We start from the raw sequence: 486842 nt of genomic DNA on the forward strand, positions 1-486842 counted from the left end.
ACACAAATAGAAATAAATCAGTTTTACAGAGATGTGGGTGAAAGGTAACAAGGATTGTAAGCTGAAATATCCAGGGTATTTACTGTTCCAAAAAAGATTGGCATAAGGGAAATGGCATGACATTGTCATCAATGATGTTATCAGAGTTGTTGTTTAATATAAGTGTATGTCTAGCGGATCGTGGTGTTGAACCGGTTTGGTGAAATAAGGAAAAGCCGAGGAAAGAAAGCACAGATGGGTCAATGAATTCCCCCAAGTAGTCCATCAAAGTATAAATCATTTAATGTGTATAAGGAGTAAATCATGCTAGACGGTATTCTGGAGTTAGGGAATATTAGCAAATATTAATCTCGCCAACAACCAATCTTCAGCCCTTAAACGTGGACTGTAGATTGAATTTAAGAAGGAGTCCCGAACAACAGTATCCCTGGAGCTGTGGACTGAATTTGATTGCAAACCAGACAATGCTGATTAACATTCATTTTGGGTGTCTGGAGCGTTGGTGTGAATATACCAATCCTCATAGAGGGATCAGAAGTGGAGAGAGTGAGCGGTTTCAAGTTCCTGGATGTCAAGACCTCTGAGGATCTAACCTGGTCCCAACATATCAATGTAGTAATAAAGAAAGCAAGACAGCAGCTATACTTTATTAGGAGTTTGAAGAGATTTGGCATGTCAACAAATACACTCAAAAACTTTTGTAGTTGTACTGTGGAGAGCATTCTGACAGGTTGCATCACTGTCTGGTATGGAGGGGCTACTGCACAGGATCAAAAGTAGCTGCAGAAGGTTGTAAACCTAGTCAGCTCCATCTTGGGCACTAGTCTGCAAAATACCCAGGACATCTTTAGGGAATAGTGACTCAGAATGGCGGCGTCCATTATTAAGGACCTCCAGCACCTAGGGCATTTCCTTTTCTCACTGTTATCATCAGGTAGGAGATACAGAAGCCTGAAGGCACACATTCTGCGATTTAAGAACAGCTTCTTCCCCTCTGCCATCTTATTCCTAAATGGACATTGAAGCTTTTGGACACTACCTCACTTCTTTTAATACACAGTATTTCTGTTTTTGCATATTTTAAAAAATCTATTCAATCTTCATCATGGATTTACTTGTTTCTTTATTACTATGTTTATTTATTTTTTTCTCTCTGGTAAATTATGTATCGCATTGAACTGCTGCTGCTAAGGTAACAAATTTCATGTCACATGCCGGTGATAATAAACCTGATTCTGATGCTGGTGTTTGATAATTATATGTGTAACACTTACCCAAAAGGCTGGTATATGTCTCGGGGAAACGGAGTTCCAGCAACTCACCAACCCACCTCCCGTACACGTAGGTGCTGTGAGAATCGAGTTTATGCCTTGCGCCCGCCAACAGTATCAAACCCACAACAAATACCATTATGACATACACTTTAAAGAGTTTACTAAAATTAAAAGAGTAGTAGGCAATACAATATATATATGTATATATAAGGAAAAAAACAAAAGGCGCCAACTTATCAAAGTTCAGTCTGTTTAGTGCACTCATTGGAGCTCAATCAACGAACCAATCGACCCATCCGGCCGTCGCACCTGGGACCACCCCGGTGGTCTTACAAGCAGTCCAGCACACGTCCACCTTCCTCGGCGTCTTCCTCGGCCTCCCTCTCACACCAAAAAACCCGTGAAAATCCCTCCCCCAAGTTCCCAGCATCACAAGACACAATAACATCCCCCATTGATTAACAAATGAATACAATTACCATATCAGCCATTCTAAAGCGAAACAATGGCGAGAGAAACACTTATCCGACAAAGAAGCATTCCTGCTCGTAACAAACCAAAGAAGCTATTTTGAGTAACATACACAGGACATTGTACATAGGTAATTCAAAGGAAGTATTGTAGATACATTGTAACTATAGAATTGTCCTGCTGTTACTTTTGATCTTCAGCATATAAGGGTGTAGAAGGGTACTCCCTTCTGCCACTGGCGTGGGGTGGCGAGTCTGTTGGGTCCCTGGGGACTTGTGGAAACGGTGGTGATTTCTTTTGAACTTACAGTCCTTTAACATCTTGGACTATTTTTACTGTTCCCATAGTCTGTTTTTTTTTAATCAATTATGCTATTGTTTGCACTGTTGTAACTATATGTTGTAATTATGTGGTTTTTGTGCCGGTCTTGTAGCTTTAGCTTTTGGTCTTGTTTTTGTCTGGTGGATTTGGAGCTCCTTTCCGGGGAACGCGCTAGACAGTAGCGCGATATTAATGCGCAGCAGCCTCTCCGGACTCTGGATTGGGGATTGCCAAATGTTACGTGTATTTTCTGGTGTAGTCTGTTTTGTCATATGCTTTTGTGATATCATTCTGGGGGAATGTTGTCTCATTTTTTAACTGCATTGCATTTGCAGTTTCTAAATGACAATAAACTGAATCTGAATCTGAATATAAAATGCCAGGCTTCTGCTTCCAAGAGTGTCTCAATATGATGTCTGCTGCTTGTTTTTGTTGTATATGTAAAGGGGTTTTTTTCTCTTTGTTACTGTTGGGAAAGGGGTTTCCTTTTGTTAACTAGCAGGAATGCTAATTTACTGATAACGAGAATGGTATTCCTTTGTAAACCAAATGGGGATTAATGTTCTTTCTTCTGAGTCTGTAAGCTTTTGTTGACGGGCTTTTGGGCAGATCGGCACGAGGGGGTCGAGAGAGAGGACGCAATGCTCTAAGCTGGGCGAGGATCGGACCCCAAAGGGGGGTCCGAGGCCGGGAGATTCTCCGAGGAGGGGGGGGGGATGAAGCTAGATGTGCTTGGTTGACCACTCGGAGGGTCCTGAGCTGTTTGGAGAGTCGAGGAGTTCGGAGGGTCCTGAGCTGCGTCGAGGAGTTCGGAGGGGATCGAATGGTGGCCAGAAGACTTCAGTAATTGAGCTCCAACGGCTGTGCACGAAGTGGTTTGGACTTTGATAAGTTTGGCGCCTTTTCTTTAATTTTCTCTTCATATATACTGTATCGTTATTAATCACTTAGTTATAGTAACCTTTATAAATTGTACTCATTTAATCGCATATGGTGTACTGTCTGTTTTTGGGCGAGGCGGGGACATCACACAGCATTCACACCAGCTGATTACCCAGTTTGGCGGGGCCGAAGGCTGCTCCCCCTAGACGAGAACGAGCTGAGCGAGCCTGAGGCGACCCAGGGGGTTACATATAGAATACTTCTGTATCCACCAACTTCAGTGTTTCTCCAGGGGCTTTGTTCATGTCACATATCGTGTGGGGTTCAAGGGTTCATTTATTATCAAAGTACACAACTCTGAAATCCTCCTTCTTCAGATAGCCATGAAATAAAGAAAGAAAAGAACAACAGCATTATCATTGACCCCTAATCCCTCTCCCCACCCAAAAAAATGAACCAAACTGAACAGCCACATCACCCCCCAAATCCCCCCTCTCCCACACACAAAAAGGAGAGGATTGGGTGAAAATGCAGAATATGAAAAACTATAAAACTGGAAAGTGAAAGTCTGTAGTCCCATGTCCATATTCAAAACACTAAAACCCTGGTTAACATTCTCTGGGCATAGTGGCAGGCCTTTCCCTCTCCGGCAGCAGAGCGAACCCACCAGCGATCAAAAGGCAGTCTCTCTTCTTCAGTAGCAGAGTGATCCCCTGACAATCAATTTTAATTTTCATCTATATATTGATTGGAGGGTACCATGGATGAGGAATTTGTGAAGTTCCTTGCAGGCTGTTTCTTTGACATTATGAAACTACCCAAGCAGAAGCTATTTTAGATTTAGTCATGTATATTAATGTAGGATTAAGGAGATGTAAGCCAAAGGAAACACTGATAGGTGAGCAGTGGCCGATATTCAAGCAGTTACTTTATTATACTCAGCAGAAATGTATGCCCTCGGAAAGAGAGTGAAAAAGATGAATCATAATTTACAAAGAAAGACAAGGAAAATATTACACCAGGCACTAAAACATAGATAATGACAAAAGCTGGTGGTAGACCAGAGGATGGAATAAGGAATAGTGGGAGAGAAGCTAAAAACTAATAAGGAAGAATGAAATTAATTATCAGAGTAAACTGGCAACTAATATCACAACAATCAGCAAAGTCTCCTATATATATAAACAGAAAGAGATTTCCCGAAGAAACTGTGAGACCTCTGGAGAGTAAAACTGGAACATTAATTACTATAAAGAACTGGCGGATGATTAAACGGCTGTATTAGTGTCAATTTTTTTTTCTTAGCTCTCTTTACATATGTTTGTCTATGAACCTTTAATAACTTGGGGTTCTTGTAACTCTATACTCATGTTGTGCTCAATCAGTACCAGGTTTCCTTATCAACCTAGTTTAGATTGGTCTGCAGTATAATGGGACAACAGGTGGCTGGGTACTTATACTTCTTTTTACTTGCCTTATTTGCTGTTACAGACTGATCCTGCCTGGCCTGTACTATGATAACCATCTGATAAAGCAGCTGTAGTTACAAGATTTGTGACTCATTCTTGACTTCCAAAGAATCTTCAGAACAATATCTTCTCCAGATCTAACAACACTGTGTCATGAACAGGATAGCTAAGAGGATTAAGAACAGGAAGAATCTAGATGAGTCAGCAAAATCTATCGTGCACATTCAGAAGGAGGTAAGACATTACTTTCCTAACCACCAGAGAATCTTCTCGTTCTTTCCTCAACACACTATTCCTCTTGACAAGTTACTTTTCCACTCTCTCATTTCCTGTCAGTGACCTTACATACAGATACCCCTGCACCTAGCATTACTTTATGTAAATCTGTCTATGTATGTAAGCCAACCTTATGCCTATATGGCCACACTCAAAACCAGTTACTTGTACATTGTGTACATTTATAGGATTGCTTTTATATCCACATTTATTGTGTTCCTTATCCTTACTGTGTTTTTATAATGCTGCATCTGGCATAATAATCCTTTCATTCTCCTTTACACCCGTGTCCTGAACCTTGAACGTATTTACAGAAACCCAAGAGTGAAGTTGAATCTCCTCTTCTCTGCTCTATTTTAAAAGAAGTTTAACAGTACTGTTTGGCCATGTATAGTCTATTAATTTGACAGTTTACCACAATCTATTCAGCTGTGTATGGTACGCTTGAATTTCAATTGTACCATCTATTGATTCGGGCTATAGGCTCCCAGGAAGCGAACAATTGTTCTGTATATACACATGTAATAGAATTGAAGCTATGGTTACAATAGAGGGGAAACCCACAGCACTAGACAGGAAGGGAGAGCTGAACCTCCAGTTGTTCTATGGGTATAATTTCTTAGCTGAACAAAGTATTTCAACTCTGAGAGTAGTGAAAAAATCAGAATGAAATATACTATTTAAATGAAATCAGAAGCCGGCCGGTGAAATAGTGGCATCAACACCGGACTTTGAGGCCAATGGTCCCAGGTTCAAATCCAGCCAGCCCCTTGCACGCTTTCCATCCGTGCTGGGTTGAGCATTGAGCTAGCAACTCAGCCTCGTAAAAAAATAGATCAATGCTAAGGATATGGCAAAAATGCCACCCAAGGCTTGAAAAGGAGAAACAACAATAAATGAAATCACTGCTGAGACTGGTGGCTGCTGGGTGATATTAAAAGGGCACAGGGTAATAGCCAGAGAATGTTCAAAGGAAAGAAACAATAGCAACAGTCTTATCACAACTAAGAAAGGGAGAAGAACATGTTCAGTTACAAAAATCAGCAAAATTAAGCGAGAAACCAAAAGCAGAAATGTGATAGAATAGGACTGAAATGTGATAGAATAGGACTGAAATGTGATAGAACAGGACTGAAATGTGATAGAACAGGACTGAAATGTGATAGACAGTACAGGGTCCTTGGAGGGTCAGCCCTGTCACTGATCCTTCCCCTACATCAGACAATATTCCAAAGCAAGGCCTCTATCTGAATATAAAGGGGTTGCAGATTGGACATAACACTGATGCTACAACGACCTTTAGTGATGAGAAAACAGGACTGGTAGCCATGCCTTGATGAGCTACAGTAAAGACCAAGCAACTGAGGTTTCACAGGAACGACGATGAAAGGACACAAATGTTTTCTCACACAAAAAAAGATTGCTGAACCAGAGAAGTTTGGTTGATGCTCCAAAGATGTTGCACCTCCCTCTAAAAGAAAAGGAGATTCAAAGAAGATTTGCATATTCAGAATATATATGACCTGCATCCATATGACGACATCCAAATTCAGGCTATGTTACCTCCTCATCAAGTCAGACAGTTAATGTGTAAAGTTAATACTGACACGGGACAGGATAAGCAAAATTGACAAGGTGATTGGAATGCTGTTAAGATAAGGTTTCATGAACAGACCCCAACACCAACAATCTGGGGAAAGGTAGTGAGCCACGTGTAGAACTCTGGAAGTCTTCTCTGAATATGAGGGACCTGTCAGAATAGTGTGGCTGAACCACTCAGGATTTCCCATGGTAAATGAAGATAACATAGAGGGATCAGGCTATTGCCCACTAAAGTCAAACTTTATGGATGGCCTGGAACCAGATGTTACGAGCATGGCTAGGTTCACAAAATCAGCTTGGATTTCACTAACTAAGTGGAACAAGACCTGGAAGTTCAAGTAAGAACATTGTAAGTGGGATCAGCTGTTGATCCATGATAGAAGCAAGACCATTGTGGTAAATGGGACACTGGGCTAGAAATTGTAGGGCCAGAAAACAATGTAGTCTGAATCAGGTTTATCATCGTTCTCTTATATGATTTGTGGTGGCAGTACAGTGAAAGACAGAAAGTTACTATACATGACAGAATAATGAGATCATGGGTTCATGGACCATTCAGAAATATGATGAAGGAGAGGAATATTTAAATCATACAGCGTGGTTCTTCAGGCTTCTGTACCACCTCCTAGTAATGAGAAGAGAGCTTATCCCAAATGGCGAGGGTGCTTCATAATGGATGCCACCTTCTGGGCACACCACCTGTTGAAGATGGCCTCGATGGTGAGGAGTGTTCTACCTGTGAGGGAGTTCACTGAGTCTCCAATGCTCTACAGCCTCTTGTGAACCTGTGCATTGGAGCTTCCAAAGCAGGCTGTGATATAACCTGTCGTATTGCTTCTCACTGTATATTTATAGAGATTTGTCAGAGTATTTACATACCACATCCCCTCAAACTCTTAATGAAGTAGAACCATTGGTGTGCCTTCTTCGTAATTGCATCAGTGTGTTGGGCCCACAGAGATATTGACACCCAAGAACTCAAAGCTGCTCGCCCTTTCCATTGTCAACCTCTCAATGAAGACTGGTGTGTGTTCCCCTTAATTCGCCTTCTTGAGATCTACAATGATTTCTTGGTCTTCCGGGTGCTGAGTGTGAGGCTGTTGTTGCAACAACACTCATCCAACTGATGTACTTTGCCTCTTCCTCACTGTCTGAGATGTTGCCAGCAACATTGGCGATTGGGCTGTGCTTAACCACATAGTCTTGAGAGTAGAGTAGTGGGCTAATGCTACATTCCTGAGGTGAGCCTGTGTTGATAGTGAAGACGAAACTGTCTCCAGCAGTTTCAGAGGGCCTTGGCTTGACAGCATGGTTTTACCAACTGACTGTTGATCAACAAAGACAACTTTTGGATATGGCCTCAAAGCAAACCAAAAGACTAACTCCTTCCTTGCAACAAGAGCAAAAAGGAAGAAACAGCCTGGTTGACTATTGCATGAGACTCACCCAAGTTGTTTAGTCTGCTTCCCAACAGGTTTCTGCCACCTGAAGCAATCTAGCAGAAGGAAACATACCTTGATTCGTGGAGGGTGTGTCCTGATCAAGAAGGGGTTCAGTGGGGAGGATCTTACTGCATTGTAGATGACTAATTTAGCAGTAAAAGTTGAAGGAAAAATGGATACCTGTCAGCCGCTGAAAGTGAGCAAAGGAATTACCAAGAGATGTAATTGGAGACAGCAAGCACCAAGTTTGATGCAGCCTCTCACTCGGTGCGTACGCTGCTGAACCACAGAGAATATATCACCAACTAGCCAGAATACCTTGAATCTCTGGAGAGGATGAAATGCATCCTGTTGTTTGTTGTTGTTGCATTTTTACTCATCTTGTCCACTCAAAGTATGCCAATTGAAATGAACTATAACGTGTTCTGAGCCCCAGACAGTCCTTCCAGGTGAGGCGACACTTCACCTGTGAGTCGGCTGGTGTGATATACTGTGTCCAGTGCTCCCAGTGCGGCCTTTCATATAGGTGAGACCCGACGCAGACCGGGAGACCATTTTGCTGAACACCTACGCTCTGTCCACCAGAGAAGGCAGGATCTCCTGGTGGCCACACATTTTAATTCCACATCCCATTCCCATTCTGATATGTCTATCCATGGCCTCCTCTACTGTCAAGATGAAGCCACACTCAGGTTGGAGGAACAACACCTTATATTCCATCTGGGTAGCCTCCAACCTGATGGCATGAACATTGATCTCTCTAATTTCCATTAATGCCCCTCCTCCCCCTCTTACCCCATCCTTTATTTATTTATTTATACCCTCCTTTTTTCCCTCTCTCTCTTATTTTTCTCTCTCTCTGCCTCTCTCACAATCACTCCTTGCCTGTTCTCCATCTCCCTCTGGTGTTCCCCATCCCATGATGCTCTCCCTTCTCCAGCTGTGTATCCCTTTTGCCAATCAACTTTCCAGCTCTTGGCTTCACCCCTCCCCCTCCTGTCTTCTCCTATCATTTTGGATTCCCCCCCCCCCTCCAACTTTCAAATCTCTTACTATCTTTTCTTTCAGTTAGTCCTGACGAAGGCTCTTGGCTGGAAACGTCGACTGTACTTCTTCCAATTGATGCTGCCTGGCCTGCTGCGTTCCATCAGCACTTTGTGTGTGTTGCCATAACATGTTCTTCTGGGAATCACGTCAGTTTGCTTCCAGCTGACGGATATGCCAATACATAACACACATGTCACAATACCTTCTGACATTTTGTAGCTCTGTAGACCCTTACAAACATATATTATTTCCCTTGAAAAAAATTCAGCAATGCAATCTAACAATAACAACTTTATATCCTTCATTCACTGTTTCCTAAGGATACATGGATACAAAAACCAAGTCCTTGACACAACATCTTAATCTAGATTGTGTGTGCTGACATAATATCGATCTATTTGGTGGGCTGATTTGGAAAGGTTAGGTATGGGCTGGAACATGGCAGTAGGGTCGAGGCCCAGAGCATATCGATCCTGACAGGGCCCGGGTCTAACAGTGAGGAACGACCCAATATTTGGATGACTTAAACGCCAAGGGAGAAGGATTGAAAAGGCAGGGTAGCAGGACCAGAAGCTGAGGGTTGGGCCAGTTCTGCTCATTGCTCCGCAATGTTTATTCTGCTCTTCACTAAACTGAGTCTGAGGCCGTGGGCCTGCTCTGGCCGTTCCAGGCTTCATGTCTGAGGACACACTTTTTTACTAAATGCTATTTACTTATTTTTATTGTTTTCTTTTACTCTCTCTCTGAATATTGGGTGTTTGCATGTCTTTTTTTTAATGAGTTCTTTTGTGTTTCTTGTTTTGTGGCTGCCTGTAAGGAGTTGAATTCCAAGGTTGTATAATATACTTCGATAATAAATATACTTTGAACTTTTGAACTTTAATCCTCTGGGCTACATTAAGTCCTACCTATGATTTCACCCATGATATCTCTCTACCAACACCTGAGGTCTATGACAAGGCTATCAAGTCCTTTCAGGTGTTGACGAAAAAGGGTGCCTTTTGCATCAGTTTTGATGGAACTCTTCCAGTTGGGTGCAGTTCCTGGTACACTGTGCTAAATGGAATAATATTTCTGAGTAACACACAAAATGTTGGAGGAACTCTAGGAAAATTAATAAAGTTGATGTTTTGGCCCAAGACCTGTAATTCGGGACTGAAAAGGAAGGTGGGAAGAAGCCAGAATAAGAAGGTGGGGTGGGGGAGGAGTACAAGTTAGAAGGTGATAGGTGAAGCCAGGGAGGTGGAGGGGGGGGGGGTTGTTGGTAGGTTGAGAAGATAAAGCGCTAGAAAAGAAGGAATCTGATAGGAGAGAAGAGTGCACCATGGGGGAAAGGGAAGGAGGAGAGGTACCGGGGGATGTGAAGGGCATTTGAGGAGAAGAGTTGGGGAGGCAGAGTGGGGTAATGAAGAAGAGGAGAGGGAGAAAAATTGAAGTTGATGCTCATGCCATTAGGTCGAAGGCTCGCTGGATGGAGTGTAAGGTGTTGCTCCTCCAACTCCTCTGGATGCTGCCTGACCTCCTGAGTTCCTCCAACATTCAGAGTGTGTTGCTCTGGATTTCCAGCACCTGCAGAATCTCTTGTGATAATGGTTCTGATACGTTTATTAACCACGTCCACCATAATCCAACAAGGTTCCTGCCAATCAACAAGAAATGGCTTGAATTCGTGGAGCAACTTGCAATTTATGTGTGGAGTTTATCTCCCTTCCACATAAATGCTTAGGATCCTGTTATTTGGGTTATGTCTTCCCTGCCATAGGACTCATAGAAACCTTGTTAACCTACCCTGAATCCATTCTAGAAGGAAATCATTTTACAGTCAAGTAATCCTCTTTCCAGTATCTGCAGTTGCAAGTTATATGAGGGAAATTTAAAATGTTGCTGCAGTTCTGGAAAGAGTAAGCAATAGTTTTGAGTGAAGTGTGCGGCCTCAAGGCCAAGAAGCCTGGAGACAGGGGTGTGAGCCCACGATTGACTTCATACTTTGCTGATACTGCTGATTAAAGCATCGAGGAAGATTGAAAGTCAATGAGAACATGAGCGGAAGGCGAGTGTGTGTTCAGCACCATCTGCCTGCAGGTAACCAGTCTCTCTCTTGCTCTCACTCGATGCTCTGGGAGGATGGTGCCAGAGTCACGGATCTTGGGCAAGGTTTAATCAATGATGTTTGCGGATTGGACTCTATGGTTCACGTTTGTGGTAACTTCTACTTTATGAAAAGACCATTGGACAATTTTATGGGCAAAAGAACATCTTTATCTGGGACGGCAAATGATATTTACAGTACAGAGGTTTCCAGGTACCTCTTGCGGCCTGGGTGGAGGAACAACATACGATGCATACTGGGAGTAGAAAGAAAGGAAGTAAAAACCCCGTCAAAAACAGCTTCCCGATTAGTATTAACTTACTTCTAATAATACTCACATTACGACACTTCTCCCCCTTTAAAATCCAACATTTCCCAAATACAGAAGAACTGGGAAATAAAAACAGTGGTATCATTAGCAACAGGTTACTAATACAAAAAGACCTAAAAAAAACGTGGCGAATTCAACATTCAATCTAGCAACAAAAGAAACTATCCAGTCAAAGATTCAGTCTGTCAGGTGGTTTGCGAGGGCGCTGCGATCTACGCACTACCCCCGGTGACCTAGCAGGCACCGCTGGTGAGGATGTTTTGGGTGGATCTAGTGTTGGGGACACGAGAGGGGTCTGTGTGTCCATGTGAGAATGTCCATCCTCTTCAGGGGACTCTGCCCCCTCTGCCAGTGTCTCTCCCTCTAGCAAAGTCACTGGTGGACATTCTTCCCCAGTAGTCTGTCTCACCGTTGGAAACTCCATGGAACTGTTTACCTCTGAGCCGGAATCATGATGCAGGTGCACGTGGTCCTGATGTCTGCGGAAAACACGCCCATCAGTCAGCTTAACAACAGTAGACTGGACCACTCTGCTTAAGAATAACCCCAGGTAGCCATTGCTGATCGTTTCTCACAGAGACATTGTCATCCGGTTCCAACTATCTGTCTCGCGAAGGTTGATCATGTCCCTCCTTCTGCTTTTCCTGCTTTCTCTCCACTTTTTTCTTCATGTCCAGGCACAGCAGGTCCAATCTTGACTTAGGCCTATACCCCATCAGCATCTCTGCTGGAGTGTGTGCAGTCGTAGTCTGTGGAGTGAGGCAGTATTTAAACAGGAAATGTGAAAGCCGGGTACTAACAGAGTCCCCTGTCATCCACTTCAGGCCTTCCATCACTGTCTGAATAGCCAGCTCAGCCAAACTATTTGAGGCTGGGTGGAAAGGGGCCGTCCGAATGTGATGAATGCCATTCTGCCGCATGAACTCACTGAACAGCTCACTGGTGAATGGCCGGCCATTATCAGTGACCAGAGTGTCAGGCAACCCGTGGACTGTAAACACTTGCCTGAGTTTGTCTATGGTTGAGGGGGCTGTGATGTTGCTCATGATATGATCTTTGATCCATCTGGAATGCACATCTACCATTACAAGAAACATCTGTCCCATCAAGGGGCAGGCAAAGTCCAAATGTAGCCTAGACCAGGGGTAGACTGGCCACTCCCATGGGTGCAAAGGAGCTGGTGGTGGCATGTTCTGATTGGTCTGACATTGCGTGCACGATTTTACCTTGTTCTCCAGATCCTGATCCATTCTTGGCCACCAGACGTAGGATCTTGCAAGGCTTTTCATTCGAGACACCCCTGGATGAATCTCATGAATTTCCTCCACAATCTGTGAACGGCAGGGGGAGGCACAATGACCCTCCCCCCCCCCCCCAGAAAATGCAGCCATCCTGCAGACTCAGTTCAGTCTTGTTTTTGGCATAAGGTCTCAGTTCCTCTCCTTCCACAACTCTGGGCCAACCTTGTAAAAGGAAAGTCTTGACTTGAGACAGGACTGAGTCCCTCAGTCCATTGCTTGATCTGGGTCGCCTTTACAGATGTCTCTGACAGCCTCTTCAATGAAAACACAGTCTCTGGAGGCACATCTGTAGTAACAGGCATCTCAGGTAAAGGGAGTCGACTCAGCGCATCAGCATTTGCATTATCCCCACCTGCTCTGTACACTACAGTATACTGGTAGGCTGACAATATGAGAGCCCAATGCTGTAACCTGGCTGAGGCTAGCAGTGGGATGCATCTGGTCTCCCTAAAAAGGCTCATCAGTGGTTTATGGTCCGTATGAATTGTGAATGCACGTCCATAGAGGTACTGATGAAAACGTTGTGACTGCAAAAACAATGGCTGGACCTTCTTTGTCCAGCTGTGAATATCCCTTCTCAGCAGCCGTCAGGGTACGTGAAGCAAAACCAGTAGGCTTCTCTGAACGGACCTCCATTACGTGTGAGAGAACTGCCCTGATTCCATAGGGCGAAGCGTCGCATGAAAGGGTGATCTCCTTGTCTGGGTCATGGTGAATGAGCAGCTTCGCTGAGTGCAGGAGTTCTTTCACTTTCTTGAAAGCTTCCTCCTGCTCTTCACCCCACCACCACTTAGTGTCATTGTGAAGCAGCTTATACAATGGGGCCAAAACCTTTGAGAGGTCTGGAAGAAACTTGCCATAATAATTCACCATGTGCTATGATGTGTTTATGGTTTCCAGTTGCTCCTTTTTTGTTGCTATTTTGTGCGGTTTTTTTCGGGGCAGACTGGCTCTACAGCCTGCAGTCAACAATCGATGTGGCACTGAATTGAACTGAACTGAGCTGAACTAAATATTTCTGGACTGTTTTGATGACTTGAGGTTTGATCTTTTATATTCTGTGTTTCTGGGCCATTTGTGTGATTTGGTTTTTGCACATCGAAGGTTTGATGTTTCTCTTTGAATTGAGTTCCATAGTTTGTTTTGTGGCTGTCTGTAGGAAGATGAATCTCAGGGTTGTTTACTACCTACATACTTTGATAATCAGTGTACTTTGAACCTTTGCTGGTGCCTTGCAGAAAGTAACAGAACAAATGGCTGCAATGTTCAAAATGTTCCTTCAAAATTGTATGGCATGTACAGTTATAGGCAAAAGGTATTGGACCTACTTATTGTTGAGTCTGCAGACATATCTGATCTGGCTAATGAAGCATAAAGAAGTAGAGAAGACACATCAATCCAATTAATAGATTGAATTGTAGGTGTTTGCAAATAAAATGAAGTGAGGCATTACATGCTTAAACTAATGTGGCAGGGGGATGGAAACAAGTGCAGAGAGACAGAGGGGTGTAAAATGAGGGTAGAAGCAAAAAGTAGTAAGGTGAAAAGTAAAAGTGGCAGGCAGGCAAATCCAGGGCAAAATGCAAAAAGGGCCATTTTTCAACATAATTGTATAAGGGCTAAGAGTGTTGTAAAAACAAGCCTGAAGGCTTTGTGTGTCAAAGCGAGGAGCGTTCGTAACAAGGTGGATGAATTGAATGTGCAGATAGTTATTAATGAATATGATATAGTTGGGATCACAGAGTCATGGCTCCAGGGTGACCAAGGATGAGAGTTCAACATCCAGGGATATTCAATATTCAGGAGGGATAGACAGGAAAGAAAAGGAGGTGGGGTAGCATTGCTGGTTAGAGAGGAGATTAATGCAATAGAAAGGAAGGACATTAGCCTGGAGGATGTGGAATCAATATGGGTAGAGCTGCATAACACTAAGGGACAGAAAATGCTGGTGGGAATTATGTACAGGCCACCTAACAGTAGTAGTGAGGTTGGGGATGGCATTAAACAGGAAATTAGAAATGTGTGCAATAAAGGAACAGTAGTTATAATGGGTGACTTCAATCTATATATAGATTGGGTGAACCAAATTGGTAAGGGTGCTGAGGAAGAGGATTTCTTGGAATGTATGCCGGATAGTTTTCCGAACCAACATGTCGAGGAACCAACTAGAGAGCAAGCCATTCTAGATTGGGTATTGAGCAATGGTTAGTTAGCAATCTTGTCATGCGAGGCCCCTTGTGTAAGAGTGACCATAATATGGTGGAATTCTTCATTAAGATGGAGAGTGAGATAGTTAATTCAGAAACAAAGGTTCTGAACTTAAAGAAGGGTAATTTTGAAGGTATGATACGTGAATTAGCTAAGATAGACTGGCAAATGATACTTAAAGGGTTGACGGTGGATATGCAATGGCAAGCATTTAAAGATCGCATGGATGAACGACAACAATTGTTCATCCCAGTTCGGCAAAAGAATAAACCAGGGAAGGTAGTGCACCTGGTGGCTGACAAGGGAAATTAGGGATAGTATCAAGTCCAAAGAAGAAACATATAAATTAGCAAAAAAAAAGCGGTACACCTGAGGACTGGGAGAAATTCAGAGTCCAGCAGAGGAGGACAAAGGGCTTAATTAGGAAAGGGAAAAAAGATTATGAGAGAAAGCTGGCAGGGAACATAAAAACTGACTGTAAGAGCTTTTATAGATATGTGAAAAGAAAAAGATTGGTCAAGACAAATGTAGGTCCTTTACAGTCAGAAACAGGTGAATTGATCATAGGGAACAAAGACATGGCAGACCAATTGAATAACTACTTTGGTTCTGTCATCACTAAGGAGGACATAAATAATCTTCCGGAAATAGTAAGGGGCCGAGGGTCTAGTGAGATGGAGGAACTGAGGGAAATACATGTTAGTAGGGAAGTAGTGTTAGGTAAATTGAAGGGATTAAAGGCAGATAAACCCCCCAGGGCCAGATGGTCTGCATCCCAGAGTGCTTAAGGAAGTAGCCCAAGAAATAGTGAATGCATTAGTGATAATTTTTCAAAACTCCTTAGATTCTGGATTAGTTCCTGAGGATTGGAGGATGGCTAATGTAACCCCACTTTTTAAAAAAGGAGGGAGAGAGGAACCGGGGAATTATAGACTGGTTAGTCTGACATCAGTGGTGGGGAAAATGCTAGAGTCGGTTATCAAAGATGTGATAACAGCACATTTGGAAAGAGGTGAAATCATCGGACAAAGTCAGCATGGATTTGTGAAAGGAAAATCATGTCTGACGAATCTTACAGAATTTTTTGAAGATGTAACTAGTAGAGTTGATAGGGGAGAGCCAGTGGATGTGGTATATTTAGATTTTCAAAAGGCTTTTGACAAGGTCCCACACAGGAGATTAGTGTGCAAACTTAAAGCACACGGTGTTGGGGGTATGGTATTGATGTGGATAGAGAATTGGTTGGCAGACAGGAAGCAAAGAGTGGGAGTAAACGGTACCTTTTCAGAATGGCAGGCAGTGACTAGTGGGGTACTGCAAGGCTCAATGCTGGGACCCCAGTTGTTTACAATATATATTAATGATTTAGACGAGGGAATTAAATGCAGCATCTCCAAGTTTGCGGATTACATGAAGCTGAGCGGCGGTGTTAGCTGTGAGGAGGTTGCTAAGAGGATGCAGGGTGACTTGGATAGGTTAGGTGAGTGGGCAAATTCATGGCAGATGCAATTTAATGTGGATAAATGTAAGGTTATCAAGAACAGGAAAACAGATTATTATCTTAACGGTGGCCGATTAGGAAAAGGGGAGATGCAACGAGACCAGGGTGTCATTGTACACCAGTCATTGAAGGTGGGCATGCAGGTACAGCAGGCGGTGAAAAAGGCAAATGGTATGTTGGCATTTATAGCAAAAGGATTTGAGTACAGGAGCAGGGAGGTTCTACTGCAGTTGTACAATGCCTTGGTGAGACCGCACCTGGAATATTGTGTGCAGTTTTGGTCCCCTAATCTGAGGAAAGACATTCTTGCCATAGAGGGAGTACAGAGAAGGTTCATCAGGTTGATTCCTGGGATGGCAGGACTTTCATATGAAGAAAGACTGGATCGACTAGGCTTATACTCACTGGAATTTCGAAGATTGAGGGGGGATCTTATTGAAACATATAAAATTCTAAAGGGATTGGACAGGCTAGATGCAGGAAGATTGTTTCCGATGTTGGGGAAGTCCAGAATGAGGAGTCACAGTTTAAGGATAAAGGGGAAGCCCTTTAGGACCGAGATGAGGAAAAACTTCTTCACACAGAGCGTGGTGAATCTGTGGAATTCTCTGCCACAGGAAACAGTTGAGGCCGGTTCATTGGCTATATTTAAGAGGAAGTTAGATATGGCCCTTGTGGCTAAAGGGATCGGTGGCATGGAGAGAAAGCGGGTACAGGGTTCTGAGTTGGATGATCAGCCATGATCATACTGAATGACGGTGCAAGCTTGAAGGGCCGAATGGCCTACTCTTGCACCTATTTTCTATGTTTCTATGCTTGTGAAAAACCGTACCATATTTATTTGAACTCCAAGACCTTAATAAAAAAAACACACCAAAAACCCTTTAAGTAATTATATCATCAAGTCAGACCAGCCTATTAAAGTGAAACCCCAACTTGATGGTTGTAAGTTATGTACATTTCCATCTATGCTACATTACCATGAAAAATCAGTCTGAGGCAGCTGGGTTTACTCAATGTTATGATTTCTAGCATTTCCTCTAGTGTGCCTTTCATAGTTTACATCTTAATTACTTGTTTAAGGACCACTATCAATGGAGCCTTTCGACCCATGAGGACTACCCACCTGATTATGTCATATTTGCATAAGAACTGTTTGACATTTTATAACTTAGGATATGATCAAGTCTTAAACCAAAGCTGGTTCTGCACGATTTCATATCTCTTTGAGTTTTCAGATGTACTGATTCAAATTGTTGTATTATGTATCAATGGGTGTGGTGGTGGGGTTGGGTAGGGGGGAACTATTGGATTAGAGACTAGTTCATTGTTTTTCTTGGGGTTCTTTTTGTTGTTGTATCAGCTTACTTTACACTTGCTTTGTATATTGACCTGTTTGTAAATTTTCACTACCTTGCACGTGGCTCTTGTGACTATGATTGTAAAACTGAAGTATGATTCATACACTACCTGTTCACAGGTTTCTTTATCTAACTGGTTTGGACTGGTTTGCAGTATAAAGGGAGAGAAATAGGTATGTTATTTTACTTTCTGTTACTTTTTTTAGAACATAGAAGAGTACTGCACAAGGAGAGGCCACTTGGCCCACAATGTTTTGCCAAACCAGCTAAAAAGCAAATCAAAATCACCCAAGTACTAATCCCCCCTACCTACACCATGTCCATATCCCTCCATCTTCCTTATATCCATTTGTCCATACAAATGTCTCTTAACAGCCTCTAATGTATTTGCCTCTACCACCATACCAAGCAGAGCATTCTAGGCATCCACCACTGAGTAAAAAATTTACCCCTCACATCCCCCTTGAACCTTATCCCTCTCACCTTCAATGCACACCCTCTGATATTAGACATTTCAACCCTGGGAAACAGATACTCCCTGTCTACTCTGTCCGTGCCTCTCATAATCTTATAAACCTCTTTCAGATCTCCCCTCAGCCTCCAGAGAAAACAACCCAAGCTTAACTAGCCTGTCTTGACAGCACATGCCATCGAAACCAGGCAGCATGCTGGTAAACCTCTTCTGTACCCTTCCCAAAGCCTCAACATCCTTTCTACAGAGGGGTGTTGAGAACTACCACAGATGTGGCCTAACCACTTGCGTTACTTGTTGTTACAAGCTGACACTGTTTGATCTGCATTATGATGAACGTCTAATATAATACCTGTATGCGTAAGAGTTATGTCACATCCTTGACTTCTAACGAACCTATTGGATAACATCATCTCCAGATCTAATAAAGCCATTACTTCACATGAGGGAACAATATAAAATTTGAAAATCTAACAGATGGTGGATTGGATTAAAATAGGAGGGAAGAGCCCCCCGATGAAGAACAAAGTAATGAAAGCTAATGGAATCAAAGGAAAACTCGTCTCTAGAACCCATCTTAAGCTTTTAAAGCAAGTAGCTGCAGAGTTACTGAGCCTTTGGCCGAAGCTTTTCAAAACTCATAAAGTTCCAAAAAGATACTAACCAACTGGAAAATGTGAATATGATACCTTTGTTCAACAAGAGGAAGAAAAATGATTGCTTAACACCTGTGTTGGGAGTAAGACCATAAAATGTAAGAGCAGTATTAGGCCAGTCGGCCCATTGAATCTGATACACCATTCAATCACAGCTGATTTCATTTCCCTCTCGACTCCTTTTTCCTGCATTATTTCTGTCATCTTTAACACCTCTACTAATCAAAAACCTATCAACCTCCACTGTAAACACTCCCAGTAACTTCGGAATTAATTCTCCACCCTCAGGTTAAATCAATTCCTCCTTATCTCTGTTCGAAAGTGACATCTTTACATTCTGAGTCTGTGCCCTCTGGTCCTAGACATTCTCACTAGTTGGAGTATAACGTAAACTATAATAACTACATACTGTCAAACTGAAATCTACTCAGTTTTATGAAAGGGAAATCCTGTTTAGCAAATTTGCTCTTCTTTGTGTATGTAACAAGGAGAGTCAATTGAAGGAGAAACAGGATATATAATACATTTGGATTTTTAGAAGGCATTCAGTAAATCCCTGAAGAACTACTGGCAATGAAAGGAATATACTGTCATTTGAGGCAATCCAAAAGACATTCACAATGCTGATCTCCAGGACGAGAGAGTAGTCTTGTAACTCTCAGATAAAGGTATTAAATCTGTTCTTTTTGAAGTTCAAAAGAACGAAGATTTTGTTGAAACCAGTAAGATCTTTTGGAGGCGTGAAATGATAAATGTTGAGATGTTTCCAGTAGAGGAAGAGTTTCAAACGAAGGGACACGGCTGCAAGATTCGGGCACAGTCGTTTAACACTGATGTGCAGATGGTGTTGCATCTCTGGATGATCTATCCAAACCCAGTGCATTTGGAGGCTAGAACACTGGGAATTTCACAACACATGCCAGTGATATTAAACCTGATACTGATTCTTAATATTGTATTTGTGTTTATTTTATTTCTTACATCTAAGTAAAAATCCTTATGTTGCATCTCCATCACAATGTACAAGCAATAAAGAGGGGAGAATATTGCCCAGACACTAAGATTGGATACATAATTATTTTGTGTACATGTATGTACATTTAGATCAATGTACAGTCATTGAAAGAAGGAATATTTATATTTTTAAAAGATCAGGAACTGAGAATCATGGGAAATTAGCAGAGATGAGGCCTGAGGCAGATCAGCCAAAATCATATCAAATGACAGGGAAAGCTTGAGGACCCGAGTTGAGTTCTGCTGTTTTCATATTTTCTGTGTAGCTGACTAATAGAAAAGAGATGAGAGACATTGGTCTTTTACTGGTTATTATCATGTAACAGTGTACATTAGGGATTGGTGCTGTGGCTTCAACTTTTTATAATTTATATAAATGACATGGATAAAGATGCTGAAGGTAAGGTAGCTGAAATTTACTCTCAGCAGAGAGATGGATCGGAAAGTTAATTGCGAAAAGAATATAAGGAGTCTACCAAATACTATAAATAAATGAGCAGACAAAGAAATTTGATGAAGGGTTTTAGACCTGAAATGTTAGCTCTGTTTCTCTTCCCACAGATATGGCCTGACCTGGTGAGTATTTCCAACATTTTCTGTTTAAAAGTTCAAAGTAGGATTTATGCAACCCAATGGCATGGAAACCACGATGATTGGAGCTGATTGATTTGTTGCAGCCTTCATCCACCTTCACAGTCGTTGAGTTTTAAGTAACTTCGTCCGCCTGTTCCACCATTGAGGTCTTGGTTGGATTGTTCTTTGTCAGGGACCTCACCACCCTACCAGGAGTATACTCCAGACTGCATCACTCTCAGGACCACACGAGCTTCTCCACCACAAGGTGATAATCCACGGAGAAGGTCATCTAGTAGTTGGTGAAGGTTTAATAATTGTGCCTGCTTACCCCTCAAAAACTTCAAGTTCTTGAGCAATTCCCTGCATGAGTGAACAATATGCTTGCTTCACGCTGTGGAATGACACCTCAGGGAATTATTCCATAACGGTGTGGTGTAATTTATAAAAGACTCTCTTTCATAAGGCTTATTCATTTTTAAATTGACGACATTGGATTGCTGAGAGTAGTGAGTTACCAATGGTCACTGCCTCCGCCTCATCCAGGACATCCTGGTGCCACGTCTCCAAAGGACACGTCACTCAAACGAGAGAATCACGCTCTTTTATCCCGCCCACGATTAGTGACAGTATCACGGACCAATCGGCTCCAGCCGGCGAAGCTGACGTTGTGCTGGGGAGGTGGCCAATGAAGGCGGGGGAAAGGGGCGGGAGTCGGCGCGGCTTCTCACTTTGGTGGCGGCGATCGGGGCGGCGTGTGTTGCAGGCAGAGCAGCGAGGATGTGCGGTGAGTGTCCGGGCCCCGCTCGGCAGGCGGCTGGAGACCGGACTCGGGCTCTGATGGCCGATGTTGGGGGCTAGCCAGATTCGGGAATGGACCGGCATGCTGGCAGCGAGGGTCCTAGCCGCCACCACTCAGAGCAGCACTACCTTTAACGGGGGGAAAGAGGGAGGGCAAAGAACTTGGGATGCAGACAGCTTATATTCTTTAATATATTGTGTATTTTAATATATTTAATTCACGTTATTTCGTGTACTCTCATTATATGTTGCATTTGGTTTCAATTTAATATGTACTTTAATTTAAGACTGCTTACAGCACTAGTTAGGCCACAGCTTGTGTATCAGGTTCAGTTCTGATTACCATATTATAGGAAAGGTATGACTGCACTGGAAAGGGAATTCATCAGGATGTTGTCAGCATAAGGAAATACTATGAAGTGTTTAGGTAGGGTGTTAAATCATTTGAATAGAATCAAAGGCTGCATTTGAAATTCAATGAAGGAAATACTGCAGTTTGGACACTCCCAGGTTCCACAAATAAATGGTGACAAAAGATTGTACTTTGTAAATAGTGGCAGCTCAGTCATAAATATTAACTAGGTAACTTTCCTGTTCCTCTATTGTGTAAATATCCTTTTAAACTCATTTGTGAGTTTAATTCAGATGGGGCCCTTGGCTTCATGCCTTTTCTAAAAGGTGGCACTCTTCACAGTAAAACTATTAGATATGCCTAACACAGAGACACTGTAATGCTGCTCCTGGTGATATGCAAGGAAATGGTCTTCCTTGCAGTAGAGGACCTTGTCCTTCTGGTAGTTCTTTTCTCCTCTGTTGATTCATTTTGCACTGCTGATCCCGCAGTAATTACTGAATTGACGGTGAACTTGACTTTGAGTGGTTTTGACTTAGTCTAGAGATTTGAGTGCAAAAATATACAGACTGATGTGCTCAAGCAATCCATAAAGAATCTTGTGCACTGAAGATGTCTTTTCAGTGAGCTGTTCAACTGAGTTCTGACAAGTGAAAATAAAAGATTTATGACACAAATCAAAAGCAAGGAATACATTCAGTAGCCACTTTACTGCTGAGTGTATGTTCATGGTTCCTTCCAATTCAAAGTTTGGCATGTGTGCTCAGAGATGCTCTTCTGCTGTAACTTGTGGTTATTTGAGTTACTGTCACCCTCCTGTCAGCTTGAAACAGTTTGGCCCTCTGACCTCCCTCATTAGCAAGGCATTTTTGCCCATAAAACAGTCACTCACTGGCAGTTTTTTTGTTTTTTGTTCCATCCCCTGGAGACTGTTGTGCGTAAAAATCCCAGGAGATCAGCAGTTTGTGAGACACTCGAGCCACCCCGAATGGCGCCAACCATCATTTCACGGTCAAAGTCACTTAGATCACTTCTTCCCCCATTCTGATGTTTGGTCTGAACAACAACTAAACCTCTCGGCCATGTCTTTATACCTTGAGTTGCTTCCACATGATTGGCTGATTACATATTTGAATTAATGAGCAGGTGTACCAAATAAAGTGGCCACTGAGTGTATATTCACCATGTCTTGATCAGTAATTTTCAAGTATAATGTAAATGTTACTAAATTGATGTTAGTGACCGCTTTTTGTCCAAACTGTCCGCTATGCTTCCTGTACTGTAATAATGAATGTACTCAAAGTTGGGTGTAAAAAATATGGGGGGTGGGGAACTGACACTGTTAAATGCTGTTTAAAACCAATTTTCTAGCCACCTTTTTCAAATTTTAATTAACTTGCATATTTCTAATTAGTGTTGTCAGTTTGCAGATTTCATGGTAGGAATTTATACAACGGGTGCTGATTATTGGGTGGCATTACAGTACTGGGTTCAGTTCCTGCCACTGCCTGTAAGGAGTTTGTACATTCTCCCTGTGACCACGTCAAGTGTTTCCTCTGGGTGCTCTGGTTTCCTCCCACAGTCCAAAAACATAACGGTTGGTAGGATAATTGGTCATTGTAAGTTGTCCTGTGAGTAGGCTGGGATTAAATTGGGAGATTGCCAGGCTACGTGACTCAAAGGGCCAGATGGGCCCATTCCAATTCCTCATGCTATCTCAAATAAATAAATTATTGTCAGGTCTTATACAGGCAAGTCGGACTGTTTTATAGTTGAAGTGTTTTGAATCATGAATCCCACGTTAGCCAATGAAGAACAATCAAGGACTGTTGAGTAAATGCAGTCCATGCTTTGGAGCCAGGAGTGTGGAAATTTCTTGTATTCCCATGTTACTAAATCATCGTTGACCTGTGAAATCAAACTTTCATTGTTCTCTCAAACTGATAATTTAGCCATTTTTTTTGCAATTAACCAGAAGCATTGTCTCTTTAGGGAATTTTAAAGTATGAAACTTGAAATCGCTGCCAATCTGACAAATTTGAATCGTGTTTCACAAATTAAAATTGCAAAATTATTCAATTTTAGCCATAGACTGAAATTTGCAAGGAATCGGCCTTCATTAACTACTGTGCTTTTGTCTCAGCTGGGACTTCTGAAATGCAGTGAATTGAGAGCAAAAAGAAGTTTAGAGTTGGTTTATTAAATTGGGTTTAATAATATCAGCTGCTTGGTGATCCACTAGTGAATGGATCTCTCTGTATGTGGTACATGTCTTCATACACATGCTTGTTCCAGATGACTAGAACATCAGAATCAGATTTAATGTCTCCGGCATATGCTACGAAATTTGTTAATTTAGCGGCAGCAGTACATTGCAACACATGATAATATAGAAAAAATACAGTAAGTATATATGTATGTTAAATAGTTAAATATTAAAAATAATATTAAAAAGATATTATGATTGGAAGTTAAGACCCAGCCTCATATTTCAACCATATGAATAGTTTCATTTACTTTACAACTTTCCCCTCTTTAATAACTACCATTTCTGGCCTGGAAGCTGATTTTTGCTCATTGGTGTGTCATCATTCGAGAACTGAAATACTTTTACATTTTGCCTTAATATTGAAGTACAGGAATTCATTTATTTGTCACAGTCAACGAATCCATTCTCAGCAAAAGATAATGCTAAGTGCAGTTCCAATCTAGGCTGTCAACTCTTCCCCAAAAATAAAATAAAGACTGCGTTAAATAATAATAAACAGGTCAGACTGCATCTGTGGAGAGGGAACCAGTTAATGCTTGAGGTTGAAGAAGTTGCCACAGGAATGGAGAGGTTCGAAAGTAACCAGTTTTTAACATTCAGAGAAAACAAGACAGAGTAAGGAACTCATTTGATTTCTAGTTTTTCCCAGTACTGAGTAAAGGCCTGGAAATATTAACTGTCACTCCTCACAGATTTTGGACTTTCTGAGTTTTTCTAGCATTTTATTTCAGGTTACTGGGATCTGCAATACTTTGCTTTTGGATTACTCCTCTGCAGAATTTCCTCTCGATTCCTGCAAGTATGAGCTATCCTTTTAGGCACCAATTTTAGTGACACATTCAAGTCAGTTCTGTATAGTTGGCCCACATCCACTAGGAAATTTGCTCAAGACTACCCAGTCTCACCAGTAAGAGGGAATCTTTGTCTCAGTTGTGTGGCGTGCATTCAACTCAACTCCCAGCGGTGAAAGCTAATCCACCATATGATGTAGTACTTTGCAGCAGTTTAATTCAGTACCCCTCAATAGTCCTTGTCTTCCAGGGTCTCTCTCTGACGTGCTAACTTTAGGCAAGTCAGCTGAGTAAGGCTTAGTTTTGTTTCCATTATAAAGTCTCTCTGAACCTCTCTATACCCACAGTTTATTTTCATATTAACTCACAACACAGAATGAGGCCATTAAGCCCACCAAGTTCTTGCCTTGCAATCCTGTTCTCCCCTTAATTTTTCCTATAAATTACATCCATCATCTCCCACCACAAAATTAATGAGCATCAGATTTATTATCAGTGACTTAGATAGAACATAGAAATCTACAGCACATTACAGGCCTTTCGGTCCTCAATGTTCTACCAACCATGTAACCTACTCTAGAAACTACCTAAAATTTTCCTACTGCTTAGCCCTCTATTTCTCTAAGCTCCGTGTACCTATCTAAGGATCTCTTAAAAGACCCTATTGTATCCGCCTCTACCACCATTGCTGACAGTGCATTCCATGCACTCACCACTCTCTGTGTGGAAAAACTTAGCTCGACATTCCACTTGTACCTACTTCGAAGCACCTTAAAGTTATGCCTCCTTGTGTTAGCCACTTCAGCCCTAGGAAAAAGTCTCTGCCTGTCCACATGATCAATGCCTCTCATCATCTTATACACCTCTATCAGGTCACCTCTCATCCTCTGTCACCATGAGGAGAAAAGGCCAAGTTCACTCAACCTATTCTCATAAGGCATGCTGTACAATTCAGGCAACATCCTTGTAAATCTTCTCCGCACCCTCTCTATAGTATCCACCTCCCTCATGTAGTGAGTTGACCAGTACTGAACACAGTACTCCAAGTAGGGTCTAACCAAGATGATGTGAAATTTGTTGTTCTGCAGAAGCAAAAAGGTGAAAGGACATGAAATTGCTATAAATTACAAAAATAATTGAAGTTCAAGTCCAAACCCAAGTTTATTGTCCTTCACCATTGTACATGTACACTGCAAAATGAAACAAGATTCCTCCGGAACAAGTTGCACGACACAATATATGTAATGCATGCACAACACATAAAAATAGTATGATCACAATTAAATGAACAAATAATGAAATATATGCATGCCAGCAGATTGACATTTAACATAAGGTGCATTTATACCACAAGTTTAAGAAACAAACGGTAGGCCACTGTTGGAGCTTCATAAGTGATGACACCTGGCATGGTCTCGGGAAGAAGCCATTTCCCACCCAGTCAGTCTTTGTTCTAATGCTAAGGTGCCTACAGCGTGATGGTAGGGTCAAGAAGATTGTGGGGCAGATAGCCCATAAAACATAGAAGCAGAATTAGGCCATTTGGCCCATCGAGTCTGCTCTGCCATTTCTTCACGGCTGATCCATTGTCCTTCTCAACCACATTCTCCTTCCTTCTCCCCGTAACGTTTCACTTCTTGACTAATCAAGAATCTATCAACCTCCACCTTAAATACACCTGTTGACCTGGTCTGTGCAGCCACCTGTGGCAATGAATTCCACAAATTCATCACCTTCCGGCTAAAGAAATTCCTCCTTATCTCTGTTCTAAATGGCCATCCCCTTATTCCAGCAGTTGGTTCCCAACCCTTTTTTATACCATGGACTAATACCATTAAGCGAGAGGTCCATGAAACCCAGGTTGGAACCCCTGCTCTATTCTGAGCCTGTGCTCTCTGGTGCTAAACTCCTCTGCCGTAGGAAACATCCTCTCCACATCCAATCTATCTAGGCCATTCAACGATATCCTTTGTCATTCTTCTAAATTCCAACGAGTACAAGTCCAGGGCCATCAAACTCTCCTAATATGATAACTCTCATTCTTGTGAGCCGCCTCTGAACCCTCTCCAATGTCAGCACATCCTTTCTTAAATTGTGGTGGCATCCGTTAGTCTCGCGAGACTATGTGTCTGTGCCTGGAAAGTCTTGTCCATGTTGTGCCGTTGCGGTGAGGTGACGCTGGAGTGTCCCCTCCAGGGCGCAGGCCTGGGCAAGGTTGTATGTAAGAGTGGCAGTTGCCCAAGCAGCAAGCCTCCCCTCTCCATGCCACCGATGTGGAGAATTGGCCCTTGGAAGGGCAAGGGCAGACACAGCTTGGCACCAGTGACGTCGCAGGAGTTGCCAGAGCGAAGTTGAAGGCAATGTTGGACTGCCTTAGGGACTCCTGTTCCGGATTTGTCCTCTGGGTTTTTCCCGAAGCCTTTCCCATAAGTGGATATGGCTGCAAGGCAGCAGAGGTTTGAAATCAGAGATTTTGTTCTCTTAGATGGACTGACAAGCTCCATCTACCCAAACTTTCTTAAATAAGGGGCCCAAACCTGCTCAGAAAACTCCCAAGTGTGGGCTGGCCAATGCCTTATAAAGCCTCAGCATTACATCCTTGCTTTTATATTCTAGTCCTCTCAAAATGAATGCTAACATTGCATTTGCCTTCCACACCAGCTCAATCTGTAGGTCAAACTGCATGAAGACTCCTAACCTCTTTGCACCTCAGATTTTTGAATTTTCTCCCCATTTGGAAAATTGTCTACACTTTCATTCTTCCTGCTGAAGTGCATGAACATACTTTTCCCGACGCTATATTCCATCTTCCACTTCTTTCTGCTTTTTCTCCTAACATGTCGAAGTCCTTCTGCGGCCTCCCTGCTTCCTCAACACAACTGGGCCCTCCACCTATCTTCATATCATACACAAACTTGGCCACAAAGTCATAATCCTGGACTTCCTGTCAGAATGCTGGCAGGTGGTAAGAGTGGGCTCCCTCACCTCTGCCCATCTGACCCTCAACACAGGTGCCCCTCAGGACTGTGTCCTAAGCCCCCTCCTTTACGTTCTGTATACCGCAAAAACAAAGGAGCTGTTTGTGGACTACAGGAGGAATGGAGGCAGGAAAACTCTTTTGACGTCAGTGGATCTGGGGTTGAGAAGGTAAACAGCTTTAAGTTCCTCAGCATACACATTACCGAGGATCTCACGAGGTTTGTTCATACCGATTGTGTGGTGAAAAAGGCACAGCAGTGTCTTTCATCTCAGACAGTGGAAGAAGTTTGGTATGGGCTCCCAAATCCTAAGAACTTTCTACAGGGGCACAATTGAGAAGATCCTGACTGGCTGCATCACTGCCTGGTATGGGGACTGTACTTCCCTTAATCGCAGAGTGGTGTGGACAGCCCAGCGCATCTGTAGATGTGAGCTTCCCACTATTCAGGACATTTACAAAGACAGGTGTTTAAAAAGGGCCCTGAGGGATCATTGGGAATTCAAGTCACCCTAACCACAAGCTGTTCCAGCTGCTATCATCCACCGCAGCATAAAAGCCAGGACCAACAGGCTCTGGGACAGCTTCTTCCACCAGATCATCAGACTGCTTAATTTATGCTGATACATTTGTACTTCTATGTTATAATAACTGTCCTGTTGCACATATTCTTTATTATAGATGACTATAAATTGCACATTGCACATTTAGACAGATGTAACATAAAGATTTTTTACTCCTCGTGTATAAGAAGTATGTAAGTGATGAAGTCATTTCAATTCAATTCAATTCCAAATCATTGACGTATAATATAAAAAAGAAGTGGTCCCAACACCAACGCCTGTGGAGCACCGCTAGTTACTGGCAGCCAACGAGAAAAGGCTCTTTATTCCCACTCTTTGCCTCCTTTATCCATGCTTGTATCATTTCTGTAATACTATGGGCTCTTGTTATCAGCCTCATGTACGGCACCTTGTCAAAAGCATCTTGAAAATCTATATACACAATATCCACTGATTCTTTGTTGTTTTATCCTGCTAATTATTTCCTCAAAAGAATTCCAACAGATTTGTAAGGCAAGATTTTTCCTTTAGGAAACCATGCTGACTTTACTGTATTTTGTCATGTGCCTCCAAGGACCCTGAGATCTTATCCTTAACATCTATTCCAACTTCTTCCCAACTACTGAAGTCAGGCTTACTGGCCTATGATTTCCTTTCTTCTGCTTCCCTCCCTTGAAGAGTGGAATAACATTTGCAATTTTCCAGTCCTCCAATCCATGCCAGAATCTTGTGATTCGTGAAAGGTCATTACTGATGCCTCAGTAATCTCTTTCAGAACCCTGGGGTGTAGTCCATCTGTTCCAGGTGACGTGCCTACCTTCAGAACTTTCAGCTTCCAAGCACCTTCTCCCTTGTAATAGCAACTCATGCCCCTGACACATTTGAACTTCAGGTGTCTACCATGGAGAAGATGAATGCAAAATACTTGCTCAGTTTGTCTGCCACTTCCTTGCCATCATAATTTTCTAGTAGTTTGATACCTACTCTCACCTCTCTTTTACACTATATATTTTTCAAAACTTTTGCTATACTTTTTGATATTATTGATTAGCTTACTTTCATATTTCATCTTTTTGCTCCTAATGGCTTTTTATTTGCCTTCTGTTGATTTTTAAAAGCTTCCCTGTCCTCTAACTTTTGCTCTATTATGTGCTCTTTCTCTTTTACTTTTATGTTGTTTTTGACTTTCTTTGTCAGCCACGGTTGCATCATCCTACCTTTAGAGTACTTCTGTTTTTCTGGAATGCATCTATTGTGCACCTTCCGAATTACTCCCAGAAACTCCAGCCATTAGTGTCCCCTTCCTGTCAACTTTGGCCAGCTCCTTTTATATCACTCTATAATTCGCTTCGCTCCATTGTAATTATGTCTAATTTTAGCTTCTCCCCTCTTAAATTGCAGGGTGAATTCTATCATGTTATGATCACTGCCTCCTAAGGGCTCCTTTACCTTAAACTTCCTAATCAAAGCTGGTTCATTACACAGTACTCAATCTAGAATAACCTTTCCCCTCGTGGGCTCAACCACATGCTGCTCTAAAAGGTCATCTTGTAGGTATTCTACAAATTCTCTCTTTGGATCTAGCACCAACATAATTTTCCTAATCTTCCTGCATATTGAAATTCCCTCCATGGCTGTCGTAACATTGCCCTTTTGACATGCGTTTTCTATCTCCAGTTGTAATTTGTAGCCCACATCATGGTTAATGTTTGGAGGCCTGTATACAACTCACGTCAGGGTCTTTTACCCTTGTAGTTTCTTAACTGTATCCACAAATAATCTACATCTTCCAATTCTATGGCAGCTCTTGCTAAGGATTTGATTTCATTTTTTTTTACACAAGCAGAGCCACTGCAACCCCTCTGCCTACCTGCCTGTCCTTTTGATACAATATGTATCCTTGGATGTTAAACTCCCAGCTAAAATATTCTTCCAATCATGACTCAGTTATGTCCACTACATCATAACTGCTAATCTTTAACTGCGCTACAAGGTTATTTACTTTATTCCATACCTGGTATGCATTCACATATAACACCTTCAGTTCTGTATTCGTCGTCCTTTTCAATTTTTGCCTCCATCTTACAATGCAATTCATTCTACTGACTGCAATTTTGCCCTGTCATTTGCCCAGCCTCTTGATAGTATCACTACATCCTGCATCAGCCAGGTCCTCCTATTCTTAGTCTCACTAGCATGTGGCAACGGCAGCAACCCAGAGTTTACCTTGGGGGTCCCGCTTTTCAGCTTTCTGCCCAACTCCCTAAATTCTCTCTTCAGGACCGCCTCACCTTTCCTACCAATGTTATTGGTTCTAATATGTACCAAGTCTTTTGACTGTTCCCCCTTAAGAATGCCGTGGACCCAATTTGTAATCCTGACCCCTGGGAGGCAACGGACCATCCGGGTGTCTCTTTCACGTCTACAGAATCTCATGTCCACTCCTCTAATGTTAGCTATCCTGCCAGGCAAGGCTACATCTCTGGAAAGAGAAAGAGTTTCTCTTATCAGATATCCCTTATCACAATTGGGGCTATGAAAACAAGTTAGCTGTAAGATGCGGGGAGGGTGGGGAAGATATAGGAAGAACATAGTAACTAGCTGTGATATGGTGTGATAAGAATTGTCTGGGTAATTCCAACATGTACGGGCCATCTGCTTTATAGATTAATAAGAGTAATTAGAGAGTGATGGGGGGGGGGCGGGGAACGTATAAAAGTAGTGTAATGTAGTCAAGAGTAGTTGCAGAACTCTAAAGTCAACAGGTGATTCAATACCCGGCAGTTCTGTCCCTTCACCCAGTCATTTGTATAAACTAGAAAGTTGATGCCTAATCACCAATTTCCTTTGCACATGGCTGGTTACATCTTAACATTATGCCAATTCTCTCTTCCCTGTTCACCCCTTCCCCCCCCCCCCCCCCCAATCCATGTCTGTTACCTCCTACTTCATGAGCTTTTAAGTTCCACATTGCTAAGCTTTACAGAATGGCCACTGGATATTTAAAGTTCATAGTTAAAAGTAAATTTATCATCAAAGTACATATATGTCACCAGATATAAGCCTGAGATTCATTTTCTTGTGGGCATACTCAACAAATCTATAGAATAGTAACTACAGGATCAATGAAAGATCAACCAGAGTGTAGAAGACAAACTGTGCAAATATAAATAAATAGTGAGAACATGAGATAAAAAGTTTTTAAAGTGAGATCATTGGTTGTGGGAACATCACAATGTTGGGGGAAGTGAGTGTAGTTATCCCCTTTTATTCAAGAGCGTGATGGTTGAGGGATAGTAACTGATCTTGAACCTGGTGGTGTGAGTCCTGAAGCTCTTCTACTTCCTTCCTGATGGCAACAGTGAGAAGAGCATGACCTGGGTGGTGGGGATCTCTTGATGATGGATGCTGCTTTCCTGTGACCGCGTTTCATGTATTTAAGTACAATCATTGAGTTATGCAGCATGGAAATAGACCATTTGGCTTAACATATCCATGCTGACCAAAGTGCTTTCCTGAGCGAGTCCTACTTACCTGCGTTTGGTCCATATTCCTCCAAACCTTACCTACCCATAGTCTATTGAACACTTCCCTTTTCTCCATAGCATGTCATAGAAGAACTACAATAGGTTACATGTGATTTCCTTATAATAATGCAATGTCGATTTTGCTTAGTTATCTTGAAATTGTATTACTGCCTTGTTATAAACATTTTTGATGATACCTTCCAGTCCTCTCCTTATCAAGATGTTAAAATAATGTGTCTGTTGTTTCCTGTATCCATCCCTTTTTTTAAATATAGGAGTTAGATTTGTTCTTTTCCAGTAGAGGAACCTTCACTGAATCTATGATTTTGGAAATTTAAAAACAATTGTGCATCAGTCATCCCATAGCCATTTCTTTCTTTCTATCTATCTATATTTATTGAGATAAGGCGTGAAATAGACCCTTCCGGCCTTTCAAGCCTTGCCACCCAGCAAATCCCCTGATTTAATCCCAGCCTGATCATGGGACAATTAACCTACCAACCGGTACTACTTTGGATTGTGGGAGGAAACTGGAGCATCTGGAGGAAACCCACATGGTCATGGGGGGAGCATATAAACTCCTTACAGGCAGTAGCGGGAATGAGAGTGGGTATTATCTGTCAGGGCTCTGGGACTGGTTGATCCAAACCTTCAGTCATTTGCTACCGTTCTACTTTGCTGCTGAATTGTACTTTTCTCATTCCTTCATCCCAAGTACTGATTTACAGCTTCTTTTGGGAAGTTACCTGTATCTTTTGTAGTGATGGTTGTTACAAAATGCCCTTTTAATTAATTCTGCATTATTTTTTGAGACTCATTTGCTTATAGGATAATTTGTTAACATTTTAAATAGAAACTCATGCTCTGATTTTATATTTGTAGCCCTCTCAGAATAGAATAGAACTTTATTGTTGTTGCTCAAGCAATGATTTGTGGTGCTACTCCAGTCTGTACAAAACAGATTTACAATGCATGTGGTATGGCTTAATTAAAGAAAAAATCCCATATTTGCATGCAACGAGTGACTTTCATAGTCCATTAGCATTACTCAGCTGCACAATAGCAGTTGTACTCATTCCTTTTGTTCATATTCTGCCTAATTTGCCATTCATCATTAGATGATTGATGGCGCGTGTGGCTGGTATTTGTACACATTTATGTGTTTTGACGTGATCTTTGTGCTTTGACACCGCTGACATTTTTAGTTGACAGTAAATGTGCCTCTGGAAGAATTTGCTTTCTTTCTCTTGGAAGTTATCTATGTACTTTGTAAGATTCCAACACTGAATTTCAATGTACTGATTCCCTAATAGTCAAGTCAAGTCAACTTTTATTGTCATTTCGACCATAACTGCTGGTACAATGCATAGTAAAAATGAGACAACGTTTTTCAGAACCATGGTGTTACATGACACAGTAAAAAAACTAGACTGAACTACGTAATAAAAAAAAAACACAGAGAAAGCTATACTAGACTACAGACCTACACTGGACTGCATAAAGTACACAAGAACAGTGCAGGCAATACAATAAATAATAAACAGGACAGTAGGGCAAGGTGTCAGTCCAGGCTTTGGGTATTGAGGAGTCTGATAGCTTGGGGGAAATAAACTGTTATATAGTCTGGTCGTAAGAGCCCGAATGCTTCAGAGCCTTTTCCCAGATGGCAGGAGGGAGAAGAGATTGTATGAGGGGTGCATGGGGTCTTTCATAATGCTGTTTCCTTTGCGGATGCATCGTGTAGTGTAAATGTCCGTGATGGCAGGAAGAGAGACCCCGATGATCTTCTCAGCTGACCTCACTATTCGCTGCAGGGTCTTGCGATCCGAAATGGTGCAATTTCCGAACCAGGCAGTGATGCATTCTGCTTTTTAAGATTAATCTTTAATAGATTCTGCTCTTTAAGGTTAGTCCCTAACTATTCTTCCATTTCACTTCAGCTGTCCTAATGATCATTGTGGGACATTTTTATTCTCCCGTTCATCATTTAGCTCATTATAATTTTTTATTCAACATTTTTATTTTATTATGTCACATTCTTAGGCAAATTTTGCTGCAAAACGCCCATTAAAATCATATTTTGTAATTCATATTATTCAGTTGTGTGATTCATAACAAGGTTGTGCATTTACCTGATTGGTAACGTTTAAGGGAGTAGTTGAGGCTATTTGTATTCCAGAGAAAGCAAGACAAAATCAGAGGAGGGATTGGAGGATCAGGCTAATGTTTAGATGAGTGGGCTTGAGTGAAACTAAAATGCTAATGTTGAGTAGTTAGAACAAAAAGCATATTTATTGATATACTACGTTAGAGAACTGCACTGTGCTCTAGCTTTTAATAAAAACACATTGTGAAGGTGGTATCCAATAGACTCAACAAATTCAGGGGACATGAGAAGACCCTGATTCCTCTCTGCAGTTTAATTTAGTTAATTTACAAAGTTAATTTCTGTTTCATGTTGAGGAATGCGAGGGGTGTGAGGTGAATTATAATATTTTTCTCAGTTTGTGAGAAGTCTGGTGACCAGTTGATGCTCTTTGAAACTTGACTTTGATCCAGGGTTCCTTGAATGGCAAAACCAGTCATGACAGAATCATTGACTGTTGACTAACCAAGGAGGGCATCAGCAATTTTAAGAGGAATCGACAACTTTGAGGAAAAATGAACTTGCCACAATGTTTTTTTAATACTTTACCATTGTATATACATTAAAGTTTTAATAGGTTATGCCCTTTTCTTGATAATGAAGGTCAGTAATGGTTAGAACAACAACATCTGTTCAACAAGTCATTCTGCACAGAAACAAGCCCTTCTGTTCAAGACACCTGTTGAAGCTAGTGCCTTTAACTGGGTTTGGCCTATGTTCTTCTAAACCTTTCCTATTCATGTACCTGCCCAGTACCTTTAAAATAGTAATGCACCTGCCTCAACTACTTCCTCTGGTTACACACACAAAATGCTGGAGGAAACAGTGGATGTTTACTCTTTTCTGTAGATGCTGCCTAGTCTGCTAAATTCCTCCAGCATTTTGTGTGTGTTGCTTGGATTTCCAGCATTTGCTGATTTTCTCATGTTTGTACTTCCTCTAGCCATCTCCTCTTTGCTGACAATCAACACAAGCATACTTCAAGGATGTGTGCTAAGTCCACTGCTGTACTTTCTCTATACCTATTACCTGTGGTTAGGCACAGTGCAAATACCATCTATGAATCCTTTGATGACATGAAGATGGTGACAAGTCATGCAGGAATGAAATTGGTTGGGTGGTAATGCAACAACCTTGTACTCTTTGCCAGTAAGACCAAGGAATTGATTGTGGACTTCAGGAAGGGGAGGTCAAGAGAACACACGCCAGTCCTCATCGAGGGATTAGAAGCGGAAACGGTGAGCAGTTTCAAGTTTCTGGGTGTCAACATCTCTGAAGATCTATGCTGGGGCCAACATATTGATGCAATTATGAAGAAGGCACACCATCAGCTATATTTCATTAGAAGCTTGAAGAGATTTTCTTTGTCACAATGACTAACAAAAGCTCCTCTCTCAGGTTCTCAGTAAATCTCTCTTATTATGCCCTCTCACTCTGAATTCACTAACTCCACTACATATATGGCTGTTGAAATTTGGATTTAGCTAATATTGACTTTTAGAAAGACTAGTCTAATTTTATTTTAACAACTTTTGTTTTTTTTTTCTAATTGCAAGTATGCTTGCCTTTTATATTGATTCTTTGCATCGTACTTTTCAGCTGTGCATTATTGTTTGGGGTGGGTGTGGTGCAAGAAAAATAACACTTACCAGTAAAATATTTGTACAGTTAAGTCAATAACCTTGCATCTTGATGTTATTAATTGGGAACCAGTTTTACTCCCTCCTCCCCACATCCTGCTAGGTTAAAATCCTTTGACATTTTCAATATTTCTATTAGTTCTGCCCTTAAACTCTGGGTGAAGGAAAATAGTCCACACTTCTATAATATTTTTGTATATATATTGATGTTTGAAGGCAGTGTTAACAATTTGAGAGTATTAACTTCTCTCCTTTATGCATTGCTTTGAGGATTGGTAATTCACCAAAAGAAGCTTGCAAATTTCTACAGATGTGCCATGGAGAGCATTCTAACTGGTTGCACCACTGTTTGGTATTGAGGGACCACCTCACAGGATTGAAAAAAGTGTCAGAAACTGAAAAAAAGCTGCAAAAAGCTGTAAGCTCAGCCAACTCCATTATGGGCACTAGATACCCCACCATCCAGAGCACCTTCAAAAGGCAATGCCTCAAAAATGTGGCATCCATCATTAAGGGCTCCTATCATCTACGTGCCTTCTTCTCATTGCTACCATCAAGGAGAAGGTACAGGTGCCTGAAGACACATGCTCAGCATTTCTTCCCCTCCAACATCAGATTTCTGAACGGAGAATGAACCCATGAACACTACCTCAGTACTTTTTCCTCTCAGTTTGCACTACTTATTTAATATAAATGTTCTTTTTTATAAATATTTATTGTACTTTACAGTTTTTATTACTATGTATTGCAATGTACTGATGCTGCAGAACTACAAATTTCATGACAGATGTCCTGCTGAAAGCTCTCAGCCCAAAACGGTAACTGTACTCTTTTCCATCGCTGTTGCCTGATCTGCTGAATTCCGGGCCAGCATTGTTTGTGTGTTTCTGTGTTTGTGTGTGTTGCTTGCACTTCCATCTACTTACATACTGTCGGCAAATTTGGACACCTTGCATAGTGATCTTTCCTCCAGGTCATTGATGTTAGAAATAATCAAACGCAGGCCAAGAATTGCTCCTTGTGATGCTCACTATTATCTCCTTCTAGTCTGAAAGGGGCCTTTTGTTCCAATTCTGTTCGATGAAACAGCCAGTTTTCAATCCTTCTCTAATACCATCGGCTTTGAATTTCTGCACCACCTCTTATGAGGAATTTTGTCAGATGTCTTTTAGAAATCCCAAAAACTACAGCTAGAGGCTGTTCTTAAACAACGCTCTCTGTCACATCCTCAAGGATCTTAAGAAAATTTGTCCAATATGACTCATCATTATCATCATATTGACTACAGTTAATTTCCTAAATAATACATATTTTACTCTGATTCACTCTAGCACCTTACCAAAAATGGCTGTTGAGCTAATGGACAATGTGAAGGCCAATAATTTCAGGATGTACATCGCATACATTTCTCTGAAGTTAAATGGAACTATTGAACTATTGGATCTATAGTAACCCACCATCTGACTTTCTCCTTATTTTTACAAGGGAGTCACATAGTCTGTTACCCAACCTCCTGGAATTTAGTGAGTTAAGAGTTTCAACCAATGTGCCCACTACCCTGCAGCCAACCTTCGCACTGTATAAATGTGTGTTCATTCAGACTTTTTCTGGAATATTCGTAGGTTGTTCCGTCCAATTTATCTAATAGCCTTGGGACAATGGTTCAGTTCTGAATAATTTTATTTTACTTTTCAAATCCATTCATAGGCCACTTCCTGAGCTGTAAACTCCACCGGTGTTACAAACTAGCAAACCCTCTGTACTCTTCCTATTCTGCTATTGCTAATCTGATTTTACACACTGCACGTGAGCTATTGTGACTTGCTGAAAAATCTCTAAACTCAATTCCCTTGCTAAATTTCTCCATCCATTTACATCTCTGTTCTGTTGCACCTGGAGAAGTATGTTCTTGACCAAGCTTATAGACATTTATATATTTTATTTGTTTATTTTGCAATACAGCACAGGCCCTTCTGGCCCTTTGAGGCTTTCCACCTCACTAACCCCTGACAATTCCGATTAACCCTAACCTCTTCATGGGATACTTACCTGGGACATTTTTGCTGATTGGAACTTGTCTATTATTGTCACATGAAAAGCTTTTCTTGCTTGCTGTTCTACAGATTAAATCATTACACAGTGCGTTTGGGCACGTAGTGCAAGGTAAAACATTCACAGAATGCAGAATGAAGTGCAGCGACTGCAGAGAAAGTGAAGTGCAGATAGACAAAAAGTGCAAGGTCATAATGAGATAGACCTTGCACTTTTGAGATAGATTGCACATAATGTGCACTTGCACATAATGAGATAGATTGTGAAGTCAAGAGTCCATCTTATCATAGCAGGGAACTATTTAATAGTCTTAGAACAGGGTAGTAGCTGTCCCGATAGTATATGCTTTAGGCTTTTATGTATTCTTCCCAATAGAAGAGCGGAGAAGAGTAAGTGGTGTCTTTAATTATGTTACCCGCTTTGCTGAGGCAGCAAGAAGTATAGTCAGAGTCTGTGGAGGGGAGGTTGCTTTCCATGATGTGCTGAACTTTGGACACAACGGTCTGCAGTTTCTTGCAGTCTTGTGCAGAGTAATTGACATACCAAGACATGCATCCAGATTGATGTTTTCTATGGTGCATCAATATTCTTATCTGTTATTGTGTGCATGGGCATTCATGAAGCTAAACTTGAAACACAGCAAATTACTGATTTAGGATCAAAGCTGCGAGTTCCTAGATTGCAGCTCAGAAGCAAATGTAAAATTCAGAATCGGGTTTATTACTGTATATTGAGAAACTTGTTTTCTGGTAGCAGTACAGTGCAATTTTTAAAAAAAACACCTACAAGTTACAATAAGAATATGTATAAAAAGGCAAAGAAAGATTAAAATAGTGAGTTAATGTTAATAGGTTCATGGACCATTGAGAAATCTGATAGCAGACGGAAGAAGCTGTCATTGAAACGTTGTGTATGTCTACAGGCTCTGTTTCTCTTCCTCGATGGTAGTAATGAGAAGAGGGTATGTCCTGGATGGTGAGAGCCGTCTATGTGGGATATTGCCTTTTTGAGGCATCGTCTTTTGACAAGGTCCTTGATGGTAGCGGAGCTGGCTAAGTGTACACACCTCCTCAGTTTTTTTTCCAGTCCTGTGCATTGGTGCCTTCATACCGGATGGTAATTCAGTCTGTCAAAATACTCTCCAATGGTACATCTGCAGAAACTCTTTCAAGTTTTAACTTTGGTTTAAGTCGAAGTTACCCTTTTAGACAGAAAATCCACCTTTCTGCTTCTGTAACAGTTGTGTATGGTGATGCTGTGACGCAGGGGTTCCTAAACTGGAGTCCACAGATGGTAGGAGTCTGGTATAAAAAAGGTTGGGAGCCCCTGCTCTAACCTGTGAAAGTTGGAGATGATTGGCCTACCTCCTTGTAACCATGTTGACCATGCTAAACATGACCAACTGATTACTTACACAGAACTTGTTTATATATTTATTTCTTTAGTGATACAGTGCAAAGTGGGCCCTCCCAGCCCCTTGAGCCATGTTGCCCCAGCAACCCCACAACTCCAATTAATTCTAACCTCATTATGGGACAATTTACAATGACCAATTAACCTATCCGTTACTTCTTTTGACTGTGGGAGGAAACCAGAGAAAACCCATGTAATTCCACAGAGAGGATGTGCAGAGACTCCTTACTGAATTCTGAACTCTGGAACACTCTGAGCTGTAAAAGCGTCGTGCGAACTGCTACCCTGCCGTGGCATTCAACTGTCCTCCACTCTCTGGATTCTGTGAGAAATGACCTTGGGAGAAGCTGTATGAACAAGTAATTTGCTTCCTCTGCAAGGGGTTGCAAGGACTACAATGAAACTTGCAGTCTGCAAAAAAAACTCCATGATGCGAAGGGTGGAGGTGCAACCCTCACACAATGCCATCCACAGCAGTGATCTAGAATAGATTACTGCATAGATGCAAAGGTATTGCTCTGTGGAAAAAGGCTTGTGTCATCAATAATGATAACTTGTTTCTACATTCCTCAATTTACTGATTTCCCCCCCCACCCCCTGCTCGTTATGCTGCATCTTACATGCAAAATATAAGTTGGAAAAAGCAGAGCAGCTTCTGGAAATATTGATTCTGCTTGGTATAAAGAAATGGTAAAATGTAGCTGAGAATCAAGTTAAGCTTTTAATGTTATTGCCCTAGCAAGCTGGACACAGACAACATATGTGGACTTTCAAAATGCTTGCTAGTAGTCTGACATAGTATTTTGGTTGGATCATTATTATGTTCATTGTGTTGTGTGCAGGCTTATGAGACAGATTTCAGACAGCAGGATGCAGGTGAATCTATATCTAATAGGCCACTGCTGGAGATGATGCACACACAGTGCCTTTCAGAACCTTTGGATGGTTACTGAACTCACCTTGCAGCGTAATTGTCTGAAAGACATGGCAGCCAACTTCTGCAGAGAAAGGTACAAAAAATGTTATAATTGGTATATATGGGTAAATGAACAGCATAGGCATGATGGGCCAAAGGACCTGTTTCTGTGCTGTTTGACTCAGAACCAACTATACTGCATCTGTGAATGCCCATTGTAGCCCAGGTTCAGACCCAGTAATGTGTACTGGGTTTGGCATTTGATTTGCATTTCTTTTACTTGCATCTATCTCACAGACCCTTCCCAGTTTACTGATTTATTACTTAATCTGGCAATCAGCCCTTTTTAAATTTCTGGCACAAGCTCTATGTTATTTAATAAATTACATTTAATGTTTTTAGTGCAGGGCATACGTTTTCAAAGACAAAACTCAGCAACATTCCTCAACCTGTAAGTCAGGATCCAATGCTTTTCAGATTGATTATGAGACTGCCACCATTCCATATTCTTCCACAGATCCATAGGAGTTGGATTGAGGGGAAGGCTGTGATGCAGCCTTGAAAAGGCACTCAGCACAGTGTCTCGAAAATCAAGAAAACTACGGCTAGGCAAAGGATAGATGAATGTGCTTCTAAGCATAACAGGACAAAGTAACTATTAACAGCTAGTCCATAGCCTAAATTTCATTTTAATGCAATACCTACAATTTCAGGATATGATAGATTAACAGTGAGTTTACATCCCATGTCATTTAAATTCGAATGATAAAATCTGGATAAAATGAAAATTAGGCTCATTCTTGACAACCGTGAAACCTTCCAGCTGTCTTAAAAATCCATCTGGTTCACTGATGTCCTTAAGGGGAAGAAATCTGCTCTCGTACTCAGCCTGACCTAATTTGTTATTCCTCATCTACACTCAGTGGCCACTTTATTAGATACATGAGGTACCTAATAATGTTGCTGCTGAGTTTATCTGGGTGGGCTTCTGCTGCTGTTGTCCATCCACTTCAAGGTTCAACATCTGTATTCGGAGATGCTCTTTTGCACACCACTGTTGTAGTGCGTGGTTAATTGAATTACTGTTGCTTCCTGTTAACTTAAACCAGTCTGGCCATTCTCCTATGACCTCTCTCATTAACAAGACGTTTTTGCTTACAGAACTGCTGCTCTCTGGATTTTGTTTTTGCACCATTCTCTGTAAATTCTATGGACTGTTGTGTGTGTGAAAGTCCTAGGAGATCAGTCTGTGACATACTCAAACCACCCCGTCTGGCACCAACAATCATTCCATTGTCAGTCATTTTGGTAACATTTCCATCCCGGTCTGATATTTGGTCTGAACAACAACTGAACCTCTTGACCATGTCTGCATTGAGCTGCAGTCACATGATCAGCATTAGATATATGCATTAATGAGCAGTGGTATGTAATAAGGTGGCTACTGAGTATATAATGTCATTGCATTCTCCATTCAGTGGCAATTCTGTACGGATAACAAATGTCAGCAACGTCAACAGCCTCCAAGTGACTAAATTTAAAAAAAACAAATGAATTCATTAATGACTAAGGATCCTCTGCTTTCCAAACATATATGATGAATAAACTCTTCTCTGGCTTCCAGCGGGTACAAGTATTGATGATAACTAATGTTTCAATGACATACTCTGCCACCTTCTGGTCTGGAGTTATTTATACCCTTGTATATTCCCTCTAAGCTGTGTGTATGTGCGCGCGCACGTTTTTCAACCAGCACACAAAGGTAATTAATGTGCGCACAAAAGGTTAGTTACCTAAAATAATGTAGTAATTAATAATTATACTTATTGAAAATAATCTTTTAGCTAAATGTTTCTGTTAACTAGTTAGTCGGTTTTTCAAACACCACAATGCACGTCACTAATTTACGTCACCTCGCCTTTCCTGTTCCGGTTTGTACAGCTGCATCACGGCGGCAGCCATCTTTGGCGGAAAGTGTTCATATTTATAAAGTTTACAAAGATCTGTTTCAAATCCTGTAGATAGCTTACTAAGTTTTTATTAAAAATAATATTGATTCACTGTGTCGAATTCAAAAGAAGCAAAGGGTGTGAAGCGCAAAGGAACTGCAAATTTGTTTAAAGTTGAAAGGCTTAACAAAATAGTAGAAACTGCTACACCGAAAGCTCATGAGGTCATGAATGTTCAGCTATATGTTCATACATTTATGTATGATTCGGAAACTGGAGTTACCTGTTTGTATTGTCGTGATGCGAAAGTTGCTTGGGAATTTGCTAGTAGAAAGAAGTGGGATGATATTTGGAAACTAATATTGAAGCGTCGTTTGGCAAGTAAGTCGCATTTAGACAGTGTACGAAAGCTCAGGCAACAGAACTCGTCATTACCCTTTACAGAAGTGCTACGCATGTTACGGTTGAGTGCAGATGAGCAAGAGTGAAAACGGTCAGACCCAGAGGAGATCAAAAAATGGGTAAATGCCAAAGACAGGAGAGAGAAAAAAATAACTGTGACTTAAATATGTATGTTATTTTGTTGTTATTCTGTGCAGTTCATGTCAAATATTTTGTAAACCTACATAAATTGTGCCATGTGCGCATTCAGTGCGCACATACTTCTGTCACAGGAAAAAAAAATTTGCACAACATAAGATTTTTGTGCACACTGATTACTAAAAATTAGAGGGAACATTGGCTTGTAGTCCGTCCCTCCTGATTGATGAGTCCTGATCCAATCAAGTTTCTACTGTCACAGCTGGAATTCGATTGTAAACAAGGTGGGAGAGTGGAAGCCTCATCGGATGAGGACCAACCAAGCAGGAGGGGTGGATTACAGGGATATAAATAACACTGGACTAGACATGCGCAGGCATCATCCCTGAAGAAGATGGTAGAGCTTGTCATCAGAACATCAGTTATAATCGTTACCTTTACCTGGCTGGATGTCTGAGAAGAGTTTATTCAACATCAGTAACTTATGTATAATGGAGTGATTTGCCTGTGGATACTAGTTAAGATCTTTTTAAAAGAGGCCACTTAAATTCCTTTGGGGAATATTAGAATTAATAAACTTTGCTCAGTTCTTCTTGTGAGTGAAGATCAAAGTCATGTTGTGATTGGTGGTAGTGTTTGGAAGGGAGTCACCAAGCAGCATAAGTTAACATACATAATTGATGATGGCAAAGCATTTTGAAGTTAATGAATACATGTCTCCAATAGTTCACCTGTGTATAGAGACACAAGAGATTCTGTAGATGCTGGAAATCTTGAGCAGCACATACAAAATGCTGGAGGAACTCAGCAGGATAGACTGGAGGGAAATAAACAGTTGATGTTTCAGGGTGAGAACCTATATCAGGACCCTTCATGAATTCTTTTCATTAGTTTTGTCACTGTGCCTTAAAAGAAGGAAAATCCCCAGAGTGGACTTCAGATTTGACTCAACTGTTCCACACAGTATAGTTAAGTAGTCTTGATACTCAGTTACCCAGGGTTTAAGCTTAATGTGTGAAGTATCAATAAGAAAGTTATTACTGTCGAAAGAGCCAACACCATTTAGAGGGGAAAATATCTTTCTTTTTTAACAAAGTATCTCTGTGCAGAGGTTGCACAAAGATGTCATTGTGTCCTATGCTGTAACATATTCTATAAATAATTTGATCAGCTGAGTTTCCTGCGGCACAATTAGGGTCATTGTCGACAAGCAATAAAACAGCTTTTTGAGAAATTTCTGAACATGGAATAAGAAGACTGATCAACATTTAATCCAAACAGTATCTTCCTTGTGCCTTGCAATGTCTCTGGAATTCTTTCATGCCACAATCATCTTTAGTTCCAATTTTCTGTATCTATGTTACCCGAAAATCTCCTTTTGAATACTAGGGGTATATTAACAGCAGTCTCATCCTATTTGATTCATTGGTGAATGACTTGGGCTGAATTCCTGTTGTATGATCCACGTTTTCCAGTTGCATTTTAAAGCTACTGTATTATTTTGAATACATTGTGTATGTTTGGATCTCTGTGTATAAGGTGTTAGGGCCACATTTGTCTTGGAAGAAAGCCGAGTACTGCTGTGATGAGACGACAATCGGGTTGGAGGAGCAAAACATTGTATTCCATCTGGGTAGCCCCCAACCTGATGGTATGAATTTCTGGTAATTGCCCTCCCCTCTCCTTCACCATTCTCCATTCCCATTTCCCCCCCCCTCACCTTACCTCCTTGCCTGCCCATCATCTCCCTGTGGTGCTCTTCCCCCTTTCTTCCATGGGCTTCTGTCCTCTCCTGTCAGATTCCCCCTTCTCCAGCCGTTATCTTTTTCACCAATCAACTTCCCACCTCTTTACCTCATCCCTCTCCCCCTTTGGGTTTCTCCTATCACCTACTGCCGTGTAATTCCTCCCCCTCCTCCCACATTCTTCCTCTAACTTCTCATATTGTTTTCCCAGTCCTGATAAAGGGTCTTGGCCTGCAACGTCAACTGTACTCTTTTCCATAGACTGCTCCCTGGCCTGCTGAATTCCTCCAGCATTTTGTGTGTGTTGTTTGAGTAATCTCTAGCTGCTTCATTCTGGCTTCACATGAGACATGACTTCAGTGTCAGGAGCTGATATTTCTGTGGTATCAATTGAAATAAAACTGTTGAATACCACAGTTCTGCTAATACACTTTACACTAAGAAATGTAAGATCAATATTGCTTAGTGTTAAATGGAATGGCAACAAGGGGAAGAGGTCAAAGGCAATAGTAGTAATTGCCAGTAAGTTGCAGCTTCAAACTACCAGAGAAATTAAGCTTTTCAAGTTGCATTTGTTTGTAGATAAAAGATTAGCACATCATTTGAATTAAAGGGTAGGCTTGAATCAACTTGGCCTGAGGAGACCCTCTGTTGCTGGCATTCTGGACATCAGTTAGAACAGTGTTGCTTAAATTGCATTTTTTTCTGCCCCAACCCTTTGTCCTGTGATTGGAAATTGGTGGGACATGATGTGACGCTGACAATACAGTCAAATTTCTGGTCAGTGCACTAAGTTCTAACTGTGTGATATGTTTTCCATGACTTTCTACTTGTAATCCTTTACAATATCTTTAGATTCACATGAATTAGAAGTGGAATTGATCTTAGTTTTGCATGCAGTTGTTAACTTTTGATTGCTGCAGGGATTTGGGAGAAAGAATTTTGAAATATTTTCTTATGCTTTGATTTAAAGGAATCTTTGCTTACTTGAACTATCATGTACCTCGTACAAGAAGAGAGATCCTGGAAACTCTTATCAAAGGACTTCAGCGTCTTGAATACAGAGGATATGACTCTGCTGGTAAGCACAGATTTTGCATTCATTCATTGATAGCAGAGGAGGTTCCACCCTAAAGGGTGGCACGGTGGTGTAGTGGTTGGTGCAACACTTCATAGCACCAGCTATCGGGTTTCAATCCTGCTCCCAATGGTCGCGTGGGTTTCCTCTGGGTGTTTCGGTTTCCTCTCATTCCAAAAGATGTACCGGTTAGGGTTAGAATGTTGTGGGTGTGCTATGTTGGCATCGGAAACATGGCGACTCTCATGGGTTGCCCCCAGCACAGCCTCTGATTATGTTAGTCATTGACGCCAGCAGCACTTTAATATCTTATTTCCCTTGGCTGTTAATTAATGGGAGCACTACATGACTTAAAAACCCATTGCTGGTTTTGGCATGGCGAATTTTCACCCTGGCAGTCCCAGCATTTTGATTAGTGGAACAGTATTATTATTATTATTATTATTGTAAATTAAGGGTAAGTTTGCAAACTATTAGATCAAGGAAAAGAATATTTGGGGTCCAGAAGATTTGTGTTTTGATTTTTTAAAAATCTGTCCTTGCCCATCTAATAGAAGGAAATAAAAGTTTTTGGTTGTTTGTTTCCACAAACATTAAAGGATTATTCCAGTGGTGTTGGTCTTGTAAATCAAGATTAACTGGAATATTGAAGCAATGGTGAGGGAGTGGAGAGGAGGAATGGTGAAACGGTGTTAAACAGAGTCATGAGAGACTTCCTGTGCTGGAATATGGAGGAATTAACAATCTATGGAAGAGCTCAGTGAGTCTGTGGGAGGAGAGGAATTGCTGACATTTGAGTCACTTGAGAGTGGTTTGCATCCAGTGAACTGGGAAAGATTCTAACTTCAAAGGGGTGGGAGCCTCCTCTGATTGTACCATTGTCATTTGGAGAAACAAGATATGTAGATGCTGAGAACTGGAGCAACAGACAGTCTGCTAGAGGAACTCTGGGCCGAGCAGCATCTGTGGTTGAAAGAGAATGAGGGTACCCTGATACAATTTTGACCCAAAATGTCGACAGTTCCTTTCCCCTCAGATGTTGCTGGACTTGCTGAGTTCTTCCAGCAAATTGTTGCTTCAGTTGTCCTTTGTCTATTGATGGCTCAAGAGTTTTTGTAACACTCTGACTGGAATTTTTATTCCTGCCAGGTGTTGGAATTGATGGCGGAAATGACAAGAACTGGGAAAATAATGCACATCAGATCCACTTGATCAAGAAGAGCGGGAAGGTCAAAGCACTGGAAGATGAAATTGAAAGTAGGTATTCTTTGTCTAATGAAGCGTGTTTGCCTGCCTCGTATCGCAGAGGTTTGAGCTGCAGGAAGTGGGCAGTACTGAAGAATTCAGCCACTGAATTAATCCAAATACTTATGATGACAAACAGATGTGAAACTTAGTTGATTAAATTGTCAGTTACTTTTCCAAAGTATTATTAACTCTGAGAAGCAGGAACCCTGCAAAAGAACAAAATTAAATTGCTCATTCAGGCAATCGTTTTCTCCTACTTACACACTAATTCCAACATCTTTGATTTGAAGCAAGAAGATTATGGAATGGTTATACATTGTACCAGACTTGCTGATTAACCTATTTGGTCTGATATGAAAGATTTGCAGAATTGTTTCCTGTATTACTATCTGTAAGTATTAATCCATTGGCTCTATATAAGCACCATGGGGTTTCCTGAAACAGTAAAATGTGGTAATGAAATACCACGTTTTGCCACTTCCTCTCTTCAGTATTTTTTTTCCTCCTTGCTTTTGTGCTCTTTCTCCCTTCTTCCCTCCTCCTACCTCTCTCTCAGATCTGCCATCCCCTCTCCTCACTGTTTATTTTTGTTCTTTTTGTTTGTAACTATGTTGGTATCTTACTTGAGAATGAGTTCCTGAGCACTCTTTCCGGATTATTAGCTACTGATCCTGTATTGGAAGGCATTATTGTCTGCATATGATACAGTCCATATAAATCTTGTGTCAATTTAACAGCTGTGTGAAAATCAAATGGAAGAAGGTCACTTGTACAAAGTATGCAAGAGCTGCCAGTGGCTGTTGTATGAGGATACCTTGGGGTGGAGTTCAGATGTTAAATATCTGATTGCTATTTCCTGGAAGACTAGGACAGGATGTACACAAGCTGATTTAGGGTGCACCGCAGCAGATTAAATTAAATTGGTAGATCAGTTTATTATCATCATTGCATGTACTGAGGTAGAGTGAAAAACCTGTGTTGTTCATTGTTCATACAGATCAATTCATTACAACAGTACATTGAGTGCAAAATAATAATTGAGTGCAACTACAGAGAAGGTGCAGAACAGGTAAGACAATAAGGTGCAAGGTCATATCAAGGTAATTGTGAGGACAAGAGTCTCATCTAATCTTTCGATGGAACCGTTGACTAGTCCTACAACAATGGAAAAGAAGCTATCCTTGAGCTTGTATGTGCTTTCAGGCCTTTGTATCTACTACCCAGTGGGGAGGGAGGAGAAGGGAGGATGTCTGGAGTGGATGGAAAGTTTGATTATGCTGGCTGGTTGACAAGAGGCAGCAAGAAGCGTAGACAGAGGAAGCACCATAACTGAGAAGGAAATAATATCTGCAAGTTTCATGTGGAAATTACATTGCATTCAACAAAGCGTTTACACTTACAACAACTAAAATATGAACTAATTCAAGTTTTAACATTATATTGTTATAGATTTACTTACCCTTCCATTTTTCAGTTGAGTCTGATTTACAACGTCAACAAGTAGGTGGGCAGAAGATTGGTTCCATGTCTTTGTTTCAAAAAAAAGTCAGAATGATTAATTATTAATCAGAAAGTGTTCCGCATCAGCTATTCAGACTTCACCTTCAGTGTGTAGGGTCTTGGTCAGTTGTATGTGAGGTAATTTATCAAATCATAGGGGGACATTTAATTCTGAACAAAAACTATAAAGCCAATATGTTGCATAAGTTGAATGAGATAAAAGTTGTGGGAAAGCTGGAACAATTTGGTCTTAAAGGAGAGATTGTTACAGCTGTACAAAAACAAAATAATAAAGATAGCTCAGAGAACAACTTCAGAAAAAAGTTCAGGCACCAGAACAAGGTGTTCTAGGTTTAAGTAGATGTGTGAAACTTTCATAGAATTGTGGATTTGTAGAGCATTTCGAGTGAGCCCAGACATTTTAAGAAAATCATTGAATTAGTCCCACTCTTAACCCTACTATATATCTCAGTAATCTTTTTCTCTTTCCAGGTAGTTGGACACTTATCACATTGGTCATCTTCATCCAGACTGTTATTTATATTGGTCATCCAGGCATTTTGGTGGAAACCAAAGCCTCAAACTTTCCAGAGATAGTTGGATTAGATGATTGCAGTTTACTAAGTTTTATTCTGGTTGGATGAGCTGACAGGCGTCACAGACATAAATGAATCATGTGAACGCAGTTTTAATGTAAGCTTTCTCCTTTTAATTCCACAATTTGATAAACAGTGTGACAAATCTATTCATCGTATTCACCAGTTGTGTAGGAGAGAAAAGAACCCATTAGATGATTGGTAAACAGATGGAGGTTGAATCACACTTTACTTCCTGGCTCAATTTGGACCTCAGTTTGAGCTCTGAGCAGATTCATCAGCCTTGACCTGGTTTGATGGAACACATTTGGGCAGAGTTCTTTCTTCTAGTTTTTAGTTGGAAAGTTGAATTTCTTGAGGCTTTGGACTTGGTGTACATTTGGATGGTCCTTGGACCGGGAAGACCGTCTGGAGGCATGTGCTGCTTATATCCCAGGCAAAGCACGCTGTGAATGCCTACCCACTGACTGTTGACCTGTTCTCCCTAGGGTAATCAATTTGATATCCTGTTCTACTAGCTGGTGGTAAATTTAGTAGATTTTTCAGTTCTGCACTTAGCTAAATGGAATGAAGAGGGCAGTTTTGCAATACCTCCTTCACCAGTACAGGAAATCAGAGTAAATCTCATGCTTCTGGATCTCCAGGCATCTTGACTCAGTTCTTGCAATACCGTAAAATTTTATCTGCTAAATAAAGATGTAATATCATAGTTAAGGTTAGATCATGCTAGCTGAGGACAGTAAATGTTACCTATTTGGAAAAACTAAGTTCCAAATGGTAACAGAATATGGCATTGCAAATTATCCTGTGCTGAGCAGTATGAAATCTTGAAGCACAAATTTACTGTCAAATTAGTATAGTTCCCTCTATGCCTTGAAGTAGCTAATGCTGAGGTATGATACAATCTAACTACTCAAGGCAGAAAACACTGAATGCTTTACTTATGAAGAGATAATCCACAGTGGTTTCATTTACCACAAATCTCAGAACAGAACATTTGGGATTGGTGCCCAGAGCTCGAATTCAGTGAAGCCTATAGTCCCATGTGCCCTCCTGATAATCAATAAAGTAGATTCATTTTAAGGTGTTAGCCAAAGTTTTTGTGAGTCAGTTTATTCTTGAGTTTTCTGTTTCGACATTAACCCTTTGCATCACTTTCAAGCTCATATCCGTCATATCTTAGAGGTGGTCATTCAGACCAAGTGTGTTCGAATGTAATAGCCTGTTCTTGCAAATAGAAGGTTTTGATTGACACAATGCTGCTCCTTTTCAGAACAAGACTCCATAGATTTGGACATTGACTTTGAAGTACATCTTGGAATTGCGCACACTCGTTGGGCAACTCATGGTGTCCCCAGCTCAATCAACAGTCATCCACAACGCTCTGACAAGAACAATGGTAAGTTTTGACCTGAATTGGTTAGTGAGCCCCTTCAAGCTATTAGAAGCTTTTAGCTTTGTCTCTACACAGCTTTCAAGATTGTTCTATCACTAGTTGTCTATCCTAATATCCGTCTGACAGAAGAGTGAACTCTTATCAAGCAGTTGCTATTATTTCACATAATTCTTAATGGAACTTAAGATTATTTATTCCTCATTTTGTTTTCTCATTATTTTTGGCTATTTTAAAATACTGCAAGCTAACGTTTAGAATAGCGGCTTCCTTCTCTCACCTTATCTCCTTACCTCCCTCTGTGCTCCTCCCCCTTCCCTTTCTTCCATGGTCTTCTACCCTCTCCTATCAAATTCCCCCTTCTCCAGCCCTTTATCTCTTTTACCAGTCAACTTCCCAACCATTTACTTTGCCCTTTTCCTGGTTTCACCTATGACCTATCGCCTTGTACTACTTCCTTTCCCTCCTTCCACCTTCTTGCTCCGACTGCTCATCTTTTTCTCCCCAGTCTCGATGAAGAGTCTCGTCCTGAAAGGTTGACTGTTTACTCTTTTCAGTAGATGCTACAGCATTTTGTGTGTGTATTACTTTAGAATAGAGATTGTAAATCACAGAAGTCCAGCTTCCTCAACCATATCAATATTAGAAAAAAAAGGGTGAATTCATTGAATTTTATTCACTTCAGGCTCAGCCAATGAAGAATCATAATTTTGGCTTTAATTTGTTCAAGAGGTGGGTGACTGGACATTTGTTGCCATTGTTCTTGCACAGAAAAGGGAGTAGTGATGGCTGTTTTCTGAAGCCTTTCTACTCTGATAAAGCATAATCAGAGACTCTGCAGTCTCTCTTCGTTCTGCCAATTATTAAAGCAATTTAACTGACTGATCGTTAGCAGAGTTGAATGAGATCCCTTTAATTGATGGCTGGTGGGCAAGATTATCGTACATTCTGGTTCATATAAAAATGTCTCTTTGTTGTCAATAGCAACTTAAGACAATAATTCTCAAATTGTATCAAGCATTTAACCTGCCATTTGGACTTAAAACAAAGAAAATCCAAGAAACTGTGCCAAGTCGTATGGGAGCCTGCTGCTGTCTTGAGCAATTAAGAACAGTGGAAGAGGGAGTAGACTATTCAGCCCCTCTATCTGGTGCTGCTGTTGTTAAGACTGTGGCTAATCTGTGTCATCACTTCATCCAGGAACCTTAGTTCCATATCTTGGTAAACAGGAAGAGATTCCATTGAGCTAGCTTTGTTTGGGAGAAAATTCTAACCCTTTTCCATGCTTTTCATTAAGCCAATGTTCTTAGAGGCATGAGGGACTGTAGATGTTGGCATCTAAGGCAAGAAAAGCAAACTACTAAAGGAATTCACTAGGTCAGGCAGCAACTGTGGCAGCAGAGCAATAGTCGATGCTTTTGATAGAGACTCTGCATTGGGACTGAATATAGAGGGGAGATATGATGGGCAAGGGGCTCTGCAATGACTGGCAAGCAGTAGGTGGAACTGTTTGAAAAGAGGAATGATGAGCAGATGAAGACGGTGGAGAGGTGCATTCAGAGGCTGAAAGGTGATAAGTGGAGGCAATAAAGGACAACAGGTTTGGAATCTAGTAAGAAAGGTGTTGTGGAACCAAAAATGGGAGGGTTGACAGTCAGATAGCTAGGAGAATTGGTACAGATGTTGGTGAAAGGTATGGCTCCCACTCCTATCCCTACTCTCTCATTACCATCCAGGGACCTAAGTGACATTTCCAGATGAGGCTTCTGGAGATTTACAGGCACCTCTCCAACCTTGTCTCATGCATTCAGTGCCCACCATATGGCCTCCTCTATATCAATGAGACAAAGGTGTATGCTAGGTGATTGCTTTCTCAAGCACCCTATGCTCTGTTGGTAACAACCACCTTAAGTTCCCAGTCTCAAACCATTTCAACTCCCGGTTTTGACAGCAACCCACCTGTCCTTTGCCTTCTCCACTGTCACCATGATGCCAAATACAAAGTGGAGGAACAGTGTCTCATGTTGTACCTGTGCCATTTCCAACTCAATAATATGAACTGTGGAATTTCTAGTTTCAGGTAACTGCACCTCCAATTCCTTTCCTTCTTTCTTAGCAACTGAAGTTCTCTCAACCATCAGACTTTCTTTCCAAATCCTCCCCCAGCCCCCATACCCAGTCTTTTCTCATCTATCTATCTGCTTATTACATACACACTTAGCCTTTTTGGTCTCCTGTCTCCTCCCCCGTGAAGTCTGTCATCCCTTCCTTTTTTGGTTGTACTTACCACTACCTTTACTTATTAGATTCCAGAATCTGTGGCCTTTTGTTGTCTCCCCTTGCAACCTCTTTCTTTACCTCCATCTTCCCTTTCTCCCACCTGGCTCCTTTTGTCTATCATTTCCTTTCTCATTTGGTCCACTTACAGCTTTTCAGCTTCTGACTTGTCCCTCCCCCTCACCTCTCTGTACTATCTATCTCCCGTCTACACCCTCAACCCTGGTGCAGGATCACAACCTGAAAATTGACTACCAATCTGCCTCCACAGACATTGTCTAACTACTTGAGTTCCTTCAGCAGCTTGTTTCTTGAATTACTAGTCACTTTACTCTGATAGTGAATTATATCCTCTTTCCTGGACTTGCCACCAATGTGCTCCTGTTCCTGTTCATCAGTTGTCTTCAAAATTCTCTCAACATCCTTCTAGAAATAAGCATATTTTCTGATGTAGTTTCTATATAGGAGATTAATCATCTGTAACTTTTGGAACATTCCAGTGGGTTTCTGCTCCTCTTCTGCAGCTCCTGTCTTGTAATTTTATGTTGCATTTCTCAGAACTATATTAAATGCTCCAAACTTGATTTGTTGAAGATTTTTTTCCTGTGACAAATCTTACTTAAATTATCTTTTTAACACAGGATTCTGAAGATATTGGCAATTCTAGCAACACACAAAATGGTAGAGGTCAGACAGCATCCATGGATGGGAATAAACTGTCAACGTTTCAAGCTGAGACCCTTCATCAGGGTTCCAGTTGTGAGGACGTAAATTGTCTCCTATACCTCTAGCTAAAAGACTAACTCTTGAGATTTTTGAAGCTGACTGCTTCATTTTAAGGAACTTCGTACATGGCTGTTGAATCACTTTGGACCTTCTCTTCTATAACATTTCCAGCCTTTATTTAGTATTATGTTCTCAATCACTAATACAAAATGGATGATCTCAGCTGCAGTTTTACTGAATCACTAATTTGTTAATGTCCCTTTAAAAGTTTGCCCTCTTAATTTGGACAAACTTGAACAATGTAATTTATTTTCTATCCTAAGTTGGTACAGATCCTTATGAGCTACTATTTAACTTGTTTCCATTTTGAATAACTGCACAATGCTCCTGTTCTAAGTTCTCTTGTCCGACAAAGCCAGAATTTGATTCTCTGAGCTTTAACTGTTGCTATCATTCTATAATGTGGAGTCTTTCAGATGTATCCTTCAGGAAGTCCAAATAAGCCATTTCCATAGCATTTACACCTTCAAAAATTTTAAGTAGCTTTACTGGATGACCTACAATCAACTGGTTCTCCCTTGGCACTCAAAATTCTCAAGTAATTGGTCATTCTTCAATTAAGATTTCCGCCCAAAAATTGTTAGATAAACAGTTCATTAATTCTCTCTCAGAGCATGGTATGTAGTGGTTAGCACAGCCCTTTACAGTACAGGCAACCAAGGATTAATTCCTGCCACTACTTATAAGGAGTTTGTACGTTTTCGTGTAGGGGTGCTGCGGTTTCCCCTCTCAATCCAAAGATGTACCAGTTAATTGGTCATTGGAAATTGTCCCATAATTCAGCTAGGATTATGTCTGGGGAATTGCTGGATGGTGTGGCTTGAAGGGCCAGAACGGCCTATTCCATGCTGTATCTCAATAAAATAAATAAAGATGAGTTTAGTTGCTTAAATAAGACAATAACCATGTTCTTTTGTTCTTTCTTCTTTTTCAGAGTTCATTGTTATTCACAATGGCATCATTACAAACTACAAAGACCTGAGGAAGTTTCTTGTATGTACATAAAGATTACATAATGTGTTTTGTATATTCATGTTATCTGTATGAGAGCAAGAGGGTCATGTACAATGAGTATAGTTCTACACCACATGTACTATCCCCACTGCCCTTACAGGTAAACAGTAACTAATTGTTGCTTGTTTACAAAGGCGTTTTGTTGGCTATATTAGGCATATTGGATACGTTTGAAATTAAGGTAGCTGTTTTTATCTTATTAAAAGTGCCAATATCCCCCCCCCCCCAAAATTATTTTTTTTTTCTCCACTGAACCCATTTGAATTCAAATATACGACTGAGGTTTCCCTGTCTAATACCTTGTTTGGAAGAAGCATTGTTACCAATATATTAGAACCATAGAACACTACAGCACAGTACAGGCCCTTCAGCCCTCCATGTTGCGAAATGGTTGTGATTAAGAGTCTAGGAGTATGTTATTATTTACAAAGACTGTGCCTGAGTGATGAACAGGTTCTGTTTTCTCAGAACTACATAAGGTGATTTTTGTCCATAACTTCGAAAATACTCGGAAATCAGTTGGTGCAGAAACTATACCTCCACAGGGTTATAATGGCTCATTTATAAACTAATGAAAGAAAAGAATTACTGTAAGTAAAGGTGGGGGGAAACTAGTTCCGCTATTCATAGGAACAAATGTATATTGGACTTATGATTTAATAATTTTATGTGAACTTGTCTGCATTAGGGATATCATAACTTGGGGCAGCCTGTAGTTTTCCTTTTGCAAATAGCCCGTACAGCATTCTCAGTGCGGGTATTTCTGTCATAATAGCAGCGACCATTAGTGCATCTGATTACTTTGTCTTCCAATTCTGCCCTCTGTGTGGCACAATTCAGGAAGTGGACTTCCATGTAACTTTTCCTCCTTCAGTATGATAGACTGATGCTACACGATATGACGCAGTCTGACGTCCTGTGTTTGTTGACTTGTGCTTTAACTTTCTGCACACCCTACCTCTGTAAAGCTGGTAGGTGTTGGTTTGTTTCCTCTGTCTTGTAGCAGGAGCTAAGTTCCTGTTTCTGAGCATTGTATCAATTTCTCTATGTCTCATTGCAGGAAAGCAAAGGTTATGAATTTGAATCTGACACTGACACGGAATCTATTGCGAAACTGGTCAAGTATATGTACGATAACCGTGAGGATGACAACATCAGTTTTGCCACCTTGGTGGAGAGGGTTATTCAGCAACTGGTAATATTTTAGAAGGATTTGTTATTCTTTATTTTTCATGTTACTTAAAAACAAATAATAACACTATAGAGGCATAGAAAATTATAGCACTGAGATGGGCCCTTTGGTCCGTGGAGTCCGTGCCAGATTGATCATAACCCTCCATACCCCTGCCACGGACCCATCCAGACTTCCCTTAAACTCTGAAGTCGAGCTAGCATGCATACTTGCGCTGGTAGCTCATTCCACACTCTCACGAGTGAAGGTCTTTCCCCAGTGTTGCATTACAGACAGTAATTCATCAGAGCAACACACATAGGTTGCTGGAGGAACTCAGCAGGCCAGGCAGTATCTGTGGGGAGAAAAAGTACAGTCGGCATTTTGGGCTGAAACCTGCCGAACTTCTGAACCAAAGGTTTTTGGTTCAAGCCTTAATTTTTGGAAAACGAGCCTATATTCTACCTTAACAGTACAACTCCCAGTGGGTTGCTAGGTTTGGCTGAGACATCAATCTATTCTACCTGCTCAGATGATGCCAAATAAAATCCCAGAACATCCATCAAGAAAACATTGTGCCTTTCTCCAGCATCCTAGCCGGACATCCTTCCATTATGAATATCAGGTTAGATTGATAGGATATCACTCTTATTGCTGTTTGTGTGGTCTTGTTTGTGCATAGTTTTACTGCTCTGCTTTTGGAATTTAGGAATCACTATAAGGTGTTGTGGGGAATCTTGACGTAAAAGCTACTTCCATAATTTCAATTGCTTTGGAAAGGGTAAGACAAGGGACACACACCAGTCCTCAGAAGTAGAAAGAGTGAGCAATTTCAGGTTCTTGGGTGTCATCTCCGAGGACCTAACCTAGACCCAACATATTAAGGCAGCTACCAATGCGGCCTGATTTCATTAGAGTTTGAGGAGGTTTGGTATGTCACCAAAAACCTTTGCAAATTTCTACAGATTTACGGTGGAGAGCATTCTAACTGACTGTATCACTGTCTGGTATTTTGGGGTGGGGGGGTACTGTACAGGAGCAAAGTAAACTACAGAGAGTTGTAAAATTAGTTGGCTCCATCATGGGCACCAGCCTCCATAATATCCAGGACATCTTCAAAGAGTGATGCCTCATAAGGGATGTGTCAATCATTAAGGGCCACCATCACCCAGAACATGCCCTCTTTTCATTGCTACCATCAGGAAGGAGATGCAGAAGCCTGAGGGCATTCCACCATTCAGGAACAGCTTCTTTCCCCTACTGTCTGATTTCTGTATGAACATTGAACCCATGAACAGTAACTCAGTACTTTTTTTTGCACTTGTTATTTAATTTAACTATTTAATATATAGATTTTTATTGTAGTTCAGTTTTTTTCCTCCAATGCTATGTATTGCATGGTACGGCTGCCACAAAGTTAACAAATTCCACGACACGTGCTGGTGATGTTAATCCTGATTTTGATTCTTGGCACTTTTTTGTTAAAAACCCCTCTGGAAAAGTGGAATCCAATCATGATACTTAATTTTGCTAAGAACTCGTGCACCAGCTGATCAGGCAACTGCATTTGAAAAGCTCTCAAAAACGTTAAAAAAGAGTCATGATATTTTCAGAAGTTATTTGATGCTTAAAAGGTTGATGCATGAGACAAGAGCAGATGATGTTGAGAGGAAATGTGTCAGCATGGAGAAGATTGGTCATCATGCAGAACTCGGCAAATCTGAATAAAAAAGACCACTTCTTTCGGGGCAGAAGCAAGGAGTGCCCCAAGGACCAGTTCCGTGCTCTCAGTTACGTACAGCTTGAGCGCCAGTGATAAGAGATCATGTTGTGATGCAGATATTAGGTCTTGGGTAGATTGTGAATAAGCAAAAAATGATAAATGAAGCAGCATGAAAAGTACGAGGTCATGTACTTCGGTAAGAGGAATCTGCAGGCAGCTTGCTATCTGAATGGAAAAAGAGTGTAGTGGAGGAATCTAGATATTCTTGTGCACTAGTGGGATGCTTCTACTAGTAGGATAATTTCAAATGAAAGGATGTAAATATAAAATAAGGAAGTGTTTATTTAAAATTGAACATCTTGTGGAGAGTGGAAACTCTGAATTTTTTTTACCCCAAGTGTAAAATTGGTTAGATCATTGTAGATTTTTAAAAGAGATAATAAACATGCACTCTTCTCATTGTTACCATCAGGAAGGAGGTACAGAAGCCTGAAGGCACATGCTCAGTGATTCAGGAACAGCTTCTTCCCCTCTGCCATCCGATTCCTAAATGGACGTTGAAACCTTGAACACTACTTCATTTTTATTATTAATGTTTTTGCACTATTTTTAATATAACTTTTTAATACAAATACATTTAATACACACATACGCTATAATTAATTTACTTATCTTTTTCATTTATTATCATGTTTTGCTGCTGCTGTGTTAACGAATTTGACGACATATGCCAGTGATTACTATTGGATGTAAATTATAAGGCCAAAGTAGCTTATTGATAATATGGCCCTTATCAAATATCTGATATTTGAACCATCACAATAAGATTTATGATTAAGTTGAAGGCTTTCTGTTATAGTATTGCTTGATGAGATTTCCCATGTACTCAATATACTTGACTGCAGTGTTTTGTATACCCGGAACACAAAGCACACTTTGTGTGTAACTTATCGAATGCAGCACCACCCAAAATCCTCTTGGCAAAACTTGATATTTCCATGATTTAGATCATGTTTTCAGTTTCACCCTTTGGGGTGTAACATTATTTAAACTTGGAATAACAGAGGGAAATGTGTGGGATTCAAGTTGCTGTTTACCTTTGATTAACTCAGATGCCACATTGTTTTTTCACTCCCTGCTTAAGCTTGTGTTTTGTTCTACAGGAAGGAGCTTTTGCTCTGGTATTAAAAAGTGTCCATTATCCAGGTGAAGCTGTCTGCACCAGGTATGTAAACTGTCTGAACAGATAATGATCCAACCCATGATCCTCACTATTTTTACTCTCTTTTTGCACTAGTTATTTAACACGTGTCTGTGCGTGTGTATATTTATTGAAATTTGCCGTATTCTTGTGTATTGTACTGGTGCTGCCGCAGAACAGCAAATTTCAAGACACATGTCAGTGATTTTTTTTATTCTATGGATTTGGTGTGCTACTTGCTCAGGCTTGACAAAGCAAAAAAAAAGACATTGCCAACATTATAAATAAGTTAGCAGTTAATTTCTTATGGGAAAGGCGCCCTTGGGACTTGCTGAAAATGTTATAATTTCTTTTCTGAGCAGTAGGAACCGAAATATGTTCATTATGTTAATGTCATTCCATAACATGTTTGAGCCCTGAGGTGATGAAGGTCTGGATTATTTGCATTTCAAATGATGTAGGGGGCAGCACTGCAGGAGAAGTGAAACAATAGACATAAAGATTTGTAAGTAGATTGACATGAATTGAAAGCACTGTGCTGAAATCTAACTAAAAAGACAAAATTTGAAGAGACAATAAATATATATATAAAAAAAATTACACTTCTGAAATGAATTGTGGGGGGAAAAGTTTCCTATGAACCTTATTATTGAACTACATTTATTTTTGATTTAGACGTTATTGATTTGGGATTTATCTTGTCAGAAAATAGTTTGGGCTTATGCATGTCTGCAGTTTTTATCTTAAATGTAATTTGTCCTTTGTGTTATATTATTTGAGTCTTATTTAAATTAAATGAGACACACGCTGCACTTTGGCCAAGAGGACTATAACATCAGTTCAATGCGCTAGCATTAGGAAAAGGGAGGAGAATTGTCAAGGGAGGAGGCTAAGAGCAACACTTAGATCACTAAGGCTACCAAAGAGTAAACTTGGCACAGTTTGACATAGAATATTAACAATGGCTATTTAATTTAAAGATTAGGTAACTTACTGACATAATCATCAGAATAATAAGTGAATAATTTAGCTGTAGAAATGCAGCAGCAGTTATGGTTTGGTTTAATTTAACATGGATTAGAACTTTTTATTAGCGAAAAAGGCACGCAAGTTTTTGTTTTGGAGATTTTTTTTGTCTCTACAAATTTATACAAGTGAATTGACTTAAATTATTATTCCAAGATTTAATGTTCGATACGTGTACTTTCAAGATTTTCTTTCACTTTCCTGCTGTTTTTTTTTATTTAGCTCTTTTTTGATATCTGATAATAAAACTTTTTCTTGCATTCATCAACTTCAAATCTTTACTTGAGGCAGTCATCTAGTCACAATTTTCTATCAAAGTCAATTTTCTAATTAAACCTTGACAAACATATCTGTACTCAATTATCAAGGAAACAATAAAAGACCCTTTGTTTGGACGAACTCTTTGCTCAGAGGCTCTCTTCAAGGTCAAAAGGTCAGCAGTGAGATTCCATTTAAACCTATCCATTAGTAGACTACTTTTATCTGCACTTAATTAAAAGTTAACAGAATACATCTAAATGTTGCTGGAATTATTTGAAGTCCCAAACCAACTGACTAGGAGGCTGGGAGATTATACTTTAGCTAATTATGTCACTTGGATTTTCTTTGTCCAGTATAAATTAAATTCACATGGTATTTTGCCTCAGAAGTACTGAAATAATATGTGGCAGGTAATCCTAAAATACTGGAAATGCAATGCCTTTGTATACCTTGTTGAGCAATGATTTGCACTGCAATTGGCATTTTGTTTACATTGTTCATGCATTTGCATATTAATGGTGAACATCCTCTCTCTACTTTGAGCTGTACAGTGGAGAAATAGACCTTTCGGCCCAAACTGTCCATGCCAACTGTGGTGCCTGTCTATGGCAATTTCGCTTCCCTACATCAGACCTGTATTCTGCAATTCCAGGGGTTCTCAACTTGGGGTCCATGGCATAAAAAGGTTGGGAACCCCTGGCCTATTAATTTGCTGTCTAAGTACCTGGCCAAATTTCTTCCAAATGTAAATGTATCTGTGTTTGCCACCTCCTGTAGTAGCATGTTCCATATAACTACCATCCTCTATGTGGGAAAAGCTTGCCTTTTAAATTTCTCCCCTCTCACCTGAAACCTCTGCCCTCTTAGAACTAGCCTGTCCTTGGATAAAGCTATATCTGTCCTGTCCATAATTTGATAAACATCTATACGGTAATTCCTCAGGTTCTCTCACTCCATTAAGAACAAACATTGCTGTCCTACCTCTTCTTGTAAGTAAAACCCTCCATTTGAAGCAATATCCTGGTGGATCTCTTAACGCTACTTCACAGTCTGCCTACCAAACCTTATAATATGGTGACCAGAAAAACCTAGAAATCTACAGCAGTTACAGGTCCTTCAGCCCACAGTGTTGTACCGACCATGCAACCTACCCTAGAAACTGCCTAGGTACCATACATGTTTCTTATTGGATTGTGAATTTAGTTCTACATGAATTGAAGATGTGTTAGTTCCTCTTTTATTCCTTATGCTAAGATTGTCTTTTGCAAAGCTGGGTAAACTTGGACTAGGCCTGCAGTTTTCTCACTGCTTGAACCACTTTAGCTACATTGTGCTGTTAATATCAGCTATGAATATTAGAACAGGCTCATTTTGTTCTCAGAAATACCAAGAAAATTGATGTTAATTTGTTTCATCTCTCAAGACGTGGGGGCCCTCTGCTTATAGGTGTGCGAAGTGAGCATCGACTTTCAACTGACCACATACCTGTACTGTATCGCTCAGGTAAGAAACTTCCATCACCTTGTTCTGTATGTGCTTTTTGCTCTGACATCCTGTAGAGCTGCAGACTGTAGGAAGTCTCTCATTTGAGATTCATGTTAATCATAGTTTTTTTTTAAACTTCCTTGGTGTCTCCCTAGCTTCATTCAGTGTGTTCTGCGTAATGAACTGAATGTAAGTCAGTATCAGTTTGTTCAAGATATCTCCTGGTAACAAATGGCTTCCATTTTTTTTTGCAGAAGTGCTTAAATCAGTTTTGTCCATAAGTTGGAAATGCATATAGGTGGTTGTGTGGTCACCATACCTGAACAGCATTGTAATGAATGGCATCAAAAACATACAATTGATAGGAAGGAACAGCAATTATTAAAAGTGGGAAGGCAGAGGAAACTAATTCGGGCATTGTACTTTCAAATTCAGTAATATTACAGCAAGTACAGGTCGTATGTTGAGCCTTCATAACACAGTGTTGGCCTGTAAGCAGTTTGTTGATTTCCTTTCCAGTCCCTGTGGGTTGTAAATCCATTGGCCACAGATTAACATTTTGTATTGGGTTGACAGATGATGTATCTAAGCTAGCCAATCACTGATGACTAAACTTCAGAGACCTTATTTTATTTAGAGGTACAGGCCCTTACTGCCCTTTAAACCATGCCATCCAGCAACCCACTAACCTAATCATCGGACAATTTACTATGACTGATTAACCTACCCAGTACACCTTTAGACTATGAGGGTGGTGGGTGGGGGACCAGAGTGCCCAAGGGAAATCCACGCATTCCACGGGGAGGGCCTACAAACGCCTTACAGAGGATGCTGGGATTGAACTTTGCACTTCGATGCCCCGAGCTGTAATAGTGTTGCACTAACCACTAACATTACTCTGATGCCCACTGGTATCTGGACATAAGCCAGAGGTCACAGCTGATTTATTTCAAAGGTGAGGAGGAATTTCTTTAGTCATAGGGTGGTGAATCTGTAGAATTCATTGTCATAAACATCTGTGGAGGCAAAGTCATTCGATACATTTAAAGTGGAAGTTGATAGTTTCTTGATTACTAAGGGCATCAAAGGTTATGGGGTGGAGGCACGAAAATGGTGATGAGAGGGATAATAAATCAGCAATGCTGGAATGAAGGAGCAGACTTGATGGGACAAATGGCCAAATTCTGCTCCTATGTCTTGTGTTCTTGCAGCTTGGAAAATCAAGTAGTGGAGATAGTGACAGATAAGAAACTGAGAGATTGGATTTTTACATGGGCCTAGAAACTGTTGCAGTTATTAAGGGTGTAAAGTAAAGGAGAAACTTAGAGATGCATGTAACAAAGGTGATAGCAATGATCAGGGGAGGACTTTCATCTGTATTTTGACTAAGCAAACCAATTTAACAGTAATTGTATGGAGGATGGATTTATGATTTAGATAAGAGATGATTTTCTGTAGCATTGCATTTCATCCAACAAAGAACAGGATATTTTGGACCTGATATTGTGCAATGATAAAAAATTAATATTATGTAGTTAGGATAGTAAAAGAGTGATTATAACATGACAGAATGTTATTTGAAGGTTGGCCACTACTGGGTTCAATAGAAACTGGGATTGTAAATCTTGACATTTAATAAAGGCATGAAGTATGAACTGGTTATAAAAAGTACATTCAAAGGTATGAAAATAAACAAACAATGGCTAACATTTAAAAATTAAAACCTAGTTTAAAGCAATAAAAATATTCCTTGAGGCTTAAAACCCCAGCAGGAAATGTGGTCCAGCCATAGCTAACGAGAGAATAAATACAGAATTAGATCAAAGGCAAAAGCTTAGTGTTGCCAAAAAGAGCAGTAAGCTGGAGGATTAAAAAAATATCTGAACACTGCTAAGGAGGGCCAGGAAATTGATAAGGAAGGGGAAAGTAGAATACAAGAATAGTCTACCAAGGAAGCATAAAAACCTATATTTAAAAAGAGATTAGTAAAAGTTAATGTGAATCTCTTATTAGGTGCAAGTGAAATTATATTGGGGAATAGGGAAATGACAAAGAAATTAGACAAGTACTTTGAGTCATCTTCATGGATAATGTGCAGAAATCCTAGAGTCTAGAGTTCAAAGTTAAATGTGAATTTATTATCAAAGTATATGTATGTCACCTTATGCAACCCTGAAATTCATTTTTTTGAGGGCATACTCAGCAAACCCATGAAGTAGTAACTGTAACAGGATCAATGAAAGATCAACCAAAGTGCGGAAGACACCAAACTATGCAATTGCAAATATAACTAAATAGCAATAAATGACGACAACATGAGTTAGAGTCCTTAAAGTGAGATCATTGGTTGTAGAAACATTTCAGCAATGGTGCCAGTGAGTATAATTATCCCCTTTAATTCAAGAGCCTGGTGGTTGAGGGGTAGTAACTGTTCTTGAACTTGGTGAATGAAGAGTTGAAAAACAAGAAAAAATGATGGAACTGAAAGACGGTGATTTCTCAGAACCTGATAACCTTCAGCCCAGGGTTGGGAGAGGTGGAGTTCAAAATGCAGAATTCACACTGTCATTTTGCAGACTTTAGAACAGTTCTCACGGGTTGGAAGGTAGCAAATACAAACCCACAATTTAAGAAAGGAGAAAGAAAACTGATACCCACAGACAATTGGTCTTGAAGAAGTGATGAGAATTCTTAGAAAGTAGAATTGGGCAGAATCACTATGAATTAATGATAGGGAAAATATGTTTGATTAAGGAAATTGTAACTAGTAGAATGGATAGAGGGGACTCGGTGGATATGTTGCATTTAGAAAGGTGTGCTTTCAATAGTGGCTGGCACAGTAGTGTGTAGTGTGTAGTGGTTAGTGTAACACTTTATAATTACGGTGATCAGTGTTCAAATCCCACTGCTGTAAGGAATTTGCATGTTCTCCCCATGATTGTGTGGGTTTCCTCTGGATGCTCCAGTTTCCTCTCATATTCCCAGGATTAGCGTTAGTGATTTTTGGGCATTCTTGGCGATGGAAGCATGGTGACACTTGGACACTGCCCTCAGCACATTCTCAGACTCTGTTGGTCGTTGACTCAAACATTGCACATCACTGTATGCTTTGATGTACATGTGACAAAGCTAATCTTTATCTTTAGTTCACAAGTTGATTGATTGTATGAAGGATCTGTCCTTTAAGGAGATATCAAACAGAATGGACCTAAACTTAAAAGTTATAATAAGAGGAAATCTCCTTGAAGCATACAAAATTTTTAGGTAGCTTGCCAAGATAGATTTTGGAATCATATTTTCCCTGGATGGGATAGTTAGAAGCAGGGCTAACAATCCTCAAATAAGGGAAAGGAGAAGAAATTTATATACTAAAGATGATGGTGACTTTTAATTCTGTGTTCAAGAGGATTATGAAGGCTCAGTGACTGTTTAAGTTCAAGGCAGAGATCAATAGGTGTTAGGATTTTAAAGTATGGACAGAGTCAGTGCAAGAAAGTAAAAAAAACACAATCAGCCATGATCTTATTGATGGACAGAGTGTACAGGTGCAGCAGCAACCTATTCCTGCTATTTCTTTTGTTCTTAAATGATAAACATCAAATAGCCTGTGGACACTTAGTGAGTAAGTTCCAATGAAAAACAACTCCCATGCAGAAATTTAGAAAATGTACCTCTTCATGAATCCAAGAAGATACAGACAACCTCAGGTAGCGGACAACAGAAATGCAAATTAGATTTTCGAATGACATGCAATGTCAAAAGGCTGGGTGTTGTTGTGGATCTGCATTTGATTCTGAAGGTTATTTGAGTCGGAACTGCCAAGTGCAAATTGATCCAGGTTCATAATCAGGGAAATATTCAGGTCGCTACATTTTAGAATTTATCAGATATTTCACATAGAAATTATACAGGATGTGAAAACAACATCAACAGGCTTTAAAACAAAATGTCAACTTAGAGTCAACATTGTTCTGTTTGTTATTTTTAAAAAGGTTGCAAATGCAAACAAGTGAAAGCCTTCATTGTGAAACCCGCCATGGTCAGATAGATCTAGACGTAACCAAGTTGCAGGAATGGATGGGTGATATGAAGCTTCTTCCTAGTTTTCAACTTCAGAAATTCTCTGCAGAAATCCAGCAATCTGGGATATTTTAGGTGAAGTAAATTAGCGTTCTTCTGTTGATCACTAGGTTTAAAAAACCAGATTGCTTAATCTGTAATGGGAAAAGACAAATGATTGTTCAAATCTTATTTTCTTTCCTCACACAAAAATCGGCATCCAGCTGCTCTGTGCTTGAGTACGGAGTTTTACTTCTGTTGCCTCTGAATGCCCTGAGCCAAACAGATACTCACCTGTGAAGAATCAAATGCACTAATTGGTGGTCTTTTGCTCTTAGTATTTTACTTTTATTTTGTTAATTTTATATTTCCAGCTAATATTAAAATGGATGACAAATCTGAAGAATGTGGAAGCAATGGTATTGAATTTTGGCTGAGTTTTTTTTTATATACCTCAGAATGGTGCTAAAACCTGGCAATGAAGTCGGAAGGGTTAATTGATAGGTTGGTGATTGGTGCTGGTGCTGCTTTCCTGTACGAGTCCTTAAAATGGGACTTTGCAGTGAATATTAAAACAGGGAAGTCTGGAAACACTCAGTCGATCAAGCTACCTGGCTCTCAAGTGCTTTCAGTAGTTTCTACATTCCTGGCAATTGGTTTTTCACTTGCTGGAGATTAAATTGCTCACCATCCAGCTGTTACTGTTGCATAACATGGTTCAGCATTGTTTATGCTGTGACTTTGAGCTTGAGAAAGTTAATCATTAGAATTTGCATATTCAGCAGTCACTCAGTAATTGACGCCGCTTTCCTGAAACCGGAGACTACATTTTATATTTATTCTTAGATTTATAGATTCACAATTTCTGCAGAGTTTTATAAGTTGACTTGTATGCAGAAATGTACATACGCTATGCAGAATATTCTTTCAGGCATTTAAAAACAATGTCTCTTACGTTTTATCTGTGGCACTTCAGTGTCGTTTATCTCAAGGAAAGCAGCACCGGTCTTTGGTAATGTGCAATTAAAGCTGAGGTATCAGCCTCGTCTTTGGTGTCCAAGATTTTGCATGTCAAACACAAGAGAAACTGTAACTGTTGGAAATCCAGAGCAGCGCACTCGAAGTGTCGAAGGAACTCTGCAAGTCAGGTGGCATCTATGGAGAAGAATAAACTGTTGATGTTTTTGGTTGAGACTCTTCATAAGGTCCTGATGAGGGGTCTTGGCCTGAAACATCATCTGTTTATTCCTCTTCATAGATGCTACTTGACTTGCTGAATTCCTCCAGCATTTTGCCTGTGTTGCTCAGGATTTTGCATCTCTTGTTTTTCTCTCTCTCTTCACACTTTTGGCATTCTTGTCAGTGGTTAAAATACCTGGAGGGAGTGGGGTTTGCTTTAAGTCTCATTCGCTGTGGGATAAGTTTAGATCACCAGTTTCTTTCTCCTACAGTTATACATACCAGGGAAAATGAATACAAGCAGTAAATAGTCTTCAGATGGGACTGGTTCTGAAAACATCTGTGCATCATCCCCTCTAACATTTAAGGCTTTAAGTATTTATAACAAAAATGCATTTTCAATACAGGCAAATGTTTTAATTGATTTAGTCAATTAAAATTGTTTTTATCCTCATTGCAAATCTTACAGACTGCAAACTCTGTAGTTATTCTTCTCTGTGTCCAGTGGGCAGCAACCTTGCAGTTCCTTCAGCATTTTCTGTTTTTTTTACAAGGTCGAATTGCTAGCTCATGCTCAACACTGCACAGATGGAAAGCATGCAAGGAACTGGCCGGATTCACCTAGGAACACTTGCCCCAAAGTCCATTGCTAATGCCACGACACCACTAGTGGGCACAAACTGTATGGCATAGCTAAAATCCAGATAGATGCTTCCAAATCATGATAGTGTTCTAAGAGAACAGAAATTAAAGAAATTTCCTTTGGGGTGTTTTCTTGATGATTAACAGCTATTAAAAGAACAAGACAATCAAAATTTAAACGAATTTCACACTTCAATAAAAACTGATGCCCAATGTCCAATAGCCAATGATTGTCAAATGAAACGATTTGATATGCATACACTTGCTACAGGTGAAATTTTCACGAATGGCAAAAGACAAAGATCGAACTAGCTATTTCTTTTGGTAGAGAGAACCATTTGGGGAAAGGTACCTGAGGAACTTGCTGTTCTTCATAAAATACCAACAGCTTTTCATGATGGTTGCTGTTGGACCTTTAGTGGCCATCTGAAGCGTCATCTAGGGACTCTGTGTAGTCCTAAAGAAGTCAGGTGATAAAGGGTTTCTTTTATATAAAAAAAGGCGATTTCATCAATTCAGTGTACTTGCTTTTAAATCAGAAAAACAATTGGTTTCATGCCTCTCTATAGAACTGTACCCAACCTGGGGTCTATACTGCAATGGAATCCTGAGATTTTACTCTAAACTGCATTTTAAAGTTAGCAAATATACTTGCCCAAAAGACTTTACATTAGATGATACAATAATCCATGAGGATTCCAGTGAAGTGCTTCTTGTTGATTCAAGAAGTGAGATTATCAGATTTGGCATTTTAGTTGACAGCTCAGAGCAGAAGTCCTTTATTTCTCCTCGTTCTTCTCAGCATTTGCTTTTGTTTCAGAATCCCAGCATCTGCTTTGTTCATCATTTTACAAGTTCCAGCATGCTTTTTTCCACCCTCCCTAATGATCACATTCATATGTTAACTAGACGTCTTCCAAGACATTGTGTTTCCTCATCAGTCTTGGTCTCTACCCAGTTGCACTCAGTTCCTCCCTTGCCCTCCAGCACAATTATTCCCTTGCTTTTCTAGCTCCAGTGAAGCATCATTGTAACTCTCTATTGGAGCTGCATGTCCTGCTGAGTATTCCCACATTTTCTGTTTCGATTGTAGATTTCCCAGCAACTGTAGTTTATTGTTTTTCAAAACTCCCAAATTTTAATTTTGGCTAAATCAGTGATTTGATCTCTTTATATAATAAATTGTGGACTTGCATTGAAGTGTTACAGGGGATTGCTGCATGGTTTTAATTTTCTGTAAGGTGGCAGTCTTAGATAAATTATTATGTACACAAGCGTTGACTTCTTGCTCTGCACTTTGCAGCCAAAGATAAGAGCAGCTGCAGTCTACCTCGTGCAGACAGCACCACCTGCCTATTTCCAATGGAGGAAAAAGCTGTTGAGTACTACTTTGCTTCAGATGCCAGGTAAGTTCAGTTGCCTTAATTATTGGATCAGCGGACATCTCGGGCTCTTATATTGTATATGGTGCAGCTGGAAGTTTGGAGCATCAGCTCTTTATGTGTAGTTTGTGATCCAGTTATGTCTGAAGAATGGAGCTGACTGAGAAAATGCTATTTGTATTTGGGCGCTTTGTCAGAACCCACAATCTAATAAAGGGTCTCGGCCCAAAATATCAACTGTCTCTTCTTCTTCTTCTTCTTCCCTGTGGATGCAACCTGGGTTGCAGAGCTCTTCCAGCATTTTGTGTGTGTTACTCTGGATTTCCAGCATCTACACAATCTCTTGTGTTTATATTTGGATCTGTTCTTTCTCTCCCTTTTGGTCAATCACAATACAATAATGCTGGAGAGGTTTTTGGAGAAAGTTACAAGGATATTTTCAGGGCTTTCATTATGAGGAAAACTTAGCAAGGCTGGAATTGTTTCCCCTAGAACAGAAGAGGTTGAGCTTAATCACTGTGTAAAATCATGGAAGATTACATTGGATGAACAGAAAATTCCAATTTCCCCATGCAGGGAGTCAATATTTAGAGGGTATGGGTTTAAGGTAATAAGCAGGATCAGAAAGATTGTACATAGAGGGCTAAAAAAAAATTGAGTGGAAGAGCTTTGAACCTTTCTGCTCCATATAAAATATAAAGATAAAATAAAAAATATACCTGGATGAGCACTTGATGTGCCATAACCTGCAAGCCTGTTGCTGGTCAACGTGGAATTGGTTGGTTTCAGTTGCTCTTTGTCAGCCTGCATGACTGAGACCAGCTGCTCCAAGTTTCTTTGATTAAAGGTGAAGTAGGAATGAAGGACTTGATGTGCCTTTCCAGGTGGAAGGAGTGACCCACCAAGATTGTAACATTCTGCTAACATTTGCAGTGTTGTTCACGCTTGTGTCCAACAGCGCTGTGATTGAACATACCAATCGAGTAATCTTCCTGGAGGATGACGACGTGGCAGCCGTCGTGGATGGACATCTCTCCATTCACAGGATCAATCGCAGAGCGGGGGACCATCCAGCTCGAGCCATCCAGACCCTACAGCTGGAGCTGCAACAAATCATGAAAGGTATGGTTGGGTAGGTTGCCAGGAGTTGCATTCTGGAGAGTGAATTTCAAGGAATAATACCTTGATGAAGAAGCAGAGGGGATTTTATTGGTAGTTGGTTTCTTATTGTCACATGTACCAGGATACAATAACAAAGTCTGTTTGCATGTCATCCTGATAGATTATTCCAAGTATGACTGTATCAAGGCAGTACACAAGGAAAATCACTAACACACTCACAGAATGCAGGATATAGTGCTACAGTTACAGAGAAAGTGGAATGTGGACAATAAGGTGCAATGGCCATGAGAAGGTAGATGGAGACATCTCACCGGCTTCTTTATCTTATCTTCTACTTAACCATATGAAGGTTGTATTTGGAGGTGATTGGAAATAGACAGGAATTAGAAATTTGGACAGGATCAGAAAAAGCTGCAGAGAGTTGTAGACTCAGCCAGCTGCATTATGGGCACTAGCTTCCCCACCATTGAAGACATCTTCAAAAGGTGATCCCGCAGGAAAATGGCATGCATCCTTAAGGACCCTCACCATCCAGGACATACCCTCTCCTCATTACTAACATCAGGGAGGAGATGCAGGAGCCTGAAGTCGTGCACTCAGTATTTTAGGAACAGCCTCTGCAGTTAGATTTCGGAATGGTCTAAGAACCCATGAACACTACCTCACTATTTTGCTCTCTCTTTTTACTTGTTTTTTCTGTATTTCTCATTGTAACTTAGTAATTTTTATGTATTGTGCTGAATTGCTGCTGCAAAACGACAGATTTCATGACGTGACAGTGTTAATAAACCTGATTCTGATTCTGATGCAAAGCATAAAAATAGAGTATTCTGCCCAGCTAGTGTTCATAGACCTTATTCTATTACATTTACATTTACTTGGGGACTTCATTTATAAGTGGAGACTGAATTGGCTGGTTGCTGACCATGGGGTGGTTTATAAAATTATGATGGATGTAAGTGAAGTATTTTTTATATATATATATATATATATATATATATATATATATATAGGTGCCCCCACTTTACACCACTTCGCTTTTACAAAAGACCTACATTAGTAACCTGTTCTGGCATTACAAAGAGGATTTTCGCTTTTACAAAAATTTTTCCCATATAAATTAATGGTTCTTCACTTTATGCCATTTCGGCGTAAGAAAGGTTTCATAGGAACGCTCTACCTTTGTAAAGGGGGGGAGACACCTGTATTATACCCCTTTGTGTTAGAATATTCTGTTCTCTCTAACATGTCTATTGACTCCACTCTGATTGTTCTACCACTGATCAGCACTAGTCGTAATGTGCAGTAACCAGTTAATCTGTCAATTAACACTTCTTTGAGAAGTGGAAGAAAGTCAGACTACCCGGAGGAAATCCATGGAGTCAGAAGATGCAAGTACAGTTATTTCCGAAGATTGTTCAGTAGTTTAGATGACTCATTTAAAAGCAAAATTCTGTAAAAATTTGATGACCTACATTCCAATGTTTATCAGGAGTAACTAACTTAAAAGAAACCAAATTTGGATAAACGAAGCATTTTGAGATTCTGTGGTAGTTTGCTCTATGTGAGGGAAAAACCAATTTGCTTTCCCTCACCAAGACTCTTACAGCAGCTTGGCTCGTTAGCTAACTCTGCTAACAGTCTGGTGACTCAGTGGTGAGAAGACTGTCTTTCATAAGCAATATACATCTGCCGTAGGAATGATTTGGGGGTTCAACCAAACAGGAACATTGGGATGTTCTGATTAAAGGAACTTCAATTTGAGCAACTGCTGGGTAAATTCTGATCATACAGAGTGATCAGTAGCCCAGAAATGGCAGTTTGTACACCAGCATAAAATTATAAAGAAAATATATTTACTAATCTTCAACTAGTTAACAGAGAAAGAAAAGGACAGATAAAAGAGTCCGTTACAGTTAAACTAGTCCAATGTGCACATAAACATTGGAGCTCGTTTCTGTGGCAGTCGGGTGTTTTGCTGTACTCACGAGCTGAACCTACAATTCTGCATGATGGACATGAGTCACAGCTCAAACTTCCCTCGAAGACCATCTCGAATGAACTGGCTGTCTCAGGAGTATTGGCCGTTCCTCCTTCGAGCCATTCATCTGTACAAAACACTTCTTACAATGGGGTCTCTCTGTTCTCTGGCATCTCCCCTTGTGCCCCGCTCAGCAGCTTTCGCCCAAAAAACCCTATCCTTCAGAAATCTGATCCCGCCCAGCTTTCCCAAATCATCTGGGCAGAAAGTTGCAATTGGCTGACACAACATTCCTAAGTTGGACAACATGGCTCCTTATCTTTAGCTAAAGCCAAAACACTCTTACCAGCAGGACACATTGCTAAAATAAACCACCTCACAGCCTAGCAGTAGAAATCTTAACCAGGGCATGGCACATACATTTAGGAACAGGTCCGGAACAATTATTATTCTTCAGACATTGGGCACCTGAACCTGTGTGGATAACCTGACTTGCAGCAGCTCTCAACTGATTCCACCGCATATGGATTCATTTTTAAGGATTCTTTAACTCATGTTCCAGTTTTTTCTTGTATTTGCAGTCTGTTGTCTTTTGCACGTTGGTTGTTTGTCAGTCTTTCACTGATTCCATTATATTTCTTGGGTTTTACTGTAAATGCCAGCAGGTAAATGATATGCTGACGTGTGTGTACTTTGATAATTTTTCTTTGAACTTTGACTGACCCAGACTGTATCATCCAACCCTTTCGGTGCATAGTGATATCATGTCATAATTTATGTTTCCCTTTCTCTCTGATTTTCCTTTTAGGCAATTTCAGCTCATTTATGCAGAAGGAAATCTTTGAGCAGCCTGAGTCTGTGCTGAATACAATGAGGGGAAGAGTCAACTTTGATGAATATACAGGTAACAAGTGAAAATCAGTTATTTCACATTGTTCACTTACCCCACTTAATGCACTGCCCATAGGGAACTAAGACCTGGAGTCTTGTGGTAGTTCTCAACTCATAACGGGTCCGCAGTTTTTGTAGCAATACAAATGCAAGAAAGAAAGCAGGCTTCTTGATGTATCTTGAATCAGAGGCCGTGCAAGAAGAGGTTATACTGGTGTAATTCATCATTGAAATTAGGTATTGCTAAATACAGGTAGGTGTGTGTGTGTGTGTCTGTCTGTCATTACAGGTAGTCCCCAAGTTACGAGCGTCCGACTTGCAACTCGTATTTACTAACTGAGGAAAGAGAACATCGTCCGCCATTTTAAGTCGTTGCCATTGATACTGTGTTGAGTGTGTAACTTTGTATTTGGCTTAAATTTTTCTTAGCAAGATTCACCGTGACCCTGCCCCCCCCCCCGTTCTGGTCGGCTGGTGGTGTAGTGAGGTCAGCGCCGGGCTGGAGAATGGAGGTTCCCGAGTTCGATCCAGTGACAGACCACTCCTGTGCCGGGTTGATGTCGATCCAGTGACCCATGTACCATCTGTGTCAGGTTGATGTTGAGCTCGCAACTGGACATTGGAAAAAAAAACACTGCCACCTCCAGTTTAAATTCCCACGCGGAATATTGTGGAGGATCAAATACCCAAACCCAGCACAGACCCCACTTGTCCCATTTAACCGGACTCAGTGCAGTGGACTTTAGGACCCGGGGAATTCAGTGCAGTGGTCCTTAGGACCCGGCAGACCTTGGGAGCTAGCGGAGCTCCGGACTTGCCGCCTGCAGTGTTTCTGTTCCGTTGACGGGAGGTGATTGCGATTGAAAATAAAGTGGAAATAATAAAGCGATCAGAAAGTCGTGAAATGCCATCGGTCATTAGAAAAGCGTTAGGTTACAGTCGGTCAACGATTGGAACAATTTTAAAGGATGAAGTGAGAGTAATGGAGCATGTGAAAGGCCCTGCCCCGATGAAAGCTACAATTATTATTAAGCAATACAGTGGTTTAATTATTGGAATATTTATGTTTCTTAAGTGTTTTATATGCATAGAAAGGTAAAATATATACTATATACTAAGACAAACGTTTGACAAACTGACACTAAATAATACCGGATGTACTTGTTCCGACTTACGTACAAATCCGACTTAGACGGACTCAGGAACGGAACTCATTCATAACCCGGGGACTGCCTGTAGTATTCTTATACAAATTTCCTTGCTATATTAATTTGTGTTCTTGTTCAATTTAAAGCTTCTTTTTATTCTTCCTGCCTTTTCTTTTTAGAAAGATGAATTGTTAAGTTTTGGAATGATAGTAGTGCATTCTTCCCTGAACAGGAAATGTTTAAGATTCTGAATGGTGAACTTTTTATCAAGGATCATTTGGCAACTATACTTTCTATTAGCCTTGCTGGGTACAGAAGGTACCTAATTTTTAAACATAGTAGCTTTTGTTCTGTAATTTATACATCTATTTGTATTGTACATTGGAATAGCACCATGTCAAGAAAGAGCCTTGTGAGTCTCCAAAGCCCAAGGAATCTCTTGACGCTTTGAAATCAGAGTGTATTTTAAAGCAACATGCGCAATTTGCTGGAGGATCAGCATTTATGGAAATGAATAAACAGTTAACGTTTCGGGACTATTTAACCCTGGGCTGAAACTGCTTTTTGAACTGTGAAATGCATGACACTAAAGGTGTAACACAAAAAGCACCTTTTTTGATATCGCAGTTTCTGGTGATCCTTACTTGAAAGTGCAGTATTTAACTTCAAAATTTTTGATGCATACCAATGTGATTCTGTGCCCTCAAAACACATTTGGGTGTAGATTTTGTATATTGAAATTAAAATTATATCAGGATGTAGCAGAGCTAGAAGTATAGTGATTGGTATTTGTCAAGACCTGTTAAGAGGTGCATTGGCTTCCTTGTGAAAATCCTTCTTATGCAACTAACAAAGGTGAATGTTTTGCATGCCTACAAGCTACTGGAAAGGTGTGCATTGGGGCTGTGAATAAGGCATAATATAATATATATAATTGTTATACTGTTATTCTTCACAAGGTACTAACAATGCAGTAATCATAGAAATAAAAGACCATCCAATGTAGTTTATGTATTCAGAAAGATTATAGTGTCTACCCATTAAAGCTTAAAGTTGTTCCTCCTGCAGTACCAGGTCTCCATCTAGAGTCTGAAAAAAATATCAGCAGACATTTGGTCCCTTGTGACTGATCCACAATTTGAATGATGGTTATTTGTGACAAAGTTCAATTTCCAAGCTGCCTTTGGCCCATGTTCCATAAAAACAGTAAGGAAAATGGCATGCTTGTATCAACCAATAATTGGTGATGGGATAAGTCTGTGACACGCAGCAAATTGGATTAATTACTCAGCTCAAGCAACCGAGTTCAATTCTGAACTCTGGTCCCATCTGTGAGGAGTTTACACATTCCCCCTGCGCTCTTGGTTTCCTTCCACATCCCAGAGGTATGCTGCTAAATTGATTGTTTACTGCACATTTTCCCAGTGCAGATGGATTACAAAGGAATGAAAGAGAATTGATGGGTAAGTGAGCAGGATTGGGTTACAGGGAGTGAAAAAAGTGGTGTAGGACTGATAGGATTACTCTGCTGGGAACTAGCATAGATCATTCTATGTACCATAGTCCTGAGGAACCACTAGATCACAGGAGTTCCCAACATGGGGTCCACAGAACTCCTCAGTTAATGGCATGTGTTCATGCATTTTTTTTTAAAAGTTTGAGATGCCCTGGCGTAGAGTGAGAGAAAGTTTAAAAGAAGCGAGTGGGGGCATTTGGCATATCTTGTGTGCCACAGTTCATGAGGAGACCTGGATTGCTTAGAGGGAGAGAGAGTTTAAAGGAAGCTAGTGGGTGTGGTCAGCACAGTTTGTGTGCCACCGAACCCGTGGAGACATTGGATTGTGCATAATTAGGCACTTAGCAAGGACCAATAATTTAAAAAAAGCTAAGTGGCTTGGCCATTTTGTGAGTGTGCCAGTGTTGGAGTGGGGAGTTGAGGTTTTCACTCATTGAGGCTTCAGTGAACAGAGGTGTAGTCTGTAGGAAAGTTTTTTCATTACTTATTTTTCTTCCTTTCTTATTGCACATTTAGAGCAGTGGGGATGCCAGACAGGCTAGTGAAATGCTCCTTTTGCGGGACATGGGAAGGCAGGGAGACCTCTACTGTCCCTGACGACTACACTCGCAAGAAGTGCATCCAGTTGCAGCTTCTAACAGACTATGTTGAGGAGTTGGAACTGGTTGAACTCTGGATCATTTGGGAGGCTGAGGGGTTGATGGACAGAACATACAGGAAGGTACTTGCACCAAAGTTGCAGAAATTCGTTGGTTTGGGGAACACAGAGGAGGTTTTAGGAACAAGAATGAGATTCCCGGATGGTTTGTTGCCTCCTGGGTGCCAGGGTCAGTGACATCTCAGATCAAGTCCACAGCTTTCCTAAGTGGGATGGTGAGAAGCCAGAGGTTGAAGTCCACATTGATTCCAGTGACATGGTAGGATGGATGATGAGTTCTACAAAGTGAATTCAGTGTGTTAGGTGCTAAGTTAAAGGGCAGGACTTCCAGAGTTATGATCTCAGAATAGCTAGTGAGTCCAGTAATAGGAAAATTGTACGGTTTAACATGTGGCTAAGGAGGTGGTGCAGGAGAGCGGGCTTTAAATTTTTTGTCCATTGGTCTCTTCTACGGAAGTTGGAATCTGTACAGAGGGATGGTTTCCTCCTGAACTGGAGGGGGACTAAAATCTTAGTAGGAAGGGGTGCTAGTATTATATTGGGCAGGGGAGGATAGGAGTCGTGTTTAAACTGGAGCTGCAGGAAGATGGGAACCAAAGTCCCAGAATAGATAGTGGTGTGGTTGTGGAGGAGGATGTATTAAGCCTACATACAAAGTCAAATCTAAAAGGTCAAGCATGGTGGGACGAATGTTCTGAGCTACATATATTTCAATGCAAGAAGAATTTAAGAAAGGCAGATAAGCTTAGGGCATGGATCAGCATGTGTAATGGCATTGTAAGCTTTAGTGAGGATCGGTTGCAGGAAGGGCAAGATTGGCAGCTCATTGTTCTGGAGTTCAATTGTTAAAGATGTGATTGAGTGGAAGGGATTAAAGGGAATCTTTACCACTTGGGGAAAATGTCACAGCAGTGCTCAGCCAGAACAGACTGGAGAGCTCATCTAGTGAGGCTTTATGGGTAGAACTGACGAACAAGAAAGATATGACCATGTAAATAGGATTATATTTATAGACCACCCAACAGTCTGCAGGATTTGGTGGAGCAAATTCATAGAGCGATTACAAATTGTTACAAGAAACATAAAGTAGTTATTGTAGGTGATTTTAACTTCCCATGTATTGACTGGCACTCCCATACTGTAAAAGGCTAGATGGGAAAGAGTCTGTCAAATGCGTTCAAGAAAATTTCCTTGATTAATAGATTTCTTAGCTAGAGAAATTGCGATGCTAGATCTCCTATTCGGGAATGTGACAGGGTAGGTGGCAGAAGTTTGTGTCGGAATACTTTGCATCTAGTGATCATAATGCCATTAGTTTCAAGGTAATTATGGAAATGGTCCTCCGGGTGAGATTTTAAATTGGAGAAAGGCCAATTTTGATGGTATCAGAAAGGATCTGGCAAGTGTGGAATGGTGACAGCATGTTTTTTGGCAAAGGAGTACTTGGTAAGTGAAAGATCTTCAAAAGTGAAATTTAAAGAATACAGGGTTTATATGTTCCTGTCAGGATAAAAATCAAGGATAACAGATTTGGGGAACCTTGTTTTTTTTGAGAGAGATACTCAGGCCCTGTTTCAAAAAAAGGTTCATAGCAATTACAGGCATGCAGGAACAAATAGGCTACTTGAGAAGTATAAGAAATGCAAGTGATCACTTTAAGAAGGAAATCAGGAGGGCTAAAAGAAAACAAGAAATAGTTCCAGCAGACAAGGTAAAGAAGAATCTTCAGGGCTTCTACAGATATATTAAAAGCAAAAGGATAGCAAAGCATAAAATTGGTCCTCTGGAAGATCAGAGTGGTAGGCAATGTATGGAGCCAAAAGAGATTTGGGAGATATTAAGTGGGATTTTTTTTACATCTGTATTAACTCAGGAGACAGGCACAGAGTCTATAGATGTGTGGTGATAGAGCAGTGAGGTCATGGCCCCTCTACAGATTACAGAGGAGAAGGTGCTTGCTGTGTAAAGTAAATTAGGATTTAGAAGTCATCAGGGCCTGACAAGGTGTTCCCTCTGATCCTGTGGGAGGCTAATACAGAACTTGTAGGGGCCCTAGCAGAGATATTTAAAGCATCCTTAGCCACAGGTGAGGTGCCGGAGGATTGAAGGATAGCTAATGTTGTTCTGTTGTTTAAGAAAGCTCTTAAGAATAAGCCAAGAATTTATAAGCTGGTGAGCCTGACATCAGTAGTGGGAAGGTTAATGAAAGGTATTCTGAGGGACTGCATATAATATTTGGATAGACAAGGACTGATCAGAGATAGTCAACATGGCTTTGTCGAAGTCATGTCTAATTGTCTAAGAGTTTTTTAAGGAAGTTACCAAGAAAGTTGATGAAGGTGAGGCAGTGGATGCTGTCTACGTGCAAGGCCTTTGACAAGATCCCGCATGGGAGGTTGGACAAGAAGTTTCAGTCGCTTGGCATTCAAAATGAGGTAGTGAATTGGGTTGGATATGGGCTTCGTGGAAGAAGCCAGAGAATGATAGTAGATGGCTGCCTGTCTGACTGGAGGCCTGTGATTAGTGGTGTGCTGCAGGGATTGATGCTGGGTCTGGTTGTTGTTTATCATCTATATCAATAGATCTGGATGATAATGTGGTTAATTGGATCAGCAAATTTACAGACAACACCAAGATTGGAGGTGCAGTGGACAGTGAAGAAGGCTATCAAAGCTGCAGTGGCATCTGAACCAATTGGAAAGATGGACTGATGGAATTTAGTACAAATGAGTGTGAGGTTTTGTACTTTGGGAGGACCAACCAGGATAGGTACACAGGGCATTGAGGAGTGTGGTGAACAAAAGGATCTGGGAATACTGATCCATAATTCCTTGAAAATGGCATCACAAGTTGATAGGGTTGTAAAGAAAGCTTTTAGCAGTTTGATTTCAATAAATCAATGCATGGAATACTGGAGTTGGGACGTTATATGTTGAAATTAAATTCGGTGAGGCCTAATTTGGAGTATTGCGTACAGTTTTGGTCATCTACCTACAGGAAAGATGTAAATAAAGTTGAAAGAGTGCAGAGAAAGCTTAAAGGATGTTACTTTGGACCTGATGACCAAGTTATAGGGTAAGTTTGAATAGGTTACGACTTTATTCCCTAGAACATAGGGAACATAGACTGGGAGGAGATTTAACAGATGTATACAAAATTATGAGGAGTATAGGTAGAGTAAATGCAAGCAAGGTTTTTCTATTGAGGTTGGATGGGGCTACAATGAGAGGTCATGAGTTAAGGATGAAAGGTAAAGTGTTTAAGAGAAAGATGAGGTTGAACTTGTTCACTCAGGGTGGTGAGAATGTGGAATGTGGACTCTCTATCCAGATGACTGTAGTGAAGTGTTTTTTCCTCCTGTGTCGTCTTGCTTGTAGGGTCTCATTCTGCTAGTTGGTTTCATTTTTTTTCCCTCCCTCTCTCTCCGTCTGATTCTGTACCATTGCATGCCTTTTCTTCTTTGCTGTTATGACATCATAGCCGACAGTCTCCTGGGCTCTTTTACGCCTTCATTTGAATAACACTGATTGAACTATATATTGTATGCTGTCTCACAGACTAATGTGCTCCTTGGCTGGAATTGTGTGCTGATTGTTTCATATTCTATTACAAATGCCTTTTGCTTCACTGAATCGTGGTCATTGTTACACAGCACGGAAAAGGAATTGCGGCCACCACCTATTCTCACTCGTCCTGTACTGATTTTGTTTTCATCCTCCCACCTCATCAATTCTCATCAACCTGTCACCTGCACCATGGATAATTTACAGTAGCCAGTGAACCGCATAGTTTTGGGATGCACCCAGAAAGTAGAGCACCCAATGGAAACCCATATTGCCTCAGAGAGAACGTTACAAGCTCCACACAGCACCAGATTTCAGGATCAAACTGGGATCACTAGAGCTGAGAGCCAGCTGCCATATTGCCACTGAAAATTTTTTTAAACAGATCATCTAGCTTTTGACCAGGTCATGGCAAAACCACAATCAACTTAATCCATTGGACAATTAGTGTTTGTAAATTGCCTTCTACCTGTCAATAGGGAAACATGCCCAACTGATCCAGGCAAAAAAATTAATAAAATTATATTTAAGAAATTTAAATCTTTGAATTCACAAGATTCATGAAGATTTCATAGGAATCATATAACAATGCTGTTCTCTCAGTAGGGATCCCTCTTTATTATGAAGAGGCACTACAAAATTTCAGATACATTGCTTTGATTCACAATCACGACTTGGAGGATAAGATGGTTTTGTCATTTGAAGGGTACAGATTGAAAAGCGTGTTTGTAGCAAAGTAGACCAAGCTTTAAAACTGAGTTCATTTAACATGCTATTTAATCTTGCAGGTTTATGATTGAAAATGTATAACCTGTGGTTCCCAGATTTTAATTGCAGAAATTCAATGGTACATCTTGTATTTGCTATGGGTATTCAGCCTGTCAGTACTTTGGCTGTTCCAACTCCACCTTTGTCCTTTATGCTGCTGAATTGTTCTTTCTTTGAATTAAGTCCTGTCTTTCATTAACACATCGTTGGTAGATTTAATATCTATGTTCTCTTTGTTTCAATCATAATTTCTTGATTTTACTGTGTATTTTAAATATACACTAATGCCTCTTCAGAGCATTCTTTATAGTTAACATTCTTTGACTGTTGATCTTACAGCATGTTAATATGGAGTTAATTCATGTAGTTATAACCAACTTTAAAACACACTTGCATGATGGTGCCATTTTCAATGCAATGTAGCAGAAACAGTTTTACGTAAGCTTATATTTTAAAGCATTAAAGTTGCATTTTAAAATTGGGTAGTTTCAGAAATAATGTCAGAGATGATGTCGGGATAATAAAATGAGCAGAAGATTAATTCGAAATGCTGATGGGTAAATGAAGAATTGATCTCTGGGAACTAATCTTTACTCCAGTATGAGCAGTTGGAATGCTTTCCCAATAACAAAATGAAATTGGATATCTAGTTGGCTGTGTTTAAACGAGCAAGGACAAATTCAGTGACCCAAACAACTTTTTTCTTATTATTTGTCAATGTTTCTGATGATTCTGTAAAAGTGAATGATGAATGTTGGTCCTTTTACAGTAATTCTTGGTGGCCTGCAAGATCATATCAAAGAGATTCTGAGATGTAGACGCTTGATCCTCATTGCCTGTGGGACAAGTTACCATGCGGGTGTCGCTGTAGGTATATCTATGTTAGCTTAAATTGTCATTTGCTGTTGTTATTGTTGGGAGCCATGATGTCATTACTTAATAAAGCAAAACAATTTTGTATTAATTATGTTGCTTCAGTTTACAGACAACTAATTTTGATTGCTGCTTACTGCAGTATGCAAAATAGTAAGTTCTTTGTGCTACTTGGTTATCTTGAGCATTGCTTAGGAGGAAAGCCACTTTAGTTTTCTATGATATGTTTAGTTCAATCAACTGAGTTTGAGCAATAAGTGCAGTTTTACTTATAGTGTGGTTTGCAAAGAAAGAAATTACATAGTGGTCGACTACAATTCAGAATCAGCTTAAAGTCAACCACAAACTGGGGTAATGTAGTTCTTTTGAGAGTTATTGTACTTCATGTTAATATACTGTTATTAAATCTGCCTTTCATCTTGTAAATGAATTCTGTCAGGTCTGTGATTATTCTCTACACTGATTCCAATCAAATGAGCTTCCCAAATCAAAGTTCTTCTACATAAAAATTAATCATCCAAACCAATCATCCCTTTTTCTATAAAACTGTGTTGATCCGCTCATCAATCAAAGCAACTTCCAAGTCCTCATTAAACTTTTTTTTACAGTTTTGCCTGAGCAGCACTGATTGTTTTCGCTGCATAGAGTTGTGGAAAATTCGTGATGACAAAGGAAGCCACTTGGGTATATTTGCACATGTCAAAAATTGTGCTGGACATAATTCCAGCTTTTAGCACCAGGTCCAAAAACGTCACAGTTCTTCACACCTATCCAAGTATTCTTTGAGAGTAATGTGCTTTGCTCCCTTGTACAGTTGCAGAACCCACCCAGCTTGGCACACTCTAATTCTTCTTAAGTTTACTTTAAAGCTGTGGCTTAATTTCAGGAAGAAATATTCTTCTTTCCTCTTTCCAAGTCCTCCATAATTTTGTACAGCTGAATCAAATCTCTCTTACAAAGAAAACAGTTCGGGCTTATCCTGTCTTTCCTTAGAGTTACATTTTTCCAGAGCTGGCGACATCTTCATAAAACTCCTCTATACTCTTTCCAATGCAATCACACTTTTCCTGTAAAGTCTTCTTACTAAGTTCATCGCCTCCGAAAGCAGCTCGTCAGAATTCTCTGTCCTGGGCCATTTTTTCAAGTTTTCCTCTCCCAGGGATGAGGTCTTCAGAGCTTCTGTTGGAATTTCTGAAGCATTAGGTTTTTATGGGATGAGGTTGTTAGCCCCATGCCTAATCTTCCTCCTCTTGTAGCTGGGCTTGGGACTGTCCAAGGAAGCATTTTTCCTGTAATTTAGTGGCCATAAATATATACTGTAGTACTTTTATTGATGGTCTACCAGATGTTGTATATAGAATTAGCAAACGTCCCTACTGTAGAATCATAGAACACTCCAGTATCTGGCATCTTCAGCCCACCTAGTCTTTGCCAAACTATTATTCTGCCCTTAAGTTCACTTGGTACTTCATTCCTCTTTCCCAATCTCTCTATCTCCATATGGAGACAAACTATCTACCGACATCTTTTATAAAGCTACCAATTCCCACAGCTATCTTGATTATACCTGTTCCCAATCTGTCTTCTGTTTTTTTTTTAAATGCTTTTTCCTTCCCTCAGTTCCTTCATCTCTGCAACATCAGTTCTCAGGATAAAGCTTTTCTTTCCAGGGTATCAGAAATGGGGTTTCCTTTCCTCCACTGTTAATGATGCCCTCACCCGCGTCTCCTCCATTTTCTCGCTCACCCCATCTTCCTGCTGCCTTAACAGCGATAGAGGTTCTCCCATGACATCTACATCATCTTCACAACCTCTGCCACCTCAGGTTCTCTTAAATCAGGGGTTCCCAATCTTGGGACCACAGACCGCTTGGTTAATTATAAGGCTCATTGTCATAAAACAGTTTGGGAACATTTGCTTTTATTATTTCACCTTTCACCCTAGCTTATGACCTCTAGTTCTAGTCTCACTCAACCTCAGTGGGAAAAAAAGCTTCCTTGCATTTACTCTATACTGTACCTTTATCAAATCTCCCTTTGTTCTCCTACAGACAGACAGACATACTTTGTTGATCCCGAGGGAAATTGGGTTCATTACGCTCCATGGAATAAAGTACTATCTTTCCCTACAAATCAGGTCCTTAAGTCCACATGCCTCTCTTTCTCAGACCATTATAACTACCTTTACTGATGCCATGAAAACCTTAAAGTTCCCTCTGTTGCTCCAATCTCTCAATATTTTGTTTTTTTCCTTTGTATTGCTACCCATCCTGAAATGCTTATCTTCACAGATCTACCTGCTGATTATTTTTAGATTTAAATCATTATCTTAGATTACTATAAGCTAGAAGATAATAACTGAATCAGGAATGTTTTTGTAACACTTTCCCAGTGTTACAATCTATTACCCTTCTTGGCAATGAGCTGATATTCCATCCAGTTTTCTTCTCTCGATATCCCATTGGCACTTACTATCTGTTACCAGTGCTTTGTCAGAGCTTTGCTAAATTCCTTTTAGGCTATGTGCTGCCTTCCTACTGAGATTGGTCATTGAAAAATCCATTTGAGTTAGTAAGGCATCAACTTCTCTTAACACATTCCCAATCAGCTCACCTCCAATCCACCTTTTAGAGGTTGCTTCTTCCTCTGTGGCATCTTTGCCAAAACCACTCCAACTCTTTCAAAGGATTTCAAAATAAGGGGAGGAGATGGATTCTCTCCAAACTGTCAGTGCTGTCCTCTGCAGTACCCTGGATAAGAAGCTTTACGTGAGTGGAAATTGTTAATAATTATAGTGGTGCTTTAACATCCTGCTAGTGTCAGCCTTTTTCTGCTTATTGCTCAGATTTCCTGCTCCCCAAGGCACTTTTTGTGCCTGGGCTTGGATTTTGCTCAGTCACCCGTCTGTGCTATGCTCAACAGTTCCGTTCCTTTTTATGGAAACATTGGAGGCAAATCCACGTACCAAAAAGGCAGTAATTATCATCCTGAAAGAGCAATGCATGTCCATTAAAAGCTAATCTGATGGGGTCTAGGCCAGCATCTACCTGCTTCAAGCTATTCTGGCTCTTTGAATGTAGACAAACTGAGAAGTGGCTGCCTGGAAGCCCACTTATGAGATGCTTCCCCAGGCAGATTGACTGAAAAACAATTTGGCTTGATTCAAATAAACAATAATAGCAGATGGTCTTAAGGAGGTTTTGTAGTTGAAAATGGTCTTACACCTGTCATTTCTAAGTAGATCCATGATAGGATCAATTTGACTTTCTGGTTGTGTTGAGTCAGTAAACAGTGGCTAATAGCTTCCAACCCAGATAATATAGACTGGCACCCCAGAGCATCATTGAAGGGTTCTTTTCCAGATGAGTCAAAAACCTGAGGTTCAACTAGTTTATTAAGAGGGTTGATAAAACAAAGTAACTTTGATAATAAAGCAAAGAGATTCTGCAGATGCTGGATATCCAGGTTTTGTTTGTTCATTATGTGTCGTGTTGTATGAAGTGGCCGATCACGGTCTTTCTGTGACCATGATTGTGCAAATATCCGGAGCAATGCATACAAAATGCTGGAGGAACTCAGCAGGTCAGGCAGTCTCTATGGAAGGGAATAAACAGTCGACATTTCAGGCCAAGACCTTTCATCAGGACTGGAAAGGAAGGGGAAAGCAGCCAGAAAAACGTGGGGGAGCAGAAGGAGTGTACAAGCTAGAAAATGATAGGTGAAGCCAGGTGGGTGGGGGAGGTGTGAAGTGAGAAACTGGGAGGCTATAGGTGAAAAGGTAAAGGGCTTTGATAATACCTAAGTTAATAATATAATCCTCTTTGTATCATTAGGAGTCTGTAATGGAACATTTGTATAAACTTCTGATGTAAAATTAGCAAATTGGTTAAAAAAAAACACAAATGTTGAATCGTGCAGGATCCAATGAGTTGTTCTACAAAAACTAGTTGATGACTTTTATTGGTCGTCAATGCTTGGTGGTGACCTAATATCCCAGCAAGAATTATAAACTGTGGAGAAATAATGGTTCCTGATTGTGCTGTGCTGTTTTTACTGCCTTCTACCAAGACACAGGATTCTGTAGTTTTATGGTTTGTGGTGTGCTGTCTAGATATGTTGTAAAGTGTTCTTCAAATATTGGACGTGCCTTGCACTTTAACCTTTGGCCTTTCCCTTAATTTTTTGTCGAGATATTGTTCACTGAATATTATGTCGGATGTTTGCCATCTCTAAGGCTTAATGCTGCACATACTTTTTCTTAAGATATTTCTAAAACAACCTTTTGACCATCTGTGCTAATGTCTTTATATACTTTAATGTCAGATTTTGTTTAATGATGCCGATATGAAGCATCTTGAAATGTTTTTTCATGTTTAAGATGCTGAAAAATAAATTTGCTTTTAAACTGTAGGATAGTTGGTTAGTGTCTACCAATCCACAAAACAAACTAATGTTGGCCAAGAGCTCTGAAACATCACTACATTTAGTGATAGATTCTCCTGGTGATCAAGCCAGCATTTACCAGACGACACCCTGATGTCACAAATCATTCAGCAAGTGGTTGTTGACAGGCTACTTAACAGAGATGTCATACAAAATAACCAAACCAGCAATGAAGCATTAATGCATTGGAGAGGATGCAGAGCAGACTTGACTAGGATGTTGCACATGGTAGAAGTTTTCAGTTATAAAGAGAGGCTGGGTTTGTTTACTTTTGAGTGGAAGAGGCTAAGAAGGGACCTGACTGAGTATATAACATTACAAGTGGCATAGATGGGGTACATAATGAAGAGCTTCTGCCTATAGTGCTATCTAAAGTCAGAGGACATGGTTTAAGGTGAGGATTAAATAGGTTAGAGTGGATCTGAGGGTGGTTACAGTCTGGAACTCACTGCATAAAAGCATGATGGGAAAAAGTTTAGAGAAAGGTAAATTGTATGTCACAGTATATTACCCTGGGATTCATTTTCCTGTGGGCATACACAGCAAACCTGTAGAATAGTAACTCTAACAGGATCAATGAAAGGTCAACTAAAATACAGAAGACAACAAATTGTGCAAATATAAATAAATGGTAATAAATAATGACAACATCAGATAACAACATAAAGAGTCCTTAAAGCAAGATCATTGGTCGTGGGAACATTTCAATAGATGGGCAGGTGAATGTAGTTATCCCCTTTGTTCAAGAGCCTGATGATTGTGGGGTAGTAACTCTTCTTGAACCTGATGGTGCAAGTCCTGAGCTCTTGTACCTCCACTTTAGCAAATGCCCTCACAATATGATAATGATGTCTGTGCTTTGATGAAGACAAAAAGTAAATAGCTTTTTAAAAAAAGGACAATTGTGGGCAGCACAAAGGCATATCTAGGAGATATGTTACCGCGTAGTTCCAGAAAGCTACGTTTATTATAACCTCGGGCATTGCTTGTTGCTGTTTGCACATCGCCCTGTGGCCACGTGGGTTTCCGACTGGTGCTCCTATTTTCACTCCCATCCCTATGATACTGAGGTTGATGACCACTATAATTTGTCCCTTGTGTGCAGACAAGCAACAGAATGGGAGGAGCTCATGGAAATATGGGGAGAGTATGAAGTGGATTAATGCTGGATTAACGTAAATGTGTAGCTGGTGATTGCCTTGGACTAGTTCGGTTGAAAAGCCTGTTTGTAAGCTAAATGACTCTGACTTTGTGACAAGTAAAAATATATCTTTACCATATCTATGTTAGTAAAGCATGTCATTATATTAAAGCTTACTGTTATGTCACTCTTAATCTTTATTTTTCTAAGGAAACAGCGTGAAATGTTGAGAATTTTTTAATGTAGATCTTGTTTTCTTTTGTGCTTATATAGACCGAGGGAATTGGGCAGAATTTTGGATTTGTTTATCTAAATTCTTAGAATCACACTTTTGCCCTATCCTGCTCCCAGAGCAACAAAGGAAGTGTTAATTTAGTACTGAAACTTGAATGTTTACTTTGTTTTTTCTGTTTTAAGACTCGACAGGTGCTGGAAGAACTTACAGAACTGCCTGTCATGGTTGAGCTTGCTAGTGACTTCCTGGACCGAAACACTCCTGTCTTCAGAGATGACGTCTGTTTCTTTCTCAGCCAATCAGGTACTTCATTAAGATGTACATTATGTAATATTCTAACCATAAATTTCTTCACTCAAGAATATTTTTGCTCAGTATTTTTGAAGCTCTATATAAATGTAAATTGTGTAAAAGTTAGAAAATCCGCACTGCCAAATTAATTTGAAGCGTGTAAAGCTGAAATTTGGATTAATGCCTGTACCTTTTCTCAGCATGCTTTATTTTCATTCTGAATTGTGATGTCCTACAATGATAAGAGATGGAAATTTCCCTTAGAATGGATAGATAAATAAGATCTACCTCGTTAGATTTGTAAGTCATTGAAGAGTTGTTTGAATAGTTAATAATTGGAGAAGGTTCTCTAATTAAGACAGAAATATGTGATTTTGAATTGTATGAGGAGTAATGTGCACCTGTAATATATTTCTTTTTAAGCCTCTACTCATATTTTTCTCAAGGCTTTAATCTTCATAGAGTAACTGAGCTGATGTCTGATTTCCAATGGCACACAGGAAAACTTAAAACCAATTATGTATCAAGTAGCAATTGACTTACAGGAGTGTCCTCTTAAGCTCACTGAGGTTGTTTTGCATTTCAAATAGAACACAGTATATCGACTTCATCCACTTAGTGCCTGAAACAGATACTAAGAGTTTCAGTAGTGGCTAGTTGCACCATATTGACTAGCATTGTCTGTACTTTTTAATGTTACCCTGATCAAAAATTGTACTTTCTGGTATTTTGTTGGAAGAAATGCACACTGTATCTCATTTATCTAAATTTTCAGGCCTTTAAATTACATTAATTAGACCTCTTTAACATCAAAATGTAAGCAAGAACAAGCCAATATGCATCAGACCAAATTATAAATTTAATTCCTATTAATGTCCTGTTGATTGGCAACCGTTAGTCTCACAAGACCATGAATTTGCACCTGGAAAGTCTTCTCCAAGGCGCAGACCTGGGCAAGGTGGTAAGGAAGACTGGCTGTTACCCATGCAGCAAGTCTCCTCTCCACGCCACCGATGTTGTCCAAGGGAAGGGCAAGGGCCGATACAGCTTGGCACCAGTTGCAGGAGTTGCCAGAGCGAGGTTGAAGGCAACGTCGGACTGTCTTACGGGCTCCAGCTTCAGATTTGTCCTTGGGGATTACTCCCAACCTGTTGATTATACTCCGTTCAAGCAAATTTATCTTGCATTAGGCTAAAAAGTCAACGTGATACTACCTGTTGAATAAGAGCTAGAATTGTTTAGTGTGTCCCTGAAATGCATAAGATTAGAATCTGTCCTCTTGAATTGCCAAGTCTATCACTTTAATTCTTTCTTTGTCATCTCTGTCATGCTCCAACTAAACTGAACACAAACTTGCGATAGAGTACCTATACCTCTTAACAAGTTTTCAGACAACTTTGACTTTGGATAGTTAACATTCTTGGCACTTATTTCTGGGTCCCAGTATTCACTGTACATCTTGTGATTTCAACTAATTATCTTAAGTTTGCATCATACTGACCTTAGTTCCCAAATTTTCTTTTGCACTTGTGATTAATTTCTCCTGCCTTCCATCCCATCATAAATTTGCTCTTACTTTCTTTGCATGCATCCTGAAACTGGTTTCCAACGTCACTACTTCCAGTTCTGATGGGAAGTCTTTAAACTGAAATATTAACTGTTTCTTTCTCCACATATGCTGTTTCTGCTCTCTGTAAGGTGTTTTTATTTTGCACTTCCAGCAAAGGTGGTATTTTTCTCTTTGTACCACTGAATGTGGCATAAGCTGTTAGCTTTCTGTGGGGAAAGATTCTTGATTTATCTGTTTGTTTTCAGGGGAAACAGCTGACACTTTGATGGCACTGAGGTACTGTAAGGAGCGGGGTGCTCTGACTGTGGGTATTACAAACACAGTTGGTAGCTCTATCTCTCGTGAGACAGATTGTGGTGTCCATATCAATGCCGGACCTGAGATTGGGGTTGCCAGCACAAAGGCAAGTGTTAAAGAATTAATATTCTCCTTTGTTTAAGCATTTATAAGTGGACAATTTTGTTCTGGGTGAGTGTATTTTCAAATTGAATTGTATGCAACTTGGTTAGTTCTTTCCCTGTGAGAAAGAAGTGAGAAAGTCTTTTTACTCCTTTGACCTTCAGCTAATATGCTTCACATCTGCATTCACTAGCTTGCATATGCTCAACATCCATCCTCTCACTCATCCACTCTGCAAAAATTGGTGTTTTCTGCAGCTCTCTGACAGGGCCCTTGATCTCCCTTGCCCAAATAAATTCTTTATCTATGAGCTTAGCGAGCCAAGCTAGATATTTTCCTAAATGTTTCATCACAGTTTATTCTCATTGCTTTCTAAAGGTGTCTCTGTAGTCCTATCAGTCCAAATTCGCCAAGTCCAGAAAGTGAATTGTAGCTTGCTAAACTGCAGCTTTAAAAAAAACCCTTCACTTCTTTTACGTTCCTGCTATCTTTGTGGCCTTGCACAACCACATATCAGGACAGAAAGCAGTTTGTGTTAACCCAGGAAGGTTGAGTGCGATGTTCACAAGGACTGACTGATATGCATGATGAATACTTCTTTTCCCTCTGACCACTGATCAACACAGCAGTTTTAATGGGTCTCATTTTCAAGTGATGTCATTAACTTCAACACTGAATAATCGTGAATTAATAAATTTTCATAAAATTGTACAGTTGCGGGTGTGTTCTGGATATTCTGGCATGATTTCTATACTAACACCCTTCTATGGGCAATAGAAGGACCATTTATATCATCTTTCACTAAAATCGATAATGCACTTCTGCTAAAAGTCTGCTTCTGTTTAGAAGGCAGTGGATTTTGTCAGTTAGCCACATTTTTCTCTCCAAATCCACTCGTCACTGTTCTTCACCTCCAAGGATGATTCTGGAAAACAGCTGGAGTCTGTCGGGAGAGGGGTGGGGTTTATTTCCAAGTTTTTTTTCCACTGTATTTCTATATTAACTTCAGTCTGCCAACAATCATTTGCCCTGATACTTTTGTCTGGAATGTAAATCTGGTACGTGTCACTCGCTGCTTTCAAATTGGCCTAGAGAGCAGGAATTAAAGATGCGTGTTCAGAGAATGGAGCAATTCCATTCGCCTCCATGGCTGAAGTTAAGCCTTGGTAGTGGCACTAGTTTTACTTGTGTATTACTTTTAAATTGAAACTCTGATTAAGATAGCCAATGCCAAGGCTTTCTATTCTAACTAGAGCAGGGCAGTGAAGTATGGTACAGTATCTTACAAAGATTGTCTTTAATTTTGACTTTTTTTCTAAAACAAAGAACAAGGCTGTTCAAATCTCTTTTATTAATCTCTTTTGATTTCTGTGATGTCCATAAGCAGTTCCTTTGCTTCTGTTAAAAATTAGTATAGCAATTTACACAAAAATTGCAGTGAATCTCCTTTGTGCCCTTGGGCTATTAATCCTCCATTTTGATTATTGGTTCCCTGTGCTTTGATGACTGTCTGTGATTTTTAATGTAAAGTTTTCTTCAGCAGCGAATACAACTTTAGCAGTAAGTTTACAAAATGATCCAGTTGCCGTGGCATCCAAAAACTGGCTTCCTTTCATATTACCAATTAATAATCAAGTTTCAGATTATACCTTAGAAGGAGTTTGTGCTCTTAGTGTTATTAACATGAAGTGGAGCTTAGCAGTTTGGTCTCCTCAAATTACCAACATTATTGATGGGCCAAATGGCCTAATTCTCCTATATCTTTTGGTCTTCTATTCTTGTATATTTGAATCTAACCAGCAATAATTTAAACTGTGTACTGTTATCACCCAGGCTTATACCAGCCAATTTATCTCACTGGTGATGTTTGCACTTCTGATGTGTGAAGACAGAATTTCAATGCAGGAGAGGAGAAAGGAAATTATTCGAGGTCTGAAGGCACTGCCAGGTAAATAAGGGGAACATTCACCAATTAAAGTTAAGTAGAGGCTTGTTTTGAAGTTGTGTAATTGTGTTTGAAAAAAATTTGGCAAATACCAACAAGCAAGTAACTCACCTTAACAGCAAGGTTTTATTTTTACTTTCATCTCTTTTTGCCATTATTTGACTTTCCACGTCAATGCTGGGGTCACTTCTGGGGTTTGTGTGCATTTAATTTGTATCCCAAATACTTTTCATTTTTATTTACTGGGATATATTGTGGAATAGGCCCTTCCAACCCTTTGAGCCACGCTGCCCACCAAATCCCTTGATTTAATCGTAGCCTAGTCACAAGACAATTTACAATGACTAATTAACTTACCAACTGGTACGTCTTTGGACTATATCAAAAACAGGAAACCCACGTGGTCACGGGCTGCAACATGAGTTAAACCTGGGTCGCCTGTACTGTAAAGTGTTGTGCTAATCTCTGTGCTACCAGTAGAATTTGTAAAAGGTTTCAACATATAGTATAACCCTGATGCAGAAGACCCATGCATCAGAAGTGACGATGCCAAAAATAAACAAACTTCTGTCAGTCTCCCTGCATCTGCATGGCAGTTACATGGTAGATTGTAGTTGTCAATTGCAGTAGACCCTGCAGTTGTCAACATAGCACAAGCTTGTTGTGCATGATCTGGGAACTTTGGTATGTCCTGTGTGAAAAAATATAAATATTGAAAATCGGAGAAATAGCCTATCCTCGAGTGTGTTGCACCTTTCATGGTACGCTTATCCATCAACTCCACTTCGCCAACTTTACTCCCATATCCATTGATTCCTTTGAGTCTAGAGTCTGCTGTCCTCAATATTGATTGTACTGGAAGCTTCACCATCCTCTTTAAATTACATTTCTCTTCCTCTCAGTCCTAAATGGCCGTCCCTTTAGTCTGAAATTGTGAACTCTGCATCCTGATTCTCCAGGCAGCTCAGGATCCCTCTGTTTTAAATATTTAAATGAGATAAAATAATTAGACAGATTTCCTGTGGTGAATTGATTTTTCCCAACTACAGTAAGAGTGCAGATTACCACAGTCTCTTGGTTAAGTTGAGAAATTTAGATGGGTATCTTAAGTTCTAAATGCACACAAATATCCTGTGACTGCATCTTGCTCCTTTACATTCTTTGTTTTGAATATCTGAAATCAGTCACTGCAAATGCTGCTGTGCGAATCACAAGCGCTTGGTGTGTTTTTTTAAAAAGCAAATTCCACAGATTCACCACTCTGGCTGAGGAAATTCTTCCTCATCTCTGTTCTAAAAGGACACCCCTCTATTCTGAGATGTGTCCTCTGGTCATAAACTCTCCCACCACAGAAAACATCCTCTCCTCATCCACTCTATCACGACTTTTCACCATTCGATAGGTCTCAATCAGGTCTCTTATTTTTAATATCCTTTTGAACATTCTCCCTTTCCACCTTTTAGATCTTATTAAGGAGGTTCTGACTCTGGACGAGGAGATACAGGAACTGGCAAGAGAACTGTACCAACAGAAATCTGTTCTCATCATGGGCCGTGGTTATCACTATGCCACTTGCCTTGAAGGAGCTTTGGTGAGTTGGTCTCTAAGCAGACTAATTAGCTTCGTAACCCTAAAGTTCTAGAGCAGACATCTCAATGTACCATCTCTAAAGCATCTCTTAATTTTGTTTTGCTCTTGTTATAATTTTAGCAGATGTTCATGTTTTATGGTGCTCTCATTCTCAAGTTTTTAATGGTGGACAAATGCATAGAGAAGGCAGACAACCCGACTGGCTAAGAACCAGTCTGCTCACAATCATGCACATTTGGAGATGTGTATTCTGACCAATCTAGAAGGATTGAGTTCAAATAATTTCATAGTATGTCTAGAAATTATCTTTTAGAAATAACAAATATCCTTTTGTAAATGAGCAGAATTCTTTTTAGCTTGATGTCTTTTTGGCTTCAGTAAATAGCCAATAAACCTCAAAACTTTCGCTGTTCCAGTATATAACTAGTGTGCGCAAAAGTACCAAGTTTTACATTCAACTTTATTGTCTTACTGTACTGTAACATAAAAATGTCACTGTCCGGTCCTGTATTGTTATAACCACAAGAGATACTGCAGGAGTTGGCTTGGCACAGAACGTTGACTATTTATTCCTCTCTGTCGATGCAGCCAGACTTGTTGAAACATTTTGTGTGTATTATTATAAGCAGTTTGGTGACAGAAGAAAGCTAAAATGAAAAATAGTCCGGATAATATGATAGACATTAAAGCAGGGGTGCAAACATGGGATATCGAGACCCTTTGCTTAATGGCATAAAAAGATTGGGAACCCCTGCATAAAAGAATGTGCAGATTATGTGGCCCATGCACCTGAACCAATGCAGATATGTATTTGGTATAAGTATTCTCCTACTCTATTATATTTATCTTACCCTTCCTCTTTTATATTTGCTATTTCAAAAAACTATGCATTTCCTATATGGAGGAATTTAAGGTGGGGGGTTATATGGAAGTCAGGGTTTAAGGGTCGGCACAACAGTGTGGGCTGAAGGGCCTGTAATGTGCTGTATTGTTCTATGTTCCTTTGTAAATGATAATCAATTTTAAATGGCAGATGAGATTGTCCTCAGTATGTTAACTGATGAGGTGATATTCCGGGGAGTTGGGACGTGTTAACTTTTTATCAAAACTTTTGATGGTACACAGCATCTGAGAATTGCTTCCAGGCCAACTTTAAGCAGAGCTCACATTGGGAAAGAAAGATGTTTCTCTGACTGGTGGAAGTTTATTCACAAATTAATGTACATTTATTCATTGTAAGGGAAAAGTCCTTGCAGCTAGTGACTTTTCCTTCAATGTAGATGGTTTGCAGTGCAAGTTATGTGCTTTCTGAAGCTTCCCTACCCCTCCTCCCTCAGTTGGTTCTATTCCAGTCTGGGTTAGGGGAGCAGATCTCTGGCAGGGTGCTGGTTGTGGAAGTTGTAATCAAATACACAAGCACTTACAATGACTGCATTGTTTGAGAACTGTGTGTCCATGTTGAGGCAGAAACAGATCTCACAACAAGGAAGGCAGTGTCAGCACTTGAAGTAAAAACTGACTCTCCAGGTTTACAGGAGAACTTATATGGACAATAATTACTGAGCAAATAACATACAGCGCTCAATGGTGGAAACAGGCAGCCCATGAACACTCACTGGAGCATGCGGCCCTCTGTGCTGCACCATGAAGATTTAAGTAGTCAGGCGAAAAGCAAGAAAAAATACACTACCTCATGATGTTTGGGTTTTAATAGATTGCAGGAAGAAACTAGTATGTATAACTACCGATTGTCCAAAATAATAAGCTTTTCTTCAACTAAGTCCCACACCATCCATTTCTGGTTATCAGGCCGGTGACATTGTGCTGTGTAACAGCATAGTGTGGAGGGCCCAATAGTGGAACAGTTACTGTAATGCTTTACAGTGCTGGTAACCCAGGTTCAACTCCCACTGCTGTCTGTAAGAAGTTTGCATGTCCTCACTGTGACCACGTAGGTTTTTCTGGGTTCTTCCCTCTCCCCACATTGTAAGATGTCCAGTTCAGGATTGTGAGTTGTGGGCATACTATATTGGCATCAGAAGTGTGGTACCATTTGTGCACTGCCCAGAACAAGCCTTGCTGATTGGATTTGACACAAACTATGCATTTCACTCTGTTTCGTTGTACATATGACAAATCTCTCTCTCTCTTTCTGTCTCTCTCTCTCTTTCTGTCTCTGTCTCTCTCTCTCTCTCTGTCTCTCTCTCTCTGTCACTCTCTCTCTGTCACTCTCTCTCTGTCACTCTCTCTCTCTGTCACTCTCCCTCTCTGTCACTCTCCCTCTCTGTCACTCTCCCTCTCTGTCACTCTCCCTCTCTGTCACTCTCCCTCTCTGTCACTCTCCCTCTCTGTCACTCTCCCTCTCTGTCACTCTCCCTCTCTGTCACTCTCCCTCTCTGTCACTCTCCCTCTCTGTCACTCTCCCTCTCCCCGTCTCACTCTCCCTCTCCCCGTCTCACTCTCCCTCTCCCCGTCTCACTCTCCCTCTCCCCGTCTCACTCTCCCTCTCCCCGTCTCACTCTCCCTCTCCCCCCCAGTCACACTCTCCCTCTCTCCCCCCCAGTCACACTCTCCCTCTCTCCCCCCCAGTCACACTCTCCCTCTCTCCCCCCCAGTCACACTCTCCCTCTCTCCCCCCCAGTCTCACTCTCCCTCTCCCCCCCAGTCACACTCTCCCTCTCTCCCCCCCAGTCACACTCTCCCTCTCTCCCCCCCAGTCACACTCTCCCTCTCTCCCCCCCAGTCACACTCTCCCTCTCTCCCCCCCAGTCACACTCTCCCTCTCTCCCCCCCAGTCACACTCTCCCTCTCTCCCCCCCAGTCACACTCTCCCTCTCTCCCCCCCAGTCACACTCTCCCTCTCTCCCCCCCAGTCACACTCTCCCTCTCTCCCCCCCAGTCACACTCTCCCTCTCTCCCCCCCAGTCACACTCTCCCTCTCTCCCCCCCAGTCACACTCTCCCTCTCTCCCCCCCAGTCACACTCTCCCTCTCTCCCCCCCAGTCACACTCTCCCTCTCTCCCCCCCAGTCACACTCTCCCTCTCTCCCCCCCCAGTCACACTCTCCCTCTCCCCCCTGTCACACTCTCCCTCTCTCCCCCCCAGTCACACTCTCCCTCTCTCCCCCCCAGTCACACTCTCCCTCTCTCCCCCCCCAGTCACACTCTCCCTCTCTCCCCCCCAGTCACACTCTCCCTCTCTCCCCCCCAGTCACACTCTCCCTCTCTCCCCCCCAGTCACACTCTCCCTCTCTCCCCCCTCCCGTCACACTCCCTCTCCCTCTCTCCCCCCCCCCCCCCGTCACACTCTCCATTGGCTGTCGTGTTCTCTCCGTGGGTGGTACACTTGCTCGCTTCTCTATTACAATTCCAGTGACCTGGATTCAGTCCTGACATCTGAAACTGTCTGTGTGTTCATATGCTGTCCTTGTGACTCTTAGGCTTTTTCCTGAATGCTCCAATTTCCAATCACATCACAAAGATGTAGGTTAATTAGCTGCTGTAAATTACCCCGGATGTAGGTGGAGCAGCATGGTATTGATGGCCATTTGAAAGAAAGTAAATTATAAAGAGGTTAATGGGGGAATGAGGTTAGTCAGAAAGCTAGCATAAACGCGAGGGACCATATGGCCTTTTACAAAGTATGGTATAAAAAAAAGCACTAGGTAAACAACTCCAATATAGATGAAACAATATAGTGATGGATTGTAACACTATTACCAAGCCAACAACTTGAGTTCAATTCTGTTGTTTCTGTGAGGAATTTGTACCTAGGAGCAGAATTAGGCCATTTGGCCCATCAAGTTTGCTCCACCATCCCATCATGGCTGATTTATTATTCCTCGACCCCATTTTCCTGCCGTCTCCTCGTAACCTTACTAATCAAGAACCTATCATCCTAATAACATGCCCCACAGCTGCCTGTGACAATGAATTCTACAGATTCATCAACCTCTGGCAAAATGACTTCCTCCTTATCTCTGTTCGAGGAGACATTCTTCTGAGGATGTCCTAAGCAACCCCACTATTGGAAACATCCTCTCCACCTCCACTCTATCTGTGCCTTTCAGTATTTCATAGGTTTCAGTAAGCCCTATTCTCCCAAATTTGGACCTCATTCTTCCAAACTCCAATAACTACAGGTCTGAAGCTCCTCATACATCGACCCTTTTCATTCCTGGGTTCATACTCATGAACCGTCTCTGGGACCGCTCCAATACCAGCACATACTTTCTCAGATAAAGGGCTCAAAACAGCTCACAATACTCTAAGAGCTGTCTAACCAATGCTTTATAAAGCCTTGGCACTACATCCTTGCTTTTATATTCTATTCCTCTAACATTGCATTTGCCTTCCTTACTACTGACTCAACCTGTAAGTTAACCTTTAGGATATCATGCACTAGGACTCCCAAGTCCTTTTGCATCCCCAATTTATAAATGTACTCATTTATAAAATGTGCCTTTATTTTTACCACCAAAGTGCATAACCATACACTTCGCTACACTGTATTCCATCTGCCGCTCTGGTCAAATCCTGTAGACTCCTTACTTTGTCAACACTGTCTGCCCCTTCACCTATCTTTGTTTTGTCCTCAAACTCGGCCAGTAATTCGTCAATTTATCATCCAGGTGATTAACATATAGCGTGAAAAGTAGCACACCCATCGCCAACCCCTCGGGTCACCACTAGTCACCAGTGGCAAAAAAAGAAAAGGGCCCCTTTATTCTCACTCTGTGCCAGTCAGTTAGTCTTTGTCCTGGGTCTGCACTGGTTTTCCTCCAAGTGCTCCAATTTCCTACATTCCAAAGGCTTTCAGCATAGTAGGTTAATTGGTCACGCGTGTAATTGGGTAGTGTGGGCCTGTTGGGTTAGGAAGGCTTGCTACTGAGCTGTATCTCTAAATGTAAATAAATAGATGCATTCTCCAGGATTTAGATTGGATATCACATACCTAACCATTTGTCCTGTGCTTGTCAATAATCAGAACAAGGATTGCAGGTGAGATATGGGTGGTGGTTGTGTCAACAATAAATGCAACTTTAGGGACAAAATGCTCCATATAAAGATGCAGTCAAACTTTGTATACTGTATGTTTTGGCTAGCTTTAGACAAGAGAGAATATATTATGTTTTTTTGCATGGAAAGACTTTGCTGTTCTGTTAAGCTTGTAAACAGAGATATTTATTTCTGGAATTACATTGATAATTTTGGGGACTGAAAATCCTCCAGCATATGTCCACATCTTTCAAAGTGGTATAAGGTAGAAGGGAGGATCCTTTACTGTTTGGGGGCATTGTGTGAGCAGAGGTATATGGCAAATGTTGTTAGTTGCCAGGAAGTAGCTCATCTGGATTGTTGGTTCCTATTTTGTTAGATCTGGCTCACTCTCCACTAATTCCGGCAGCTGCTCTTTGCTGCCCAGGACGTCCAGTTATGATCCAGACAGCACATCATTGGCTGAGTCACAGAGTGTGCTGTCTGCAGGCCACAAACCCTAGGCACTTCCAGATTAACCCTGGCTTCAGCCCCACAAACCCTAAGCACACCCCGATTAACCCTTGCTAAACCCCCACAAACTGGATATCCTATGTCAAGAGGGGCAAGATTCAACAAAGGCAAGTGTTGGACCTGGTTAATGAAGGCGTGGGCCAGATCAAAGTGGCAGGGTTGCATGAAACTGAATCTCAAGTGACGAGATCAAAAAGCACAAGAGGGCTGATTCGCCCACTGTCCGCATAATCTCAATTATGGCCCATGGCCCTGACTTGTGACCTTTTAAATGTTCATCAAGGACTTTTTTTTAACAAATTTTAATTGTTGCTGCTGATCAAGATTCAGATTTATTTATCACATTTTCTGAAACACAGTGAAATGCTTTGTTTGCGTTTACGACCAATGCACCCGAAGGTGTGCTGGATGCAAACCTTAAATGTTGCCGCTTATTCCGGCACTAGCATAACATGACCAGAATGCTCGGCAGAATGACACAGAACACGCAATAAAAGAACCCCCGTTCCTTCCTCCTACCCGTGCACGTGCACAGTCCCCTGAACCCCAGTACAAGATGTCTTCAGCCTCTAGCGGACTTTGACTTGGACTCTAGGCATTCGTTCTTTGACTTCTCCAGTGAGTTCGCAGAGATTCGCAGACTCGTTTGCAAATTCTTTGCAGACTGTTCACAAATCCTCAGACTGGAAGTGCTCAAAGTCTATTTAAACAAATGATAAACACATACAAGTGTTCTGCATTTATTAAAAACATAAAGGATAAAAAATATTAGGAACACAAACTAGCCACTCAATTGATCTTATTCAGGCACACTGAATGGCTCCATTCACGGGGGTACCATAGCAGTTAGCGCATCGCGTTACAGCGCCAGTGACCTGGGTTCGATTTCCACCGCTAGCTGTAAGGAGTTTGTATTTTCTCCCCGTGACTGCGTGGGATTCCTCTGGGTGCGCTGGTTTCCTCCCATATTCCAAAAACATACAGGTTAGTGGGTTAATTCGTCACTTGGTTATTATCGGGTGGTATGTTGGGTCTAAGAGACTGTAACTGTGTTGTATCTTGAAATAAAATAAAGTAAAAGAAAAGAATAGGGCCATGTTACAGACAACAGGCATGTAGGGCGTCAGACTCTGCTCAAGCATATTGGCAGGGTGCTGTGCCCTGCAGCTGGGTAAGGGGCTATACGTGCAGCAGCTGTCATTCAGCTCATTTCTGGCTTCCACACTGACATGGAAATCAGGGGCATAAAGAGCATCTCGCTGGTGGTTCTCTACAGGACCACTGGAATAACGTAAGTTACGGGCTTTGTGTGCAGATCTGGGCATTACTCTTTTAGAAAGGAAGGCAACACCCTTTGAAAACTGCAGAAGAGATCTATTTGAAGGATAGAAATGAGAAAGTATTTACATGGAGGGGCTCAAGAAGTGCAGAAGGATGAGGAAGAATTTAATAGTTCCATTTTTTTGTTGAAATAAGTAGGGAAATGTCCGTCAGGAGAGTGTAACTTGGGTACGGGTTTAACTTAATTGACAAAAGATAAAGAAGAAGAAATGAAAATTTTTATGCAGTGAGTTACAAGTTTGTTGCTGGTGCTACTGAGAAAAGCAGTTGAAGCTAATATGAAATGGAATGAGATAAATATTGGAAACTGGAGGGACTCCAGAGCTGTAGACAGTCTCTGAGTAAAGATAATCTATATCACTGAGGAGCTGATTCAGAGATTATGGTTCAAAAGGCCTGTTCCTATGATTTTGTGTGTATCAAAGATGTCCAATTTCATGGGTAGGAATGAAGCAATCTAACAACACATTCATTTTAAAACGAGCAATTCAGCTTGCTTTAATTTTCTGGTGTTTACAGGAAAGATGCATTGAGAAGATGTTTTGGCCTGAAAAAGCTACGACTGAAGTGGATTTTGTAAGAATTAGGTCACATCTTTCACTGACATTCACAGATGTGTAAATGAAGATGATTCATTGAAAGTCATCTTGATTGATGTTCTCTGGCTTCACATAAGCGGAATAAAAGCCAGCGCAATTTGGGGAGAAAGAAAATAATGCTGAACAACAAGTAATTGTAATGGAAAATCTCAGTCCACGTGGCAAGTGCAAATAAATAACAAGGGTCTGAAATTGTTTTTTTTTAGTGATGCCATGAGTTTACCATTTTTTTTCAGTAAAGTTAAGCCCAGCATATTTTTGAAAAAATCTTATTATACATTTCTTGCTGCTAAGTATCATGTTTTTAAATTTTGTTGCAGTCCGTTTTGGGGGTTTGAACAAGAGGTACTGCACACTTGGACCTGACATGGAAATTTAGATTCAGTAGAAATAACAATATTGTGTCTTCAATATTGTTTGTTAACAGGTGAATTATCGATCAACCTCTGAGCATTTCCAAAGGGCAAGCACAGGCATAATTGTCCACCCGCGCTGTATTGTTCTGCTGTAGCTCTTAGAGTTAAAAGTGTTGGAAGAGGCATCTGTTTTAAGCTGCATCTATTTAAAATATTATTCATTCACTTAAATGTGGACATTACCAGCTTTGTCCTTTGAAAGAAGGATGCAGTGAGGGGTGCATTATTATATCTGCAGTCATATATAGGCTGGATTTTCTTGTATTGAGGAGACTGATGAACCAGATGTCTTTATGACAGTTCTTTTACTGCTACTGAAACCAGTTTCATAAGTACAGATTTTTTTTAGTTGCCGTGCTACGATTCAGAAACACCTCTCTGGATCAGTCAAGGAATGTGGCTTCCAGTCCAGTAGCTTAACCATTATACCTCTGTACCTTTGCTGTATCATTGTGATGGCCCGTTGAAATGGTTGGATTTTGTTTTTTGGTCTCCAAGTTTTCATTAATCATTTGTGCTCCAGTCTCATTTCACAAACTCAAATTTTAGTACTATTTGGTTTTGTACAATGTATATGGTTCAAAAGTTTAAATTACATTTAATATCAATGTACGTATAAATTATACAGCCTTGAGATGCCTCTCCTCACAGGCAGCCACAGACCAAGAGACCTGAAAGAATCCATTTTTAAAAAAAAGAGGACCAACAAACACCAATGAGAAGCTTTATGTCATGCACACAGTTCATTTGCTTAACTCTTGGAAAGAAAATATTAAACAATATTAGTTGTGAAGTTGTAAGATCCAAAATGCGACTGAACTGTAGGCTGAACTGAAACAATTGACCTATCTGCACAAAGTCTCATGCAAAGTAGCAGAGTTTATACAAAAAATGCATAAAATATTGCAAAATATTTGACTAAGAATTAAAGCCATAGCAGAGTTTGACACTTTTGGATAGATGCCAAAGCATTTGCTTCTCAGCATCATTATCATCAAATGCCTGTTATTTAGGGCAGCAGCGAAGACCTTCCATCTCTATCTGTCCTTAGCCATCTTCTCTATTGTGCCCCAGGTTTGGTTCAGGGTAATTATTTCTGCCTCTATGGCAGGGTGCCAAGTTGTCTTTGGTCTCCTTTGTTTCTTCCATCCTTCAGGGGTCCAATGAGGTGCTGTCTTGACAGTGGAGTTGGCCTTTCTTCTCATCACATGCCTAATCCCTCTCCAATGTTTCCTTATGATGATTGTGACCGTGTCCTCTTGGTAACACTGAAGTAGGGTGTGGTTGGAGATCTTTCTTGGGCAGAAAATCTTCCAGAGGCTATTTGTGTGTCTGCACCCCTTGGCTAATTCCATTCCTTTCACGATAGCTTGAACTTTATTTAGGAAAGAAAGCTTGCAATCATGGCGCCCATAATGGCAGTTTTGTCCACAGGAATTTAATAAGAAATTAATGGCCTGAATCTGGTTCTTTTCGATTTCTGTAATTTTGTGAATATCAGTGTCAGTGAATTATTCCACCCTGCCAAGTTTAAGGTCCTCACCATAGAGGAATATGGGACCTAATCAACCTTGCATTTTATTGTTTTTTTATTATTTTATTTGTCAGTTCAACTTGTGTTTGTTAAAATACACATTAATGTGCCTAATTACTGTGTGCTGAATCAGTCAGTATGCTGGTACTTCAGCTCCCAGTTGATACTTCCCTTTGGGTGGTGGATGTGAAGCCCAGTTGTTTATCTTGAGTATCCCACTGACCACTCTGCATATGGCACAGGAGGTCTAGATGTGAATTGCATCCAAGAAAACCATTCTGTTCAGCGAGGAGATAAAGCTATAAGCAAAAAATAAAATTACTACTTGGAAATAAATGGTAATATTTTAGACAGCTTCATCAAAAGCTGTTACTCTGAATCTGCAATTAAATGAATTTAATGTCAGATAAATACATCTTAAAACTGCTCTGGCAGCAAAGGTTTTCTTTCAGAGCCAGACAGCTGAAGGCATTTTAATTCCCTTGGGTGATGAAAATGACTATTTACAAAACTGCAATTCTGCCTCATAGGCTGTTCTTCAGAAACTAAGTGGGTAAAATTAAAAACAAAATTTTACTTCCGCAGTGAGTTTCAGAGATGATAATTAACCTATTTGCTCCTTCTCTTCTATGTGATTCCACTTCAGCAGCCTCTGCTGCCATTAATTAGACAAAGCACCATCTGAAAGGAATCATTATCGTGGCACCAGAGGTCATGAATTCTGACTGAGCGTGCAGAGGAAATCAATTGGAGCCATGTGTGAAGGAAGTGAAGAATTTGAACCCTGAGTATTGTGTTCAGAATGCAAAATTTTAAAGTCATATCTCTACATGGCCAAATATTTAATCTGCAAATCCTCTAAAAAGGATAAGGTCAATTTGACTAGAAATAGGATCCTACCTCTAAAATTTCCCCTAAATATGAGCTTTCTTTCTGAGATACTGCCTCCTTGCAAGAGTGGGAATTGCATGAAACTTGGCTTATGAGGAGTTTGGTTGATACACATCAGCTCTCAATGTTTGCTGCTCACTCTGTACTAAATAATGCAATTGTGCATCATTTCTAATTTTCCAAAGTCTGGGTCACATTGTGAAGGGGCGTGAGCCTTAAGAAAAGGATCTATCAAGAAAATACATCCTTTCAAATTTAAAAACTCAGTTGTATCCTTCAAAATTTATTGCCTGGACCCTAAAGGAGGAAAAATTTTGTGTTGAGGAAGCTGTAATGCGATTATTTTCTTTGAGGCAGTGTCAGATAAAGTGATGTTCCTGCCATCAGATCTTCAGATGTCTTACTGAAAGAAAATCTGTCTATCCTGAGGTTGCTCAGATGATAAGGAAATTAATCTGTCCATTGTTAGTCAGTGCAGGGATATCCTCCAGTGAGATTTTTGGTGAGGGGCCATTTCACTGAGGAGTATCCAACAGACGAGAGAATTACAGGAGAGATTATGTTTAAAACAAAGTTTATTGGAGAGGATTTCATCCAGTGATCCAACAGTTCCATATGGATATATATTGTTACCTGCTGCTCATTACATTGCTGGCACTTAAGGCAGCAATGAAGGTTCTCCATCTCTGTCTGTCCATACTATTGCACATAGATAAAGATTCTTACTGTTTTGTAACAATTTTTTTTGACCCAGTCAGGGTTGTTAGCCCTGAGTTGAACCTGGAGGATCAATGGACCACTCTTAGCCTGGCCTCTTCCCTTTGACCAATTTGGCTTGGATAATCCTACCAAGCATAAAGCCCTGACTCAATGTAACCCAGTCAATGTAACTCTCCAGGTCTTTGAGGCACGCGAGCTTCCAAATCACGACAAGGTTGTGGTCCTCTTGCAGGTACAATAATGTGTTGTTTGCTTCAGTTAATTCTGAAGAGGATCTCCAATTGAATAAAAGAGGTGGATTTACCATAGACAAACAAGTCTATAAACAAACTATGATTTAAAACCAAATGAAGGAATGCAAGTTGGAGGTATATGAGGTAGGTGAACACATTGATTTCTGAATAAAATAGAATTGTTACAGAACGGAAGCAGGCCATCAGGCTCTTTGTAGAGCATGTTGCTTTTCCTCAGGAGCTGTGCAAAATTTATATTAATTGTGTCTAAAATTATTTCCACAGAAAATCAAAGAGATCACGTACATGCATTCAGAAGGCATCCTAGCTGGAGAGCTGAAGCACGGACCATTGGCCCTGGTGGACAAGTTGATGCCCGTCATCATGGTGATCATGAGGGACCACACATATACCAAGTGCCAAAACGCACTGCAGCAAGTAGTTGCACGGCAGGTACGGTGTACACTGAGTTGCTTTTAATTCTGTTTCCTTCCTGTAAGATCTTTTTTATAGTACAGGTGTCTGAGCAATGAACATGAGTAATTACTCAATGGCTATTTAGCATTAAATTTCAGGGAGATATATATTTAGTTTGCTTTATTTGCTGCATGTACAATACTGTGCAAAAGTCTTAGGCACACATATATACACACCTAGACTTTTGCACTGTACTGTAGTAATTATGTGTGTTGCACTTTGCTGCTGCCAGACTAATTTCATGATGTGAGTGATAATAAATCTGATTCTGATACTAGTCTGTAATGTGGACTGGCAGTGGGCAGGAGGCAGGAAGAGGGGAATCATGGTTGGAAAAAGCAGAAGGGGATGGGAAGCACCAGAGAGACATAGAAACATAGAAAATAGGTGCAGGAGTAGGCCATTCGGCCCTTCGAGCTTGCACCGCCATTCAGTATGATCATGGCTGATCATCCAACTCAGAACCCTGTACCTGCTTTCTCTCCATACCCCCTGATCCCTTTAGCCGCAAGGGCCATATCTATCTTCCTCTTAAATATAGCCAATGAATTGGCCTCAACTGTTTCCTGTGGCAGAGAATTCCACAGATTCACTACTCTCTGTGTGAAGAAGTTTTTCCTCATCTCGGTCCTAAGCGGCTTCCCCTTTATCCTTAAACTGTGACCCCTTGTTCTGGACTTCCCCAACATCGGAAACAATCTTCCTGCATCTAGTCTGTCCAATCCCTTCAGAACTTTATATGTTTCAATAAGATCCCCCCTCAATCTTCTAAATTCCAGTGAGTATAAGCCTAGTTGATCCAGTCTTTCTTCGTATGAAAGTCCAGCCATCACAGGAATCAATCTGGTGAACCTACTCTGTACTCCCTCTATGACAAGAATGTCTTTCCTCAGATTAGGGAACCAAAACTGCACACAATATTCTAGGTGCTGTCTCACCAAGGCCTTGTACAACTGCAGTAGAACCTCCCTGCTCATGTACTCAAATCCTTTCGCTATGAATGGCAACATACCATTTGCCTTTTTTCACCGCCTGCTGTACCTGCATGCCCACCTTCAATGACTGGTGTACAATGACACCCAGGTCTCGTTGCATCTCCCCTTTTCCTAATCGGCCACCGTTCAGATAATAATCTGTTTTCCTGTTCTTGAAACCAAAGTGGATAACCTCACATTTATCCACATTAAATTACATCTGCCATGAATTTGCCCACTCACCTAACCTATCCAAGTCACCCTGCATCCTCTTAGCATCCTCCTCACAGCAACACCGCCACCCAGCTTCGTGTCATCCGCAAACTTGGAGATGCTGCATTTAATTCCCTCGTCTAAATCATTAATATATATTGTAAACAACTGGGGTCCCAGCACTGAGCCTTGTGGTACCCCACTAGTCACTGCCTCCCATTCTGAAAAGGTCCCGTTTACTCCCACTCTTTGCTTCCTGTCTACCAACCAATTCTCTATCCACATCAACACCATACCCCGAATACCATGTGCTTTAAGTTTGCACACTGATCTCCTGTGTGGGACCTTGTCAAAAGACCTTCTGTAATGATCAATAAACCAGTTGTTTGGAATCATATGTCCTTGCCTGGGGTTTGTGGGCTTGTATGTCTGCAACTGTGCCAACCCCCCCCCCCCCCCCCCCCCACCACGATGCCCGTGGCACTCCTTCTCTGCCACCTGTGCCTCACTCCTCCCGTGCACTCCACCCTCACCACTCCCAACATCCTTTGCTCCCGCTAGCTCTAGAAACTTGCTGTCCGCTCCACATTGACAAATACCCTAGCTATATGTACGTGCCCAAGACTTTTGCACAGTACTATACATCAAAACATAAAGTGAAAAGCATCATTCTGTGTCGACGACCAACATGGTGCGAAGACTGAGCTAGGGGCAAACACTTGCGCCATCAACATAGCATGCCTCAACTCACTAACCCGAACATCTTTGGAACATGTTTGGAAACTGGAGCAGCCAGAAGAGACGAGGGGAGCATACACACTTCTCACATACAGCAGCGGAAGTTGAACCCCGATTGGCAATTTTAGGCACCGTAATAAAGCGATTGCACTAGCAGCTACTTCACCACGCCTGCTAAATGTTAGCAGCTGTTGTGATAGTTCAGGTTTCTAATGTTCCACTGCTCTGTGAAGAAGAGCTGAGTGGATGTAGTTTGGATCTTAATGTCCAGGGCAAAGTTTGTATCTCTATAATGCTGATGACTGAAGAACTGATCCTTCACCTTGTTGTGGGAGTTGGCATTGAACCAAAGATCTGATGCATTAGCCAGTATAACAATGGTTACTGCATTTGAAAGTGATCCTTTTAGTGCAGCTTTTGCGCTGTTAAGTGTGGTATAGTTATAGACATTTTGCATTACAGGCTCACAGATTTCATTGTTTAGGGAAAAGCAATCCTCTGTGCCTACAATATTGGAGACCTGAGAATGTTACAATAGATCACTGTGCAGTGAATCTTGATCTAACACAGCGAGGATGTAATGGGATAAAAGGGTCACAGGACAGTCAGTTAATACTTCCAAGTAACATGAGGATGGTTTGGAGCATTAATATAATAATAACGGAAGTGACAGGAGTGGTTAACGTTTCTGAAATTGCAGTCTGTTCAATTTGTTGTTGTGTTACTGTTTCAGGGTCGACCAGTGGTCATCTGCGACAGGGATGATTATGAGACGATAAAGAGTGTTAACCGAGTAATTAAAGTGCCTCACAGTGTGGATTGCCTGCAGGGGATCCTCAGTGTCATCCCACTTCAGCTTCTCTCCTTCCACCTTGCCGTCCTACGAGGATATGATGTGAGTACTTATTTGCTTATGATGGGTGAAATTCAATTCCCTTGTACTCCTCCATAACTTTCATGAAACTCAAAGGCTAGAAGGAAAAAAAAAACATTTTATGCCCTGGAATTATGTTGTATTTACCTGCACATCAGTGCTTACTCATTTCTTCACGGTTATAAAGCTGACAAGTTATATTCAGTGGGGTTGATTTTAAATTGACTGTTGCATTCAACATAATAGCAGTGGGGTCAAATGCGTTGAGTTATCACTCCAGCTATACTACCCTGCAATGTCAGTTCTGTCATAGTCAAAGAATAATCTTAAGAGAAAAGTCTAGTATGGAGATGTGAAATTACAATGAATATACAGCAGGACAGTCAGCATCTTTTGGAAGGAATAAGAGTGTAATTTCTTTTCATGAGAACTTAGTCCTTGTGAGTAATTACAACTAAACTGCTCAATAACTCTTTATTTTGTGTATGACTCTTGCCCCTGTAATTTCAAGTCTCTTCTATTCTTAATATTTTCTGGATATAATTTTTTTTAACCTTGTTTGCAACTATTTCTCAACCATTGCTACCAGGTTGCTCATTTCTGGCTTTGGGTGGGGGTGCAGCTGTCCTCTTGCCTGTACAGTGTTGATCAGTACCATCCAAGGTGGGCTGCTCTTTGAGGTATTTTTTTTTAAAAGAGAAAAGCATTTCACAAATATATAGGATTTTAAAATAGCAGCTGATTTTAAAATCCTTTGTCATCCTGTAGCATAAACATTAATACTGTGACCTTAAAACCTCAAATCGAAGAGATCCTTTCAAGTCAACAGGAAACTTGGCCTTGTAACTGTAATTAGATGTGTTGCCCCTTGAAGTGGGTTGAGAGAGAAACAAGTAAGATTCCCAGCCACAAGAGATACTTCAGATGCTGGAATACGCACAATATGTTGGAGGAGCTTAGCAGGTCAGATGGGAATGAACAGTCGATGTTTTGGGCTGAGACCCTTCATCAAGATTCTCAGCAAGATTGCCACCCAGTATTCTTTACAGATAGATGCTCACTTGCCGACATCAGTCATCTTTTCTCCATTTTTCTGAACTTATGAAGGGTCTGAACCAAAACAATCAACTATCCAGTTCCCTCTACCTGTTGAGTACCTACAGCACCTTGTTATATAACCGTATAACATTTACAGCACGGAAACGGGCCATCTCAGCCCTTCTAGTCCGTGCCGAACGCTTACTGTCACCTAGTTCCACTGAGCTGACCTCAGCCCATAACCCTCCATTCCATTCCTTTCCTGTCCATGTACCTATCCAATTTTACTTTAATCGACAATACTGAACCTGCCTCTACCACTTCTACTGGAAGCTCGTTCCACACAGCTACCACTCTCTGAGTAAAGAAGTTCCCCCTCGTGTTACCCCTAAACTTTTGCCCCCTAACTCTCAACTCATGTCCTCTTGTTTGAATCTCCCCTACTGTCAATGGAAAAAGCCTATCCACGTCAACTCTATCTATCCCCCTCGTAATTTTAAATACCTATATCAAGTCTCCCCTCAACCTTCTACACTCCAAAGGATAAAGACCTAACTTGTTCAACCTTTCCCTGTAACTTAGGTGCTGAAACCTAGGTAACATTCTAGTAAATCTTCTCTGTACTCTCTCTATTTTGTTGATATCTTTCCTATAATTCGGTGACCAGAACTGTACACAATACTCTAAATTTGGCCTTACCAATGCCTTGTACAATTTTAACATTACATCCCAACTCCTATACTCAATGCTCTGATTTATAAAGACCAACATACCAAAAGCTTTCTTCACCACCCTATCCACATGAGATTCCACCTTCAGGGAACTATGCACCATTATTCTTAGATCACTCTGTTCTACTACATTCTTCAATGCCCAGCCATTTACTATGTATGTCCTATTTGGATTATTCCTACCAAAATGTAGCACCTCACACACCTGTTTGTTGCTCCAAATTACTGCATCTGCAATCTCTTGTCTCCATTGTTCAGTTTAGAGACTGGAACTAGGAGACAGAACCTCAAGATTCAGGGGAATAGATTTAGGATAGAGATGAGAAACTTTTTATCCCCCACTGAGTAGTAAATCTGTGCGATTCTCGGCCCAAAAAAGCAGTAGAGGCTACTTTATTCAATATATTTAAGACACAATTAAAATAGGTTTTTTTATGGTGGGGAAATTAAGGGTTAACGGGGGAAAAGGCAGGTAGGTGGAGCTAAGTCCATGGCCAGAGTGGCCGCACTCTTATTAAATGCTAGAGCAGGCTTGACAGGGCAGATGGCCTGCTATTTCGTATGTTCTTATTATGTATCCATTTGATAGAAAACTTGTTAATTCTGTTGTGTCTAAAGTTTCCCCTTGGGTGAAGCATAGAAGGGTTCTCATAATGTTAAGCAGCATCTCTATTGCTGCCAGCGATGACAACATTTAGCTGGAGGAGGGAGAGGAAGGTGCTGGTGATGAGGGATCGTGCAATATTGATGGCAGTATTGGTGGGGGGGGGAGAGCCATCTGATGTACCATTACTAATCACATTTTGTTCCTTCCTACAGGTTGACTGCCCACGAAACCTGGCCAAATCAGTGACTGTGGAATGACGAGATGCTGCGGGGTCTACACAAAAGGCGGAAGGCCAAAAGATTTTATAACCAGAACATTCTTAACTTTTTTTTAAATATATATTTTAAAAAGTACATAAACCCACTGGCATAGGTCTTTCTATTTTGTATTTAGTGTAGTGCAATTACAGTGGGCCACATCCATTCCTGAATCATTAGATCTAGAGGGAAACTTCATATGCAGTGGGCTCTTTTCTACATTTTTTTTGTTGTTTATGTTATATTTTATCTATATTTTTTGTCGGTGTTATGACTGGGCCTCAGATTAGTTTTTCCATTTGTTTCTTGCTGTTCCTCAGTGGTCTCCTGGGGATGAAGCTCTCTGGTTGCAGAGCAGGGAGCACTCATCTCTTGTTGAGAGAGCTGTTCTTCATGAGTGATGCAACTAATATTTTTGGACCAATTATTGACTGAGCATGTAAATATAAATTGGAATGAGGGTTGCGAAGGGGATTGGGGTTCACCTGTCGAGTTGGGATGGGAAATAAGCTGTTGTACAGATTGATAGAGCTATCTTTGAGAAATCATGATTCACAGCCTGGATTGAGAGAACCATCTGATGACATCTCACAGACAAGTATCTCTAGCTCCATGTCAGCTTTGTGGCAATTGCCTCAGCTTTTCTGATAAATGAAGAGGTTTGCTGCTCACAGTGATGATTCTGGATGCAAATAATGTCTAAATTGTCCTTCTGAAATAGCAGTAAATACAGACTTTATAGTTAACCAGCTTGTTGAAAATGGCAAGTGCTGTGTGAGGTATGAAGGCAGTTCACTCACTGGAACATCCCCTCACCACCACCATCTCCCCACACGAAATACTTCCCTTCGAAATGTTGAGAGAAACACAGATTGTTGAAACTGACCAATGATTGTTTAGGCTCAAACTGAGACACCGCATGGAAACTACGCATTATTTATGATGGCTTAATACTTTATACTGTGACTTTTAATTTAGTGGGCTCTTCAGTGAATCTAATGTTTGCAGCACAGAGTGTGAAATAATCTATGGAAGTCCCTGGCTTCTCTTTAGAAATGTGAATCAGTAAAAATTCAAATAGATGAAAATTGGATGATGGCAAACTTTTACAATCATATTAATATTAAAATTTATCCAAGGATAATTTTGTCTACCTCCTTGGATAAGCAATGATTGCGTGGGGTCAGTCTACTCTGAAGCAGGCTTGTCTTTTAGCATCTGGCCATAGCTGGTTAATTATGATGTGACTCAAATGCATGAAGAACTTCAAACTCCAATGTACAACCAGGCATTGCTTCTGGGCCTGCCCCTTCCAATCAATGCTGACCTTATTACGTATTGCTCATAACTGGAAAAATTGAAGGAAAACTTGGCTGTATTGTTCTTTTATGTAAATATTTCAAAGGGGTTGAGTAGAACAAACCCTGGCTGCTTCTGAACTCTTGAGTCATTTGAGGTCCTGACACTACTGGACGTTGGTACAGTGAGCACTGTGAAACTGGTCTGTGGGACACCAAACAATGTTGAGTGATGGGGAGGGGTGACTGGAAAGGAGCCTCAGATCAGAAGAATTTTCCTTTCACCATGTCCACCTCATTGCCATCTCCATCCAGCATTCACTTGTAGGTTTTAGCATTGTGTTCACCTCTCCTATTGACAGTTTGGTTCACTTCCAGTATAAAAATTGAATAAACTGGAGTCTGCTCTGGGACTGGATTGTGGGCAAGAATTTCAGTAAATGAATGGATTGAAGTGCTTACTTGAACTAGTCTATACTCCATAATCTTGTAAAGTTACCTAATGCAGTTGATTAATACCCCTCTTCACCATTCTCCATTCCTGTTTCAGTCTCTCATCTCACCTTCCTCTGGTGCTCATCCTCCTTCTCTAGCTCTTTATCTCTTTCACCAATCAACTTTTTAGCTCTTTACTTCACCTCTCCCTCTCTCCCAGTTTTACCTATCACTTGTCACCTCTCCTTTGTTCCTCTTCTGCCCCCCCCCCCCACCATCTTACTCTGGCTTCTCCCCTTCTTTCTCGGTCCTGATAAAGGGTCTTGGCCCGAAACGTTGATTGTTTACTCTTTTTTTATATAGATGCTGCTGACCTTCTGAGTTTGTCCAGCATTTTGTGTGTGTGTGTTGCAGTTGACCTGTTACACCTTTCCACCTGTTTATTAGTGATAGAGCAGAGATAGATGGTCCTTTGCAGGCAGATCATCAGTGTTATTGTGAACTTCTGCCTGCACAGTGAGATGGATACATGGATAGGAAAACTAGGAATATGGGCACAGGCAAATGGGATTAGCTCAGCCGGATAACTTTGGGTGGGGCAGCATGGGCGAGCTTAACCAGAGGGCCTGTTTCTGTGCTGTATGACTCTGATCCTGTCACCCCTATCTCCCCCCCCCCCCCCAGGCTGACTTGCTTTGTCAATTAATGCAGGGCACAGTTGGTAAGTGGGTAGACTAAACTGTTTGAAATACAACTGGCAGAGTTGAATATGCTCTTTTATTCACACAACTAAGTGTATCCAGAGCTGTTTTAAAAAAATTTTTGTCCCTGTTTCCATTCCTAAATTTGCTTGGATTGACAAATGATCCAGGCTTATCCATGTTCAGCTGGGGCAAGTGTCTGCGTGGTTCTTTGCACTATGTGGTGTTTCACATAACACCGGAGTCTCCTCAACTGTTCAAATTCAATGAGTGCCTGCTGCCCCTTCTCTAGATTTGGTAGACCAGTTCTTATTGTGGTTCTGCACTTTTAATTGTGACCATGGGAATGTGAGGCACAGTGGCCCAATACTGCAAAATGCAGTCAGAGGAGTGGTTTTGATTGTTGCTTTGGGGTGTTCTCTGTGGAAGTAGAATTCATTTTGATTACTATCAGGTGGAATAATAAATAAATTCACCATGTAGTGTTTGAGACAGTGGGCCCGAGGCTGTAATTTTCTGCATTATGAAGGTATGAAAGCCTGGCTTGACAGCATGAAGAACAATTTTAGTAATACATCAGTTTGTTTTAGGGCCATGTACATTTTCCAATTGTTTTCCCAGGAAATTGAGTTATTTAGATGCAGAAATGTTTATTGTATAACTTTGTATTCAAGCTAGAGTGGCGTCTGGACTCATCTCTGTGTTCTGCTCATTCAGGAGCGGCGTTAATCTGGTTCATTTTCCAGTGCAGATTTATCCACTTTTGAAGGCAGACTACCATTGCTGGTTTGTTTAAAACCTACCACTCAGACCCACATTCAGATCCTCTCACCATTGCCAAACAATCTTCCAAGGGCAGCATGGTAACGTAGTGGTTAGCACAGTGCTGTAGTACGGTACAGGCCCACCACTGCCTACATACGGAGTTTCTACGATCTCCTTCTGAACCGTGTGGGTTTCTTCCAGGTGCTCCAGTTTCCTCCCACAGTCCAAAAACCTACTATTTGGTAGGTTAATTGGTCATTGTTAGGCTAGGATTAAAGTCGGGAGATTAACGCCGCTCCTGAAAGTCGTGGCCAGAAGGGCTTATTCTGTGCTGTATCGCAATAAATAACTAAACCAGTTCAGTCATGTAAGAGCTGTGATGCCTGTCTTCTGGAATTGAGCATCTGTCTTCCACTGTATCTGAGACTGGTTGCCACAGTAGCTAGGTCAGAAAATCAGCCACGTTTTCCATACTGATAGAAGCAGTCCATATAGGGCAGGAGTTTCCAACCTTTTTTATGCCATGGACCCTTACCATTAACTGAGGGGGTCCATGGGCCCCTGATCTAGGTTATGTTGCATTTAACCAGCTTTTAAGATATCAGGTTGCCTGATTTTGAAACTTTCGGATAGTGGAACACAATGAGATCAGTAATGTTAAGGTTTCTCCCAGAATGTATAGAAAATTGTAAAATACCGAATGTGCATCAGAATTGAAACAATTCATCCTGGATCACAATGACTACAAAAAGTGATTTCTTACAGAATAAGAAAGACTGTGTAGGCAGCTTTCAAGATTTGCATTGTCTGTCATCACAGAGCTCATCACTGGCCTTATTGGCTCAGTATATGAAGAAGTTGATTTGGGAGTTGGGACCAATAACAAGGTGAAGCTAAGTCTTTGTGCAAATGGATGTTGGGCTAATCCATAGGTACTCCCTGCTTCCGTCACCAAAAAAAAAAAAATCCCAGGTGATCAAGTTTGAATAGCAGTGCACAATCTGGAATGTGTGTGTGTATTCTGGTTGCTATGTCTAATCTAAACACAAAATAACATGAGCAACAATAATCATGCAATTTTAAAAAGTTATTTAAGGAACTTAGTTCCTCTTAATGCTGTCAATGTCATCATGAATGCAATGATACTTTTGTAGATGTAGTGAGCTATAGCACTGGTGCATTTGTTCAAGAGTACAGGGCTGTGCAGATATTTTCTGGGTCTAGCAGTCCATTTCCCACTGCACCAAAATGAATTAACCTGAGAGGACAATATGTTCTGCTAAGCAAAACCACATTTTTCACTGACTGCCACTTCCAGTTTCCTTGTATGATAACACACCTGAACATTTAGAGTCTGTGGTCCCACCAAATTACAGAAATGTCTTTGGGGAACGTGTCAAATTAGAACCTTTTATATGACTGCCGCTCCAGCTTTCAGATTACTATTGTGGTACTGTTCAGAGCAATGACAAAGCATTTTGATCCAACCATATCTGCATATCATTGGGATAATGAATTTCACCAAAGGCAAACTGCTGCTATGTGAGACATTGTTGGGAAATAGAATAACTGTTTATATTTTGTAGAACAATTAAGAAGTTAAGTGTTATTGGTCTGGTCTGAGAGAATGGTGTAACAGATGATTGTATTCCGCAGTGATGATTGCTATCAGATAATATAGACTGTTGTTCCTTGTATTTTCAAATGTGGCATATAAGAAGCAAATTATCAGTATACATTAACAGCCAGATTCCAGAGTTGAATACATTCCATCCGTACGTTGGGCATTTCTTACTAAATTCCACTTTTAGTGTCTGAATTGTTATGTGTGCAGCATTAAAACTGCCCCTAACTTGGCACTGGGATTGTTGCTCACATAGAAGGATATTTGGAATGGGAATTGACTACAAGTGCATTTGTCACGTTAAGTGCTCTTGAGATTGATTGAGGCTTGTACTGTTGGAGAAGAATGAGGGAGCTTTTCTCTGCATCTGGCTATTATTACCTCACATAGGAGTACTTAACCCTACTTGACCAGCAGAGAGTGCCTTTCACCAGCACCAACATCACTCACATTCATATGTTCCAAGTGTCCTATAAATTCCTTGATTTTCGCCATAGGTTTAAAAATCCCTGTGAATCAGTCTACAGAAAATAGGACCATGGGTTCACTGCACAATGCTGTTGGAACAAAATCTATCATTTTTATTTGAGTATGTGAATGGTAATCCTCAGCATCCATTACTTAAAAAAAAATTCTATATTCTTGAGGTGGAATTAAAGTCACAACCCTGGACTAGAGCTTGTATTCCTATGTGGCATCGTGGCACAAATATTAACTTTACAAGTTAATACAGTTGTTAAGGACCTTTGGGTTCATCTAAACATATCATCGGTTAAGAAATTTCTATAATTTGATGAAAATGACTTGTCCAGTATTGATGCAACTTATTGCTCCTTATGGCATCCACACTATATACATTGCACATGGCCAGGTGAATAACTTAATAAAGGGGTACCTTTTAGCTTTGTGTAGCTGCTGATTAAGGAGGTACTTTGCTTGTTTTACTGTGAAAGGAATGATAGAATCTTCTATTTGCTAATCTCGTTTGTCTCAGTAATTTGTCTTTGTGATTAGCTCCTGCGGAAACTGCTTATGTGAACTAAAATCTTGTAAGTGTGCACCATAGACTATTTTGGTTTGTATGATTTTTAATAAAAAGTACATAGAGATATTCTTCAAAACTACTGTTCAGCAGCTCTGCACTTTTGTGTTTTAACTATAGACATGATCCAGCAAAGACAGAAATTTTTAAATGTGCCATAGATTTGTCGGTTGACCAGCAGATACACCAGGACCTTTATACAGGGCCTTTGCTAGATTCTGGCCTGTACTATGTGGCAAACTGGCTTTAATTTCTGGCCCAAACTGATTGGATTAACAACTCCTCTCAAAACAGGCATACTGTAAAGACGCCATTGGCCTGTCACACAAATGGTTATTGGAAAAAGAAAGCGGAAATACCAAAGATAATGCATTTAACATAATTAACAGCCAGCATCAGTTGGTTATTGTAGAACAAGGGAAGGCAATTTAAGTATTATTGTTCCACTTTTAATTGCTGTTTCTGCTGCGATCCATGATATAAATATACTAATTTTTTTGAAAGCACTTTTAGTGACACGAGACACCTCCATTAATTAAAGGCAGTATTGTTAGTGGCACATATTACATTCACACAAGTGAAGTCACTTATTCTGTTAGCACTACAGTATGACAAGAATAGCCTCCATGAACTTTCCTGGAACACTGATCTGTTTGGCCATGATGTAAACTTAATATGTTGCAACCCAGTATAAGTAAGACTCTCACACAGTTGTTACTGGCATACCAAGTTTATTGACAAAAGTTACGTTAAGGGGAATACAGCATGGACAAAAACAATCTCATCATTTTTTTTTCTCTTTATAATCATTTGTAAGTATTTTTAACTCCACTCAGACTGAACCTGGATCCATCCCTGAACTCCATTTTGTGACCTAGCTTTTGCTCTTCACTCTAGCATTGGGTTGAAAGGGCCATTGGTTACCTCACTTGAGCATTTGATGCAGGAGTTTCCAATCTGGGCTCTATGGATCCCTTGCTTAATGGAATTGGTCCATGGCATTAAAAAAGGTTGGGAACCACTGGTCACCACAGATTTCTTGCTGTTTCAAACATTTCACAAGATCTATCAAACAATATTAATGCATATTTAACAAAAATGCTGCTCTTTGGTCCTTAACACTCACTTTGCCTCCCATTGTAGAACTAAAACACACTACAAGGAAACTCTTTTTGCAAATTCTGTTTCCAATGCAGTTGCATCATTTGGGTTAATTTTTTTTAGCATCCTGACATTTTTAATGGATAGCTTAAAGTAATGTTAAATCTCAAGTCCATTCTCGGAGGTGAGGGTGGTGGCTTGTTGCAATTCTTTTCCTTTCATAGTGCTGTGAAAAGTTTGGCACATTTGTATCATTCCCATCTTCCATTTTAGCACGGCACTCTTACTGGGTTAATGGAAAACTTTATTTGCAAAACAGGCGGCAGTAATCTTTCAACCTGTTGTCTCTTGTGAGCGCAGAGAACCATCTTTCAGAGATTGTACGAAGATGAGAGGTCACGGCATTCCCAGCCAGTTAGTACAAGCAGGTCAAAATTCGGTGCAAGGGTCAACTCACAGGCGGAGTGAAGCATTATTTACAGTGTGTTAAATGAATATCATATTTTTCAGCCTCCTTTCAACAGAATGACACTCAACAGACTGGTGAATATGCAAAGTATATTGACCAGGGTGTGGACCCCGGTCAGACACACTGACTTTGTTAGGGGAGCTTATTTTACTTGAGTGGTTAATGTCCATCTCATGAACTGAGGCTTGCTGGACAACATCTGGTGCCTGTTAATACAATGGTGTTGGGTTTATACCTGTGCAACTGAACTAACTGTGTATACCTTTCTCAACAGTGAATCGGGCGAGCTTTAATGGTAGTCTGGTTTTGTGACCAACCTTTTGCAATTTGAGTATTTTTATTCTATTTGTTCATCCTGGATTTATTTAATGAAGCAAATTTAAACTTCCCAGCGTTGATGCTGAGGGATTTCAGCTCTGTTACCATGCCTCACACTGTACAGCTGTGCTACATGTTCCACAGCTAAATAGCATTTCTGAGACTGGTCTTGGGTATTATGTATGTCTTTTAAATACCAAGGTCCTTTACACTTATGGAAAAAGTTGAACATTGTACATTCTCACCAGTCTGTGTTATGTCAGTCTTAATGAGTTAACAAGATTGTCTTAAATTTTTAAAATTAAATCAATGTATGTTGAATGTGAAAGTAAGGCAGTCGTTCAAAAACTCTTAAGAAACTTTAAAACAGAACAAACAGGCAATATAACAATTAACAAGCACAGCTTGATAAACATGCCACAAACAAGTAACATCTGTACAATAATTTACTAAACCCACCCCTCAAAAATAAAAAATCCCTACACTACATTTGAAATACTTCAATTGGGTAAATACTGAATATGTAGTGAAATATTACAGATACCACACAACCCTAGCTCATCTATCATTATGTCCACCTTGTGATTTTTTTTCCCCCTTGGGTTACAATGAGCTTGCAAACTTCTATGACCTCCATAACTTCTATTGCATGAATGCTTCTCTCATGCAATCTTCTATCTAGTACTTTAACTGGAGTACCTACCCATTACACATTCTCATCAGTATTTGGAGTGCAATTTTCCAAGGAAGTCCCAAGCTTAAATACTAGAGTTGTGAATGCCTTCCTGATGTAAAATAGTGATTATGCTTTGAGATCTGTAACCCAGGTGATATAAATGCAAGGTCCACTAGAGCAACTTATTAAGAGAATCTCAATATCTGATTTTTTTTTTGGCCATTAACCGTCAGCTTTACCATAAAATAACTGCTTCATGGTATGCTGAAAATCAGTTTCCCATTGCTACTTAGTGGTGTCTGTTCCTTCACAACGTAGGAATCTGCTTCAAAGAGAAATGTCCTTACGCTTTAAGCCAAAAAGAGGGTATAGAACGGGAAGGGAAAGAAATCCTGACCTGTGACAGGTGCCCCACATGGGGACACCTGCTATTTCTAGTGACTGATATGTGGATATAATCTTCAAAATCCATCAGTGAACTCTGGTAGTGATCATCCTCAAGTTGAGCAGACAGCTCTTTCTTGTCCTGTGTCCTCATGCCCTCCAGCGAGCCAAGCATGCCGCTGAAGTGTCATAACAGGTAAGGATAAGGGGAAAGTGCGGCTTTTCATCAATTGATTAGGTTTTTCAAAGAGCTGACGCAAACAGGAAAATGAATGGGCTCTATTATTTTAAGACATCAATTCTGTAAGAAAAATAATGAATACAGCTCCCTCAACCTCGATTATATATTTCTGCATTACCCTTTTAGTAATGTTATTCGCCATCCTTACCGAAAGTTTTAACACATTATTCCAGTTTATTCCATGAAAGTTCTCATTTCCCTGACAACATCAAAATACTTATAGAAAACTCGAATCACAAATACTAAGATCTACTGTTTCCACAACTATAGATCATATCCGTTCTCGATGTTTATATAAAAAGTCTCCCCCTTGATTTTTTTCTTTTACCCAGTACGTTAAGTTCTGCCCTTGTTCCATGAGTATTTTGGTCTTGGAATTTTCCGTTTACCCCATGGAAGCCCATCATTATTTTGTACACTTTCATCTCTTCAACCTTTTTTCATTTCTATGAACAACCCCCTTTTCCCTTCCAGTTTAACGTTGTATCTGAAATCCCAAATCCTTCACACTATTCCAGTAAATACTTTCTCCACCCTTTCAAAGACCGCATTCAAGTTGTTAAAAAGCCAAAAGTAAGCTCAGTACTCTGACCTAATCATTGTTTTACAAAATAATGCATAACCTTCTGCTTTTGTACTTATGAAGTTCAGGATCCCAAAAGCTTTAAAAACAGCACATTCAACATTCCTTGCCACGTTTACATTTTTATCCGCTTACATACACAAGTCTCCCTGTCCCCCTGCACACCCTTTAGAATTGTGCCGTTTAATTGATATTCCCTTTCCTTGCCCTTGGATATACTGGTAGGGCGGGGGTATTTGTCTTATTTCTGCAATGCAGGTTTTAGGTACAGCTTCCCCCCCCCCCCCCCCCACCCAGCCCCGCCTCCAGAGTTTTGAACGGCCTATGTATAGTCCCTCACTATTCCTCTTTTGTACTACTTATTTATTTTTATTGTAACCTGGGGTAATTTTTATGTACTGTACTGTGGTCACAAAACAAATTTTACGACATTATGTCGGTAATAAGCCCGATTCTGATTCAACCGATCTGAAAGAATCGGTTAGTGCAATACTGGCATTCACCGCGAGGAGTCGCAAGCACACAGTCTTTCCCCCCCCCCCCCCCCACCCCACCCCACTCCCCCACAATATTGAAGGAAGGAAGCACATCATCTCAACGTTTGAACGCTTGCAAACTGGGCCCGCGCTATGTAATTCATCTTGCTTCAGGTTTGCTACATCCAGCACAAAAAATCTTGTCAAGAAAGGGGTTTATTTCTGATTACACTATAGATCTGCCAACCTATCATTTTCCTTAGCAGCATAACAGTAACCAAAGGCACTGCAGCCCACACAGCCACTCATAATCCCAGCAAAAGCGGCAGTTGTTCGAAAGGCTGATTTTCAGATTAAAATTACTCAGCAAGCAGTTTGCAATTTGTGGCGATAGGGAAGTGCTATTTCAAGGACAAATGTTTCTGAATTAGGTTTACTCTATTATATGTCTAAATGAATAAAAGACTCTTTTGTTTCTGCGCTTGCAGTTACTTATACTAAATACTCCAGTCACTGCTTCAAGCTGTCAATGGACGGGGAAAAAATGTACAAAAAAATTGGTAGTGTGTTAATGGGGTTTCCCATTGTCCAGATATGATTTACTGGAGGTGAGTGCAAGTAACTCCAGGAGAAATATCAGTGTAGTATTTTTTTTTAAAAAATCAGCCACTTTAATTCATTATGCAACTACCAACGTTTGTAATTGTTTGGTGAGGCTTGCCGGAAGGAAGATGGTGTTGAAGAATCTAACTTGGATTTGCAGCGCTAACAATTAATGTGCGCGTTTGCTCCAGTTTCCTACTACATCACAAAATGTGTGTTGGTAGGTTAATTATCCAGTTTACATCGTCCTTAGTGTGTAGATGAGTGGCAATGTGGGGGAGGGTTTGATGAGAATGTAGGGAGAATAAAATAGCAACTCACTTTAGTTCTGAAGAAGGACCTTGGCCGAAAACGCCGACTGTTTACTCTTTTCCTTATTGCTGCCAGCATTTTGTGTGTGTTGTTAGGATTTCCAGATTTCCTCGCGTAGGTTTAATGCTGAATTGGTGGGTGAAGGACGGGACAGACTCTACTTCTGACTCTAAGGACCTCGATATTGATTTGAATGTTACAAGTGAAAATGAGGACCTAAATGGCATTGAAAAGAATGGTTACACAGATGCAGGTCACCCTTGGGCAAGGTGTCGCACCTGCTTAGCCCACCCGACCGATCAGGGTCACGCGAAGCCAATGGGAGCAGGTGGTGAACGGTCCTATGAACAGCTGGTGCACATCACAAGTCCTGGCTATGCGACCACTGACGCCAGGCAGGTGGGGGTCACCGGTCTTGTCAGGACGCTGCCCAGAAGAAGGCAGTGGCAAACCACTTCTGTAGAAAAATTTGCCGAGAACAATCAGGGTCAAAGACCATGATCGCCCACATCATACGACCCAACATGGCACATAACGAACACATGGTGAATCGAGAGTGTTTATCGAGAGCTTCTGGTGCTTTCCCTGTCGTGTTTGTGCTGTGAGTGGAATGTGTAGGGCTGGTCCAGGACGGGAGAAGAGTATCAATCTGGATCACAGTGACAAAAATGGCTAAAGTTTAAAGCAATGTTTGGAATTGGTAATCCTCAGCTAAACCCTGACATTGCTAGGTTCATATCTGTGCTTATGGAATAAAGAAAGCTTATTAACCGAGTTGTGTTTATGCTGGAACTGCCTTGCTTTTTTGCGCCAGTGGGATTGAGCTGTTTTGACCAATTATTATAAGACACTGAAGCAGACTTAGTGTAGCTGTTGTTGTCCACATGATCAGGTGACATTACAATGCGGGAGGTCAAGGAGATTGTCTGCCAGACCACTATTCAATTAATTTTGATCACTGTTGTAGAGTTAGTGCAACACAAAATGACTCCATAACAATCCGCTTCAAACCTTTGAACTAACACTTTTCTTTGATCTACCAAGCTTATTCCAGCTCTTCTTGGAGTATTCCAATCAGAGGCCAGACTGTTCAGATACTTGGTTCAAGGCAGGTTAGGTATGGTGCACCTTTTTTTTTTCCAGCTTCCTAAGTTCCAGTCCCACATAAAAAAGATTGAACAACTGCTGAGTGGTCAGGGATGCAGGACCCCTCCAGTGCCCAGAAGAACCATCAACACTGGCCCCAAATTTGACCGTGCAGGGTCATGGCTGCCACCCAGCCTGATGACTGGCCATGTGCTCATCAATTCAAAGATGGGATTGGTATTATTGGAGAAAGAAACCTTCCAAGTTGAAGAGCATTGTGCAGGTGTAGTCTTTTCTCTTGGTTTAAGGGAGCCATGGAGAATGGAAAGTCTTGGGTAAATATTGAGAACTTGGTGGTTTTCATGTGGGCCTTGTGGTATGTTTGCATGTCTTGACCAGGTCATAGAGAAAAGTTGAAATCTTAGTAGCTGTGGCAACAGTTCTTGTGGTTAATATTACTGTTAGCCGTCCTCGATCAAAGCCTGGTATTTCTCGATCAGTGACTATGCTTGTTTTCAGAAAGAGGTTTGCGTGTTGTGAATCCTGTGATCAGGCTGGAGTAGTTTACTCCAGACATGTCCTTGATGATCATCAATGCTCGACTTTCCAGCTTGCCATACTTTGTTAGTTCCCAGCACATGACATTTTATTTGTTCAATTAACCGAGTAACTTCAGCACTAGCTGCTGAGTAAAGCCCCCTGCAGATCCAAGCAAATTCCTTGCAGTATAATCTTCAAAGTAGCTGGCTCCCTTTCCTATCCGTCACAAATACAACTTAGACTCTGACGCGTGGATTTCAGTCAAAGAGTTACAGGAGCTTTGTGTTGAGTACAGTGGACACATTGTGGTGGAAGAAATACAAGCTTTCTTGGTTTAGTTAAGGCCTCCCACTGATTTACCTAAATTGACATTTTCGGAGGTTGTTAGATCTCCCACTCTTGAGTCGATGTATTCACACCAGATTTCAGATTTGTCTGCACTAATTGATGCACAGAGTCATGCCCTCTGTGTGTTCCAGTCGAAGCCTTTCTAGAGGAATTGAGGGTGAATAAGCTTGGAAAGTTCACCTGTATTTACCCTATTCAACTAAATCCCAGTTCAGACATGGGCAGGATAACATGCAGAGAACATCTCCACCTTCCTTTCTTTTTCATTCTTCAGTTCTTATTAATGATCCAAACCAAAAGGGCTCAAGCTTCAGGTACTCGGACAACTTGGGATGGCATGCTACTGAAATGGTTAGCATAAAGCTTAACAGTACCAGTGACATTGGGTTTCAATTCCCATCGCTGTCTGGAAGGAGTTTCTACTTTATCCCTGTGGCCGCCTCTGGATGCTCCAGTTTGCTCCGACATTTCCAAAGATGCACAAGTTGAGAGTTAGTAAGTTGTGCGCATGCTCTTGTGGGCTGCCCCCAGCACATCCTGAGACTGTGTTGGTCGTTGATGCCAATAATGCGTTTCACTGTAGTTTCAATGTATCTGTGACAAATAAAGCTTATCTCTATATGTTAACCGAAGATTCTCCACTGAGCGAAGTGGTTAAGATTTGAAGTGCTCTCCCAAATAGGAGTAGCACACAAGATGATAGAGGAACTCAACAGATCAGGAGCAAAATGGACGTTTTGGGATGAGACACTTCATCTGGAGTGCTGTGGAAGGTCATGTGACTGTTGCACCATGTCACATAAATCTAGTGTTGCTCAATTCCAGCATCTGCAGTCCCTTGTGCCTCTAGCTTTCAAACAGGGATCAGATATATGGAAAAAGAATAGGGGGAATGGCATTATAAAGGCAAGGATGGAATATTGAAGCTTTATAAAGCAGTGGTGAGTCCTCACTTGTAGTATTGTGAGCAGTTTTGAGCCCCTTATCTAAGAAAGCTTGTGCTGAAATTGGAAAGGGTTCAAAGGAGGTTCACGAAAATGATTCTGGGATTGAAAGGCTTGTTATGTAAGGAGTGTTTGATGACTCTGGGCCTTTACTCACTGGAATTTAGAAGAATGAGGGGTGACCCCATTGAAACCGATTGAATTTTGGAAGGTCTTGGTAAGAGTTGATGTCGAGAAGATGTTTCCTCTGGTAGGGGAGTCTGAAACCAGAGGACACAACATCAGAATAGAGGGATGTTCTTTTAGAATAGAGATGAGGAGGAATTTCTTTAGCCAGAGAGTGGTGAATCTGTGAATTTGTTACCACAGATGGCTATAGAAGCCGTCATTGTATATATTTAAGGCAGAGGTTGATAAATTCTTGATTAGTCAAGGCATGAAGGGATATGGAGAAAAAGGCAGAGGAGATTGGGGCTGAGAGGGAAAATGGATCAATCATGATGAAATGGCAGAGCAGACTCGTTGGGGGATATGGTTTAATTCTGCTCCTATGTCTTATGGTCTTAACTGGACTCAAATTAGCAAGAGCTAGCACAACCTAATGGGCTGAACAACCTCTTTCTCTGCTGTATTATTGTATGAATTTGATAGACAGAAAGCTTTTTTCTTCTGTCACAGAATAGTTAATCAGTGGATTATGTTCATACCGTCATATTAGCATGGGTCTCTCGAGAAGGTGCTTGCCAGGCTTTTGAAATTGGGAGGAAGTTCAGAGATAGAAGCTTGGCTCTAGACCAAGAGTAAGAATGCAGAACCCCAGCTTAAAATATGGGAAGCTACTGAAGCTCATGTTTAGGAATGAAAGGGAAGGGTTACTGAGTCAACATTGAAGCCTGAGAAGCAATTAGATCATTGCACATGTGGTTTGACCTTGTACTTTCAATGGTCTCTAGCTATTATTTGTATTTAATATTGGCACATTTACCTTTCTAATTCAGCTGAACACCTGACAACATGCGTGTATTACTGTAAGCATAAAAGTATTCTGGATGTTAGGAAGAGGGACAGGTTTCTCTCCGGAACTGTTGCTTAACATTGACCTGTGCAGCACCTTTGTGCTGATCATTGAACCTTGTGCTCAAAGCAACATGCATAAAATGCTGGAGGAACTCAGCTGGTCAAGCAGCATCGATGGAAATGAATAAACAGCTGACGTTTCGGGCCAAGACTCCTCTTAAGGACTGAGGAAGAAGGGGGAAAGATGCCAGAATAAAAACATGGGGAGAGGGGAAGGAGGCTTAGCTGAGTTGGAAAGATAAAAGGGCTGGAGAAACAGGAATCCAATAGGAGAGGAGAGTTGACCATAGGAGAAAGGGAAGGAGGAGAAACACCCGGGGGAGGTGATAGGTAAAAGGTCAGAGTGGGGAGTAGAGGAAGGTGGGAATTGTTTTAACAGAAGGAGTAATCGATATTCATACCATCAAGTTGGAGGCTACGCGGACAGAATATAAGATGTTGCTTCTTCATCCTGAGGCTCTGAGGCTGACCTCATCTTGGCATAAGAAGAGGCCATGGACTGGCATGGAATGGGAATTAAAATGTTTGGCCACTGGGATACTTTGCTTGTGGCAGATGGAGCAGCAGTACTTGGCGAAGCAGACCCCCAATTTACAAGGGGTCTCATCAATGTACTGGAGGCCGCACTGGGAGCACCAGACACAGTTGATTCATGTTGCCTAGGGGAGGAACAAAATTAAATAATCCAGACAACATCTGACTTAATTGTGTGTTAGATATCAAAAGCAGAGTGAAACAATTCATCGTTGACTTCCATTTCCTTAAATTCTTCATTACTGCCTAGTTTTTCAGTGATTTTTTTTATTTCCTCTGTTCCGGCTGATGCTCTGTGTGAATTCTTCTATTGGCCAGTTATCCATAGATGTGGCACTGCAGTAGTGGGAGAGCACTGTTGACAGGGTGCTGATGTTTTGAAGTTTAGTTTGCCAACTGAGGACATTGTATTGTCCCCAGTATAGGTCCCATAGTTCGAAAAGAGATTATGGGACCAACTTGCCCTGAGTTTCCATGCAGAAAGCAATGATTTAAAAAAAAAACTGGCATCCAGCGGGAAAAAAAAACGAGGGTAGTAGTACCCACTTAAAGCACCCAAAACATACAGAACATTGGCCAGCAGATGAGAAGACACACTCATTTTGGGTGAGTTGTTTCTTGATTTCTGCACCTGTTTATTACATCTGGGAGTACAGGGTCAAATCATAAACATGACAAAGTCTGCAGATGCTGGAAATCCAAGGCAACACACACAAACTGCTGCAGTAACTCCAGATATTGGTATGTCTGATCTCTTAGTCCACCAGGGCAGCAGTAGCTCCAGATTGACCAGACCTGATGGACCAGATATACTTCAAATCCAGCCCTTCAACTTCACACTGGCTGTGACTGACCTATCCAGATCAACACCTGTTACTTGCTGGGAAACACACACAAAATGCTGGAGGAACTCAGCAGGCCAGGCAGCATCTAGGCATAGAGTACAGTCAATGTTTCAGGCTGAAAGCCTTTGGCAGGACAGGCTGGGAAAGGTGACTTTTCATTCCCTTTTACTTTAAATAAAATTAGTGTTTCTAACTAATTTACACCAGAAATTTTAATTGCATTGGTTAATGTTAATTTCTTCATTAATTTTAAAGTTTTGTGACATTTCAATGTTTTGAATGTCTCTGATCAGGGACAGGTGAAAAGACTCCTGACAGCTGCCATTGGGTGGTGGTGGGGGTTGGCTCTGGAAGTGGGACAGCAGGACCTGCATTCTTCCAGTGGCCTTGAGGGCACAATGTTGGCTACATGGGAATCGTCTGGGGAGAGGGTGAGGGTCTGAACATAAGACAGTTGGCCAGGTCAAGCAAAATAAAGCCTCTTACTGCTCATTCCAATACATAAATAATCATTTCCACTCAACATCACTGACATCATTCCATTTCACACCCAAAAACTACAGCAACACCCAACCTTGTTCGTCAAAGCTCGTCCTGTCTCCAGCTCTTACCGTATCTCCACTTCACTCCTCCTTCACCTGCCCTTCTCCCCACCCCCATTTCACAATCTCTCTCATTCCTCCTCCACCACTCGCTCTCTGTCCCCTGCAACCTCAGCCTCTCCTTCACACCAAACTCAGTTTTGAAGAATGAGTTCCCCGGAACCGTTGCCAATATTGGCCATTTTGACAAACGGGGAGATGGAGTCTATTTTTAAATAAGAAATGCTGAGGAGTGGGTGGGGAATTGGCCTTTCACATGGGCATGGTATTCACCATCTTGGGAGTGGGCACAGACTGGATCCCAGATATCATTGTTCCTCACTCTGTGTCAGGATACATATGCTGGATTAGAACCACTCTGTCTCACTGCCAACATTTCAGCAATCTCAATGCTTTCCTGTGTAATCAGGCTGTCCTGAAATGAGGCCAGTTCTGACTGTGCTTGGAATATTTAATTTTTTATTTCATTTTAATGATACAGCATGGAGAAGGCCCTTCCAGCCACACAACCCAAGTAACCCCTGACAACCCTGATTTAACCCTATCCTAACCACGGGACAATTTACAATGACCAATGAATCTACCCAGTACATCTTTGGACTGAGGGAAGGAAACTGGAGCACCTGGGGAAAACCCATACATTCCACAGGCAAGGATGTGCAGACTCCTTACAGAATGGTTTTTCATGGAGCTGAACTGCACCATCCTTCCCAACTTACAGCTCTTGTTTCTTGAAGATATTGCGGTTCTCCCTCCTCCGGATCTTCCCCAAGACATTGCCCTCTACTTTGGCCTCTGACGGTAAGTGAGAGTATCCTCTTAAACTGCTGAAGCATTACTGCAGGGGTTATACCATCAACACTTATCATTAACATACATTACTGAAACTGCGTTGACTGAAAAACGTTAGATGGTGACGTGAACCCTTTGCCTCTGAGAGGGCCACAACCTTGCCGTAGGGTTGGGAGGCTTGCGTGCCTCAAAGACCCGCAGAGCTATGTTGGCTGAAGTCAGGGCCTTGTGCTTGTCCCCCATGCCAAACAGGTCAAAGGGTAGAGGCCAGACTAAGAGTGGTCCTCTGGGGGTTCGGGGGCTCAAGTCAGGGTAACAACCCTGACTGGTCAAATGCAGCAGTGAAGAACACTTTTATATCTGTATGCGATGGTGTTCCTCAGTCACCACGCTGGATTTGCATGACTGGCACTGGCCACACCTGGGACGCAATGGAGAAGATGGCCAAGGACAGACAGAGATGGAGGACCTTCACTGCGGCCCTGAATGCCAGCAGTAACAATGAACCCTTTGGAGCAGCAGGAAGCCTCCAAGGGCTCCAGACCTCGGCGCTCGACTTCACCTGAATATTGTTGATTTACCTCATTGTGGCTTGCTTTGCCTATTAATTATTCCCAGAAGATTTTCCGTGCTGTTTATTGGTAACTGCGGGCTTTTTGTGTTGTGCGACTTGTACTATTGAAGTTGCACCCGCTGATCACTCATTTTTCAGTCTTGAACTAGCCTTTCCATAGTGACATTCGCTTTAAGGGACCTGTGAATCTTTATTGATTCTTCTGTGCGTAAACTCTCGCCAGTGTTCTATACTCGAGCCTCCAGTTACTCCGCGCCGAAGTCTGCTAGGCTGAGTTTATTGTTACAGACCGCTAAAGGCGAAATGGGTGGGGGGAAGAGTCCAGGACGTCACCCCACTACCATTCTCTGGATTCAGCCACTGGCCCCCAATTGATGAGGTTAATAAACCTGATTAAGGATTACTTTCCTAGGAAGTTGCACATATTCGTTATAATTGTCTCAAACTAAAAGAACACTATTATTTAACAAGCCTGATCCCTTGTTACTTTAATGGAGAAGATCTGGTCTACAGTGATGATATTATCTGCTCAATAAATTGTCCCCTCACATCCAGTTCACAGCCTTTCTATCTGTGCCATTCTTCCCTATGTCTCAGTTCAATCAGTACATCTACCTTCATTGCTCTCTGAAGCTTCCTTTTATTCTCAAACCATAATGATTGCTCTATGTTGCATGAAATCCACACTGAAATCAATTAGCTGTCTTCTGCTTTGACTAATTCATCCCTGAACTTCAAAACAATAGAAATCGATTCTGTTTGTTAGTCTTTCCTGCACGGCTTCTAAATCCCAAATGGTGTCAGCCAGTAATTTCTTCTTCAATCTAATTTACCAGCCCCTACATGAAGAAGCTTTGGTCAATCCTATCAGTTCAGTAATGTTTTGCAAGTTTTCAACTAATTCCTCAGACCTCTTGATTAAAAAATGGACCGGAAGGTTTGAGGGGCAAAAGGTCCTCATAGACTGAATCTCAAACTCAGGTATGAGTTCACTTCAAACTGCTTACAAAATACAACATTTCACTCCAAAATGAGAATTCTGAATTCCATATTCAGTTCTATTACTGTCCCTTCACAAACGTTCCCAAGCCGTAGCTGTGATGCATGTGATTGTAGATCAAACTGCTATCCTGTGAGGAAGTTAGGATGCACGGTAATCCGTAACCAGTACTGGTAAACCTACCTCTTCAACATTCTTGCCATTACTGGTAGGGCCTGCCATTAGCAGCATGTAAGAACATCTGCTTACAACAACTCAAATGGTTCTAGATGTCAGTTGAAAGTTCAAGGATAGAAAATTTCATACTCCACTGTTTGGTTTAAGAAGTATTTATGCAGATTTTGCTGCACTAAGTGGGAACTGCATAATGTGTAGTACAAGGCAGGGAGGTCCTTCATCAATAAGCAACTAGGGTTCTTTCATCACCCCAAGTGATGAGAACAGTTTGAGGAGTTTGAGGCAGTGTTCAAGGATTCTTATTACTTATTAACTTTTTTTCAGCACCTCGTGCAAGGTCTGAGGGATTTTTCTGAAGTTTATAGGTGGCAGTTTTTAATGATCAAGCAGAACATGCTTAGCAGGTCTATCAGTAGCTGTGGAGCAAGAAATATAGTTTTAAATCAACAACATTTTGCTGCCTAACTTACTGAACATGCCCAGCATTTCCTGCTTTTAGCTCAGGTTTCCAGAATCTGCAGGACTTTGCTTTTGTATTTGTTTGTCACCTCTTAGTTATGCACGTTCACGGTCTAAATCCTTTAAACTTTGAGAGTGTAAGTTGTCAGTCTCTCAAACTAAACTGAATAAGTGATCAACAGGAATGCAGATTATTATGCTGTTTAGCTAATGAACAGAAAATGCAGAGAGCAAGACAGCATCTGTTAAAAGCGTTGATGCTTCTAATGAAAGGTCATTGAGCTGCAATGGCAGCTCACCACAGATGCTGCCTGATCTGCTGAGTATCTCCAGCATTGTCTGTTTTTGTCTCTGATTCCTGGATGATTCTGGTCATACAGATACAGGTATGGATGGGAGAGAAGCAGCAATGTTCAGGCAGTTGTGGATGTCAAGTGTAGAGAAAATTGGGAAGAGACTGTGGGGAGTCAGAGCTTTCTATTGGCAGTGATTTCTATTGATGGCTGGGCAGAGATAGAGCTTCACTACATTCACAACTCAAGGAAAGCATGAAGGTGTGATCACTGTGAAGGATACAACTTGCTTCAAACACTTCAGGAACCAGGCAGCCTCTGAACTAAGTCTTTCCATGCCTGTTATTTTGATTTAGTTTCCCATCAATGAGCTGCAGATGAATCTTCCATAACAAAGGCATCTACACCTAAGGTTTCTCACTCATTTGCTCCTTTAGGTTGTAGATCAGTTCTAGTATAACTGAATACTCCAATAGGTCATATCCACTTTTACCATGCTCACCGGAGGCACTTTTTGGCTTAGACAAGGCAATATATCCCTCATTGTTTCATGATCCCTCCTGCCCTGGGATTGGAGCCATCTGGACTATTTGCTCCCAGGCATCCATTGACAGAGGAGTAAGGTGGTATCTGGGGCAGTGGCTGAATTCAGTGGAGAGCGGGTATCGAGCCTGCGTCCCGCTGTTCCAATGACAATGCTGTCAGTGCTTGCACTTGATCATGGCCTGGATTATTTAAAGGATTCTTCGCACTGCCATTTACAACTAAAAGTGAAAAACCATCACGTCAGTTTTCCACATGTTACCAAGAGATCAAGTTAGCAGGAATTAACCATTGACTGACTGGGACCAATGCCAGCATAGACAACACTGCAAGGCCAGACCTGTCCTGTATTAACTTTCTGCTGCTAATAGTTGATTTGTGTTGACGGAATGTCCAACCCTTTCTATTTCTCTCTGGACTCCATCTTTACATTTTCTGACCCAGACAGTGATGTTCCTTGACAGTCTGAAATTGGAGTGGAGGGAGAGCGGGGAGGATGGGGTAGATGGAGTATTGCATGTATTACTTCCCCTTGCCCATAACTCGGAGTTACCCACACTCCCTACTTAAATGACGCACTCCAATTACTGATCCAATCAAAGAAACACAGCCCTGACAATGGTTGAATTGGCAGGAAATGGTCCAGTCCAAGGAAACTCTCCCTGTCTCAAAAATGTACAAACAGTAAGGTAAATAATAGTTCCTTCCACAAGATAAGGCAAAAGGCTTATACCTTACGTGAAGAGTAGCAGAATTAACAGGGAACATTGCCAGATCCTGCTATGCACCCCCTACCTCAACAATCATGGTTTTCCCAATGAATTGGTCAAAATCCAACATGCAGAGAAACATGTGTTGAATCTTCACAATCAGTATTGTTGCAAAAAAATAGTAAAAATGCATTGTTATATAAAATGGTAACTGCCAAAGATCAATATATCACACGTTTAAAAGCAACAGTTGATCAAGTTGAAGATAATAAGGCCAACGTTAACTGGCATGAGTTCAAAGGATACTGCTGTGTACGTTGGAGTTTGTTTTGCTGCAGACACCCTCTACAAACTGACCAAAGGGAAGCTGTCTTCTTCAGACCAGTAAGAACCTTTATGCAGTACCTCTTTGGTTCCCCTTCTGTCTGTTGTTAAAACGAAGGGTTCAACCTCTTGAGTTGCCAAGTTTAAAAGGAAGGGCGTGGGGGTGGGCGCGACGGTGGGGGAGCCCGTGTAGGTGGAGGTCCTGGCGGAGGCGGAGGCAAGGTGCAAGTTGGCGATGGAGTGGGCGACGAAGTTGTGGAATTAACAGGTGACGGCTCAGGCGATGGGGCAGGAGACGGAGGAAGACTGACGGTCGGACAATAGATGGGAGCCGGCCCACTGTTTCGCACGTTGTTGTAATAAGGGTAACTGGGTGGTTTCCTGCCGGCCTTTACTCTAGTGAAATTGATGCAACGTCCCTGCGGGGAAAAGAGAAAGATAATTAATCAATCTGTATTGACTCAACTTGTTGCATAACAATGTATGCCTGCACCATTATTATTCTACCCAGACCCAGGAACAAATAAGACAAAATCTACCATAGATGTGAGAAAAGACCATTTAGCCCATTTACTATCTAAAAATGAAAGTCCTATGATCTGACTTGTTCTGCTCATTTCAATTCCACATCTCTCAATCTCACTCCATCCTGGATAGGAAAACGCAAAGGGATATGGGCCATATATACAAAATTTATCATCAAAGATCCTCACTATACAGGTCATGTCCTCTTCTTGTTGCTTCTGCCAGGCAGGATTTACAGAAGCCACAACCACCAGATTCAGGAACAGCTACTTTTCTTGAACCAATAGCTTCTTGAACCAACATGCACAACCTAATCCTACCACAGGAATGGAACACTATGGAAGTGTCTCTTAATTTTATCTTTTTTTTTTGCACTAAAGTCTTGTTTCCGCTCTCTCTCTGTGGAATGCTCTGCCTCAGAAGGTAGTGGAGGCCAATTCTCTGGATGCTTTCAAGAAAGAGTTAGATAGAGCTCTTAAAGATAGCGGAGTCAAGGGATATGGGGAGAAGGTGGGAACGGGGTACTGATTGTGGATGATCACAGTGAATGGCGGTGCTGGCTCGAAGGGCTGGAGGGCCTACTCCTGTACCTATTGTCTATTGTCTTCCTTCCCTTGTATAAGTTATGTATCATTTATATTCTCTATGCATCTATCTGCCGGTGATGCTGCTGCAAGCAAATTTTTTGTTGTACTTGTATCTCACCGTGATTGTGCACAGAACAATAAACTCTATTTGACTTGAAATAGGATAGATATCTTAACTGGGATTTGCAATTGTCATATTCATACAGTCACTTGATTTCTCCCCTGCTTTTTGCACTGATCTTAAATCTGTGTCCTTCAATTATGACCCTTCTGCTAAGAGAAACAGTAACTTTTTCAAAAATGCTCATAATTTTGAATATGTCCTGTAAAATTTGTCCTTAACCTTCTGCACATCTCTCCTCCTTTGTAACAATAAGTTGTGCTGCCTGGGTTTGGGTACAATGCTGCAGTTAAACCCTTTCAAAATTGATTGAGTGGCTTCCCTGTTTGTGGATTCCATTCAGTCTTTCCCTCGGAAAGCCTTAACTTCTTTGTGAGGTTATCAAATTCTGTCACACACAAAATGCTAGAGGAACTCTAGAGGAAGTTATCTAGAATGCTAGAGGAAGAATCTATGGAAAAAAAGTACACAGTTAATGTTTTGGGCAGATGAAGGGTCTTTGCCCAAAAACATCGACTGTTTACTCTTTACCACTGATGCTGCCTGGCCTGCTGAGTTCCTCCTGCTTTAGGTTTCCAATATCGGCAGATCTTCTCATGTTTCAGATTCTGCCACTTTCAGTGATCTGTGCAGCTACATCAACACACAAATTGGTGGAGGAACTCAGCAGGTCAGGCAGCATCAATGGAGAGGAACAGACATTCAATGCTTTGGGCTGAGACCTGTGATCGGGCCTCAGTCCAAAATGTCAACTGCCTACACCTCTCCATAGATGCTGCCTGACCAGCTGAGCTCTTCCAGCATTTTGAGTGTGTTACTCTGGATTTCCAGCACCTGCAGAATCTTGTGGCACCTAAGTCTTCAGATCTCTCACTCTTCTCATGAACCCTAGCTAATGCTGGATTCAAGTTGAGGTTTATTGTCATTCAACTGTATACATATATATGGCGAAATGAGACAATGTTCCTTTGGACCAAGGTGCACAACACAGTAAATATAACTCACAAACTAAAATTATCCCAAATAAATTGAAAAATAATAAAATATATTCCAGAAGATTGACATCTAGCATAAGGTGAATTCATGACACAAGTTTAAAAAATAAAGAGCATAACACTACCTACACCTTATAAGTGATGAGACCCGGGTGGTGGCAGGGAGTTTGGTAGTCTCATGGCCTAGGGAAAGAAGCTGTATCCCATCTTAACAATCTTGTCAAAGGGCTATTTCCTGCCTAATGACAGGAGATCAAAGAGATTGTTGGATGGATGGGAGGGATGGTCAACAATGCTGAGGGCCCTGCAGTGCTCCTGATAAATATCCTGGATGGGGGGAAGAGAGACCCCGATGATCCTCTCGCCAGTCCTTGCAATCCTTCATAGGATCCTGTGGTCAGAGGCTTTGCAATCCCTGCACCAGGACACTCTCAGTGGTGCTCCTGTTAAATAATTGGTTACAATGGGGTGGGTGGACTGTTGCTCGCCCCGTTCTCCTCAGGAAGTGGAGACTCCGCTGTGATTTCTTCACTGAAGAAGCGGTGTTGAGGGATCAGGTGAGATTGTCCATTGAGTGCTCTCCCAGAAACTTGGTGCTCCTAATTCTCTCCACGGTGGAGCTGTATGCATAGTGAGGAGTGGCCAGTCTGCACCTTGCTAAGGTCTACAATCATCTCTCGTTGCGCTCATGCCATTCTGCAAGATGCTCTTCCTCCTCTCTGTATGCAATCTCTTCTCCACTTTTGATCAGGGCATCTGCTGCTGTGTCATCAGTGAACTTGATAATTCAGTTTGAGCTGGCTCTAACAGTACAGTCAGCAGCGTGAACAACCGCGGGCTGAGCACGCAGTCCTGGGGGGCGCAGGAGCTCAGCATTACAGAGTTAGAAATGTTGCTGCCAGCGTGGACAGAATGGTCTTTCTGTCAAGAAGTCCAAGATCCAGTTACAGGGAGATTTGCCCTCACAGTGACATCCTCAGTGCACTTCTCTAAGTAGCCTGTCACAGATCCTGCATATTCATTGATCTCAGTGTGATGGTCATATTACATGTTCCAGTTTGTGTTTTCAAAACGATCCTGTAATGCTGAGGTTGATCTCTCTGGCCAGGTCATCATCTCCACTGGAACAGATTTGACTTGTTTAATCAGCAGTCTCTGCGCAGGAGTGTCAAAGTAAGTGTCAAAGTGTCCAATGTGGGGGCAAAGGGCAGCCTTGTGATCACCATGAATGTTGATAAAAAACAGGTCTTAACATGTTCTCACCTCTGATAGCAAAGTCAACATGCTGATAGAATTTAGGCAGGACTGTTTTATTTAAGTTAGCGTGGTTGAATTTGCCAGTGATGAAGAAACTGTTGGGGTGTGTGGTTTGGAGTTCACTGATGGTGCCATAGAGCTCATGTTGCACTTGCCCAACATTAGCACGGGGTGGAGGGGGATGTATACGGTACAGCCACAACACAATGGAGGTGGCACTGTAGCCTGGTGGTTACCGGCCACCCGGGTTCAACTCCCGACACAGCCTGTAAGTAGTTTGTACGATCTCCCCTGTGACCGCCTGGGTTTCCTCTAGGTGGTCTGGATTCCTCCCGCCGGCCAAAGACATACCAGTTGGTAGGTTGATTTGTCATTGTTGAACTCTCCCGTGATCATGGGATTCAATCGGAGGATTGGCAGTTTGGCAGTTTATTGTATCTCAAAAGATCAATAAATAAAATTTTAAAACAAGAGGAAATCCTCAGATGCTGGAAATCCAGGCAACACACACAAAATGGTGGAGGAGCCCAGCAGGCCAGGCAGCACATCTATGGAAAAGAATACAGTCGACGTTTCGGGCTGAGCCGTTCATCAGGACCAGAAAAAGGAATAGGAGTCAGAGTAAGAAGGTGGGGGGAGGGGAAGGGAGGAAGAAATACAAGGTGAAAGGTGAAACCAGGACGGGGGGAGAGCTGAGGTAAAGAGTTGGAAAGTTGATTGGTAGAAGAGATGCAAGGCTGAATAAGTGGGGGGATTTGATAGGAGAGAATAGAAGGCCATGGAAGAAAAGGGGAGGAGCACCAGAGGGAGGTGATGGGCAGGCAAGGAGATAAGGTGAGAGAGGGAAATGGGAATGAGGAATGGTAAAGGGGGGAGGCATTACTGGAAGTTTTAGAAATCGATGTTCATGCCATCAAGTTGGAGGCTATCCAGACAGAATATAAGGTGTTGATCCTCCAACCTGAGTGTGGCCTCATCGCGACAGTAGAGGAGGCCATGGACAGACATGTCGGAATGGGAATGAGAAGTAGAATTTAAAACTGCTTACAGTACACCACGTGTGGCAGAGAACTCCCCTGGTAAATGGAAGGTCTTGCACTTCACTGTTAAAAACTCTGCCAGAGGTGAACAGTATGTCTTCACTACCAAAGCATTCACACACCAGTCCTTACTAATTGTACTAATATATCTTGGTAGATACAAAGCCCTGCTCTGCAATGTTAACTTGCCATTTAATTTTTTTTTACTTCTCCATTCAAAATGCATAAATCCATACATCTCTGCATTAACTTTCATCAGCCATGTCTTTCTTCATTCATCACTTTAGTCTCCCTGATGCTTTCTTCCTCAATACACATTCACATCTCAAACCACTGAAATAAACTGTCAAACTGGGTCCAATTTCCAGGATTATTCCAAAATGAGTCACAGTCTTGGTACTGGTCACTGGGACACTGTGGTATTTTAGGTATAATTCATACATCAGGCCCAATAACAAGATGTAATGACATTATCATGCCTGTAATAGCCATGTATTTGTTTCTTATCTGCATTGTATTTTGCATTGCGTGCTTATTATGGTAGTTAGTCACTTGCGTGGGGGCCTGGTAGAACTGAAAAGTTTTAGTTACGTATTCATTCTCTTGCCTTTGAAGTTCAGTTAGGGCTGGGGTGATACCTTTTTTGTTGACCACTTTAACACCCTTAATTACATTTAAAATCACTTAACTTCCCTTAAGTTAGCTTAATTATATTGAAGAAAGATTAAGTATGTTTATTTTGTTGCGTTAGTTTTTTCTTGTTCTCGTCAGGAAGGAGGTTTGGGTGCCTGAAGGCACACACTCAATGGCTCAGGGGCAGCTTCTTCCCCACTGCCATCCAGGGAGAGTGAGCAGTTTCAAGTTCCTGGTTGTCAAGATCTCTGCGGACCTAACCTAGTCCCAACATATCGATGAAGCTATAAAGAAGGCAGGACAATGACTATACTTCAATGGGAGTTTGAAGAGATTTGGTATGTCAACAAAAACACTTAAAAACTTCTAAAGATGTACCGTGGAGAGTATTCTGACAGGCTACATCACTGACTGGTATGGGGATGGGGGGGTGGGGGGGGGCTACTGCACAGGATCGAAAGAAGCTGCAGAGGATTGTAAATTTAGTTTTTTTCCATCTTACTCCATCTTGGGCACTAGCCTACAAAGGACCCAGGACATCTTCAAAGAGCGATGTCTCAGAAAGGCAGCGTCCATTATTAAGGACCTCCAGCACCCAGGGCATGCCCTTTTCTCACTGTTACCATCAGGTAGGAGGTACAGTGATTCAGAAACAGCTTCTTCCCCTCTGCCTTCAGATTCTTAAATGGACACTACCTCACTTTTTCAATATATATTATTTCTGTTTTGCATGATTTTTAATCCTACATGACACATGCCAGTGATAATAAACCCAATTCTGATCTGATTCTCACGACTTTTTAAATTTATTTTTGTTTTTGCATTAACTTAGCTATTATATACATATACTTAATGCAATTCAGCTTTTTTTCTATATTTATCATGTATTGTAGTACATTGTACTGTTGCCACAAAGTTAACAAATTCCACAACATATGCCAGCGATATTAAACCAGATTCTGATTCAAGATTGTTTGTTCTGCTAGTTTTTTAAAAAATAAAGAATCAAATATATTTTTTGACTTTGGAACCTTGTTGTTACTGGACTGTGTCAAACCACCCGCGTGCTTAGACGCTAAGCAGTGCTGGATTGTTCAAGAAGTTAAACACAAGAAAGTCTGCAGATGCTGGAAATCCAAGGCAATACACACAAAATGCTGGAAGAACTCAGCAGGTCAGGCAGATTCTATGAAAATGAACGAGTAATGAAGGGCTGAGACCAGGACTGGGAAGGGCGGGGGGAAGATGCCAGAATAAGGAGGAGAGGAAGGAGGCCAGCTGGAAGGTGATGTGTGAAATCAGGTGGGTGGGAAAGGTCAAGGAAGGGATCTGATGGGAGAACAGAGTAGACCACAGGAGAAAGGGAAGGGGGAGGGAACCCAGGGGGATGTAATAGGCAGGTGAGAAGAAGTAAAAGGTCAGAGTGGGGAATAAAGGAAAAAAGGTGGGGGCCTTGTTTTTATTGGAAGGAGAAATCAATATTCATGCCAGCAGGTTCAAGGGTATTCAGGTGAAATATAAGGTGTTGCTCCTCCACTCTGAGGGTGGCCTCATCTGGGCACAAGAGGAGCCATGGACCAACACATCGGAACAGGAATGGAAATCAGCCACCGGGAAGACCTTGTGGGGGTGAGGATGCCGTCCCTCAATTACGGCGGGTCTCAACTTCACTACTGCGTTATGTTCCCCAGTCAGCTGATGCTACCTTTGCCTGTTTAATTCCATAAGGCAACATACCGGTAAATGCTTTGTGATACTGCTTCGAATTAATTGAAATTCCATACACACAGCACCAACCACAAAACCTTCAACCTTTGAGCATTTTTGAATCATAGACCTTAGTTTCACCCAGTGACTTAAAAATAGAAAAAAAATGAATCCCATGCTTCTTTCCTGTGGTATTTGCTTTATGTTAGATTCCTGCAAACGGATCCAATTATTTGATGGGTGACATTATTGCAGTAACTCTTCCAGTCTGGGCTCATGTGGGTTAAACTCAGAAGAGTGAAGTTGGCTGACACCCAATAGCTCTGTTCGTGCTGTGCTGGAGTTTGGCTTTTCCGAACAGCTCACTGCAGAGTATGCAGGCAGTGGTCAGACAGTAATTAAAGCAATACGGTGGCTGCCTGTAGGCAGCATGATGGGATGCTCAGCAGAAACAAATCTGCCAAATCAGCAAGAAAACATCTTTCCCTTTGTCCGAATGGTTCTCGGTCCTTGTGTGCTTTTGGGATTAAATTCAGACTCTCAGATTGAATATAAGGAGTAGGAAATTCCCAAAAGTATTGAGGTGACAAGCTGTTGGGAATTAACCCCGATAACCATCCTATTCTACCTGTGTTCATACCCATTTCATACTTGGTTCAGGGCCAGGCTCAAGAGGCTTTACTGCACCGAGCATGCGTCAGCGGTTTTGTCATCACCCATTCAGAATGCTGCCAGATGTTTACATCTGACAAGGCAAAAGTTGCACACAGTCGTCATTCTCTGGTGCCAATGAAGGATTCTGCCTGAAGCTCTTTGCACGGCATGATGCTCCACAAACAACACAAGGCTCTTTTTAAAGCATTGCCTCAGCATATTCCTTTATTTTTAAATGGTTATCTCTGCTTTTCTGCTTTGTCTGCTGTAAGAACTGGATCGAAGTCATGGCAACTTGGCACTCAGGGAGATCAATCCACCCTCTGAGCCTCTCATAGAAAAATACAGTTATGTTTGCAATCACATAACTGCTTTTTGTCAGTAATTCTGAAAGATTCCTATCCCAACATCAGTCCAAACCTTACTGTAGCCATTTAAAAACTAGGCACACACTGCCTTTTCTGGGAGAGTGTTCCTGGTGCCAGTAATTCTCTGAAGGGCACGTTCTTCCTCTTCCTGCTAGACAGATTTGTATCTGTGATCTCTGTTAAATAATCTGCTCACCAGAGGGAACAGGCTTTTCTGCCTACGCCATCACCATATTGAAAATCTTTTGAGTTCAGTTTTAACTTATCCTGCTCTGTACGAAGGAAACTAATCCCAACCTCTGTGACGTAGCTGAAATCCTTGGTTCGTCTTTGGTTCAGGACATGGGGTGAAGAATAAGCACTGGGCTGAATTCAAAAAACAATAAGATGGGGTACCGCAGAAAGGCAGAGAAAGGGGAACTATGTTGAGGGATATGAAGGCAAAGATGATTAAGCCAATTTAATGAGATACAGAGCTGAAAAGTAAATGGGATGGATACTTAGGGGGAACTCAGACATAACGTAGCAGAAGACTGAAGCTACAACATCCTAAATTTGAGGTGTGCACAGGTAAATAGGTGAGTCAAGCTTTGGGTTGGTCTAGTGTTATTGCAACTGTGCAGCCATGGGACAAGCAGAAAGCAATGCAGAGTATGAAGACAAAGGAAGAAACTCATGCCAGGATCTCTCAGTGTACCTAAGTCCACCTCAGTACAGATGTCAAGGAACCACTTGCAATATTAATGAGGTAAAGACTGTTGATTCACATGTAACCAATTACACCCAGGAGTTACTACCAAGACGTAAAGAAGGGAGACTGAGGAAAGAGTCGATGGAGCTGGCAAAGAATATCATTGGAAAAAATGTCACTGGAGTTAATGGAATATCTTCAGTTTCACAGGAATGATTAATGCTGGGATCAGGTAATGACATGGAAGTCATTGCATAGAGTCTGGGAAATGGAAGAGATACTGGTGAGGGCAGCATTTATGGTGGAGGAGAGGAAACTTTCTTAGACATCATCTCTCATCCCATCTTCCCACTCCCTTAACAGAGAGGAAGTTCCTCTTGTCCTTATCTACTGTCCCATGAGCCTCCATCTCTACAACATTACTTTCTGCAACTTCTGCCATCTTCAACAGGATCCTACTATCAAACATATCTTTACCTCCCCCCTCCAACTCTCCACTTTCCACAGGAATCTTTCTGTGATTCTCTTGTTCATTTATCCCTCCCACTAATCTCCCTCCTGGCACTTATCTCTGCAAATGGAAGAAGTGCTACACCTGCCATTTCACCTCCTCCCTCATCTCCATTCAGGGCCCCAAACAGTCCTTCCAAGTGAGGCAAAACTTCACCTGTAAGTCTGTTGGTCCAGCTTACTTTATCTGGAGCTCCAGATGTAGACGTAGACTGGGGGTCCATTTTGACAGACCTTCACTCCATCCTTAACGAGCAGGATTTCCCAGTAGTCAACCATTTTAATTCCAATCCTCATTGCCATTCCGACACATCAGTCCATGGGCTCCTCTACCACCACAATGAGGCCAATCTCAGGTCAGAGGAGCAACGCCTTATGTTTCGTCTTGGTAGCCTCCAACCCAACGGCATGAACACCAACTTCGCTAACTTCTGATAATTTTCCCCATCCCCCTTCCCTCTTCTTCCATTCCCCATTCTGGCTCCCCTCTTGCTCGTTCTCGCCTGCCTATCACCTTCCCATGGGGGCCCTCTTATTCTCCTTTCTCCCATGGTCCACTCACCTCTCCTATCAGACTCCCCCTTCTTCTTTGGCCATTTACCTTTTCCACCTATCACCTCCCAACTCACTGCTTCTCATGCCATCCCCTCCCCCACCCACCTGATTTCACCTATCTACTTCTAGCTTGTACTTCTGCCCTTGCCCACCCCCCCCAACTTCCTCTGGTTTCTTCCCCCTTCCTTTCCAGTCCCATTGAAGGGTCTCGGCCTGAAACATCAATAGTTTATTCCTTTTCTTGGTTGCTGCCTGACCTGCTGAATTCCTCCAGCATTTTGTGTTTGTTGCCCTGGAGTTCCAGCATCAGCAGAAACTCTTGTGTTTACAATTTCACAACATATGTTTGCGATAATAAACCAGACTCTGATTCTGATTCTGGCATCACATTCAATGGAGGTATTGTGGGCCGAAGAATTTGTTCCTGTGCTATGCTGCACTCTTCTGTGCACAATACTTGAGAAATGGGGGTGCAAGAAGTTTGATAACGGAGTTTAATTTTAGTGAATGGCTCAGAGTAGGAAATAATAATGCAGACAAATTTAGAAATTAGACAAAATGGACAAACATTTTATCAGCAGATGCATTCAGGGTTCCAATTATATTATGGAGGTGGAAGTATTTGTTCTTAGTGTTGCCAAGGATATATAACCATATAAATCACCATATAACAATTACAGTTTACTGTCACCTAGTCCCACCGACCTGCACTCAGCCCATAACCCTCCATTCCTTTCCTGTCCATATACCTAACCGATTTTACTTTAAATGACATTATTGAGCCTGCCGCTACCACTTCTACTGGACGCTCGTTCCAGACAGCTACCACTCTCTGAGTAAAGAAGTTCCCCCTCGTGTTACCCCTAAACTTTTGCCCCATCTCTCAACTCATGTCCTCTTGTTTGAATCTCCCCTACTCTCAATGGAAAAAGCCTATCTATCCCCCTCATAATTTTAAATACCTCTATCAAGTCCCCCCTCAAACTTCCATGCTCCAAAGAATAAAGACCTAACTTGTTCAACCTTTCTCTATAACTTAGGTGCTGAAACCCAGGTAACATTCTAGTAAATCTTCTCTGTACTGTCTCTATTTTGTTGACATCTTTCCTATAATTTGTTGACCAGAATTGTACACAATACTCCAAATTTGGCCTTACCAATGCCTTGTACAATTTTAACATTGCATCCCAACTCCTATACTCAACATATTGTGCAAAAATCTCAAGTTTTCAAACAGCAGTCTGAGTCAATAACAAGTTGACAAATTACAATTAAAAGAAAACTACAAACTTTACAGGACTAAAGGAAAAATACCAATAGGACTAATATATTTCTGGAACTTAGAATGTGAATTGAAGCTTCTGAAATTCCATTCTAAATTGAAATATTAATCCATTTTGTTCCAAAGGAAACTGTGATAAACCACACACAGATATGAATCTTAAAATTTAATCATAGGGTAAAGGATGTTATTCAAGCTTATAAAACATGAAGGCAGAGCCAAATCAGAGTTACAAAATAAAACAGAAAAGGATGAAATTACATTAAAGTCAAAAAGGTTAAAATTAAAATGGGCACTGTGAAGAATGTAAGTAGCATAAAGAAAAATCGATGATTGAAATAAATTTCCAGATAGGGTGATGAAGACAATGTGGTGGGTGTACAAATGCACCAGATGACAGTCATCCAGAAATAAAATAGAACGTCGTGGAAAGATTCAGCTGGTCAGGTAGCATCTGTGGAAAGAGAAACAGCTGATGTTTCAGATCTGAGACCTTTCATTGGGCCACTGAACTGCTTCTCCTTCCATGGATGCTGCTCGATCTGCTGAATGTTATTATTTTTAATTTTTTTAAATTTGTATTTAATTTCCAGCATTTTCAGTTTTGTTTTTGACTGACAGAAAGCAAGAGCAGGGGGAGTGATGAATGTGATTTGTATTCCCTTCATTGTTATGCTCGAAAGCAGGGGTCCCTTCCTTAATGTGATTGGTCCATGGCATAAAAAAGATTGGGAACCCCTGCTCTAAAGCAAGTGAAACATTTTTGTCATCTTTCTCTTCGGGGCTTCCTCTGAAAATGCTCTGTGCATTACTGGTTCCGTCCGGGGCTCCCAGTTGCAACTCGAGCAACAGCAGTACTCTCAATGGATACAATTAAATATTCCCGGTTCAGCCTGATGCAGCTAAAAAGCACAATTGCTTCCAAGATCAGTACAGACAACAAAGATGTCTTAATGCGTTTGAACGAACTATCGCTGCTTAAAACTGACAGAAACAACACAGTTTGTGGCCGGAAGGGCCCAGGGAGAAATTCTTGGAGAAAGCGTGGGCGAAGATCAGGATTACAAGTGTATTTAAGGAAACCGGGTTTTAAACTCCATACACTGACAATCTTGCAGTCTCTGGTGAATAAAATCGATGATCTCAGACCCATGGTGCTGAATCAGAGGGACATTAGGACCACGTGTCCTTTGTTTCATGGAATCCTGGTTAACCCCTTCTGTACCGGATGCAGCGATTCAGATCGTCGGGTTTGCTATACACCGTCAGGATAGATCTATAGAGTCTCTCAAGAGCAGAGGTGGAGGAGTATGCCTCATGATCAACTCTTATACCCTCACTTCGGGAAGTCTGATCACCTGGCTGTACTTCTATTGCCTGAGTATAGGCAGAGACTGAAGACTGCAGCACCAGTAGTAGTGAGGACCAAAAAGGTTTGGATAAGGGAAGCACAGGAGCGCCTACAGGACTGCTTTGAATCAGTGAATTGGACTGTATTCAGGGATTCATCTTCAAATCCAGATGAGTATGCTGCAGTTGTTACCAACTTCATTAAAATCTGTGCAGATGAGCGTGTGCCTACAAAGACATACTCACATCGACAGTGATGAAATGCTTTGAGAGGCTGGTTATGACTAGACTGAACTCCTGCCTCAGCAAGGACTTGGACCTATTGCAGTTTGTGAATTGTCACAATAGGTCAATGGCAGATGCAATCTCCATGGTTCTTCACGCAGCTTTAGACCACCTAGACAACCCAAACACCAACATCAGGATGCTGTCCATCGACTATAGCTCAGCATTTAATACCATCATTCCCACAATCCTCATTGAGAAGTTGCAGAACCTGGGCCTCTGTACCTCCTTCTGAAATTGGATCCTCGACTTCCTAACCAGAAGACCACAGTCTGTGTGGATTGATGATAACATATCCTCTTTGCTGACGATCAACACTGGTGCACCTCAGGGGTGTGTGCTTAGCCCACTGCTCTACTCTCTGTATACACATGTCTGTGTGGCTAGGCATAGTTCAAATACTATCTACAAATTTGCTGATGATACAACCATAGTTGGTAGGATCTCAGGTGGTGACGAGAGGGAGTGTAGTGGAATGGTGCCACAGCACCAATGTCAGAAAGACAAAAGAGCTGACTGTGGACTTCAGGAAGGGTAAGACAAAGGAACACATAACAATCCTCATACAGGAATGAGAAGCTGAGAGAGCTTCAAGTTTCTGGGTGTCAAGATCTCTGAGGATCTAACCTGGTCCCAACACATCGATGTAGTCATAAAGAAGGCAAGTTAGTGGCTATACTTTATTAAGAGTTTGAAGCAATTTGGCATATCAACAAATACACTCAAAAACTTCTATAGTTGCACCGTGGAGAGCATTCTGACAGGCTGCATCACTGTCTGATATGGAGGGGTTACTGCACAGGACCAAAAGAAGCCACAGAAGGTTGTAAATCTATTCAGCTCCATCTTCAGCACTAGCCTACAAAGTACCAAGGACATCTTTAGGGAACAATGTCTCAGAAAGGCAGCATCCATTATTAAGGACCTGCAGCACCCAGGGCATGCCCTTTTCTCACTGATACCATCAGGTAGGAGGTACAGAAGCCTGAACGCACACACTCAGCGATTCAGGAACAGCTTCTTCCCCTCTGCCGTCCGATTCCTGAATGGACTTTGAGCTTTGGACACTACATCACTTTTTTAAATATACCATATTTCTGCTTTTGCCCATTTTTAAATAATCTATTCAATATGTGTAATTTATTTGTTCATTTATTATTATGTTTCATTTTATTCATTATTACCATTTTTTTCAGATTCTGCTAGATTATGTATTGCATTGAACTGCTACTGCTAAGTTAACAAATTTCACGTCACGTGCCGGTGATAATAAACCTGATTCTGATTATGGATCGGGTTATTACACCAGAAGGTTAAACAATGCTGTTATTCTTGATCATGTGGAAAATGTTTCTTTGTTGAGATTTTTTTAAATTAGCTGTGCTGCAATCCTCCATTATGATCAGCTCCTGTGAAATTGAAATCTGGTTATATTTTCTTTCCTCCATCATCACTCCACCCTCCATCCCTCCTTATATTCAACTTCACTGACGTCCTACTCACATTGCTATCCTGCACAATAATTTCACACACACCCATCCTGTACTCAATGAGGTAGCTTCTCAAGAGAAAATTGTTTCCTGCAATGTTTGATTTCTGATTGAACACGTTTACCAACAGCCTAACTAACTCCTCCCAACTTTTCTCAGAAGGCAACGTTGTTAATCTCAGCCATCTGGTCGATGGGAGGTCCTTGGCTTGACCTGTATCTCCATGGTCAGAGTAAGTGAAGGACAGCAAGCCCTTGCCTTTGAGACTATCATGAACTTGGACCATCCTCAAAACAAGGGGTGATATTGCAAAAGTTGAAAGGGGCAGTAAGTCGACAGCACAAAATGCAAAGGAACCAAAGACTTCTCAGGGCCATCAGTCACAACTGCCCTCCACTTCTCAAAGGACAGAAACAGATGTCAACCAGAAGACTTACAGAACAACAATATTTACTTTGGCAATAAAACAAATGTTCTTCACCATTTGCTTCCAAAAAAATCATAACTTTAGTGCACAAAAAGCCGAGATTGCCCATGTTATTTTGCTGATAGCTGCTTCATGACCTCACTTGCCTTCCTTATTCCAATACTTTCCTTTTCCTATTGTCTTTCTAATTTATGTGTTAGGATCCAGGGATCATTGGTAAGGCCATTACTTATTCCCCCTCCCTAACTGTCCTTGAGAAGGTAGTGGTGAGTTTTTCCCTTGAACAGGCACAGCCCTTCTAGCAAAGGTATATCCACAGTGCTCCTGGGGATAGAGTTTCAGTGGTGTATTTCCAAACCAGAGGGTGTGTGACCTGGAGCAGAAACAGTGCATGGTGGTGTCACCACATTGCATATGTATACACTCTGGCCACTGTGCACTGTTTATGGGGGTGGCGATTGCATGTTAGCGTATACAGTATTTAAAGCAGCAGTTAGTAGGTTCCTGAATAGTCAGACTATCAAAGGTTATAGGGAGAAGGCAGGAGAATAGGGATGAGAGGGATAATATATAAGCCAAGATGAAGCAGACTCGATGGACGGTATGGTCTAATTCTTCCCCAACGTCTTATGGACTTATGGTCTTAAATGTGCACTAATAGTTCAGGTCATAAAGTGGATTGTCTCTGGTATTTCTGTCATATTTTAATAACAATGTAATTTATTATCTAGCCATACCTATAAAGACTTGCTTGAATAAGATCAAGGTAAAAAGTAGATTTATTATCAAAGTACATGTATGTCACCATATACAAACCTGCGATTCATTTTGTTGTGGGCATACTCAGTAAATTCAATAGCCATAATAGAATCAATGGAAGAATGCACCCAACAAGGCAGACAACCAGTGTGCAAAAGACACCAAACCGTGCAAATAGCAAATAAAAAAAAATAACAATAATAATGAAAATAATAAATAAGCAATACATGTCAAGAACATGAGATGAAGAAATCTTGAAAGTGAATCCGTAGGTTGTGAGAACAGATCAGTGATAGGGCAAGTGAAATTGAATGATGTTATATCTTCTGGTTCCAGAGCCCGATGATAGAGGGATAAGAACTATTCACGAACATGGTCGTGTGAGTCTTGAGGCTCCTGTACCTTCTTCCTAATGGTAGCATCAAGAAGAAAGCACGACCTTGGTGGTGGGGGTCCCTGATGATGGATGATGCTTTCCTGCCACAACGCACCAAGTAGATGTGCTTAATAGTTGGGAGGACAATACACGTGATGGACAGGGCCATATGCACTACTTTTTGTAGGATATTCCGTTCAAGGGCATTGGTGTTTTCATACTAGGCTGTAATGCAGCCAGTCAATATACTCTCCAACAAACATCTATAGAAGTTTGTCAAGGGTTTGCTGAATCTTCGCAAACTTCTAAAGGTACTGCTGTGTTTTCTTCAAAATTGCACTTACACACTGGGCGCAGGACAGGTCCTCTGAAATGATAATGTGGAGGAATTTGAAGTTGATGACCTCTAATCTTCCAAGTGTACTGGCTCACGGACCTCTGGCTTCCTCCTTCTTCAGTCAATAATCAGCTCCTTGGTCTTGCTGATATTGAGTAAGAGGGTGTTGCTGTGGCAACGCTCAGCCAGATTTTCTTTCTCCCTCCTGCTGTTTTGTCACCACCTGTGTTTCAGCCAACCACAGTCGTCAGTGTATGGCATTGAGAGGTGACCTGTACAAGTGGGAAGGGCTGCACCTGAACTGGAGGGAAACCAATATCCTGGGAGGGAGGTTAGCTAATGCTATTGGGGAGGGTTTAAATTAGATTTGCAGGGGTTTGGGAACTGAAGTGAAGAGGCAGAGGATGGGAAGGTTGGAGCACAGGTAGAGATGGCTTGTGGGGAGTTTGTGAGGAAGGATAGACAGATGTTAGAGCAAAGACTGACTTAGCCTGATGGTTTGAGATGTGTCTAGTTTAATGCAAGGAATATCTAAAACAAGACAGGTGAACTTGGAGCATGGATTAATACGTAGAACTATGACGTTGTGGCAATTACAGAGACTTGGATGTCTCAGGAGCAGGAATGGCTGCTGAGTGTGCCAGGCTTTAGATGTTTCAAAAAGAACAGAGAGGGAGGCGAAAGAGGTGGGAGTGTGGCATTCCTAATTAGGGATAGTGTCACAGCTGCAGAAAAGGAGGAAGTCATGGAGGGTTGGTCCACTGGGTCAGTGTGGGTGGAAGTCAGAAACAGGAAAGGGGTAATAACTCTACTGGGTGTTTTTTATAGACCCCCCAATAGTAACAGAGATATCAAGCAGAATAGGGAGGTAGGTTCGGGAACAGTACAATAATAATAGGGTTGTTGTGATGGGAGATTTTAACTTTCCTAATATTGATTGGCATCTCCTTAGCACAAGAGTTCAGATAGGGTGGAGTTTGTTAGGAGTGTTCAGGAAGGTTTCCTGACACAATATGTAGATAAGCCAACTGGGGGAGAGGTTGTACTTGATCTGGTATTGGGAAGTGAAGCTGGTCAGCTGTCAGATCTCTTGGTGGGAGAGCATTTTGGAGGTAGTGACTACAATTCTGATCTCCTTTACCATAGTGCCAAAGAGCGGCAGGAGCAGACAATTTGGAAAAACCTTTAATTGGGGTAGGGAGAAATATGATGCTATTAGGCAGGAACTTGGGAGCATAAATTGGGAGCAGATGTTCTCAGGGAAATGCATGGCAGAAATGTGGCAAATGTTCAGGGAACATTTGCATGGCGTTCTGCATAGGTACATTCCACTGAGATAGGGAAAAGATGGTAGGGTTAAAGAACCATGGTATACAAAGGATGTAGAAAATCTAGTTCAGAAGAAAAGCTTACGAAAGGTTCAAGAAACTAGATACGGTTAGAGCTCTATAAAATTAAAAGGTTGCTAGGAAGGAGCTTAAGAATGGAATTAGGAGAGCCAGAAGTGGCCATGAGAAGGCCTTGGTGAGCAGGAGTACAGAAAACCCCAAGGTATTTTACAAGCACATGAAGAGCACGAGGGAGAGCTGTGTGAGAATAGGACCAATCAATCAGGTGCAATAGTGGAAATGCTTGCATAGAGTCGGAGGAGGTAGTGGAGGTACTTAATGAATACTTTGCCCGCAATGTGCTGTAAATTTCTATGTTCTATGTTTAGTACTTGTCCAGGTACCCCATTTGGGCTGGATGCTTTCCGTGGGTTCACCCTCCTGAAGGATCCTCTCCCGTCACCCTGGGAGACTGAAATCGCAGGGTCACTGGGGGCTATGGGAGTTTGCGATGGTTCCTCCATGTTCTGATGGTCGAAGAGAGCAGAGAAGGCTCATTTGGAAGTGAAGCCCCATTGTCACCTACGTCACTTGATTTCACTTTGTAAGAGGTGATATCATTCAAGCTTTGTCACAGCTGTTGAGTGTCCTTCAGTGGTTCCAGTTAAAAAGACGAATAAGATGATTGGTATTGTCAAAAAACACAAAGGATTAAGTTACAGGAAGATTAAAAAAAAACAGTTCTTGGTTTTGACAAAAGGAATTCTGATTAAAAATGTAATCAAATCCCAAGTAAATTGAACAAGAAACACTCACAGGAATGTTTGACTGCATCATTCAGGACAGTTCCCAGATGACCTGATATCAACTACAATGGCAGCTGTTAATAATGCAGGATCCAGAGAGAGTCAGAGAAAATTAAATTCAGATTAGCTAAATTAAAGTTAAATCTAGGGATTTAAATTCAAAAGCTACAACAGACTGTTTCATGGATTAATTTTCAAGGGATGGAATTCTAAACAAAGACCAAAGTCTTGTAGGGATTCATTCTCAACTAGAGGATTAGGGGAAAAGCCTGCCCCAGTGTTCACTGAGATCATACCTTCACTGCACACCCCTCAACAATCTCTGAAAATCGCAAACATGAGCGTTAGAAACCATCACTGTAAATCAAAGATTAGAAGAGGGGAAAAACTCAGGAAAATTATCATCAAATGAAGTGATACTGAGCAAAGGGATGGATCTGAATTGATGCATCTCCAGGTCTAGAAAGACTATGTTTGTTCTTAAACAGGACCAGTGAGATAGTCGATGCACTGGCTTTAAGCTTAAAAGTTCATTAAGATTCTAGGAAGGTTCATGAGATTGGGAAATTTCAAATTCATTTCAAAGATTAAAAAGCAAAGTACTAAAATTGATGATATAATGTAGGTAAGAAAGTAAATTGTAAAGAGAATACAAGGAGGCTGCAAATAATATACATAGTTAAGTGAGAGCACAAGAACCGGTAAATGGAGTTTAATGTGGGAAAATGTGAAAGAGGAGAATTTTAACAAATTCTCGAAATGGTGAAAGGCTGCATGGCTCAGAGTTAGAGGAATCTGAGAGTTTCATGTTTACAAAAAGCTTATATGTAGGTGCAACATTTAATCAGCAAAGCTGACAGAATGTTGTTTATTACTACAGGGAATGAATATGCAAGTAGGTAGATTATGCTTCATTTTTATAGGGCAATGGTGAGACTACTAGAGTACTGGGTATTATATTAGTTTCCTTCCTTAAATATTCCTGCTGTGTTGGAAGCAATGTAAAAGAGTTTTGTTAGACTAATACTTCGAATGGGCTGGTTGTCTTATGAGGAAATGTTGAACAGGTTTCATATATTTAATCTTATATTTATTTATTTACATACATATGCGTCCCCTTGAATTTAGAAGGGTGAAACGCGTAACATTATGACAAATCATTTGGGAAAGGGAATGTTTGAAATATTTGATTTCTGTGCCCCTGATTTGCTTTGTGGTGTTGTTTGTTAAGGAGAAACACAGATGATCTTTGTTTGAAAACTGAAATTTCAGTTCTAGTGCTATAAAATTATCAGGGAACATAGGGTAATATTTAAAGTCATTAGTGAAATAATTACTTTGTGCAGAGGTTGTCAGAAGATTGAAACTGTCTGGGATTAATTGTTGGCATTAGCTACTAATGATGGTAAAATACAAAACTGAAAATGGTGGAAACACTCACCAAATTCCGCAGAATCTGCGGAAGCATCAACATTTTGGGCCTGGGATCAGAAACTTTCATTGAACATAGAACAGTATAGCAACGTAGAACAACATAGAGCAGTAAGTACACATCCTTCTGGTCCAGGATGTTGTGCCAACTTTTTAACCTGCTGCAAGATCAATCTAACCCTTCCCTCCTAGATAACACTCAATTTTTCTATCATCCATATGCCTGTCCAAGAGTCTTTAATGTATTTGCTCTACCGCCATCCCGGGCAGTGCATTACGTGTATCCAGTGTGGTTTGTGTAAACGAAACCTGCATGACTTAAAATTTTACACTTTATCCCCTGATAATTTTGTAACACTAGAGCTGAAATTTCCAATCACCTTAAAACTCTGCCCCTTCATATTAGCCATTTCTGCCCTGGGAGAAAGGCCCAGGTGGCCATTCTATCAATGCCTCTTATGATCTTATATATCTCTGTCATCTCACCTCTCATCTCCTTTCCCTCCAAAAAGAAAAAGCCCTAGGTTATTCAGCCTTTCCTCATAAGACATGTTGTCTAATCCAGTTCTTTCATGTGATCTAAAATGGTAACTTTACAGATTCAGTTATATTTGTCACATGTACACTGAAACATACAGTGCAATGTATCACTTGCGTTAACAACCAATACATCCAAGGACGTGCTTGCCAGAGTCGACACATGTACCGGCACCAAGAGTTTGCCCAGAGATTCCACCAGACCTATCTATCATTTTCTGTTTTTATTTTGGCTTTCCAGCATTTGCAATTGTTAAATTGTCAATGAAAGGGGCAAAGGGGGGTATATGGATTAATACCACAGTCATGATCTCAGTCAATGGCAGGAAAGACTGACGGTGCTAAATTAGCCTCCCGTCCCTGTGAAAGGCAGGGTGAGATTATAACCCACTATTTCTGCAGGGCATTATAATCTACTCTTCGGTGAAAGGCTGAAAACGAAAAAAAACTAGCTCATTGTCACCTTCTAAAGGACAGTTAGAGACATGTTGGTCTTGTTGGCAAAGCCTAGATGCCAAGAATGAAGATAAAACTTGTTATCAAATCTGTGGTGGCCCTTTAGGTACCAACCTGCCTGTGGTACAACACAAATCCAGCTCAAGGACTTTTAGAATCTGAACTTATTGTTACTCAATAGTATAGACCAATGACATGGATTAATAGAGTTTCATTTATCAACATTACAAAAATGTATAGGTTTTCCTTTAATATTGAAAGTCATGTACATTCGTAAGACCAGTTAGGAGAGGGAAAAGTTAAATAAATGAGAGAAGTTGCTGTACAGTTTGACAAGGTGTTATGCTTAGGCATGTCTGATCTCCAAGATTGGCACAAAAGATTCTACAACACAATGATACTATAATTTTGAAATCTGTTAATATAATTGTGATATACTACCCTGTAATTAATTATGTTAATGAATATAATCCATAAATTTTCTAATTAATAAATGTACCACAACCTTTACTTTGAAACATTTTAGATCTTCATCATGCTTACATTGTCAGTGTTTCAACTTACTATACTGACACAAATTGTAACAATAAAAACAGAATGGAACTCGGTAGCTCATTATTAATAAACCACCAACACACTGTACACTGGCACCATCTGGTCTAAACATTTTACTGTTGCCATGGTGCCTGTCAGTTGTTTTGACTGGCTGACATCATTTATTTATGTTGTGAGTTGTAGTTTGTGTTTGTCTGATGTGCATATTACAAAAGAAAAATTAAGTGCCATGCAGTTTCCAGGTAGTGTAAAAATTTTTTGCTCAGAGCAATGGTTGGTCCGTGCAGCTGCAAAAATAATTAGGGGGAACATTGGAGACCAGTCTCCAAATTGTTCTTCAATTCACTGAAGTCACCGAGAGGCCGGACCTCATACATATTTGTGAATGAAAGGTCTTCTACCAAGCTGACCCAATATGTAACAATGTATTCCAGCAATAAAGCTCCACTATGAATTCCTGGAGAACAAGAGCTGCTTCCCATTTCTCAGCAAAGGCTGACAACAAAGATGAAATTCAATGTTACCCTGACTGAAGGGGGATTTGAAGATAAAGACCTCAATCCTGCACCTCAGCAGCACGGTGGCATAGTGGTTAGCACAACGCCTTACAGTACCGATGCCCCGGGTTCAATCCCCATCTCTGTCTGTAAGAAGTTTGTACGTTCCCCCCATGACCACATGGGTTGCCTCCGGATGCTCGGGTTTCCTCCCACAATTTGAAGACTTATTGATTGGTAAGATGATTGGTCATTGTAAATTGAGCTAGGGTTAAATTGGGGTTTGCTGGATGGTGCAGCTCAAAGGGCCAGGGGGCCTAATCTATGCTGTAAGCACAATCAATCAATCAATCAATCAATCAATCAATCAATCAATCAATCAATCAATAAACAAGCAGACATTAATACCTATGATCTTCTATATGTTTCTGAGACTTGGACTACTGACATCAACCTCTTTAAAACAAGGGAGGGATACCTCTAATGCTACCTCTGCCAGAGCCTCCAAATTCACCGAAAGAATAAAGAAGCCATGGTCAGTATTCTCTCCCAGGCTAACATCTCAGAATTAGACACCAATTATACTTAGCAAGCCTGATTGGACAGGTTACACCATTCACGTTCCTTACCCAAGACTCAAGACTCATGAAATAATCTATTTCTAGTTAAGTTATAGGCAGAGATGACTAGATGACCAAAAGGATTTTCTAAAGAAAACTCCAATTCCCCTCCAAACTGTGATCCATTACCACTTAGAATGGAGAAAGAGCATTCGGGGAGAACTGAACTCCTCAAGCATGTGGAAGCTAGGATAAATGGTTGGAGGAGTGCACCACCTTTCAAAATGCCCGTCTACCTGGTCCTCTAAGCTCCTCTTATCCCACCAGTGGCAAAATCTCTAGGGCCCACTTTGGCTTCTGAAACTGCACTGGAAGCAAATCACTCTTGACTGCCTAAGAATGAGAAAGAATTTCTAAAAGCAGATGAAGACGCGTGAGACAATTGATGCTGGAATCTGCAGCAAAAATAAACTGATGGAGGAACTTAGTAGGTCCAGCACCATCTGTGGAATTGGAGGGATAGTCAGTGTTTGGGTCAAGACTACATCATAGCTGAGAATGTGGAAGGAGATAGTCAATATAAAGAGGTGATTGGGAAGGTGAAAGCAGGAGTTTTATACTGGCTTTCTCCCCTTGACACACAGTCCTGGTGAAACAGCACAGTGACAGAAACATTGACCATCCCTATGCCTCCAAAAACAGATCAACTAATTAATAACTTTTTTTTAGAAAGAGAAAATGTCGAACACTTCAAGTATGAACTCAGTTTCTCTTCCATGGATGCTACCTGACCTGCTGAGTGTTTCCAGCACTTTCTGCTTTTTACTTCACCTGCAGTTTTTGTTGTTTTTAGATGTTCTTTAAATTCAAATTGATGGTTGAGTTTCTGACGTATCATAGTGACACATATCTGAAATACTTTATTGACTACAAAGCCTCAGGGATAGTGTAGAAATATAAATCTTCCTTGAGTTTATTTGTATGATATGGGCTGTGATTAAGAGAATCCCTATTGCTTCAATCATAAGTCTGAATGTTAATGAATAATGAAAGACCAAAGTGTGAAGAAAGTAACACTGAACTCTAAGTATAATAGTATAGATGAAGAACAGAGAAACAGGTTACAAATAGATAGTTCTCAAATGAACAGCTTTAACTGGCACTCGGTCATTGAACCAAAGAGTTTCCTTCTGTGATTTAGATCAACTGAAATCTTCCCTGAGGTTCATTAATGTTCCGTTCACATCCTGAAGTTCTGTACTCAAAACTCGTTAAATAGACTCTTTTACATCATCACTGTCCATTTCTGTTAAAGAAATGGGATAACTGCACACACTAGCCCATTCACTGAGCTGTTCCCACTTTAACTACTCTTTATCTCATGTTCTTGTTATTTATATTTAGATTTGCACATTTTGTTGTCTTCTGCACTTCAGTTGATCTTTCATTGATCCTGGTATAGCTACTATTTCTATAGATTTGCTGAGTATGCCCACAGGAAATGAATCTCAGGTTGTAGATAATAACATATATGTACTCTGCTAGTGAAATTTACCTGGAATTTTGAATATTTGAAGCTTATCCTATCAATCTGTTCCTCTAATGAGAACAAAGGCACTATTTATATAACACTAATCCAGGGCTGTGCAAGGGGGTAGAGGACATTAGTGAAGGAGAGAAGTAATATGTAAGTATAATGAAGGATGGGAAAAGTCTTTTGCTCCAACCAGTCTGTGCCACAGATGTATAATGCTTCCTGCATCATACAACATAGATCTTCCACCCATCCATATACATTTAATATTCTAGCTAACATACTCAATTAAAAATATAATATGGAATTGTTGTTGATTGCATTAAAGGAAAAAGTGATTGCATTAAAAGGAAGATGGCACAGAAAGGATTTGTGAGGATGTTGCTTGGCTTAGAGGTGTCAAGTTAAAGGGAAGGATTGGCTAGGCTGGTAACAGAGGGGTTAATGGGGACAAAACAATAAGACAAAATAAAACCAGAGGACCACCTGCTGAGAGTAGATAACCGAAGGAAGTAGATTTAAAATAGAAGGACTAGTGGAGAACTGGGGATTTTAACCAAATGGCTGGTGGGGAAGAGGGAAGTGCAAGGGACATTTCAGTAGGTTTTGGTGGGAGGGTTGAAGGTGAAGGGGTTTGAAACTTCCTTGCTGGTCAAGGAAAATGCTCCCAACATTTACAAATTATAGACACTTGATGCTGTCTAATTTTAAGGACAATTAACTGATAGTTGGGGAGGATGTCTAATATTAAAGTTGCTCTTTTTTGGACAGTATGGACACAATTGACAGAATGACCTCTATCTTAATCTTGAAATTCATTATGGAATGCAAACCATTTGAAATTGTTTTTACAAGCTGATGACAGACTCAGCTGGAAGTTGGTTATGTTCTTTCTTGTGCGAATAAGTTCAGCTGCCTTCAATGACTGTACAATCAGCCTGAGTCACAGAGGGCTGACTCCCCGGGAATAAAAACAACTAACCACCATCCAATCTAATTCTGCACTTACAGGAAATATAAACATGAGGTCACTGATCCTCTATTATTTATTCAATTTACAGAATTTCTTCACATCACCCTAGCCAAAATTTATCCTTTAAACAGTATTGGTAAAACAGATTTTCCGATTGCCATTTGGAGAGCTTGCCTTGTGTAGATTGCCTGCTATATTTCTTCCATGACAACATAAAAAACATAATTAAGTCAGCAGTGCTTCAAGAATCAGAATCAGGTTTAATATCACTGGCATATGTTGTGAAAATTTTTGTGACAGCTGTACAATGCAATACATATTAATAGAAACTGTACATTACAGTAAGAATCACTATATATATATATATATATAAATAAGTAGTGCAAAAAGATGGAAAAAGTACTGAGGAAGTGTTCATGGGTTCATTGTCCGTTCAGAAATCTGATGGTGGAGGGGACCAAGCTGTTCCTGAAATGTTGATTGTGTGTCTTCAGGCTCCTGTACCTCCTCCTTGATAGTGGCAATGAGAAGAGGGCATGTACTGGGTGACCTTTTAAAGATGGATCCCACCTTTTTTGAGGCATTGCCTTTTGAAGGTGTCCTAGAAGCTGGGGAGGCTGGTGCCCTTGATGGAAATGGTTGAGTTTACAAATTTCTGCTGCTTTTTCCAATCCTGTGCAGTGGCCTTCCCATACTAGACAGTGATGCAACCAGTTAGAATGCTCTCTACAGTACATCTGTAGAAATTTGCAAGCGTCTTTTGTGACGCTCCAATTCTCCTCAAATTCTTAATGAAATATAGCTGCTGTTGTGCCTTCTTTGTAAATGCATTGATATGTTAGACCACTCAGAGATGTGATACCTTTGCTCACCTTTTCCACTTCTGATCCATCGATGAGGACTGGTGTGTGTTCCCTTAACTTACCCTTCCTGAAGTCCACAATCAATTGGTTGGTTTTACTGATGTTTAGTGCAAGCTGTTGCTGCAACAACGTTCAACCAGCTGATGTATGTTCTTGTCACCATCTGAAATTCTACCAACAGAAGTTGCATCGTGGGCAAATTTATGGCTGTCATTTGAGTTCTGCCTAGCCACACAGTCATGGGTGTAGTGAGTAGAGCAGTGGGCCAAGCATGCATCCTTGAGGTATGCCAGTGTTGGTTATCAGCAAGGAGGAGATGTTACTTCCCATCTGCACAGACTGGTCTCCTGGTGAGGAAGTCAAGGATCCAGTTGCTGAGGGAGGTACAGGTACAGGTGTTGCAGCTTGTTGATTTGAAAAGAGGGAATGAACACTGAACTGCAGTCAATGAGCAGTTCTTGATATAAGTCCAAGAGCCTCAGGACATGTACCACCAGGTTCCAGAACTGTTATAACCTCTCAACAATCAGGCTCTTGAACAAAAGGGGATAACTACACTCAATTGCACATTCACTGAAATATTCTCACAACCAATGATCTCAGTTTAAGATATCTTTATCTTTGTATTTCATGATCTTGTTATTTATTGCTATCTATTTATATTTGCATAGTTTGTTGTCTTCTGCACTCTAATTAATCTTTCTTTGATCCTGTTACAGTTACTATTCTATAGACTTACTGAGTATGCCCGCAGGAAAATGAATCTCAGTGTTCAACATGGTGACATATAAGTACTTTGATAATAAATTACTTTGAACTATTGTCCAGGTGATAGAAAACACTAAGAAGGTAGCAGGTCTTTTATACTTAAAACAGTATAATGATTTCATTATTTTATAAACTTTGATTAATTCTCCACTGAATTTGTTTTGCTGTGAGTCTATTTGGCATTTTAAACCAGAAATGAATTGAATGGCCCTCCTCCGCTCTGTGTGGAGAGACTAAATAAGATGAAAAAGAAGGACCTACTTTGAGGAAAATGGATCTCACTGGATGAAAAAGTGATGGAGAGAGAAACCCCAACCATTTGAATAACTGGTACACCTATAGTCTTATGAACTGCAGCAGAACAGTGTGATATATCTAAATAGCTAAATAGCTAGAATGGAGACAATGGACTGAATGGACTTCTCTGCTATTCCACAAGTTCAAAATTGGGCACAGAATTCTGTCCAAGGAATGAGCATAGATAGACGTTGAAGAGCTTGTTTGTTTGGATACATGAATAATATTAACAGACCAGTGAAATTTTGGTAGGCTTGAACCCCCACATTCAGCTTGCAAGTGGGAGTTAAGCTGCACAGATCAGAAACCTTCCAGCTCTGATACCTATTTCCTGCTGTGTTGGCCAATCTGGAGGAGACTCTCCATCGACTGGGGTTGATTATGGATGTTGCATCCTAACTGATTACATTTGATAACACACGGCAGTATGCAAGCTAGGGCAGTATGATATAGAGAGTCAGATGTTGCCCATGCAGCAGGCTGCCTTCTCCACACAGCAGATGAATCTAAAAGAACGGCAGAGACCGATGCAGTTTGGCATCAGTGGCGTTGCAGGGGTTGCAGCATTGAACTCAACGTAGGATTGCCTTAGGGACTCTAGGTTTACTCCCAAAGCCTTTTCCATGAGTGGGTATAACCACAAGGCAGCTGAGGATTGAAATCAGAATTTTCCTTCTCCTAAATGAGCTGCCAACTGTGGCTGACGAGCCCCATCTGCCTGAAGTTGGGCAACTATTTGACAGAATTCAGGAACATTAATAAATCAGATAACTGCAATAAAATTTGTCCCAGAGGAATTTTAAGTTAGTATGTTAAGCAGTGCCTGATCCAAAGAAATTAAATACACCAAGATGGCTATCAGGGAAAAATGTCCCATGTTGTAACTACAATGCAGAGATTCCACCAGCAAGTTTGGTAGGGTATTTCAAGTGTAGCCTCAAATGCTGCATTACAAATAGTTCAGCAAATTTAATTGAAGTAAGACTATTAATATGTCTGTAAATCAATTTTAACTCCATTTCAAATATGCTATTCAGTCCAGAAAAAAATCCTTTCTCCATGTTTTCCTTGTTGATAATGATATGCCAGGATCCAGTTTCAGTAAGGTTTGTTAGGAACATTCCCTTGTTATGACAACATAAGCAGAAATTTGTTGCTATGGTGCCCTAGCCAGAGGGAAATCATCCTTCAGTCCTACCTCTACCCCTAAAATCTCCAAGCACATAAATAAATAAGCAGCTAACTATTTAATTCCACTTCTTTCTGAACTTTTCCATTTATCCACCAGTACTGGAGATATCTACATGTCCCTGATTGGGTGCTGACACACACTTGGATTCAGTCTGATCCATTGCAAAGCTCGAATGGGATATATATCTGGCTTCAAGCCCAAACCTTCCAGGGTCTTAAACGTACTCTTTGCTCCTTTTTAAACCTGTAATAGAAGTTTTGAGTTGACTACAGTTTTACAAAGGTAGATTCTACTCCACAGTTGTCTGGGTCCCTGGGAGGAAACTTCCTCTGTGAAGACAGTGGAAATATTCTCCGTAGTTACTATTTACAATGAGATCAAAAACCTTCTTATGGGGCAACAGATGTGACCTTGTGGTTGTTCATCACTTTAAATCTTCATCCCATTCCCCATCCCCATGTCTTGGCTTGCCTTGTGGTTTGGCCAAAGTTTGACAAGCTTGAGGAACAGAAACTGGTCTTTTGATAGTGTACTTTGAAATCTTCTGGATTGAGTTCAGCATGTCCTTAAAGTCCATGTCTTTCAAGGTTTCATATTTTTGACCCTTTGCCAGAACTGGAAAGATTCAGTTGTCATATCTTTGACTAAGTACTGGAAGATAGGGGAGTCAGCTCTTCATAGTTTATTAATAATTGATCAGTAACCAGCAATTGAATATTACATCAGTTTCATTCTTTGTTGGTGGAAAGTGTCCCAGCCCAATGCATGCTTCATCCAGAAAGAGGGGAGATTTATTATGCATGAAAGTTCATGCCAGTGTCCCAGTCAAATAGAAGATTGAGGTACAGGTTATATGTTTGCTCCTTTCCCTGAACCAAAGATCATCTCAATTTCATTTAAAATATGAAAGCGTCCATTCACTCAAAACCTATGGTTAAAGAAATCACTATTTAGGAATCTAGAATGTATAACCTGCCCCTCATAAAAGTTCAACATTTCTGGGCATCTGGAGGGAACCAAATATCTTAAGACAGCACCTCTGGTGATTTTTTGATTGATCTGTGGAAAGACAGCAATTTTGACAAGACTGTCTGTAGAGTGCCTCATCAACTGTTGACTCATTTGATATGTTCCATTTCCAACCTTACACTGGTTGGGCTATTGATGGACTTGCAAGTAAGTTGCTCAATACCAAAAGCAAAGCATGCCAATTATTGTTTTGTTTTGTACAAATAACCATTGGGACCTGTTCTTGCTCACAGCTTCACTTGGCTGAGCTTATAAAAACCATCTGTGGTTTTCCTCTTCCTACATTATCAGTCAGCATTTAACTCACATGACTACTTTACTTTAAATGTTCCTACACTTTCGCAACTGTCCTCTGTTTACAACAACTCATGGAATTTATTTTTGTTATTCCCTTTCTTTCCTGGCAATATTGTTTTTGTTCCACAGATAGCAGTTGAAATGCGAATGATTACCTTCAACCAGATGACACTGACCACATACGCCCACCAGATATCATCAAACTAATGATGACAAACTAGAACCACTTCCTGTCCTGTCTATATGAGCCTATAGATGTAGGCACACTAAAGTGCTTGCTAACTGTCTTGTATGAGTCTTCAGGGTTGAAGACTTCTGTGGAGGTAGCCTGGTGGATGTTCTTACATCTCTTGTCTGACTACATTTGTTCTTTCGTTGCTCACAGACATATCCATTCTATCCTATGGTTAACCCTCAACTCTTGCCCTTCCCTTGTTTTCTAATGTTTCCCATACATTGGTGTTGGAACTCTTGTTATAAGTGGTGAAAACTATTTCCAATGCAACTATTAGCTCTGCAACAAAAGATTCCTGATCATCTCTTAATACTATTGAGAAACTTATACAATACAGCACTGCCAATATCATTATACTAGCTTCTGTCTATTGGGAAAAAGTTTACAGTTTGCTTTCCATATATTTTTGACATTTCTTGTCCTTGATTTATTGGATAAAAGGAGAGTTTGTGGTGGCTACATTGCCTTCTACAGTCAAAACCGATTAAGGGAACTTTCTCTGGCAGCATTTAGCTAGGAAGAACTATCTGCAGTCTTAAACAGAAGTGACTAATCCAGAGGAAGAAGGTTCTTTTAACAAATGAACATGTTACATTATTCAGATTGTCATAATCCCAGAAAGATTCTTTCAGATAAGTAGACTTCATTGCTTTTTTTTTGGGAGGAAACATTCAACATCATGTTCTACCTTGTCTCCAGGACGGGGGCGCATCACAGATACCCGGTCGTAGCCTTTCCTCAGGAGAACCCACAGTGCATCTAACTTGCCCTGAAATTAATGAAAGAGTCATTAGGGATGTTATTGTAAGGAAGAGAAACTCATTTAAATACTTCATTGTTCTATTTGTGTCTGTTCATTTTCCATAACCACTTCCATGTTCACTTTTATTGATTGCATAAACCTGTAAGCTTTTTTTCTTCTTGCAATGCATAACTTGATTGCTTACCCATTAACTTGAGTCATTATAGTTGACTGCAAGAGGTTTTTCCTTTGGGTGGAGCCATTTAGTGAACAGGATGGTTTGAACTGTTTGAGTTGAGAGATGACCTGCTAGACAGGCCTTTATGATGATGGAAAAGTTCGAGAGAGTGGGCAAGTAGGGATGATATTTCTGCTTTGGACAAAACCAGACCTTAGTGTGAATTTAAGGCATCACTGCAAATCCGACAGAGAATTCAGGAGTTATTTCTTTACCCAAATGGTAATTAGAATGTAGTATGTATTACTGTAGGGAGTAGTTGTGGTAAATATTATAGATGTAATATACTGTTGCACTGCTGGCATTTAGAGCAGCAGTTAAGGTCTTATTCTTCATTGCTGCTTCCGTAACAATATATTTTTGACCATTCAGGTTGTTAGCCCTGAGCTGAACTCCCGATCCTGGCGGACCAATGGACCACTCTTAGTCTGGCCTCTACCCTTTGACCTGTTCGGCATGGTGAGCCTATCAAGAGCCAAAACACAAGACCCTGAATCCAGCTAACACAGCTAGAAGGCTGCGAGTGAACGGCTAATTTTTCGGAGCGAAGGGAGTTTTTCACTACTTGGGTTAAAGAGAGGCGAGACTGTGCAGGTGTGTGACGTCAGCCAGTAGAGCGCGAAAGGTTTAAAAAGAAGACCGCCATATCCAGTGAGCAGTGTCGGAGTGGGCAGCAGAGTGAAAGGCAGCAGAGTGGTAGGGCTTTGGCTCAACGGACTTAGGCGGAAGCGGGACGAGGCGAGATGGGAAGTATGTGTGTGAGGCCAGTTTTCTGTGCTTGGTGTCAGATGTAGAGGTCTTGGAGTCTCCCAGCCTCCAGGACGGCCATATCTGCACCAGGTGTGTCAAGCTACAGCTCCTGATGGACCGAGTTAGGGAACTGAAGATGCAGCTCAATGACCTTCGTCTGGTCAGGGAGAGCGAGGAGGTGATAGAGAGTGGCAGGTGGTCACACCGGGGCCACGGGAGACAGACAAGTGGGTCCCAGTAAAGAAGGGGAAGGGGAAGAGTCAGGTACTAGAGAGTACGCCTATGGCTGTACCCCTTGACAATAGGTGCTCCTGTTTGAGTACTGTTGGGGGAAGGGGGGGAAACAGCCTACCTGGGGGAAGCAACAGTGGCCGTGCCTCTGGCACAGAATGTGGCCCTGTGGCTCAGAAGGGTAGGGAAAGGAAGAGGAAGGCAGTAGTGATAGGGGACTCTATAGGGGGTCAGACTGGCGATTCTGTGGATGCAGGAAAGAAACTCGGATGGCAGTTGGCCTCCCAGGTGCCAGGGTCCGGGATGTTTCAGATCACATCCAAGATATCCCGCAGTGGGAGAGAGGTCATGGTACATATTGGTACCAATGACATAGGTAGGAAAATGGAAGAGGTCCTGAAAAAAGACTACAGAGAGCTAGGAAGGAAGTTCAGAAGCACGACCACAAAGGTAGTAATCTCGGGATTACTGCCTGTGCCATGTAACAGTGAGAATAGGAATAGAATGAGGTGGAGGATGAATGTGTGACTGAGGGATTGGAGCAGGGGGCAGGGATTCAGATTTCTGGATCATTGGGACCTCTTCTGAGGGAGGTGTGACCTGTACAAAAAGGACGGCTTGCACTTGAATCCCAGGGGGATCAATATCCTGGCAGGGAGGTTTATTGGGGAGAGTTTAAACTAGAATTGCTGGGGTTGGGAACTGAACTGAAGAGACGGAGGAAGGGGCGATTGGCTTACAAACAGAGAAAGCTTGTAGGCAGTGTGGGAGGGAGGACAGGCAAGTGATAGAGAAGGGAAGCGTTCAGACCGAAGGTTTGAGATGTGTCTATTTTAATGCAAGGAGTGTTGTGAACAAAGTGGATGAGCTTAGAGCATGGGTCAGTACTTGGAGATACGATGTGGTGGCCATTACAGAGAGTTGGATGGCTCAGGGAATGGTTACTTCAACTGCCGGGTTTTAGATGTTTCAGAAAGGACAGGGAGGGAGGCAAAAGAGGTGGGGGTGTGGCACTGTTGATTGGAGATAGTGTCACGGCTGCAGAAAAGGTAGACACCATGGAGGGATTGTCTACAGAGTCTCTGTGGGTGAAGGTTAGGAACAGGAAGGGGTCAATAACTTTACTGGTTGTTTTTTTATAGGCCGCCCAATAGTAACAGGGACATCTAGAAGCAGATTGGGAAACAGATCCTGGAAAGTTATAATAATGACAGAGTTGTCGTGATGGGAGATTTTAATTTCCCAAATATCGATTAGCATCTCCCTACAGCAAGGGGTTTAGATGGGGTGGAGTTTGTTAGGTGTGTTCAGGAAGGTTTCTTGACACAATACGTAGATAAGCTCACAAGAGGAGAGGCTGTACTTGATTTGGTATTGGGAACTGAACCTGGTCAGGTGTCAGATCTCTCAGTTGAAGAGCATTTTGGAGATAGTGATCATAATTCTATCTCGTTTAAAATAGCATTGGAGATAGATAGGGACAGACAAGTTAGAAAAGTGTTTAATTGTAGTAAAGGGAATTATGAGGCTATCAGGCAAGAAATTGAAAGTTTAAATGGGAAACAGATATTCTCAAGGAAAAGTACAGAAGAAATGTGGCAAATATTCAGGGGATATTTGTGTAGAGTTTTGTATACCTACATTCCAATGAGACAGGGAAGTTATGGTAGAGTACAGGAACCGTGTAATAAATCTATTCAAGAAGAAAAGAAAAGCTTGTAGCAATGTGCTACACACAGCGCTGAAATAACAACACGCAGTCAGTAAGTCGTTTTGAGACTAGTTTATTCAAACTTCGCGGTGCTTGCATTTAATCCCTAGCGCCCGCCCTCTCCAGGCGGAAATGATGTCAGAGGTGCATTACCAAAGTCTCCCCCCACACGCTGGCTATTTGTGAGCTGGTTCACCAGCACAGAAAGTGGGTCACCACATAACCACCCCCCCCCAGAACTGGCGATACACCCCCCAATGTCCACAGTCTGGATCTCTGTTTGGGAGGTCTGCCTCTGTGCTGCGGTGCCTGAACCTCGACCTGCTGCGCCAAGTCCACATGGGCTGGTTTGAGTCGGTCCACCGTGAAAATCTCCTCTTTCCCCCCCCAATGTCCAGAACGTACGTGGACCTGTTGTTGTTGATCACCTTGAACGGCCCCTCGTACGGCCACTGTAGCGGTGCCCGGTGTCCGCCCCTTCGTACAAACACAAACTTACAGTCCTGCAGGTCTTTAGATACATGGGTCCGGGTCCGTCCATGCTGTGAAGTCGGTAAGGGGGCCAGGTTGCTGAGCCTTTCGCGTAGTCTGTCCAGGACTGCTGTGGATTCTTCCTCTTGCCCCCTTGGGGCTGGTATGAACTCTCCCGGGATGGCCAGGGGTGCGCCGTACACCAACTCGGCTGACGAGGTGTGCAGATCCTCTGGGCGCCGTGCGAATTCCAAGCAGGACCCAGGGAAGCTTGTCCACCCAGTTAGGTCCTCTCAGGCGGGCCGTGAGAGCTGACTTCCAGTGACGGTGGAAGCGTTCCACCAGTCCGTTCGACTGTGGGTGTTAGGCAGTTGTGTGGTGTAGCTGTGTTCCCAACAGACTGGCCACTGCCGACCACAGGCTGGAGGTGAACTGGGCGCCTCTGTCGGAGGTAATGTGGGCCAGTACCCCGAAGCGTGCTACCCAGGTTGCAATCAGTGCTCGGGCGCAGGAATCGGGCAGATGTGTCAGTGAGTGGGACCGCCTCTGGCCACCTCGTGAACTGGTCGACCATATTTAAGAGATACTGCACTCCTCGGGACACTGGTAGTGGGCCCATAATATCCACATGAATGTGGTCGAACCTCCGGTGGGTGGGTTTGAACTGCTGCAGCGGGGTTTTAGTGTGCCGCTGCACCTTGGCTGTTTGGCACTGTGCGCACGTTCTGGCCCATTCACTGACCTGCTTGCGAAGTCCGTGCCACATGGACTTGCTGGAGACCAGCCGGATGGTTGTCCTGATAGATGGGTGTGCCAAACTGCGTATGGAGTTGAAAACTCGCCGCCTCCAGGCTGCCGGGACGATGGGGCGAGGTTGGCCGGTAGCCACGTCGCACAGGAGGGTCCTCTCTCCCGGGCCTATGAGAAAGTCCTGCAGCTGCAAACCCGAGACTGCGGTCCTGTAGCTGGGCATCTCGTCGTCTGCCTGCTGTGCCTCTGCCAGTGCTGCATAGTCCACCCCCAGGGACAGGGCCTGGACAGCTGGTCTGGAGAGTGCGTCCGCCACGATGTTGTCCTTTCCCAAGACATGCTGGATGTCCGTCGTGTACTCGGAGATGTAGGACAGATGTGCTGCTGGCGAGCCGACCAGGGATTGGACACCTTCATGAACATGAAGGTCAACGGTTTATGGTCCGTGAACGCGGTAAACGGCCTGCCTTCTAAGAAGTACCTGAAATGCCGGATTGCCAGATACAGTGCCAACAGCTCCCGGTCGAAAGCACTGTACTTGAGTTCGGATGGTTGGTGGTGCTTGCTGAAGAATGCCAAGGGTTGCCAGCACCCCTCGATGAGCTGCTCCAGCACCCCACCGACTGCTGTGTCGGATGCGTCCACCGTGGGGGCGGTCGGAACGTCCGTTCTGGGGTGCACCAGTATCACAGCATCTGTCAAGGCTTCCTTGGCTTTAACAAAAGCGGCCGCAGCCTCCTCATCCCAAGTAATGTCCTTGCCTTTACCCGACATCAGGGTGTATAAAGGGAGCATGATATGGGCTGCTGAGGGGAGGAAACGGTGGTAGAGGTTCACTATACCAACAAACTGCTGTAGGCCTTTGACTGTGTTGGGCCTGGCAAAGTGGCGGATCGCGTCTACCTTGGCGGGCAGAGGTGTTGCCCCATCTTTGGTTATCCTGTGGTCCAGGAAGTCGATGATATCGAGACCGAACCGGCATTTGGCCGGGTTGATCATCAGGCCGAAATCACTCAGGCGGGAGTAGAGCTGGCGGAGGTGGGAGAGATGTTCCTGACGACTACTGCTGGCTATAAGGATGTTGTCCAAATAGATGAACGCAAAGTCCAGGTCGTGTCCCACCATATCCATTAGCCACTGGAACATCTGTGCGGCATTCTTCAGGCCAAACGGCATTCGGAGGAACTCGAACAGACCGAACGGGGTTATAAGTGCTGTTTTGGGGATGTCTTCAGGGTGCACCGGGATTTGATGGTATCCCCGGATGAGGTCTACTTTGGAAAAGATTCTTGCCCCGTGCAGGTTTGCTGCAAAGTCCTGTATGTGCAGCACGAGGTAGCAGTCTGGAGTGGCAGCCTTGTTCAGTCTGTGGTAGTCGCCGCATGGTCTCCAACCCCCAGCTGCTTTGGGCACCATGTGCAGGGGGGAGGCCCATGGGCTGTCAGACCTCCATAAGATCCCCAATTCCTCCATCCTCTTGAACTTCTCCTTCGCCTTCATGAGCGGGAGTGGAGGGGTTGTCCCTGGGTCGGAACGTGGTGCTGAACCCCGTGTCTGGGCATGGCTGCCGTGAACTGCATGTACCAGTCTTTTCCCTTGCAAGTCGACCAGCAGGCTGTGAGCTCACAAGAAGTCTGCCCCCAGGAGTGGTTGGGCCACGGCGGCCAGTGTGAAGTCCCACGTGAACCGGCTGGCGCCGAACTGCAGCTACACTGTGCAGGTGCCATAGGTCCGAATCATGCTGCTGTTTGCGGCCCTCAGGGTGGGTCCTGGCTTCTGTTGCGGGTGTCGTACCCCGTCGGGGGTAAGATGCTGATTTCCGCTCCGGTGTCGACCAAGAAGCAGCTTCCCGACTGTTTGTCCCAGACGTACAAGAGGCTGTCCTGGTGGCCAGCCACCATAGTCATTAGCGACAGCTGGCCCTGGCCCTTGCAGGGCGGGCAACAACGGCGGGCTTTTGTGCCCCACTGCTGGTGGTAGAAACATCTGACCGATGGATGCCACGCTCTCCTTCTTGGCTTTCCACAGCACGTCTGCCTGGGCCGCCACCTTCCGGAGGTCACTGAAACCTACGTCAGCCAGCAGCAGATGTATGTCCTCGGGCAGTCGCTCTAGGAATGCTTGCTCGAACATGAGGCAGGGCTTGTGTCCGTCAGCCAGGGCCAGCATCTTGTTCATCAATGCTGACGGCAGTCTGTCTCCCAAACCGTCCAGGTGAAGCAGGAGGGCACCCCACTCACGTCGTGAGAGGCCAAAGGTCCCAATGAGCAGTGCTTTGAATGCTTCATATTTGCCTTCTTCCGGAGGCGACTGTATGAAATCTGCAACCTGGGCGGCCGTCTCCTGGTCAAGGGCGCTCACCACGTGGCAGTAACACGTGGAATCAGAAGATATCTGCCGAATCTGGAACTGGGCTTCTGCTTGGCTAAACCACACGCGTGGTTGCAGCGTCCATAAAGTCGACAGTTTTAGTGAAACTGCGTGAACAGATGAAGAGTTGGTCATCTTTGGTTCAAATCCCGTTTGGACTGTCAGGGTCACCAGTGTAGTGGTGTGCTACACACAGTGCTGAAATAATGACACGCATTCGGTAGGTCGTTTCGAGACTTCAAACTTCAAACTTCTCGGCGCTGGCATTTAATCCCTGGCGCTCGCTCTCTCCGGGCGGAAATGATATCAGAGGTGCATTACCAAAGTCTCCCCCCGCGCACTGGCTATTTGTGAGCTGGTTTGCCTGTGCAGAAAGTGGGTCGCCACAAGCTTACAAAAGGTTCAGAGAGCTAGGTAATGTTAGAAATCTAGAAGGTTATAAGGCTACTAGGAAGGAGCTTAAGAAGGAAATTAGGAGAGCCAGAAGGGGCCATGAGAAGGTCTTGGCGGGCAGAATTAAAGAAAAATCCAAGGCATTCTACAAGTATGTGAAGAGCAAGAGGATAAGACATGAAAGAATAGGACCTATCAAGTGTGACAGTGGGATAGTGTGTATTGAATCAGAGGAAATAGAAAAGGTACTTAATGGATACTTTACCTCAGTATTTACTATGGAAAAGGATTTTAGTGATTGCAGCAGTCTGAAAAGCTTGCGCATGTAGATATTAAGAAAGAGGATGTGCTGGAGCTTTTGGAAAGCATCAAGTTGGATAAGTTGCCAGGACTGGAAGAAATTGTACCCTAGGCTACTGTGGGAGGCGAGGGAGAAGATTGCTGAGCATGATCTTTGCATGATCAATGGGGACAGGAGAGGTTCCGGAGGATTGGAGGGTTGCAGATGTTGTTTCTTTATTCAAGAAAGGGAGTAGAGATAGCCCAGGAAATAATAGACCAGGGAGTCTTACCTCAGTGGGTGGTAAGTTGATGGAGAAGCTCCTGAGAGGCAGGATTTATGAACATTTGGAGAGGTATAATATGATTAGGAGTAAACAGCATGGCTTTGTCAAGGAGAGGTTGTGCCTTAGAGGCCTGATTGAATTTTTTGAGGACGTGACTAAGCACATTGACGATGGTAGAGCCGTAGATGTAGTGTATATGGATTTCAGCAAGGCATTGGATAAGGTACCCCATGCAAGACTTATTGAGAAAGTAAGGAGGCATGGGATCCAAGGAGACATTGTTTTGTGGATCCAGAACTGGCTTGCCCAAAGAAGGCAAAGAGTGGTTGTAGATGGGTCATATTCTGCATGGAGGTCAGTGACCAGTGGTGTGCCTCAGGGATCTATTCTGGGACCCTTACTCTTCATGATTTTTATAAATGACCTGGATGAGGAAGTGGAGGGATGGGTTAGTAAGTTTGCTGAGGACACAAAGGTTGGGGGTGTTGTGGATAATGTGGAGGGCTATCAGAGGTTACAGTGGGACATTGATAGGATACAAAACTGGGCTGAGAAGCGACAGATGGAATTCAACCCAGATGTGTGAAATGGTTCATTTTGGTAGGTCAAATATGATGGCAGAATATAGTATTAATGGTAATACTCTTGGCAGTGTGGAGGATCAGAGGGGTCTTGGAGTCCGAGTCCATAGGACACTCAAAGCTGCTGTGCAGTTTTATGGAAGCTTGTATGATGTATAGCTCCAGGGTTCTGCTCCCAATGAGTTTTTTTGTGTTTTTTTTTCAGTTAGTAGGGGTTTTTATTAGTTAGTAGGGGTTCTTTTTTTCCTTCTTTTTCTTTCAAAAAAATATTCTTAACACTTTATTTTCTCTTATTATTATTGATATATTGCTTATCTTTGTTAATCAGTTAATCAGTTATTTGCTAATTTAATTCCTTATTGTACATAATGATATATTGACTTAATGTATTTTTTTTGTTAATCTTCAATAATAATTAATAAAAAGATTTTGAAATGAAGCAGCTGCACAGGTTGACTCTGTGGTTAAGAAGGCATATGGTGTATTGGCCTTCTTCAATTATGGAATTGAATTTAGGAGCTGAGAGGTAATGTTGCAGCTATATTGGACCCTGGTCAGACCCCACATGGAGTACTGTGCTCAGTTCTGGTTGCCTCACTACAGGAAGGATGTGGAAGCCATAGAAAGGGTGCAGAGGAGATTTACAAGGATGTTGCCTGGATTGGGGAGCATGTCTTATGAAAACAGGTTGAATGAATTTGGCCTTTTCTTTCTCCTTGGAGTGATAGAGGATGAGAGGTGACCTGATAGAGGTGTACAAGATGATGAGAGGCATTGATCATGTGGATAGTCAGAGGCTTTTTCCCAGGGCTGAAATGGTTGCCACAAAAGTACACAGGTTTAAGGTGCTGGGGTGTAGGTACAGAGGATATGTCAGGGGTAAGTTTCTGACTCAGAGAGTGGTGAGTGCATGGAATGGGCTGCCAGCAATGGTGGTGGAGGTGGGTACAATAGAGTCTCTTCAGAGGCTTTTAGATAGGTACATGGAGCTTACTAAAACCGAGGGCTATTTGTAAAACTAGTAATTTCAAAGGTATGGACGTGTTTGGCACAACTTTGTGGGCCGAAGGGCCTGTATTGTGCTGTAGGTTTTCAATGCTTCTATAGCTTTCAAGGCCATTGAGGCACACAAGCTTCCACACCCTACAACAAAGTTGTGGCCCTCTTGGAGGAGCTTAGGGGGAAATTGCTTCAACATGTTAGCTAGATGAAGAACATTGAAAGAAGGTTGACATGCTGTATTGAAACAGAAATGGACCCATTAGACAAAATGGACTCTTTCCATGATGTAAATGTTCACAGAAGCGACACAGAGTTCACATGTGCTATTCCATGTCACTATCCTGAGACACTTCAATTGGACCCAGTAGGGAAGCATCAGCTAATGAAACATTGTTATGTTGCCATGAAGTGCAATTTGAGATACCTGACTTCCAGCTCACTGTGGCTTTAATCAATCCATGACTGGCAACTGTGATTCTTGAAGCTCTGACGCTAAATCCCACTACCTTGATGTTCTCCTTCAGAAACCCACCTCTTGACCAAAATTTTGCCAACCTTCTGATATGTTAGATATTGAAACATAGAAACATAGAAAATAGGTGCAGGAGTAGGCCATTTGGCCCTTCGAGCCTGCACCGCCATTCAGTATGATCATGGCTGATCTTCCAACTCAGAACCCTGTACCTGCTTTCTCTCCATACCCCCTCTTCCCTTTAGCCTCAAGGGCCATATCTAACTTCCTTTTAAATATAGCCATATATTGATACAATATATTGGATAAAGTCCTCGCAAAGTCTCTGGTTTCTTAAAGTCATTATGTGGATTGAAGCTGCAGGTGGAATTTCCTTGGTAAAGAGTGTAATGAGGTGGAAAATAATGGGTTACATGGCCTGTGGGTGGAAAGATTTTAATGAAAAAGACCATATCAGAGATGCAAACTATATTTGGTCCTTTACAGCACTGTCAGTGAGTGATAATAAATCTGATTCTGATAATGAGATCTCTTTTGTGGACTGAGTGTGGGAGGGCAGCAGGGAGAGGGGAATCATGGTTAGGAATGGGGGAAGGGAGTGGGAAGCACCAGAGAGACATTCTGCAAAGATGAATAAACCAGTTGTTTGGAATCAAGTGACTTTGCCTGGTGTCTCAGGACTAGGTATGTCTGCAATGGCACCACCACATGCCCTGGCACTCCCTGTCTGCCACCTACCCCAAAGCCCTCCTGCGGTGCTCTACCTCACCATGCCCAACATCCTTTGCTCTCAAATCTACAAACTCGCTCTCCACTCCACGTTGACAAACACAGTACTGTGCAAAATCTTAGGTAACCTATCCATATATATGTGCCTAAGACTTTTGCACAGTACCGTATATTAGATCGTAGCAGATTTTAATGCCGTTGACTGTGAATTAACTGCTGTACTGGACAAACAAGTCACTCAGTTCAGGAATGAACATTAAATTCTGACCTTGCAGAAACACTAACATCTAATGAATTGAAAACCACAGCTGATATTGGAAAATCCAGTATGCAATGATTGTTACCTTGATTGGTGAGTACCATTTTCTTGGAGAGTTCAACTTGCGACCCACATTATTGTTGTGCATTCCTGCCTCTGAGAACTCATATTCCTGTTCTGGCATTTTGACTCTGGCATTTTTGGCTTTTTCCAGTTTGGCACCCTCTTCAGTTGATCCCTTCTCACCCCATCGAACCTAGAAAATGTTAAACACAATATGAACATAAATCCTACCATGGAACATTGCTGGAGAATAATGTCAGTGAAAGTCAGGTTGGAAATGGGAGGAGAGAGCTACTGGAAAGTTGGCCATGGATGAATTTGAAAATAATTCAGTGAAGTCATTAATGGCTCCGGAAAACAAGATCCATCTATAGCTTAGGGACAATAGGGAAATAGATAAGAACAAATACAATGGAAACACTTAAGTCACCTCTTGTCTGTGTCATTCATTAGATCACTGCCTCCAATCCATTTTTCTGCCTGATTCCCAATTAAAATCATGAAGGTTATTGCAGCATTACTGTGGATATTAAAATCATTACGGTCCTGCAATTAAGACTCTTTATTTAAATACTTCTACACTGTCAAATACAAATGGGAGTTTTTTTTAAATTAAACAAATAGCAAAGCTAGTAATTTTATTGCCCAATAGTGGGAGGCTAGGATTAGGTGGAAACAGTAGTATTAAACCTAAAAACCAGACCTACTCTCAATCTGGCTCGCTGCCACAGAACAAATCCTGGGCATGGGAATCTGGTTCTGACGTTAAATTCAACAGATCATGGTAACTGCCATGTTACCGTTGGCTGCTTTGTGGATATCCCCAGTAGCTTCAACCATGGGGAGTTAATCTATTGTAACAGAAGTGGTGGAACAGTAGTGGCTTCTCAGTCAAGCAAAGCATGCTGCATAGACATCCTGAGCCAGAGAAGGCTGAAAAAGGTCACATATTATGCTTTGTTTTAGTGTGGATCAGGAAAAAGTTACAAGCATTTATCTTGGTGCAATGCTGTTACCGTGACAGCGATCAGTAACTGGGGCTCAATATCCGCCGCTGTCTGTAAGAAGTTTGCTTATCGTCCTCATAACCGCATGGATTTTGTCCAGATGCTCCGGTTTTCTTCCACCTTCCAAAGATGTACCGGTTAAGGTTAGTAAGTTGTGGGCATGCTATGTTGGTGTTGGTACTTAAGGTCTACCCCTAGCACATATTTGGACTGTGTTAGTCATTGATGCAAATGACTCATTTAATTATTTATGGAATGTGTATGTTGCCAGCTAAGCCAGCATTTATTGCCCATCCCTGGTTACCCTTAAGAAGGTGATGGGCTGCCTTCTTGAACCACTGTAGTCCCTGAGGTGTAGGGACACCCACAGTGCTGTTCGAGGTATGCCTGGTGTTTCAAAGTACATGTGATAGCAAAAAAAAATCTCACTTATCTCTTTAGGTTTAAAAATAAATCATCAGGGGCCACAAAGGTAATCTTGCTTTGTATTAGGTACTTCTCCTCAGCCGTTCTGAGGTCTGAGTGTTAATGTGCCTCACTTGTGCTTTTCTGCCACTGCTGTCTTACCGGTTTTCCAGTCGTGGAGACTGAACTGCATACCTAGTGCAGGTAAATGGCTAAAGCAAGGCCATGGAGCTATTTGCCAACAGACTCACACAGGAATAGCTCTGAAATGTGTGTCATTTATTGGATTGCTTGTGAACATTTCTCACTTGCAGGGGTTCCAACATGAGGTCCATGAACCCTTCAGTTAATGATAGATGTCCAAGGCATCAAAAAGGTCAGGAAACCCTGTTTTAGGGATTGTATTATGTGACCAAGCATTTGCTCTCTTTCAAAAGTACGTAGTGTGAAAATTTCCACTGCCTCTGTGGAATTACTACTTGCTACTTGAAGGTTATCTGTTAACAATTTGAATCACCAACTATTTTCCAGTGGTCAATGTTACTCCTCGGACAGCAGATTTTTCTGGTTAGCTGTTGTGCCATTAACATTAATCAACTGTTTAGTGAGGACATCCTGACTCTGTATTCCAACAATCATTGCCTCCAGAGAATTAATGAAGGAAACTAAAATAAAATGCAATAATGAGTACAGATTGGTACACAATCAGTGTTTCAATTCTTGTTTCAGACTTAGTGGAAGTTAAATCCTCTTTAGCCAGTTTACAATCGTCATTCAGAGTTGACAGAGAAATTTCAAGAAAAATGGAAACAATGAGAGTGGAGAGGAGGAAAGAGAGTAGGTGTCCCTCGCTTTACGCCACTTCACTTTTACAAAAGACCTACGTTAGTACTTGTTTTCGGTAACCGAAAGAAATCTGAAGAGGATTTTCACTTTTACGAAAAAGGGCACCCACTTTAAACTTGTGTTTACCCAGAGAAAGACTACCACAGCCGTGAAGCCCTGCACGGGCAGGTGTGTTCTCATGCGTGTACGCGCCAATGGTTTTTCTACAAATCAGTTTTTGACTAAATCCTGATTCTGTTAAGGGAAACTACACTGTACATACATTATCTCTACTTTATATAGGCTGTGTATTTATCATGTTATTCCTTCTTTTATTATATGTTAGTGTTATTTTAGGTTTCATGTGATATTTGGTATGATTTGGTAGGTTATTTTTTTGGGTCTGGGAATGCTCAAAAATTTTTCCTGTATAAATTAATGGTAATTGCTTCTTCACTTTACGCCATTTTGGCTTATGAAAGGTTTCATAGGAACGGTCTACTTTCAGATAGCGGGGGAAACCTGTATAGGAAAAGGGGTTTAAGGGACTAAATATTGAGACTAACAAACATGTCTAAGATAAAGTCCTATGAAACAATCCCCCAACTCAATTCTTGTCTTGGAATAGAAATGGGAGTGATCCTGATTTGATAACATCTGCATAATATGATCTGTGGGATTGTTGACCTCAGCAGGTCAGACCTTTCAAAGTCTTGACCCGATATGTCATCTGTTTACTTCCCTCTATAATTGCTGCCTGACCTACTGAGTTCCTCCAGCATCTTGTATACATTGCTCAAGATTTTCAGTTTCTGAAGAACCTTCTGTGTGGGACTGAAGCATTCCTTTCAAGTTACTTCTCCCTCAAAAACTTATGCTGGTCCTTCCCCCACTGTTGAACATTTCTCAGAAATGCTTCAACACGTCATCACTTTTCTTAGCTCTATAAATGTCACTTTATAGCCCACTGTCTATCACACTCAGGCTGGTTCATGGCAGGATTCCGAATGTGTTCCTTGCATTGTAATAAAGTGAAGCTGGTATGTGATGGTCAGCTTAAGTCAGTGACAGAGCGATTCAACAGTTCCAAGCTATTCAAAAAGCTAACTCATCCAAGTTTATTAGGAAAGTAGATCTGAGCTCCTAACTTTGTCTTGTTAAAGGAGCAGCCCAAGAGAAAATGGAGCAGAAATTCAATCATTTATTTCTATGTGTACTTTCAGGCAATGTAGTAGGATACATGGTTTGAGGCCCTTCTGAAATTAGGTTCTATAGTTGTATTAAAAACATTTGTTTCCTCATCTATCTATAACCATATAACAATTACAGCATGGAAACAGGCCATTTCGGCCCTTCTAGTCTTTGCATATCTATCTATCTACTGACATACAGTATGGAATAGGTCCTTCCAGCCCTTTGAGCCACGACATCCAGCTATCCTCTGATCTTACTCCAGCCTAATCATGGGGCAATTTACAACGACCAATTAACCTACCAGCTGGTACTTCTTTGGACAGTGGAAGGAAACTGGGGCATGTGGGGCGAAACCCACGTGATCATGGGGAGAAGGTAGAGGCAGCGAAGGAATTAACCCAGATCACTGGTACTGTAAAGTGTTGTGCTAACTACTATGCGATCGTGCCACTCCATATACAGTAGCAAACAACAACCTTCTACCCCAATGTGTCTGGCCAAAGGAAAAAAAGTGATTTTAAGGAACTGGCGATACAGTGATTATTTTTAATACAAATATATATTTGAAAACATTTTGATCAGGTTATTTGAAAGGAATATTTCTCTGGTTAACCTTGTGATAAGTTCTGTGTTTGTTACTGTTTTATGGTAATTCAGAAATCTCTGTAGGTATTTAATTAAATATGCTGTTTAGGTTTAAAGCTGCAATTTGAGTAATGAATTGAAAGGACAAAGTTCCATTTAATTGACCCTACCGCGCCTTTCAGGACATCTCAAAATCTGCTGCATCCATTGACATAACTTTTCTAAGTGTGGTCACTGCTGTAAGGCAAGAACACAACATAAACAGGAGAAATTTTGCAGATGCTGCAAATCCAATTCAACAATTCAAAATGCTGGAGGAACTAAGCAGGTCAGGCAGCTTCTATGATTAAAAAATAAACAGTCAACCTTTTGGGCTGAGACCCTTCTTTAGTACTGGAAAGGAAGGGGGAAGAGGCCAGAATAAAAAAGGTGGAGGAGGGGTAGGAGAATAACTAGAAGGTGTTAGGTAACAAATTTGCATATGGCAGTCTCTGTGAGTCAACAGAAATGCAGTGAATCGAGTCTAAAATATTAAGGATAATTTCAGCAATATACACAAAATTCTGGAGAAACTCAGCAAGTCAGGCAGCATCTATGGAGGGAAATAAAGAGTCAATGTTTTGGATTGAGTTTCTTCATGAGGATTAGAATGGAAGAGGCTGAAGCCCGAACAAAAATGTTGGGGGAGTCAGAGGAGTACAAGTTGGCAAGTGATTAAGGGTATTGGCTCAAAAGTTTGCCTGTTTATTTCCCACCATAGATGCTGCCTGACCTACAAAGATCCTCAAACACTTTGTGTACATTGCCCCAGGTTTTCTGCATCTGCAGAATCTCTTCTGATATTGTTTTTTTGCCCCACTGTGAAGACTCTTCGAGGTATGACTACTTCCTCTCTTTCTTTCACTCCTGAGGTGCTCCCCCTCTGTGTTTTCTGCTACCCTCCTCCTCTTTGACCATGTGCTCACCCAGACTCACTACCACAGTCATGTGTACCTGCCAATCATCTCCTTTCTTGGATTGCATAGTCTATTATTTTACCCAATCAGAATCCTTCTTCTTCAATTCTTGACCTCTTCCAACTCCTAGATTCTCTTATCATTCCCTTTCATCCCCACTTCCCCATCCATCTACCTTCCCCTCACCCTGTTTCACATTTCACCTGTCAGGTTGTACTCCCCCCAACCTTTTTATTCTGGCTTGTGCTCCTTTTTTTTCCAATGCTGATGAAGAGTCCCGGCCTGAAATGTCAACTACTTAGTTCCTTCTGTGGATGCTGTTTGACCTGTTGAGTTCCTCCAGCATTTTGTGTGTTTTGCTGTTGAGGATAATACTTCAATTGGAATTTAATCCAATGGTGAGAGCACTTTAAAATTTGATTAATTTGAGTTGAAAACATTGTTTGCCTCCAGCCATTCACAAGTTTAATGAAGGGTCACTGATTATACTTTACCTCCATTCTTTTGATCCCTCCTACACCTCGGCCACCATAATATGAGGCATCAACAGTTGGCCATTTCTTCTTGGGCAATCCTTCTGAGTCCAAATCCTCCTGTAAGAGATGGAATGATTAATGGGGAACAAGAATGTGTGCTGTTGTACTCCTCTGTCAGATAAATTAACTGATTTAATCCTTTTTAAGCACTAGATCCTTCTTGAGTAAATCCTTGTTATAAGTTAGCCAAGGGGGAAATGCCAAAGTTTTTAAAGCTTTGCAAGCAGATCTTTGAAGGTCAACATGGACCAAATTCAGGTCCTGATCCAACTACCAAATTTAACTTCATGACAGAAAGAAAAGAAAAAAATCTGTGGAACTCTTGAATAACATATTTAATGTGTGTGTGTGTGTGTGTGTGTGTGTGTGTGTGTGTGTGTGTGTGTGTGTGTGTGTGTTTGTGTGTGTGTGTGTGTGTGTGTGTGTGTGTGTGTGTGTGTGTTATGAAGAATAAAAATCAAAACAGGAAGAGCTCTGATGTCATTCAGGCAAGCCAGAGGAGATTCATTACACATGATGGATTTTGCAATCATTCTCTCTGTTTACATCCCCGAGTAAAAGAAGCCTTTAAAAAACAAAGCTCTTTCTTTATATTTGTTTTCTGACTTTTAAGAGTATATTTAAGGCAATGTTAATGCCTTTGTGTGGAATCTATTTTCTCTATTGAAGATCCAGCTTAATCCTGCAGGAATTTGGTATGAAACACAAGGATGTTCAGAATCTTCAATTGCTTATTGACTCTCTTCTTTGGCTTGATGTTTTAAAACTCCAGGCTCTAACCACTGAACTGCACTGAGGACAGTAGCATATTTGCCACACTTGAGGAGATTACAGGATAGTTCAGTCAGTGAAAAATTAATATGTCCAAGTTAGAGTTTGAAGCTGTAAATTGTATCTTTTGTAATACTTGTGAAGGCACTTATGTTACGGTATTGTATTATCACATTAAAATCCACGAGCATGACTAGGAGCTTGAATGGCAGCTAGGAAATTTGAAAAAGGAAAACTAGTACCAGTTATGGTAACCATTAAACTACCAGATATTCTTAAACAAAAACACAAGAACATAAGAAATAGGAGCAGGAGTAGGCCCTCTGGCCCATCGAGCCTGCCCCACTATTCAATAAAATCATGGCTGATCTGTCCGTAAACTCAGCAGTATCTACCTGCCTTTCCCCCCATAACCCTTAAATCCCTTACTATGTAAAAATCTATCTGTTTCTTAAATATATTTAGTAAGTAAGCCTCAACTGCTTCCCTGGGCAGAGAATTCCATAGATTCACCACTCTCTGGGAAAAACAGTTTCTCCTCATCTCTGAACTAAATCTTCTCCCCTGAATTTTGAGGCAATGTTCCCTAGTTCTAGTCTCACCTACCAATGGAAACAACATTCCTACTTCTATCTTATCTATCCCTTTCAAAATTTTGTATGTTTCTATAAGACCCCCTCTCATTCTTCTGAACTCCAAAGAGTATAGTCCCAGGCAACTGAATCTCTCCTCATAAGTTAACCCCTTCATCCCTGGAATCAACCTGGTGGACCTCCATTGTACTGCTTCCAAAGCCAGCATAGCCTTCCTCAAGTATGGAGACCAGATCTGCACACAGCACTCCAGGTGCGGCCTCACCAGTACCCTGTATAGTTGCAGCATGACCTCCCTGCTCTTGAATTCAATCCCTCTGGCAATGAAGGCCAACATTCCGTTTGCCTTCTTAATAACCTGTTGCAAGCCAACTTTTTGCGATTCATGTACAAACACTGCCAAGTCCCTCTGCACAACAGCATGCTGCAATCTTTCACTATTTAAATAATACTCTGCTCTTCTACTATTCCTTCAAAGTGGATGATCTCGCATTTACCAACATTTGCCAGAACTTGGCCCACTCACTTAACCTATCTATATGCCTCTGCAGCCTCTCCACATCCTCTGTACACTTTCTTTTTCCATTCAGTCATCAGTGTCATCAGCAAATTTTGCTCCGCTACACTCAGTCCCCTCTTCCAAATCATCAATGTAAATGGTAAACAGCTGTGGGCCCAGCAATGACCCCTGCAGCACCCCACTCACCACTGACTGCCAACTGGAGAAACATCCATTTATACCAACTCTTTGCCTTCTATCGGTTAACCAATCCACTATCCATGCCTATACAGTACACTTTCTCTGACTCCACGCATCTGTATCTTATTTATAAGTCTCTTGTGTGGCACCTTATCGAACACCTTCTGGAAATCCAAGTATACGACATCCACCTGTTCCCCTCTATCCACTGCACTCATTATGTCCTCAAAGAACTCCAGTAAATTTGTAAAACAGGACCTGCCCTTTCTGAATCCATGCTGCACTTGTCTAATGGAACCACTCCTTTCTAAATGTTTCACTATTTCTTCCTTAATAACAGCTTCAAGCATTTTCCCGTCTACAGATGTTAAGCTAACTGGCCTATAGTTGCCCGTCTTTTGCCTACATCCTTTTTTTAAAAAGTGGTGTGACATTTGCTGTCTTCCAATCTGCCAGGACCTGCCCAGAGTCTAGAGAGTTTTGATAAATGATTACCAACACGTATTCTATAACCTCCGCCAATTCCTTCAGCACCCTGGGATGCATCCCATCAGGACCAGGGGACTTCTCTACCTTCAGGCCCTCTAGTTTGCTCATCACTATCTCTTTAGTGACAGAGATTTTATTGAGGTCTTCACCTCCCATTTTGTCTATATCATCTTTCTTTGGCATATTAGATATGTCCTCCACCGTGAAGACCAAAACAAAATAGTCATTCAATGCCTCAGCCATTTCCTTATCACCCAATATCAATTTCTCCTTCTCATCTTCCAAGGGACCTATGCTGACTTTAGCCACCCTCTTCTGCTTTATATATTTATAAAAAACATTTGCTATCTGTTTTTATATTTTGTGCTAATTTACTTTCATATTCTATCCTCCCTTTCCTTATTTCTTGTTTATTTGTTCTCTGCTGCTCCTTAAAATTTTCCCAATCCTCCAGTCTCCCACTACTCTTTGCGACTTTGTACACACAAGCTTTAAATTTGATACTATCTTTTATTTCCTTAGTTATCCAAGGCTGGATCTCCCCACATTTATTGTCTTTAATTTTGACTGGAATATACTCTTGTTGAGCACTGTGAAAAATCTCTTTGAAAGTATTCCACTGTTCCTCAACTGCCCTACCAAATAGCCTGTGCTCCCAATCCACATTAGCCAACTCCTCCCTCATCCCGTTGTAGTCTTCCTTGTTCAAGCATAATATATTAGTTTTAGATCTAACTATTTCATCCTCCATCAGTACGTGAAATTCAGTCATACTATGATCATTCTTTCCAAGAGGATCCCTGACTACAAGATCATTAATCTTCCCTGTCTCAATGCACAGGACTAGATCTAAGATAGTATTTTCCCTTGTAGGTTCACTAACATGCTGCTCAAGAAGGTTGTCATGGATACATTCTATGAAGTCCTCCTCAAAACTTCCTAGACCAACCTGATTCACTCAATCTATGTGGAAGTTAAAATCCCCCATGACAACTGTTGTTCCGTTCTTACAAGCCTCAGTTATTTCTTGGTTAATCACCTTTGCCACTGCAATATTTTTATTAGGTGGCCTATAGACAACACCCACCAGTGATTCCCTTTACTAATCTTAATCTCTACCCAGATGGACTCAGCATTCTGCTCTGGCTATTAGTAAACATTTGGTTTACTAATAGCCTTTAAGGAAGTCTGATCTACGTGCATCTCCAAACCTACCACTGTGGTTTGCTCTTAGCTGCCCTCTAAACTGAACTCTCAATTTAAAGGTAATTGGGGATAATCAATACATACTGGATGAACCTGTGAACAAATATGAGTGCAGGTGAATATTTCCTGCGCAGTGCCCCACTGAACTTATTCTTCATGCCTCAATCCTGCCTCTACTTGTCCATTTCCTTTCCACCCACATCTTGGGCAACTCCCATGTCCTGCAACTTTTGTTTTTAGCCCTTAACTCCGAGTGGAGTCATCGGGATGCCGTCGTGATGGCATTTTTTTTAGCAGGCTTTCTTGCTTTTACAAGTCCGAGTTGCTAGCTCGACACTCAACCAAGCACAGATGGAAAGCATGCAAGGGAGCCGGCTGGATTCAAACTCCGGAGGCTTCGCTCCAAAGTCCGGCGTTGATGCCACTACGCCACCAGCCAGCCCCTGCAACATTTTGACAGCTTCAAATTCCCTATTCCCAAATGTTTCATTCTCAATTATGGATGCCCAGGTCCAATACTCCTCCATCCAGCATGAAGTCCTGGCACCCTCTGCTTCATTCTAGAACAAACAACAAACATTCTATCCGACTAACACTCCCATCCATCCACTCAGGAGAACTTATTCTTACTCTCAACCAGTTCTGTTTCAATTCTCCTCACTTTCTACAAATAAACAGTGTGCCCATGTGCTCCTGTACATTAATGTTTTTGAAGGCTATGTGGAATATTCCTTATCCAAACCTACTCTGGCATCAGCTACTTATTCACTAGACTTCACTGGCGCTACTTCCTGTATTCATATGGAACATGTCAATTTTATCATTTTGCTACAAACTTGCACCCCACTCTCATTCACTTGGACCATATCTAACTCTTCCATCTCTTTTCTGGCTCTTTCATTCTCTACCTCTGGAGACAAACTATGAACTAATATCTACTAAAAGCCCAGTGATTCCCACAGCAAACTTAACTCCTATCATATCTCCTGACTCTCACTTTCATCTCACTAGCTTCGACATCCAGTATATTAGCACTTATAATTCTGCCAGTGGCAACAGGGCACCAGGGCCCCAACACCAGTTTCATCTTCTTCTTTTCCACTTCCCCTTCTAGAGGAACTAGAGGAAACTGCTCTCTTTATGACTCCCTGGTCTGTTTGTTCATCCCTCACCCATTTCTGTCCCCTGGCACTTAGCCCTGCAATTGCAGGAGGTGCAACGCTTGTTCCTCCTCCACCTTCCTCACCAACACCAACTGAGGGAAGCAGACCTTCTGGGTGAGGCAGGAATTCACATGCCCCTCTTCCACCTCATGCTTTCTTTGTGGCCTCCTCACCATCATTAAGACCAAGCATAGACCATGGGACAATTTGCACAGAACCTGCTTTCTGTCCATAACAGCCATCTTGAACTTTAGTTTGCATCTCACTTCAACTCCTCTCTCCGTCCCCACAGCAACTGGTCCGACCTCAGCCATTTCCACTGTCAGAGTGAGGCCAGACACAAGCTAGAACAACATTTATAGTCCACTGGGTTAGTCTACAACCAACACTCTCTCTCTGTGTCACTAAAATTGTGCTTCTCCTCCCTCTGCCAACCCTCTCCCTTCCCCTCACCACTCACAAAATATGTTCCCACTACCGCACCTCAGGAGTATCTCCAATTCTGTGGACTGCTTTGAACTTTTTTTCATAGGATCAACAACACATTCAGATTCCTACATGGATTAAAAAGTTCGAAGTTCAAAGTAAAATTTATTATCAGAGGACATACAACCCTGAGATATTTTTTCCTGAAGGCATACTTAGAAAATCTATAGAACAGTAACTGTAAACAGGATCAATAAACAACAAACTGTGCAAAAGCAAATATAAGTAAATAACAAGAGCATAAAATACTAAGGTAAAGCGTCCTTAAAGGGAGACCATAGGATGTGGGAACACCAGAAATAGAATGAGTGTACATATCCCCTTTTGTTCAAGAACCTGATGGTTGAGGGGTAGTAAGCGTTCTTGAACCTGGTGGTATGATTCCTGAGGCACGTATACCTGCTACCTGATAGCAGCAGTGAGGAAAAAGCATGGCCTAGGCAGTGAGGATCTTTGATGATGAATGCTGCTTTTTCAAAGCAACTTTTCATGTAGATGTGCTCAATGGTTGGGAGGGCTTAACCCACGATGTACTGGGCCAAATTCACTGTCCTTTGTAGGATTTTCCACTCCAAGGCATTGGTATTCCCATACTAGGCCATAATGTTATATTACGTACAAATTAAATGCATTTAAATTAATATTCTCTGCTGCATTTGTTATGTTCTTGATAATGAAAGATAATTTCTGAGGGTGCCACAAAAATTGTGTTGTTAACATACTGTACATCAAGCTTGGCACAAACTCTTTGAAAGAGGTACAGGCAGGCTCAGTCATAGCTACTGTCTTGCAGCATTCATGTCAGTGGGTGCAGTGGTCTGATATCTTTCAGCAATCTAATCCATCCTTTTAATATACGGCCTCTTCCAAATCAATCTCACCACAGATTTCTCCTCCAGCTCTAATGCATCAGCAGTAAAAGTTAGAGTGGGTCCAACCATCTACTCTGGGCAAAGTTCATCTACTGGAGGAGGCACTCTGGCAGGGAACATGGTCGATGAGCTCAAGCATCAAAAGATTTGTTTGAATAATTCACAGTGAACTGCCCTGAGGACCCTGAGGTTTCAATAGGTGTTATACCAAAAGTTCAGTCCTTATCATTTGAAGCTGGTTACATCACACGATGCCTCCCTGCATTCTACATCTGAACACAAAATCTATCTTCATGACAGAAATTCTGAAATACAGATGAAATAATTCTTGCCATGTACATCAGGCAACATTTGGTCTCTAAAAGCCTTTTGGATCATGCACATCTCAAGTGTTAAGTGAAGGATGATTATCTACTTTTTGAAACAGTGACAGGTTGTTGATACCGATGTGCAGGATATAGAATAAAATATAAATCAAGTTCATTCATTGCCGCATGCTATTGGGGCTATGTAGTCATCTGTTGTTCCGAAATCACATTTCTTATGAAGAGCCTTTAAGTGTTTCAAGTGTAATGATGTACCAAAAGAAATAAAGTGACTTTCATCTGATTTTACGTTGGTTTGAATGTGTATTGTTTTTTACTAAGATCATTTTTTGACTGTTGTTTACGACTATTTACTCACTTAGATGCAGCGTGGACTAGGCCCTCTCGGCACTTCAAACCAAGCCACCCAGCAATTCCCTGATTTAATTCTATCCTAATCACAGGACAATTTACAATGGCCAATTAACCTATCAACCGGAGTGTCTTTGGGCAGTGGGAGGAAACCAGGGCATCCGGTGGAAACCCATGATCACGGGGAGAATGTAGAAGCTCCTTACAGACAGTGGCAGGAATTGACCCTGAGTTGCTGGTAGTGTAAAGTGTTGTTTTAACCATTATGCTACCATGCTGCCCCTTAGCCTTGCGGAAGGGAAAGAGAGAATATGTACTTCTTGTGATCCACCAGTAATAAATCTGAATAATTTGCATGTTTTGAACTATCTAAAATCTCCTTTTTTTAATCTCTTTCTTTACTCTGCTGACTTTTCCCTATCTGGGTTCTCTGCCAAGATCATGAGCAGATCCTCAGCACCTGAGTCAAGTGGTTTCTCTAAAGATCTTAAATGTCATTGCCCTTGTATTTACATAATGCCTTACACAATTTTGGCAGCTCAGTGTGTCACCTTTATTAAAATGGACATTTTAACATTATAGTTATTGTAGAAAACAGCTCATTTGAATATGGCATGCTGCCAAAAAGCTTCCATGTGATAATTGATCAGAAAATCCAATTTTACTTGTGTTTGTTGAGAGTTAAATAAAAAAATATCAGTAAAGCGTTTATAAACATTTGCCACATTTCATGTCAGTGAAAGCAGGGGAGTTAGTTGCTTAAAGTACTGTGTTCTTATAAAAGGGAATAACTACACTCACTTGCTCCATCACTGAGGTGTTCCCACAACCAATGTTCTCACTTCAAGGACTCTTTATCTCATGTTTTTGTTAATTATAACTATTTATTTGCATTTGCACAGTTTGTTGTCTTCTGCACTCTGGTTGATCCTGTTACAGTTACTATTCTGTAGATTTGCTAAGTATGCCCACAGGAAAATGAATCTCATGGTGACATATATATACTTTGATAATTTACTTTTTTCTCTAATAATTGATAGGGTACGAAATGAAACAAATATGCAAGATACTTTCATTTAGTTTGCACATTTCACATCCTCTATACATTGAAGTAAAGTGAAATTATTTATCGTACAGTTAATGTTAAGCAAGTAAATATAATCCACAGCAGGTAAGCCAATGTAATAGAAAGAGAGACAAAATATTAGGAAACTTTAGACTTCTTTACAGAACTAACATGGTCATTGTATCAGTTACTGACGTAGGATAGACCCAACAGAAAATTGGCAAGCACCTCATGGAATTTAGAATCATGATATCACTTGCTTGCATTACAAATAATTACACCTGTCCATTGAACAAATAATGTTTTGAAGATGTCTTACATGTCTATTTGTCTTCTATAGTTTTATTGGTCAAAGGTGTAAATCATATTGAGTTAGTAAATATTGCCACATTGAAGGCAAACTCTCCTAAACCAGCTGCGATTTTTACATTCCCTGCCCAGTGACACTGCCATATTCTCCTACTTTTAATTCTACCCTTCTTGGTTATTCTGCAATTGTCACATCAACTTTTCCTGTGCTATTTGAGATTACACCATTCTGATGTTTTGCACCCATCATTATATTTATTATCACCATCTTTAAAGTTTACTTTGTGAGCTTCATGTAAATGTAGAGTTTGACTGCACCCTGGCGTAAATGACAATAAAATGAATCTAATTAGTCCAATGTGGGCAGCATGCCAATGAAGTCAAAATGAAGGTGATTATTCTACTCAGCCTCATGATATCACCATCTTATGAAGTAAGTATGTCACCCTGCTCTGTTTACAAGACTTATTGGAAAAATAATGGAAAGATACCAATAATAATATATTTTAACTTTAATTTCAGTGAACTCCAGCATAGCATCAGTCAATAAAGCAATAAATTTGGCACTGTAATGCAGTGTTTCTGGTAAAAGACAACAATAAGTCAAAGGAAGCTCGGTAAGATTGGCCAGGAAGCTCACTGAAACTTCTCACATTTTAAAATCGTGCTCATACTTTAAGACATTTGCACAGAATGAAATGATATTTTATCATTAAATCCTTAAATAGGCAAAGCAAAACTGAAGCCGAAGAGTTCTATAATGAGTTTAACAGATTATTTTAATGGGGCTGCACTGAGATTTCCACTTCCTTTCCTACAATGAATCCCATGGGTTATTTCTACATTAACCATACTTTCATTGCTTCTTCATATGTCACCTGAGGAGATTAACTTAATTTTGTGCTGTTTAAGTTAAAGGACCCTTTCTCTTGGTGAAATAAAATTAATATTCAGCTCTTATTTTGCCCAAATATATTTTGGACCTTTAGCACCCAGATCACCCGGAAATACTTTAGTTTGACATAAGGTCTGACATTTGTTTTAATCTTTTCATCCTTTGCTTGCCTCACACAGGCTGCAGTATAATTAAAAAATGATCATTTAAATTAACTTGAATGGATTATATGAATAATTAATATCTATCCCATGTCACTCTGCTGGTGTCCACTATTTATTTAAAATGAATTATAATTTCAATGTTGCAAACACTGAACAATTAACACGAAATATCTAAAACCCAGCAAAAGCTATCATCTTGTATTGGTTCACTTCAAGTGTTATTACTGCATTTATCAAGTTGCCTCATCAGATTGTACCTTCAAAACAAATAAAATCCATGGTTGGTAGTGCTTTATTGGTACTTATGCCTGTTACTTTTCCTCCTATAAAGTACCAAATGCATCATCTGGCTCTTTCTTTGTATCCATAAATGTGCTTCAGTTTTGAATACCTTTGAGAGGAAGCCCAGAATTTTCATCCTTATCTGTGATGCTTAAGCACCAGCTGAATGCTCTGAGAATTTTCTCCAATGAAACATCAAATCTCCTTTCTTCTCATAAGCTAGTAAGTGAAATATTCGACATACTTGACAAGAAGCGGCTTTTGTCTTCAATTAGGAGAACATCAGTTGTTGTGTGTACTGTACCTTTCATGTCCAATTTGCTTACTTTTATTGTTTGCATGTTTTGTTACTTTTTTTCTTTGCACTTTGGATGTTTGATGGTGTTTTCTTATATATGGGTTCTTTTGGGGCTTCTTTGTTTTTTGGTTGCTTGTAAAGACACAAATCTCAAGATTGTGTAATCTATAGAGTTGGCCCTCTTCATCTGCGGGGAATTGGTTCTGGGACACTCCCCCGGATACCAAAAAATGCGGATGATCAAGCCCCTTATTTAACCTGTCTCAGTGCGACAGTCTTTAGAACTTAGCAGAACCCCAGACCTTATTTAACCTGTCTCGTGCGATGGACTTTAGAACCCAGTGGCACCCTGGGCCTTATTTAACCTGTCTCAGTGTGGTGGACTTTAAGACCCAGCAGAACCCCAGACCTTATTTAACCTGTCTCAGTGTGGTGGACTTTAGGACCCAGCGCAGCTCAGAATCCACAGTGTTTCTGTGTAAGAAAATAATCATGATTACGATTGAAAATAAAGTGGAAGTAATAAAGCAATTGGAAAGAAGTGAAACACCATCAGTCATTGGAAAAGCGTTAAGCTACAGTCAACGATCAGAACAATTTTTATGGAGCATGTGAAAGGCCCTGCCCTGATGAAAGCTACAATTATTACTAAGCATCGCAGTGGTTTAGTTATTGAAATACATATGTTTCTTAAGTGTTTCATATGCATAGAAAGGTAAAATATATACTATATACTGAGAAAAACGTTTTACTAACTGATGCTAAATAACACCGGATGTACCTATTCTGACTTCAAATCCGACTTAAAGACGGACTCAGGAATGGAACTCGTTCATAAGCCGGGGACTGCCTGCACTTTTAAATCGTCTCTAGATTACTTATAATACCTAATACAATGTAAATGCTATGTAAATAGTTATACTGTATTCTTTAGGGAATAATGACAAGAAAAAATAGCCTGTATATGCTCAAACAATGAGTGCTGGAGAGGGAACTTCCGGGTTTTCCCGATCCATGGTTGGTTGAATCCCCGCACGAGGAAGCCACGGATAAGGAGGGCTGACTGTACATACTTTGATGATAACCGTACTTTGAACTTTGAGCACTCAGGACATTGAGAAGTGGACAAACCAGAATAATGGGAGACTAACAAACCTCATATTCTCAGTAAACACAAAGTACACTGCAGATGCTGTGGTCAAATGAAGACATACAAACAAGCTCGATGAACTCAGCAGGTCGGGCAGCATCCGTTGAAAGGAGCAGTCGACGTTTCGGGTCGAGGTCTCAACCCGAAACGTTGAATGCTCATTTCAACAGACACTGCCTGACCTGCCGAGTTCATCCAGCTTGTTTGTACATCTCATATTCTCAGTACTTTGTCTGTGCACCATTGCAAAAATAACAATTTTATGTGGATTTCTGAATTCAGATATGTAATTTCCAGAATTTCTGAGTCTAATTCATCTTGTCTTTCTTCAAAAACTTGTAAGCACTGGGCTGGAAAGTTTAAGATTGATAGGTTTGGCAAGGATTTGATTTAAAAATGCCTCAATTCACACTGCACTGATTTAGAAGGCTGTCTATGACAGTAATTAATGAAACAATCGTCGAATCACAAAGTACAGTTGTCATTAATTATTTAATTTCATTGGACTGACAATACAGAATTTTGTACTCTTGATGATGTGCACACAGCACATACATTTCTTGCGCTAATAAATATTTATGGCAAGTGTTTCATTCCAAAAAGAATCATCTGTTTTAGTTTATTACTTTCAAATAGAAACCTCTTAACAATATCATTGACAAACAACAGAGAATGGGAAAATTTAAGGATACTTTGGATGAAGCGGTAAGAAAATGACTCGCGCAAATTGGCATCATAGTTTTTGAAAGTAATTTAGTTAAGGATTCCTAAAGTGTTTGCAAACAAATTTGACACCAAGTATCATAAGATATGAGGAGGTGATCAAAGAGTTAATCAGAGGTAGGTTTTAAGCAATGCCTTATGAAGTCTTGGAATGATTTTCCCTTTAGTGATTCCAGCTCCACAGCAACGTAATTCTTAACTGACCTCTGAACTGTTACTGCATGGACTCTGCAGTGATTCAAAGAGGTGGCTCACCAGCATTTTCTCAGGGCAATTAGAGATGGCCTGCTCACGTTGACCCACCTGTCTGAGTAGCTCCTCTCCTTCACTTCACCCCCGCACTCCCGCTTTATGCACACCCATTACAGAAGTGAAGGAGGCAGGTCCTTCCGAGGTTCTACTACTTGTTCCTGGGCCTGGCCAAGACGACCATTCATAGGTCCACATAGCTGGACTCTGCCTGGGCTGACTGCCTGCCCGTTTTCGAGGGATATGTTCATGCCCAGGTGTCCTTGACGAGGGAGCAAGGAGTCATGGTGGGTACTGTGGGGGATTTCCGGGAGTGGGGGACCTCCAGGAATGACTGTTTTACAGACAGTAACAATGCTATTTTAATTTGAATTTCTTCACTGTCCTGTAATTTCTTGATGTTTGTATTTTGTATATGTGTTGTGAATAAACTTTGTAGTTTTCTATAAAAGAGAATCCTCTCCTACTGAACACCATAAGGAATCAATGAGTTTTGCATTTAAAGATTTGTCTAGCACTAAACACTGGTGCAAAACATAATCCTTGAAAAATGACGGAAGAAACATTCAATCACATGCACCTGCTTTTTTAAATTTTTACTGAAAGTAAGAAAAGTAACTTTTGCACTTATGTTGCATCATTCACATTCCTTTGAGAATGTCCTAAACATTTTATATTTAATGAGGTACTATTTTTCTAAGGTGCAGTTCCATTGTAATATTGGCAGTTCTGTGTCATTGATGGGTCAAAGTTCTGAGAGTCTGTACAGATTACAACTTCAGGAAGGAATGTCACCACCACATTCAAGGCTAGTTACGAATCAACATTAAATCTTTACCTTGGCCTTGATGCACATGTCCATAAATGGATTAGAAAGCTCAATAAGTAATCCTTGATTAAGTGGGCATGTAGCAGAGCCAACAATCGTCGGTCAATTTCTCATCTTGGAGTCTGCAATACTTCCATGCGGTATGCTGCATGGTTCCAAACAAATTATTCTGTTTATCAAATGCAACAGCTTACACATATAACTTCCTATAACCTTAAACTATTTCCAATCAAAGGTTGCCCCTTTAGCTATCTTACTGTACTGTTAACAGCATACCTTATTGCCCAGCGCTGACTTTGCCTACACATGGAAGATATAGTACATGCGTAAACATATATCCTCTCACTGTTAACCTGACAGCTAGCCGAAGGTTTTCCTCTTTCACTTGTGTTCTCAAAACAAGGCCTCAATACTGTAATGCACTTTGTATTAGTATAGTAGAACAATCCTATCATCCATGTTTTCAAGTGAAAAGTGATGCTTTAAGATACTGGAGGACCACCCACTACTATATCTTGGAACATGGTGTAGTTATATGCATACAGTATTATGCCAGCATTCACAAAGGAAGTTAAAGAACAAACTATGCCACAATTTATGATGTGTGTTTATAACAAAAATGTTGGCAATGTAATAAGAGCAGATGTTTGGGTACATCTTGATCATAGACAGTGAAAATTCTTCACAAGAGATCTTACAGCTAGACAGAATCCAGAATTTCCTGTACTATACTGCTTAATTTCAAGTTGGTTAGAAGTTAAAAGTTGTTTAAAGTTCCATCATTTCCACTTTTCTACCTCTCTCCTCACGGGATATCCATTTCGCATGCTATTATCTGCAACATGAACGTGCAGCTTGCAAATTCTCTTTTATTTGCTTAAGAGGTGTGGGCATCACAGGCCCGTAGGTCATAAAGCTAATCATTCCTCAGTTGGTGTTGAACTTCATCCTCCCTGCAAGGTGAGAACTTAGCTAAGATTCTCTCAAAATTTAAGTGAATTTTGTACTTTTGTACTGCTCATGTTGTACTTAATCAAGAGCAAATGGAATCTCATTTGTCACTGAAATCTAGTTGTAACTTCTGTTTTCAGAGAAATTGCTTTGTGCCCCATCACCCTCTCTCAACCTTCTATGTCAGCTACAGTACTATGCAAAAGTCTTAGGCATATCGCCAGAGTACCTAAGACATTTAAACATTTCTGTATATTGGTTAAAATAGAAAGGTGATTGTGAAACAGAAATAACCATGCTTAGCTTTGCATTAGCTCAGTAGTATTAAATATTATTTGGTAAATAAGAAGACATAATATACAGTACTGTGCAAAAGTCTTGGGCACACTAGCTATATATATATGTGCTTAAGGCTTTTGCTCAGTACTATATATGATACAGGCAAAATCATACACTCCTGACCAGCTCCTTTGACACAGCCATTTTACATCAGGTCGAATATGTTTGGGTAATTTAACTTCAGTCTCACAGATCCAGAGAGATTTCAAAATAGTAAAGGCCGCTTGCCCAGTCTGTGCAATCTCTCAGTGTCATGGTTCCATTGGCTGTTCCCCTTTAATGCTCCTTCCTCCCTGATTATGCCCTAAAATCAGTCATTAGATTTCCAACTGCTGCTAGTTTACTTAATTACAGTATACCTGGTTTTCATCAGAGACTGTGAAATAAGTACGATGGTGTCACTATCACAGGTTGCCAGTTTGTTGGTCTATTCTCGTGTAATACTTTGTCTGATTAGAGCAGTTAGTTCTAAGTTCAGCTCTAGTTTAAAGATAGTCCCTGTAAATCCTGTCTCCTTGTCAAGATTCCTCTGGTTTGCTGTTCTACATTCACGTCTATGCCAGCATCCCCAACTCAGTTGACATGCACTTGGATTCTCCTCAGTTGCCCCGTGTAACACCCCGAGCCTTGTGAGATTTCAGCACTCCTCCTATCCTGGTCTTTCGAGCATCTGTGGTTTTAATCATGGATGGACCTGATTCTAGCTGTCAGATGCTGAACTCTTGAATTACTTTCCTTAAATCTTTCCTCTTCACTGTCCTTCCATCCATCAACCTCCTTCCTTGAAACCTATCACTTTACCAAACTTTACATCATCTCCTCGTGGCATGGAGGCTAATTTTGTTTGATGGCAAATTCATGAAGTGTCTTGGGACCTTTTATGGCATTAAAGGAGACAGACAATGACAAGCTGTTATTGTTGCTAAATCACTGCCAAAACTGACAATTCAATCTAATTTCATGCTCCATCCCCCATAGCCTTCAATATACATTTCGCCTCCAAAGATAAATAGATTTCATTTAGTTTGAAATGTGGTGTTTCACAGTTCCAATAATCATATTGTCTGCAAGAAATATATTATTTTCACTTCTCCACCTCTTCTAGCTGAGGATTACTGAATATTACAAACAAAACTGAAAATATTGGCTGAAGTTCATGACCAAAATTGCATGCTGAGCTCGCTCCAACAACTATTTCCAAACACGAGATCGCATGTAATACAAACAAGATGCAGCGGCATTAGAGCCCTAGGCTGATTGGAACAGGGTCACTCTCTGCTTTTCTGTAGAATTCTGTCTTACAAAGAAAAATTTGCTCCGTGTCCTTATGTAATGAAACTATGAAGTGGGTTATAAAGAAAGAATGGCTTTAATTCATTTGCACCTTTTGTATCACTTTCGAGATTTCTCATTTCCTTTTAAAGCCAATGAAGTTCTTTTTGTTCGATAGCCACTGAAAGCATAACACTCAATTTGCACACAGAAAGCTCCCATAAATAGCTCTGGTTTAAGAAGAATAAGTAAGTCTCCAGTAATAACTCCTACCCTGGTGGTGCAGTTCAGCTCTTCGGAGTGGGATCATATTGTCATTTGACACAAGAAGCAAGAATGGCAACTATTGTGCCATGATGCAAGAGGTAATGTTGTAGCTCTAGACCAGAGGCCAGATAGGTCATCGGCCAATGGTGACGTGTTGCAGACAGCTTACAAAACTATTAGGTACTCCTCTTTCTCTAGATATACTTCTCCTGAACAGTGACCGATTGCAGCCTGTAATTTCCCTTTTAAGGATGTACTTTTGAGCTGACTAAACAATCTGGTGTTTTTGCGATCTCCTAGGGGAATCAGTGAACTGGACTCTCAAGAGTGCAGGTATGGCCGCGGTGGCCATCACTGCAGATGGATGACTGATGGTGGGACATGAACCTATGATCGGCTCCATTACTCTGCACCGATTAAAGTCTTGAGTGAGATTAAAATCTTTGAGGATGAAAGTGGAAACCAAACAGGTGTTAAGCACCATCTGCCTGCGTTTGACTGGTCTCCCTCTCTTCTCTCTACTATCGTCGGGCAGGAGTTGTGGGTGACTTGGGTCCCATGCGGCCAGGTTCAGGAGCAGTCATTGGACTCCTGGACGGGCTTCACTCACCTCATACTGAATGAATTGCCTTTGCGGCCGTGGACTCACTTTCAGGGACTCTGTAGTTCATGTCCATTGTGTCTTTAGTTACTTTTATTTACTGCTTGCACAGTTTGATCGAGGCACTTCAATACTGAACTGACTCTGCAGCTATCAGCACTTCCCTCAGCGCTGAACTGATTCCGTGGCTCTGCAGTTCATGGTCTGTGTGTTAATTTGTTTGCATGATTTTTTTCTTTTTTTCCACACATTAGATGTGTGATGGACTTTTTGTGTTTTTTTTTTAGTAGGTTCTTTTGTGCTTCTTTGTTTTGTGGGTGCTTGCAAGAAGACAAATCTCAATGTTGTGTACAGTACATGTATTTTGGTAAGTGTACTTCGAGCTTTTGAACTTTTGAGCTTTTTGACCTTTGACCACACTTGGAGTATTGTGTTCTGTTCTGGTCACATTGTAGGAAGGATGAAGAAGCTTTAGCGAGGATTCAGAGACTCATCAGGATGCTGTATGAATTAGAGAACATGTCTTATCAGGGCAGACTACGCAAGCAAGGGCTTTTCTCTTTGGAACAAAGAAGGATGAGAGGTATTTTATAGAGGTGTACAAGATGATAAACGGCATAGATAGAGTGGTTAGCAGAGACTTTTTCACAGGTCAGAAATAGCTAATACAAGGGGTTATAGTTTTAAGATGACTGAAGGAATATATAGGCAGAATGTCAGAGGCAAAGTGAGTACATGGAACATCCTGCCAGGAGTGGTGGTAAAGGCAGATCCATTAGGGCATTAAGAAACTCTTAAATAGGCACATGGATGATAGAAAAATGGAGGGTTATGCTGGAGATAATGGTTAGATTGATCTTAGTGTCCTTTGAAAGGTCAGCTCGATGTTATGGGCTGAAGCTGCAGTATGTAAACTTATAATTCCACCTTGGACTGTCCAAGCCCAGAGAGAAAGAAGGATGGTGGGGAATGGGGTGAGCTAAAGAAACAGCAACAAGAGCTCCAAAGATGAGAGATACAATATAAAGATGGACTACATCTGGGGACAACTTGAAAGAATGGCTCAGGATAGAGGACTTTGGTGAGCGGCTGTCGGCGGCCTATGACCCAGTAGGAGTGATGGGGGCTTAAGTAAGTAAGCATGCAAACTTATGATGAAACCACCTTAGACTCTTTCTGCCGCAGACAGCAACCAGCACAAATCTTGATCTGAGATTTGTGCTGCTGCTGTTACAGCTCGCTGTTGAAGACAAAGTGTTCAGCTGTTTTTCACATCACACGCATTCATTAAACTTTTAAAGGGAAGCAGCTTTGCTGAAGTAGTGGTAAGATGTGGAACCATCACAAGGATGCTATGCTGTAATGCCACATTTGCATTGCATAGAAACATAGAAAATAGGTGCAGGAGTAGGCCATTCGGCCCTTCGAGCCTGCACCGCCATTCAGTATGATCATGGCTGATCATCCAACTCAGAACCCTGTACCTGCTTTCTCTCCATACCCCTGATCCCTTTAGCCACAAGGGCCATATCTAACTTCCCCTTAAATATAGCCAATGACCGGCCTTAACTGTTTCCTGTGGCAGAGAATTACACAGATTCACCACTCTCTGTGTGAAGAAGTTTTTCCTCATCTCGATCCTAAAAGGCTTCCCCTTTATCCTTAAACTGTGACCCCCTCGTTCTGGACTTCCCCAACATCGGAAATAATCTTCCTGCATCTAGCCTGTCCAATCCCTTTAGAATTTTACACGTTTCAATAAGATCCCCTCTCAGTCTTCTAAATTCCAGTGAGTATAAGCCTAGTCGATCCAGTCTTTCTTCATATGTAAGTCCTGCCATCCCAGGAATCAATCTGGTGAACCTTCTCTGTACTCCCTCTATGGCACGAATGTCTTTCCTCAGATTAGGGGACCAAAACTGCACACAATATTCTAGGTGCGGTCTCACCAAGGCCTTGTACAACTCCAGTAGAACCTCCCTGCTCCTGTTCTCAAATCCTTTTGCTATGAATGCCAACATACCATTTGCCTTTTTCACCGCCTGCTGTACCTGCATGCCCACCTTCAATGACTGGTGTACGATGACACCCAGGTCTTGTTGCATCTCCCCTTTTCTGAATCGGCCACCATAATAAGCTGTTCCTGTTCTTGCAACCAAAGTGGATAACCTCACATTTATCCACATTAAATTGTATCTGCCATGAATTTGCCCACTCAGCTAACCTATCCAAGTCACCCTGCATCCTCTTAGCATCCTCCTCACAGCTAACACCTCCGCCGAGCTTCGTGTCATCCGCAAACTTGGAGATGCTGCATTTAATTCCCTCGTCTAAATCATTAATATATATTGTAAACAACTGGGGTCCCAGCACTGAGCCTTGCGATACCCCATTCTCTGCCCAGCTAAAGGATGATAAACATTGGCATATACCAGCAGGTTTGAACTGTCTGTGTTATGGGCTTAATTTAGCTAAATTAAAAGCAAAAAAACCCAGATAGTGATAATCTACAAGAAGTGCAATGCTGTTACAGCTCAGGGTGCTCCATAGTTCAGAGCTTTAGTCCGGCACCGTTCCGTAAGGAGTCTCTCGGTGTTCACCCCGTGGGATGCATGGGTGCTCTGGTTTCCTCCCACAGCCCAAAACGTTCCAGGTAGGTTAACTGGTCATTGTAAATTGCCCCTTGGTTAGGTTAAGGTTAATTGGGGTTGTGGGGCTTCTGGAGCAGCACGCTCGAAGGACCAGAAGTGCCCATTCCGTACCGTATAGCTAAATAAATACAGTGCTGTGCAAAAGTCTTAAGCACACTAGCTATACTAGTTATACACTATACTAGCAATACACTAGCTATACATATATGTACCTACGACATTTGCACAGTACTGTAGAAATTTTATGTATCACACTGTACTGTTGCTGCAAAAAAAAAGACATTTCATGAAAATCAGAGTTACAGGGAAGTAGTAACCCTTAAGTTTCAGGAGGCGAGTAGCTGGGTGACCGTCAGGAGAAATGGAAATGTGAATAGGCAGTTGGCGCAGAGCACCCCTGTGGCCATTCCCCTCAATAATAAGTTTACTGTTTACTGTGTTATGACCTCCAAGGGGAATGACACAGAGACCAGGTTACTGGCACTGAGCATGGGTGCATGGTGCGGAAGGGAAAGAGGGAGAAGAGCAGAGTGGTAGTGATAGGGGACTCAATAGTCAGAGGAACTTAGAGCAGATTTTGTGGACATCAATAGGATATCCTCCCTGGAGCCAGGGTCAGGGATGTCTCGATCGCATCTACAGCATTTTGGAGGGAGAGCGGCCTGATGTCTTATAACATATTGGTACCAATGACATAGGAAGGTCCTGAAGAGAGAATTTAGAGAGCTAGGCAGAAAGCTGAGAAGCAGGATCTCTAGAGTAGTAGGTCCTGACAAAGGGTCTCAGCCCAAAATGTGAACTGTACTTCTTCCTATAGATGCTGCCTGGCCTGCTGCGTTCCACCAGCATTTTGTGTGTGTTTCTAGAGTAGTAATTTCTGGATTGCTGCCTGTGCCATGTGCCAGTGAGGGTCGAAACAGGATGATTTGGCAGATAAACGTGTGGCTGAGAAGCAGGTGCAGGGGGCAGGGCTTCAGATTCTTGGATCATTGGGATGTCTTGTAAGATAGGTATGACCTGGAAAAAGGTGACAGGTTGCACCTGAGAGGGGACCAATACTCTTGTGGGCAGGTTTGTCAGAGCTGTTGGGGAGGGTTTAAACTACTTTGGCAAGGAGGTAGGAACCGAAGTGAAGGGATTCAAGAAAGGATGGATGGTAAAAAAGCAAAGTTATCATGCAGTCAGGCTGTCTGGAAGAGCAGGTAGATGATAGGACAAAATTGCAGTCAGCAGGGTGAATATCAGTGCATTAGGGATGCAGAATCAAAAAGGATGGTAATACAGTACTCAAAGTGTTATATCTCAATGCAGAAATAAGATGGATGATTTTGTTGCACCTACAGATTTTCAGGTATGAGTTTGTGTCGATCACTGAATCATGGCTGAAGGATGGCTGTAGTTGGGAGCTGAATGTCCAGGGTTACACTTTGTATTGGAGGGATAGGAAGGTAGGCAGAGGGGGTGGCATGGCTCTGCTGGTAAAGAATGTCATCAAATCAGTAGAAAGACATGACATGGGATTAGAAGATGTTGAATCCTTGTTGGTTGAGTTAAGAAAACTGCAAGGGTAAAGGGACCCTGATGGCCGTTATATACAGGCCTCCCATCAATAGCTGTTTACAACAATTTCCCACAGTTTACAATGGGAAATAGAAAAGGCATGTCAAAAGGGCAATGTTATGAGAATCATGAGAGATCATAACATGGAAATCAGGTTGGTAACGAATCTCGAGAGAGTGAATTTGTTGAATGCCCACAAGATGGATTTTTAGAGCTGCCTCTCGTTGAGCCTACAAGGGGATCAGCTATACTGATTGGGTACTATGTATTCAACCAGAGGTGGCTCAGAGTTTAAGGTAAAAGAACCTTTAGGGGGCAGAAATCACAATATGATTGAGTTCGACTTGAAATTTGATAGAGAGTAAGTAAAGTCTGATGTAGCAGTACTTCAGTGGAGTAAAGGAAACTACAGCGGTACGAGAGAGAAGTTGGCCAAAGTAAATTGGAAGGAGCTGCTGGCAGGGATGACAGCAGAGCAGCAATGGTGTGAGTTTCTGGGAAAATGAGGAAGGTGCAGGTTAGATGTATTCAAAAAACAAAGAAATTCGCAAATAGTAATATAGTACAACTGTGGCTGACAAGGGAAATCAAAGCTTTGCAAAAGCAAAAGAGAGAGCATACAACAAAGCAAAAATCTGCAGGAACATGGACGATTGGGAAGTTTTTAATAACCTACAGAGAGCAACTAAAAGAATCATTAGGAGGGGAAAGATGAAATATGAAAGCACGCTAGCAAACAATATCAAAGTAAATAGTAAAAGCTTCTTCAAGAATGCTAAAAAATTAAAGAGAGATGAAAGTGGATATAGGACTGCTGGAAAATGAGGTCACAGAAACAATAACAGGGAACAAGGAGATGTCAAATGAACTAAATGAGCATTTTGCATCAGTCTTCACTGTGGAAGACACTAGCAGTGTGCCAGATGTTGAAGAGTGTGAGGGAAGAGAAGTGAGTGCAGTTACTATTACAAAGGAGAAGGTACTCGAAAAGCTGAAAGACCTGAAGGAATATTAGTCACCTGTACCAGATGAACTGCAGCCTAGGGTTCTGACAGTTGTAGTGGTAGAAATTACTGGAGGCTTTACTAATGATCTTTCAACAATCATTGGACTCTGGCATGGTGCCAGAGGATTGGAAAATTGCAAATGTCATTCAACTCTTTAAGAAAGGTGAAGGGCAGCAGAAAGGAAATTACAAACCAGTTAGCCTGACCTCAGTGGTTGGGAAGATGTTGGAGTCAATTGTAAAGGACGAGCTGATGGGAGTACTTGGAGACAAAGGTCAAGATGGGACAAAGTCAGCACAGTTTCCTTAAGGGAACATCTTGCCTGACGAACCTGTTGGAATTCTTTGAGGAGATCACAAGTAGGATAGATAAAGGGGATGCTGTGGATGTTTAAACTTTCAGAAGGACTTTGACAAGGTGCCACACATGAAGCTGTTTGCCAAGTTAAGAATCCATGTTATTACAGGAAAATTATTGGCATGGTTAGAGCATTGGCTGATTGGTAGGAGGCAGTGAGCGGGAATAAAAGGATCGTTTTCTGGTTGTCTGCCAGTGCCTAGTGGCATTCTGCAGGGTTCGGTGCTGTGACCACTTCTTTTTATGTTGTATATAAATGATTTAGATTATGGTTGAGCCTTTGTTGGCTTTGTTGCCATGTTTGCATATGATATGAAGATTGGTGGAGGTGCAGGTAGTGTTCAGGAAACAGGAAGGCTGCAGATGGACTTAGATAGATTGGCAGAATGGGTAAGAAAGTGGCAAATGAAACACAATATTCAAAAATGCATGGTCATGCACTTTGGTAGTAGAAATAAATGTATAGACTATTTTCCAACTAGGGAGAAAATCCAAAAACCTGAAATGTAAAGAGACTTGGATTCCCTGTAAAGAACACCATCAGGTGAGCTTGCAGGTTGAGTCGGTGGTGAGGAAGACAAATGCAATGTTAGCATTCATTTCAATAGATCTGGGATACAAGAGCAAGGATGTGATGCTGAGGCTTTATAAGGCACTGGTGAGGCCTCACCTTGAGTATTGTGAACAGTTTTGGGCCCCTCATCTAAGAAAAGATGAGATGGCATTGGAGAGGGTCCAGAGGAGGTTCTCAAAGATGTTTCCAGGAATGAAAGGGTTATTATATGAGGAAAGTTAGATGGCTCTGGGTTTGTTCTTGTTGGAATTTAGAAGGACAAAGGGGCATCTCATTGAAACCTTTTGAATATTGAAAGGCCTAGAAACAGTAGATGTGGAAAGGACGTTTCCTATGGAGAGAGAGTCTAAGACAAGAGGGCACAGCATCAGGATAGAGGCGCATCCATTTAAAACAGAAATGTGGAGAAATTCTTTAGCCAGAGGGTGGAGGATTTGTGGAATTTGCTACCACAGGCAGCTGTGGAGGCCAGGTTGTTGGGTGTATTTAAGGCAGAGATTGATAGATTCTTGATTGTACACGGCATCAAAAGTTACGGGGAGAAGGCCGGGGAGTGAGGCTGAGGAGGGGAAAAGAGGATTCAGCCATGATTCAATGGTGGAACAGACTCAATAGGCCAAATGGCCTAACTCTGCTCCTGCATCATACGGTACGTAAGTAATGATAAACCTGACTCTGATAAGGGCCTCTTGTTGGCTGAGAGTGGGAGGGGCCGGGAGAGGACAATCATGGTTGGGAAAGGGAAAAGGAGTGGGAAGCACCAGAGAGACATTCTGTAATGATCAATAAACCAATTGTTTGGAATCAAATGACCTTGACTGGTGTCTCAGGGCTGGGTATGTCTGCCTCCATGCAAACCACCCCACACCCACCCTAAGCACACTTTCTCTGTCACCTGTCCCACACCCCTCCCGTGGTTCTCCACCTTGCCATTCCAAACATCCTTTGCTGCTGCCAGATTTACAAACTTGCTCTCCGCTGCACGTTGACAAACACAATACACAATATATATATATATAAACTGAATAATACTTCTGGAAGAGTCAAATTCAACTACCTTCTTGGACTACTGAAGAACAGAACCCATTGTATTTTGAGAGCTGAAACTATTTTCAAGGATACACTTGTGCAGGAGAAAAAGAAGCAATAGTTTGTAATCTTTAAGGCTTTCCTTCCAAGAGGACCACTACCTTCTTGGAGGTTTGGAGGCTTGTGTACCTCAACGACCCGGAGAGCTATGTTGTTCAAGATAAAGGCGTTATGTTTTGGCTCTTAGTAGAGTCACCCATGCTAAACAGGTCAAAGAGTAGAGGACAAACTAAGAGTGGTCCACTGGATCTCCAGGTTTGAGGTTTCAGTTCAGGGCTAACAACCCTGACTGGTGAAACAAAGCTGTTGTGCAAACAGCAATAAGGAATCCTACATCTGATTGCGATGGTTTTCCAGAGTCTCCACCCAACACTTGCATGACTGATAGTAGTGAAGACTGACAGGAAGGTACTGACAACATGAAGGAAGCCCTGAACAGTGCCAGGGATGGAAAACATTCACTGCAGCCCGAAACTGCAGAGGCATAACAAGCGTGAGTAAGTTGAAGGCCTTACGAGAACCTCATAGCTTCATGTTAATAGCAGATATCAACCTTTATGTATGCAGATTGAACCTTATCAATAATTCAGTTCATTCTAAATAGAATACATGGAAGTTAAAATACATAATTTAGGAGCAGCTTAAGTTTCAAATGCACTATTATTTTCAAGCTCACTGCATTAAAATTAATGACTAACACTGTGACATGTTCTGCAGGAACAGCATCTCTCACAGGCAGATTTACAGCAGTCAAGAAATTAGGGACTCTCTGTCTGGATTCTTCAAACACTCAGAGGCCACTTATTTCCTAATGAGTCCCAGATAACAGAATCACCTTTGAACCTTTATCATAGAACCTTTTCCCTCAAGGATGGAATTCTCCTTCATTCTGCAAGACAGTCCCTCAGCAATCTAAATTCATTGATACTTCACGTTTATTCAAACATTCCGACTCATTTTATTGCACATTCTTAATGGGGGTTGCGAAGATGTCATTTTTTTTATAGGCAACCTACTCCCTGAGTAACACTTCATGGCAACAACATTCCTGATTTATGCTGATCTCTCTTGCACTTTCCAACCCTCTGCAATATATCTTGGGATCCCTCCACCAGGAATTCTCAAATTGAAGTGACAGAGGTGTGTGCAGAACCACAGAATGTGAAGAGAAAGTTCATTACTTACTTCATCATCAGAGGGTGGTGGTGGAGGCTCGGCAATGATCTAGAGATAGAGGGGAGAAAGAGAGGAAAGTTACATATCCAACCGAGATCTAATTTCAATCACATGTTAAAGTACATGTACTGCAAAACAAGTCTGGTAAGAAGGTAACTTCAGCCCAAGCTGTGGCCACTACTTACGAGTTAATCAAAATGTTTCACATATTTATTCAAAGGTTCCAACTGATTTTATTGGATATTTTTGATGTGAATTGCTAAAACGTCATATTTTACTGGTAATCTGGGGAATATATTGTAATTTGAAAAGCATGCCAGCACCTGGTTGGCAGTGACACCTTACATATGTGCTGTTTACTACCGTCTAGCTTCTGCAATCATTGTTGCAAAGGAAGGCTTTCTGCAAAATCTTATGCCAGCTAATTCAGAGTCCGAGAGCGAAGAGTGAGCCAAGGTTTGGCTGGTTGAAGTGCCGGGCCAGGTTGAAAAGGTTAGGGTGTCGGAGCTGGAGGAGAGGGATGTCTCGGTGTTTGGTTCACTGCTGAGTGAGGTTTACTCGTCTCTGCACTGATCCGAGGCTCTGATCTGCAAATAACGGTCTCCTGAAATGGCTTTAACTAACTTCATACCTGTGAGCTCACGTTTGTGATCTTATGCTATGTGCTTACTTTTTATAACCATATAACCGTATAATAACTGAAGCATGGAAACAGGCCATCTCGGCCCTTCTAGTCCGTGCCAAATGCTTACTCTCAACTAGTCCAGCTGGTCCGTACTCCGCCCATAACCCTCCATTCCTCTCCTGTCCGTATACCTATCCAATTTTACTTTAAATAACAATACCGAACCTGCCTCTACCACTTCTACTGGAAGCTTGTTCCACACAGCTACCACTCTCTGAGTAAAGAAAATCCCCTCATGTTACCCTTAAACTTTTGCCCCCTAACTCTCAACTCAAGTCCTCTTGTTTGAATCTCCCCTACTCTCAATGGAAAAAGCCTACTCTTTCTATCCCCCTCATAATTTTAAATACCTCTATCAAGTCCCCACTCAAACTTCTACGCTCCAAAGAATAAAGACCTAACTTGTTCAACCTTTCCCTGTAATTTCCCTTTGTTTGCGTGTATTTTTCCTTTTCTTTTGCACATTGCATGTTTGGCATGCTTCTTTTTAATGGATTCTATTAGGTTTCTTTGTTATGTGGCTGCCTGTAAGAAGATAAATCTCAAGGTTGTATATAGTATACACACTTTGATAATAAATGTACTTTGAACGAATCACCTCAGTATTATAGTATTAGGTATGTGCATCGTCTCTAGTCTCCAAGTGTATGAGAAGTAACACAATACATCAGACTTAATTCTGGAACCAAATTCCTTCTAGTTATGGGTCAAGTGGGGGTGGGGCCATTTAGTCTCTACCCCGTGCTGTGTATCAGATTTCTGTAATAACATTATGCAAAATCTTCTGACTTTTATAGGTCTTCTGAGGCCAATACATCCACACAATGCAACCTCCTAACTTCACCCGCCGCAGTGCCTTAGCATTCTCCCAAAGAAATCCATCAACCGAATCACTTCAAATGGATGCCCACTCCTAACAGAACAATCAGTTTCTAATCTGATTCAGCTTTTCTCTATATTACTTTTGTTCGGAACTAGGGAATAGTAATACACTTGTCCCGTTGTGGCTTGTTGACAGTTTGACCACCTTGCTCTTTCTCCGGGGGTCTTGATTTTGTTTTGTTGCTTTTCTTTTTTAAATTCATACAACATTGTCCATTGGGAACATGATGTTACTATATGTCTATGGAGGGAGTCCACCATCTTGAATTTTCATGTACGGAAATCACTTGTTGATTCTTTTGCTGAAATTGCTAAGCAGAGATTTTTTTTTATCAGGAATGGTTTTCAAGCAAGAATTTAGTTTTGTGGTGAGACTGGAATAGATCTTGAATAGAGAGGGCTATGAGATTTGATAGACCTGTTCAAAAATCAAACTCTGTGTACATTACAAGTTCAAAGTAAATTTAATATCAAAGTACATATGTGTTACAATATACAACCCTGAGATTCAGTTTCCCATGGGCATACTCAACAAATCTATAGAATAATAACTATAACAGAATAAGCGAAAGACCACCCAACTAGGGCATTGAATCAGAGTGCAGAAGACAACAAACTGTGCAAATATGAATAGAACAACCAATAATTAGTTAACTTCAGCTGGTCCAGATAGTAGGCTAGAAATTTATTTTCAGATGCATGTAGCCTGTGCCTATAACTGATACCCAACTATGGTGCGTGATTGAATGATGCCCCCAAATACAAAATCTGTTCCAAACGGAATGATGGCTAAATAGGAGGCAAAAGAATTAAAAGAGTTATTTGAACATTTTTAAACTGCAGGTTGTGATTTGAAATGCTCTGCCTGAAAGCAAGGGGATTCAATTGTATTTTTCAGAAGAGAAGTAGAGAGAAACTTGGCCTGCACAACAGAGCAAAGGAGTAGGGTAGTCAAGGAGTCACAATGGGCCAAATGGCCTCATTCCATGCTTAGTCACTTTATGGCATTCTCCTTTAGTGTTCCATCTTTATCCTATTAAAAATGACAGAGGGTCATGGAGATGCTTCCCATCGACTCTCCGTTTAACCCATCAACTACCAGCCGATGTTTCCAGAATTTGGAATTCTTCAGCCGCTATTGGCATTCTTATGGAGGAAATGTACTTTAAGCATTTAGCTTGCTTCCTATGTATAGAGAAACCTCCAAAGACTGTGTTCACATACTCTTTGATCACTGGAGCTCTTGGCCAAAAGATCCTTTGCATGCAGTCAAGTCCAGCCAGTTTCTGTCCTGTCTATCAGTAGGATGTTCCCAGCTGAGAGTACCCCAGAGAGTGCCTCAAGTCATAAGCTTTCAAAAATGAATTCATTGCTTTGATATGATGCCTAGAAGTGATTTGATTGAAAGCTGGGATATTCAGAAAGTTTGCTACTTTTCCCATTTTCCTACAACAAATTAATAAACCTTGTGACCATTCTGCGTACTTTTGTTCCTGGATGACACACTTTGTTTTGCCAGTTCTGAGAATTGTTCCTTCTCACTTATAGTTGGTGAAGATTGCACAATTGTTTCATGAGCATTTGAATTAATACCGGGACTTACCACAGTACAGCACAAGGGCCAGAACCACCAGAAAAGAACCAATGCCAGCAGGAGGAAGAGGATTAGAAGTGCAATAGCCAAAATTGTTCCATCTGACTGCAATGAAAAAAAGAAAGGGACAGTTTGATTAGTAATTCCTGAAAACACACAGGAAGTGTTCCTGTTAGTCAGCTTGGTTGCTAAGTAAATCAAACAGTGAACCATGTCTCAGGCATGCTTCGTCTTTCTTTGTTTCAAGAGTTTCTTTTTCATTTGCGTGATCTGCTTGAGCCAAATGACATTTCGCCTTCCTTTCCGTGAGAGGAGCGAATGTGGAGAGGATGTTTCCATTTAGAGAGTATAGGATCCAAGGGCACAGCCTCAGAATAAAGTGACATCCCTTTAAAACTGATTTGAGGAATTTACTTCAGCTAGAGGGAATAGCGAATCTGTGAAATCAATTGGCACAGAAGGGTGGGGGAGATCAGGTCATAGGATGTATTTAAGGCAAAGTTCTTGATAGGTTAAGTGAGTTGGGTGTAAGGTCATGGAGAGAAGGCAAGAGAATGGGTTGGAAACAAATTCAGTCATGACGGAAGGTGGAGCCAACTCGATGGGCTAAATACCCTAATTGTGTTCCTATATCTTATGGTCTAATGATGTAACAAAATACAAGTTTAAATCATTATGATATTCGCAGTTCAACTCTTATTTACAGCATTTTTCTTTGGATAACCAAAGGCTTGCTAAGGCTGTGAACTAATAGTTGTGCTTACATTTATTGAAGAATAACTAAAAAAAAAAATTGCTCTCTCTGTGGCTCAGTGAGCAGAAATTTCATCTCTGATTTGATTTTTTTTTGTGCATTCATGTCTATTCCAGAGATATGACAAGGTTGAGACAGGTACAATTGTATCATTTAAGAAACACTTGGATAGGTAAATAGAGGGGATGGGGCTTGGAGGGATGTAGGCTGAATGCAAAATATTGAGACCATTTGGGTGGACACCATGGTCTGCAAGGACAGATTGGGCTGAGGACTCTGCATTCATTCTACATTGCTGTATGACTCCTTGACAATATAACTATTGTGAAACTCTAAGAAAACTGTTCAGATGGGGAAATGAACATAAAGGCCAAAGTAAATGATCCTACTAGTCAACCAATCAACCAAACTATTCTGTGGCAATATTCAAGTTCCCCATTTGCTAATTCCACAATACATGCCACAAAAGTAATGGTGAAAATGAAGTGGTGCATTCTTACTCTCCTTGCTTCATCTCTAGGGGCTGTGTCTATTTGCAGACCATCCTAAATTGGCAGGAACACTTTGCAGCACCTTTTCCTCCAGCAACTTGCAACCACGGCCTGTTTATTTATTTATTGGGATGCAACAGGGAATAGTCCCTTCCAGCCCTCTGAGCCGTGCCACCCATCAATCCCTGATTTAACCGTAGCCTAATCATGGGACAACTTACAATGACCAATTAATCTACCGATCAGTAGGTCTTTCGACTGTGGGAGAAAACCAGAGCACCCGGAGGAAACCCACATGGTCATGGGGAGGACGTACAAACTCCTTACAGAGAGTGGTGGGAGTTGAATCTGTGTTGCTGGTACTGTAAAGCTTTGTGCTAACCAGCACGCTACCATGACACCCTATTGCAGGGTAAGCAATACCAACCTTATGAAAATGAAAACTTTTCATTATTGCAGTTCATAGCTTATATATTTACTGTAGAAATGATGCATATACAGTAACAACAGGATACGGAGGCAAGCAGTTAATTCCACTCTCCTGCTCTAATTTGGACAAGTTGCTGTGGTTTCTATTTTCTTCATGTTTTCTGACTAAATTTACTTTGTTCCTGCACTTGAGACTCTTTGTTGTGACTCAGCTCCTCTGACTCAGTGTTGTCAACAAATATTCTGTAAATGTAAGCCTTTTCTTGAAAGAACTTACTGTACTGAGCCACTGTCTAGAATGTTGGAGAGTTTCAGTTGAAATCACATTGAATTGAAGAGTCATCATCCAGGACCCCTCTCCTTTCGCATTACTACTATCATTACTACATTCACAGAAACCTTAAAGAACCACATTAAACAATTCAGGAACAGCTTTTTGCCTTCCGCTGTGAAGTTTTCTGAGTGGTTCATGAACTCAAGATCTCAACCTCATTATTCCTTTTATTTTGCGCTGTTTAACTGTATATATAATTTATCACCAATTTATGCCTTTGCATCTGATTCTGATTCCAGGGCTTTTGTGTGGTAGTCATCCTCCATGCTGGTTTTTAGTTTGCAAGAGTTCCATTGAAACTTTGAGTTTATAAATGTCTAAAGTGCTAGTGAGGGTGAACCAACAAAATGGGAAGGTAGCCATGTGAGCTTTCAGTATGAAATCAAGACACCTAGCTTCTTCTCACTAATTAAGTAAATGAGCCTGCTGAAGAAAAGGAACAACACAGTCACTACTTAAAGCATCGGTCAATGTTTAGTATTGCTTGATGATAACAGATCAGATTGGACAAAGAGATAGTTGAGAATCTTCTGTGGAGTCCATCAGATCTTATCTAGAGAAGTTGAGACTTCAATTTAAATCCCTCATAATTTGAACTATCAGGATACAATGAAATTTGTTGATCCATTGTTCAGAGAATAAACAATAGACATAGTAATGATAAATACAACTATAAAACTGCAAAATGATGCAAAGGTTGTTGTGCAAACTGAATTCGTGCAGAAAGAAAAAAGAAGAGTGGTGTAGTGATTATCACCAGTGATTAGTGATTATCACTTGTGCTATATGCAATAAAACAGTGGCTGCATGTTGTAGTCTATTTCTGAGATTCCTATCCAATCACTTTGTTGAAACAAAATTTTGGAAGTGTACTACACTGCATAGGTGCTCCTTAATACAAGGAACCAAGAGTGATATTTTCACTCCTGAATGTATCTATCATACAAACTAGTTCAAGACTGAATTTTCTAAAAGATTTTGAGGGATTAACTTTATTTTCATGTACATCAAAGCATATAGAGAGCTGTGTCTTCTGCGTCAACCATCAACACAGTTTGAGGATGTCTAGAGGGTAGCCCACAAGTTTTGCTATGCTTCTGGCACCGACATAGCATGCCCACAACTAATGAACCCTAACCCTAACCTGGATATCTTTTGGATGTGTAAGGAAATCAGAGCGGCAGGAGGGAATCCCAAATCATAAAGAGAATGCACAAGCTCCTTACAGACAGCAGTGGGAATTGAACCCCGATCGATGATCACTGACAATGTAAAGCCTTGAGCTAACCACTAAGTTACTGTGGGACCTGGCACGTATGGGTTGGTCCACAAGCCGAACAAAATCTGATTTCTTCTCGGAACATAGATCCAAATAGAATTGAATGTGTATTTCTTTTCAAATCTTTTTATTATTATTATTATTATTATTATTATTATTATTATTATTATTATTATTATTATTATTATTATTATTATTATTATTATTATCCAAAATAACAAGAGTTCATCAACATAGGTAACACTTACAATGTCTCAAAAGGGGAAAAAAAAACATTGTTTTAAAGCTTGAAAAATGTGGTGACACCAAAAAAAAGGAAAAAAAGCAAAGTGAGAAAGAAAACCCATTAGGTGTTCAACCCTGGAGCCATGTGTCATACAGAAAGCTTCTAAAGATAAACATCAAACCACCAGCAAAAAAAATGTACCAAAATTTACAATTAATCTATCAATTAACTCAAATGATAGTAATGAACAAATGAACCCCATCTTTTCTCAAGATCAAACATAGGTTCAAAGGTTCTACTTCTAATTTTCTCCAAACTAAGACATAGCATCATTTGAGAGAACCGTTGTGACAGAGTGGGAGCCGACGTATCCTTCCACTTCAACAGAATGGCCCTCCTCGCTATCAATGTAACAAACGCAATAACATGTTGGTCAGACAAAGAAATACCATGGATATTTTGAGGAATTATTCCAAAAAACACAGTTAATTTGTTAGGTTGTAAATTAATTTTAAGTGCTTTAGAAATTGTAGAAAAAACTCTTCCAGAACTGTTCCAGTATAGAACAAGACCAAAACATGCGTGTCTCTGTAGCTGTCTCAGTTTTATCTATCACAATAACTATCAACATCAGGAAACATTTTAGATAATCTCTCCTTCGTCAAATAGTAACGATGTACAATTTTAAATTGAATTAGTGAATCGAAGAAGAGTTAAGCAACTTCAGAATCTGTGTCCAGTCCTCCATTATAAAAGTCAAATTAAGTTTCTTTTCCCAATCTTCTTTAATCTTAAATAAAGGACTCTTATCCCATTGTAATAGTAAATTATAAATTCTTCCAATGGAACCCTTCATCAAAGGGTTCATACTCATAATAGTATCTAACAGGTCGGCATCCAATATGTAAGGAAAATTACTTAAATATTTTTGTAAGGTATTGTAAAAAGTGTGAGTATGAAAGAGGGTATTTATCAACTAATTGTTCAAAAGACATCAGTCTATCTTCTTTAAATAGATCCAAAAAAGAATTAATACCTTTATTTTTCCAAAGTAAAAAATGGATCACTCAAAGAAGACTTAAAAAATAATTTTGATAAATTAAACTACAAAGTTTAAATTTTTTAAGATTAAAAAAATTACAGAACTGGAGCCAAATTTGTAAAGAATACTTAATCACAGGGTATAATTTTAAATTAGCAACTTTAAATAATTGTATAGGTAAAGCAGCTCCCAATAACAAGGTTAAATAAAACTGTTTCACAGCTTTCAATTCCAAATCTACCCAAATTGGCCGCTTGTTCTTATCAACCCAGTGTAACGTAAAGGACCTATATCGCATATTAACAGCCCAGTAATACATTCTTAAATTAGGCAAAGCAAGACCTCCATTCTTTTTCAATTTTTGTAAGTGACATTTACTAATTCCTGGTCTTTTATCATTCCAAATAAAAGATGAAATAATAGAATCAATCCGATCAAAAAACCTCAGTCAAAAAAACAGGGATATTCTGAAATAAATATAAAAATTTTGGTAACATCATCATTTTGACTATATGGATGTGACCAGCAAGTGAAAATGTAAATGGGTTCCATCTACTAAATAAGTACTTCATAGAATCTACCAAGGGAACAAAATTAGCTTTTAAAGTTCCTTATATTTTTTAGTGATTATAACACCTAAATATCTAAAAGAATCCATAACTTTGAAAGGAGTACTATCATATATAGAAACAGGTTCATTTAAATTAAACAGTTCACTTTTATTAAAATTTATTTTATATCCTGAAAAATCTCCAAATTCATTAAAAATTTTTAGCAAGGCAGGGATAGATTCCTCGGGATTGGATATATAAACCAGTAAATTGTCAGCATAAAGAGAAATATTATGAATGGTCTCATTCACAAGAATCCAATGAATATCTTTAGCTTCATGAAGAGCGATAGCAAGGGGTTCTAATATTAAGTTAAATAACAAAGGACTTAATGGATAACCTTGTCTTGTCCCCCGTGAAAGCTGAAAAAAAGGGGATCTACAGTTATTAGTAATAGCAGTAGAAATAGGAGCTTTATATATCATTCTAATCCAATTATTAAAATTTACACCAAAACCAAATTTCTCTAAAACATTAAATAAATATTTCCATTTGACTTGATTGAACTCTTTTTCAGCATCCAAAGAGACGACTCATTGTAGAGTTTTAAAAGAAGATGAGTATATAATGTTAAATAATCTCTGAACATTTGAAAAGGAATAACAACCCTTTATAAAGCCTGTTTGATCTTTAAAAATAATTTTACCCAAAATATTTTCCAACCGATTGGCCTTTATCTTTGACAGGATCTCAGCATCAACATTCAATAATAGGTCTCTATGAGGCACTATCAGTAGGATCTTTATTCTTTTTAAGAATTAAAGAAATAGAAGCCTTATACAAAGTAGAGAGTAAATCACCTTTCACAAAAGAGTCCTTAAACATTTCCAACATATATGGAGAGAGCAATTTTTCAAATTTTTTATGAAATTCTACAGGGTAGCCATCAAGTCCAGGGGCCTTACCAGATTGCATTGAGAAAATAGCTTTATGAATTTCGGTTTTAGTAATTTGGGCATCAAGAGTTTTTTGATCCACAACAGAGATTTGAGGAAAAGCAATCTTTCGTAAAACAAAAGCATTCATTTCAGAAGAATCTACTGGAAATTGAGATTTATAAAGTTCAGTAAAAAAATCTTGAAAAATTTTATTAATTTCTTCATATTCCCAAGCCAGGGTACCATCTTTTGTACATTTGCCTTTTGGTTCTGGCCGTTTTTAATTGAGATGCAAGCAGTTTGTTATTTTTATCACCAAACATATAAAATTTACATTTTAGCTTAAGTAAGTAGCCTTCAATAGGATGAGTTAATAATAAATTATATCGTGATTGAAATTCCATCCTTTGTTTAAATAAGTCAATATTAGGGGAGATCGCATAAATAGTATCTAAGTCTTTAATTTGTTTTGAAATCTTATCTAATTCTACGTTAGTCTGTTTTTTAAGTGTAGCTGAATAAGAAATGATCTGACCATGTAAAAAGGCTTTAAATGTATCCCATAATAATTAATTTATACATACCCCCTATATCTTAAAAAGAAAAAAAATCTTTTATCTGGGTTTCAGTGAAGCTAACAAAGTCAGAGTTCTGAATCCCCTAACTCTAGCCCCACCCCTCCCTCCACAGCCCAGAAGCAAGCACCCTATGATAGAATACAAAGCCAAGACTGCTCCATCTGTAAAAAAAAGTTTAAAAAGATTCTCTATCCCTCCCCCAGTTAAAAAAAATGAAACCCACTGACCTTGTGAGAGGAACGACAAAGTCTCAACAAAGGAAATTGTTTACATTCTAGCATCTACAAACTATCCCATGTTTATGAGGAGGAAGAGGAGGAAATACTGGTGCTTTTAAGGAATATAAAAGTGGATAAATCTCCGAATCCTGACAGAATATTCCTTCCGACCTTGAGGGAAGTTAGTGTAGAAATAGCAGGGGCTCCGACAGAAATATTTCAAATGTCATTAGAAATAGGGATGGTGACGAAGGATTGGCGTATTGCTCATGTTGTTCCATTGCTTAAAAAGGGTTCTAAGAGTAAACCTAGCAATTATAGGCCTGTAAGTTTGATGTCAGTGGTGGGTAAATTAATGGAAAGTATTCTTACAGATGGTATATATAATTATCTGGATAGACAGGGTCTGATTAGGAACAGTCAACATGGATTTGTGTGTGGAAGGTCACGTTTGACAAATCTTATTGAATTTTCTGAAAAGGTTACTAGGAATGTTGACGAGGATAAATCAGTGGATGTTGTATATATGGACTTCAGTAAGGCCTTTGACAAGGTTCCACACGGTAGGTTAGTTAGGAAGGTTCGATCATTACATATTAATATTGAAGTAGTAAAATGGATTCAACAGTGGCTGGATGGGAGATGCCAGAGTGTAGTGGTAGATAACTGTTTGTCAAGATGGAGGCTGGTGACTAGTGGTGTGCCTCAGGGATCTGTACTGGGTCCAACGTTGTTTGTCATATACATTAATGATCTGGATGATGGGGTGGTAAATTGGATTAGTAAGTATGCAGATGATACTAAGATAGGTGGTGTTGTGGATAATAAAGTAGATTTTCAAAGCTTGCAGAGAGATTTTGGCCAGTTAGAAGAGTGGGCTGAACGATGGTAGATGGAGTTTAATGCTGATAAGTGTGAGGTGCTACATTTTGGTAGGAATAATCCAAATACATCGTAAATGATAGGGCATTGAAGAAAGCAGTAGAACAGAGCGATCTAGGAATAATGATGCATAGTTCCCTGAAGGTGGAATCTCAGGTGGATAGGGTGGTGAAGAAAGCTTTTGGTATGCTGGCCTTTATAAATCAGAGCAGGGATGTAATGTTAAAATTGTACAAGGCATTGGTCAGGCCCAATTTGGAGTATTGTGTACAGTTCTGATCACCGAATTATAGGAAAGATGTCAACAAAATAGAGAGAGTACAGAGTTGATTTACTAGAATGTTACCTGGGTTTCAGCACCTAAATTACAGAGAAAGGTTGAACAAGTTAGCTCTTTATTCTTTGGAGCATAGAAGGTTGAGGGGGGGACGATAGAGGTATTTAAAATTCTGAGGGGATAGATAGACTTTTTCCATTGAGAGTAGGGAAGATTCAAAGAAGAAGACATGAATTGAGAGTTAGGGGGCAAAAGTTTAGGGGTAACATGAGGGGGAACTTCTTTACTCAAAGAGAGGTAGCTGTGTGGAATGAGTTTCCAGTAGAAGTGGTAGAGGCAGGTTCGATATTGTCATTTGAAGTAAAATTGGATAGGTATATGGACAGGAAAGGAATGGAGGGGTATGGGCTGAGTGCGGGCCAGTGGGACTAGGTGAGAGTAAGCATTCAGCACGGACTAGAAGGGCCGCGATGGCCTGTTTCCGTGCTGTAATTGTTATATGGTTATATTTAATCTTTTATAAACAAAGAGAGAACCAAAAAATTGTTATCTCTTAAAAAGAAAAACCAGCGCCATCTTAAATTTAACATTAAATCCCTAAAAAAGGCTTTACATTCAGTTATAAGATGCTATAATATTCTACCATATAAAAAACATGCTAGTATATTGAAAAGAAATTTTAAAATAAGCAATTATTAAGACCTGAAATACATTACCTAGAAAAACCAAGCATAGTGTTTAATAACAGATCAACACAATTTTTCAAAAAAAAGAGCAAAAAAGCAAAAAGAAAGGTTAATAGCATATTTAACCCAACTAAATTTTCAAAAGTACCAACTAATAATATTATATAAGTAATTGAACCCTCCCCTAAGTATATATATAAAAAAGGAAATAGCCCCATTAGTAGGAAAAACTACCAGTTAGTTAATTAAGAAAGAAACAAAAAAAAATCAAACCAGATATTAGGTTAAAGGAATAAGACCCTTTATCTTCTTTTTCTCAGTTGAATGTCCGAATAACCATTTAAACTGTCATACTTGAGCCATAAATCTTCTTTCCAAAAAAAACCAATGACATGCAATAATGAACAAGTCCCCTAATCTTCTTTTAATAGTCTCTCAATGAAATGTCCAAGTAGCCTTCATAAATCTTCTTTCCAAAATGTTAATATGCAGATAAACAAGCAATCTTCCAGACAGTTCAATCGGCAGTTGCAGCAGGTATAGTTTGTACGAACGCCAGTGCAACTTTCAGATCAAAAATGTATGAGGAGGAGAATCAGGAAGAAAAACTTTAATTTTTGTTGGGTAACGCAAAGAAGTTTCTTATCATATGCCTGTTTCATTACCAGAGCAAATTTTGATCTTTGTTCCATGACCTCCTTCGGATAATCTTCATAAAAACGGAGCTCATATTCCTCAAATCTAAAAACTCTCTGTTTTTTTGCTTGTCGTATTATTTAATCTTTAACCTTAAAATGATGAAAACAAACCAGACCAGACCTTAGGTTATTTGGATCTTGAGATCTCGAAGTAAAAGCTCTGTATGCTCTTTCTATAGTAGGCGGCTGTGATAATATAGTAGGAAATAAGGTATGAAAAAGCTTACCAAAGTAAGCAGTTAAATCTCCATTTTTGGCTTGCAGCCCAACAATTTGTATAGTCCTTCAGCGAGACGTAGTTTCCAGGTCTATATTCTTATTTTGACATCTTTCCAAACGAGCTGTAGTTTCAAGCAATTTTTGCTTAGTTATCTTCAATTCCTCTTCGTGTGTAATTACTTGAGTTTCCAGGTCTTTAAGTCTTCCCAGAAGTGACATCATTTCATTACTATTCTTTTCCAGTTGGTTTTGAAGTGAATTCAGTGTCTGAGCCATATCTTCAGCCCACGGTGGCATTTCATCAGATCTTTCCTTTTGCATCTTTCCTTTCCCGTTGCCTTTATCACTAGGTTCAGACAAGTTCTTTCCACTCCTCAAAGATGTATTGTTCTCCTTCAAGAATCAGCAAATAAAGATTTTAAATTTGAAGTTTAAACTGGGGGAAAGGAACAAAACTGGGAGCAGCACAGAAACTGCTGTTATTCCATTCACAGAGAGGTGCAATCTCTTCAGAATATGTATATCTCCCTACACTTGCCCATACCCAGGTCACATGTTCGAATTATCCCTTGGCCCATTTTTAGGGGTTGTCTCTTAGCTCAACATCTTCTACCTGCCTTTCCAATAACCTTCATTTGTGTGTCTGGTTGGCACGGTAAACTCTTGGTTATCTTAAATTTATGCAAGTGAAATTCTTACATGACCAGCAAATATTTCTCAGAATATTTCACAATTTCGTGGACTTTTTTTCAAAAATATAAATATGAATTTGGTGCATTGGGCTTTGATACAATTTTGCTGTCTCCCATCAACCTACAGCACAGCAGCCCATCCTAGTCCCTCACACATATTCACAACCGGAGATTGGTTCCAATTGTATTTCATAAACTGAACCCCACTTCGCTGTTCTATCCACAATGTTACTTATGAGCAATTCTGCTCAACAGAAAACAGAAACATGGAAAAGAGTGGAAAGAAGTGAAAATTATAATGATATTATGGAAGTATCATTAACAAGCTCCTTAACAACTCATAATAATAAAATGTAAAGCTGAAGAATTGAGGGAGTGATAGAATTGCCGAGGAATGCCATTTAGCAAAGGTTGATCATCATGATTGCTCTTTATATACTGCTTTGCCACAACATTGAGGGCCAAAGGACCTGTTCCTGTGCTGTACTGTTCTATGTTCTACATGCTCCAAGTAATCTTTGTTGAAATTTTAGCTATCTGTGCACAGAAATCCATGTCTAGTCCACATAAGGTTGCATTGCTTTCAAGAAATAGGACTAAACAGTGTATTTTAGTTAAAATTCTATGCAAAATACTCATGAAAAGACAGTTTTTAGTTTATTTACGTTTATACATAAGGGCAGTGCAGCAGTAAAATGATTAAAAGCAACATCCGCTGAAAAATTGGCAGTTCTTGTGACAGCAAAGAAGGGAGAATCTGCAGATGTTGTAAACCCAAGCAACACACACAAACTGCTGGAGGAACTCAGCAGGCCAGGTAGCATCTATGTAAAAAGTATATTTGACATTTCAGGCCGAGACCCTTCGGCAGGACCCTGTGATTCATGTGATAGTGAGTACAGTCAGTCATTCGAATTGTTTTTATTATATTCACAATACCACCGTTCAGCCCAATAGAACTGAGAAATAAAACATAGTTACAAAAAATGGTAGATTATATATATAGTTCAGCAATTTATTCAAAGGTTTATGTACAGAACTCTAGCAATAGATGTAATGATCATCTGACCAACTCATAAGCAATCTTTGTACCCCTCCATCTTCATGCTTCATCATGGATGCTGGATGGTTGAGATTATATACTATTGTAATGTAACTTGGCTGTTGAAGGCACTAAAGCCATGTAAACTACCATGTAAATATTGCCAAATAAACATATATACTTTCATCACAATGGCATTTCAGTTCTTCACTAGGCAAACAAAAGGGACATTTAGGCTGTATTTACTTAGGCTATTTCCTTTATAATCCCAGGTAAAAATATTTAAACCAGATAAATTCTTTCTTTCTGCCTGTTTACTTATTTATTTAGAGATACAATGCAGAACAGGCCCATCTGAATGCAACCATCTACACTGTTCAGCAATCCAGCTATTTTAAAACCAGCCTAATTATGGAACGATTTATGGAACAGTATGTCTTTGTGTGGGGAACCTGGAGCACCCAGATGAAATCAATGCACTCACAGGGAGAACTTACGAACTCCTTACAGACAGCACTGGAGTTGAAATCCAAACTCCAGAATGCTCTGAATTGTAATAGCATCACCTATTACTAATTATTAACAGTTATTAACTAACATGATTACCATTATCAATACTTACTAATTATTACTTACTACTAATTATGAATTATTAATTATAGGCTGCAGATTCATCAGTAGTATTCAAAAGGGAATTTACTGAATGAAGAAACAAAATTGCCTGATTATGAGGAAAGTGGATCAAATGTGAAGGGTGAGACAATCTTCTCCTGCTCTATAAATTCCAATATTGTCATCTCTATCTTTAGAGAAATCACAATTATGTTTCAGTTATGTTTTTGGTCACCAATACTTCCTAGTATCCTAACATTCTCTTGGATTGTTAATGCTCCTGTGAAATTAATAGGCCCATACCTTATGTTAAAAGTCTAGCATAAAAATTAACTTTTGTAAGGACTTTATAAGAATTGGATCACATTGTATCATGCATCTCTTCAACTTCAGATTTCAATTGCACAAAATCCATTGTTCTCAAAACATATGGTGGCTAACACAAAGATGCAAAACAACCAATGTGCTCTCAGAAGGGGCTTCCATATCAGTCACACATACCAAGGACAGAGAATTCATAATACATATGAGGCCCACCTCAATGTTACTTAAAGAGAAACTGCTAAATAGGCCACAAACTGCAGCTTTCAGAACTGGAAATCTATCTGAGTCCAGCTTGCCATATGTAACACTCCTATCCACCATAAAGGTTCCTCCTCTGGACCCTTACCCTTTCCTGGTTGTGATATCCACACACAAGATTACAACTCTCACTTGAGTCCATCTAGACTTCCAACTGCTATACTTCAACCATCAATCCTCAAACTTCAATACTCTTACCAAACTTTTCCACTATCTTCAAGCCTTTTGGCAACTTTCCACAGCTCCTCTTTGCACTAACCCCCCATTTCCGCAAACTGGATATGGTCTTAAGTGTTCTTATAATGAACTGGTGAGGCCTCACTTGGAGTATTGTGAGCAGGTTTGGCCCTTATCTAAGAAAGAATGTACTGACATTGGAGAAGGCTCAAAGAAGGTTCATGAAAATGACTCCTGGATTGAGAGGCTTATCATATAATGAGCGTTTGATGGTTCTGGGCCTGTATTCGTTGGAATTCAGAAGCATGGGGGTGGGGGGGGGGAATCTCATGGACAACCTATTGAATTTTTGAAAGGTTGATGGAGAGGATGCAGAGAGGATGTTTCCTGTGGTGGGGTGTCTGGGACCAGAAGACACAGCCTCAAAATAGAGGAATGTCCATTTAGAATGAAGAATTTCTTCAGCCAGAGAGTGGTGAATCTGTGGAATTCATTGCCATAGGCAGCTGTGGAGGCCAAGTCATTGGGTATATTTCAGGTAAGGTTGATAGTTTCTTGACTAGTCAGGGCATGAAGAGTTTTAGGAAGAAGGCAGGAGATCGGGGCTGAGTTAAAAATGGGTCAGCCATGATGAAATGGCAGAGCAGGCTTGATGGTCCACATCGCCTAATTCTGCTTCTATATCTTATCTTACGGTGTTATCTGATCGTGCAATGATCATTCGTGCAAAGGAAAAGCCCTCAGAGAGCAGAGCTAATGAATATCGCAGTGAACAAAACCGTTTTCACCCACTGAATTCATCCTCATAAACACACTGAAACAGGTCCCCTTCATTTTCTGGATCGCAGTATTTTTTGCAGAAGCTCGGAAAACTAGGAATCTGAGCCTATTAATTTTCTTGCTTAACTGACATTGTGACCTATTATATTGAGCCTGCTCTGAATGAAGATCAGTTTGCATGCAGGATGGAGGTCTGTGTTTAAAATGTGATTTTCTAATAGAGAATTATGGAGCTAAATCTTGAACTGGAAGGGCTAGCTATAAAACCTTAGTGGTTTTTGTGAGTCCTGAAAAATGAATATGTTGGCTGACTTGGAGGATAGGATGTTTGGTTGTTTGACCGTGCATGTAAATCTTTAATTAATGAGCATAAAAGAACTCTGTCACAGGAGAAGGCGGCAAAAGTACAGCTCTGCAAATAGAACCATCAAGTAAATCCTTTTCGTTACACTCCATGACTTCTGGCTTTTCTGACACATGCCAAACAGATTGAAAGACAGCCCTGGCACTAGCCCAGAATCTGTGCTGCTAAGCTTAATCACAGGCCACGTAATGTGAGATAATTTAAGGTTTATGATAAAGAGGGGAAGGAATATTATATGCTTTCAGGTGATAACTTCATGGTGCCTCCCCATACACCTCATCTCTCCTCTTCTTCTGAATTCTGAAAGGAACCAGGTCAAACATAGAAACATAGAAAATAGGTGCAGGAGTAGGCCATTCGGCCCTTCGAGCCTGCACTGCCATTCAGTATGATCATGGCTGATCATCCAACTCAGAACCCTGTACCTGCTTTCTCTCCATTCCCCGATCCCTTTAGCCACAAGGGATGAATAATGAAGGCAGAGAGCTTTTCCTCAGCTTTTTTTCCCTCCCTCTGACTCCTCAGATATATTTTCAAAATGGAAGTAAGAAGAACCATATCAAAGAACTCAAAATAAAATGATGTACTACTGAAGCCAGAAGAAGTAAATAGACTTGATGGTCCAGTGGTGATGGTTAATATCATAACAGAACTTAACAAACACCCTTGGAAAAGAACCCTCCAGTTCAACAGCCTTCACAATGTGCTTCACTTTGTACTAAGCCATTTTATTTTCTTCTGTCGGAGGCTGAGGGGAGATCTGATAGAGTGTTATTAGATTATGAGGGGCATAGATAGAGTAGACAGGGGGTATCTTTTTCCAGAGGGCATGCACTGAAGGTGAGAGGGGCTAGATTCAAAGGGGATGTGAGACATTAAGTTTTTTACTCAGAGAGTGGTGGATGCCTGCAATGCGCTTCCTATTATGGTGGTAAATGCACATACATTAGAGACTTTTGAGAGACATTTAGATAGACACATGAATATGATGAAGATGGCGAGGTATGGACGTTGTGCAGGTAGGAGGAATTAGTTTCTGTTTTTTAAATGTACTTTTTAGCCTAGTTTGGCACAATATTGTGGCCTCAAAGGTCTGCTCCTGTGCTGTACTATTCTATATTCTATCAGAGGGAAATGGTTTTGTGTAACAATCTACCTTAAATAGGTAAAGGACTATCACAGGCACCACCAGAGAGCAAAGGCCGCCTTTCTGTTTATGCTGGGACAGTTGAGCATCCAACAGTTGGAAAGTAAAATTAACCACTCTCTTGTGATTTTTAGGAAGGTGGGTAGAGCGCTTCAAAATTCTTGATACCAACACACCTCTCCATCCCACAACAGTGTTCTACAAACTCATCTTTCTCCAGAAAAGAGTCTTAATCTGGTTGATGTATCCAGTTATAATTTCCTTGCGCCAGCTGAGAAGGCACTGACCTATGGCATGAAACCAGCACCACAAGATTACATTACTATTCTCCTCCATCCCTAACTGAGACTGAAGCTTGTCTAAAATATTTGGATTAGTCTCAACTGCGAAAATACTCCAATCTTCTCAGCTGGAGACATCTGGCATGTGTGACACTCTTTTTCTGCAGACACCAGTCATGGGCAATAAGGGTTGCCCTGGTGGTGACATTCACTGACCCCTCCCCCATCCCCATTCACAGAAAATGCCGCTGAAAATGTAGCCTGAATTAAATCTGCCCAAAGCATTTAGATTTGATTTCCTGTCAGATGTGTTTCCAGAATTTTCTGAATTTTTTCCCCTAAATTTGATTCCCAGCATTTACTGTATGCTTTTTGGTTGTTTTTTTTTCTCTCTGCGTTCAGTTTTTGGCCCTGTTCTGTTCCTTAAAAGGGTAATGTCTATTTGTATAGTTCCTTTTGAATTGTTTTCAGATGGCTCTAAAGCCAATAAAATACTTTGTGGAGAATAGTTCCTGTTGTAATATGGGAACCATAGAGACCATTTTACAGACAGCAAGCTTCCATTGTAGCAAGTGATAACGAATAGAGAGCATAGTTTAATAACGTGCAGTGGGAGATAAATATTGGCAGGCACAAAGGAACACAAAGCAATAACAGCAGGAGTAGGTCACTTTGTCCCTTAAGCCTGCCCAACACTTTATGTGATCATAGCATATATTACTGATAGCACCTTCTTTGCCAGTTCCCAAGACTCCTTAATTCCTGCATCTTTCAAAGCATTATCTACTTCCACCTTAAATGCTTCTAATGATCTCAGATGTACAGTCCTCTTGGGTAGAGATTCACACCCACAGTTTCTAAACAGCTCTGTTTTAAATGATTGGTTCCAACAGTACCGTGCAAAAGACTTAGGCAACAGTACTGTACTTGTCAATGTGGAGCGGAGAGTGAGTTTGTAAATCTGGGAGCGTTAAAGGGTGTTGGGAGTGGCGAGGGTGGAGTCCTGCAGGAGGGGAGAGGTGGTAGAGATGCCAGGGGATGGCATGGGTGCAGACACACCCAGCCCCAAGGCACCAGGCAAGATTTTTTATTCCAAATGATTGGTTTATTGATCATTACAGAATGTCACTCTGGTGCTTCCTGCTCCCTCGGCTCTCCCTTTCCCTTTTCCAACCATGGTACACCTCACCCTGCTCCCTTCCCACTCTCAGTCCTCAATAAACTTCTAACTATGTCCCATTGTTCAAGAGTTCCACTAAATGAAAATATCTCAAAATCTACCCTGAAACGCCCCTCCTGATACATGTGTCGGTCAGGTCACCACTCATTCTTCTAAACAGCAAAGAATAGAGTCTCAAAGTATTTAGCTCCTCTTGACAGGACACTTCAGGAATTAGCTTGGTGAATCATTCTCGGAATACCTACTACATCAGTATTACTATCCTAATTATCTCTGGAATAGAGTCAAATGATTCATATTCACTCCAGAGGTGAGAGAGGGCTTTGGTTATTGCCTCATTTGAAAGACTTTTTTTATTGTTGAGAAGTTTCATGTGGATTCCCAAGGGGGTACAGGAACAGTGAAATAGGAAAACATAGTACTTTATTGGAGCCACAGTTCCAAATGTATTCTACTTTTCTCCTGGCAACTATATGGCTTTTATTGAAAACTTTAGGCCCACGAAGATGTTACCACATTGCATCACTCCCATTTTTTGAGATCAGTTTTCCCTATGCTCTGCAAATCCCCATTAGAGCAGCAACATTCCCAAACCTGAAAGTTGCTGCAAACAAGGGATGGGAAATTCCAACCCCAGTATGATGCAAAATTAATCCATGTTTTAAATGCAGCTTGCGGTGAGACACACCAGAAGACTGAATGCAGACGTAGCCTTTTAAGAAACAGGAGTGATGGTGAGCGGCATTGTAATACATCCCCAGTATCCAAACTAAAGGAGGATTGATTTATTTGTAACTCTTGCTTACAAAACTTGCATTCAATGTGAACTGAGTCATAATGGTACAGTTCACAACATCTTGCTTCAGAGAAAATATCCTCATGCCTTGAACTTAAATGGGAGGTCTGAGGTAGAAACAGAAGGTTTCAGCTATTGAGGCAAAATAAAACTTGCTCCTCCATTTTCAAGTTGGAACATAAAACTGAGCTGCCATTAGATGGCCAGGCAGAGCAGCTGACTGTAATTTGATGCATACATGCAATCTCTCCCTGTGGTGGAATGAAATACATTCCTATTCCACCTCTGTTGCAAAATAAAAGCTAGAAAATGAAACAGTCAATGAACTTTTGAAAAAGACAGCAGCAATCCATGACAATGTCAGCTCTCTCAAAGCTCAAAGTATATATGGTGACATACATGTACTTTGATAATGAAGTTATTTTGAACTTAAACATTGGAAATAGTCAGCAGCAATGTAGGCTATCTTTCTTCAGTGCTGATGAAAGGTTTCACACCTTAGTGTTAAAAGCAGAGTTTTCTCATAGGCAGGGAGCCTCTTGCCTGGAATATTTGCTGATCTTCTGGAAGCTCAAAGAAGCTTATCTGCTGCAGCACAGTGGAGCAGCCAGTAGGTCTGACGAAACTACTACAGGTATTGGGAAACTGAAATTATAAGATTCTGGAAACCTTCAACTGGTCAAACAAAATCTGTGGAAAGTGAAACTGTAAGTGTCTCAGGTGTGAGATCCCAACTCCAGAACAGAGACCATAGAACATAGAAGAGTATATCAGAGGAACAGGCCCTTCGGCCCACAATGTGGTGCCAAACCACCTAAAGAGCAGATTAAAAACACCCAAACACCAATCGCTCCTAACTAAACCATGTCCATATCCTTTCATCTTCTTACATCCATGTGCCTATCCAAATGTCCCTTAAAAGCCTCTGATGTACTTGCCTCTCCCACCATACCAGGCTGCGCATTCAAGTCATACACAATTCTCTGAGTAAAAAAACTTACCCCTCACATCCCATTTAAACTTACCTCCTCTCACCTTCAATGCATTAGACATTTCTACTCTGGGAAACAGATACTCCCTGTCTATGCCTCCCATAATCTTATAAACATCTATCAAATCTCTCCTCAGCCTCTGGAGTTCCAGAGAAAATCATTCAAGTTCATCCAGACTCTCTAAAACCAGGCAGCATTGTGTAACCATCTTCTGCCCTCTCTCCAAAGCCTCAACATCCACTACCTCTGACGAAAGGTCTCAGACAGGAAATCTTCAATGTTTCCCTTTCCATAGATGCTGCTGCCCCTTCGAGTGTTTCCAGCTTTTTCTGCTTTTATAATACTTAGCAGAGCTGCCACCTCTCATCTCTGTGTTCAATCCTGACATATATATTGTCCTTTGGATTTTTCATGTTCTCCCTATGACCTTGCATGGTTCCCTTAGGTGCTTCACTTTCCTCTTACGTGCGAAAAATGTGCCTATTGGTAGTTTAGTCTTTGTAAGTTGTTCTACTGTGTTAGCTGGGTGATAGTATCTTGGGAAAAGATGATGGGAATGAGAAATGATGCATTACTGGGAAAATTAATGGGACTAGGATCCCTCTGAGAGCTGCCATGAGCAAAAATGACCTCCAAGATCATCATAAGGAGATACAGAAACAATATGGAATAGGCCATAGCGCTCATGAGATCTATGTTTGCTCTCAGATCAATTCCATCTATTGCATTAACCCACTTCTTGTGTGCCTTTACTGTTCTGTCTTTATTGTGACTCCAGTAAACTCACCTCAATTTTCCTATCATCCACTAAACTAGGAGTAATTTACTGTAGCCAATTAACCTTTGGAATGTAGTAGGTCATTGGAGAACCTGGGGGAAACCCGTGTGGTCCCAAAGAATGAGCAAAGCCTATCTAAACAACAGCAGAGATCAGAAGTAAGCCTAGGTCACTGAAGCTGTAAAGAATCAACAGCCCTAATTACTCTGCCTCTATGGCCTCTTTAACTTTCTGTGAAAAGGAACAAAACCTTCAGTTACACTTAACATATAATAGGGCCAGATGGCATTCACTGGGGGTTTGCCACTTGTCATGTTCTGCTTTGTTGTGCTCTGTGTTGATCTGTCAAGCATTGTGGGCATGCTGCATTGCCACTGCAATGCGTGGAAACACTTCAGGTGTATTGGTTGTTAAAGCAAATGACTCATTTCACTGGATGTTTCCATGTGCACGTGATAAATAAAACTAAATTTGAATCACCTTCCATGCTCGCAAGCAACAGGGGAATCCACTCTGCCCAATCAAACTTCAAACTTCCATAACTGCAATGATCTTCAAATCTCAGCAAATGGAATTAATGGTGTCTCTATTTGCGTATCCTAAATGGTTGTCCTGCAGCTTATGCACATCAAATGTTGCCTCCTTCCATGTGCCTACATCTAATTATAGCTGCACACCTCAGATTTCCTTCAATTCCAATGTATTTATTTATGTTCCTCTTACATGTTTTTTAAAGATTTTCACTGCAACCATTCCCATTAGCAATGAAGTCTATTTTATCAAAATTTTCTGAGCAATAGATCTAACATTCCTGATTATGACTATGAATATAGCTAATGTAGAAATACGACTCCTGACAAAAAAACCTTTTCTTTCTGTATCTATATTCAAAGTTCAAAGTAAATTTATTATCAAATTACATATATGTCACCAAGATTTCCGTAATGAAATCTCTGTCAAGAGATTTACTTTCTCTTTTGGAGAAAGTAATCCAAGTCTGATCAGTTTTTGGTGATACATTTAACCTCACAGTTCTGATATCTTGAAATTCTTTATTGCATTTTTAAGATTGAATGGACAGAGAAAGGGGATATAATTTCGGGATAATAAATCAAAAAAGTTTAGCCTCCAACCTGCTGGCATGAATATCGATTTCTCTTTCTGGATGAAAAGAACCCTCCCTTCCTCTATTCCCCACTTGACCTTTTACCTTTTCTCACCTGCCCATGACTTCCCCCTGGGTCCCCTCCTCCTTCCCTTTCTCTTATGGTCCATCCTCCTCCCCTATCAGATTCCTTCTTCTCCAGCCCTTGACCTTTCCCATCCACCTGGCCTCAACCATCACCTTCCAACGAGCCTCTTTCCCCTCCGCCCACCTTTTAAATCTGGTGTCTTCCTGCTTCCTTTTCGGTCTATTCTTGGCCCCAAAAGTTGGCTGTTTATTCATTTCCATAGATGCTGCCTAACCTGCTGAGTTCCTCCATCATTTTGCTTGTGTTGCTGAGGTTTACAAACCTGGAATGCTCTGCCTCACAGAGTTGTGATATTGTGTCACTAAATAGGTTAAAGGACATGCTAGTTTTTGAACTTCCAGTGAACCTGCTTGAGCAGAGCTGCTGGGGAGGAAGGTTTAAGATTTAGATGTAGTTATTGATAAAGAACTGGTAACATATTTCCAAATCAGGATGATGTGTAACTCTGAAGGGAACCTGCAGGTGGTGGTGTTAGCACACAGCCAGTGCTTTTGTATTGTAGAGGTCTTGGGTTTGTGGGGTGCTGTCGGAGCAGTATGGACGAGTAGCTGCTGTACGTTAGGAGATGATACACACTACAGCCAAAATAGTTGTTGGGGTACCTCTTATGTGAGCTGCTATTGACCTGGAACTCTTTGATAGTCATTGGAGACACACCTATCCAGGTATGTGAGGAGTATTCTGTTACCCTGCTGATTATGTATGAAGATGGTGAAAGGGATAAGAGTGTAGGGGAACAAGTCACCCTTTTAGTTATGCCTTGTAGCCATAGTATTTGTTTGACTGGTCTTGTCATTCTTCTGGATAGTGGTGATAGTAGGGTGATGACAGTGAGAGATTTGGTGATGGTACTACTATTGAATGTCAAGAGTTAGACTCTTTATTGATCAAGATGGGTTACTCCTGGTTCTTCAGTTTTGCAAATGTTACTGGCCAGTTACTGAATACAATCTGGGGAGCAGGCAGGGACTGCTTCATTTTATTGAAGAGTTGAGAGTTAACATAGTGAAATCCTTAGCAAACATCCCCACTTCTGAATCAAAAGCATTGCAATCTGGTCAAGAAAGTTAGGTTCAGGCAACTTTGATGAGCCACAACTGTATTGAACAGCCCAGCTGACTTGAGGATTGTGACCTTCTTCCGTTCTTTGTCCTTCTGTTTTTATATCTCCTTTACCATTCGTATTGCATGCAGACTAGCATTGTAAATCTATATTGTTATTTTAAATAGTTAATTGAAATTAACTAATCATCATATCCTGGTTTTGCAGTATTCTGTGCAGTGGGAGAACAAACCAGTACAGGTTTATTAAATATGAACATACAGTGTAACATCTCCCATCTTTAATGGATAGTAATGAATGTTCTTGCACATCATTTCTTGATTTTACTTTGTCCAATATCTTCATTGGTCACTTTCCCTATAATGGTCCTGTTACTGCCTCTATCTTAAGGCATATAGGCATTCTTAAGGCATTTCTACTCCACAGTCACTTCATCCATATTGACAGCCATTATTTTCCATAAGAACAAATTTGAAATTCTGGGTGGAGTCTCAATCCACTGAAGACTCATTGCCTCGGAGTCTACTCCTGTCTTTGATGAATTCATGGTGTTACCTGTTCAATCTCTGCAGTCCTTCACCACCTCCACACCTTCAACCCTCTCTCTGATTTTCTCTTCACCATCTTGTATAATTTATATATAATTTATTCTGTATGTTGCCTGTATCTAAGAACCTGTAATGCTGCTGCAACAAAGGTTATCACTGTATGTGCACCTCTCTGTACTTGTGCACATGGCAATAAACTCAGCTCAGCTTGATCCTCACCTGTCTTTACCCTCATACTCCTCTTCTGCTAAACATTACAATCTTCTTCTCATCATTTCTACCAGCTTTAATTTCTTGCACAGAATTTATTTCTCTTGTCACCTCTCAACTTTTCTAACATTCGCACAGCTCAATTAATTTTGATGAACATCATTCAACCTGTTTAAGTTTTCCAGAGTTTTATGTAATAGTCAATCAATAAGCACAGTACAGTTGTGAAATTTGTAGTATATCACAAAATTAACTGAATCATTTTAAACTATTAAGGTGGATTTAGCAAAAGTTTGGTGGAAGCTATGCAGCAAGGCAGAACGGCAGAAGTCCAATCAAACCATGTCCTGTTAGATAATCAGAGTGTGGACAGTAGGAGGCTCCGCCACCTTTTTCTTCATCCCAAATGACTGAAATCTGTTTATGAAAATTTATTGTCAAAAGACATTACAATTCTAGCTAGGAATTATCTACTTGTCTGCTTTAACAGGACATTTATTTTTGGCTTAGTGTATACAGAATCCTGCTTGACACTTCAGTGTCTGGGTCGGGTTTACTCTCTGCCAAAATACCAAGTCCTCTGAATAGTAATTTGTAATCATTTTAGTTCAGTCTTTGTTTTGGTTCAAGAGAGTAGGAATCCTGCTGTGTTTTTGAAAAAATAGTCTTCTGGGGCATGTGGCTCATTTCTGAGAATTTGTGAAGAAATTGGGGGAGTAATATATATGAGAAGTAATACTCCCAACATAGCACATGGAATGAACATGCAAGTATATTATTGGTTCACCAACTCTCATAGTCTACTCTCTACACCCATGACTGCGTGGCAAGGCACAGCTCAAACACTGTCTATAAATTTGCTGAACCATTGTTGGCAGAATCTCAGATGGTGATGAAGGGGCTTACAGGAGCGAGATATATCAGCTAATTCATTGGTGTCATAGCAACAACTTTGTACTTAACGTCAGTAAGATCAAAGGCCGGATTGTAGACTTCAAAAAGGGTAAGATGAAGGAACACACACCAATCCTCAGAAGGATGAGTGAGCAACTTCAAGCTCCTGAGTGTTAATATTTCTGAGGATCTCACCTGGTCCCAACACATCAATGGAGTCATAAAGGCAGCAAGACTGTGGCTATATTTCATTAGGAGTTTGAGGAAATTTGTTATGTCACCAAAACTCAAAAATTTCTACAGATGTACTGAGGAGAGCATTCTGACTGACTGCATCACCATCTGATATGGGTGTGGGGCCATTGGATCAATGTAAACTGCAGAGAGTTGTAAAATTAGTCAGTTCCATCCTGGGTACTAGCCTCCGTCGTATCCAACAGATCTTCAAGGAGTGGTGCTCAAAAAGGCAGCATCCATTACTAAGGACTCCGATCACCCAGGATATGTCCTCTTCTTAATGTTACTATCAGGAAGGAGGTACAGAAGCCGCAAGGCACACACTCAACGATTCAGGTCAGCTTCTTCCTCTCTGCCATCTGATTTCTGAATGGACATTGAACCCATGAACGTTACCTCACTTCTTTTTTATATCCATTTTTGCACTACTTATTTAATTTAACTGTTTCATATACATTAATACATACTGTGATTCAGTTTTTCTACATTATCATGTATTGCATTATACTGCTGCCACGAAGTTCACAAATTTCACAGATTTTCCTAGCGATTTTAAAGCTGATTCTGATAGAGAATTAATGCATGAAATGAAAAGTTCACGTACAAATGGAATAGACTCGCAGAAAATTATTTTCATTGACATATTATTTAGAACAGTATCACCACGTGTGTTCTTATAGTTCTGTATTAATGTGTTGAAATTGCATTGCTTTTTATGAGTGTTGAATTTGCCTCCAAAAGAGCTCTGTGCTATTTTAGGGACCTATGGGTTTGGTCCATTGCATTACGTATGACCTTTTAAAGACATGAAATTTTAACAGGATAGAAATGGCCAACTCAGGGCAATGGGTCAAAAGGACGCCAACATATTTAGAGCTGCAACATAAAGCAATGAACAGCTGGAATAGATCTAATTGACAAACAGTTGTGCATGCGAGAAGGTATGGTTGATAATCAGGAAGTAGCAGATCAAATAGGTTGAAATGTTTGCTTCACGTTATACAAGTATATATAATAGTATTTGTATGGTTGCTTGGTAACACACTCTTATCATGAAGTCAAAAAAGGTCATGGGACACTGTCAAGCATGTTCTTCAGTGGAAATGCTCTCATTACAGTCGCACAAGTGGCTGTTAAAGATCTCAAAGCTTCCCAAAGAGTTCCATCAGCATTATGTTCAGTATTCTTTCTTTGAACAAAAATACCAAAATGGATATTAACCAGTCATTCAACTACTTGTGACATTGTCCTGTGTTCATGATAGTTGTTGTTAATAATAATACTTTATTGATCCCAAGTGGGAAATGCTTTTGTTACGGCAGCAACATTTAAAAACACGCTTAGCAGTGTGATGACTTAACTAATTACAGAACAATAATAGTGTACCAATGTGCAAAAATAATGTATGAAATAATAAAACAGAGACCACTGCACTATGATGTGTGTTCAGAGATGAACAGTTGTAAATGCTTATTGCATTTGGTAAGAAAGATTTTCTGTAACAATCTTTCTGACAGCAGAGCTGAAGGAGTCTGCTCAAAAAGGTGCTCTATTGCTTATTCAGTAGGTTATGAAGAGGATGTGAGAGATTGACCATAATGGATAACAGTTTGTTAGTGAGCTTGCCACCACCAACTCAAAAGAGTAAGAGTTGTAGTCAAGGACAGTTCCAGCCTTTCTGATGAGATTATTCAGTACGCTTGCAAGACCAGCACCTATGCTGCTCCCCCAACATAAAGCAGCAAAGAAAACTGCACTCACTGTAACAGACTGGTAAAAGATCTAAAAAATGTGAGGAACAATAACATGTATGGGCCACTCGTGCTCTTTTGCTATTCAGTGAGATTAACATTTTTTGCAAGTGAAGGGAATTCCGAATACCAAGAGGCATTTACAAAGAAAGAAGAAAAAAAATCAATTATAGGAAAGACATCATTATATTGGAAAGGGTGCAGAAAATATTTACCAAGATGCTGCCAGGACTTGAGCTTGTGAGTTATAGGGAGAGGAATGGATAAGCTGGAACTTTATTCCTTGGAACGTAGGAGATTGAGGGGTGACCTTATAGAGGTGTATGAAATCAGGAGGTGTATAGATAGGGTGAATGCACAGTTTTTTTTCCCAGGGAAGAGGTAAACTAGTGTGCATAGTTTTAAGGTGTGAGGTAAAATGAATCTGAGGGACAACTTCTTCACCCAGAGTGTGTTGCGTGTATGGAATGAGCTGCCAGAGGAAGTGCATAAAGCAAGTCAAATAATACACATAAGATATTTGGATCAGAGTCAGAATAAAGTTAGTTATCACCATTTTATGTGACGTGAAATTTGATGTTTTGCAGTAGCAGTACAGAGCATAAACAGAAACCACTATCAGTTACAAAATAAATAAACAATGCAAAACAGAAAGGGATAATGAGGTAGTGTTCAATGATGGTTCAATGATGTTCGGATGATTTAGAGGGAAATGGGCCAATGGAACTAGCTTCGTGGGTACCAGAGTTGGCATGGAGGAGATGGCCCTGTTGGTTTTTAAGCTCCCCAAATGCATGACTCTGTAGCTGATATTTTATCTCAGTGCCACTTTTCTGCATAAGACCAATATCACAGATTCCATCAACGTATAAAACAAATCCACTAACATTCATCAGACCATAAGATACTGGTCTGCTCCGCAATTTTATCATAGTTGATCCAATTTTCCTCTCAGTACCAATCTTCTGCCTTTATGTCCTGACCAATCAAGAATCTATCAGTCTTTTCTGTAAATATACATAAAGACTTGGCTTTCACAGCTGCCTGTGGCAAGGAATTCCACAGATTCACTACTCTCTGGCTAAAGAAATTCCTTCTTATCTGTGTTCTAAGAAGATGCCCCGCTATTCTAAGGCAGTGCCCTCTGGTTTAGACTGTCCCATCATAGGAAACATCCTCTCCACATCTACTCTATTAAGGCTTTTCAACATTCAATGTGTTTCAATGATGCTACCCCTCATTCTTCTGAATTCTAGTGAATACAGGCCCACAGCCATCGAACACTCTTCATATGACAAGGCATTCAATCCTGGAATCATTTTTGAGAACCTCCTTTGAACCCTCTCCAGTTTCAGCACATCCTTTGTAAGATAAGGGGACCAAACCTGCTCACAATACTCCGAGTGAGACCTGACCAGTGCTTTCCAAAGTCTCAACATTACATCCTTGCTTTTATACCCTAATCCTCTTGAAATGAATGCTAACATTGCATTTGCCTTCCTCACCACAGATTAAATCTACAAGTTAACCTTTAGGGAATCCTGCTACTTCTTTGCCCATTCTCCTAATCTGTTGAAGTCCTTCTGTAGCCTCTGTACTACTTCAAAACTACCTGCCCCTCAACCTATCTTCATATTGTCTGCAAACTTTGCAACAAAACCATCAATTCCATTATCCAAATCATTAACAGAAAACATAAAAAGAATTGGTCCCAACACTGACCCCTGTGGAACGCCACCAGTCACTGACAGAAGTGGCTCCCTTTATTCCCACCCTTTGCCTCTTGCCAATCAGTCACTGCTTTATCTTTGCTAGAATTATTCCAAAAATACCATGGGCTTGTAGCTTGTTAAGCAGCCTCATGTATGCCACCTGTGGACCACACCTCATATGGTCTTCTGAAAATCCAAGTACACCACATCAGCTTGTTATTTCTTCAAAGAATTCCAACAGATCTGTTAGGCAAGAATTTTCCTTGAGCAAACCAGGCTGACTATACCCTATTTTATCATGTGATTCTAAATGCCCTGAGACTTATCCTAAATAATTGACTCCAACATCTTCCCAACCACAGAGGTCAGACTAACTGGGCTATAATTTCCTTTCTTCTGCCTCTCTCACATCTCGAAGAGTGGAGTGACATTTGCAATTTTCCAGTCTTCTGGAATTATTCTAGAGTTTAGTGATTCTTGGAAGGTCATTACTAATGCCTCCACAATGTCTTCACCTCTTTCAGAACCCTGGATTGTACACCATCTGGTCTGGGTGACTTATCTACCTTCAAACCTTTCAGTTTCCCAGGCGTCTTCTCTCTAGTTATGGTAACTTCACACACTTCATGACCTCTGATGCCTGGAACTTCCACCATACTGCTAGTGTCTTCCACAGTGAAGACTGTTGCAAAACACTTTATCAGTTTGCCCGCCATTTTCATGTCCCCCATTACTACCTCTCCAGCATAGTTTTCCAATGGACCGATATCCACTCTTGCACTCTTTTACACTTTATATATCTGAAGAAACTTTTGGTATCCTCCTTAATATTATTGGCTAGCTTACTTTCGTATTCCATCTTTATCTTCTTAATGACATTTTTAGTTGCCCTCTGTTGGTTTTTAAACTCCCCAATCCTCTAACTTCTCACTAATTTTTATTCTATTATCTTGGCTTTTGTGTTGGCTTTGACTTCTTTTGTTAGTCATGGCTGTGTAAGCTTGCCTTTAGAATATTTCCTCTTTGGGAAGTTTATATCCTGTGCCTTCTGAATTGCTTCCAGAAATTCCAGCCATTGCTGCTCCACTGTCATCTTTTCTAATCAATTCTGGGCAACTCCTCTTCCATATCTCTGTAATTCTCTTTACTCCACTGTAATACTGATAAATCTAACTTTAGCTTCTCAAATTTCAGGGTGAAATTGATCATATTATTATCACTTGCCCCTAAAGGTTCTTTTACGTTATGCTCTCTAATAATTTCTGGTTTATTGCACAACACCTAAACCAGAATAGCTGATCCCCTGGTGGGCTCAACCACGAGGTGCTCTAAAAAGCCGTCTCATAGGCATTATTAAAACTCTCCCTCTTGGAGTCCAACGCCAACCTAATTTTCCCAATTTACCTGCATATTAAAATCCCCCACGACTATTGTAACATTGCCCCTTTGGCATGCATTTTCTATCTCCCATTGTAATTTGCTGACCACATTCTTACTACTGTTTGAGGGTCTGTAATAAACACACATCAGGGTCTTTTTACCCTTGCAGTTCCTCAGCTCCATCCACAATGATCTAACACCTTCCAACCCTATGTAACCTCTTTCTAATTATTTGATTTCAATTTTTACCAACAGAACAATGCCGCACCCACCTGCCTTCCTGCCTGTCCTTTCGATACAATGTGCATCCCTGGACATGAAACTCTCAGATATGATCTTCTTTTGGTTGTGATTTAGGGATGCCTACAACATCATACATGCCAACCTGCAACTGTACTACAAGTTCGTCTATCTTATTTGACTGTGTGTAATCAAATATAACACCCTCTGTCCTTTATTCATCCTTTTTGATTTTGTCCACATTTTGCATTGCAACTCATCCTGTTGACTGCAATTTTGCTTTATCAACAGTCTCTGCTCACTACACATTGCCTCAGCTTTTAAACCAGCTACGTCATCTTCTGCACTATCATTGACCTTTCCTACAATTCTTCTTGAATTGAAATAAACACAGCTCAGGACACGAGTCACACCATACTCAACCTTTTGATTCCTAACTTCATCTGAGGTCTTAGCAATCACAACCTCTCCATTAACTGTTCTGACTCTCTGGTTCCCATTGCCTGCACTGTAGTTTAACCCCCACCGTGGAGCATCCTTCCTGCTAGGATTAGAATCAGAACCAGGTTTATTATCACCGGCGTGAGATGTGAAATTCATTAACTTAGCAACAACAGTACAATGCAATGCATATCTAGCAGAGAAAAGAAAACAATAATAAATAAACAAGTAAATCAATTATGTGTATTGAATAGATTTTTTTAAATGTGCAAAACAGAAATACTGTATATTAAAAAAAGATGAGGTAGTGTCCAAAGATTCAATCCCTATTTAGGAATCAGATAGCAGAGGAGATGAAGCTGTTCCTGAATTGCTGAGTGCGTGCCTTCAGGCTTCTGTACCACCTATCTGATGGTAATAGCGAGTAAAGGGCATGCCCTGGGTGCTGGAGGTCCTTAATAATGGATGCTGCCTTTCTGAGACACTGTTCCCTGAAGATGTCCTGGGTATTTTGTAGGCTAGTGCCCAAGATGAAGCTGACTAGATTTACAACCTCCTGCAGCTTTTTTTCAGTCCTGTGCAGTAGCCCCTCCATACCAGACAGTGATGCAGCCTGTCAGAATGTTCTCTATGGTACAACTATATATAAATTTTTGAGTGTATTTGTTGACATGCCAAATCTCTTCAAGCTCCTAATTAAGTATAGCCACAGTCTTGCCTTCTTTATAACGACAACGATATGCTATGAATAAAGAGGCATATTAGTCCCCCTCCTGTTCAGGTGCAAGACATCCCTTCTGTACAGGTCTTACCTTCTCTGGAAGAGAGCCCAATAATCCAGAAATTTTATGCCCTCCTTCCAACACTAACTTCTTCACCACATATTAAATTGTATAATCTTCCCAGTTCTGCCCTCACTGGCCCATGGCATGGGTACCAATCCTGAGATCACAACCCTTGTGGTCCTGTCTTTTGACTTAGCACCTAACACCCTACGCAGAACCTCATCATTCATCCTACCCCTGTCACTGGTACCTACCTGGAGCAAGATTTCTGACTGTTCACACTTCCACTTAAGAATGTTGAGGACTTGATTCAAGATATCCTGGATCTTGGCACCTGGAAGGCAACATACTGCCCTGGAATCGCGTTTTCACCCACAGAACATGCTGTCTGTTCCCCTAACTAATGGATCTCCTATCACCACAGCATGCCTATTCTCCCTGCTTCCCTTCTGAATCACAGAGCCAGACACCCAACCACTGTGACTTTCCTGTTAGGTCAACCACACCCCCCCAACAATATCCAAAGTTGTTGAGAGGGATGGCCACAGGGGTACTATGCACTGGCTCCTTGACCCCTTTCCCCTTCCTGACTGTCACTCAATTTCCTATGTCCTGCACCTTGGGTGTAACTACTTCTCTGTATGTCCTATCTATCACCACTTCAACCATCTGAATGATCCAGAGTTTATCAACCTCCAGCTTCAACTTCTTAAAGCAGATTGTTAGAAGCTGCAGCTGGATACACTTCTCCCAGCTGTAGCGTCAGGGACAGTGGTGTTCTCTCTGAATTCCCACATCCCACAAGAGAAGAATTCCTCTATCCTGCCTGGCACCTCTACCGTCCTAGCTGAGCAGATATAAAGAAAGGAAGGAAGGAAAAAAAATCTTCACCTTGAGCTTTTCTTTACTTTCTCTGACTGAAGTCTCTCTTCGTTGAAGCCTCAAAGAGCTAAAGCCTCCAGATCACCACTCTGACTCTGTTCATTTAAATGATGGTAACTGCGCTTACCCATGCCTTCCCCTCATTAGCTCTGTTAATTAATTCCAAACATGGATTGGTCACTGGTCAAAGCTCTATTTTGCTGTAGTGACCTGCTGCTCCCTTTTGTACTCGGGTAGTGGACCTGAGTGAAATCCCTTCCTCTCAAAACTTCCGATGTCTGGATTGGTTGCTGCTCAATGCTCTATTTCCAAAATATATATATTGTGTGACTGAATGAAAGTGAGCCTGTTAAGATTGTTGTTATTACCTTCCTAATCCTTTTTTGTAAAATTCCAAAATACTCTTCCTTTTCATCTCCATTCTGAGCAGTTTGTCCTCTATTATTGAGACTATGACCCCTGCTCTTGACAAGTTAGCCAAGAGTTACGTTATCCTTGCATCTACCTTTTCAGTAAGATCGTGTCACACATGGGATTCATGTGCTTAACCTTTCAATAAGATAAAACTGCCATCTCAGGAATCAACCTGATAAACCTGGCCAAATATCAAGTTTGCACTTAGAAAGCCTCTTCAATGTCATAAAATATCCAAAGGCATTGATTATACTTTGATTGTCATGGGGTGGTGATTAGACTTTCTTGTTGGTGAAGGTCATTGCTTGTACTGATGTGGTTACTTGTTGCCTGTAAGCATACATGAATACTGTTTGAGCCTTACATCACACAGGCATTGACTGTTTCATTTTTTAAGGTGTTGCAAATTGATAAGCATCACTGAACATTGATGTCAGCACAATGGCCCAGCTGGGCAATGCACAGTTACAACTAATAGGGTTGCTGCTGCCTCACACTCTAGTCAATAGACAATAGAGACAATAGACAATAGACAATAGGTGCAGAAGTAGACCATTCGGCCCCTCGAGTCTGCACCGCCCAATCTCTCCAATCTCTCTGCATAATCTAGATCCAATCCTCACCCCCAGTGTTGTCTGTGTGCAGTTTGCACGTTCAGCATCGACTGCTTGGGTTTCCCCCTGGTGTTCTTGATTCCTTTCTCGTGACAGAAAGGAAGTGTCTTATTGAAGTTGTTTCATAGAATTTATGGGAATGTGGGGAGAATATGTTATGTAAAAAAAATGGAGGAATGGGGCTAGTCAGTGAGCTGGCATAGACTTAATGGGCTGAGTGACCTCTTTCTAAGATGTAATGAAATATGGAAATCCCCATAAATAACATGAAAGAAATTGGTAAAGCAAATAAAGAGGCTTGGGCATAGGATGTGCTTACATTCTTGGATACACTAGAATAGGTGGTATAGTGAACAATGAAGATTATTAAAAGTTACAGAGGGATCTTGATCAGCTGCGCAGATGGTCCAAGGAATGGCAAGTAGAGTTTAATTTGGATAAGTATGAGATGCTGTGTTTTGGAAAGTCAAATCCAGGTAGGACTTCCACAGTGAATGACAGGGTCCTGGAGAGAATTACAGAACAGAAAGATTTAGAGACCTGTGAGTACAAGTACAAGGTTGCCTAAAAATTGAAACACAGGTAGACAAAATAATGAAGGAGGTTTTCGGCACTCTGTTCTTCATAATTCACGGCTTTGAGTATTAACGGTGCTAAGTCATTGTGTGGATGCACAAGGCACTGGCGAGGCCTCACATGGAGGATTATTTTCTGTTTTTTGCCCTGTTATAGGAAAGATGCCATTGCCAGGCTATGATTTTATTCCTAGAACACAGGAGATTGAGAGGTGATCATATAGTGGTGTATAAAATCATGAGGGGCACAGACAGGATGAATGCACTCAGTATTTTTCCCAGGGTTAGGAACCCAAGACTCAGTAGGCTTTGGTTTCAGGTAAGAGGGAACTTGAGGGACATTTTTTTTTACTCAATGAGTGGTATTTATATTGAATGAATTGCCAGAGCTGGTGCCTGAAGGGGTGGTTTGAAATACTCAAACCACCCCATCTGGCACCAACAATCATTCCACAGTCAAAGTCACCTAGATCACATTTTTCCCCATTCTGATATTTGGTGTAAACAACAATTGAACCCTTGATCATGTCTGCATTCTTTTTTGCATAAAGCTGCTGCCACATGATTGCTGACTAGATATTTGTATTAACAAGCAGATGTACAGATGTACCTAATAAAGTGGCTACTGTGTATATATTTCACAGGCTGTAAAACAATTTGGGATACTCTGAAGTGGTGAGAATCTTCCTTTTCCCTACTTGACTCTGACTGGATTGCCCTGCTTAGTATTTGTTTAATATTGACCTGTATGTCCTTTGGGACTTTCCACACACTTGCAATTCCATCTTACAAAGATACAAGGCTGAGACTAATTAAGCAAGCACATCCAGTAATATACTTTGGTATGGTTTGTGTCTCATTACAAGAGGTCAGCTGCCTCATTCAAAGGGACACAGAAAATTGCAAATTTCAGAACAGTGCCAATACAATATTCCAAGAGTATAAAGGGATTAATTCCCTATGTACCTTGGTCTTAGGAAAGATAGATAAAGTCCAGATATTATACAGGGAGGAGTGAAATGGAGAAAGTCTTAGCTAATTCACTTGGCACATTTGAATAAAACCAAATTTCTCTTTTATTTGGGAATTATATATAATAAAACATAAAGAAATTCACAAGTCTGATCCAGGAAAATTCTTCACTGTTGGAGAGGTTTCAAGGATGAATGAGCTGATATTCCAGACAGAATGGACATATATGATGGAAAGATGAGTGGGCAAGTGCACATCAATTAAATGGTGTGAAAATTGTTACTATGAACCACCTTTCTCCCTGCTCCAGGAAAATTGACTGTAATAATACAAAAGAGGAAGATAAAAGTTTAACTAGTAGTTCCTTCAATGTGAAAGGGATTTCACCACTTTTTTCTGCAGAAGAAAAATCCTGTAATAGGTTAAGTTATATTTAAGGTTTCAAAGTAAACTACTTTACTCACACAGTGGACGGTTGTGATGGTGACAGAACTGGAAATGAAGCTAAGACCATCATTCATGCTGACCTGCAAGAATACCTTTCTGAAAGAAAACAGAAGATATTACATGAAACTCTTGACAGGATCCAAGAAGAAGATGAAAGCATTATTTTTTTTTAGTCCATGAGCTTTGATTATTCATTGTGTTATAGGGGTGTGGGCACTATTGACAAGACTATCATTAATAGTCTTTAGGAACAATTTTACCCCTCCATTTCTGAATGGACCTTGAACACATGAACTTTACCTAGTTTGCTCTCTTATTGCATTATTTATTTATTTTGTACTTGTTTCTTACTGTAACAAAACAACAAATTTCTCAACACATATCAGTGTTAATAAACCTGATTCTGATTCTCATTCTAATAGCCTTTCCTAAATTGCATTTCAAAGTTCAAAGTAAATTTATCATTAAAGTATATATATATGTCACTATATACAATGCTGAAATTCATTTTCTTGCAGGCATATTCGATAAATCCATAAGAGAATAATAACCATTATAGAATCAATGAAAGACTGCACCAACTGGTCATTCAATCAGTGTGCAAAAGACAACAAGCTGCAAATACAAAAAGAAAGAAATAATAATAACAAAAAATAAACAATTAGTATCAAAAACATGAGACTAAAATTCCTTGAATGTGAGTCCTTTGGTTGTGGGAACACTTCAGTGATGGCTAAGTGAAATTTAGTGAAGTTATCCCCTTTTCTTCAAGAGTCTGATAGCTGAGGGGTAATAACTGTTCCCGAACCTGGTGGTACAGGTCCTGAGGCTCCTATACCTACATTCTTATGGCAGGAGTGAGAAGAGAGCATGATCTGGGTGGTGATGATCCCTGATTATGGTTGCTGCTTTTCTGTTACAGTGCTCCATGTAGATGTACTTGATAGTTCGGAGGCTTTACCCCTGATGGACTGGACTGTATCCACAACTTTTTGTAGAATATTTGGATATTCCATTCAAGGGCATTGGTGTTTCCATACCAGGCTCTAATACAGCCAGTCAATATACTCTCCACCACACATCTATAGAAGTTTGTCGAAGTTTTTCACGTCATACCAAATCTTCACATACTCCTAAGGAAGTAGAGGTGCTGCTGTGCTTTTTTCATAATTGCAGTTACACGCTGGGCCCAGATCTTCTGAAGTGCTAACACCAAGGAATTTAAAGTTTCTGACCTTCTCCACCTCTGATCATCTGATGCCGACTGGCTCATGGATCTCTGGTTTCCTCCTCCTGAAGTCAATAATCAGCTCTTTGGTCTTGCTGACATTAAATAAGAGGTTGTTGTTGTGGCACCACTCAGTCAGATTTTCAGTCTCCCTCTTACAGATTGATTCATTACCTCCTTTGATTCCTAGGACAGTGGCATCAACAAATTTTAATATGGCATGTGATAAGGTGATGGTGAAATGTCCGTTTTCTTCTTGCAGAAGCTACTCCATAATGTTATTGCATTGAAATTTGTCAGGATTATGATGAAAAATTGACCTTTAAGTTTGGTTGGTGTACAACTAGTTCAGGAGGCAATGGTGTTCTTATGCTCTTGCTGCCTCTGTCATACTTAGTGCAGGAAATCATGAGTTTGGGAGGTGCTAGAGCAGACAGGTGAATAATTACTGTGCATTTTGCAGGTAATACACACTGTGGCCACAGTAAATGAGTGGTGAATTGACCTTTTTTAATGCTGCAGAAATAGCGCACTGCATAAAACACGTGTTCTGAAGTGCAAGTTTTGTGGCATTGCTGAGAATAAAGAGTCCAAACTGGGCAAAACTTATCCCTGAGTTGCAAAGGAGACTTGGTAAAGCACATATAGCATGCCTAAATGTGGTGATTTATTACAGTGTAGAAGAAAATTATTACACTCTGTCAGTAGATCACAGGCTCAAACTATAGAATAACAATCTGGCTTCAAGTAAGTGAAAGCAGTCAATGATCATTCCTCTATTGACTCCAGAATCTTGAGTTCAGTATAATGAAAACAAACAAACCCTGACAGAGATAAATGTTAAAAGCCAGCTGTCCGCTCCTTGGAGACACTGTCCAACATTTTGAAGTCTAACCTCCACAGTAAAGGCCATAGTACTTCCACTGAACAAGCATCAACATGTGACTCAAAAGTATGTTTGTCTCACTATTAACACTGAACATCAGCCCTCTTAAAGGTATGATATAATTACAAATAGGGAATGGGAATCATGACTGACTACACTCTCAATGGGCGGCTATCTCCCGACTCAACCTGAAGACCTCATTCTCATTCACAGACAACCTTTCAAAATGATGCAGCTGCTAAACTTCAGAAGATGGTATGATCAAACGGGCAAGAACAGATCACAAGATGGTATGATTGAATAGGCAAAGGCAGTTCACAAGATGGTATGATTGAATAGGCAAGAACAGATCACAAGATGGTATGATCAAACAAGCAAAACAGTTCACAAGATGGTATGATTGAATAGGCAAAACAGTTCACAAGATGGTATGATTGAATAGGCAAAACAGTTCACAAGATGGTATGATCAAACAAGCAAAACAGTTCACAAGATGGTATGATTGAATAGGCAAAACAGATCACAAGATGGTATGATTGAATAGGCAAAACAGTTCACAAGATGGTATGATCAAACAGGCAAAACAGTTCACAAGATGGTATGATCAAAACAGTTCACAGACAGTATGATTAAATAGGCAAGAACAGTTCACAAGATGGAATGACCAAATAGGTAACAAAAGTTCACTAGACAATATGATCAAATAGGTACAACAGTTCACAAGATGGAATGATCAAATAAGTAATAACAGTTCACAAGATTGTAAGATAAAATTGGTAACAGCAGTTCACAAGACAATACGATTAAATAGGCAAGAAAAGTTCACAAGATGTAAATATGCTTGGACCTGAAGACAGTTGCCCTTTGGACTATAAGTCATGGATAAACAAATAAAAAGTTAGTTTATGTATGTATGTATTAATTAATTAATCAATCAATCAGTTAATTAATTAATATAGTGCAGAACAGGCCCTTCCAGCCCAAAAGCATCAACCAGCAATCCATCTATTTAACCGTAGCCTAACCATCAGACAATTTACAATGACTAATTAACCTACTAACCGGTATGTCTTTGGGCTGTGGGGGGGAACTGGAGCACCTGGAGGAAACCCATGCAGTCACAGGGAGAATATGCAAACTGCTTACAGATGATGCTAGAATTGAGCCCTGAATTTCAAATGCCCTGACTTGCAATAGCATCATGCTAGCGGCTACGCTACTGTTGCGCCCCACTTTGTGTTCTCTCACCTCCTGCTGTAAATTGCCCAGTAGGCAGCAGCCAACTTTAAAAACATTCTGTACAGGCTATTTTTAAGCTTAAGCCCATTAGGTATTATCATATCACTTAATAGGGAGAGAGCAGACAATCTTCAGCCTATCACATCAAAGTCTATGCTCATGTTCCATCATGGACATAGATTTCCATATTTATGTTGTGTCATTTTTCATTAACTTAGTATTTAGTTAAAGATGGGAATTTAATCAGGAGAGTTTGATGCTCCACAGATAGAAATAGAGAAACTTTTGAGTGAACTTCAGGCAGGAATCTAATCAGTAGGTTTGGGATGGAGTCTGTGTAGAACAACGTTCCCAGGAGTGAGTTACAGAGTGGAATGTAATCTAAGATGAAATGCAATCAGCTGATTTAAACATACATGGGACAATGGATATCTGTGAGGAACTGAAACAGACTCAAAATCATTCAAGGAGTTTATATATAGTATAATGAATAAGTACTGTAATGGATTGGATGGCTTACATACAGCACAATAGATACCTGGAACAAGTTACAGGCTCCAAGCAAAGTGGTTCAGATTCAGGAACCAGATCCAAAGCAGTTAATTGTACAGATGAGTCCAAGTCCATACAAACAGCAGAATTGAAGCAGAACCTCACAACAAATTAGAATCATGTTTTCTCTCTATTGTAAATTCGTTATTGGAGCTAAGAGAGTTGAAAGTGAAACCAGGACTTGACTAAGAGTGACTGTGATTTGATAGAGCGGAAGGAGCACGTGAGCCCAGGAACTCTCCTTTCTCTTTCTCCTCCTCCTCTCCCTTTCGGCAACTTTTTCCAGATGGCGATCAGCAGCTGGATTTCTCTGCAAAGGTCGAAGGTTTCTGAGATGAGTCGGATAGGTATGCATAGCTCCTCAAGATATTAAGGTGATGTCATTAATGGAGGACACTACCAGTGGGTCCATTCCAGGTCTAATCGGCGAGTGGGTTGCCTGTGGAATTTCTGGCCCACCTTGAGAGATAAATTACATCGCTGGTGGATGTAACAAATTTCATTTTGGAAGCAATCTTAATCCTTCAAGAATCATTAAAGGAGATGTTGTAAGTGATTTTGGAACTTTCCATGTTTCTCTAGCAAATTTCTACAGAAGGAGAGCATTCTGACCGGTTGCATCACCATCTGTCATGCAGGCTCCAATGTACAGGATAAAAAACAGGGCACAGACTCAGGAGCTCCATCAGGGGCACAAACCTCTCACTGTCAAGGACGCCTTCAAAAGTCAGTACCTCAAGTAGGCAGCATTCATCGTAAAGGACCCTCACCATCCAGGACATGCCCTCTTCTCAATACTACCATTAAGGAGATACAGGAGCCAGGGGACTCACATTCAGTGTTTTAAAATAAAGCTCCTTCTTCTTTGCCTTTAGATTTATGAATGGTCCATGAACCAATGAACACGACCTCATTATTTTCCTCTCTGTATGCACTATCATTTTTTTGTATCTCTTATTGTAACTCGCAGTATTTTTTAATGTATTGTATTGTACAGCTGCCATGAAACAACAGATTTCATGACATATGTCAGTAATAAATTTGATCCTGATTCTGATTCTGGTTCATGTTCAACATGCTCTGCAGTTTAGCCAAACATAGAAAATATTGAGCCACACAGCCAAATAGCATTCAAAAGAAATGAACGGTCTTCCAAGTTGTCATAGAACTGAAGAAATAATTTCTTTAAGCACATTGCAGTAATGGATTGTCGAACTATCATGAGCCAAATTTACAGGAGAGGTGGAATGTTGGAAAGGTCTAATTGGCATGTTGTTTTATTTCCCAAGTGGGAGACATTTTTTGAAAAAAAAGAGAATAACAGATACTTTATTTCATAGCATGTCAAAGGACATTATCATATTGCAAAAGGGTTCAATTATTCATTCAAAATTGTTTGGAGAGGATTTTCGAAAGAATTGGCCTGGGTTCCATACTATTAGTTCTGATTCTTTCAAGCACCCACTTCCACCAGTTCCACGATGCTTTGGCAATCACACAGAATTTTGGATTGCTCATAAACTACCTTTTACTTAGTTTTCTCCAGTGTTCTCCTATAACATATCCACTACTTTGTGGTAGCTGGTCCCTTCCTTTTTCCACCAGCCAGAAAACTGAGTAGCATGTAACTATCCTCCAATGGTTACCTTCTCTATGTGTTTGAAGGCAAATATCCCTCTACAATATACTTGACTGAGCTTAGATCTCAGTGCGTTACACACCGTTCCCTTCACTCAGTCACAGTGCTTTCAAGGGCCAAAACTATAGAACTCAAGTTCAAAGTCTTCGCTACTTTGTTTTGCTTTAGGTTACTCAGGTAATGATCAAGCAACTCAAGGTTATGTTTTACTTGCCTGATATTTCAGAATCCTTTCAGGAAGGACTCTTAGGTCTGGCACAGTGGCACAGCTAGTAAAGTTGCTGCTCCAGCAGTCTGAGTTCAATCCTGACCTCTGGTGCTGTCAAAGCAGAGTTTTTGTACATTCTCACTGTGAGCATATCAGTTTCTTCCGGGAGCTCTGGCTTCCTCCCACATCCAATACACTTTCAGTTCAGTAGATTAACTGGTCACTCTAAATTACCACTCATATGGGCAAGTGATAAAACTTAGGAAGAGTTGATGGGGAGAATAATACAGGATAGCATGGACTTGGTGTAACAATGCCTTTTAAGCTAAGAGTCATGAATAGCTATACAATATATAATCAGTTCCTTTGGTCTATCATTTCCATGGTAACTATCCATTTGGTCTGCCATCTCCATGGTAACTATCCCTTTGGTCTACCATATCTATGCCAACTATCCTTCCCTCCTCTACTCATTCCCTATTCCAGTTCTTGGTCCACTGTTTATTATACTTTGTCAATTTAAATGCTTGTCAAATATTATTGTGAGACTACTTATCTCCACTGACTATTCAGACAGTGCATTCTAGTTCCAAATCATTCACCAAGCAAGAAAATTCTTCCTTAGATCCCTCTTTGTTCTTTCAGCCCTCACCCTGTGCATTCTTATTTTAGATACCTTTGCTAATGGAAAAACTTCCTATAATTTTTCCTATCTATCATTCTTATAACTTTGTGTACCTCTGGAACCAATCTCCTCAGCCACTCCAAAGAAAACAAAAGCCCAATCTTACCCAGTCTTTCCACATGAAGTATTTCATCCCAGGCAATGTACTGATAATCTTCTGTATTATCTTCAATAAAATCTAGTGCTTGCAATACAATAAATGCTTATGTACTTTATATAGTACTGTGCAGAAATATATGGTGTCTCAGACTTTTGCACAATGTTGTAGTAATTTTATGTATTGCACTGTACTGCTACCACAAAAAAAGCAAATTTCTTGATGTATGTGAGTGATAATAAACCTGATTCTGATATGTGTCTCTGTTATGGACTAAGAGTAGGAAGAAGACAAGGAGAGGGGAATCAAGGTTGGGAAAGGGGGAAGGAGTGGGAAAAACCAGAGAGACATTCTGTAATAATCAATAAATCCATTGTTTTGAATCAAACAACATCGCTGGTGGCTCAAGGCTGGGTGTTTCTGTACCCATGCCACCGCAGTCACGGGCACTCCTTCTCTTCCAACTGTCCCACATCCCTTGCCCAGTGCTCCTCCCTCACTATTCCCAACATCCTTTGTTCCTGATAGATTTACAAACTCATTTTCCGCTCCATGTTAACAAATACACTGTGAAAAAATCTTAGGCACCCTAACTATATATGTACCTAAGACTTTTCACTGCATGATTTGAGAATGATTTAAAACAAGTCAGCAAAAAGGTGGTTGTCTTAGTTTATTATCTTAACTACCAACTCACTTGAGCCTCACAATTTTCCTTTTTAGTCTGCCAACTATTCCATTTTGGTCAATAAAATATATCTTGGCAATATATCTCCATGTCTGTCAGTTTCTCTACTATATAATTTCATGAGGAGAATCCAATTTTCATAGGTCAATATAAATCAGCTTTATGTGAAGTACAATACTAAATGCTTGAGTGAAAGGATATTCTCTCGATCAGACCCTGAAAGGTATTTATTCAATCTGAACTTCAGCTACTGTAAGTCTGTCAAATGAAGCCAGGGCACCTGGCTTCGAAGTCCGAGTTTGGCTTCAACTCAATGTAAATGGCAAGAAATATGGGGAAGCCAAGTCCTTGCCAAGAAAGAACCTAGAAGCCAATGTGTGCTTATTCCCTTTCAAAGTAACCTTCTCTCTCTATTGACCATAAGATGCAGGAGCAGAATTAGGCCATTCAGCCCATCAAGTCTGCTCTGCCTTTAGAAGGGCATGGGGAAAGAGAAGTTACAATAGCAGCAAAAGTATATGATCTATTCTTCCCAGTTTTGGAGTTAATAGTGTCCACAGGTTTATTTTCATTAGTTGTTGCTGGTTGGGAACATGGGTAGTGAACTGTCATAGAATATCAGAAGGGTTTGTTTAGATATGTAACTAAGAACCTTGTTTATATCCTTTCATACTGGATTAACAAGGTTTCAAACATTGGGACTCCATAGTATCCAGGACATCTTCCAGGAGCGACACCTCAAAAAGGCGGCACCCAACATTAAGGACCCCATCACCCAGGTCATGCATTACTTTCATTGCTACCATCAGGAAGGAGGTGCAGGAGCCTGAAGGGGCACAGCTTCTTCCCCTCTGCTATCCGACTTCTGAATGGACATTGATCCATGAACACTACCTCACTACTTTTTTACTTCTATTTTGGTACTACTTATTTAATTGACTATTTTATAAATACATATATATATATATATATATATCCCACTGTAATTCACAATTTTCACTGTTATTATGTATGCATTGTACTGTTGTGGCAAATACAACAAATTTTACGACATATGCCAATGATATTAAATCTGATTCTGAACTGTGCTAACCCTTCACCTGCTGAAGGCAAGGTGGATAAAGGTCACTGAACTTATGGGAACATATGAGTCTGCTGCTGTTGTGGGGGTGGTCAGCATTAACATTAACAGAGAAACTCCACAATGGCTCCAAGATGTCAGCAGATGCACAGCTAGATGTTGAAGCATTCCCAGAGGTGCATGTTGAGCAGTGAAAGAAGGATGGGCAGCAGTAAACGTAGTGAAGTGAATATTAAACAGTAATTGAAGAACTCTTGCATGGTGTACTGCATTGCTTGCACCCAGTGACCCTAGCTGCACACTCATGAACTACAACTTAATATTTTATCATGCTCAAGTTGGAGAAAGGGGACAGGGAATAGTTAGGCCTAAACTAGAGCAACAGGTCAATGTAAAACAAGACATGTACATTACTTTGACTTGAATTTATCTCAAATGGATTTAATGTAATAGTGGGAAACTGTTTTTCTTCCATTAAATCAATTTTCCATTGAACTAGGTTGGCAGGACAATAATGAGCTGGGAAGGTACAATATGCTCATGGATATGGTCTGCTGGGGATGTTGTTGATGTGTTGGTCAGTTAACACCAATGACCTCCTGGGGACATTGCACTGGAGGGTTGAGAATTTGGAGTACAGGGAAGAGAGGGGTTTAAGGGTGCGCTGGTTTGTTACGGACTTCATAGTCTACACTAAATAGTAGCACACAAAAAATGCTACAGGAACTTATCAGGTCAGGCAGCATTTAGGAAAAAGGTTTCAGCCCAAGATATGACATCTATATTCCTTACCAGAGATGTTGCCTGACCTGCTGAGTTCCTTCAGCATTTTGAGTGCCTTGCTCTGGATTTCTAGCATCTGCAGAATCTCTTGTGTGTACACTGAATAGTATTCACCAAGAACACCATACTCATGAGACACTTAAATTTGTAATGGCCAGCCTGATTTTACTCACAGTGTCATCACTGTTCATTGCAAACTACTCTCCTTGGATTGGGTGGGGGTAGGGAGAAAAACAAAATCTCAACGTACCTGTCAACCTCTTGCAACACTGGAGCAGGACAAAGCAAATAGGTGTCCTTTACCACCAAGGGTTTCTGAGCTGGAAGAGATTGAAAGACTTCTATGAGAACGCTAGAGCCATTTCAGAAAATTGCAGGCATACAGGGCCTCCCTAAGGGCCAGATAATGTAATAGTTGGCAAACTATCTTCTTTGTTAAAATATCTTTTTCCAGCACCCTCCCTCAAACCACAAACAAAATTTGTTTCTCATTTATTCCTTACTTGTGATTAAAATGAAGTAATATATTGTATTATACAGCTCCTTTACTGCAGGCTTGTAGAAATCTTTCAAAATGAATGTCTGGATTAGAAAGCCAGAATCGGCAGAGGCTGGATGACGTCTGAGATTTCCAGAAGACATTTGATAAGGTGCTACATCAAAAGTTACTGTGGAAAATAGAAGCACCAAGTATAGGAGGCAATGTATGGCTGGCGAACAGGAAAAATTATGTGACTTTTTATTTTTGGTTGGCGATGCAATGAATGGTATGCAATGGTGATTGCTGCTGGGGCTCAAGATTTTATAAACGACTTGGTTGAAGAACCAAACAACCAACTGAACGCTTGGTTGTTAATGATACAAAATTAGGTGGAAAAGTTAATTGCAAAGAGGACGTAAGGAGGCTATAAAAGGATATCGAAAAGTTAAGGGAGTGGGAGTGGGCAAAGGTTTGCTAGGTGGAGTAAAATGTGGAACTTTGGCAAGAAAAACAAAATAGCATATGTGGTGAGAATGTAGAGAGTTCTGATGCAGAGGGATCTGGCTTTTCCTGTGCCTGGTTTGCATAAGGCTCGTATGGATGTATTGCAAAGAATTAGGAAAACTGACAGAAAGCTATTTTTTAATGCCGGTGAATGAAATACAAAAGTAGAAAGGTTCTGTTTCAGTTCTAAAAGCCATTTGGGACTCTGTACTTGAATTATTGTTTGCATTATTGGTTTGCTTTTTACGGAAGGTAGTTAATGCATTGGAAACCGTTCGGGGGGGGGGGGGTATTTATTAATTTATTTATTGAGAAACAGAGTGGAAGAGGCCCTTCTATCCCTTCGAGTCGGGCTGCCCAGCAATTCCCCGATTTAATTCTAGCCTAATCATGGGACAATTTACAATGACCAATGAACCTACCAACCGGTAGGAAGGAAACCAGAGCACCCAGAGGAAACCCATGTGGTCACGGGAGGAACTTACAAACTCCGTACAGGCAGTGGAGGGAATTGAACCCTGGTCACTGGTATGGTAAAGCATTGTGCAAGGCACTAGCTGGATTCTAACCTGTGACCACTCACCTCGAAGTCTGGTGTGATGCCAGTACACCATTGGCCGGCTTTAACCACAAAACAGATTAAGTGAATTACGTTCTTTCAGTTTATTGACAATCTCTTCCTTAAAGGGCAATGGAAGCAGAGTTTTTTTAATATTCTTAAAGTAGAGGTTAGCATATATTTGATAAGCATGGGTAAAACAATCCTGCAAATGTATGGGAAAGTGCAGCTGAGGTTATAATCAGATGAGAGCCAGTTTGAGGCTTTGAGTGAACTATTCCTGCTCCTAATTTGCCTGTATGTCAATATGTCCTTCAGACACTTGGCACACAAAAAAAACAAGCGAGTACTCAGCTCATTTGTTCCATCTTTTGGGTTGGATAACCTCAGGTGCATACAGATTTTGCTGCCTTCTCCATCTATGGAGGCTTGGGTCCGAATGAACACTTGAAGAAGCTCAGAAGGTTTGAGTGGGAACCTTATTGAAACATACTGGATACTGAAAAACCTGGACAGAGTGGATGTGCAGAGGATATTTCTAATAGAAGGAGAGTCTAAGATCCAAGGATACAGCCTCAGAATACGGGGATGTCCCTTCATAACTGAATCTCTTCAGCTAGAGGGTGGTGAGTCTGTGGAATTCATTGCCACACGGAATTTTGGAGACCAAGTCACTGAGTGCATTTAAATATAGAGATTAATATGTTCTTGATTAGTAAAGGGGTTAAGGATTACATAGTGAAGGTGGGAGGAAGAGATTGAAAAAAAGAATCAGTCATTCAGAATCAATGGGCCTAATTCTGCTTCTGTATCTTATATTCTTATAAGTCCCTACTGATAACTCTCACCTTGAGGTTTCTGTGTGGAAAGTGATGAAAATAAATAATTCATAAAGTTGTCATTTCAGTTTTGTTTTTAAATGACATCAATTATTATCATCTGCTCATCAGAATCTATAGAGATTGTGCTGGCTGAAAAAAATAGAAATAAAGCTTATTTAAATTATCTTTTTGTTATTTTTATCACAAATACTTTTCAGTTTTGGATCTCAACAAATACAGAACATGTTCAGGAGGAAGTACTGGCATGAATCTGACGCTGCTTTCACAGGAATCTGACTGAGAGTTCAGTTTGGATCCAGGGGTTCCCAACCCTCTTTATGCCATTAATCGATGGCTCTGTGGATGCAAGGTTGGGAACTCCTGTGGACTGTTCTTGATGGTTCTTTAGCTTCACTTGAATCACTACAATCTTCTTCAGCAAAGATCATCATTGTCCAAAATTACATGAAGAAGCTTCAGTCATGATAAGTTTAAAAAAAAATCCTAAATGTTAGAAATGCTCATGCTCTCAAACCAGCGAATGTGAATTCAAAGGCTGAGGTAGCCACATTTGTACAGAGATGTGTGCAAATACCAATTAACTGTTATTTATTTATGTATGTATGTAGAAATACAGTGTGAAACAGGCCCTTCTGGTCCAACAAGCCACGTTGCCCAGCAACCCACTAATTTAACCCTAGCCTAATCACAGGGCAATTTATAATGACCAATTAACCTACTAACCTGTACGTCCTTCTACTGTGGAAGGAAACCGGAGCACTTGGAGGAAACTCACGCAGTCACAGGAGAATGTGAAACTCCTTATAGACAGTGCTGGAATTGAACTGTGAACTCCAACACCCCGAACTGTAATAGTGACGCATTAAACTCTGACCCACATTTTGCCTGCGACAGTTAAGCCCACTTTAGCTATCACTATCTTATACCCCACCAACTGTTGAAAGTGCTCAGTTTTGTTCTTGAGTAATTTGAAACTGATAAACCTCTTTAGTGTTACAGGCACCTTTGTATTTCAAATTTTGCCTGCTATATTGGGTCTGGTTTGAGAATTACTAGGAACTTAGGTGAATGCACGCTTGGCCCAGCTCCTTGCCTGCAACTCACCCAGTACGGGACAAACGGAAGCTCCACTCTTGACAAGGAGAGTTACAAAAGCAGTACACATGGTGCAAGCAATTGATGCTGCAGGAAGGTAGCTCACCAAAATCACCTTCTCAAGGGTAATCAGAGATAGGCAATTCATGCTGGGTTGCCAGCAACAGCCAAGTCCAGAAAAACAAATAAATGAAAAGAAAAAGACTGGCCTAAATCTCAAGGAGTTCTGGGGCCTTTTGCTATTGCTTGCATGGTGGTGGTGGTGTGGCGGGGGGTGGGGGGGGGGGGGTTGGAGCTTCTGCTAGTGCAGGTGGGGGGAGAGGAGGGTTGATGCTTCTGTTGCTGCTTGTGTGTGGGACAGGGAGGGGCTTTGGGGTTCTGATATTGCCATCATTCATTCTTTAGCGTTTCTTGTTTCATGGATGTGGGTGAAGAATAAGACTTCAAGTTGTATATTGTATATGTATTCTGATATTAATTTGAATCATTTGAACAGCTTTGAGAAAGGAAGGAATATCTATGACAAAGGAATGAATAAAATTTGGGAGCAGGTGTAGGCTATCTGACTTTTCAAACATTCTCCAGCACTCATTGTTAATCACAGATCTTCTGTCTCACTCTTTTTCCCAGCATACCCCAATATTCCTTGTTTTACTTAATATTCATTAACCTATCCATGACTGAGCGTCTACAGCTCCCCAAGAGTCTTCTAAAGGTTCCCAAGATACACCACTATGAAGAAATTTCTCCTTACCTCAGTCCTAAATGGCCTACCTTTTATCTTGAAACTGTGATCCTAGGCACAAGATCCCTCTGCCAACAGAAATATCCTCCTTCCTGCATCCACGTTGACAAACTACATCAGAATTTTGTGATGAGGTTATTGTAAAGTGTCATGGCTAGAAATAATCTTTGAGGGGTACCTAGTTTGATTTTTTGGGTTTTTTTCCCCTTTACAATTAAAACAAAAGTGAATAAAATACGTTTCTATGGTTAAACCTGCAAATGATCATTGTCAACAAAACTCCTAGAGATCCTCCTTTCCCACCGCTGCCTGCAAGGAGTCTGTACATTCTCCCCATGACCGTGTAGGTTTCCTCCCACAGTCCAAACATGTACCAGTTGGTAGGTTAACTGGTCATTGTAAATCAAGCTAGGATTAAATTGGGGATTTCTGGACAGTGTGGCTTGAAGGGTCGGAAGGGCTTATTCCACACTGTATCTCTGTATCTCAATAAATATACCTGCAGATCACGAAAAATACTTACTGAGCGTAATAGTTTCATTAATTTTGAAGCTGCAGAGAACTTTATCCACATTACGAGCGTGGGAAAATCCATTCCCCCTCACAACGACTTCAAATGATTCTAAGAATAAGAGAACACATTATAATAGCAACAATGATCTGTAATCGAGTGCTTTGGCATCAGTCAATATGACATGAGTTCATGTCTGCATGGATGGCTTGCTGAATGTCTTTATCACCAGATCTGCATTTCTTGCAGCTTGTGAAACATCACTGAGTTTAGAAGCTAAAATCATTGAGATCACCGAATCATAGAAATTAGCATCATGAAAGGCTATTTGACATTAATGCCAGTTAAAACCAAATTTTAAATATACTTCCCAGCATTTGTTCCATAGCCCTCAATAATAATTTCTACCGCAATTATTATTTCAGGCAGTGAATTCCATTTTCTCAGTTCTCCACTAATAATTGTATTGAAATAAATCTATTCCCTGCAGTTATTGCTGTATTTGTTAATGTAAATAGACAGTGTCTGATAACGTTATGTAGGTCTCTCATAATATTTTAGAGCTCAATTAAATCTCCAACACAAGAAAATCTACAGATGTTGGAAATCCAAGGCAAAAGATGCAAAATGCTGAAGGAACTCGGCAGGTTAGGCTGCATATATGGAAATGAATAAATAGTCGATATCTTAGGCTGAGAAGGCAGGTCATTATTCATTTCCATAGATGCTGGTTGACATGCCGAGTTCCTCCAGCATTTTGTGTGTTTTTTCAATTAAATCCTCCTTCAGTCTCCCTTGTTGCAAAGGAAGTAATCACACCCTCAACAGACTCATCTTTTAAGTGTGTTTCCTACCCTACAACAGCTGAACTAACGCTTTATAGAGTTCTCTCAACGAAAGATGGATTACTTTTCAAATCCCTTTGCTCTTTGGCTCAATTGTGTAGCATCCCTAGTTATGACTCTACTGAAATTTCAGATAGAAAAAGCCAATTCAGCTGTGGAACCTGACATCTTTGCATCCTTAAGAGATTCAGATATTCATTGAAAAAACTCATGGAAGTGTTTCACAGTTGCTTTGCATTCTTCAGGGCTACCAGCACCCAATTCAGTGTTTGAATTGATAGCTTACATTTCGTTAAATATTAAAAGTGGCTGCACATTTTTCTTTGTGGAAGATAATTTATGAGTCCTTCACTGAAACCAAGTTTTGTAAATCTGTGCCTCCAGCCCATAAGACCATAAGAAATAGGAGCAGAATTAGGCCATTTAGTTCATTGGGTCTGCTTAGCCATTTCATCATGGCTGATCCCAGATCCCACTCAACCCCATATACCTGCTTCTCACCATACCCTTTGATGCCTCCACCACAGTCTTTGGCAGAGCAGTCATGTATTCACTACCCTCCGGCTAAAGAAACTCTTAGAGTCATAGAAAACTACAGCACAGAAACTAGATATTCAGCCCATCTCGTTCTTGCCAAACCATTTAAACTGCCTAGTCCTATTGACCTGCACCTGGACCATAGCCCTCCATACCCTCCCATCCACATACCTATCTAAAGTTCTCTTAAACATTGAAATCAAAATTGCATCCACCTCTTGAGATGGCAGCTCATCAACAATCTCACCACTCTCTGAGTAAAGAAGTTTCCCCTTATGTTCCTCTTAAATATTTCACCTTTCACCCTTAATCAATGAGCTCTAGTTGTGGTCCAACCTCAGTGGAAAAATCCTGCTTGCATTTACCCACTTATACATCTCATAATTTTGTATACCACTATCAGATCTCCCCTCAGTATTCTACATTCTGGAGAATAAAGCTCTAACCTAGGGGATCTCAAGCTGGGGTCCAAGGACCCCTGGCTTAATGGTATTGGTCCATGGCAGGAAAAAGGATGGGAAACCCCTATTCCAACCTATTATATATTTCCTTATAAGTCCTGTCCTGGCAACATCCTTTAAACCTTCTCTGTACTCTTCCAATTTTATTTACATATTTCCTGTAGCTAGGTGGTCAAATCTGCACACCGTACTCCAAATTAGGGCTCACCAATGTCTTAAACAACTTCAACATAACATCCCAACCCCTGCTGTGTTTTATTGTTTTTCCAGTTGATTTTTGCACTGGTGAATAGCAAAGAGGAAGGATTTGGATCTGATTCAGGATTTGACATCACCGTTGGAAACCTCTGCTTAGAATGAGGGTGTCAAGGAAACAACATAATTGGATATGAAAACTGTGTGTTGTTCAATCATGATGCAGGCACACTGGGACATCTTTATTTCAATTACAGAAGTGTGCTCTGGCATTCAGAGAGTAATTAAGGAACAGGGAGTCTTGAAGGATGTCGAAGACACCCCTGTGGAGTGTCTATTATACTCCTAGCTACATGATGATCTGTGAAAGCTAAGGAAATATTCTTAAATCAGCAATTATATGGTTATTGTACATCCAGTGATTTCAAAACATTAAAATGTGTTTGCAACTTGTGTCCATAAAATCTGATTTCTGGTCAGTAAAATTGCTGGGTTACTTGTCTGAAGCAAAAGGGTATAATAAAGGGAATGTTTTTAAATGTTCTACAAAGCCTCGTTAACCAGGCTGGCTACACTACTGTAGTTGTACAGGCTGGGATAGTTAGGACAAGAGCCTGTGGTAGGCTGGATGACTACAGCACAGACTGTATAACCCAAGAAAACACACCAAAGTCCTACTGTCATTGGAGCTGGTCCCTCTTTATGTACATTGTCATCTTTCTGATTCAACCTACCAATGCAACCACATCTGACTTTCTCTTTACAAACCCGCTGCTTATTCTCGCGAGCTTGAAAATAATAAAGCAGCACCCAGTTTTGCTGAAGCAGGTACAGCCAAAGTATCAAATGATATCCTCTATGAGTCCATTATCTTTCCCTCTCTTCATGAGTCTGTGAAAAGTTTCATTCAGTTGTCACAGCTACCTGGAAATTCATCCACTCCTGAAAACACTCTATAAAGTAGTAGTTCCTCAAATTTGGTTCTTCTGAAGTGCATGGAACTGTATTTCAGAAATCGCATGAAGTGCACGGTTGCTACATTATAACCCACGTCCATCTATTTTCAAGTGTGATCATGAACTAAAACCATGATGCAGCTGTTTGGAAGCATTTGCATTGGTTTAAAATGTGTGTAGATGGAAGAATTTAGTTCAAAAGGATATTGCAAGTATCCAGAGGGAAGAAGGTAGTTTAAATTTGATTGAAGGCATGCAAAGGGTTGAAGGTATTTGAAGCAATATAGAAAGAAGCATAAAGAGGAGGATAGTTTAAAGAAGGTTTCTAATCTATAAACATTTCCTTGTTATGAAACAATGTTTTTAAAATTCACTATGGCACTCTCTACCTCTACATCCACATCCACCTCCAGCCAAATAACCATATAACCGTATAACAATATAGCACGGAAACAGGCCATCTCAGCCCTTCTAGTCTGTGCCGAATGCTTACTCTCACCTAGTCCCACTGACCTGCATTCAGCCCATAACCCTCCATTCCTTTCCTGTCTATATACCTATCCAATCTTACTTTAAATGACAATATCAAACCTGCCTCTACCACTTCTACTGGAAGCTCGTTCCACACAGCTACCACTCTCTGAGTAAAGAAATTCCCCCTCATGTTACCCTAAACTTTTGTCCCCTAACTCTCAACTCATGTCCTCTTGTTTTAATCTCCCCTACTCTCAAAAAGCCTATCAATGTCAACTCTATCTATCCCCCTCATAATTTTAAATACCTCTATGAAGTCCCCCCTCAACCTTCTACGTTCCAAAGAATAAAGGCCTAACTTGTTCAACCTTTCTCTGTAACTTAGGTGCTGAAACCCAGGTAACGTTCTAGTAAATCTCCTCTGTACTCTCTCTCTTCAAAGTTTTGGTGCACCTAATTCCAAATCTTACAGACTTAGTAAAGTACAGCACAGAAAAAGGCCATTTTTCCCATATGATCCATTCTGAACTATTTAAACTGCCTACTCCCATCAACCTGTACCCAGCTCATAATCCTCCATATCCCTACCATCCATGTACCTATCCAAACTTCTCTTAAACATTGATATCGAACTTGCATCCACTAATTGCACTGGCAGCTCATTCCACACTCTCACAGCGCTCTGAGCGAAGATTTCCCTCATGTTTCTCTTAAAATTTTCACCTTTTACCCTTAACCCATGACCTCTGGTTGTACTCCCATCCAACCTCAGTGGAAAGGCCTGCTTGCATTTACCCTATCTATACCCCTCACAATCTTGTACATCCACAGTTTCAATCAACGGCCTTGTCTTCAGCAGCCAAGATCCAAGCTCTAGAATTCCCCTTCCACCTCCCAATTTATTTTCCGTCTATTAAGATTGCTTTTGGTTATCCATTCTAATATCTTCTGATCCTTGAATGTCTGCTCTAATAACTTTAAATCTTTGTTGGATAATCTGTGTATGAATCATCTTGGGATATATTACTATCAGAAGGCTGCAATTTAATGCAAGTTGTTATTGTCTATAAATAGTATCTTCAATTCAAGCAGTGATTTCAGAATGCTGGTTACAGAGAAATATCAACCCAATGCCCTCTACTGATGACCCTTCACCCATTTGTTATAAATCAGTTATTTATTGTTTGCCTTAACAAAACAGGCAGAAATTCAAAAAAAAATCCAGTCTGCAGGGAACAGGCCAAGCCAAATTAATTCCACAAGTGTTTCATGCAGTGGATACAAATGTCACTGAAATATGTTGTGCATTGTTTTTACTGAATGCATTCAGCTGACATTATCTTTGATGTTTGAAATATGGAAACATTCAAAGTTCAAAGTAAATGTATTAACAAAGTGTATATATATGTCACCATATACAACCCTGAGACTTATTTTCTTGCAGGAGTATTCAGTAAGTCCAAGAAGCATAATAGAATCACTGAACAACATTGCCCAACAGGGTGGACGAACAACCAATGTGCAAAAGATAACAACCATGCAAATGCAAAAGAGAGAAAAAAAAACAAGAAATAAATATAAATATTGATAACATGAGATGAAGAGTCCTTGAAAGTGAGTCCACAGATTATGGAATGATAATGCAATTCAGGATAAAAGCCTAACCCCACTTCATGGTGGAGAATAATGCACAGCAACGGACATTAACAGTCCAAAGTACTGAAGCATTAAAGATGGAAACCTTTCAATTTTGCTTGATTTTCTCACCTACACTCATTAGCTGTGTTATCTACTTTTCTCCGTTAATCCAGTTGAGCTGTTCTGGGACACAAAAGGCTATGTTAGCAACTAGAGCTACTGCCTGATGGCTCTGGTTACCCGGGTTTAATACTGACCTTTAATCCTGTCTACATGGAGTTTGCCCTCAGTGCTCTAGTTTTGCCCCACATCCCAAAATTGTGATGCTCAACAGGTTGTTTGGTTACCCTAAAATATAGCAGCATGGCATGTGAATCAGGCAGGAACTGATTGACATATGATAGTTTACAGGGAATTTTGTGAAGAATGGGATTAATGGGGCTGTAGAGAGAGCTGGCAGAGTCTGGATAGACCAAATAGCTTCCTTTAACATTGTATGAAAGTATCAGAAACATTAAATACAAAGGTCATGATGGTGGCAGGGCTGGTAGAACTGCTGCCTCTCAGCACTAGAAACCTAGAATAATCCTGACCTAGGGCGCTGTCTGTATATCTCTCTGGTTTCCTCCCACATCCCAAAGACATGTAGGCTGGTTGGTTAGTTGGACACTGTAAATCACTCTAGATGTGTTGGTGATGCTAGAATCTGGGTGGAGCTCATTTCCAATTCATTTGGAAACAATAATAAAATTAGACTAAAGTAGGATTTGTTTCAATGGACAGTTGATCGCCAGTGAGGAGTCGGTCAGTTCATAGATCTGTGACCCTGCTCTACCTCTCTATGAAAATGACAGCGACTCTTGACCACTCTCTATAAGATCACTTGATCACTCTCTATATTGCTGTCCTCAAAATAAAATGCTAAAGTATTTATTTCTAGGTCAATTTTAGAAATAAAAGACTCTTGATGATAGTTAATCTATAAAGTTGGGCAGAACGGCAGGGGATAGATTTTGATGCCGGAAAGTTATGCACTTTTTAGGTCGAATTCTGTTTGGACATACAGAGTAAATGCCAGGGACTTTGGGGTGCAAGTCCATTGCTCACTGAAAGTGGTGTACAGGCAGATAGGGTAATGCAGAAGGCATTTGGTATGCTTGCATTCAAAGGCTGAGGCATTGTGTATAAGGGTTCAGAAGTCATGTTGAAGCTATATTGGTTAGACTGCGGATGGGGTACTGTATGCATTTCTGGCTGTTATGCTGTAGGAAGGACGTAGCAGCAATATTGAGCATGCAGGAGAGACTTATCAGGATGATGCCTAGAATGTAGGATTGCAATTATAAAGAGAAATTGGACTGACTGGGCTTATTCTCACTGGAGTACGGGAGCGGCCTTTTACTGGTTTACATTATGAGGGGTATAGATAGACAATAGGAGACATAATTAGAGTCATTTTTCCAAGTGCAGGGTAGCTTAGAACTAGAGAACATCGGTCTAATAGAGAGGAAGAAAGTTATAGAAAATCTAAAGGGGATAATTTTACTGAGGTTGGTGGTCATCTGGAATGAGCAGCCAGAGGAAGCAATAGAGGCAAATAAAATTACAACGTTTAAAAGATATTTGGGCAGGTACTTAAATAGAAAAGGTACAGAAGGATAAGGATCTGCTGCAGGAAAATATGATTAGTCTAGACAAACATTATAGTTGTTACGGGCTTGAAAGACCCATTTCTGTACTGTATGACTTGATATATTCTGTAATGCATATTTCATAAATGTATCCAAATGTCTAATTTAAAATCACGGCATGGGTAGGAAAATATGATCAAGGTACCATAAGCAAGTGAGAAATTAATTGATATGTCCCACAGTTCTTTTTCAATGCCATGACCAAAAATGTTTTGTGGCTGAGCCAAATTTTCTTTATATGCAAACAAAAAGGTGATGGGTGATAAACGTATATGAATTAGGGCATGGGTGGTTAGAACAAAGAAAAACAAATACTTTCAAAGCTGCATTCAAAATTCTTTTGGACACCATCTCTTTAAACAAAGGAGGAGGTCACTGAAGCAGTCAGTTCATTATAGTTCAAATGATGCACTAAGTGCCAAAGTTTCATCGAAAAATTTTATATTATCAAGACAAAAATCCAAAGCCATAAGCACATTTTACAGCTAATCCCACAAGTACAATTGGAAACTTTCCATCTTATTACAACACCGCAGAGTCAAACCATCCCAAGCCCTCTGAAAATTTGGCCACACTCACAACCAAGTTTATGTCTGAGTGTAAATTCACAGGAAGACTCGTCTTATTACCAACCTCTGTTACTATTTGCATAATTCAGTACTCTTTACATTGGGGACCTCATTTTCAGAGCTCTCCCACCGTGAACTCCAAAAGTAGAAAATAATCGCGGAGATGTGGAACAAAGTAGGTTGCTCTACAAAAGATCTGGCACACACTAAAACAGCTTTTTCATCCTTCATTTCTATAATGTTCTATAGTTCAATGTTGAGTACTGGGGTTGGGATGTCACGTTGAACATCTACAAGATGTTGGCGAGGCTGAATTCAGAGTATTGTGTGCTGTCCTGGTCATCTACCTACAGGAAATATATTAATAAGCTTGACAGAGTGCAGAGGAAATTTACAAGGATGTTGCAGGGACTTGAAGATGTTAGTTTTTGGGAAAGGTTGAAAGGACTTTATTCCCCAGAGCACAAGTGAAGGAGAGATGATATGTGGCCAGGGTAGCTAGGTTGCCTAAGACTTTTACACAGCATTGTAGTAATTTTATGCGCTGCACTGTACTGTTGTTGCAAAAAAAAACATGACATATGTACATCAAAGGTTACTGGGAGAAGGTTGGGAACTGGGGATGGGGGGGGGGGGGTTTGGGACAAAAGGATCAGCTATGATTGAATGGTGGAGCAGATTTGATGGGTCAGATGGTCTAATTCTGCTCCTATTATCTTAGGGTCTTATGGTCTTATGTGAGTAATGATAAATCTTATTCTGAAATGGGTCTCTATTGTGGACTAAGGGGGCAGGGAGAAGGCATGTTTGGGGAGAAAGGGAAGACGAGAGGGGAGGAAGCAGGAAGCACCAGAGAGACTTTTGGTAATGATTAATAAATCAATAGTTTGGAATCTAATAACTTTGTCTGGTGTCTCAGGGCTGAGTGTGTCTGCACCCGTGTCACCTCACACCCCGCCTCTAGCACTCCTTCTCTGCCACTTGTCCCAAATCCATCCCATACTTCACCTTCGCCATTCCCATCAGATTCACTTTCCACTTCACGTTAACAAATACAGTACTGTGCAACATTCTTTGTGTGTGTGTGTACGCGCGCGTGTATGTGTGTGTGTGTGTGTGTGTGTGTGACTGTGTGTGTGTGTGTGTGTGTGTGTGTGTGTGTGTGTGTGTGTGTGTGTATGTGTGTGTGTGTGTGTGTGTGTGTGTGTGTGTGTGTATACGCGCGCCTCAGACTTTTGCACAGTACTATATACAAAGTTACGAGAGGTATAGATAGGGTGAATGCATGCAAGTTTTTCTCTTCAGGTTGGACAAGAGTAGAATTAGAGATCATAGGTTTAGGATAAAAGGCAAAATATTTAAAGATAATCTGAGGCGAAAACCTCTTCACTCAGAGGGTGATGCAACTGTGCAATGAGCTGAGAGTGGAAGTGGTAGATTCAGGTTTGGTTATCACATTTAAGAGAAGCTTGGATCGGTACATGGATGGGAAGTGTTTGGAGGGATATGCAGGTAGATGGGACTAGGCATGAACTAGATGGATTGAAGAGCCTGTTTCTGTGCTATAGTACTCTATGACTCTATACTAAAACACGCTACTAAGTACAGATTGTAATTAGGCAGGATATTTTCTGCTATGAAGAAACAAAATGCATAATTCATAATCCAGCATTTTGCTTCTGTATTAATAGGGTGTGTTCATTAGTACTTTCAGGCTACCAAATGTGCACAACCACTCAGTTAAAGTCTTTTCAATCTGAGCCAATCCATATGCATTTCTGGTAATATCTGATTGGGGAGACATTCAGCCCTGGTCTCGCACTGCCCAAGATCAATTAAGTTACTCCTACTCCAGTTTCTTTACTATATGCCTTCAAGGTTTTCCTGCAATTATTTATCCAATTTCTTTTTGACGTGAATGGCAGAATTGATTATTACTGCTTTGTCAGGTAATGTATTCCAAATTTTAAAACTCTGCTGTGCAGTTGTCTAATGCTTATCTCTCTTCTGGCTCAATGCCAATATATCTGAGTTTTCAGTTATCAACATTTCAGCTATTAGAAACATTCATCTCCATGTAAAGACTCTTCCTTTACATTTCAGAATCGGAATCAGAATCAGATTTAATATCACCAGCATATGTTGTGAAATTTGTTGACTTTGTGGCAGATGTACAATGCGATACATAATAATGAGGAAAAAATACTGTTAATTACAGTAAGTATATATATTAAATAGTTAAATTTAGTAAGTTGTGCAAAAATGGATACGAAATTAGAAGTGAGGTAGTGTTCATGGGTTCAATGTCCATTCAGAAATCAGATGGCAGAGGGGAAGAAGATGTCCTGAATTGCTGAGTTTGTGCCTTTACACTTCTGTAACTCCCTCCTGATGGTAACAATGAGAACAAGGCATGGCCTGGTTGGAGGGGACCCTTAATGAAGGACGCCACCTTTTTAAGGCATCACTCCTTGAAGATGTCCTGGACACTATGGAGGTTAGTGCCCATGATGGAGCTGACTAAGTTTACAACTCTCCTCAGCCTACTTCAATCCTGTATAGAGACCCCCGCCCCATACCCGATGGTGATGCAACCAGTTAGAATGCTCTTAATGGTACATCTGTAGACATTTTCAAGTGTTTTTGGTGAAATACCAGCTCTTCTCAAACTCCTAATGAAATATAGCTGCTGTCATATCTTCATAATTCTATCTAATATACTGAAGGCAGCAAACGCTAGAAAAAGCAACACATAGAAAATGCTGGAGGAACTCAGCAGGTCAGGCAGCATCAATGTAAATGGCTGAACAGTCATTGTTTGGGACCAAAACTCCTCAACAGGACTAAAAGGGAGGAGGAAGACACAGGAATAAAAAGGTGGGGGGAGGGAGGGGAAGGAGGACAGCTTGAAGGTGATAGGTGAAGCCAGATGGGTTGGATTAAAGGCTGGAGAAGAAGAAACCTGATAAGAGAGGAGAATTGACCTCAGGAGAAGGGGAAGGAGGTGAGGGAGACCCAGGGGGAGGTGATATGCAGGTGAGAAGAGATAAGAGGTAACACACACAAAATGCTGGAAGACCACAGCAGGAAAGGCAGCATTTGTAGAAAGAGAAACTGGATTAGTATTTCAGATGCAAGACCTACATCAGAACTAAGAAAGAGAGAAGATAAATTGGCTTTAAGTTGCACAGAGAAAGAGGGGGAGGAATTGGCAGGACAGCCGATAAAATTAGACCATTGTTAAAGGGACAAATAACTCCCACTTATCACCCTGATCTATCTGTTTGAGGCCCCCTGCTTTGTTACAGGAAGCCCAATGTGAGCTGGAGGAATAGTGCCTCAACACGGTTCCCTCAAAGCAGTGACTGACCTCCCAAGCACACAGCCTTTGTTGCCAGGCAGCTGGAATTGGACACAGCTAGAAAAAGTTTGCAAAATATGAAAGATTTTCTTTGTTGTACTGTATTTCATTATAACTTTCAATAAATAAATAAAATCAAAAGCATGTAATTTTTCAATTTTCATGCTAAATACTCATTGTATGCATATTACAAAAAAACATTTAAAGTGCCATAGAGTTTTGAGGCCAAGTAAAAATATTCTGCCCAGAGCAATGGCTGGTTCATATAGTGTAAAAAAAACACATAGGGAAAGTTTTACGTCAATTTCTGTACCAGCAAGCTGCAGCTTTTTGGACTCAATACTAAATTAAATAATTTCATGCAACTTGTGTTCACTGCATCATAACTGGCAAGTCCATCTATGATATTGGCTCACTTTTTCCCTCTCTCGCCACAATTTGACTTACCAGTCATGTCCACAGAGGTGCCTTTCAGAACTCTCATTCGTGTTCTCTCTTTATTTGGCTAAGTTAACCCATTAACTTGATAATATCATTTACGGATCCCTATGACAATTCTGGCCTTTCTTATGAGAACTTGATTATCCTTCCCACACTCTGTGCAACTTCAAACCAACTTGTTTAATCTTCTCATCAGTTCTGACAAAGATTTTCTGAAGGAAACGTAAACTCTGCTTCTCAGTGTCCCTGATCTGCTAAATTACCTGCATTCTTTGTTTTTTAATTTCAGATTTCCTGCATCTGCGGTTTTTTTTTTGAATTTCATGATTTTACCTCTACAGATATCATTGTGGAAGTATGTATTGAACTTTGTAATTTCTGTAACCATTTGATGTAACAAAATGGAGTTGTACATATTCCAGAGTGATAAGCTAATATGATACAATATAGGTATGTAGCTGCAAGAAATAAGCTTATAAAGGAATACGTTATTGTCAGAACCCAATGTATTGAATATTGTGCAAAAAAGGGAAGTAGCAGAGACGAGTCAACCATAGATGGTAGACTGCAACAAAACGACTGAGCTGGCTGGAAACAGTAACCTTGTCTCGTTCTTATTTTTAAAAAAGGAACGTTTTGTAAACAGTATTGGAAGTCTCTACCACCCCTGATGGGAATGGAGTGAACTTTCCCCTTGCAAGTAATAAAGGCACGTGATGGAAGATCCACTCAGTGTTGGTATTGCGTTTTTTGTGAGATTTAGCACGCAGATACTTGACATCCCCCTAAACAGGACTCCAAATTGTCTCAACAACACACAACGATTTCCTCGTGTTTGTTCCAAATTGTCCGTTTGAAACTTCATTGAACATAGTTGGAATGTCTTGCCCATCTATTGAGTGAAAAGTTCAAAAAAAAAGTCACTACTACTTTAATAGAAATAGTAGGCAGAAGTTCTACAGATATCTCCACTACATTCTACCACTTGAAAGTTTTCCCTTTGTGTCAAAATAATCCTGTGACTGACTCAGATGCCTATTACAGGAAATGAGCATGGAATAACCAAGGATTTGTAAAAAAATAACTTTTATCTCAGCATCTACAAAATTGCAGCATAAAAAAGCATGAGATGTGAAAATAGCTAGCTTGCATGCTTTTGCTGGAATGAATTCAATGATCATTGAATGCAAAATATTTAGTGCATTTGATGCTGGCCTAACATCCTTACCTCCAGCACAGATGCTTGATGGCTCAGCTGCCAGGATCTCAATACATGACTTCTTCAGGATCTAGTTTTTGGGGAGAAAGAAGCAACAATCAGCAATCCTGTTATGTTTTTCTGTCCTGGCATGAACTGGGGAAGTGCAATTACTCCCAATCATAACCATGTGTATATCCACTGAAACATGAGAAAAGTCTTCATTTTTTTCAATCGTAAAAAATTTGAACTCTTTGAAGCATAGGAGTCTAAAACATCCTGATTTGGTCCTTTTGGAAGGGAATATCTGAAAAGAATGTCAGGGACCAATTAAATGATGACAGAATCAATATGAAAGCTTTGAGCCAAAGTTATGCCTTCATTACACCCCCATGGTGAACGATGAGGAGTCCATGTAGCCCCTTGGACCTGCTCCATCTTTCACTAACATCACATGCAATATTTGTTTCAACTCCATCCACCTGCCTTGACACCATGCTTTCTTTAGAGTCTCAGCAAGCAAACCTAAAGTGATTAACCATGCTGGCATCAACTAATCTTTGTGAGAGACAGTCCCACAAGATTTGAAGCACATTTATTATCAAAGAATGTAAAAATTATACCCTTGAAATTTATCTGCTTACAGGCAGCCATAAAGCAAATTAACCTGAATAACCCAAATTTAAAAAAACAGAAACCAAAAACCACTGCACAGAGAACGAGGGAGGGAGGGAGGGAGATGGCGAGGGAGAGGGAGAGGGAGAGGGAGGGAGGGAGGGAGGGAGGGAGGGAGAGAGAGAGAGAGAGAGAGAGAGAGAGAGAGGGGAAAAAAGCACATTGTTCAAACAACAGAAGTAAACCAACAGCATCTCGAACCAGACTGAATCCCAGATCCACTCCAAGATCAGCCAACATAGACCCGAGTCTCAGTTCCCTGTACATCACACTAGCGGGGCAGTAACATATGGCAGCTGGATCAGTTCGCTTTGCGTGACTAAGGGTTTCTAAACTGAATACCCACTCCTCTGATGTCTGGTTATGTCTCTTTTCTCTTGACCAACACCCCACTGCAAAATAAACTCTTCATTTATTTTCCTTGTTAGTTGCTTGCAAAGTTCCTCCAACCCCAAGCAAATCATACTGTCATTTTCTATAATCCAGGCCTACAGTTTAGCTGCATTTACACTGACCATGAGGGGGCTTATACTTGCAATTAGAAATCAGGAAGCACCTCCCAAATTAAATCTGCCACATTTTCAGAGATTTGTCTCCAGGAATACATGATAACTAAATAGACCATCAATGCAATTGGTATTGGAAAAACAGGCAAATTAGTAGTAGGGTACATAGAGAGGAAGCTCTGTCCGTATTGCAACATTTAAGGGGCTATATAATGCCTAATAATGAAGTTCCAGTGGGCATTCTGATTCTTAACATCTACACTTGACATGGTATGGTATGGTGTTAGAATTTGACCAATGATGGTGTCCATCTTTAGAAGCAGAAAGAAAGATTTATTTCTACAGTGTGGGACACACATAATTTTCAGTCTTTCAGGGTTTCCTAAAGCTTACGTTCACTGAATTATTTTTTGAGATCTGGGAAGAGATGGCAAGGTAAATATTTATTGCCCATTCACAATTACTATTCAGAAGTTGGTGATAAGTTGTATTTATCTATCTATCTATCTATCTATCTATCTATCTATCTATTGAGAAACAGCATAGAATAGGCCCTTCCTAATAGGCAACACTCAATTTAACCTTGGTCTAATCATAGGAGTATTTACATTGACCAATTAACCTACCAACCGGTACATCTTCGGACTGTGGGAGGAAACTGAAGCACCTAGAGACCATCCATGCAGTCATGTGGAGAACGTACAAACACCTTACAGGCAATGGCAGGAATTGAACCTGAGTCGGTGGTACTGTAGAGCATTGTACTAACCATCGTGCTGCTGCACTGCCCCAAAGCATTGTTTGAACTGCTGTGACCCTTCATGAAGGTGCTCTCACAAGGTTGTTGAGGAGAGAGTTTCAAGAATTAGACCTCATAGCAGTGAAGGAACAGCAATATATTTCTAGAGCAGGAAGGTGTACAACTTGGAGAAAAACTTGCAGACAGTGGTGCTCATATGAAGAGAAGCATTTGCCCTCACTGTTAAAGACCACATATTTGGGAGGTATTGTGGTAGTTAGTTGGGCACATAAACGTGATGCTCTCTTATCACTACAACCATCAGGAAAGAAGAACAGGGGCCTTAGGTCCCATGCCACCAGGTTCAGAAATAGTTATTACTCTTTATCTATCAGACTTCTGAACCAGAGTGAATAATTTCACTAACAACACTGAACTGATCACTTAACACTACCTATGTACCTATTTCGAAGAGTCTACAACCCATATTTTCCATGCTATTCATTGATTTGTATTTGCAGTTTATCTTCTCTTGCACATTGATTCCTTATCAGTCTTAGTTTTGTGTGTAGTTTTACATTGATGCTATTGTATTTCTTTCTTCTACTGTGAACGTGCCTGCAAGGAATTGAACCTCAGGGTAGTATGTGGTGACATATATGTACTTTGAACTTTGAAGTCATCGCATATTGTTAGCAGAGGAAGTAAATGTTTATGCTGGTGAATGGGGAATTAATTAAGTTATTTTGTCTTGGATGGTATTACACAGAATGGTACGATAAATTGTGAAGTAAAATAATCTGCATCGAGCTGGTTGGGAAGCCACGGGTCAGCAGTTGCCCCCCACAGAAGGACTGAGTTTGACCTGTTGCTCTCCTTGATGCTGACAAAGGATGTTTTCAGAATTCTGAGATGTATGTGATTATTGGTGTGGATTGTGCTTTAATATTGCTCTTCTTCAGTTTTTCTTGCTGCTGATTGGCGGGTAGGTGATATGTTACTCTTTTGGGTTGGGGGGAGGTGTGGAGTTTGTGAGTTTTGTTTCCTTTTCTGTGTGCGGGGGAGGGGTGTTGATGTCTTTTCTTTCAACAACTTCCATGGTATTTCACGGCTATCTGGAAAAGACGAATCTCAGAACTGTATCCTGCATACATACTTTGGTAATAAAGTGATCCTTTGAACCCTTTGAAATTCTCTGAGCGACCTAACATGCTAACTTTAGTGAGGAGCAGATGAGTTTGCTGAATATATCCTGAGCAGTCTGCTATGCCTACTTGACTGAGCTGTGTTCATTGACACATTTCAAAACACAAACTGAGCTAAACTCTGTCGGGGCATATTTGTATTAATGGCCTGGAACAAAGGAGAAAATATCTGTGCAAGTACTGAGGTATCACCTCCTCCTCAACAACAGCTGTACCACGTTGGGACCTAGCAAAGGAATGTCACGGTGGTCAGGTTTCTGGCACTGAGTCTGTCTCTGTTTTTCAGATTAGAATGGGGGAAAATTGGTGGTAGGGGATTCTTTAGTTAGAGGCAGAAAAAGGAGGCTCTGTGGACATGAACGAGACGCCTGGATGGTATGTCGCCTCCCAGGTACCAGGGTCCAGAATATCTACGATCGAGTCCTCAGCAATCCTAAGTGAGAGGGTGAACAGCCAGAGGTCATGGTCTATGTAGATACAAATGACGTAGGAAGGAAGAGTGATGAGGTTCTGCAAAGTGAGTTAGGTGCTAAGTTAAAAATCAGGACCTCCATGGTTGTGATCTCAGGTTCGCTACCTGTGCCACGTGCTAGTGATGCCAGGACTAAGAAGGTTATACAGTTCAATATATGGTGAAGGATTTTTGTAGAAGGAAGGGCATAAGATTTTTGAATCACTGGGCTCTCTTCCAGGGAAGGTGAGACGTGAACAGGAGAGACAGCTTGCACCTGAACCGGAAGGGGAGTAATATCCTAGTGGGAAGGTTTGCTAGTGTTGCATTGGATGGGGATTTAAAATAGAGTTGCAGGGGAGGTGGTAACCAGAGTGCCTGAACAGATAGCGGAGAGGTTGTGGAGACAGATGTTGTTATGACCTCAGACAAGGTCAGGAATCAAAAGGTTTTGCATGGTGCGACTAATGTCCCGAGCTTTGCAAGTTTCAATGCAAGAAGTATTGTAGGAAAGGCAGATATGTACAGGGCATGGCTCAACACCTGGAATTATGATATTATAGCCATGAGACTTGTTTGCAGGAAGAGCTATACTGGCAGCTCAGTATCAGGGTTCTGTTGTTTTAGACATAAAAGAGTGGGATGGATTAAAGGAGGAGGGGTGTTACTAGTCAGGGAAAATGTCATGACAGAGCTCCGTCAGGACAGACTGGAGAACTTGATGAGTGAGGTGTTATGGGTGGAAGTGAGAAACAAGAAAGGTATGACCACATTAATAGGTCTATAATTACGGACCACCCAACAGTCTGAGGGATTTAGAGGAACAAATCTGTAGAAATATCACAGACTGTTGCATGAAACACAAGGTTGTTATATCAGGTGATTTTATCTTCCCACATATTGACTGGGACTCCCATACTGTAAAAGACTAGGTGGGATAGAGTTCATCAAAAGTATCCAGGAAAGTTTTCTTAATCAGTACAAAGAAGTTCCAACATGACAGTATGCAATACTTAATCTGCTATTAGGGTGTGAGTTTTTTGAGGAAGTTACCAGGAAGGTTGATGAAGGCAAGGCAGTTGATGTTTTCTACATGGACTTTAGCAAAGCGTTTGACAAGGTCCCACATGAGAGGTTGGTTAAGAAAGTTCAATTGCTTGGCATTCAAGATGAGGTAGTAAATTGGATTAGACATTGGCTTTGTGGGAGAAGCCAGAGAGAGGCAGTGGATGGTTGCCTCTCTGACTAGAGCCCTGTGACTAGTGGAGTGCCGCAGAGACCAGTGGAGGGTCTATTGTTGTTTGCCATCTATATCAATGATCTGGATGATAATGTGGTTAACTGGATCAGCAAATTTACAAATGACACCAAAACTGGAGACGTAGTTGTCAGCAAGGAAGACTATTGTGGTCTGCAGCAGAATCTGGAGAAGGTGGAAAAATGGGCTGAAAAATGGCAGATGGAATTTAATGCAGACATGTGCAAGGTGTTGCACTTCGGTAGGACCAACCAAACAAGGTGAGTTTTACACAGCGAACAGTAGGGCGTTGAGGAGTGCAGTAGAACAAAGAGATCTGGGAATACAGGTCCATAATTCATTGAAAGTAGCGTCACAGATTGATAGGGACATAAAGAAAGCAAATGGCATATTGGCCTTCATTACTCCAAGTATTGAGTACAGGAGATGGGACATTATGTTGAAGTGGTATAAGACATAGGTGAGGCCTAATTTGGAATATTGTGTACAGTTTTGGTCACCTCTCAACAGGAATTATGTAAGCAAGGTTGAGAGAGTACAGAGAAAATTTACACAGATGTTGCCGGGTCTGGAGGACTTGAGTTATATGGAAAGATTGAATAGTTAGGACTTTATTCTTTGGAATGTAGAAGATTGAGAGGAGATTTAATAGAGGTATAGAAAATTATGAGGGGTATAGATAGGGTAAGTGCAAGCAGGCTTTTTCCACTGAGGTTGGGCGGGACTACAACCAGAAGTCATGGGTTAAGGGTAAACGGTGAAAAGTTTAAGGGGAACATGAGGGGAAACTTCTTCACTCAGAGGGTCTTGAAAGTCTGGAATGAGCTGATAGTAAAAGTGATATATCTGAGCTCAAATTCAATGTTCAGAAGAAGTTTCAATAGGTGCATAAAAAGTAGGAGTATGGAGGGCTATGGTCCAGGAGCAAGTCAAGGGATTGATGGTTGCTATAAATCCATGAGATATAGGAGCATAATTAGGCCATTTGGCCCATCGAGTCTGTTATTTCATCATGGCTAATCCATTTCCCTCTCAGCTCCAATCTCCTGTCTTCTCCCATATCCCTTCATGCCCTGACTATCAAGAATCTATCAACCTCTGCCTTAAATACACCCAATGTCTTGGCCTCCACAGCGACCTGTGGCAATCAATTCCACAGACTTACCACTCTCTGACTAAAGAAATTCCTCCTCATCTCCATTCTAAATAGATATCCTTCTATTCTGAGGCTGCACCTTCTGGTTTTAGACTCCCCCACCACAGAAAATATCTTCTTCACATCTACTCTCTCAATGCCTTTCAACATTTGATGGGTTTCAATAAGAAACCCCCTCATTCATCTGAATTCCAGTGAGTACAGACCCAGTTACTTGATGCCATCAACAAATATCAAGGAAAAATGCTATTGTCATACCTGAACTTTATATGGATCATGAGAGAGGCTCATTGATGGTAAAGATAAAAACTAGCTTTATCTGTTACCTGTAGCTTGAAACATCAAAACATACAGTGAAATGCGATGTTTAAGTTATTGACCAACACAGTTCAACGATGTGTTAGGGGCAGACCATGAATATTGCCATGTTTCTGGTGCCAACAAGCATGCCCACAACTGATTTCCTGTAAATCTTTGAATGTATGCAGAAGGAAATCGGAATACCCAGAGGAAACCCATGCAGTCACAAGGAGAATATACAAATCCCTTACAGATAACAGCAGCTATTGAATACCAATGGCTGGTGCTATAAAGCCTTATTGTAGTGTGTTACCCCTTTTGCCACTGCAGGCTGTGAAGCTACCTTCCAGCTCTAGGGACAAGAGATTTCTCTGTCAACTTTGCACATTCTCCTTGTGACTAAATGGACTTCCCCAAGGTGTTCGAATTTCCACCAACACCCCAAAGAAGAGCAGGTTCTTGGTAAGTTTACCACTGTAAGTTGCCCTTAGTGTAGGACAATGGCAGAGAATCAGGAGGATGTTGAGGTGCATATGAGATAGAACAAGTCACAGGCAAATAAGAGAATTGGACTGATGAGATCACCGTGAGAGATGGCAATAGAGTTGATCATCCTAATGGCCTCCTATCTAGTCAGTCAACATGAAACAGAAACACAGGAACAAAGGAAGCCATAAGACTGTAAGAACATAAGACATAGGAGAGAGTTAGACAATTTGGCTCATCAAGTCTACCCCGCCATTTGATCGTGACTGATTTATTTTCCCTCTCAACCCTTTTTCCTGCCATTCTCTGTTCTAAAGGGACATCTTTATATCCTAAGGCTGTGCTCTTTAGTTGTAGACTTTCCCACTGTTGGAAACATCCTTTACACCACCACTTTATTAAGTATAACTGTTAGTTAATGCACCTAGCTAATAGCCAATCATGAGGCAGCAACTCATGCCTGAAAACAGGCAGACATAGTCAAGAAGACAGTTATTGTTTAGAACAACAGTTGTTGTTTAGACCAAACACCAGAATGGGGAAGAAGATTGATCTAAGTGATTTTGACCATGGAGTGATTGTTGGTGCCAGATGGGGTGGTTTGAATCTGCTGATCTCCTGGGATTTTCATGAATAACAGCCTCTGGAGTTTACAGAGGATGGTGCAAAAAACAAAACAAAAAAAAAAATCCCAGTGAGTGGCATTTCTGTCGGTCAAAATGCCTTGTTAATGTGGGAGTTAAGAAGAGAATGGCCAGACTGGTCCAATCTGACAGGAAGATGACAGTAATCCAAATAATCACATTTGTCTTAACAATATGGCTTAATAGTTTGTTGTAGTTAGAGTTTAGTTTAATAGTGTGCACATGGAATCGTGAAAAAGAGAGATGATATTGCATGTGGAGTCCACAATACCGATTATTTAACTGTGTCCCCCCCCCAGCATCAAATTTAATGAGCTTTCCTGAGAGCAAACTACCCAATCCTATACCCCATGCCCTTTCAAATTGCCTCCTGCTCAAAGGTCTATTAATTCCCTTCTGAAGGCCTTAAAGTATCTTTTACCACCTTTTACAGGTATTAAGTTCCAGATCATCACACTGTGAAAGAAAGTCACATAAATCCTCCCTAAAGTATTTGACCATCTCTTAACCTTCATTCAGGGAATGATCCCAGCTTCTCAGGTCTAACCTTTTAGTTGGAATTGGTTGACACTGCTGTGAGAAAGTACACTGTTACTTCAAATGGAGTTGGCTGTTCATAACTATTGATGAAGACCAGTTAACACACACAAGTGACTCTTATGAAGAGTCCTGATGAAGCTGGGCTGTTTCACTGGTCAAATTCACACTGATTCATTTGCAAACTATTTGTGAGAATTGCCCTTGGATATTTAATTTCCACAAATTTCTAGCAGTAAATTACTGCAAGTCGAACAGAGAAATATCCCAACAGTAAACCCATCTTAAAAATTGCTAACAATTGCTAACATTTGATGCCATTTGAATCACAAAGTGGTAGTTATTAGAGTGGCTTCAATATCAAATCAAGTATCAAAGTGAAATGATGTGAACGAAAGAAATAATGAGCCGGGAGAGAGAAAGCAAAACAAAGAAAAACTAGGGAAATTATCAATTTATGTTCAAATTATACATCGAACTATTGTAACTTATGCTTCGAGAACCTTGTTGGTAGAAACTCAGGTGGTGACGAGAGGGCGTACAGGAGTGAGATATGCCAACTAGTGGAGTGGTGTCGCAGCAACAACCTGGCACTCACGTCAGTAAGACGAAAGAGCTGATTGTGGACTTCAGGAAGGGTAAGATGAAGGAACACACACCAATCCTCATAGAGGGATCAGAAGTGGAGAGAGTGAGTAGTTTCAAGTTCCTGGGTGTCAAGATCTCTGAGGATGTAACCTGGTCCCAGCATAAAGAAGGCAAGACATCGGCTATAATTTATTAGGAGTTTGAAGTGTTATATACCCCTAGGGTTCATTTCTTTCTGTGGACTGTCACTTCAATATGCTGAGAAAATGAGACTGACATTTGGACATTGTTGAATTTCTGCTGACTGCAGAGTTGCTTAGTTACTATGGTGACAGAGGTGGAGTTATTTGATGAACAATGAATGTTAATGGTTTATCACGGCTTGTTTTGAATAAGCAAGGTCAGATGATCCTCTCACATAGAAAGACATGTGCTCAGAGTCAAGATGGTTTCCATCAATGAAAGACACCAGTGAATGCGGTCACAGGTTTAAACTTTCAGTAGCCCAAAAGGGGTGAGTTGAGATCGATCTAGAGTATTGATAAATGACTCTCACAAGTACTACAACTAGAAGTTTGCAGAGAGATGAGGGGAGAGGAAGGTTTGAAACAGAAGAAACCTAGTGACAAAGAGATCACTGTTTAGACTCTCTCTCCAAGTAGCCCATAAGGGTGAGTTTGATTCCATTTGAATATGAAAGTGTGATTGTCACATAGTTAATCCACAGGAGTGGGTTCTCTGGTGAGGGAGAAACCTTTGTGAATACCACTTCTGTGTTTACCCATGTCTGGATGCAGTACTTCACTGAAGAAGGTGCCCCTGTGGCAAATCACTATTGGAGTTATTTTGTATGTCGTGGAACTGGATAAGTGGCCATCACATTGTGTGTGATTGGGGTAACCTTGTGGAATCTACCGGTGTGTCGACCCTTGCCTGGGGGGTGGTTCCCTTGAAGATGGTCCCCTTTGTGATAAGCTACTGTTGGTGATACTTCGCGTGTAGAGTGGAACAACTTTGGAGATAAAACCTACTGCTATTGTTATTTGGTATTGCTGTCGTGGAATCTGTGGAAATTCAACATAATTGCCTTCTCAAAACATTTGCCTTTGGATTACAAATATATCGCGTTAATTAACCTAAGGATTGAACAGAACTTTCTTACATACCATCGTAAGACTGTAACTCTTAACACCTGAGCTTGAATTTGTTTGGGGAACCTATGTATGCCTAACACTGCTAACTTTCGATCACCTGGTTAAGTTACCATATTTAGTAATTAATAACAAAACAGTGATTGCTAACTGCCAAACCAGACTCCAGGTGTGTTCTATCGCTGCTGATACTTTTACAGCGTTGCGTGTATGTAACAGAAGAGGTTTGGCATGTCAACAAATACACTCAAAAACTTCTATAGTTGTACCGTGGAGAGCATTCTGACAGGCTGCATCACTGTCTGGTATGGAGGGGCTACTGCACAAGGCCGAAAGAAGCTGCAGAAGGTTATAAATCCAGTCATCTCCAGCTAGTAAGCCTACAAAGTACACAGGACATCTTCAGGGAGTGGCGTCTCAGAAAGGCAGTGTCCATTATTAAGGACCTCCAGCACCCAGGGCATGCCCTTTTCTCACTGTTACCATCAGGTAGAAGGTACAAAAGCCTGAAGGCACACACTCAGTGATTCAGCAACAGCTTCTTCCCCTCTGCCATCTGATTCCAAAATGGACATTGAATCTTTGGACAATACCTCACTTTTCTTAATGCACAGTATTTCTGTTTTTGCATGATTTTTAAAAATCTTTTCAATACACACAATTGATTTACTTGTTTATTATTATTTTTTAAAATTTATTTATTATTATTTTTTTCTCTCTGCTATATTATGTATTGCATTGAACAGCTGCTGCTAAGTTAACAAATTTCACGTTACATGCTGGTAATAATAAACCTAAATGTGATTCTTATATAAGCTGAGGGAATAAAGCTCCATGGCATTAAATATTGATTTCTAGTGCCCAGAATGTTGTGTGAAATTAAAATTAGCACAATATCAAAATGGACAACCCAGATTGATTGTGCAATTCTACTGCTGGGGCTCAGATGAAATGTCGGCTGTTTATTTTTTCCCATAGATGCTGCCTGGCCTGCTAAATTCTGCCAGCATCAGAATCAGAATCAGGTTTAATATCATTGGCAGACATAGAGAAATTTATTAAATTTACAGCATCAGGTCAATGGAATACATGATAAATGTAGAGAAAAAACCGAATAACAGTAATTTTATATACATACAGTACCTATAAAAAGTATTCACCCACTTGGAAGTTTTTATGTTTTATTGTTTTACAACAGTGGATTTAATTTGGCTTTTTTGACAGAAAAAGACTCTTTCGTATCAAAGTGAAAACAGATCTCTACAAAGTGATCTAAATTAATTACATATATAAAACACAAATAAGTTGATTGCCTAAATATTCACCCTCTTCAGGTTGGTATTTAGTAGATGTATTTTGGCAACAGCCAGAGTCTGTGTGGATAGGGGGTCTCTATCACTTGTGCACATCTGGATGCTGCAATTTTCCCCATTCTCCTTTACAAAACTGCTCAAGCTCTGTCAGATTGCATGGGGATTGTGAGTGAACAGCCCTTTTCAAGGCCAGCCACAAATTCTCAATTGTGTTGAAGTATAGACTCTGAATTGGCCACTCCGCAACATTAGTTTTGTTGTTTTCAAGCCATTCCTGTCTTTATGCTTGGTGTCATTGCCTTGCAGGAAAACAAATCTCCCAAGTTACAGTTCTCATCAGGTTTTCCTCCAGGATTTCCCTGGATTTTGCTGCATTCATTTTACCCACTACCTTCACAAGCGTTCTAGGGTCTGCTGCAGTGAAGCATCCCCATAGCATGATGCAGCCACTGCCATGTTTCATGGTAGGGATGATGTGTTTTTGATGCTGTGTGATGTTTGACTTAAGCCAAATATAGGGTTTAGTCTGATGACCAAAAAGCTCAATTTTGGTCTCATCAGAGCATAGAACCATCTTTCAGCTGACTTCAGAGTCTCCCACATGCCTTCTGGTAAACTCCAGCTGAGATTTCATGTGAGATTTTTTTTTAACAGTGGTTTTCCCTTTGCCATTCTCCCATAAAGCTGGGACTGGTGAAGCACTTGAATCACAGCCTCTCCCACCACAGCCACTGAAGCTTGGAACTGCTCCAGAGTTGTCATAGGTCTCTTGATGGCGTCCCCTTCTTGCACGGTCACTCAGTTTTTGAGGACGGCCTGCTCTAGGCAGATTTACAGCTGAGCCATATTCTTTCCACTTCTTGATGATTGACTTAACTGTACCCCAAGGGATATTAATTGTCTTGGAAATGTTCTTGTATCCATCTCCTGACTTGTGCTTTACAATAACCTTTTTGCACAGTTGCTTAGAGCGTTCTTTTGTCTTCATGGTGTAATTTTTGCCAGGATACTGACTCACCATCAGTTTGACCTTCCAGATACAGGTCATATTAAAGGGGAGGGGGGAATACTTACATAATCAATTATTTTGTGCTTTATATTTGTAATTAATTTAGATCTCTTTGTAGAGATCTGGTTCCGCTTTGTCACGAAAGAGACTTTTTCTGTTGATGAGTGTCAAAAAAGCCATATTAAATCCACTACCATTCAATGTTGTAAAACAATAAAACATGAAAACTTCTAAGAGGAGTGAATACGGGTGAATACTTTTTATAGGCACTGTATAAACATATAAAAAATTAGTTTAAAATAAATAGTGCAGAAACAGAAATAAAAATGTTGAGGTAGCATTAATGGGCTTAATGCCCATTTAGAAATCAGATGGCAAAGGGAAGGAAGCTGTCCTAAATTACTGAGTGTGTCCCTCCAGGCTCCTGTACCTCTTTCCTCATGACAACAATATGAAGAGGGTGGTGGAGGTCTTTAATGATGGATGCTGCCTCCCTGAGGCACCACTCCATGAAGATGTCTTAATTAATACAGAGGCTAGTACACATGATGGAGTTGACTAATTTTACAACTTCCTTAAACTTACTTCGATCATGTGTGGTAGTCTCCCCACTCCCCTGCCAGATGGTGATGCAGCAGTCAGAATGCTCTCCACTGTACATTTGTAGAGGTTTTTGAGTGTTTTAGGTTACAAACCTACTCTCCCCAGCATTTTGTATGTGTGTTGATTTGGATTTCCAGCATCTGCAGACTTTCTCATGTTCGTGCTTGTGAATTGTGCTGTGTACTTTATACTCCAACACAGCAATTCCCCGAGTTTGGCAATTCATGTTCCTGTATGCTGTGTGTTATTAATCTCATTCTGATTTTTCATACTGTTGCCCATGGTAGCAACATTCTATAAACTATTTATTTAATTAAAAACTTACCCATGGAAAAACAGGGATACAAGTTCCAAGTTAAGACCAATGTCAAGTTTGCTGTATTTCATCAGCTGGTGGAGTGTCAAGTTGTGATATTCACTAGAGTGATTTGCTTCTGCTTATGCCAAGAATGTTCAAATTTTGCAGCTCTGCTGTAACATTCTCCCTAATTCAAAAATCCCTCATGGATTATCAGGCACAAAACATCCCCACCGCTAGTAATTCCTATGGAATGTGCTGATGTGCATCAATGTGCCTGGAAACAGTACACAGTTTTAACACTAGATAACATGAAGTTCACAGGATCGTTATCATGAGATGGAAGATTCATTTATTTCCTAATTAAAATATTCTCTTGGAAAAGGAAATCACTGCAAAACCAGCATTTGTTGCACCCCCCTCAAATGTATCAGCTCAATATTGCAATTTCTTATCCCTGTCTTCAAACCTCTCTATGGCCTCACCCATCCCTAAATTTTTTGAGATATGATTACCCTCTGAGATAATTAAATTCCTTCAAATCTGTTCCTTCAGGGTTCATTTTTCTCTTGCTAAGTGAACAGATTCCAGAGTGTAACACTTCAGTCACTGAATGACTGTCCATGGTAGAAAAATTACATTTAAAGTAAGAATGAAGACAGGTTTGAAGAAGGTCTGAAATCCCATGAGTGGTTGGATTGGAGGAGATAGGAAGTGGCAAGTCCATGTAGTGATTTGAAATCCTGGATAAGAATTTTAAAATCAAAGCACTGCTTCGCCGGAATATTAGTCAGTGAACACAGAGTTGGTACAGAACCAATTGCCTTTTTGCTAATTTCCTGCTTAGCTCTCAAGATTGGCCCACACTGTCTCTGCTGACTAAATATGTCAAATGGAATTAATCCTATCTTCCTGCACAAGTGCCTGCTCTAAATGTCTCTTAAACGTTGCTATCATAGAACATTAAACATCCACCTCCAGGGACCCCAACACCCCTTCCCTCACACCATCCAGGTTACACTCTCTCCTTCTTGCCGTAATCAGGAAGAAGGTACAGGAGTCTCAGGACTTATGCCACCAGATTCAGGAGCAGTTATTACTCCTTAACCCCTTGAACCAAAAGGGATAACTTCACTCAACTTAACTTGCACCATCACTGAACTGTTCCTATAACCAATGGACTCACTTTCAAAGACTGCTCATCTCATGTTCTTGATAGTTATTGCTTATTTATTATTATTTCTTTTTTTCTCCTTATTTTTGGATTTGCACAGTTTGTTGTCCACTCTGTTGGTGCAGTCTGTTATGGTTATTGGATTTATTGAGTATGCTCAGAAGAAAATTAATTTCCGCATTGTATATGGTGACATATACAGTAACTGCTTTGATAATAAAGTTACTTTGAACTTTGATCAAATGGTAGGATATAAATAAGTTGCAGATATGGGTGGAGATGTGGCAGATGGAGTTTAACATGGCCAAATGTAAAGCTTTGCATGGTAGGAGATCAAATGTAAAGAGACAGTACACTGCCAATGGCTAGACCTTTAACAGTTTTGATGTGCAGAGGGATCTTGGGGTTCAAGTGTACAGCTCCTTGAACTTGGCTGCCTAGGTTGATAGGGTGATAAAGAAGTAACATGGTATGCTTTCCTTGCTCAAGGAACTCATTGATGGGGCAAGTAAAACTGAGTGAAGTTATCCCCTTTGGTTCAAGGGGTTGAAGGGTAATAACTATTCCAGAATCTGGTGGTGTGAGTACTGAGTTGGATACCTAACTTTATAGTTAGCCTCAACATCCTTCCTATAATGGGACTACCATGAATGAACACAGTACTCCAGATGTCTATCTTTATAGTTAGGCATGTGCTCAAGGGAAAGGTGGCCACACCTGGCTTGTTTTCTCTGGAGTGGCAGAGACTGAGGGGACATTTAGAAATGTATAAGATTATGAAAGGTATAGCGTATAGACAGTCAGGATGTTTTTCCCCAGGGTTTAAATGTTTCTGCCATTGTTTTCAAATTATCACCTGTTTGGGGGGGGGGGGGGAGCCTGCTACATTGTCAACAGCTTGCTCTTCGTACCATGCTGCTCTGGCTTGAAAAAATATCACGTAGACAGCTAGGATGCAATATCTATGGTCAACCCTGTCCAATGGAGGGGGTGTCGGGTTCATTATGTGCTGGATCTGTTCTGATCCAGATGTTTTTAAATACTAAAGATTAGCTTTATTTGTCACATGCACATCAATACATTCAGTGAAATGCACTATTTGCAACAAGGATGTGCTGGGAGCAGCTTGCAAGTGTTGTCAACATAACATGCCCACTATTTACTAATCCTAACATATGTCTTTGGAAAAGTGGGAGGAAACTGGAGGACTTGGAGGAAACCCATGCAGTCCTGAGTGGAATATGCAAACACCTTACAGACAGTGGTGTGAAATAGATCCTGATCTAACAGCTGGTGCTGTAGAGCATTACGCTAACTGCCACATTACTGTGTCACCCTTTACAACATGTATAACATGTGGTTAGTAAAACAGCGCTCATTGGCAGAAAATGTCTCTTTAGCAGGGCCTTACTGTTTGAGTCAGAGTCTAGGTGTATGCAATTATTGATACAAACATCGGTGCAACTAGTGATTTTCTGTATCAATATGAAGTTGGTATGTGTCTGGACATTTTTCATTCCATAATCTCCAGTACATTTGTGAACAAGATGCTATGAACAATTACACTGGACAACAAAGATTTTGCTTCCTGAATACTTGTGGGTGTATCTTATGGACTTTGGGCTACTTATCATGAAAAGCACCATAAAATTTCCCTATCACACACCTTTTTTTAAAAAAATCACCTATATTTATTATTTCAATTCATAATTCAAGTTAATTAAATTGTTGCCACGACGTAAGCTGAAAAGATTTCTATCTTGTCCAAGTATGCATGGGCCTGCTTAGGCAAGGTGGATGCTACTGGGCAGGACACGTTATAGAAAGGCTATAAAAGCATCATACGCACACACCGTTCTATACATTGCGTTCACATGTACATTGGTTTGCGATCACATTGATGTGTATGCTCCAAGTATATAGCCTATTGTGTGTACTCATTATAATAAAGAAATTGTATTTTCAGGAGTATTTGTGATAGCAAAATGTCTTAGAAACATAGAAACATAGAAAATAGGTGCAGGAGTAGGCCATTCGGCCCTTCGAGCCTGCACCGCCATTCAGTATGATCATGGCTGATCATCCAACTCAGAACCCTGTACCTGCTTTCTCTCCATACCCCCGATCCCTTTAGCCACAAGGGCCATATCTAACTTCCTCTTAAATATAGCCAATGAACCGGCCTCAACTGTTTCTTGTGGCAGAGAATTCCACAGATTCACCACTCTCTGTGTGAAGAAGTTTTTCCTCATTTCGGTCCTAAAAAGCTTCCCCTTTATCCTTAAACTGTGACCCCTCGTTCTAGACTTCCCCAACATCGGAAACAATCTTCCTGCATCTAGCCTGTCCAATCCCTTTAGAATTTTATACTTTTCAATAAGATCCCCCCTCAATCTTCGAAATTCCAGTGAGTATAAGCCTAGTCGATCCAGTCTTTCTTCATATGAAAGTCCGGCCATCCCAGGAATCAATCTGGTGAACCTTCTTTGTACTCCCTCTATGCAAGAATGTCTATCCTCAGATTAGGGGACCAAAACTGCACACAATATTCTAGGTGCAGTCTCACCAAGGCCTTGTACAACTGCAGTAGAACCTCCCTGCTCCTGTACTCAAATCCTTTTGCTATGAATGCCAACATACCATTTGCCTTTTTCACCGCCTGCTGTACCTGCATGCCCACCTTCAATGACTGGTGTACAATGACACCCAGGTCTCATTGCATCTCCCCTTTTCCTAATCGGCCACCGTTCAGATAATAATCTGTTTTCCTGTTCTTGCAACCAAAGGGGATAACCTCACATTTATCCACATTAAATTGCATCTGCCATGAATTTGCCCATTCAGCTAACCTATCTAAGTCACCCTGCATCCTCTTAGCATCCTCCTCACAGCTAACACCGCCGCCCAGCTTCATGTCTTCCACAAACTTGGAGATGCTGCATTTAATTCCCTTGTCTAAATCATTAATATATATTGTAAACAACTGGGGTCCCAGCACTGAGCCTTGCGGTACCCCACTAGTCACTGCCTGCCATTCTGAAAAGGTCCCGTTTACTCCGACTCTTTGCTTACTGTCTGCCAACCAATTCTCTATCCACATCAATACCATACCCCTAATACCATATGCTTTGAGTTTGCACACTAATCTCCTGTGTGGGACCTTGTCAAAAGCCTTTTGAAAATCTAAATATACCACATCCATTGGCTCTCCCCCATCCACTCTACTAGTTACATTTTCAAAAAATTCTATAAGATTCATCAGACATGATTTTCCTTTCACAAATCCATACTGACTTTGTCCGATGATTTCACCTCTTTCCAAATGTGCTGTTATCACATCTTTGATAACTGACTCTAGCATTTTCCCCACCACTGATGTCAGACGAACTGGTCTATAATTCCCCGGTTCCTCTCTCCCTCCTTTTTTAAAAAGTGGGGTTACATTAGCCACCCTCCAATCCTCAGGAACTAATCCAGAATCTAAGGAGTTCTGAAAAATTATCACTAATGCATCCACTATTTCTTGGGCTACTTCCTTAAGCACTCTGGGATGCAGAGCATCTTGCCCTGGGGATTTATCTTGCCAATGTTGCAACAGCCGCAGTACTTTCTGTTACATAGGTGGTGAGCATACGCTTAAATCTCAAAGATGGAATATGACTCCTCTTATTAAGAAAGCCTATGAGCTCTACTTTGGGTGTAAAGTTGGTGACCCAGGTGCTGTTGATCTCAATGCTTGACTCAGAGATACTCGGAAGTCAATGCCGTTCGCTGTCCTGATAATATGGTAAGAGGAGAAGGATCTTGTGATAGACTGCTACTTCTGTCTGACCAGTGTGTCTGGTTTCTCTGCTAAAAACAAGAAATCTATTGATTACTCCAATCTCCCTTCAGCCATGAGACCTGTGCCACATGCAGATAGCCTTCCGTACTGAATTCACCAGAGACTTGGAGTCTAGAGGAGGTAGGTGAAGATATCATGATGCAAGAGCCAGGAATGGAAAACAACACTGATAGTGATACAGATCTTGAACCGTTTACGTCAAGGAAACCTCATATGATAACTCAGTCTGAGCCACATCACCTGGTTAGAGACATGGGTTTGTCAAAGACAAAAGGAGAATTACTGAGTTCAAAATGCCAGGATGGAATCTGCTGTCACCAGACACAAATATTTCCATGGAGGATTTTGATCCTTGAGACAGAATAATTGGTGCCAAGATTAAGGAAGCATTTTAGTTGATTCATAAACCAGACAGGTCATCAGTGATAAGCAATTTGAAGAACTTCTAGTGGGACTGGAGAAAATCAAATGGCAGGCATTCAAGTATGTTGTTGAAAATTTTCATGGCAACTACAGAGCACCAAACTACGTGCAGCTGGTTGGAAATATGCTTCAAGCATATAAAACCACAAAATGCAATGTGTTACTAAAGATTCATTTTCTGCATTCTCATTTGGACTTTTTTTGCTGCCAATTTTGGTGCTGTCAGAGACAAGCATGCTGAAAGGTTTCTCCAGGTCATTGCAGTCATGGAGAAACAGTATCAGGACAACTGGTGTTCATCAGGGTTGGCTGATTATTGTTGGACACTTAAGCAAGAAGCATCAAACACTGAGTGGAAAGGAAAATCATCAACAAAACTTTTTTTTAGCTTAGTTGAACTATTGCAAAGCAACAGCATTGTTATGCAATTATGAATTATATTCAAAAAAGGTTAATTTCTTGTTTTTCCAAATTCCAAAATCATATAAGTAGTCTGAAATTATATTTGTGTTCTGCTTCAAATGATGTCATAACTGCAAAAAATTCTGTGGAAGTAACACTTTCAAAAATGTTTGCTGTCCAGTGTCAAATGAGATGTTCTGTGACCAGTAACATTATCCTGAATGTATTTAATTAATTAGTGCTAGATAATACAGTACAGGAATGAGCTACTCAACCATCAAGACATTAACACTAAATTAATTTTATTATTCCTACATTCCCATAAACTCTCCCCAGATCCTACCACTCATCTACAAACTAGGGGCAATTAACCAACTCTCTCACATTTCTTTGGGATGCGGGAGGAAAAGGAATACCTTGAGTAAGTCAAAATGATCACAAACATGGAAACTTTAAAGAGAGAGCATTAGGGTCCGGGTTGAACGGGGTCATTGAATTTAAACTTTTCAGTTGCCATTCCAGGGCAGCACAGTAGTGTGGTGGTTCGCACAAAGCTTTACGGTACCAGCGACCCTGGTTCAGTTCCTGCCTCTACCTGTAAGGAGCTTGTACGTTCTCCTCATGACCACATGGGTTCTTTCAGGTGCTCTGGTTTCTTCCCACCGTCCAAAGATATACCAGTTGGTAGGTTAGTTGGTTATTGTAAATTGTCCTGTGGTTAGATTGTGATTAAATCGGGGGATGCTGGGCAGCATAGCTCTGCGCTTACCTCAACCAATCAATAAATAAATAAATAAATAAATTCCGGAGGTTTGAACTGACATCACGGATCACTTGACTTGGCCTCTAGATGACTAATAAAACTACCAGGTCTACTTTTTTTTATGCAATAGAGCCTTACCATTAGCCGAGAGGTCTGTGGACCTCAGGATGGGAACCCCTGCTTTAAATGGTGACACTGGCAAGTGTCAGCATCAGGTACGCTCTAATATGATGTGCAGAATAGAGTGTAAAGCTCCCTCAGTTATATTCATTCCAGTACATCAACACATCATGAATTGACTCAGCAACTGCCTCTATATAAGAATGTATATAATAATAATGGGCAGTGTTCCATTCAGGATTGAAGCCCAATTAGAATTAGTCTGTCTGTCACATTTCTCATGCACTCTTATATTTGGCAGATAGAAGGGCCTTCAATCAAATCAGCCTGTGATCTATTCCTGTTTCTGGCAGTGAATTGTTGTGACCCGACGTGACAATGTTACCACCCAATGTAAGAAATCAGTTTTTGGCATAGATATGTGGTTTTTCAATGTGTATTCCTGAAAGACTGAACAAAGAACCATGAATACTATAACCTGAGACCAAAACAGAAAAAAACTAAATGACTCCCGAATCAGACCACCAGATTGTGTCCTTTCGCCCTGCATTCAAATAGAAGCTGAAAAATGAGGGTTCAGTACAGGAAGTCATACAGTGCTGGTCTGAGGAAACAAAGCAACACACACAAAATACTGGAGGAACTCAACAGGTCAAACAGCATCTAGGTAAATGAATAGATAGTTCACATTTCAGGCCGAGACCCTTCTTCAGGACTGTGGAAACAAATGAGCTTCTGCCGAACTGCTTTGAATCACCGAATTGGTCCATGTTCAAAGACTCAGCACCTAGTGGACACTTAGATAGTAGGGCACCACTGTCACAGACACTGTTCCCTCAAAGCTGTTGTGGGTGCACCCACGCAGTAACTGAAATGCTCCCGCTCACATAGCCTTTGTTTCCCTGTTGTTGGAATAAAGACAGACGAGGAAAAGTTCTCGAAATGTGAAAGGTTTCCTTTCCTGTACTGCATTTCATTATACCCTTCAATTAATAAATAAAATCAAAATTATGTGAGTTTTCATTCTAAATATTTATAGTATGCATATTACAAGTGCCACGCAGCTTTCAGACTGTGTAAAAATTTCCTGCTCAGAGCAACGTTTCGGTTGCTCAGCTGTACAAAACTTAGAAGGAACACTGGTCTCACAGAGTTTATCAGCAAAGGTTTTGAGGACTGTACTGAAGAAGCCAATCTGGATGTTTCCAAACAGTAAACATGGATGAACTAGGAGATCCATCCCTATCGAGGTCTAGAACTGCAGTGTTTAAATCAGGTGATCCGAACCATTACAAGAAATTGAGATAAGACCTCTATAAAGCCATCAGGAATGCCAAGAGATAATATTAGTCCAAAATTGACTTGCAGACCCAGCCATCAGTTATGGGAAGCTACAAAATGAAATCAGGCAGCATTGCTAGCTAAAAGCACAGCTCTTTTTTATTAGCCTGATGCATTCTGTGAATGTTTTGAGCAGAAGGGGATCAGAATGTCACTACCCACCCCGACTGTCTCCAATGCACCTGAACCTATAGTCAACACTGCAGATGTAAGATCAGTTTCCTGGAGGGTAAGCGTCTGGCTGGATTGTTGCTCCTGGCAATGTCCTTGGATCACAGATCAGCAGCAGGGGTGTTTGCAGACATTTTTAACCTCTCTCTGCTTCAAAACAAGGTTCCCACCTGCTTTAAGAATGTTCAGAATGGGAATCAGAATCAGGTTTATTATCACCAGCATGTGACGTGAAACTTGTTAACTTAGCAGCAGCAGTTCAGTGCAATGCATAATATACAAGAGAAAAAAAACTTATCCCAGCACTTAAGAAAAGCAAGGTGAGGAACAGTATTGCCCAGAGGCCCTGACAACCACCATGATGAAGTGCTTCGAGAGGCACACATTAACTCCAGCTTCCCAGACATTGTCAACCCACTATAGTTCACCTACTGCTGAAATAGATCTCCCTGGCCCTATACTCACCTTTGGAGCATTTTTGTTTTTATGCAAGTAAAAATACCTACATTAGACTATTGTTTATTGACTACAGCCCCACCTTCAATAGTATACTTGCAAGAAAACTCGACTCCAAACTTGGCTGGACCAGGGACTCGAAGTTTCCCTCTCCAGCTGGATCCTTGACTCCCTGACCAGCAGTCCACAATCAGTAAGGATAGGCAACAACACCTCTGCCATGATTATTCTCAACATTTTTCTCCCCACACAGCTGCGTCCTACTCTACTCCCTGTACGCTCATGCTCAAACTCCTTCTGAAAGTTTGTGGACGATTCCACCACTGTGGGACATATCTTTCATAGTGATGAGTGAGTAGAGGAAGCAGATAGAGAGTCCACTGACATGGTGTCATGACAACCTTTTGCCCAATGTCAGTAAAACAAAAGAGTGGATCAATGACTTCAGGAAGGGAGAAGTGCACTTATTTACATCAATAGTGCTGAGGTCAAGAGAGTTGAGAGCTTTTAGTCCTTAGAAGTAAACATCATCAATAACCTGTCTTGATTCCAACACATTATTGCCATTGCCAAGGAAGCTCACCAGAGCCTGTACTTTTTCAGGACATGGGGAGGAACATACAAACTTTTGACAGACAGCCCCAGAATAGAACTCTGAACTCAGACACCCTGAGCTATAATTGTGTTGCGTTTACCACCATGCTACTATGACGTCCCATTATTATACACTAGAAGAAAACTACTCAGCATTTTGAGCTATCCTTGGCACCCCACTATTTCCTCATGGACAGCAAATTATTTTCTATAATGTCTCTCTATCTAATTCATTTTTGAAAATCCTGATTAAGACTATTTCTCTCATCCCTGCAGGCAGTGAATTTCAGATAATTAGTACACTACCAAACTTATTGTCACTTCCCTCAACTTATCTCATCTAAACCTGTACTTGCACCTCCATCAAAGGTCCTCTTGCACTTATCCAAGAACAACATCTGAGCTTCTCTAGTGTAACTTGCTGTTGAAATACCTTGCCCTGAGAATAACATTTCCTTTACTTCCTTTCTAAAGTTGGACACAGTACTCTAGCAGAGGCCAAGCCAGTAACTCATAAAGGTTCAACATCTCCTTTTCAACATGGCAGAGAGGTGGAAGTATGAAATGCTCCTGCTTCACATCTCCAGCCGCCTCAAGTTGATTCTGAGCACTGAAACGGAGTTTGCACTAAATCCCCTAAGAGCTCTGGTTTTCTCCAATATCCTAGGATATGTGATAGGCTAAATGGCCACCATAAAACTGCCCTCTGTGTGGATCAGAAGTTCCCACTTCTTATGGCATGGACCAATACCATTAAGCAAGGATTCCATGGACACTAGGTTAAGAACCCTGGTGTAGATAGGTTATAAAAGAATAAGGGGAGTTACTGGACACATGAGGGAGAATTGGAACCAGTGATCACAGCTGAAGGTTATATACTGCATGTCACATGAAGAAAGGATCAGACCTCAGTTTTGTCATAAACAAAGGAGATTCTGCAGATGCTGGAAATCCAGAGCAACACACACAAAATACTGGAGGAATTTAGCAGGTCAGGCAGCATGTGTGGATGGAAATAAACAGCTGATGCTTTGGACTGAGACCTTTCATCGAGATTGGAAAGGAGGAATGAGAAGGTGTGGGAGGGAAAGGAGTCAACCTGCAGCTGATAGATGAAACCAAGTGAGGGGGGAGGTAGGCGGGTGGAGAGTAAAAAGCTGGGAGGTAAGAGGTGGAAAAGGTGAAGGAAGAAGAAGGAATCTGAGAGGAGAGCAGGCCTTAGGAGAAGGGGCACCAGAGGGAGATCATGGGCAGGTGAGGAGAAGGGAAGGGCAAAGAGGAGAGTAAGAATGGGAATGGAAGAGAGAGGAGAAGGAGAAATTACTTGTTGCTTCTGCACCCACTCCCTTTACCTCATGGTATTTATGTGGATGGACTAGTTGAGGCATAACCTCTGACAACCATGGGTTATGGTTCCAACCACTGGAATATTTTCCTGCTGACTTTTGTTTTGACCCACTCAGTTAAACACTGCTTTGATATCAAGGGCAATCATATTCACTTGATTCAGGTTGTGCTGACTGGTCCTGGGAAAATCTAAATCAGGTGTTACTGAACAGATTATTGGTGAACAAGTGCTGCTTGTTAGCACAGTTGGTATCGTCTTCCATCACTTTGCTAATGACTGACAGTAGGCTGATTGGGCAGTAATTAGTTTAACTGGATGATTTGGGAGAAGGCAGGAGAATGGGGTTGAGAAGGATAGTATATCTGCCATGATAGAATGGTGAAGCAGACTTGATGGGTCAAATGGCCTGATTCTGCTCCTTTGTCTTTTGGATTTGTGGCTTGTGATCAAATACACCAATGCAATTTTCCACTAGCTGGGTTGACGCAGTGCTGTTTTACTTTACTGGAATGGCTTGGCTCAAGGTAGATTCATTGAGCTGGAATGTTTTGTTATCCTCTAACTTTGCTGTATTTAATGTTCCTTATTGTATTGTCAACCACATCTTCGATCATTTAATGAACACTAGCTGGCAAGGTAGGGTGATAAAGCACCACTGTTTGCAGTACATCTATTATCTCACTCACTGCGACGAAAAGAAGTGAAAAATATTAGAGAAACATTGGAACAGCAAAGGAAATGGCTGCTGCTGAGTCATTCTTTGATCCGAAAGCCTCTTGTGAAAAATAATTCTAATAAAAGCATTGCTAAAGAAAATGGTTGCATTTGGACAGTGGCATTGAATAGATTTGAAAACTGGATCCAAGAACACAGGAGGAACATGATCATTTAGAGCAGGGGTTCCCAATATTTTTTTATGCGATGGACCCTTACCGTGAACTGAAAGGTCCGAGGACCCCAGGTTGGGAACCCCTTGATTTAAAGCGACCGACACCACTGAGAACCACCACAACTTAGATCCAGAATTAAGTCAAAAGCCAAATGTGAGAGATGCTAGTGTTGGACTTAGTTTCATGGGCAAGTGGAAAGAATTGAGACAATGATTGCAATTCAGTTAGATTTAGCATATTTTGGAAAAGAACATAGTACATAGAACATAGGAACAGGCTCTTCAACCTGTAATGTCTGTAATATCGATGATGCCAAATGAAACAATTCCCATCTGCATGCACAAGATGGATAAAGTGTTAAAGTTTTAAACTGGGTAACAGATAACTTTATAAGACTGAGACATGATTTAACAAAATAGCTTCTTGAAACTAAATCGGCATGACAGAAGGCATTCAACAAACACCTTCTCAAAAATGGGCAGAGCCCAATCATGTATGCAAGCTTACAGTCATGGATTTCAAGGACCATATTGGAACAGGTCATGCAAAAAATGAAAGCTTATTACACTTACAGTGGGCTCAACAAGGCAAAAAGTTTGAAGGAGGTTAACAGATGCCTAAAGAATCTATCAAACACTTTGCCTTCTGAACTTCTTTCTTAATCTGATTAAGAAAGAAGTACAGAAGGCAAAGTGTTTGCATGAAAAATAGTGTCCAAAAATATCAATGAAAAGTCTTAGATATTCCATCATAAGCGAAGGACAAAAAGAAAGAGTAGGGCCTGTTAGCAAGCAAATAATACCATAAGCTTGTAGAAAAATAGTAAAGCTGTAAGTAAATGTATTGCCTTCATTGAAGAGAGAGAAGTCACAGGTGTTGGCATTAAAGAAGTAAAATGCTGAAAATGGAGAGGGATTACAGTAAGCGAGAATCTTTAAAAATGGCACGGTGCAAGATGTAGATAAAATGCTCTTTTAAGAAATGGGAGGAAATAGAGGAGCCTTGGATAACAGTTTTCCAATCTTCTAATTTTGGTGCTGGTTGATTAGAAGGTTGCTGTATTGGCCAGGATCAGTCAAACTGGATCACTTAGATCCATCAATAGCAAGACTACCATAGATCTGGACAGGCCAGGTCTCTCAGATAACCAGTGACCAGACTGACTCATATCTACATCAGCCTGGGTCACAGATATAAATCAGCCAGATGATACAAATCCACAGTGACCAGGATCACTCAGAATGTACACTGACCCGTAACACCACAGCAATTTGAATCAGTCATGGTTATTTGAATATTATCTGAAGAATTAAAATCAGAATCAGGTTTACTATCACCAGCGTATGTCATGAAAGTTGTTGTCTTTACAGCAGCAATACAATGCAATACATAATAATAGAAAAACCTTGAAATACGGTAAGTATATATATATATTATATATAAATAGTTAGATTAAATAAGCAGTATAAAAATAGAAATAAAAAAGTAGTGTTCATGGGTTCAATGTCCATTCAGAAATCAGATGGCAGAGGAGAAGAAGCTGTTCCTGAATCATTCATTGAGTGTGTGCCTTCAGGCTTCTGTACCTCCTTCCTGATGGTAGCAATGGGAATAAGGCACAGCCTGGGTGGTGGGGGTCCTTGCTAATAGATACCATCTTACAGAGGCTTTGCTCCTTGAGGATACCCAGTTGCTGGGGATGCTAGTTCCCATGATGGTGATAACTACGTTTACAACTTCCTGCAGCTTATTTTGATCCTGAGCAATAATCCACCCACCCCCCATATCAGACACTACGTGTATCATTTGCTTTGCTTCCCAGACTGAGTTGGATATTTATGAAATGTGTGTATATATTACATTCTTTGTGCATTCCTTTTTTATGCTTTAAATCCAAACCAGAACAAATATTAAGTCATCGTCAAGGGCTCTTATTATCCTGTTCCACATCTATGTGCAGCAACTCACTCAGTTATTGCCAATCTTGTCAATGTCTGCACTGAACAGAAACTTCAGTGTTCCTTGTAAATGCTGTGATAATCCTCTGCTAAACCAAATCACCCTACCTAATTTTTTTACAGATACAATTTCTCCATTACATGATTTCTGTGGCCTTTTGCCAAAGATTCTTGTAATCATTATCATGCTTTTTGGGTACATGTTTGCTTTGTGTGACAGGTTATCATGGCACAGGGCCAATACCTGCCCTTTTTTGTTGGTAGTGACATTCTGCTTGATTTCAGACCCAATTTCTTTTATTTCCCTGGTTTTGACTTCTGCTTTCATTCTAATACCTGAGTTTTCCAGAAAGCTGCTCTATACTTGTATACAAATCCAAATTGTGTGAGCACATTCTCAGCAACTGTACAAAATGCATCAATGGGCTCTCACCCCTTTGTGAAGAATAGCACATATTGATATATTTCATCCTTTTCAAAAATGCTCCGTTTATGATCGTTGCAATTTCCACACTGACAAATCGCAAAAAACCTGCAACTCTTAATTAATTTAACTATTTTATATCCATATTTACTGTAATTCACAGTTTTAAAAAATATTATGTATTGCATTGTACTGCTGCTGCAAAGACAACAAATTTTACAACTCTTCCCGATGATATTCAACCTAATTCAGATTCTGATTCTGGAAATCTAATGAATATTAGAATTAAAACTTGCCCTGGTAATCTGATAGTTGGGCATTCGCCTTGCCTAATATAGAAAATCTGACAGCACCAATTCATTAAGTCACTGTGATTTACCCTCTCTTCACCACTAGTAACTTCACTCCATTGCAGTTATGTTTGTTTTGTCAGTATGGAATCACATTTTAGTGCCCCTTCAGTGCCTCAGACTTAGTATAAGAACTTCAGTCCCTTGGTCCCAATCCCTCACAGTTTATTGTTTCCAGCATCTGGTGCTGACTGGCTCAGCTTGGGCCCAGCGCCCGGCTACTAAATTGGAAGCAGCTGCATGCAATTCACTGCCCACAAATGTAGGTCTGTCAATCAGCACAATTACTAGCCACGTCACATAGCACTTACCGAGTCAATGATTCCCTGGAGAGCAGTGAAGCCATCGTTTACAGGGAAGACATGGTCCCTACTGTCTGCAATCCGTGCCAGCTGCAGGGGAGGATGAGAAGCCGGATGGTGGGGTGGGGGGATGGGTGGGAAGAGGGGACGGGTGTGGAAATATGTGAAAGAAATAAAGCATTGGGTAAATTCTTTTACAGAAGTGAGAATTAACATTTAGAGGTTTTGAAAAAAACAAAGCATGTCTATCTATATACACTATTTTGAAAGAGAGCATTAAATTCAGTTGTATGTTAATATCCAAAATTCAAGATGTGACAACTTTGTTTAAATTTAATTAAACGGCAAAGGAAAGAAATGATCAAGAACCAAGTCTACACTACTGCTCAGTGTCGTAATTTGTTTTCAGATAATTTATTTTGCACTGGTTGAGGTAAGCGGTATTGGAAATGGAAACTGAAAAGAATACTGAATGCCAGAATCAAGGACTTCCCAACATCCCATGCAGTGCCCAGGTTCTTCCCAATGTTCTTCAGGAGTATGGTTGCTGATCCTGACAGTTTAGCATTTGACTGGCTTCACAAATGCAACATTTTGTTTTCATTTCATCTGCTCCCAAGAAGCAGAATTGCCCTGGTGCATTTTGAATCAGGAGCTGTTTTGGTGAGAACACCTTCCTGAAATCAACTTTGTTATCAGGTAGAACTCCCTATTGATGCCATAAAGACCCTAAGACCATAAGACATATTGTAAGAGCAGAATGGTGTACAAAGGCTGTTGTAAATCTAGTCAAGAAGAAACGAGGAGCTTATATAAGGTTCAAAAAGCTAGGTAATGATAGAGAGCTATAAGATTATAAGGCTAGCAGGAAGGAGTTCAAGAAAGAAATTAGGAGAGCCAGAAGGCCTTGGTGGACAGGATTAAGGAAAAGCCCAAGGCATCCTACAAGTATGTTAAAAGCAAGAGGGTAAGAAGTGAGAGAATAGGACCTATCAAGTGTGACAGTGGAAAAGAATGTATGGAACTGGTTGAGATAGCAAAGGTACTTGATGAGTACTTTGCTTCAGTATTCAACACAGAAAAGGATCTTGGCAATTATAGGGATGACTTAAAGAGGACGCAAAAGCTTAAGCATGTAGATAATAAGAAAGAGGATTGCTGGAGCTTTTGGAAAGCATCAAGTTGGATAAGTCACCGGGACCGGATGGGATGTACCCCAGGTTACTGTAGGAGGTGAGGGAGGAGATTGCTGAGCCTCTGGCGATGATCTTTGCATCATCAATGATGACGGGAGAGGTTCCGGAGGATTGGAGGTTGCGGATGTTGTTCCATTATTCAAGAAAGGGAGAGTAAAGATAGCCCAGGAAATTATAGGCCAGTGAGTCTTACTTCAGTGGTTAGTAAGTTGATGGAGAAGATCCTGAGAGGCAGGATTTATGAATATTTGGAGAGGCATAACATGATTAGGAATAGTCAGCATGGCTTTGTGAAAGACAGGTCATGTCTTACAAGCCTGATTGAATTTTTTGAGGATAGGACTAAACATATTGATGATGGTAGAGCAGTAGATGTAGTGTATATGGATTTCAGCAGGGCATTTGACAAGATACTCCATGCAAGGCTTATCGAGAAAGTAAGGAGGCATGGGATCCAAGTGGACATTGCTTGGTGGATCCAGAACTGACTTGCCCACAGAAGGCAAAGAGTGGTTTAAGATGGGTCATATTCTGCATGGAGGTCAGGTACCAGTGGAGTACCTCAGGGATCTGTTCTGAGACCCCTACTCTTTGTGGATTTTTATAAATGACCTGGATGAAGAAGTGGAGGGATGGGTTAGGAAATTTGCTGATGCCACAAAGGTTGGAGGTGTTGTGAATAGTGTGGAGGACTGTCACAGGTTACAGCGGGATATTGATAGGATGCAAAAATGGACTGAGAAGTGGCAAATGGAGTTCAACCCAGATAATTGTGAGGTGGTTCATTTTGGTAGGTCAAATATGATGACAGAATACAGTATTAATGGTAAGTCTCTTGGCAGCGTGGAGGATCAGAGGGATCTTGGGGTCCAAGTCCATAGGACACTCAAGGCTGCTGCACAGGTTGACTCTGTAGTTAAGACAGCATACGGTGCACTGGTCTTCATCAATCACGGGATTGAGTTTAGAAGTCGAGAGGTAATGTTGCAGCTATATAGGACCCTGGTCAGATCCCACTTGGAGTACTGTGCTCATTTCTGGTCGCTTCACTATAGGAAGGATGAGGAAACCATAAAAATGGTGCAGAGGAGATTTATAAGGATGTTGACTGGATTGGGGAGCGTGCCTTATGAGAACAGGTTGAGTGAACTTGGCCTTTTCTCCTTGGAGCAACAGAGGATGAGAGGTAACCTGATAGAGGTGTACAAGCTGATGGGCGGCATTGATCGTGTGATAGTCAGAGACTTTTTCCTAGGGCTGAAATGGCTAGCATGAGAGGGCACAGTTTTAAGGTGTTGGAAGTAGATATGGTGGAGATATCAGAAATAAGTTCTTTATGCAGAGAGTGGTGAATGCATGGAACAGGCTGCTGGCGACAGTGGTGGAGGCGGGTATGATAGGGTCTTTTAAGAGACTCTTGGACAGGTATACAGAGGTCAGAAAAATAGAAGTCTATGGGTAACCCTAGATAATTTCTCAGGGTAAGGACATGTTTGGCACAGCCTTGTGGGCTGAAGAGCCTGTATGGTGCTGTGGGTTATCTATTTAAGTCGGCCCTTTGGCCATTCGAGTCTGTTCCGCCATTCCATCATGGCTGATTTACTATCCTTCTCAACCCCATTCTCATGCCTTCTCCCAGTAACCTTTGATCTCTTACTAATTGGTCACCGAATTACAGGAAGGATATTAATAAGGTTGAAAGAGTGCAGAGAAGGTTTACAAGGATGTTGCCAGGACTTGAGAAGCTGAGTTACAGAGAAAGGTTGAATAGGTTAGGACTTTATTCCCTGGAGCATAGAAGAATGAGGTATATAGAGGTATATAAAATTATGATGGGGAGTTACAGAGAAAGGTTGAATAGGTTAGGACTTTATTCCCTGGAGCATAGAAGAATGAGGTATATAGAGGTATATAAAATTATGATGGGGATATACAGAGTGAATGCATGCAGGCTTTTTCCACTGACACTAGGGGAGGAAAAAAAAATGACAGGTCATGGGTTAAGGTGAAGGGGGGAAGTTTTGGGGGGGGGGCTTCTTCACACAGAGAGTGGTGGGAGTGTGGAATGAGATGCCAGATGAAGTGGTAAATGTGGGCTCACTTTTAACATTTAAGAATACTTGGACAGGTACATGGATAAGAGGTGTATGGAGGAATATGGGTCAGGTGCAGGTCTGTGGGATCAGGCAGAAAAATGGTTCGGCACAGCCAAGCCAAGAAAGGCCTATTTCTGTGCTGTAATGTTCTATGGTTCTAAAGAATCTATCAACCTCCACTTTAAATATATCCAGTGACGTTGCCTGCACAGCCATCTGCAGATTCTAACATCAATGGCATCAATTATAGGTCCACATTTTCTTGCAGATCACTCTGTTTCTTCTGTGGTGACCGCTGATACAACAAAGCCTTGATAGGAGAGGACAGCAACAAATAGGAGAATGAAGACTATTAAGGTTGATGCAGAACATTGGCTCAAAACATTGACCATCAAATATTGTCTGACCCACTGAGAGTCTCCAGCAGTTATTGTTTTTTTTTTGACAACATGTGCAGTCTCTTGTGTCTCCAGGACTCCGGCATTTCTGGCTCTGTGCCCTTCCCACACCCACTCTTCACTCATCGTTGTGGCTGTGTGCCCTTTATGTTGCAGACTGGCAATTCCTCTGACTTAAGGAAGGGGATGTTTGCTCAAGGTCTAGTTCTATCAGGAGATTTCATCCTCAGCACAAAATAATCAGGTATCTATGAAGATTGATGTAAATGTTAGCAGCCATGCAATTCCAAATGACAGACAGCATCTTTTGTGCATTATTTGGTTGTTTTGAAATTTACAAAGAGCTTTAAGAGGAGGATAAGAGACAGTAGCAATGCGTAAATATTAAGCAACACCTTCAAGTATGGCCAGTCTAAAAAGGTGACAACATCCTGAGAAAGTGATTTAAACTGCCTAGAAAAGAATATTCCCACTAAATAAAAGTTTTGCTATTTGAGGAAAATCAGGACGAATGAAAGGAATATCGTGAAAATATGAACATCTGGAAAAGCTGAAGTCAAATGGTCAGGGGGAATGTAGCTGGCTGTAGTCAGAGCAACCTCTGTCTCTGCACCTCCCTGCTGTGGCTCAGCCCAGTCTCCAGAGCCTCCTAGTTCATTGACAGTAATTGGCACAGCCTGTACCTAATGCGCAAGCAAGGAAGGGCAAGGTTCTGAAGTCAAGGAAAGCAGAAAGTGCTGGGAATACTCAAGAGGTCCAGAGAGCGAAAACAGGATTAATGCTTCAGGTTCAAGGCTCTTCCTCAGACTTGCTCAGTATTTCCAATATAAGTTTAATGAACTTAGTGGGGGTTTTTTTGCATTGGGTAACTGGAGCAAGTAGTGAATGTACTCTTTCTGTGCTAGCACATCTCAACAAAATTGATTTGACAAACAGTTCAACCTAACTTGAGAAACATTGAAGGTCAATACAATCACAGTCCTGGCAGGCGTCAACCTACCTTCTGGCAAGAGTTAGCAGGCAACAAGCAGTCATGAAAGTCCTGTCTGAACTTGTTCTTCTGCGGACACTGAAATTCTTCTTATGAACCCAGCCATCACTCAGTTGACACATACAAAATGTTGGAGAACCCAGCAGGCCAGGCAGCATCTACGGAAAAGATTATAGCTGACATTTTGGACTAAGACCCTTCATCAGGACTGGTGAGGAAAGATGAGGAGTCCAGTCCAGTTTCTCCAGTCCCTGATGAAGGATCTCAGCCTGAAACATCGACTATACTCTTTTCCATAGATGCTGCCTGGCCTGTTGAGCTCCCCCAGCATTTTGTGTGTGTTGTTTGGATTTCTATCATTTGCAGATTTTCTCATGTTTGTGATTGTGTTTCCCAGCTGAGACCAGTTAACACAAGTGTTACATCCCTGGATTTAAATTAACCTTTCTTTATTTCTGGGCATATACATTCAGTGTCCACTTTATTAGGTACATCTTGTACCTAATAAAATGGCCTCTTCTTTTATGTTTGAGGCTTTCTGCTGCTGTGTCGCCCATCCACTTCAAGCCTCAATGTGTTGTGCATTCAGAGATGCTCTTCTGCACACCACTGTTGTAACGTGCGGTTACTTGAGTTACTTTCACTTTGCTGTCAGCTTGAACCAGTCTGGCCATTCTCCTCGGACCTGTCTCATTAACAAGCTATTTTTGACCACAGAACTGCTGCTCAGTGGATATTCATTTTTGTTTTTCTCATCATTCCCTGTAAACTCTAGAGACTGTTGTGCATGAAAATCTCAGGAGATCAGTGGTTTGTGAGGTACTCAAACCACCCCATCTGGCTCCAGCAATCATTCCACGGTCAAAGTCACTTAGATTATATTTCTTCCTGATTCTGATGTTGGGGCTGAACAACAACTGAACCTCTTGACCATGTTTGCATGCTCTTATGTATTGAACTGCTGCCACATGATTGACTGATTAGCTATTTGCACAAGCAGGCAAGTGCACCTAATAAGGTAGCCACTGAGTATATGTAATTGTTCACAAAAGCACAATAAACATCAAATGAAAGCAGCTCACTGCGATGAAATTCTTTGAATTCTTGGACACAGGAAGTTGTGTGGCTTCTTTACAGGCTATCAGGCTCGGTATTATCAGCGGAATGTGCACAAATATTGCATTAATATAAATTTTCACATGTGCTTCACTATACATAGCCAGGAAATGGTGCACACCACAGGCAAATTATTAACTCTATTAACTGCCCCCTAAATGAGAAAACAAACTCACAAATATACTTTCTTCAAATACTCAATTTGTGCTCAATGGCTGACAATAAGGTGCATTCGTAGGATTATAAAATATTTGCTCAGATGTTCAACAGACAGCTGTGCTTCAATTTTGGCTAGACTTGAGGTACGTGAATTTATGGAATCGTTGGAATGTTGCTCCCAGCCTTCAGCAGCAAGACAATTCATATAACCAACAATGTTGTAAACTGATGTTATTATTTCATTGTAAATACCTGCTATGGTGCTACAGGAAATGCTTATGGGACACCAAAAGTTGTTTGAAGACCAGATTCAAAATCTGGATTTCCATCAACTTTAAGGTTACAGTTGTTAATTGACATTTTTAATTCAATGCTTTAGTACAGTTAACTAGGGAATTAGTTATAGTGTATGAATTTTGATTAAAAATATGAAATGATTTCTGCTGGTTTACTAACACTAGTTAGCTACTTGATTATGTATACCTGTACACCTGCTCATTGATGCAATTATCTAATCAGCCAATCATGTGGCAGCAACTCAATGCATAAAAGCATGCAGACATGGTCTAGTGGTTCAGTTATTGTTCAGAACAAACACCAGAATGGGAAAGAAATATGATCTAAGTGTGTGAAAGAAATACATCTAGCTGCCTCTCCTAGCACTCCACATTAAGGAGTTGGAGATGGAACTGGATGAATTCTGGATCATTCGGGAGACAGAGGGGGTGATAGGTAGGATGTATGGAGAGGTAGTTACACCCAAGGTGCAGGACACAGTAAACTGGGTGACTGTCAGGAAGGGGAAAGGGGTTAAACAGCCAGTGCAGACTCCCCCTGTGGCCATCACCCTCAACAACAGGTATACCACATTGGATGCCAGAGTCTGGGACATCTCAGATCAAGTCCACAGCATTCTTAAGTGGGAAGGTGAACAGACAGAAGTCATAGTCCATGTAGATACCAATGGCATAGGCATGAAAAGTGATGAGGTTCTGCAAAGTGAATTCACGAAGTTAGGTGCTAAGTTAAAGAGCAGTACATCCAGGGTTGTGATCTTAGGATTGCTACCCGTTCCACATGATAGTGAGGCCAGAAATTGTTAGATTATACAGTTTAGCCTGTGGCTAAGGGATTGTGTAGGGAGAGGACCATAAGATTATTGATCATTTCTCTTCCTGGGAAAGTGGAAACTGTATAGAAGATATGGTTTGCACCTGAACTGGAAGGGGATTAACATCTTAGCGAGAAGTTTGCTAGTGCTGCATGGAGGGGTTTAAATTAAAGTTGCTGGGCAGTTGGAAACCAGAGTGACAGAACAGACCATGGAGAGATTGTGGAGACAGCTGTTGTCAAGACCTCAGATAAAGTCAGAAATCAAAAGGTTGAAATTAATGTTCTGAACAGCATATATTTCAATGCAAGAAGAATCGCTGGAAAGGCAGATGAGCTCAGAGCATGGATCAACACCTGGAATTAGATATTGTAGCCATAGTGAGACTTGGTTGCAGGAAGGGGCAGGACTGGTCACTCAATATTCTGGGGTTCCGTTGTTTTAGGAGCAACAGAACAGGAGGGACTGTAGGGGTGGTGGCAGTGTTACTAGTCAGGGAAAATGTCACGGCAATGATTAGTCAGGACAGACTGGAGAACTAATCTAGTGGGGCTTTATGGGTGGAACTCTTGTCCTCACTGACCACTCCACCAGCCTCTGCAACTGGCACAAAACTCTTCGGAACTTCCACCATCTTGAACAGGAACCCACCACCAAGCACATCTTTCCCTCCCCCACTTCCTGCTTTCTGCAAGGATCGCTCTCTATGTGAATCCCTTATCCATTTGTTCCCCCCCCCCCCCGATCTCCCTCCTGGCACTTATCCTTGCAAGTGGAACAAGTGCTACACCTGCCCCTACACCTCCTCCCTCACTACCCCATTCAGGGCCCCAAACAGTCCTTCCAGGTGAGGCGACACTTCACCTGTGAGTCTGTTGAGGTCATCTACTGTGTCTGGTGCTTCAGGTCAGACCTCCTGTGTATCATTGAGACCCGACAGAGATTGGGAGACCGCGCCACCAAGCACCTACGCTCTGTCTGCCAAATGAAAGGGGATCTCCCAGTGGCTACCCGTTTTAATTCCACTTCTCATTCCCATCCCAATATGTCAATCCTTGGCTCCTCTAATGTCATCGTGATGAGGCCACATTCAGGCTGGAGGAACAATACATTATATTCTGTCTGGGTAGCCTCCAACGGCATGGACATCGATTTCTCGAATTTCCGGTAATGCCCTCCCTTCACCATTCCCTATCCACTTTTCCCTCTCTCACCTTATCTCCTTGCCTGCCCATCGCCTCCCTCTGGTGCTCCTCCCTCCTTTTTCTTCTTCCATGGCCTTCTGTCCTTTCCTATCAAACTCCCCCTTCTCCAGCCCTGTATCTCTTCCACCAATCAACTTCCCAGCTCTATACTTCATCCCTACCACTCCTGGTTTCACCTATCACCTTCTGTTTCTCTCTCCCCTCCCCCAACCTTTAAATCTACTCCTCATCTATTTTTCTCCAGTCCTGTCGAAGGGTCACGGCCCGAAACATCGACTGCAGTTTTTTCCATAGATGCTGACTGACCTGCTGAGTTCCTCCAGTATTTTATGTGTTGCTTGGATTTCCAGCAGCTCCATATTTTCTTTTGTATGTACCTAATTTGGAGCATCGAGTGCAGCTTTGGTCACCTAGTGGTATCCACACCTATACTTCGAAGTGAGAGATCTCGGGTTCGAATCCAGTTGTCTGCTTGCTCAAGCTCCACCCATGCTGGGTTGAGCACCAAGCTAGCAACTCAGCTTCAAATACAGACAAATGCTAAAGAAACGGCATAGTTGCCACCTGATGCGACTGAAAGCATGAGGAGGAATTTTTTTTTTAACCTACAGGAAAGATGTAAGTAAGATTGAAAGAACACAGAGAAAATTTACAAAGATGTTGCTGGGTCTCGAGGACCTGGGTTATAAGAGAAGATTAAGTAGGTTAGGCCTTTATTCCTTGGAACATAGAAGATTGAGAGGAGATTTGATGGATGTATACAAAATTATGAGGGGTATAGGTAGGATAAATGCAAGCAGGATTTTTCCACTGAGGTTGGGTGGGACTACAACTAAAGGTCATGGGTTAAGAGTGAAAGGTGAAAAGTTTAAGGGTAACATGGAGGGAAATTTCTTCATTCAGAGGGTTTTAAGAGTGTGGAACAGGCTGCCAATGCAAGTTGTGTGTAGAAGCCTGATTTCAACGTTTAAGAAAAGTTAGGTTTGGTACCTGGATGGTAGGGGTGTAGTCCTGGTGCAGGTCAGTGGGAGTAGGCAGTTCTACAACTTTATGACTTTTGACTTTGGTGAAAGGCAGCAATGGTTTGCAACCATCTACTAACTAGTCTACTAAATATACTTTTCTGGACTATAATCACTGTAATCCACCGCTTTTTATTTCCCTATTGAGGTTATGCTTTTGAGTTGTCTGTATGATCTGGTGTTTTTGCAATATCCTGAAGGATTCAGCGATCTGCACTCTCAAGAAGGCAGACAAGGCCACAGTGCTCATTGCTGGACATCAGATTGGGGCCAGATTGAAGTGGAGGGGCCAGAGACCAAGAGTGGAAAAGAATCTGATTTAAACACCGGAGCAGGTTAAAAAGATCAGGGAAAAATGGTGTTCAGTGCTCTACTCCATGAGACTTTACACGCTTCAGTGCTGAATTGACTCTGTAGCTGTGGACTCACTTTTGGGGTTTCTGCACTTCAAGTCCTGTATATTATTTGTTTGCTTTTTTTTTTAAATTGTTTGCAAAATTTTTTCTTTTTTGCACACAATTGATGTTTACCGGTCTTTTGTGTGGGATTTTTTCATGGATTCTATTGTGTTTCTTTGTTTTGTGGCTGCTTGCAAGAAGATGGAGGTTGTATATGTTGTATGTACTTTGATAATACATGCACTTTAAAGGTTTTGAATTTGACTGTGGTGTTTGATTGTGATTGTTGGTGCCAGATGAGGTGGCTTGAGTATGTAAGAAATTGCTGATCTTTTGGGATTTTCACACACAACATTCTCCAGAGTTTACAGAGAAGAACAAAATACATCCAGCGGGTGGTGGGGGCAGTTCTGTTAATGAGAGAGGTCAGAGGCCAATGGCCAGTGGTTCAAGCTGACAGGAAGGCAACAGTAACTCAAATAACCATGCATTACAACAGTGGTGTGTAGAAGAGCATCTGAGTGTATAACACATTGAACCTTGAACTGGATGTGCTACAGCAACAGAAGACCATGAACATACACTCAGTGGCCACTTTATTTGGTACAGGATGTTACTAACCAAGTGGCCACTGAGTATATAGATATTTTCCCTAATTCCATCTCTCAAATAATTTAGAATGTGCCATTTGGAGCAAATCAGCTCAAAAATACTTACTCATAATGTTGATTGATAATTAAGAGAATATTTTTACATCGAAATAGACAGTATTTTTAAATCAGTAATATGAGCCATGATGAAAAGTTGTGGTCATACCCAATGATTTCCAGTGTCTTTTTAATGTTATTTTTGAACTTTGCTTCAAACATGGAAATCAAAACCAGGATCTGCTTAATTTTTTTACTGATCTTTTCAGTCACCGATTGCCTGCATAAGTTTACTTCTATGCATCGGTACAAAATTTTGTCTTAATGTAATTTTTTTTAAAATTTTAATTGATTTTTTATGCATTTTCTACAACACTACAAAAAAAACCCAAGAACGAAATAGGAAATTAATACAGTGCAAGATAAACATACAATGGTAATATAATACAGAATACAATAACTGAAAAGGCACCCAAATTGAAGTCGCGTAAAGTTAGTATCCACCCCCACCCCTGCAAGAAAAAAAAACTCCAGACCAACCAGAGCAAAATGTAGGAAATATAAATCAGAACATTCAAACCCCCAAAACTGTAAATACAATTAAAAACAGAAGATAATAATGCCTACTACCAAAAAAAAGCTGAGAGCAAGGGACTGAAAAAGAAACTTAGTCAAAAGGAAAGTTATGAAAATACTCAATAAAAGGTCCCCAGACCTTATGAAACTTTACATCCAAATTAAGAATTAAGTGATGAATTTTTTCAAGATCTAAACAGGACATAATATCGTTAAGCCATTGAGCATGCGTGGGTGGGGCAACATCTCTCCATCTAAGAAGAATTAGATGTCTAGCCAGGAGAGAAGCAAAAGATAATATTCGACATTTAGTCAAACTCAAACATATATCTGTCTCAGCCAAGAAACCAAAAAAAGCAATTAAAGGATTAGGTTCTAAATGGTGATTCAGAATACAGGATAAAGTTAAGAAAACGTCCCTCCAAAATTTCTCTAGACTAGGACAGGTCCAGTACATATGAATGAGAGAAGCCTTGCCACTTTTGCATTATCACAAAGAGGACTAATATTAGAATAAAATCCAGATAATTCAGATTTGGACATATGAGCCCTATGAACAATCTTAAACTGTAAAAGACAGTGGCTAGCACAAAGAGAAGTTGAGTTAACTGACTTGAAAATCGAGGCCCAAACCTCATCAGATAAAGGGATATTTAAGTCATGCTCCCAAGCCATTCTGATTTTATCCAAAGGGGCGCGCCCTAAGGATACTAATTTATCATGAATAAAAGATATTAAACCTTTACACAATGGATTAACAGAGAGAAACAAGTCCATAGCATTTTTCTCGGGCATCTCAGGGAAGTTGGATAAGAAAGGATTAATGAAGTGTCTAATTTGGAGATATCTAAAGAAATGGGCGTTAGGAAGATTAAACTTAGCAGAGAGCTGTTGAAAAGATGCGAAGCAATTATCAATGAAAAGTTCTTCAAAATACCTAATGCCCTTTCTATACCAATCATAAAATATTGAATCATGCATAGGTAGGAAAAGAAGATTATGTAAAATAAGACTAGAAAGGGAAAAACCATAGAAACCATAAAATTTCCTAAACAGGGCCCATATTCACAGAGTATGTCTAACAAGAGGATTAACAATTAGTCTAGGCAAACTACTAGGGAGTGCAGATCCAAGAAGTGCAGAGATAGATAGATCCTTAGTGGAATTCAGCTCCATTGCTGCCCATTTAGGGCGGTCAGTCTGGCTATGGAAAAAAGACCAGAAGATAAGACAATGAATGTTAGCTGCCCAGTAGTATAGACGGAAATTAGGTAAGGCCATGCCTCCCTCTGTTTTAGATTTTTGAAGGTAAGTTTTGTTAATTCTGGAACGCTTACCCTTCCACAGATAGGACAAAATTATAGAGTCTAAGGAATCAAAAAAGAATTTAGAAATAAAAATTGGAATAGATTGAAATAAGTATAAAAATTTAGGGAGAACATACATTTTAATAACATTAACATGACCTACCAAGGACATAGATAAAGGTGACCATTGTGACAAACTCTGTTTTGTAGAGTACAAAAGATTGGCAAAATTTTCACAAAAAAAGATCCTTAAATTTCCTTGTAACTGTAATACCAAGATAGGTAAATTGATTATCAACTACTTTAAAGGGGAGGTCACGAAATACTAATACTTGTGCTTTTTTATTAATTGGAAAAAGTTCACTCTTATGTAAATTAAGTTTATAGCCAGAGAACTGGCTAAATTGATCAAGAAGTGAAAACATTGGAGGTAAGGATGTGGACGGATTTGAAAGAAAAAGTAATAGATCATCAGCATAAAGAGAAACTTTATGCTCAACACCCCCCCTCCAGATCCCCGTTAATTCAGGACAACTTCAAAATGCAATCGCCAGAGCCTCTACAGCCAAATCAAAAAGAAAGGGACTTAAGGGGCATCCTTGACGGGTGCCACGTTTAAGGTTAAATAACTGAGATTGCTGAGAATTAGTCAAAACAGAGGCGGTAGGACATAGATATAGTAATTTGATCCAAGGGATAAAACTTTGACCAAGGTCAAATTTTTCTAAAACCGCAAAGAAGTAGTTCCACTCTATACGATTAAATGCTTTCTCTGCATCGAGAGAGATAACGCATTCAGGAGTCCCAGTTGAAGGTGAGTATAAAATATTAAATAAATGCCGTATGTTAAAAAAGGGAAGACAATTTTTAATAAAACCAGTTTGATCATCAGAAATAATAGAGGGTATAACAGTTTCTAATCTATGAGCCAAAACTTCAGCCAAAATTTTAACATCAACATTAAGCAAAGAAATCGGCCTGTAAGAGGAGCACTCTGTTGGATCTTTGCCCTTTCTAAATAAAAGAATAATACATGCCACATTAAATGAGAGTGGCAATTTACCATAATTAAATGAATCAGATAGTACTGAGAGTAACTGAGTTGAAAGAAGTGAAGAGAATGATTTATAAAATTCTATGGGGAACCCATCAGGACCAGGAGATTTGCCTGACGACAGTGCAGAGATTGCAAAAGATACTTCTTCTAATGATATAGGCTCATTAAGTTTTGCTTTAGAATCAGATGAAATCGAAGGGATATTCAAGCTATTTAAAAAAAGATCAACAGAAATATTCTCATTCAGGGATTCAGAGGAATAAAGCCATGAATAAAAATTCTTAAATAAGTCATTAATTTCTGAGTGATTTGATGTAATATCCCCATTCTCCTTCTGGATCTTTGTAATATGTTGTTTAGCTTTAGAACGTCTCAACTGATTAACTAGAAACTTGCCAGATTTGTCACCATGAATATAAAAGTGACTCTTACTTTCAAGAAGTTGACGTTTAACTGGTAGAGTAGAGAGAAGGTCAAATTTAGTTTGGAGTTCTACATGCTTCTTATATAATTCAAGGTTTTTAGTCTGAGCATATAATTGATCTAATTCTTTAATCTGACTAATCAGGTCTAATCGCTCTGAATGGGACTTTCTATTAAGATTCGCTGTATATGAAATTATTTGACCCCTCAAATATGCTTTCATAGCATCCCAGACAATCTGGGATGAAATTTCAGATGACGTATTAGTGTTTAGGAAACAGGTTATCTGGTCCTTAATAAATTTTACAAAATCATCATCCGATAGTAAAGTCGGGTTAAAGCGCTAATGTTTATTCTTTTGCGGGAGACCAGGAAAATTTAGAGACAAAGTGATTGGGGCATGATCAGAGATCAGTATACTCTGATAATCACAAGAATGAACAAATGAAATAAGTTGATTATCAATTAAGAAATAGTCAATTCTGGTAAAGGTATGATGAACATGTGGAAAAAAAGGAATAATCTCTCTCAGTAGGATGAAGGAAATGCTATATATCAGAGATATCATAGTTAGAAAGAAAAGAGAGAATAGCTAAAGCAGATTTAGTAGGTAATCTAGTAACAGGGGACGATCGATCCAAAGTCGGGTCTAACCAGAAGTTAAAGTTGCCACCCAATATAAGAGAATATAGGTTCAGATCTGGTAATGAGGAAAAAAAAAGTTCAAAATAATTAACATCGTCAGAATTGGGAGCATACAGGTTAGCTAGTACTAACTTAGTATTATATAATTTGCCAGAAACAATAATAGAACAGCCATTTGTGTCAGATATCTTACTATGGAGTTCAAAAGGAACATCTGAGTTGATAAGAATGGAAAGCTCCCTAGCTTTGGCCGGGAAGGATGAATGAAAATGTTGACCCACCCACTTTGACATAAGCCGAGAATTATCCAAACTACGAATATGAGTTTCTTGGAAGAAGGCAATGTCAGCTTTAGGTTGCTTAATATGGGAGAAGACCTTTCTTCTTTGAACAGGATGATTCAATCCCTTTACATTCCAGCTCACAGATTTCAATGGACTAACCATTATCAATTGTTAAGATGTAAAAAGCAGTAGGCATATATAAGATCAAACACTGCAATAACAGTTTGGAAGCAAAAATATAAACATAAATCAATAAAATCAGGACATAGACATGTCCTGGATAACAAGGAAAAACAAAAAAAAAATAGGTAGTGTTGGTACTGGAGAATCCACCCCACCCTCACAACCCAAAACTAGATGGCTACCTAAATAAGCAGCTAGCTCTTCAGAAAATAGGATACCCCAAAAACCAACTTCCAGTTCCGTAATATTAACATAAACTCCGTGTAAATAATATAGCAGATACTAACTAACTTATGCACTACAAATCAAAATTACAAATTGGAACAACTACATCAGAAAGAATATAAAACTTAATACAAAATAGTAATCAAGAACTAATCCACCCACGAGAAACTATGAAAAATTGGAAAAAAAGGGTAAAAGAGGGGAAAAAAGGGGGAAATTCTATATTTAAAAAGAGTACATATCAGCCATTAAAAAAAAAAGGCAGGTCTTATACAGTAAATTGACAGGGAGTCCTTCAATAAAAAACTCTAAGCCTCCCAAATAAATTAAGACCAGTTGTAGTTCTCTATAGTTAAAGTTATTCAAAAGTAATCTAAATTACACAAATGAAATCTAAGTCCCCAGGAAAACATTAATTTAAATAATCTATTTAAGAGAATCACACCAAGTCCAAGGAGAGACCAACTAAAACCCTTAGGTTCGCAAAAGACACTTTAATTCAAGAAATACTCATCAGCCATTTTAGAAAGTCAAACCAGGTCCAAAGAAGTCAAGATGGCTGGAAGATTTCCAACAAACATCTCAGCCTCTCTAACTGACTTAAACCACTTATATCCTCCAGTAGTAAGCATAATTCGAAGATCGGCAGGATTGTGAAGAGAAGGTTTGAATCCACGATTAAAGAGCTCTTTCATAACACCTTTGAACTCGGCACGCATCTTCAGAACCTGGGGACCAAAGTCTTCCACGATACAAATGGTATTATTTCGAAAAGTTAGCGTGCCTCCATAATCAAACGATTTTTCACCTGATAATGATGGAAACACAGGATAACTGGTCGTGCTCTAGAACCCAAAACAGCTGAAGGGACATAAATTCTGTGAGCTTTTTCTAGCTCACATGGAGTCAGGAGAAATTCTTTCCCAAAAATCTCACAGAGGAAAGAAGAGAAAAATTCAACGGGGGAACCCATTTCAGTGGCCTCTGGCAAACCGAGAATTCGCAGATTGCAGCGCCTGCTCCGATTTTTGAGATCCGCCATTTTGGAAATAAGTTTGCTGTTTTGCTCCATTAAGTTGGAACGGAGAGTTTCCAAATGCTGAACGCGGTGTTTTAAATCTTCAGAGGTTAGGTCGATGCGAGATAAATGTTCGGCTTGATTATCCACTCTGGCGTTAATCTAATCCAATTTTGACTCCAGCTGACTGATAGAGACTCTAAATTCAGTCTTGATATCAGTTAAAATGTCTTGTCGATTCTGTTCCAGGATAGAGAGAGTCTCAGCAGACAAAGACGTGGGAGTTTCTTTTTTCCTGGATTTAGAATTTTTTGTAGCCATTGTAAGATAGATGTATTCACAGGCAGATAAGAAAAAACAGATAGAATAACGAACTGAGGTTTAAATAGGGAGACACATAGTGCGAAGGTAAGAAATGTAACGGAGCAAAAGTTTGAAGCGACTGAACAATCGCCATCTTACCGGAAGTCCCTCGCCTTAATTTTAGTAGGTAAAAGTGACCAAACACACCTGGGTTTCATTGAAATCTTTGACACCAACGCAGTAGATTGTTGCTCCAAGACTTCGAGAGCGGTTAGCCTGGGGAAGAAAAGAGACAGCATGAAGAAGTTGTAATTCATCAACTAAATACCAGCAGGCAAGTATTTTTACAGCAATTCTTTACCCCAATTGTTGCATAACTGAGATTACACAGTCTCCAAGTAAAATCCAAGCTCCCCTAAAAAAAACCTAAGTTTGACCCAGCAACTTATTTCTTTGTCCCATCATAACAGACCACCCTCAGGTAAACAATGCGTGACTTCTGGGCATTTTTTAGTTAAAAGATAGTCTTTCCTATCTTTTCCCCATTCACTCCAACCTTAGAGGTCTCAGTCATTGTGCAAGGAGTTTGCACCTCTCCCTGCCACCCTGTGGATTTGTATCAGATATTCTTGTTTCCTCTTTATCCCATAGAGGTGCTGGTTGGCAGGTTAATTAAATTATCCTTACTGTAGGTGGGAGGAGTTAATGGCCACGTGAGAGATTATAGGTACCGGGGTAATCATGAAATAAATCAGAGTGTTGCAATTGCTCTCCAGAGCAGGCATTGACTCAGTACATTGCAATACATAATAATAAAAACCCATAAATTACAGAAAGCATATCTATAAAGTTAAATTAAATATGTAGTGCAAAAAGAGAAAAAAAAATGTAGTGAGCTGGAGTTCATGGGTTCAATGTCTATTCAGAAATCTGATGACAATGGGCTGACTGGCCTCCCTCCATATCACAGGAAAATATAAAATATGAATATGTGTCTCCTAAATTTTGGTTCTTAAGATTCCAAGTAACACACTTCTCTCGACTGAAATTATGAGTACAAAGCTGCACCTAACTGCAAGGAGATGTGATAATGATAGAACAAAAGAAATCAAAGAGTGAGGGAAATATGCTTCTGGTCAATCTTAAAAATAGAAAATATATGGAGAATTGAAAGTAGTGATCTGTAGAAGTGACAAATGATCCAGAAACTGAATTAGTAGATCTGTTTCTGCTCTTGTATGTCGCTGGGAAGGAATAAGTTTCTCAATTTGTTTGCAATCCAGACAAAATTAATTGTGTGAATCTTGCTGAGGCATACTACATGCATACAAAAATGTTGACAAGCCTTACATTTTGAACAAAGACCTACTTTGGACCAGCTACAGCCACAGATGCAAAAGATACAAGGCAACCACAGAATCCGGTACGATTCCAACAACAGCAACAATGTGCTCCAGGTGAGCAGTGTTGAATTATGATAGGAAACAATTCTTGGCTCAAACATTTCCCTATAACATTTTGCTGGGCATCTGCTTATCTGGAAGTAAGCTTTCTGCAGTCTGCACAGCTGACTAAGGGGGACCAAGGGAATCTTTCAATAACCAGGCTGAGTTCACCCTGACACCAGCTGGTTTATGGAACATGTACAGAGTTTCATCACCAAACGCAGGGCAGAGCAAGTGCACATTATCGGTAATTACCACATAAATAACAAGAAATATTGGATACTTGACATACTTAGGAACTTTTGAATGAAGCAGAAGAGAACTGAAACCAAAGTAAAATCTATTCTCAGAATGTCAAGAACAGAAATTGGAGGGCAGGTTAATCACATCATTGGCCTAACATCTGTGCAAGGTTGATAAACACAGAGATATGAAAGTAAGATCTACGATATCGTAGTATTGGAGTCTGCATTCGCTGTTATTCATTTCTTGTGGAAGCACAGGATAGTGAATTTATCATAGAATTTTATTTTCTCATTGTAGCAAGTCACCTGCTAACTTTGCTTGTTGATTGGCAGTTGTAGTGGCTGGAGGACTCTAGTAATATATCTGCAGATATTGAGGGGAAGTATGCTGTAGTACTAGGCATACGGGGCAGCTCTGACCTGCTATAGCTTTCCTAATTACTCATCAACTGCTCCAAGGTTGATGCAAATTCTTCTATCTTTAACACCTGCAGAAAAGTTCTCATCAAATGTAGACAAGTGTATCAGAATCAGTTTTAATATATTACATTGAGTGTGTGTGGGAGTGTATGTATATATATGCGTGTGTGTTAAATTAAATAAATAGTGCAAAAAGAAAAAAAAAGCAGTGAAGCAGTGTTCATGAGTTCAATGTCCATTCAGAAATCTGATGACAGTGGGGAAAAGGCTATTCCTTAATCATTGAGTGTGTGCCTTCAGGCTTCTGTATCTTCTCCCTGATGGTAGCAATGTGAAGAAGGCATGTCTTTGGTGATGGGGTTTCTTAATGATGGATGCTGTCTTTTTGAGGCATCGCTCCTTGAAGATGTCCTGGATGCTGGAGATGCAAGTGCCCATGATGGAGCTGACTGAGCAGGCTGTGATCAGTCTTCTAGAGAGTGAACCCATGAAAAGGATCTCGCCTGGAAGATGTTCCTGGCCATGTCCTTAGATCATGCACAGATCAGCTGGCAGGGGCATTTGTGGACACTTTTAATCACTCCCTCTTTCAATCTGTGGTTCTTACCATTTTAAGAAGACTACAATCATCCCAACATCTATGAATATCAAGGTAAATGCCTTAATGGATCTGACATCCACTATTGTGAAGTGCTTTGAGAAGCTAGGAATGGAATGCATTAACTCCAGCCTCCTGACCACCTCAATCTTCTTCAATTTGCCTACTACCAAATAGGTCCATGGATCTGCAATAATCTCTGAAACAGTAAATTAATATCCAAACTCCTAGACCTTGGATTCAACATCTCCTTTTGTATGTGGACCCATGACTTCCTGATCAACAGATGGCAATTTGTAATAATAGACTGTATCACCTCCGCCATGATTATTCTCAACATCAATGGTTCACAAATCTTCATCCTCAGCCACCTACTCGACTCCATATACACCCATGACCACATTGCTAAATTTGACTCTAACTCCTTCTACAAGTTTGCTGATAATACTTCTGTGGTGGGCTGAATCTCAAATAATGATTTGAAGTACCAGGAAGGAGAGAGGGAACCTAGTGACATGGTGTCATGACAACAATCCTCCCCCGAATGTCAGCAAAACAAATGAGCTGGTCATTAACTTCAAGATGCAGGGAGAGTGCATATGCTTCTGTTTACATCAATAGTGATGAGATTGAAGGCTGAAAGCTTCATCTTCTGAAGAGTGAACTAATAGCCTGTCCTGGTCCAACCATGTTGATGCCATGTCCAAGAAAGTTCACCAATGCTCAGGAGGTTAAAGAAATTTGGCAAGATTCTTTGACCCTCACCAACTTTTATCAATGCATAGAAAACATCCCATCCAGATGCATTAATATGGCAGATTCTCTGCCTGTGATTGCAAGAAACTGCAAATAGCTGCCAACAGAGGTCAGCACATCATATTAACCATGGCCTCTGTCTACACTTTTCTCACTGTCTTAGTAAAGCAGCTAGGGGGACCTCACCCTTGACCTTACCGCCATGGGTGACCCTACCAGGAGCATAGCTCTAGATGGCATCGCTCTCGGGATCTCAGGACCACAGAAGCTTCTCCACCACAACAAGGTGACAATCCATGGAGAAGCAGGCTTTGGTATACACTGTAGATTAAATGCAAAGAAAAGATCCCTGCAAACTCATTTCCTTATAAATAGACAATTTATCTCCTTGAATACTGCTGTGAAAGTGTTAGTTTTGGTACCCCAATTCACCAACAGCACCATCGAATTTCATGAGGGTAATGATTCAATCATGCAAAATCTTCCAAAGCATTGGAAAATTTGTCAAGGATTTGGAAGCTGTCTAAGGAATTGTTAAGCTTTGGATTGTGGCAATTTTGTGATATTTTTGCCAGATAATACTAGCAAATGAAATGTTATTTATAGAGAGATGTAGAACAAATAATCTCAAACAAGCATGTTAAAATGTGAATTAAACTGTACTAACTTAGGAAAAATGCATAAATATAAACAAAAATTACTATAAATATTCAGCAACTAAGGGAGTAGCAATGAGGAAATAAAGACAATTAATGTTTTGGGTTCATGTTAATTAGAAGTTATAACTTTTACAGTTTTGCGGCAACCATTTGAAATGGCCTGTTGTATATCTTCTATTAAATAACTACTGACTTCATTAATCATAATACTTAATATCCAGATGTATTATCCTAAGGTTGTCACAGCCCATTACCTATAAAGTGCTCCAAATGGTGTGCGTCTCCAGCTACTAGACCCAGTGAAACTGTTTCTACTGACAAGAGAAGGGGCAAAGACAGACCATTGGTACCTCTAAACCAGTTGCTTTCGGCAGGTAGGGCTCATCAGCCTTGGTCAACCTGCCTAGGAGAAGGAAAACTCTGATTTTAAACCTCCGCTGCCTTGCGGCCATACCCACCCAAGGGAAAGGCTTTGGGAGTAAAGCCCGAAAAGAAATCGGAGCCGGGGTCCCTAGGCAGTTTGATGTTGCTTCCAACTTCATTCTGGCAACCTCTGCGACAATACTGGTGCCAAGCTGTATCGGAGCTTGTCCTTCCCTTGGACTACATCACTGACGTGGAGAGGGGGAGCCCGCTGCATGGGCCACAGCCAGTTCTTCAAATCTTCCTGCCCAGGCTTGTACCCTGGAGAGGACAGTCCACCAGAGGCGCAAACCCATGATTGCCTGGGATCGGCGGCTGCCTACTACTATAACCTTTCAAGCAAATTATCAGGGGCTGCCACATTCCAAGAGTTTTTAGCTTCAAAAAAAACAGGCCCCAATTCCCCAGAAAAATTTTGTGATTTCATGAAGAGTTGAGTTGCAGAAAGAGGAGGAGAAGCAGAGAAAACAAAAGGGATGGTCTGTCATTGGGGTGAAGAGCAGGAGATGTTGAGTGGTATGGGGGGATGATGTCTAGAGGAATAATAAAATAGAGAGGAGAAAAATCAGGAATACCAGGTTATAGGAGAAAAGAGAGGAAAAGAACTGTGCATCAACTTGCAGAGACTGAATTTACCTTTAAACAAGTTTATATAGAGTCATAGAAAAAAGTACAGAAACAGACTCTATAGGCCATTTAGTCTGTGCCAAAGCATTTAAGCTGCCTAGTCCCATCGACCCACACCGGGACCATAGCTTTCCAAATCACAACCATCTGTTGTACCTATCCAAAATTTGCCTAAATGTTGAAATCAAGATTGCATGCACCACTTGTACTAACTGTTCATTCCGCATTCTCATGACACTCTGAATGAAAAATTTTCCTCTCATGTTCCCTTAAACTTATCACCTTTCACACTTAACTCATGAGCCCTAGTTGTAGATCCACCAAACCTCAGAGGGAAAAGTCTGCTTGCATTTACCCTATCTATACCCCTCATAATTTTTTATACCTCTATCAAATCTCCCCTCAAACCTCTAAGTTCCAAGGAATAAAGTCCTAACTTATTCAATCTTTGTGTATAACTCAGGTCTGCCATTCCCAGCAACATCCTTGTAAATTTCACTGTATTCTTTCCACCTTACTTACATCTTTCTGATAGGTAGGTGACCAAAACTGCACACAATACTGTGCATTAGGCTTCACAAATGTTTTGTACAATGTCAACATAACATTCCATCACCTGCACTCAACACTTTGATTTATGGAGGTCAATGTGCCAAGAACTTTCTTTATGACCCTATCTGCCTGTGCCGCCATTTTCAATGAATGTATTCCCAGATCCCTTTGTTGGTGCCCTACTGTTCACTGTGTAAGGCCTATCTTGGTTGATCTTACTGAAGTGCAACACCTCATACTTCTCTGCATTAAATTCTACCTGTCGTGTTTCAGCCCATTTTTTAAGCTGGTTCAGATCGCACTGCAACCTCTGATAGTCGCTGTTCACGACATCCCCAAACTTGGTGTCATCCAAAAATTTGCTATCTAATTAACCACATTATCATTCAGATTATTGATAAAGGTGACAAACAACAACAGATCTAGCACCAATCCCTGTGACACTCCATTTGTCACAGGCCTCCAGTCAGAGAGGCAATCATCCTACCACCAAGGATCCCAACCCAAAACATCAACTGTGTACTCTTTTCCATTGATGCTGCCTGGCCTGCTGAGTTCCTCTGGCATTTCTGTGTCTTACATTAAATTCCAGCATCAGCAGATTTTCTCTTGTTTAATCCTATCTATTACCTCATCTTGAATGACAAGCGACTGAATCTTTTGACCAACCATGTGGGACCTTGTCAAATTCCTTGCTAAAGTTCATGTACACATCATCCACTGCATTGCTTTCATCAACTTTTCTGGTGTCTTCCTCGAAAAGCTCTATAAGATTTGTTAGACATGACCTACCACGCATGAAGCCATGCTGACTATCCCTAATCAGTCCATGTTTGTCCAAATAGACCTATCTCCAGTCCCTTAGAATACCTTCCAATAACTTTCCTATTCCTGACATCAGACTCACTAGCCTGTAATTTTCTGGTTTATTTTTAGAGCCTTTCTTGAACAGCGGAACAAGATTAGCTATTCTCCAATCCTCCAGTGTCTCACCTGTCATGAAGGATGATTTTAAATATCTCTGCTAGGGGCCCTGCAATTTCTACACTTGCCTCCCACAGCATCTGAGAGAACACCTTGCCAGGCATGGGGTATTTATCCACCCTAATTTGCCTCAAGACATCAAACACCTCTTCCTCTGTAATCCGTATCGGGTCGATGACCTCGTTGCTGTTTTGCCTCACTTATATAGATTCTGGTCTAACTCCTGAGTGAATACAGATGCAAAAGTTCAGTTAAGATTTCCCCATTAAATTTGGCACCATGCATAGGTTACCATTCTGATCTTCCAAAGGATCAACACTGTCCCTTGCAATCCTTTTTCTCTTAACATATCTGCAGAAATCCATTGGATTCTCCTTCACCTTGTCTATTAGGGAAACTTCATGTCTTCTTTTAGCCCTCCTGATTTCTTTCTCAAGTGGTCTCTTGCATTTCTTATACTCCATAAGTACCTCAATTGTTCTAACTTCCCTATACTTGCTACATACCTCCTCTTTTCCTTAACCAGGGCCACATTATCTCTTGAAAACCAAGGTTCCATAAACCCATTATTTTTGTCTTTTAGTCTGGCAGACACATTAAAGCTTTGTGCTCTAATAATTTCACTTTTGAAGGCCTCCCACTTACCAAGTACAGTTTTACCAGAGAACAGCCAGTCTTAATCCCCACTTGCCAGATCCTTTCAGATACCATCAAAATTGGCCTTTCTCCAATTTAGAATCTCAACCAGTGGACCTCACCTATCCTTTTCCATATTTACTTTGAAGCTAATGGCATTATGATCACTGGATGCAAAATGTTCCCTGACACAAACTTCTGTCACCTGCCTTGTCTCATTCCCTCATAGTAGATCAACTACTGTACACTCTCTCATTGGGACCTCCATTAAGGAAATTTTCATGAACACATTTGACAACTCTACCCCATCTAGACTTTTTACAGTATGGGAGTCCCAGTCAATATATGGAAAATTAAAATCATCTACTACAACCTCCTTATGACCTCAGTGGTTGGGAAGATGTTGTAGTCAATTGTAGTCAACACCATCTGCCCTGCTTTGCTGGGTGAGAAGCTGACAGTGATGCAGGTGGATGCTCCCTGGTGTCATGGATTATTGATTACCTGACTGGCAGACCACAGTATGTGCACTTGCAACACTGTGTGTCAGACAGAGTGGTCAGCAGCACTAGGGCTCCACAGGGGACTGTCCTGTCTCTCTTTCTCTTCACTACCTACACCTCGGACTTCAACTACAACACAGAGTCTTGCCATCTTCAGAAGTTTTCTGATGACTCCGCCATAGTTGGATGCATCAGCAAGGAAGATGAGGCTGAGTACAGGGCTACGGTGGGAAACTTTGTCACATGGTGCGAGCTGAATCATCTGCAGCTTAATGTGAAAAAGACTAAGGAGCTGGTGGTGGACCTGAGGAGGGCTAAGGCACCGGTGACCCCTGTTTCCATCTAAGGGGTCAGTGTGGACATAGTGGAGGATTACAAATACCTGGGAATATGAATGGACAATAAACTGGACTGGTCAAAGAACACTGAGCCTGTCTACAAGAAGGGTCAGAGCCGTCTTGATTTCCTGAGGAGACTGAGGTCCTTTAACATCTGCCGGACGATGCTGAGGATGTTTTACAAGGTTGTGGTGGCCAGTGCTATCATGTTTGCTGTTGTGTGCTGGGGCAGCAGGCTGAGGGTAGCAGACACCAACAGAATCAACAAACTCATTCATTAAGGCCAGTAATGTTGTGGGGGTGGAACTGGACTCTCTGATGGTGGTGTCTGAAAAGAGGATGCTGTCCAAGTTGCATTCCATCTTGGACAATGACTCCCATCCACTCCATAATGTACTGGTCAGGCACAGGAGTACATTCAGCCAGAGACTCATTCCACCGAGATGTAACACTGAGCGTCATAGGAAGTCATTCCTACCTGTGGCCATCAAACTTTACAACTCCTCCCTCGGAGTGTCAGACACCCTGAGCCAATAGGCTGGTCCTGGACTTATTTCCACTTGGCAAGATTAACTTATTATTATTTAATTATTTATGGTTATATATTGCTATATTTCTTCACTATTCTTGGTTGGTGCCGCTGTAACGAAACCCAGTTTCCCTCGGGATCAATAAAGTATGTCTGTCTGTCTAAGGATGAGGTGATGGAGTACTTGGTGAGACAGAACAAGATAGGACAAAGTCAGCATGGTTTCTTTAAGGCAACATCTTGCCTGATGAATCCGTTGGAATTCTTTGAGGAGATTACAAGTAGGACAGATAAAGGGGATGCAGTGGATGTTGTATATTTGGACTTACAGAAGGCCTTTGATAAGGTGCCACACATGAGGCTGCTTACCAAGTTAAGAGCCCATGGTATTACAGGACAGTTACCAGCATGGTTAGAGCATTAGCTGATTGGTAGGAGGCAGCGAGTGGGAATAAAAGGATCATTTTCTGGTTGGCTGCCAGTGACTAGTGGTGCTCCGCAGGGGTCAGTGTTGGGACCACTTCTTTTTATGCTGTATATCAAAGAGTTAGATGATGGAATAGATGACTTTGTTACCAAGTTTGCAGATGATACAAAGATTGGTGGAGGGGCAGGTAGTGCTGAGGAAACAGATCGGATACAGAAGGCCTTAGACAGATTAAGAGAATGGGCAAGAAAGTGGCAAATGAAATACAATGTTGGAAAATGCATGGTCATGCACTTTGGTAGTAGAAATAAATGTGCAGACTATTTTCTAAACAGGGAGAAAATCCAGGAATCTGGAATGCAGAGGGACTTGGGAGTCCTTGTGCAGAACACCCTGAAGATTAACCTGCAGGTTGAGTTGGTGGTGATGAAGGCAAATGTCATGTAAACATTCAGTTTAAGAGGTCTAGAATACACGAGCATGAATGTGATGCTGAGGCTTTATAAGGCACTGGTGAGGCCTCACCTTGAGTGTTGTGAACAGTTTTGGGTTCCTCATCTTAGAAAAGATGTGCTGGCATTGGAGAGGGTCCAGAAGAAGTTCACAAGGATGATTCCAGGAATGACAGTGTTATCACACGAGGAACTTTTGATGGCTCTGGGTCTGCACTCACTAGAATTCAGAAGGATGAGTGGGGGGGGGGGGGGGTCGCATTGAAACCTTTCGAATGTTGAAAGGCCTAGACAGAGTAGATGTGGAAGGATGGTGGGAGAGTCTAGGACAAGAGGACACAGCCTCAGGATAGAGGGGCGCCTTTTCAAAACAGAGATGTTAAGACATTTATTTAGCCAAAGGGTGGTCAATTTGTGTAAATTGTTGACACATGCAGCTATGGAGGCCAGGTCGTTGGGTGTATTTATGGCAGAGATTGAAAGGTTCTTGATTGGACATGGTATCAAAGGTTACGAGGAGAAGGCTGGGAGCTGGCGTTGAGGAGGAGATAGAAAAAATGGATCAGCCATGATTGAATGGTGGAGCAGACTTGTTGGGCCTCATTCTGCTCCTATGTCTTATGATCTTAGGGTCTTATGTTTCTTGCAATAGTCTAAGATCTCTCTATCAATGTGTTCCTCTAAAGCCTGCAGGTTGTTGGATGGTCTATAATATAGCACCACTAACATGGTCATACCCTTCTTATTCTGGAGGAAAATAGATGCTGCCTGGCCTGCTGAATTCCTCCAGCATTTTATGTATGATGCTTGGATTGCTAGCATCTGCAAATTTTCTCTTGTTTGTGATTAGAATACCTTTCTTATTTCTCAGTTCCACCCATAGAGCCTCACTAGATTAGTTCTCCAGTCTATCCTGACTGATCGCTGCCATGTCATTTTCCCTGACTTGTAACACCACCACTACCCCTACAGTCCCTCCTGCTCTGTTGCATGTAAAACAACGGAACCCCGGAATACTGAGCAGCCAGTCCTGGCCCTCCTGCAACCAATGACTACAATATCATATTTCGAGGTGTTGATCTGTGCCCTGAGTTCATCTGACTTTCCTACAATACTTCTTGCATTGAAGTATACGCAACTCAAAACATTAGTCGCACCAAGCTCAACCTCTTGATTCCTGACTTTGTCTGAGGTGTTAACATCTGTCTCTACAACCTGTGCTCTGGCACTCTGGTTCCCATGCCCCTGCAACTCTGGTTTCCCATGCAAGTCTTCCAGTTTGGATATTAGTCCCCCTCCTGTACTCTTCTCTTCTATACAGTTCCCACCTTCTCTGGAAGAGAGACCAATAATCCAAAAATATAACACCCTTCCTCCTACACCACCTTGTTAGTCAGAGGAAGAACTGTATGATCTTCCTATTTCTGGCCTCACTAGCATGTGGCATGAGTAGCAGCCTTGAGATCATAGCCCTGGAGGTCCTGTCCTTTAACTTAGCATCCAACTCCCTGAACTCACTCTGCGGATTCTCACCATTCTTCAACCTACATCATTGGTACCTATGTGGACCACAGCCTCTGACTGCTCACCCTCCCAATTAAGAATGCTGAGGACTTAATTCAGCACCGGAGGGCAACATACCATCTGGGAATCTCATTCTCTTCCAGAGAGCTTACTTTCTGTTCCCCTAACTAACAAATCCCCTATCTCTATGGCTCAGCTCTTCTCCCTCCCCCTCCCACTTCCCTTCTGAGTCAGAGAGTCAGACTCCACGCTAAAGGCCATGAAGCATCATGCCATATAAGAATAGCACTTTTGCTTCAAAACGGGTATATCCAAAGTGATAGTCTGAGTAAATAGGATTGGGAAGAGGGAAGATGATGTCAAGAGGCTTCCAAAAGCTGATTACAGATGCAAAAATATGGTAAATACAAAATAATGTGGAAATAGACAACAGACAATAGGTGCAGAAGTAGACCATTCGGCCCCTCGAGTCTGCACCGCCATTCTGAGATCATGGCTGATCATTCACTATCAATACCCAGTCCCTGCCGTCCCCATATCCCTTGATTCCCCTATCCATCAGATATCTATCTAGCTCCTTCTTGAAAGCATCCAGAGAATTGGCCTCCACCGTCTTCCGAGGCAGTGCATTCCACACCTCCACAACTCTCTGGGAGAAGAAGCTCTTCCTCAACTCTGTTTTAAATAACTGACCTCTTATTCTCAATCCATGCCTTCTGGTACGGGACTCTCCCAACATCTGGAACATATTTCCTGCCTCAATCCTATCAAATCCTTTAATTATCAAATGTTTCAATTAGATCCCCTCTCAATCTCCTCAATTCCAGCGTGTACAAGCCCAATCTCTCCAATCTCTCTGCGTAAGACAGCCCTGCCATCCCAGGAATCAATCTAGTGAATCTACGCTGCACTTCCTCAATTGCCAGAATGTCATTCCTTAAACCTGGAGACCAAAACTGTACACAATATTCCAGGTGTGGTCTCACCAGGGCCCTGTACAAATGCAAAAGGACATCCTTGCTCTTGTACTCAATTCCCCTTGTAACAAAGGCCAACATTCCATTTGCCCTCTTCACTGCCTGTTGCACTTGCTCATTCACCTTCATTGACTGGTGAACTAGGACTCCTAGGTCTCTTTGCATTTCTCCCTTACCTAACTCTACACCATTCAGACAATACTCTGCTCTCTTGTTCCTGCTTCCAAAGTGGATAACTTCACATTTATTCACATTGAATGACATCTGCCAAGTATCTGCCCACTCACCCAGCCTATCCAAGTCTCCCTGTATTCTCCTAACGTCCTCTTCGCATGTCACACTGCCACCCAGTTTAGTATCATCAGCAAACTTGCTGATATAGTTTTCAATGCCCTCATCTAAATCATTGACATAAATCGTAAAGAGCTGTGGTCCCAATACAGAGCCCTGTGGTACCCCACTAGTCACCTCCAGCCAGTCCGAGAAACACCCATTCACTGCTACCCTTTGCTTTCTATCTGCCAACCAGTTTTCTATCCATGTTGAAACCCTGCCCCCAATGCCATGAGCTCTGATTTTACTCACCAATCTCCTATGTGGCACCTTATCGAATGCCTTCTGAAAATCTAGGTACACAACATCCACTGGCTTACCCTCATCTAACATCCTTGTTACACCCTCAAAAAACTCCAACAGATTAGTCAAGCATGATTTGCCCTTGGTAAATCCATGCTGGCTTGGCTTAATCCTATTTCTGCCATCAAGATGTGCCACTATTTCGTCCTTAATAATGGACTCAAGCATCTTCCCCACGACTGACGTTAGGCTAACAGGGCGATAGTTCTCCGTTTTCTCCTTCCCTCCCTTCTTGAAAAGTGGGATAACATTAGCCACTCTCCAATCTTCAGGAACTGATCCTGAATCTAAGGAGCATTGGAAAATGATTACCAATGCATCCGCAATTTCCTGAGCCACCTCTTTTAGAACCCTCGGATGCAGACCATCTGGACCCGGGGATTTATTAGCCTTCAGTCCTACCAGTCTACTCATCACAGTTTCTTTCCTAATGTCAATCTGTCTCAATTCCTCTGATATCTTATGACCCTGGCCCATCCATACATCTGGGAGATTGCTTGTGTCCTCCCTGGTGAAGACAGATCTAAAGTACGCATTAAATTCTGTTGCCATTTCCCTATTTCCCATAACAATTTCTCCCAATTCATTCTTCAAGGGGCCAACATTGTTCTTAACTATCTTCTTTCTCTTCACATAGCTAAAAAATGCTTTTGCTATCCCCTTTTCTATTCCTGGCTAGACTGAGCTCATAACTGATTTTTTCTCTCTGTATTGCTTTTTTAGTTAAGATCTGCTGTTCCTTAAAACTTTCCCAATCATCTGTATTCCCACTCATCTTAGCCCTGTCATACTTCTTTTTCTTTAATGCTATACAATCTCTGACTTCCTTTGTCAACCACTGTGGCCCCTTCCCCCTCTTTGAATCCTTCCTTCTCATTGGAATGAACTGCTTTTGCATCTTTTGTATTATGCCCAAGAATATCTGCCACTGCTGATCCACTGTCTTTCCTGCCAGGGCATCCGCCCATTTAACTTTGGCCAGCTCTTCCCTCATGGCTCCATAGTCTCCTTTATTTAATTGCAACACTGACACCTCTGATCTGCCCTTATCCCTCTCAAATTGTAGATAAAAACCTATCATGTTATGATCACTACTTCCTAATGGCTCCTTTACTTCAAGATCACTTATCAATTCCTGTTCATTACACATCACCAAGTCCAAAATAGCCTCGTTCCTGGTTGGCTCAAGCACAAGCTGTTCCAAAAATACATCCCTTAGACACTCCACAAACTCCCTATCCTGGGGTCCAGCACCTACCTGATTCTCCCAGTTCGCCTGCATGTTGAAATCTCCCATAACGACTGCATTACCTTTAGCACATGCCAATGTTAACTCCCTAATCAACTTGTACCCAATATCCACGCTACTGATTGGGGGCCTGTACACAACACCCATTAGGGTCTTTTTACCCTTACTGTTCCTCAGCTCAGTCCACACAGACTCTACTTCCCCTGTTCCCAAGTCACCTCTTGCTAAGGACTGAATCTCATTCCTACCAACAGGGCCACCCCACCCCCTCTTCCCATATTTCTGTCTCTACGATAGCATGTATACCCTGGTACACTCAATTCCCAGGCCTGATCCCCTTGCAGCCATGTCTCCGTTATCCCAACAATATCGTAGTTCCCCATTTTCATCTGAGCTTCAAGCTCATCTGTCTTATTTCTGACACTACGCGCATTCAAGTATAGAACTCTTAGCCCATTCCTCCTCTCTTTGCTTAAAACACTGTCTACTGTACCTAACCCAGCTCCTTGAACTTCCATCGGGCTAATTGCACCCTGAATTTTGATGACCTTCTCAAGATCACCCAAACCTTTTACACATTTAACCCCATGCTCCTTCTGACCAACCCTCTGGATCTGGATCCCTGCCCCCTGCACATCTAGTTTAAACCCCCCCGAGCAGCACTGGCAAACACTCCTGCAAGAATGTTAGTACCCCTCCGGTTCTCTTCTCTTTCCTCCTCCCCTTTCTAGTTGTTTTGAAGTTATCCACTCAAGGGAGATGTGAGACATTTTTTAAAATGTTGTGCAATGATGACGTACAACAGGTCATTGTAACAATCTCTAAAAGCCAAAATATGGGTGTAGCAAGCACTTTGGAAAGCAAATGGCATGTTGGCTTTAATCTTGAGGATATTTGAGGTCAGAGGAAATAATATCTTACAGCAGTTACATAATACACTGGTGAGAGACTGCAGTTGGTCATCTCATCCAAAAAGGAGTACACACACACCTCAGAGAGAGTGCAGAAATTATTCAGCCAGAACTTGTTCCAGGGATGACGAGTTTGTTGTATGTGGATAGGTTGAGATGGAGGTGGGGGGGGTGGGGGGGGTGTATTCTGATTGTCAAAAATTGCTTCCGTTGTGATCGTATAGTTTAGAAATTGCAGCTGCTTTTCCCATTGGTGTCCAGTTTCAAAAATCCTGGATATATAGACAGCACATGTGAGAAGTTCTTTTTCTTCTCTTTTGTTTAACACAAGTGGTACACATGACCATTAGGAAGGTATGCTTTGCATGTGCTTTTAACTAAGTATGTTCATTGAATATTCAGCTTTGTAGTATTTTGTAACTTGGGAAACATGAATGTTTGGCCAAATTTTTACTGTCTCACTTGCTAGATCTCTGAACCTGATTCAACATTACAACATGCAATGTCAAATTGTGGGTGCTCTCTCTGGCTGAACAGGAAACACTTATGCTTTTGAATCCAGAATCAGTCCCTCTCCTAAACCTCAATACAAAAATTTAGGTCAATAATTCATAGTTTATTGCATTGTCAGACATGTTATCTTCTGGATGAGATATTTAACAGGCTTTCTCTCAGGTGAAAGATTTCATTACATTATTTTTTTTAAAAAAAGCAGGAGAGTTACCCCTGGTGTCCTGAACAATGCTTATCCCTCAGTAAACATCACTAGGAACAGATGGTCTGGTCATTATCAGACGGCCATGTGTGGGAGTTTGCTGTTGCCAAAATGGCTGCTGCACTTCCTGTATTATAGCAGTGACTGTGGCGAATTAGCAAGAAAGTGGTTTAGGATGAAAGGGATGCTAAAGGTATTACATAAATGCAAGCCTTCTTTTTAACTGTGGTTGCTGGTTGCTTTTGGGTAAGACACAACAAATGTAATTGAAATGTATTTGAAAGCAATGAAATACTTTACTTAGAACAATGTTGCAATCTCCAAAGAATTCAAACTTCACTTATTATCAAAGTATATATAAATTATACAATCTTGAGATTTGTCTGCTTACTGGTAGCCACAAAGCAAGAAACCCGAAAAAACCCAATTTAAAAAAATACCAACACCCAATGTGCAGTGGAAGACAAAAAAAAATGCAAATCATGAAAACAATGAAGCAAGCAACAGCATTCTGAACCAAACTGAGTCTATAGAGCTGAATCATGGAGCAGCTGGAGTAGGCCTATAGCCCCAGTATGAATTCATCACATAGCAGGGAAAATCAGAATCAGGTTTATTATCACCAGCATGTGTCATGAAATTTGTTAACTTAGCAGCAGCAGCAGTTCAATGCAATACACAATACAGAAAAAGAAGAAAAAAATAAAGAGATAAATAAGTAAATCAATGACAATATATGTATATTGAATAAATTAAAAACCATGCAAAAAGCAGAAATATATATTAAAAAAGTGAGGTAGTGTTCACAGGTTCAATGTCCATTTAGGAATCGGATGGCAGAGGGGAAGATGGCTGTCCCTGAATCGCTAAGTGTGTGCCTTTAGGCTTCTGTACCTATGACCTGATGGTAAAAGCGAATAAAAGGCATGCTCTGGGTGCTGGAGATCCTTAATAATAGACGCTGCCTTTCTGAGACACCGCACCTTGAAGATCTCCTGGATACTTTGTAAGCTGGTACCCAAGATGGAACTGACTAAATTTACAACCTTCTGCAGCTTCTTTCAGTCCTGTACAGTAGCACTCCTATAGAAGTTTCTGAGTGTATTTGTTGATATACCAAATCTCTTCAAACTCCAAATGAAATATATTCGATGACTTACCTTCTTTATAATTGCATCGATATGTTGGGACCAGGTTAGTTCCTCAGAAAACTTGACACCCAGGAACTTGAACTTGAAGCTGCTCACCCTTTCCATTTATGATCCCTCTATGAGGTTTGGTATGTGTTCCTTCGTCTTACCCTTCCTGAAGTCCACAATCAGCTCTTTCATCTTACTGATGTTGAGTGCAAGGTTGTTGCTGCGGCACCAGTTCACTAGTTGGCATATCTCACTCCTGTACACCCTCTCATCTCCATTTGAGATTCTACCAGCAATGGTTGTATCATCAGCAAATTTATAGATGGTATTTGAGCTATGCCTAGCCACACAGTCATGGGTATAGAGAGAGTAGAGCAGTGGGCTAAGCATACACCCTGAGGTGCATCAGTGTTGACCATCAGTAAGGAGGAGATACTATCACCAATCCGCACAGGTTAAGAGGTCGAGGATCCAATTGCAGAAGGAGATACAAAGGCCCAGATTCTGTAACTCCTCAATCAGGATTGTGGGAATGATGATATTAAATGCTGAGCTATAGTCAATGAACAGAATCCTGAAATAGGTGCTTGTGTTGTCCAGGTGGTCTAAGGCCATGTGAAGAGCCATTGAGATTGCGTCTGCCGTTGACCTTCTGTGGAGATAGGCAGCTTGCAATGGGTCCAGGACCAGTCTAGTCAAATCGCTGTGAAGCTTGCAGACATGAAGCGTGTAGCTGCCGAAGCAGTCTCACAGCCTCACCAATGAGAAGCTTCCTGGAATCCACATTACATTAATATGATAATGCTGTCTTATCACCCTCTCCCTCCCCTCATCTCTTGCTTAGAAATATAGAAAACATACAGCACAATACAGGCCCTTCGACCCACAAAGCTGTGCTGAACATGTCCCTACCTTACAACTACCTTGACTTTACCCACAGCCCTCTATTTTTCTGAGCTCCATGAAGCCATCCAGGAGTCTCTTAAAAGACCCTATCGTTTCCGCCTCCACCACTGCCACCTGCAATTTCCATGCACTCAGCACTCTCTGCATAAAAAACTTACCCCTGACATCTCCTCTGTACCTACTTCCGAGCACCTTAAAACTATGCCCTCTCGTGCTAGCCATTTCAGCCCTAGGAAAAAGTCTCTGACTATCCACACAATCAATGCCTTTCATCATCTTATACACCTCTATCACTCCAAGGAGAAAAGGCCGAGTTCACTCAACCTATTCTCATAAGGCGTGCTCCCCAATCCAGGCAACATCCTTGTAACTCTCCTCTGCACCCTTTCTATGATTTCCACGTCCTTCCTACAGTGAGGTGACCAGAACTCAGCACAGTACTCCAAGTGTGGTCTGACCAGGGTCCTATATCGCTGCAACATTACTTCTTGGCCCTTAAAGTCAATTCCATGACTGATGAAGGCCAATGCATCATTTGCCTTCTTAACCACAGAAGAGTGGTTAAGAATTAAGAGTGGTTTGAGTGTCCTATGGACTTGGACCCCAAGATCCCTCTGATCCTCCACACTGCCAAGAGTCTTACCATTAATGCTAAACTCTGCCATCATATTTGACCTGCCAAAATGAGCCACCTCACACTTATCTGGGTTGAACTCCATCTGCCACTTCTCAGCCCAGTTTTGCATCCTATCAATGTCCCGTTGTAACATCTGACAGCCCTCCACACTATCCACAACACCCCCAGCCTTTGTGTCATCACCAAGTTTATAACCCATCCCTCCACTTCCTCATCCAGGTCATTTATAAAAATCGCAAAGAGTGGGGTCCCGGAATAGACCCCTGAGGCACACCACTGGTCACCAACCTCCAAACAGAATATAACCCATCTACAAGCACTCTTTGCCTTCTGTGGGTAAGCCAGTTCTGGATCCACAAAGCAATGTCCCCTTGGATCCCATGCCTCCTTACTTTCTCAATAAGCCTTACATGGGGTACCTTAACAATTGCCTTGCTAAGATCCAAATACACTACATCTACTACTCTAACTTCATCAATGTGTTTAGCCACATCCCAAAAAATTCTAACAGGCTTGGAAGGCACGACCTGCCTTTGACAAAGCCTTGCTGACCATTCCTAATCATATTATGTCTCTCCAAATGTTTGTAAATCCTGCCTCTCAGGATCTTCTCCATCAACTTACCAACCACTGAAGTAATACTCACTGGCTTATAATTTCCTGGGCTATCCCTACTCCCTTTCTTGTATAAGGGAACGCAAACTTACAATCCTTCAGAACCTCTCCCGTCATCATTGATGATGAAAAGATCATTGTCAGGGGCTCAGCAATCTCCTCCCTCACTTCCCACAGTAGCCTGGGGTACATCTCATCAGGTCCCGGTGACTTAACCAACTTGATGCTTTCCAAAAGCTCCAGCACATCCTCTTTCTTTATATCTACGTTCTCAAGCTTTTCAGTCCACTACTAGTCATCCCTACAATCGCCAAGATCCTTTTCTGTAGTGAATACTGAAGTATTCATTAAGTACCATTATCACACTTGATTGGTCCTATTCTCTCATGTCTTATCCTCTTGGTCTTCACATACTTGAAGAATCCCTTGGGGTTTTCCTGCCAAGGCCTTCTCCTGGCCCCTTCTGACTCTCCTGATTTCATTCTTAAGCTCCTTCCTGCTAGCCTTATAATCTTCTAGATTCATATCATTACCTAATTTTTTGAACCTTTCGTAAGCTCTTCTTTTCTAGATTTACAACAACCTTTGTGCACCACGGATCTTGCACCCTACCATCCCTTCCATGTCTCATTGGAACATACCTACTCAGAACCCCATGCAAATATCCCCCGAACATTTGCCACATTTCTTTGGTACATTTGCCTGAGAACATCTGTTTCCAATTTATGCTTCCAAGTTCCTGCCTGATAGCCTCATAGTTCCCCTTACTCCAATTAAACATTTCCCTAACTTGTCTATTCCTATCACTCTCCACTATCTCCAAAATGCTCTCCCACTGAGAGACCTGACACCTGACCAGGTTCATTTCCCAATACCAGATCAAGCTCAGCCTCTCCTTATTTACATATTGTGTCAAGAAACCTTCCTGAACACACCTAACAAACCCCACCATATCTAAACCCCTCACTCTAGGGAGATGTCAATCAATATTTGGGAAATTAACATCTCCCACCACAACAACCCTGTTATTATTACTCCTTTCTAGAATCTGTCTGCTTATCTGCTCCTCAATGTCCCTGTTACTATTGGATGGTCTATGAAAAAACACCCAGAGGAGTTATTGACCCCTCCCTATTCCTAACTTCCACCCACAGAGACTCCGTAGACAACCCCCCCATGACTTCTTCCTTTTCTGCAGCTGTGACAGTATCTCTGATCAACAGTGCCACACTCCCACCTCTTTTGCCTCCCTCCCTATCCTTTCTAAAACATCTAAAGCCTGGCACTTGAAGTAGCCATTTCTGCCCCTGCACCTTCCAAGTCTCTGTAATGGCCACAATATCATAGCTCCAAGTGCTGAACCATGCTCTAAGCTCATCCGCTTTATTCATGATACTCCTCGCATTAAAAGACATATCTCAAACCATCTGACTGGGCGTGTCCCTTCTCTATCACCTGCCTATCCTCCCTTTTGCACCATCTTCAAACTTTCTTTATTTGTGAGCCAACCTCCCTTTCCTCCGTTACTTCAGTTCAGTTCCCACCCTCCAGCAATTCCAGTGTAAACTCTCCTCAATAGCCTTAGCAAACTTTCCCACCAGGATATTGGTCCCCCTTGGATTCAAGTGCAACCCGTCCTTTTCGTACAGGTCACACCTGCCCCAGAAGAGGTCCCAATAATTCAGAAATCTGAATCTCTGCCACCTGCTCCAATCCCTCAGCTACACATTTATCCTCCACCTCATCCTATTCCTATACTCACTGTCACGTAGCACAGGTGGTAAATCTGAGATTACTACCTTTGAGGTCCTGCTTTTCAACTTCTTTCCTAACTCCATGTAGTCTTTTTTCAGGACCTCCTCCATTTTCCTACCTTATGTCGTTGGTACCAATATGTATCACAACCTCTGGCTGTTCTCCTTCCCACTCCAAGATATCGTGGATGCGATCAGAAACATCCCAGACCCTGGCATCTACTTTTCGATTACTTTTCAATAAATTAATAATTTCTCACTTGGCAGCAGGGCTAATGTCCCAACTGGAATTGCTAGATATACACTAAAAACATTCCAAAGATTGAAATGCACGAATGGGAAATGGGAAAAATTAATGAATTTAAAAGGGAGCCATATTTTTCTCTAATGAGAAGCTGAGGATTGACCTAATAAGCGGCTTGAGGGTATGAAAGTGTTTACTAGAGTAGGCACACGATAAGATGTTTTCACAAGGCAAGACCAAAATAAAAGGACTTATCGTCATTCTTTAGGATGGTGTGGTTGTGATACTTCTTCACTAAAGTTGGTGTAAGGTGCTCCTTCCCTCTGCTAGCCTGCAGGTCACCCTTGGCCATTGAGTAGCAACAGCTTAGCCTCCTGAACAGGGTCATGTGAAGCCACGGGATCAGGTGGTGGATGGTCATATAATCAGCCGGTACATTTCACAAGTCCTAGTTATGCGACCACTGACACTACGCAGACAATCTCTGAAGAATATTGATAATGGCTAGGGTCAGCCACCTTGTAAAGACACTGCCCAGAAGAAAGCACTGGCAAACCAGTTCTGTAGAAAAATTTGCCAAGACTATGATCGCCCACATCATACAACACGACACATATTGATAATTGTCATACGGAGTGGGTCTCTTTTCATCCTGCAAACATTTTGTAATACTTTGTAAAAAGAGTTAACTTGGCTCTGTAGCAATGCACTTCTGGCTTGATAGCCAGAAAATGTCAGTGCATTTCAGTCAGAAATTATCTGTCATAACAATCTCTGATACATAGCATTTTCTTCCAGTATAGAAAGAACTTTACTTTTAATTTAAGTAAGATGCAGATGTAAAAGTATTCAATGTGACATAAAGACTGACTGCACATACTTAGGGAGAAGAATATTGAAAAGGAATGAAAACACACAAAACTAATTAAATAAACAACATAGCCTAACAGCAGTAAAAACTTGGTTAAAAAGCTTCTGATCAATATTAACACTAAATCCAGAAATCATGTTACATGTCAAGTTTAATTGTGCAACATGTCCCTCCCTTTCCTAATATGCAGATTCCAGCAGCATATATTTCAATATCAGGCATTTGTAATCTGTATCTTGACACAACCTCAGTCCATGTGTTTCTTTTTAAATTCCACACAGCTTCTTGGCTGGCCCTGATTAATAGAACAGAATGTATTGCATCACAATCATTCATACTCTTCAAGCCAGACAGCCTTCTTACCTCTAGCTCTGCATAATAAAAAAGGTTCTCCATCAGCTCGCCATCTGTCAGGGCGATAATGACGCTGGCCGTTCTGTAACCTGTGTTGTGAAATGCAGTCAGTTATTTTCTGATTCCTGTCTTGCATGATGTGTGAAAGAAAATCCTAAGGTTATTTTTGAGATTGAAAAGTCATTCATTCGTATTAATTTTTGGGATACTAAATCCTCACAAAATCATTTAAGGGTAAAATCTGCAATCTATTTCCTTCAAGGAATGCAAAGTAACCAATAATAAAGTAATCAAGATGATTCTAGTCCATGCATTGTGAAGAATTATTGGTGTCTGTGGTGAGATTTGCAATTGGCTCGAACTATGGTTTGATTGATATTCAGTGACTCTTTTTTGAGAGAAGATTGGCAGATGATTTTTTTTTTGGGTTAATATGGCTCCAGGATTAGAGGATTGCCAATTGATATTCAGAACTAAATCAATCTCATATTCAATTTTACAGGTCGTTCAGCAATAACCTAGAACATGGTTGATGGCTGATTATTTCATCTGATTTCTTAAAGTTATCTTGAAGGAAGGACCTGTTACCAAAAATTTTACTTCTTTCTATTCACCTCCAGATAATTCCAAATCAATGATATATTGAAAAGAGAGTACATTAAACAGACCATGTGCATTCAGAACACATGATATTTTTGTTATTGTCAACAACGGGCCTGCTTTATTTTCAACAAGACTTGATTCTGGTGCCATTATCAGCATTGGCAGTGATGACACAAATAGAACATCAGAGTTAGAATGATATCCAAATATGTCACGCCAGTCCTGTGTTCACTGATATAAGTTGGCTCCAAATCTAGAAAATGGCTTTTCTTACAACCTCATCCTTACATGGCTTCATCTTCTCCTATTTCAATAAGCTTCTCCATTCCTTTAAGCTTTGCAAATGTATGTGCTCCTCTGACTCTGGCCTTTTGAACTGTCAGTTTCCACCACTGACAGCCAATCTTTCACTTGCTAGGGTCAATATCTATAATTATCTCCTTATAGAAGCCTGAAAGCACACACTTAGGAACAGTTTCTTCCCCTCTGCCATCCAATTTCTAAATGGACATTGAACCCATGAACTCTACCACACTACATTTTTATTTCTAATTTTGATTTACTTATTTAAATGTATATATTAGTTAAATAAATGAAAAATGTGAATTACAGTACACACCTACTGTAAATCACATTTTTTCCCTCTATATTATGTATTGCCTTTTACTACTGCTGCAGAGACAACAAATTTCCCAACATATGCTGCTGATATTAACGAGCAAACATGACGAAATCTGCAGATGCTGGAAATTCAAACAACACACACAAACTGCTGGTGGAACACAGCAGGCCAGGCAGCATCTATAAGGAGAAACGTCAACAGTGCTTCTCCTTATAGATGCTGTCTAGCCTGCTGTGTTCCACCAGCATTTTGTGTGTGTTGTCTGCAGATATTAAACCTGATTCTGATTCTGACATCTCTCTTCCTTTATGCTACTCCTTAAAACCTACTTCCTTCCCTTGCTCTAATATTGCTTAATGACTTAATATCAAATTTGATTTTATGAAACTCCTGCATTATAATTTGAGAAGTTTATCTGCATTAAAGACACTATCCTGCGCAAGTAAATGTCATTACTTAATTGAACAATTGAATTGTACTGCTGGCGTTTGAGGAGGTGCAAATTGACATTATGATTAGGAATGTAAGTAGAAAATGCTGGAGGTACTGGACAGTGGTTACTCTCATTGGAGAGAAGACCCTGTAGATCTTTGACCTTTCATCAGTATTCCAAAGTCACTCCCTGTCCTCCTGAATAATTCCAGCATTTTGTATTGCTATTTTGGATTTACCATCTCTACAAAGTCTTTGTTTTCAATCACAATTAGGAACTGCCTTTGTAGTAATGTTCAGATATATAATGATCAGTTCTACTTGTACAATAATCTTGTCCAAATATATATTAATCAGTTACAATTTACAGTCATTTCCCATGTGTGGAATAATTATGCCATTAGTCACTAGACTTACCTTCTGCACTTGAGTAATAGATTTGTTCACTTGCCTGAAAAAAAAACAAAATGGTGAAATAAGAGAAGCCAACAGTTAGCTGAGAGTTGAGAGTTAGGGGGCAAAAGTTTAAGGGTAACACGAGGGGGAATTTCTTTACTCAGAGAGTGGTAGCTGTGTGGAATGAGCTTCCAGTTGAAGTGGTAGAGGCAGGTTCGGTATTGTCATTTAACATAAAATTGTATAGGTATATGGACAGGAAAGGAATGGAGGGTTATGGGCTGAGTGCGGGCCCGTGAGACTAGGTGAGAGTAAGTGTTCGGCACAGACTAGAAGGGCCGAGATGACCTTTTTCCATGCTGTTATATGGTTATAACAGAAGATCAGGCTAAACAATAACGCCATAAGACATGGGAGGAAGAATTAGGCCATTTGGCCCATTGTGTTTCCTTTGCCATTTGATTATTGCTGAGTTATTATCCATTTCAACCCCATTCTCCTGCCTTTTTCCTGTAACCTCTGATCCTCTTATTAATCACGAACTTAAAAATCTTCATTTTAAATATACCCAATAACTTGGCCTCCGTAGCCAACTGTGACAATTAATTCCATAGATCCACCACCAGCTGGCTAAAGAAATTCCTCCTCATCTCTGTTCTAAAGGGACGCCCTTGTATTCTCTTGCTGTGGCCTCTGGACCTAGACTCCCCCCCCTCCACCCCATTGGATGAGGAAGTTAGTACATGTAAACCAATGCAAAAAGACTTTTTGTCTGTAGACACTGCATCTGCTTTCAAGATTAGTCACTTCCATAGGAGGTGAATTCAATGGAACATGTTCTATAGACATATGCCACAGCACTGTTCATACACTGTGTTCAAATGCGACTCATATTTATGTTCTACACATTAATAGTTAGGTACATCAGACCAGTGGCAGCATGAATACAAGAATGGTGAGAGAGGTGTGACATTGTTAAATCGAATGTCAAAGACAAATTTGTCCGTAAGATCCAGGAAAGGGACAATATTATCATCCTTACTGTTTGTTCTCTACTATCCATTTTTTTCATAATAAAAACTAGACTGGAAGCTTTAATTAAGCTTTAATTAAAAATCAACCACAAAATGTTCTAGGTCTAAATTAAATGCAGAATTATACAAGCCTTTCCTCAAAATTAGGAATGCAAGGTTTATTCTAATAATGAGAGAGTGCCAATTCATGATATCTCAACACCACCCCCTTGAAGACTAGGCGGAATTTCACATGCAAAATACTGTTTTACATGAATGGCATTCCTCCTGCTCCTTCAACAAATCCAAATAGCGAAGTTGACTATAGAACGTACTCTTGCAAAGCCTTCGTGCATGTAGGTATCGCCTCCGGGTAACACCATTTGTAGCTCCTCTAAACCTTGGCGGATTCGTTCCCTTTTGTTAAGAAAGACCAAAAAAATTTGTTATGATCAAATTTCAAAGTAAATTTATTAACAATGTACATATATGTCACCATATACTACCCTGAGATTCATTTTTTGCAAGCATTCACAGTAGAAAACATAAGATAGAATCAGTGTTAGACTATGCACAGACACTGACATACAACCAAAGTACGAAAGATGACAAGCTGTGTAAATACAAAAACAACAATAATAAACAAACAAATAAATAATACTGAGAACATGAGCTACAGAGTCCTTGAAAGTGAGTTCATATATACATATTTACAAATAATTCATCTCTGTAACAGGAGTAAATACCACTGCATGGATTCATCCTTCTTGCTGCACTTCGTATTGAACAGTTTGACAGCCTCTCAATACCATTGCTGAGATCACTCAAAGTTCCTAAAGACTTCACTTTAGACAACAGACATAATATTTTATTTATGAAACTCCTATGTCCAATATTTTCATGGAATAATAGCTCCTTGCAAGTAATGCTAAAGGATTTTTGGGTGCATTTGCAACATTTTCAGAATTTAGATTGTGAGGCTTAATTGTCTGATGAGTGAGGATGAGACAATTGTTTTTTTGAATTGTTGTGACGAAACTCTAGTCTTACAGATGAAGTATAATGTTAACAGCTCTAAATTAACACAAACTTATATTTTAAAACACATGGCTCTTTGAAGATGTTACAATGGGAACCGTTTATTATTCAGATTTGGAGACTTGAACATTTTAGTGGCACAGTTGGTGTGTTTAATGACTGTGAAACTAAATTCATATATAGAACTCTAGATGCATACATTACAGGCAAATATATCTCTGGCACTTACAAATCACAAGGTACAAGCATGTTGAATATGTTTGCTACAGCCCTGTATACTCAAGGTACCTGAACAATTAGATGCATGCACACCATACATACATTTTTTTTGTGTGCCATACACTGCCAGAGCCTCAGCAACCACTTTTTTTTCAAGTGGTTGTCTTGGATGAAAGATTCTGTGAGTGGTCCCCCACGTCCTTCTCATAGCGCAGTTTTTTCTTAACGAGGTCGAGTTGCACTCAACCCGGCACGATGGAAAACATGCCCGGGAGCAGCATGACTGGGTTCGAACTCAGAAATCTTCGCTCCAGAGTCCGGTGCTGATATCACTGCGCCACCAGCCGGTTACATGCATAGACAAGACATTTAAACACCGGACACACTGAGAAAGTTCATGTGTGACTTCAGACTCATGTTTCAATCCAGCTGGGGTATTAGCATTTGTGACTGGACAGAAGTTATCTTTCTCAGTGCTTGAGCTCATCCAAAAAGAATATCTAGCTGGTTGAGACTTTGAAGAACAACTTCGAACAGCCTCACAAGCTCATTGTTATCAGCAGAACATGAAAGGAGGGAAAGAACTAACTTCATAAGATAAATTGCTGATGGCGTGTTATTAAACCAAGCAGATCACAATGTCATCAAATTGATAGAGAACATAAACCAATATTGTTTCTCCAACCATTTTCAAAACTCAGGTTGTCCAAAGCCAAAAGGAGCCCCTGTCTGATCCACATATGTCCTTGTTAAAGAACAAATTCCAATGCCGCTGTAAATCTTTTATTGTGGAAAAGATGGAGGAAACTCATTCAGCAATAGACTGAGGGAAGAAAATTTCGTGGATGAAGTTCAAAGTAAAATTTATTATCAGAGTACGTACATGTCACCACATACAACCCTAAGATTTTTCTTCCACAGGCATACATAGCAAATCTATAGAACAGCAACTGTAAATAGGATTAATGAACAACAAACTATACAGATGCAGATATAAATAAATAACAATAAATAATTCAGATTCAGTTTATTGTCATTTAGAAACCACAAATGCAATGCAGTTAAAAAATGAGACAACGTTCCTCCAGAGTGATATCACAAAAGCACACAACAAAACAGTCTACACCAGAAAATCCACATAATGTTTGGCAATCCCCAATCCAGAGTCCGGAGAGACTGCTGCGTATTAATATTACACTACCATCTTAGTGCATTCCCCGGAAAGGAGCTCCAATCCCACCAGTCAAAACAAGACCAAAAACTAAAGCTACAAGACCTGCACAAAACCACATAGTTACAACATATACGAACGTAGTTACAACAGTGCAAACAATAGCATAATTGATTTAAAAAAAAAAGACCATGGGCACAGTAAAAATAGTCCAAAGATGTTAAAAGACTATAAGTTCAAAAGAAACCACCACACAGTTTCCACAAGTCCTCAGGGTCCCGATAGACTCGTCATCTCATGCTGGAGGCAGAAGGGAATACCCCCGCTATGGACTTCCACGGTCAGCCTCACAGACTCAGCACACAAAGAAAGCTCCATCGAACCCAGCCTTGCAGACACAGCACACAGTGAAAGCGACCTGACCGCAGCGGACTTCGAGTTCATTGAACCTCTGAGCCTCCGACCATCCCCTCTGTCACAGCTTCTCTGAGCACCATCCTCTGCAATGTGTATTAAGAGACCCCCGCCAATGGCCATCGGCAACGCGACCCCGAGGACTGGGGACTTGTTCTTCCCAGCAGAGACCCGGACCTCACAGCAGCAGCAGCAACGAAGATCTTCCTGGAGATTTCCAGATGTTCCTCCGTGCTCCCACATATGTCTTTCATCTGATTATGATTGCGCACGGCACCCCGCTTCACAAATAACAGATAATCAGCTCTGGAGTGGCCGCTGCAAGCTGCGTCACGCCGCCATCTTGGATCAGATAATAAGCATGAACTAACAAGATAAAATAGTCCTTAAATTAGTGTAGTTATGTTCTTGTTCAAGAGCCTGATGGTTAAGGGGTAGTAATTGTTCTTGAACAGAATGAGTAATCCTTCTGCAAAGGAGGATCAAAAGTCAAATAGTACCAGCTAATTTTGGCTAGTCAACGATAAATATATTACATCATTGCTTCAAAGTCTGCCCTGGCTGGCTTTCCAAACATAACAGCAGTTTTAAAATCTTTTGGTTCTTTGCAGCATTAATTCAACTATTGGTTGGTTGTCTTGTAAAATCTGTTCCACTTCAGTGAATCCAGCTGTGTGAGAACTGAAGTATTTTTTTTAGTTGACATTGGTCATCTAGAGGCAAGACTCCAGGTGCAGGACACTGCTGAGACTGACAAGATGCAGAATTCTACTGGGGAACAGGAAAGCCAAGATTTACAATTAGAAAGCATGTGGAAATAAAGAGATCTACTGGAGTCTGATTGAGTTCTATGCTTTATGGTCCAGTTAATGAACGCACTGATTAGGCTGCGAGTAAGACATGAGCAGCAGGAGGATTCAAGTCCAATTTAATTGACTAGATCTGGTTCTATCAAAGGTTCATTGACCTGAGAAGTTAATTTTCTTTTTCTTTTGACAAATGCTCCCCAACGTGGTGAATGTCTTAAATATTTTCTGTTTATGTTCCAATCTTTGGATACTGAATGAGCACACAAAAAATGTCAGCTACAGTATGTTGCTTCTCTATGTCATGTCTCTATGTCCCTAATTTACAGGGCATTTTATAGGATAAGTAAATGAATAAATCATGCTGGCCGGTGGCATAGCAGCATGCGCACTGGACTTCAAGGCAAATGATCCCGGGTTTGAATCTGGCTAGCTCCATGCAAGCTTTCTATCTGTGCTGGGTTCAGCATTGCGCTAGCAACTCAGCCTCATAAGAAATAGACAAAAATGCTAAATAAACAGTAAGATTAGCTCCCAGTACACCACAAGACGCAGAAAGGAACAAACAATTATGAGAGAAACAACTTATTTAAAAATAAATTCTTCCTTACTTTAAGGTATCTCAGTGGCTTCATCCTCTGTTTCTGTACAATCTCTTTAATATGAACATTTTCAGAAGCCTACAGTCCCTCAACAAGTTCGTGGAAAACCTGTGACCTAACTTCATATATTCACCTTCTCCGTTCATCTGACACATCATCTCCAAAATCAATCAATGTCTAATTTTATTAACAAATGGCTCAGCATTAATTATGATTTGTGGAAATTATTCTAAATTTCTGAACCTGTGTGCTTGTAGAAGTGTGTTCCAACTTCATGCCTGAAAGGTCCGGTTACAATTTTTAGACAGTGTTTCTGCTTATGGAAGAGGCAATTAGCAGAAATGATTTCCCCTTCATTTTCCAACTGTTTTCATTTTAAAAAGGTGAATATTTCATTCAAGTCTCCCCTCAATTTAAATTCCAAGAAACATAGCCTGAAATTAGTTCCTAGAATTTAATCTGGAGAAATGTGAAGTGTTACGTTTTGAAAGATTGAACCTGAAGGCAGAGTACAAAGTTAATGGCAGGATTCTTAGCAGTGTGGAGGAACAGAGGGATTTGGGGGCCCAAGTCTATGGACTCGTAAAAGATGCTGTGCAAGTTGTTAGGTTGGTTAAAGAAGTTAATGGTGTGTTGGCCTTTGTTAGTCAGGCAATGGAATTCAGGAACTGTGAGGTGATGGTGCAGCTCTATAAGGCCCTCATTAGACCACCCTTGAAGTATTGTGGTACTTGCAGTCCGGATGAAGGGCCTCAGCCTGAAATGTCAACTGTTTACTCTTCTCCATAGATGCTGTCTGGTCTGTTGAGTTACTCCACACTTCTGTGTGTGTTGCTTGAATTTCCAGCATCTGCAGATTTTCTCTTGCTTGGAGTATTGTGTTTAGTTCTGGTCACCTGATTATAGGAAGGATGTGGAAGTTTAGGGAAGATGCAGAGGAGATTGTTCAGGACAATGCCTGGATTAGGGAAAATGGCTTATGAGGAAAGGGTGAGCCACCCAGGACTTTTCTTTTTGGAGCCAAGGGGAATAACAACCATAGAAGTGTATAAAATTATGAGGGGCACTGATATATTGGACAGCCAGTGTCTTTTTTTTCCCAAGGGCAGCAACGACTAAAACCAGAGGATACGATTTTAAGGTGAATGAGGGAAGTTTAGGTGAGAAGCCAGAGGTAGTATTTATTTTAACACAGAGAATGATTAGTGCTTGGAATACTCTGTCAAGGGTGGGTGGTGGTGCAAATACATTAGGGATATTCAAGAGACTCCTAGACGCATGGATGAAAGAAAAATGAAGGTTTGTGTAAGATGGAAGGGTTAGATTTGAACTTGGAATTGGTTAAAAAGCTGGCACAACAATTTGGGCTATATTGTTCTACGTTCCAAGTCTTCACAGGCTGCAGACCTCACTAGTAATGCCTAATTTCTTCTCAACTGTGAGAGAAAGGAGTGATGAGCTTAGTCACATATGAGCCAGAACATTTTTAAACCAAATGGGTTTTTAATGAGAATTGACTAATTTTTATAGTTATTGAGATTAGCTTTTCTCTTTCATTGCCAGGTTTAGTGACTGCTACTAGTGTGCAATAAGAATGCAATTGATAGACATTCCTTAATCCACTGACAATGCTGTTTTAACTTGGAAAATCAGACAAAGGCGTCCAGTCAGGAAATTCATCATTTGGCAATGTTGAAATCAATTGTTCTTAAATTTCTTTTAGAGTTTCTAAGTGCATTGAAGGTCTCCTTACCCTGAAACCTATCATTATTTCTCTGATTTATTCTGACAGTTGTAAAAGGCAGTGGTCAAAATAGCAAAGGCACACTTGCTAGCATTGCTAGAGCTTGCGGATTTTCTACATAAATACAAACTACACATTCCCATGCAAAAACAAAGCCCTTTTGTTGCTAACTGCAGGCAACCAAATATTCCTGTATAGGATTCTCTCCTGTCTCCATGGCTCCCTCAAGACTTGTGCAGAGTTTGAAAATAACTCCACGGTTATTTACTATCCCAGGAGTACTGGCTGCACCATCTGCTGTTAGCACAGACTTCCCACATTTTACTAGGCTGAATCCTAATCAATCCCCAAATCCATTCTGTGTAATTCAGGGGGAGGGTTCCTTCTGCAAAAACTGACCAGACTTTATTTATTTACTTATTTTGAGATACAACACAATAACAGGCTATTCCAGCCCAACAAGCCCACACTGCTCAATTATACCCATATGAGCAATTAACCTATAACCCAGACATCTGTGGAATGTGGGAGGAAACCACAGCACCTGAAGTTAAACAACACAGTCACAGGGAGAACATGCAAAATCCTTACAAGCAGTGTCTGAATCGAACCCAGGTTGCTGGCGCTGTAACAATGTTAGACTAGCTAACTTGTTCTGTTCTCCTGCCCTAATGGGGGTTTATAGGAACAAGCATTCTTCATATATGAGAATTTTGAATGGTTCAACTGTTCCATCTAATATCAGAGAATGTATGCGATATACAGCCTGAAATTCTTACTCTCTGCAGACACCCACAAAACAGAAGAAAAACCCCAACAAATGAATGACAGGAAAATGTTAGAACCCCAAAGTCCAGCTAAGGTAGTGTAGCAGTTAGCACAATGCATTACAGCACCCAACTGTATAAATGGGTTTCAATTCCCGCCACTATCTGTAAGGAGCTTGTACATTCTCCCTGTTGCTGTGTGGGTTTTCTCCATATGCTCCATTTGCCTTCCACATTCAAAAGATGAATAAGGTTGTAGTTAATAAATTGTGGGCATGCTCTGTAGGGCCAAAGCTGTGGTGAAACTTGCAGGCTGATTGATCTGATGAAAATGATGCACTTCACTATATGTTTCAACGTAAATGTGTCAAATAAAGCTAATCATTAGCTGTATCAACTTACTACGCCAAACACAATGTAATGTGACAAATCATATCTCTATTCATTAGCTGCAAAAGCAATTTTCATCCCTGCGCTTATTCTGTTTTTGACTGTTAATGATCACACCGACCATTTGCACGGAGAAAAACAACAAATTTGTTTGAATTCAGCAGAATATAGCAAAAAAAATTATATAAATGTGTTCAAGGCTCCACTATGTGGAGATTCACAGCTCAGATTAGGGATGGAAGTTGTGGAATGCAAACTGGATGTTGGCAGTGGTTAAGGTGATGGTTCTCTCCATTTCTCACCACATTCTAAGGGGTTGTATTGAGAGCATCCTGAGCAGCTGCATCACTGCCTGGTTTGGAAACTGCATCATCTCGGATCGCAAGACCTTGCAGCGGATAGTGAGGTCAGCTGAGAAGATCATTGGGGTCTCTCTTCCTGCCATTCCGGACATTTACACTAAAAGCTGCATCCGCAAAGCAAACAGCATTATGAAGGACCCCATGCACCTCTCATACAAATTCTTTTCCATCCTGCCATCTGGGAAACGGCACTAAAGCATTCGGGCTCTCACAACCAGACTATGTAACAGTTTCTTCCCCTAAGCCATCAGACTCCTCAATACCCAGAGTCTGGACTGACACCAACTTGTTTATTATTTATTGTAATGTCTGCACTATTTTGTGCACTTTATGCAGTCCTGGGCAGGTCTGTAGTCTAGTGTAGTTTTTGTGTTGTTTTATGTAGTTCAGTGTAGTTTTTGTATTGTTTCATGTAGCACCATGGTCCTGAAAAACATCGTCTCGTTTTTATTGTGTACTGTACCAGTAGTTATGGTCGAAATGACAATGAAAAGTGATTTGACTTGACTTCTCAATGGTTAGAGCAACCGAGCACAAGGACTTAGAGCAAATAAAGAGAAGTGATGAAGAGACAGCTTTTAGTATATGAACACAAGCAACAGCCCAGTAAGGTAAGAAGGCATAGAGAGACAGAAAGACACACTTTATTGAACCCGAGGGAAATAGGTGAGACTAAACACAGCCTCAGTACCCCAGACAGCAGAGAAAACAGGAGCATCAACAGCCAGGGCAGTTAAATAGTGTGGTGCAAATTGAAGAACTATGTTGGAACTTACATCTAATGCATAGCTATATTGTTGACTTTGGTGAATACCATTCTGCATATACAGTACTGTACAAAAGTCTTTTGCACATGTAAAAAAAATCTGTAAAGTGAAGATACTTTCAAAAGTAATGAAATGAAAAGCTTCTAAATCTATTAAAAAATAGTATAAATATAAGTAAATAGTGAAAAAAAACTAAATGAAACCAATATTTGATGTAACCACTCTACCTTTAAAACTGCATCAATTCTCTTAGGTACACTATTGTGAGTTTTATGAGAAAATCAGCTGGTAGGTTGTTCCAAGCATCTTGGAGAACTTGTCACAATTCTTCTGCAGACTTTGGCTGTCTCGCTTGCTTCTGTCTCTCCAGGTATTCCCAGACAGGCTTGATGACGTTGAGTTCAGGGCTCCATTGAGGCCGTACCATCTGAAGCCATATAAAATGTCTAGGCTGCCTAAGAACTATGCACACTCCAAACTGGCAAAATCCCTATGCAGCAAGCTGCTTATTGAGTTGGCATAATATATATTAAAAAATCAGCCTTAAGAGCAAGTAGCAAATTATATCCTGACACTAAACACATTTAATGTCGGTTGATAGGTTAAAGATTGATGATGTTTTCTCCATCTGCACATTATAGGCTTCAGAGGGCAAGGTAATGCTGTCAGGAAACCACCAGGCTGGCTTCTGAAAAACTTGACCAAGGAGCAGCTTTGTTCTGCAGATATGGCTTATGGGGTCAGACAGAAGAATGGCCCAATATAGACTGGAGTTCTATTGTTTACTGATGGGTAATTAGCAAATTCCTGCCAGCAGCTGCTTCTGGAAAGCAATTAACCATCTTTTCAGCTGGAATGTATTTAAAGCCCAACTCAGCTTGTCCTCCACAAGGCGCAAGAGGAATTTTATCTTACCCAACTTGACCAATCATCAGCAAATCTTGCTGGCGGGCGGGGGGGGGGGGGGGGGGGGGTGCAATTTCCAGTTTAAATCTTGCACCGTTATTTATGGAATATTAGCTGTCCTGCCAATATGATGTTGGTAAATTCCACCCCTTTGAAAAATATACTTTATTTGCAAATGATTCTGGTTTGTGTTAATCTAATGTTATTAAACACAGATGTATTTTCCTCTGTTTCTCTGTCCTAGGAATACTCTGTAAACTCTCTGCAGACTTATAACTTGCCAGAGCATTAACATATTTTATATTGAAGAGTTATTTACCAAGGGTAACTTCTACTTTCTGATTTAAATGGAATACTCATACTGCAGAATCACGACTTCATATCACCTTATTCTTGGGCCAGGGATGGAAGTTCTTACTGTTCATAGGCAAGCAGAAGACAAAGCTTCAAAGCCCTGAAGAAGGGTCCAGCCTGAAACTTTGACTGTATATTCATTTCCATAGATGCTGCCTGACCTGCTGAGTTCCTTCAGCATTCTGTATATGTTGCTTTGGATTTCCAGCATCTGCAGAATTTCTTGTGGTTAGGCAAAGCTCAAGTTCTCTAGATCTATTTAACCTGCGTGCTGAGTGATCAAATATTCAGTGAACTGATGTGTTGGATTGTATCAATAAATAGCCAGAAGTGCTGTACAAAAGCACTGGCTGACTGCAGTACACGTCAGCACATTCTGTTCTTGGCCTCTGTATTGCAGCTTACAGTATGACATGTGATGGATATTGCCTAACTGATCTCTAGCTTTGCACCTCAGCTTATCACTGAGGCCAGGAACATAATGTAAATTACTGAGTAGAGGAGGTGACTACTCTGTATATGACCCTTTTACTCCACACTAGCTAAAGTTGTTACACCTAGCATTACCATGACCAAAAAGTTAATTTAGCTAAGTTTATTATTCTTTATTTTCTATGTGTATGTCTTGTAATTCATTAGTTTAATGTGTTTTAATAAATTGTATTGATCTGCTTACTGTCGGAATCAATTGCAACTCGTTCTAATCGTGTTAACAAAGACATTCAAAAACAGAAAAATAGTTCCTTGACATCAAGTCATCTAACCACATTAGAGCGGTGGTGGGGGTTAATGATTTTGGATGCATCATCCACTGGCCAGTTTGACACTGAAAGCCTGAGCCACATGCAGGACAGCTGTGCATTGAGAATGTTGGCAGTCATGTGGCTGTAATTGATTATTACAGCTAGGGGGCAAATACAGTGGGAGGCAAGCATGGATAATGCATAGAATTGATTACAAGCCAGTTCCTTAATATCCACGAAATGACCACAATCTGTAACTCACCATAAAATGCATGCTCCTCCAGCTATGACACTTACTATGTCAAAATGGTATAAGCAGGCATGTATAAATTGATTATTTTATTCTGACATTGATTGGCTGTACCTCAAAGGTTCTTCAAAGTTTTGAGGAAAGGTCCACTCTCTAAGGAGCATCTTCCCCAATCATCCCTTAAAATATTCTTGTATCTGGTGTACAAGGATCATCCAGCAGTTGCACTTATAGAGTTTTAGTGTTCATAATGTTAACGTGGGTTTTAAAGAAATTGGTGAAAAGAACCAGAGGTGAAATGAGAGGATGTTGTTTGCTGCAATACTCAGCCAGAAAGGAAAACAAAATAAGTCTAAGGGATAAATTCCTGAAGGACAAAGCTTGTCAGAAAAAAAACATCAAAAAAGATGTGCAGCTTTTGTAAAAACAAAAGCATACATTGGCATCATGGCTTCCTTCACATTACAATTCCATGAAAACACTGAATGATACAGGCATCACTCACCTGTCCTCTGTTAAAGTCATAAGTGTGGTACCTCTGGTTGAGAAAACAATGAAAGACATTCTCAGTTGTGGGCTGTAAGAAAACAGAAGAAAACTTTATCAAGAATGAAAATGACCCGCAGTAGATTCTGCTACAAAGGCAAATGTGGCAATTACTTTGTTTGCTGTCTAATCTCACAAAGTCTGAAGGGATGAAATAGGAACAAATCCTCAATTCAGAGGTGTTAAACATCTAACATGGTGATAGGGTGTATTGAGAAGTTGGGATATATCGCATATATTAATTTCACCTGTAACCAATCTTCAGGCATGAATGTGGATTGAAGACTGAATTTAAAATGCAGCCCGGGACAGCAGTTTTCCTGGAACTGTGGACTGGTGTTGATTGTACATCAGACAATGCTGATTAACACTCATTTGTGGGTGTCTGGAGTGCGGGTGTGAAGTTGGAGGTGTGTGAAAACTATATGTAATTCAAAGGAAGCATTGGAGATACATTGTAACTATAGAATTGCCCTGTTGTTACCTTTGATCTTTAGAATCTAAAAATGTCAAGAAATATTGGTTCGGGATCTTCATTCTCCAAGAGTGTCTCAACATGATGCCTGCTGCTCATTTTTGTTGGTAAACACCACTTCTATATCCACCAGCTTCAGTGTCTCTCTGGAAACTTTGTTCATGCTGCAACACATAGCAGTATGTATAAACTAGCTCCATTTAGTTCCATTATATTGGAACTAAATTTTGGAACCAGAGCATAACATGGTCACATTACTATAATAGGCACTTTGTGAAGATGGATTTGTTATCTTACTTTGAATGGAAACTTATTTCATAGCCATATTAATTAAACAATATCAGATTGATTACCTGCTTCACTGAAACAATTATATAGGCCCTTATCACACCATGAGGGGAGCACTGTTTGTAATTTTGGTCTCCTTACTTAAGAATATTCCCGCCAGAGTGCAACGACTGATTCCTGAGGGGACAGGGCTGTCATAATCAACATTTTTCACCTTTTTTTTTGCAATTTGCACAATTTTTTTCTTTTTTATGTGAGTTGAGGGTTTAATGTTTTACTTGGAATGGGTTCCATGGTTTTCTTTGTTTAATGGCTGACTGTTGGAAGACGAATCTCAGGGTTGTATACTGCCTACATACTTTGATAATAAGCGCACTTTGAATCTTTGAGAAGATAATGAAACTACTAGGTCTATATCCACTAAAATTTAGAATAGGGGGAGATGTCATTGAAATGCACAAACTTCTGACAACGCTTGAGAAGCTGGACGCAGGGAGGATGCTCCTCATAGCTGAAGGATCAGAGCCCCAGGATAGGAGCTGAGACATTTAGGAATGTAATGAGGTGAATTATTTACCACAGAAACTGTAAAAAAACTACGTTTCTGAATACACTTAATAAAGAGGTAGATGGATTTCTATAAGTAAACAGGTAAGCAGAGAGTGTAGGAATATGGTTCAGGTCCTTCCCAGTTTATGGAAGGATTCTGTTCCTGAAACTGTTCATAACTCAAACGTGCAGTTCATCAGAAATGTAGCCACCCTGCAAAATATTTAAATGAAATAATAGGCTAATCAAGGACAACATGTAGCTAAACATTGACAGTTTATTCACGTCCATTGATGCTGCCTGACCTTCTGAATCTCTCCTGCATTTTGTGTGTGCTTGCTCTGGATTTCTAGCATCTGCAGAATCTTTTGGGTTCATGTAGTTAAACCAGACTGTTTAGCTCAGTCATCCAGATTTAACTCAGTTATCTGCTGCCAGGGGTGGTGGTAGAGCCTGATACATTAGGGACACTTAAGAGACTCTTAACAGGCACATGGATGATGGAAAAATGAAGGCCTATGCAGGAGGAAAGTTTTAGATTGATCTGAGAGTACTTTAAAAGGTTGGTAGTAAATTGTGGGCCAATGGGCCTGTACTGTGCTGTAATGTTCCACGTTCTATTTCTCTGCAATGATATTGCCATGAACTGAGTTCCCATGTGGCTGAATATACATGCAGAAACTGGCAAACCCATCCTGCTGGTCTCCCAAATGCTAGTGCGTATACCCTTTATTCTGGCAATAATAACCTGATGAAGACCTGTATTGATTTAGAGGATCAGGCATGATCACATGATAAAGGAAAAGACTTGAAGTGCAAATAGCCTATTTCTCCTTCCATTTTTCTGTTTTCCTCACCTAATATTTGTTACCACTAAAATGCCTAAAAAAAAATCCTCATCAAGCCACACACCTGCCCTAATCTGGAAATTCCTTTGTCACCAGAACTTGCTCCCCAACAGCAACATGCAGCATCTTCACCATTAAGGAATGCAGTGGTTCAAGATGGTGGCACACCACCATCTTTTCAAAGACAATAACTGCTAGTCTTGTCAGCAAAATCCATATACCACAAATTTATTTATAAAAATGATCTCCATTCAAGATGAGTGGGGTCAAAGTCAAATTTCAGGATTCACATAACTCTTTATGCACCAGGAGGAAAAGTAGATTTTTTTTAAAGTACATTTATTTGGAGAAAACCAATAGGATATTTACCTGATGAATTTGTGTGCAAGGTGATTCACAAAGTAAAATATTTCACTCCAGTGGTGTTGAACACTCCCAGACCTAAAATTGAAAAATAATTACAAATCAAACTTTCATATACACCCTTAGAGATACATTTTTGATATATTTCTTTATTAAAACCATTAAAAGTCTTTATACATAAGAATAATTGATCTACTAAGCTAACTACTTCTCCCTTGTACAGGCAATCAATCTTGTTTGTACATAAATGGGACTGATGAGAACAACTGAAATTTTCTGGATGAATGCAATCTAATCATAATGGTCATTGTGACTTTGTTCAGACAGATACAGCTTACAAATTAGATTAATTCCTTTGAGAGACTGGTAATCAGTTTCAGTTGTGCCATATACTTGGATGGCTGGTGTGCTGAGATCTCAAATAATGTTTCAAATCAACTTGCACAAAAGAAAAATATAATTCAAATTAGTTTTTCACTTTGGGATAAGAACTTGGTGTAGGCTGAGAACTTATTTAGATATTTTGAAATATTTAAAAATGAAACTGAAAGAGACTCAGAAATTTCAGTGGATGCCCAATCAATTTGAAGTTTTGGCTGATGGCCAACTAATTTGGCAGAGCAGTTTCAAACAGCAAAGAAATAACAAAGTTAGAGACAAGGCTCTAAATATGCTAAACTGGCATGTTCTGGGTTACTATTTCCACCAGGTTCAAGAAGAACAAGTAGCACAAATTTAAGAGAGTCAAAGAAAAAACTAGAAGCTGCACTTTGTGGTCACGTTATTAGGTACCTCCTGAACCTAATAAAGTGGACACTGAGTGTATGTTTGTGGTCTTCTGTTGCTGCAGCCCATTTACTTCAAGGTTCAACATGTTGTGCATGCAGAGATGCAATTCTGCATACCACTGTTGTTACACATGGTTATTTGAGTTATGGTCACATTCCTTTCAGCTTGAACCAGTCTGGCTATTCTCCTCTGATCTCTCTCATCAAGAAGGCATTTTCACCCACTGAACTGCCCTGCACTGGAAGTTTTTTTGTTCTCGCACCATTCTCCGCAAACTCTGGAGGCTCTAGTGCATGAGCATCCAAGGAGATCAGCCATTTCTGAGATACTCAAACCACCCCATCTGGCATCACCAATCACTCCACGGTCAAATTAACTTAGATCACATTTCTTCCCCATTCTCATGTTTGGTTTGAATAATAATTGAACCTCTTGACCATGTCTGCATGCTTTTTTGCATTGAGTTGCTGCCACATCATTGGATGATTAGATATTTGTATTATTGAGGTGTACAGGTGTACCTAATAAAGTGGCTACTGAGTGTAGTTTCAAAATATTAAATTTTTAAAGGCATTCTATATTTTAGGATTCTCCATCATGAATCACTATTGAAGCAAAGTGTTTTTCAGACATTGCAGCATGAAAGTAAATTAACACTTATCAGGGATGACCAGAAGAGTGGGATTCAATAGAGTACTTTTGATGGAAAATGGAGTTATAGGAAGTTATTTTTGCCTGGCAATATGTTACAAGCTTTGAGGTAGGATTTGGTCACTGTATGAAAGTTACCCGAAACAACTAAAATAGAGGAATTTATAATTTTGTATTCTGATAAAGTACATGGCTCTCTGATTTAATGTTGTAATGCTAATTATTTTGAATTAAAAGAAGATTTTCATTTCTATAGCATGATTAATATTCATTTCAATTTTTGCATCAGTAGCATTATACTATTCACTTTTTGATTTATGTTGTAAATGCACCTTATACTAAAGGTCAATCTTCTAGATATATCGGGTTCACGGGGGAAATTGATGCATCCAGAGAAAATTCACTCCATCATAGAGGAGTTACAAGCTACACAAAGTTCATGTTCCCGTTTATTGCCATTCAACCGTATATGTATACACTGTCAAATGAAACAACATTCCTCCGGACCAAGGTGCAAAAAGTACACATATAACTCACACACAACACACAAGTACAATTACCACAAATAACTTAACAAATCATAAAAATTTATTTCAGAAGAATGACATTTTGCTTAAGGCACAGTTACAACAGAAATTTAAAATGTAAACAGTATAACGCTACTGGAGCTTCATAAGTGATGAGAAGTGGGTGGAGGGAGGGAGTTCTGTTGTCTCACAGCTTGGGGGAAGAGGCCATTTGCCACTCTAACTGTCCTTGTCCTGATGTTTCATACCTCCTGCCTGATGCTAGGGGCTCAAAGAGATAGATGGGATGATCTTTGAGAATGCTAAGAGCCCTGTATATACAGCACACTCGATAAATATCACAGATGGTTAGAAGAGAGACCCCCATGATCCTCTCAGCAGCCTTCGCAATTCTTTGCAGGGTCTTTTGGTCATATGCTTTGTAATTCTCATACCAGACAACTGGTCAATGCTGCTGCGGTAAAAATTGACTCGAGCTGTGACATAACAGCACTTCCTGCTGCACTTCAATCATCAATGTATACCTGAATGAAAGGATATATATACAGTATTGTTTTGTTTCTCTGTCTATTGTTCCAAAGCACCCAATAAATGCTCAGTTTACAGCTTCGAGTTCTACTACAATAATGTAACACTGCATAAAATATAGACAATTGTTGAGCAAAGACTACTTTTATTAACATTGACTGTACGGTGTTTATTTCCATCAGTTATTATCCACAGATGTATCGGTGATACAGGTTGAGTACTCCTCATCTGAAGATCCAAAATCCAAAACCTCCGAAATCCAAAATTTTTTTGAGTGCTGACATGATGTCACAAGTGGTAAATTCCACAAGGCACTCAGAAGGTTCCCAGATAATGTGCAGATCTCTGCGCATCACAGACAGATCTGAGAAGTAACCTCATCTATGTAATGAACAGAAGTTAATGAAAAATAGAAGAACAAAAGTGAAAAATGCAATCGTGTACTGAAAGAGTAGATTCATCAGTGGCAGAGTGAGCATATGCCGCTTAAGGGTGTGCTGATCATGAAACAAGCAAAGATCTATCATAAAAAACTGAAAATTGAACGTATGTGTGAATATTCAGCAGGCTGGTTGCAGAAATTTAAGAAAAGGGACGGTATTAAGTGACTACTGATCACAAAGCAGCAGGGAAACTCATTGATGAGTTTACATCAATGAATGTCTTTGCAATCTTCAATGAATGATTGTTTACATCAATGATAGTCGCAAACAAAAATCTAACTTCAGAACAGGTTAATTGTTTTATACTTTACATAAAACCTTAAGAAAAACAGACGCAGTGTACTGTAGCCTTTTAACCAAAGCACAGCATTGTAAATGAAGTGTAAAAGCCTGGCATTCTTAGTTGTTGTTCAAGAGTTGATTCAGTTATTCTCCCGATGCTCCTGTGTTGCTTTGGTTACCCTGCACACATTATACTTTCAGTATATGGTTGGTCTAATAAATTTTACTGTTAAGTACAGATGTGTGATGAACAAGTGTAAGACAAAGACTGCTACTGGTAGCACATAAATTCAGTCAGAACTGATGGCGATCTCAAGCTATCTCTTTATATATTCCAAGATCTTTAAGAAAAATCCAAAATCCAAAACACTTCTGGCCCCAAGCATTTCAGCCAAGGGGTACTCAACCTGTTGAGGTTGTTACTGATCAGGCCAAATAGGTTAAGAGTCATGCTGTTATGAATCCAGAACTTTGAGAGCTCAGTCGATGATGGGAAAATTCTGTGAGGAGACTTTCTTTCTAAGAGCGTACAACATGTAGTCAAAAGACTTGTGATGCTTCTATGACTGCGAATGATATGTTTCATAAAAATATGTTTGTTCCTTTGATGTAAGGGAAACTGTCAAAGCTGCAGTGTAATTTCAAGTCAATAAGAGTGGCACCAATCATTCATATTAAATAACAGACACTGATGATTTACTGGTTACTTTATTCCACTATACTCACAATCAAACCCTGACCAAGATTTCCCCTCCCACATTTGGTTCAGTGTGGTTATCATACAAAAATAGAACTGTCTTTTTAGCCATGTCAATCAGAAAATGTCAATTCCTATCAGTCTGGTTGTTTAGATTTTGCTTCATTTGGTTTGAAAAACTTCAGCACTTTCTGCATAAACATTCCAATGGAGCATAAAAAGCTAATGTTTAAGTAATTTAGTTCAACTAGGCATGCTAAAATCTGGAGTTACAACCAAGACACCCCAAAGTAACTTGGTTCCAATATATACATCTGAAATAATTATTCCCCAAGCAACATACACAAAATGCTGAAGGAACTCAGCAGGCCAGGCAACATCTATGGAAAAGAGTAAACAGTGGACCCTTTGCACTGAGACCTTTCTTCAGGACTGGAGAGGAAGGGAACAAGTCAGAGTAGGAAGGTCAGGGGAGGGGAGGAAGTACAAGGTGGCAGGTGAAACTGAGAGAGGGGAAGGAGGTGAAGTAAAGAGCTGGGAAGTTGATTGGTAAAAGAGATAGAGGGCTGGAGAAGGGCGAATCTGATAGGAGAGAATAGAAGACCACGAAAGAAAGGGAAGGAAGAAGAGCATCTGAGGGAGGTGATGGGCAGGTAAGGAGATAAGGTGAGAGAGGGAAACAGAAATGGGGAATGGTGAAGGGGTGGGTCACAATTACATGAAGTTTGAGAAATCGATGTTCATGCCACCAGGTTGGAAACTACCCAGACGGAATATAAGGTGCTGCACCACCAACCTGAGTGTGTCCTCACTGTGGCAGTAGAGGAGGTCATGGACTGACATGTTGGAATGGGAATGGGAAGTAGAATTGAAATGAGTGGCCACAGGGAGATCCCACTTTTTCTGGTGGATAAAGCGAAGGTGCTTGGCGAAGCAGTTTCTGCCAATCTACTATGGGTCTCACCAATATTACAGCAGGGGAAAATGAAGAGCTTGTTTTCTAAAATTAATCCCTATTTGATCGGCTCTCCTAACTTCAATGCAGATTTTCTGATAGTTTTTTTTTTATATACATACAAAATTCCAGGTAAAGTTTCACACCAGTCTTTCTACACTGCTCACAGCCTGGTATGGAAACAGCAATGTTCTTAAATGGAAAATCGTTCAAGAACTAGTGGATATGGCACAGTTCAGGTAAAGCCCTCCCCATCATTGAGTACATCTACATGAAACACCGTCACAGGGAAGTAGCATCCAGCATCAGGTACATGCACTACCAACGGCATGTTCTCCTCTCCTTGTGGCCATCAGGAAGATACAAAAGCCTTGGGGCTCGCGCCACCAGGTTCAGAAACAGTTATTACTCCTCAAGCATCAGGCTCTTGAACCAGATCACTAAACTGTTACCACAACCAATGGACTGACTTTCAAGGACTCTTCAACTAAAGTTCTTGATATCTATTGCTTATTTATTTATTTTTTTCCTCTTTTGTATTTGCATAGTTTGTTGTCTTTTGCACACTGGTTGTTTGCCTGCCCTGTTGGGTGCAGTCTTTCACTGATTCTATTATGGTTCTTGGATTTACTGAGTATGCCCACAACAAAACAAATCTCAGGGTTGTATATGGTGATAATATATATATATATATATGTGTGTGTGTGTACTTTGATAATTAATTTACTTTGAACTTTCAACTCATGCAGATGCCCATTCTTATTATTTAATATTAAGTTCTTCTCATCTCTCTTTGTGTTCCCAGGAACTCAAGCAACAAATTTCTGTTGTAAGGTAAATGATACTGTAAAGGTTGTGCCTTTTTTATGTCTACAGAGTAAAAACAAATGTAAAATGTAAATATAAGACTACCAGTCTTATGTTCAAAGTTAATCAACTTCAATCCTTTATTTGTCTTCATCATCCTAAAAATAAAGGAAATAATCTTCTGCAATATTAATCACTTCCAGTCATTGAACAATCTATACTTTCTTCCTTCACATATGGGTATTGTGGGGAAAAGACCCCGCAGTAGATTTATTGAAGGTTAATTGAACCAGCTGCAGATGGTCCTGTTAATGGGGGCCTTGTTCAAAGACAATGTAACTGTACTATTCCATTTTGTCTTTCCGTTTGTTAGATGCTTAAGCAGAGCAGTTGCTTAGTTGTGAAATATCAGTAGAAGATTGTTTCCGAAAATATCAAAATGTCAGAAAAGAGCAGCTTTCTGTTTTCCGAGGATGCTTGGAATTTTGGATGTGCTTAAAAGTAGCCAAGTTGCTGCGTCCTCATAATAAAAAATTACCAAACAAGTTGGTGGATAACATCACTATGAACCTCAGTATTTATACCCTTCTGACATGGAGGATGGGAAAATTAGAAGCTTATAACAGTAAAATATATCCCTGGCCTGTATCTGGCACTTTCACATGTTTTTCAGACTGGTTGTATTGTAGAAAGGACATAACAAACACACATGTCAAAAAATTTCAAAATCTTTTGACACCACCACTTGTGTCTAGGTACTAAATGCATTTTTGGTTCATATACAACAAGCATCAGCCAGTGAGCAGTCAAGTATTGGAGAATTAATAATTATGAAAACTCTATATTTTGCAAGAGCTGTGGCTATGATGGTTCATTTGTCAGATTCCGTGCCTCTGAGTCAGAAGTCTTGAGTTCAAGACCCACTTCAAAGTTGCGATATAAAATCTATGGCAATACTTGTGAAGTACTGAGGCAACGTTGAACTTTCAGATGTGTAGTCTTTCTGCTGAGATGTTATGCTGGGACCTTGATTGCTCTTTCAGGCAGGCACAAGTAATTATGTGACACAGTTCTCAAAAGCAACAGAAGAACTACCTGAGACCAATATTTATTCCAAAGTTGACAAAGCTAAAAGAGGTTGGATATAAACACAGTATTAGATGTATGAGCTTGCTGTGCAAAAATTGCAAGGGTTGCTATTACAGTTAAAGGGGGCTTGCAATATTCAAAGTGGATTAAAGATAATGAGTTTATATTTATCCATCTGAGCTTTTCACTGAGGTGTTTTTCACAGATGATTATCTGTGCATGTATTTCAACAAGACTCCTTTTAATCTTATTTTCCCTTTTTGGAAAGTGACTGATGACTAAGAAAGACACATGCATTATATGTACACTGAGTTTCCATAGGCAAGTTCTCAGAATTTTCTATCTGTTTCCAATGCATAGGGTCTAGGAGTGTGTCAACGTCCACTGGTAATTGTGATCACCAAAATAGCCGTCTGGCATCTAAACACCAATCTCCATTGGATCCTTTCCAGTCTGCACACCACTCAAACCAGTACACTGATGACCCCATGGCCTCAGTCCTCCACTCTGTCCAGTTCCAACTAGAAAATGACGCCAAATTTGCTAGTTTGTAGTTCGTTGACTTCACTTTGGCATTTAACACAATCATCCTTCAGAGGCAGATGGGTAAACTGTCCTCGTTAAGACTCAACATCCCTCTCCGTAACTGGATCTTGTACTTCTTGACAGAAAACCTCAGTCAGTCCAAGGTTGGCAGCAACATCTCAAGCTCCATCACGTTGAGCACTGGTGCCTCCCAGGGCTGTGAGCTCACCTCGTTCACGATGCTGACGCACGACAGCTTTCCAGATCCATCTCAAACAGTGTCAGGTTCGCTGATAATACAACACAGTGGTATTATCAACAACAATGGTGAGTCAACGTACTGAGAGAAGACAGAGAGACTTGTCAAATGGTGTGAGACAACAAACTGAGTCTCAATGTGCACAAGACAAAAGAAATGACTGTGGGCTTCAGAAAGGTGCAGGCCAAACACTCACGGAGAGAGTCAAGTGTACAAAGTTTCTTGGTGTGCACAGAATGGACAATCTAACCTGGACCCACAACACTTTCTCATTAGTCAACAAGGCGTGCAAGGCTGCCCACCCCTATTCTAACAACTTTCTTCAGGAGCACCATCAAGAATGGCCTGTCTGGCTGCTATATAGAAGCTGCAAAGCAATGGACTACAAGTCCCTACAGAGGATAGTGAAAACCACCAAGAGAATCACTGGGGTTTCTGTACTCTCTATTTGTGACTTTTACTATAAGCATTGTATATGAAGGGCCCAAGGCATTGTTGTGGATCCCTGCCACACATCCCACAATCACTTTGACCCACTAATATCAGAAATGAGATACAGAAGTATCAGGAGTAGGGCTACCAGATTGAGTAATCTCTCCTTCCCTCGGGCGACAACACCAATAAATACCTTGCCGCCACCCAAGTCTTATCACTGCAACAACAAGCTGTTTACTGTTCTGTTTCCTGTTTACCTGTGCTGCACACTGCATGCACTTTGAATTATATTTTATAAACTCATTTGTGGCAATATTTTGTTTTACATGCTTGCGTTTTATTCGTTTTGTAGGTGCACTGTGTTCTATGGGAATGTTATTTCATTTGGTTGTATATATGTACAGTCAGATGACAATAAACTTGAACTTGAACCTGATGGCAGTGCCAATAGTCCAGGGAGTTTTAGCAACAAAGGGAAACAAAAGGAAGTATGGCAAAGGATGGCAAGAAGCAGATAAGTCCAAAATTGGTCATTGTTGCATAGAAATGGGAGAAGAGGCATCTCAGAATCTTGAGCCTGTTCTCAATTACAATAAATCATTTTATTGTAACCCATATTTTATGCCCTGTCCAGATTCTTTAGTGTACAAAAACTTGTAATGGAGCCTGTGTGGCCATTTGTGATGGAAAATTAGCAGGATCACAATCCTCACAATGAAGAAATTCTTCTTAACGTTAGTCCTAACTACTCAATCTTTTACCAGCATTGTACACAGTTTAACCCATAGTTTTCAATGGAATCATCTCCAATTCTTCTATTTTGATGGAATAGCCAAAGAGGATAGGAGAAAGATGGGAATGCCACTGCTTCATAGTCCAGAAGGAAAAGAGTTAGATTGATGAATAAAAATAAATAGCAGTTGCCGGAAATATTAAACTAACAGAAAAATCTGGAAGTGATTAAAAGGCTGACAAGTTTTGGGCTACAACTGATCACCAAAGGATGGGTCTGCTTGGTTTGTTCTGTGATTAACTCTCTTTTCCCATGAGGAACACCTCAATTCAAGACGCATTTCAACCCACATCCTAGCCAGGGACAGGAAACATGAATAAATCACAGCACAAACCACATCCTCTTTCTTGGAACAGGGGCTGCTTGTTAAATCAGCGGGTAAAAAAACTCTCAGAGTTTATTATTTTTATATTTAAAAAAACAATTTTCTGGGGTGAAAAAGAGAGAAATGGTGCTATGCTGATTTATCACTGCAGTCTTCCTTCAGTGGTCCAAATTAAGCAATGTGTGAGCTTGGAAGTCCACAGATCTCAATTGGCTTACTTAGTGTTGCCAAACAGGCAGGGATTTCAATATCTACGAAGGCATAATGCTTAATAATGAACAGAGTTGAACTGGATGTTTTTACATCTCCTGTCTAGATGCACACTTTGCCTTCAATGAGAATATTTCCGGATCTGCTTCACGCAGCCATCTGCAAATATGGTCTGAGGTATATTCAGAAGGCATAGTTATGTTCTCTGATGTGGATTGTGGCCAGCTAATATCTAGGGGAAAGCGGAACGGTGAAAATGCATTTACTTTAAATCTTTTTGAAAATGTTGACTCCATCTGAGCATCCTTCCTGCTATCTCACCATACCTGAAAGTCTTGTGGAATTTTCTGTTCTTACCCCATAACCTAAGTGCCAACAAGCTCCCAAGCTTTTGGCAAAGTAGGATTTTGATTGGGGAGAGGTAGAAGCCATCAGTCAATAAGTGGAACCTCTAAGTCCAGAGGACAACAATCCATTCAAGCTGCCTCCAAGCCTACATGAAGATCATTTGAACACTTCTGTTATATCTATGAGCATGACTAGGCTCAATAACTACCTATAACTTCAATCCTCTATCACACTCCGTTTTGATCTCCCTAGCTCAGAGATCTCCTGTTTGAATAATGCAAAACATGGCTCAAACAACAGCATCTGCTTTGTAAGGAGGCTTACAGCCTTCCAGACACAAAATTGAATTCAATCGGTGAGCTTTTAATTTCAGTTCTTCAGATATATTTTCACTTCTTTACTTATACTATTTCTTCTTGCACTACATCGTAATTGCTTTCGAAGATTCAAGGTACATTTTTCATCTTTAATCTCCCGTCTTTCACCCTATCACAGATCTCCTCTTTTGTTCTTAACTTGTTCCTCTCCTTTCCCTGCCTAAGTATTCAATTTCTTCCACTTTTGGCTCAAATCTCAACTCTTTTCCTCTCCCACACTGCTGTCTGCGCAGTTGAGTATTTCCAGAATTTTCTGTTTATATTTAAGAATGCTCCTTTCATTGGCTCCATCCCCAGGAACCTCTGACTCCAAAGTTAGCCCTTGTGTCAAGCCACAATCAATCAGTGCATACGTCAATACATAATGTATTCCTCTGCCTCAATGAAGTGTCATTGGAAGAAGTTGCAATGCGACTGAACTTTCCATGCAGAAGAAGCAGTAAAATTCTTCATTCTGTCTTCATTCTTATAGTAGATTTATTTTCCCCCACACATGTGGCAAAATACTTCTCCACTTGCTTGATTTTAAATCAAAATAAATCAGGTTCCAAAGGCCTGTGGAACTTAAAAATGATATCTAGTTCCAACAAGTCAGGCCAGAATCCAGAGTTTGAGAGCTCTTACCGCAGTCTGTCTTCTTGCCAGATGAGTCGCTCTCTCTTTGTTGCAGTTTTGGAATCCATCATTCTGTAATCTGACTTCTGCCTGGGTAGCTTTTCAGCTTAAAATACAGAGATTTGGTTGCCATTCCACATTCCCTGTACATACAGTGGCATGCAAAAGTTTGGGCACCCCTTGTCAAAATTTCTGTTACTGTGAATGGCTAAGCGAGTAAAAGATGACCTGATTTCCAAAAGGCATAAAGTTAAAGATGACAATTCCCATCTTTCACCGTTTCAAAATACCAAAAAAGGAAAAGGGCCCGAAGCAAAAATTTGGGCACCCTGCATGGTCAGTACTTAGTAACACCCCCTTTGGCAAGTATCACAGCTTGTAAACGCTTTCTGTAGCCAGCTAAGAGTCTTTCAATTCTTGTTTGGGGGATTTTCATCCATTCTTCCTTGCAAAAGGCTTCTAGTTCTGTAAGATTCTTGGGCTGTCTTACATGCACTGCTCTTTTAAGGTCTATCCACAGATATTCGATGATGATTAGGTCTGGGGACTATGAGGGCCATGGCAAAACCTTCAGCTTGCGCCTCTTGAGGTAGTCCATTGTGGCATTGTGGATTTTGAGGTGTGCTTAGGATCATTATTCTGTTATAGAAGCCATCCTCTTTTCATTTCAGAATTTTTTTTTTAAACAGTGTGATGTTTGCTTCCAGAATTTGCAGGTATTTAATTGAATTCATTCTTCCCTCTCTCAGAAAGTTTTCTTGGCCTTCCAGGTCTCAACTTGACCTCCACCATTCCTCTTAACTGCCATTATTTAATTACATTACGAACTGAGGAAACGGATACCTGAAGATGCTTTGCTATCTTCCTATAGCCTCCTCCAGCTTTATGGGCATCATTTATTTTAATTTTCAGAGTGCTAGGCAGCTGCTTAGAGGACCATGACTGCTGATTGTTGGGACAAGGTATGAGGAGTCAGGATATTTATAAAGCTTTGAAATTTGCATCACCTGGCCTTTCCTAATGATGACTGTGAACAAGCCATAGCCCTAACAAGCTAATTAAGGTCTGAGACCTTGGTAAAAGTTCTCTGAGAGCTCAAATCTCTTGGGGTGCCAAAACTTTTGCATGGTGCTCCTTTCCTTTTTTTCCACTCTAAAATTGTACGAAACAAAAATAATACGCTCATCTTGCTTAAAATGTTGAAAAGAATGTTTCATCTTTAACCTTATAACTTTTGGAGATCAGTTCATCTTTTACTCACTTAACAATTCACAGTAACAGAAATTTTGACCAGGGGTGCCCAAACTTTTGTATTCCACTGCATCTCCCAAGAACATGCACAGAATTCCTCTAATCCTCGGGCTGTAACGAGATACCTCACAACCAAGAAATTCAATTTTTATTGTAATCACCAAATAATTGTGGCACACCAAGCCTCAGAAGCAGCAATAAGATAATGATGTAATCTTTTCATTGCTGTTATTTGGTGTTAAATATTGTGTCCAATGATGGGTGAATTTTTATAATACTCTTCGGTGCTATATGTCCACATGAGAATGCAGCGGGCCTTTATTTAACTCTCCATCTTGTCATACACAATCCCTGCATGATACTCAAATATCAGACCAGATCGTATGCTGAAGGCATTGGAAGGGTACCTGAATTCATTCTCATTCTATGAGAATCAAGGCTGATTTGGTCTAGTGCTCAGAAATATAACACAGCACTTCATGTCCATCACACCACTCTAGGTTGTGGTATGCAGGTGGTTCATAGAATTGTGATCTATTACACAGAAAGAGATTATTCAGTCCACTGTATTCTTGCTGTCCAGAAAACATGAAGTGAGAATAATTCCACTTTCTAAGCTTTATTATGTAGCTTTTAAGATTTTAAGATATGCATTTACAGATATGTTTTAAGCATGATGAAAATTAAACTTTCTGTCACCTTTTCAGACAAAGAAAACTGCAGCACACAGCCTTCTGGAGCAAAACACTGTTTCCTCATCTTCTCTTCGATCCTATGCTTCAAATTCTTACATGTAAATTGCACCAGCAATTTGTCTTGATCCAAACACGTGGATGCTACATTCAGATAAACACATCAATGTCTCTACTTTCTCAGAAGACTAAGGTAATTCATAATGACCCCAGTGACTCTTACCAAGGCTTACAGTAAATATCCTATCCAGATGCATTGCAGTTTGGTACGGCAACTGATCTGCCCGAGTCTGCAAGAAATTGCAGGAAGTTGTGAATGCAGTCCAGCCTATCACACAAACCAACTACCCAACCATTGACGCCATCTACAATTTCCACAGATAGAGTTTCTCTAGTGCTTCACCAATGTCTTCTGGATTAAATGCAATTATTATAGAGTTAGGTCAATGGGCCCGAATCCACATTTTACTGCAGCGTTTGTATGCCCAGTCTTCCAGAGGGTGAACCCATGAAAAGTTTCTGGCCCAGATGCTCTCCCTGGCTGCGTTTATAGATCCTGTCAGTAGACAGATATTTTTAACCTCTCATTGCTTCAACCTGTGGTTCTCATTTGCTTTAGGTACAACACTATCATCCTGGTACCCAAGAAAAACAAAATAACGTGCCTTAATAACTACTGCCCAGTAGCTCTGACGTCCTAATAATGAAGGAATTCAAGAGGCTGGTCATGGAATACAGTAACACCAACCTTCAAGACACAGGTTTATGGTTAGTGTCATCTCCCTACCCCTACACTCATCATTGTAACATATGGCAGTACAAACACCTACGTTAATATATTGCTATAGTCTATTGGTTTATGGTGCAGCACTGATCTGTATAGCAAGAAAGCTTCTTGCTTTTCAGAAAGGGTGATGGTGCACAATGGTGAACCGGCCTCATCCATCTTAGTCAACAGTGTAGTGAAAAGAGGCGGAGATGACCACTTCTACCTCTTCAATGGAAAATGAGTGTGGGCTTCTGCTCTAAATTAAGGTTGTGGAAAATGGAAATGTTAAGACTATATGATCTCCATTTTTCTGACCATGGTGTCATATTAAAGTGTAGTTAACATTTGCTTAAATGCTCAAACAAGCAGAGATGAACCTGATTAACATCTTGAGTGTAGGTATTAGCATAGTCAGCAATGTATTGTACTACTGTGAGTAGCTTTGGAGCCCTTATCTAAGAAAGGATGTCCTGGCATCCAGAGGAAGTTCAGGAGAAGTATCTCAGAAAGGAAAGGTTAATGTACAAGTAGCTCAAAGATGAAAAAATCTGCAGATGCTGGAAATCCAAGCAACACACACAAGATGCTGGAGGATCTCAGCAGGCCAGGCAGCGTCTATGGAAAAGAGTGAACAGTCAACGTTTTGGGCCGAGAACCTTCATCACGACTAAATGTACGAGTAACATTTGATGGCTCTGGGCCTGTACTCACTAGATTTAGAAGAATGAAGGATGAACTCCTTGAAACCTATCAAATATTGAAATCCCTTGACAGAATGGTCTGGAGGAGTCCAGGATCAGAGGGCACAGCCTCAGAATAGAAGGACAGACTTTAGAACAGAGACTAGGAGGAACTTCTTTAGCCAGTGGGTGATGAATCTAGAGAATTCATTGCCACAGATGGCTATGAAGGCCAAGTCAATGTGTATGTTTAAAGTGGAGATTAGTAGGTTCTTGATAAATAAGGACATTAAAGGTTACTGAGTGAAGGCGGGAGAAAAAGGTTGAGAGGGATAATAAATTAGCATGATGAAATGGTGGAGAAGTCTCAAAGAGCCAAATGGCCTAATTTGCTCCCATCTCTTATGGTCTTATGGAATGGCAATCTAATCCTCATATTCTCTTGAATCCGAATTTATGACCTGAAACGATAAATATCTGATTCTTGTAAGTCCCTCTGTTACCTTTGTAACGCCCCACTCATCATCTTCTCCCTACTCCTGAGCCAAGTCACTTCAGGGAAGTCTAAAACTTATTATGTGTTTCTCTTTAAAGCAAAAATCCTGACATATACATTTTAGCTATTACCAAGGGATTTCACTTCCTTGTGGTCTCCTTTGCAAACTGTGAGATCATTTTTTTGGGCGCAAATAACAGAAGTAATTTTGAAAAAAAAATCTCCTTGTACAGTACAGGTTTGCAGATGTTTCTTCCCAGAACTCATTTGCACATCCTTTCATGACATTTAACATCATAATTGCACACAGCTTGTAAACTACTCAATGCTGAGATCTTGAACTATCTACAATGGTTGCTAAAAATCTGAAACATAAACAGAAGATGCTAAAATTACATAGGGAATGGAATTAGCATTTCAGGCCAATGACCAAATATTCTAATGAAATGCCAATGACTCTAAAGTTTAACTGTTTCTCTCTATGGACACCACTTGACCTGCTGAATATCATCAGTAATTTCTCTTTTTATTCTCACTGAAACCTTAAGAGTTTCAAGGAAGCAAGACGGATGCTTTTGAAAAAAAAAACAAACATTTTCAAGATGTCAACGTTGCACAGCCCATGGTTAGAAAGATTAATAGCATAGGTACCACACACAAAATGCTGGTGGAACGCAGCGGGCCAGGCAGCATCTATCGGAAGAAGTACTTACGACGTTTAGGGCTGAGAACCTTCGTCGGGACTAACTGAAAGAAAAGATAGTAAGAGATTTGAAAGTAGGAGGGGGAGGGGGAAATGCGAAATGATAGAAGAAGACCGGAGGGAGTGGGGCTTGAATTTCCAGCATCTGCAGATTTCCTCATGTTAGCACAGGTACAATCTGTTGGCCTACAGACTGAGCTCTAAGATGCCAATGCAAATGATATCTTACCATAATATTGGTAAGACCAGAAATATTGTGAAGGGAAGCAGGCTGAATTACTGCTCTGCGATATTTATGGTCCCACAACACTCTTAAAAATTTTTGAGAATATTTGAAACAAGAAATCATTGCAATCGAACAGAAAGTAGACAGGACTCCAACTGGAAACATCAGAGAAGCTTCCAAAGAGTCAGGCCAGGCTGAATGAAATGTACCCTCATCTCTAACAAGAAAGCTGTGGATTTATCTCTAAATTAAGACGATGACAAGAATCTAGGATGATGTACCTGTATCATATTGAAGGAGTGCTAGAAGCATAGTTAGGAGCACTGCCTTTTCAAATGAGGTGTTAAACTAACACCTAAATGATTCTATGGCACATACCAAGAGTAATCAAACTAGAGAAATACACTGTACTGCCTTAAAGTCCTTCAACACCAGAAAGCACAATGGACACTACAGTAACATACCAAGAATTTCACTGTGAACTGTGTGATGTAAGAAGCAATGCTGTACAGCAAGAGATCCCCAACTTGGTTTAGTCTCAATCAGAAGTTGTAAGCAGGACGAGGGAGACTTCTGCCACAGTGATGGGCTAGGAGGGGGACCAGTGCACAATACCTTGACCTTCCTTACTTGGGCACGAAAATAAATCGTGATGGTGATGTACTGTATCCACGTCCTAATAAGTGGGGACTAAATGAGGGTTTGGATGCACCTATGGGTTATATGAAATGGCAATGAGGAAGTCCTCAGTGGCAACAAAATTTATAAGCATGGTAAGGTACAGTGTATAACCTATGGTTTTAGACTAGCATGCAGTGAGCTGGACTACTGATTCAGTGATCTGGAGTCAAATCCCATTAAGGTAGCTAGGAACTTAAATTCAAGTAACTAGATAAAATTTGGAATTTTAAAAAAAAGGGAAACCACCAGTATTGATGACCACGGTAATGCTTTTTTTTGTGTGTGCCATACTCTGCCAGAGCCGTGGCAACCACTTATATTCCAGTGCTTGTCTTGGTGGAAAGATTCTGTGAGTGGTCCCCCACGTCCTTCTGACAGCGCAGTGATTTTTTTTTTTACAGGGCCGAGTTGTGAGCTCGACACTCAAACCGGCACAGATGGAAAGCGTGTCCAGGAGCGGCCCGACTGGATTCAAACTCGGGAATCTTTGCTCCAGAGTCCAGCGCTGATGTCACTGCGCCAACAGCTGGTCCCATGGTAATGCTAGGTCATTGTAAAAACATAGTTCACTTATGTTCGCTGGGGAATAAAATTTGTCTTCCTTATATGTTCTGGCCTACATGGGATTCCAGATCACCAAAATTATTGACTCTCAGTTACTTCCATTCAGGAATACATAGGGATGGGCAGTTAAATAGCTAGTAATGTTCAGGTCCATTGAACAAGTAACAAAATAATGTTTTCTTAATCTGAATCTAATGACACTACATTTCCTATTTTTCATTTCAAGACTTTAAATGTCCAATAGAACTTCATTCCCACATGTTGTTTCCTCAATAAAAGCTTTGTTTTTTTTCCTAATCTCGATAACACACCAAGAGAGAATCTAACTTTTTAAAACAGAAAACAGTGCAAGAGGAGAAAACTGATTTCTAGGGATTTAATTATAATAATTTATTGTCATGAGTGAGTTAATATGGAATTGCATTTTGTAAGCAATGTTATCAAAGTTCATCCGTGATTGCAAATATTGACACGCAAAAGAAAATCTCATGATTTGATACATCATGATAAAAAAGTGCAGAGCAGTACCTAACAACAAAAATGCAACTTAAGAACAGCACAATGAAATTTTCCTTCATCCATTCAGGTATAATCTGTAGTGCAATGTATCTGTGAACTACGTGAATTATTACACTTTGGAATATAGTGAATTTAACCACGAGGTACAGCCAGAACACAAAGAATCTGAATTCCGCCATTTTAATGCAGCCGCAGTATAAAACAATTCTTCCCTTAGAGATTAAGTAGTCTCTCTGTAAACAGTTTGTAAAAATTGTATTATCTGCCAAACAGGTAGAAAACTTGCTGTTCTAAATATTACCTCCGCGTCTTACAATAGATCCATTGACTCAAAGCAAATAGCAAGTGGAAATTAAAAAAAATATATTGGGTGCATTTCATAGGTCAGGCAGCATTTGAAGAGTGAAATATTTCAGGTCAGTGACCTCTCATCTGAACTGGAATAAATGTAAATTAAGCATTCCAAGATGCATGGAAATTGAGAAATGGCAGGAAAAAAGAAAGAAAAAGTCTGTGACAGATTGGAAGGCATGAAACAATAAAAGAAACATAAAGAGACAGCACAAGCCAAAGGGGATAAGTAGCAGAAGAAGTAAAAAGGTTATATAAGGTATATCATGGGATTAGTTGAATCATTCTCCAAAAATGATGAATCCAGAAAACTAAGACATGTCTACTGAAAAGATGGCACACTGTTTCTTCGATTATCATTCTAAATGAAAGAAAAAGTGTAAGAGAGGTAGAAATACAATGAATTTTATTCACAATATTGTGTTGTCTGAAGGATATAGGTCCCAAATCTAATACACGACTGAATATTGACAACAGGTAGATTCTAAATCTAATGCTCAACTATATACATATTGACAACAGGCAGAGTTACTTGATAGTCCTTCCAAGAATATAGTACGAATGATTTGCATTTGCATCTGCTATAACATAATTAAGAGCAAATTGGACTACAATATGGCTAAATAAGCAACAAATGTTGATAAGTCAGCCCATTAGTGATGAACTTTATGATCCAAAGCCAATAGGAAACTTTTATTATTTTGGGCACTCTGCCAAGCAAGATACTACATATTGTTGATTGCCTATTGCCACTGTGAACAACATTTCCTCTAATTTTTTAAATATATATATAGCCGCACAGACCAACCATTGCTCTGAGTAGGAAATTTTTACATGGCCTGGAAGCTGTTTAAAATCTTTTTTTTTCTAATATGGAAATCAAACAAACAAAAACCACAAATCACAACACAAGTAAACAATGTCAGCCAGTCAAAACAACTGACAGGCAGAATGGCAAATGTATAATGCTTTGACTAGACGGCATTGCTGTTTATTGGGGTGGCAGCTTATTAATAATGAGCTACTGACTTCCATTCTGTGTTTATTGTTACAATTTGTAACAGTGTTGTAACTTGAAACACTGACAATGTAAATATGTTGATGCTCTAAAATGTTTCAAAGTACATTTATTATTTAGAAAATTTATAGATTATATTCATTAACACATAATTAATAGCATAATTTCAAAATTCTAAGAACATTACATAAAAGAAAATTCCAGCTGCAAAGGCTATGCGCACAGGAGCATTCGATTAGTGTGGCCATGCACACATGTTGCTGAGGGGGAATAATGGAGATCAACCTTCTGGGTTATAAAACAAAATCTGACCTTTAAATTACATGGTTTTTAACACGGGCAATCAATAATGGAGAAACTTTTGTCAATTTTGTTACTGACAGTAAAGAATTTCAAAAGAACTAAGTCAAAGAGTATGTGGAGAGTATATTTCAATCACTATATAATCTCTCTGAAAAGATAAAGAAGCCATTGTGGTGGCTTTGAGCCTCCAGAGGGCCTGTTGTCTATGACCTTTACACATGGAGTCAACTTCCACTGTATTTAGGTAGAACATTGCATCCTGAATTCAAAGAGAAAGCTTTTTATTGCCACCCTATTTGAGAATTATTTTAAATTCATGGCCACCTGTTCATTAAAAGGAACAGCTTTTCTACAATTCCTTTCTCAACCCTTCAAAAATGTGAGGGTATATCTTATGGAATTCCTTCGTGATTCCAAGCAGCTCAGTGTCAACCCTTCCAACCTTTGCTCCTCAAGAATCACTGGAGTTTGAGGAGCAGAAACATCAAAATGAAGCAAATAGAGCAAACAGTCTGCTCTATAAAATGTAATTCCAAACAGTGGGCTTCATGTCCATATTTCTCTGCAACAGCGAGAGAGGCCATTCAGCTCATCAGGTCTCTGCCACCAGAAAGAACAACCCCATTCCCCCACTAATTTTCCGTGTAGCTTATTCTTCCCATATTCTCATCAGCAACACCCTCCCCGTTTCCACTCACCTACACATTAAGAGCAATTTACAGTGGCCATCTACCTTACTAATTCACATATCTATGGAATCGAAGAAGAAACTAAAACATCCAGCATCAGGACTGGACCATGGTCATACAGCTTACCAGCTGAGCCACTCTGCAATGTCAACCAAGGTAATCCTTCTCTCCCAATACTAAATAAGCCCGTTTCAATTCAAGAATGCAAAATCATGAAAATTTTCAAATTAAACTCAAATTTATACCCTGACATGGAAAATAAATGTTTAGTCTAAAATTAACCCTCAGTTATGCTAATTGCACCTAGCTTTATATTGTGTGCCACAATAAGTATATTTAAGAATGTAATGGTGCCTTCCATTATGCTTTGGTGGAGAATATGCATTTCATGGGCTATATTTTCTTGTTTGAGGATATGGCAGAAAGTGAAAAAGATTCAATGTTCTTAGTTACACATACAAAATCCTGAAGGAACTCAGCAGATCAGGCCACGTCTATGGAGATGAATAAACAGTTGATGTTTCGGGTGAGACCCTTCATCAGGACTTATGATGACTCATTTCCTAATGTTCTACCATTCAATGTTTTAACTGATTGTAATTTCCCTGTGTTCTAAGAAATGCAGATTTGATTTAAAACAACAATGAAGTACTTTATTTTTGTTTACCTCAATGAAGTGCTAATCTACTTAGCAAGTGGTAATAATTTGGAAAATGGGTAGCCCGGTGACTGATGGTTCAGTTGAGTTGTTCTCTGATCTTGGCAACCCTAACCCTAACATTTGCAAATGTTTCATCAACATATGAGAAAACATCATCAGTATGCTTTTAATTGTAGCATGTCCTTCGAATGCTTGGTCTTCATACACTTCTGAGTTTCTGTAATGAGGACCAATCAACTGGTTGATAAGAATACAGTTGTGGCTCAGAGGACACCACAATGATGTCTCCTCGCATGGTGAGGAAACATTAGCAAGTATGTTGGCAAGTAGCAAGTAGACTTTTAATGTTATAAAATAAAAGTTACAAAATGAAGCAACACCTTATAGGCCAACAATGAAACTGCCTAAAGAAATTTTGATGATACGCTGCATGTATCTACTAACAGTGGTATCCTTGAGTTCCCTAAAGGATTTTACAGCCAACTTCCTTTGTTCTATAGGCATATACATCCATCAGTTTAAACATTGAAAAAATGCACAAACATCAGTTTAGAAAAAAATACCCATTTTAACCATATTGATCAGAATTCCAAAAGTAAATTACTTCAGGTACCATATATCTGAAATAAAACTGTAAGTATCCCACTCTTTAAAATATGTTATTGGCCCTTTTACATCCATCAATCACAGTAGATTTTAACAGCGTAGGTCACCAAATCAGTAGCTTTGATAGTCCAGTGTAATACTGAGGGAGAATTGCATAGCCGGATAACTTTACACATTCAGAGCCAAATCAGAATTACAGCTATAACCTTCTGATTCCAAAGCAATTGCTGCCGTACAAACACTAGAACACCAACATCACTTAAACATCAAGTTCATGCACTCATCAATTGTAAGCAATGTTTTTCTCACATTTTGGTATATCTTTTAGTTAATCATTAGTTCAGAAAAATACAACTTCATCAAAAATGAGAGCAGAGCTTGGCAAGAAAAATTCTACACTAAAGACCAGTTGGTCCTACAGGCGCTTAAGGAAGCTGGAAACTTGCATTGTCATTGCACAAACATGAAAATAATCTGCAGATGGCGGAAATCCAAAGCAACACACACAAAATGCTGGAGTAACTCAGCAGGCCAGGCAGCAACTATGGGAAAAAAAAAGTACTGTCAATGTTTCAGGCTGTGACGTTTCCTCAGGACTGGAAAAAAAGATAAGAAGTCAGAGCAAGAAGGTGGGGGGGGTGGGAGAGGAAGGGAGGAATTAGTACAAGGTGGTAGGTGGTAGGTGAAACCAGGAGAGCGGCAGGGGTGAAGTAAAGAGCTGGGAAGTTGATTGGTGGAAGAGATAAAGGGCTGGAGAAGGGGTAATCTGACAGGAGAGGTTAGAAGGCCATGGAAGAAAGGGAAGGAGGAGGAGCACCAGAGGGAGGTGATAGGCAGGTAAGAGAGGGAAACAGGAATGGGGAATGGTGAAGGAACAGGGAGGACAATTACCGGAAGTTAGAGAAATCAATGTTAATGCCATCAGGTTGGAAGCTACCCAGGTGGAATATAAGGTGCTACTCCTCCAGCCTGATTGCAGCAGTAGAGGAGGCCATGGAATGATATGACAGACTGTCATTGCACATCCTACTTTCCACTAGTGAGTGCACACCAAAAATCATGGCCACAAAGTGTGCTACATAAATGCAAGTCTTTTTTTTTAACGTCTTTCAGAAACACCTGAGAACACTTTGTGGGCAACCAATTAATATCTGCAAAAGAAAGCAAAACTAAAACATCAGAATGCACAAACAATTAAATACTTAAACAGCACAAACTGCTAAGCTTCTCAGTAACATTCCCAGCAGTATCAATTTTTTTTCTCCTAGCTTTTTTACTCCTAGCTTTAAATAATGACCTTATGGTGTTGAGGTTCCACACTCATGCCAAACAACAAAGTATCAAGCTAAGAAAGGAAAGCCTCCATTGAATTCCTCACTCATTTGTTTCATGTAAATGTTTTGCAAAACTACATTAGATTCATGGCATTTCCAGAACAGAGAAACAGAGGGAACTTAAAGGTAGGGGTGACAAGGAGTAGTTAATGTATAGAGGTGATCTCAATAATAACACTTCACATTTAAGAAGAACCTGTAACACAAAAAAACAACAATGTTATTACAAATAGAAATATAAAAATGAGCTGTGGAATCAGAGAAAAGGGAAAAAAAACTAGTGTCTTAAAAATGGTCTTTCTGAAGGAAAGTAACAAAGGAGACTTGTTAGAGAAGTTAGAGAAGTCGATGTTCATGCCATCAGGTGGGAGGCTACCTACATGGAATATGAGGTGTTGCTTCTCAAATCTGAGAGTGGCCTCATTACAGCAGTAGAAGAGGCCAAGAATTGATACGTTGGAATATAACTGGAGACTGGAATTGAAATGGTTGACCACCGGGAAATCCTGTTGGCTGTGGACAGAGTGAAGGTGCTCGACAAAGTGGTCTCCCAATCACATCAAGTCTCAGTGACGCAGAGGAGATCAAACGAGATGCACTGGATGCAGTGCACAACCCCAACAGACTGGGAGGTGAAGTGTATGGGCTCACTTGGAAGGATTGTTTGGGACCCTGAATAGAGGTGAGGGAGAAGGTGAATGGGCAGGTGTAGCACTTCTTTCACTTGCAGGAATAAGTGCCAAGAGGGAGATCAGTGCAGAAGGATGAATGGATGGGAGGGAATCATGGAGAATCACGAAGAGAGTGATCCCAGCAAAAATTGGAGAGTGGGGGTGAGGTAAAGATGTATTTGGTGTTTGGATCCCATTGTAGATGGTGGAAGTCATGGATGATGATGTGCTGGGTGTGGAGGCTCACGTGGTGGCAGATAAAGAGGAACCCTATCCCTGTTAAGTTAGTGGGCAGATAGGGTGAAGGCAGATGTCTTTGAAATGGAGGAAATGTGGGTGAGGATGCATCAACAGTGGAGGAAGGGAAACCCCATTCTTTGAAGAAGGAGATCTCTGATGTTCTGAAAAGGAAAGTCCCATCCTCAGAACTGGAAAGAAAAAGCATCATCATCAGAACAGATGTGCCAGAGGTAGAGGAACTGAAAAAAGGGAAGGGCATTTTTTACCAATGACAAGATGAGAAGAAGTACTGTCAAGATAGATGTGAGAGTCAGTAGAATTATAAAAGATATCAGTAGACAAAAGACAGGACTTTAAATGTGTAGCTGGATTTCAAAATAAGCCTCCAAGCACTGATAGCTATGAGATAATTTGCCAATAACAGCTTTTTAGATGACTTGGTATTTGCAGAGGATAAAAAAAAATTTAGGAAAGCAAGTCATAATGGCATAAGACTAGAGGAAACTGAGGCATAAATGAGATTTTCAGCATTCGTTGAGCTATAGGAGGACAGAATCTGGTGATGCAATAGAGATGGAATTAAGAAGTGTGATGACAGACCTAAGTAGGGATAGTTAGGACCCAAGTGCTGGAGTATCCAAGACTAGAATTGAGACACGATACAAGAATACACGAACAAGAACAGGGTTCTAAACTAGATGCTAGACAAGAATCCAAAGTAGAGCTGACGATTGAGCACCAAATCCCAGTTCAGCCACTCTTTAAATATTAAAATCCTGGCACCAAAACATGGCCACCAATTAGCAGGGCAGGCCTAAATCTTTAAAGGGGCTGCACCAGCTATCGGTATTCTGGAGAGTCAGAACATCTAAACCGTAGAAGGTGGCACAGTTAGGTACATATCATAACAGGAAGTCCTTAGTGATGGTGCAGGTCATAGATCAAAGCTCAATTCAAGGTCAAATATAAGGTAAAAGTTGCAAAAGTTTCATTTGGCTTCAAACAGACATCAGAAAGAGGGGTAGAATCGGTGGCCAAGATTAAATTTTACTTAAAACTTGGAGCCTTAAGTCCTGGATTGAGATATTGATTTATTTTGTAATATACATCAAGTCAAGTCGCCTTTTATTGTCATTTCGACCATAAATTGCTGGTTCATTAAAACAACAGTAAAAACAAAACAACGTTCCTCTAGGACATGGTGCTACATGAAACAACACAAAACTACACTAGACTATGTGAGACAACTCAAGGCTACACTAGACTACATAAAACAACACAAAAACTGCACTAGACTACAGACCTACACAGGACTATATAAAGTGCACAAAACAGTGCAGGGCAGTACAATAATTAATTAATAAATAATAAACAAGACAATAGGCACAGAAGAGGCACAATATTATATTTCAATATAATAATAAATGATGTAGACGTCAGTCTAGACTCTGGGTATTGAGGAGTCTGATAGCTTGGGGGAAGAAACTGACACAGTCTGGTCGTGAGAGCCCGAATGCTTTGGTACCTTTTCCCAGATGGCAGGAGGGAGAAGAGTTTGTATGAGGGGTGTGTGGGGTCCTTCACAATGCTGTTAGCTTTGTGGGTGCAGCATGTGGTGTAAATGTCTGTAATGGTGGGAAGAGAGACCCTGATGATCTTCTCAGCTGACCTTACTATCCAATGCAGGGTCTTGTGATCCGAGATGGTGCAATTCCTGAACCAGGCAGTGATGCAGCTGCTCAGGATGCTCTCAATACATCCTCTGTAGAACGCAGTGAGGATGGGGGTTGGGAGATGGACTTTCCTCAGCCTTCGCAGAAAGTAGAGATGTTGCTGGGCTTTCTTGGCTATGGAGCTGGTGTTGAGGGACCAAGTGAGATTCTCCACCAGGTGAACACCAAGAATTTTGGTGCTCTTAACGATCTCTACCGAGAAGCTGTCAATGTTCAGTGGAGAGTGGTCACTTTGTGCTCTCCTGAAGTCAACAACCAACTTTTTTTTCCCCTCTCTGCCCCTCTCACAATCACTCCTTGCTTGTTCTCTATCTCCCTGTGGTGCTCCCCTCCCCATTTCATTCTCCCTAGACCTCCTGTCCCATGATCCTTTCCCTTCTCCAGCTGTCTATCCCTTTTGCCAATCACCTTTCCAGCTCTTGGCTTCACCCCTCCCCCTCCTGTCTTCTCCTATCATTTTGGATTCCCCCCCCCCCGCCCACTTTCCAATCTCTTACTATCTTTTCTTTCATTTAGTCCTGACGAAAGGTCTCGGCCCGAAACATAGACTGTACTTCTTCCTATAGATGCTGCCTGGCCTGCTGCGTTCCACCAACATTTTGTGTGTATAACCAACTCTTTTGCTTTGTATAAGACAATATAATTATTGGTGTAGTTACATTATAATGTACTGGACAATACAGTGCCCACAAAGTATCAAAGTCAATATTCACTGTATTACATAGTCTTTGTTTCATAATCACTATGATCTTCAAAGCATAAACAGCTTCACTGAGGAACTACGATCAGCTTTACAATAATACATCTTCCCTGTGAGATAGAGATAGGTTGTTATAGGCACATTCATGTAACTAGAATTTATGTTAGCTGATTATTTTACTACAGGGTGAACCGGGATGTTTACAGCATACAAACCGTAACAACCAAACCTGGAATTTTAGTGAATATAAATGAGATACAAAGGTGAAGGAATCAATTAAGAGATGGTTTCATTTGACATGAAAGGGAGAAATACAACAATAACTTGCTTTTGCATAGTAGCTTTTAAAAAGACAAAACCTTGTGTCCATATCCTTGAGTACTCAGTAACTGATAGGATTGGCCTATGGTAATGTCAACCATGAAAAAAATAGCAGACAGAAATCTAGTAAAAGGCAGTGGCTTGGCAAGGTATCCAAGCCACAGACAAATAATTTCCATTCATAGTCATCTTTCACAACAGATTTTATGACCTAGGTCAGTAACAGTAAACCTGATTCTGTTTCTGAATATACAGCACTGTGCAAACTTCATATAGCTAGGGTGCCTAAGAGTTCTGCATGGTACTACAGTAATTTCATATGTTGCACTGTACTGTTGCCACAATAAAACAAATTTCATAACATATGCGAGTGATGATAAACCTGATTCTGATATGGGTCTCTACTGTGGCCTAAGAGTGGGAAGGGGGCAGGGAGAGGAATATCGTGGTTCAGAAAAGGGGAAGGGAGGGGGGAGGGAGTGACAAGCACCAGAGGGCCATTCTGTAAAAAATCAATAAGTCATCTTTTTGGAATCAAATGACCTTGCCTAGTGTCTCAGGGCTGGGTGTGTCTGCACCAGTGCCACCCCCACCCCTGGCATTCCTTCTCTGTCCTCTGTCCCAAACCCCTCCAGCAGTGCTCCACCGTCCCCAATATCTTTTGCTCTAGCCAGATTTACAAACTCGCTTTTCACTCCATGTTGACAAATACAGTACTATGCAAACGTTTTGTGCACCCTATGTACAGTATATATATACACACATACACACACACACACATGACTTTTGCACAGTACTGTAACCTGAGCATTCTTACCAGCATGCTTTTGAAGACAAAAACTTTCATTTCAATTCAACCAGGTAATTGAATCTAGAACAATTCATTCCTCCTGATCCACAATGGAGCCTTCTGCTTTTGGAAATGTTATTTGTTAGTGATATCCACAACTTCTCTCAAAACTCCAGGGTGCAGGCCTGGGCAGGGTTGTATAGGAGACCGGCAGTTGCCCAAGCTGCAGGCCTTCCCTTCTCCATGCCACCGATGTTGTCCAAGGGAAGGGCACTAGGACCCATACAGCTTGGCACCGGTGTCTTTGCAGAGCAAAGTGTTGTTAAGTGCCTTGCTCAAGGACTCAAACACAGCTGAGGCTCGAACCAGTGACCTTCAGGTTACTAGTCTGATGCCTTGCCCACTAGGCCATGCGCCAACACTTTTAAAGAATGGAAGAAGAATCAAAACAGAGGATGGTATGCTCTTAAAGCAAGTTGGTGTAATCTTCAATGCAGAAGGGAAAAGTTAATCCAATAGAAACTTTAATGGGCATATACACTTCTGAAAGGAATTATTGCATGAGTATAGAACAAGTGCAGAAAGATTGAACTAATTAGGCATTTTTTTCCAAAGATCTAACAAAGTAGCCTCATCCTTGATTTTTCTTTTATAATTCATGATTACTGATCTTGGTAGATACTAGCAGGACAAAAATGAGGTGTCCAAACAGTATTCACTTCTGACAGTCCAATCCCTCTGATTCAGAGTAAACATGTCTTTTTTAGTTTACCAATACTAAAACATTGATTGTTTGACTTATTCTCACTTCAGCATAGGATAATTCAAATCCCTATCCCTTTCTTGCCCTCTGGAGGTTGTTTCAGGAGGACGCAGCCAAACCTGAGATACGTGGATTGGTTAGGAGAATAGTCCAAATCTGAACTGACAATACCCTGTAGCCCTCGCACAGTAGAATTCGACTAATGTGGCAAAGAGACGTTGAAGGGTAAATTGATTGAATAAGAAACCTCGTGTTTGTTAATTACCTCCACAGTCGTCAGTGCCAGTGCCAAGCGTTGCTTAATCATTGTTGGTCTTTCAAGGCATGCATTAAAGTGACGGCTTTATCATTGCAAAGTTGAGATAAAATACGTAATTAGTCCTCAACAACAAAAAAAAACGGCCTTGTAAGCAAAATAAAAGTACCCTGAAACCCATTTTCCCCTTTATCAACACCGGTCATGAGAAAGTAAATGGTTGAAGTGATGCCACTCATATCACATTTTCCCCTCGATTTCACTGTGGAGCTCGCCCGTTCAAAGCATTGCTACCCTGCAACTTGCCCATTAAGAACACCTTTCATTGTTAAGTTAAATTTTAAGTTGATGTATGAAAAAGCTCTTTTGATTTCCATTGATCTCCGAGAAGGCTAATGATTGGGTAGGAACGAACAATAAATAAAGTTGATTCTGGTGAAACGGAGAGAAAGACAGCCTCGACTAAGAAACAGACGGATTGACAATGCGTTAATATTTCCACAGTTGATCGACAAAAGTTGTCACTTCTGGACCAACTGGGTCCTGGCAACAACCTCAATGATTACAAATCGAATTAATTAAAAATATCTCAAATCAAACGAGCTTAGCAAAGTTTTTTTTTCCCTTTTGCCCACTTTGCTAATGGCAACGACAGTGCTAATTATTATTGACAATTGCAATGAGTCTTTATGTTATCAGTCCAAAGTACGCACAGAAGCGGCCACTAACTGCAACTTCTCAAAAGTTGACAATTCCCTTCGGTGGAGATTTAACACAATGTAGCGCTGGACAAAGAAAGTAAAACAATACTCACTTGTCCAAAACAAAGTACAGGTCAAATCCTCCATAGCAAGAAGGACCCCCATCGTTCACCGCACTCTTAACACTGCACAGAAAGAAAAGTATTCCAACCAAGAAGCATTTGATTATTGCCTCGAAAGAGCATGGCTTTGAGCATGCCATTATTTCCACAAAGAGAAGACGATCAACAAAAGAGGAAGCAACGAGAAGTGTTTCTGCAAGTTTTCACCATCAGGGTTGCTACGTCAGCCCCGAGCATCAAGTTGAACAGGCGTCAGATATCTTCCACTCTCCTTATGCTCGGAGTGTAGTTTTCACACAAAGCAGACCGACTGAAAACTGAGTTGGCAGAATGCTTCCTCGGAACAGGACACACACGGAAGCTCACGGGTGCAGCATAACAAACGTTTTGCAGACTTCCCACAAAGTTTCTTAAAATGAAGCAAACCACGGGGATTTAAGTGAGAAAGAGGGGGTCGAGATTTGAGGCTTCACCTAGAACGCCGCCGAGTGGCAAAAAGGATTAAACAATAAAAGTCGGCTTCTTCCGTCCCGGGGTGGAACGGCAGAGAGATGAGGTGGGAAAATGGAGAGGAATGGGGAGGGCATGGAGAGTCAGAGAGGAGGGGCTACCTGGGATAGGGAAAGAAGGGGGGCAAGTAGCAGTGAAGTTAACAGCGCAAGGAGGGGGGATGAGCATTGGGGGAGGTTTGAAAGTAGGGGAAACTGAATGAATTCAAGAGGTGGAGAAGACTAAGATTCTAATGGTGTGGTGGCTGAAGATGGGGGCACGGTTAACGATAAAGTAGCGGGCAAAGGATAAATGTCTCTCTCAGCCCATCTGTTTTTGTGTGTCATGATTGTGTCTACGTAAGTGTGTTTATACCACCGAGCTTGGTTTACAAACATCTTGGATTACCTCTTGTTAGTGAACCTAGAAATGTTCTAACAAGGCTCTGGTGTAGCTGATATGGAACAGCCACATCACATTGAAAGAATGCAAAGTAATCTAATTTTTTTTTTAAAAAGCAGAAAATGCTGCTGAGCAGGTCAAGGCAGATCTGTAGAACGAGAAACAGCTAACATTTCCGCTTAAAGTTTTCCCCACCATGTCAGATCAATCACTTTATCATTTTCTGATTCCTCTTTCCCTCTCTGTTAAACAGTAGGGCTGCTGTTAACTACCCTCCAATCTGAACTGGAGTCTAAAAATTGTCAAATAATCACCATTGCATCCACTATTTCCAGGACCACTCCTTAAGTACTCTGGGATGCAGACTATTGGGCCCTGGGGTTCTAATAGCCTTCAAACCCACCACATCGCTAAATAAACTAAACCTCAGCTCTCCCTTCTCACAAGACGCTAGAACATAGATCATGGATCAGTAGAGTACAAGAAGAGACCATTTGGTCCACAATGTTGTGCTGGACCAGCTAAAAAGCAAATCATAACACCCAAATACTAATCCCTCCTACCTACACCATGTCCATATCCCCCCTACCTACACCATGTCCATATCCCTCCATCTTCCTTACATCCATGTGCCTGTCTAAACGTCTCTTAAAAACCTCTAATGTATTTGCCTTACTAGGCAGCTTATTCCAGACATCCGTGACTCTCTGAGTAAAAAACTTAACCCTCACATTACCCTTGAACCTTCCCCTCTCACCTTCAATTCATGCGCTCTAGGATTAGACATTTTAACCCTGGGAAATATGCAATCCTTGTCTACTCTACCTATGCCCCTCATAATCTTATAAACCTCTGTCAGATCTCCTCGGTGCTCCAGAGAGAACAGCCAAGGTTTATCCAGCCTCGCATGATAGCACAGGCCCTCTAAACCAGGCAGCATCCTAGCAAACTTCTGCACCCTCTCCAAAGCCTCAACGTCTTTCCTATAGTGGGGCGACCAGACCTGTATGCAATACTCCAGACAAATGAGAGTTTTATAATGTTCCTGGGAGGTTTTTATATCCTTCTATGCAAAGTCAGGACAGAATATTTGTTGAATTGGCCTGCCATTTCTTTGTTCCCCATTGTAAATGTCCAGTTTCAAATTTCAGTGAAATTATTTTAATAAATTGTGAATAAAAACTAGCTTAAAGAACAGTCGTTGCGAAACATTCATCCTTATTTTTCTTTAAAAACTATCCAGTTGGGCATGTTCTTTATGAAACAAAAACTTTTACCCTAATTCTGTCTGGACTACATGTGACTCTACATCGAGACAAACGTGGATTATCTTGTCACTTCGGGCATTACTTTCTTCAGTGTGTTCTTTATCAGTCATCTCAGTGGAGAATGTGAATGCTGAGAGTACTTTACTAGGACCTGGCATAGACCTGACTGTGTCATAACAATTCTATGCAGTTGAACAGTTGCTTATGAGAAATGTTACAGGAATGAAGAATTACAGTTACTTGGACAGACTGGGGAAGGTGGAGTTATTCTCTTACAGCTGTGGTGTTCAATATCATGAAAGGGGATAAAATAAAGGGAGACTGTTTCAAATGGCTGGAGAGTTCATAAGAAGAGAGTAGAGAGGTAATTTGATTGCCAAAGAATAAGGCAATTGAGGAATTTTGTTTTCACTAAGCAAGTAGTTGGAATTATTTTTTGCAGCATAGCGATATCAGTTTATCCCTAATTGCCCTTGGGAAGGTGATGATGAGGTGTTTGCATGAACTGTTACAATTCATGTGTTGAACATCTTATCACAAATGTTATAGAAAGGGAGTTGAAGGATTTTGACCCAATTATAATGAAGGAATGGCAATATATTTTCTAAGCTGGAAAGAGTTGTTACATGAATTTAAAACTTGAGGTAATGTTTCCCCATATGTCTGGTGGTTTTGTTGTTCTAGACGCAGAGAAAATGCACTGCATGATGGAGTGAAAGGAGCAAATTTAAGAGCAGCCAAGAGGAAAAGTGAATAAATACTTGAAGAAGGAAATAGAGGAGTGAGTTGGAATAATTGAACTGATCTTTGAATGATTCAGTTTAGAATCAGGGTTGAATGACTTCCTTTTATGATTGGTAATCTATAATTCTAAATAAGTGATTGAAACTGTTGAAAATTATTTCAGGAATTTAGCCAAAGGGGCAAAAATATCTCAGTAGTTTAGATACAGATTCAGATCTTGTTGTTGAAGCATGGTGTGTCTTGCAACCCACTAACAAGTCCATGGCTTGTTCTGAAGTATGAGATGTCACATAGAACAGTACAGCACAGGAACAGACCATTCAGCCCACAATACCAGCTAAAAAGTGAATTTTAAAAAACCTAAAAAGGAATCCCTTCTACCTACCTACACAATATCCAATAGTCCTCACACTCATGTGCCTATCTGAACATTTCTTAAAAGCCTGTAATGTATTTGCCTCTACCCCCACAGCAGGCATCCACCACTTTCTGAATAAAAAACTTAATTCTCATATCCCCTTTGAATCTACGCCCTCCCACCTTCAATGCGTGCCCTCTGGTATTAGACAAGTCAAGTCAACTTGTATTGTCATTTCGACAATAACTGCTGGTACAGTGCAGAGTAAAAATGAGACAACGTTTTTCAGGACCATGGTGTTACATGACACAGTACAAAAAACTAGACTGAACTAGGTAATTAAAAAAAAAACACAGAGAAAGCTACTCTAGATTACAGACCTACACTGGACCGCATAAAGTGCACAAAAACAGTGCAGGCATTACAATAAATAATAAACAGGACAGTAGGGCAAGGTTTCAGTCCAGCCTCTGGGTATTGAGGAGTCTGATAGCTTGGGGGAAGAAACTGTCTGGTCATGAGAGCCCGAATGCTTCGGAGCCTTTTCCCAGACGGCAGGAGGGAGAAGAGATTGTATGAGGGGTGCAAGGGGTCCTTCATAATGCTGTTTCCTTTGTGGATGTAGCGTGTACTGTAAATGTCCGTGATGGCAGGAAGAGAGACCCCGATGATCTTCTCAGCTGACCTCACTATCCGCTGGAGGGTCTTGCGATCTGAGATGGAGCAATTTCCGAAGCAGTTAGTGATGCAGTCGCTCAGGATGCTCTCAATACAAACCCTGTAGAATGTGATGAGGATGGGGGGGGGTGGGAGATGGACTTTCCTCAGCCTTCACAAAAAATAGAGACACTGCTGGTCTTTCTTTGCTATGGAGCTGGTGTTGAGGGACAAGGTGAGATTCTCCGTCAGGTGAACACCAAGAAATTTGGTGCTGTTAACCATCTCTACCGAGGAGCTGTCGCTGTTCAGCGGGGAGTGGTCGCTCCGTGCCCTCCTGAGGTCAGCAACCGTCTCTTTTGTTTTGTTCACATTCAGAGACAGGTTGTTGGCTCTGCACCAGTCCGTTAGCCGCTGCACCTCCTCTCTGTAAGCTGACTCATCGTTCTTGCTGATGAGACCCACCACGGTCGTGTCATCGGCGAACTTGATGATATGGTTCGAGCTGTGTGTTGCAGCACAGTCGTGGGTCAGCAGAGTGAACAGCAGTGGACTGAGCATGCAACCCTGGGGAGGCCCCGTGCTCATTGTGATGGTGTTGGAGATGCTGTTCCCGATCCAGACTGACTGAGGTCTCCCAGTCAGGAAGTCTAGTATCCAGTTGCAGAGGGAGGTGTTCAGGCCCAGCAGGCTCAGCTTTCCAATCAGTTTCTGAGGGAAGATTGTGTTGAATGCTGAACTGAAGTCTATGAACAGCATTCAAACGTACGTGTCTATTTTGTCCAGGTGGATTAGGGCCAGCTGGAGGGTGGTGGCAATGGCGTCATCTGTTGAGCGGTTGGGACGGTACGCAAACTGCATGGGGTTCAGTGAGGGGGGCAGCAGGGTCTTGATATGCCTCATGACGAGCCTTTCAAAACACTCCTTGATGATGGATGTGAGTGCAATGGGACAGTAGTCATATAGGCAGGACACTGAAGACTTCTTCAGCATGGGGGCGATGGTGGCGGCCTTGAAGCACGTTGGAACAGTGGCGCTGCTCAGGGGGATGTTGAAGATGTCAGTGAGAACATCTGCTAGCTGGTCTGCACATCCTCTGAGCACTCTACTAGGGATGTTGTCTGGTCCAGCAGCCTTCCGTGGGTTGACCCTGCACAGGGTTCTTTTCACATCAGCCACGGTGAGACACACCACTAGGTCATTTATAGGAGGGGTGGACTTCCTCGCCGCCATGTCATTTTCCGCCTCAAACTGGGCGTAGAAGTTGTTCAGCGCATTTGGGAGGGAAGCATCACCTGCACAGTCAGGTGATGTTGTCTTGTAATTGGTGATGTCCTGGATGCCCTTCCACATGCGCCGCGTGTCGCCGTTGTCCTGGAAGTGGCTGTGGATTAGCTGGGCATGTGCACGCTTTGCCTCTCTGATGGCTCGGGACAGTTTGGCCTTTGCTGTTGTTAGAGCTGCCTTGTAACCTGCTCTGAAGGCGGAGTCACGGGACCTCAGCAGCGCACGCACCTCTGCGGTCATCCATGGCTTCTCGTTGGCATGTATAGTGATGGTCTTGGACAGAGTAACATCATCAATGCACTTGCTGATGTAGCTGGTCACTGATGCTGTGTACTCCTCTAAGTTGGTAGAGTCGCCATCGGTTGCGGCCTCCCTGAACATGTGCCAGTCAGTGTGCTCAAAGCAGTCTTGAAGAGCAGAGATGGCTCCTGCTGACCAGGTTTTCACCTGCTTTTGAACTGGTCTGGAGCGCCTGATGAGCAGTCTGTATGCTGGGATTAGCATAACAGTAATGTGATCTGAGTATCCGAGGTGAGGGCAGGGCTCTGCCCGGTACACTTCAGGGATGTTTGTGTAAACCAGGCCCAATACGTTCTCCCCCCTCGTTGCGAAGTCCGCATACTGATGGGATTTGGGGAGCACTAACTTAAGGTTCACGTGGTTAAAATCACTGGCGACAATAAACAGACCATCAGGATGTGTGTTCTGCAGTTCGCTAATAGCCCCGCACAGTTCGCAGAGCGCCTCCTTAGCATTAGTGCTGGGGGAATTGTAGACACTGAATATAAGGACAGAGGTGAATTCCCATGGCAAATAAAATGGTCTGCATCGAACTGCCACAAACTCCACTAACGATGAGCAGTGTCTGGAAACCAGCACAGAGTTCCTACACCATTCCGTGTTGATGTAAACACATAAGCCACCACCACGAGTCTTACCGGAGACAGCTGCATCTCTGTCCGAATGAAACAAAGCTAGCCCATCTAGCTGGATGGCAGCATCCGAAATCCCATCAGTGAGCCATGTCTCTGTGAAGACAAACGCGGAGCAAACTCTGTACTCCCGTCGAGTATTACGTTGGAGTCGGACGTAGTCCATTTTATTGTCCAGGGAGCTGACATTGGAGAGCAGAATGGTTGGGAGAGCCGGCCGGCTAGGGTTTGCTTTGAGGGTTTGTGAAGGTTTGTTTTTGGGCGATCTCTGTATTGCAGTAGTATCTGGCGATGGTAGATAGCTGCTGTGTTATTCATGTGCTCTAATCGAAAATTGTGTATCAAACTTAAAATAGAAAATTAACTTAAAGTAACACCAGGTCTGAAAGGCTGCTGCCACCATGCCACGCTGCCTCGTGGTTATAAAGATAATCAAGAAATGGTTGAGTATAATCATCAGCTTGTTGTGTTAATTTAGTAGATTTGTTGGAAACAGTTGGCACCAAAGTAGATCTTTCAGTACTTCAATAAAGTTGTGGAATTGTTATGGCGTTGAAGAAAGCTATTTGACTGAGTTTATGCCATCTTCTACTTGCACAAAAAATACAATATAAAGTCCTGTGCCCTTATGAACATATGGAAAGAGACAGAAAAGGAAAGATGGAAAGGGCAATTTTAGGAGTGGTGAATTGCAGATGCTGGAAGCCATAAGAAAGTGCTTGAACTATTCAGATCAAACAGCATCTGCAAAGATAGCTAATTCAGTATTTCAACTAAGTGGTCTTTCATGGAGAATGATTTGTCGATCAATCATACACATTGGGGAAGTGAAGGAAACTGAAAGGAGAAATAATGTCAAATCATTCATTTGCCTGAGTTTGAGGGCAACTTGGACACCTTTCTTCATATCTAATTAGTGAAAGGTTATAAGACCATGGCAGATCAGCATGAGAAGGAGAGAACCTAGGTGAGTGATGCTGCACAAACCAGCCTTTTTTTTTGCAGACTGAAGTCAATACATCTTGTCAGATCTTAGCACACAGATACTACACTTCATCATGTGCAGGAGATCATCTGAGAACTAGGAGATATATATTACAGAAAAAGCAAGGGTTAAAAAAATTGAAAAAAGTATTTGGAGAGGAGGCAATTTGAAAACAGGCTTGAGGGTAGAGGCCATGCCAATGCCAACAAAGCCAATTCTATTTTAAGTGATATCTTACCTACCCACAGAGTTGTAAACGTGGAATGTCTTTTAAAAATGAACTAAAATACAGTAGTATCAATTCTAGGAGCATTCTCAAGAGAATGAGATTAATAACACTCTCAGGGGATGCTGAAGCTGCTGAGGAGACTTGAAGAGAAAAGAAGAATAGCAGCTGATTAGATCATGGTAGACTGTGGATGGTAAAACTGAACCAAAAGACATACAGGAATGAACCAGAGAACCAGTTGAATGCGATTCTCATCAAAGACCACACACTTGGAAAACCCCAAGATTTCATTTCCATCTGTCATTGTGACAGTTCCCAAAAATGAATGATATCTTTGGCATGTTGAATTGAATGATTTTTATTGTCATTATACATTGGCACAATGAAACTCTGTTTGGCTTCCTCTCAGGCAATCAAACAAAGCAGTAGATAAACACAAGACAGTGATAGAAAAGCAGTATTAAATAGATAATTGGCAGAAAATAAGTTGCAGCAGCACCAGTATATCACAGTAATGCACAAAGTGCCGTTAGCGCAAGTATTTGAGTCCTTGTGTGTGCTCACAGTTTCAGTCATTGTTCTGTGGGAGTGGTGTGATGGAGGCCACAGCTCTGGGGTAGAAGCTGTTCCTCAGTCTATTTGCTCTGGCTTTTAGTGTCCTGAACTTATTGCTGGACGGCAGCAGGTCAAACAGGGAGTGGCCGGGGTGTGGGGTGTCTCTGGTTATGCTGATTGCTTTTTTCCTGAGTCTGCTGGAACAAATGGTGTCCAGTCCTGGGAGCTCCATCCTACAATTCGCTGGGCCGCCTTCACCACGCGATGCAGGTCTTGTCACTCAGCAGCTGTGCAGCTAGCATGCCACACTGTGGCGCTGTTGGTCAGGATGGTTTCAATGTTGGGAAAATACAACAAGACACTTACAGCCTTGGCTAGATAACTGTATCTCATCATTAACATTTTATCTCTGGATTAAATTTGATTTATTGGATCCAATATGGCTGCAGACATTTGAAAATATAATCTATGTAGGTATTTTAGTGCTGCACTGGGAGGTGGACAGCATTATTAAGTTTCTGTCTCCTGGATTGATGCAAAATATCCTCTCACACTGTTCAGTGATAAGCAGTATTCAAGAACAAAAGAACAATTTTGATTGAGGTTAGAAACAGCATCAGATGCACATCAACTCTGGCAGGGTTTGCAAGCCACTACTTTCTACAAAGCAAACCCCAATGCTACGAATGACAGTGATGCTTCACTCACAAATGAGCTCAATGCCTGTTATGCACACTTTGAAATGGAGAATAAAACCACAGCTATGAGGATCCCTGCAGCATCTGGTGACCCTGTGATCTCTGTCTTGCAGGCTGAAGTCAGAACATCTTTCAAAAGGGTGAACCCTTGCAAGGCGACAGGCCCCAATGGTGTATCTAGTAGGGCTCTGAAAACCTGTGCCAACCAACTGGTGGGTGTGGCCAAAGACATTTTCAAACTCCCATTGCTACAGGCAGACGTCCCCACCAGGGTGAGCTGCCTTAATGACTGTTGTCCAGTAGCACTCACATCTACAGAGATGAAGTGCTTTGAGAGACTGTTTATGGCTGGAATCAATTACTGTCTAAGCAAGGACCTGGACCCACTGCAATTTACCAATTGCCACAACAGGTCTGCAGTGGATTTGATCTCATTGGTTCTTCATGTAGCCTTGGATCACCCAGACAATACTGATATTTATGTTAGATTGCCATTTATTGACCACAGCTCAGTGTTTAACACAATCATTCCTTTAGTTCTGATTGAAAAGCCCCAGAACCTGGGTTTCTGTACCTCGCTCTGCAACTGGACCCTTGATTTCCTTACTAAGACCACAGTCTGTATGGATCAGAAATAACATCTCCGCCTTGCGTGTTGATCTCCAACAACACTGGTGCACCTCAGGGATGTGGGCTTAGCCTACTGTTCTATTCTTTACACTCTTGGCTGTGTGGCTATGTCTAGCTCAAATGCCATCTATAAGTTTGCTGACAACACAACTATTACTGGCAGAATTTCAGACGGTGATGTGGAGGTGTAAAGGAGTGGATCAACTGTTTGAGTGGTGTCTCAGGAAGAACCTTGCATTCAACATTAGTTAGAGCAAAGAATTGATTGTGAACTTCAAAAAGGGTAAGACAAAGGCACAAACGCCAATTCACATCAAGGGATCAGAAGTGGAAAGAGTGAGCAATTTCAAGTTCCTGGGTGTCAGCGTCTCTGAGAATCTATCCTTGGCCCAGCAAATCAATACAGTTACAAAGCAAGGCACAACAGCAGCAATATTTCATTAGGTGGTTGAGGAGATCTGTTATGTCACCATAGACACTCCTAAATTTCTACAGATTTACAATCCTACAGACCGTATCACCGTCTGGTGCAGTGGAGTGGGCCACTGCACAGGATTGAAATAGGCTGAGTAAGTTGTGAACTTATTCAGCTCCATCAAGGACACTAGCCTTCATAGCATCAAGGACATCCTCATGGAGCGATTCCTCAAAAAGGTGCCACCCATCATTATGGACCCCCATTACCCTCTTCTCATTGCTACCACCTGAAGGCACACATTCAATGATTCAGGAACAGCTCCTTCCCCTCTGCTATCAAATTTCTGAATGGACATTGAACCATGAACACTGCTTCACTACCTTTTTTCTCCTTTTGAGCTGCTGCCACATAACATCAAGTTTTACAACATATGCCAGTGATATTAAACCTGAATCTGAAGTCCTGTTTTTCATAACAGCATTTATCATGTAACTAACATTGAAGAACAAGTTATGATGTGCATTACTTGAGATTTCATGGGACTTGCAATGGGATATAATAAAGTATTTGAGGTGTCAAATGTTAGTTTTTCTTCAGCATTCAGCTCAATGAATGATTGTAGTAATAACAAATAATCAGTACAAGTGCTTCAACTGAATTTTCGCTAGCCTACCATTCTCGTCCTCAGCTAGACTGATGCAGATGGTCAGTTAGATACTGTTTCTAACGGGTCTTCTATTGCACAATGTTCTTCAAAGGCACATCTTTCAACATCTTTACAGTGCGTATAAAAAGGATTTATCCCCCCACAAAAGTTTCATGTTTTATTGTTCTACAACATTGAATCACAGTGGATTTAATTTGGCTTTTTTGACACTGATCAACAGAAAAGACTCTTTCGTGTCAAAATGAAAACAGATCCCTACAAATTGATCTAAATTAATTACAAATATAAAACACAAAATAATACATTACTAAGTATTCAGCCCCTTCAAGTCAGTATTTAGTAGATGCACCTTTGGCAGCAAATACAGTCTTGAGTCAGTGTGGATAGGTCTCTATCAGCTTCGCACATCTGAACACTGCAATTATTCCTCATTCTTCTTTACAAAACTGCTCAAGCTCTCTAGGATTGCATAGGGATCATGAGTGAACAAATGTTTTTGAGTCCAGCCACAAATTCTCGATTGGATTGAAGTCCAGACTCTGACTTGGCCACTCTAGGACATTAACTTTTTTGTTTTTAAGCTATTCCTATGTAGCTTTAGCTTTATGTTTGGGGTCATCATCTTGCCGGAAAATAGATCTTCTCCCAAATCACAGTTCTCTTGAAGACTGCATCAGGATGTCCCTGTATTTTGCTGCATTCATTTTAGCCTCTACCTTCACACGCCTTCCAGGACCACCATGCTTCATGGTAGGGATGGTGTGCTTTTGATGATGCATGATGTTTGGCTTAAGCCAAACATAGCACTTAGTCTGAAGGCCAAAAAGCTCAATTTTGGTTTCATCAGACCATAGACACTTATTCCAGCTGACTTCAATGTCTCCCACATGCCTTCTGGCAAATTCTAGCCAAGATTTCATGTGAGTTTTTTCAACTGTGGCTTCTCCTTGCCACCCTCCCATAAAGCTGCAACTGGTGAAGTACCCGGGCAATAGTTGTTGTATGCAGTCTCTCCCATCGCAGCCACCGAAACTTGTAACTTCTCCAGAGTTGTCGGAGGTCTCCTGGTTGCCTCATGCACTAGTTCCTTTGTTGCATGGCCACTCAGTTTTTGAGAACAGCCTGCCCTAGTTAGATTTGTAGCTGTGCCATATTCTTTCCATCTCTTGGTGACTGACTTACCGTACTCCAAGAGCTATTCAGTGACTTAGAAATTTTCTTGTATCCATCTCCTGACTTGTGTTTTTCAATAACCTTTTTGTGGTGTTGTTTGGAGTGTTCTTTTGGCTTCATGGTGTAATTATTGCCAGGATTCTGACTCACCAGCAGTTGAACCTTCCAAATACTGTTTTTTTTTACTACAATCAGTGCACCTTGACTGCACACAGGTCTCCAGAAACAGATCTCATAATTATGTGACTTCTAAAACCAATTGGCTGCACCAGTGATAATTTGGTGTGTCATATTAAAGGGGGGCAAGTGGTGAATACTCATGCAATCAATTATTTTGTGTTCTATATTTGTAATTAATATAGTTTTCTTTGTAAAGATCTGTTTCCACTTTGACATGAAAGAGACTTTTTTTGTTGATCAGTGTCAAAAAAGCCAAATTAATGTGATTTAATGTTGTAAAACAATAAAACATGAAAACTTCCAAGGGGGGGGGGGTGAATACTTTTTATAGGCACAGCACAGATAACTTGCTTCCTTCTACTGTAATAAGTCCTAACGTAACTATTTTTTGTGGGATATATATTTCGTAGTTGCCACAGACTTGGTGGGCCAAAGGGATTTTTCTGTGCTGTGTGACTCAATGAAAGTGAAGCAAATGATCGGATTTGTTGTACCACCACTTCTTCATTTTCATGATCCAGCTATTCTGGAGTTGTGCTGGAGAGCTGAGTGCCAAAATTCAATTTTCTTTTTTTCCCTTCTTTTATTGCATGTTAGTGGAGAGATTTATGAAATATTGTTCTTAATTCAACTTTTGCCTTTCAACAAGCACAGTAATCTATATGAAAGAGAGGATGGAAAACTTCAGCAACAACAATTCGGATCTTGGATGGATGGACTTTATTAAAAGCAAATGGAAAAGTTTCAATATGTGAATAATCTTTTCACACTTTAATTTCAGCAAGTACTGCCAAATGTGGCTGGTGCCTAATGTTACCATTATGCTCTTTTTTATTAAAGATTTATGTGTGAATATACAGTATTTTACTGATCATATGTTAATTGAGCCACATGGATTAAATCAGGGCCAAGGTCAAAGTCAAGGTAAATTTGTTGTCGAAGTATGTGCGTACTAGAAATAGGAAGATAATGCAGCTAAATACGTGGCTAACTTCCCTAATATTGATCGGCACCTGATTAGTTCCAGTGGTTTAGACGGGGCAGAGTTTGTTAAGTGTGTCCAGAATGGACTCCTATCACAGTATGTTGACAGGTCAACTAGGGGGAATGCCATACTAGATCTAGTATTAGGTAATGAACTGGGTCAGGTCACAGATCTGTCAGTGGGTGAGCATCTGGGAGACAGTGACCACCGCTCCCTGGCGTTTAGAGCTCCCTGGCTCATGGAAAAGGATGGAATCAGAGAGGACTGGAAAATTTTTAATTGGGGAAGGGCAAATTATGAGCCGATAAGGCTAGAACTTGCGGGTGTGAATTGGGATGATGTTTTTGCAGGGAAATGTACTATGGACATGTGGTCGATGTTTAGGGATCTCTTGCAGGATGTTAGGGATAAATTTGTCCTGGTGAGGAAGATAAAGAATGGTAGGTGAAGGAACTATGGGTGACAAGTGAAGTGGGAAATCTAGTCAGGTGGATGAAGGCAGCACACATGAGGTTTAGGAAGCAAGGAGCAGATGGGTCTATTGAAGAATATAGGGTAGCAAGAAAGGAGCTTAAGAAGGGGCTGAGAAGAGCAAGAAGGTGGCATGAGAAGGCCTTGGCGAGTAGGGTAAAGGAAAATCCCAAAGCATTCTTCAATTATGTGAAAACAAAAGGATTACAGGAGTGAAGGGAGGACCAATTAGAGATAAAGGTGAGAAGATGTGCCTGGAGGCTGTGGAAGTGTGTGAGGTCCTCAATGAATACTTCTCTTCGCTATTCACCAATGAGAGGGAACTTGATGATGATGAGGACAATATGAGTGACGTTGATGTTCTGAAGCATGTTGATATTAAAGGAGAGGAAGTGTTGGAGTTGTTAAAATTCATTAGGACAGATAAGTCCTGGGGACCTGAGGGAATATTCCCCAGGCTGCTCCACAAGGCAAGAGAAGAGATTGCTGATCCTCTGGCTAGGATCTTTATGTCCTCGTTGTCCACGGGAATGGTACCGGAGGATTGGAGAGAGGCGAATGTTGTCTCCTTGTTCAAAAAAGCTAGTAGAGATAGTCCGGGTAATTATAGACCAGTGAGCCTTACGTCTGTGGTGGGTGTGGTGAACTATGTGCCTGTCTGGACACGCCCCCTTCTGACTGCTCCTGTGGCTCCTCCCACAGGCCCTGTATAAAGGCGATTCAGGTCTAATCCTCTGCCTCATTCTCCAGGATGTAATATGATGGTCACTCACTGCTGGTTCCTTCTTCAGTCAATAAAAGCCGATATCTCGCCTTACGTCTCAGTGTGAGTTATTGATGGTGCATCAATTTCTCCGGAAACATGTGAGGAGCAATAAATACTCCCCGCTGGTCGAGAGGGTTCACCTTCTGCATGCGAACCCCCAGTATGCTTACGTGGTCTTACCTGATGGGCGGGAGGACACGGTCTCCATCCGCGACCTGGCGCCCGCAGGTGCAGCAGATCACTACCCCGAACACTCTCCGGTAACTATGAACCCTGTACCCGAGGTGACACCGCGCTCACCAGGCCCTACATGGACTCCTCATGACACATATATACCAGGTGCCTCGCACATGCATGAGCTGGATCCAGCACAACCTCCGTCTCCTGTGCAATCTCCAATGTTGCTGGCATCGGTGCAATCACAGTCGGTGCTACGTAGATCGCAGCGACAGATTCGACCACCTGATAGACTTGACCTGTAAGAAACTTCGCCACATGGGGACTCTTTCAAACAAAGGGGGGGGGGGTGAATGTGGTGAACTATGTGCCTGTCTGGACACGCCCCCTTTTGACTGCTCCTGTGGCTCCTCCCACAGGCCCTGTATAAAGGCGATTCAGGTCTAATCCTCTGCCTCATTCTCCAGGAAGTAATATGATGGTCACTCACTGCTGGTTCCTTCTTCAGTCAATAAAAGCCGATATCTCACCTTACGTCTCAGTGTGAGTTATTGATGGTGCATCAATGGGAAAACTGTTGGAAAAGATTCTTAGAGATAGGATCTATGGGCATTTAGAGAATCATGGTCTGATCAGGGACAGTCAGCATGGCTTTGTGAAGGGCAGATAGTGTCTAACAAGCCTAATAGAGTTCGAGTAGGTGACCAGGCATATAGATGAGGGTAGTTCTGTGGATGTGATCTACATGGATTTTAGTAAGGCATTTGACAAGGTTCCACATGGCTTATTCAGGAAGTCAGAAGGCATGGGATCCAGGGAAGTTTGGTCAGGTGGATTCAGAATTAGCTTGCCTGCAGAATGCAGAGGGTTGTAGTGGAGGCAGTACATTCAGATTGGAGGGTTGTGACTAGTGGTGTCCCACAAGGATCAGTTCTGGGACCTCTACTTTTCATGATTTTTATTAACGAGCTGGATGTGGGGGTGGAAGGGTGGGTTGGCAAGTTTGCAGATGATGCAAAGGTTGGTGGTGTTGTGGATAGGGTTGAGGATTGTCGAAGATGGCAGACAGACATTGATGGGATGCAGAAGTGAGCTGAGAAGAGGCAGATGGAGTTCAACCAGGAGAAGTGTGAGGTGGTACACTTTGGAAGGACAAACTCCAAGGCAGAGTACAAAGTAAATGGCAAGATACTTGGTAGTGTAGAGGAGCAGAGGGATCTGGGGGGTACATGTCAACAGATCCCTGAAAGTTGCCTCACAGGTAGACAGAGTAGTTCAGAAAACATATGGGGTGTTAGCATTCATAAGTTGGGGGATAGAGTTTACGAGTCCTGAGGTAATGATGCAGCTGTATAAAACCCTGGTTAGGCCACACTTGGGAGTATTGTGTCCAGCTCTGGTCACCTCACTATATGAAGGATGTAGAAGCTTTGGAAAGGGTACAGAGGAGATGTCTGGTTTAGAGAGTATGCATTATGATCAGAGATTAAGGGAGCTAGGGCTTTACTCTTTGAAGAGAAGGAGGATGACAGGAGACATGATAGAGGTGTACAAGATATTAAAGGAATAGATAGAGTGGACAGCCAGCGCCTCTTCCCCAGGGACAGGGCAAGAGGAGTTTAGTTCAAGTAAATGGCTAGACTAGAACTACCCTACATTTCCCTCTCATTTCCATTCATTCATCAATTACACAAGTGGCTTCAAATGGTTCTCAGAGAACACCGTCCAGCCTGGTTTATGCCGCTGGGCAAGAGTGAAGGAAGGGCTGCAGAGAGTAAAGCTGCTGCCTCACAGCTGCAGAAATCATGGGAAATCATGAAACTCAGAAAAATGAGGAATAACCTAATTGAAACCAAATGAATTTTGAAAGGCCTTAATAGAGCGAATGTGGAGAGGCTGGTTGCAATAGTGGTGGCGTATCTGTGGACTTCATTGCCGCAGAGAGCTGTGTAGCCCAACTCACTGAGTACATCTCGAGTGGAGATTGATAGATTGCTGATTAGTGAGGGAGTCAAAGGTTACAGGGAGAAGTCGTGAGAATCGTGTTAAGAGGGGTAACGGATCATCTATCTTTTGTCACTGCTCTCATGACTGTGTGAGGTAGATAGGGTAGTTAAAAAAGCTTATGGAGTGTTAGCTTTCATAAGTCGAGGGATAGAGTCTAAGAGTCGCAGGATAATGATGCAGCTCTGTAAAGCCCTAGTTAGGCCACACTTGGAGTACTGTGTCCAGTTCTGGTCGTCTCACTATAGGAAGGACGTGGAAGCATTGGAAAGGGTACGGATGAGATTTCCCAGGATTGTGCCTGGTTTATAGGGTATGCATTATGATCAGAGATAAAGGGAGCTAGGGCTTTACTCTCTGGAGAGAAGGAGGATGAGAGGAGACATGACAGAGGTATGCAATATATTAAGAGGAATAGACAGAGTGGACAGCCAGCTCCTCTTCCCCAGGGCACCACTGCTCAGTACAGGAGGACATGGCTTTAAGGTAAGGGGTGAAAAGTTCAAGGGGGATATTAGAGGAAGATCTTTTACTCAGAGAGTGGGTGGTGTGTGGAATGCACTGCCTGAGTCAATGGTGGAGGCAGATACACTAGTGAAATTTAAGAGACTACTAGACAGGTATAGGGAGGAATTTAAAGTGGGGGGTTATATGGGAGGCAGGGTTTAAGGGTTGGCACAACATAGTGGGCTGAAGGGCCTGTAATGTGCTATACTATTCTATGTTCTATGTACATGACACCTTGAAATTCACTTTCTTGCAGGCAATTACAGGAAAATAAAGAAATACAATAACATTTATTAAAAACTATACATAAAGACTGACAACCAACCAATGTGCAAAAGAAGACAAATTGTGCCAATAAAATCTTTAAAAAATATTGAGAACTTGGGATGTAGAGTTTGTGAAAGCGAGTCAATTGTTGAATCAGTTCAGTATTGAGGTGAGTGAAGTTATCCATGTTGGTTCAGGAACTTTTCTCTCTCTTCTTTTCCAGTGAACTAGCCTTATCCTTGTATTGTAATCCCTTTGTTATTCATTAATTTCATTATTTTTCCATAAATCACGATTTACTTCTGATTGGATTTTGGAAATACCAGTTAATAAGACAAAGAACATATTTTGCTTTAAGTACGGAAGTGTCTGTTTTTAATGTAATTTCAACAATGATTTTGATTGTTAGATATTGGTATTTGTTCATTATCAATTTATCAATGAATTTTGTTATCTACTTTAAGCTCAATGGAATTCTACATCTCCATAGCTCCAGGTGACTCCAGAACAGGGGTTCCCAACATTTTTAATGTTATGGACCAATACCATTAAGCAATGGATCTGTGGACCCCAGGTTGGGAACCACTGGTTAGAAGCTCATTGTGTCATGGCACAATTCTCATCAATTCTAACTTTTTTAATGAAACCAAACTTTTATTTCATTATATTGCAAGGACCATCTCATATCTATATTATATATTCTTAGATAAACCTACTCTGTTCTCCCAAAATAGAATTTCTAAATTCTGACACTCTTCCTGTCTTTCTTTTTCTTACATTTACTCATATGCTGCTCCAGTCTGGCAATGGTTCTACATCATTCTCTCCAGTTTTCTTTCTAAACCCTATATATTACCTGGCATATATTTTCCCTTCCCTATTTTCATAGGTTCAGAGCTGTGTTGAAGTCTTTTTGTTCACCACTCTAAATTTACAGAAATGTTCTCCTGGCTCCAGTCTTCTCTCCCATTTCCACTCTGCAGTCAGATCCTTTCAAATCAAATTTTATATTCATTTTCACCAGTGGGCAGCACAGGATGCAATTGGCAGTGCCATTGCCCACTAGTTCCAGTGACTCCGTTTCAATCATAACCTCCAGTGATGTCTGAATGGAGTTTTCATGTTTCTCCTGTGGTCATATTAGCTTTCTGGCTTCCTGGCACAAATTGTTCGTGTAATTCTTTGTAAGCATCATGTGTTGTCAGATCTGTCTTCATGTTTGGCAGTCGCGCTTGCAGCTCCTATGAATCCGAACGATCTGCGCTTTAGATTTCTCAATTTTTAAAAATCACTCAAATAAATCACGTTGCTTGTCAACTTGATCAAAGTACCCACAAAACCTGCTCTTCTGGATGTTTTAAAACCTTGTTAGAAATGGCGAAGTCATTGTGTTTCAATTCCATTTTTTTTTCGCGGCCATATCTGACACCTAGTGGCTGGCGAAGGTAAAACACGAGCTTATAAAAATGGTTTGAACAGCTAACCTCGTGGGTTTTGCTCCGAACGTGCTTTGTACACTATATTTTGTATTAATACCGTCAATTTGTTTTAGATTGATGTCACTAGGTCTGATAAGACCATAAATCATTATTCTGGTCCTTCAAAAGTCCTCCAGAAATCATTGACAGGAAAGCAGAATTTTACTGCACCCTTCATAATCCTAGGACATCCAAGTGTTTACAGCAAATTCAGTACTTTTGAAGTATACCATCCTGACCAATGGAGGTGCAGAGGATGTTCCCATAAACAGCTATATTAAAATAACCAGGAAAATCTCCCATGAATTTTCAGGGTGGTCAGAGGCACATGATAAAATAGGCCATGGTTTTCTCAGTGGAAAACCTTGCCTGCCAAATCTGTTGGAACTCTTTGAAGAAGTAACAAGCAGGATAGACAAAGGAGAGTCAGTTGATGTTGTGTACTTGGATTTTCACAAGGCCTTTGACAAGGTGCCACACGTGAGGCTGCTTAATTCCAGGAAAGATTCCAGCATGGATGAGGCAGTGGCTGATTGGCAGGAGACAAAGAGTGGGAATAAAGGGAGCCTTTTCTGGCTGGCTGCCGGTGACTAGTGGTGTTGTATTGGGACCGATTCTTTTTACGATATTTGTCAATGATTTGGATAATGGAATTGATGGCTTTGTTGAAAAGTTTGTAGACAATAATGAAGGTAGGTGGAGGGGCAGGTAGTTTTGAGGAAGTAGAGAGGCTATAGAAGGAATTAGACAGATTAGGAGAATGGGCAAAGAAATGGCAGCTGGAATACAGTGTAGAAGAAGTTAAAGGGTTGATTATGTTCCCAAAGACTGAAAAGGTGAACAGGACTTGGGAGCCCTCGTGCAAGATTCCTGAAGGTTAATTTGCAGGTTGAGCCCGTAGTGAGGAAGGCAAATGCACCTTCCAGAGGATTATAAAATAAAAGCAAGGATATAATGTTGAAACTTTATAAAGCACTGGTGAGACCTCACTTGGAGTACTGTGAGAAGGTTTGGACCCCTTATCTTAGAAAGGACATGCCAGAGTGTGTTCAAAGGAGATTCACAAAAATGATTCCATGATTGAAGAGAGTTTGGTGGCTCTGGGCCTTTATTCACTAGAATTTAAAAGAATGAGGGTTGACGGCATTGAGAACTTATTGAAGGCCTTGATAGAGTGGATGTGGAGAGGATGTTTCCTATGGTGGGAGGGTCTAAGACCAGAGGGCAGGTTAAGATTAAGGTTAATGTCTGTCCTAAGCCATATAGGCTCATTATGCCTGTTTCCATGGCATGAAGCGATTGAGAGTACGAGACTTCCCCCTGGATAGGACGCCAGTCTATTGCAAGGTTAACCCCCAGCATTTTGCCGGTACCCATTTTCAGCTGAGTGGACTGGAGCAATGTGTGGTTAAGTGCCTTGCTCAAGGACACAACACGCTGCCTCGGCTGGGCTTAAACTCAAGACCTTCAGATCACTAGTCCAACACCTTAACCACTTGGCCACGTGCCGCATGCCTCATAAAAGGGGTGTCCCTTTAGAAAGGAGATGGGGAGGAATTTCTTTAGCTAGAGAGTGGTGAATCTGTGGAATTCTTTGCCATAGGCAGCTGTGGAGTCCAAGTCTTTATGTATATTTAAGGCAGAGGTTGATAGATTCTTGTTTGGTCAGACCATAAAAGGATATGGGGAGAAGGCACAAGTTTGGGGCTCAAGAAAATTGGATCACCATGATGAAATGGCAAGGCAGACTCTTCTCCTATATCTTATAGCCTTAATGTGTCAGGGATAAATGTTCAGAGAGAACTTCCACACTCCTCTGTGAAACAATTAATACTCATCTGAAGTGGGAAATTTGGTTTAACATTTCAGTGATACTCACTTATTCCTTCATTGGAGAATGAATCTAGATTGTCACACTTAAGCTTCTTGAATGAACTTGCAAGGGCTGAACCTGGATGGGTGAGCAAATATTTACAAAAAAATAATTACTTGAAGAATTATTGCCACCGCGAGATAGCACTGATGAAGGCATTAATTGTATGAACTGTCGCTTTCTCATGATGCTCAAATATTATTCATTCAAGTTTTCGGTGGATGGGAAATCTAACTAAACCATCAGTGGAACTGACCAGTTACTGGAGCACCAGTAGATATTTTCAATATTTAGATTCAATGTGAAATAATTTCAAAGATTAACTCAAAAGTACTTAACCAGTTTAATAGAATGCAAATAAATAATGTTAGTAGGTAAATGCTTAATCATCTAAAATGTAGTTCTTCCATTTGCTTTGTAATAGATTTGTAAAATTCATTAAAATACAAACCATGAGGGGATAATTGCCAGGTGTTCTGAGGCCAAGGTTATCAGGAACAGTTACAGAGAACTACCAATTTTTTTTGAAGAGGCACAGCATTTTAAGTATCATTTGGAACTGATGTGGAGAGTGAGGAGGTGTTCATGGGGGATGGAGCCAGACAGATGGGGCATTAACAAGAAACACACAGAATGCACGTTTACCAGGGTGTTTCATTGCAGTGAGGCATTTAGGGAGAGAGAAGGCTATCAGAGAGCTACCCAGAGCTCAGAAGCACTGGAGAAAAAGGCAGAAGGGAAGAAATGATAGGATTGAGATTCTTCTGTGAGACCTGGAAGGCAGAGTCATTGCTGAGAAACCCAAAGAGCTGGAGTTTATTAGGAAAAGATCCAAAGAGTAGAAGTCAAAGGGAGCTGAAGAATAGATATTCTGCTCTGTGTGCGTGTGTGTGCAAGTGTGGGAGAGAGAGAGAGAGAGAGAGAGAGAGAGAGAGAGAGGAAGAGAGAGTGGAAGAGAGAGAGGAGAGAGGTATGAAATGGAGAATGTGAATGGTTGGGAAAAGATGTGGAGTCTGGGGAACTGGTAGAAAATGGGAGACCATAAAACATTTGCGAAATGAGTAACCAAGGGCTAGGCAGGAATTTGATCAGATTATTTGACGAGGGTTTGATAAAAGCATGCCACATTCCAAGAGATGTGAAAAATGAGAGTACAGACAAGCTGACCACTGCATCAGACGCTTGGTGGAATATTCAAACATAATTAGCAACTTGGCAAATATATTAATCATAAAAGAGCAGCGAGTACAATCCTCCCTTCTGAGCGAGCTGGAAGATGAGGTTAACCAGTTTAACAGATGAAGTGGAAGTCCTTTTGGGTACATTTAAACCTCAACGGTGCTAATACGTTCAATGGGCAATCGGGAAGGCAATAAATCCACTTATAGGCTGCTGACTCTTACCTGGTCTGTTATTTTATTCACTCTCTAAATATAAAAACCAAGATTTATTGGCAGTCCTTATTTGTTCTTTAAGAAGACGGTGACTTGCTTTCTTGAATAAATGCATACAGTTTGGTCAAGGCACTTCCACAGTAAGAAGCTTGAAGATTTATTCCCAGATGCAATGAAGGATAGACAACATATTTTCAATATCAGATGAAAATTGAAGGAAAACCTGGAGGTAATAGAATTCCAACACTTCTTCCTATTCCCATGTTGGTGGTGAACATTGCATTTGAAAGCTACTGATGCCAGTAGTGGTGGGATGATAGACAGTAAACAGGCAAACAGACACGTTTTGCTCATCTCAGAACATTGAGCTACAACTTCCTTATTTAAGCCACTTTGTCTTTGATCACAAACTCTACACATTCTAATGTCGACGATCTGAGACCAAGAAGCCTTTGGGAATGCTTAGGTTGACGTAACTATCCTTAGTTTAGACATTTCAGCCCCTGTCCATTGTCTATGGGTCGCAATTATTGACTATGCTCTTGAGAGTTCAAATCACTCCTAAATTTGGAAAGCTCTATATTTTCTCTGTATGTGTTGGATATTCCACATATTTTCTTATGAAATAGAGGCCATTTGACCCCAGCTCTTTGCTGACTTTCAGAACATAAGTGTTTCATCATCATCATTATGTGCTGTGTCATATGATGTAGGTGACCATGGTTATTCTTGGCAAATTTCTCTGGAGAAGTGGTTTGCCATTGCCTGGGCAGTGTCTTCACACAATGGGTGGCAACAGCCATTTTAAATACTCTTCCGACGTTGTCTGTCTGGCGTCAGTGGTCGCATAACCAGGATTTGTGATATGTACCAGCTGCTCATACGACCACACACCATCAGCTCCCATGGCTTCATGTGACCCTGATTGGGGGGCTAAGCATGTGCTGCACCTTACGCAAGAGTAACCTGCAGGCTAGCAGAGGGAAGGGGCACTTTACCCCTCCTTTGGTAGAGACACATTTCCACCCATATGGGTTTATCAATAGTTATTTCTACACAACACATTCTCTTATGTGGTTGGTTGCCTGTTGTATCTTACAATGACAGGAGACCTGGCGGGAGATATTTTAAAGTGGAAAAGCCATTGTATTGGGGAAGTTCTACTCTCTCAACCTTGGAAGTCGGGTCCAGTGCTATGAGTACAAGCTGGTTTCTTCCTTGGTTGTAGTGAATGACCATGATTTCTTCTGTGCCTTGTCATGCCTCTCGCTCTTCACAAAGTGCTGCAAAATCACCTTCCTGGCTGACGGGTCTCAACGTCGATCTCATTCAGCCAGTCCGCTGGAGTTGACTTCACGTGCTAGGACAAGCGTGTTCCTATCTCACCAGGTTATGAGGCCCACTAGCCACCCTTACCTGGTTTAGCCCACCTGTCAAAGCAGTGTACCAGGGCATGGTGGCTGTCACATGCAAACAGCTATTTGAGGCCACAGGTGAGAACTGTGTGTCAGTGGTGCCCACACATGAGTGTGTTGTCCCAGAATGGACACAAGAAGTGCCTTCACCAGAGATGTTACACCCCATACCTGGACATCCCATACACTCAACTCACAAGAAAATGTATGTATTCTCTTATACATGCACATTAATACCTCATCCCCCCACCCACACTTGCCAACTATATACTGGACAACTTACAGTAGACAATTGATGACAACCATTATATATATTTTTTTCAATTTGAGAGGTAGCCATAGCACATGGAAAAATTTACCTGGTCACAGACTACAAATACAAACTGTGCACAGACAGCAACAGAGGATGGAACTGAGCACAATTTGTCTGAGCAGTGAGATATACCATTCCTGCAGTGTCGCTACGCCACATTCAAGAGTATCATTTAAGAACCATAGAACCATAGAACGTTACAGCATAGAAACAGGCCTTTTGGCCCTTCTTGGCTGTGCCGAACCATTTCTCTGCCTAGTCCCACTGACCTGCACCTGGACTATATCTCTCCATACACCTCTTATCCATATACCTGTCCAAGTTTTTCTTAAATGTTGGAAGTGAGCCCGCATTTACCACTTCATCTGGCAGCTCATTCCACACTCCCACCACTCTCTGTGTGAAGAAGCCCCCCCCCAAAGTTCCCTTTAAACTTTTCCCCCTTCACCCTTAACCCATGTCCTCTAGTTTTTTTTCTCCCCTAGCCTCAGTGGAAAAAGCCTGCTTGCATTCACTCTATCTATACCCATCATAATTGTATATACCTCTATCAAGTCTCCCCTCATTCTTCTACGCTCCAGGGAATAAAGTCCTAACCTATTCAACCTTTCTCTGTAACTCAGTTTCTCAAGTCCCGGCAACATCCTTGTAAACCTTCTCTGCACTCTTTCAACCTTATTAATATCCTTCCTGTAATTTGGTGACCAAAGAAGCAATAACTCTCTGTCCATTGTGAGACCCAGTGAATAACTGTCCTAAGTATGGCATATATCTTTCCCTGCCCTGGGATAGGACAATTATTTTAAATGGCATGTCCTGAATACTCCTTAATATTGTCACGCTTGGCTTGAAGCCATTGAGGATGAGATTGTCCAATAGTGACACCTAGTGTTAAACAGCTGTGAGTGCATCATGCTGCACTGTTTGTACAGTATGCAGGCTCCCATCTCCCTGTGAGGATGTAACTCTAAACAAGCCCTAACATTGAAAACATGAGAACGTCTGCAGATACTGGAAATCCAAAGCAACACATACCAAATGTTGGAGGAACTACAATACCTCTTCCCACCTTATCTCCTGTAAAAATTCTATCCCCTTTTCTCAGTTTCTTCGCCTCCACTGCATCTGTTCCTAGGATACAGCTCTCCATTCCATGACATCAGAGATGTCCACCTTCTTCAAAGAACAGGGTTTCCCTTCCTTTGATATTGAAGCTGCCCTCACCTGCATCTCCTCCATTTCCCGAACATTCATATTCCCGCTGCCTTAACATGGATACAGTTCCTCTTGTCCTTTCCTATTACCCCACGAGCCTCTATATCCACAAATACTCCACAACGTCTGCTATCTCCAACTGGATCCTCCCACCGAATAAACCTTTGCCTGCACCCCCCCCCCCCCCCCACTTTCTGCAGGAATCGCTCCCTCTGCAATTGCCCCCTGTCCATCCATCCTGCCCCATCAATCTCCCTCCCGGCATTTCTCCCTGCAAGAGGCCCAAGTGCTATACCTGCCCATACACCTCCCTCATCTCCATTCAGGGCCTCAAACAGTCCTTTCAGGTGATGCAGTACCTAACCTGCGTATCTTCTGGGGTCACCTTTTGTGTCTGGTGCTCCCGATGTAGCTTCCTCTACATTGGCAAGACCCATCGTAAATTGGGTGTTTGTAAATTTGTTGAACACCTCTGCTCCATCTGCCAAAAGTGGAACATCCCGGTGGCCAAACATTTCAATTCCAATTCCCATTCCTGTTCCAACATCTCAGTCCATGGCCTCCTCTTGTGCCAAGATGAGGCCACCCTCAAGGTTGAGGAGGAACACCTTATATTCTGTCTAGGTATCCTCCAACCACGGAATGAATATTGATTTCTCTTTCCAGTAGAAAATACTCTGCACCGCTCCTTCCTCTATTCCCCACTCTGGCTTTTTACCTCTTCCCACCTACCTATCACTTTCCCTTGGGTCCCCTCCTTCCACTTATCCTATGGTCCACTCTCCTCTCCCATCGCATTCCTTTTTCTTCATCCCGTTACCTTACTCACCCACCTGGCTTCACCTTCCAGCTAGTCTCCTTCCCCTCCCCATTTTTTTGGCATATCCCCCCCCACTTCCTTCTGAGTCCTGAAGAAGGGTCTCGGCCCAAAATGTTGACTGTTTACTCATTTCCTTAGATGCTGACTTACCCATTGAATTCCTCCAGCATTTTGTGCGTGTTGCCTCTAATATTGAAAAGCTGCAGACTGAAGAGAGATATTGAACTGTTCTGACATTGCTCTCAAGGAATGAGTGCAGGAGACAGTGCAACGAAGTGGTAAGGTTGGTAAGTTCACAAGAAAGTTTGCACAACATACAAAACAAGGACAGGAGAAGCGATTTGGAGGTGCATCTGAGGTGCTGGTAAAATAAAATAAAGAACTGAGAAGGATTACAGGGAAGAAAGCAGTGCTTTAGAAATACAAAGGGGCAAAGAATTAATAGGTTCATAGTCAGTATTTAAAACATTTTGCAATGACAGTATCTATATTTATTGGGTTTAGCTTTCTGTAAGTTTGTGGTGTGACCTAGTAATGGTGCGGAATGAGATACACTGTTTACTCCAAGTCTATGCACCTGCCTCAGTTGAAGGCTTAACCAGTTTGGTAAACTCTTTGCAGGTGGAGCAAATATTTTACAGCCTTTGGGATCAGCCTTGTCTGGTCAAGAAGAGGACCCTGGTAAACCGAGGGGGTGACAACATAATTACGTGGGCAATGACTGGTTAAGATGCACAAACTCCAGCCTTAACTGGCTGCTGCATTGAGACAAATGTTGCTCTGCATATCTGCTGGCACCCTCTTACCCTGCCTTCTTCTTTCTTATTCTGAAGTCTGCCCTTTTGCGTCTGATATCATTCTGGGTTAGGGTGATACCTCCCAGTGGGAGAGGGTGATTCAGCAGATTTTCCGTCTATCCAGAGTGTTGGGCAGTCAAGTGGAGGCAAGGCAGAGGGTGGGGGTCAGGGGCTGAGTTCCAATATTTATTTTAATGTTGGTGAAGATTCATCATCGCCTATTTTTATGAAGTATAGTATTTACAAAACAGAAGTAGGTTTTTCAACTCAACAGTTCCACCACCACCACTATTTATTTTAGGGGATCCTCCTGGCCCTCTTAATTTCATGTCTTAGTTACATATCTCTGGAGTCCATTCTCCATAATTTTCGATCCTTAAGTACACAACAGTTAACAGTGTATGCTTTTTTTTCTGACACCAAGTTCCATATTCTGACCTCTCAATGAGAAGAAAATTATAAGTGATTATTCTTTACATTTGAACAACCAATCCATCTGTCCTCCATCAGAATAGCTTGCAAGATCTATTCTTTTTCCAAGAGGAGGCTAAACCAGTCTTCTCCCCCCACAATCATCCTGCTTCACCAGCCTAATTATTTCCTTTAACTCCACTTACCCCAAATAAATGGTCTGCTATGTGAACTCATTTGCTTGTCATTTTTGGGAAAATGTGGTACATTTTCCATTTCAATCATACACAGAAAAACTCACTCAACTATTTATCCAGTATATTGATGACTACCGATACACATTTGAACGTTGGCCATAACAGAACTGGAAAAATGTTATCACTTCCTATCCTGGTTCTTCAATGAGTTCATTCTATTCTAGTTTTTTTTTCTGTCTTTACTGAATCTGTTCTGACAAAGCCAGCTTCTACTCCAGGGTTCCCAAGATATCTTCGTTTTTTTTCCCTTTCTCTACAGTGGACCCCCTTCCTCAATAGTTGGCAGAACCCTCACCATATCTAATCCATTTCTTACAGACTGCTCCACTCCATTATCAGAACCAGAATATGAATGCCAGCCCATTAGTGTTCACATGTAAACAATCTATTTTTTATGCTTTCAATATAGATTGTACAACCAGCTAATCTCATCTGCTTTCAGCTTTTTCCTGAGATACTATGGCTCACTTTTCAATTATCTCTAGTGCAAAGGCAATTTGCTGATTAACTGCAGAAAATGCAGCACCTGCCCTTAAACCTCTTCCCTTTCTATCATCCAGAATCCCGATCATGTGAGCTAGGCTGAGGACATGCCCTCTACTCAGGGAGGAGATACAGAAGCCTGAAAACACACACTGTGTGATTCAGGAACAACTCCTTCCCTTCTGCCATCCGATTTCTAAATGGATATTGAACTCATGAACACTATCTCACTTTTTTATTACGTCTGTTTGCACTATTTTCATTTAACTACTTAATATACATTTGTACATACATATATGTGTACTTACTGTTTATTTATTTTTATCTTTATTTATCATGGATTGTATTGCTGCCGCTAAGTTAACAAATTTCAGGCCAAGCCTGTGATATTAAACCTGATTCTGATTCTGACCTAGAAATCTTAATTCTTCTTTTTCCCTTGATAGACTCTCATAGACATGCTGGACGTATTTTTTGCTTCACTGCTTACTAATGGACCATGGCTCAAGTTTTGCTTCCAACTAAAAAAATCCTTTCACTTCTATGTTTCACAATGTTAATTCCTTGGGTTCCCAAATTTTTTTATATGCCATGGACCAATACCGTTAAGGAAGGGTCTATGGACCCCAGGTTGTGAACCCCTGTATCTGTTACATCAAAAGTAACTCAACTTATTCATCTTTTTCTGTTAACTTTTCAATTTTAATATTAATCTTTTGTGGGGTGGTACAGTAGCATAGTGGTTAGCACAATGCTTCTCTGTACCAGAGGCCCAGGCTTATTCCTCACTGCTGCCTGTAAGGAGTTTGTATGTTCTCCAGGTGACTGTGTGGGTTTCCTCCCACAGTCCAAGGACTGAAGTAGGTTAATTGGTCATCGTAAATTGTCTCATATATAGGCTAGGATTAAATTGGGGGATTGTTGGGAGGCATGGTTTGAAGGGCCAGCAGGACCTATCCTGGACAGTATCTCAATAAGTAAATAAATATGCAATTCTTAAGTGTATCTCTGAACAGTCAAAGATAGGAATGGTGAATGGCCTAAGTTTAGTGCACAAACTACATAAGTGAAACACTGCAATACTTAATGATCTTAGAGCACATATTCCAATGATAGGTAGAAGACCTAGAGAAGATGTGGATTTTTTTCTTCCTATGTAGGATAGTATGTGGCTTTCTATGGTTTATCTGAGAAGGTTGAGTGCAATCTATCTACTTACTGCTGACTAGGTAACGCTAGATGGAAAAGTAAACTTTCAGAAAACCGTAGTCATAGAGTTGTAGAGAAGCACTGCAGACACAGGTTTCTCAGCCCACCTAATCTATGCTGACCATCAACCAGCCATTAACAGCAATCCTACAATCATACCATTTTATTTTCTCCACATTCCAAACAATTCCTCCACCTTCCTAACAATTCCTCCATATTTTACTACAATTTACAGGGACTAAATTAACCTACTAAACTGTAGGTCTCGGAGATGCGGGAGAAACTGATCACCTAAAACTCACGAGGTCATACTCCACACAGACACCACTGAAGGTCAGGATTGAATCCAGTTTGCTAGAGTTGTGGGGAAGACAGTCAAGATGATGCCGATAAGTGGCAATTCTTTGCATGCTGCTCCGAAGGGAATCATCAGATATTCCTGTTTAAGACTACTACAGTCATAGCCATGGGTACTTCAGCAAGCAAGACATTCAAAAAAATCTACTGATACTCAAAATTGACCAGCTACAGACTGTAGACTCAGGTTGCAAGTGCAGTAACCCTTTAAGAGAAAAGCCCTTAGATCCCACTCCCAACTATCCCGCAAGCAAATGTATAGTTTTTGGAAAATAAAATCGAACACCTCTGAGCAAGATTGCAGTACCAGAGGGACATCAGGGACTGCAGCATACTTTGCTTCAAGTGATCCTGGTTCATCACCATCATCTTGGATGCAGTGCTGCAGCCTGAGGGCTTCACCATCCACTGCAGAGTCTTTTAAAGGTAGAGGAGGAGGAGTGTGCTTCATGATTAACTCATCGTGGTACACAGACATGGCAGTTCTCTATCAATCCTGCTCACTCAGTCTGGACCATCTAGCAGTCAGGTGCTGTCCATCTTATCTGCCCAGAGAGTTTTCCATTGTCGTCCTGGTAGCATTGTACATCCCACCTCTGGGCCAATAGCAGGCAGGCACTGGAGGAGCTGTGTGCCATGATCAGCAGTCACAAAACAACGCACCCTAATGCCTTCCTTATCATTTCAGGGTTCTTCAATCAGTTCAGCTTGAAGAAGTCTCCGAACAGCTACCACCAACATATCTTCTACGGATCCAGAGGAGCCAACACACTTGTCCACTGTTACAACACCATCAAGAATGCTTACTGTGCCAACCCACATCCACGCTTGAGAAAGTCCAGTAACCTAGCTGTACCTCTACTCCTGGCAGACACTGAAGACCACAGCACCAGTGGTGAGGACCAAGAAGGTGAGGTCAAGGGAGGTGAAGCAGTGCTTCCAGGACTGCTTTGAGATGGTGGAATGGACAATATTCAGGGACTCATCTTTGAATCTGAATGAATGAGCTACAATTGGCCTTGACTTCAAGTTCCTGTGTGGACAAGTGTGTGCTTTCATGAACATACTGAACGTATCCAAATCAAAAGCTGTAGAGGTTCATAGACTGCTGAGGGCTAAGTCTGTGGCATTTAAGACTGGTAATACAGAATTATACAAGAAGTCATAGAAACGTAGAAATCTACAGCATATTACAAGCCCTTCGGCCCACAAAGTTGTGCTGACCATACTCTAGAAATTGTCTAGAATTTCCCTACTGCATAGCCCTCTATTTTTCTAAGTTCCATTTACCTATCTAAGAGAATCTTAGCATCCCTCTTGTACCTAGATCCAATCACCTTAGAACTATGCTCCCTCGTGTTAGCCATTTCAGCCCTGGGGAAAAAGCCTCTGGCTATCCACACAATCAATGCCTCTCATCATCTTATACATCTCTATCATCCTCCATCACTCCAAGGAGAAAAGGACACGTTATAGACAATAGACAATAGGTGCAGAAGTAGACCATTCGGCCCTCAAGTCTGCACCGCCAATCTGAGATCATGGCTCATCATTCACTATCAATACCCAGTCCCTGCCTTGTCCCCATATCCCTTGATTCCCCTATCCATCAGATATCTATCTAGCTCCTTCTTGAAAGCATCCAGAGAATTGGCCTCCACCGTCTTCCGAGGCAGTGCATTCCACACCTCCACAACTCTCAGAGAGAAGAAGCTCTTCCTCAACTCTGTTTTAAATAACTGACCTCTTATTCTCAATCCATGCCCTCTGGTACTGGACTCTCCCAACATCTGGAACATATTTCCTGCCTCAATCCTATCAAATCCTTTAATTATCTTAAACGTTTCAATCAGATCCCCTCTCAATCTCCTCAATTCCAGCGTGTACAAGCCCAATCTCTCCAATCTCTCTGCGTAAGACAGCCCTGCCATCCCAGGAATCAACCTAGTGAATCTACGCTGCACTTCCTCAATTGCCAGAATGTCCTTCCTTAAACCTGGAGACCAAAACTGTACACAATATTCCAGGTGTGGTCTCACCAAGGCCCTATACAAATGCAAAAGGACATCCTTGCTTTTGTACTCGATTCCCCTTGTAACAAAGGCCAACATTTCATTTGCCCTCTTCACTGCCTGTTGCACTTGCTCATTCACCTTCATTGACTGGTGAACTAGGACTCCTAGGTCTCTTTGCATTTCTCCCTTACCTAACTCTACTCCGTTCAGACAATACTCTGCCCTCTTGTTCCTGCTTCCAAAGTGGATAACTTCACATTTATTCACATTAAATGACATCTGCCAAGTATCTGCCCACTCACCCAGCCTATCCAAGTCTCCCTGTATTCTCCTAACGTCCTCTTCGCATGTCACACCGCCACCCAGTTTAGTATCATCAGCAAACTTGTTGATATAGCTTTCAATGCCCTCATCTAAATCGTTGACATAAATCGTAAAGAGCTGTGGTCCCAATACAGAGCCCTGTGGTACCCCGCTAGTCACCTCCAGCCAGTCCGAGAAACACCCATTCACTGCTACCCTTTGCTTTCTATCTGCCAACCAGTTTTCTATCCATGTTGAAACCCTGCCCCCAATGCCATGAGCTCTGATTTTACTCACCAATCTCCTATTTTACTCACCAATCTCCAACACGTTTATTCACTCAACCTGTTCTCAGAAGGCATGCTCTCCAATCCCGGCAGCATCCTTGTAAATCTTATCTGCACTCTCTATCGTATCCACATCCTTCTTGTAATGAAGTGACCAGAACCAAACACAGTACTCCAAGTGGGGACTAACTGAGATCTTATATAACTATAACATTACCTCATGGCTCTTGAACTCAATTCCACGGCTGATGAAGCGCAACACACCATATGCATTCTTAACAACACTGTCAATCTGTACAGTAGCTTTGAGTGTCCTATGGTAACAGACCCCAAGATCTCGCTGATCCTCCACATAGCCAGGCATTTTACCATTAATATTATATTCTGTCTTCAAATTTGACCTACCAAAATGAACCACTTCGCACTTATCTGGGTTGAATGCCAACTGCCACTTCTCAGCCTAGTTCTGTGTCCTATCGATGTCCCTCTGTAACCTCTGACAACCCTCCACACTATTCAGCACTCCCAACCCACTGTGTCATCAGCAAACCTACTAACCCGCCTTTCCACTTCCTCATCCAGATCATTTATAAAAATCACCAAGAAGAGGGGTCCCAGAACAGATCCCTGCAGAGCACCACTGGTCACCATCCTCCATGCAAAATACAAACCATCTACAACCACCCTTTGCCTTCTGTGGGCAAGCCAATTCTGGATTCACAAAGCAAGGTCTCCTCCTTGCCTCATTACTTTCTGAAGAAGCCTTGCATGGGGAACCTTATCAAGTGCCTTACTGAAATCCATATACACTACATCTACTGCTTTACCTTCATCAATATGTTTTGTTACATCCTCAAAGAATTCAATCAGGTTTGTAGAACATGATCTGCTCTTGACAAAGGCATGCTGACAATTCTGAATCAATTTATTCTCTCCAAATGCTCACAAATCCTGCCTCTCAGGATCTTTTCCAACAACTTTCCCACCACTGAAGTAAGACTCACTGGTCTATAGTTTCCTGGGTTATCTCTACTCCCTTTCTTAACCAAGTGAGCAGCATTTACTACCTTTCAAGCTTCTGATACTTCTTCCATCCCTATTGATGAAGCAAAGATCATCTCCAAAGGCTCAGTAATCTCCACTGTCGCTTCTCACAGTAGCCTGGGGTATACCTCATCCGGTCCTGCTGACTAATCTAACTTAATACCTTTCAGGAGCTCCCCTTTCTTAATGTCTATACACTCGAGTGTTTCAGTCCACTGTAAGTCACTCCCACAATTGCCATTTTCCTTTTTACTGGTGAATACTGAAGCAAACAATTCATTAAGTACCTCTGTTACCTCCTCCAGCTCCATACACACGTTTCCACTCTTGCTCCTGATTGGTCCTATTCTCACAAAGCTCATCCTCTTGCTCTTCACATACTTGTATAACACGTTGGGGTTTTCCTTCCTCCTGCCCACCAAGGACTTCTCATGGTCCTTTCTAGCTCTTCTAATTTCATTCTTGAGCTCCTTCCTGGCACTTCTCTAATCTTCTAGAGCTCTAATAGTACCTAGATCCTTGAACCTTTCACAAGCTTTTCTTTTCTTCTTAACTAGATTTTCTACAACCTTTGTACACCATGGTTCTTCTACCCCACCATCCTTTCCATGCCTCAATGGAACTTACCTATGCAGAACACCATGCAAATGTTCCCTGTTGTGCATTTCCCTGAGAATATCTGCTCCTAATTTATAATCCTAAATTCCTGCTTAATAGCATCATATTTCCCACTACCCTAATTAAATGTTTTCCCAAATAGTCTGCTGCTATCCCTCTCCATCACTATGGTAAAGGAGATCAAGTTGTGATCACTACCTCCAAAATGCTCTCCCACCAATAGATCTGACACTTGACCAGGTTCATTTCCTAATACAGCCTCTCCTCTAATTGGCTTATCTACATATTATATCAGGAAACCTTCCTGAACACATCTAACAAACTCCACCCCATCTAAACCCCTTGCTCGAAGGAGACACTAGTCAATATTAGGAAAGTTAAAATCACCCATCACAACAACCCTATTATTATTGCACCGTTCCAGAATCTGCCTCCCTATCTGCTCCTCAATATCTCTGTAACTATTGGGGACCTATAGAAAACACTCAGTGTAGAGTTATTGCCCCTTCCTCAATGACTCAGTAGACAATCCCTCCATGATTTCCCCCTTTTCTGTAGCCGGGATACTATCTCTGATTAGCAGTGCCATTTCCCCCACCTCTTTTGCCTCTTTCCCTGTCCTTCTGAAACATCTAAAGCCCAGCACGCTCAGCAGCCGTTCCTGCCCCTGAGTCAACTAAGTGTCTGTAATGGCCAAATCATAGTTCCACATATTGATACATGCTCTATGTTCATCCACCTTGCTTATGATACTCCTTGCATTAAAATAGACACATCTCAAACCATCTGGCTGTGTGCTTCTTCGCTTCATTTTCTGCCTATCCTTCTTCATAAACTCTCTACAAGCTGTCACTACTTGTGCACCAACCGCCTCATCCTCTGCCTCTTCATTTCAGTTCCCATCCCTCTGCAACTCTAGTTTAAAACTTCCCCAATAGTATTAGCAAACCTCCCTCCCAGGATATTGATTCGGCTCCAGTTCAGGTGCAACCTGTGATGAAAAGCTTCAGAGGTTGGTTATGGCCATGATCAACTCTTGCCTTATCAAGGACCTGGACCTCCTGACATTTACCTATCACCACAATAGATCTACAAGCTTCACAACCTCACAAGCTTCACACTCAGCTTTAGATCACCTGGACAATAGCAATACCTACATCAGGCTGCAGTGCATTGATTACAGCTCAGTGTTCAACACCATCATAGCCTTGGTACTAATCAACAAGCTCGAAAATCTTGGCCTCTGTACCTCCCTCTGCAACTGGATCCTTGACTTCCTCACCAGGAGATTAGTCAGTGCAGATCAGAAATATCATTTCCCCCTCACTAACAATCAACACTGTTGTACCTCAAGGATGCCCACTGCTCTTCTCTCTCTATATCCATGACTGTGCTGCTAGGCACAGTTTAAACACATCTAAAATTTGCTGATGACACAACTATTGTTGGTAGATTTTCAGATGGTGATGAGGAAGAGTACAAGAGTGAGATAGATCAGCTGGCTGTGTGTTGTCTCAACAACAACCTTGCAATCATTGCTGGTAAGGTTGATCGTTAACTTCAGGAGGGGAGGTTGAGGGATCACGCACCAGTCTTCATCGGCGGATCAGCAGTGGAAAGGGTGAGCAGCTTTAGATTCCTGGGTGTTAACATCTCTGAAGATCTAAACTGGGCCGAAAAAATTGAACTCATTTTGGAGTCAAGCCTGGAGGCACACACTCAGCAATTCTGAAACAGCTTCTTCGCCTCTGCCATCTGATTCCTAAATGGACATTGAAACCTTGGACACTACCTCACTTTTTAAAATTAACAGTATTTCTGTTTTATGCACAATTTTAATCTATTCAATATACATACACTGTAATTGATTTATTTATTTATTTAGTTATTATTATATTTATTATGTTTTAATCTTCTATGTAACGTATTGCATTGAACTGCGCTGCTAAGATAACAGATTTCACATCACATGCCGGTGATAATAAACCTGATTCTGATTCTGATTTACAACAGCAGCTATATTTCATTAGGATTTTGATGAGGTTTGGTATATTACCAAACATTCTTGCAAATTTCTGTGGATATACCATGGAGAGATTTCTAACTGGTGGAATGATCATCTGGTATCGAAAAACCCTGTAGAAATTTGCAAACTCAGCCAGCTCCATCATGGGCACTAGCCTCCCCAGCAATGAGGGCGACTTCCAAAGGTGATGCCTCAAAAAGGCAGCATCCAAAATTAAGGACCCCTTCTCATTGTTACCATCAAGGAGGAGGTACAGGAGGCTGAAGTGACACACTCAACATTTTAGGAGCAGCTTCTTCTCTGCCACCATCAGATTTCTGAATGGACGATGAACACATCTCTCTCTTTTTGCACTACTTAATTAATTTAATAATTACAAATATATTTTGTATTGTAATTTATAATTTTTTTATTATTATGTACTGCTGCCACAAGACAACAAATGTCATGACATATGCTAGTGTTATTAAGCCTGATTCTGATTCTGAGGAAGTAATATGACATTGTCCTATTCCCTAAGTGCAAAAAGGTTGCAATGTGTTGATGCTGAGATACACCCTAGATGCACTGGGTTACATCATTAGTAATGTTACCTGGAATCATCAGGTGTTTCAAGTCTTTCCACATCAGACACTCTCGACCTGGTGACCCAGCCAGGATTGATCAGGCCCTGACTTGTATCGCAGCAGCATTGGTCCAGGGGTTACACCTCTTGATCCATATCATCATAGCAGCCACTGTGGTGGTTCTGATGCAAAGAAGAAAGTAGGTTCTGCACAGAGAGTAGCCAGCATAACCTTTACACCTCACCTCTACAGGTTCATATTGTGCCCTCCACCCCTGTCTCTGGCACTGCTCTACCGGCCCCTGGTATTTGGCTTTCTTATACTCAAACACCCCTGATTATGATAGAATGACCATGTTGGGCCTCAGGATTGATGATACAATGAAATCAAGGAACTTCTTGCTTGCCAAGATCGACTTTCAGTTGCCAATCAGACGCCATAGTGAGTTAATCCAGGCTGATACTGTAGTTGGACTCCAGCTTTGACAAAGGCAATGAACCTTCTGGGTTGGTGGAGTTATCTGCTGTTGTTAATGGTCAAGGAAATACCTCCTGCCACTGCCTTCAACACCTAGTTATGGTGCCAGCAGCAGCAGCCTTCTCCCATAGCTTTTGGGCAACTGCTAAGGATCTGTTCCAGGGTCCTGCTGCCAGGGCAGAGAGCTTATGATGGTTCCTCACTTTTGCCCCAAGCAAAAAGGTTCACTGGACTAGGCAGGACTTTGCACATGGCCTGGATCATGAACTTGCTGCATTGGGGTTCTGTTTGCCAGAAGTTAGACCAGGAGATCTTCCATTATATCTTCCAGGAGAAGGTTTACAAGGATGTTGCCGGGACTTGAGAAACTGAGTTACAGAGAAAGGTTGAATAGGTTTATTCCCAGGACTTTATTCCCTGGAGCGTAGAAGAATGAGGGGAGACTTGATAGAGGCATATAAAATCATGATGGGTATAGACAGAGTGAATGCAAGCAGGCTTTTTCCACTGAAGCTAGGGGAGAAAAAAACCAGAGGACATGGGTTAAGGGTGAAGGGGGAAAGTTTAAAGGGAACATTAGGGGGGGCTTCTTCACACACAGAGTGGTGGGAGTGCAGAATGAGCTGCCAGATGAAGTGGTAAATGCAGGCTCACTTTTAACATTTAAAAAAAAACTTGGACGGGTACATAGATGAGAGGTGTATGGAGGGATATAGTCCAGGTGCAGGTCAGTGGGACTAGGCAGAAAAATAGTTTGGCACAGCTTAAAAAAGGGCCAAAAGGCCTGTTTCTGTGCTGTAATATTCTAGGGTTCTATTTCAGTGCACCATCCCACCTTATCCAAGCTCCCTGCTGCCCCATTCCTACCATCCTGGTGGTACATATTTCCTTGACAACTGCTCACATCGTCCCTGTAGATAGAGCACAATGTGGTCAGAAAATATCTAGTTCAACAGAATGTAAAAGTGAAATATTTTTAACATTTGATAGAATTCAAAAAGAACAAAGTGCTGTTGTACACAAATCACAAAGTTAACATAAAGCTGCATCAAGCAAGTTATACTTTAGTAGTAATTAAGGAGCAACTTTAGAGGAGTAAGGAAAATGTTGCAATTTATTGATTTCTAGATTGACCCTTGGATTGAAATTTTTTTATGCAAGGAGAGATCAAATGGAAACGACTTGTAAAGCAGGAATTTAAATAACTAAGCTTAGATAACTGACTTGGAAGTTGAACTAATGATCTCAACTTTAGGAATGAGATGAGGAGAAATTACTCCACTCTGGATGTTTTGGAATTTTGAACTATTGAAGGCTGTGGATTCTCAATCAATTTGGTGCATTCCAATATGTTAAGGCCAGTCTGCCTAAAATTTTTAAAAGTGCAATTTTGGGAAGCAGATTTGATGTTGTCTTCTGAGAGTAGCTCAGACCCAGCCAAAAGAACAAATGTGCAATGTTTCTTAGTAAAACCTGAAAATAAATCACTCATTGGCCCAGTTATTTATTTCATAATATTACTCACTGGACCTTCTAATTGCTGTGACTATATTTTACCTTGTTCCTTGCCTCAGAATTAATTTGATAATTTAACCAACGTTGCAGGGTGTGGAATTCACTCATTGCCAATGTGGTTTAACTTTCATATTTGAGGAAGAATTTTTAAAAAAAGATCCATGGCTAAATCACATACTGTTCCAACCAGAAGAATAAGAATCGATCACAGCAACGGGGGGGGGGGATACAAGATTATCAAGATTTAACTTCCTGAAAATTGATCTTTTGAGCATGTACATCAATGAAGACTAAATATTCAGTCTAAACTTGCCAAAACAGCAAAATATTTGATCACAAGATTATCTCAGTTGAATTAATTCTGCTCTCATTAAATCTAGACGGAATGATCTGGCAGAGACTAAGTTCAAAGTTCAAAGTACATTTATTATCAAAGAATGTATAAGTTACACATCCTTGAGATTTGCTTGCTTATAAGCAGTCACAAAGCAAGGAACCTGAATGAACCTAATTTTTAAAAAGTTAATAAAGACCAACCCCCAACGAGAGAGAAAAAAAACAAATCATGCAAACAATAGTATCGTGCAACATCAACAGTGTTCTGAACCAAATTGAGTCCTTAGATTCAAATCCCCGTAGCAGCTCAGAGTAGGCCCGAAGCCTTGCTATTCAGTTAATCATACTTGTGGGTAAAATTGCCGCAAATTTCACAGACTCAAAGTACAGCAGTCGGGGGCAGTCTCACAGCCTTAACGTCGTGGAGAGAGGAGCCACCAGTCTATGTGTGCCAGCGTTTTAATTGTCCGAACAGCAGATTGCAGCTTGTCCTAGATTTGCCCTGCCGCAACAAATTGCTCCAGGCCTAGTTCCACCACTGAAGAAGCCATTTTCAACCTCTCCAAACTGGCACTGGGCCTAGAGCAAAACAACCTTGCCCAAGCCTCGATAGCCTGCCCTACCAATCTATAATGGGCGACATTTAGATTGTCCAAACAGTGGCTTGGGTCTTGCTGCGGCGAATCACTCCAGGCCTAGAACATGCTGCCCAGCAATTTGCTTTGGAACTGGATTTCACTGTAGAAGAAGCCATTCTCAACCTCTCCAAATCAGCTCAGCATTTAGAGCAATCCTCTGATTAAATATTTGCATTAATGAAAGGTGTACAGGTGTACCTAATAAAGTGGCCACTGTGTGTATATTTTACATATGCAACACTTGGGATGTGGAAATCAAAGTCAGTTTTTGTTTCCCATCTTTAATTCTGTGTGAGCTGATAGGAGCTTGCTGCCATTTTGGATCACTGCAAGGCTTTTGGTAAAAATACTCTTACAAAGATGTACAGTAGAAATTTCTAGTATTTAAACTCAAAATGAGGGTGAAATGCAACTGGTAAGTGAACTGCCCTTGTCCTTCTTGATGATAGAGGTCATGGGAAAAGCTTGATGGAGTGACTGTAGCAAGTTGCTGTATTGCACTCTGTAGATAATGAAATAGATGAAATAGAAATAGAGGAAATAAATGTTTAAGATTATAGATGAAGTGCTAGTTAAGACAGAGCATGAATGAACTGAAAGTAGGCAATGAAACAATTAAACAAATATAGTTCAATTACTAAGAGAGCACAACAACATCTGACAGTAAAGCTGAAGATTAAATTAGAAAAATTGGGATTGCTAAATGCACGTTCGAGCTTTTGACTGAGATACTAAAAAATAACATAATTTCTATGGGTACAAAAGTCAAAGTGTTGCAGTACTACATTCGTTTCACACTTCCACACTAACATATGGAAGTGAATGTTGGACAAGATCAGAGCAAAATGAAAGAAGACTCAAAGATGTGGAACTACAGTTTTTGAGAAGAATGGTGACAGTTTCATGGAAGGGCGGAGTATTAAATGAGTAAGTGTTGCAAAAATCCAGAATAAGAGGACAGACAGAAGAGTATGATTGCCCACATCATACGATACAACACATAATGGCGGTGATGGACTTAATGTAATTTGTGCACTCGCTTTCCTAACCTTAGGGCATCTCTAAAAATATTTTAGCCAATTAATTACTAAAAAGATATTTACAATTGTAAATACAGAGCTAATTTGCACAAAGAAAGTCATTCCAAGAGCAAAGACAAATAACTAAATGACCTACTGTTTTGAACTCTTATGAGAGATGTACCAGTATATTCAGAGTTGGCCAGTCAGACAAGCAATGATTTTAATGAATCCGTGATACCCTTCAGAAAAATCAATTAACTGGGTAAAGTCCCAAAATCTAATTGGGATCTTCTGATATCTGAATGAATACCCACGTATCAATGCTAACAATGAGCACTAGTGCACTGTGGTCAGCAATTTCTATGCTCTAACATATAGAATTGCCACTTGCAGGATTATTACTAGAGGAAAATTGGACAACAGAATTCAATGATTTGAAGGGGAAGAGGTTGGAGAAACAATGATAGAACTGGAACAAAAAACAAATCTAATTTTTAAGAGTTATTTTCTATTATTTGTCATTAAGGCATATTGACACAGATTGCCACCTGTCTCTCCTCAACACTTGGGGAAATGAAGAACTAGCCAGCACTTTTTTTTGGTCATTTGGTTAACTGACCAAATAATGTAGCAAAGAGGTGGAAATTTCCATTTACCAACTGGCCAATTTTGTTTGAGTAGGAAAACAAGACAACTCATTGGATTGTGAGTCATGTCACTATGTTTACTCTTCAGCCTATGTTAAGTGATTGTGTTTATCCCTCTATCGCTAATTCTATAATGTTTACTTTGTCACTTCTAGCAACTCTGTTTCTCCTTCAGTCCTTTGGTTACACCTACTATTTTTCCAAGAGTTTGCATTTATTTTTTCCCATCTTGTTTCACCTTCTTTCAATAGGAGGTAAAAGAAGAGGCATAACCAATCCCTTGTCAATTTTCTAACATCGTGACCAGTCACTGTGCCTAATCCTTTCCTATTTTCCTTTCAATTACTTTTTTATGGTGGTTGCTTACTCTCATGATTCATTCCTTATCTGTACTAATAAGGATATTATGTTTAATTTTCAAGGTTAGATCTTGGGTTTGAGTTAAACCCAGAGACTTAGGGGTGGAGTTTTATTTCTACAGGATAAGCTATAACCTATGTATTTGCCACATTTACTGTCCCTCCCTTAGTGCCCATGAATTGAATAATTAATGACTCTGAAGGTCACAAACAGACTAGAATATTTGAAGATGGCAAATTTCCTTCCCTAAAAGATATTCATGTCTCAAAAGGATTTTTACCTAGTCTGTAGTTTCACAGCCACTGTTGCTGAGGTGTTCTTTTATTTTTAAACTCCAGATTTATTTAATGACATAAATTTAAATTCCCCAACTTCCATGGTAGAATTTAAATTCATTCTGAATTAATGATCCAGAACTTTGATGCTATTCCAAAACTTAAGCACTATGCTATGATGCAACTATTTTCAGACACAGGCATTGCGGCACATAAGAAAAAACCATTGAAACTATTTTGATAACTCATCATTCTTGTTAAGAGAGTACTTAAAGTGCCAACTTAGGACCTGATCGAGAAACCTCCCTTCGTTGAATGCTTTTTTGACACTATGGCATCAATTTTTGACTCTTAATAGAGTAAATTAGAATTTTGAAGATCTAGGATTGAATGATGATGAAGTATTGTTCAATTATTGAAAAATGAAGTTCATAATACTCATTAAGTTTCAACCCGAAGTGACATACTTGCTTTTCAAATTATGAATAGACTGTGCTCATTTTGCACATAACTGGAGTCACAAACTTTTACTGAATTAGAATCAGAATCAGGTTTAATATCACTGGCATATGTCATGAGATTTGTTAATTTTGCAGCAGCAGTACAATGCAATACATGATAATAGACAGAAAAAGAAAACTGTGAATAATAGTAAGTGTGTGTGTGTGTGTGTGTGTGTGTGTGTGTGTGTGTGTGTGTGTGTGTATATAAGTATGTATGTGTGTATATATAATAGTTAAAATAAAAATGAAGTAGTGAGGCGGTGTCGATTCGGAAATCGGATGGCAGAGGGGAAGAAGCTGATCCTGAATTGTAGAGTGTGTGCCTTCAGGCTTCTGTAGCTCCTTTCTGCTGGTAGCAATGAGAAGGGGGCATTTCCTGGGTGGTGAAGGATTAGTCATCCTTCGTTATGAAAACTTCTTATCAGTCTCTGTTCACGCATTGGAATTCTTCCGACAATGCCCCCTCCACCTCGCTGCCTCGCTCCGCAGGATCCATTCAGGAGCATTCATTTCTGCCATCATTGGTAGTTATTTAGTCCATATGGTTGTTAAGCAGCTGATGTAGCTATCCCACACTAAATGCTTTACTGTTATGTCTGTGAAAATTTCTCACAGATGCTTTGAGTTGGAGCGTCATAGGTATGAGAGATATGACAGAATGACGCAACAAAGCCAATCTATTCAGATTAATTTCACTTCTCCGGTCCCAGTATTTAAACATGTAGAATACTATATATAGAGTTCTCATCCAAACATTTGCTTTATATGTGCCTCTAACCTTGCAGGCAGTGACTTCCAGTCTCCAATATTCTTTGTGAAAAAAATATTTCCTCAACTCTCTTCTAATGCTCTTTTGCTTAATTTGTGTTCTCACTAATCTCCTGAGTAGTGTTGCTGCATACCTGTTAACTCTACTCAAATCTGAATTACACAGCTGATCACAATATAGCACATGCTTTTCTCTCCACTGTCTTTCTGTGTTACAGCTGAGATTTCTTTCCACTTTAATGGCCTTTACTTTCCAAAGAAGTGATTCACTTATTCTTTGCTCATATTGGTCTTCAGCTTCCGTACTACTTAAAAAGATCTCCCCTTATGAACATTTCAGCCTCACTGGATGGTTTGATTGCACATATTATATATTTCCATGGCAATTTACCATGGTCAGTTATTTGGCAAACCTACATGTTTTGAGATGTGGGAGCAAACTAAAACATCTGGTGAACCACCATGCAATCACAACGAGAATGCACAAACTCCACAAAAATAGCACCAGAGAGGGAGGTTTGAGGCCATAATGCTGGAGCTTTTAGGCAGTAATTTTACTAATTGTGGCACTAAGCTGACCCTGACCAAAAGACTTCAGCTTCCTTTCAAGTTTACTGTTCAAGATAAGACCATAAGACACAGGAGCAGAATTAGGCCATTTGGCCCTTCGAGCCTGCTCTGCCATTCAATCATGGCTGATCCTTTTTTTCCCCTGCTCAGCTTCTCCTTATAACCAAGAACCTATCAAGCTCCTCCTTAAATACACCCAGCAACCTGGCCTCCATAGTTGCCTGTGGTAAGAAATTCCATGAATTCAGCACCCTCTGGCTAAAGAAATTTCTCTGCATCTCTGTTTTAAATGGATGCCCCTCTATCCTGAGGCAGTGCCCTCTTGTTCTAGACACCCCCCACCATGGGAAACATCCATTCCACATCTACTTTGTCTAGGCCTTTCAACATTCAAAAAGATTTCAATGAGATCCATCTTGTCCTTCTAAATTCCAGCAGGTTCAGATGCAGAGCAATCAAAACATTCCTCATATGATAGCACTTTCATTCCAGAATCATCCTTGTGAACCTCCTCTGGACCCCCTCCAATGCCAGCACACCTTTTCTAAGATGAGGAGCCCAAAACTGTTCGCAACACTCAAAGTGAGGCCTCACCAGTGCCTTATAAAGCCTCAGCATCACATCTCTGCTCTTGTCTAGACCTCTTGGAATGAATGCTAACATTGCATTTGCCTTCCTCACCCCAACCCCAACCCCAACAAGTTAATCTTTAGGGCATTCTGCATAAGGACTCCTGACTCCCTTTGCATCTCAGATTTTTGGATTATCTAACCATTTAGAAACCAAAGTGCATGATCATGCTTTTTCCAACATTGCATTTCATTTGCCACTCTCTTGCCCATTCTCCCAAGCTGTCTGTCTTTCTGCAGCCAACCCACTTCCTCACTAGTACCTGCCCCTCCACTAATCAGAATTAGGTTTATTATCACCAGCGTGTGTCATGAAATTTAACTTAGCAGCAGCAGTGCAATGTAATACATAATATAGAAGAAGAGGAAAAAATAATAATAATAAATAAATAAATAAATCAATTACAGTATATGTATAATGAATAGATTACAAATCATGCAAATAACAGAAATAATATATATTTGAAAAGTGAGGTAGTCCTATTAACATATTGTCACATCTGTAAATACTGATAAAAATCTTGTTTTTTCTAATAAGTGTTTCTTTTTAAGCATTTCAAAACTGAACAGTGTTCCTTCTTACATTATGTTGCAAAGAACTGTTATTCCTTTAGCTGTCCAGTCCTTAAATCTAGCATCCAGTTTATTCAACATAAAATCCGAGTCATATGCACACCATTTAAGAATTGCAATATCTCCCTCTAGGTTATAATCTTTTATAGTAGTTTTCCATATTTTAAGAGTCAATTTCACCCATGGGTTATCAATAGTATTTATGTACCTTTGCAGGTTGTTATCAGCCAAAATTGCTTGTATGGGGATGGGAAGTACCTGCTCCTCAATGTTTTTCCATTGAGTGTCATATGATGAGTTGCACCAACCTATCACAGCTTTCAACTGTGCTGCAAAATAATAACCTCTGAGAAGGTAGGCCCCATCCCCCCTTTTCCTTTGCTAATTGCAAAGTTTTGAGACAAACTCTAGGCCTTTTACCTTGCCAAGTATACCTTGATAACATCTTGTTCCATTCATTGAATTGATTTTGATTAATCTCTATTGGTAGGGTCTGAAAGAGATATAACAGTCTGAGCAGTATATTCATTTTAATAGACTCAATCCTTGAACTGAGACTAACAAAAGGAATCAGGTTCTATCTTGCCATATCTTCCTTAATTTTTTGAGATAAAGGCTGATAATTGCATTCTGATAATTTTGCCAAATCTTTTGGCATAATGATGCCCAAATATTTGAAAGACTCTGCTTGCCATGCCCAGGGATATCTACTTTCAATTTCTCTTGGCAAGCTATAGTTATATGAAGGTAATTGGATTTTATCTATGTTGATCTTGTATCCTGATAATTGGCCATATTGTTCAAAGGATTGCATCAATTTAGGTAAAGAGTACGTTGGTTGCCCTAGATGGATCAAAATGTCATCTGCGTAACAAGCCAATTTATGCTCTGTCCCTTTAATCATAATTCCCCTGATATCTTCATTTTGTCTGATGTATTGAGATGATGGTTCCAGATATAACGCTAAGAGTAGCGGTGACCATGCACAACCCTGTCTCATGCCCCTTTCTAGGGTAAGACTATTTGATAAATATCTATTGATTTTAATCCTAGCAGTAGGGTTGTCATATAGTGTTTGCATAGTTTTAATAATTGTCTCTTGGAAACCAAATCTATGTAAAACTCTGTAAAGAAAATTCCAATTAACCAAATCAAATGCCTTTTCAGCATCCACGCTTATCACTGTTGCTTTGATTTTATTTTTTTTGTACATGATCCATAATGTGAAGTGTCCTTCGTATGTTGTCTTGTGTTTGGCATTGTCATGTAAAGCCTGTCTGATCGTGACGTATCAGTATGGGTAGAAACTCCTCTAATCGTTTGGCCATGATGGAGGTAAATAACCTATAATCTACATTAAGAACGGATATTGGTCTAAATGACCCCCATTCCATTTTATCCTTGCCTTCTTTCAGTAGAGCTGAGATTATTGCTTCCTTCCAACTGGGTGGCATTTGTGCCTTTTTTAGAGCCCAGTTCAGTGTGGGGAGTAAAACAGGAATTAACTCATTTTTAAACTCTTTATACCACTCTGCCATATATCCATCTGATCCTGGTGACTTGCTTAATTTAAGCCTACTAATTGCAGCTTTTAATTCAACTTCAGTTATGTCAGCAGTCATCCTTCTATTGTGTTCTTCGCTTAAAGTGGGTAACTCTAGAGAATTCACGAAGGTGTCAATTTGGGTTATGCTTCCCCCTGGAACTTTGGAATATAGAGTTTTGTAAAACAAATTCTAGTGGTCCAATATCCACTCTCATCTCTCTTTTATTTTTTACATACTTCAAGAAGATTTTACTATCCATTTTGATCTTGTTTGCTAGCTTGATCTCATATTTCATCTTTTCATCCTAATAATTATTTTCCTAATGATGAAAGCAACAGTTATTAAAGAAATGGACCAATAAGCTTATTAAAATTCCAAATACTAATCTCCATTTAGTGCTGATGCAGATATCAAATAACTAAGAGTTGCTTGCAAAATTTAACACATTTTTAAAAAATTACAACCTTGCAGCATTAAACAAGTGGATGAAATATGTATGAAAGAATGTACTAAATATGAATACATTTTCACAAAAGAAAATGCATTCCAACACTTCTGTGAATGTATGCAATGAGTCAGATAAATATGGTTTTTGATCAATCAATCAGCAAATTATACTTATATATTAATGAACAAAACAATACATTTCCAACCTGCAACTTGTTACTATCTAGTCATTATTGTATACATGAAGTATCTGAATCTCTTAATAATCTTTAATCATGGAACTCACTCTTGTTTATAAATAGTCTAAGTTAGGCAGTTGCTTGAAATTTATTCCAAGGTAGTAATTACTTAATCTATGAAAGATCTGAACCTATCAATAAGATTCTACCCTGAATCCTTTCCAGATATAAAGCAATATATTTGCATCAAGTCTCAACAAGATTTCAGCTTGTAACTCACTTTCCAGCATACAGTAGACAATATCTAAATTATCCAAGCTCCTCAATGTAATAGATCACGGATTTCATTTAAACTTTCAATACTTTGCACAACTCTGCCTTGTGTCTACATTTCAAGTATGCCTATACATCTCTGTTCCTTGTCTGAATAAATATTTGCTTTACGAATCATAGGCCATTCAGTATTGGGCCAGGGCCAGTTCCTCTGGATGAAGGCTTGTTTTGATATCTTCATGATTCAGAATCAGAATCAGGTTTAATATCACCAGCATATGTTGTGAAATTTGCTAACCTTGTGGCAGCAGTACAATGCAGTACATAATAAATACAGAAAAAAACTGCATTACAGTAAGTGTGTGTGATATATATATATATAAAACATTTATGTGTATATTTAATAGCTAAATTCAGTAATATAAACTTAACAATAAGCAAAAACATAAATGCTATTCAAAATCAGCTTAGTATCTACCACAACTAAAATTAAAATATAACATTTGTAATATTAAGCCATTCAAAACATGCTTTGGATATTAATTATCAAGGCAGCACTTGACTAATGATCAAATATTGTGTTGGCTTGCAGATTTTAAGATCTACACTTTGCAGTGAACAATACAATTAGTTGCTTAGACATTTAGTTTCAACTGTTTAATAAAATGCTGCAATCAGAAACTTGAAGTGTACGTGGTGAGCAGGGAATGCTCTGATGGAGTTGGGTATTTCCTTTAACCTCACTGCTAATTGATTGTTTCCTTAAGATTCTTTCCTGGGTGACACCTCTTCAGTGCCCCATGCCAGATTTTCCCACGTTATCTTTCAAACCTGAATAATAAATATTCCGGAAGTGAAAGCACAGAAATGCTCATTAGGAGTTAGCTTTAGCTTCAAGTCGTTGATTGAAATTTTCAAGAGGCTAATCTTTAAATGGGCAGAATTTCCTTATCATTGTTCTTGGCAATTATTGGTGGTTTTAAGTTAACAAATTCATATAATTGTTGCTCCTGTTTCATTTTAATGTGAAAACACAAATAAAATAACATTTGCCATCAGTTCAAGAGCTTTCAGATATTATCACTGTAGAAGACAACACTGTGCTGAAAATTAATATAGTCTCTTTGGTTTAATTGTTAGGCTCTACACACGAAGAGGGCAGTGCCTCCTCAAAGCATGGAAATCATCTTCTCGATTAGCCAGGAACCAAATGAGAGAATGTTTACAGAATGCTCATTAAGGACAAGGATTGAGAGATAAGAGAATCTGGTTACAGTGCATATACCAGATAGATAAGGGAAAAAAATGCCATGTGATATCACATTGGCCAATTGCTGGGAGCGGGCTTCCTTGGACAGTGAGAGACCACAGACATAAGGGAAGGTTTTCCAAAAAATTGTCAGCATTGCATTTGAATGACACCAGCCTGGTCCTCTGCAGAGGATAAAACAGCAACGCTTGAGCAGCTGTCAAACACAGTCCAGATTGTTTAGGGTCAGGAACAGGAGCCATAAAAAAGCTATAATAATGAATTCCCTGTCACTACAGGTTTTTGCTTGTCTGTGTGCTCTGTTACCTTTGACAACCAGCAGTCCCATCGACAACCGTGCAGACGCAACTGAGGACAAGAGCAGGTATGTGGCAGAAGACGATTTTCAAGAAGAAGATTCCGTTGATTTTAACACACTTTTGGCAAGCATGAAAGGAGAGTTCCTAAAAAGCCTGAATTTGTCGGGAAGCCGAACAATCGATGCAGCGAAAGTGGAACCACCTGAGTATATGATTGAACTCTACAACAGGTTCGCAAATGACAGGACCTCCATGCCCTCCTCCAATATAGTGAGGAGCTTCAAGAATGAAGGTAGGCAATGTGGAATATGTTTGGATATCAATTCAATACAGTTCATTTTGTATGATGTCCCAAAGCCCTTTAGGTTTGCTTCTCGCCAATCTGGCTTAACACGCGAAAAGCTATTGAAATCGGACCATCGCTAAAAGACAGCACATTATACAGTAGATAAGATCTTTCCCAAACAGAAATCAATTCTTGCAAATCATATTGTAATAGTGGGAAGCTGAAACCATTAGTAAAACCCATTAGTCACCTCAGCAATTCGCACCCTTCAGCTAAGTCCCAGACTTTTCCCTGTGTAATTTAGATTATTCTTGCACTTGTAGAAAAATTCTTGATCTGAACCTTGCGAATGATTGTATGAGTGCGTGTGTAGCAACCTAGAAAAGGGGAATTTCGTATTTAAAAAGTGGTTCATACTGTCGCCTACGTTTAGTTCTGAGAAGTTCTAATTCCATTCTGCAAAGTAAAACACAGAATGCCGCTAAGTGCAAGCGATGCTCAAGTGTCAAATCTACAGAATTCTATCCTCCTGCGACCTCTCAAATAAGTACAAGAATGGGGGGGGGGGGGGGGCAGATTATTTACTGATATAAGACCTTCTGACAATAATATCCGAAGTTCGCCTTGCACCACAAAATCGAAAACGCTGTTTCACCGTTGTCAGGACTATTATGAAACTTTGACTTTCTTTCGCCTTTTTCGCTTCCGACTTTTAAGTACATAATCAATTAAACAATCATAAACTACAAAGAAATGTTGTTTGTATAGAAACAGCAGTGGTTATAAACGCAACAGTTAGTAGATCCAGCACGTAGGAATTGAAGATATCTCAATTTTTTTGTTTGTAAGCAGCACACTCACGAATGGAATTGTCTTACCTTGCTAACGCAAATATTGGCGTTTCCAGGAGGAAATTCCCTCCCATTCCAGCCAGGCTGGGAAGAAGTCACAATGCACAAATCCACACAATTTTCTGGATTCGTTTTATCGACTAGCACTTCTTTAGTCACGTGAGACAAGGTTTCCTTGCAGAATCCGCGGTACCTTCTTTTTGAAAAAAAAAGTTTGGACGATGAAAGATTACAGGGACTGTCTCACTTTCATCGTTAGTCTCACCAGTTCTGCCAGCATCCTGGCGCATGCTTTTCCGTGTTTACTGCACTGAGTAACATTACCACTGATATTTTTGTCTAGTCAATGTTGGCTTTGTGCGACTCATGAAGAAAATATTGGAGACAGAGGGGGAAATGAAGCAGGAAATAGGAAGGGATTGTTGCCAACACGACTGCAGTTGATGCAATATCCAAATTATGTGACACTCTACAATTTGAAAACAGAATGAAAATGTGCGTTTTCCTTGTCATTCTGAATCCATCCACGTAACCAGTCGTATAGGCATGCTAAGTCATTACAGTGCCCCATCGCTAGTCCAATGCCAATCATTATACTTCAAAAATTCCATATATTCAAGTTGACATTCAATGCATGGGAGGACTAAGGATATGATGCCAACCCTACAAGGATAGCTTAAGAGACCTTCCTATTTGAAGCCAACTTTATTTCCCTTATAAAAGCACTGAAATCGGAGTGTTTTCACCCCAACTGCGGAAACATTCTCTGCAATGAGAATGTTTCCACAACTTTACATTCATACAGCTCACTTAATAAGTCAGGGCCAACCCTTTTTATAGGTATTTCAAACAAAAAATAATCTATAACAATCTGAAATTCATATGATTCAAAAGTATGTGTGATTTATAACAATTACCTCTGCCTGTAGGTTACGGATAAAACGATTTTTCTCAAAACATCATGCCATTTGTCCAATGACCTTACAGAAGGATCCTTGAATTAAAGACTCCTTTACTTCCTTGTGGAATTATGCTATTTAGAACTACATGGCACGAAAGGTACCCATTCCTGCCCACTATTTCCATACCGGCAAGAGAGAATTAACATTGTTTCCTTGTTCTTAAGGAATGGGTGGTCTTGCAGGTAATGGCTCTTCAAATGTTCGTCCAGGCACTTTTTATAAGTGATAAGGAGCTTTTGTCTCTCTCGCCCTTTTAGACACAAAGTTCCAGACTAAGATTACTGATTGAGAGAAAAATAATTTCCCATTTTTTTTCCAATCTTCAAATCAATTAACTTAAATCCACGTCTCCTACTTAGTATGAAGGTATGAAGGTCCTTTCTGCTTATCTTGTCTGAACTTCATATAATTTTAATTGTCCTACTTTCTTTTAATATTTTTTCAAAGTATTAAATTTTTGACTAAATAAGAGATCATTTTGTCTATCAGTCTACCTGATACTCTATAGCATTCCTACCCCTACTTACTTCCCTGTAACCCATTCTCTTACATGGCCGTTTTTCCAGTTACTTCAATGGCAATATATAGCAGGCAATTAACTTAACGGCCCATCTTTGGAATTCAAGAGGAAAGCAGAGCACTTAGATGAAACCCATGAGGTCACTGGAGCAGTGAAGAAAGTGCTCCAATAGCTGTGCCACTGTGCCATCTACAAATTCCCCTTCTTCTTCTTCTTCTTCTTCTTCTTCTTCTTCTTCTTCATCTATATGTGCAAAACCACACTAGAGTGTATAGTTTGGTGATAACTACAATTCATCACTTAATTTGTATCAGATACTATTCTACATATAATTTGCTGATTCATTTACTGAATGAATCTAACCTTGATAGTCTTAAATTTAAGGACCTATCTGGAACATGACCAAAGTCCTTTTCAGATCCAATACCAATCTCCATAACCACATGGCCACTAGAGATTATTCTGCAACTTGAAACTTAATTTCCAATATTCAAAGTTCTGATTGCAACTTTACACTGTGTAGTTCATCTGTTGGTAAACTATTCATGTTTTCCAGACACTTCAGACTCCAACCAAACTGATGGTGTGAGGATCCACTCTCTCCTTTTCAATATGTCTGTACCTCGTCATGAAGAAATCACCATGGCTGAACTACGGTTGTATACCTTGGTAGATCGAGACAGAAGGATGTATGAAGGAGTGGACAGGATAGTTACCATCTATGAAGTAGGTGAGAGAGAAGTTGAAGGAGATACCGAAGAAGAACATCCAAGTCAAGGCAAGCTACAATTAGCAAAAAGACAAATTTATGGCAGAGACAGTGGATGGGAGACCTTTGATGTGACAGAAGCTATCTTGAGATGGTCAAAATCTGAGAAGACCACCCACAGACTTGAAGTGCATATTGAAAACATGGAAGAAGAAAAGCATGAAGATGGAGATCTTGATATTGACATTAAACCAGAGACCAAACATGTGCCTTTGCTAATTGTGTTCTCTGATGACAGAAACAGCATTATGAAAGAGGCCATTGAAGAATTAGAGCAGATGATTGACCATGAGCAAGATGTGGTATTTCAGAGTTTGGAGGCTGGAAATTTTGGCACCAACTTAAATGAAGAAGCCTTGTTGCAAAGACGGTCAAACATGCTCTATGATACCTCCTCAAGGATCAGAAGGAACGCCAAGGGGAATTACTGCAAAAGGAGTCCCCTCTATGTGGAATTTAAAGACATCGGTTGGGATTCCTGGATCATAGCCCCAACAGGTTATGAAGCTTATGAGTGTAAAGGCTCTTGCTACTACCCATTGACTGAGCACGTCACACCAACGAAGCATGCCATTGTTCAGACTCTGGTGAATCTCCGCAACCCTAAAATGGCAGCTAAAGCCTCTTGCGTTCCTACTAAATTGGACCCCATCTCCATCCTCTATCTAGATGATGCAGGTGTGGTCACATACAAGTTCAACTACGAAGGTATGGTTGTGGCAGAATGCGGCTGCAGATAGTACAGAAGAGTGATCAGAAAATAACTCTAATATATATCAATTTCAAAGTATTTAAAGAATATGATTGTAAATGTGTACATCTTGAGCTACCTATTTAAGAAGTTTATTTAAGGATGTACAGTTGAGTTCTAGATTTATAAAGAGTGTTGTTACTGAACTTTTAAAAAAAAGTGTTTATAAGGTTACAGAAGCTATCTCCACTGAGAACATTCTCCAGAGAAGTATAGAGAATGTTACAAACACTACTGCTGAATCAATTAATAATATAACGAATGGACCATTGAACAAGGCTGCTTGACTCATTGCCCATGCTCCACATTGGAGTTTCAACATCCAAGTATCAATATATTTTTTCAACCCACGTGAAGATTTCTTTATTAAATAAATTCTGAAATGTCCTGGTTAATTAAATTTTAACAGAATTCTGTATTATAACAGCTTTTTTTTGGAAGTTATCACATTGTTTCATCTATCTATTTTTTGGCAATCACACTACTGTTCCTACATATATTACTGTTTTGATGTTGTTTCAGTTTCTAGGTATAATGAAGGATAAAGCAAGTTACTCTGCTGTGTTACAAATGCCTAGACACCATATTCATTTGGAGGAATGTGAAGCTGTAGCAGTAATCAACCATTGACTGCAGCAGGATATCAGTGGAACTGTAATGCATGCTGCTGAAATGCTGTACTTTCACACATGAATTCACAACTTTCAGGATCATTTTCATCTTTTAAGCTGTAAATATCCAATAGTAATATTCACAGCTTGACACTCTAAAGAACTAACATGAAGTATTAAAGCAACACACAGAAAATGCTGGAGGAACTCAGCAGATCAGGCAGCATCTATGGAAATTAATAAACAGATACCCTCAGGCTGAGACTCTTCTCTAGTCCTGAAGAGGGGTCTCACATGAAATGGCGACTGTCTATTAAACCTCCATTGATGCTGCCTGACCTGCTGAGTTCCTCTAGCATTTTTTGTGTGGTGCTTTGGATTTCCAGCATCTGCAGACTTTCTTGTGTTTAATGAGTACCAAAGAATAACTTCCATTTTTACAGAGCTATTGCAAAATGATAATAGAAACTTGAATTAAATTGAAAAAATGCTAGAAGCAGTAGGGCATCAACTGTTGTGGAACATGAAGATGCATTATTTTGCAAAAAATTGTAAATGTTGGACATTCAAAATAGTTTTAAAAAATCTGGAAACTCTCAGCAGGTCAGAGGGTATGTGTGGAAGGAGAGCAGATTTAAGGCTTCAGGTCTCACTTCTTTGTCAGAAATGTGAGAGGTACAAGTGACAATTTTAAATTATAGAGACTGAATAGAACTAAAGAAACATCTAAACATGGATTTCCTGTTGAATTTGGATTTCCATTCTCAGCTTGATGATCTAATTGGCAAAAGGTTATTGATCTGAAATGTTTAACTATTTCTCTTATCATATGCCGACTAATACCAGGATTCGTGAACTGTTTCAATATCAGTTTAGCATAGATATCCCATGATATGAGGCAACAATTACAACCAAGAATGCATTCAGATAGGAGACTAAAAGTTTAGAGAAGAAGGTGTTGAGGAATGTGTCAAAGGAGTAAAGAGAAAGAGAGAAAGAGGGAGGAATTTATGGAAATTAATTCTAGTACTTGGGCCCCTCTGGCTGAGGGTCTCATTGCTAATGATGAAATGAAAGCTTGCTTTTAAAGTCAGATAAAATAAAGTAGCTGTGCAGTTATAGGTCTTGGAGTGATTAGAATGAAATGGACGAATGTGGAGACAGGGGAATTTAATCATGCTGAAGAGTATTTTAAAATTAAGGAGATGCTGAAACAGGTGATTGAGCACATAGGTGATGAATGAATGGGATTTGGTATAAGATAGCATATGACTGTTAAATAAATTCCTGTAGATATTGGGAGAATAGGTGAGGATTAGAATTATATGGTCTGAAAGCAATAGAAGTTGAAAGTTCAACAGCTGAGCTGAGACAGGAGAGAATGACAAGGAAAAATATGATCTAGTCAGCAAATCCAAGTCTGGGTGGGGAAGTAGCAGTGCCAAAAGTTACAGAAGGATAACTTCTGTAAGGATTTCATATTATAAATTCTCCCCACGTATATACCTGCAATCTTGCTGCTCTATCTACGGGGCAATGACCCATCCCTGCAGCATATTTTGGAGGGCAAGTGGAAGCATATTTTACTATGTGTGAATACATGTGGCTTTCGTTCCATCAGGCTGAGAACCACTGATCTTACTGAATAGTAGGTAATTAGATCAGCTCAGTATCAAATAGCTAATCAAGATCACAAGCAGTCTAGTTCGGTTTGGGATGGTAATTTGGGATTAATGGGAATAAAACAAAGCTGATCATGGAAACTGAAGGAAATCAGTTTAACCTTTCACATATTTGCAGCAAGTATTGGTGTATTTCAGCCTGGATATCACAGTGGCGCTAAAGTGGAGCTGGAATTGGGTGTCAATAATGTAAAATGCAGAAATCAGCATTGCAGCAGTGCTCAGGAACAAAACATATGTGGCAAGCAGATACCGACCAAGCTAAGGGATAATACTTTCACTGATTCAGAAAGCAACCCTGTCTTTCAATGAAGCCTTTTCATGGAATATTTTACAGTATTTCCTGTGTTCTAAATCCATGTGATTACTTTCAAAGCAAATCAAATAACCTCTTCTGCAGGATCCTATGTAGAGGTAGTCTATTCCCTTTGAGTACAAATGGAGATGAATATCAGAAATGGTTTCTGTGACTTTAATTTGTTTTGATTGTGTATATTTTTGTAAAGAAAAAATGTCTTTTAATGTAAATTGATGCATAGACCTCTGTATTAAACAAAAAAGCTGATTTTTAAAGGGTAACATCACCATTAGACTAGCCCCAGTAGACGATGAGACCTGGCCAGCAATATTTCTTTTAAAGGGAGAGATCCCCAGCAGTACTGAATCTTTTAAATGATACAGATCCTTCTTACCAGTATTCCTGCCGAAGGGAGAGGCTCTCGCCTGTCTTAACTGCGTAATTGAACAGCTTTTTATGTTCATCTTATTGAATATAGTTCTGCTTATTTAGGAAAAGTGAATATTTACAAATGTACTTCCATTGCTTCTGGGTACAATCCCAGGGGAAAAATGGACAGCACGTGAACAATAGATGTACTCTCCTAGGATGTTGAAGGTGTTGACTCTATCAGTGCCTTCTCACTCAATTGATAAGGTCCCACTGTTCAAAGCAGTTTTTTTTTCAAATAACTTAATGTTTCTTAAGTTCATGACTTCTTTGATATTACCTTTCCTCAGACAACAATCTGGTGCATGTCACCAGTTGCTGGCTACTCTTCTGATTATCACAGAGGCCTGCTGTACCTTTAGAGCACGTTTACTTTGTCCTTTCACCTTAAAATGAACCCTTTAGTCACTTGTCTCCACCAGTTAACTGTCCATTTCACAAATGGATATTGGATTTCAACCCAGAGTAACTGTAAATTCCATTTTTATAACAAAGAATTTAATTAAATATTATTTAAAGATTTAATTTAACTTTAAAAGAACTACTGGGATCCATTCAAATTGCAAATCAGCCATTGCAATAAGGTGTTAGCAACTTTTGTCAAGAATGTTACATGCTTAAGTGAAGTTCAAAATATGGAGGTGAGAACCATCTTAACTTTGTAATCAATTCAGTGAATCTACCTTAAATTAGATATTAAATAACCTTTCGATAAAGAGGTTTTATGGAATTAAAGATCATGGCAGGGTTCAAAAGTCCAGGTTCACTTTTCCACTCTGGTATTTTGCACTATTGTAACAAATGTGCTGAATAACCCTGCTACTTCTCAAACTGTGAAGGGGGGGGGGGTCTCCCTTTTATATCACCAGATTCCATTATGCAAGTTCCTTGAGTGAAATCCAATATTCGTATCCCATTCCTGCCTTCCAGAGATCGGCCTTCAATTGTTTCCACCATACAACAGTGATTACACTTCCAGGTACTTAATTACCTCTAAGCTTTTAGAGTCACTGAATAATGAATTACTTCTCGTGGATCTTAATAGTAAGCTTTTAAGCAGTTGGGAAATTTTTTCCAGTTGGGTAACACGATTTAGTTTCTCACTGAGTTGTTTGAGCACGATCCTTTCCATCAGTTTAAGATCAATCCTGTGCTATCACATGCTCTTCCCAAACCCTGCCAGCTTCGGAACCCAAGCACAAGATAAGCAGGCGTGAAAGCTGAGAAACATTGGACCCTGTCACTTTATTTATACTGAGCTGCAAAGTTGTCAAATTCCTGGAGAAGTGCAACTGACGTTAGCTCTCCTCTACCCCACTATACTGAGTCACAACACTTTTACAGATGCAGGCCAAAGCTATTTGCTCAGAGTGATAACGGAACAGCTTCTAGAAGATTCTGTACAATTTGCGTGAGATGGTCTAAACCACTTGATTGAATACCAGCCCAATGGAGCCTTGACTATGTCCATGTCACACTTTGACATCCCACATCATTTATTGGATGCGAGATTGAGTAAGATAATATCAATAATGTTTTACTCCAATAAAGTGTATTTATTTTTCTTAATTTTAAAACAAAAAATTTTGTAAGGTGAGTCTGAGTGGCTTAAAAAAGAGCCTCCAATAGGAAATAACTTCACATTTACATGGACTTTTACGGAAATTATTTTTCCTGTGCAGGTTCATTCAATGAGATGCAATTGCACTAAAAGGTGGATTCTCTCCTAGTCCTTGATAAACTCACTCTCTCCATTTGTGTATATTTTCTGCAGTCAAAGTCAACATACAAAATACCCTCATATTGACAGTACCTTATGGATTTAGCCTTTTACTAGGTGAAACAGATTTTGGTTCCACTCAGTTTTTCAGTGCTTGGAGCTGTTCCTAGCTGATATAAGTTTAGCACATTTGCAAAGTACCATTATTTTAACACCAAAATAGTCAACAGAGGAATTCCATTTAAGGTGTTCATATGCTGATATTGCCAAAAATAGGTCAAACAGTTGTTTGAATCACATACAGCTCACCCTTCAGTACACTCAACCATTATGATGCTCTGCATCATCCATAATGTCCTTACCTAAACTCCAGAAAATTAGGGATTTGTGTAATTCCCTGCTGGCCAGAGGATAGTGTACAATGTTGAATTGTGGATGAATCGTTTAGGTGTTGATCTAACTAGAAACTAAAGGAAAAGAATCACAGTGAAAATATGAATGTCCATGTGTCTGGGAGAAAGGGCAGAGAATACAAATTCGCAGGTCTTGTCATATTTATTTCAAACAGGCTAATGGCTGGTTAGGATAGAGTGTGAATTAATATCATAGCAATGCATTAAACTCAATGGTAATGTCTAAGCGAATCTCATTTAATCAGCCTAATGCAGATTGTTACCTAGAAGACTTTGGTCTGAAAATGCCTGTTTATAAAGCAAGTATTTATTGAGCTTTTTATTTTTAAGACCTGTTAAATATGAAGTGAACAATAAGTTATTATATGTAAATTGTTTTCCATGGAAATAAATGAAAGAAGATGTAACATTAGAGATCTTTATTCTGTTTATAAAAAGCAGCAATACCTGTGTATGTGCACTGTTTTGATATAAAAACTGTCTTAAAAAGTTAAAAAAGGCTTCCTTTCTTTCTTTAAACAAAACAAAAATTCAGCGTGCTGCTGTCTACAACTCACAATAGATTGCCTCTATACTAATGAATTCTTCAGTTTTGTGACTATGTTTTCACCCAGACAAAGAATGTTTGTCGCCTCTCCGACACTGAACTCACGGCTAACACAATCCCATTTCCCAATTACTAATATCAACAAATTCCCTCTTTTCAACATGGGACTGGATCCTTCTGGGTGGGATTGCTGGACTGTTGCCCCTCCTTGTGCCCAGAGGTGATTTTACCCCTGTCACTATTGTCTGACTAGGATTGCAATGTTGTTATTTCCCCATGCCTTGCCTCAGTTGAAGTGTTAACGCACTTAAGTTTGCTTGGAAGCTGTCCCAAGTGTCTGGGCAACACTGTAGTTATGTTGACATTGGCCGATAACTTTTGCTTGCTCACTTGTGTTGACAAGAGTGTGGGGGTGGGGTGAGAAAGTAACTAATTATTTGTACATTGACCTGGGAAATGCAATTGCACATTCATAAGATTTATTTTTAACTTAAACTTTAACAGTCTTCTGCTTGATATCATCCAAAAACCAGAAATTGGAAATACTGAATAATAGGATATTCACAGCTACTCACTAATTATAAGTCTTGTTTAATTATATACCTTGGATGAAACACACAAATCAGTGTTCAAGTAAATCGGAATCTGCTGGAATAGAAGGAAAAATGAAATCAGCTATCACACAGGAAATTACTCAAAGGTCCATCACTGAGGATTATTTGTAAAATCATCCTTAATGCTACCTGACCTTCTGAATACCTGCAGTATTTTATATTTCCATTGCCCCCGCTTACAGCATTTTCTATTTTAATTGCCCCCAAACTCAAGAAGTTCCTTCCTTCTCCCAAACGAGAAGTAAGTAAATGATCCTAGCATGACTTTAACACAATAAAAAATAAATTAAAACTTTGTAAAGGGCACAGTTACTGACAGATTAACATCTGCCAGTATTCATGCATGTTCTGTTTCTCTCTTCTATATCCATCTCAGTTACTGATATTACCATACGCATAACAAAGTCAAAACTAAGACCTTAAGACCACAAGACCGTAAGACATAGGAGCAGAATTTGGCCCCTCAGCCCATTAAGTCCGCTCTACCGTTTTATCATGGGTGATTTATTATCTTTCACAGCCCCATTCTCTTGCCTTCTCCCCCTAACCTTTGCTGCCTGGACTAACCAAGAACCTATAAACCTCAGCTTTAAGTATACTCAATGCTTGGCCTCTACAGTCGTCTATGGCAATGAGTTCCACAGGTTCACCATTCTCCTGCTAAAGAAATACCTTTGCATCTCTGTTCTAAATGCATGTCCTGTTATTCTAAGGCTGGACCCTCTGGTCCTATACTCCCCCACTTTAGGTAAAAACAAACCCACATCCACTCTTATCTAGGCCTTTCAGTATTCGATAAATTTCAATGCGATCCCCTCATTCTTTTGAACTCCAGCAAGTACAGGTCCAGACACTATTCATATGTTAACCCTTTCATGCCCGGAATCATTCTTGTGAACTCTGCCGAACCCTATCCAATGTTCATCTTTTCTTAGATAAGGGGCTCAAGTCTGCTCACAATACTCCAAGTGCAGTCTACCCAATGCCATATAAAGCCCCAGCATCACACCCTTGCTCTTATATTCTAGTTTTCTCAACAAGAATGTTAACATTGCATTTGTCTTCCTTACCACTGAATCAAACTTCAAATTAACCTTTAGGGAATCCTGCACAAGACTTCCAAGTCTCCTTGCACCTCTGATTTTTGAATTTTCTCTCCATTTAGAAAATAGCCTACACTTTTATTCCTTCTACCAAAGTGTATGATCATACACTTCATTACATTATATTCCATCTGCCATTTCTTTGCCAGTTCTCCCAATCTGTGCAAGTCCTTCTGCAGGGTCCCTTCTTCCTCAACACTACCTGCCCTTCCATCTGCAAATTCAGTCCTATTCCATCTGCAAATTCAATCGCAAAGCTATCAATTCCATCATCCAAATTATTGACATATAATATGAAAAGAATCAGTCCCCAGCAGCCAACTAGAAAAGGCCCTCTTTCTTCCCACTCTTTGCCTCCTGCCAGTCAGCTAATTTTCTATCCATGCTAGCATCTTTCCTGTAATACCACGGGTTCTTGTTAAGCAGCCTCATGTGCAGTACCTTGTCAAAGTCCTTCTGAAAGTCCAAATAAACAACATCCACTAAATTTCCTTTGTGAATCATGCCTGCTATTTCCTCAAAGAATTCCAACAAATTTGTCAAGTAAGATTTCCCCTTAAGGAAATCATCCCTATTATGGACTATTTTCTCAAGTGCCTCCAAGTACCACAAAACCTCATCCTCAGTAATGCACTCCAACATTTTCCAACACTGAAGGCACTAACAAGTCTGTAATTTTCTTTCTTCCAACTTCTTCCCTTCTTAAAGAGTAGAGTGACATATGTAATTTTCCAATCCTCCAGAAACATTCCAGAATCTAGTGACTGTTGAAAGATCTTGACCAATGCCTCCACAATCTCCTTCACATTGTTGGGACATAGTCCATCTGGTCCAGGTGATTTATCTGTTTTCAGACCTTTTAGCTTCCCAAGCGCCTGCTCCTTAGGAACAGCAACTACACACACTTCCGCCCCCAACACTCTCAAATTTCTGGCATACTGCTAGTGTCTTCCACAGTGAAGACTGATGCAAAATACTTATTAAGTAACTCTATCCCCCATTTTGTCCCCCATTACTACTTTTCCAGCATCATTTTCCAATGGTGCAATATCTACTGTCACTTCTCTTTTACTCTTTATATATTTGAAAACACTAGTGGTGTCCTCTTTGCCTAGCTTACCTTTATATTTCACCTCTTCTCTCATCATGGTTTATTTAGTTGCCTTCTGATGGTTTTTAAAAACTTCCCAATTCTCTAACTTCCCTTTAATTTTTGCAACACCATATGGCCTATCTTTTGCTTTTATGATGTCTTTGAATTTTACTTACCAGCTGCAATTGCCTCATTCTCCCTTTAGAATACTTCTTCATCTTTGGGATGTATCTATTCTGCATGTTCCCAATTGCCCTCAGAAACTCCAACCTTTCTGTCATCCTTGCTAGTGTCCCCTTCCAATCAACTTTGGCCAGATCCTCTCTCATGTCTTTGTAATTCCCTTTAGAACATAGAAAACCTACAGCACAATACAAGCCCTTCGGCCCACAAAGCTGTGCCGAACATGTCCTTACCTTAGAAATTACCTAGGGTTACCCATTGCCCACTATTTTTCTAAGCTCCGTGTACCTGTCTCTTGAGACTCTGTCATATCTGCCTCCACCACCATCACCGGCATCCCATTCTATGCACTCACCACTCTCTGCATAAAAAACTTACCCGACATCTCCTCTGTACCTACTTCCAAACACCGTAATACTATGCCCTCTCTTGCTAGCCATTTCAGCCTTGGGAAAAAGTGTCTGACTATCCACATGATCAATGCCTCTCATCATCTTGTACACCTCTATCAGATCACCTCTCATCCTCCGTTGCTCCAAGGAAAAAAGGCCGCGTTCACTCAACCAATTCTCATAAGCCATGCTCCCCAATCCAGGCAACATTCTTGTAAATCTCCTCTGTACCCTTTCTATGGTTTCCACATTCTTCCTTTAGTGAGGCAACAAGAAATGAGCACAGTACTCCAAGTGGGGTCTGACCAGGGTCCTATATGGCTGCAACATTACCTCTCGGCTCATAAACGCAATCCCACGACTGATGAAGGCCAATGCACCATATGCTTTCTTAACCACAAAGTCAACCTGCACAGTAGCCTTAAATATCGTATGGACTCGAACCCCAAGGTCACTCTGATCCTCCACACTGCCTAGAGTCTTACCATTAACACTATATTCTGTCATCATATTTGACCTACCAAAATGAACCACCTCATACTTATCTGGGTTGAACTCCATCTGCCACTTCTCAGCCCTGTTTTTCATCCTATTAATGTCCTGCTGTAACCGCTGAAAGCCCTCCACAATTTCAACATTATCTCCAACCTTTGTGTAATCAGCAACTTTACTAACCCATCCATCCACTTGTCATCCAGGTCTTTTATAAAAATGAAGAGTAGGGGTTTTAGAACAGATCCCTGAGGCATACCACTGGTCACTGACCTCCATGCAGAATATGAACCATCTATAACCACTCTTTGTCTTCTGTGGGCACATGGATCACATGCCTCCTTACTTTCTCAATGAGCCTTGCATGGGGTACCTTGTCAAATACCTTGCTGAAATCCATATACACTACATCTACTGCTCTGCCATCATCAATGTGTTTAGTCACATCCTCAAAAAATTCAATCAGGCTCGTAAGGCATTACCTGCCTTTCGCAAAGCCATGCTGACCATTCCTAATCATATTATGCCTTTCCAAATGTTCATAAATCTTGCCTCTCAGGATCTTCTCCATCAACTTACCAACCACTGAAGTAAGACAACTGGTCTATAATTTCCTGGGTTATCTCTATTCCGTTTCTTGAATAATGGAACAAAATCCGCAACCTTCCAATCCTCCAAACCTCTCTCGACCCCATTGATAAAGCAAAGATCATTGCCAGAGGCTGCGCAATCTCCTCCCTCGCCTCCCACAGTAGCCTGGGGTACATCTCATCCAGTCCTGGTGACTTATCCAACTTGATGCTTTCCAGAAACTCCTGCACATCCTCTTTCTTAATAACTACATGCTCAAGCTTTTCAGTCCTCTGTAAGTCATCTCCACAATCGCCAAGATCCTTTTCCGTAATGAATGCTGAAGCAAAGTACTCATTAAGTAACTCCGCTATTCCTCCAGTTCCATACACACTTTTCCACTGTCACACTTGATTGGTCCTATTCTCTCATGTCTTATCCTCTTGCTCTTCACATACTCGTAGAATGCCTTGGGGTTTTCCTTAATCCTGTCCACCAAGGCCTTCTCATTGTCCCTTCTGGCTCTCCTAATTTCATTCTTAAGCTCCCTCCTGCTAGCCTTATAATCTTCTAGATCTCTATCATAACCTAGCTTTTTGAACTCTTCTTTTTAAGCTCTTCTTTTGTTCTTGACTAGATTTACAACAGCCTTTGTATACCACAGTTCCTGTACCATACCATCCTTTCCCTGTCTCATTGGAACGTCCCTTCTCAGAACCCCACACAAATATCCCCTGAACATTTGCCACGTTTCTTTCGTACATTTCCCTGAGAACATGTTTCCAATTTATGCTTCTAAGTTCCTGCTTGATAGCCTCATATTTCCCTTTACTCCAATTAAATTCTTTCCTACATTATCTGTTCCTATCCCTTTCTGATGCTATGGTAAAAGAGATAGAGTTGTGATCACTATCTCCAAAATGCTCTTGCACTGAGAGATTTCACACCTGACCAGGTACATTTCCCAGTACTAGATCAAGTACAGACTCTCCTCTTGTAGGCTTATCTATGTATTGTCTTAAGAAATCTTCTTGAACACACCTAACAAACTCCACCCCATCTAAGCCCCTCGCCCTAGGAACATGCCAATTGATATTTGGGAATTAAAATCTCCCACCATGACAACCCTGTTATTATTACACCTTTCCTGAATCTGTCTCCCTATCTGCTCCTCGACATCCCTGTTACTATTGGGTGGTCTATAATAAACACCCAGTAGAGTTATTGACCCCTTCCTAACTTCCACCCACAGAGACTCCGTAGACAATCCCTCCATGTCTTCCTCCTTTTCTGCAGCCATGACACCATCTCTGAGCAACAATACCACTCCCCATCTCTTTTGCCTCCCTTCCTATCCTTTCTGAAACATCTAAAGCCTGGTACTTCTAAATAACCATTCCTGCCCCTGAGCCATCCAAGTCTCTGTATGGCCTTCACTTTACTCCACTGTAATACTTTATCTGACTTTATCTTCTCCCTCTCCAAATGTAGGGTGAATTTATCATATTATGATCACTGTCTCCTAAGGGTTCCTTTACCTTAAGCTCCATAATCAAATTTGGATCTTTACACAACACCCAACCCAGAACTGCCTTTCCCCCTAGTGGGATCAATCTCAAGCAGCCTAAAAAGCCATCTCATTGGCATTCTACAAATTGCCTGCTTTGGGATCTAGCACCAACCTAATTTTTGTCTAACTGCATATTGAAATTCTCCACAACTGACATAACCTTTCCCTCATTACATGCCTTTTCTATTTCCTGGTAAAAATTATAACTGTGTTCTACCAGTCTGATGTCACCTGCTCTATCTTTTATGCAGTGGTGTGCTGGGACAATGGCATCAACATGGATGATGCCAACAGGCTCAATAAACTGATTAGAAAGGCTGATTCTGTTATAGGAGTCACACCGGACACACTGGAGGCTGTGGTAGAACAAAGGGCCTACAGAAAATCCTGGCAATTCTGGACAATGCCACCTTGGCTGAACAGAAGAGCACTTTCAGTAATAGACTAAGACTAACTGCTCCAAGGGCGCTATATGAGGTCATTCTTACCCTTGGCCATAAGGCTCTATAATGTCAACTTATAGCAGGGGAGGTAATGACCCGCTTCTGTTAGTCTGGTTAAGGCAACTCATTTTTTATTTATTCTTATTACTTCTTTTCTAATATTGTATATCTGTGAACTTGCTATGCTACTATGACACTGTAATTTCCTTTGGGATCAATAAAGTATCTATCTATCTATCCCACATCCTGGGTACTGGTCAGGGGCCCATAGATAACTCCCATCGGGCTCTTTTTACCCTTGCAGTTCCTTAACTCTACCCACAAGGATTCTACATCTTCCAATCCAAAGTCACCTCTTTCTATGGATTTGATTTCATTTTTTCCAACAGATCCCCACCCCCACCCATGATGCCTACTTGTCAGTCGTTTCAATAAAGATATATCCTTGGACGTTAATCTCCCAACTATGGCCTTCTTTTAGCCACAGCTCAGTGGTGCCCAAAATGTCATACCTGCCAATCTCTACTGTGCTACAAGGTCATCTACCTTATTCCGTATACTGCATGCAATAAAATACAACTCCTTCGATCCTGTATTCATTACCCTTTTTGATTTTGCCCCATGTTACAGTACAACTCATCTCACTGACTTCAATTTTGCCCTATCATCTGCCTATCCTTCCTCACAGTCATACTCCACATTGGACCAACTAGTATACCAACTGCCCCATCCTCAGCTCTATTACCCCCTGACAGCTTAGTTTAAACCCGCCCCAACAGCTTTAGCAATTCTGCCCACAAGGAACTTGGTCCCCCACAGGTTCAGGTGTAATGCACCTCTTTGTACAGGTCATACCTTCCCCAGAAGAGATCCCAATGATCCAGAAATCTGAAACTCTGCCCCTGCACCATTAGAAGCTGTACTAGTCACATACTCCCTCAACCCTGCTTTACAATTCAACATTGTGACTGACCATGTGCTTCAAGATCATCGCAGTGTCTGTAGCCACTCAATCAAAACATTGATTACCAAAACTTTTCTCAGCATCTAATGTGTTATAACATGAACAAAGTCACCAGAGAGACACTGAAGCTACTGGATACAGATGTGCTTTATTCAACAAAAAAAGAGATTCTTGGAGGAAGAGGGCTGTTGGACCCAAAGATCAAAGGTAGCAGCAGGACAACTTTATAGTTACAATACTTCCTTTGAAATACATATAATTTTCACACCTCCTTCACACTCAAATTCCAGACACCCAAAATGAGTGTTAATAAGCATTGTCTGTTTCTTTTTAATTAACTGGTGTCCACAGCTCCAGGAAACTATTGTTCAGGGCTGCTGTTAAGTTTAATCTACAATCCATGTTCCGGTCTAAAGATCGGCTGCTGAAGTTAATATTTGCTATGTACTCAACTCCAGCATACACTATGGATGTGCTTTAAATATGTACAGTGGGCATTTACAGTTTAGGCAGTTGGAACACATGCTTGGCAGTCCATTAGAGATGCAGTCTTACATGCGTTGAGACACTTTGCATCCTGTGCCACTGCACAAAGGAAATCAGTTAGATCATAAGACGATAAGACATAGGAGCAGAATTGGGTCATTCAGTCCATTGAGTTTGCTTTGCCATTCAATCATGGCTGAATTATTTTTCTTCTCCCCATAATCTTTGACAATCTTACTAATCAGGGACCTATCAAATCCCACTTTCAATATACTCATAGATTTTGCCTCAAGATGTTGTTCTAAATTTCGCTGGAACTGTAGCAAAACTATTAGGGTTGCTGCCTCACAGTTCCAAAAACAGGGTTCAGAGGAGCTTCCAATGTTTCACTGTCACCATAAGGGTTTCCCCTGTGGGTTAATAGGTTAATTTATCATTTGTACCTTGCTTTAAATGTAGGTTTCTGCATGCTAGAATTGATGTGAATTTGGTGTAAATAAATTACAGTGAAAATTAGTGGAAGGATGGAAAGACTGAGCAAGATGGTATATATTTGAATAGCTAAATGGCTCTCTTGTCTGTGTTAAGTATGAGAATTGAAAGGGAATGCAGCCCAGGGAAGGCACCTGCATGTGGTGATCTCTCTTTGCCTGTTGCTCGCTGCTCCCAGGGAAAGGTCTTGCTTTTGAGTGATCTCACTCTCTCATTTCATGACTGTCTGTGGGGTAGATGAATTTCATTGTTCTATACTGCATGCATACTTTGATACTAAATGTATTGAGATGAAATATGAGCATGACAGGAGGATCACAGCCTAGCTTAGCTTTTCCTGTTCTGCTTGGTTGGTGGGCTAGTGTGATCGCTAGGTGAGAGTAAGTGTTGCTGAGTGCACGGCTACATTTGATGGATTAGTGGAGGATGTTTGTCTGGTTCTGGTGAATGAGCTTGGATGGATAAGTGTTATAAGTGTTGTAAGCTTGACAGCATGGCAGCATCTGAAGACAAGCTGACAAGTAGATTAATATAAGGAAATTCATATAAGTCAGCTGCCTATCACTGAGCTGATACCTGCTTAGCTATATCAAGCTGCACAGAGGTAGGCATCACCAACATTTTCCAACTTCTTACTCGCTTGGAAGTTATACTTTTTTCCCTATTTTTGCTTTAAAGTGCCTACACTCACTTTACCCGCACTTTATTTTATCTACCACCCTGTCTCTCTTTTTCTTAACCTGACTAAATCCTTGTACAAATAGTGAGCAACCTGCCCTGGCTGCTCTGGGCTCCGTGGACTCCACTGTGTGATGAACTGAGGATGAGGCTGTGGGCCTGCGCTGGCTGTTCTGGGCTTGGTGTCTGCAGGCTCTGTGACGTTTTTGCTCTGCTGTGTGATTAATTGAGGCTGAGGCTCTGGGCCTGCTCCTGCTGCTCCAGGCTTTGAGTCTATGGACTCACTTTCATTCTGGATGCTGTTTGCTTGCTTTTATTGTTTGTATGCTTTGTTTTTATCGCTCTCTCTGCACATTGGGTGTTTGATGGATTTTATTTTAATGAATTCTTTTGGGTTTCTTGTTTTGTGGCTGCCTGTAGGGGACAAATCTCAAGATTGTATAATGTATACTTTGATAATAAATGTACTTCGAACTTTTTTGAACCTCCTTGAAGATCACTTTTCCACTTACCTTTAGCAAACGTGGATACACAATGTTGAGTTTTCATCCACAAAGTCATCAGTATAATAGCTGAGGAACCCAGGATGGACCACAGCTGGTAACAACTGACTAAACTCAAATTGATTTATTTATTTCTTCTCTCTATACTCCTGAACCAATTTACTGTGAATGATATTAATGTGCCCCATCAAAAATGGCTGGGGTCACCCGTTCTGTAAAGATACTGCCCAGAAGGAGGCAATCACAAACCGTTTCTGTAGAAAAATTTGCCAAGAACAATCATGAGAAGACCATGATCACCAATGCCATTCCGTGCCGAAGAAGACTTCAGTGCGCTGCCTAAATGAATACCATCCAATTGCACTCACATCCATCATGATGAAGTGTTTCGAGAGGCTCGTCATGAGATATATCAAGACCCTGCTGCCCCCTCACTGGACCCCCTGCAGTTTGCTTACCACCCCAACCACTCAACAGCCATCACCCTCCACATGGCCCAAACCCACCTGGACAAAAAAGACACATACGTTCGAATGCTGTTCATAGACTTCAGTTCAGCATTCAACACAATCATCCCTCAGAAACTGATTGGAAAGCTGAGCCTACTGGGCCTGAACACCACCCTCTGCAACTGGATCCTAGACTTCCTGACTGGTCAGTCCAGATCAGAAGCAGCATCTCCAACACCATCATACTGAGCACGGGGGCCCCCCCAGGGCTGTGTGCTCAGTCCACTGCTGTTTATTCTGATGACCCATGACTGTGCTGCAACACACAGCTCGAACCATGTCATTAAGTTCGCCGATGACACGACTGTGGTGGGTCTCATCAGCAAGAATGACCAGTCAGCTTACAGAGAGGAGGTGCAGTGGCTAACGGACTGGTGCAGAGTCAACAACCTGACTCTGAATGTGAACAAAATAAAAGAGATGGTGGTTGACTTTAGGAGGGCATGGAGCGACCACTCCCCACTGAACATCAATGGCTCCTTGGTAAAGATTGCTAAGAGCACCAAATTTCTTGATGTTCACCTGGTGGAGAATCTCACCTGGTCCCTCAACACCAGCTTCATAGCAAAGAAAACCCAGTAGCGACACTACTTTCTGTGAAGGCTGAGGATAGTCAATCTCCCGCCCCCCCATCCTCATCACATTCTACAGGGGTTGTATTGAGAGCATCCTGAGCAGCTGCATCATTGCCTGGTTCGGAAATTGCACCATCTCAGATCGCAAGAATCTGCAGCGGATAGTGAAGACAGCTGAGAAGATTATCGGGGTCTCTCTTCCTGCCATTACGGACATTTACACTACACACTGCATCTGCAAAGCAAACAGCATTATGAAGGACCCCACGCACCCCTCATACAATCTCTTCTCCCTCCTGCCGTCTGGGAAAAGGCACCGAAGCATTCAGGCTCTCACGACCAGACTGTGTAACAATTTCTTCCCGCAAGCTATCAGACTCCTCAATACCCAGAGCCTGGACTGACACCATACTGCCCTATTGTCTTGTTTATCATTTATTGTAATGCCTGCACTGTTTTGTGTACTTTAAGCAGTCCTGGGTAGGTCTGTAGTCTAGTGTAGTTTTTTTTCTGTGTTGTTTTTTACGTAGTTCAGTCTAGTTTTTGTACTGTGTCATGTAACACTATGGTCCTGAGAAAATGTTGTCTCATTTTTACTGTGTACTGTACCAGCAGTTATGGTCAAAATGACACTAAAAATGACTTGACTTGATGACAAACAAACAAGCTATCAAGAACTTGAAAATGCAAAATCGTACCTATTCATTAGCCCTTAAAGGATTAGCCTTTCCAACCCTCCTTTTTAAAAACTATTTGATTTGCCTGTTTTCTGCCATTTTGACTGCTTAATTCTATTATGATTTCAGTACCTTGTTATCACATCCCACTTGTGCCCTACACCCCCCCCCCCCACACACACACACACACACTTTATTCTACACTCATTTGCCTTGTTTGTGTATAGTAGTGAGTCTACAGAGGAACAGAAAATTCAAACAAAAGATAGACGTTCAAGTCATTACCAACTGGGTGCAGAAAAAGGCTGTTTGGTTAACTGCATCCTGCAGCTGTTGTATTGAGATGACTTAGGAACATGTATGGGACAAACACAGCAAGCACATCTCTTGAGATGACAGTGTTTCCATTAAGAAAAACAACCATATAATTAGTAAATATTTAGTAAATATTTTGCTGGTAGCTGGGGTGGTCCCACTAGTGGGTTTAAAGTACAGGCACAGCAGCACTAATAGTACACAGTCTGATCTTTTGCAAACACACAGCATACATGCTGGGAAAATACTACCTGGATCAGGATAGTGTTTGGAAAAGGGAATGGAATAAAAGTTTAAATACAAGTTCTATAATTGGGAGGAAACTGAATTTGGCTGCGGTGTGTTTTCTCCAACCCCAGATTCAGCTATAATTTGAGGCTTGTTCAAGGTCAGGATTTGTTTTCCTCTGTAGTTGACCATTTCTCCTGACGCTGTGCATGTTCTACAGTTATCTGTTTGTTTATGGGTGTTGCCACTATTCAGCTACACACTGGACAGAAAGTTTCCTCCTTAAAGATTGTAAACTCTTTCTCGGGAACCCGGTGTAATGATGCAGTACCACCATGTGGCCTTGACCTATCATGCAACTGTAATGAACTTATGTTGTTAGTGATCACATCAGATGCAAAAATGTGAGGGGCATTTCATTTACTGCAAGGAACTGAAAATCTATTTATGAACCAAGGTTGGTTGGAATTGAATTAAAAATAGAAAATGCTGAAATACTCAGCAGGGTAAACAGCATGCACGCAAAAAAAGATCAGGTAAAAAGCTTTCAGCAAAATTTAATTCCCAAGCTCCAGTGTCCTCAGTTTGTTTTTTTTTCACATTTTTCACATTTTCTGTTGAATGGAACACAACTAATAGGATTCATAGCCCACTCATCATTAAACCCCTGGGAATGAAATAAGAAGGCTAATTGAATTTAAAAAGCAAACACGAGGAAATCTGCAGATGCTGGAAATTCAAGCAACACACACAAAATGCTGGTGGAACACAGCAGGCCAGGCAGCATCTATAGGAAGAAGCACTGTCAACCCTGAGTCCTGACGAAGGGTCTTGGCCCGAAATGTCGACAGTGCTTCTTCCTATAGATGCTGCCTGGCCTGCTGTGTTCCACCAGCATTTTGAGCGTGAGGCTAATTGAATGTTCATCTTCCTCTCAGGAGGTTTGGAAGTTATGTTGCTGGATGACTATGTATGGAGTCTAGTATTTAGTTCATGATTGATCCCCCAATCCTGGAAAAGACAGGTTGACCTTTAATTGAAACATTCTAACCTTCCTAGGCCTATAAAATTTAGATCCTCCTTAGCCTCACCTTATCACACATCCACCTATCTACACCTTCTCTACAAATTAAAACTAAATTGTTTTCCCTTTCCTATTTCTGATGATAGGGCCCTTTCTACAGATGCTGCCTGCCTTGAGTGTTTCCAGTGTTTTCTGTTTTTATTACACAACCATTGATACAGGCTCAAAATGAAATTGGAAGGAAGAGTGCAAGTACTGATAAAATGGGCAATGAGAATCTCTTTTTCATGATAGGTAAATCTAGAATAAAGGGGTATGGGAGTAGCCTGCTTAAGTGGTTCAGCATGGACTAGATGGGCTGAAGGGCCTGTTTCTGTGCTGTACTTTTCTATGACTCTATGACTCTATTAATCTAGAGGCTGGAGCGATTGTAGGAAGTGCCTCTTTACACAAATGGGTGGAATTCTTTATCCCAGCTCCTGCTCCTGCATTAGATTGCTTCCTTGGTCATAGATTAGATGCATTGCGCAGTAATTTGGGACCTCACTTTAAAAATCTAGTTCCAGTGGGATCATTGGAACTGTCTGCATGGTTAGTGAATATGACTAATAATGATGAATTTCTAACTCTTGAGGATTTTAAGAAAATGCCAGAACCAATGTCAACAGAGAGCGGTCAAGTGGAGATAGTCAATACACAGAAGCAAGTTACATAGAGTCATGATACTGTATCCGTTATTGCTTCTCTTAGACCAAATTACCAGGATTCCCTTTCTTGTAGACCCCAGTCAGTATGGATTAGTAACAACATCTCCCTCACAACTTCCTTCAGAACCGGCATACCACAAGACTGTGTGATTAGCCTTCTGCTCTACTTGCTTTACTCTTATGACAGCATAGCTGAGCACAGCTCCAATGCAACCTTCAAGTTTGCTGATGACACCACTGTCATGGGCCAAATTAAAGGTCGTGATGAATCAGCATATAGGAGGGAGAATGAAAACCTGACTGCGTGGTGTCGTAACAACAACCTCTTTTACTTGATGTCAGCAAAATGAAGGAGCAGATTATTGATTTCAAGAGGAGGAAACCAGAGGTTCATTAGCCAGTCCTCATCAGAGGGTCAGAGATGGGCAGGGTCAGCAACTTAAAATTCTTTGGTGTTATTAGTTCAGAGCTTGTCCTGGGTCCAGCATGTAGAAAGCATGGCAGTGACTCTACTTCCTTAGGAGTTTGCAAAGATTCTGCATGATATCTATAATTTTGACTAACCTCTATAGACGTGTCATTGAGTCTACATTGACTGGTTGCATCACAGCCTGGTATGGGTGTGACAAACACCAATGTCCTTGAATGGAAAGTCCTTCACAAAGTAGTGGCTACGGCTCAGTTCATCATGGTTAAAGCCCTCCCCACCATTGAGCACATCTACCTAGTCACAGAAAAACAGCATCCTACATCAGGGACCACCCACCACCCAGGACATGCTCCCTTCTTGCCGTTGCAATAAGAGAAAAGTACAGCAGCTTCAGGGCTCACACCATTAGATTCAAGAATAGTTATTACCCTCAACCATCAGCCTCTTGAACCAAAGATAACTTCACTCAACTTCACTTGCCAAATCATCAAATTGTTCCCACAACCTGTGGACTCACTTTCAAGGACTTTGCATCTCATGTTCTCAATATTTATTGTTTATTAATATTATTATTATATTTATTTTTTTCTCAGCTCTAGTAAAACCTGACATGTGGGCATAGCCAAGCATGCTCATTTGTCAATTGCTAGGAACTTTCAGACTATTCTAGTGGTGGTTAGTATTGTGGCTTTCTGAAGATTTACATAGATATTACCGTGTAGCCCTAATTGTTTAATGCTACTGTGTAGTACCTTTTGAATGACACCAGTTGTAGATATTACTATTAGGACAATGTATACCTTGTTCATGTTCCAATGTCTTTAAATTTCTTCTTTTAATTCAGCATATTTCTGGTGTTTTTTACTTATTGATTTCTGTAAGTTATGTTTGTTTGGACTGGTTATCTCTATTAAGTAAGTTGCTTGTTTACCTCATATTATTATATCCGGATGGTTATTATGAATTGTCCTATCTGAGATAACTGATAGGTCATTGTATAATTTGCGGTGTTCTGATTCTAAAACTGGATCAGGCTTGTATTTATAGTAAAGTGTTATTTAATTTATGAGTTTGTATTTTAAAGATTTTGGTGAATGATGCTTGCCACTTGATTGTGCCTGTGTAAGTAATCAGATTGTGTTAAACTGCTACTGGATCCTGTAATGTGTTGGATTGTTCCTGTTTTTTCTCAGCAATTTCTACATTTAACATATTGAATTTGTTGGTATTTTGCTATTAATTTTTGTTAATTTTTTTGTGTTAACACCCTACTCCTGCTTTGCCAAAAGGAACCCTTCTGTTTCAGGAAAGAAGTCTCCAATTCTGAGCCAGGCATTCGATATTTCCTTGTCAACATCTAGTCTGCTCATGTCATGGGGAGAGAAACATAGAAATATAGAAAACCTACAGCACAATACAGGCCCTTTGACCCACAGAGCTGTGCAAAACGTATCCTTAACTTAGAAATTACCCATAGGATTACTTAGGATTACCCATAGCTCTCTATTTTTCAGAGCTCTATGTATCTGTCCAGGAGTCTTTTAAAAGACGCTGTCATATCTGCCTCCACCACTGTTGTCAGCAGTCCATTCCACGCACTCACCACTCTGCGTAAAAAACTTACCCTGACATCTCCTCTGTACCTACTTCCAAGCACCTTAAAACTGTGCCCCCTTGTGCTAGCCATTTCAGCTCAGGCCAGGGAAAAAGTCTGTGACTATACACACGATCAACGCCTCTCATTCTTTTGTACACCTCTATCAGGTCACCTCTCATCTGCCGTCACTCCAAGGAGAAAAGGCTGAATTCACTCAACCTATTCTCATAAGGCATGCTCCTCAATCCAGGCAACAGCCTTGTAAATCTCCTCTGCACCCTTTCTATGGTTTCCACATTCTTCCTATAGTGAGGCGACCAGAACTGAGCACAGTACTCCAAGTGGGGTCTGACCAGTGTCCTATATAGCTGCAACATTACCTCTCAGCTCCTAAACTCAATCCCATGATTGATGAAGGCCAATGTTTTCCATGGAGGGTTAACTTTTTCTTCAATAGCAATAATGTCTTCATTTTTATTATTACTACTATTTCATTTTGTATTTACACAGTTTGTTGTCTTTTAAAAAAACATTGGTTGTTTGCCCAGCTGTTGCGCCCTTTCATTGATTCTATTTAGGTTATTGGATTTATTGAGTATGCCCACTAGAAAATTAATCTCAGGGTTGTATATGGTGATATATATATATCTATATACTTTTATAATATATTCACTTTGTACTTTGAACTTTAACTCACTAATCACAAAAAATTACATGAGTAACCAGATTCAATTATTTTCATTCACATAATTTAAATTTGCAAAGAAATAATTGACCTCATAAATCGAGTATTAAAGTAAATAACCTTGTAAAGCACCGAGTAAAATGCATGATCCCGCCCATGAGAAATATGATATAGATATCGCAATATTTTCAACCTCAATGTACATTGAAAACTGAATAACTGCCAGTCGCATCACTCTTTCCATCATAGGAGTTGCCTGACTGAATGTTTTCATTGGAATTCAAATTAAAATCAAAATGTTGTTGATATATAAAATAAATACTCAACCTCCACCCTTTTTTCCCCTCAAATGTTGTTTGGAAAACCAGAAGAACCTCGGCAGGCCGCAGGCCTTCCTTGAACACAGGATGAAGGCACCAACTGAGCATGCTCAGAATGTACAGGTGGCTGTCAAAGTAGAATGGAAGATTCTAGGAAATGTTGGTGCTGTCAACCCCCTCAGGTGCTTCTGAGGGCTAGTGATTACTGTTATGGAGGCACAACAGCCTTTTTAGGTGCTAACTGAAGGAGATAAAAATCACAATAGTAATTCCAATCATTTATTGTAAATATTTTATTGTATAATAATCTGTATACAATGGATTCTAGTTAATTGGACTGTCTGTTAATCAAGGCAGCTGCCTATTTAGAACGACTCTTAGCAGAACAAAAATTAATCAAGAAAACAGTTGGGATTCCCTTTGTTTATTTGGAACACTTTGCCGATTAATTGGGGCAGTCAACTATTGCCGAACAGTTTCCAACTAGCATCAGTCGTGCGCATGACTGTTATACACTACACAGTGTTTTGCGCGAATAGTTTTCAAGCAGCGTCAGTTGAGTGTGTTTGTCTTCAAAAAGCAGTGATTTTTGTCACTGACAGCTGGCGAGAAATAAGCAATAAAACAATTCAGAACTGTTTCGCTCACTGTGTTCCAAGCAGTCAGAGCTGGAGATGCCAGAAACAGCTGGGAGTGAAAATTAAACCATTTCTCTTCTTTAAAGACACTACGAAGTCTTTGAAGGTATTGATTATCATCTTGACTGATACAATTAAAATGAAGAGTGGGAGGATGCAATCTTTGACAGCAGTGTTTGAAGGCAGTATTATCTGCACTAGGTGTCTGTGCCGATTTTGTTCATTTACAGTCGAAGGAACCAGATGCAGATGAATTCAAAGTTCAAAGTAAAATTTATTATCTGAGTACATATGTGTCACAACATTAAAACTCTGAGATCCTTTTTCTGTGGCTTACTTGTCAAATCTATAGAACAGTAACTGTAAAGAGGATAGAATTATTGATCCCAAGGCAATTACAGTCAACAGTAGCATTACAAGTGCACAGGTATACAAATATTAGATCCATGAACTGTAAACAAACTGCTAATGCAGATAATAAATAAATAGCAATAAAAAAGGAGCATGAAATAACAAGAGTCCTTAATTGAGAGTAGTTATCCACTTTTTGTTCAAGACCCTGATGTTTGAGGGATAGTAACTGTTCTTGAAACTGGTGATGCAAGTCCTGAGGCACCTGTAACTTCTACCTGATGGCAACATCAAGAATAGTGCATGGTATTTTCTGCAGCAATGTAAAACTTTTGTAGATGCGCTCAATGGTTGGGAGAGTTTTACCCATGATATACTGGGATTAATCCACTGCCTTTTGTAGGATTTTCCGCTCAAAGGCATTAGTGTTCCCGTACCAGGTTGTAATGCAGCCAGTCAGCACACTTTCTGCCACACATCTATAGAAGTTTGCCAAGGTTTTTGGTGTCATGCCAAATCTTCACTGATCCCTGAGGAAGTAGAGGTGCTGTTGTGCTTTCTTCACAATAATATTTATGCGATGGGTCCATGACAGGTTCTCTGAGATGGTGGTACCAGGCATTTAAAGCTACTGACCCTCTCCATCTCTGATCTTCCGATGGTTACTGGCTCTTGGGCCTCTGGTTTCCCTCTCTTGAAGTCTACTATCAGTTCCTTGGTCTTACTGACAAAGATTGTTGTTATTACACAATTCTGCCAAATTTTCAGTCTCCCGCCTGGGGTATGGTGATTCATTACCACCTTTGATACAGCCACTAATGGTGATGTCATCAGCAAATTTGTATGTGGTACTGGAACTGTATTTAGCCACACAGTCACAGCAAGTAGATCAGGGGGCTAAATACACATCCACATACTCCTGTGCTGATGCAGATGGTGGAGAAGATATTTTTGTCAATCCAAACTGACTGAGAAAATCCAAGATCCAGTTGCACAAGGGGGTATTGAGGCCCAGCTCTTGAAGTTTACTGATTAGTTAAGAAGGGGTGATGGTGTTAAATGCAAGCTGTAATTGATAAAGAGCATCCTGATGTATGCATCTTTGCTCTCCAGTTGTTCCAGGGTTGTCCAAAGAGCCAACAAGACAGTTTCTGCTGTAAGACCTGGTGCCAAATTGCAGCAGATCCAAGTTGCCACTCAGACAGGAGCTGATTAGTTTCAACACCAGCCTCTTAAAACAATACATCACCGTGCATGGAAGTGCCTCTGGGCAATAGTCATTTAGACAGGTTACCATGCTCTTCTTGGGCACCGGTGTGATTGAAACCTGCTTGAAGCATTTGGGTACCACACACTGCTGGATCGAGAGATTGAAGATGTCTGTCACAGGTCTTCAGTACTCAGCCAGGTACTCCATCCGGACTGGATGCTTTTCTTGGATTCGCTCTGTTGAATGCAGCCCGCATGTCGTCTTCAGATACTGGGACTAAAGGATCATCAGGAGACATGGGGGTGCACAATGGTTCCTCCCTGTTCTGGTGGTCAAAGCGAGCAGAGAAGGCATTGAGCTCACCTGGAAACAAAGTCTGCTGAGCCCTATGTCGCAAGATTTAACGCTGTAGGAAGTTAAGTCATTCAAACCCAGCTGCAGCTGTTGGGCATCCCTTGTTGATTCCAGTCTTGTTCGGAATCTCCACTTCTCCTGAGATATGGCTTCCGAAGATCATATCTGCACTTCTTGCAGCATTCTTGATCTCCAAACTTGAATGCCTCTGATCTGGTTTCTCAGCAGGTTCCAGATTTCATTCTTCATTCAATGCTTCTGAGTGGGGAAAATCCTGAACGATTTTGTGGGGACACACTCATCCACAGGTGTATAAATAAAATCCGTGAAGACCCTGCTGTAGTCATTCTGGTCCTCAGATGAACAAGGCCCAGTCCACTGACTCAAGGCAATCTTGTAACCGTATCTCTGTCTCCCATGACCCCCTATAAGTTGCCTTAATCTCTAGAGGCTTGCTCCTTGGGCTTGGTCTGTATGCAGGCAGTAGGAATACACATTTCCATCAATAAATATTAGGAACTAATGCACAGTTTTAATAGTACTGTAGTCATATTGGCAGTGTCCTAATTTGTTCTGCATTTAATTAAAGTACATAACTTTTTGCTCAGTTTGTCTTTTTTATACCATTTTAGCTATTTCTATGAAACTTCAGCTAATTGGGTCATCCATTTAATTGGGCTAAAATGTACCGGTCCAGATGTATCCCAGTTAAGCAGAATCCAATGTTTTTGGAGAGGATGATTTCAGATCAGTAAACATTGGTGTAGGAAACATTTGAAGAATTTTGATAGTAAATGTTCAGATAAAAATGTGTTGAATGTTGTAATGATCCAGATTGTTTGGAATAGGGAGCTATAAGATTGAGTGTGTATCATCCACAACAACTACTTTTATATTTCCCGATCCTCTCAAATACATTTGAATTGCTAACTTAATTTCAGGTCGCTTATTCTATTTGTGGAAAAAACTGAACCTGTCACTTTGTTCCCAACCAACAATTACTTGGCTTGTGGGGAGAGGCGAAACACAGATACAACTCCCCCCCTCTCACCACCCCCCTTACTCCTCACCCCCTCACTCCCCAACCAACCTGATTCACCCCTCCCTCTCACATGTGCACACCTCCCTCTCATGCACCCTTTCTCTCAACTCCCCCCACACTCAACCCCCTCTCTCTACTCACCCCTATCTCAACTCCCTCCACACTCAACTTCCCCCTCTCTCTACTCACCCCTCTCTCAACTTCCCCTTTAAATCCCCCTCTCAACCCCTCCAATCCCCCTCTCAACTCCCCCCTCACCACCACCACCCCTCGCTCTCACCACCCAACCCTCCCACCACCCCTCTCTCACCCCACCACCCTCTTCACCATCCTTATGGTGCAGGACACAATCAACGACTTGAGCCATTATAATCTTTGTTCATTGTGATCATATTGAGGAAACAATCTGAGGAATGCTGGTAGTTCACACTATCACACAAAATCACTGTGGATGTGGATGTATGTTTTCTTTCATGACATTTGTGAAAACCTTGCATTAAAGTACAGAGATAGAAAACTGCATAAACCTAGGAAAGAGGGATTATTCATCCTTTTAAGCTTGTTCTACCATTCAGCCTGACCATCATCAATCCTTCCTTTAGGTTGTTCCATAAACATTCTTACATAGAAAATCAATCAATCTCACTCTTAAAAAGTCCAATTAACCCTAACCTTCAAACCTTTCAAGAACAGAGTTTCCCGTTACTCAGGAAGATTGTCATGTCATTAAAAAATGCTCCTGGAATACTTGCCCAGAAATTCACTTTAGGCATATTACATTAAGTATGTTGTACTCTGCCTCTAAATGACATTCTATTGTGGAATAGAATGTCCCTATTTTCAAGGGAGAGCTCAGTGTGCTGAAGTTATTAGATAACCTATTTAGGCTCTTGGCTGGGAATAAAGTGCTGGCCATCCTAACCGCTGTGTTAGAAAAAAAATGCATCAGTAGAGAATCTGAGATCAGCCAACTAGCAAGAGAATTTGCATCATAATCTTTTAGATTTCATTTGGCCTAGCTATCATATGTTAACTAGCCAGAAATCGTTGGCATTCGAAGAGATAATAATATGCCAAGAGTGAGGTGGTGGGCATTTTTAAATGTATTCTATTATTGTCACCTGGTACTTAGTTAAGGTTGCTTCATAAATCCATCCTCATCACAATGTTATACTGGGTAACCTCAAAGGCATCAGAAGAGAGTTATTGTCTTTTAGAGGGTGGTGTCCCTTGTAATCAAGTCTATCATAGCATCTTCTAATCTCACGCTGGACGCAGTGATCTTGGCATGATTGTTAATGTGCTGTTTACAAGCATAGATGAAGGAAAAGGGGAAATTATACTGAAAAAAGGATTTCCTTGAAGTCATTTAAACTTCCTCTTTTTTATCCTCCACGTCACTGCTCGGTTTATACGTGAGAATGTCCGCGTAGGCACTTTAACTTATTCATTTCCAAGTCAAAAAGATTTCAGGGCATTTAAGAGACAGAAAGTGTTTATTAACATCGTAAGCAAGTTTCTTGGGTTGGACTATGTATTGAATTTAAAAATCATGGGCTATACAAATGCACCTGATCACTGACAACGGACTTTGAGTCAACACCATAGAAGTTTGTACGTTCTCCCCGTGGCATCCTGGGTTTCCTTCGGGTGCTCTGGTTTCCTCCCTCGGGCCAAGGACATACTGATTGGTAGGTTAAAAGGTCATTGTAAATTATCCTGTGATTAGACTAGGAGTAAATCAGGGCATTGCTGGGCAGCTTGGCTCAAGGGGCCAGAAGGACCGATTCTCAATAATTAAAAAAAAACAAATAAATTCCATCTCGAAATCCAGGTGATTCAAAATCTGATGAATAAAACTGGCCTGGAGTTCAGACTGCCGAAGTTGTCACAGTGAAGCATGATGTATAAATTCTGGCATGTGTTGACTGTAGTGATATACAGGATTTTGGGCCCAGTGTTTGTACCTTGTTTCAGATACATCATTGCTTGAAGGCTCATGTTTCTCTCAAGCTTGTATAACAGAATTGGAATAGAGAATACACTTGTTTGTCCAACTTGTCTAAGCACTCAGTTACAGTTACAGTCTTCTGGTAAAAAAAATCGTTTCCCTGTTAACCTATTATCAAGAGCTGGTCCAAGTCTGTTTGGCTGTTAATTGGATCGCATCTGTCTGCTTGTCAGTAAAATCAGGTCCCAGCAATCTTATCAAGCAATCTCAACTGTACAGTTTTATGAAGTAAGCAAAAGGCAACTTTTATCACTTCAGCCACGGAAGGAGATTATCATTACATGGCTGGAAAGCATATATGCTTCTAAACCTGGGCCTTTGTATCTCCCTCTGCAACTGGATCCATGACCTCCTCATTCATCGCCTTGCTGACAATTGAGATAGGATGCATTCTTAGCCCAGTGCTCTACTCTCCCTATATGCTCATGACTGTGCGGCTGAGCATATCTCAAACTCCATTTATACATTTGCAGATGACACCACAGCTGACAGCAAAATCTTAGATGGCAATGAGGAGGTGTGCAGGAAGAAGGTAGATCGGTTAGTTGAGAGTGTTGCACTGAGTGCCAGTAAGACCACGGTATTGATTCTGGACCAAGAACAGAAAGTAGGGAGAACACTTGCATTCAGGAGTTGGCAGTGGAAAGGGTAAGCATCTTTAAATTCCTGGATGTTAACACTCAGAGGATTGGTCCTGGACACAACACATGGATGCAAATGTAAATAAAGCATGCCAGTGGCTCTTCTTCATTTGAGTTCAAAAAGCTTTGGTATGTCACCGAAGTCTCTTGCAAATTCCTATAGACATATGCTGGAGAATTTTCTGACCAGTTGCATCATAGTCTGGGAGCCACCAATGCTCAGGATCACAAGAACTGCAGGGGGTTATTCACTCAGCTCTATTATGGTCACCAACTAGACCATGAATGAGGCATCTTCAAGAGGCAAAGCCTCACAAAAGTGGCAAGCAACATTAAAGACCCTCACCTTCTGGGATATGCCCTCTTCTTATAACTTCTATCTGGATAGAAATCTGAAGATCTACACTCAATGATTCAGCAACAGCTTTCTCCCCACTGTCGGATTTCTAAATGGTCGATCAATATTCCTTTATTTTGCACTGTTTATTTATTTGGTAACATAGTAATTTAATGATTTTGCACTGTACTGCTGCAAATTTCATTTTGTACTTAAACGTGATAAACTATATTCTGACACAAAATTTTTACATTGGGACAGAAATCCTTTCATTATGCACCATATGTCACATCATGAATCTTCATATCTATTGATGAATCTTGTGAAGTAGAGATGTCCTATTTTTAGTCACATACTATCGGACCATAAAGCTATTATTTGTACTCTCAGGAAACTACCTTCTGCAGTGTTATTTCCAAAGTGTCCACATTATTTAATGAAAGAAATGGATAATGGATATGTGAGATATAAGCTTTGATCTGAATCGAAGTACATTGACCCTTCTCACAGCCTAAGGAAATTATCTAGTCCTTATGATATTGCTCTTTGCAGGAGCTAATAAAGTTGAAATTAGCTATTGTGTTTCCTTGTCACAATATTGAATTATCTTCATTGGCTACACGCTCCACGTTATTTATTCAGTATGCACTTTGATCTAGCTCAATTAGCAGAACTCTCCATTTTTTTCACTCAAAAATGATCCATAGTTTTTCCTTTCTTGGGATCAAATTTCCAATCTCACCATTCTTGAGGTTTTGTCTGAATCCTTATTTGTCATAGTAATCATCTGATAAAATAACCTCCAGTTTTCCACGACTATCCAAGTGAAAATACTCTTACCCATTTACGCTCCGAAAATTTTAGGTAGAGCCATTAGGAGAAAAAAGACCAAGCCTACTCATCTTTTTTAAAGTACATAAGTATGCATTAAATTTAAATTATCTTTCCTTAATGTTGTTAAGCAGCTGATGAATCCATTGTGACTGCCCTGGTCTACTCAACATAGGGAGACATTATGGCTTGGTGAATTTCTAACATTCTCAGAACCTTGTTTGTGCCATTGTCAGGAAAGACTTGACAGTCCTTCTGTGGTAATTATGCTGCGTGTCTCAGGGATGAGTTCTAGGTGTTATCTGTTGTTGCTTCATATTTAACATTGTGTTACTGATGGGTGGAATGTGATACTGTCCTTGCTCGCCTCTTCCTATTGGAATATGCAACTGTGATGATTCACGATTGGAATTCTACACATTAGTTAAGCCAATAGAGTTTTCCAAATGATAGTGAAGGCTCTGCCTGCTGCTATTGAGGAGAAGCAGATCTATCATAATAAGAGAATGACCTGCCCAGTCTCTCGCATCAACGAACACCACATGTTGCACGATTTAGTAACCAGCCATTTCTTGCTCAGATAGAGTCATACGCTCATAGAAAAGTACAGCATACCAACAGGACTTTTGTCCCGTCGAGTCCATGTGAACCACTTAAAATGCCTAATCCCATTGACCTGTACCGGGGACCATAACCCTCAATACCCCTACCATCCAAGAACCTATCCAAATTTCTCTTAAATATTGAAATCAAGGCTCCAAACTGAACTTAGAACAATCACAGTATCGCTCAGAGATTCTGGTTAGGGAAATTGATACTATTTTGTATATTCACTCTGCTTACACCTGTCTTGAGAACGTTTAACTCCAACGCTCATTGCCCAAAATAGGAAGCTTTTCATACCACCCACCTATCACCACTCATGCAAAAAGTGACGATACAGTTTTACTATTTTTGGGAAGCAGGAGGAGGGACTCTCATTTATTTCTAGAACCTAAATATAACACAATTTGATTCAGTGCTCCGTATCATAAGGCATGTATTCAAAGAAAATTAGTTTGGAGCCATGCCAATACAGTTCTAGGCTGGCACTGTACTGGTGCCCTCTGGCAGTACTGCATTGTCAAAGATGGTCCTGTTTGTACACCCAGACAACTTTAAAAGATCTCATTGCAATATTTCAAATAAGAGTGAGTGGAGGGTGTTTATCCCAATTGTCTCAGCCAATATTTACCCCTCAATCAGCATTAGACTATCAAATAGGAGAGGGTAAAAGACAATGGAAGAAATGGAAGGGGGAGGAGAACCAGAGGGAGGTGATGGGCCGTTAAGGAGATAAGGTGCGAGAAAGAAACAGGAATGGGGGAATGGTGTGGTGGTGGTGGGGGGGGGGTGCATGGGGTAATGACCAGAAGTTTGAGAAATTGATGTTCATGCCATCAGGTTGGAGGCTACCCAGATGGAATATAAGATTTTGCTCCTCCAAGCTAAGTGTGGCCTCATCAATAGGTCATAGTCAGCATGGTTTCCTCAAGGGGAAATCTTGACTGACAGATCTGTTGGAATTCTTTGAAGAAATAATAAACATGATAGACAGAGAAGAATCAGTTGATGCTGGATACTTGGATTTTCAGAAGGCCTTGGATGAGGTACCACACATGAGCCACTTAACAAGCTACAAGTCCATGGTATTACAGGAAAGACTCTCGCACTGATAAAGCAGTGGCTGATTGCAGGAGGCAAAGAATGGGAATAACAGGAGCCTTTTCTGGTTGGCTCTTGGTGACTAGTAGTGTTCCACAGGGATCTGTGTTGGTACTAATTCTTTTTATGTTATATGTAAATGATTTGGATGATGGAATTGATGGCTTTGTTGCAAAGTTTGCAGACGGTATGAAGATGGGTGGAGGGGCAGATCGTCTTGAGGAATTAGAGAGGCTACAAGAAGGACTTAGACAAATTAGGAGAATGGACAAAGAAATGGCAGATGGGATAGTGTCAAGAGGTTTTAAGCCATGCACTTTGGTAGAAGAAGTGAAAGTGTTGACTATTTTTTAAATGGAAAGAAAATACAAAACAACTGAGGTGCAAAGGAACTTGAGAGCCCTTGTGCAGGATTCTCTAAAGGTTAATTTGAAAATTGAGTCTGTGGTGGAGAAGGCAAGTGCAATGTTAGCATTCATATTAGAGAACTAAAATATAGAAACAAGGATGTAATGTTGAGACTTGATAAAGCACTGGTGAATCCTCACCTGGAGTATTGGGCTCCTCATCTTAGAAAGGATGCGCTGAAACTGGAGACGGTTTAAAGTAGGTTCAGGAAAAGGATTCCAGAATTGAATGCCGTATCATATGAAGAGTGTTTGATGGCCCTTGGCCTGTATTCACTGAAATTCAGAAGAATGAGGGATGATCGCATTAAAACCTATTGAATGGTGAAAGGCCTTGATAGAGTGGATGTGTTGAGAATGTTTCCTATAGTGGGAAAGTCTAGGACCAGAGGACACAGCCTTAGAATAGAGGGGCATCATTTTAGAATGGAGATGGAGAGGAATTTCTTTAGCCAGAGAGTGGTGAATCTGTGGAATTATATATTTAAGGCAGAGTTTCTTGATTGGTCAGGGCATGAAAGGTACGGGGAGAAAGGCTGAGAGGCAAATTGAATCAGCCATGATGGAATAGTGGAGCAAACTCGATGGGTTATATGGCCTAATTCTGCTCCTCTATCTTATGTTTTTATGGTCTTACAATCATTATAACAGCAGAGGGGGCCATTGACTGACATGTTGGAATGGGAATGGGAAGTAGAATTGAAATGGGTGGCCACCAGGAGATCCCGCTTTTTCTGAAGATGAAGTTTATGTGCTCAGCGAAGTGGACTCCCATCTTACACTGGGTGACACCAATATACAGGAGGCAAAGTGCCATGACCCCAGCAGACTCACAAGTGAAGTTTTGCCTCGCCTGGAAGGAATACGTTTCCAGCATCTGCAGATTTTCTCATGCTGAAGTGAACAAATTGATTACCTTGTTGCCTACTTTTCAGGAATAAGACATTTCAAGGATGTTTCAGCACCACCTAGGGATATAATTAGTTCATGAAGAACACAATATAGATGCAGTGACCTTAAACTACAGCATTGTAGGATTGGATGTGAAACTCAGTCTTGTCGAGTCAAACCAAAAGAATGACTAATATAGAAAATAGCCTAATACGTTCACAAGAGCAGATTGAGGAATAAATATTGATCAGAATATAGAGAACTCTAACCCTGAACTTTTATGAAATGGTTTTATGAAATCTTTAGTATTCAAAAGGCAAAGTGTGTAGGAAAACTTACTGTAACATTCATTCAGTATAGGCAGGTGTACAATCACATTCAATTCTCTTGAATGTGTTAATGCCATATTGTCTCTTTCAATGCACCGGAAAGCCTCATGTATTTAATTTCACCCTTCTATTAACCCATCTTCCACTTAAATGTATTTAACAATGCGCACTGTTGATATCCATAGGTTCAGGGCAAGTACACAGCCCTTTAAGGCTTGAGGTTAAAAGGAAATCGGAACTGAAGGCATGATGGGGTTATAAAAGGCAGAAAAATGTTAAAAAGAAATATGATTATCGAGAACGTTTTCTGGAATTGAATGAGGGCCCGAGTTCTTGAACTGAAAGAGGTGTTTTAACATGATGACAGAAGGTTTACTGATAAAGAATTCTAGATTAGACAGTGTTTATTCCTGGTGGGGAACTGTCTTCACTGGCCCTCAACACCTCCATCTGCAACTGGCTTCTGGATTTCTTAACGGAAAGGCCACAGTCAGTTCGTGCAGGCAGCAACATCTTTAGTCCCATTATGCTGAGCACTGGCACTCTCCAGGGCTTTGTGCTCAGCTCACTGCTGACGCATAACCGTGTCACAGGATTCTGCTCAAACCGTGTTACTGATGACACAACATTGGTTGGCCCATCAACAACAATAGTGAGTTAGAATACAGAGAGCAAGTGGAATGGCTGACAGAGTGGTGTGAGAAGAACAACCTAAGTCTGAACGTGCGGAAGACCAAGGAAATCATTGTGGACTTCAGGAAGCTGCAGATGAATTATTCCCCTCTGCGAATACATAGCTCCTCTGAAGGAAGAGTTAAGCACACTAAGTTCCTAGGAGTTCGCATCACAGAAGACATCACCTGGTCCCTTCCTTGAACAAGAAGTCACAGCAGCATCTCCACTTCTTAAGGAGATTGAGGAAAGCGAGACACCCTACCGACCCCACCCCACAGTTTAAATGCATTTTTATAGGAACACCATTGAGACCATCTTGACAAGTTGCAACTCCATCTGGTATGGGAGCAGCTGAGCATCAGATAAGAAGACCCTGCAAATGACTGTGAGAATGACTGAGAGGAACATAGAGGTCTCCCTACCATCCATCAGGGACATTTTATCAGGAGCACTGCATAAAGAGGACCCTGAGTAATATTAAGCATCCTACCCATCATCCACCAACCTCTTTGACTTTCTACCATCAGGCAGGAGACTCTGATGCATAAAAACAATAACAGTTAGGATGGGAAACAGTTTCTTCCCTCAGGCCATGAGGCTTCTGAACTCTCGGCTGCATCATATTCAGAGTGTCAGTGGTTGATTTGTTCTATATGTTACAACATTTAATTTATGCACTTCAGTTTGTTTATTTATGACCAACTCATCTGTAGATTTCATCTCTTTTTTAGTATGTTATTAGTATTATATTTGGTATGTATACTACAGTGCTTTACACCCTAGTTTGGAGGAACATTATCTCCTTTGACGGTATACATGTTGTGTTGCCTTTATGGCAGTTATTTAGTTTATAATATTTTCGCTTAGTAATTCATTTGTTAGCATTTTCTAGTTAAAGTTAGGATTGTTTAAAGTAAATTCTTTGTCTGTGGTATATCGCGGCATGCGATGACGTCACATTCGGTTTTGCTGCGTCTTGTGGGAAAATAACAGTTTGGAGAAACGGGAAGCTGGGGGCTGACATGTTCAAGTCCAGCGCAAGAAAAGTTGTCTTCTACGTATTAAAAACATAGTGAGGCAACGCCGTAAGTCATGAGATAATCGATATGTTGAATTAGAATGTTAATGCCGATCCTGTTAAAAGTGACGACGGTGGATAAGGTTTATGTTTTCGTTAGTTAAAGAGTTGCGGATAGTTTGTGTTGAAGTGTATTTAAAGCAGTCAATGGTGTAGGTAGATTCTGACTGTATGCTGAACTTTAATGTAATGTAATTGTTGTAGTTTTACTCTTGCAAGTATTTATGATGTAAATGTAATATCAAGAAGGAAACAAATGCTGTACAAATCTTGTATTGTTTTATCAACAGTTTTCACCGTACGTTAATGTGGAAGAGTGAACAGTAAATGGTTAATCTTACTGTGACCCTGTCTTCATTAACAACAGTTTACCTCGGTGTTTAGTTCAGCGTTATCTTACACGCCGAGCGAGAACACTACACATGTATAACTCAACTTGACTTTTCCAGTAGACCCATTTCCCAAATGTGCTGTTTTGACACTATAGCAGTGACTAAAATCACTAATTCAGAATGGTAGAATGTAAAAGAGGACATTCAACCTTCTGAGTTTCTACCAATTCTAAGAATGAGCAGTCCAGCATTCCAAGTTTCTTAAAATAGCTATCCAGCTTAATTTTGAACAATACAATTCAATTTCCCTTCATTACTACCAATAGCAGTGTTTTCCATAGCCCACTTAGTTATATTGGGTGCAGAGTGGAGATTTGTCTCTAGTAAAGGAGGTGTAAGGCACTCCTTCCATCTGTTAGCCTGCAGATCACCCTTAGGCAAGATAAAGCACCTGCTTAGCTCCCCCACCCCGATCAGGGTCACGTGAAGCCATAGAGCAGGTGATGAATGGATGTGTGACCAGCTGGGACATATCACAAGTCCTGGTTATACGACCACTGACACTAGGCAGACAATCTCTGAGGAGTATTAATAATGGCTGGGGGTTACCGTCTTGTAAAGACACTGCCCAGAAGAAGGCAATGGCAAACCACTTCGGCAGAAAAACTTGCAAAGAACTATCATGGGCTCCATGATCACCTATGTCATACAACGTGACACATGATCATGACTCATTTATGTAACAAAGATTTTTCATTTGTCATTTTTTGTTTCATTTGCCAATTATCATCGTTTTATGTCCCTTAATTCTTGACTTCTGAAGATGGGACTTTTTTTATTCACTTGCTTGCTGATGTTTGTATCCTTCATGATTTTAAACATCTCTGTCAGATTCCCTTGTAAGCTCTTCTGTAACCATCTACTCCTTGGACTTCAGCTACAACACAGAGTCTTGCCATCTTCAGAAGTTTTCTGATGACTCCGCCATAGTTGGATGCATCAGCAAGCAAGATGAGGCTGAGTACAGGGTGACGGTGGGAAACTTTGTCACATGGTGCGAGCAGAATCATCTGCAGCTTAATGTGAAAAAGAATAAGGAGGTGGTGGTGGACCTGAGGAGGGCTAAGGCACCGGTGACCCCTGTTTCCATCCAAGGGGTGAGTGTGGACATGGTGGAGGATTACAAATACCTGGGATTACGAATGGACAATAAACTGGACTGGTCAAAGAACACTGAGGCTGTCTACAAGAAGGGTCAGAGCCATCTCTATTTCCTGAGGAGACTGAGGTCCTTTAACATCTGCCGGACGATGCTGAGGATGTTCTACAAGGCTGTGGTGGCCAGTGCTATCATGTTTGCTGTTGTGTGCTGTCTTCACTCAGACAGTGGTTAATTTGTGGAATTCTCTACCACAGGAAACAGTTGAGGCCAGTTCATTGGCTATATTTAAGAGGAAGTTAGATATGGCCCTTGTGGCTAAAGTGATCAGGGGGTATGGAGAGAAAGCAGGTACAGGGTTTTGAGATGGATGATCAGCCATGATCATACTGAATGGCGGTGCAGGCTCAAATGGCCTACTCCTGCACCTATTTTCTATGTTTCTATGTTTCTATGCTGGGGCAGCAGGCTGAGGGTAGCAGACACCAACAGAATCAACAAACTTATTCATAAGGCCAGTGATGTTGTGGGAGTAGAAATGGACTCTCTAACAGTGGTGTCTAAAAAGAGGATGCTGTCCAAGTTGCATATCATCTTGGACAATGTCTCCCATCCACTACATAATGTACTGGTTAGGCACAGGAGTACATTCAGCCAGAGATTCATTCCACCGAGATGCAACACTGAGCGTTATAGGAAGTCATTCATACCTATGGCCATCAATCTTTACAACTCCTCCCTCGGAGTGTCAGACACCCTGAGCCAATAGGCTGGTCCTGGACTTATTTCCACTTGGCCAGATTAACTTATTATTTAATTATTTATGGTTTTATATTGCTATATCTCTTCACTATTCTTGGTTGGTGCGGCTGTAACGAAACCCAATTTCCCTCGGGATCAATAAAGTATGTCTGACTGTCTGTCTAGATCAATGTCAGTTTCTCCAAACTATCCATAAAATCAAAGTCTTTCATCTCTGGAATCCTTTTGGAAAATCTGCTCTACACCCTTTTTAAAATCTTTACCATATTTCCTAAAGTTCTGGCTGATCCAGTGTTTTATAAGATTTATCATGACTTTCTCGCTCTTGCCTTCTTCAGCCCTGCTAATGAAGCCGTCAGCTTTAGAAGAACTGGAAATCTCCAGCTTGATGCCATCTCTGGGCCAAAGTATGTTGCTGTCAGATCATGCTTTAAGCAGTGTGATCCTGCTAATTGGAAGGTGACCTGTCTTGCCATTTTCAAAGTTTCAAAGCACATTTATTATCAAAGAATGTATACCTTGAAATTTGTCTGCTTACAGGCAGCCACAAAGCAAGAAACTCAAATAATCCAATCAATTTTAAAAAAGACCAAAAGCCACTGCACAGAGAAAGAGAAAGAAAAAAAAAACCATACATCATGCAAACAATAGAAGCAAGCCAAAAGCAGCCCAAACTAGACTGAATCCCAGGTCCACTCCCAGAGCAGCCGGAGTAGGCCCCAAGCCTCACTCCCAGTTCATCACACCAGCCTGGCAGAAATGCACAGCAGACAGATCAGTTCACAGTCTTGGTGCCCTGGAGGAAGGAGTAAACATCTGCAGGAGAGAGAACAAAGTCAGTCCAACCCTTACCTCCATACCTGACACTCTGGCTTCATTGAACTACTCTCAGATCTCTCTATTTTTCATATAGCTTAGAGTTGTGTCTTCTGAGTTATATTAGCATTTCTAAAACTTCCTACCAAAAGATAATACTTCGCATTTCTCCTTAATAAATTTCATTTGAACCTTCCTGCCCATTCTGCCAACTTAACATAATTTTTCTTTTGAAATCTAATTAGATAATACTTACGGTTCATCATCCTAGAGATTTTGTGTCATTTACACACCACAGTCCCAAGTCATTAATGTTCATTAAGGAAAAAACAGTGGTCCTTGTTGAGAGCCTTGGTAAACCCCACTGAATATTCTCTCCAGTTTGTAAAACAACCTTTTTTTCAGTTTTCCTGTTGTACCTGTTATATTTTCTGTTACATTTTCCCAATATATTTCTATCCATTTTCCAACAGCTCTTTTTATTCCATGGACTTTAATTTTCATGACAACCCTATTATGTGATATTTTATCAAATACTTTTTCCAAATCCACTAACATCATTTTCCTCATCAACCTTTCTGTTAATTCTTCAAAATACTGCATCAGTAAGATCTTTATTGGCTATAATAAACTCTGGGACATTTTGAAGTCATGAAAGCTGCTACACAAATGCAAGTCTAACTTTCTAGGTTATAGGGAACTTCCACAGACCCTAATGTCCCTGTGATTTCAAATGACAGCATCCTTCAGAAGGGTGAACATACTGAAACCATCTGGCCCAGAGACAGTGTAGCATGCCGAGTAATGAAGACCTGTGCTAATCAACTGGTTGGAGTAGTTTGCTGACATTTTTGCTTCAGCATTTTGACATATCACCTGCATCAAGCAGGTTTCAATCATACCGTGCCCAGGAAGAACTTCGTAACCAGCTGGAATGAGTATCATCCAGCAGCACTTACAATAGGAATTTCCCACCTTTTTTATGTCATGGACCAATATAATTAAGCAGGGTGTCTGTCGACACCAGGTTGGAAACCCTGACTTGCATCCACTGTGATGAAGTGCTTTGACAGATTCATCAGACAGCATATCAACTTCTGTGTGAGGAGTGGCTTGGATCCATTGCATATTCCCTACTGTCTCACAAGGTGCCTATTCTGGATTGGGTGTTGTGCAATGAACCAGAATTGATTAGAGAGCTTAAGGTTAAAAAAAAACCCTTACAGACAAAGAATCATAATATGATCAAATTCACCATGAAATTAGAGAAGAAGAAGTTAAAGTCAGATGTATCAGTATTACAGTGGATTCAAGGAATTACCGAGGCATGAGAGAGGAGTTGGCCAGAATTGATTGGAAAAGAACACTGATGACAGCAGAGCAGCAATGGCTGGAATTTCTAGAAGCAACTTGGAAGGAACAGGATATATACATATCAAAGAGGAAGATGTATTCTAAAGGAAAGATGACACAACTGTGGCTAAGAAGATAAGTGAAAGCTAACATAAAGCGCAAAGAAAATGCATACAATAGAGCATAAGTTAAGTGGAAAGTTAGAGGATTGGGATGCTTTTAAAAACCTGCAGGACAACTAAAGTAAGTTATTAAGCCGGTAGAGATGAAATATGAAAGTAAGCTCGCCAGTAATATTAAAGAGGATACCAAAAGTTTCTTCAGATACAGAAGTATAAAAGAGAGGCGAGAGTGGATTATCAGTCCACTGGAAAATGATCCTGGAGAGTTAGTAATGGGGCAACAAGTGAATAAGTATTTTGCATCAGTGTTCATTGTGGAAGACACTAGCGGTTCCAGGTTCCAGCGGTTCCAGCAGGGATCATGAAGTGTAAGAAGTTACCATAACTAAAGAAGGTTCTTAGGAAACTGAAAGGTCTGAAGGTAGATAATTCACCTGGACCAGATGGTGTACACCCCTGAGTTCTGATTGAGGTGGCTGAAGAAATCATGGAGGCGTTAGTAATAATCTTTCAACCACAGATCCATAGAACCATAGAACACTACAGCACAGTACAGGCCCTTCAGCCCTCCATGTTGTGCCGACCCATATAATCCTTAAAAAGAAAGTACTAAACCCACACTACCCCATAACCCTCCATTTTTCTTTCATCCATGTGCCTGTCCAAGAGGTTCTTAAATACCCCTAATGTTTTAGCCTCCATCACCATCCCTGGCAAGTCATTCCAGGCACTCACAACCCTCTGGTAAAAAACTTAACCCTAATATCTCCCCTAAACTTCCCTCCCTTAATTTTGTACATATGCCCTCTGGTGTTTGCTATTGGTGCCCTGGGAAACAGGTACTGACTATCCACCCTATCTATGCCTCTCATAATCTTATAGACCTCTATTAAGTTCCCTCTCATTCTTCTACGCTCCAAAGAGAAAAGTCCCTGCTCTGCTAACCTTGCTTCATATGGCTTGTTCACCAAACCAGGCAACATCCTGGTAAATCTCCTCTGCACCCTCTCCATAGCTTCCACATCCTTCCTATAATGAGGTGACCAGAAATGAACACAATACTCTAAGTGAGGTCTCACCAGAGATTTGTAGAGTTGCAACATGACCTCTCTACTCTTGAACTCAATCCCCCTGTTAATGAAGCCTATCATCCCAAAGGCCTTCTTAACTACCCTATCAGCTTGCGCAGCGAACTTGAGGGATGTATGGATTTGAACCCCAAGGTCCCTTTGTTCATCCATACTCTTAAGTAATTGACCATTAATCAGTCTTCTGGTTTGTCCTTCCAAAATGCATCACCTCACACTTGTCCGGATTGAACTCTATCTGCGATTTTTCCACCCAGCTCCTCAGCCTGTCTATATTCTCTTGTAATCTTTGACAGCCTACAGCTCCATCCACAACTCCTCCAATCTTCGTGTCATCCGCAAACTTACTCACCCATCCTGCCGCCTCTACATCCAGGTCATTTATAAAAATCACAAATAGCATGGGTCCTAGGACAGATCCCTGTGGCATTCCACTAGTCACTGCCCTCCAGGCAGAATACTTTCCTTCCACAACTACCCTCTAATCTAATCAGTTTCTACCCTCACAAGATTCTGGAATGGTTCCAGAAGACTGTAAAATTGCAAATGTCACTCCACTTTTCAAGAAGGGAGAGAGGCAGAAGAAAGGAAACTATAGGCCAGTTAGTCTGACCTCAGTGTTTGGGAAGATGTTGGAGTCGATTATTAAGGATGAGGTCTTAGGGTACTTGGAAGCACATGATAAAACAGGCCGCAGTCAGCATGGTTTCCTCAAGGGAAACTCTTGCCTGACAAACTTGTTGGAATTCTTTGAAGAAATAACAAGTAGGATAGACAAAAGAGAATTGGTTGAGGATGTATACTTAGATTTTCAGAAGGCCTTTGATAAGGTGCCACACATGAGGCTGCTAAACAAGCTGCAATCCGATGGTATTAGTGGAAAGATTCTTGCAAGGATAAAGTTGGTTGATTGGCAGGAGGCAAAAAGTGGGAATAAAGGGAGCTTTTTCTGGCTGGTTGCTGGTGACAAGTGGTGTTCCACAGGGTCTGTGTTGGGACTGATTCTTCTTACATTGTATGTGAATGATTTGGATGAACCTTTAGGTTTTTCAGCTTTCTGAGCAGCTTCTCCCTGAACTCACTTCTCTTCCCTCACTGCTTCAACACCTGGCACACTGCTAATGTCTTTTACAGTAAACTAATGTAAAATACTCATTTAGTTCATCTGTCATCTCCTTGTCTCCTATTATTATTTCTCCAGCTTCATTTTCTAGTCGTCCTATATCCACTCTCATCTCTTTTATTTTTTACATACTTGCAAAATCATTTTCTATCCACCTTGATCTTGTTTGCTAGCTTGCTTTCTTATTTTATCTTTTCCCTTCTAGTGGTTCTTTCAGTTGATTTCTGTAGGTGTTTAAAAGCTTCCCAATACTCTCTCTTCCTGTTAATTTTTGCTTTGTCGTATGCCCTCTCTTTTGTTTTTACATTAGCTTTGAATTCCCTTGTCAGTTCTCTTGTACTATTTTGCCATTTGAGTATTTCTTTGAAATATATTTAACTTGCACTTTCCTCATTTTTTTCCCCAGAAACTCAAGCCAATTCTGTTCTGCTGTGATTCCCACCAGCATCACCTTCCAAGTTCCTTTGGTCAACTCCTCTCTCATATCACTGTAATTTCCTTTACTTCACTGAAATATTGTTATGTCAGACTTAACTTTCCCCCAATCAAATTTCAAGTTGAACTCAATCATATTGTGATCACTGACTCCTAAGGGTTCCTTTACCTTAAGGTCCCTAATTGCCTCCGATTCATTACATTACACCTAATCCAGAATAGCTGATCCCCTAGTAGGCTCAATGTCAAACTGCTTTAAAAAGTCATCTCCTAGGCACTCAACAAATTAACTCTCTTGAGATCCATTACCAACCTGATTTTCCCAATCTACCTGCATATTAAATTCTCCCATGACTATCATTACATTGCCCTTTTGACACGCCTTTTCTATTTTCTGATGTAATCTGTAGACCACATCCCAGCTACTGTTTGGAGGTCTGTGTATAACTGCCATCAGGTCCTTTTACCCTTGCAGTTTTGTAGCTGAACCCACAAGGGTTCAACATCTTCTGATCCTATGTCACATCATTCCACTGATTTGATGCCATTCTTTACCAACAGAGCCACACCCTCTCTGTCTACCTTCATATCCCTCCAATACAATGTGTAACCTTGGAGATTCAGCTCCCAACTACAACCACGACTCAGTGATGGCCACACCATCATACCCGACAATCTATAAAAGTGCAACAAGATAATCCACCTTATTTCTTATACTCTGTGCATTGAGATATAACACTCTGAGTACCGTATTTGCTACTTTTTTTGATTCTCTATCACTAATGCACTGATACTCACCGCACTGGCTGCATTTTTGTCCTATCATCTGCCTGCCCTTCCTGACAGCCTGACTGCAGCTATCTTTACTTTTTTAGCATCCACCCTATCCTGAGTCCCTTCACTTTGGTTCCGATCCCCTTTGCCAAATTAGTTACAAACCTCCCCAAAAGCCCTAGCAAACATGCTCACAAGAATATTGGTCCCCCTCAGGTTCAAGTGCAATCTATCTCTCTTGCACAGGTCATACCTTCCCCAGAAGAAATCTCAATGATCCAAGAACATGAAATGATCCAAGAACCTGAAGCCCTTCCCCTGAACCAGCTTGTCAACTACACATTTGTTTGCCAAATTGTCCTGTTTCTACCCTTACTGGCGTATGGCACAGGTAGCAATCCAGAAATTACTGCTCTGGAGATCCTGCTTCTCAGCTTTCTGCCTAGCTTTCTAAATTCTCTTTTCAGGACCTCTTTGCTTTTCCATCCTATGTCATTAGTACCAATATGTACCAAGAAAAATTGAAAGGGTTGTTTATCTTCTAAATAGAGAGAAAATACAAAAACTGAGGCGCAGAGGGACTTGGGAGTGCTTGTGCATGATTCCTTAAAGGTTAATTTGCAGGTTGAATCTGTGGTGATGAAGACAAGTACAATGTTAGTATTCATTTCAAGAGGACTAGAACATAAAAGGAAGAATGACTTGTCATATGAAGAGCATTTGATGGCTCTGACCCTGTATTCACTAGAATTCAGAAGAATGAGGGGTGACCTCATTGAAACCTATTAAAGGTGAAAGGACTTGATAGAGTGGATGTGGAGAGGATGTTTCCTATGGTGGGAAAGTCTAGGACCTGAGGACACAGCTTCAGAAAAGAGTGGTGTCATTTTAGAATGGAGGTGAGGAGGAATTTCTTTAGCCAGAGAGTGGAGAATCTGTGGAGTTCTTTGCCACAGGCAGTTGTGGAGGTTAAGTCTTTATGTATATTTAAGGCAGAGTTTGGTAGATTCTTGATTGGTCAGGGCATGAAGGGATATAGGGAGAAGACAGGAAATTGGGGAGAGGAAAACTGGATCAGCCATGATGAAATAACAAAGCAGACTTGATGGGCTAAATGACCTAATTCTACTCCTATATCTTGTGGTCTTATGGTCAAGAGAAAATGCCATTTCATTGGCTCTTCACTCAACTCTAGAACATCTGAATAGTGAGGTTTCATACATCAGGATGCTTTTCATTTACTGCTGTTCAGCACTCAACACTATAATCCCCTTGAAACCAATCAAAAACAACAAGACCTAAGCCTCGATATTTCTTTGTGCAATTTGTTCCTTGCTTTCCTCAGTCAGTTGGACTGACAACAACATCCCCTCCACAATCACAGTCAGCACAGGTGTACCACTATGTGCTTAGCACCCTGTTCTACTTGCTTTATACTTATGAATGTGAGGTTAAGCACAGCTCCAATGCCATATTTAAGTTTGCTGATGACACCACTGTTGTTGGTAATGTATAGGTATATAGGAAGGAGATTGAAAATTTGGTTCAATGGTGCCATGACAATAACATCTCACTCAATGTCAGCAAAACCAAAGAGCTGATTATTGATTATAGGAGGAAGAAACAGAAGTCCATGATCCAGTCCTTATTTGGAAATTAGAGACAGAGAGAATCAGTAGCTTTAAATTCCCTGGCATTATTAGAGGATCTGTCTTTAGTCTAGAACATAATTGCATTTACAAAGGAGGAATGACAGAGAACGCTACTTCTTAGAAGTTAGTGCAGATTCAGCATGTCAACTAAAACTTTGATGGACTTCTATAGATGCACAGTAGAGAGTATCCTGACTAGTTGTATCATGGCCTCCTACGGAACGACCTACTTCCAAGAGCAGAAAAACATAAAGTGGTGGATACAGTACTGTCCTTCGCAGGAAAAGCCCTCCCCACCATTGAGCACATTTACAAGCAGCACTGCCCTAGAAAACAGTATAGATAGACAGATACTTATTGATCTCAAAGGAAATTACAGAGTCCAATCAGACTAGCAGGAGGGGGCCATCACTTCGCCAACTATAGGTTGACTCATTATAGAGTTAATGGGCATGGGTAAGAATGATCTCATATGGCACTCTTTGGAGCAAGTGCAGTTGTCTTAGTCTATTACTAGAAGTGCTCCTCTGTTCTGCTGAGGTGCCATGCCAAGGGTGAGAAACATTGTATAGAATTGCCAGGATTTTCCATAGTGTCCTTTGTTCTACCAAAGCCTCCAGTGTGTCCAATTTGACTCCAAAGACAGAGAGTCTATGCTCTCTTCTCATTGCTGCCATTTGGATGGAGGTACAGGAGCCGTGGGTCCCACACTACCAGACACAGGAACAGGTATTACTCTTCAACCAACAATCTCTTGAATCAGTGTTGACAACTTCATTCACCTCAACTCTGAACTGATTCCACAAGCTATGGACTCCCTTTCATGTTCCCAGTACTTTTTTTTAATTGTTCCTTTTGCATTTGCACAGATTGTCTTCTTTTGCACAATGGTTGTTTGTCAGTCTTTCTTTGTGTGCAGGTTTTCTATTGAATATTTCTTGTTTTACTGTGAATGCCTGAAAGAAACTGGATCTCAGGGTTGTATATAGTGACATATACATATTTTGATAATAAATTTACTTTGAACTTTAGAACTTTGAAAAGGAGAGATAAAGTGTGTGTAAGTGAATGTTCATGTGGAACATAAAAACTGATTTAACTCTGTGGACTAAATGATCAGTTCCAATGCTTTAAATATGATATAATTTTCTAATCATACATAGCAGCAGTAGCAGACAAGATGTGTCAATTCGGTGCTTACTCCCATCAAGCTATTAATTGGTAACTTGCAAAGAGGCAAGATTGCCCATATGATACAGGTAACTGATCTTGCCTGCATTAATTATATGCACCTCACTGAAATAAATTAGATAGCCTACGTTTGATCTGAGAGTGGTCTCTGGGAGCCTAGTGTAATGGGCCACTCAGTACAATAGTTGAAAGACATTAATTCAGGATCTCACTAACCAGTCCCTCATATGACAGCAATTCCTAGGTCCACCGCATTCAGCTGAGCACATTCAATTAAACCAGAATACTTCACTCAATGCTATTTTTAGGCTAAAGAATGTTGCTGTCAGTTCATGTCTTAAGGAGTGTACACCTATTAATTGGAAACTAACTTTTGACAGTGTTTTAAGCACTTATCAGCAGTAGGCACTTAAAGTAACAGCCACAAATGATGCTACGTTATACTTGCAACAAACTGGGCAATTTGGATTGCAATGGATAAAATGTATGTTCAGGAGAAGATTCCTGTAGAAATCTAAACTAAGAAGCCTTTCTGTGAGATTAATGCACACCATTAAGACTGCCATTGAAAATAAAGTAGAAAAGAACTAGCAATAAATTAATGAGTCCTGAGGAAGGTTCTCAGCCTGAAACATTGGCTGTTTACTATTTTCCATAGATGCTGCCTGACCTGCTGAGTTCCTCCATCATTTTGTGTGTGTTGCTTTGGATTTCCAGCATCTGCAGAATGTCTCATATTAATAAATTAATGTTTAGGATTTGACTTGGACTTTAGAAGTCTGAAGCACAAATAGGGGGAATTTCATGTTTTGAATTTCTGAAACTCCTGTACTATGAATGAGGAAATGTTGGGATTGCATGAGTGCATTTTTGCATCAAGAGATTGGATTTCATCCAGCTTTGTTTAGATTGTGAGTCAATTAAATATGCAAAGTATTGATTCTGCACAATACTATTACTATTTTGTGTTTTGCACAATGAAAGACCCCCAACCTTTTTCAGTTTTCATAATATTGTTGCTGTTCTGCGTGCAGATAGAAACTCAAAGCCAAATGATAACATTTTCAGTGCAGATTGGGGCTGTATTTTTAGCATTATTACCCCCAAAAAAGCACACTCATTTAGCAAGTTAAGTGTATTTTTAGCAATGAGGTCTTGTCTAAGAAACAACAGGGGCCTGGAATTGGAACAAATTAGCTGGACGTGCAGGAAAACATTTGACATCCTTAAGAAAAATACTCTCTGCAGTGAGGTCGTTATTTACTGCTGATGGTTTGATTTTTTAAAATGTTGTGGGTCTACAAATCAAGTGCTGATCCAATGGCATATTTCTCATTGATTGCTGAGCAGGATCTAACAATTGTTTACAGAGGCATTCGGGATCTTTTACATCAATGTAAAACAACAAACTCGATGTAGCAACTCAACTGAACGGAAAGTTGGAAAATGTCCTACCAGAGGTCACCTAAGTTTGTTCATGATGCCTGACACATGTCATTGGGGAAGATAAGGAAGTTTAAATCTGGACGTATATCAAATAGTCTTGAGAGGCCAAAGCAAAAGACACGCTGAATGACAAATATATTCAGTATTCTGCATTTCAAAGAACAGTGAGAGGTAGAAGACAATCATTCTTTTAAAAAAAGAAAGTGTGATAGGATAGGATAGAAGTCCAGAAACAGATTCTACAAATTGCTTTATTTGTGGACACAATGCAAGTGGTGGGTGTTATAGATATTCCTCTCAAAGATTCAATTTAATATCAGGGAATGTATACAGGATACAAACAGAAATTCTTAGTCTTCACAAACATTGACAGAACAGAAAAAAGCCCAAACAATGAATGACAGAAATGTCAGAACCCCCAGAGCCCCCTCTCTCCTCCCAAACACAAGTAGAGCAAAAGCATCAACACTCCCCCCTCTCCCTCCCTCCACCATGCAAGCAATAGCAAAGCCCACAAGGAGAGCTTGATCTAGAGTCCATCCATCAAAAAACTATAGTGCATCCCAACACGTCGTTATCTCAGACAAGCTCTCTCTCACTAGGAGGGAGAGTGCGGTCGCTCCCGCAAACCAGCAGCTTGCTGTTTTGATGTTACCGTCTTCTGTGTTGATATGAGCTCTTTCACCTGGTTATTCAAAGTTGTCATTCATTGGAACTTTTCCTATAGAAGTCCGATCATACTCCTCTGACCCTAATTTCCACCCTTCACATCTTTTAATGGCTTCCCCAATCCTGTCACTGTGATCTGCTCCATCCATACAAACCCCAGGATCTGAGCGTTGTGGCCTCTAAGGCATGCGCAAACTTAATCGTTTTACTTTAGGTGACTCTGCCTTCAGTTGCCAAGGCTCTATGCCCTCCCTAAATTTCTATCGTCTACTACTTGGAGAAAGCTTTTAGGCACCTATCCCTGTGACCAGGGCCAGATTTTGTTTCACATCACCCTTAAGGTTGTTATAGCTGGGGTTAGTAATGGGGTTAAAGTCCCATTACCTATAAATGCTCCCCAAGGTGTGCAACTCAAATAGCCTCTGACAGCCAAGACCAGCTCTTGGCCTTCTCGTGTGGCTTAGCCTGGCAGAACAGTTTCTACCAATATGAGAAGGGGCAAAGGCGGGTTGCTGGCACCTTAAAACCAGTCACTTCAGGCAGATGGGACTCACCAGCCATGATTGGTAGCCCATCTAGGAGAAGGAAACTTTGATCTTAAACCTCCACTGCCTTGAGTCTATGCTATCTCATGCGGAAGGTTTTGGGAGTAAACCGCAAGGGAAAAATCCGGAGCTGGAGTTCCTAAGGCAGTCTTACATTGAGTTCAACACTGACTGGCAACTCCTGTAATGATTCTGGCACCACCCTCTATCGGTCTCTGCCGTTCCTTTGGGTTCATTAGATGGATGGAGAGGGGATACTTCCTACATGGGCAACCACTTGCTCTCCATATCGTACTGCCCTGGCTTGCATATCTAGACAGCTAGGATGCAACAACCATGGTCGACACTGTAGGCCTGCGATATAGAAAATAACATAGTATATTATGGATGGGGAGTGAAAAATGGCACATTTTTTACATTTAATTGCACTACTTTGCTGCACTTTAAAAAAATTAGTTTCTGTTATCCAACCTGCAATGCCCCTTTACAAACAGAAATTTGGGCCAGGTTTGCAACTGAACTTGGTGGCAAGTGACATTGAGTCTTATAGCCCCATCTACTGGAAGCACAATCCAAATTCATTCTCTTCCCACTGATAACCAAACAGGTTCAGACAAAGTCAGGTACAAACATTGCCATGTCCAACTGCTTCTTTAATGATTCTGATGGAAGGCCTTGCTTGGGCAGGAATTGAAAATAAATTTCCTGGCTAAAACATAGGGATTATTTTTACTTGAAAGAGTAGTGTTGTATTTTTCTACGGTGTTGAAGTGCTTTGAAAGGTAGGTTATGCCCAGAGTTAACTCCTGTCTCTGCAAGGAACAGAACCCACTGCAATTTGCCAATCACTACAATAGGTCTATGGCAGATGTAATCTCGTAGACTCTTCGCATAGCCTTGGATCATTTAGACAATACAAGTACTTCTGTCAGGATGCTGCTTATTAACTACAGCCCAGTGCTTAACACAATCATTCCTGCAATTCTGATCAAAAAGCTCTAGGACCTGGGCATCTGTACCTCCCTCTGTGAATGGATGTTTGACTTCTGAACCAGAACATCACCATCTGTGCAGATTGGAAATAACATCTCCATCTCACTGACAGTCAACACTGACGCACCTAAGGGACGGGTGCTCAGCTCACTGCTCTGCTCTCTCTACACCCATGACTCTGTGGCCCAGCACAGCTCAAATGCCATCCATAAATTTGCTGATGATACAGCTATTGTTGGCAGAATTTCAGATGATGAGAAGAGGGTGTACAGGAGTGTGATTGATCAGCTAGTTAAGTGATGTTGCAGCAAAAACCTTGCAGTCAACATCAGTAAGATGTTGGATTGTGGATCTCAGAAAGGGTTAAGACAAGAGAACGTACACCAGTCCTGATAGAGGAATCAGAAATGGAAAGAATGAGCAATTTCAAGCTCCTGGGTGTCATAGAAACATTGAAAACCTACAGCACAATACAGGCCTTTCGGCCCACAAAGCTGTGCCGAACATGTCCTCTCCTTAGAACTACCTAGGCTTACCCATAGCCCTCTAATTTTCTAAGCTCCATGTACCTATCCAGGAGTCTCTTAAAGGACCCTGTCATTTCCGCCTCCACCGCTGTCGCTGGCAGCCCATTTCACGCATTCACCACTTGCTGTGTAAAAAACTTACCCCTGACATCTCCTCTGTACCTATTTCCAAGCACCTTAAAACTATGTCCTCTCATGCTTGCCATTTCATCCCTGGGAAAACACCTCTGACTATCTACCTGATTAATGCCTTTCATTATCTTGTACTCCTCTATCGGGTCACCTCTCATCTTCCGTTGCTCCAAGGAGAAAAGGTGAGTTCACTCAACCTATTCTCAATAGGCATGCTCCCCAATCCAGGCAACATCCTTGGAAATCTCCTCTGCACCTTTCTTATGGTTTCCATGTCCTTCCTGTAGTGAGGTGACCAGAATCGAGCACAGTACTCCAAGTAGGGTCTGACCAAGGTCCTATATAGCTGCAACATTACCTCTCGGCTTTTAAACTCAATCCCACAATTGATGAAGGCCAATACACCATATGCCTTCTTAACCACAGAGTCAACCGGTGCAGCCACTTTGAATGTCCTATGGACTCGGACTCGAAGATCCCTCTGATCCTCCACACTGCCAAGAGTCTTACCATTAATACTATATTCTGCCATCATATTTGACCTACCAAAATGAACCACCTCACAATTATCTGGATTGAACTCTATCTGATACTTTTCAGCCCAGTTTTGCATCCCATCGATGTTCCGCTGTAACTTCTGACAGCCCTCCACACTATCCACAACACCTCCAACCTTTGTGTCATGAGCAAATTTACTAACTCATCCTTCCACTTCCTCATCCAGGTCATTTATAAAAATCACAAAGAGTAGGGGTCCCTGAACAGATCCCTGAAACACACCACTGGTCACTGACTTCCATGCAGAATATGATCAATCTACAATCACTCTTTGCCTTCTGTGGGCAAGCCAGTTCTGGGTCCACCAAGCAATGTCCCCTTGGATCCCATGCCTCCTTACTTTCTCAATAAGCCTTGCATGGGGTACCTTATCAAATGCCTTGCTGAAATCCATATACACTATTTCTATGGCTCTATTTTCCTCAATGTGTTTAGTTACATCCTCAAAAAATTCAATCAGGCTTGTAAGGCACGACCTGCCTTTGACAAAGCCATGCTGACTATTCCTAATCACGTTATGCCTCTCCAAATGTTCATTAATCCTGCCTCTCAGGATCTTCTCCATCAACTTACCAACCACTGAAATAAAACTCACTGGTCTATAATTTCCTGGGCTATTTTTACTGCCTTTCGTGAAAAAGGGAATAACACCTGCAACCCTCCAATCCTCTGGAACCTCTCCTGAGCTCACTGATGATGCAAATTTCATCACTAGAGGCTCAGCAATCTCCTCCGTCGCTTCCCATGGTAGCCTGAGGTACATCCAACTTGAGCTTTTCAAAAGCTCCAGCACATCCTCAATATCTACATGCTCAAGCTTTTCAGTCTGCTGCAAGTCATCCCTACAATTGCTAAGGTTCTTTTCTATAGTGAATACTGAAGCAAAGTATTCATTAAGTACCTCTGCTATCACCTCCAGTTCCATACACACTATTTCTGAGGATCTAACCTGGACCCAACATTTCAATGCAGGCATGGCAGCAGCTATATTTCATTAGGAGTTTGAGGAGATTTGGTATGTCACCAAAAATACCCACACATTTCTACAGATGTACTGTTGAGAGTATTCTGACTGGCTACAACATGTTCTTGTATGGAGGGGGATGCTTCTGCACAGGATTGAAATAAGCTGCGAGAGTTGTAAGCTTAGTCAACTCCATCACGGGCACTAGCCTCCGCAGTATCCAGGACATCTTCAAGGAGCGATGCTTCCAAAAGGCGGCAACCATCATTAAGGATCCCCATCAACCAGGTCATGCCCTGTTCTTATGGCTATCCTCAGGAAAGAGGTACAGAAGCCTGAAAGTACACATTCAATATTTCAGAAACAGCTTCCCTCTGTTATCTAATTTCTAAATGGACATTGAACCCATGAATGCTACCTCACTACATTTTTATTTTCATTTTTGCGCAACTTATTTAGTTTTTTGCTGGTGGTGAGGGGTGATCATTGTTTTGCTGCTGCTTATATGTGGGAGGGGAGAGTTGGGGGGAGCTTTGGGGTTCTAACATTTAACTGTCGTTCATTACTTGGGGCACTCTGTTTTCATGAGAGTTTCAATATGTATTTTGTACTGTATGCATTTCTCTGACATTAAATGTACCTAGTGACCTATTGTATTCTTAAGTGGGAGGATCAGCAGCCAAAGGTCGTGGCCAACGTCAGTATCAATGACTTGGGTAGGGAGAGTAACGAAGTCCTGCAAAGTCAGTTCAGAGAATTAGGTGCTAAGTTAAAGGACAGGACTTCCAGGGTTGTGCTCTCAGGATTGCTATCTGTGCCCGCGTACTAGTGAGGCCTAAAATAGGAAGATCATACGGTTTAACATGTGGCTAAGGAGATAGTGCAGGAGGGAGGGCTTCATATTATTGGAGCATTGGGCTCTATTCCAGGGAAAGTGAGACCTGTAGAGAAGGGACGTTTTGCATGTGAACTGAAGTGGGACTTCTCACCTCCTTCAGACAAAGAGTTCCAGATGTCCATTAGCCTTTGGCCTCTGGATGAAGTGACTTCTCTTCTTCCTTGTTAAACTTTCTAATCTATACCCCTTAGTTATTTCCCTCCATGTTGAGGGAAATAGGTCCCTTTATATTTAATCCATCCTGTCCTCAATTAAATTTTCTTTCTGCCTCCTCTGTTCTAAATATTCCCAGCCTAAGCAATTGTTCCTTATATCTTTAAGTGTCTACTTGTGGAAACCTCCTCAAATCCACTGTTGTTACGTCTCTGCTGCCATGACCAAATTGTATGCAGTATTCCAGCATTGAGTTATTGCATTTTCTGTAACCCTTCTGGGTAATGAAATTTCCCCTTAGGTTCCCCTTAAATATTTCACCTTTCACCCTTAACCTATGTCCTCTAGTTTTAATCTCAGCTAATCTGAAGGGAAAGAGCCTGCATTAATTTATCCCATCTAAAGTCCTTCTAATTGTGATATCCCCTCATTCTCCTGCACTCCAGTGGATAAAGTCCTGACTTTATCAACTTCTTCCTATAACTTTTGTTCTCAAGACCCAGCAATATCCTTATAAATGTTCTCTACATGCTTTCAAGCTTATTGATATGCTTCCTATAGGTAGGTAACCAGAAATGTGCATGATACTCTAATTTTGGTTTTACCAGCATTGTTTACAACTTCAACACAACTTTAAAGCTCCTGTATTCACTGCCCCAATTTATGAAGGCAAATGTGCTAAAATCTCTCTTTCAGACTCTGTCTACCTATGATGTCACATCCAAGGATTTATGGATCTGTGATCCCAGGAAACTTTGTTCTACCACACTCCTCAGTGCACTACCATTCAATGTGTAGCCTTACCCTGGTTCGTATTCCCAAAGTGCAACATCTCACACTTGTCTACATTAAACTGCATCTGACATTTTTTCCAGACTATTTTCTCAGCTGGTCAAGATCACGCTATAAGCTATGATAGTCTGCCTCACTCTCTACTATGCCCTACTCTTCGTGTCATTTACAAATTTGCTGATCCACATTATCACTTAAGTCATCAAATCATTATCATCTAAATTATTAATATAGATTTCAAATAACAATGGACCCAGCACAAATCCCTTTGAAACACCACACATCACAGGCCTCCAGTTAGAGAGACAACTATCGTCTACCACTTTCGGGCTTCTCCCGCTGAGCTAATGTTGGATCCAAATGCCAAGCGACTTAACCTTGTGGACCAGCCTCCCAAGCAAGACTCTGGCATTATTCACCACCTTTTCTTCATCAACTTTCTTGGTAATCTGCTTGAAAAACTCTAAGATTGGTTAGTCATGACCTATCCTGCAGAAAGCCATGACAATGGTCCCTAATCAGACCTTGCCTGTCCAAATACTTACATTTCCTGTACCTTAGGATACCTTCCAGTATTTTACCCAAGACTATCATCAGGCTCACCAACCTATATATATATATATATATTTTAAATTCATTTATGGGATGTGGCTGTCACCAGCTAAGCCAGCATTTATTGCCCATCCCTAGTTGCCCTTCAGAAGGTGGTGATGAGCTGCCTTTTTGAACTGCTGCAGTCCCTGAGGTGTAGATACACCCACAGTGCTGTTAGGGACTATAACTTTGCAGATTACTTTTAGAACCTGTCTTGAACAACAGAACAGCTATCTTCCTGCACACCACCTGCAGTTTCATGATCTCTGCTACTGTGCCTGTGATTACTGCACTAGCTTTTGCAAGGTCTGAAGGGGCACCTTGTCACGCCCTGAGGATTTATTTGCTCTCATGCACTTCAAGATAGTCAGCACCTCATCTTCTGTAATCTGTATACAGTCTCTGTCCTCACTACTATTTTACCCCAGTTCTGCATTTGTCCACTGAATAAATATAAAAGCAAAAGGTTCATTTTAGATTTCCACTATCTCTTGACTCCACACATAGGTGACACGCTAATCTTTAAGCATGATCGTTGATGTCTTATTGAATCACAAATAAGGGCAAGTGCCAAATATATCCTCTTAACTACTTTATGTACCTGCGATATCTTCATGGATTTGAGGACACACAAACACAGCTCCTCCAGTTCACCTGCAACTCTCATTATACTGTTTATTGTGTAATCCTGTGCTTGTTCGTCCTTATTAGATGCATTAGCCAATATTTCCGAGACTGAATTGCATTTCTACCAGCACACTACCAATCATCTTTCAGTACAAACAGATTTCTCCCTCACTCACCCTCCCATCCAATTTTGACATGATGTACACTGATAAATGCCACACTAAACAAGAATAATCACAATAAAAGCCTTTTGTTTCTAATCACTGAAGTCCAATTTACAAGGTTCCCTTTGGGACCCATGGACTTTTATTTTATTAAACAGCCTGTCACATGTGGTCTTGCTGAAGTCCATGTAGGCTGCATCAAATATAATATGTTCATTGACTACTCTTGGTACCTCCTCAAACAATTGAATTATTAATGAATATGAACTTCACTTTACAAATACTTATTTATTGTTCATTATTTACTGGTGTTTTCCTGAAGACTCAAATTTGTCTTTTTAATCTGCCCATTGAGGTTAATACACAGATTTTAAAACACTTTTAGCCTTTAATCAATGATATAACAGTTGGAGTCCTCCAGCTCCACGTACGTAACCAAGGAAGAGTTGAAGATCATGATCAGAGCATCATACACAAAATGCTGGAGGAACTCGGCAGTTCAGGCAGCATCCATGACAATGATGCCTGCTCTTCTCACCTACCTATAACCTCCCCCTGATGCCCCTCCTCCTTACCTTTCTCCTGTGGTCCACTCTCTTTTTCTATTAGATTCCTTCTTCTCCAGCCCTTTACTTTTCCCACCCACCTGGCTTCACCTATCACCTTCTAGCTGTCCTCCTTGCCCTTCTCCCATCTTTGTATTCTAGTGTCTTCCCTCTTCCTTTCCAATCCTGAAGAAGGTGGTCTGCTCGAAACATCGACTGTTTGTTAATTTTCATTGATGCTGCCTGACCTGCTGAGTTCCTCCAGCTTTTGTGTGTGTTGCTCTGGATTTCAAACTTCTTCAGAATTTCATGTGTTTAAAATCCGAGCTTTGTGATTTCCTCCTCTTGCTTTTTGATACAGCCTGGGATGCATTTCAACTTAACCTCTGCCAAAGATGATAAGCCCTTTAATATTTCTTTACTCACAATGTATACTTCCCTCCTCCAGTGCCTGCATTGATGCCATTTTAGTGCTGACAGAAACGAAGAGTTGAGAACCACAGCAATTCCCCTTCCACATAACTTTTCTAGCTTAAGTTCATAAAGCATTATAATAATATTTGGAGGCATAGAGTATGGACACAGATCCTTCAGCCCAATGAGTCCATACCCGTCCAGCTAGTCCTAATTTCCTGCATTTGGCCCGTATTTCTTTAAACTCCGTCCCTCTATGTATCTATCCAAGAGCTCCCTAAATGGGACTATTGCCCCTGGCTCAACTACTTCCGGTAGCTTCTTCCATAAATTCACCACTTCGTGTGTTTAAAAGTTGCCCCTCAGATCCCTTTTAAATCTTTCCCCTCTCATCCTAAATCTATGCCTCCTTATTTTGGTCTCTCCTACCTTGACTGTTACCATCGACTTTAACTGTGTTCCTCATAATTTTAACATTTCTATAAGGTTACTCCTCATTCTTCTAAGTTCCAAGGAATAAAGACCTACCCTGGTCAACCTCTCCCTTTAACTCGGGCTCACTAACCCTAACAACATCTTGAAATCTTCTCTGTATTCTTTCCAGTTTAACTACGTCTTTTCTAAACCAGAACTGTACACAGTACTCCAAGTGCAGCCTCACCACAGACTCATATATACAACCGCAGCGTAATGTCCCAACTCTAATAGTGCCCTGAATGATGAATTCATAACTAAATTTTTCATTGGTATAGGAAAATAGGCCTTAATAGGGTTAATGAAGAGAATTCCAGCAAATCCACAGGAATTCAACAAATTCAGGTATTTACTGTGTTTGTTCATGCTAGAACTGGCAAGTTCTGCTGTAAATTACTGTGGTACTGGCTTGATGTGCTCTCCCCTCTACCTTAGCCTGGTCTACTAGGCATTTCCTACAGTTCTGCATTTCGCAGCTTTTATGTGTTACTTTACATGTCTTTTTTAATTCTCTAACTTTCCTCAATGACCCATCAACAAGAAGCATTCATCAACCTGTTATCATCCCAACAACCCACAGAAGGTTTCATCTACCAGAGAAAGTCATTTTCTTCAAAGATCATAGGGTCATGCAAAATGGAATCAAACCCTTTAGCCAATTGCCTGCAATAACAATCAAGCACTCTTTTATACACATCCTACCTTAACCCCATTCTTTTTCCTCTCTCATTGCCATTAACTCGCCCTAATTTTCCTAGTGTCCAACTTGCAGTAAGGACAGTTTACAGTGGACAAATAACCCACCAAACTGCATGATGTCGTAGGAAACTGAAGAACCTGAGAGAAATCCACATGGTCACACAGGTAGGGTTAAAAACCCCTCACAGACGAGATCAGGACTGAACCCAAGCCTCTGGAACTGTGAGACAAGCACCACCAATCACGTTGCCATCCCATCTTCTTCGCATCTTAAACTTGTTCTTTCTCACAGCCCTGAAGGCTCTTCCATCTGAAATATTAGGTCTTTTTCATAATTGTGGCTTTACCAGCTGGATGTTCCAGCATCTTCCATTTTTTGGGTAGATTTCTCAGGCTTTCAGCCGGGGACAGGTATCAATTTTAACTGACATTTCAATGACAAACTCTGCTACCTTCATGGGGGATGATGTCTAGGCATGTCTAATCTGGTGGTATATATACTCTCGTCATCGGTTCCTTCTGAATGGTTAGTCCTCATTCAATCAGGTTTCCACTATCCCACCTTGTTTACAATTGATTATCAGTTCTGACTTAGATCAAGACCATTGTCCTTGTTAAAATTCTGTCTTCCCTGTATTTCCTCGGTTTCTGGAAGGAACGCCAGAATCCTGTAGAAATACCAGATTAATACCATCCACAAACCGATAAGGAAGTTCAAATTGCGGTTTATCCCAGATGACCTGGGTCTCAGGATGACTGACTGGATTCCCTGTAAATGTGAAGCAGCGTATATTAGCCAGACGGGACATGTAGTAGAAACCCGCATCAAGGAGCACAGGGGGTGTATTGGTTTTGGTTACCAAGAGGAAGCAGTGGTAGCAGAATATTACATTCGCAATGGCCATAGAATTGACTTCAACAGCACAAAACTACTGTACCATGCCAATAGGTTTCAGGACCCACGGTGAAGGAAGCCATTGAAATAAAACTAGAGGAAAAGAATTTTTACAAAGATGAAGGTCTCACTCCAAGTAAGAACTGAAAATCAATTGTACATAAGGTGGAACAGTGGGAACCTAATTGGGTTGTTTAACCCTAACTACCTTGTTTAAAAAAGGTAATAGGGAGAAACCTGGGAACTATAGACTGGTGAGTCTTACATCGGTGGTCTGCAAACTACTGGGAAGGATTCTTAAGGGTAGGATCTATGAGGATTTGGAGAAGTACAGTCTACTCATGGATAGTCAACATGGCTTTGTGAAGGAAGATCGTGCCTCACGAGCCTGATTGAGTTTTTTGAAGAGGTAACAAAAGAAATTGATGAGGGTAGGGCAGTGGATATGGTCTACATGGACCTTAGCAAGGCATTTGACAAGGTCCCTCATGAACGATTCATCCAGAAAGTCATGAGGCATGGGATAAATAGAACCTTGGCTATTTGGATAAAAAATTGGCTTAAAGGAAGAAAGCAGATGGCAGTTGTGGAAGGAAAGTATTCTGCCTGGAAGTCAGTGACTAGTAGAGTGCTGTAAGGATCTGTCCTGGCACCCCTGCTCTTGGTGATTTTATAAATGACCTGGATGTAGAGGTGGAAGGATGGGTGAGTAAGTTTGCGGATGACACGAAGATTGGAGAAGTTGTGGATGAGGCTGCAGGTTGTCGAAGGTTACAAGAGAATATAGACAGGCTGCAGAGTTGGGCAGAAAAATGGCAGATGGAGTTCAATCCGGACAAGTGTGAGGTGATGCATTTTGGAAGGACAAACCAGAAGACTGAGTACAGGATTAATGGTCAGTTACTTAAGAGTATGG

At 40.8% G+C, this 486842-nt stretch overlaps 3 protein-coding genes across 4 annotated transcripts; 2 read left to right on the top strand and 1 right to left on the bottom strand.

The window, feature by feature from the left end:
* The first annotated feature begins 20993 nt into the window (after positions 1-20993).
* Positions 20994-115225, top strand: LOC132391805 (glutamine--fructose-6-phosphate aminotransferase [isomerizing] 1). 2 transcript variants are annotated; one of them, XM_059965443.1, is made up of 20 exons: positions 20994-21077; positions 44945-45052; positions 46199-46306; positions 49667-49792; positions 53784-53842; positions 54924-55058; positions 57921-57982; positions 60669-60748; positions 65164-65208; positions 67914-68016; positions 68951-69114; positions 71904-71999; positions 80409-80506; positions 86513-86633; positions 88437-88594; positions 90424-90538; positions 91999-92126; positions 103655-103822; positions 106505-106666; positions 109234-115225. In XM_059965443.1, exons 1-20 carry the CDS (start codon positions 21071-21073, stop codon positions 109276-109278), a joined length of 2088 nt encoding a protein of 695 aa, XP_059821426.1. In that variant the 5' UTR covers positions 20994-21070; the 3' UTR covers positions 109279-115225. The 2 variants fall into 2 exon arrangements, with proteins under 2 accessions (XP_059821426.1, XP_059821435.1); XM_059965452.1 differs by lacking the exon at positions 65164-65208.
* A 15823-nt stretch (positions 115226-131048) lies between these two features.
* LOC132391497 (anthrax toxin receptor 1-like) lies at positions 131049-376197 on the bottom strand. Its single transcript, XM_059964801.1, has 18 exons — positions 375976-376197; positions 347496-347567; positions 344926-344997; positions 334223-334304; positions 332896-332929; positions 330831-330910; positions 308903-308971; positions 292345-292425; positions 264887-264947; positions 252503-252601; positions 248004-248073; positions 238685-238763; positions 205234-205329; positions 202073-202111; positions 177256-177354; positions 171812-171982; positions 161150-161230; positions 131049-131573 (listed from the first exon to the last, which is right to left on the bottom strand). The coding sequence occupies exons 1-18, from the start codon at positions 376122-376124 to the stop codon at positions 131298-131300; spliced, it is 1710 nt and encodes a 569-aa protein (XP_059820784.1). The 5' UTR covers positions 376125-376197; the 3' UTR covers positions 131049-131297.
* Positions 376198-424000: 47803 nt separating this feature from the next.
* On the top strand, positions 424001-428170 carry bmp10 (bone morphogenetic protein 10). Its single transcript, XM_059964930.1, has 2 exons — positions 424001-424334; positions 427218-428170. The coding sequence occupies exons 1-2, from the start codon at positions 424001-424003 to the stop codon at positions 428168-428170; spliced, it is 1287 nt and encodes a 428-aa protein (XP_059820913.1).
* Positions 428171-486842: the final 58672 nt, after the last annotated feature.

This window comes from Hypanus sabinus, chromosome 1, assembly GCF_030144855.1.
Source record: "Hypanus sabinus isolate sHypSab1 chromosome 1, sHypSab1.hap1, whole genome shotgun sequence".
In the NCBI taxonomy this organism is placed as follows: domain Eukaryota; kingdom Metazoa; phylum Chordata; class Chondrichthyes; order Myliobatiformes; family Dasyatidae; genus Hypanus; species Hypanus sabinus.

Bases quoted from the DNA above. Each gene is read 5' to 3' on its own strand.
- LOC132391805 (XM_059965443.1), top strand. The intron at 103,823-106,504 runs GTACGGTGTACA...TTACTGTTTCAG, and splicing joins AGCAAGTAGTTGCACGGCAG to GGTCGACCAGTGGTCATCTG. The intron at 106,667-109,233 runs GTGAGTACTTAT...TCCTTCCTACAG, and splicing joins CCGTCCTACGAGGATATGAT to GTTGACTGCCCACGAAACCT.
- LOC132391497 (XM_059964801.1), bottom strand. From the start codon at position 376,124: ATGGCATGCTCAAAGCCATGCTCTTTCGAGGCAATAATCAAATGCTTC. The intron at 344,998-347,495 runs GTAAATATCCTA...GTTTTCTTACAG, and splicing joins CTTGCACACAAATTCATCAG to CCCACAACTGAGAATGTCTT. The intron at 292,426-308,902 runs GTGTGTTTGGTC...CCTCCCCTGCAG, and splicing joins AAGATTTCAATGAAACCCAG to CTGGCACGGATTGCAGACAG.
- bmp10 (XM_059964930.1), top strand. From the start codon at position 424,001: ATGAATTCCCTGTCACTACAGGTTTTTGCTTGTCTGTGTGCTCTGTTA. The intron at 424,335-427,217 runs GTAGGCAATGTG...CATGTTTTCCAG, and splicing joins GAGGAGCTTCAAGAATGAAG to ACACTTCAGACTCCAACCAA.